Genomic DNA, 554785 nt, shown 5'->3' with positions numbered 1-554785 from the left:
CACACACTCACTCACACACACACAAACACACACAAACTGACACACACACAAACAAACAAACAGACACACACTCGGATACACACACATGCATATGCACAAACACACACACATTCACACACAAACAAACACACACACACACACACAGATATAGGCGAATAATCATCACACTTGATAGATGGACCTATTCAGTTTTGATCTGTGCCGCCTTGGATGATTATTGAGGTGGGAAGACTCAATTTTTACGAAATTTCAATCCAACCTCATGAATGGTGGAATTATTAATGTCAATGTAAATGCGCATGTATTAATGAATTGGGCACAGTGGAGAACTGAGAGAAATAACCTTACAGTTGATGCAACAGAGCAACTGTGACAAACAGAAAACACTAAAGTGGTCAGCTATAGTAAAAATAAAATCAAGGTAATAAGATTCATAATAGTGTAACGTAATAATAATTCAGTAAAATTATGCACCAAATTCGGGTAGAAATTAAGTCATTGTTTTTCACAGGTATAGCGCTCAGCTTCAGCTTTGGCCAAGACTTGCAGTACCATCAGTTTACCGGTGTCAAGTCTCACAGATGGAGATTACAGGAAATATCTTTCTTCCGCGATACTTCACTCCATACAATGGTACATTGAGGGCAAGAGGCTTGTGCATAAATTGCAGGTGCGATATCAAAGGGGTGTTTGAAAGTGAGCTCTGGGAATCATTGTATTTCATGGTCCAATGGCACCAGGTAGCCCAAAGAAAAGGACGACTAATTTCTTCATCCAAATTAGTTCCTCAATGATTCATAATATGATGCTGAGATATTTTGATAATCTTGTGACTTAATGACATTATTATTGTTGGACACAAATTGAAATTTTGCAGAAACTGCCTGAATCTCGCCATTCCATTCCATTAAACTTAGATTGATAAATCTTTCTGCCGAATAATTGCACATTCCCGCACACCTATGTGTAAATAACATTTCCTGCACTACTTATCGACTATGCGTGGAAACAAGTTCAGACTTAACGCCTTCTGAGATCCTGAGGACGTGATATTTGGTTGAAAAGTTGGGTGGATCTTGCAACAACTTCCGAGAGGGATGTGGGATTGAAGAACGGGACTAATTGTCAGCACCGTATGTTGCATTTCTTCGGGGCAGATTGTGTTGTGTGAAAGTTTACTAATTCATGCTGGTGTTGTGCCTTACCAATTCTGTGTGTGTGCGCGTGTGTGTGTGAAAGTAATCCATATATGCATGTGTAGAGTACATGTGTGTACAAAGCGCAAAACACATCACTCTGAATATTTGGAAATGCATGTTATTGGTAATATCACACCAGACCCTGCCTTATTTCATACTGTGCAAGCCAATGACTTTGTTTGAGTCACACAAGATCCGTTGTTAATTATTGTTGTAAGTGAGCGTGTCCCTGTTTATATAATGCAAGCCCTTTTCTCGGCTTTCTATGAAGTAGAAAATGTCCATGTTTATATCAGGTTAGTTCCTGTCTCTGCTATCAATTGATTGGATCTTATCCCTATTACATTAAATCACATTACCTTTCATGAGATTAGATCCTGTTCTGTGATGAGGGGAAGACATTTTGGCTCGGTGTTCATGTTACACTAGGCAATTGTTTCGTTTCTGTCACACTAGACCATCCTGTGTCGCTGTTTATATTACACCAGAACATGTCATTGTCATTCTGTGTTTCAGCCCTCCCATACCCATCCGCACTCTCTCGCCAAGCATATAAATATACGACCATGAGACTTAGAAGCAAGAGTAGGCAATTCAGCCCCTAGAACCTGATCCACCATTCGATACGTTCAAGGCTGATCTGCTTGTGGTCTCAACCCTACTTTCTCGTCTGCCTCTTGACTCCCTTGCCTATCAAAAATCTGTCTAGCTCATGGTATTAGGACAACTTAACGCACCCTTGAATAAATTCATTGCCCAGCCTTCACTGCTTTCTGGGAAAGTGAATTCCACACACTAACAACCCCCTGAGAGAAAAAATATATAATCTGTTTTAAAGGTAGGCCTCTTATTCCGAAACTGTGTGCCCCAGGAGAGACAAGTGGAATAATTCCCCAGGCATCGAACCTGTCAAGCCCCCCTCAGGCTTCAATATGCTTCAGTATTTCACCTCTTATTCTTCAAAAATCTACTGGCTATTGATCCAAACTATTAAAGATTTCTTCGTAAAAAAAACCCTCATCCCAAACAACGATGAACAGATGGATGCTTTTCAGTGATAAGAATGAGATTAGGGATCTGCCGCAGCACAAATTTGTTTCAGCGTTTCTCAGAAAGCACTTTATTCACCGAGAAAGACGGTTCGGGTGGCCTAAGGTCGCGAATAACGCTGTCTGTAACTATAAGGCAAAGGAACAGACCTATTGCTCACGGCCTGTATGACGGAGCTCTGAAAGAGAAACCCGTCATTTATAGTTATTTGCTCTTAACAAAATGTCCCCTTGGTATTTATTAAATTAACCTTTCAAATTTACTATTCAACGTGCATTCAGCTCCCTTTTAGACAGCGCAATTCAGTTCACAATTCACTACTTAAAACATAATTCCCCATTCAATCAAATACTTTGTTTTACGCTCGTGGAGAATGAGTCTCAGCGAAGTAGGAGAACAAATGGAAGAAAGGAGGGAGGAAATGAGGAAAGAAAGAAAGAAAAAAGAAAGAAAGAAAGAAAGAAAGAAAGAAAGAAAGAAAGAAAGAAAGAAAGAAAGAAAGAAAGAAAGAAAGAAAGAAAGAAAGAAAGAAAGAAAGAAAGAAAGAAAGAAAGAAAGAAAGAAAGAAAGAAAGAAAGAAAGAAAGAAAGAAAGAAAGAAAGAAAGAAATGAACACAGGATTTCCCAAAGTGCTTTGCTGCCAATTAAGCATTTTCCCACCACAATGCAGGAAACACTTCAGCAAATGGGCACAGAGCATCAAGTGGCTGGTTTCAGTGGTGTTAAATGAGGGACAATTATTGTAGGAACCTGCGGAAAGTTTTTCCTTCTTATTTTTTGAAATTGGGGTATTGACATTCCATCTGAGAGGGCAGATACTCACTGTGATTTAGTATCTCAAACAGGAAAGCAGCGAGTGCGATAGTTCAATATTCATTCAGGCCCATAGGGGCACTGCCAGAACTGGAATATGGGCCTGACATCTCTCAAGTAAGGGAGCTACAGCTCAGGACTTTCTGGTCCTGGAGAAAGAGAGGTAGAAAGAATGAGTGAGTGAGTGAGAGAGAGAGAGACAGAGAGAGAGAGAGAGTGCTGCTACATACTGAACTGCTGTGTTGGAAGTGAATTAGTGCGAGGATGTTTTACGGTGTTTTAACTGTTTGAAACAACCAGTGGCCACGGTGAAAGGACACATCAGCACCTTCTTCAGCTCTTCCCGGAACTTGCCCTGGGCCACTGCGTAGATGAAGATGTTGTTGGAGGAACTGACTAACTGGAGCATGTTGGTTGTCTCCTGGAGGATGTACTGCGGGTCATTGAAATCCAGGCTGGTGATGTAGCCCTCGCCTGTGATCCGAACGTAGAGGAAATGTCCGAGATAGATGGCCCACAGGAGGAGGAAGCTGAGCGAGATGGCGAAAAGCAGGACAATGGACCTCTTGCGGTTGGTGATCTCTGCGTCTCTGTGACTCTCAGCGCCCCGGAGCCTCCTGCGGGCTCTGCTGGCCACTAAGATGTGTATACGGTCAGGGCGTTGAGCAGCAGAATGAGGAGGAACGGGAGAAATGGGGTTAAGATGTGGTCCAGCCAGTCGTAGGCCTGCCAGATGGGCAAAGTGTAATAGGTGGACTTGAGGTCACAGAACCAGGGCACTCCGCCCAAGATGTACAAAGGCTGGTAGGTGAAGTAGTAAGGGATGTTCCTCACGCAGCTCAGGGCGCTGACCAGCCCTATAACCAGCAACGCAGTTTTCTCAGTTCAGTATCTGGCTTTCAGGCTCTGACAGCAGATGGCCACGAAACGGTCGATGGTGAAGGCGACGGTCAGCCAGACTGAGCCATCCCGGGTGACAAAGACCAGTAAGTTGCTGAGTGCACATGCGGGAGTGGTGGACAGGACACTGCCCTGAAAGTAGATGCGGCCGATCCGATTGAGGATGACGGCGGTGATGATGACCAGAAAATCGCTCACTGCTATAGCCACCAGGTAGTAGCTAATGCACTGGGAAAGTCCGCACCGTCCTCGGGATAAGATTACGATCCCCAGCAAGTTGTCTGTGAGAGATCAGGAGAGAGAGATGTTACTGAGCGGACTCCAAACACCAGCTACTGCCTCATCCAATCAGTTACTGAATGCCCCCTGGTCCGTCCCTCTGCCATCCTCAGACTCCAGCTGTTCCAAACCTTTGGTCAGTGTTCGGTATCCAATGCTACACCAATCATTTGTCAATTCAGATGGGATTTCAATAGGTCCTCGCCACAAATTCTGCTCTCTGACCACTGAGTCAATCCCAGGACCTCGCTATCCAAATTAAGATCATCCGAAACATGTGCTGCCCATGGCCTAAGTCAAAGCAATACTCGTCCATCCATTTAGCCTATGCTCACTAACAAAGTTTGATTATCAGGCAAAGTCTCAGTTTTAATAATCTCCCCCTTCCAATTTTGGAATCCCTCCGTTTCCTCGCCTCTCCCAATCCCTGTACAGCTACAACTATCTGATATCTCAGAGTCCGTCCTATTCTGCTCTCTCGTGTATCCCTGAAGTTAACCGTTCAACCGTCGTAGCTGCTGAGGCCCTCATCTCTCTAATTCCCTCTCTCAACGGCTCCCTCTCTCATTCCTTTAGGACTTTCCTTGTAACCAAAATCTTTGATCAAACTTTGGGATAAATATCTCTTCCTGGTGTTTGGTATTAAATGTATTTGTTCAGGCTCCTGTGAAGCATCCCCACCATACGCACTGCAGTGACTGAAGAAACAAGCGCAACTCCACCTTACAAGTGAGAAATAAAGATGAGCGATAAACGTTGACCTTGCCGGTTACACCCACACCCCGTGGATGATTAAAATATATCATTATTCAAAATGTGCAAAACTAACTAACAACAAGAAAGTACATAATAGATAAACAATTTCAAATCTCCACGAACATCTTTCAAACTTTTCCACAATTAATTGCTAAGGCTACATTAACAATCGGGATTGTCCAGTGGGAACTCACTGTACTGTAACTATTATATTCTTTCACAGGTTGAAAAGTACATTAGTGTAATTACTAAACTTATTTTTATATTGTAATTCATCTAATATAATGATTTCACTGAAATTCGTTTTCTGATGCTGTAGTAAGATATGTGCACGAAAATATATGTTGCTACACTGTGATATGCTATTATTCCGCACAACACTGAAAACACTAGATTGTATTTGACGACCTTAAAATAAATGTTCAACGATATAACAGGTTAATGTTCATGCAAAGCCACACATTGCAATTCATATTTCAGCAATCCAATAAACGGTATTCCTATAAATCAATTGAATGGTACCTTGTAATGTTGCACAATGCTATAGAGCTATGCTCTATAATTCACCATAACACAGTATTATCCCATATAAGGCATCGGAACCCGGTTGAGGCTCTTAACACTCTGACAGCACTGAATATTAGAGAAAAACATCATCCCGATCCTAAACGGGGCGAGACAAACTTACTGGGGATTTGCAAAAGATCATAAATAACTTATTCGAGATCCATCACTTACCAGGGGCACCAATAACAGCGAGAATGGGATAGCAAATGGCAAAGAATAGGCCTTTCGCTGGCCCGTGCATCGTCTCTCAGAAACAAAATGGATTCCCGACGCTGTATACTTTAGTTCTGTGAGGCATTCAAAGCGTCCTTCATTTATTCCGAATGAGAGTCTTCAGAGGGACAATTAAGTTACAACATGCGCCTTAGCTACAGTTCAGTAAACAAACAGATTAACCCAGTTTTATGCCCCCCATTCGTAACATTGACAAGGTGGATGATGCCATTAGACACTTGGGCGAAGAGCTGGCTGCAAATTCTGCGTTGCCCCCTCTCCACAAACCAGCCCTTTGCACCGACATCAAGTGGAGCCGCTGATGGAACATACTGACTTGGGTCCTATCTCTAACCAAAACACGTCTCTTCCCATGACTGCCACTACGCTGGGCGGGGTTTGTGTGTGATAATTTACCCCATCATCCCTGCCTCGTCCCTCTTGCTCAAACAATAATACTCGTGTCATGCAAGACAACTGTTGAAAAACATTCATATTGCAAAATCAGAAAGAGAATTAACATATGGGAGTGCACAAAAGAAAGTGGGAGATAAAAGAGAAAGACTGATATAGAGAAACAAGAAAAACGAAAGGGAAGGGTACAAATATGGAGTATAAGTGAACGAAAGAACGAATGATAGAAATCAAGTAAGAAAGCACCTGGCGTTTGTCATTCTGTGCCCGCTGTTTCTCGCATTACTACACATTAATTCTCGGATGTGGGAATCGCGAACAAGGCCGGCATTTAGTGTAAATTTCTCGTTGCCACTGAGAAGGTGGTGGTGAGCAGCCTTCACGATTCACAGCAACTAAAGGTGTAAAAGTGTCTTTAGCACGGGTGTTACAAAATTAGACCCCAGGGACAATGAAGGACCAGCAACATATCTACAAGTTGGAATGGGATATGGTTTGGAGGGGATAGCGGATGCTTCCCCAGGCATCCGCTGCCCTTCTGAGTGATTGAGATCATTGGTTTGGGAGATACTTCCAAAGAAGGCTTGGTGTGTTCCTGCAGCCCATCCTCCAGGCTCCACATACTCCAGCCACGATTGGGAGCCTGGAGGTGGGCCATTCGATGCAGAACATCGAGGCGTGGCGTGCTGTTGTGGGAGGCTCAGTTCAGGATGTTAATGGTGGAGAATTCACGGTAGGTCATGCCATTGAATGTCAAGTGGACGTGGTCGTTCTGCCCCTAATCGAGATAATCAATGTCACCTCAGATAATTGTATTTTACTAGAATGTTGATAAATGGGGTGATTCGATGGGTCAGGCAAATGTAAACCTTATCTCGGACCAGATTCTGGCGGAATTAGGCCGGAGAATATACTGAGCTATAATTACTGCTCCCGATTAGTTATTAGATTAATATAAGAATTAAGTTTATACTGGCCTGGGCGTTCCATTTGTTATCACTACACTGCACCATTCTTCTGTTTATATTTCACAAGATTCTGTCTCACTTATTAATGCACTAGGCCAGCTTTGCTTATAATACGTATTTCCCTGTCGCAGTTATTTCTGCATTACTCTCTGTTTCCAACACGGGCCTCTTTCTCCGTTAATATAACACGAAGCACGGCTTCCGTTATTACTACTGTGGATGAATAATTTGTTTCTATCACAGAAGAGCTGGTCTAAATTATTCCAGCATTGAGCTCGTTTCGCTTTTGGCGGCAACAGATCCTGCCTGAGTTATTCCTGCTGCAGGATATTGCTCGGTTTAGATCATTGACGAGTTTGCCTTTAATTTTGGCGTAAAATTCAATTCTGGTGGGATTCGAACTCACAACCTTTGAATGTCTTAGTCATCAAAGACTAGAAGTGCAACGCGCTATCCATTGCACCACAGAGACACAACACATAAGCCGTTGAACGATAGTCGATTATATAAGAGTATCTTTATTTTCTTTAGAATATTTTATATTACATGAGGCCCTGCGCCAGATTTACTGCATAAAAACATGTCATTATTTACATTACATCAGATGTTGTGTCGAGATTTATAATACGCTTGACCCTGTGTCTGGTTATATTACACCAGACCATTCCCCTGATTCGATCACACGAGTGTCTGTCTCGTGCAATGGAAATATGTGTAAAAGGGGAAATTCGGTCTCTTGGCGAAGAAAGTCGCCATATTGCAATCGTGCATTGAAAACATCTGTCAAATATAATCCGTTTCGATTCGCTTAGCGTTCATTGCGGCAACTTTTAATATGGCATCAGCAAGTGAATCGCTGCCACAAGAAACTTTAATATCGCTGTTCACCCCACTCCACCAGCAGAGGCATATTGGTTTCATTCTTCATTGCCAGTTTCTTGTTAAATAAGTTAACAATTTCCCATTGAAAGCTTCCCAAAATTTTTATCTTTAATATTGGCTCTACCACACTTAATTCCGCTTGACCTCTTACCCCTCGTGGTTTGCTTGGAGACACTCCTCTGAGTGAAATTCAATCGGTGAGTGGACATGGTTGCGGAGAGAATTCGGAGTCATTTTCGAGAAATTCCGCGGCCTGTAGCAGAAGATGTTCATCAGTGGCCACAGTGATCTTACTGATATTTGATTGAGAGAGAAACCAATTTGTTCAGCACACAGGAGAACGTAATATCATATTGCTACTGCTCATCTTAATTTGAACTGAGTCTGTTTCGTCAGAAGTTATCTGAAGGAGATTTACATTTTGAATTGATTTCAATCGACACTTTCCAAAGAATGTCACAATCTTGGAACAGGTTGAGAAGAAATTTACGGGAATTGTACCAGGGATGAGGGGCCTCAATTATATGAAGAGATTACAGAAACTGGGATTAGCCTTCTTGGAGCAGAGAATGTCAAAGGTTGATATAATAGAGGCGTTTAAATTTACGAAGGCTTTTGATAGAGTTAGACCATAAGACATAGGAGCAGAAATTAGGCCATTCGGCCCATCGAGTCTGCTCCGCCATTCAATCATGGCTGATAAGTTTCTCAACTCCATTCTCCCGCCTTCTCCCCGTAACCTTTGATCCCCTTACCAACCAAGAACCTATCTATCAGTTGTTGGTGAGGTATTAATTCCACTGGCAGGAGGATCTGTAGGCAGAAGAAACAGAGTTGTCGATAATTCGAATAAGTGAATATAGAGTGATATTAGATCTTTTCATGGGGCGATTGGTATGAGCTAGAGTGTACTTCTGGAAAAGGAGATAGAAGCATATTCATCTGTAACTTTTATAAGGGAAGCTCATATATACTTGAAATTCAAAAAGATGTGCAGGGCTTTACAGAAAGAATAGGAGAGCGGAGCTAATTGGAGAGCATTTCATGGAGAGCGGGCACAGTTCTGATGGAATGAACAGTCTCTATCTTTGCTCTAAGCTTCCATGATTTTATGCATTGAAATTGCACTAATCGTTGACCTTGGCGTTGTTATTTTTCTTATTAAAAGCAACTGCATTACCGAATGTCATGGTATAATTGTAGATATTACGGATTACATGAACGCTTTCAGCAGTTTAGTAGCTAAAGTGAATTGACTCTGATTTCAAAGTCAGCAGATTGTGGATCGCAACTCAACTACCGAATCGGAGCAGACTTGTAATCGGGGTACTGAAAGGTCATTATCTTTTCGGGAAATCATGAACCAATAATCCCATTTCACCCCTTGCCTGTTGAGGTGGGCCCTGTACTATGTCCTGGTCGATATTCCTTCCTTCAACCACACTAATCAGAGATACATTACTCTGATGCGAGACCCTTTGCTCCACCGCTGAAACTTCTGTGCTCAAATCAGAAACGTTTATCTGCAATTAGTTGCACTTTAAATCCATTTTGACCTCCCACAGAACGTGATGTGGTGGTAGGTCAGTGTTTGTTGATCTGATAACGTGACAAACAATAACTTTCAACACCATTTTCTCAATGGTTAGGCGGTAAACTTCGGATCAGTGCTGATAATAAACGCACGTGTAGAAATGACAAGGCAGATCTGTACTGGTGCTAAGGAAAACTGTAATCACCTAGTGGCAGCTAAACGGTGTTTCTGTTCATCGTCCACGAGGATCTATTTCTGTTATTACTGCACTGGAGTACGTCGCCGTTTGTTTCAGTTGCACTGCATCATATAATCTTTTTATATTGTACGAGACATTGTAACATTAATTAATGCACCAAACTACGCCTTCTATTTGATGGAGAAATAATGAGGCAGTTCTACATAAAAACTTAAGAAAAAGGAATAGCTTAGGCTATCGATCCTTCAAGTCTTCACCACTTAGCAATAAATACATGGCTGATCTTCTATATCAATTCCACAATCCTGTACTTTCCCTGTATCAATTCCTAATTCTGCACGTATCCTTTCATTCTCTTTATATCCGAAAGTCTATCGATCTTTACCTTTTATATATGTAAACACTGAACATTCACTGGGGTGCAGAAACCTCAGTCCTAAATGTTCGACCCATTATTCTGGGAATGTGAACCTCAATTCTAGATTCCCCAGCCAGGGTAAGTTCCTCCCAGCATCTATTCTATCAATACCCTTAAGAATTTCCATCGAATATGCGCACAGTCGGATTCACCTCCCCTCATGGGACAAACACTTCATGCCAGGAATCAATCCAGTCAACCTTTGTTGCACTCCATCCAAGACTAGCATATCCTTCCTTCGCTAAGGAGACTAAAACTGTACACAGTACTCTAGGTAATCTCACCAAAGCCCAATATAATTGCAGAAAGTCTGCTTAACATTTGAACTATCATCCAATGTTAAGAAAGGCTAACGCACCTTATGGTTTCCTAATTTATTGCTGTGGCAGCATGTTAACCTCCTGTGACCTACAGAGCACACAGCTCCTACTGATTGCCAACATTTCCCAGTCTCTCACAATTCGCAATGCCCTGTTCTTTTTTTCAAATTTTCCCTCCTAAAGTGTATAATTTCACAATTGGTCAATCTTCTATGGTTTTCTACTCACGTAATCTGTCGGTGTTCCTTCTCAAAATTTTAGCGTCTTCCTCATTACTTATGTCTCTAGCTAACTTGTAACGTCAATTAACCAGTTTCGTTGTAATCTGCGTCCACCCGGTGCCAGTGGACCATACCTTTGATTCTTAGTGCAGAACTTGGGAAACCTGTCCAGTTGTACAAACAACAACAAGAGAAGAATGCAAGAATAGAGTCAGCAACGCACGTTTTAACTGCTGCGAGTTTGGAAGGTACCTTGGAAAACTAAATAGGCCTTGAACATTGCTGAAAAAAGGGAAATTCTGTCGAAGCTTTTGGTCTCGCACTTAGCAGGACAGATTATTGTTGCGTATCTGTCCTGATGAGTGCTAGGTGAAAAGCTGCGACAGCATGTCGCTTTTATCGGCAATACCTCCGTTTCTATTACAGTAGGACTTCTCTATTTAAAAAGGCACTAAACCATGGCCGCTCGTTTTTAAAGGAGGTCCTTTCTCAGTTTTTACCGCGCCAGACAATGACTCCAATCAAAAGCACAATTATGCTAACGCTAGAAACCTGAAATAAAGGCAGAAGACGCTTGAATAACTCTGCAGGTCTGTCAGCATCTGTGGAGAGAGAAACAGAGTTAACGTTTCGAGTCCGTGGAGTTTCGAGACCTGCAGAGTTTTTCCAGTATTTTCTGTCTTTATTTATTATTAAAGCCTCCGATAATTTCAGGAAAGGCCATGCTTCTGGTAATATTGCACTGAGTCCTCTGGTATTACAGCACGAGACTCGGCTTCTACTTATATCACGCTCGGCCCGGCCTCATTTGCTACTGCACCAGGTTATAGCTCTGTTTAATTTACATCCTGCCATTGTTAGTTGTAAACTAAAGGAATGCCTCTTTGCAGATTATTCCAAGCTTTGTCCCAGTTATTGTTACACTGGATGCTCTCTCTGTCCATTTTACCCAAGGCCTTTGTCTCACCACATCTCACGCTAGATCACGTTTCTGTTTATATTACTTGACAAGATGGCATTGTTTTACTTCTAGACCGTGTCTCAGTTTTGTATAGCACTAGGTCCTCGTTCGGTTATTATTGCACTAGATGACATATCAGTGCATATTTCACTGGACCCCGTCTCTGGCCTCTTTGCACTAGCGTCTATCTCATTTCCTTCTGCTCTAGAACATGTGTCTATGTGAATTCAGATAGGCCCTCTCTAAGTTATTACTCCGCTCGACCATGTCTCTGAGCGCATTAAAGGAGAAACGGCGTCAATTATTACTGCAGCTGAACATATACCTGTTGACATTACAGTCGGCCAGGTCTTAGATATTAAGGCGTTAAATTATGCTTCGGCCATATTACACTGGTGGCTGATTCAGTTACTCGTGCAGTCGGCCATCTCTTGTTTTATGTTAAAGAAGGCGCTGTTCCGGTTTATATTATGCGAGAACATGACTCTTCGTATGTTACTCTTGGCCTTGTGTTCGTTATTATTTGACTGGATCAAGCCAGTCATTATAATACTTGATACCCTGCCAAGTTACTGCTTTAATAGAATCTATCGCTGTTCATACTACACAAGATCCCGTCTCTGCTTATGTTACACTAGATGCTGATCTGTATATTATATTCTTTTTATTCATTTTTGGGATGTACGCGTCGCTGGATAGGCCAGTATTTATTACCCAACCCTAATTGCCCTTGTTCAGAGGGCATTTAAGAGCCAACCACATTGCTGTGGGTCTGGAATCACATGTTGGCCAGTCCAGGTGAGGACAGCAGATTTCCATCCCTAAAGGAAGGAAAGGGCAGTTTTGAACCAGATGAGTTTTTACAACAATCGACAATGGTTTCATGAGAGCGATTTTGCAAAAGAAAGCAGTTCATCATCCGAGTAATTTGATTGAATGAAAATATTTTTTATTATTTAATAATAATATAACATACAGATTAACCATCTGCACAAAAAAATAAATCACACATGGAAAGGATCTTTCCTCTTGTGGGAGAATCTAGAACTGGAGTCACTGTTTAAAAATTATGGGTTTCCCATTTAAAACATAGATGAGAATTTTTTTTCTCTCAGAAAGTAGTGGGTCTTTGGAACTCCCTTCCTCAAAGGGCAGGGGAAGCAGGGTCTTTGAATGTTTTCAAGGCAGAGGTAGATCGATTTTTGATAAACAAGGGAGTGAAAGGTTACCGGGGGGTAGGAAGCAGGTTACAGCCAGATCAGACATCAGCATATTGAATACCATTGCACTGCCTGACTGTCTATAATAACCATGTTCAAATGTATGTAGTGTCCATTGATTGGATGGAAGCACCTCATGATCAATGTGGAAAACTGGAATATGATTGCACTTTTTGTGATGGTCATTTTGAAATGTTTTGTAATGTTCTTTCAGATATTTTATGAATAAAGTATCTTTTTTCCAAAAAAGAAAATAACCCGCTTCCTCTCAACTGGCTTTGGAAACCTTTACAACGAGTCGCCTCTCGAGGGCAGTACCAGTTTGCGGTATATAAACAGAAAATTATGGCCATACTCGGCAGGCCGGGAAGCATCGGTGCAGAGCGAATCATAGTTAAAGTTTCATGTCCGCGACATTTCACCTGAACTCAGTCTGAGGAGCTGCTGATTTCTGGTGAAATGTCACAGACTGGAACCTTCACTCTGTTTCTGGTTGTATTTGCAGCATTTTCTGCTTGTGTTTCGAATTTGGTTAACTTCCTGCAGGAGACACAAGAGGGGAGGGGAAAATATCACCCGCAGGACGATCGCAGGTGCATTCTTTTAGATAACTATTTGGTCACAACTAGGGACGAGAGTAAATATGCCCACATTGCGGACATTTCAGTTTAAGGGCGGATTTTGCTGTATAATTATACTAATGTTCTTTAAGAATCGTCACACAACGGCATAAAATAAACACTCAGGATCTCTCTCGGTTCCCTGGGACACAATCAGACAATGATGCTCCCCACGTAGCAAAGACCGCACTGACTAACTGCCCCCTCAGTCCGACACTCTCTGCTGTGACCATCAGTATCTCTGATGAAAGATCCTCTCTATTAGCATTTACTAGACAACCAGCGGCAGCCCAGCCCGTCTCTCCCCTTAGCTGTTCATGCTCTGAGCCTCCTGGCCCGCCTTGTGTTATCAGAGAGATTGCTGCAGCTCTCCCGGAACTGTAACCAGAAGCGAGGTTTTTGTACAGTGACTGCCGCGTTTTGTCTCAGTGTGGGGCTCAGCCGCACAGTAATAAACCGCGGCATCGACGTTCCCCGTGTCTGCAATGAGCAATTGGCCGCGTTTCTCCGACTCAGACAGATTCAGTTCAAATCGTCGGCTTCGCACTTTGCCGGTCGATATCTGCCTTATAATCCACTCCAGTCCCTGACCGGATTTCTGTCTGTACCAATGCATCAGTAGAAGTCGGACAACTCGTAGCTGCAGTCTATCTTCACCGAATCCCCGCTCTGGACTGTTTTCGAAGTCGGACATTGAAGCACACGGTCCGAGAGACATCGACCAGGAAAAATATTAAGGAATTAAACACTGGAACAGCGAGATTAATAATGAAAAACTCACTCTGGGTCATTGGGTCCCTGTCCTGTGCCGACCTGTTCGCATCGCCAGGATGACGGATAATAGCTTTAACTCTGCAACAAAACACATGTTTGCTATGAGAATGTCAATACAAAAACGGGACACAACTCACAACAGAAAGAAAGGAATCGTGTCAAGAGATTAAAATTTTAGCTGATTAAAGTCAATGATGGAAATTGAATGTCTACGCCGCGTATTTATTTTTTCCCGCTCCTAATTGGCTGGAAATTAATATTGTTCGCCGGATATAAGGACGCGGGTTGTTGGTCCGCTGCTCATTTCCCCCGCGGTTCACGTCTGAACCGATTAGTTGTCTGAAGACCAGCAGCTTCTTCCGCTCCGGGTTGAGGGAAGTGAGGGGAAGCACATCTATTTATGAGAGTCACTCTCGTAAGCGACCAACCCGACACTATTTCTATTTCTTCGTCCAAAACAAGCTGAAATTGTACCATGTTGTGTTCGCTATCACTAAAATGCTCCCCAACCACCACCTCAGCCACCTGTCCGGCTTCATTCCCCAGAATTAGGTCCAGCAATGCGCCGTCCCTTGTTGGACCCTCTACATATTGACCTAAAAATCCCTCCTGTACACATTTCAAGAAATCCACTCCATCCAAGCCCTTAACACCATGTCTATCCCAATTAATGTTGGGAAAGTTGAAATCACCTAATATAATTCCCCTATTGTTATTATTTTTACACACCTCCGCGAATTGCGCACATATTTGCTCCTCAATGTCCCACTGACTATCTGGGGGTCTATAATAAACACCTAACAATGTGGCTTCCCCTTCTTTATTCCTAAGCTCTGCCCACAAAGCTTCATTCGATGCCCCCACCAAGATATCATATCTCCTCACTGCAATAATTGACTCCTTAACTAATAATGCAATGCCTCCTCCTCTTTTACCCCCTCCCCTGTCTCGCCAGAAGATTCTATACCCCGGAATGTTGAGCTGCCAATCCTGCCTCTCCCTCAACCACGTCTCAGCTATGGCTACTATATCACAATTCCATGTGTCAATGCTCACCCTTAATTCATCCGTTTTACCTGTAATACTCCTGGCATTAAAGTAGAGGTCATCCAGCCGTGCCTTACTCCCTTGAAGCTTAATGCAGTTGTTCTCCCTCTGACTTGATTGTTTTACTGTATTGTGATGCGTCCCTATTCTTCTAACATTGTGTGTCCCCTCCCCCTGTCGAATTAGTTTAAACTCCTCCCAACAGCACTAGCAAACCCGCCCGCAAGGATATTAGTTAATCTCTGGTTCGGATGTAGACCGTCCCGCTTGCACAGGCCCCACCTTCCCCAGAAACGTTCCCAGTGATCCAGGAATCTAAAACCCTCCCTCCTGCACCAACTCTTAAGCCACGTATTCATCCGCGCTATTCTCCTATTTCTGAGCTCGCTCGCACGTGGCACTGGGAGTAATCTAGAGATTACAACTCGAGAGGTCTTGCTTTTTAGTCCACTGCCTAACTCCCTGAATTCTTGATGCAAGATATCATCGCTCTTTCTACCGATGTCATTGGTACCACCATGCACCATGGCCACTGCCTTCTCCTCCTCCCCTTTCAGGATGCCCTGCAGCCGCTCAGTGACATCTCGGACCCTGGCGCTAGGGAGGCTGCACACCATCCTGGAGTCACGTTAACGGCTACAGTAGCGCCTATCTGTTCCCCTGACGACAGAATCCCCTATTACTATTGCTCTTCCTCCCTTCCTCCCCTCCTGTACAGACAGGCTGCTTGTGGTGCCAGAAGCTTGGCTCTGTCTGCACTCCCTGGAGGAACCAGCACCCTCATCAGCCTCCAAAATGGAATACCGATGTGCGAGCGGAAGCCCAGGGGACTCCTGAACTACCTGCCTGTTTCCCTTGGACTGCCTGGTGGTCACCCATTCCCTTCCTTCCTCGAGTCCCTTCAGCTGTGGTGTGACCACCTCCGTAAACGTGCTATCCACGATGCTCTCAGACTCGCGGATGCTCCAGTGTCCCCAGCCGCCGTTTCAGCTCTGAAACCCAAGATTCCAGGAGCTGCAGCTGGATACAATTCCTGCACACATGCTGGTCCCAGGCACTGGAAATGTTCCCGGCTTCCCACACGAAGAACGAGGAGCACATCACGGCTTTGAGCTCTCCTGCCATGTTATATCCCTTTAAATTAAACCTTTTAAATAAATTACTCTAGGGCACTTCTTTCCTGATCCTTGTTACTACAGAATATACAAACTACAAACCACAAAAAGACCCTAAACTATAAGTGATAAAAGTAGTAAATACTTACCCGACCTTACCCACTACTTACCAGCCATTCCTTTTCCTTGTAGTCTGTACTGCTGCAGCAGGGTAAGGCCACACGCTGAAGATTTAAGAAGTTGGCTAGCAAAGATAAAATGCAAAGAGCACCTCTTCCCCTCTGCGCCAAATTCCCACTGTGTCAATACCCACACTCACTCTGGCTGTGTCTCCCTCAGGATGAGGTCTCTCCCCTGCTCTTGTGCAAACACACTGTAATGTGCTTCTAAATAGTCCATTTCTTAATTAGAGCTGAGGTGAGCTGAGATGACTCACACAAGTTAAGCTTTAAATAGTAATCAACACCTATTGAGTCCCTAGTCAGGCATCAGGTGATTCAGCTCCATTACCAACCTTTTAACTAGACTACTGTGGTTACAAAAATTAAAGAGAAATTAAAGAGAAAGACTTACCAGTTCAATTCCCACTGTGCACCAAATTGCCAATGCCCACACTCATTCTGGCTGTGTCTCACTCAGGATGAGGTCTCTCATCTGTTTGTGTGCAACCACCATGTTCAGGTTTTTGTACAGCTCTCTCCGTGCTCTGTATCACTGTGTGTCTGTAACCCCGCCATGTTCAGGTTTTTGTACAGCTCTCTCCGTGCTCTGTATCACTGTGTGTCTGTAACCCCACCATGTTCAGGTTTTTGTACAGCTCTCTCCGTGCTCTGTATCACTGTGTGTCTGTAACCCCACCATGTTCAGGTTTTTGTACAGCTCTCTCCGTGTTCTGTATCACTGTGCTGTGCGCCGACTCAGGTCACAGTAATACACAGCGGAGTCGCTCAGTTGTAGTTTGGAGATATTTAACCGGCTGATTTTCTTGGCAGAATCGATAGAAGCAGAAATTCTCCCACCGGCAGCGTTTTCTTTATTCTCCTCTCCTGAAGTGTGTCTCTGAAGCAGATATTCCAGAGCCTGTCCTGGGGACTGATGGTACCAGTGCACTGTGTACTGACAGAACCCTGAATATTCACATCTTAAAGTAACGGTGTCACCGGCAGGAGAGGTTTGTACAGGCGGATTCCGGGAAATTATGGAACTGGAATCTGGAGGACAAAAAAAATGAACATTTTATTTTTGTTTAACCACTGTTTGTCCAGGTAAATATGTCATCCGCGTGAATAGCTCTGCTTTTTGAAGTAATTTTATTTGCTGGATGCCTGTTTGAACCGTGTTCACTCTTATGAAAATATGATCAAGTGGGGAATGAGGTGATATTTCATTTTACATGGCGAACTCTTCCGATTAGGACTGCACTGTCTGAATCGGTGTTGGGAACAGATTCCAATGTAACTTTCAAACGGGTAATGGATCAGAGCTGGAAATGTAAATAAAAATATAGAGCGATGGAGAAAATTCATGGGCAGTGGGAACAATTGGATTGCACTTTTAAAGGGTCAGTGCCTACACGAGGGGCCGAATGCCGTGCTGGATAATTCTATGAATTATATTACATTCCCGTTTCTATTTTCCTTGGTGAGACACAAACCCGAGGGAGCATTTTATGTTCAGCGAGGCAACCAGTTTCCAAAAAAAAAACGTTTGTTGGAGAGAAACACAGCTGTGTGACATCACTGCGCACAGCAAGATCCAACACAAATTGATGGGAATCATCAGCACCGATTGGGCAAAACCGAGAAGTGAGCACCAGTGGTCAAAATTCAATCATTTCCTGCGGTTTAAAACTACCCGGGAATTTCTCTCTGCCTTTTGCTGTATTTCTCTATGTTCTATCAATAGGGTCCTATTTGCTCCAGTTCACCTTTATTTCAAATATGTATATTAATTTCATCTTATTTCTTTAATTTCACGTTCCCTTTATTTCACATTTTCTTTGTGCTGTTTGGGCTTTTTGCAATCGTGGGAACTTGCCTCAAAGTCTCTTAGTTGTCGGTTGGATTCAGTCTGTTCAGTTTCCGCAGTGGTTTTACTGTTATTCGCTGGGAACTGCCTCTTCTGGCTGTCTGACAATTTCAATTCTTTCCGCACGTTAACTGATTCTCTCCCGGGTTCACTGGGTGGAGTTTTCTCTCAATTTTACAGAATCGAGGAAGAAGAATGCGGAAGAGGAATGGGTCATTCGGCCTGTGTATATAATCAATTCCAGCCTGACCCCACCCGAAATCTAATTAACCATTTACATCCAGCTCCCTGTGTCGGTCTGTTCCGTTATCCCTCCTGTATTTTCAAGTGTTTCAATAAATATATCAATACCAACTCCAACCTCTCCCTGTGGCAGCAAGTTCCACATTCTGACCTGCCTTTGTTTAAATTCATTTGTCTTAAATGTTTTATTTGCTCTGTTACTTACTGTCATATGTTGACGGCTATTGCTTTGTACTCAGCCACAAATGAACAATTTGTCCACATTAGAACCGTTCATTATTGAAAAAATTTCTATGGATTCTCCTTGTGGTTCTCTTTTCCAGAAAAAAGAGACCCAGCCTGTTCAATCTTCCCAGAGAGATGTGGATTGTTGCTGATTTCTTGTTTCATCAAAGTAGAGAATCGAATCAATAGAAACAGGAGCCGCCAATTCACCTTTCAAATCTGTTCAGCCATTCAGTAATATCCTGGCTGATTTACAACTTCAGCGTCACATCCCCGCACTCCCCCCATCTCCCCGATTCCTTTAGTGTCCGAACACCTATCGAATATTGTCTTGAATGCACACAGATTATGAACACCTACCACTCTCTGAGTTACAGAATGCCACAGATTCACAACAATGGTTCTAGTGAAGATATTTTTTCCTTCTCAGTTCTTATGGATGACACTTTATTCTGAAGCTGTCACCCCGAGTTCGATACTCCTCAGTCTGGGGAAACTCCGACCCAGAATCTGCCCTGTCAAAGCCCTTCAGAATATTATATGTTTTCATGAGATCACCTCTCATTCTTCTAAACTCGAGGAAATATAGACCGAGACGACTAAACCTCTTCCCATTGGACAATCCCTCCATCTCAGGAATCAGTCTGATAAACCTTTGCTGCACTCCTTCCAATGCAGATTGACCTCTCTTCAGTAAGGAGGCCAAAACTTTACACAGAATTCGAGACTGGAGTCCATTTCAGTCCTTCCCTCATAAACCTCACGCATCCTGGGGTCAGAAATCATCTAATCCTTCTCTCCCTTTCGATTTTTTTTTCTTGCTGGTTCTAAATGAGCATTCTCCTAGTTTATAATTGTTTCCTTATGTTTCTGTTCTCCATTATAAGATTAATGCATCATCCTCACTCTCTCACTGCATTGTGTTGCTTATTTCACAGTAATCAGGGATGCAGATAAATTACAGCCATCCCATCTCTCAAACATTTACAGTCAATATGGAGAAGTGTCTGCAGTTCCAAACTTTCACATCTCGGTCTGAGGGCGGGAAAGGAGGAAAGTGATTGGTTGAAGACAATTGAAAGAAATGGGTGGGGGGGCAATGTCACTAATTTCAGTCACTGATTGTCCAATAATAAAATTCCATCTGGACCCACATCAGGATCTCTTATATCTGAAGTCCCTTGTGTCACTCGCCCGTTTTTCTCCTGGGTCAGGTATTGAACGAGCCGCTGCAGGTATCCGAACTGGCCGCAGTTGTGTTGAGTTTATTCACTCGGTTTCTGATTCACATTGCGCGGCTCGGACTGCAATCTGCTGCCAAGGAGAGAGCTCTGTGACCCCGCTCCTGGGCTCCAAGGGACAGACAGAGCTCCCTCGGTCACAGTTAACACCGGGAGTGGAGTCCGGATTGCCGAGCATCTCCGCTCATTAAAAGCGATTCAGAGTGTGAGAGTCCGTGATGTTGATGTTGTCTCCGATGTACCCGTTAAACCAATAATGGTCCAGATTCCGTCAACTCCCACATCCCATCCAAACTCCACTGGTATCAATAATAAACTGACGATGAACATTACCCGAGATAGTCTGTAACCCGGCGAGGTTTGGAGCTACTTACCGGCTGTGACAGTCACCACCGTCCCGGATCCATCCGCATAATCAGTAAACCACCACAGTGACACCGCTCTCAGTCTCCCAGGTACAACAACCACCGACTCTTCAACCTGCCGGGAAATCATCATCAGACAGTAGAGACTGCCCAATTATTCAGAGGGTTTAAATAAATAAAAATTATTGAATGTTTCAAAGTCTCTGTCGGTTCAAACTGTTCTTTGTGAGGCCCTGAGCTCAGAGTAAATGGTTACCGGAACGAGATGTTCGCTTCATATAAACCGAGAAAAATATCAAAGAAAAATAACTGAATGGTGGAAATTACAATGAAATTTAACCAGATTCCAGCGACAATAACATGAACCCGACAATTCATTATCTGGGTCCCGAGAATTTATATTGTGATCGGACAGAAGTATTTGCTCGGGTCTCTCCTACTGTGACTGTCCCAAAATAACACAGTGTTACAAGTCAGTATAAAATCCCCCGGGTACTTGGTGAGATGTGGGGACATTAGTTAAACAGCGGGAACTGCGGTTCCCGGTTCCAGCTATTAGACCGGGGTCACATCTGGTGTTAGGGGTTTGTAACTGGGATCAGTCATTCCCAATCCCCATTCACTGACACCAATCCCGGGAAAGACATCACCATCCGCACACACTGGGCATTTATAAAACTCAAGATGTTAACGGCAATAATCCAATCTCATTCTAAACTAGACTGTGGGGCAGATGGTGTGAGGCAGAACTGATGGGGGTTTAACTGCAGATTAACTCCGCTTTTTCATTTGTTTCTGTGATAATCTGCAGTGAGAGTTTTTGTATCGCGGGAAGCCGAGGCTCATCACTGTGTGTGTATCATACTCAGCTTTACAGTAATAGGTGGCGGTGTCTTCAACTCTCACATCCCGAATTTCCAGCGAAAATGTATTTTCTGCTTTATTCACCGATACAACAAATCTCCCCCCGCTGGAGATCCGCTCCCGCTCTGTCCCGGTCTGGGGTTGTTTGAAGAAATGTCCCGTTTGGAAATAATACCACGAAGCATCGGAGAAAACACAGGTGATGGTGAGTGACTGACACTCCTTCCTGGTCACCGCTGCCGGGGTCTGTGTCACTGACTGACTGAAGGAGCCTGGAAATTAAACAGAGAGAGTTTAATGGACCATCGGAGCCGAACCACAGAACGGGGTTAAAACCCCAGACAGTGTCTGTAATTGGGATGGACTCGGGCAGCTTTGTATTAAATCCACACAATGTCGGTTTGTTTGATCGGTACTCACGGGGTAAACAGACACACAGGATGAAAACAAGAAGGATTCCCATCGTTCTGCTGCCTGGAGCTGAGGGTTTATATGACGGGAGTAGGAGACTGCAGCCCTGGACTGCATTGGGAGACCGGACCTCAGAGCTGGACTGAAATACTTTAGGGGGATCGAGTTGATTTGCACAGGGCAGATCCGCTGAGATTATTGATGGGCAGCACGGTTCCCGGGTCGCTGGCTAAGTGTTGTGTGAATAAGAGACAGTTTTATAAAAGGAGGCTGCAATTTTCTGACTCTCCATTTGGATTGTGATCCGGATGTGAAAGCCCCTCCCACAATACTCTGGTGTACAGGGGTGGGGGAGGGGAGCTTTTCTTTCTGCCAGTTGTGCTGCCGCCTTCCTTTCCCCACAGTAATGAACTGGGAGGTTGGTGCATGTGTTTGTATTGGGTGGTGTTTGTTAAAGGTGGAATGTGGGCCCAGGGCACCAGGAGAATCCCCCCGCCCCGCTCCTATTCCAATATTCCGGACATTGTTTAACATCGCCCTGAACGGACTGGCGGGACCTCAGTTAGACTTCTGATCTGAAGGTCGGCGCCTCAGACTCGGCATCTTTCCTGGCCCGGCAACTGGGGGCCAGGTTACAATATGAGGGAGTCCAGTGACATTACCAATATCCTGGCAGATGTACACAACATACACAAAGACTAAGTAGCAGCTCGTTACATTACTTGGCCAGGTGGCTAGTGTCTGCTTCGGAATAATGTCAATAGTACGGGATCTGGAAACATAGGAACATTCGAACAGGAGAAGGCCATTCAGCCCGTCGAGCCTGTTCCGCCATTCAATACAATCATGGCTGATCGAACACTTCAAAGCCTTTTTAAGCAGTAGTAATTCAGGCATGCTCCAGCGTAATGCAAGCAGAGGCATGTGTAATGCCGCAGTAAATGAGATTGGGTCTCATGTACCGTCAACAGAGACACAGGCTATTGTAATATAAAGAGTGACATTATCTTGTGTAATACTGGGACTAACACTAATGGAGATGACCTCTTGCAGTAAGAACTGAGATATGACCGAGGATCACATTGACAGAGATGCAATCTATTGCAAATAACTGAAAAAAGGAACGAATGCAATATAAAGTGAGATGTGGTCTCGTGTAGTTCGATTAGGGCAGTGTCTAGTGTAATATAAACATAAGTATTAAAATGTTGTAGTCAGTAATAACAAAAATAGGGTCTCGTCTAACATAAGTGTAGGCATATCTAATGCAGTAATAGCTGAGACATCATCTCGTGTAACAGTGCAGTGCAGTAATAAATGAGGTGACCTCTGGTTTAATATAAACAGAGGGATTGTACCGTGCACTAATAAATGAGTATTGCTTCATCCTTGAGTAACTGTGTACAACCAGGCACTGAGCTCATGTACTGAGGTGGCCAACACTCAAGTCACAATAAAGGTGCTCAGATTCCTATACCACAAGTTTGTTTTATTTTAACTTGCAGTTTTTTTCTGTTAGCTGTGTGCTAATGTTTGCCTTTGTTTCCCATTGTTTCCTTTAGCGTCATCCCCATTTTCCTGATTAAAATCTCCAGGATTCTCCAATTTTCATGCTTTCTGGTTTCACTGAGGAGACTACAGACTGTGTGTGCGTCCCAGAACTTCAGTCAGTGCTAGTCCCTCTTGTCCATTTGTATTATACAGGGCAGTGATGACCCCTTTCCCGCAGTTCACTGCACCAAGTGTCATATCGGAGAATAGCCATTATCAACTGTTTACTTTCTGTGCCTTTATATTTATAAATACATTTCTGCATCAATAACCTTCTGCTACTCTCGATTTGTACCACTAACTGTCCTCACCTCAGCATTAAACACCTCTATCTGTTAATATGTCTCTCTACCACTCAATGTAATCAATCTCACCTTCATTTATGTCCCTCTGTTAGTGTTTCTCTGCATTATCACCATACTGAGTCTCATTTTTATTAAACTCCCTATGCATCGCCCATCGTTCTTCGTCTCAACTTTATATTCGGCATTGTGTAGGTGTCTGAGAGCATACAGACAGACACAGGGATAATCTGTAGACGAGGTACACATTCGCCTGTCACAGCTCAATGTTTCAAATCTTTAACTAGTGAGAGCAGACGGCACTGAAATTATTCACCATGGGGACCTCATTCGCTGATCTTCACAGGTAAATCTTTCAGGTCTTTAACCATTGAGGCCAGACAGGTACTGAGCCGATATACCACGGTGATGGTGGAGGCGGAGGCGGAAGGAGGGGGTTTCACTCACCGACACCGGAATATTGTTCAGGTTTTAAACACTCGGTATAAAGTGTGGGGTTGATGTACTGTGGAGCAGGCGGCACTCGAGTGCACAGGGACATTGTTCAGATCTTCCTTTCAATCACTGCCATTGCACGATTCAATAATTTTAACCCGCTCTCTCCTTTTCTGCTTTCTGTCTGGATTTGTAAACTCGATTTATTTATATCACTTCTGCTTTTATTCATGCTTCTTTCTCCCTGTCTCCCTCTTCTGTTTACAATCCACAGGATCCCCCGCTGCCAGGCGGTGAGAAATTCTCCGTCTATTTACTGAATTCGCTGGACTTTCTTTATATAAGGAGCTGGGTTTGGGCGGCTGAGAGTAGTCGTGAGGTGCGGGGAGTCCCCTGGGGTTTCGGGGGTTGGGGGTGTCCCGTGGGGGGAGCTGGAGTCTGAGAGGTGGGGGGAGTCCCTGGGAATTCGGGTTGTGGAAGGAGACTCGTGGGCGTCGATGTGGCTCTGTACAAAGTTACCCAGAAGCTAGAAGTGGTTTTAATTCTAACTTTTTCTGTGCAACTCTTGATGTAGGACAGTCGGAACCATTCGAAGTTTGCAATGTAAATTGTATTTTCTGTTTGTTCCCAGTTCAGTGCAATTGCCCATAGGAAGTTTCCACTTCCCGGACAATTGCCGTGCAACTCTTGCCTGGGAACTCCGGGCGGGGTGTTTCCCGGCGCATCTTTGGTGTATCCTCCACTTACACGGCCTTGGAGCTCGGAGGTCATGGCCCAACAGAATGTTGCGGTTTTCTTGCTCCTTTAAGGAAGCTCTGCCTGAATCTGACACTAAGGCTGAATATTTGCCCTTGTTTCCCGGTGTTCGAGCGCCCTCTGCTGAGCATTAACTGAGCCGCTCGTTCTGGCATTTTGACGGGATCCGCCGTATCTCTGCCGTGGGGCTTGTGCACAGAAATACTCGGCTGTGTCGCAGTTCAGAGCCTCAGCTCCGTTATCTAGGTAGTTCTGTTAAATATAGAAGAGAATTGACCAACAATGTCTGTCTTCTTGTTTTCATTTTCACCGATCAGATTAATCGGGAGCTGAGGATGTTGCCCGGGCTGCTGACTATTCCAAAAGAAATGGTCATGGAGCAAAAATAAAAATTGCTGGAAAAGCGCAGCAGGTCTGACAGCATCTGCGGAGAGGAATACAGCTAACGTTTCGAGTCCGTATGACTCTTGTATGGTTATGGAGATATGGTTTCAAGATGCAGATCACGTGGTGTTACTGCCGTCTTCGGCATCATTTCAGCTTCGGCATCATTTCAGCAACCGACTCGACCACTGTGTCTGGATGGCTCCATCCTAACATAAAGTAGTTGGGTAGATGTCATCATTATCATCATCACCATCATTTCAAGTAGCTTCATCATCAGCAGCATCACCTTACAATTAATAACATGTGGGTTACAACAGTCAGGGGGAGAACGGATTTTTTCTGGGAAGGAAATACTTACTAAGAAGTGATATAATGACGAGGACCGGGTATGATGCAATTCCCCATGATGCTCACTGAGTCTGTAACTCTACAGTCCGCCAAATCCTCTGTCAGGGCAGAAGTGCAGATCCCCGGCGCACTGTACTGTTGATCCAACCAACGTCAAACCAGGAACAGTGGAAAACAACTTTCCAAATCACAGAAAAGGCAAGGAAGGTCAGAACGAGAGAAACAAACAGAACTACGGGGGAGGCGGCCGCGGGCACTGTTGTCACTCGTAAAATCTATCAATAATGAGCTGAATTCAAGACTAATGCGCTCAACAGAAATTATATAATTCTGCCGGTCTGTCAGGACTGCGTTACGTTCATAGTCATTTCAAATCTGGGGAAAACAGTCTGGCGACAGGAATTAGGGAATTGTTGTATTAGTCTGTAATTACAGATACCTTCATAGTTGAAATCAGTTAAAACAAGGGGCTGAATCTGTCGTGGGGAACAGAACAACTGGGCATCCCATCCCAATGTACTGGAGCTGGGCTGTTGATTAACACTGAAATAAACTTCCCAATTATGGGTCTCTAAGGAAACGTCACACTAATGGGCGTAAATACGAGATCAAACGCCATTTCTCCTCAAGTATTTTTAAGGAAGTATGTCAGGAGGTGGGAATCCACGGCCTGATGCGCCACCTGGTGGCCGAACTTAATGAATCTTATTTTCACTGATCTCACAAAACACGGGAACGGTGCGAGTTGCCCCGAGGCCTTTCTCACTGAGGGTCTCAGCACACAGTAATACACGGGGTTGTCAGCGACCTGAAGCGCAAACAAGGTGAAAGCAGGTATAGTCTTGGGTATTGTTCGAATGACTGAAAATCGACCTTTAATGTTCTTTCCACAAGAATGTGCCCGAATTACGAAAGCTGCAGCCGGGTTCTGGTTTTGACGATGAAGCTGCAAAAAATAATTCACATCGGAAGTTGAATAGATGCAATTTATGCTCATCGAGATTCCTTCCAGTTATTGGGCTTCTGTTGACCACTGTCCGACTGAACCTCCAGTACTCACTCCTGCAGAAATTATTTCATGGTTAACCATGGAAACGTAATGAACAACAGATAACGAATAGACGAATTAATATATAGATGGCGGGATAGATAGATAGATAGATAGATAGATAGATAGATAGATAGATAGATAGATAGATAGATAGATAGATAGATAGATAGATAGATAGATAGATAGATAGATAGATAGATAGATAGATAGATAGATAGACGGACGGATAGATAGATAGATAGATAGACGGACAGACGGACGGACGGACGGACGGACGGACGGACGGACGGACGGACGGACGGACGGACGGACGGACGGACGGACGGATGGATGGATGGATGGATGGATGGATAGATAGATAGATAGATAAATTGGCAGATGGGTGTGTGGGTGGATGGATAGATAGGCGGATGGAGGAATGGACGGATGGAGTGATGGACAGATGGACAGATCGGGGGTTGGAGAGATGGATGCATGGGCGGATGTAAAAACAGAAAATGCTGGAAAAGCTCAGCAGGTCTGACAGTATTTGTGGAGAGAGAACGAGTGTTAACGGTTTAGAGTCTGTATGACTCTTCTTCAGCTGGATGAATGGATCGGTGGAGTGTGGATGGATGTGCCTGACATTTTCACCTTTACGATTGACTGCTCCATAACTTACAGCAGGTCCTTTATTCCATTTGTGTCTGTCTGGTGCTTTCAGTCCTTCCCGATTTTCTGGATCATTCCAATTCCTTGACTGTTGACAGCTGACGAGCTGAACGTCACCAAGTGCAACCTGGAGATATCCCTACCTGATCAGTGCCTGATGATCCTTTTCTGGTGATGCTGAATCTTCATCTCAAAGTTAGAAAGCGGTTTCATGACTGTGATGAGAAACAGGAATTATAACATGTGCAACCTGCGGCCTTTTCACCTACAACACTCAGCATATCCTCAAACGAATTACTTCAATCGCAGCAGAAACATAGCAGATGGTTGAATACATACATTTTTTTTCACATTTCCCTGGTAATTTCTTGCTGCTCTGTGATCCTGGTGCAGTCACACCATTCTGAACACCACGGGAAAAACGTGCATGAACTGTGACTTTCTTTACGCAAAATATTGATTGAAAACCATTTTCACAATGAAACATATCCGATGGGTATTACAGATTGTTGTCGCAAATTCAAAAGCCCTTAACCCCTTTAACCACACTCCCGAGAAGCTTTCCATTCAGTACATTCGTGCAGAGAATCAATTCTTCACGAGTTGGATGGGTGATGTCATTACTCCGATGAGATGTGCTCAGGATCGCCGCGATGGAGATTCTGGTTAGATCGGACATGGTGCATGAACTGGACAGAACTGAGTCGGTGAAGTGGCTGAAGTGATTTGAATCACAGTTTTGAACATGAACACAGGGTCAGTGCTCTATGGGACAATATGAATCCAAGCTCATGTTTTTCATACGGTTGCAGTTGCATTGTGAGACGTTTTAGGATCGGAGGGAAATGGTGTTGTGATTATGAAGCCTCCAACGTGGAATCAAAGTGGGAATATTCAGTAATTACCTTTCCACCCAAATTTCTGCTCTGAATTTAGACCTTGAAACCCTTTGCGAATGTTCAAAACTACGGCAAAATGAATTATTAATATTGTTATTAATATAGTCATTAATATTATATTGGGGAAATGATTTTAGGTAAACAGTACAGAGTTCCTTAATACACAATTGATCCTCCCTCATTGCAGAAGAGGATCTCTACCTTTAACGAGGATAACTACCTGCTCTGTGCACATTGCCATTCATGTTCAATGTCCCACTATCAGGAGTAACTGTCGCTGTGCCAACTAACAGAAACAGTGACAGACAAATGGAGAGATAGTTCCAGATCCATGTGTTATGGCGTAGCAGATGATATGTGGCCATGTGGACCAAATCCACAAGGGAAACGTGGTCACGCCATCACAAAGGTTTTCAATTTGTAATAATTATGAGAAGATGAGTGAACTGCCTTCAGAGGTGAAGAGTCCACTAAGGCTTTTAGAGATTTTAAAAATTAAATTATAATATATATTGGCAAAATAAAAGATTTGTTCAAACAGGCTGCGGTGTTTCCTACATTACAATTGTGAATACACATCATAGGTGCATTTTTGGTTGTAAAACACTCGGAGAGTTCCGGTGATCGTGAAAAGCGCTGTAATATATATATATATTTTTTTTTTTTCCTTTTCCTTTTTATGAAGTATAGGTGCAAAATGAAAAGTGTTGGATTGAGCCAATAAGTCATAGACTTCTAGAATGAACCCGTGCTCCCGGCTGGGAAGGAGGTCATTCAGTCCCTCAGGATTGTACCAGCATTTAAAAAAAAACTATCGAATTTATCTCATGCACTCGCACCAGCCCCACCATACATCCCGCAGCACCCCCCCACCCCGCCCTCGGAGGCTCTGGAGCACCTGAAGAATCGGAGAAAATCACCGCCACCACATTTCAGGTGGTTCCATGAAGAAAAAAATCTCTCCCCACTTCACACTGGTTGAGTTGGTCATTAAAGTTCCCATCATTCCCACAATGTGCCCCTTGGTCAGCTGTGGCTCAGTTCATAGCACCCTCGCCTTTGAATCAGAGGGTTGTGGGTTCATGTCCCACTCCCGGAAACCAAGAACTGTGATTGTACTCGAAAGAGTTGCAATCTGTGACTGTTGATAACTCGAAAGAGTTTCTTCGGTTGAAACAAGATCGTCAAGAGTTAATCAATATGAACTGAGACACTTTGCTCTTCTCGTGACCTTTAAGTGCGCAAATCAGCCACGTTAATCTGCCACAGTTGCACCATAAGTATTAGGAGTTCTCACAGGAGGTAATGAGCCGATACATCAGAAGAAGTGGTTTCTTGATACATTATGCCAGCGTGGATCTGTTAAGGGAAAATCATATTTAACTAACTTGTTTGAGTTTTTTGATGACAGAGCAGCGATGGTTGATGAGGGTAATGCTTTTGACGTGGTTTACATGGTCTCCGAAAGACATTTGATGAAATGTCGCATAACAGACTTGTGAGCAAAGTTGGAGCTCACTGGAATAAAATGGACGGGAACATCATGGATTGGGAACTGGCTGACTGCCAGGAAACAAAGAGTAGTTTTGAACGTTTGAGTTTCGGACTCGGGAAAGGGTTATAATGAAGTTCCCCAAGGGTCAGTGCTACAACGCCTACTTTTCATAATATTTATTCATAAACTGGGCCTTGGTGGACAGGGCACAATGTCAAAATATACGGACGATGCGAAATGTGGAAGCATTGCGGGCCATGAGGAGCATAGTTTAGAACTTCAAACAGACATCGAGAGGTTGGTGGAAAGGGCGGACAAGTCACAGATGAAATTTAACGCAGAGAAGGCGAGAAGTGGTTCAGTTTGGTCGGAAGAACGCAGAGAGACAATATAAAAGAAAGGGTACGATTTCAAAGGGGCTGCAGGAGCCGAGTGACCTGGATGTTTATGTGTATAAATTATTGAAGGTGTCAGGACAAGTCGAAGGAGCGCGGTGAATAAAGCATGCAACGTCCTGAGCTTTATTAATGGAGGAAAAGAATATAAAAGCAAAGATAACATAACGTTAAACGTGTGTGACACACTGGTTAGGCCTCAACTGGAGAATTGCATCCAATTGCAGGCACCACACTTTAGGAAGAATTTGAAGGCATGAGAGAGAGGACACAGGAAAGATTCATGGAAATTCTTCCAGGGATGACGAACTCCAGTTATGTATAAAGAGTGGAGCAGTTGGCTTTAATCTCGTTTAAGGAGAGAATGTTTAGAGTAGATTTGATAGAGATATTAAAAACCATGAAGGGTCTAGGCAGAGTAGATAGGGAGAAATTGTTCTCATTGGTGGAAGGATTGAGAACCAGGCAGCTCAGGTTTAAAGTAACCTGGAGAAGAAGCAATGGAGATAAGAGGAAAAACTTTACACGAACTGAATGGTTAGCATCTGGAATGCACCGTCTGACAGTGTGGTGGATTGAGGGACAATTGATGCTTTCAAAACGAAACTGGATCCTTATCTGAAAAGAAAAAAAATGCTGGACTACGGAGAAAGCAGTGGCACTAGGTCAATTACTCCTTCAGAGGGTTAGCATGGACAGGACTGGCCGAATGGCATCCTCCTGCGCTGTAAGAATTCTATGATTCTATCGTTAAAGTCGGAAGCAGCAACAAAAAGCGACATTTTCACAACATCTGCAATAGTAGAGTCCGTCCAGTAGATGGCAGTGAAACAGTGAATACTGACACAAGCACTGTCTCAATCATTTCTACACTGAACCCTTTCCCAGTTCATATTAAACTTGACCTTTGTCTGTATATATTACAATAAGTGATGTATCTGATCATATTACAACAGGTTGTGTCTCAGTTGTTTCTATAATAGCTCAATCTCAGTCAATGTACTGACAAAGGCCATATTACACTATACATTCTCTCAGTTATCACTGAACTAAATCATGTCTTGGCTAATATGATAATAGTCCATGTTTCAGTTGTTACTGCACTAGTGCTTGTCTCTGCTTATACGGAACCGGAATACGTTCCTGTTTACATGACACGAGGCTCTCTTATTGCACGACTAGACTTTGTCACGTTTATACTAAACTAGGGGATGCCTTGGCTAATGATGCACCAGTCTATGTCTCTGTTTATATCACACGATGCCCTGTCACTGTTATTATTGTATAATACCGTGCCTCTCTCTTATTGCTGCACTTGCCCACATCTCTATTGATATTAATCCAGTCCCTGTGTTGGTAATTATTGCACTGGCTCTTTCTCAGTTTATTTTAGACAAGGCCCTGTATCAGGTGAAACTGCAGTAGACCCCGTGTCAGTTTCCTTTCACGAGATTCTGCCTCAGTTATTACTGAACTAGACCATGTCGGTGTTCATATTACACAAGACACTGTCTCAATCATTACTGCACTCGGCACTGACTCACATTTTACTCCACGACATTATGCCCCCGTTTATCTTACACTAGATCACGTTTTTGCTTATATTCTGTTAGACCCTATCTCAGTTTATATAAAACTACGCCCTGTCTCAGTTTATATTACATTAGACTCCGTCTCAGGTAATATTACACTGGAGCCCGTCTCAGTTTATATTACAAGAGAACACGTCTATGTTTACATTACAATCGACCCTGCTTCAGTTTATATTACACTAGACCCTGCCTCATTTTATATTAAATTAGATCACGTCTCAGTTTATATCACACTAGACCCTGTCTCAGTTTATATTAAACTAGACTCTGGCTCAGTTTATATTACACTAGGCTCCACCTCCGTTTATATTTCATTAGACATTGCCTTTGTTTATATTAAAATAGGTCCTGTCATTGTTATTTCTGTGTAGACCATGTCTCTGTTTATACTACACAAGGCCAAGTCTGTTATTACTGCATTAAATCCTGCTCAATAATTGTTGATACTAGGCACAGCCTTCGTTTGTATTACTGTCGATGCTGTATCAATAATTGGTGCACTCGGCCCTGTCTCAGTATTACTGCACCAGACCCTGACTTTATTTATATTGAAATGGATTATGTCTATGATAATATTACACCAGTTCCTGCCTCAGTTATTTCAGTGCTCGGCCTCGTCTCAACTGTTCCTGAATTCGGCCGTATCTCTGGTTATATTACATGCGGAAAAGTCTCAGTTATTACTGCTCTGGACCCAGTGTCTGTATATACAACGCTAAACCCTGTCTTGGTTGCTGATGCACGAGTCCATACATCTCCTTCTATTACACTCGCCCTGTCCCTGTCTTTATTCCAATAGATCATGTTTCTGTTTACCTTACATTGTAGGCAATCTGAGTTATTTCTGCACCAGGCCCTGTCTAAGATGTTATTAATCCATGCACCGGATCAATCATTACTGTTCTAGCCCCGAGAGATGATTAATATCAATTGACCCAGTGCTTAGTGCGCTAACCCTGCCTCAGTTATTTCTACGCTAGGCCATGTCTCTATGATTACTGCAGTGGTCAATGTCTCCAACTGTCAGTTGGAGAGATACTATTTACCGCAAAGATGTTGAGGTGGGAATTGTTCCCTGGCGTTGGCCTAAAACGGGCGGTATTGAATGGCCCGTTCTTTGCAGTACTTGATAGTTATTTTCATTTAGCTTTAGTCAAAGAAATTATAGATCAGATATGGTCAGTTATGTGTGCCGTATGGAAAAAAATCATGCCTCTTGCTTATACCGCCGTTTCTCAAAGATAAATGATGATCTTTACCACAATGTTTCAGTATTTAATTTTCTTTTACTCAACCTGTCACTGCGGACGATGTAACATTGTAAGCATTTATTGTTAACATGTTTCGTTGTGTACTTTTGCTTAGAAAGTGATGTCATACTGACCATTTAGTTACTAAGGCGAGCATGTCTATCACCAAATTCACTGAATATCCCTTCTCTCTCTGTCTGAGGCAGCATCTAACTCACTGAACTTCTTCTCTCTTTCTCTCCTTCGCTCTCTCTCTCTCTCTCACCCTTTCTTTCTCTCTCTTTCTCTCTCTCGCTCTCTCTCCATCCACCATCTAACTCCCGCCCCCAACCACCCCCGCTCTCTCTCTCTCTCTCTGAGACAGTCCCTTATTCATTTTGAATCTCCCATTATCTAATAACACTCTTTGGAGAATTTTTTTTCAGTAATTTCCCTTCATTCCTCCCAGTGCTAACTTCCAGTCCATTCCTGCCTTCAGTGATTGTGTTCAAATCCAAAACTATGCATTTATTTAAATTGTAGATTGTTTAATACTGTAAGTATTTATTGATAACCAGTCTGTTGTGTGCATTTGTTTATAAAGTGACATCAGACTGACGATTTCGTTTCTAAGGTGCTTTATCTGTCTCCGGTGATCAGCTGGAAAGCGGAGTAAATCACATCGAGAATAACCTGCAGTTTATTAACAAATGATCACCTCAATATCTCACAAAAGCTCCTGATAATCTCGAATGTATGATGATTTGTGCAAGTGATGGCAAATATCAAAATTTACCTACACCTGACATGAGACTAATACACCTGTAATTCTCCGATTTATTATTCCTGTTGATGGGAAGGATTGAAACTCCTGTTGCTCTCCAGAGACTTTCACTATTTCTATTTCCACTTTTTCAACTGTTACCTTCACAAATTCCACCACAACCATTCGAATCATGTTTGGACGGATTGGTTTAACTGCAGGTTGTATAATCAATGTAATCTTAACGAAAATAAACCAGGGCCTAGTCGAGCAAAAACAGAGACCGAACTTGGTGTAACATAAGCAGAGATACGGGTTACTGCATTAATAACAGAGACAGTATCTGGTTTAATATAAAAGGAGATATCGACTAATGAAGTAATAACAGAGACAAGACCTGGTGTTATATAACCAAGGATATGGGCTCATGCAGTAATATCAGAGACAGGACATGGTGTAATATAAACATAGGTATCGGCTAGTGTAAGTAATAACAGGCACAATACCTAGTATAGTACAGACAGAGGCATGAGCTAGTGCGGTGATAACACAAATTGGCCCAAGGAGTCAAATAAACAGAAATTGGCTAGTTCAGGAATAAGAGAGAGGGAGGACTTGGTATAACATTGAATGAACCGATATTTGTGTGATCATAATAACAAAAACACTTTGTAAAATAACAACTGAAAGAGGTCATGGCGAAACACTAGCAGAAACAGGGTCAACATTAACAATATGAGAATCAGATTATTATTGAAAACTGATCGGCACAAGGTTTTCAGAAATAATGAGAGAGGTTTGCATTAGAATTTGAATGACATGTAGGCCCTTCGGGCAACCATTACAGAGACAGCGTTTTATACAATAAGATTGGACATAGGGAATAGATTAAAAACGGTAAAGCTCTGTGTAATTAGTGCAATGTTTGATGATCACAGAGGACAGCAGGTTGCAGTGAATCACTGAATACATCACTGGGTCCAGTGTGATAACGACACAGTCAGCACCTGATCCACCCAAATCGAAGTTGGGTCTGATATAATAGTGTGTGTGAGGCAGCGCCAATTGATACAATAGCAAATCTTTTGCCTAATGCCCAATTACAGAGTCAAGCACCACTGCAATATGAATGGGATGGAGTTGGTGCATTAACACAGACATCGTCTAGTGTAATGGCTCCGTTGACCACGGGAAGTGTGTTAGTGTGACAGAACGCCGGTTTTTAATTAGCATCCAAAATCCTCCCGCCTCTCCACACTTTCCCCAAGGCTGCAAAGAATATGACGCGATCCGGAAAACAAACAGACTCGACACCTGTTGTCTGACCTGTTGAGGATTTCCAGCACATTCGGTTTTTGTTTTAGATTTCTAGCATCTGTCATATGTTGCCGTTGTACTAATGCAATGGGAACTGGGGATACATCATGTCAGCATTGACGAACTAGCGTCACTTTTACCCCTGGGTCAAACGGTTGTGGGTTGAAGCCTCAATCCAGAGAGTTGACCATTTAATAACCGCCAGTGCTCACGGTGATAGTTTATATGTCAGCCTATCTGCTCTTTTATCCATTATTTTCTTACACTCAGGAGGAGGAATTAAAGACAGAGAAACTCAGGACAGTTTCTCCATCCAGCAAAGGACGGGTTCCTGGGACATCGTTGCTGCTTTGACCTTCCCGCCCTCTCCAAAAATACAAACAACATCTCCCTCCTTGGATTTGCAAAGGGAGTTCTGACTGCCGGGCCCGGGCCAGACTGGGGCCTGGTCCAATAATAATCAGAGGCCGGCTCCAGTGTGTCAGTAACAGAGGCCGCTGGTAATCTTACATAAAGAGAGGCAGGGGATCTAATAAACATCTGACTGTTATAGGGTGTGAAAGTGTGAGGAAGCAATGATGTTTAGGGCCTCAGCGCAGGCTTCTGTGTTATGGTGAGTGACCCAGGGATTTGTGTGGTAAAAGCGGAGCGGAAACATCATGACAGAGGCCCGTGTGACTGACTCCACCTGACTGAGAGCTGTTAAACCCAAGGGGAGGACAATCATGGCGGACTCCAGAGATTTCTGATATCTGTAGGGTCAATGCTGCATCTACCAGAGGAACAGAAAATAATCTGCTCCCTCTCATTCTTACCGACAGTTCTCCATTTACACAGACACGCAAGGGCCGGACCCGGCAGCTGGTCGAAACCAATGTTTAAATCTTAAGCTTGAGGTACATGATGACTGAAAAGATTAAACACCAAAACCTCACCAGTGGAAAACTCAGAGCCGAAAATGTTAAAGATAATCGTGCTTTCTACTAAACGAGCTCTATTCAGTGTTATTATTTTGTTCAAAGTAGTGGTTTGTAAACACTAGTGAACTTCTGAATGATCTCTGGCAATTATCGACACACACACACTCAAGCGCTGTCAAAAGACAGGATTAGCAGAAGACGAAAGCTGTATAATTATTGCATTTTATTTAGGCTCAATGAGGGACAGACGTAGATACAGGAAAGGTGCTGGGACAATGATATAGAGGAGCCGTTCAATTGGCCCCATTCCCTGTAACCCTACAAGTATTTATCGAATTCATTTTACAAAGTTACTATTAATCTGATTCAATCACCCTTTCAAGCTGTGCATTCCAGTTCAGAACAACTCGCCGTGTTAAAAAAAATAAACAATTACCCCCCTGTCTTCCTGTTCAATAAAATAAAATTGCGTCCCCTGGTTACTGAGCCTCCTACCAGTTGAAATAGTCTTTCTTTATTCACACTATCGAAACTTTCATGATTTTGAACGCTTCTATTTAATGACACGCAGAGAGGTGGAGAGAGATACATTAGAGAGATAGGCAGAGATACAACTAAGGGAAGGAGACTTAAAATGAAAAAGGGAGATGGAATGTTGCAGAGAAGCAGAGGAAACAAGTTTGGAGGGAAAGTGTAAGTGCAGGGAGTGTGTGCGCGTGGCGGGTGGCGGGGCGGGGGGGGTGCGGTGTTGGTGGGCTGTGGAGGGGGAGTTAGAGTGGGGGCGGGTGGTGGAGCATGACAACGTAAAATTTAAGGTAGCAAGATCTCATTTCCCCGCTTCAGGGACTCGAGGGAGCTCAGTGACTGACCATCCGGTTATCTCCTGGAAATGGAAGCTCTAAACGGATCACACAGGCTCATTTGTAAATGTCACCGCAATGTGATCTGTGTGACTCTGCCCTGACTCTGTGGCCAGATATAGGCCGCCTTGACAGATGTTCTCACCAGATTGTGGCCCCTGGATTTATTTTCTGCTCAGAAGTGAGATGTGCGGTTTGGAACCGGCAGCAGACAAACAGGAAGTTGTGTTACCTGAGAATGAAACAGCAGGCGTCAGTTTCATGTTATCACCGTGAACAGTCTTCCTGCCTGTGAGGGTGAACTCACTCTGACAGCATCAAGAACAACCACACAGATTGCTGCCGGTCTCAGCATTACATTCACCTCCATTCCCAATTTAAACAATTAAATAAATGAGATTATTTTGGTTATAACATATTAACCGAAGACGAGATGGATTGAAGGTTATCACTGGGAGAAAATAGCGGAAATTAAAACAATAATACCGCTCACAGGGGGTTATTCTAAAATGGAAAGTTTTAAGAGGGTTTGGTGCTGCCTGAGAGAAAGAGAGGAGAGAGGTTAAGTGAGTGAGCTGGTCTCTTTATGGCACTGAATTTTCCTCTGATGAGGTTTTTCCGCTTAATCTTTTCAGTGATAATGTGCCTTAAGCAAAAGATTTAAACATTGGTTCCTCGTAGCTGTCAGATCCGGCCATTGTGAGTCTGTGTAAGTGAGTTAAGTGAAGTCTGAGAGAGGGAATAGAGGTTAACTGATTTAGATGTAGTCTGAGACAGAGGAAGAGAGGGAAGAAGTTCAGTGAGTCATTTGAAAGATGTATTTTCCTTGACAACGGAATGGCCAGTTTGGCATAACTTTCCAGAGCACTCAAGGCAATGCATTACCGATAAATATTAATGACAGCATAGGCAGCATATAGATATATTCTCAATAAACTATCGTAACGTGCTAAATATAATTATAATGTCTTTTGCAAGCAATGAAGCATGATATGATCTAGACGTACCCGCATCCACAACCACACATACAGCTGCACACACACAGCCACATACACAGACACACAAACAGTGACACAGGCACACACAGACACAGAGACACACACACAGTGACACATACATATGCACACAGACACACACACACATTTCACACACAAGAACATTGGTTATTCGGAGCCTGTGGCCGCCCATTCGCCTGAGGTTGCGGCTTCAGACCCTGTCTCTCACAATCAGTGGCCACGCCAAAACCAAACAGGAATTCCTATTGGAAAAGTGAAAAATATCTGGAAGTTAAAGAAAACTGTGAGCAATTGCCACTGATCAACTCAAGTATGAATTATTTATCTCCAACACAATGCAGTTTGTGACTAAGTTGTGCAATGTGCTGTGCAATATGGTTCACCTTTATTTCTATTCCTCAATCTCATTGATGAAGGGAATGTTACAAAATTCACCCCAACCTTTCAACACAAACATTACACACATCACACTAGAGTAATTAAAAATTGCACACAACGTCTCATAGTTAGTAACAAGACTAAATGTATTCTTCCAAAACCTTTTTAGCTACAGTTTATTATAACATTTTAAAAATTAATACCCACCTATCCACCTGGCACTCGCTCTATCCAGTTAGCAGAGACCTTTTATAGTGCAGTAATAAGTGAGACTTGGTCTATTGCATTAATAAATGAGTTAGGACCTTTTCATATAAGGTGAGACATAGAAGAGTACAGTAATGAATGAAGCAGCCTAATACAGTAATATCACAGGATCATAGAATCACAGAACTTTAACGGCACAGAAGGAGGCCATTCGGCCCATCTTGTCTGCATCGGCTCTCCAAATGAGCATTCTGACCTAGTGCCATTACCCTGGCTTTTCTCCGCACCCTTGCACTTTGTTTCTATTCAAATAATGATTTAATGCCCTCTTGAATGCCTCAATTGAACCTGCCTCCCTCACACTTCCAGGCAGTGTATTCCAGACCCAAACCACTCGTTGGGTGAAAAAGCACAACATCACATTTGCTTCTTTTGCAAATCACTTTAAACCTGTGCCCTCTCGTTCTTTATCCTTTTACGAATGGGAACAGCTTCTCCCTCTCTGCTCTGTCCAGCCCACTCATGATTTTGAAAACTTCAATCAAATCTTCTCCCCTCCATGGAACACATTCCCAACTTCTCCAATCTACCCTGATAACTGAAGTTTCTCATCCCTGGGAATATTCTTGCAAACCTCTTCAGCACTCTCTTCAATATGTTCACATCCTTCCTTTAATATGGTACCAAGGACGGTACACAATATTCCAGCTGAGGTCTAACGAGGGCCTTATATAAATTCCGCATAACCTCCCTGCTCTTCTACTCTATGCCCCTATTAATAGAGCCCAGGATATTATAGGCTTTAGTATCTGCTCTCCCCACCTGTCCTGCCACTTTCGATGATCTATGCATAAAGACACCCAAGTCTTTCTGCTCCTGCACTCCTTTCAAAACTCCACCCCTTATTTTATATTGTCTGTCCATGTTCCTCCTCCCAAAATGCATCACCTCACACTTCCCCACATTGAACTTCATCTGCCACCTATCTGCCCACGCCACCAACATGTCTGTGTCCTCTTGAAGTTCCACACCGTTCTCCTGGCAGTTTACAGCACTCCCAACAGTTCGTAACACTCCCAAGCTTCGTATCAACTGCAATCTTTCAAATTGTCCCCTGCACACCAAGGTCTAGATCATTAACATATATCAGGAAAATCAAGTGTCCCAATGCCGACCCCAGGGAAACTCGGCTATAAACCTTCCTCCAGCCCAAAAAGCATCCATTGACCATTATTCCCTGCTTCCTTTTTTTCAGCTAATTTTGTATCCACATTGCTTCTGTCCCTTTTATTCCATGAGCAATAACTTTTCTCACAACTTGGTTATCAGGTAAATCCTAATATAATACAAACGGAGACTTTGTGCAATGCAACAGCAGCTCAGGAATTGTCACTTGCAGTATATATAGGGGCACGGCTATGTGCATTAATAAATGAAGCATCATATCATGTAATAGAGATAGAGACATAGTCTAGTGCAGTAATAACTGAGAAAAGGTCAATTGCAGTGTATAAAGAGGCATGGTCCAGTGCATTAATAAGTTAAACTGCAGATAGCGTTATATACACAGATACAGTGCTGAGAGAAAGATAAAAGGAGAAGTGGTAAGTAATTGGGAAAGCTAATAGAATGTTATCATTTGTTGGGAGGGAATTGAATACAAATGTATGGAAGTTATGTTTCAGTTATACAGGACACCAGTGAAATCATGTTTGGTGTACTGTGCACTGTATTGGTCACCTTATTTAAGGAAGGATGTAAATGTGTTGTAAGAGGTTCAGAGAAGGTTTATTAGATGAATACTTGGAATGGGTGGGTTGTCTAATGATGAATGGTTGGACAGACTAGGCTTATATCTTCTCGGGTTTAGAAGTGTAAGAGGCGACTTGACTGAAACATATAAGATCCTGAGGGGTATTGACAGGGTGGATGTGGAGAGGATGTTTCCTCTTGTGGTAGAATCTAGAACTAGGGGTCACTGTTTAAAATAAGGGGTCGCCCATGTTAAACAGAGATGAGGAGAATTTTTTTTCATTCTCAGGGTCGTGAGTCTTTGGGAATCTCTTCCTAAAAAGGCAGTGGAAGCGGAGCCTTTGAATATTTTTAAGGCAAGGATAGATTCTTGCTAAGCAAGGGGGTGATCGGTTATCACGGGTTGGCCGGATGCAGATTTCATGTTACTATCAGATCAGCCATGATCTTATTAAATGGTGGAGCAGGCTCGAGGGCCTGAATGGCCTACTCCTGTTCCTTGTTCGTATGCTCGTATGTTCGTATGGTCCAGTAGAGTCATCACTGAGACAAGGTCAGCAGGTCAAGGACAGTGATCACTGAAGCATGGTTCAGTGTAAAATAACGAAACACAAGGTGCAGTGAAATATAAATTAAAACATGGATTTCCTACAGTGAGAACTGGAAAAGGGTTAATTGGAGTGTCCACAGAAGCATGGCCTAGTAATAACTGGCGCAAGACCTAATGATATAAACAGCAGCAGGGTCAGCTGAAGTGATAACTGGGAAAGGACCAATTGCAACACAAGTAGAGATATGGATGGCTGCAGTAATAAACCATTAACAGTTACGTTTACCGATACAACAATAACTAAAACAAAGTGTAATCTAGCATTTACAGTTACACATGAGGGCGTGAAATAAATTGAACAGGGAATGTATAGGAATTATTAAAACAGGGCTTTGATTGACAGAAACTGAGGTAGGGTCTAGCGCAGTGATTCCTGATGCAGGGCCTGGATTATTATAGGCTGAGACAGGGCCTCATGCAGTGATTACTGAAACAGGGTTTAGATTGATATAAACTGGGACAGGGTCCAGTGAAGTGATTACTTATCCAGGGCCGAGATTAATGTCGCGGAGGCAGGGTCCAATGCAGTAATTGCTGATACAGGGTCTAGGCTGATACAAAAACAGAAAATACTGGAAAGACGCCATCCCATTCTCTCAGTTCCCTCGTCTCCTTCACATCTGTTCTGATGATGCCACCATCCAAAACAGTGCTTCTGACATGCCTTCCTTCTTCCTTAACCAAGATTTCCCACCCACTATGGTTGACAGGGCCCTCAACCATGTCCGACCCATCTCCTACGTCTCTGCTTTCACGCATTCCTCTCTCTCCCAGAATCATGATAGGGTCCCCCTTCTGATCACATTTCACCCCGCCATTCCTGTATGCAAAGGATCATACTCCGCCACTTCCGCTAACTCCAACATGATGCCACAACAAAACACATCTTCCCTTCAACACCCCACCCCCACCCACCCACCCCTATCAGCATTCCGCAGGGACAGTTCCCTCCGAGACACCCAGGTCCACTCCTCCATCACCCCCAGCACCTCATCCCTTCCCATGGCACCTTCCCAAGTAATCAGAGAAGATGCCACTCCTGTAACTTTCCCTCCTCCCTCCTCACCATCCAAGGGCCCAAATACTCCTTTCAGTTGAAGTCCTGCTTCATTGCACCTCCTTCAATTTCGTCCACTGCATTCGCTGCTCCCAATGCAGTGTCCTCTAGATTGGGGACACCAAACACAGACTGGCAGACGGCTTTGTGGGTCACCTTCAGTCTGTCTGCAAGCATGACCTCGGCCTTCCTGTCCCTTACAATTTCAACGCACCATCCTGCTCTGATACCCACATGCACCTCTTTGACCTGCTGCATTGTCCCAGTGAAGTCCAACGCAAACTGGAGGAACAGAAATTCATCTTCCGATTATGCACTTTACAGCCTTCTTCATTTATTCATTGTTTTATCCTCATTTTTATCCCCTTTTTATACTGTTTTTCCCCAACCACCGCCCCCTCCCCCTACCACACCCCCAAAAGGGCCATCAGTTACTTGTTCCATGTTGTTCTTTCACAGTGTGCTGATTCTGGCTCTGCTGTTAACACATTCTGCTTTATTACCTTTATGACTCTATTAGCACCAACTTTAGCCTTACCACTACCATTAACACTCCCTTTTTCCTTTTACCTATGATATGTTTATCAGTGTCACCTTACCCCCACCTATTGATTGCCTTCTATCCAGCCTGACCTGCTCCATCCTGCTTAAACAGCAAATGTCATCACATTTTGACTTCTCTTTAGCTCTGAGGAAGGTCATACGGTCTCAGAAAGTTACCTCTGCTTCTCTCACCACAGGTGCTGTCAGACCTGCTGTGATTTTCCAGCATTTTATGCTTTCCTTTCAGATTTCCAGCATCCGCACTATTTTGCTTTTATCCAGATTGATATAAATTGAGACAGTGCCTAGTGCAGTGCTTACTAATGGAGGGTCTAGATTATCATGAACTGAGACAGGTCCTAGTGCAATGCTTACTGATACAGGGTCTAGATTAATGTAAACTGAGACAGGCTCACGTGCATTGATGACTGATACAGGATCTCGATTAATATGAACTGAGACATGCTCGAGTGCGTTGATTACAGACACAGGATCTAGATTAATATAAATTGAGACAGGGTCTAGTCCAGTGTTTACTGATACAGGGTCTCAATCAATATAAATTCAGACAATGTCCAGCGCAGTGATTACTGATACAGGGTCTAGGTTGATATACACTGAGGCAGGCCATAGTGCAGTGATTACTCATACAGGGCTGAGATAAAAATAAACTAGGACAGGGCTAGTGCAATGATTACTGATACAGGGTGTAGATCAATATAAACAGAGGCAGTGTCCTTTGCACTGATTATGATATAGGGTCTAGATCAATATAAACTGAGGCAGTGTCCAGTGCAGTAATTACTGATACAGGGTCTAGATTAATAAAACTTGAGATGGGGCCAAGTGCAGTGATTACTGTTGCCGGGTCTAGGTTGATATAAACTGATGCAGGGGCGAGTGCAGTGATTACTCATCAAGGATCTAGACTAATATAAACTGAGACAGGACCAAGTGCAGTGATTAATGATACATGGTCTAGATCAATATAAACTGAGGCAGTGTCCAGTCGAGTGATTATTGATACAGGGTCTAGATTAATATGAACTGAGACAGGGTATAGTGCTGTGATTACTGATACAGGCTCCAGCTTGATATAAACTGAGACAGGGCGTTGTGCAGTGATTATTGATACAGGGTCAAGATAAACATAAACTGGGACATGGGCTAGTGCAATGATTACTGTTACAGTGTCTGGACTAAAATAAACTGAGTCATTCCCTAGTTCTGTCATTACTGATACAGGTTCTGGACTAATATAAATTGAGTTAAGGCCTAGTGCAGTGATTACTGATACAGGATATAGATTGATATAAACTGAGGCAGGCAATAGTGCAATGATTACTGATACAGGGTGTAGATCAACATAAACTGAGACAGGGCCTAGTGCAGTGATTACTGATACTGTGTAGATCAATATAAACTGAGACAGGGCCTAGTGCAGTGATTACTGATAGACGGTCTAGGTTGATGTAAAGTGAGGCAGGTCCTAGTGCAGTGATTACCGACACAGGGACTAGAGTAATATAAACTAGGTCAGGGGCTAGTGCAGTGATTAATGATACAGGATGAGGGTCAATATAAACTGAGACCGTGTCCATTGAAGTGATTACGGTTACAGGGTGTACATCAGTATAAACTGAGATAAGGTCCAGTGCAGTGATTAATGATGTAGGGTCTGGATTAATATAACATGAGATAGTGTCTTGTGCAGTGATTACTGATCCAATGTCTTGAAACTTATAAAACTGAGATAGTGTCTAGTGCAGTGATTACTGATACATGGTCCAGATTAATATGAACTGAGGCGTGGCCTAGTGCAGCGATTACTGATTTAGGGTCTAGATTGTTATAAACTAAAGTAGGGAAAATTGCAGTAATTGCTGATACAGGGTCTAGATTGAAATAAACTGAGGCAGGGCATATTGCAGTGATTACTGATACAGGGTCTAGGTTAATAGAAACTGAGAGAGGGCAAAGTGCAGTGATTATAGATTCAGGGTGCAGATTATTATAACCAGAACAGGGGCAAGTGCAGTGATTACTGAAACAGGGCCTTGATTAATATAAACTGAGACAGACTCTTGTACAGTAATCACGGACGGAACTAACATAACCTGAGACAGGGCCTGGTGCACTATTCACTGACACAGGGCCCAGACAAATATAACTGGGACAGGGGCTTGGGCAGTGATTACTGCTGCAGGGGCTAAATTAATATAAACTTTGATAGGTCCTAGTGCAGTGATTACTGATACAGGGTCTAGACTGATTTAAAAAAAACTGAGACAGGGCATAGTGCAGTGATCGCTGATACAGGGTCCAGATTAATATAAACTGAGACAGGGCCTAGATAAATATAAACCAGGACAAGGGCTAGTGCAGTGATTAATGATACAGGATCATGATCAATATAAACTGAGACAGTGTCCTTTGCAGTGATTACTGATACAAGATCTAGATCAATATCAATGGAGATAGGGCCTAGTGCAGTGATTACTGATAGAGGCTCTGGACTAATATAAACTGAGAAGGACCTAGTGCAGAGATTACTGATACAGGGTCTTGATTGATATAAATTGAGGCAGGGCATTGTGCAGTGATGACAAATGCAGGCTCTATGTTAATATAAACTGTAACAGGGTCTCGTCCAGTGATTACTGATACAGGGTCTATTTTATATAAACTGAGGGAAGGCATATTGCAGTGATACAGAGCCTAGATCAATATATATGGAGACAGTGTTCATTGCAGTGATTACTGATGCAGGGTCTTGATTAATAAAAGCGGAGTCACTGCTAAGTGCAGTGATAACAGATACAGGGTCTAGGTTGATATAAACTGAGGCAGACCATAATCAGTGATTACTGATACTGGATCCAGATAAATATAAACTGAGACAGGCTCTAGTGCAGAAAGAACTGATGCAAAGTCTAGATCGTTAGAAACTGATGCAGGGTCTAATGCAGTGATGATTGATACAGGGTGTAGATTACTGATAGAGGCTCTGGACTAATATAAACTGAGACAGGGCCTATTGCAGTGATTACAGATACAGGGTCGAGATTGATAAAAACTGAGGCAGGGCATAGTGCAGGGATTACTGACACATGGTCTCAATCAATATTAACTCAGACAATGTCCAGTGCAGTGATTACTGACACAGAGCCTAGGTTAATATAAACTGAGGCAGGGTCTAGTGCAGTGATAACTGATACAGTGTCCAGATCAATATAAACTGAGATAGGTCCAAGTGCAGCGATTACTGATACAGGGCCTGGATTAATATAAACTGAGACAGGGTCCAGTGCAGTCATTACTGATACAGGATCTAAATTGATATAAACTGAGACAGGGTCTAGTCCAGTGTTTACTGATACAGGGTCTCAATCAATATAAACTCAGACAATGCCAAGTGCACTAATTACTGATACAGGATCTAGATTTATAAAAACTGAGGTATGCTCTCTTGCAGTGATTACGGGCACAGGATCTAACTTAATATAAACTGAGGCAGGTTCTTGTGCAGTAATTACTGATACAGGGTCTCAATCAATATAAACTCAGACAATGTCCAATGCAGTGATTACTGATACAGGGCCGAGATAAATATAAATTGAGGCAGGGCCTACTGCAGTGATTACTGATACAGGGTCTAGGTTAATAGAAACTGAGAGAGGGCCAAGTGCAGTGATTATAGATTCAGGTTGCAGATTCTTATAACCAGAACAGGCATGAGTGCAGAGATTACTGAAACAGGGCCTTGATTAAAATAAACTGAGACAGGCTCTTGTAAAGTAATTACTGATACAGGGTCTGAACTAACATAAACTGAGACAGGGCCTGGTGCAGTGTTCATTGATATAGGGCCTAGATAAATAGAACTGGGATAGGGGCTCGGGCAGTGATTACTGATACAGGGTCTAGGTTAATATATATTGAGACAGATCTCGTGCAGTGATAACTGAAACAGGGTCTAGATTCATAAAAAAAGCTGAGGCAGGGCATAGTGCAGGGATTACTGATACCGGGCCGAGATTAATATAAACTCAGAGAGGCTCAAGTGCTGTGATTACTGATATAGGGTCCAAATTGATATAAAATGACTTAGGGTCTAGTGCAGTGATTACTGATACAGGGTCCAGATTAATTGAAACTGAGAAACAGTCCAGTGCAGTGCTTTTAGGTTCAGGGTGAAAATTATTATTACCAGAACAGGGTCAAGTGCAGTGATTACTGAAACAGGGTCTTGATTAATATAAACTGAGACAGGCTCTTGTGCAGTAATTACTGATACAGGGTCTGAACCAACATAAAATGTGACAGGCCCTGGTGAAGTGTTCACTGATACAGGGACAAGATAAATATAACTGGGACAGGAGCTCTTGCAGTGATGACTGCTGCAGGGGCTAAATTAATATAAACTGAGACTGGATCTAGTTCAGTGATTACTGATAGAGGGACTAGGCTAATATAAAGTGAGACAGAGTCTAGAGCAGGGATAACAGATGTGGGACCAAGATCAATATAAACTGAGACAGGGTCTAGATCAATATCAGCTGAGACAGTTTCTACTGCAGTGAATACTGATACAGGGTCTTGATTAATCAAAACTGAGACAGGGCCTAGTGCAGCAATTAATGTTACAGGGGCTAGTTCAATATAAACTGAGAGAGCCTCAAATACAGAGATTACAGATACAGGGTCTAGATTAATATAATCTGAGACAGGTCTAGTGTAGAGATGACCGATACATGGTCTAGCTCAATATAAATTGAGGCAGTGTCCAGTGCAGTGCTTACTGACACGGGGTCTTGATTGATAGCAAATGCGGCAGAGAACAATGCAGTGATTACTGATGCAGGCTCTAAATTAATTTAAACTGAGACAAGGTCTAGTATGGTGATTACTGATACCGGGTCTAGATTGATAAAAACTGAGGCAGGGCAGAATATAATTCTAAAATTGGCTTTGTTGTAGGAGACAGAGGATGATGACAGAAGGATGCTTTAGTTACTGGAAGCCAGTGTCCAGTGGCATAGCACAGGGATCTGTGCTGGGTCCCCTATTATTTGTCATTTATATAAACGACATAGATGACTAGATTAATAGAAACTGAGACAGGTTCTAGTGCAGTGTTTACTGATACATGGTCCTGATCAATATAAACTCAGACAATGTCCAGTGCAGTCATTACTAATACAGGGTCTAGATTAATAGAATCTGAGACAGGGTCCAATGCAGTGAAAACTGATGCAGGGTCAATATTAATATAAACTCAGACAATGTCCAGTGCAGAGGTTATTGATACAGGGCCGAGACAAATATAAACTGAGACTGGGCCTACTGCAGTGATTGCTGATACAGGGTCTGGATCAATATAAACTGAGACAGTGTCCAGTGCAGTGATTACCGATACAGGGTCTAGATTAATATAAACTGAGACAGAGCCTAGTGTGATGATTACTGATACAGGGTCTTGACGTTAAAAACAGAGGCAGGGCATAGTGCAGTGATTACTGATACAGGGTCTAGATTAATGTAAACTGAGACAGAGCCTAGCGCAGTGATTACTGATACATGGCTTAAATTCATATGAATTGAGGCAGGGCCTAGTGCAGCGATCACTGATGTAGGGCCTAGGTTAATATGAACCGAGGCAGGCCATATTGCAGTGATGACTGAACAAGTCTCTAGGCTAATATAAACTGAGACAGGGCCTAGTGCAGTGATTACTGATACATGGTCTAGATCAATATAAACCGAGGCAGTGTCCAGTCGAGTGATTACTGATACAGGGTCTTGATTAATATAAACTGAGACGGGGTCTAGTGCAGTGATTATTGATACAGGCTCTAATTGACAGACACTGAGACAGGGCATTGTGCAGTGATTACTGATAAATGGTCTAGATAAATATAAACTGGGGCAGGGGCTAGTGCAGTGATTACTGTTGCAGTGTCTGGACTAAAATAAGCGGAGGCATTCTCTAGTTCTGTCATTACTGATACAGGTTCTGGTCTCATTTAAACTGAGATAAGGTCTAGTGCAGTGATTACTGCCATAGGGTTTAGATTGATATAAACTGATGGTGGGTCTAGTGCAGTGATAACTGGCACAGTGTCCAGATCAATATAAACAGAGACAGGGGCTAGTGCAGTGATTACTGATACACGGTCGACATAAATATATACTGGGATAGGGGCCAGTGCAGTGATTACTGATACAGGGTCTGGACTCATATGAATGGAGACAGTGTCCAGCGAAGTTATTACTGATACAGGACCTGGATTAATGTAAACTGAGGCAGACCATAGTGCAGTGATTACTGATGCAGGGCCGACATAAATAAAAACGAGGACAGCAGCTAGTGCAGTGATTACTGATACGGGGTCTAGATCAATATAAAGTGAGGGTGTCCATTGCACTGATTGTTATACAGGGTTTGATTTATATAAAATGAGACAGGCTATAATGCCAGGATTACTGATACAGGGTCTGGATTTATAAAAACAGCGGCATGCTCTAGTGCAGTGATTACAGACACAGGATCTAACTTAATATAAACTGAGACAGGTTCATGTGCAGTAATTACTGATACAGGGTCTCAATCAATATAAACTCAGACAATGTCCAATGCAGTGATTACTGATACAGGGCTGAGATAAATATAAATTAAGGTAGGGCCTACTGCAGTGATTACTGATACAGGGTCTAGGTTAATAGAAACTGAGAGAGGGCCAAGTGCAGTGATTATAGATTCAGGGTGCAGATTATTATTACCAGAACAGGGCCAAGTGCAGTGATTACTGAAACAGGGTCTTGATTAATATAAACTGAGACAGGCTCTTGTACAGTAATTACTGACACACGGTCTGAACTAACATAAACTGAGACAGGGCCTGGTGAAGTGTTCATTGATATAGGGCCTAGATAAATATAACTGGGACGAGGCTCGGGCAGTGATTACTGCTACAGGGTCTAGATTGACAAAAAAAAACCTGAGGCAGGACATAGTGCAGGGATTACTGATACCGGGTCGAGATTAATATAAACGGAGAGAGGCTCAAGTGCAGTGATTACTGATATAGGGTCCAAATTGATATAAAATGACATAGGGTCTAGTGCAGTGATTACTGATACAGGGTCTAGATTGATATAAACGGAGACAAGGCCTGGTGCCGTGATTTGTGTTACAGGGTTGGATGCATATAAAATGAGACAGGGTCTAGTGCAGTGATTACAGGTACAGGCTTTAGATTAAGATAAACTGAGAAACAGTCCAGTGCAGTGCTTTTAGGTTCAGGGTGCAAATTATTATTACCAGAACAGGATCAAGTGGAGTGATTACTGAAATGGGGTCTTGATTAATATAAAGTGAGACAGGCTCTTGTGCGGTAATTGCTGATACAGGGTCTGAACCAACATAAACTGAGACAGGGCCTGGTGAAATGTTCACTGGTACAGGGCCTAGATAAATACAACTGGGACAGGAGCTCTTGCATTGATGACTGCTGCAGGGACTAAATTAATATAAACTGAGACTAGATCTAGTGCAGTGATTACTGATAAAGGGACTAGGCTAATATAAAGTGAGACAGAGTTTAGTGCAGAGATAACTGATGTGGGGTCAAGATCAATATAAACTGAGACAGGGTCTGTTTCAATGGTTACTGATACAGGGTCTAGATCAAAGTCAACTGAGACAATGTCCATTGCAGTGATTACTGATCCAGGGTCTTGATTGATAAAAACTGAGACAGGGCCTAGTGCAGTAATTAATGCTACAGGGTCTAGATTAATATAAACTGAGAGAGCCTCAAGTACAGGGGTTACAGATACAGGGTCTAGATTATTATATTATGAGACAGATCTAGTGCGGAGACTACTGATACATGGTCTAGCTCAATATAAACTGCGGCAGGGCACAGTGCAGTGATTACTGATGCAGGCTCTAAAATATTGTAAGCAAGACAAGGTCTAGTACGGTGATTACTTATACAGGGTCTAGATTGATAAAAACTGAGACAGGGCAGAATATAACTCTAAAATTGGCTTAGTTGTAGGAGACAGAGGGTGATGACAGAAGGACGCTTTAGTTACTGGAAGCCAGTGTCCAGTGGCGTACCAAAGGGATCTGTGCTGCATCCCCCATTATTTGTTATTTATATAAACGATATAGATGACTACATGTGGGGCAGGATTAGTAAGTTTGCGGATGACACAAAGATTGGCTGGTTGGTTAACAGTGATGTTGAGTGTTTTGGGCTACAGGAAGATATAGATGGAATGGTCAAATGGGCAGATAAGTGGCAGATGGAACTTAGCACTGAAAAGTGCGAGGTGATACACTTTGGAAGGAGTAATTTGACTAGGAAGTATTCAATGAATGGGATGACACTAGGAATTTCTGAGGAACAAAGGGACCTTGGTGTGTGTGTCCATTGATCTCTGAAGGTGAAGTGGCATGATAGTGGGGTGGTGAAAAAGGCATATGGGACACTTGCCTTTATCAATCGAGGCATAGGTTACAAAAGTAGGGAGGCCATGTTGGAGTTGTATAGAACCTTGGTGAGGTCACAGCTGGAGTACTGTATGCAGTTTTGGTCAACACATTATAGGAAGGATGTGATTGCACTGGAGAGGGTGCAGAGGAGATTCACCAGGATGTTGTCTGGTATGAAACATTTAAGTTATGAAGAGAGGTTGGATAGACTTGGGTTGTTTTCATTGGAGCAGAGAAGACTGATGGGAGACCTGATCGAGGTGTACAAGATTATGAGGGGCATGGACAGGGTGGATAGGGAGCAGCTGTTCCCCTTAGTTGAAGGGTCAGTCACGAAGGGACATAAGTTCAAGGTGAGGGGCAGGAGGTTTAGGGGGCTTTTGAGGAAAAACTTTTTTACCCAGAGGGTGGTGACGGTCTGGAATGCGCTGCCTGGAAGGGTGGTGGAGGTGGGTTGCCTTACATCTTTTAAAAAGTACCTGGATGAGCACTTGGCACGTCATAACATTCAAGGCTATGGGCCAAGTGCTGGTAAATGGGATCAGGTAGGGAGGTCAGGTGATTCTCACGTGTCGGTGCAGGCTCGATGGGCCGAAGCGCCTCTTCTGCACTGTGTGATTCTGTGATAATATAAACTGATTACTGATACAGGTCTAGATCAATGTCAAGTGAGACAGCGTCTAGTGCAGTGATTACTGGCACAGAATTTAGATTAATATAAACTGTGACAGGGCCTAGTGCAGTGATTACTGACACAGGGACGAGATTATTATAAACTAAGACAGGGGCTAATGCAGTAATTAATGGTACAGGATCAGGATCAACATAAACTGAGACAGCGTCCTTTCCAATCATTACTGATAGAGGGTCTGGACTAATATAAACTGAATCAGGGCCTAGAGCAGTCATTACTAATACAGGGTCAAGATTAATAGAAACTGAGACAGGGTCCAGTGCAGTGTTTACTGATACATGGTCCTGATCAATATAAGCTCAGACAATGTCCAGTGCAGTCTTTACTAATACAGGGTCTAGATTAATAGAAACTGAGACAGGGCCTAGTGCAGTGATTACTGATACAGGGTCAGGATTAATAAAAACTGAGACAGGCCTAGTGCAGAGATGACTGACACAGGGTCTAGATTAATGTAAACTGAGACAGGGTCTACTGCAGTGATTAATGATACAGGGTCTAAATTAATATAAACTGAGACAGTGTGTAGTGCAGTGATTCCTGATATATGGTCTGGACTAGAATAAACTGAGACAGGGCCAAGTACAAGAATTACTTCATCATTGACGCCCATATCCCAAGAACAAATTAAAACGCTGCAAAATACTGTGGATTCGGGAAATCTAAAGCAGGGCAAAAAATAACCACTCAGCAGGTCAGTGGGCATCAATAGAGAGAGAAACAGGTCAAACGTTCAGGCCGATGACAGGTGCAAAATCTCCCTTGGTACCAATCTATAGAGCAGGACTGTTCTCCCCACTATCCTAGACCGGTATTCATTCTTCAACTAAAATCACATCTTATCTCGTCATTTTTCGCAGCTCTATTCATGGGAGCTTGCTGTGCACAAATTACCAGATGGAGTTCCAACATTTCAGCAGTAACTAAACTTCAACAAATGTACATCAACGAATTTCAAGGGCATTAGGACGTCCTGGGGTCATAAGCAGCGTTCTATAAATGCAAATTCTTCCTAAATGTTAACATTTTAAAATGCTAGTTGTGATATGTTGAAAACTCTGAGATTAATATGATTATAGGTCGCTCCTCTGGCTGCTGTTTTAAATTGTCCATTTTTAATCGGTTAAATCTTCCAACAAATTGACATTCAGTGTAATCCCAGCCTGTTCAAATATTCATCATTGATTGTGACAGTAGAACTTTCAGAATTGAATTATTAATTTAAATGTATTTTTAATTGTTTGAAATAAATAACATCTGTTCTAATGGACGTTGAAAAAGTTTCTATTAATTTTGTACCAACTGTCAATATTCTTAAAATAAACCCTTGTTTTGAGTTGAAACCAATCAATAAGTGTCTGTGTTTATCTGGTTTTGCTGCCATGAACACTTCATTGAAATCAGTGAGGCGTTTATGTAAATAAACACAGAAATAGAAGTCCCAGATTAGATTCTGGAGACACAAAAACACAACAAATATTTCCCCATCAACACAGCACAGAAATAGAGTCAAACATGCAAATACATCAACCGATTTCAGTAGCAATTGTTTTTTGGGCATTTTTAAAATCAGTTATATGAGAATTATGTCAGGATGATATCTATGTTCAGAATTAAGAAAGATTCCCACTTATCATGAAATATAATGACACGGCAAATGTGTTTGTAAAGATTTCCTGTACCCTCTCTCTCTCTCTGTCTCTTTCTCCTCTCTGGTTCTGTGTCTTGTCTCTCCACCATGGGTCACTGTCTTTACTCCACAACATGAAGTCAATGCCTAGCCAATGTATTCTCTCAGCCCGATTCATGCACTTCAATCTAAATGGATCTAATGAAATGGATTGGAATCTGTAGAGGGAACTTTACTCTAAATCTGTTCTGAGCATTCACTGACCTGAGAGTGCTTGATGGGAAACTGCAGGTGAAACTTTACTCTGTATCTAACCTGTGTTGCAGCCAGTAGCAAGGATGTGGTGTGGCTGTGCCGATGGATCTTTCCCTGTATCTAACCCCTGCTGTCCCTGCCTTTGGAGTGTCTGATGAGACAGTGTAGAGGGAGCTTTACTTTGCACCTAACCTGCACTGTGACTGCCCTGGGACTGTTTGATACGACTGTGTAGACGGAGATTTACTCTGTATCTAAATTGTGGTATACCTGGCCTGGGAGTAATTGATAGGGCAGTTTAGAGGGAGCTTTACTCTGCATCTAAACCACGCAATATTTGACATGGCTGTAGATACTGTAGAGGGGGATTTGCCCCGTATCTAAGCCCTGATGTGACGGTGCAGAGGCAGCTTTCCTATTTACCTGCCCCCAGTGTCGAGCTGCCTGGGAAATGCCTGATGAAAAGTGCAGAGGAAACTTTACACTGCATAGAACCCTTACCCTACATGCCTCAACTGTGTTTGAGCGGACAATGTAGAGGAAGTTTTACCCTGTATCTGAACTGTGCTGCACCTGTCCTGGAAATGTTTGATGGCGACAGTGTCGAGGGAGATTCACTCTGAATCTAACCCGTGCTATACCTGCATTGGGAGATTTTCACGTGGCAATGTAGAGGGAACTTTACATTATTAATGTAGCCCCATGCTACACCTGTCCTGGGGCTGTTTGATGGAGCTGTGGGTCTTGTCTATGCATTACACTAGACCGTGTCCAACCGTATCTAACCCATGCTGTACCTGCCCTGGGAGTGTTTCATGGTGACAGTGTCGAGGGAGTTTCCCTCTCTCTAACCCATGCTGCATCTTCCCTAGGAGTGTTCAACGTGACAATGTAGAGGTAGCTTTAAATTCTGTGCCTAGCCCCATGCTGCACCTGCCCTGGGAGTGTTTGATGGGATGGTAGACCCTGTCTCGATATTGCGTTCGACCGTGACCCTGTCCCTGTTTATATTACACAGACCAGGCCCTGTCTCTGTTTATATTACAGTCGACCCTGCCTCTGTTTGTATTACACTAGGCCCTCCCTCTGTTTGTATTACACTAGGCCCTGTCCCTGTTCTCTGTTTATATTATACTCGACATGTCTCTGTTTATATTGCACTAGAAGGTTTCTCTGTTTATATTGCACTAGGCCCTGCCCCTGTTTATATGACACTCAACATGTCTCTTTATATTATATTCGACATGCCTCTGTTTATATTGCATGAAACGCTGTCTCTGTTTACATTGCACTAGGCCCTACCCCGGTTTATATTACACTAGACCCTGTTTCTGTTTATGTTACACTGGTCCCTGTCTCGGTTTACATTACATTAGACCATGTCTCTGTTTATATTATACTAGGCTCTGCCCATGCTTGTTTTACACTTGATATGTCACTGTTTATATTACACTCGGCATGTCTCTGTTAATATTATACTCTACATGTCTCTGTTTATTTTTCACTTGACGCTGTTTCTGTTTATATTACATTAGATTCGGTCTCTGTTTATATTGCACTAGGCCCTGCCCCTGTTTATATTAAACTGGGCCCTGTATGTTTATAATACACTAGACCCTCTCTCTATTTATATTACACTGGACCCTGTTTCTGTTTATATTACTCTAGACCCTGTCTTTGCTCCTATTAAACAAGGCCCTGCCTCTGTTTATATTATAATTGACCTGTCTGTGTATATATTAATCTAGAACTGTCTCTGTATTTCAGTAGATGCTATCTCAGTTCTGTGCTAGATCATATCTGTATTTAAATTACATTAGACCCTGCCTCGGTTATTACTGCACTGCACAAGTGCAATAATGTGGAAATTGGCTGGGGTGGAAATACTGAAGATAAGGCAGCAAGATGGTGGGAACAATTATCATGGGTGCCTATATAGATGTTATGACTTGTCCTCCCTGCATCCCAGATTTGTGTTCATGATCCACAGACCTCTCTTATCTTGCAGCTGTTTAAATTAAACCATTTAACTCCTATTTCCAGGGTCTACTGCAATAAATTAAGGTAAAATACAAATGTAATATAAACAGAGGACAATTACATAAATAACTGAGACAGGACCTAATGGTACAGAAACAGAAACATGGACTAGAACAGTGACAACGAGACAGGCTGAGTGTAATATGAACAGAGACATGGTGGAGAACAGCAATTACTGAGACAGGGTCCCGTGTTACAGAAACAGAAACATGGACTAGAGCAGTGACAATGAGGCAGGCCCAGTATAATATGAACAGAGACATGGTAGAGAGCTGCAATAACTGAGACAGGGTCCAGTGTTACAGGAACAGAAGCATGGACTAGAGCAGTAACAATGAGACAGGCCCAGTGTAGTATGAACAGAGGCATGGTGGAGAGCAACAATACTGAGACAGGGTCCAGTGTTACAGAAACATGGACTAGAGCAGTAACAATGAGACAGGCCCAGTGTAGTATGAACAGAGGCATGGTGGAGAGCAGCAATACTGAGACAGGGTCTAGTATTACAGAAACAGAAACACGGACTAGAGCAGTGACAATGAGACAGGCCCAGTATAATATGAACAGAGACTTGGTGGAGAGCAGCAATATTGACACCAGATTGAAGTCCCACAGAAACAGATAAGATATGGGTGGAGATACCTCCTGGTGATTACCACCTATTGCCCTCACTCAGCTGATGAATCTATACTCCTTCATCTTTAGCACTGCGTGGAAGAAACACTGAGGGTAGCAAGGGCAACGGATGTGCTGTGAATTTGCAAAATCAATTACCATTTGACAAGACCACGAATACCGGAGCTGGATGAGTCCTGAATGACGTATCTGACAGAATGGACCTGCCACAGATGGTTAGAGAGCCAACATGAGGGAAAACCTTACCTGATCTCCGGCCCATCACACTATTGATATAGGTGAGATTGACCCCTGCACTGTCCTTGCGGAAACCAAGGCCGGTATTCACACTGAGCACATTCTCCATTGTGTTGTGCAGCACTGCCTCTATGCTAAACGGGTTACATTCAGAACAGATCTAGCAGCTCAAAACTTAGCATCAACGAGACACTGTTGGTCATTAAAAGCAGGATAGTTGCATTCAATCACACCCTGTAATCTCATGGACCAAAATATCCCTCACTCAAACCTTAGTGTGCCTATCCACAGATTCCTGAAGGTAGCAGAGCAGGTAGATGAGGTGGTTAAGAAGGCATATGGGTTACTTGCCTTTATTAGCTGAGGCATAAAACACAAGAGCAGGGAGGTTATGCTGGAACTGTATAAAACGTTGGTTAGGCCACAACTGGAGCACTGCGTGCAGTTCTGGTCACCACATTTCTAGGAAGTATGTGACTGCACTGGAGAGAGTGCAGAGGAGATTTACCAGGATGCTGTCTGGGCTGGAGGGTCTGAGCTATGAGGAAAGATTGGATAGGCTGGGGCTGTTTTCCTTGGAGCAACGATGGTTGAGGGGGTGCTGAGGGGCATAGATAGGGTGGATAGGAAGGCACCTTTTCCATTAGTAGAGGGGTCAAAAACCAGAGAGCAGAGATTTTAGATAAGAGGTAGAAGGCTAAGAGGGGAGTTGAGGAGAATCTTTTCTCACCCAGAGGGTGGTAGGAATTTGGAACTCACTGCCTGAAAGGGTGGTTGAGTCAGAAACTCTAGTAACATTTAAGAAGGATTAAAATGTTCACTTCAGCTGTCATAGCCTCCAGGGCTATGGGCCAAGCGCGGGGAAATAGGATTAGTGTAGTCAGATCTTTGTTTACCGGGGCGGAAACGATGGGCCGAATGGCCTCCATCTGTGCTGTAAACGTCTATGAGTCTATAAGTCAAACATCCAGCCTGGGAACAATGAGGAATGTAGGCCAGCAGGTCAGAAGCAAAACCAGGCATAGCTGAAAATGATGAACCACAGGGTGAAGCTAGAACACTGTACGTAATGGACAACAGATCAGGTCTGTCCCCTTGCAGCTCAATCAGTCTACACTGAATCATCAGTAAAGTGACTGAAGGTGTCGGTGACCTGCTCACCAAATCTCAGACTGGATCGACCAGGATCAGCCAGCATCAAAGCTCATTGTAAACTTGGTCTGAACATGGACAAGAGAACGAACTTCCAGACATGATGTATGAGTGCTTCAGTACTGTATGCCAAAGGAGCTATTAACTGAGTGTGGCATCAGGAAGCCTTGGAAAGTGTCAGGTCAACGGGAATCAGGGGCAAGTCTCTCCACTGGCTGGAGTCACACCTAGCGAATAAGAAGATGTTGTGTTGTTGAAGACCAATTATCTCAGCACCAGGACATCATTCCAGGAGTCTCTCAGAGAAGTGTCCTTGGTCCAACCATCTTCAGCAGCTTAATCAATGGCCTTCCCTTCAGCACTGGGTCAGGAGTGGGGATGTTCACTCATATTTGCACAGTGTTCAGTTTCATTTATGACCTATCAGATAAGGAAACCGTCCTTATTGCATCTGGAACTGGACAAGTTTACGCAGATAAGTGGCAAGTGATATAAGCGGCACACAAATGCCAGGCAATGACCAACTCCAACAATAAAGAAACCAAACATCTCCACATGACGTTCAAAAGACATTACCGTCATTGAAATCCACCATCAACGTTGTGCAGGTGCCATTGTACAGAAACTGAACTGGACCAGCTGTATAAATACTGTGGCAACAAGAGTAGGTCAGAGGCTGGGGATTCTGTGACGAATAACTCACCTCCGGATTCCCCGAAGCCTTTCCACCATCTGCAAATCTGCAAGTCAGATGCCTGTTGGAAATTGTTTACTTTCCTTGACGAACGTAACTGCAGCAACACTCAAGAACCTCCACACCAACCAGGGGAAATCAACCCCTTGATAGGCTCCTCATCCAGGAGTTAAACATTCACTCCCTTCGCCACCGATACACAGTGGCTGCAGTGTGTGTCATCCACAAGATGCACTGCAGTAACTCGCCAAGGCAACTTCAACAACACCTTCCATATCTGTGACCTCCACCTCCCAGAATAACAAGGGCAACAAGCACATGGGAACACAATGCCCTGCATCCTCCTACATATACCACTCCATAGGTGGGAAATTGGCCTTTGGCACCGGAGAAGAAGGGATATCTGAAATCTAATTCTGCTGACTGCACTGAAAATGAATATCAAGTGCTGTGTAGCATATACGGCCAATCCGATACCGTCCTTTCAGGCTACTGCCAGATGCCGATTTCTAGCCTAACGTCTTTATTTATAACATTATCTCTCCATCTCACAGAAACGTGGAGTAATGCAGCCATAATTTAAACAGAGGCATAGATAAAAGCAAAATGCTGGAAATTCTGGAAATCTGAAATAAAGACAGAAAATGCTGGACAAACTCAGCAGGTTGGACAGCATCTGTGGAGAGAGAAATAGAGTTAATGTTTCGAGTCCATATGACTCTTCTTCAGAAACATAGCCTAGTGCCGTAGTTACAATGACCACTATAATGTAGACATAGTCAAGATTTAATATAACATAAACAGAGACAGGGCCTAGTGTAATATAAACAGAGAAAGAATCCAGTGCAATATAAACTGAGATGGCTTCCAGTGGAACATTAATGAGATAGGGTCTATTTTAATACAAACAGAGGCCTGATCCAGCACAATAGAAATGAAGTAGTTCCCGGGGAATTAATAATCGAACCAGGATCCTGTATAACATGGGAGGGACGATCGTGCAGTGGGAACGTCACTGGATCAGTAACCCAGAGATCCAGGCCTTTTCCCTGGGGATAGGGGTTTGAATCCCGTTACGGCAGCATGTGGAATCCAAATTCAATTAATAAATCTTGAATTGAAAGCTCATCTCAATAATGGTGCCCATGAAACGATATTCGATTATATTAAACATCTATCTGGTTCACCGATGTCCTTTAGGGAAGGAAACCTGCCGTCCTTACCCAGTCTGACCTACATTTTTGTTTGTTCGTTCATGAGAATGGGGGCGGCGCTGGCTAGGCCAGCATTTATTGCCCATCCCTAATTGCCCCCTTGAGAACAGTGTGGCTTGTTAGGATGGGTTTTTACGACAATGTTTTCAGGGTCATCATTAGATTTTTCGATTCAAATTTCACCATCTGCCGTGGTGGGATTCAAACCCAGACCCCCAGCGATTTACTAGCCCAGTGAGAATACCAGCACATCACCACCTCCCATACATATAACTCCAGACCCACAACTTTGTGGAGCCCCATTCTCCAGTTATTTGTTTACTTGTCCACCACCATTTACGACTGGATGTGACAGGACTGCAGAGGTAAATCCGATCGGTTTGAATTGGGAACTTCCAGACTGTGTGATATAAATATTGGTATTGACTGGTGCAGTATTAATTGAAACAGGGTACATTGAAATATAAAGAGAGACAGTGTTTGGTCTAACATAAAAATAGCTGGAGTCCAATTTTAAAAGACAGAGACAGGGTCCAGTGCAGTATTAACTGAGACAATGCCTGTTTCATAGAATGTGTCCAGCAAGATTTCACATCCATCTGCTGGCCAAACTTTGCAATTGTAGCTACTGTGAAAATGTCGCTGTCAGGTTAGGTCTTTGACATTATTGTATCAAGAATCCACTTCCCCAGGTGTCACACCACATCGCCTTCTGTGGGAGGTGGTGTCAAAATTTAACAAAATTCAACTAATTGCAGATGAACGTGGTTGATTAGCACACATTAAAGTCAGCACCAGAGTAAAGCGGCCCAATTCCTGGTGATGTAACTTTGTTCATCTTGATTAAAGGGAGGTATGTTGACCAGGGCACTGTACAGAGACCATGGGAGCATTAATATCCAGCTCAACAAACATAGTGTTGGGAAGATTCATGATACCACCTGATAGACAGTTAGGGTCATTTTCTTCAATAGTTAAGGCCTATAGAGCCTCCCAGGAAGTCAAGGTGTCATCTTAAGTTGAAGCACAAGATGCCATCTTGTTCTGTGTGTGTGTGTGTGTGAAGGAGATTGGGAGGGAGAGAAAGAGAGGGAGAAGCAAATCACATTGTTTGCAACTGAATTTCATGAAGATCCTGGACAACCTTCCATCTGTGAAAGGTCACAGACACACAATGGAAACAAAGCCATTTCCGATGTGCTGATTGCTAAGGAGGCCCATTATTGTGAGGCAGGTTCTGCCACAAGTGCTGCACATGAAGCTAGAAAATGTCGTTGTGGCTTCTTTTTTTCCCGGTGTTAGCCTGGATTACAAAGCCACTGTAGCCACTGGTCAACGTGGTGGTTCACGCCAAACCACAGGAGATGTCGCCATTTTCCTCAGTCGTCAGTTAGTTACACTCAGTTGTGATAATCGATATTTAGGGCCTTCACTTCAAGCAGCCTTGAAGCGGAGCTTTGGGCGTCCCACTGGTTGTCTGCCTCCGGCTCCCTCACCATGCAGAAAGTCTTTGTGTATGTGACCATCTTCCATCCTGCGAACGTTCCCAAGACACAAAAACCGCTTCTGTTTGATGAGTTCTGCAGTTTTGGGAGCTCTGCCTTTGACAGTACCACTGCATTCGTGACTTTATCCTGCCAGTACATACCCAAAATGCGCAGCAGGCAGTGAAGATGGAAATTGTGGAGCTTCTTTTCTTGATAACTGTAATTCGTACATGTTTCACAGCCATAGATAAAGGTGCTGAGAACGCAGGCCTTATAAACCATCAGCTTGGTCCTAAGGGCCAGTTTGATGTTATTCCAGGGGCGTTTCATGAGTCAGCCAAAGGTGGCAGCTGCTTTCCCCATACGGGTATCAAGTTCTGCAGCAAGGAACAGGCTGCCTATCGCCATGGAACCCAGGGAGCGGAATTTACTTCCATCGGTTTGTTATTTAGTGTGATCAAAGACGGAAATGCAACACCTTATCCCAGGACCATGGTTTTCTCCATGCTTATAGTCAGGGAAAACAAGTTACAGGCATGGGAGAGACAGTCCATCAGTCTTTGTGGCTGAATTTCCGTTTTGATGACAGAGTTATCAGCGTGGAGGAATTCTCTGATCAAGATTCAATGTGTTTATGTCTTCGCTTTCAGTCTTATAGATTGTGGAGCTTGTGGTTTGATCGAGTGTATGTCGACTCCTTCCATATTTACAGGGAAGACAAAGATCAGCAGCATGGAGAAGGTGCCCAACAGAGTGGGGATTGGACACAGGCCTGTTTCACTCCATTCTTCACTCCGAATCTGTCGGAAGTGGAATCATCAAACTGTACAGAGCAGTGCATGTTGTCATGGAAGGAGTGAATGAGACTGAGGCGCTTTGGTGAACAGCCAATTTTCCCAAAAATCTTCTCGAGTGGTGCTCTGCTGACGGTGTCCAGCGTGTGGAGCAAATCGTGTCCAGAGTATAGCTTCCGATAAAAACATCACATTGTGCTTCAGCCTGCAACCAGATGAAGTCTTTAAAGCATGACCCGAGCAAAAGCCTTCACCGTAACTCTATGAGTGAGATATCCTTGTAGATGTTGCAGTCTCACCTGTCGGCTTTGTTTTCAGATAGTGTGGTGATTTTTGCATCATTCACCTCCTATGGAACGGATCTTATCTTTCAGCAGAGAAGAAGAAGGTCGTAAAGGCTGAGAAAGGTAAATAATTATCAACACAAATTATTATCAACTCACGAAGGTAAATAATTATCTTCAAGAATTATCATCAATTCACAAAGATAAATAAGTATATTCACCAATTGGCATCCATTCACAAAGATAAATAATGATATTCACCAACTATCATCAATTCACAAAGATAAATAATTATATTCGCCAATTATCATCAATCCACAAAGATAAATAATTATATTCACCAATTACCTTCAATTCACAAGACAAATAATTATAATCAGCAATTATCATCCATTCACAAAGATTAATAATTGTATGAACCAAGCATTTTCAGCATTTTATTTCATACAAAATGTAATTGCGATTCACTTAATATCATTGACATTGATTGAGACCACACTGACCATTCTGTCAGCAAGGAATCACATCTGTCCCAGAATTCAGTAGAAAATGGAATTAAATCAGAGCGAGGATAATGAGCAGCTACCCAGCAGCCTCTGCGCTTTATTGACAAGTAACCAGCTCATAATCACACAGAAACTCCTGATATATAACTGGAGTGGGTGAGGATTTGTAAAGTGATGGTATAAATAAAACTACCTGGACCTGACTGTAAGTTAATGCGGCTCTCCAGTGAGTAATGTCTGTTACCTTCGCTAATTTGGGTGAGGATATGTTGAATGCTTTGTTTTACATGAAAGGACCACATGTTCCAAATATTACAATCCTCCATCCTAAACCAAATTATGTACCCTCTTTCAGTCTGAAAGATGATGATTCCCCATCAGCAGGAAAGAATCATCAGTACCGCAGGGACATCTCCAGCCTTCTCTTGGTGACGTTCAGCTCGATACCCTGGGGATGGAATACATCCAGAAAATCTGGAGGGACTGAAGGTATTAGACTGACACAAATGAAATACTGGACCTGATTCAAGGTTTAAAGTAGTCAAGCACCAAGATGAGAAGGTAAAACAGTATCGTCCAGATGCGCCTATCGACACATCAATCAATTCATTCACTGATCCCTTCATCAAAATGTTCAGGCATCCAACTATGATTCATTCCCGCATCACTGCAGCCATCCCTCCATTCTTTGGCAGACGGTGGTGTTGTATTAATGTCACTGGACTAGTAATCCAGAGACCCAAGCTATTCTCCTGGGGACACGAATTCAAATCCCGCCATGTCAGCTGGTGGAATTTAAATTCAACAATAAACCTGGGATTGAAAACTGGTCTCAGTGAAGGGAACCAGGAAGCTATCATCGACTGTGGAAAAAACTAATCTGGTTCACTAATGTCCTTTAGGAAAGGAAATCTGCCACTGGACCTAGTCTGGCCGACATGTGACTCCAGATCCACAGCAATAAGGTGGACTCTAACTGCCCTCTGAAATGGCCCAGCAAGGCACTCAGTTCAAAGGCAATTATGGAGAAGCAACAAATGATGGCCTTGCCAGTGACTCCCACATCCCGTGAAAGAGTAAAGGGGCAAAGAAATCACACATGTTTGACTGTAACAAAATGTACTCTCTCTATGAGTCATCTCTGATAATCTGCCTGTAATTATTTCCATCTATCCATCCATCACAATATTATGATGTGTTGGAGAGATCCTCCAATGAGCCATTGATGCTGACAGAGTGTCAGAGAAGCTGGATAACTTTTCTTTCCTGAGAGCTGGGCACAGTCCACATAAGTTCACAATTTAAAAAATAAAGCTGACTCCAGTGTTGTTGCTGGGTAGATTTGTTATAAATAGGCCTTGTTGACAATGTTAAGGGTTTGAAGTTGGCTGGCAGCCAAGCGGTCAGTACTGAGGAAACAGATCTTTCATTTACTGCACAAACCCGCAGATGCTTCCTGTAAATAACATTGGACATTCGAGCCTCCCTGACTGCAGCCGGCTGGCTTGCTGCCAAATACTGTGTGGGGCAGATTAGCCTGGATATGAATGAAGAAAATGGGATTTAGCCATTCAAACAATAAATGTTTCTGTCGCACACGAAAGGCACATTTTAAATGGCATTTCATCTAAGGAAACATTTTAATGAATGCCGTGTTCGCTGAGGTTAAACACGATCAGGAAATTGGCCGTATACTATTTAATTTATATTATTTCTAAGTAAAGGACATTCCAGTTATTAAAGCCGGTTTATTAAGAACTTCATGAAGTGCGAGAGAGCGATGTTGATGGTCCCAATCCCCCAGTCTAATGAGCTGAGTAGAATGACAAAAAAAGAAAAGAAATTAAATTAAAAGAAAATCATAGAATTGTCTCGAACCCGCAGGAATTCCTTGAATATTCTCAGAGTTCTGCACCTCATTTAACCTGAGGAGTCTCTTATACCCGATTAGCACCGTGTACTGTACAGTTTAATTTGTGCTCATTTCGATTATTTAACAGTCCCTCTCATAGCTGCCAATGAGTGGAGAAATGGCCAGTTCATGACCCGCTTCAGTGGAAGATAAAACATTTATTCTTGTGATATTGTGTAATATGCCGTAAAGCCCTGATACCCTGTGTTCCCAATACCAGTGAATGGTAGACAGCCGGTGGTCAATAGAATTATCTGCAGTGATTTGGATGCTGAAGGATAACTTTGTTGATCGCCGTGTCCGTCCTGATTCATTAACTTCTCTGTCAAGAGTTGATGTAAATTTTACGTTTCTGTGTAAACTTACTGTTTAATTATCAGGAAGGCGGGTTTCTTAAACCGCTAATTTTCAAAGGGCTGTCATAGGGTCAGGGGCAGTTCGGGAAATGCAATGAGAGACATTGTACAATGTGAGGAGATTCTTCTTATCTCCGGACCCAAATTGTACAGCGATAACCACCCACATTGTTAATAAAATCACTTTGTTCATCTCCCGCATTTAGTTACATAAATCAATAATAATTCCTATGACTGATGATACTTTATTGCTGGAATGAGATAGAGACCCGGAGTTGCTGCAACAAAGGCTGACAGTCCCTTTATTCCCTGATAATGTAATTTATTGTTTTAGGTTCAGCCCCTTGTGAGGTAGTGTAGAAATAAATGGACTTAATTTACAATGGAATTATATTTTTATTAACAGATGCTCAACTGTAATTTCACCATTAGAACCACTGGAGACATTACAATAAATCCATTCAGCCAAATATCCCGATACAGATATAATGTCCACTTTTAACAATAACCCATTGTAAATATCTGAGTCCATTCTGTTGGGGATGTGGAAGGTGGGGCGTGGATCCAGTCGCCGCCTCCACCAGGGAATCAACAGGCGGCGCCTGGAAACCCGCCCCCTTCTGCCTGGTATTTAAATGCCGCTCACTGGGACCGGAATCCAACAGTCCGGGAGCTGGTTTGTTCACTGAGTTCTGGACAGAACCATTTTCCCCAAATGACCAGAAGGATGAGGTCGGCGATTTCTCTCAGTTTGTTGCTGACTTTCTTATCCCGTGAGTAGTTTTTATTGTCCAAGTCTCTCACTGTTACTGTCTCAGTGTTAGTCTTTCTCTGGAATGTTACAGAGTCAGGAATCGGTTCACCAGGATTAATCCCCTGGGTTTTTGATATATTTTTACAGGTGTCCAGTCGGAGGTTGTGTTGACTCAGCCAGAGGCAGAGACCGGGCGTCCCGGAGGCTCCCTGAGACTGACCTGTAAAACCAGTGGCTTCGATCTTGGCAGCTACTGGATGCACTGGGTCCGACAGGTTCCCGGACAGGGGCTGGAGTGGCTGGTTTACTACTATAGTTCATCGGACAACAACTACGCCCCAGAAATTAAGAATCGATTTACTGCGTCCAAAGACACTTCAAGGAACATCTTCTCCTTGGACATGACGAGCCTGAAGACTGAAGACACCGCCATCTATTACTGTGCAGCAGAACACAGCGAGAGGATCCAGGGCTGGACCCGATCAAGAACAGATCGAGAGGGACTCAGCAACTTCCATCATAACCTGACGGTCAGTACTTGTTTTAGATGTAATATTAACTGTAATGATCAGAACCAGACAACAAGCAGCTCTGACAAAACTAACACAGAGAAATTTTAACAGTAAAACCTAACAAACCAATCGATATAATGGGCTGAGATTTTACTGTGTTTATATTTACTGTTAACAGTTTCCGCAATTACAGACCTGGATATAATGTTCATTTTAACATGTCTGATACATGGAGGAGGGTCTCTGTTCATTTAGTTTTGTAAATTGTTGCATAAAGGCTAAACTGTATCAGAAGTAAACGTCTATTTGAAGTGAATATTGAGAGGCAGCACTGAACAGAGAGTGGGTGCAGTTTTTGTGCGGGTGTATTCCACTGTGATACTGCGGGGGCCACAGTGCTGTGCACAGCGACATCCTCATACAAAAACCTCAGAGAAGGAGTTTGTTCAAATTGGTGATCACCAATACAGCAGGAACGTCAAAGAAAATGAGATTTAAATAAAATAATGGGGAGAGGTAATATTGGTCTGTAATAAGATATAAAAGTCTTCCACTTTGTTCGTGTTGACGGACACGCTAAATCTGCAAAGAGATTTTAAAAGTATTTCATTCACGTTTATAAATATAATGACCAGCACAAGCTGAAATGTCTCACTGATTCACTCTTAAGCGAGTCGGAATCAGGTTTTTGGAAAGCGCAGTGAAATTAAATCTCTGTATTTTACAGTGAACAGTCTGTCGCAGTATTTGACATGGTGTGTCTCACTGTGATATACTGGATGGCACAGCAGTTACTGTCAATACAAAAACACCTCAGCACTAATTGAGTGCTCGCTTTTACAATCCAACTATATTTACAGTGAAGTATTTTTTTATGTCCAGCACTGCCCAAAAAACATGGTTTAAGATGGAAAAGCTGTGATAATTATCCATTCATCAGTTGGTGATTTCAATAACATGTTCATGTGTTACTCTGTGAAATGTAAAACATGAGGGCCATTGATGAATAGCTAAAGATATCTACAACGCAAATATAATTTAGTGAAGATTCATCGTGATCTTCCTTTGCCTCTGAGTTATCAACATTTAAAATAATGGTGGATTTCTGTCTTTTTCGTGCAGGGACACTTATTGTATGGCACAGCCCATGGAATGTAACACTGTGACATCATGGGCTACTGGGGACAAGGGACCATGGTGACGGTGACTGCAGGTAAGAACCATGCACTGATTTGGTAATTGTTTTATTTGAGCCTTTGTTTTATATTTTTGACTATTTTTATCATTCATTCGTTCACTGAAATGTGGGTTTGGTGGATTCTGTATTGAGATTTTTTAATAATATTTCAGATGATTCTGCTGAAAAAGGTTTTTATAATTTGGCTTTTTCTCGACAAAAAAGTGCTGCTGAGGAATTCAGTCCCTGGTGGTTGAGATTTGGTGTTTATCTACTGAGGATACCGTGTGGCCGGGTTACTTGAAATGCCCAACGTCTGTTAAAACAGTTTGACGTATCTGCAATGTTTAATCTCGGTGACGTCTAATGGCTGCGGGTTTTACCATCTACTGCACAAGGGTTTAAATATGTTTGAAATCAAACACAATATTAACAAAATATGCTTAAGTTTAAATGTTAATTTATTGAATATGTTCCTACTCACAATGCTGTTGACATTATTCCATATTTATGTTTAATTTAATTATTCATTAATTTGGTGACGAGAGGTTGTTTGGATTCAATATTGAGATTTTATTGCAATGTTACATTTGATTCTGTTGGAAGTGTTTGTCGAATTGAGTTGCTTCTCCATGAAACGGGTTTCAGCCCCTCAGTGATATGATTTGGTGTTTTTCTCCTGAGGAGATTGTGTGTCTGGGTGACTTTGAACAAGTAGAATTTGTGAAACGGTTTGGCGGTTCTGCATTGTTTCTGCATTGTTTAAACTCGGTGACATTCAGCTGTTGTACGTTTTGTGATTGAATGGAAACAGTCTACGCGGTTGCATGTGCTTGAAGCGCGATTGTAGGCAGAAAACAGACAGGTTTCAAAAAAAGCAAAAACATTTAAAGATGTGTTGGAACATTTTGTTTTTTTTATTTTAAGTGATAACTGCAGATTAAACTAAGCCATGGATTACGGCGCTCATTCAGAACACAATTCGTTACTGCAATCAGAAACTAAATAATTAACACGTTTTCAAATTGTACAGTAACATTTATATAATTCAAACAATTATAATGTAATATTTCTCCATATTGACTGAACAGATTTCATATTAACATAATTGATCATTAATTGCCTTTCACAATTCTGCTGTGCACTGCGCACTATTAACATGATCGGGAAAGTTTTTAGGCTGGAAACATTTTGTGATTATGCATGTAAAAATTTCAAGAAGAATATACTGATTCTACAGAATTGTTCAGATTCACAAGAGATTTTGAATTACTTTTTTATATCCCTGATAACCTTCGCATTTACTTCAAGAGGAGTTTGACATTGCAGTTTGGCAATATGTCTATCCGGTTATTACATTCTTTCTGTGTAGTCGTAACCATATTATTCCTTCAATGTCATTGGGATTTGGATAGCGAGATAATTGTCACTTATCTAGTCTTAAGCAATTTTCTGGGGGTGGAATTTGCGGGCAGTAAAGGAATTGTTCTTGCATGTTTCTGGAACTGTCAGGAGGTTCAAACTGCATATGATTAGAGATTGACAAGTAAGAGTTTGAAATTCGAACAGATTAATTTAATTGCAAAAATTAATATTAGTTTTGAACTTAATAACAACATCCTGTCTCCCATAGTTGTGCTGTACACAGGATAGAATTGTAGGAGAAGAACGGATTATATCTGAGCTTCAAGTTTAATTCTTATTAAATATTAAATTGAAGAACAAAATCTCGAATCAATTTGCTGATTATATTTCATTGTCGAAGGCGAAGAAAATGAATTGACAATAACAACATAATTAACTTACAATAAAATATTAGGGATAATTAATTCAACATAAATGAACTCCAACAATTAAGTAGCTTCCTGGTCATTATAGTGAATGCAAAATCTCAGCGTGGAGAGAATTGTTACTTGTATCCAAACTGATTTTAGAAAATAATACTTTTCTTACTCAGCTGTGCTCAGCTCGATAAGGTGTTTCACCTCGATGATTTTATTGGTTCTATTTATCCCTAAAATCAAATCAAATCAGTGGGTAATCGGGTTTCAATGTGAGTGTTTCCTGATTTGTTTAATTCTTACCCCGTCATTGAGTCTCTGTTACGGGCACCAAATTATCCTGAATCTGTCATATTTGCTGTGCTCATTTTCAGGGTAACTTAAATCTTACACTGTGGAGATTTGAGACAGATTAGCCAGATTAGATGGAGTTCAAAGGGAGTTTTGAAATAAAAATCAGATTAATTTCAAAGAAGTTATAGAATAATTGTCATAAATTGACCATTGATCAATTAGAATCAAACAGCTTGAATGAAATGGACAGATTGAACAGATCTATCTGCTGGGAACTCGTTTGTTGCATCATTTGTGTCTGTTCTGTTTCTGTGTGCATGGTAACTGTGCTGGGACCAGGAATCTTCCTGACTGGTTGTTAACCTTCTGGTTCGCTCTCCTGGATTTCAGGAAGTGCAATTTGATTTATTTCTTCAAAAAACTTGTATCTGTGAGAAATGTGAAAGTTTGACTTTTTGACCAGGCGCCTCAGGAATGAGATACCCAACCCATTGTGACAGTCAGAAAGGGCAATTCAGAAACGACAGACAGACTGTCGAGGGAGATTTGGTTGACTTTAAATCAGTGATAAATCAGTCTTGGGAGTGTTTGGTTAGGCAATGCAGAGAGAGGTTTATCCTATTTTAATCCGTGCTGTAGCAGTCCTTGACCTATTTGGTTGGACAGTGTGGAGTAAGAAATTAGCCTGTATCTTATTTTTAATCCTGTCATAGGATGTTGGGGTTACTGGCAAGGCCAGCATTTGTTGTCCATCCCTAATTACCCCTTGAGGAAGTGTTGAAATGCCGCCTCCTTGCATAGCTGCAGGTACACTCACAGTGCTGTTAGGTCGGGAGTTCCAGAATTTTGACGTATTCACAGTGAAGGAACGGCGATATAATTCGAAATCAGGATGGTGGGTGCCTTGGAGGGGAGCGTACAGGTGGCGGTACAAGCATACTGCTGCCCTTGTCCTTCTAGTTAGTAAAGGTTGCGGGTTTTGAAGGTGCTGCTGAAGGAGCCTTGGCGAGTTCCTGCAGTGCATCTTGTATAAGGTAAATACTGCTGTCAGTGTGCAGCGGTGGGGGAGGAAGTGAATGTTTGAGGCAGTGGATGGGGTACCAATTCTGTGGACTGCTTTGTCCTGGATAGTATTGAGTTTCTTGGGGTTTTTTGGAAGTTTCACTCATTGAGGCAAGTGGAAACTATTCAATCCCAGTCCTGACTTGTGCCTTGTAGATGGTGAGTTGTCTTTGGGTGATACGAGTTGAATTACTCACCACAGAATTCCCAGATTCAGACTGGCTCTTGCAGCCACAGCATTTATATCAAAACCGGATTGAACCCTCTCCTGGGCATATTTGATGGGACAATGTAGAGAGAGTTTTATTTTATATCAAACCGATGCTGTACCTGACCCGGAGTGTTTGACAGTTCAGTGGAGAGTTGGCTTTCTGTTGAATCCCACCCTTGCAGCTGATGACAGGAGTGTACTGGGGGAGGAGTGGGGGCTTTAATCCATATCTTAACTTGTCCTGTTCCTTACCTGAGTCTTTTCCATGCAGAGGTCAAACAAACTGAATCAGCATCGAACTAACTGGCTGTGGGTTCTCGAGCCAGATCTGTGAAAATAAATTGCTCCATTGCTCGGTTGAAATGACGCACGTTAATTGTTATTAACAATATTTCTGGAGAGAACATGTATAAATTTTAATGAATTAATTATGTTCAAGCATTTTGAGTATGAGAAAATCATTGAATGTGAGTGACCTGAACTTGAGCACAATTTCAGAACAAACAGAATCAGGGAGTGACAGTGAGGTTCCAGAGAGCAGCGCCTGTTCTGATCTGATCAGAGGCTGTGAGTTATTTAAACGATTGAAATGGACAATGACCAGGCTCCGGCTCCAAATAACCAGCCGCGGGGGATTTGGGGAAAAGGAGCCGCCATCAAAAACTGAGTCATTGGATTGCCGCCTGCTGGGGGAGAAGTGAATTACAGAAATGAGAGCATGAGGAGAGGCCCTTCTATCCTGCCCACCATTCAGTAAGATCATGGTTCATCTACCTCGACACTCAGTCTCTTTACCACACACCCTCACTCGCTCACTCTCTCTGTCACACACGCTCTCTCTCACACACGTGCCCTCTCTCCCTCTCACGCACTCTCTCTGACAGACACACACTGTCTCTTTCTCTCTCTGTCACACAGACACACACACACATAACTCTCACATTCTCCCTCTCACATACAAACTCTCTTTAACACGCATGCACTCTGTCTCAAACATTGCCTCTCACTTTCACACACACTCTCACACATACTCTCTCAACTACACACACTCTCACACACGTGCACACTGTCTCTCCAACACACACATGCACTCTTGCTCACACATGCACTCTCACACACACATTCTCTCTCTCACGCATACAAACACACACACACACGCACACTCCCTCTCTTTTATGCACACCCACTCTCTCTCACATACATGCACCCTCTCTCCCACACACATACACACTCTCACACATGCGCACACTCTCCATTCTCTCTCTCTCTCACATATAGATACATAACATTCTCTCTCACACACACGCATCCTCGATCTCTCTCTCTTGCACACGCAGAAACACAAACACATTCCCTCTCACACACACACACTGTTTCTCTCACACATGCATTCTCTCTCATTCTCTCTCTCATACACACTCACATACTCTCTCTCTCACTCTCTTTCTCTCCCTCTGACACACACACTGGCTCTCTCTTTCACACACTTTTTCTCCCACACACACACGTTCTCTCTCTCTCACACACTCACTCTCACAGACTTCTACTACCTATCACCCACACCCCTACACTCTCTCTCTCTCTCACACACACACACAGTCGCTCTCTCTCACACACACACATTTCTCCATCTCAGACAATCTCACACTCTCACACACGCTCTCTCACTCTCTCCCACACACACACTTTTTCTCTCCCACACACGCAGATTCTCTATCTCACACACTCTCACACTTATACTCCCTATCTCTCACACACATACTCTCTCACATACACACTTTCTGTCTCTCTCTGTCTCTGTCTCTCTCTCTGAAAAACACACATACACTTGAATGCAATCTCTCTCTCTTTCTCACGCACACACACACACATTCTCACATACAGAAGTGGGCTGAAAATATTAATTGCTGAATGAAAATCCGTTAAGCTGCATGCTTGTTCACTGTTCCATTTCTGATGTCTTTTTGTGTAAAATGAAATTACACAGGTGACATCACTATATATGTGGAGAATTTTCAAGTGTTGAACCAAACACAAAGGAACAAGGAAAAGGGAGGGATGTGGTGGAGACCACGGCCGCCTGGATCCCCAACATGGTGCACACTTGGTGCAAGGTGCCTGCACGGCCCATCCTGGTTTTGCTGTAACCGTCCCCTCCAGCCCCTTCAGTCTGCCTATTCTCGCACTGACACGGGTTTCTCAAAGAAAGACATCCGCATTAAAGCAGCTGGCCAGCGATCGACACTGCTGCCTGACTTTACACAGCCTGATCAATCTGGAGAATCGGGACAGGATCGATGGAGAGGAAGAGGAGGAGGTGGAGGTGGTGGAGCCGAATGGAGGAGCCCCCAGCTCGGCTGTGGACAACAGACAATGGAAAGCTGAGCCGGAGCGGAAAATCATCCGGAGAAACATCGCCTTGATGAGCCTGCATCACCTGGGCATCCTCACTACCCACAATCACTCACCCTCACTCACTCACTCACTCACCCTCACTGCCCACAATCACTCACCCTCACTCACTCACTCACTCACCCTCACTGCCCACAATCACGCACAATCTCTCACTCACTCGCCCTCACTCCCTCCCTCACCCACCCTCGCTCACTCACCCTCACTCACCCACCTTCACTCACTCACCCTCATTCACTCACCATCAATTACTCACTCACCCTCACTCACTCATTCTCACTCACCCTCACTCACCCTTACCTACCCAGCCTCATTCACACTCACTCACCCACCCTCCCTCACTCACCCACCCTCACTCACCCTCCCTCACTCACCCTCCCTCACTCACACTCACTTATCCTCAGTCACCCTTACCTACCCAGCCTCATTCACACTCACTCACCCTCACTCACTCACCCACCCTCACTCACCCACACTCACACACCCAGCCTCATTCACGCTCATTCACCTACCCTCACTCATCCTCACTCAAATTCACTCATCCACCCATCCTTACACACCGACCTGCACTCACAATCAGTAACTCATCCTCCCCACCCTCACACACCCACTCACCCTCACTCACTCAGCCACCCGCCCTCGCTCTGTCACTCAGCCACCCTCACTTTGTCAATCATGCACACGCTCACTCACTCGATCACTTTTCCTAAATCGGTGTGTGGGAGAGCGGGAACTGCGGGGAAGAGAGACCTGAAAGCGAGGCCTGAGACCTAGCAGTTCCGGAAAGTGGAGCATGGCCCAAGGGAGCGACGAGCGTCGGTGGAAAGGGCAGAGAGGCGGGGCCAAAGCGCAAAGAGCCTGGGGGAAAGGGCAGGGAGGTGGGGGGGAAGGGTAGAGAGTCGGGGAAAGGGGCAGCGATCCAGCAGAAAGTGCATAGAGATGAGGCAAAGGTCAGCGAACCGGTGAACGGGCAGAGATCCGTGCAGTTAAGTGCAGAGACGCGTGGGAGAAAGGGTAGAGAGGCGGGAGGGAAAGGGCAGAGAGGTGGGAGGGAAAGGGCAGAGGGGCGGGGGGGAAAGGGCAGAGAGGCGGGAGGGGGAATGGGCAGAGAGGCGGGAGGGGGAATGGGCAGAGAGGCGGGAGGGGGAATGGGCAGAGAGGCGGGAGGGGGAAAGGGCAGAGAGGCGGGAGGGGGAATGGGCAGAGAGGCGGGAGGGGGAAAGGGCAGAGAGGCGGGAGGGGGAATGGGCAGAGAGGCGGGAGGGGGAATGGGCAGAGAGGCGGAGGGGGAAAGGGCAGAGAGGCGAGAGGGTGACAGGGCAGAGAGGCGGGAGGGTGACAGGGCAGAGAGGCGGTAGGCGGAAAGGGCAGAGAGGCGGGAGGGGGAAAGGGCAGCGAGGCGGCAGGGAAAGAGCAGAGAGGTGGGGGGAGAAAGAGCAGAGAGGAGGTGGGGAAAGGGCAGAGAGGAGGGGGGGAAAGGGCAGTGAAGCGAGGGGTGGGACAGGCAAAGAGGCGTGGGGGGAAGGAGAAAGAGGTGATGGAAAGGGGAGAGAGATGGGGGAAAGGTCAGAGAGCCGGGGGAAAGGGCAGCGAACCTTGGATTAAGTGCAGAGAGCTGGGGGAGAAATGGCAGAGAAGCGGGGGCATAGGGCAGAGAGGCGTGGGGGAAGGGCAGAGGGGAGGGGGGGAATGGGCAGAGGGGAGGGGGAAAGGGCAGAGGGTGGGGTGAATGGGCAGAGGGGAGGGGGGAAAGGGCAGAGAGGATGGAGGGTAAAGGGCAGAGCGGTGGGGGGGAAAGGGCAGAGAGGCGGGGGGGAAGGGCAGAGGGGTGGGGTGAATGGGCAGAGGGGATGGGGGAAAGGGCAGAGAGGATGGAGGGTAAAGGGCAGAGGGGTGGCGGGAATGGGCAGAGAGGCGGAGGGCGGGGGAAGGACAGAGAGCCGGGCTATAGCGGGGAGAGCCGGGCGAAAGCACACAAACCTGTGCAGAGAGCTGGGGGGGAGGGGGAGGGCAGAAAAGGGGGGTAGTAATGGCAAAGAGGCGGGAGGGGGAAAGGGCTGAGAGGCGGGAAGGAGAAGGGGCAGGGAGCCAGTGGGGGAAAGGGCAGAGAGGCGGTGGGGGAAGGGCGGAGAGGCACGCGAAAGCGCAGAGAGCCGGGCTATAGTGGGGAGAGCCGGGTGAAAGCAGTTGCGAGATGAGGCCCCAGGCACCCTGGGCTCCACTCTCTCTAACTCTCTCTCTCTCTCTCTCCCTCATTGTCTCTCCTCCTCCTGAAATCCTTTCCATTCCCGGGGAAAGGTGTCAAGTGCCTGGGATAGAAGGGAGACAATGTCTCTGTGCGCTTCCCCCCCGACTCCCTGCGCCTTTCTCCAGCGGGTGTTCACTGCCCCTCCAATCGCAACCTGTTTGTCTCCCACTTTTACTGCTGAAAGAGTGAAAATGCTGGAATCTATTTTTATCGAGTCTATCACGGGTCACTTAGAAAATCCAATTGCAAATATGTGGATCCATCATGGTTTTGTGAAAGGGAAATCATGTTTGGCTGATTTATTTGAGGCCCTTCGAGGAAGCAACAAGGAACATGAATAAAGAAGAACCTGAGGATGTGCTGTACTTGCGCTGCCAGAAGGCATTTGACAAAGTGACAGATCAAAGGTTACTACACAAAATAATGGTGTCGGCAGTAACATTTCAGCACGGGTAGAAGTTTGGTTAGCAAACAGGAAACAGAGAGTAGGGATAAATTGGTTATTTTAGATTGGCAAGATGTGACAAGTGGAGTGCCACAGGGATCAATGCTGCAGCCTCAACTATTTACAATTTATATCAATGACTTAACGAAAGGACTGAATTAATTTGCTAAATTTGCTGATAACACAAAGAAAGATACAAACGTAAGTGGTGAAGAGGGGATAAAGGGTCAACAAAGGGATATCGATTGGTTAAGTAAGTGAGCAAACAAATGAAGATGCCGTATAATGTGGGAAAATATAAACTTGTCCACTTTGGCAGGAAGAATACAAAAACAGCATATTATTGAAAAAGAGAGAGATTGCAGAACCCTGAGGTACAGGGGGATGTGGATCCCTTCGTGCATGAATCACAAAACGTTATAACGCAGGAACAGCAAGTGATGAGGAAGGCAAATGGAGTGTTGTCATTTATTACAAGGGGAATAGAATATACAAATAAGGATGTTTTGCTGCAGTTTAACAGGGCGTTGATGAGACCTTGTCTGAATTACTGTGTACAGATTTGTTCTTCTTTATGAAAGGATATAAAAGCATTAGAAGCTGTTCAGAGAATGTTCCAATGGTACTGGGAGGTGTTGTCGGTTATCTCATGAGGAAAGTTTCGATAGGCTGGGCCTGTATCCATTGGAGTTTAGAAGAATGAGAGCTGATTTTATTGAAACATACAAGATCCTGAGGGGAATGGATGCTGAAAGTACGTTTCCCCTTGTGGGAGAGACTAACGATAGGGAACACAGTTCCCCACATTGGGGGAGGCCTCAGAGGCCGAATGGCCTACTCCTGCTACTGATCCGCATGTTCACATGTACACACGATTGGAAAATGTCGTAATTACTGTAACTGGCATTCAATTTAGAGTTCACTGGTCATTATAAAGGTACCATTACAAAGGTACTTTCGAAGGGCTGTTGCTATTCTTTGTTTTGGGGGACGTGGATAGGGAAGGGGTCTTCACTCAATTTGAACAGAGCCAATTTCCAAAGCTTCAATGATATAAATGACGAGACAATTTCTCTATCACCAAGTGCTGTTGTTTGAGAAATAAATGGTGGCGAAATAATGGGGAAAATCCTCTGCTCTTCCATTTTAATCCAATGAAGGTACGTCATTCAGATGACATTAGAATGTTCTCTTTTAGTAATGGGATAGAAGCGGAAAAAGAGGTGTGGGTTTCTAAAGCGGGAACCGACAGATGAGGATCACCAAAGGATGGAAATAATAAATGAACAAATGTGGGTGTGGGTTTTAGTGGGAATATATTTGGATATGTTTATAGTTATAGTCAAATTTTGACTATATTGTTTGGTTGCTTAATGATCACAAATCACAGAGTCTAACTTGTTCAATCGGCCATTCTTTCCCAGTGACACCGTCTTCGCCCATTCTCTACAGCCTGGTCTCCTCCTGTCAGCAACTCAACACCGACGGCTCCGTCACCTACGGCTGTTTGGCGATGGACTACTCCCCAGAAATCACCAAACTGACCTGGAAGAAAGATGGGCAGCCGATCACCACTGGATTTAAGACTTATCCGTCAGTGAGAAACCAGAAGGGAACCTTCACCCTTAGCAGCCAGTTAACCATCACCGAGTCAGAGGGAGAATGCAGCAAAATCAACTGAGGTTCAACACAGCGGCTCAGACAAGAGCATTGGAATGACATGTAAGTGTTGGGGAACCTGTGAGAAACATAAAGGCTGTGATTGACCTGTATAGGGCCTTGATTATAACGCATTTATAGTGCTCTGCATAGTTCTGATCCCTGGAAAACCCAGTTTAGTGTGTATTAACGGAAAAAGCCTGTTAAAATATACGATCTCATTGTATCTGTTATCAATTTCTTCTGCAAGAAATGTTTAACCTGTGTTTTTTGAAGGTCCTGATATCCACCCTCCAACTGTTCTCCTCACCGTGAGTTGCCGGGAAGATACCGTCGTCTGTTCAATCATCGATTTCAGTCCAAATTCAATCACCGTGAAGTGGCTGAAGAATGGACAACCCATGAATTCAGGAATTGTCACCTCTCCCGCCTTTGAAATGAACGGGAACTTCTCGGCGACCAGTCGGCTGAAAGTCTCCGCTGGGGAATTGTTCACCGGCGCGGTCTATACCTGTCAGGTCACTCATCAAGGGGTCACCCAAAGTCAAAACACCACCGCGTCTGGTAAGAGATATAAACCCATTACAGTAACTGGTAACAGCTTCGGAATAAAGTGCTGGAAAGTGTGTCCACCCTATTCATAAAGCGACGTTCAGTACTGCATTCCAGGGCCCAGGAATGGTATACTTGTCTTGGGACTGGGGCAACGCAGATTCACTAGAATGTTTCCCGGGCTGAACGACTGAAATTATGAGAACAATTTACACAGACCAAGCTGGTTTTGCATTGTGTAAAGACCATTACAGACGATAGTTAGAGGTTGATATGTCGAAGGTCGTTTATTCTCCTTTGGAGAGTGAAGACTGAATGCTGCTGTCCTGATTCTCAAGGTGAAACTTTGGTTGATTTTCATTTCTGTCTCACAGAATGTTCCAACTGCAGAGATGCCACAATTACTCTACTGCCACCGCCAATAGAACAGGTCTTACTGGAGGCGACCGTGACCTTAACCTGCATCGTTTCTAATGCTCCTTATGGAGTCCTCGTGTCCTGGACCCAAGAGAAGAAGCCTTTGAAATCAGAGATCGCCGTGCAACCGGGAGCGGATCCCGACAGCGTGGTCAGCAACGTAAACATCTCGAAACAAGCCTGGCTGAGTGGGGCTGAGTTCTACTGCGTGGTGAGCAATCAGGATCTGCCGACTCCTTTAAGAAATTCCATCCACAAGGAACAAGGTGAGTGGTGAAATTGAAGCAATAAGTGGTTCAATGTGTCTATTTCCAGTGTCAGTGTAAGGATCAATATTTACTATTCAGTGTATTCATGGTCTACTCTGATCAGCAATTTCGCCAACTAAACGCTCTGGACCTGTGGACTTTCAGGGGGAAATTGATAAGTAGATGAATGAACAATGAATTGAAGGCTGTGCCATTGGGTTTAGATGAAGCAAGATGGGAGGAGCCTGGTGCGAAGCTGAAACACCAACATAGACCAGTTGGGCAGAATGGCCTGTTTATGTGCTGTAAACTTTGAGAAACTTTCTCGTCCAACCCCATAAGTTCTCAGGGAAAAGGATTGTGTCCACCTGTGCTCCGAGCTGGAAAACCGGACAGATCCCAAAGTATTTTATTTATTAATTAATGGGATGTGGGCGTCGCTGGCTGGGCCAGAGTTTATTGCCCATCCCTAATTGCCCTTGACAAGGTGGTGGTGAGCTGCCTTCTTGAACAGCTGCAGTCCATGTGGTGTAGATACATCCACAGTGCTGTTAGGGAGGGAGTTCCAGGATTTTGATTCAGCTATAGTGAAGGATCGGTGAAATATTTCCAATAAGTGGATAATGAAAACCCTTAATTTTCATCACAAAACACGTTTCTCTCACACCTAACCAGCGGTTTCATTGTCTACGAAAGTAATCAGTTTATTGACATTTATTGTACATTTTCTGCAGATAAAGACCTGCGGGAACCGTCCGTGTCTGTCCTCCTACCCTCGGCAGAAGATGTCTCCGCTCAGAGATTCGTCTCCCTCAGCTGCTTAGTGAGAGGTTTCTCCCCGCGAGCGATTTTCGTCAAGTGGACCGTCAATGACAAGCCGGTGGATCCCGGGAACTACAAGAACACCGAGGTGGTGGCGGAGAACGGCAATCGCTCCTTCTTCATGTACAGCCTGTTATCCATTGCAGCGGAGGAGTGAGCCAGCGGCGCTTCTTACTCCTGTGTGGTGGGACATGAAGCGATCCCCTTGAAGATCATCAACAGAACGGTTGATAAATCCAGCGGTAAACCGAGTTTTGTGAATATTTCCCTTGCACTGATGGACACCGTTAATTCATGTCAATGAGAATCTCTCCGTTACGTTTCAAACTTCAATAATAAAAAAATAAAGTCCTTTTCTCCAATTGTGATTTAAATGCACAATCGCTTAATTAATGTTGTTTTCCACTTTTGCTAATGTTAGAGCTGTTTAGTTAAAATCGGATATTTCCAGGGCTCAGAACCAAGTCTTGTACACCCAGTGCTCCCAGCTCAGATACACCCTGGGTTAGAGACAGAGTAAAGCTCATTCATCACGGGATTCTGCAAAATAACATCACCAACTCTCCTCCCACTGAGGGGAAATCTAACAATTTCCTATTTCCAGCAAACAAACTCAGCACATTTAGATCTCGGTGTTGCTGCTTCTCTTATTGTCCATTCCTTTAAAATGGATATCAGCTTTAAGTTGCTGCATCGCACCCACTGGGAATTGAAGTGAAGGTCACACAGAAACATGTCTCAACAATTCCCCGTCAGAGAGAGGGGAAAGGAAAATTGTTAACCCACTGTACCCCCCACTTCCCCAATAGAAAGAGGGGGAGGGGAAATTGTTAACCCACTGTACCTCCACTTCCCCAACAGAGAGAGGGGGAAGGGAAATTGTTAACCCACTGCACCCCCTCACTTCCCCAACAGAGAGGGGGGGAGAGGAAATTGTTAACCCACTGTACCCCCCACTTCCCCAACTGAGAGAGGGGGAAGGGAAATTGTTAACCCACTGTGCCCCCACTTCGCCAACAGGGAGAGGGGGGGGGGGGGGAATTGTTAACCCACTGTACCCCCACTTCCGCAACAGAGAGAGGGGGAGAGGAAATTGTTAACCCACTGTACCCCCACTTCCCCAACAGAGAGAGGGGGAAGGGAAATTGTTAACCCACTGTACCCCCACTTCCCCAGCAGAGAGGGGGAAGGGAAATTGTTAACCCACTGTACCCCCACTTCCCCAACAGAGCGAGGGGGAAGGGAAATTGTTAACCCACTGTACCTCCACTTCCCCAACAGAGAGGGGTGGAAGGGAAATTGTTAACCCACTGTACCCCCACTTCCCCAACAGAGAGAGGAGGAGGGGAAATTGTTAACCCACTGTACCTCCACTTCCCCAACAGAGAGTGGGGAAGGGAAATTGTTAACCCACTGTACCTCCACTTCCCCAACAGAGAGTGGGGAAGGGAAATTGTTAACCCACTGTACCTCCACTTCCCCAACAGAGAGGGGTGGAAGGGAAATTGTTAACCCACTGTACCCCCACTTCCCCAACAGAGAGAGGAGGAGGGGAAATTGTTAACCCCCTGTACCTCCACTTCCCCAACAGAGAGTGGGGAAGGGAAATTGTTAACCCACTGTACCTCCACTTCCCCAACAGAGAGTGGGGAAGGGAAATTGTTAACCCACTGTACCTCCACTTCCCCAACAGAGAAAACTGAAAGGAAAATTTTTAGCCAATTTTACTTCCACTTCCTAAACAGAAAGACGAGGAAGGTCATTGGTTAACCCGGTGTGTCTCCACCTTCTCAGCAGAGAGAACCGAAAGGGAAATTGCTTAGCCAACCAGACGGAGCAAAACTATTAACTCACTGGACTGTCAGTCCCTGAGCAGAGAATCTGGAAGGGAACGGGCCTCTACTGTAAGGACCCAGTTACCAACAGCAGAAGTCGGCTTCTAGCTTACTGGCCACAAATTTTAAAGTCCCATCATGCTTAAAATGTTGTAAAATATATATTTATGCAACATAATTTTAAGAAGTTTTCACACTCTGTTCCAGTTAATCTTATGCTAAGATTGATTTCCCATAATCCGAATCTAAACTGGTTATTAAATCCTCCCTGGGTTGTTCACGGTTCTGCCCCTGAATTTTATGAGGCAGATGGTTGATTGTCTGCATTCGTTCACCTGATATCACCTTGCATCTCACAGAAAACACGTTTATACAGAATATTAAAAATATTCACCAAAATTTTCACTATCAGGGTCAGACTCGATCGTTGGGACCTGGTGAAACTCTGAAAAATAGTAAAAATGCACACAAGGGACACAAGTGGACGCACACAAACATACACACATACATACATAGGCACACACACACACAGGCACAGACACACACACAAACACACACACATAGACAAATACACATACGCGCACACACAAACACAGGCACAGACGCACAGACAGACACACACACGCGCACACACAATCACACATAAACACAAATACACACATAAATGCAGGCACAGGAACACATATATACACAATCACACACACACACACACACAAATACACACGTGCACACACATATACACACACTAACACACATATACACAATCTCACACACACAAACAAATAAAACCAGACAAGCAGACTCATACAAGGACACAAATATGCATCATCACACATTCACAATGACAGAAATACAGACAAAAAGGCACACACTATCATATACATTAAAACAAGTACATGGATACACATGAACACATGCACACACATGAGTAGACGACACCCAGACAGTCAAACACATAGAGGAACAGACTAACACATTCACAGGCACACATGTAGACACAAACATGAAACACGCATATACACACGAGAACACAAAAAACACACGTTAGTACGTATGAAAACATAAACACACATTGATACATAGTTTTAAATATCCATCAAGACACAAATGCACACATTAAAAACTCTCTCTCCCACACACACGCGCTGTGACACAGACATTAATATGCTGACACATACGTGGAACACAAAAAGAAACATTAACACATATTAGCAGACAAGAACGCATAAACACACATTAACACAGATAGTGATAAATAAACATAGACATCAATACATAAACACACACAATAACACACTCATACATACACATTGGCAAAAAAACAAAATATACATGCAGACGCAGACACAGAAATGCACAAGTCAGCACTCATTGGCAAATGAACACACCTCAATACTCATACACACATATGGACACAGAAACAAAGAGTGATGCAAGGCACGATATACTCATGCACACATATATAAAAGCTAAAGCAAGACACAAACGCCAGGCTATTGAAGAAGGTATAATTCAAATGCACTTTTTTAACCGATGTATTCTCCGGCAATTGTCCCTATTACATAATGATCCGAAAAGCACACTGAAACAATGTTCTTACTGAGAATCTGATTTAAGTTAATGATGCACCAAACATTCCCATCACAAATAGACAACCAAGATGGGAACTCACATCCGAGATTTTAAAAAGCAACGTTCACAGTTTCCAAATAAGTTGCTCAGTGAATCTCTCTCGATATCCATAATAATATTCTCCAATAATAGATCGTACGAAATTGTTCGAAAATAAACTGATATTGGAGATAATTTTCTATATTTTCCGTCTCGGACTATACGAGGATTGCAAAGGAAGAACAGCTGTGGAGATAGTTACAGAGTTAGGTTGCTGAAATTCACGAGCTTAACAGTAGATATATATTGAACATTAAATTAGAGAATACATTAATAACTTAGGAACGAGTAAAGAGTATATTTTTTAAAAGATATCCAAGATTAATAAACAACCTAATTATATTTCCTCGGTTATATCCTCGCAGATTCCACAGATCGCACCTGGATTGAAGACTCTGAGGATGATAACGGCAACATCTGGACAACTGCTTCCACATTCATCATCCTGTTCTTCCTGAGCATTTTCTACAGCACTGCCGTCACTCTGGTGAAGGTCAGAAGATTCAATCCACTCACACTTCAAACTGACAGAAGCGGTTTGAAAAATCTCTCAATGTTTCATTGATTAAAACACTAACATAAATGTCCCACATTCTAAACATCTGCTTCATTATTTTATCCTCTTTTGCAGATCAAGTGACCAGTTGAAGTTTGGACACCGTAGATTTTCCTCAGCCATTTACTGAGATCTCTGTATTACGAATTTAAAATATGTCCTCTCGGTGAATCTAAAAATGAAATACCTTCAGTTCATGTTTCCGAATTTGTAACTAAGACAGTCATGGACGGTATTTCCGCTTCTCTGTTTGAAATGTGCGAGATAATTATGGCTGTGTTGTAATTGTAGCTTATAATTCCCCAGTAGTTTAAATTCCATGTGTAAATAAGTAGCTTTTCTCATTCCTCATTCACAATTATTCCCTTCCCTTTATGTTGAGCTCCTGTTTTCTCTTTCTGGTCTCTGTTACAGCTGTACATACAGTTGGCAGCTCAGAGCGAATGTGTTCTGTTCTCAGTGTGACTCAGTCATCATATTCAGTCCAGTTGACTTTAAAATAAACTTTTCTGTAAAATGTTCTCCGAAATTGTTAATAAATCATGAATGTGAAACGAACTGACTTTGCTGAACTCCTTTCCCCCAGGCCCATCGACACCGCTCCATTTCCCCTATTACACTGTTTCCTCACCTTTCCCAGATTTTTTTTAACCATTCCTGTTTGGGATGTGAATCAAAAACAGAAAATGCTGGAAAAACTCAGCAGGCCCAACAGCATCTGTGGAGAAAAAAAAGAGTTAACGTTTCGATTCCTCATGACTCTTCTTCAGAGCCCAAGGTCCTTCAGTGAAAGAGTCACTGCGCCATCCAGCGACCCATCGGTGTTAATACACCTTTACCTCTACCTTTTTATGGCAAACCCCAGAGCCAGGATGATTGCACAGCGAGGGGAGCCTCGGTGATTTCACTCATACTCAGGCCTGTCACAGTTACATGTCAGGTAATTGTAAACAGCAGGGATCTGCTTCATCAGAGGCCCATACAGGACAGTATATGGAGGACGAATGTTTCCTTTACACTGTCCCATCAAACACTCCCAGTGTCGGTGTAGCAGGGGTTAGAGAGAGAGAGTAAACGTTTTTTTATCTCTTTACTCTTTCATGATGTGGTGGGTGTCGCTGGAAAGGCCGCCCAGAACAGCCCGGCTTCCGAGGCCATTTCAGAGGGCAGTTAAGTGTCAGTCACATTGCTGTCGACCTGGAATCACATGTCGGCCAGGCTGGGTAAGGATGGCAGATTTCCTTCACTAAAGGACATTAGTGCAGCAGATGGGTTTTTACGACAATCGGTGACAGTTGTCATGGACACCATTACTGAGGCTAGTTTTCAATCCCAGGTTTTAATAATTGAATTCACATTCCAGCAGCTGCCATGTTGGGATTTGAACCCATGCGCCCAGAGCATTCGTCTGGACTCTCTCCACCTTGTCCAATTAAACACTCACAAGGCAGAGACGTCACAATCCAATGCAATTAGGGATGTGCAATAAATGCTGGCCCAGACAGCCACGCCCACATCGCATAAATGAATAACAAAAAATGCACAAATACCGCAGACTGAACCGTTGACACAAACCATGGGAAGATTCCTAGAGGCTAGGGCCGATCTGACACAGACACATTATCGAGCAATAATCCTGCAAATTATTACCACAGTTTGGGGCTTATTAGGAACACCAGGGAGCACAAATCGTGTAAGTTCCCAAGCACTGCGGCCTGCCAGGCGCAACAAACAACTGAATTCACGGAACATCACCCCAGGGATCCTTTCTCCCTGCTCCATTCTCTCTCATACCTTTCTTCTGAACATCACCCCAGGGATACTCTCTCCCTTCTCCATTCACCCTGATACCATCCTCCTGAACTCACTGAAGATTACCCCAGGGATCCTCTCTCTCTGCTCTATTTCCAGGCCTGCTGTTATCCAGTAACCTCCCACACAAATAGTTTTCGAATATTTATTTTTGTAAATGGGATAAATTAGAACAAACATGTGCATAACATCCAGCCCATTAGAAATATTGGGTTCAAAACAACAAATATAAATTGTTTCTATGATTGCACATATAGAACTGGAACACACCATCGCACCGAGTGAATCCACTGTCAGTTTACATGTTGCTCAGTGAAAATTTCAATCATCCTTGACTTTTTGGCATTTTCGCACTGAGCCAGGAAGCACTCTGGACTCAAAGAACATGTGAACATGTGAACCCGGAGCAGGAGTAGGCCACTCGACCCTTCAAGCCTTCTCCGCCATTCAATAAGATCACGGCTGATCTGATTGAAACCTGCTGCTTACCCCGATCACCTTTCACCCCCTTGTTGATCAAGAATCAATCTAGCTGTGCCTTAAAAATATTCAAAGACTCTGCTTCCACTGCCTTTTGAAGGAGAGAGTTACAAGTACTCACGACCCTCTGAGAAAAAAACTTCTCTCATCTCTGTCTTAAATGAGCGACCCTTTATTTTGAAACAGTGACCCATGGTTCTAAATTCTCCCACAAGACGAAAGATCCTCTCCACATCCACCCTGTCAAGACCCCTCAGGATCTGAAAGATTTCGATCAAATCGCCTCTTAACCTTCTAAACTCCATGGGATGCAGGCCTAGCCTGCCACCTTTCCTCATAAGACAAGCCGCCCATTCTTGGTATTAGTTCAGTAAGCCTTCTCTGAACTGCTTCTAACGCATTTACATTTTCCTTAAATAAGGAGGCCAATACTCTACACTGTACTCCTGATATCACTGTCCTGTACAACTGAAGTATAACCTTCTTACTTCAATTCCCCCTCACAGCAAATGATAACGTTCTATTAGCTTTCCTAATTACTTGTTGTGCCTAAATGGTTCAGCACTTTTTCAATTTCTGTCAGACCTTCTTAATAGCTTTGCACATCTGGAAAGTATTCTCCCATGTTCTATCCTTGTTACCCTGACGTGTCTAAATCTCTTCACAACCGAGATACTCCTCCCCACAGTTTACATTTCCACCGCTTCCATCAGCTAAGCTTTATCCACAGGCAACAGCAGGGATCGAACTCACGGCATCTAGTTTGATAAGTCCACTATTTTAACCAAGGGTTACGCCAACAGCACCAGGAAGGCTAAAGTCCTCTTCCAACTTTTAAACCTACTGTTATTCTCTGTGCCATTTATCATTAAGATGCACAACGAAAGTGAGTAAAGTTTATGATGGTAAAAATGCATTCATCTCCCTCAGGGAACTGAATCACATTGACACACGCAGAGGAACACCCACAGACATAGACACCGATAGAGACAGCGGCCTAAGGAGAGACAAACATCCAGAAATCAAGGACGTCACCAAATTGGCTCCGCTTTTGTTCCATTTCCAACTGCAAATTTTGTGAATGCCAACAGATGAACGAAAATGAAAAATACAGGGAAGCGTTTGAAAGGTGTTTTAGTCCATTTAATAGATAATCAATTCTGTAACTCATTCTTAAAACAGGAACAGTGAGAAATGTAAACTACTAAATGTAGATTGCAGGTTCAAAATGTCGGATTTTCACCTGTATCAGGAAACTCTAAAGGGTTTCAAACCCATTACATAAGCAAGTCAGTTCCGTACATCGTCGCCATGTACCTTTTAATGTTTTGTACATAAAACGACAGAGGGGTTACAGAAGGGAATGAAGAAATGCAGCCCCATCTATTCCTGGCTGTCCTGCAATTTCTGCTACCTCTCCTCGATCTTTCCGCCAGAATGGAGCACTGCACACCGAGCGCACACAGGGGGGACATGATTGAGGTGCATAAAATTATGAGGGGCACAATAGGGCACACAGGAACGAACTTTTCCCCTTGGTGGACGGATTTTAAGGTAAAGGGTAGGAAGTTTAGAGGGGATGCGAGGAAGAATTTTCTCACCCAGAGGGTGGTGGGAATCTGGAACTCACTGCCTGAAAGGGTGGTCGAGGCACAAACCCTCATAACATTTAAGAAGTATTTGGATTGGAATAATTAGGTATTTGTTTGACCGGCGCAGACTCGATGGGCCGATGGGCCTTTCTCTGTGCTGCAGCCCTTTCCAACTCAATGACTGAAGGGTGTGGCAAAATTGATTCAAAATACGGACAGTCTGAAACTCTGGCAGCGATGGGGTTTCAAGCCACGCCTCCATAGAGTCGGAAACTTAAATCCAGCGCCTTAGACCGCTCGGCCACTGCGACGTCTAAAATTGTCATTGCCTTGACTGGAAATTTCAAACGCCGTCCACTTTGTAACGCTCAGTAACTGAACGGCCTCCAATGTAAAAACATACAGAAAAAAACAATCTCCTCTTGCTGCTTCCCAACCTGCTTTTTCTCCCTGAACCTTTTTAACGTGAATCTACACAACTAATGTGAATGAAGTTTGCGATGGTAAAAATGCGTCCATCGCCTCGTGGAACTGAACCGAATTGATATATTCCAGATCCGAACCATTCGCTGTGCAACAGAGAAGCCCCTTTAAAATTGTAACCTTAATTTTCTGTTTCCTCTCCTCTCCGACAAAAATGAATCATTTCACACTTCCGTACATTAAATTTCAGCTGCCACTTGTCCGTCCAAATGGATTTGTTGAAGAACCCGAAAGGAGAACCGACTCAAACTGGGAATGAAAGAGTGAGAATGAAGGAAGAGACGTGACGGGTTTTGTAGATCCCGGAGGAAAGAGACTCCGGGATCAGTTCATTGTGACAGTTCACACAGCAACAAGAAAACAACATTCCCTGATGAGGGCCAACCCCGGGCGGCAGGAGCGGGAGCGCCGAATAACAGCGTTTAGTTAAAACACAGAAGACTTGTTCAGCCAATAACAGCATCGAGCGTGTTCGACATGAACATGACGTGAACAGTGAGGGGAAATTGTGCCACAAGCTGCGGATGGACAACTTTCAATTTCCAAACCCACCAACACAATCAATGCGGCTCCTCTGAAACTTTCAAGGCAAATATTGATCCTTTATAAGGTGCCGTTCCCAGAACTATCCACAGTCCTCCTGGTGTGACCTAACCAGGGCTTTGTATCGCTGCAGCAAACCTTTTCCTCTTTTCTAAAACAGTTTCTGTAACAGTTTGTACAGCAAGGGGAATTAGATTGTATAGAGCGACTGAGAAAAACGAGGACATGCTGGATCTGAATCAATCTCTTTGGAAAATTCGGTATGAAATCAGCTGCATAAATACATTTATGTTTCAAAAATTATATCGGAATCTAAAGTCCAACTTTTGATGTCTTTGGTTCTGGGAAACTTTGTTACTGATCACACAGTGCGCATGGGCACCGCAGAAACTCCTGCACTTCTTTCAATATTGTTTCTCTTCACTCAGAGTTTTCAAAAGGGAACTGAAAAGGGAGAAAAATCAGGGTTATGGAAAAAGAGAATGAAATTAGGGCGAATTGGAAAGCTCTTTGTAAAAAAACTGACATAGACACGAGGGGCCGAATTGTCTCCTAATGCGCTGTGTCATTTGAAGATGACATTGCTAAATCAGTCTGATTCCAGAATTACTGATTGTAGCAGCTGAATTCCATTTCTTCCAAACAAAGACCCAAAGTGCTGCTGCATGACCGCGCAGGTTAACATTGCGGACAGGTCCATTGGGTTTCGGCAGCCGAGTGATTCTGTCGTGTGGTGCTTATCACGTTCGCCAAACACACAAAAGGACCCCGGTTTGAAATTGGGCAGAAACATGATCAAAAACTGCACATTTAAATGTGAAGAGAAGTTCGATAATTCACTTGTGTTGTTAAATATTAAATACAGTATCTTACAGCCACGTGGCAATTGCTCTTCCAGATGCGCTGAAAAACATCCCACAAACGAAAAAGAAGCACATTTCATGATACACGAAACAGTAAAGGTTATGAATCATTTTCAGCTGTCACTCGGTAGACCTATTAGCAGTTTGTTTACAGATGCAGATTAACATAATTACTCTCCGTCTCAAAGATGGCTAATAGCAATGAGTGCTCCTAAAGACTAGCAAGACAAGCGATACTGTAATTGAAATCGAGGAAATGGCAGATATGCCACAGGATCACTTTGTATCGGTCTTCAGAATAGAGGAAGAGGAAAAACTACCATGGAACCGAGGAAGCCACGACTCGGTGCAGGTCTGGTGACATCCCTCCTTTCATGTTCAGTACGGAAAAAAGAGACATGAACGCGCCAGAATGTAAAAGATGCCATGAGCCTATTTGAAAGAAGAGCAGGGGAGTTCTCCCCGCTTCCTGGTCAATGTTTATCCCTCAATCAACGTCACAAAGACACATTCTCCGCTCATTATGACGTTAATGTTTGTGGGAGTTTGCTGAGCGGTGATTGGCAGCCGTGTTTCCGACATTACCACAATGACGACACTTCACAATGTCCTTCATTGACTGGAAAGCGATTTGAGACGTCCGCTGGTCGGGAAAGGTGCTATATAAATGCAAGCCTGTCCTTATTTAATTATCATAAACCCCAGTCCTCTGGCGACTGACCCTCGAGAGTGGAAACAGTTTCTCCCTAACTGCTCTATCAAACCGCCCGCCGCCGATCCCTTCCTCAGCCCAATAATTTTAAACAACACCATGAAAACTCGGTTTAACCTGCTTTACTCTAAAGAAAACGATCCCAGCTTTTAAAGTCTCTCCACAAAACTGAATGTGTTCACCCCTGAACATGGTGCAAGGCGGAACATTGTGACGAGATTTTGGAAAATGTTGTTAGTTGGCAGGTGGAAAAATGGAGGAGGAACCAAAACAGGAAACCCAGTCTCCAGTTCTTTGAATAATTACAAACTTTTTCAGGAAACGGATCAGGGGAGAATGAAGGGTGAGCTGTCCGACTGACCAGGGCCTATCCGGAATGTTAAGCCATGCTGTCATGCAGCAGCACTCTGGGTTTCTGTTTCGGTGAAATGGAATTCAGCTGGTACAATCAGGGATGCTGCAGAAAGATTCATATAACAATGTAATCATAAAACGGCAAAGCACCATGTATCTATTCAATGGCATAGGGGCCCTTCCATAATCCTGTCTCGATCAGCTTTTTTAAGAGCAAACGAATTAACCTCAGTTTCCTTCCCTCTTTTAGTAAACCTGTTATTATTCTGAATATCAATTAATTGCACAATTCCCTTTTGAAAAAGGAGATTCTGCAGATTCCATGCCTAGTTTACCTTAATTAACACTGTTTCCCTCACCCAATGCCATGAAGATTTAGACTAGTGCTTCTTACATAGCTATGCATATGAACATTATTTACTTTTTCTATTGATTTCATATCGAATTGACAAAAGTGCGTATTTTTCTGACCAAACATCTCATTATTTCTGAGTTGATTTATACAATCTAATTACATTTGCTCCACAAACGGCTAATCGAGGGTGTTATATCACAGTGGGAAATCATTGTTACAGTTCAACAGAGCTCTGCCAAGATCAAAGGCTGGCACAGTTTGTTTCGTTCATTTGTTTTAAAATGCATTTGTTCTGGGAAGGTAATCTTACAGAATACATATTTGTTTAGGAAAAAGTGCTCATCTACCAGAATGTTTGGAGGACTCCAATAGTTAGACTGAGAGGTCATGTCATTTGTTACAGGAAGACAACTCTGGTGCCTCAGTTTGTTTGAATTTCAAAATGCAGAAGGCTCGGTCCAGCAAATGTCTTAGGCAGCAATGCTTTCTGCTCAATTATTATGAACACACTTCTGCTCCTCAGCAGAAGAAATTCAACAAACATTTCTCAGCAATTTTTTACCTTATTCACCATTCAGTATTAATGTATTTGATATTGATGCCCTTGGTTGGCATGAGGCTCTCTGAAATAGACAACATCGAATTGCAAACTTGACTGGCACACAAAAGAATGTAAGTCACCAGGTAATGCATTTGATATGGGTCTGATTTGAGATGTAGCACAACAGTCAGCATTTCAACAAAATCAAAGGATTTTACAGGGAACAGGCTTGAGAATGATGCGTTAATTAGATCTGATCCCTCTTTGTCTGTCTTTATGAGCACACATCACACTGAGACACCTTTGACATGGTGAGTAACTTTCTTAAGCTGCATCGAAAGATCCATTGATTTATCTTGTTGACTAAACGAGCTGCTAAAATGTGAGCGCAGTGAAATACGAACATCTATCCACTCAAGTGTGTCATGGAATCTCAGCACGTGTTGATTTTGCTGCATTCATTTTGTGATCTCGGTGAGAGCAAATGCAAAATTGCCTGCAACACGGGAGATTCAGGTAAGCTTCAACGACGCAAATTATCCTCGATATTTAATGAGTAAGTTTTCATAATGTTTCTGCCCGGTTTCGAACCGGGGCCCTTTCGCGTGTGAGGCGAACGTGATAACCACTACACTACAGAAACTGCTACGGTTTGAATGATCCTGTCCGGAATGCTAAACTGCGCTGTAACTCAGCAGCAATCTGGATCTGTGTTGCGGAGAAATGGAATACAGCTGCTGTTCTCAGGAACGCTGCAGCGAGACTGATGTAACAATGTAATCATAACATGGCCTAGCACCGTGTATCCAAACAATGGCAAAAGAGGCCCTCCCAACATCCGATCTCAGGTCCCTTTTTAAACGAGAAAACTATTTCGTCACAATTTGCTTCTCTCTCTAAATGATCTATTTCTTCTCCCTTTCATTAAATTACTTAATTCTCTTTTGAAAAAGTCGTTTGTGCAGAATCCATGCCTGGTTTGCCTTAATTCACAAGGTTCACATGACGATTTGGACTTGGGTTCCTAATATACTTTACCAGATGAACATGATGTAATTATGCAATTGATCTCATATCGAATTTCCGAAAGTGTTATTTTTAACCTTTCTATTTTTACAATCTTATTACTTTTGCTCCATACCCCTTCAACCGAGGGTGCGATATTACAGAGGAAAATGTTTGTTCCGAAGTTTAACAGGGCCCTGCCAAGATCGCGTGCTTCAATTGTTCGTTTATTTCATTTGGTTTGAAATAATTTTGTTCCTGGACCGGAATCTAACAGAGGACAAATATTTGTGGAACAAACATGGCAGTGCTGAGCTACCAGGGTATTTGGAGGTTTTCAATCGTTGGACAATCCATGTCACTTGTTGCAGGGAAGCAACTGTTGATTTCACCCTGGTGCCTCAGCTTGTTTTGAATTTCAAAATGTAGACGTGTCCGTCCAGCAAATGTCTCCGGGTGCAATGCTTTCTGCTCAGTCATTAGGAACATCCTTCTCATCCTTGGAAGACGAAATTAAAGAAACTCAGTATTTGTTCCGTTATTCTATATTTAATATTCATATTTTATCTGTTATTGATGCCTTCGTCTGAATTGAGACTCTCTGAAATATACACCAGCCCCGAATTGTAAACATACTGATAGACGAAAGAATGTCAGTCAACAGGTAATGCAAATCATATGGTGCTCATTTGAAATTGAGCGCAGTTAGCTTTTATACAAAATCCAAGAATTTTACTGGGAACACAATGATGCTTGAGAATGATGCGTTAATTAGATCTGATCACTCTTTGTCTGTCTTTGTGAGCACACGTTACAATGAGACACCTTTGACAAGGTAAGTAACTGTGTTAAGCTGCATCGAAATACGTACTGATTTTGCTGCAGATAAAAGCAAAAAACTGCGGGTGCTGAAAATCCAAAACAAAAATAAAAATACCTGCAAAAACTCAGCAGGTCTGGCAGCATCTGCGGAGAGGAACACAGTTAACGTTTCGAGACCGTATGGCTCTTCAACAGAACTAAGTAAAAATAGAAAAAGAGGTGAAATATAAAATCGCATATATCTTACATATTTCACCTCTTTTCTATTTATTAACTGTGTTCCTCTCCGCAGATGCTGCCAGACCTGCTGAGTTTTTGCACCTATTCTGATTTTGCTGCACGCGTTTTATGACCTCGGTGAGAGCAAATGCATTATGCCTGCAAAATTGGAGATTCAGGTAAGTTTCAACGATGCAAATTATCCTCACAATATATTGAGTAAGTTTTGATAATGTTTCTGCCCGGTTTCGAACCGGGGACCTTTCGCGTGTTAGGCGAATGTGATAACCACTACACTACAGAAACAGCTGTGGCTTCATTGACAAAACAAAAGCAGAATTACCTGGAAAAACTCAGCAGGTCTAGCAGCATCAGCAGAGAAGAATAAAGTTGACGTTTCGAGTCCTCATGGCCCTTCAACAGAACTGAGTAAAATTAGGAGAGGGGTGAAATATAAGCTGGTTTAAGGTGGGGGGGGGGGGGGGGGGCGTTGAGGTTGGGGGGAGAGAGACTTTATTGAGCCTGTCCGGAATGCTAAACTGCGCTGTAACGCAGCAGCAATCTGGGTCTCTATTACGGAGAAATGAAATACAGCTGCTGTTCTCAGGAACACTGCAGCGAGACTGATGTAGCAATGTCATCATAAAATGGCCGAGCACCATCTATCCATGCAAAGACATAAGCGGCCCTTCCATCATCCGATCCAAGCACACTAATTAATCGCAATTTGCTCCTCTCTCTTAATGAACCAATTTTTTCCTCCCTTTCATTAAATTGCTGAATTCCCTTTTGAAAAAGTCTTTTCTGCAGAATCCATGCCTGGTTTGCCTTAATTCACAAGGTTCACATGACGATTTGGATTCCTAATATACTTCGCCAGATGAACATGATTTATTTATGCAATTGATCTCATATCGAATTTATGAAAGTGTTATTTTTTCAACCTTACTATTTTTAAATCGTATTACTTTTGGTCCACAGGTCAACAGGGGGCGCTGGTGAGAAGTGACTGAAGCATTCTGGGAGAAGTCACCGCAGCCACTGCGACTCAGGAGGTAATTGAGGAGGACCCACTGTCAAAGAACAGAATAGCCCCAAACATTACATTGCTGTAGTGTTTCCATCCCTCCCTCCTCCTCAAACCTGAAAAAAAGGAGAGAGAGGAAGAGGCAGTGCCTTCAGAAGTGCACCAGACCTGCAAGGGACACTGTTCTGAAAGTGGGTTTTAAAAGAAAAAGCAGCTGATCGGTGAGTAAATCCTGGGAGCAGACTCGGAAGGAGGAGCACTGGAGCGGTGAGTTTAAATCTAGCTTACCTTGGGGATTCGCGTCCTTGTCTCCAGGGAGCAGACTCGGAGGGAGGAGCACCTGAGCGGTGACCTTGGGGCACAGAGTAACTGAAGCCAAAACTGAAAAAGTGACATCGCAGGAAAGGAGTGACCTGATTGGTTGGTAGGAAATCTGCACCAAATTTGAAAAAATAACACTACAAAGCTAATTAATAAATTAATTATCTAAGTCGAGATGGCTGGGCAGGTGATGTGCTGTAGCTGTATGATGTGTGAGCTGGCAGATCCCATTGCAAGCCACAGTGACCACATCTGCAGCAAGTGTTGGTTGCTGGAGGAACTCCGGCTCAGAATTGATGAGCTGGAGTCCGAGCTCCGGACGCGGCGGCACATCCGGGAGGGGGAGAGTTACCTGGACGCTTTGTTTCAGGAGGCGGTCACACCCAGTAGATTAAGTACCTCAAGTTTGGTCAGTGGTCAGGATCAGCAGGGCGTGATTGCAAGTGAGGCAGGTAGAGGGATCCTGTGTTCAGGAAGAGAGGAGCCTCAGCTCTTGACCTTGTCCAACAGGTATGAGGTACTTGCTCCCTGGTTGGATGAGGAACAGGGCTGTAGGGAGGATGAGCCAGCTGACCACGGCACCATGGCACAGGAGGCCATTCAAGAGGGGGGAGCAAAAAGACAAGTGGTAGTTGTAGGGGATTCTATAATTAGGGGAATTGATAGCATCCTTTGTAAGCAGGATCGAGTGTCCGGCATGGTATGTTGCCTGCCCGGTGCCAGGTTGAGGGATATCTCTGACCAGCTTGAAAGGATATTAGAGATGGACGGGGAGGATCCAGTTGTTGTGGTCCACGTTGGGACAAATAACATAGGTAAGACAATGAAAGAGGACCTGTTTGGGGATTATCAGGAACTAGGAACTAAATTAAAGAACAGGTCCTCAAGGGTTATAATCTCCGGATTACTACCCGAGCCACGTGCAAATTGGCATAGGGGCGCGAGAATAAGGGAAGGAAACACGTGGCTAAAGGAGTTGTGCGGGAAAGGGGGGTTCCATTTCGTGGGGCACTGGCATCAGTATTGGAACAGGAGGGATCTGTACCGTTGGGATGGTCTCCACCTGAACCGATCTGGGACCAATGTTCTAGCGAAAAGAGTAAATAGGGTGGACAACAGGACTTTAAACTAGAAAGTGGGGTGGGGGGGGGGGGGGTGGGGGGAGGGTAAAACTCCAACAAGTATGACCAATGGGAAACAAAGCAGCAGGTTGGCGTGTGGGGGGGTGGATTCAACTTCATGGAAAATTATGAAAAAACTGAAAAGAAAGGAGAGCCCAGGAGAGGCTATTAAAGTCCCCAGAACACAAAATAGGGCAGAGTATTTGGAAAGGGCTAGGAATCTAACTTCAAGCACATCAGATAAAGGGACGACAATGAGAAAGGGGACGGGAAATACAGGACTGAAGGTGTTGGATCTGAATGCATGCAGTATACGAAATAAGGTAAATGAGCTTGTGGCGCAGATTGAAATTGGCAGGTATGATGTGGTGGGCATCACGGAGACATGGCTGCAAGGGGATCAGGACTAGGAGTTAAATATCCAAGGATATACATCCTATTGAAAAAATAGGCAGGTTGGCAGAGGGGGTGGGGTTGGTTTGTTAGTAAGAAATGAAATTAAATCGATAGCAAGAAATGATGTAGGGTCAAATGATATAGAATCTGTGTGGGTAGAGTTGAGGAACCGCAAAGGTAAAAAAACCATAATGGGAGTTATGTACCGGCCTCTGAACAGTAGTCAGGATGTGGGGCACAAGATACACCAGGAGATAGAAAAGGCGTGTAAGAAAGGCAAGGTAACAGTGATCAAGGGGGATTTCAATATGCAGGTAGACTGGGAAAATCAGCTTGGTAGTGGATCCCAAGAAAAGGAATTTGTGGAATGTTTACGAGATGGCTTTTTGGAGCAGCTTGTGGTGGAGCCCTCTAGGGAACAGGCAATTCTAGATTTAGTGATGTGTAATGAGGCAAATTTGATAAGGGAGCTTAAGGTGAAGGAGGAAGTGACCATAATATGATAGAATTTACCCTGCAATTTGAGAGGAAAAAGCTGGAATCAGATGTAACGGTATTACAGTTCAATAAAGGCAACTACAGAGGCATGAGGGAGGAGCTGGCCAGAATTGAATGGGAGATGTGCCTAGCAGGAAAAACAGTGGAACAGCAATGGCAGGCGTTTGTGGGAGTAATTTGGGAGACGCAGCAATAATTCATCCCCAGGAAGAAGAAGCATGCTAAATGGAGGACGAGGCAACCGTGGCTGACAAGGGAAGTCAGGGACAGCATAAAAGCTAAAGAGAAAGCATATAATGTGGTGAAGAGCAGTGGGAAACCAAGGGATTGGGAAGCCTACAAAGACCAACAGAGGACAATTAAAAAAGAAATAAGGAGGGAGAAGATTAAATATGAGGATAAACTAGCCAGTAATATAAAAGAAAATTGCAAGTTTTTTAGATATACAAAGGGTAAGAGAGATGCAAAAGTGGACATTGGGCCGCTGGAAAATGACACTGGAGAAGTAGTAGTGGGGAACAAAGAAATGGCGGAGGAACTGAATAGGTACTTTGCATCAGTCTGCACGGTGAAAGACACGAGTAACATCCCCAAAGTTCAAGAGAATCGGGTGGCAGAGGTGAGTATGGTGGCCATTACCAAGGAGAAGGTGCTAGGAAAACTGAAAGGTCTGAAGGTGGATAAATCACCTGGACCAGATGGATTACACCCCAGTGTTCTGAAGGAGATAGCTGAAGAGATAGTGGAGGCGTTAGTGGTGATCTGTCAGGAATCACTGGAGTCAGGGAGGGTCCCAGAGGACTGGAAAATCGCTAATGTAACCCCCTGTTTAAGAAGGGAGTGAGGCAAAAGACGGGAAATTACAGGCCGATTAGCCTGAGTTGGTAAGATTTTAGCCTCCATTATTAAGGATGAGATTTCAGAATACTTGGAAGTGCATTGTAAAATAGGGCAAAGTCAGCATGGATTCATCAAAGGGAGGTCATGCCTGACAAATCTGTTAGAATTCTTTGAGGAGGTAACGAGTAGGTTAGACAAAGGAGAGCCAATCGATCTACTTGGACTTCCAGAAGGCCTTTGACAAGGTGCCACACAGGAGGCTGCTCAGTAAGATAAGAGCCCATGGTGTTCGAGGCAAGGTACTAGCATGGATAGAAGATTGGCTGTCTGGCAGGAGGCAGAGCATGGGGATAAGAGGGCCCATCTCAGGATGGCGGCCGGTGACTAGTGGAGTTCCGCAGGGGTCAGTGTTGGGACCACAACTTATCACTTTATACATTAATGATCTAGATGAAGGAACTGAGGGCATCCTGGCTAGGTTTTCAGATGATACAAAGATAGGAGGAGGGACAGGTAGTATTGAGGAGGCGGGGAGGCTGCAGAAGGATTTGGACAGGTTAGGAGAATGGGCAAAGAAGTGGCAGATGGAATACAACGTGGGGAAGTGTGAGGTCATGCACTTTGGTAGGAAGAATAGAGGCATAGACTAATTTCTAAATGGGGAGAGAATTCAGAAACCTGGAGTGCAAAGGGACTTGGGAGTCCTAGTCCAGGATTCTCTTAAGGTTAACTTGCAGTTAGGAAGGCAAATGTAATGTTGGCATTTATTTCGAGAGGACTAGAATATAATAGCAGGTATGTGCTTTTGAGGCTTTATACGGCTCTGGTCAGACCACATTTCGAATATTGTGAGCAATATTGGGCCCCATATCTCAGGAAGGATGTACTGGCCCTGGAGAGTGTCCAGAGGAGGTTCACAAGAACGACCCCAGGAATGAAAGGCTTAACAAATGAGGAACGTTTGAGGACTCTGAGTCTATACTCGATGGAGTTTAGAAGGAAGAGGGGGGATCTGATTGAAACTTACAGAATACTGAAAGGCCTGGATAGAGTGGACGTGGGGAAGATGTTTCCATTAGTAGGAGAGACTAGGACCCGAGGGCACAGTGTCAGAGTAAAGGGAAGACCTTTTAGAACAGAGATGAGGAGAAACTTCTTTAACCAGAGAGTGGTGAATCTATGGAATTCATTACCACAGAAGGCTGTGGAGGTCAGATCATTGAGTGTATGTAAGAGTGAGATAGGTTCTTGATTGGTAAGGGGATCAAAGGTTACGGGGAGAAGGCGGGAGAATGGGGTTGAGAAACTTATCAGCCATGATTGAATGGTGGAGCAGACTCGATGGGCCGAACGGCCTAATCTCTGCCCCTATGTCTTATGGTCTCATGGTCTTATTGTGTCCACTTCCGGGCATCGCACTTTAGGAAGGATGTGAATGGTTTAGGAAGGGCGCAGAGAAGTTAACCAGAATCGTCCCAGGGATGCAGAACTTCAGTTAATTGGATAGACTGGGGAAACTGGGCTTGTTCTTCATGGAGAATAGAAGGTTCAGGGTAGGTCTGATAGAGGTGTTCCAAATCATGTGGGTCTGAGCCGAGTAGATTAAAATAAACTGTTTCTCTTGCTGGCAAGGTGGAGAGGAAGAACAGGAAGTTAGGGTTTCGGTTCTCTTCCTTGGTGAATGGGCCGTGGAAGGCAGCGACTCCATCAATTCACTGCAGCTGGGAAAGCTCCCTCTCTGTGTGCAGTTTTGGTCTCCTTATCTGAGGAAGGATGTACTTGCTATAGAGGGAGTGCAGCGAAGGTTTACCTGACTGATTCCTGGGATGGCGGGACTGACATACGAAGAGAGATTGAGTTGGTTAGGATTACACTCGCTGGAGTTCAGAAGAATGAGGGGGGATCTCATAGAAACATTTACAATTCTAACAGGACTAGACAGGGTAAATGCAGGATGGGTTCCCGATGGTGGGGAGTCCAGAACCAGGGGTCACAGTCTGAGGGCGCGGGGTAGACCATTTAGGACTGAGATGAGGAGAAATGTCTTCCCCCAGGGAGTGGTGAGCCTATGGAATTCGTTACCACAGAAAGTAGTTGAGACCAAAACATTGTGTGTTGTAAACAAGAAGGAGTTAGATATAGCTCTGGGGCGAAAGGGATCAAAGGGTATGGGGAGAAAGCGGGCAGGCTATTGAGTTGGATGATCAGCCATGGAGGAGCACTGATTCATCAGTGGGTGAGGGCGGTCCGTGGTAATCAACAGGAGGATTCCTTGCCCAGGTTTGACTTGATTCCATGAGAATGCTTGATGCCTGGACTCGATTTTGAGGGCTCCCAGGGTAACTCCCCCTCAACTGTAAACAACTGTGCTGCCACCTCTGCTGGGTCTGTCCTGCCGATGGGATGGGACATATCAAGGGTTGGTGATGGTGGAGTCTAGGACATTATCTGAAAGGTATGATTCCGTGAGGATGACTATGTCAGGCTGATGCTTGACTAGTCTGTGAGATAGCTCTCCACATTTTGGCACACGTCCCCAGATGTAAGAAGGAGGACTTTCGACATGGCTGAGTTTGCTATTGTTTTTTCCGGTGCCTAGGTCGATGCCCGGTGCTCCATCCGGTTACTTCACTTTTTTTTGAGGACATGTAAAGGTTTTATTCAACTAGGCCAATTTGGAGTCAACCATATTGCTGCGGATCTGGAGTCACATCCCTAAAGGACATTAGTGAATCAGATTTTTTTTAAACAACAGTCGGCAATTGTTTTATGGTTAAAAATAGACTTCTAATTCCAGATTTTTATTGAATTCAAATTCCACCAACTGCCGTGGCGGTATTCGTACCCGGGTCCCCCAGAGAATTACTCTGGGTCTATGGACTACTAGCCCAGTGACAATGTCATCGTCTCTCCCTTCTACACTTTGAAATTCAGAACAAACCGAGACACCAGATGGAAACCAATATTTTCTCCATGTATTCTGAGATATGAAGCCTGATTCATGCATGCCCGGTTGCTTCAGTCGGTGGAGCATGAGCCTCTTAATCTCAGGATCCTGCTTTCGAGCTCCACTTAGATATTATTCATTTTAAACATTGCTGTTGTTTTCAGGAGTGAAGCTTTCCATCCCTCTGCTAGCATCACCGCATTTAAGCGGAGTCTGTCTCCATCCCACTTTGTTAACATCACAATTGGTGGATTATGAGTGGAAACTGCCTACAGCTTCAAGGGAAATGCGGGAGACTAGTTTGTAGGTGCCGGTCTAATGTGCAATGAATGATGACACTTTAAAAGTGGCAAGTTCCACTCACGCCCCTGTACCAACACAGCTGCTCAGAGTCACTGAAATAGAATGGTCGCTTCCTGGAGAACTGATAGCATCGGGTCCACATTCGGTGGTAACCAGATGAGAATGGTCTAATTCATAAGATTACAGGAGGGAAATTAGGGAACTGCGCCTGAACATTATACAAGTCACAATGAAGATTTTTCTTCCTATGTGACTTGGTTCAATGAAATGTTTATTCCAGGAGGGGAAGGATCGAGAGTTTTCAGTGTGGGACAGAAGAGAGAGAGATTGATGCAATAATTGCTCTCCCATTATCTGTTTCTTTCCTTGCTTCATTAACATCTCCTCTGCCTTTAGCCATTCGACCACAGTGACTCGGTGTCTGTTTGTTTAAATGTTGCTTTGTGAGAACTTCAGTCATCCTCCAATCTGTTTTAAAGCTGACCTGTTGTGTACTCTTTAACATTTTTTAATGGATAGCTACACCACTAACGTGAAAAATGTTTGAATTGGTAAAAATGGGGAACTGAACCGCATTGACAATCGCAGAGGAACACACACAGGCAGATAGAGAGAGAGTGAGAGGGACCAGAGGAGATGGGGAAGGATGTCACCAATCCATAGGGGAGAATGTTACCAACTTGGCTCAGTTTTTGTTCCATTTTCTGTTGCAAATTTGGAGAATGCTGGCAGAGAAACGGAAATAAGAAAACAGGGAAGTTTTGTTTTTCTTCTGTTTACTAATAATTTGTTCTGCAGGCACCTGGTTAAAATCAGGTACAAGGGGCAGCAGAGTCAGCAAGATTCAAACCTATGAGCAAAGGCCGCAATGGGTTGCCAGCACCTTAACCACTCAGTCACGATAACATGCCCCACGGCTATACACATGCTGCACCAACAGAAGTTTCTTTTGCTTCTTTTAATCCTGATAACTTTTCTGTCTACCATGTTATTATGAAACAACGCAATTAATATGAATAAAGGTGGAGGCAGAGAAGAGGTTGCCAAAGATGTCATAGACGAAAGGAAAAAGGGGTGTTGACGGTGGTGATATTAGCTAAAGAATGTGTTGTTGGTGACATTAAGCGTAAAAAGCAGGGTGAGCAGTGACAGATGGCCCTAGTGGGAGTGGGGTAGGGGGAAGGGATCTAAATGGGCTAAAAGGTGGAGCTAAAACATTGGATGGGAATAATTTTAAGATTCATAATAGAAATAGGTGGGAAAAGAAAATATATTTTAAAAATATATAAATTATTAGAAAAAAGGGGGTGAGGATGGAGGAGAGAGTTCATGACCTGAAGTTGTTGAACTCAGTGTTAAGTCTGGAGGGCTGTAAAGTGCCTAATCTGAAGATGAGGTGCTGTTCCTCCAGTTTGCGGTGAACTTTACTGGAACATTGCAGCAGGCCAAGGACGGACATGTGGGCATGAGAGCATGGTGGTGTGTTGAAATGGCAAGCGACCGGGAGGTCTGGGTCATGCTTGCGGACAGACTGAAGGTGTTCCGCAAAGCGGTCACCGTGTCTGCATTTGGCCTCTCCAATGTAGAGGACACCGCATTGGGAGCAGCGAATGCAGTAGGCTAAATTGAGGGAAGTGCAAGTGAAGTATTGCTTCACTTGAAAGGAGTGTTTGGGCCCTTGGACGGTGAGGAAGGGGATGTGAAGAGGCAGGTGTAGCACCTTCTGTGGTTGCATGGGAAGGTGTCGTGGGAGAGGGTGGAGGTGTAGGGGGTGATGGAGGAGTGGACCAGGGTGTACCGGAGGGAACGCTCCGTACGGAATGCCGACGGTTCGGGGGGGGGGGTGGGGTGAAGTATTTTTTTCATATATTTTTCTTTTCCCACCTATTTCTATTATTAATTTTAAAAGTATTTCCATCCATTGTTTTACCTCCATATTTTGGCCTATTTCGATCCATTGCCTCTACCCCACCCCCACTAGGGCCATCTGTCACTTACTCGCCCTGCTTCCTACCCTTAATGTCACCATTAGCACATCCTTTAGGTACTATCACCACCGTCAACACCCATTTGTCCCTTTGTCTATGACATCTTTGGCAATCTCTTCTTTGTCTCCACCTATCACTGGCCCTCTATCCAGCTCTACCTGTCCCACCCCCCTCAAACAGCTTATATTTCACCTCATTTCTATTTTTCTTTAGTTCTGGTGAAGAGTCATACGGACTCGAAGCATTAACTGATCCTCTCCACAGATGCTGTCAGACCTGCTGAGTTTTTCCAGCTATTTTTGTTTTTGTTTCAGATTTCCAGCATCTGTAGTATTTTGCTTTTATAATATGAATAAAGTTTTAACGTGCAAAAATGGGGACCTGAACCGCATTGACAATCACAGAGGAACACACACAGACCTATAGGCCGAAAGTGAGAGAGGCCTGAGGAGAGACAAACAGCAAGAAACCAAGACTGCCACCAGCCTGGTTCATACTTATTATACTTCAGATTAGAAATTTGTTGAATTCTTGCTGATGAAAGGAAACAGGAAAAAACGCTGGAGGGTTTGGATGACCTTTTATTCCATTTAATCGATAATTAATTCTGTGTGCACTTGTTTAAGATCAGGAATGATGAGAAGTGCATCCTTCGGGATTAAAATATAATGCTGAGGCCCCAGTGGATTTAAGGTCCATGGCCTTAAGCTCTCGGCCACGACTATAGGTCCTATAGACTGTTGTTCGTCTAAAATCATTGATGACTACCGAAGGAGGTCACTCGGCCTGTCGTGTTCATGCTGACTCTCTGGAAGTGCAACTGAACGAACTTCACATATCCACCTTCTCCCCCAGGAATTTATGTTTATACTGCCTCTCCCCAGTCTTTCTGTCAAAATAAATTATCTCCGCTGCATCATTTTGAGCTGTCACTTGTTCGTCCTAAAGCATGTGCTGAAGTAGCCCCAGGGGCAAATCAACTGAACCTTTGGCAGCGACCAGATTGAAACCCTAACTTCTGTAGAGAGTGTGTTTTGAACCCAGCACGTTTGACAGTTCGGTCAGAGACAGAAACGCAAAGCATTGCTTCAGTTGTGAGAGATTGGAAAATTTTGATGTCCAAACCTGGGTGTCTATGTTCATGGAACGGGGAGTAAAGTTAGGTTAATGGAAAGAGAGAGGAAATTGAGACGAATTGATTAGCTATTGAGAAAAAAAAGCTGGCATATATGTGCTGGGTCTAATGGCCTCTCATTGTGCTGTGCAATTTTGTGATGACATTGTTAGGTCAGCCTGCCTGCATCTTTCCTGATCATAGCATCCGAATTCGATTCCTTCCATCTCAGACCCAAAGTGCTCCTGAATGACGGCACAGCTTAACATTGTAGACAGCCCCATTGGGGCTTTGCCACCAACTTGCTTCTCTACTGTGGCGGTGAACAGTTTCCTTTATAAGCCAAAGGTCCCGGTTTGAAACCGAGCAGAAACGTTAGCAAAGCTTGCTCATCCAAATGTGAGGAGAAACTCGATAATTTTGATTTGTTGTTGAATATGAAGTGAATGGAGTTGCTTACAGCTGTATTACATTTACCCTTGCCCTATGTCACAAAATGTATTTGGAAAAACCGGAAGGGGTGAAGTTTCATGACACACTGAGCAGGAAAGGGTGTTTATATTTTGACTCGGCACACACATCAGCAGTTCGTTCAGTCAACAACAGAAATTACTGGGTATACAGTTGCAGATTAACATAGTAACTCCGTCTCAAAGATGTCTAATAGTAATTTGTGCTCATTCAGTCAGACGCAAGCGATGCTGTAATTGAGGCAGAGGACATGACAGAGATGGTACAGAATCACTTTCTATCGGTCTTCATAATAGAGGACTAGGAAAAACCACTCAGGGGATGAGGAAACCGAGGATCAGTGCAAATCTGTTGAAACCCCTCATTTCCTGTTCACGAACGGAATTTAAGCACCATAATGTTTCAGACCTAGAACAAAAAACTTCAAATCCAAATAGCACCACCATCTCTTTCATTTTGTTTAAAGGCTGCCTGATGTGAATCTCAAAATGAACACCTAGTCATTTCTATTGCCCAATGACTCGTTTTCCTTTGTTTGCCTTTTATGTTTATAAGTGAATTTTGTTGGATATTTGTGAGAGTCTCGTTTCATGATGATGATAAAAATATTAATATTCAATATTGAATCCTGGAAAAAAATATTGAGTTGAAAATATTAGAAGGTAGTTCAGCTAAGAAACTGAAGTTATGAATGATTGAGCAGAAAGAATTGCACCCTAGGATATTTGCTGGAGGACACTTCTACATTTTGATATTCGAAACAAGCTGAGGGATCAGGTTGACACCAACAACTGTCTCCCTGGAACAAGTGGCATGGCCTCTCATCTAACCATTGGAATCCTCCAAACATTCTGGTACATCAGCACCGTCCTGTTTCCAAGACAAATATTTATCTTGCGTAAGATTTTGTTCATGGAACAAAATGGTTTTCAACCAAATAAACTAAATTAACCATTTCAGCATGTGATTGCAGCACGGTTTTAAGTTGTAACTCTTTGTTATATAACACCCTCGGTTAACAGGTTGTAGAGTAAATGTCATTAGTTTGTGTATATCAACTCAAGCATAGTGAGGAATTGCTTGATAAGAAGAAACGCCTTTTGTAAATTCGATATGAAATCTTTTGCATAAATAAATAATGCCTGTATCGAGAACTGTATAAGGAACCCAAGTCCAACTCTTCATGTCATTGGGTCAGGGAAACTTTGTTAAATAGGGCAATCTGTGCATGGGTTCTGCAGAAACCCCTGCTTCATTTGGGATTTGGACAATGATTCGAAAAGGGGAAATTCAGATTTAGGGGGAGAGAGAAGGAAATTGAGACTAATTGGGTAGGTCTTTTAAAAGGCAGGCATAAATACGATGGGTCGAAGGGCCTCTTATTGTGCCATGCCAAGTTATGATTACATCGTTAGATGATTCTGTCTCCAGCATTATTTATTATAGCAGCAGAATTCCATTTCTTCCAAACAAAGACCCCAAATGGGTCTGAATGACAGCACAGCTGAACATTATAGACAGGCCAAATGGAAAAAAGTTGGGGCGCATTGGAGGAAGGTAGTTCGCAAATGTGGGAACTTTTGAATAGTCTCCAAATCTGGTAATACATTTTATGATTCTAATGTTAGATCAATTTCTCTGCCACGTGGCTGTATTTCAGCCGAATTGTATTTCCACAAAGGTTCTGAAGTACAGCGAAACTGCACGGTTTGACATTCTAGCTCGTTCAGTTCAGCGCTGGGCATTGTTTGTGTGGTGGAGTGGTCATAATGTTTGCTTAAACGGACCCCGGGTCAAATAGCAGAGCCGGCAATGTTGGGCTCTGGATCTTTAAGTCCCATTGACAGCCCAATATGTGACAAAGAATGGTGATGGGCGGAAAACAACGAAGGCCTCGTCCGTCAATGGTCTCAAACGAAGCTGAAAGGCCATTGAAGTGAAAGATGAGCTTTGTTCCCAGTTGCATAAATACTGTTTGACGTGCTGAGCTTTTCCAGCACTATCGGCTTTTGCCGGAGATGCCTGATCTGCTTTGCATTGCAATTAAATGATATTCTGGTTTAGGATTCTTTGTTCCTCCGGCGCGTTGGATAGGGTAATAAAAACATAAAATGCCGGAAAAACTCACCAGATCTGGCAGCATCTGTGGAGAGAAAAACAGAGTTCATATTCTCCCCTGACTTCCAACCGATCAGACCCCTTTCCTGTTTTTAATGCTTCCTCCTTCCACGATTCCGCTTCTTTAAAACTTCCCACATTTCCAACCTTCCCAGGCTTTCATGAAAGGTCATGGAAGTGAAACATGAACTTCCTTACCCTGTCCACAGATGCTGCCTGACCGCCTGAGTTTTTCCAGCGCTTACAGCTTTCGCTGCAGATGTGTGATCAGCTTTGGCTGGCAGTGGAAGTATCTTTTGGTTGAGGTGGCTGATTGTTAAAGGATCGTTGGTCTTGGGGAGTGATTCTCGATTTTGGTGTTTCTCTCGCCAAAAATGTGTGAGATCTTGGACGGGCCCTTTGATCTTGTTTCCTTTTGGCATAGTCACAAGCTGTGCTTTGTTCATTTGGTTGCGGTGTCTACGGCGGGATTGGTTTACATGGGGTTTGGTTTTAAGAACCTGAGCACATGCTGCAGGGAATCTATCAGCACAACCCAAGTGCAAGAAAGTTAAGATACGTTTTCGAAAGGCTTGACCATGTAAATGGACCTTCACCTTCTCCGTATTCGCCAATTCAGGTGGCCCCACGCTGGCGGGTTCAGGCAGCTGGCTGTGTGTCTCCAATTGTAATCCCGTCTGAGACAACAGGAGGACTGACAGAGCTGGAATCCCACAGCTTCCTTCTCATTTGACCAGCGTTTATTTGTATTCTAGGAGTTACACTCAGTAGAGTGTGAATCATTTCACCCACTTCAGCATTCCACTTCATAGAGAATTAAGGCGCAGGGAAGTCAGACAGGACTGAGGCCAATTGCTGGGCAACAAGTATCAAAGTGCCAGAGTCTTTGGTGAGTGTATGATTGAGTGGAACTTTGTGAAGAGAGATAGTGTCTGAGCACAGGTTTGTTTGTATAGGATTGAATGCCCAAGATCAACGTTAACTTCACAGGTACAGACGAACAAGCAGCAGGAGGAAGCCATCCGGGCCTCGAGCCTGTTCCGCCATTTAATAAGATCACGGCTGATCTGATAGTAACCTCAAATCTGCATCCCACCTACTCCCCGATAACCTCTCATTCCCTTGCTTACCAAGAATCTATCCACCTCTGCCTTAAAAATATTCACAGAATCTGCCTCCACCGCCTTTTCAGGAAGAGAGTTCCCAAGACTCAGGACCCTCCGAGAGAAAAAAAGTCACCTCATCTCTGTTTTAAATGGGCCATCCCATATTTTTAAAGGGCGGCCCACTTCTTGATTCTGTCACAAGGACGAACATCCCCTCCACATCCAACTAACGAACGAAATAATCCACAGAGTCAAAGTGGAGAATTGGAATGACCGGTGACTTGGATGTTAACCATGATCTCCCGCCCCTCGACCTCCCGCAGTGTTCGAAATAAGCTCAACCTACACTCGAGGAACAGAACCTTATCTTTCAACTGGGCTCTTTACAGCCTTCACACTCAGGCTGAGCTCAACAATTTCACACTGTAAATGCTGCCGCCATTTTGTTTCCTCTACACTGCAGATTTGCGGTTTCTCTCGATTACACTTGTTTTTGTTTTGTTTCCAGGCGGCAGTTGTCATTGACTGCTCCTCCAGCCACATCTTTTGTGTCTTCCATTGCTCGTACAGGGAGCTGGCACAGGCCCGACGGTCCGAATCGTCTCATCCTGTGGTGTAATCATTCTATCAGTCTGATTACCTCACTCTGATGCCACGCACCCAAACTCTTTTCTCATTGAATCTCTCCAGACTTCCACCCTATCAGAGCCCTTTCCTGTGGTTGTGTTTCCTCCCATCTCCATTTCACTTGTTTAAAACTTCCTACATTTTTAACCTTTCCCAGTTTCAATGAAAGGATCTGGAGGTGAAAGGTGAGATCTGTTGCCTTGTCCACAAAGCTGCCTGACATGATGAGTTTGTCCAGCTTTTTCGTATCCTGCCGTAGATGTCTTGCAAAACTGTCCCGATGAGTGCAAGACGAAATACTTCGACATGTCTCTTTTTTCACAAATGCTCAAGTTCTGTACTAGCAAATGACTATTTGTAAACCCGAGAGAGGGATGAGGGGCTTTTATGTGAGCAGACGGGAGAAACTGGGTTTGTTCACTTGATTTCAAAGAATTTAGAGGAAATACTTAGTTGAGTTGCTCAAAATTATCAATGGTTTGATAGAATGCATCAGAAGCAGCCAGTACCACAAGAAGAAAATTGGAAAATCCAATCACCCGGAGTAAGAGAGAAAAACATAGGGAAAGGTTCACTTCATTTATGACCCGGCGATTTTTTAAAATCTGGAATACACTGCCCAAAACGGTGGAAGCAAAGATTAAATCGTAACTTTTAAAAGGAAGGTGTGAAACTGGAAATGGGGAAAATCCGAATGATGTGGAAATGCAGGAGTCGAAAGACGAACCGAATAGCTCCTTCAAAGAGGCACTGGCATGATAGGCCGAATGGCCCCATTCCGTGCTCTATGATTCCAAGATTCAAGTATTATCATGTCCCTGCCACTTTATTTGTCCTCAGTCACTTGAACGGTGAGCAGAACAGGATGGTCATCGACTTGTGAAAGTTTAACCATCGCTATTTCAACTCCATAGTTCATAATTGGAACTCTGCTATTTTCTATTACTCTAAAGCAGACACTCTATGTTCATTATTGATAAAAATAATCTTCCTGTTCGTTTAGCCTGTATTTAAATAGTCGGTGTGTTTTCCACGGATCATGATTACTCTGATTTTTGAAACATTCTGCATTTACATTTTCGGAACTAGTGCTGTGGATCAATTCTTTCAGGGTTAGTCTGAATTAACTGCTCTCCAAGGACAAAACACAACACTGGGCTGTAGCTACTTGATAACATAAACTGTCCAACTCTATTGTACCACATCCTCAATCCCGGGGAATCTCCGAGATATTTACTGAGCAGATATAGCTCAGACACGGGAGGTAAGTCTCCAGATTTTCCAGACGGATTCTCTGCTGGTTTGCACAAAGGAAACGAAACGGTCCATTTAAATGTCGCTGGTCTCCTTGTCTCTCCGACACCGCCGTTTGTTCGTGTGTCATGGAGCCCACACGACTGCAGAGATGTAGCGGACAAAGCCGAAAAACTCACACTGGCAGTCCCAGTTGGTGGCCACCAGTGGGCGCTCTCACGCTGCTAATCGGAAGCGATAATTTAACCACAGATTCGCCGGGACCTTCCGAAAAGGTCATGAAACAAAACACTTAACAAGAACAAACGAGGGGAATTGGGAGTTAAATTAGTTGGTTTCAGCTCGCATTTATACTAAAAATGATCTGCATAAGTTTTTTTGCGGAGCATGAACATATTTTTGTCCTTTGGGCTCTTTCTGTCCCTGCCTGTGATATTGAGCAGCTCTGTCCCCATCTCCCCTGTAACCTTCCCACAGCCTTTGACCTCGGCCTGGTCAGAGTGTGCTACTGGATCAGGGACAGCTCATGAACAATGGACAGATGTTCATAAGCCCAAAACGCAGAGTCCTCCATTGTACCCTGCTTCAGGATGTCTCCTTAATGTTGGAATATTTTCTCTCTCCACCAACAACCCGGAGCTCGCTGGCGATAATTAGCAAACAAGGATTTAATTCCCTACCCAGGCCTGGCCTCTAAAAGAGCAACGACTCCCCTTTCAATACTGTATCTCAGCTCGGGGTGTTTCCATTCACTAACACCCAGCTCAGCACCGCCTCTGGGAAATGAACTGGGGAGCTTCCTGAGACAGAGCAACAGATTATTGAGGATTAGAATTGGTGTCAACAAACATGATATTGTGCTGAATCGGTCCAATTGGATTCTGCAGCTTGTTTTGTCGGCGGCTCCTGGAAACAGTTTTGTGACGGTTTGAATCGAGGTTAATTTGGTTTACGCTCGGTTTGTGTTTGAGAGCTTGACAGCGCCGCTGAACATTGTGGTTGCATCTGCCCCAGGTTCGATACAAACCCCAGCCGACAGGAGCTCCAATCCACAATCTAGCGACAGTTTTTGTACAGGGGTCATACTGCTCTCCATCACTGTGAGTCTGAGAGCGCAGTAATACACGGCAGCGTCAGTCAGCCGCAGACCCGAGATGGTTAAACTGGTGAATTTATTCGAGGTCTGGAGCTCTACAGAGAAACGGCTTTTGGCGTAATCTGCTTTATCTTCATAACCGGCTGAATTCTTCCTCAATATAAACTCGGGCTGCGAGTCTGGGTGTTGTCGGTACCAGAATAAATTATAGCTGTTCTGTCTAGTATCATAGGTACAGCTTAAAGTCACCGCTTCTCCTTCTGTCTTAACATCTGAGGACAGCGGTTGAGTGACAGGATCTCCGTGACTCAGATCTGAAAAACATTTTCAAACAATGAAAGGTCAGACCAGCGGCTGTTTAAAATTCAAAACGTGTGCGAGAAGTTCGAGAGATGATGAAATGAGTTTAGCCCACAATTACCTGTGAAAAATGCTCCCCACACAACCCAGATGCATTGTCACTATCCGCTCTGTACAAGGGAAATTGGATATTTGAAGCCACCCGTTCTAAACCCCGCCCTCAATAACCTGCTGCCGTGTCTCCGGATGTTCTCACCTCACTTCCTTCTGTTCTCAGTGCTGTTGTGAGAGCGACAGGTGGTGAGCTGCCTCTAACTGAATGGACACATCCCGAGCTGGACGGCAGTCATTGTCTTGATAGAGGGAATGACTCAGCTTTAGAGACCGGGGTGGGGAAAGAAAAAACCTTGGGTGTTTATTGTAACCGGGAAACACAAAATTGGTCTGACTGTCATGAGAGTGGGAACAGTAACTCCAGTGAGATTTCTATCAAGCGTCAGTTAACTATAGAGCTAAGAGTGATTCTGTATTTTGTCTCAGTGATTTATAGATCCGTGATATTAGAACGAGATATTTGTTGTTATTGAACAAACAGTTGAACTAACCTAGAGAAACAACTCTCCCTCTAATTTAAACAATGTTTCGAGAGCCGACCCGTCTGAGGTTTGCATTTAAAACATGTGTTTATAACTATGTGGTTAGCTCTGTCCTTCTTTGTGACAGTCTGGATATATTGAAACACCCATCATCTTAGGACCTTGGATTTGAAAAGAGACAGAAAGGAGATTGTGCCACATCGATTCTCTGTAGCTGTTCACACTCCTCTGTTTAATAGAGTGCGGGAAGCAGGATCAACGCCCCCAGGGCGAGTTGCAGGGATAATATACACTGACAAGAGCTTAAGGCTAGCAGTGCATAAAATACTGGCCTTACAAATCTCATTCAGATTAGAGAAAGATGTGGTACAGAACAAGAAACAATATAAAGAGGCTTTGAATTGTCGTTGGCTTCTTGATAACCCATATCCAGCCTCCGTACGGTAAATGGCTTCAGTAGTCAGATCTCAGGGTGCATTTTCCTCCACAGTTTAGTATCCCTTTCCCAATCTCCCAAAACTTTCACTCACTCGCCTTGCCCAGTGATTAGTATCAGAATTTAATCTTCCAATATGACTTTGAAGATCATTCAGGAAAAGTGGCAGTGGAGATAGAAACAGAGAGAGATATTGCTGAGTGATCAACATGCCGCAAGATGCAGATTGAAAAGTAAAGTAGAGAAGAAACATGTGCCTTTAGGAGGAAAGAAGAGAATCTACAATAATAATATCGTGCTCTGAATTAATAAACCATCTGATTAGATTTTCTCCCCCACATTCTCGTAGATTTCCCAGACCACACCTGGATTAAAGCAATGAGGAAGAGGCTGGCAACATATAGACAACCGCTTCTAAATTCATCACCCCGTTCCTCTTCATCATTTCCCACAATGCTGCCGTCACTCTGGTGAAAGTGAGAAGTTCAGTCTACTCACATTTCAGGCTGGCTGAAGCGGTTGGAAAAATCCCCAAATGTTTCGAGGACAGTAACCCCGAGATAAATTACCCAGGCCATAAACTTTGCTTCATCCCTTTATCAGATGGCCCGTTGAATGGCCAACGCCATGCATTTTCCACATCCGTTTATCAAGATCACTATGGTATGAAAATGAAAATGAAATATGTCCTCTTGACGATCCTCAAAGTAAAATGTCTTCAGTTAAACAGAGGAAACCGAAAAACGCGATTTGGTCTTTCTGTTTGAAGTTTGTGAGATGGTTGTGGCTGTAATAGAAATGTATCTTAGATTTTCATCGTTGGTTGAATATTCCAGTAGTCCAAGAGTAAAGTGTCCCTTGTTCTATTCTCAATTGCTCCCTTCTCTCTATGTTGAACCCCGCTGTTCTCTGCTCCCATGTGCTTATTTTCTCAAGGTGATGCCCAGTTGTCATAAACACTTTCTGTCAATTATTAGAAAAATACTGTAAAATATTCTCTGTGAAATTGCTAACAAATGTTGAATGACGAAGAACTAATTTGGACTTTGATAAATTATTTTCTCCAAGGCTCCTCCACACCGCTGCAATAGCATGGATTTTCCCCCTTTCCCTGACAGGGTTTCTTCGGCAGTCCTGGCTGGTTTGAGTTTAAACTCAAGGCCCCTTGGTGAAGGAACCATTGCGTCATCCATTGTCACATCACAATAAAGAGACCTTTACCTTTGCCCCTTTCTGTCAAACCCCAAAGGCAGAATGAGCGCACAGCGACTAGGGAATCTTGGCGAGTCTCTCTCATATTATGGGCTGTTACTGTCTCATGTCAAGTTCTAAGAAAGAGTTGAGCTCTGCCCTACCACGGCCTGAACAGTACAGAACATGGAAGAATAAACTTCCATCTACATTGCTGTTTGTTAATTTTTGCCTTTGTTTCCCATTGTTTCCTCCAGCGTCATTCCCATTTTCCTGATTAAAATCTCCAGGTTTCACCAATTCTCATGTCTCCTGGTGTCACTGAGGAGTCTATAGACTATCTGTGTGTCCCAGAACTTCAGTCAGTTTTAGTCTCTCTTGTCCATTTGTATTACACAGAGCAGTGATGACTCCTTCACCGCAGTTCACTGCACCAAGGGGCAGAAGGGAGAACAATAATTATCAGCTGTTCACTTTCTGTGCATTTATATTTATCAACACATATCCGCATCAATATCATTCTGCTGTCCTCTCTTTGCACCACTAACTGTCCTCACCTCTGCATACTGCATCTCTCTCTGTTTATGTGTCTCTGCCACTCAATGTTTTCAATCCCACCTTCACCTATGCCCCTCTGTTAGTGCTTCTCTCCATAGGCACCATACTGAGCCTCAATTTTATCAAACTCCCTCTGCATCACCCATCGTTCTTAGCCTCAACTTAATATTCCGCATTGTGCAGGTGTCTTAAAGCATACAGACAGACACAGAGCTAATCTATTCGCCTGTCACAGCTCAATGTTTCAAATCTTTAACGAGTGAGAGCAGACGGCATGGGGAGCTGATCTTCACAGGTAAATCTCTCAGGTATTTAACCGTTGAGGCCAGACAGGCACTGAGCCAATGTACGACGGTGATGATGGAGGCGGTGGCGGAAGGAGGGGGTTCCACTCACCGTCACCGGAATATTGTTCAGGTTTTCAACATTCGGTATAAAGTGTAGGGCTGACCCACTGTGGCGTAGGCGGGGTGTGGAGGGAGTCTCGTGGACGTCGGTGTGCGTCAAGCTTCTTGAGTGTTGTGGGAGCTGCACTCATGCAGCAAGTGGAGAATATTTAATCAAGCCCCTGACTTGTATCTTGTGGATGGTGGACAGGTTTGGGGAGTCAGGTGGTGAGTTATTCGCCGCAGGATTCCTAGCCTCTAACCTGGTCTTTTTGCCACGGTATTTATATGCCTAGGTCAGTTCAGTTTATGGTCAATGATAGCCCCCAAGGTGGTGATAGTTGGGGATTCAGTGATGGTAAAGCCACTGAATGTCATGGGGCGATTCTTAGATTCTCTCTCGTTAGAGATGGTCATTGCCTGGCACTTGTGTGGCGTGAATATTATCTGCCACTTGTCAGCCCAAGCCTGGATATTGTTCAGGTCTTGCTACATTTGGACATGGACTGCTTCAGTATCTGTTCAGTTGTGAATGGTGCAGAACATTGTGCAATCATCAGCCAAATATCCCCACTCCTGACCTTATGATGGAAGGAATGTCATTGATGAAGCAGCTGAAGATTGTTTGGCCTAGGACAAACTTTGGCCCTGAGGAACTCCTGCAGTGATGTCCTGGAGCTCAGATGATTGACCTTCAACAACCATAACTATTTCAGTGACGGTGATTGGTGGAGAATTATTGTCCAGAACAATTCCCCATCTCTCCTTCAAAACAGTGTTCATGTGAGCCATCATATCCACCTGAAAGAGTAGGCGGTGTCCTCGATTTAACATCTCATCCGAAATCCGGCCCCTCTGATGGTACACCATTCCCTGAGGACTGAACTGAAGTATCGTTATCGATCCTGGGGGTCAAGTTTCCAGGGAGGGACGGAATCCTGAAACGCCTTATTCAGATGAGATAGGGAGAATAACTGAGCCTCGGCTGAGGAGCAGTGTTTGCAGAATTGCCTTTATGTTGTTCTGCATGTGCACCTTTCTGAAAATGAATACATAGTTTACATATACACGTTCAGGTAAATAAGTACAAATCTTTCATACGGGGCGCAGTGGCCTCTCGACGCCTCGATCACTGGCCCTCCCTGAACAGGAATCCAGTTTCCGTCAGGGGCTCCTCAGTAAATTCTCGGATTGTTGTTTCCGATAGATTACGGGTGTCCCGTTGAGAGGACAGAATCTGTGAACAGACTGGAGACAGAATCCTGGCAATCCCAGGGCGTGGTGACCCCTTAACAACACAAGCCAGGAAAAAGAATTCAAATAAAGAGAAGGAAATTTAAAAAAAAAACCGTACCGGTCCCCCTGGAAACAGGGGGCCATTAAATTTTACCCCGGAATTAAATCACCCTCGGAAAGAGAAATCGCCTTTTACAGACTCAGGATGTCAGTCAGCACTTTCCATCCTAAGGAAGTTTATTTCCAGTGTAGTCGCTGTTGTGATGTTAGAAATATGATTTACACAGAGGGCAGTGGGAATGTTTAATTCTCTGCCTGAAACGATTGTCACTCTGGCCCTTGTAGTGGAGGGAAGAGATTTGAGTGTCCAGGTATTTTCTGGATACTTTGAAGTTGTGGCCAATAGTAACCAAAATATTCGGTCAGGAAAAGATGGACTCATCTCTCTCTGTCTCTCTCTCTCTCTCTCTGTCTCTCTCTCTCTCTCTGTTTCTCTCCCTATCTCTGTCTCTCTCTCTCTCTGTATCTATCTCGGTCTCGATCTCTGTCTCTCTGTCTCGCGCTCTCTCTCTCTCATTGTGATAACCTTTTACTTCGGGCAATGAAATACAATGATTTATAGGGCTCCATTTCTAAGTCTCTTGTATAGTTAATCTATTAATTCTTGACCTATATACACAATTGTTTATAGTGACGTGTCACGGCGCCAACATATTTCCTGTAATCCCCAGCTGTCACCTGTCAGAGCGGTGAACTGACGATTTGGTGCGTTTTCTCCAAAGTTAAGGTCCTGGAGCTCCATCTAGTGGAATCTTGTCTGTAAAACAACGACTCTCAATTTAATCTCGAAAATTGCTTCATGATATTGCGGCATCTTATACTGCCACATTATTATGGATTTTATGGCTTTGGTTTTATTATCACTGTAACTTTTCTCTTTCCATTCTTTTGCTTCTGCTACTTTTACTATTTAATATTTAGCCCTAGATTATTTGCCTCTGTTTTCTGACGCGCCTACGTCACTCAGACAGTACGTGTTCATTTGCAGAAATAGATGAATTTCTTGTTCATAAATTCTTAAACCCGCAACCGATGAGGTTATGATTGTTCATTTCGGAAGAATGTAAGGCTTGCGAGCACCCTAACCATCAAAGAAGTATGTCAACTAAATTTCAGGATGCCAAGTATGTGCGAACATAGGAAATGGGAGCAGAAGTAGGCCTGTCGGCCCTTCGAGCTTGCTCCGCCATTCAATAAGATCATGGCTGATCTGATTGTAACCTCCCACCTACTCCAGGTTACCTTTCACTCCCTTGTTTATCAAAAATAGATCTACCTCTGCCTTGAAAACATTCAAAGACTCTGTTTCCCCTGCCCTTTGTGGAAGGGAGTTCCAAAGACTCACTACTTTCTGAGTGAAAAATGAATTCCCATCTCTGTATTAAATGCCAGACCCTTTATTTTTAAACAGTGACCTCAAGTTCTAGAATCTCCCACAAGAGGGAAGATCCTTTCCACGTTTGATTTTTATTTGTACAGAGGGTTAATCTGTATGTTATACTTACATGTTATTATAAATAATAAAAATAATTTCATTCCATTAAATTACTTGGATGATGAACTGCTGTTTTTGCAGGAGTGACTTGTATCACTGTTCTTGCTTCTAAAACACATGCTCTGATTGTCTCCCGAGTCCCCAAGTCAAGTGAGTTCTAGCACAGTCTCCTCGCCTCCTTGCCTTCCCGTGTTTCACCGCACTGTACTAAACCGCAGCATCTGAGAACTTAACTGAGTGAACGGTGAGAGTGGCAGAGCCTTTCTCACCGTCCACAGATACTTTAAATCTTCCCTTAACTCTTTCGTCACTGAATATGGAGCCGGGATGCTGCGGAGCTCGATTGCAGAATTGCCGGTACAAGAATATAAGTTCATTTACAGCGAAAGTAGAGTTATGGTGAAGCAAAATTATTTCCCTTGCGTTCCCGATAAACCAATATCTGATTTTTTTTCTCAGTGGGAGCGAGTAGCTTTCAAAATAAGAAGAAAATTAACATAATGATATATACAAGGGAAATTAAATAAAGTGATTGTGGAAATAGGTAGAATAAACTCATCAATCCACTCATCCGCCTATCCACCCTTGGTCCACCTGAGTGAACGGTTCTGTAAGAACAGCCCATAATTATCAGCTAGAGGAACTGCAGTTCTGAGAGATTTCATTACCTCTGTTGGCAAATCGATATTCCGGATAAGCTCGGAGCTATTAACCCTATAAATGGCGGCATGGAGTTAAGTTTACATATTTCCCAAAACTGCTTCTCTGTGGATTTGTTCAAGGACAAACAGGGCAATAAAACTGCGGTGCGTAGACCTGTCTGTTTTCCTTCCCTGGAACCCGGGAGCAAAAACCGCTGAGGTTTTTGTACTGGATTCTAGCTGCGATCTAACGCTGTGCCTCATTGCACAGTAATACACCGGCCCGTCCTCCACACTCAGTTCACCTATATTGAGGCAACCGTTCTTTTGAGACTGGTCAGCAGTCGCCAGATATCGTCCTGAAATTTCATCTTCCTTCAGTACTACGGTATTGGTAATAATCCATCTTGGTGGCTGTGCAGTTTGCTGCCGGTACCATTGCATGCAGTACATATTCCGATCTGTATACTCACAGTCTAAATGCACCAAACCCCCTTCTGCCACCATTATTGCCACCGGGAACTGAGTTACTGGATCTGCGCATAGCCTGCCTGTGAGGAAGAGAATTGAAATATCAAGCGGTTAAGCAGTGTTGATCAAAATTTGTTTGTAGCTGTGTGAGTTTGTGGAACCTCCTATCTACCTAGCTGTCCATCATATGGATATTTCTGATCGTTAATTGTTTTAAATATTGTCGCAACCTCTTAACCGCAGATTAATCTAATCTGCCTTGATGAATTTAATCCAGTGTTTACTGTCCAACAGCGCCGCCACTATTATCAGAAACATGTCTGAGTGAATCTCTCTCAGAGAATGTGAAAGGAATGAGCCAGAGATTGAGAAGGAGAGAGGGTACCCGGGCTCTGTTCAGCTCATTGCTCCACCCACACACTGCAGGGGCCAAGTCCATTGTGACCTCACTCAGGAAACCATCCCTATTGGCTTTGGCCTTTCCACCACGTGACGCAGTGACTCCCATGCTTGAACTTGGCGCCCGTCGCTGGTGATTACGGTTCAATCCGTGTTCGGATGCGGCCGTTGATTGGATTCAGGGTTTATTGAAATGCACATCAAGACACCAATGTTCCCTAGAAGCCAAAATTGGAGCTGATTAGAAACAATCATCGTTGCTGCTGATGTTTATGTCGGAGCGTGATGTTAAATCTGTAGGAATCATCGCTGAAGTTCTCTGTCCAAAACCTTCGGTCAGCCGTCACACAGCAGATTCACATGTAGACATGTTCAGTAAAATGTCTGAATCGACTCAACTGATTATAATCCTACAATTAATCAATGCTGAAGATGTTTTCACAACGAAGACTGCTCTCAATGAATGACTATTTCTCCTATCAGATATTTTATGCTGTGACTGTCACAATCTCTGATCAAAGCCGCTATTTGAAGGGTTTGATAAAGCTAGCGGCAGCCTCCGTTTGCTGCTCTCGTTCTGAACCGTCTGGCCTGCCCTGTGTTATTGGAGAGATCGTTGCAGCTGTTCCGGGACTGTAAACAGGAGGGAGGTTTTTGTACAGTGACTGCCGCCTTTCCTCTCAGTGTGGTGCTCTATCGCACAGTAATACACAGCGGTATCCGCGCTCTCCGTCTTCTCAATAACCAATTGGCCCCGTTTGTCCTCAGTGGAAAGTTCCAATTCGAATCGGCCCTTTCTATCTTTGCCAGCCGTTATTCTCTTCATTATCCACTCCAGCCCCTGACCGGGCTGCTGTTTGTACCAATACATTCCGTAAATGCTCGACATGTCATAGCTGCAGTTTATCTGCACGACATCCCCGCCCTGGACTGTTCTCGCAGTGGGAAACTGGGACACTTGTTCCGGGCGACATCGACCTGTAAAAATTTAGACAATGAGACATTGAAGCTGCGTGAGTATAAATAGACACTCGCTACAGGTTACTGAATAAATCGCCAATACTTACAAGTTAGTAGCACTAGAATGACAGGGAGTAGATTCAGTTGTGTCGCGTAAAGCATTCCTGCAATTAAAGTATCAGTAAGAAAAGGAAGCACAGCTCACATCTGCAGAGCACGGTTCGTCTGAGCGAAGTCAATAGTCGGTTAATGTGACAGGCAGGGATAATGTTCCATTCACGTGGTTTTGCTGCTCTTGGATTGGTTAGAAATAGACTTTGTTCTCGTGGCGTAAGGATGTCGTTTCTCCATCGGTTCCCATCAGAACGTGTCAATTGTCGAAACGCCAGGAATTTCCTTCCTTCCTTGTGGCGAGATGTGAGTGGAACGCAATAACTTTGCGGCACTGACTCTCTAAAGGGACAAGCTTGGGCTCTGGGTCTTTGTAACCATTTGAAATTCTGTAGAAAGATTGTCTTAAGGAATGAATGCAGCCCGTTGTTAAAATCCTATCTTGTGAGCTCTCGCGCTGGAATTGTACGTTCAAACTCCCATAACTGTAAGTTTCCTGAATCTGCATGGGACTGAATTGAAGGAGAAACGCATTGGCGCTTTTTGGTGATTTATCATACATCTGTGTAGAGCTCCTGGGAGCATTGCCCGTGGAGCTGGTTCAAACCCACCTAGGGCGAGGGATAGGGTGGGGTCTAGATAACTGGAAGAGAGTGAAAACTGAGCATGAAGGTCTTCCCTCGCAGCTTTAACATAAATTAGTCAAGGATTTGATTCAGGGAAAGAAACCAAATGCAGGGCGGTGTCAATTTATCACTTTCCATTTTAACTTTGACCTTCAGCAAAGACACAGTTGATGCGATTTGCAATAAAAATATTCAGACAGCGAGTAGTTATGGTTTGTAATTCACTGCCTGGAAGTTTGGTGGAGGCAGCTTCAATCGAATCATTCAAGAGGGCATTGGATGATTATTTAAATAGAAACAATGTGCAGGGTTATGATGGAAAGGCAGGAGATTGGCAGTAAGTTAAAATGCTCAGTGAACCGGTGAAGACACGATGGGCTAAATGGCATCTTTCTACACCGTAATAATTCTGTGATTCTTTATTTCTGTGATGTCAGACATCAGTGTGTGTCTTCTGTTTACACCATTTACTGTTTTATCTATCTTCCACACCCAGTGTTCAGCTGCCTCATGCTCAGCTGCCATTGCCTAATATTGGACGGAATGCGTTAGATATAATAAAGCCGTACATGTAATGATTGTTGTCCGATGTATTTGAGATAATTCGGAGATAATTCAATTTAGAGACAATTGTCAGAGAAATAACGTTTTACTTATCGTCCAGGGTCTGATCCAAAGAAGAAACATTCATATCCGCTGCCCCCTGCTGCCTGTTCTGAGGAATGACCAGATGTGGTGGGCAGGGTGTGAGAAATTGTCTCTGTGTTCAATCCTCTGTCTGCAGTTCCTCTTTAAAGAAGCTCTGTTTTTACAGCACTTGTCTGATATTCAGCTCAGAAAGAAAGGGTTTGCATCGTTACTTCAAGGACTAGAATGAGGGAATGTATAGGATTGTAGATAAAGTGTGGGGCCCAGGGAAAAGATGAGACCATCAAGCATGCAAAGGGAATCGATGGAGAATAGATGAGCTCAGGCGCCACTGATGAATTTGCGAAGTTGATTTGTACTGGAAACGGAAGTTGAAAATGTCAAGTAATATATTTGTGCTGATGCATCTGGTGTGAGTTATGTTGAGCGCTTTGTTCTGTTGTCTCGTTAACAAGGGCCAGGTGACTCTCGCTCTGGTGGTTGAATCACTTGTGCTGTTCTTCTTTACCGCTTTGTCAGAACTAATTTGAATTCTCAATGTGGATCTCTTTCCGGGTAATTTTCAGCCACAGCAACTAGAATCTGTGAGCTTTAATCACCTCTGCGGGCACATCAATACTCCGGGTTTATATTGAGCATAAAAAAGGCGGAATGGTGATAAGCCCCAAGATTTTCCAAGCTGCCCGTCTGTTGATTTGACAGGGGCAACGACAGTAATATAACAGTGCGAAAAACAGACCAGCTTTTGCCTGCTGTGAACTCGGATCAAATACTTCCCGCCGACAAGGCACAAAAGAAAGCTGATCGGAGCTGCAAATGCTCGCTGAGGTTTTTGTACGGGGTTCTCGCTGTGATCTGACGCTGTGCCTCACTGCACAGTAATACACCGCCCCGTCCTCCACACTCAGTTCGCTGATATTGAGGTAACCGTTCTTTTCAGACTGGTCAGCAGCCGCCAGGTATCGTCCTGAGATTTTATTCTTCTTCAGTGCTAAGGCATTGGTAATAATCCAACTTGGTGGCTGTGCCGTCTGCTGCCGATACCATTGCATGTAGCCCATATTCCGATCTGTATATGCACAGTGTAACTGCACCGAACTACCTTCTAACATCGTTATTGCCACCGGGGCCTGAGTTACTGGGTCCTCACATAGTCCACCTGTGAGGGGAGAGGAACAAAGTGTCAAAAGGTTAAGAAGAGGTGGCCTAACCTTATGTGTTTCTGTGTGAGCGTGTCGAAGCTTCCGTATAACAGCTGTCAATAATATGGCAATTTATGATGGATAATTATATTAAACGTTATTAGGAACATTTGCATTAATCTGCTAATCCGCCTTGATTAAATTAATTCAGCACTTACTGTCGAACAGCGCAGCCAGTATTATCAGAAACATGTCTGACTGAATCTCTCTCTCAGTAAATGGTGATAGAATGGGTCAGAGATTGAGCAGGAGAGACGGAACCCGGGCTCTGTTCAGCTCATTGTTCCACCCACACACTGCAGGGGGCCAGGCCCATTGTGACCTCACTCTGGCTACCACTCCTATTGGCTTTGACGCTGCGCATCACGTGACCTTGACATGACCATGAGTGGGCTTGGCGCCCTCCGCTGGCGGATTCTTTTCAGTTCGTTTGAGAAAGCGACAATTCAGTGTGTTCAGGGTTAATTGAAATCCAGATCACGACATTTATTTCACGCAATGTTTCTGTGAAATTTAAACTTGAGCTGCTTGATCATAGTCTTTCTTTAATTCTTCATATTTATGTGAGAATGCGACGTAAACTGCGTAGAACCCTCACTGCAGTCTCCTATCAAATCCTGGGCGGGACAAATCTGAAAGAATGTGAAGATTTAGGAGAACCTATGGAGGTTACACATCAAACTGGTGCCAGAGATGTTGGGCATTAATGTGAACAGACTAGGGAAACTGCTATTCTGCCCCTACACCAAGCAGGGTGCAAGGCCGAATTAATTGACGTGTTCAAACGTATGTCGTTTTGATACAGCCGGCCGCACGTGATCGTTTCCATTAGCAGAAGATTCAATAGCGAAATCGTCCCGATTTCGTAGAAGAAAATGGATGGGGAAAGATAAATTTTATTTGTTACATTGTGATAATTTACTATCAAGAATACGGTGCTAAACTATAGGGGGAAGGAGATTCATTGGTAAATTTCTTCAAGGAATTACAAACTTGGAGTTGTGGGGCGGGGTGGTGGGGTGGGGGAGGGAGCAAAAATGAGAGAGGGGTAAGATGATTGCCATAACTCTTTCGAATAGGCTCAGGTACGGTAAGCCGAATCCTCACTCCATCCCATGGCTTTCAATTCTTCTGGTGCCTTCATCCCCCTCCCGCACTATTTGTTCGCAGTTCCTTGAAAAGTGAGCATGAGCAGGATGAATATAGATTTCCTGAGGTCCAACCGTCGCTATTTCCGCTCCAACACTCGCGGAAGCAGCTGAGAGTCACCGCATACTCCTGCCAGTTTTGAGTCTGCACTCTCCCCGGCCATTGCTTCCGCTTCCCGCTCTCGCTCTAACCAGACTGTGTTATCGGAGAGATTGCTGCCGCTGGTCCGTTCCAGTCATTGGTTAGATCAGCAGTGCAGCGGGGCGGGGATCTGCATTTCTGCTCTGAAAGAGAATTTGCTGCATCGAGGAGAGACTGGCAAAGGAACTGTCATGGGGAGCCGTCTCGTACCGCTCCTCGTCAGAGAATTAAATAAGACAGGGTCTATCATGACTTAAACAGGAAAGAACATAATATTTAGTGCAGCAGTAGCTGAAGCATGTCCTCGCATAGTATGAACAGAGTCACGGCCTATTGTATTGATAAATTAATCAGTGCATAGTGTGACATAAGCAAATAAATTATCCAATGCAGTAACAATGAAACAGCGGCACGGTCTAGTGTAGCGGCAGCAAATACAGAGCCCAGAGCAATATTAACACAGACTGGGCATTGCATAGTAATTCACGATATATTGTCTTGTGTAATATAAATAAAGGCAGGACTTGATGCAATAAAACAGGGAAATTATCGAGTGCAGTATGAGACAGGCTCTCGTGCAATACCAAGAGAGATAATTGCCTTGATAATCGAGACATACGCAAATGTGAAATATCACTCGGCAAAATGTAGATTTTGTGTCGTGAATGGATTTCAACTTCTCACGAGATCATTCCAAACCTGATTGCGAAGTTATTGACAGAATAGGCATTCGAATCGATTGAGGTGAGAGAAATCTATATTTTTAACCTGTGGATCAACGGGTGTGACAAAGAGAAATGACCTGCCCAATTTACTCCAACTTGGTTCTAGAAGCGCAAGAAAAATTGAACCACTGAGCTTCTGATATACAAGTCCAAGGCCAGGATGGATGCAGTTATCTCCAGGAAATTTAGCTTGTCAGTTATTGGCTGACTCTATGTGTGACCTGTCTAATGTTGACAGAGATCGGCACTTCCAGACAGAGGCTGCAGGTGATTCCTGGGGGGTTTGCTGCCATCTGGCGGAGTAAATTATAATTTCACCCAACCAATATTTTCATCAGCTTCGAGAAGGATTGTTTACAAATTTCATTTGCAAGACATTCAGAAGATTGTGATAAGTAAATAATTGCATTTAGTGCAATATAAAGCGCAGTTAACGAATCAGATTGCTAAGAACCTTGCCAGCTACGGCAATGATTAAAGTTTGAAATGTTTGCACAGGTTGCCGCTTAGAACAAAGTCGATCTAAAAAAAATACCGACCCGATGTGAAAACTATCAGTTATAATGAAGAGTTCAGTCTTTCTTTTGTACCTGTAAGGATCCCGGAACATCACTTTTTGTCCTGGGTCGTGATTTACATCCTTGAAAATATCCTTGATGTTTCTTCACTGCCTCAAACTCGCACCTTTCACATGTGGAGATTATATGTGTTTTTTTTAAATTAAGTTTTAGGAACGTCTTGCGAAAATGGCACCATGCCATTCTGCTCTCGTTACAAATAATTAGTGCCATTAACATCTCTGGGATATTTACCACACTCTTGTGTGAGTGTGCGTGGTCTTATCTAGTCTTAGTGCACTGTCCTTTCCCTGGTTTGTAACTCATTTCCGCAGCCGTTCGGAAACTTTTACAATCAGGCTTTTGTATTCAGTCGGTTTCTGACCATCTGTTCCGGTGTCCAGAATACACCACGCCCGGCTTTATAGATTAATACTCCAATAAACATTGTTCATCAGCATCTAATCGTGTCCTGAAAATAATCTCTTTGTACCTGTTTATATTATGGATTAGTTTTAATATGTTTAAAGCGTCTTTACTATTTAGAAGTCTTTAATCAGGCTATTAAAATTATTAGGATCGTCTTCCTCCTGATCCATCTGTCTGCTAAAAACCGATATTTCAAACCTAAAATTATTTGTACGTTTTCCATGTGTTCATTGTAAAACAGCGATACACGGATATAGCTAGTTCCAGGGCAACTGCAGGTGTTTGCATTCTCAATGGTAGTGGCGAGCTCCCAGAAATCCTCAAATAAACAGAAGCCAATTCTTCCCTCACGCAGTGAATGTAATAATCAGACGGAGTCAGTATTCCATGTGAACGATTTTACATTGTGTTTGTGTAGATTGTGGTCAGGTTTTGCGCGCACAGGAATGAATTCATATGTCAGTGTCTCACCCGCTGTTATACACATCCCTCAGCAGACAGCAGCTGTGACCCAGAAACCTGAGGCCGTTATTGTACGAGGCTTTCAGTCATTGTGAGATTTTGTGCACAGTGATAGGCCGCAGTGTCTGACGTTCGCGGTGTCTGATGCCATTTCCATAACCAGACCAGGAGTGTTTATTGCAGAGAAATGAGACATTAACACCGCTCTCTGCTGATCAGAGGGACACAAAAGTAAATATAGGCAGTTTCACCTCTCATTGACCCGAGAGACAGCTTGATATCTAATTGATCTGAGAGACAGTTTGAAATTTTATTGACATTAGAGACAGTTTGCTCTCTAATTGATCTGAGAGATAGTTTGATCTCTAATTTCCCGTTGAATCAGTTGGATCTTCATTTGATTAGAGAGACAGTTTAAACTTTAATTGGCCTGATTGACAGTGTCTTGATGGACTCCACCTCTGCTGTACCGGTTCATTGATCTCGACCTCCAACTGAACCAGAACATTGTTACCAGTTCAGACCTGCCTCAACATCTCGGTGATGAATTTAATTTGGTTTAACATTTCCAACCCAACAATCAAGAGCTGATGGTTAGCAACATGAATAGAAAACGATAGCAGTGAAATTGTAACAAGCTCCAGTCGGCCCTATTGACCCTATCCCTGCAGAATGGATAACGTCTGTGCACCTGTAGTGCACAAAGGAGTCAGCACATTGTGGAGAGCAGAGGCCGCTGTGGAGGTGGTCAGCTCGGAATGGTTGTTTTATCTCTCAGTGCCTAACTGCACAGTAATACACCCCAGACCAACACACCCCAGTTTTTGATCCCACGGTGCTGCCCTGCCCGGAATGTTATAACTTCTTGTTGGGTAAATTAATAGGTTGAAGAATGTGCTAACAGCTGATATGATAAATTTCGGGCCACGGTTCTGTCGTATTCTGTACCAGTGAATTCTCTCAGAGCCTCTGGTGATTACATTTTACCGCATTTCAATCGTTGTCCCTCTTGTGTAAAGATCCGCTGTGACTGGTGGATCACAGCCTTTCCACCGATATTGGCTGATACAAAAGAGAAGAAACATGTTCTAATGGCGAACACGATTCTCCACAAAGTCCTCACCTAAAATCAAAACCAGAAGCTGTAATTCCATTCATTGAGTTTTCCTGGTTTCTGCACTCGCTGGATCAGGAATATTACTGCAGAATTGGTTTAATTTGGGGTCATTGGGATTTACAATCAAAGATATTTTTATGGTAAATACCTTTCATATCGTCAACGAGGGCAAGGGAGCAAACCGACGCTGATGTATTTTTTCCACTGACAAGCCCTCTGGAGCCAGTTTTCCCATTTTCTCTTTTCACTAAAAGATAAAACTGTCTCCCAAACCTCAGGAAGTGCTGGTGGGCCAACTCGGAGTTCCAAAGAAGAGTCACATTGAACTCGAAACGTTAACACTGTTTCTCTCTCCACAGATGCTGCCAGGCCTGCCGTGTCTTTCCAGCACTTCCTGTTTTTTAATTCAGATCTCCAGCATCCACAGTGTTTTACTTTTATACAAGGATGGACATCTATTGTGTCTGATGAGGACTGAGCACATCAATTGGTTTGATGCTGCGATTTCTGCTGAATGTAATTCGAGCCCAGAAAATGAGTCGAGACCCAATTGGTTTTGAAAACGAAGGCCTTGATATAAATTGGAGAGTTTTTGAGGCCAGTTGTTGTGGCGAGGAATGTACATGGCTTGTATTGTTGCTGCTCCCTATTGACTAACCTCTTCTTCTACAACAGCAACAGGCTTCTAATCCTGAAGACTCCCCAGGGAATGGAATGTAAAAGCAACACTTGGATATTTTCAATTAATCAAATAATTACGATGGACTAGAGCGCCGCTGGGCGGCGAAATACTTGTTCTTAAAACGTGCCCGTTAATTGACAGGCAGAGGAGCACATTGAGAGACAGAGAGAAAGAAAATGAGGGAGAGACAATGACAGAAACACAGATGGAGAAAAAGGGAGAAAGGCTGAGTGAGAGGCAGAGAGATAAAAGCAGATGGAGATATAGAGAGAAAAATGGGAGGAAAGGCTAGAAGTGAAGGAGAGAGATGGAGGTAAACAGAGAGAGATACCCGAGGGAGAGACATTAAGAGAAATGCGAAAGAGAGGTAGGGAGAGATTTAGGGGGAGGTGATGGCCTCGTGGTATTGCCGCTGGACGACTAATTCAGAGGCCCAGGGTTTTCCCCCGGTAATGCCCTGGGGGTGCAGGTTTGAATCTCATCGTGGCAGATAGTGGAATTTGAATTCAATAAAAAAAATCTTGAATTAAAGGTCTAATGATGACCACAAAACCATTGCCGATTGTCATAAAAAGCCATTTGGTTTACTATGTCCTTGAGGGAAGGAAATCTACTGTCCTTACCTGGACTGGCCTACATGTAACTCCAGATCTGCACCTTTAAATGTCCTTTGAACAAGGGCAATTAGGGATGAGCAAGAAATGCTGACCTAGCCAGCGACGCTCACATTCCATGAATGAATAAAAAAAGATGAACATACAGTGAAGTGAATAGATGCAGCAACATGAAGACATTGAAACTGAGAAATGAAGAGAAAAAAATTAAAAAGACGAGTGAATCAGAGGCAGAGACTGTGACAGAAATAGAGGCAGAGAGGGTAAAACATATGGAGATACAGGGAGATAAACAGGAGGGAAGGGAATGATAGAAATCAGGGAGATAAACAGTGGGAGAGACAGTGAATGAAATGAGGGAGAACGGAGACAGGGAGGGAAATAGATGAAGACACATTGAAGGGAACAGATGCAGAAATATAGAGACGATTTAGACTGAGCAACGAAGAGAGGCAAACCAAGAGAAACCGGAATAGACAGTGAGGGAAACAAAGGGATGTAGTGAGAAGAACAATGCTCGAAAGGGAGGCAGGAATTCCAGGAAGCGAAAGGAAAATAACATAACATAGGACGCGATATGGAAAGGATGATTTCCGATAGGCACTTGGCCTCCTGAATTACTAAAGCAGCCTCATAACCACCATGTTATCGTGCCCGTACCCGCTGCAGTAAACGCACAGAGGCGATCAGGGAGCTCCAATTACTGGAGCAAGATGCTGTTGCATGATTATGTCGCATTTCTCGAGTTCTTCTTATTATTGTAATGTACTTTAGTGCAGGTGAACTTATACACGCGGGTTAATTCAAACTTTACTTTAAATCCGGGCGGCCCCCTTGTTTATTTTAATATTTCGGCCATTAATGGTTAAAAGAAGCTCGCTTTAACGAAATGAAACAACCGAGATCCCGATGGGACGCCGAGTCTTAAATATCAACATAGACAAAGGATGTAAATAAGACGCCTGCCACGTTTGGGATTTGAATATAACTGTTTCCATTTTAATGCCGCCTCTGAGCTGCGGTTAAATAATGTATGTTTTGTCGCTGCTCCTAAAAATTGAGCACTTTTCTGAGCTCATTGAAATGGGAGACTGGGATAAATTGCGTTTTCTGCACTCTGAACTTAGGGAAATCGGGAGAAAGAGAGAAAGCGTGTGCGATAGAGGGTCAGAACCAGCGAAAGAGAGATAGAGCCACAGAGACCGAAAGTCAAAGCGAGACTGAGAGATCCCGAGACCAAGAGAGATCCAGAGAAACAGAGAAAGGCAGGTTGGAAGAGGAAGTCAGCAGCAATAATCGGTCCAGAGCTAACACTGATTGGTGCCCAACTGTCATCTGTTATGAGAGACCAGGCAATCCTGTAGCTGGGAAACACCCCTCAGTTTCTCAGTAAGTGAAGCCTGCCCCTGATTTTCCTCTTTAATATCAGAACAGAATTGTCAATATATCTCAAATCTTATTTATATCTTCCGAACTCTAATCCTGTCACCATGTGCTCTCCATGTTCCTTACTACTAATAATGGTCTTGCTGTCCGGTGAGTCAATGTTTAAATGGTCAGTGTCTGTTCCGTGTGTTATCTTCATTCCCAGATATTTGATACATTCTGTGTTTTGTTGCAGAAACAAATGGTAAAGATTCAGTGTCCCAGGATCCCCGTGAATTAACGGTTCTGGAAGGACAGAGCATAAAACTGGATTGTAATTACTCTACAGCTGATGCTCCAACTCTGTTCTGGTACATCCAGTACTCCAGAGAAGCTCCGAGATATGTAATGAGGATATATAGCTCGGGTGGTGTAGAGAAGTCTCCAGAATTCGCAGACAGTTTCTCTGCTGTTTTGCACAAAGGAAACAAAACGGTTCCTTTAAATATCGCCGGGGCCCTTCTCTCCGACAGCGCCGTGTATTTCTGTGCCATGAGGCCCACACTGCTGCAGAGATATAGCGGATGTCGTACAAAAACCCCACTGGGATTTCCAGTTAGTGCTCAGAAGAGGGCGCTCTCACACCGACAAACAGAAGCAATAACTGAGCCTGAGAGCCACAGAGCCTTTAATAAAATATCAAAACAAAGACAACGCCGAAGAAGAGCGGGTGAGCAGCAACTGAGGGATTACATTAGTTGACTTTAACTTGGAAATATACTAAAAATGAATTCCACAAATAAATTTGTATTGCGCTAACTCACATTTAGTCTTTTGATGACCTTTCCTTGCCTCTCTGAACTCTTAAGCAGCCTTTTCCCCATCTCCACTCTCTCCTTCTAGGTCCCTCTGTCAAAGTCTGTACGTAGTGTCCATTTGACCAGAGTATTTTGATGGTTCAGAAACAGTGTACAGAAAATGAAGACATTTCACCAACTTGTGTTTGCACTCTTTACAACAAGCCCCGAGCATCGGTTTCGAGTGTCCGTTAAAAGTTTTCTGACACCATTAACAAACCAGTGTTTCTGCCTTGTAACAACGAGACCAGGGGATCCAGTCCCATCCCTGCCCCTAACTACGTAACTATCCCCCTTATAAGGACACTGGCCAGCTGGCGTTGATTCCATTCACTGACAGCCGACTCCTACCAACAGGTCTTAAAGCATCATTGGGGACAGAAAGAAGTGAGGTTAGAGGATCGTGAGACTCATCAGAAGATACTTGATGATGCAAATTAAAACGAGTTTCTCCTAATCACACTTTCCATTTTACAAAACGGACACCAGCAATGCAGCCACCCAACATCTGGGTTGAAATGGGGAAGGGGGGGCGGGGTGGTGGGGGGCGGGTGGGTGGTTGGGGGTGGCTAGGAGTGAGGCATTTCGGACAGGTAATTAAGGAAGAAACACATTTCGTCTCTTTTCCGAATCAAGGTTTCAATCCGAATTCTAAAGAACCTCCAATCAGGTAATTTCCTGTTTGCGCATGCATTTCAGATCTGAGCCCTGGAGATTTTGTCACCGAGCTACTGTCTTCAAATGATTAGACCGAAGAGAAGTGGCTGCTTTACGTATCATCTATGATGTTTCTTGGGGAGAACTGTGTTTTATTCTGGCACTGGCTGGTATTTGCAGGGAAAGTCTTACTGATGTTTTCAGGCAATCGGAGAGACAAAAAGAAAATAGCAACAGCACCGTTCAGGCGGCCAGACCTCTCTCTGAGCGGATAAAGTGGACTCTGAAGAGCTGATCAGAAGCAGGACTCACAGCCGGAGCTTATGGTGAAAAGTAGTCTCATCCCCGTACTTTGTGCTGTGCCTGACAGGTTCTGTCCGATGGGGCTTGTACAGAATCCCGGGCAGGTGCAATCACAATGTTCAGCAGCGCTGTCAGCCGCTCAAACGCAGAACGAAAGGAAACCATTTTCACGGCGGATCAAACTGTCACCCAACTGTTTCCAAGAACGGCCGAGAAAACAAAGTGCAGATTCCAATCCGACCAACAGATCAATCACCAAATGAATCTGCAGGTTAAACCGTCTTTCCTATTTCTGATCAGCTGTTAATTCCCTTTAACACAGGGCTTGTTATTCAGGTCAGCTCGGGGAAAGATGTTTCTGATCCTCCATCCAGACCGACTGGCGTCACACTGACTGCAGGGGACGTCACAGAGGTTACAAGGCGATGTCACGGACACTGCAAAATTACGTCTCACCGACGGATGCTCTGACGTATGCGCACCCCTCTCCCTCACACCCCATCAATGCTTAAGCCCCCTCGCAGCTTCACTTTATGATCAGAAGTCCCAGAGTCCCGTGTCTGGCGGACACAGTGTAACTGGTGTTGGGCTCAGTTTGATGCACAACAGCGATGGCTTCAGCAGGTGACTCTCTTGGCTTGAATCTTCCGACAGTTATTTTATTCAAGTCGATAGCATCCGACACATGAATCTGAGCTTCACTTTAGTGACCATATTCCTGGATATTTTACTCTTTGCTGCGTGTGAGTGTGATCACTATTTTTGACACGATATTTCACACATCAGACCCGTTATCTTCTGCTAGATTGTACTTTGCTTTGTTATATTCCCTTGTATGACGCTAAATTGTAATCTTTGTTCATTTTGCAGGATGTTGTCTAGGCCAAAATTTATTGCCCATCCCTAATTGCCCTTGAGAAGGTGGTGGCGAGCTGCCTTCTTGAACCGTTGCAGCCCGTGGTGTACGTAGACCCACGGTGCTGTTAGAGAAGGAGTTCCAGGGCTTTGACCCAGCGACAGTGAAGGAACGGCGATACATTTCCAAGTTATGATGGTGAGTGCCTTGGAGGGGGACTTCCAGGTGGTGGCGTTCCCATGTATCTACTGTCTTTGTCGTTCTAGCTGGTAGTGGTCGTGGGTTTGGAAAGCGCTGCCTAAGGAGCCTTGGTGACTTCCTGCAGTGCATCTTGTAGATGGTACACACACCTGCAATTGTTCGTCGGTGGTGGAGGGAATGAATGTTTGTGGATGGGGTGCTAATAAAGCAGGCTGATTTGTCCTGGATGGGGTCAAGCTTCTTGAGTGTTGTGGGAGCTGCACGCATCAGACAAGGGGTGAGCATTGCATCACACTCCTGACTTGTGTCTTGTGGACAGGCTTTGAGGAGTCAGGAGGTGAGTTACTTGCCGCAGGATTCCTAGCCCCTGACCTGTTCTTTTAGCCACTGTGTTTATATGGCTAATCCAGTTCAGTTTCTGGTCAATGGTAGCCCCCCTGGATGTTTATTGTGGGGGATTCAGTGATTGTAATTCCATTGAACATCAACGGGCAATGGTTGGATTCTCTCTTGTTGGAGATGGTCATTCGCTGGCAATTGTGTGGCGCGAATGTTAATTGCCACTTGTCAGCCCAAGCCTGGATATTATTCAAATCTTGCTGTATTTACATATGGACTGCTTCAGTATCTGAGGAGTCGCGAATGGTGCTGAACATTGTGCAATCATCAGCGAACATCCCCACTCCTGACCTTATGATGGAAGGAAGGACATTGATGAAGCAGCTGAAGATGGTTGGGCTGAGGACTCTACTGTGACGAACTCGTGCAGTGATGTTCTGGAGCTGTGGTGATTGACCTCTAACTACCGCAGACATCTTCATTTCTGCTCGGGATGACTCCAGCCAGCGGAGAGTTTTCTCCCTGATTCCTATTGACGCCAGTTTTGCTGGTGCTCCTTGATGCCACACTCAGTCAAATGCTGCCCTGATGTCCGAGGCAGTCACAACCACCTCACCCTCTCACCTCAACATCCGTTTAAAATCAGTTACCTTCTGTCGAAGTCTATACCAGACACTATGTGCCCCCTATGGTCCTTTCTGATAATGGTCATACTGCTTGGTGATTCAATATTTAAAGGATCATTGTCTATTCCATGTGTTAAATTCAATTCCAGATTTTGACACATTCTTTGTTTTGTTACAGTAACGAGTGTTGCTGATGAAGTGTCCCTGGATCCCTCTGAGTTAACTGTGTGGAAGAACAGGCCATAATGATCAACTATAGTTATTCCATATCTTTGAGCTATCTACAACTCTGTTCGAACATCAATATTCCGGGCAAGCTCCGAGATCTTTACTGAAGCGCTTTAACTCGAGCCATGGAGCCGAGTCTCAAGATTTACCAGACCGGGTCCCTGATCATTTGGACAAGGCTGAAGGCAGCAATACAAATGTTTCATAATGAACCTGTCAGTTTTGGTTCTCCCTGAGCCCCGGAACAAAATAAAGCCGCAGATAGGCATCAAAAACACTTATTTGGGCAGTAAATACTCGCTGAGGTTTCTGTGCGGGTTCTCGGCTTTTATCTGACGCTGAGCCTCACGGCACTGTAAGAGACCGCTCCGTCCTCCACAGTCAGGCCGCTTATATTGAGGTAACCGGACTATTTAAAATTGTCAGCAGCCGCCAGTTATCGTCCTGAGGTTTTATCTTTTTTTCAGTCCTACCACTTTGCTAATAATCCAGCTGAGAGGTTGTGTCGGTTTCTGCCGAGACCATTGCATACTGTATGTATCCTGGTCTATATGTTTACAATCTAACTGCACCGAACCCCCCTTCTGACACAGTTAATGTCACCGGTGACTGTTACTGGATCCGCATAGTCCGCCTGTGAAAGTAGGTGAAGAAAAGAGCAGAAATTTAAAGAGGATCGATCTAAACGTGTAACTATCTGTATGAGTGTGCGTAAATTCGCATTTCCCAAACTGTCGTTAATTACATTAATTCCTAGTATAAGCTCTTTTCAACAATCTGCTAACCTATCTTGATAAACATAATCCAATACTTACTGTCCAACAGCGCGGCCGGTATTATCATAAACATTTCTGTCTGAGTCTCTCTCAGTGAATGTGAATGGAATGAGCCAGGGATTGAGAAGGAGAAAGGGAACCCGGGTTCTGTTCAGCTCATTGTTCCTCACACACAGTTCCGGGAGCCAGGCCCATTGTGACCATAAGTCCACAAGAGCATAAGTCGGCCATTCGGCCTATCGAGTCTGCTCCGCCATACAATGAGATCACGGTTGATCTGATAATCCGCAACTCCGCGTTTCTGCCTTTTCCCAAAAACCCTTGCTTCCTTTACTGATTAAAAATGTGTCCATCGCAGCCTTGGGATAATACTTAACGGTCCAGCCTCTACAGCCCTCTGCGGTAAAGAATTCCACAGATTGGCTGGCCTCTGAGAGAAGAAATTCCTCCTCATCTCTGTCTTAAATGGGCGACCCCTTACCCTGAGAGACCTCACTCAGGATACCATCCCTACTGGCTTTGGCGTTGGTGACGCGTGACTTTCTAATCAGTATGCTTGGGTTTGGCGCCCTCTGCTGGCGGATTCTGTTCAATCCGGCTTAGAACCGAGGCCATCGAGTGGGTTTCGGGTTTATTGATTTACATACTGTATGTATGTATGTATCCATGTATGTATTCCCAGAAATTTAAATTGGATCTAATCAGGCTCAGGCCTTATTTGTTGTTAATGTTTATGGCAGAAAGTAATGACAATCCTTTATAAATCACTGTTTAGCCACCAACGAGCTACCATTTACATGAATGTCAAAATATTGGAGAAAGTAAACTGGAATGGCACCAGGGGTGACGGCCTTTAACGTGAGCAGGCTAGAGAAACTGTTATTAGTCTTCTTATGGCAAATGATTCAAGGAGACATTTAATTAAAATACTGAAAATGATAAGAAATTTGATGCAATAGATTGCGTATAACTGTTTCCATTAGCAGAAAATTCGAAAATCCAAGCGCACCAATTTAAGAGGAAAAAATATAGGGAAAGATTATTACACTGTCATTTGTTCAGAGTTGGAACCTCTGCTATGTGGAAAATGCGGGGACGAAATGTGAATTTGATCACTCTTTCAATGAGGCATAGACACATGATATGCCGAATGGCCTCAGTCCTTCCTCTAAGATTCTAAACCCTTCCTGTCCCTCCCATTTTGTTTGTCCTCAGTCAGTTGAACAGTGAATAGGTGCAGGATGGTCAGAGACTCCTGCAGATTCAACCGTCGCTCTATCCGCTCTACCAATTCGGGGTGCAGCCGAGAGTCACCGCACACCACTCAATATTTAGTCTGCGGTATCCCCGCCCACAGCTTCCGTTTGCTGCTGTCACTCTGACCGGATTGTCTTATTGGAGAGATTGCTGCCGCTGGTCCATTCCTTTTCATTGGTTGGATCAGCAATGCAGTTGGACGGGAATCTGTATTTCTGCTCGGACAGTGGATTACTCGCATTGCAGAGTTACAGACTCAGGAAGTAACATGGGGGACCGTCTAGCTCCGCTCCTCACCATTATCTCACGTCTCAGTAAACATTTCCTTCATAGTGAAACTCCATTCTCCCCTTGACTGCTCTAACCCGGATGTTACCGTTGGTAAAAAAAAATGGTGATGGTGATGACGGTTACGTTTATTAATATGAAGCTAATGCTGATTGTTGTTATTGCTATTGTTTTATATTAGAATGGAACCACCAGGACACAATGGAACAACCGGTTGCTGAAATAACGGCAGAAGACGAAATGTCACACGAACTTGCACCTTGGAAACAAGCGATTCTAACCTGAATGTGCACTGGTACAGTCAGCGCCCCAAGCAGCCTCCAAAGTGCATGCTTCATATTCTGGAAGGGAAACGATCCAGACGCACCGATATCACAGGTCGCTTTTCAGCTTCATTAATTAAAACAGCCAAGATTACCGAACTAATGATCTGCAGTACCCTAATCTCTAACAGTGCGGTATATTTCTGTGCCATGGAGCCCACGTTGCTGCAGAGATACAGCGGGTCCCGTTCAAAAATCCCACACTGAGTTCCAGTTAGTGTTCATGCAGAGGGCGCTCTCACACCGATAGGTAGGACTAATAACCCCGACTCCACAGTGTGAGCCACAGGCACCGTCGTAAAATTGGAAAAGAAGACAACCCCTTCAAGAGCAGATAATGACCACTTCAGCGCTCATATTAATGTGCGATTTCAACTCGCATATCTATGGTGCCTTAGCTCACCATTTTTTTCTTTGGATGATTTTCCCTGCCGATTGTTTTTTTTCACCCGCTGTCTCCACCGGTTACTCAAAAATTCAGACATTCCTTCTGCCATTTTCTCCAGACCATTGATACTTCTTTGTAACATTAACTCAGGACGACTCTACCCCAACTGTCCATAGATTCAGCCCCAGTATTATCCGAGGTTGCTAATGAAGATTTCGTTTACTATTGAATAAATTACTAATCCTGACACATATGTGTTCACCCTGCTCTCCCCCAATATGGAATGAATACAAAAGTGCCGCGGCTTTTATAGTGAGACAGGGTTATATCACTTTCGAAGGGGACATTATTATTAACGTCAGCTCCCTACAATTCGATTCGATGTGTGACGGCACTTGCTGCTGTGGGCCTACTCACAGCGCCCGTTTGCTGCCGTCGCTCTGACCGGCTTTGCGTGCCCTGCGTTATTGGAAAAATGGCTGCGCTGTTCTCAGTTTGGCATCGTTTGGACCAGCAGTACAGTGGGCGGAGCTCGGCATTTCTGCTCTGACAGAGGATTTCCCGGACCACAGCATTGTAGAAAGAAGGACCATCCTGCGGAACCATCTCACTCCACTCCTCAACATTCTATCACTTCTCAATAAATATTTCCTTCCTAGTGAAATTCCATGATCCCCATGACTGCTGTAACCCAGATGCAATTATTGACATGCTGATGATGTTGTTGCTGATCATGAGGTCATGACTCTTATTAATATTTACGTCTTAATGGAGCCAGTAAGACACGGTGGAACAGTCGACAGCTGAAATCACGGTTGAAGAGGAACGTAACATCAGCCTAACCTATACCTTCAAATCAAGGTGTTCTCACGGTCACGTGTTCTCGTAAAGTAAACACCTCTGGCACCCTCCACAGTAACTGTTTGATCTCTATGGAGGAAGAACAAACTGGAACCCCAAATTTACTCATCGATTTTCGTTCAGATTTAGTAAAACTACGAAATCACCGAGTAAATGATCAGAAAAGCCCTGATCTCCGACACCGCCGTGCTTTCCTGTGGCAGGAGTCCCGACACGGCTGTAGAAACATAGCGGACACTGGGCAAAGTCCTACACCAATTATTTCTCAGCAGAGGGCGCTCTCACACTGCACTAATTCACCCTTAAGTGTGGGTCAGAGGGGTCTTTCCAATGTTGCAACAAAACACAAAATGCAACATTCTGAAGTTCATTTTTACAATTATATTTACCCGTGATTTGAACTTTTATTTATCCTTTCATTGGATGTGGGCGTTGCTAGCAAGACCAGCATTGTAGTCCATCCGGAATTGCCCTAGAACTGAGTGACTTGCTAGGCCATTTCAGAGGGCTGTTAAGAGTCAACCACATTGTTGTGTGTCTAGAGTCACATGTAGGCCAAACTAGGTAAGGTGGCAGATTTCCTGGACATTAATCAACCGGATGAGCTTTTAGAACAATTGATGTTAGTTTCATGGTCACCATCACTGAGATTTTTATTCTAGACTCATTAACTCCATTAGCTGCTATGTTAGGATTTGAGCCCATGTCCCCAGGTCGTTAGTCTGGGCCTCTAGATTACTAGTCCAGTGACATTGTCACTACGCCACCGTCTCCCCACAGAGATTGTAATAACCTCGAAATTGCAATAAAATAAACTTTACAAATGAAGTTGTGGAGCCTTGACTGATCCTAAGTCTTTCGGTATCTTTTCCCAGTCAATTTATTCTCTCCCCTGGTTTCCACTCTTCATTCATAAACGGTTAACTTTCGTTGCCCCAGTCTTTAAATTGACGATAGCAAATTTTTGTTTCTGCTTGGCATAATAACTCAGAACCGCAGCAACCCGGCTTCCCACAAACAGGGACTGTCAGGTCAGGCCAGAGGATCTGTCAAACTCTTCCCATCGACATCTGAGCGCGTCTCAGAATATCCACCAGATGGCGACAGATCACAATATCCCTCTTGTGGATTATAGCAAAGCATTAAGTTCAGTCCGCTGTTTCTCTAAAAAGCCTAGTGTCTTTGCCATAAATCGAATTCAAAGTGTTGAAGTCTTGCCCAAAATTTGTTGAGAAGGTGCAATAATCATCACAAAACAACATTCACATGTCGAAGGATTGGAACCTGATATTAAACAGAGAGCAGATAATTGGGTAGTAACTGTGGATACTGGGGAAAGAATGTGAAAATATGACTGAAAGACCCTGAAGTCTTTCACTGTAACGGCTTCGGCGTCATATCTATTAAGACGTCGAGTGAACGTTACAAGGAAAGGTTTTCCTGGTGGCTGGTGTTGAGTTCCACCTAATGAGATCTGATATTACATGTCCCTTGGGGCCTGTGAACCTGCTCTTTGAGCTTTGGCCCTGTACATTTGAATAAATGAGCGTTAAATCGCTCTAAAGCCCAATCTCTCTTATAGCAAATGCAAAATCAGAGGGTCATGGTTGATTAAATAAACGATTATAGACACAAAAAAGGACTGTAATTAACCAGATATAATTTAATCATTTTAAACAGAAGATGACGTTGAGCATATGCCTGCTTAAATCAGGGGAGGACTTTGATCTTTAAGTCTGTTCAATTGCCTGTTCAGTTAAAACACATATCGCTGTTCTAATATGACAGATCTATAAACCACTCTGACAAATTCTATAATCATAATTAGTTTAATGGTTAAGTGGTTCATGAGTAAAATCTTACTGGACCACGGTCCTCTGCATACTGCTGGTAAGATTACAATCAGTGTAGAGATCAGATTGTGCGTAGTTAACTAGATCTACGAATAGTCCTGTGGTTGACAGTTACAATAACCAGACATGGAGTTAATTGTCACCATCTCTTCTGTAAAACAGAAACATTCCCCGTATAAAGTCACTAACTTTAGTCCAGCTCTGGGTGTTTCCATTCACTGACAAAAGGAAGTGAGGTTAGAACATCCTGAGACATGACAGCAGATTATTGAGGGTGGGATTTAGAACGGGTCGCTTCAAATATTCATCTCCCCTTTTACAAAGCGGACAGCGACAATGCGGCTACTCAGCATCTGGGTTATGTGGGGAGCATTTCTGACAGGTAATTGTGGATCACACACATTTCACTTTTTCTCTCATTTTTCAAACATGGTTTAAAACTGAATTTTAAATAATTGTAGGTCTGATCTGCTTCTGTTTTGAACATGTTTTTCAGATCTGAGTCATGGAGATTCTGTCACTCAGCCTCTGTCCTCAGATGTTAAATCAGAAGGAGAAGAGTTGACTTTAAGCTGTACCTATGATACCACATGGAGCGACTATTATTTATCCTAGTACTGGCAACACCCAAACGCAAAGCCTGAGTTTATATTGTGGAAATACTCGAACGGTGGTGAAGATAAAGCAGATTTTGCTAAAAGCCGTTTCACTGCAGAGCTTCAGAGCGCGACTAAACTCACCAGCTTAACCATCTCGGGTCTGCAGCTGAGTGACTCTGCCGTGTATTACTGCACTATCACACTCACAGCGATGGAACGCAGTCTCACACCTGTACAAAAGCTGTCTTTAGAATGTGTGTGGGAGCTCCTGTCTGATGGGGTTTGTACAGAATCTCTGGCAGATGTAGCCACAATGTTCAGCGGCGCTGTCAGCCGCTCAAACACAAACCGAGGGGAAACCACATTCACCTCGGATCAAACTGTCACCAACTGTTTGCAGGAGCGGCCAAGAGAACAAACTGCAGAATCCGATCGGACGGCCAGATCATCACAGAATCAGATTTGAAGATACCCGTTCTAATCCCCACTCTCAATAACTTGTTGCTACGTCTCAGGATGCTCTCACCTCACTTCCTTGTGTCTTCCTTTGTCTGCGAGATCAGTCGTTGGAGAACTGACTGACATTGAATGGAAACACCCCGAGCTGGACTACAGTCAGATAGGGAAATGGCTGGACTTTTAGACCCGGGTGTGAGGGGAATCAAATCCTGGTCTTTTCATTATCACCAGCAAACTCGGGAATGTTAACTCGGGATTGGGATCAAAGGTTATCCGAGTTAGATGGGACTGTGGAAATCGAAACACAAGAGGATCAGCCATGATCTTATTGAATGGCGGAGCAGGCTCGAGGAGACGAATGGTCTACTCCTGTTCCTATTTCTTATGTTCTTATGCTCTTAATCGTGACAGAAAACATTCCAGCATTAAGGGAACATTCTGAAGCTTAATGGTCAGTGGGGGAGCTCTGTACCTGGGGTTTGTTGTAGAGATCATAGTCACAAATTGGTGAACGCTGCCCATTGTGTATAAACTGTCTCTGATTCATCAACACACTCTGATCAAATGATTTCTGTGTACAGGCCGCAGTCAAAGACTGCAGCAAACTGACAGGGGAGATGGGGAAGGATTGTTCAATATGACAGACAGGCACAAAAGCTGCACCAAAAGGCAATAAATAAATGAAAGTCATGAAATAGATCTATGAAAATCGATTATGGTACAAACGCGAGTTGAAATCCGCAGGTGTTCCTCAGCTCTTCTTGTTTGGTGTTTGTTTTGGATGTTTTCGGAAGGTCCCCGTGACCCTCACTGAGGAGGCTGCTTTATCCTCCTGTTTAACGGTGTGAGTGCGCCCTCTAGTGAGCGCTAAATGGAACTCCCAGTGGGGTTTTTGTACGGGATCCGCTCTATTTCTGCAGCAGTGTGGGCTCCATGGCACAGAAATACACGGCGCTGTCGGAGAGAAGAGCCCCGGCGATAGTTAAAGGAATCGTTTTGTTTCCTTTGTGCAAATCAGCAGAGAACCTGCCTGGTAAGTTTGGAGACCTTTGTTCATTCCCCGTGCTATATATCTTCAGCAAATATTTCGGAGCTTCCCCGCGATACTGGACGTACCAGAACAGAGTCGGGGTACTGTCGGTTGTCGAATAACTGCAGTCCAGTGTTATGCTCTGTCCTTCCAGAATCATTAAATCAGAGGGATCCTGGGACACTGAATCCGAGCTTTTCGTTCCTGAAACACAAACGCAGATTGTTTCAAAAGTCAGGGAGTAAATATAACTCATGTAAACACACTGACTATGTAGATATATACTCACCAGGCAGCAAGGCCATTATTATCAGTAACGTACATGGTGAGCACATGGCGTCTTGTATTGAGTTCGAGAGAAAATCACAGATTATTCTAAATATGTTGATTCCTCTAGTCTGATATTAAAGTGTAAGCCAGAACAGGATCAGGCTTCACTTATTGAGAAACAGAGGGGCGTTTACCCGGGAGGGGATTGGCTGATCTGTCAGAGCTGATGACAGTTCCTCACCAATCAATGAGAGCTGTAGGCAGTTGCTTTACCTCTCTCTCTCCCTCTTTCTGACATTTTTAGTTTATCTGTCTCTCTGCTGGGTCAAACTCTCCTTAAAATAAATATTCCCTCCTGAGCAAAACGCATAGAAATGAATCCAAGTAAACAGGGGGATGAATACAGAATACGACAAATTTGGCGAGCACGCGGTTACGCGTGAAGACCTCCAGGCGGCGTGACTGTCAGTCTGGAGTTTTCGCATTGAAATCGGACTTAAAGTTAATCAATAGATGCCGTTTCTGATTGTCTCATTCAGTGAAGCCATATTGACCAGAGGGTATAGAGGCGGCGCGGTAAATATAAATTGCACAGGTACGGAAAGGAAATATGAAACAAATATGCATTTAAAGCTGAATGAGTGAAACAATTTAGGGGTTCCGAGGCAGACAATGACGAACCAGCAGATAGCGCTGTTAAATTCAAACATTCTGAGCCGGCGATGACCATTGGAGTTAGAAATACCCCAGAGATCAAATAATCCTGAAAACATAACCTATTGTTATGCAGAGAAAGAGAACTTCATTCCCAGTGACGGGTCAAGAGCTCTTTGCATTGAGGCAGCCAATCCCTGGGTGAGCCATTGAATGACGTCTGAGGACAACATCCAATAATATGCCGACTGGTGAGAACGTCACTAATCAGTCATTCAATATATGAGGAGAATGTGAAGCTCTCCGCTCTCCCCCTCCTCTCCACCATTGAGGGTCCTGGACTCGGCAGCAAGTCCCAGTCTGGAAATCAGACCCTGATTGATCCGCCTTTTGTCCATCTTCACCGTCATGAACAGAAACCCCCACAAATACCTGTTTCCAGTTGGAGCCCTGTTGCTGTTGATATTGTGTGAGTTTGTTTATCTCATCAGATGCATTGTCTTACCAAATTCTTAATAACCTGTCGTGGTTTGAGTAATTTTTCCTTTGTTCACAGCAGTACAGTGTGAGGATCAGAGCTCCCACCCTGAGTAGGTGGTGTCTCGGGAAGGGGAACGGGTTGAACTGGACTGTCGGCTCTCTGTTGATACTGGTTATTCCGTAGCCTGGTACAGACAAACACTGACAGGGGCTTCGATATTTATCGCCTCCATATACCAGGGGAATATGACCAAAGGACACTACACACTGTCCTTTGATCGAGCAAAGAAGTCCAATACCATCTCTATAGACAACACAGCTGTCCAGGACGCCGGAATGTATCACTGTGCGAAGCAGGCACAGTGAGTCAAACAGTGGATCCGGCTGTACAATATCTTGTTCACTGCCGTGTCTCCACTGAGCCTTTAACTTTTCCGTAAACGGGGCCTTTAGAAATGCCGGCGATGTTCAGAAACGTTACTTTCCCATTTTCAAACCTCCATCTGGATAAAGTTATAAAATCCCAAGGCTGTTTCTGTAGTTAATGTACCCAGAAACATATTTCGTCCCCACACTCGGAGATGAAAGCGTTGGGAGAAGGTATAAAATATCCCGGAACCGTGAGGAAAGCTCAACCACTCTCACTGTTAACACAGTTCAGCTGTTAGACGCTGCGATGTATTACAGTGCCGTGAAACAAAGAGACGAGTATCTTGTACAAGGACTCATTTGACATAGGGACTGAGGAGACAACCTGCTCGCGGATTTTCGAAGTGCGTGTGATACAAATAAAATCAGTATTAAAAATGGCAACTTTCGTCATCAGAGCAATTTAATAGAACAAAATAATATTTAGTTATTGGTACGACAGGATTCGACCTGTAAAAAATATAATATAATATAATATAAATATAAGCAATGAAACGCTAAAGCAATCAGAACAATGAAAGAAGCACTGCTTGCTATTGTGTACAGTTCCTGTACCTACATGTTTACAGCCAGAATCACGAATACTAGATACATCCTCACAGTTCACAGGTTAATAAGCAAACAGGAAACAGCTGGCATTAGATGGAACACGAATCAGGTAAACACATTGAGCAGCCGGATAACTAAAGAAACCAATTTAAAGTGACGTGCAATTTCTGCTCTTGGATCCGTTGGAACTGATTGTTGTTCACACGATGTAAGAACCAATTTGTTGATCTGCTGCTCCCGAACCCAGCGGCTCATATCTGAACATGTCAGTTGCCTGAAGACCAGCAAGCTCCTCTCCTCCATGTGCAGGGAACTCAGGGGAATCCTGTGTTTTCTGACAGTGACTCTGGAAAGGAACATATCAGGCGCTTGGTGTTCAAATCCAGTAAAATTATTTACTAACAGAATGAATGGAGCCTGGAGAACTGTACCCCACAATGGAATCAACATCTTCCGGCAAATCCCAGCGGTCTTTTATTCAGATGCATGTTTCAGACAATTAAAATATCTCCAAAGGGAGTAGGGAGTTCAAAAAGAAATGCAGTTTTCTCGTTTTTGCAACTTTTCCTTTAAGGCTTTCTTTTACCTTTGGTTTTCAAACTCGTTATTTGTACTTTCTTTTATTTATTTTTATCATTTCATTAATATGCTCTCATTGACATGAATTAGCAAAGTTTTCTACCCTTTTCCTCACTCATTTTTCTCTTCTGTTGCCCGTGTGTGTGTTTCCAATTCTCTTTATTTCGCACTTTTTGAACCCTGTCTCTTCTCTATTTTCTAGTTTAAGCTCATTCACTGTAGCTTTCCATTATTATTACCGGATACAGCAGAGCAGCTCCCCCGCTGGGTCTAGGTTTCTGTACGGACTCTCCGTCTGTTGATCACGCTTTGACCTCACGGCGCAGAGACAGGCGGCGCTGTCTGTCACTCGGGCGGCCCTCACCGGCATGGTGCTGAATTTAGTGCTTCCCCGGGTTGAAGCAGTGATCCTTTCTTCTTAAATGTCTCACTTGTGGCCATCACCAGATGCTTGAGGGGCTGATTCGGGCGATGTCTGTCCCAGCAGAAAATGGAGCGGTAGCCGAGCAGTTCATGGATGCGATCCCCGCTTTACGGAGAACCAGCCGCCCAGGGAGCTGCACCACCTCATCCTCACTTGTCACATCCGTGTGGAGAAGTGTGTAAACCAGCACGAAAACTCGGTAAATCCGGAACATTATTGGACCGGATGAAATGCTGGTAGAATGAATTGTTCACGGAGATCGGGTTAGAACTAGGACACGGATATTATATTATATTATATTATATTATATTATATTATATTATATTATATTATATTATATTATATTATATTATATTATATTATATTATATTACATCGAGGAAAATTAACAACCAGCTAAACACCCGCTTCAGGTCCAACTCAGAAGTTTCTTCGAGTAAAAGAAAACTAAAAAGCCTGTGCTCCCGGACCTCCCTCATTTGGTGCTTCTTATGAACTGCAGCCTACACAGTGTCTCGACTCACACGCAGTACCCCACACTCCGTCTTTCTGCAGGATACCAGCTCACACTCTAACTTCAGACCGGGCCGCCCACACTCAGTGTTTCACACTGCCCTCTTGTGGCGTGTACTACTGATTGCGAGGTGCTTTGAATGCTGCTGAATTCGACAAGTTGTATTTCATAGGAGGGTTGTAAATGGGAACAGATTTTTCCTCCTTCTTGGTGCTGTTCGTTCATCCAGAGAGATCCTAATCCCCGCCTTCCTTTGCAAAACCCAACATCTGCAGTGTGTTTCTCTCCTCCAGTCTAGTTTGATTATTCCTGTCATAAAATATGCTTTTATTTATTGAGCCTTTACCTTTCCCAGGTGTGTGCATAGTGACAGCTTCTTGCTGCTGTTTCAATATATCAACAGTAGTAATAACATTGGTAAATGATAATCAAAGAGCGAAATAAACTCTTTCATTCATTTAGCATTTTTCACTATTACTGAAGCCTCGAAGGGCTTATAGACATTGAAGCACTGATTGAAGTGTGGTCATTGGTTAATGTAGGAAATGTAATGTTTAATTTCCATTCGGCAACTCTCACATACGGCAATGTGACAAAGACTATATAACTTGTTTTTGTGATGTCGATTGAGGGATAAACATTGTTAATTCTAAAGCTCTTCTTCGATACAGCATCATAAGCCATTTTACATTCACCTCAGCAGAGAGTTTCAGACTCGGGTTAATGTCTCATCGAAAAGACGTCACCTCCGGCGTTGCATTCCACCTTCAGTGATGCGCCTGAGCGTCAGCCATGATTTTTGTGCTCAAGCCCTGGAGTGAGATTGAACCCAGAACCTTCTGATTCAGCTGGGAGTCTGGTACAGACTGAACGAGGACTGACAATATGTAAGAAAATATAAAAAGTCATATACCAATTTCAAAGCAACTATTTTTCAAAGTTCTTTGCAGCCTTCTGGACTCAAGACTGCGTTCAATAATCATAGATCATGACCTTTGCCTCCATCTTATTCATGTTTCATTTTTTTGCTGGTTCGGCCTTGTCTCGTTTCTTTCTTTATTCCTTCGGATGGCTGCTACGGCACCATACACCTCATTTGGAGAAGTCATTAGTTTGTTTAGAATACTCATTACTATTTTTTTTGGCTTTCTAAAATTATTTGATGGGATGTTGGCGTCGCTGACAGGTCCCATTTGTTGCCCATCCATAATTGCCCTTGAACCGAGTGGTTCCTGAGGCTATTTCGGAGGGCAGTTAAAATCCAACCATATTGCTGTGGTTGTGGTGTCTCATGTAGACCATACCCGATAAAGATGGAAGATTTCCGTCCCTAAAGGATATTGTTGAACCAATAAATGTTGCTTTCATGGTCACTATCACAAAACTAGCTTTCGTTTCCAGATTTTGCGATTTAAATTTAAATTTCACCACCTGCTGTGTGGAGGGTTTTAAACCGGTGCGCGACACCCCTGAGTCGCTCAATTACCAATGAAACAACATAACCACTACGCTACTGTCTCCCTATTAAATATAACCACTACCACAAAGCAGGCAATGAGGGTCAAAACGAATAAAAGCAAATAGAACCTGTGGGCGGGTCTGCCTGTGCACCTCAGTTCTGCCGAAGGGCCATGGAGGCTCGAAACGTTGACTGATTTCTTCTCCGCCGATGCTGCCAGACTTGCTGAGTTTTTCCAGGTAATTCTGTTTTTGTTTTTTTTTGTTTTTGTTTTGTTTTGGATTTCCAGCATCCGCAGTAGCTTTTAGCTTTTTGTTTTTATCAGGGTTACTGCCAGTTGTCTCTATAATGCCCAAGAGGTAACAGGGAGGAACTGCGCCCTCTATCGGCATCTCTTAGAATTTTGCACAATCAGAACAAAGAGAAAAATGAAAATTTATCCGTGGCAGAATTCAATGACCAGCTTTAGGCAACAATTTCAGAAAATTCAACTGTGCAACTATGAAGGATATATGAGTGATGTTAAAGAAAAGGGAATTCTAATTTGTTTGGGATCCTTTTCATTCATGACTTAATCCAATCTTTAAACTCTGTGCATGACTCTCGTTAGTTTCCATTTTCTTTCATTTATTTTTAGCATTCTTGTCGCTTTTTCTGAATTTTGCACTTGCGATTACTGCACCAATTCGCTTTGCTTTTGTCGCTCACTCATTCTGGCTTGCTTTCCCTGCGTCTAAGTTTCCACCTCTCTTCATTTCTGAACCCCTTTAAATCTTCATATATCTCCTTCCTTTTGCGCTCAACGACACTCAACCCCGCACCCCCACCCCGCCCTCACCCACTACCCCACCCCCCACACACATACGGCCCTCGGATTATTATTACCGCCCCACCCACAACGCTGATCTTGGAAACACGGTAGGACGGAGTTCCCACTCTTTGTACGAGCTCTCAGTTTGCTTGTTAAACTGTGGCTCACGGCGCATAGGTAGGTGGCGGTGTCTGTAACCCCAGCGCCTCTCACAGTCAGGATACTGAGTTTGTTGCCTTCCGGATTGAAGCAGTGATCCTCCCGTGTTGATCAGTTCCTCGTGTGGCCATCTCTAGATGTTGGGGCGGCTGATGAGGGAGCTGCCTGTACCAACTCACCGTGTTCACTCCACTGGTGATGGTGCAGTTCATGGATACGATTCCCACTTCACTAACAACCATCCGCACTGGGCGCTGCGTCACCTCATCTTCACAGGTCACTTCAGTGTAGATCAAAATGGATAATAAGAAACAGACTCTGCAAATCCGGAGCATTATCAGGTCACATGAAATTCCGGTTGAAGCAATTCTTCTCGGAGATCAGGTTCGAGCCAGGAAATGGATATTATGTTCAGAAGATTCAACAAAGAGCCAAGCACCCGCTTCAGGTCAAACTCAGAGACGTCTTTGTCGAACTAACGAAAGAAGCCGAGCCTTGATGTTTACCGCTTCAGGATTCACACTAACACCGGTTCACACTGTCTCTGAGCTCATATCTGGCCACTTACAATGACTACTTCACAGTGACATCGGCTTAAACTGTCTCTGAGCTAACACGGGGCCGCCCATGTTCAATATTTCTCACTGGTTCACACTGCGTTCTGGTGGTGTGTGCCGGTAATTGCATGCTGCAATTGTTCATATGAATTCCAGCCAAGCTGCAGTTCAAATGATAGTTGTAAATGAAAGCAACTATTCCCGCCTCTCTGGTATAGGTCTCTTAACCGTGGATGATCTACCCCGCCGTTTCATCTGAAATGTCCAACGCTTCCACTACATTTTTCTCCTACATTCAGACTGAAGCTTTATTCTACACTGATCATTCACAGTGTGACAAGAAGAATGTCCTGATATTGACCTAAAATATCATTTTATGGTTTGAACTAGCGTGTTTCCCCATATGGATGCAGTGCGATCTTTCCCGCCGATTATTTACACCCTACCACTGACAACTTATAATAATAAATTACGTTGGACGAGACAAAACTCCTGCTCATGTTAAAATTATTCGTTGCTCCCACGCCCGTTTCTTAATCACCTTTTCTTCAATGACTGAATTCACTGAATTCAATTCACTGAACACGTTTGAGAGTCTGGAATTCGCCCCAACACTGAGCACATATAGACCCTTGTGCCCTCTAGTGGCTGTGACATGGAATTGCAAGGCAGAACTTTCCAGCACTTGTTTGCTTTCCGAATTCCAGATTCCTTTCGACAATTTCCAAACCTAACCTCCGCTCACTGTTTTTTTTTTCATATTTATGCTTCATCTTTGCATTTTTGCCGTTAGCTTTTGCTGATGAATCTAATTCCTTATTACACCTTCGCCAGGACTACCATTTGTGTATTTACTTGTCCCATTCCCACAGCTCTTCTCCTGGGACACCGTCCCCCTTGTCATTTAATCTCTCCAGCCTTGCACACTATTTTAGACCTGCCGCTTTGTTATTTGTGCGCTTCCGCCTCAGCCTGCATTTGTGCTTGCCTAAAATCCGTTCTATTTGTACCTATATGTTCCAGTTCTGATAAACCTAACCGAATAAAACTTTTACTCTGTTTCTCTCTCTAAAGCTGCTGTCGGTCCTGCTGAGCGTCAGCAGAATTTGCATCTTCATTTCGGACACTATACAGTTCCTATCGCAATGAGGGAGGCCATACGGCCAATTCCGTCTCAATAATTCGGAGATGCTCTAACTCCCTCCCCCAATGTGCGCCCAAACATTTCCTTAAAACAGTTAGGTAACTAGTCGGCTTCCATTCCAGCTGGGAATTTATTTCACACATTCGTCACTCTCTGTGGATTTGATTCATGGAGATTCTGTCACCCACCCACCCACTGTTAAGACAGAAGGAGAAGCGGTGACTTTGAACTTTACCAATAATGCTGCAAGGGGCAGCATTTCGAATTTTCATTGGTACCGTCAACAGCCTGAAACACAAATAGAGTTTATTTTTATTAAATATCCTAGTAGCTCTGAAGATAAAGCGAATTTTTCCAAAACATGTTTTTTCCAGATAAGTCAACAGTTTGACAAAATTTACACTTTAACCATTTCTGGGCTGCAGCTGAGCGACAATGCAGTTTATTACTGCTCCTTGGGACTCAAAGTGATAATGACAGCTCAATCCTCGTACAGAAGCTCCCGCCACTACGTACGACAGTGGTTCTTCTTGCCAACTCCAGTTATAATGCGGATCAATTGTGAAGACCAGGACTAAATAATTATTTAGAAATCTGCCATTTGCTTCTGGTAAATTACGATATCAGCCATAACTGTCTTTAATTGGTGCACATTACACTGAGTCCCTGACATTCTCTGAATTCGTTTCATAAAGTTTACAAGCACTCGCTACCAGATGGCAGGAGAAAGATGTTCAGCTGTTGGTTTGATGGTCGGAACGGATTACAGATTGAGAGTTTTTTTTATTATTTATTTATTTATGGGCCGGCATTCATTGCCCATCTCTAGTGGCCCTTGAGATGATGTTGGTGAGCTGCCATCTTGAACCGCTGCAGCCCATGTGGTGTAGGTACACCCACAATGCTGTTAGGAAGGGAGTTCCAGGATTTTGACTCAGCGACAGTGAAGGAACGGAGATATATTTCCAAGTCAGGATGGTAAGTGGCTTGGAGAGGAACTTCCAGGTGGTGGTGTTCCCATCTATCAGCTGACCTTGTCCTTCTAGATGGGAGAGATTACGGGTATGGAAGATGCTGTCAAAAGAAGCTTGACCTGTTTATTTAATTACTTAATTTTCAATTCAGAAATCAATATCCAATGAATGTCTGTGGTTCTGTTGATTAACTAATAAATTACTGTGAACACGTTTATTTTGAATATAAGTATGCTGTGAATATTTCGAATGAGCAACTCATCCAAGGTTGCTGAGCAGATACATTGTCCGCACACTCCCATCCTACAAAAATCGATCAAACAGCCAATACCCTCCCTTTCACCATTTAATTCATTTCAAATGTGGCGTTTCTCTATTGATCGCATTGCTGTATTTAAATAACTCAGGACCCACTGGCCGCCTGTATCGGCTGCGGGGCGTTCTCACAGTCAGAGAGCAGCGCCTTTAATTGGGGGCTCCGGCTTCCCTACCTGAACAATATTAGCAGTTTTCCATCTCCGTCCCTGCCTCACAGATTGAACCTTTTAAAGGGCCAACATTAGGTTTAACCAGCGCCCAGTACTCAGATGTGAGATTAGCAAATTCACTTTGTCTCTTTCTCCTCGCGCCGAAGGATTCGAAATCCCAAGGGTTGTGAGATCATAGGGTTAATTGAAGACAAAGGAGTTTTAAGCTGATTGGATGTCAACTGATGACGCTGCCAGGAATAAACCAATTAGCAGAGCGGCGAATGTTACTCAATCCATTGCGAATTCTTGACTAAAACAATTTCAGCTTCAGCCTCTCCTGCTCAAATCCGCCGCAAGCTCTCTGCAAATATGTCTCCTGTTACTTTGTATTTATCCCTCACAGCGGCAGCACTTTTAACCGGTAGGTTCACAAGTTGCACAACTCTGTGTTTCGCATCTTTACCAAACATTACGTTTACTCGGGCAGTTCTCTCAACACATAGGTAACAATGGATCGATCCCAGATGAGTACATCATCCACATCCACTTTGTCTCAACACAGACTTTGACAAACACTCGAATTTTTAACCCATAGATGGTTTTCCGTTTTCCCTCCAAATTACAGGAAACGACGGCGAAATGTCCGTTAAAGGGAGGTTTATTTAATCGGTTCAAACAGCTTCCCGATACACCCCCTGAGCTGCGGGAAATCTACATCTGTTTAGTTGTCCTGATTCATTTCTCAGGTTATTGTTCAGGGTAACGGGCCGATTCTGGGGGAGACGTAGTGAAGTGACATTGTATAATTGAATATCTCTCTGGGCTCTTACAGGACATTGTGGAGGAGACTCTGTTTCACAGACACCGGCTGCAGTCACAGTAAGTGAAGGAGACGACGTTCAATTGCTCTGTAATTTTACAGCTACAGACATCGACAATTCTTATCTATTCTGGTACCGTCAGTATCCCAGCGGATCCATGGAGTATCTGCTTCTTAAGAGTAAATACAGTGACGACACAGAAAGCATTCCGGGGGATCGTTTTTCAGCGGAGTTTGATGTTGTGAATCGCACTGTCCCGCTGAAAGTTACTAAAACAGAACTGAGAGACTCCGCGGTCTATTACTGCGCACTGAGACCCACAGAGACTCAGAGCTGGGCTGAACCTGCACAAAAACTGTCAGAGAGTCTCTCAACATAACCGTGCAGTAGGCAAACAATATGATCAGGGGTGAGTGTGATCTGATTCATGAATTTCCGATTTCTAGTACATTTAATTCTATGATATCGTTCCTGCGTAATATGTATATTATTAAAATATATTATTGCAGGCAGTTTGTTGATGTATCAACGTGTCTCACCGTCACTGTTATAATGCAATGTAGAAAACTCAGCGCTAATTGGACCCAGCATGATGCTACAAACAGTAATGTTTCAATGGCCTATCCGTTCTGGTGACGGTGATTGATGGGTAGATATTGTCCAGGGCAATTTCGTTCCTCTTCTTCCAAAACGCAGCCGGAGGCATCCTGTACAGTCGATTTAAAATCCCATCGTAAAGCCTGCCACTCTGACGGTGCACCATTCCCTAAGGGCTGCACTGAGTCATCAGCATTGATCCTGGGGCTCAAGTCTCTGAAACGGGACTGGAAGCTGGAAGCTTCTGATTTAGAGGCGATATGACCAATACCGGAGCCTCATCTGATAAACAATTCAGATTAGCCCTTGTGCTGTTAATTCTAAGACACCTGTATCTTTCTGATAGTTAATATATAATGTATATGTGCACATACAGGTGGCTGAGTGCAAAGTTTTATAGAAGTGATCACCCTGATGATTCACAGGCAGATGGGCAACGGCCTCTCAGTGATTCTTACAAAGTAGATGTGGAGCGGACGTTTCTCCTTGTGGGGCATTCTAGAGCGAGAGGCCATAGTTTTAGGCTAAGGGGTGGTAGATTTAAATCAGAGATGAGGAGGAATTAATTTTTTCAAAAGGCCATGAATCTGTGGAATTCACTACCTCAGAGTGCAGTGGATGCCGGGATGCTGAATAAATTTAAGGAAGAAATAGGCAGATTTTTAATTAGTAATGAGTTGAAAGGTTAGGGGGAGAGGGCGCGAAATTGGAGTTGAGGCCGAAATGAAATCAACCATTATCGTAATGAATGGCGGGGCAGTCTCGAGGGGCTGAATTGCCTACTCCTGCTCCTCGTTCTTATGTTCTTCTGTTCTAGTGCAGAAAATATCTCTGTACAGACTGGAGGCCAAATCGGGGAAATCCCAAGAGGTGGTGACCGCTCATCAACATAATCCAGGAAGGAGGACAGATTGAAATAAAGAAAAGCAAATAAATAATACTTTACTGGTCTACGTGGAAACAAGCGGACAATAAATTTAAACCCTGGAATGAAACATCACTCGACAAGAGAAAGAAAGACGTTTCCTGATGTAGCGCTTTTCCTGACTCAGGACTTCCGGAGGCCTTTCCAACCTCAGGAAGTACGTTTCCAGTGTAGTCAATGTTGTGATGTTGGAAGCATTATTTCCGCAGAGGGCAGGGGGAATGTTTAAATTCTCTGCCAGAAAGGACTGTTACTCTCACCCTGGAGTAGAGGAATTTGTGGATCCAGGTATTTTCCGGATAATTTCAACTTGCAGCAAATGGCAACCAGAACATTTGGTAACAACATGTCTTTCCCTCTCTGTGTTTTTGACACACTGACGAATATTGCTTAGAAAAATTATGCTAACTTCCTTATACAGTGATAACGGACCACGAATCATAACGACTTTTCGAGTTCACTCTTTTAGTCTACTGTGTCATTCACCTCCAAATACCGTGCATTAAGAGGGCATTGGCGACATGGACTTGCATTGGATTGGTCCATGATTATGCTTGGCAAAGTACTCCGGTGTCTCTATGTTGCCTTCTGCATTCTGGCTCATCTGGAAACTCTCCTGTTCTTACCGCCTGCCATTAGGTGTATTGAAAGGATTTACAAGCTGATAATCAACTTGCTTGGCCGCGATATGGACGCACACTGGGTGGCTAACAAGTCCTCAAGTGTGACTTGAACTGGGCACTTCTGACACAGAGGGTAGGGACAAAGTCTTTGCTCAGGCATACCGCCTTCTACGCTATAACATCAGTGATCCATATAAAAGCTCTTGCCCTAAATATGCAACCGTTTAAGGCGAATCGTCACGACGCCAAGATATTTCCTGTAATCCGCAGCTGTCACCTGTGACAGTGGGGAACTGACGGCTTCGTAAATTTCGGCCAAAGGTAACGTCTTGCAGCGCCATCTAGTGGAACCCTGCCCGGGGAGCAGCGATTCACAATCTATTCTCGAACATTGCTGCAAGACATTGTTGGATAATTATTGTGCCAAATTCCTGTGATTTCATTATTACCATAACTGCCGTGCTTTTCATTGTTTTGCTTTTTCTACCTTTACTAGCGAATATTAATTCCGAGATTATTTGTCTCAGTTTCTTTGACAAGCCTCCGTCATTAACATGGTAAGCGCTCATTTGCACAGATAAATGAAATTTACATTCATAAATTCATAAATCCAAAGCTGATAAAGTTGGATTGTTCCTTTTGCAATAATGGGAGGCTTGATACGGTTCTAATAATCAAATAAGGATATTGAATGATGTGTTTTTTTTCCCATTGAGGATTAATCTCTATGTTATAAAATTATAAGTCCTAAAGTGCTGTGTATATTATGTTAAATTGCACGGATGAAGCGATTTACACCTTTCTTCACTGATTTCAGTTTTGTTGCTTTCATTCTGGAGCCCATGAGCTTATTGTCTTCTCAGTCACCAGGTCGATTGAGTTACTCCGCACATTTTTGTTTTACCGTGTTTCGCTGCACTGTAATACACTGCAGCGTCAGACAGCCGAGCTGTATTAACAATGAGAGTGGTGGATCCTTTCTCACTATTCACAGATGCTGCAAACATTCCCCGAACTCTTTCATCTCTGAGTGTGGAGACGAGATACTTGGGAGCTTGATTGGAGAATTACTGTACCAGAAAACAAAATCATTTGCAGCGAAAGTGGCGTTGTGATGAAGCGAAATGGTTTGTCCTGCGGTCCTCGGGTAAATCAATATTTGAAATGCCTCCGAATGACAAGAAATGGCTGTCAAAACAAACAAAAAAAAAACAATTTATGTAAGGAGAATTAAATAAAATGGTGGGTGGATATAGGAATAATAAACTCGTCTATCTATCTATCCATCCATCTATCTATCTATCTATCTATCTATCTATCTATCTATCTATCTATCTATCTATCTATCTATCTATCTATCTATCTATCTATCTATCTATCTATCTATCTATCTATCTATCTATCTATCTATCTATCTATCTATCTATCTATCTATCTATCTATCTATCTATCTATCTATCTATCTATCTATCTATCTATCTATCTGTCTATCTATCTATCTACCTCTCTGTCTATCTGTCTAGCTGTCTATCTGTCTGCCTATCTATCTATATCTCTCTCCGTGCTTATTTTTCTTACTTTCGCATATGGATCTATCTAGGTGTCTGAGAGTCAGAACTCTTTTTATCTCAATCGCTTTACTTGATGTGCTGTAGAACTAAACAGAGAACATTTTATTTTAAATATTTCGACATTCTGTGTCTACAGTAACAGCGAGTGGATTTTGCAACTTTATCCAGATTGAAGCTTATAAAAGGAAAAAGTAACTTTTCTGAATATCAGCGAACTTCCTAAAGGTCCTCGTTTGAGGAAAGGTTAAGGGGCAGAGGGTGAAACACGACAATAAACAAGATATTGTCCAGCTGGATCCGCCCTTTGTCTCATTGTGTCCCCATCGCACAGTGATACATTCCGGCGTCCTGGGCTGCGGTGCTATCTATAGACATGATATTGGAATCCTTTGCTCGGTCCAGGGAAAGTGTGTAGCGTCCTCTGGTCATATTCCTCTGTTATATGGATCCAATAAATGCAGGAGCCCCTGTCAGTGTGCCTATGTACCAGGCTACGGTACCGCCTGTACCAACAGAAAGCCGGAAGCCCAGTTCAATCTGTTCCCCTTCCCAATACATCACCTGCTCAGGGTGGGAGCTCTGATCCTCACACTGAACGGCTGTGAACAAAAGAGAAATCACTCACAAACTAGACGGTATTAGAGAGATTGGTAAAACAAGGCATAAACTCACACTGGTTCCGATTTCCTTCTCAAAAGGGCATTGGCGCTTGTTTTTACAACAATCGACAATGGCTTCATAATAATCAGTTGAATTTCAAACGCATATTTTTTATTGAATTCAAATTCTACTATCTGCTATAGTGGGATTTGAACCTAGGTTTTACCAGAACACCATCTTCGATCGCTTGTTTACTAGTCCAGAGACAGTGTCACTACTCCATCACCCTCACGAATTGCCTTTTGATACAATTTCGGTGCCTGTATATACTATTGAACAGCACCTCCCCATCTCTTCTGACAGTACACGGCAGTCGTTGACCGTGGCCTGTTGACCGGGTTTATTTGACCAGAATATTTTGCTGGGTCAAAAAATGTTTATGTAAAATAGGCAGCTTTCGCAAGGTAGTGACTGTGACCTCTAACTCAAACCCCAAGTACAGAGCTCCTTCAATGACCATTGAGCTTCAGAATGTTTCCTTAATTCTGGAATGTTTTCTGCTCCTGCTAACAACCCCGAGTGTTCTGGTGATAATTAACAGACCAGGGCTCCATTCCCCCCACATCCTTCTCTAAAGGTGCAGCCATTCCTCTATCAGGACACTGACTGAGCCCCAGCTCGGGGTGTTTCCATTCAATGTCATGTCGACAGCTCACCATCGATGGACCTCACAGACCAATGCAGACACAAAGAAGTGAGGTGAGAGCATCCTGAGACATGACAGCAAATTATTGAAGGTGGGGATTAGAAGGGGTATCTTCAAATCTGATTCTGTGATGGACCTATTGGTCGAATCAAATCCTGCAGTTTAAAGCAAACTGGAAACTGTTTTGTGACAGTTTCATTCGAGGTTGATTTGGTTTCCTCGAGGCTTCTGTTTGAACAACTGACAGTCAGATCGGCATCTGCCGAGATACTATATAACCCGCCACTGACAGGAGCTAGAATCTATTATTAAAAGCAGTTTTTCTGCAAGGGTCAGACTGCTTTCCATCACTGTGAGTCTGAGAGCGCAATAATACACGGAAGCGTCAGTCAGCTGCAGACCCGAGATAGTTAAACTGGTGAATTTATTCGAGGTCTGGAGCACTGCAGAGAAACGGCTTTTGGAAAAATCTGCTTTTTCTTCAGTACCACTCGAATATTTCGCCAATATAAACTCAGGCTGTGAGTCTGGGTGTTGCCGGCACCAGTATAAATAACAGCTGCTCTGTAGTATCATAGGTGCAACTTAAACTTACCGTTTCTCCTTCTCTCTTCACATCTGAGGACAGCGGATGAATGACAGAATCGCCATGACTCACTTATGAAAAACATGTTCAAACAGAAACAGATCAGATAGAGGACTGTTTAAAATTCAGGTTTAAACCATGTTGTTAAAATCAGAAAAAATATGAAACGTGTCTGGTCTACAATTATCTATCAGAAATGCCCCCCACACCAAACCAGATGCTGAGTAGCCGCGTTGAGGGGAGTTGGATATTTGAAGAGACCCGTTCTAAACCCCACCCTCAAAAATCCCCTGCCCAGTCTCAGGACGTTCTCACCTCACTTCTGTCTGTCCGCAGTGGTGCTGTGAGGCCGGTAGGCGGTGATTTCACGATCAGTGAATGGAAACATCCCGGGCCGGGAGACAGTCAGTGTTCTTACAGGATGGAATGGGTTCGCAGTTAGTCACGTGGAACAGGAGGATGAAAACTTTGTTTAGTTGTTGGAACCGCAAACATGGGATTGCCAATGGGGGTTGTTTATTTTAAAAGCTTCATATACCCCGATTCTACACAAACCCCAACAGACAGGAGCTCCCACTAACAGTGCAAAGGCAGTTTTTACAGGGGTGAGACTGATTTACATCTCTGTGGACCCCAGACGGCGCAGTAATAGACGACAGCGTCAGTCAGCTGCAGAGCCGAGATGGTTAGCCTGGTGAATTTAGTGGAGACCTGGAGCTCTACAGAGAAACGACTTCTCGCACATTCTGCTTTATCTTCATAGCTTTTAGTATCCTTGAGGAGTACAAACCGGGGTTGTGTGCATGGGTGTTGCCGGTACCAATATAACTTCTAGTTGCCCCTTGTGGTATCATAGTTACAGTTTAAAGTCACCTTTTCTCTTTCTGTCTTAACATCTGATGAGTGGCTGAGTGACAGAATCTCTATGAGTCCCGTCTGAAAAAAAAATATTAGAACAGAAAAGTTAACACGACAGCTGATTGAAATCTGATTGAAACCATGCCTGGGAAATGGGATAAAAGATGAAATGTATTCCCTTCACGGTTGCCTGTTAGAATTGCTGCCCACAGAAACCAGATGCTGAGTAGCCACATTGTCGCTGTCCACCCTGTCAAAGGGCTGCTCGATATTTGAAGACACATTTTCTAATCCCCGCCCTCAATAATCTGTTGTCGTATCTCAGGATGTTTATACCTCCCTTCCTGTGCCCCCTGTTGCGTGGCGAGACTGGCAGGCTTTGAGAGAGCGGAGAGTGACTACAATTGCCCTGACCTGGGCTGCCCTCACTATCCTTACAGAGGGAAGGGATCCGGATTTACAGAGCACGATTGGGGAAGTAATCCTTCCTGAGCCGCTGCTGTCCAACTGGACGTAATGAAAATGGAGAAGGAACAGATAAAATGTTCCAGGCTTTCCGACGATGCAGAGTTATGTTGGAGAGTAAGCGATAATGAGCCTGCAAAGGATATGGATGGTAAATTGTCTTTGCAAGAAAGTGGTAAAGAGGAACATATTTCGAAAAAAAAATGTTACTTTCCTTACCAAGAAGAATAGGGGAAATGAATCACTGCTTATTTTTTTGAAATAGTGAAATTTATTACATGTTGTTGTGAGATGTTTTAACTCAATTTTCCGGGGCTCCCTCTCTCTCTGCCTCCTCAAGAGTTCCTCTCTCTCTCTCTCTCTCACACACACAAATACACACACACACCACACACAATACACAGACACATAGACGCACACACACACACACACACACACACCCCTTCAGCAATCTACCCTCTGCTGGAGACTGTCAAAATCACACACACACACATACACACACACACAGACACACCTTTAGCAATTTATCCTCTGCTGGACACTGCCAGAATCACACACACGCACGCACACGCGCACACACCTTTGGCATTCTACCCTCTGCTGTGCAGTGTCATAAACACACAGACACAACTTTAGCAATCAACCATTTTCTGGACACTGTCATAATCACACACAGACACACACATACAGACGCAGACACACATGCACGCACGCACACATGCATATACACACACACACACACACACACACACGCAGACACATGCACCTTTAGCAATCAACCCTCTGCTGGACGCTGTCATAATCACTTAAAACACACACACACATCTATAGCAATCTACCCTTTGCTGGACACTGTCATATACACACACACACACACACACACACACACACACACACACATACAAACACACACACACACACACACGCCTTATGCAACCAACCCTCTGTTGGACACTGCTGGAAGCACACACGGATGCGCACACGCCTTTAGCATTCTACCCTCGGCTGAACACTGTTATAATCACACACACACACACACACACACACGCGCGCACCTTTAGCTATTAACATTCCGCTGGACACTACCGGAACCTCTCTCTCGCACACACACACACACACAGACACACACACACATTCATTCACACACACACACCTTAAGCAATCTACCCTCTGCTGTGTAGTGTCATAAACACATACAAACACCTTTAGCAATCAACCCTCTGCTGGACACTGTCATAATCACATAAACACACACACACACACACATACACACATATCTTTAGCAATCTACCCTCTGCTGGACACTGTCATAATCACATAAACACACACGCGCACACACATGCACGCACACTCATGCACACACGGACACACACCTTTAGCAATCTACCCTTTTCTGGACACTGCCGGAGTCACATACACACCTTCACCTTTCTGATCTCTTTTCAGTGAAGGCTGAGGCGCTGGCATAGGGGTATTGTACCTGTACTGGTAATTTAAGGACCCAATATATTATCCGGGTTCGAATCCCACATCAAATAATGCAATTTGAAATCAATAACTCGCTTGAATTATCTGCAGGAGAAAACCGTTGTCAATTTTTATGAAAACCCACCTGGCTCATCAATGGTCTATCCTGCAGGTGACACTAGGCCCACAGCCACTTAGAAAAGAGAATGGATATTCACTCTCTCTCTCTTGGTATGTCTCTGTCACCAGCAGCGAGTCTTATTATCAGCTTTTATGCTCCCATCCAAAGGATTTTGAGGTGCAATAACAGATAATTATGGCCGTACTCGGCAGGTCAGGAAGTATCGGTGCAGAGCGAATCAGATATAAGGTTTCATGTCCGTGACATTTCGTCTGAGCTCAGTTTTGCCAGTTGCAGACTGGGACCTTCACTCTGTCTCTAGTTGTATTTCCAGCATTTTCAGTTTGTGCGTCGATTTTGGTTATCTTTATGATGCTGGGCACAAGAGAGGACGGGAGAATGTCACCCGCAGGAGAATCACAGGCGCATTCTTTTAGATAAATACTTGGTTACAATTTGGGACGAGAGTAAATTTGCCCACTTTGTGGACATTTCAGTTTAAGCACGGATTCTACTGTATAATTATACTGATGTTCTTTAAGAATCATCACACAACGGCATAAAATAAACACTCAGGATCTCTCTCGGTTCCCTGGGACACAATCAGACAATGAAGCTCCCTACGTAGCAAAGACCGCACTGACTAACTGCCCCCTCAGTGCGACACTCTCTGCTGTGACCGTCAGCATCTCTGATGAAAGACCCTCTCTAATGGGATTTACTAGACAACCCATGTCAGCCATGTCTGTCTCTCCCGTTAGCTGTTCACGCTCTGAGCCTCCAGGCCCGCCTTGTGCTATCAGAGAGATTGCTGCAGCTCTCCCGGAACTGTAACCAGGAGCGAGGTATTTGTACAGTGACTGCCGCGTTTAGTCTCAGTGTGGGGCTCAGCCGCACAGTAATAAACCGCGGCATCGGCGTTCCCGTGTCTACAATGAGCAATTGGCCGCGTTTCTCCGCGTTTCAGTTCAAATCGCCCGCTTCTCTCCTTGCCATTCGATGCTCGCTTTATAATCCACTCCAGTCCCTGACCGGGTTCCTGTCTGTACCAATGCATCGCGTAAAAGCCGGGCACTTCATTGCTGCAGTCTATCTGCACCGAATAGCCGCTCTGGACTGATTTCGAAGCGGGAGATTGAAGCACACGGTTCGAGGGACATTGGCATGGAAAAATATTCAGGGAATGAAACACTGGATCAACGAGGTTAATAATGAAAAACTCACTCTGGGTCATTGGGTCCTTGTCCTGTGCCCACCTGTTCGCATCGCCAGGATGACGGATAATAGCTTTAACTGTGCCACACAACACATGTTTGCTGTGAGAATGTCAATACAAAAACGGGACGCAGCTCACAACAGAAGGAAATGAATCGGGTGAAGAGATTACAATCTTCGATGATTAAAGTCAATGTTGGATATTCAATGACTCGGTCACCTATTTAATTTTCCCGCTCCTCATTGGCTGGAAATTGATATTGTTCACCCGATACAAGGAGGTGGTTTGTTGGTCCGCTGCTCATTTCCCCCGCGGTTCACGCCTGAACCTATCAGTTTGGCTGAAGGCCAGCAGCTTCTTCTGGTCCGGGTAGAGGCAAGTCAGAGGAAGCACATTTCTTTATGAGAGTCACTTTCGTAAGCGTCCAACCTGACACTGGGTGTTCAACTCCAGTGGAAAACTTTCCTTACAGAATGAGTGATCTCCCGAGGGGCTGTACCTCAGGAAACAGCTCACACCATCAGGACAGCCCAATGAGTCATTTCCTTGCAGAATGCGTGGTCCTTGTGGACTTGTACCTCAGAAAGCAATTAACATGCTCACCATGGTCTATCAACCCCTTCACCGGGAGGATGCGCGGGCTCGATGATACTCTGCCGACCAAGGGAGTCACATTCAGCGGAAACTGGTTATCCTTCCCTTATAGGATAGGTGAAGCCTGTGGAAAGGAACCCCCTTAATGGTACCTGTGTCGGACTGGCTGATGGGAATCCGCAGCGGGTATTCTATGAGCGCGCTCGGTCTCGGTCCCACCATGTCAACCTGAACACCAAACACACCAACGGCTGATGCCCCGATGCTCTCAACACTGAGATGGTCATAACTTCTCCTTCGGTGAAGATAGAATCTGGACGGCCCCATCAGTGTAGCGGTCGCAGATGTGATGAATCCGGGCCACGGTTTTGTCCTTGTCTGGACCAGTGTTTAGCCTCGGCACCGATGGTGTTTACACTGCACTGAGTTTCAATCAGTTGCGATATTCCCGATTACAATCGATGATGGGATTTTCTGCCGGGTCTGAGTGCAAGTGTCTCTTACATTTTCCCGGAGATTCCGGTCACACTGCCATGCTGATGCCCACTTGACGCTGACACACACTCTCCTGGCATTTCGTCTCATTTCAGGACTCAATGCTGTCATGCTTTCTGTGGTCTTGCACAGAACTGTGACGTGGTGAGTCAGATCCTTGTTCTAGGATCCTCACGGACCCGTTGTCCGTTCTGCCTCAGCCGAGTTCGAAGAGGCCCTCCTGTCTCTGACGAGGCATTCAGTTGGCCATTGGGGCAGAGACTGACCTTTCAACCTGTGGAGTTTGCCTTGAAGCCCAGGAGCCTGAAGGAGCGAGATCCATCTTCTGAGATGGAGCAGGAGTATATCAGATGGGTTCACGTTCCCATTCATCTCCATTTAAGAGCTCACAAAATGGGAAAGAGCCACATTTTCTTCAGAAGGGAAGGTGGGGGCCGAGGGCTTTGATGGCCGTTGTTTTAGCAGATGTGTGGTGGAGATTGTGCGGGCTCCGCAGCATTAATTACTCTACTACTGATCGCCTTTATAACGGATTGTGGAAGCATTGACAGAATGGATGTGAGATCAGTAAATGTGACTGAACTCTCCACTGCTTTTCCCAGGGACCGGCGAGCGGGACAGAGACTGTCGTTTCCCTGCCGGCGGATGAATGCCACCCATTGAGTTCGAGTGGATTCCAGGAGCGAAATGCGATTTGGAAGCACATGTTGGATGACAGACAATTCCCAGGCTGGTCAGTGGGTGAGGCCGGCTCCAGGCAGGGAGCAGGGCGATATCAAGGCTTTGCCTGCCACCTGGTGGAGGAAATCAAAATTTCAACCCAGCAATTTCTCCTTCCATTCAGCGGGCGAGAGTTGCTCTTCAAAGCCGCTTAGTTGGAAACTGCCCCGAAACGGCTGTGGTGGTAATTCGACTGTTGCATGTTGTACAAGGCAAAGTGCAGTAAACAGGTCAGATTTCCAGGAGACCTCCCAGCTAAAAGAGTAGATACAGTATCAGTGACAGTACCCGCTCTCACTGGGAGCAGGGTTCAATTTCTGTCCCTGCACATTTCAGATAGTATTTTACGCGATCTCTAAGCTTTTATCTATTGTATCAATTATTGTCTTCTTCGCATCTTACTAAGGTGATGGTAATAAATGAACTAAGTCACTAAATCTCTCAGTAATTATGCCACACCCATCAGTGAGTCTGCCTCCTGTGACCTAGTTTATTTTAGGAAAAATATGCTTCACTCATAAAATATCTGAAAGAATATTGCAATGCGTTTCAAAATGGCCATCAGAAAAAAGTGAAATCATATTCCAGTTTTCTACGTGGATCATGAGGTGCTTCAATACAATCAATGAACATTGCAGACATTTCAACCTGGCCATTACAGACAGTCCAACCTGCTCTTTACCGACAGTCAGACAGCGCAATTGTATTTAAGATATCTACATAATTGTTTCACTTTGATGTGCTTCATTGCAATTGTGATACATGCAGCAATTACTGCATGCAGTTCCATGTCTGTCGCTGGGTCAAAATCCTGGAACTCCGTTCCCAACAGCACTTTGGCTGAATCTGCACCACATGGACTATAGCAGTCCAAGAAGATTTGACCAACTTCCCAAAGGTCAATTAGGCATAGGCAATTAATGCTGGCCCAGCCAGCGAAGCCTACATCCCATGAATGAATAACAAATAACAGTGAACATCTCTTCCAGGAGCCTGAAGAAAACCTCACACCGAGAGTGCCAGTCAGTGCCCACTAGAGGGCTCCCTCACACCAATGAGCAGGAGGGAAAATTCAGGCTCCACAGTGAGTTTCAAGGAGACCTGCCTGATATATCAGAAAGCAGCGCAAAACTGAGTTGTGAGACGTTTAAGGTTTTTCACGCATGTTAGGGCTTGGATTGCCTTCTCTTGCACACAGTCTTCCCTCCTTTATCCATGTTTTCGCCTTTGAATGCAGATGACATTCAGTTCTGGATTTATAGTAGTTTATTTCAACTCACAATATAAAGCAAAGTTGTGTTCATAAATGCATCTACCTCCTTTGCTGTCCTATTTTTTGCTGGTGTTCCCATCTATCTGCTGCCCTTGTCCTTCCAGATGGTAGAGGTCGCGGGTTTGGAAGGTGCTGTCTAAGGAGCCTTGGTGAATTCCTGCAGTGCATCTTTTAGATGGCACACACTGCTGCTACTGTGCGTTGGTGGTGGAGGAAGTGAATGTTTGTGGTGCCATTCAAGGAGCATGCTTTGTCCTGGATGATGTCAAGCTTCTTGAGTGTTGTGCGAGCTGCCCTCATCCAGGCAAGTAGAGTGTATTCCATCACACTCCTGACTTGTGCCTTGTAGATGGTGGACAGGCTTTGGGGAGTGGGGGCTGAGTTACTCGACGCAGGATTCCTAGCCTCTGACCTGCCCTTATAGCCATAGTATTTATATGGCTGGCCCAGTACAGCTCTGTGAAGATTAAACCAAGCATAGAGCCCCCTCAGTGTGTATTATTTTTTCGGATATCTCCCTCAATCTAGAATGTATCCCTTCTCCATTAACCCTGATGTACTGGTGATCTTGAACAACCACTGAGGATTGAGCAGGGTGTTTTCAGATACGATTCCCTTCCATGTCTAGCTGGCCGATCGGATTCTGCAGTTTGTTTGATTTTCCCGGCCGCTCCTGGGAACAGTTGGCTGACAGCTGGATCCGAGGTTCATGTGGTTTCCTCTCTCTGTGTGTGTCTGAGCGGCTGACAGCGCCGCTTCGCATTGTAGCTTCATCTACCCGCAATTCTACACAAACCCCAACAGACAGGCGCTCCCACTAACAGTGCAAAGGCAGTTTTTGTACAGGGGTGAGACTGATTTTCATCACTGTGAGTCTGAAAGCGCAGTAATAGACGGCAGCGTCCGTCAGCTGCAGACCCGAGATGGTTAAACTGGTGAATTTAGTGGCGACCTGAAGCTGTACAGAGAAGCGACGTCCCGCAAATTCTGCCTTTTCTTCATAGTTATTAGCATCCTTTAACAGTACAAACTGGGGCTGTGTGTCTGGGTGTTGTCGGTACCAGTATAACGCATAGCTGCTCCCTGTAGTGTCATAGTTACAGTTTAAAGTCAGATCCTCTCCTTCTGTCTTAACGTCTGATGAGAGTGGCTGAGTGACAGAATCTCCATGAGTCCCGTCTGGAAAAAATATATTAAAACAGAGAATTTAAGTTCGACATTTGATTCAAATCTGATTGAATCCATTCCTGGGAAATGAGAGAAATATGAAATGTATTCCCTTCAGGATCACCTGTCAGAATTGCTGCCCAAACAACCCAGACGCTGAGTAGCTGCATTGTCGCTGTCCGCCCTGTCAAAGGCTGCTCGATATTTGAAGACATCCTTTTATTCCCCGCCCTCAATAACCCGTTGTCGTGTCTCAGGATGTTTACACCTCACTTCCTGTGTCCCCTGTGGTGCGGCAAGACCGGCAGGTTTTGAGGGAGCGGACAGTAACTCGAAGCGCCCTGACCTGGCTTATACTCACTATTCTTACAGAGAGAATGACCCGGATTTACAGAGCAGGATTGGTGAAGACATATTCCCTGGACCGCTGATGTCCAGCTGGAGGTTATCAAGATGGAAAAGCAACAGATTAAATGTTCCGAAGCTTTCCAGTGACACAGAGTTATATTGGAAAGTAAAAGCTATCAAGAGGCTGCAAAGGATATCGGATGGCTAATTGTCTTTGCAAGAAGGTGTTAAATAGGAACATATTTCTTAAGAAAGGTATATCTCCTTGCCAAGAAGAATAGGGAAATTGAATGACTGCTTCTTTTTTTGAAATGGTGGAATCTATTGCATGTTGATGTTACATATTTTAACTCAATTTTCCTGGGCTCCTTCTCTCTCTGCTTCCTCAAGAGTTCCCTTCACACACACACATTCACACAGACATAACTTTCGCAATCTACCGTCTGCTGCACACTGTCATAATCACACTCTCACACACACACACACACACACACACAAACACCTTTAGCAATCTACCCTCTGCTGGACACTGCCGGAATCACGCACACACACACGCACACAAACACCTTTAGCTATCTACCCTCTGCTGGACACGGTCATAACCACACACACATGGAGCTGTGAATGGTGGTGGTAGCGGCTCCAATGTCATTCCATCACATGGTTGGCCAGGAATCTCTCCAACTCTTACAACCCATCATTGGCGTATATAAGAAGAATTTGCAAGTCAGTACCTACTTGACCAGGTAATGAATCTTCTTTGGCCATAAAGCCCTGGAGGGGCCAGGCCCCCTCCGGCTCAGTGACGGGGGCACCCATTGCGCCACAAGACCTCCTGTCCTTATATCAAAGAAGGTGAAGGTGAGACTGAATTGAGGCGCTCAGAATTATGTGGTTTTGTTACAGTACATCACACGTAACTGTTCCCACTGACAGAACAGTGGATAATACAAGCGCCCCGATGTAGGTGTTAAAAACATCCACTGATGGATTATATTCATTTAATACACTGTCATTTGTTAAATTCTGGAATGTGGTGTCTAAAGGGGCGTCGGAAGCAGATTCAAGGATAACTTTCAGAAGGAAAGTGAATATGCCTTGAGAAGGGTGGAGGGCTATGTAGGCAATGCAGGGGTTGAAAGACGAATCGGATAACTCTTTCAAAGAGGCACCGTCGCCAGATGTCGAGTAGCCTCTCCTTGCTCTAAGATCTTATAATTCCAGTATCTTCATTCCCTTCCCGCTCCATTTGTTCTCAGTCGCTTGAACAGTGAGCAGGTACCGGATGGTCACTGACTTCTGGAGATTCAACAGTGGATATTTCCGCTCCATCAGGTCCGAGTGCAGCTGAGAGTCATCGCACACGTCACTCAATATTGGGCCTGCGGTATCCCCGCCCACAGCTTCCATTTGCTGCTCTCGCTCTGACTAGATTATTGGAGAGATTGCTGCCGCTGGTCCATTCCTGTAATTGGTTGGATCAATTTTTGTAATAATTGGTGCAGTGGGACAGGGGTCTGTATTTCAGCTCCGGCAGAGGATTTCTCGCACTGCAGAGTTACAGACTCAGTAAGTACCATGAGGAACCGTCTCACTCCGCTCCTCATCATATGTCACTTCTCAGTAAGTATTTCCTTCCCAGTAAAACTCAATTCCCCTCCTGAATGCTGTAACCCAAATGTTACTGTTGGTAAAATAATAGTGATGGCGATAATGATGATTATGTTGATCAATAGGAGGCTGGTGCTGATTGCCTGTTACTGTTATTCATCTTAGAATGGAACTACCAAGACAGGGTAGAACAACCAGTTCCTGAAATAACGGTTGACGAATAAAGTAATGTCACATTAACCTGCACGTTGAGAAAAAGCGATCTCAGCCCTACTGTGTACTGGGACAGCCAGCGCCCCGGGAAACCTATGTACATGTTTCGTCTTATTGGTGAGAATGTGCACAGGGGCACCGACATCAATGATCGATTCTCTTCCACATTTGATAAAAATAACAAGATTGTCGAGCACACTGATCCCCGACAGCGCCGTTTATTTCTGTGCCATGGAGCCCACGCTGCTGCAGAGATTTCGCGGATTCCGTACAAAAGCGTCACAGGCAGTTTCATCCAGTGCTCATCAGGGGGCGCGCACACACCGGTAATTCAGTTTCCACAATGAGAGTGAATATTGCAACAAAACACAGCACCCAATAACAATAACAGGTGACGTCCACCTGAACAGTCACATTAGCCTGTGATTGCGCCTTGCATTAATAATTGGTATGAGATTGACAAATCGATCCGTGATGCCTTCACTCCCCCTTTATTTTGGTTTTCGACTTCTTTCCGTTCCTATTTGTTCCTTACCACTCGTATCTTCAGTCTCTCCTGAAAATTGTGCACATTTACTTTTTCCAGTTTTTAATATAAGTGATGAAAGATTTTTCTGCTACATCGTACATGATTTCAGAAGAGCTTCAAACCGGCTGCTCATGTATTCAGCCCTGATTTCAAACCATATCACTGATGAAGATTTTGCATACTACTGAATAATATATTCACCCTGACACCCCCCCCCCCCCCCCCCCGCCCCTGTTGCGAGCCCCAAATATGGAATGAAGAATAAGCTATATTTCTCACAAAGAAGATAAGTGATATCATTTTCGAAGTGTGATTATTATTGAGTTCAGTTCCTTGCAGATAAATCCTACGTGTGACAACATTGCACGCTGTAGCCCCGCCCACAGCTTCCATTTGCTGTTCTGGCCCTGACCCGCCTTGCCCGCCGTGTTTTATTGGAGAGATTGTTGTTGTTTTTCCCTGTTTGTCATTGGTTGAATCAGAGGCGCAGTGGCGAGGCGATTCCTATTTCTACACTGCCAGAGGATTTCACAGGCTGCAGAGTTACAGACTCAGGGAAGGGCCATCATGTGGAACTACCTCACATCACTCCTCGTTATTATTTCGCTTCTCAGTAAGCGTATGCCTCCCAGTAAAAAATCGCCCTCCCGCTTGCTGCCGTGTTCCAAACACTGTTAAGAACAAAATGCTTGTAATGATGATGTAACGATAAATATTGTGATTATCTATGTCGGAATGGAGTAATCTGGACTCGGTGGAGCAGTCGCTACCTGAAATGACGGTCAAAGAGGAAAAGAATGTCGCCATAAATTACCTTGAAGACAAGCGATCCCAGCCCTTATGTATTCTGGTACAGTCAGCAGCCCGGGCAGCCTCCACAGTTTGTGTGTTATCTCTATGGAGGGATAGAACAGCGGAACCCAGGCTTTACAGAGTGATTCTCTTCGACGTTTAGTAAGGCTGCCAAAACTACTGAGTTAACGGCTAGCAAAGCGCTGTTCTCCGACACCGCCGTGTATTTCTGTGCCATGGAGCCTACAATGCTGCAGAGATATAGCGGACCCCGGACAAAAACCCACACTGAGAGTTCCAGTTAGAGTCACTAGAGGGCGGGCCGCAGGACTGAAACAGAAGCAATAATTCAACCACCTTCGTGAGATTAACAAGTGGTTTCTTTAAACTGCAATGAAACACAACACTCAACAAGTGCAGGAGAGCGCCACTTGTAAACTTATATCAACAACTCGCATTTATAATTTTAAAAATGCATCTCTGCAACCTTAACTGACCTTCTGCCTTTCGATATAATTTCCCTGTCTGTTTCATTTCATCGCCTTTCTTCACTTTTTACCCAAATTCTTTTTTATTCCTTCATGGGGTGTGGGTGCCGATGGCTGGGCCAGTATTTACTGCTATTCCTTATTTGCCCTTGTTCAGAGTCAACCACTTTGCAATGGGTCTGGAGTCACATGTAGGCCAGGCCGGGTAAGGGCGGCAGATTTCCTTCCCTAAAACACATTAATGAACCAGATGGGTTTTTTTTTAACGACAATCGACAATGGTTTCATGATCATCATCATCAGACTTTTGATTCCAGGCTTTTATTGAATTCAAATTCCACCATCTGCCATGGTGGAACATTACCCTGTGTCTCTTGATTACCAATCCAGTGACAATACCATTATGCCACCGTCTCCCCTTCCTTGTTGCAGTCTTTAGTTTAATGATAGAAAACTTCTGTTTCGACTCAGAATATCGAGTCAGGACAGCTGAAACTGAACATCCTATAAATATGAACTGTCACATCAGGTCGCTGTTTAAACACAGAATCTGGGACAACCTCACCAAGGGCGCCTGAACATTTCTCAGAATAGCCACCAGAGGGCGGAAGATAATAAATTTCTCACTGCACCAATGGTGGAAGTGGATGTTAAAGGAGCGCAAGACAAGCTTGTTTTGGATTTCCAGCATCCGCAGTTTTTTGTTTTTATCTAAAAACGTCTGTGATTTATTTCTTTTTCTGCTGCACCGCTTTTTCCTGACACTAGCTAATGTTGTAAAAACAGTCCTGCTGGTGTTGAGTTCTTGCTAACGAAAACACGCTCTACACCTCACCCTGGAGAATTTGAACCCGCTCTCCGCGCTCTGTTCCTGACCGCTTTAAACCGATCAGAGGTAAATTGCTAAAAATAGCACCGATGCGCCGCACCCCAAATTGCCTCTCATCACAAATTCTAAACCTGGAGATTATGGATGTTTAGATTAATCATCACAACACGAAGGATGTCAGAATTCAGCAGAACAAATTGAAACAGACATTTAAATGCAAACCACAGAAAAGGACAGTGCTGGTTACGCTGACTAAATTACAGCGCGAGTTTATCCTATATGTTTACTCAGTTGTATGCTCAGTAACAGCAGGTATCATCCTTTTAAAATGACGGATCTAAAAACCACTCTGGAAAAATACGGAGTGGCTGTTAGTTCACTGCTTCATGGTTGAGGAGGGACATCTCACTGGAGCCACGGTTACCTGTGCCCTGATGGTAAAGCTACTGGAACATGAGGTGAAGAATTGACGCCAGAATAATCAACCCCCATTGGCAATCCAGTGTTTCCGGTTACAACAAGAAAGGTTTCAGTTTCCTGTCCCATGTGTCTAACTGCGAAATCATTTCGCCTACAAGAACACTGGCTGTACCCCAGCTCGGGATGTTTCTATGCATTGGGAGCCAGCTCACCAGCTGACGTCCTCACATCAGCACTGGGGACACAGGAAGTGAGGTGAGAACATCCTGAGACACGACAGCAGATTGTTGAGGGTGGGGTTTAGAACGGGTATCTTCAAATGTCCAACTCCCCTTTTATAGAGCGGACAGCGACAATGCGGCTACTCAGCATCTGGGCTGTGTGGGGATCATTTCTGACAGGTAGATGTGGACCAGACACATTTAATATTTCCTCCTATTTTAAACAAATGGATAAAACGTGAATTTTAAACGATCCTCGACCTGATTGTTTCTGTTTGAACATGTTTTTCAGGTGTGATTCATGGAGATTCTGTCACTCAGCCGCTGTCCTCGGATGTTAAAACAGAAGGAGAAACGGTAACTTTAAGCTGTACCTATGATACTACAGAGAGCTACTACTATTTATACTGGTACCGGCAACACCCAGACTCGCAGCCTGAGTTGATATTGGGGAAACGCTCGGGCGGTAGTGAAGATAAAGCTGATTTTGCCAAAAGCCGTTTCTCTGTAGAGCTCCAGACCTCGAATAAATTCACCAGTTTGAGCATCTCGAGTCTGCAGCTGACTGACGCTGCCGTGTATTACTGCGCTCTCACACTCACAGTGATGGAAAACAGTGTCACCCCTGTACAAAAACTGCCTTTGGAATGTGAATATGAGCTCCCGTCTTGCGGGTTGCATAGAATCGGCGGCAGAGGCAGCGACAATGTCAGCGGCTCTGTCAGCCGCTCAAACACAAACCGAGAGGAAACCACATTCACCTCGAATCAAACTGTCACCACCTGTTTCTAGCAGCGGCCGAGAGAAACAAACTGCAGAACCCGACCCGACCGTCGGATCATCACGGAAGCAGATTGCAAGACGCACGTTCTAATCCCCATCCTCAATAATTTGCTGTCATGTCTCAAGGTGTTTTCAGTTCACTTCCTTCTGTCTCTCTGGTTCTGTGAGATCCGTCGGTGATGAGCTGTCTGACATTGAATGGAAACACCCCAAGCTGGACTGCAGTCAATGTCCTGATAGGGGAATGGCTGCGCTTCTGGAGTTGACAGTGGTGGGAATAAAACCCTGGCCTCTTCATTGTCACCAGCAAACTCGGGATTGTTAATGATAGCATTTACCCTGCAATTTGTGAGGAAAAAGCTGGATTCAGATGTGACGGTTTTACAGTTGAATAATGGTAACTACAGAGGCATGAGGGAGGAGCAGGCCAGAATTGACTGGGAGATGAGCCTAGCAGGAAAGACAGTGGAACAGTAATGGCAGGAGCTTCTGGGAGTAATTTGCGAGACACAGCAAAAATTCATCCCTATGAAGAAGTATACTAAAGGGAGGACGAGGCAACCATGGCTGACATCAGGGACAGCATAAAAGCTAAAGAGAAAGGATACAATGCGACGAAGCGCAGTGGGAAACCAAGGGTTTGGGAAGCCTACAAAGACCAACAGAGGACAACTAAAAAGGAAATAAGGAGGGAGAAGATTAAATATGAGGGTAAAGTGGCCAGTAATATAAAAGAAGATTGCAAGAGTTTTTTTTAGAGATAGAAAGGGTAAGCGGGAGGCAAGAGTGGACATTGGGCCGCTGGAAAACGACGCTGGAGAAGTAGTAGTGGGGAACAAAGAAATGGTGGAGGAACTGAATAGGTACTTTGCGTCAGTCTTCACGGTGGAAAATACGAGTAACATCCCCAAAGTTCCAGACAGTCAGGAGGAAGAGGTGAGTATGGTGGCCATTGCCAAGGAGAAGGTGCTAGGAAAACTGAAAGGTCTGAAGGTGGATAAATCACCTGGACCAGATGGATTATACCCCAGAGTTCTGAAGGAGATAGCTGAAGAGCTAGTGGAGGCGTTAGTGGTGATCTTTCAGGAATCACTGGAGTCAGGGAGGGTCCCAGAGGACTGGAAAAACGCTAATGTAACCCCCCTGTTTAAGAAGGGAGTGAGGAAAAAGACGGGAAATTACAGGCCGATTAGCCTGACCTCAGTCGCTGTTGAGATTTTAGAGTCCATTATTAAGAATGAGATTTCAGAATACTTGGAAGTGCATTGTAAAATAGGGCAAAGTCAGCATGGTTTCACCAAGGGGAGGTCATACCTGACAGATCAGTTAGAATTCTTTGAGGAGGTAACGAGTAGGTTAGACAAAGGAGATCCAATGGATGTTATCTACTTGGACTTCCAGAAGGCCTTTGACAAGGTGCCACACAGGAGGCTGCTCAGTAAGATAAGAGCCCATGGTGTTAGAGGCAAGGTACTAGCATGGATAGAAGATTGGCTGTCTGGCAGGAGGCAGAGAGTGGAGATAAGGGGGTCCTTCTCAGGATGGCTGCTGGTGACTAGTAGGGTTCCGCAGGGGTCAGTGTTGGGACCACAACTTTTCACTTTATACATTAATGATCTAGATGAAGGAACTGAGGGCATCCTGGCTAAGTTTGCAGATGACACAAAGATAGGTGGAGGGGAAGGTAGTATTGAGGAGGCCGGGAGGCTGCAGAAGGATTTGGACAGCTTAGGAGAATGGGCAAAGAAGTGGAATATGGAATACAACGTGGGGAAGTGTGAGGTCATGCACTTTGGTTGGAAGAATAGAGGCATAGACTATTTTCTAAATGGGGAGAGAATTCAGAAATCTGAAGTTCAAAGGGACTTATGAGTCCGAGTCCAGGATTCTCTTAAGGTTAACTTGCAGGTTGCGTCAGTAGTTAGGAAGGCAAATGCAATGTTGGCATTTATTTCGAGAGGACTAGAATATAAAATCAGGGATGTGTTACTGAGGCTTTATAAGGCGCTAGTCAGACCACATTTAGAATATTGTGAGCATATTTGGGCCCCGTATCTCAGGAAGCATGTTATGGCTCTGGATAGGGTCCAGAGGAGGTTCACGAGAACGATCGCAGGAATGAAAGGCTTAACATATGAGGAACGTTTGATAACTCTGGGTCTGTACTCGATGGATTTTAGAAGGATGGGGAAGGGGTCTGATTGAAAATTATAGAATACTGAAAGGCCTGGATAGAGTGGACGTGGGGAAGATGTTTCCATTAGTAGGAGAGACTAGGACCCGAGGGCACGGCCTCAGAGTGAAGGGAAGACCTTTTATAACAGAGATGAGGAAAACCTCTTTAGCCAAAGAGTGGTGAATCTATGGAATTCATTGCCACAGAAGGCTGTGGAGGCCAGGTCATTGAGTGTATTTAAGACCGAGATAGATAGGTCCTTGATTGGTAAGGGGATCAAAAGTTACGGGGAGAAAGCGGGAGAATGGGGTTGAGAAACTTATCAGCCATGATTGAATGGCGGAGCAGACTCGATGAGCCGAATGGCCTAATTTCTCCTCCTATATGTTATGGTCTTATGGTCTAAAACATACCAGCATTAAGGAAACATTCTGAAGCTTAATTTTTACTTGGGGTTTGTTTTAAAGATCACAGCCACTATCTTATGAAACCTGTTCATTGTGCATAAACACGTTTTGACCGGGCAACACACTCTGATCAAATAAAGCCTGTGAACAGGCCGCGGTCAAAGGCTGCAGCGCACTAACAGGGGAGATAGGAAAGGGCTGTTCAATATTACAGCCAGGCAGTGAAACTGCTGCAAAATGCATTATGCAAATTAAAGTAAATAAAACTATGAGGGTCGGTTATAATAACAATGCGAGTTGAACCCACCTAATATAATTTTGCAAGTGTTCCTGGCCTCTTCTTATTGAGTGTTGTGTTTTGTTATGATCTTTCAAGAATGTCCCTGTGATCCTCATTGTGGAAATTGATTTATTGTTTCTCGTTATCGGTGCGAGAGGGCCCTCTGGTGGGGGCTTAATGGAACTCTCAGTGAGGGTTTCTGTACGGGATCCGCTATCTCTCTGTAGCAAAGTGGGCTTCATAGCACAGAAATAGACGGCGCTGTCGGCAACAATTATTCTTGCGATATTTAGAGGAAACGTTTTGTTTCCATTGTGCAAATTAGCAGAGAACCTGTCTGGCAAGATTGGAGAACTCCCTTCATTCCCCAAGATTTATATCTTCCGTAAATATCTCGGGACTTCCCCGCGACACTGAACATACCGGAACAGAGTGGTGTCAGGGTAGTTTGCCGAGTACCTACACTCCAGAATAATGTTCTGTCTTTCCCGAATCGTTAATTCGGACGGATCCTGTCACACTGGATCATCACTATTTGTTGTTGTAACACAAATCCAGAATAGTTCAAAACGCAGAGAGTAAATAGAGAGCATGGGTAACACACTGACTATTTAAACATGAATTCACCAGGCAGTAAGGTCAGTATCATCAGGAAGAAACACGGGGGAATTCATACTGTCTGGGTTAGAGTTCGACAGAAAATAACAGATTGTTCTAAATATTTTCACCCGTCTAGTCGGATCTTAAAGCGTAACGCAGGTCCGAAAGGGGCATGAACTAGTGGGAAACTGAGGGGCTTTCCTCAGGGACACGATTGGCTGTTCTGTCAGAAGTGATGAAAGTTTCGCACCAATCATTGAGAGTTGTAAAGAATGATAATGTCCGATGGGATCTCCTTCACTTTCTGGCGTTCTTAGTGCCTCTGTCTCTGTCTCTTTGTCTCTGTATCGGTGTCTGTCGCTATCAGTCGTTCGCTCTGCCGCTCTTTTCGGTTTTCCATGAAAGTGCAGAGTTTAGAGAATGGAACTTGCCTCAGAATCTCATTCCAACGAGTTCTCCATGCAAAGCCCCCTTTAATAATAGCAAACATTCGTTCCTCAGCTCACAGGAAATTTTGAAATAACAGCAGTTACACTTGAAATGCTTATGTGACAGGCGGGAATGATAACCAAATCTCTTCCCACTGCATGTGCCAAGGTAACCAGGAGCTTGAATCTGCAACGTTTCATGTTGATTTGCATCCACTTCTTTCGTTATATATGTTTTGGACGTTAAAATAAACGCAAGAAAGTATCAAGGTATGAAATGAAGATTGCATGAATGCCGTGTATATATTTATCTAATTGAAGTACGTAATACTCATCCTAATGAGAATCGGCATGTGACATAATTGTATCGCTTGTGAGAATTCAGTGATTTCCGAGGCAGTGTTGGCAGACCTCTTTTTTCCAAATATCGCTTCTTTTCCACCAACCAATACAAACTGGCATTTATATTCACAAAATTAGTTTGTAAAAATCATCTTTCAGTTTTATGCTCATTAATATTCCATCGTCCACTTATCATTGAGCATTTTCAAATATTGCATAAGCACGAATGAGCTTAATACCTCAAGTTTACAGTTTCGCATTAAATACGCTTCTCACTTTAATTTAAAAATTGCAATTGGTTGGAATTTTGTGAAATTGATGAAGATCTATTTATAGAATAGAACATTCTGCTCCCATGCCCCTATCTACGTTCACCGGAGAGCTTAATACCAGATCAGTGGTGATCAGGTTTATAGTTATTGAAGCAAATCTGCAAATACTTTTCTGAACCTCGGATTAGCAATGAGGGGTTTCAGTTTCTATCGCTGTGTTAGTAATGAAGTAATTTCCTCACACATGTCCGGCCGCTGTGCTGTGCCGTTGAATCCCATAATTCAACAAACTGTGATAAGAAATGTTAAATCAATTCACCCTGTCTATGTGAACATCCCTTGCACCTTACCTTGCACCCCGTATTAAGTTCCACCAATTGTATGGCATATATTCTGTCATCTCGCGTATGTAAGGCCATTCATGTCCATTCTGCTGTTCGGTAACCCTGGGTGCTTTATCCGTTAATCAACCTGGGACATTGCTCACCTCAGTCGCCTCCACCACAAGGAGCGGCCTCTATCCCTTTCCTCTGGCCAAGATTTTAACAACTGAGTCTCAGAGGATAGAATGGTTTCTCTGAACCAATTACAAGGACAAAATATGTCTCCCCCACCAGAGTGAAAAGACACCAACCGCTTTTTGACATTTCGAAATGAAAACCAGTTCGAATATCTGGCGTGTCTGTGAGAAACACTTCAGCCGCCTGATTGTTAGATGATGAAGAACAGGCATATAAAATGCAGCAGCCTTTGCCAGGAGCTGACAAATTGAGATATCGATTACCAACTTGATCACCGATTCAGGTAGAAATCTGAATAATTGGCATCACTGGGAGCTGATATCCTCAAATGGAGATATTCGCCTATTTTTACTTTCATTTGGCACTCTCTGTGACAGCAATAGCGACCCCGCTGTACAAAACCCTGACCCCGGGGAAGGCTCACTCTGGTTTAAAAAGGTCAACCGTGACATTATTCTTAATAACGCATGTGGCCATTAGGTGAGACAATGAGGATTTACACATATCATTGTCCACGACGGCATATTGGTAAAATTGTATTGCAGAAACATATCATTCTGCCCATTGGTTTCTGCTGGTGTTTATGCTCCACATGAACCTCTCCCAACACGACCTGATCTAATACTTTCAACGTTTTTTTTTTCATTTCACCCTTTGGCCTTTATTTAGCTTTCAGTTAAATGCATCGACTGTTATTGCTTCAGCCAACCCAAGTGTATCGAGGTCCCATTCCAACAAGTCGCTGGTTGAATAAATTTCTGTTTAATCCTTTTGTGGATTTTATTGGTGACAATTTCATATTTAGGCCTCTGGTTTTGGACCCCCACAGGCAAAACCCTTGCCCCAACATGATCAGTGTGCTTTCATACGAGCAGGGGATGGGACTCATCCTGAGTGAGGCACAGTCAGAGAGTGTGTGGCCAAGGGCAATTTGGTACGCAGTGGGAATTCGGTGCAGAGGGGAAGAGGTGCTCTTTGCACTTTTTCTTTGCTATCCAACTTGTTAAATCTTCATAGAGTAGTCTTGCCCTGCTGCAGCAGTAGAGGCTACAAGGGAGAGAAATGACGGGTATGGTCGGGTAAGCATTTACTACTTTTATTGCCTATGGTTTACGGTCTTTTTTTGTGGTTTATAGTTAGTATATTCTTTAGCAACGAGGATCAGGATAGAAGTGCCCTAGCGTAATTGATGTAAAAGGTTTAATTTGAATGGATAGATCATGAGAGGAGAGCTCAAAACCATGGTGTGCTCCTCGTTCTGCATGTGGGAAGCCTGGAACATTTCCAGTGCCCGGGACCAGCATATGTGCAGGAAGTGTGTCCAGCTGCAGCTCCTGGAAACTCGGGCTTCAGAGCTGGAACGGTGGTTGGGGACACTGTGGAGCATCCGTGACTCTGAGAGCATGGTGGATAGCACGTTTAGAGAGGTGGTCACACCGTAGCTGAAGGGACTTGAGGAAGGAAGGGAATGGGTGAACACCAAGCGGTCCAAGAGAAACAGGCATGTAATTCAGGAGCCCCCTGGGGTCCCGCTCGCAAATCGGTAATCCATTTTGGAGACTGACGAGGGCGCAGGTTCCTCCAGGGAGTGCAGATAGAGCTAACTCTGGCACCATAAGCAACAAGAGGGGAGGAAGAGAGGACGAGCAATAGTAATAGGGGATTCTATAGTCAGGGGAACAGACAGATACTGTGGCCGTTAGCATGACTCCAGGATGGTGTGTTGCCTCCCTGGTGCCAGGATCCAGGATGTCACTGAACGGCTGCAGGGCAACCTGAAGGGGGAGGGTGATAAAGCAGATATCATGGTGCATGTTGGTACCAATGACATAGGTAGAAAGAGGGATGAGGTCTTGCATCATGAATAAAGGGAGTTAGGCAGTCGACTAAAAAGCAAGACTTCTCGGGTTCTAATCTCTGGATTACTCCCAGTGCCACGTGCTAGCGAGCTCAGAAATAGGAGAATAACGCAGACGAATATGTGGCTAAAGATCTGGTGCAAGAGGGAGCGTTTTACATTCCTGGATCACTGGGACCATTTATGGGGAAGGTGGGACCTGTCCAAGTGGGGCGGTATACATCTGAGCCAGAGCGGGACTAACATCCTTGCGGGTGGGCTTGCTAGTGCTGTTGGGAGGAATTTACATTAATTCGGCAGGGGGAGGTGACACAGAATGTTAGCAGAATAGGGACACATCATAATACAGTAAAACAATCAAGTCAGAGGGAGTACAGCTGCATTAGGTTTCAAGGGAGTAAGGCAAGGCTGGATGTCCTCTACTTTAATGCCAGAAGTATTACAGGTAGAACGGATGAGTTAAGGGTGAGGATTCACACGTGGAATTGTGATATAGTAGCCATCACAGAAACGTGGTTGAGGGAAGTGCAGGATTGGCAGCTCAACATTCCGCGATATAGAATCTTCAGGCGAGACAGAGGAGGGGGTAAAAGAGAAGGAGGCATTGCATTATTAGTTTAGGAGTCAGATACTGCAGTAAGGAGAGATGATATCTTGGAGGGGGCATCGAATGAAACTTTGTAGGTAGAGCTTTGGAATAAAAAGGGGCAGCCACATTGTAAGGCGTTTATTCTGGGCCCCCAGATAGTCAGCGGGAAATTGAGGGGCAAATATGTGCATAATTTGCAGATATGTGTAAAAACAATAACAATAGGTTAATTATATTAGGTGATTTCAATTTTCCCAACATTAATTGGGATAGGCATAGTGTTAAGGGCTTGGATGGAGTCGATTTCTGGAAATGTGTACAGGAGAAACTTTTGGGCCAATATGTCGTGAGCCCAACAAGGGACGGCGCAGTGCTGGACCTTATTCTGGGGAATGAAGCCGGACAGGTGGCTGAGGTGGTGGTGGGGGATCATTTTAGTGATAGCGGCCACAACATGGTACAATTTAAGGTGGTTATTGACAAAGAAATACACAAGTTGCAAAAAAATGTTTTCGAATAGGGGAAAGTGGATTTTAGTAAAATAAGGCAGGATCTGGCCAAGGTCGACTGGGAACAGCTACTTGTGGGGAAATCTACGGAGGAGCAGTGGGGGGCGTTCAAAAAGGAAATGGGGAGGGGACTGGCTCAACATGTTCCCTCTAGGGTGATAGGAAGGAGTAACAAACCCAGAGAACCATGGGTGACCAGAGATATTCAGGACACCATGAGAAGGAAAACAGAGGCTTTTTGCAGGTACAAGGGGAGCACATCAGCGGAGGCATTAGTGAAGCACAGAAAGTGCAAGGTGGAGCTTATCAAAGCAATTAGGAGAGCAAAGAGGGGATATGAGAAAGCTCTGGCTCGTAAAAGTAGGGAAAATCCCAAGATATTCTATAAGTATATCAATGGGAAGAGGATAACCAGGGAAAGAGTAGGGCCCATTAGGGACCAAGGGGGCAATCTATGGGTGGAGCCAGAGGACATCGATGGAGTGTTGAATGAATAAATCACAGATAATTGGCAGATGGAATTTAACCCTGAAAAGTGTGAGGTGATACACTTTGAAAGGGAGTAATTTGACAAGGAAGTATTCATTGAACGGCATGACACCAGAAAGTTCTGAGGAACAAAGGGACCTTGGCGTGTGTGTCCATAAATCTCTGAAGGCAGAGGGGCATGTTAGTGGGGTAGTGAAAAAGACATATGGGACACTTGCCTTTATCAATCAAGGCATAGATTACAAAAGTAGGGATCTCATGCTGGAGTTATATAGAACCTTGGTGAGGCCACAAATGGAATACTGTGTGCAGTCCTGGTCGCCACATTATAGGAAAGATGTGATTGCATTGGAGGGGATGCAGAGGTGATTCACCAGGGTGTTGCCTGGGATGAAACATTTAAGTTATGAAGAGAGGTTGGATAGACTTGGGTTGTTTTCGTTGGAGCAGAGAAGACTGAGGGGCGACCTGATCGAGGTGTACAAGATTATGAGGGGCATGGACAGGGTGGATAGGGAGCAGCTGTTCCGCTTAGTTGAAGGGTCAGTCACGAGCCGACACAAGTTCAAGGTGAGGGACAAGAGGTTTAGGGGGGATGTGAGGAAAAACATTTTACTTAGAGCGTGGTGACTGTCTGGAAGGAGCTGACTGGGTTGCCTCACATCCTTTAAAAAGTTCCTGGATGAGCACTTGGCCGTCATAACATTCAAGGCTGTGGACCAAGTGCTGCTAAATGGGATTAGGTAGGTAGGTAGGCAAGGTGTTTCTCATGTGTCGGTGCAGGCTCGATGGGCCGAAGGGCCTCTTCTGCACTGTGTGATTCTGTGAATGTTATCGAAATCTCTCATGACTTTAAAGCGCTCTCTTGTTTCCCGGTAAGCCACATCTTTTTATCGAGAACAGACCAGCCTGTTCAACCTTACGTGATAGTTACAACCCGTCAGTGATGATGCCATCCTTGTATTTTTTTATCATGACCATGTGAAGGCGCTATATCGACGTTGATCCATACAAAAGCAACATCTGTGAGGCATTTTAAGGCTAATTAAAAACTTTTCCTGTTGTTGTTGAGCGGGTTTCACTCTGGACAATATGTAAGTGCTGTAACAATCTGTACTACTGCTGGCCTCTGCTTATGCCCGCGAATATGTTGTTTGTTTTTTTTTAATCAGTTCACTTGATGTGGGTGCCATTGGCAGGGCCAACATTTATTGTCCATCCCTAATTCCCCTTCCGACGACTGAGCGGCATGCTAGGGCATTTCATAGGGCAGTTAACAGTGAACCATTTATCTGTGGGTGCGGCTCGGAAATTTCTTTCACGGAAAGGTGGTTGGTTTTCACGACTGACCAGTGGTTTCATGGGCACCGTTAATAATCATGATGGTCTTTTTTTTACGTTCAGATACACTTGCTGAACTTAATTTGAATTTACAGGGTGGCGATATATATCCTCATGCTTCTGGAACATTCGCCCAGGCATCTAAATGTCTAGTCCTGTAACATAAGCACTATGTGACAATGACGGTACTGTTACTGTTCAACCACGTGGTTCAGTGGTAATATAACGTCACTGAGTCAGGTGATCATGGGTTAAAGGCCCATTCCAGAGTATTGAGTTCAAAATCTCTCGCCCAATACCGAAGGAGTGTTAAACTGTAGAAGTGTCGCCTTCCACACATATCGTCAAATTACAATGTCTGCCCACTCAGGTGGATTTAAAATATCCATTACACTATTTCGAAGAAGAGCAGGGCTGCTCTCGCTGGTTTCTCGCCAAATGATTGTCTCTCGTGCAAAATTACTAAAAAGAAAACACCATCCGGTCATTATCATGTTGCTTTTTGTGGGATGTTGTTGTGGGTAATTGGGCCTGTGTTTCCTACTGCAGTGCCTACAGTTCAGTGGCTGTACGGATCTCTGATACGTGATGAGGTGGTGAAAATTGCTATATCTGCAGTTTCTAATTGTTGTTTCACGTGTTATCATCTACAGTAAAGGTTGTACGACGTTGGTGCATTACCGCACTAGTTCCTTTCCCTATTTCCCTCCTCAGTGTGGTTGGGCGGCAGTTTGAAATTCTTTCATGGTCCTGTTCAAAGCCTGTTTTTATCGGAAACTCGAAACTCTTCCAAGTGCAGCAAAGCATTATGCCCGCCCCCGCTACAGAACCACAGCTCACCATGAATATAGAATCAGCACCCCTGCACAGTCAGGCGGATAACCATAAGGGCATTAGAAAAACTACATTTACAGTCTTGGTAACGATGTTTAAAACCTGTCTCCATATTTCTTTCTCCACACCGAGGCGATGAATCCACTTCCTATAAATAAGTTGGCCCTGACTTTACAGTAGAGGAAAAAAACATCCCGACGCTAATGCATCAAGTCACTCGGAAGTCAGAATCCCACCGTGGAATCTCTGCATCCTGATTTAACCACCTCCTTCCTCTCCGTGTGCAAAGTAGTTTCGCAAAAGCCACTTGGGGGCCATTTTTCTCCCTGTTGGATTCAGAGTAGCATATTCTGTCTGCGGTCCTAGTGGATGAAAGAGAAATTGTGGGTGACAGAACCAGGTAGGCAACCCACCACTCAGATATTAGTTTCCAAACAGCGGAAACATTAGGGCCGAATGCAGTTCGGTTCCAGATCGCCTTCTTGAAATTTTCAAAGTCTGTGGAGCATTAGATTCGGAGGGAAGAAAATGTCAAAGGATTTCGGAGCTTCCGTTATAATTTTTGTTCTGAAACTAGGTGAGTGGTGTTAAAACATTAAAACCCCATTAAAACACAAGTTTGATAAAATAGACATGCGTCTGATGAGTGAGGGTTTGTGGTGCGAACACAAGGAGAGCTATGGTGAGACGAAGGGTATAACAAGTTATGTGGGACGGACGGGCGCATGGACGGAAGGATGGACGGAAAGATAGATGGGAGGAAGGACGGATGGGCTGATGCATGAATGGATGGCTGGGTGTGCGGACGGATGGAGAGAGGCAAAAGTGAATGAGGGATCGGTAGTCAGATAGATTTAATCGATTATTCGTTTGAATGTGGATGGAATTTACAAGCGCGTTCCTTAAACCTCGATACACGGGCCAGTAATTTATACACAATAATTATAGGAAAATCATAATCCAGTGAACATAACAATGTAACAGCCTATCCGTTGGCTCAGGCTTTGCAGATGACAGGAGATGTTTGTAATAAACAATGAGGCAGACGGTAACAAACTTCAGAAAGATGTGGGCATTTCAATTTGCCAGGCACATACCAGATGGAATTTAACCTGGAGAAGTGTGAAGCGATGCATTTTGGTGGGAAGAATGAGGGTATCCGATATAAACTAAATGATGCACTTTGATCGGCGCTGTAGGAACAGAGACGGTGTAATGTGCAGAAACCTTTGAAGTTGGCAGTGAAGGCTAAGACTTCTGTAAAGAACATTTTAGATTCTTGGTTTCATCAATAGGAATAAGAGGCTATGCTAAACATTTCTACAAAGCTGGGGCGCCCCACACCTGATGGATAATTTGAGGGTCTTGGAGAAGATGCGGGAGAGATTTATGAGGAAGGTAAAAATGAAGAGGGGCTTTAGCTTTGTGGAGAAACGGAGAATCTGCGGCTGTTCTGTGTAGAACAGAAAAGATTTGGAGGAGATTTGATGGATATATTAACAATTATGAGCTGTTTTGGTTGAATAAATAAGGGAAGTTGTATCCAGCGGCGGAAAGCTCCGTAATCAGAGGACTTGGATTTAAATTAATTTGCAAAAGAATCAGAGGCAACCTGAGCAGCCATTTATTTACAATGTGTGTTGTTGTGTTGTGGAATGCGCTGCCTGAAAGGGTGGTGGAAGCAGATTCAATATCAACTATCAAAAAATAATTGGGTAGCTACTTGAAATGGAAACTTTCGCTAGGCAAAGCTCACGGGACGAATAGTGGAGTGGGAACAATTTGGTGCCTCTGCCAAAGAGGCTACACAGACACGATGTGCTGAATGGCCTCAATCTAAGGTAGTGCGATGAAGCAAGGGAACGACTATTCATTGATGTCTCCAGTATCTAAAGGCCCATTTGTTTTCTGTTCATTTACTATTCGAAGGTCTGTGCTATTCAAAATCAGTTAAGCAACCTGCATCATCGGTATCATGTTTGGAGAAAGAACGTATGGTGTTGCCCTCTTCATACTCCACAGACAGCCACCGCTATGATCTGCTCTGATACCGACAAAGAATGGGAGAGGCGCCGGCACTTTTAATCAAAATGAATTCGGAGGAACAAGGACAGGAAGCAGAGCGTCTGTGAGGCCGAATCTCCTCAACACTCCGAGCATCTGATCGTTTTTTCAGTTTAACCCTGACAGATGTGCAGCTGAGTGACAGTGGGATGTTTTATTGTGTGCTGAATATTCACAGTGATACAAACTGATACAAGCCCCGTACGGAAACTATCGCTGGATTGCAATATAACCTGAATGGTGGGAGTTAAGTTTGTGAACATTGAATCTTCACCTCTGGCAGCACCACAATCAGATACCGACTCCTTCCGGCTGTAAATTTGCATCCGGAGTTAAATAGGTTAATTAACAGAAAGTCAAGTTTGCGAACATTTCGGATTCGGAACAAAAACGGGAGAAATTTAACTTTCGATTGGAAACAATGAGGGAAGAGGCTGCGGTAGGGAAAGCGAAAGCCAAGGAAAAGTAGAAATAAAGAGAGAGAGCGAGAGAGAGAGAGAGAGAGAAAGGGAGGAAAATATGCCGAGGCGTTGGGAAAGATACAGAGGAAGGAGATAAGGGTTGACGCAGGGAACTGAAAGAGTGTGTGTCTGTTTGTGTGTGTGCGTGTGTCCGTCTGTGTGTGAGTGTATTTGTCTGTGTGTGTGTGTGTGTGTGAGAGAGAGAGTGAGAGAGTAAGAGAGACAACGGAGGGAGACACAGACAAAGACAGAAATTTAGAAAGAGGACAAGAATGCGATAGACAAAGAGGGAGTGGTGCAGGCGGGGGCAGGGGCAGAACGATATAAAGACAGAGGGAAACAGAGACAGTCAAAGAGAGAGAGAGCCCGCTGCTCATTCTATAAAATCCTCCGGTTCAATTTCTGATTTCCAGCAAATTGAGTTTTAATTTTGTCCCATTGTGTGATTTCAATGTGACTAAATTCTGTTCTATTGATCAAGGGACATCGAGCTCTCGGCGACCGCTATGCAGAAACCCCTCGTTTAACTGGTCAGTGTGGAACTGGGAAACTGAACAGTGAAAACGGTTAACAGCTGCAGGTCTCTCAGGCACTGAGGTTAGAAGGTTAGAAAAGTGTAGTTGTTAAGAGCGGCAGTCTCTAGCATTCCCCCTCACCTCCCTTTACTTATTAGGTGTTTTTATTGAACTGAAAGGAAATTAGGAGATGTAATACAGGAGGAGGAGTTCATACACCCGCCCATTTTAGGACATTGTTTTTTTAAACACTACAGTATTGAATGTTTTTAATTCCAATTGTCTTCAACTGTCCCCAATTAAACCCTAATTGTCTTCAAGCATCAATAACTCCCTTTCCAAGATCGCCTTTTAAACTCCTCAACTCATCTGCCATTGTCACACATTGTGTCAAAATTTCTTTATGTTTAAATAAATTGCTCGGTCAGTCCAACATTCTCTTTTTCTGTGAATCTGACTCTCCCCCACTCTGTATCTCTCTCCATTTGACAAACTCTACCGCTGCATTTGGATACTTAATATTTCTGCATAGGAACAGAAGGAGGCCATTCGAGCCTGTTCTGCATTTATTAAGAGAATTGTTAGTCTGTCCATCAATTTCATTACCTTACCTCCAATTCCGTTAATCAACAAAAATAGGAACTGCACTGGTAAACAAACTGAGGAATGGAGTTCAAACTCACGTGAGCATTAGTTTGTTCAATTTTATCTCTATTACCTCAATCACTCGACCAACCCGCTTCACTGGAATTACCTGCCTATCGTTCAATCAACCAGATGGGTGTTTGGTTTCCAGCAAAACTTTATCCACCCCTATCCCCACCTTAAAGCATTATTATGTTATGGTCAGCAATGCCTAGATGTTCCCCTGGCTTTATTCCATTCCTGATTTGTTTCCTTCCCGGTTACTTTGCTGTTCTTTTTCTTTTGCATTTTGCTTTAGAAAGACATCCAGTGCACATTGTGGGAACTCCATTCCCTTAGCGCCTTTACATACTCCTCCCAGGGAAGTAATACTAGATAGTGCAAGCCCCATTATTATTACTCTGTCTGTTACTAAATTCCTTAATTTGTCTATCGATTACTTTCTTCAACTCCCTTCAAGACACAGATCAATTCAGAGATGGAGATGTGGAATTAAAGAGCTACAGAGTGACGCAGAGACGCACAAAGAGAGTGAGAAAAATTCAGCGAGAGGGAGAGTCCTGTTAGTGGGATTTAATGTAACGGTTAACACTGCATTCAGTGTAACGAATTCAATCCCATCTTCTGACTCTGATTCTCACTCTGTCTCTCAAAAGCAAACAAGAAAGGAAAACATACATTTATATAGCGCCTTTCGCGAAATCAGAGCTTTGCAAAGCATTTTACAGCCAAAGAAGGCTTTGGGCTGTATTCACTGTCTTTATAGGGGAAACTTGGCAGGCAATTTACGTACGTCAAGCTCCCACAAACAGCAATGTGATAATAACCAAGGAATATACTAATGACCTAATCTACAGTGATGTTGATTAGGCGGAGTGGGGGATGGGGGAGGGTGGGTGGTGGTAGCGGAGGGGTGGGGGGCAACTAAAATTGACATATATCATGCAACCTATCAGTCTGTCATCGAAGCTGCCATTTCCACTCATGCGTCACAGAGGTTTAAATTCCTGTGCATTTTCAGGCGGCTGCCTCATGTAACTCCACTGTTCACACGGACAGTGTGTTGTATCCAATACCCTACGGTTCAGGGTTTATGTAGTTCTTGCTGACGGCATGAACCTCTATTGCTGGTATGTTTTTTATTTTGATAACATGTTGTCTTTCATCTGTTTGACACTGATATTCACTTTCATTAAACCCACTGAGGAAATGGGGCCTGTGGTTCAGGATCCAACGTACATCATGGTGAGTTACGGAGGCAGTGTGACTTTGAACTGCAATTATTCGACATCACACCTTCATCCTTCCCTTCTCTGATATATTCAGTACCAAGAGAGAAAACTTCAATATATATTGGAAAAAAAGCGAGTTCGGAAAAAACAATGTGACACAAAACTTTAACAATTTTTATCATGTTGTTGTGATTTATTGTAAAGTAGGTTTATGGGGTGGGTGTGTACGATTCTGTCTGTGTGATTTAGTTAAATTGGAGACAGATAGACTGCAAGCTTGAAATTGTCAAAAGGAGTTAGGAGTAGAGGGGTGCTTGAAATTTTAATGAGTAAACATGGATGAGATCTTAGCACGTAATTTGTGAAGGAAACTTGCATTTTAGACAAGTGAAGGAGTGGTTCGGATTGCAAAGGAATGGTCGGATGTTTACAACTGGCAAGATAACCAAGGCATGCAGTGTGTTTATTTTTCCCAAAAAGAAAGAGGTCATTTTGGAAACATGAAATATTTTACATTATGGGGAAAATAAATTTGCAAATGGATATGGAACAATAGAATTTACAGATCAAAGAGAGGGAGAAACATAAAGGGAAATGAAAGGCTCTGTTGGGGGACAGGGTGTATGTATAATCTAACAGGAGTGTGTGAAACAGCCTTGGGGAAGCCTCCAATCATGTTAGCAAAAGTATGCTGTGTACAATAACTAAAGTTGGGTAAACGCCTTTGGAATTCTACTGGCGAGCGGGTGCTGTGGTAACCTTGCTGGCTTGTTTTCTATAAATTTAAAATCTATTTCGGACTGCTGCTCTAAAGGGGGTGTGTCGTTGGAAGGCAAGTTAATTAGGAAGTTTGAGATTTGCTATCGTATTGAGCGACTCTGATCTTATGCATGTGCTTCAAATGTTTTTTTTTGTAAATACATGCTTAAATATAGTTTTTTTAAACCTCTAAAGGTGCTAGTGGACTCAAAACTTCAGAATTCAGTGCACAAAACGTCTTGTAATAAAAACAAATTGAAAAATCATTGTGGTAGTGTGGCCATGTTTCCCTTGTGCATTTGGTCCGCCTGGCACACATCACCTGCCACGTCATAATAAACACCTTTGGGAAGCGTCTGTTGTATGCTACCTTACATAAAGCTGCAAGAACGGTCCGTTTAACCATTGATTAAGCAAAGTTCTCTGACAACGCTGTGTATAGCTATGTTCTAGGAAACACATCGTCACCTGACCACGACAGGCCCGGACAATAAGCTCTCCCATCTTTCCAATGTGACATCTTGACTCCACACAACAGGCAATTGTTTGGAACCCCCAACCACCATCGCCTCTGCCCCTCCGCAAGTGATGAACATTCTGTTAAAGACACTCATCAGTTATCTATATCTGTTTCAGAATCTCGCCAATTAGTCTTCCTCCACCTCTCCAGGTTCTTTCTGCTCATTTCGTTCTGCATGCCTGTCTGTCATTCTCTCTCTCTCTCTCTCTCTCTGCAATGACAATTTAACGAGCCTCGCAACCCAGAAACTCCCCAATAAACGTGGAATTTGATTTCCTTCAGCTGCTCATGTAATTGGCTTTTGAAAGGCATGTTTAAATCTGCCTTTTCCACCCCCTTGTCTGATTGTGGCCTCAACGCCACGTTCCTGCCTGCCTCCTATAACCTTTGACCCCCTTGCAGATCAAAAACATTTCCAACTCAGCCTTGAATATGTGCAATAACACAACCTCTACTCCTCGCTGCGTAGGATATTATCAAAAAACCGCCTCTGAGAGAGGAGATTTCTGCTCAAATCGGTTAAATTGGGGACTTCTAATTTTGACGTTGTGCCCCCGGTTCTCGCTTCCTCGATCTCAACATTTATTCTCTGAGCCCCGCTGAGAACCGCATATGTTTCCAAAATATCACCTCTCACTCTTCTAAACTCTAATGTGTATAGGCTCAACCAGGTCAACTTTTCGTCAGAAGTCAACACTTTGATCCCAGGAACCACCCTATTGAATCTTACCAGAACAGCCTCCATGCAGGTATAATCTTCCTTGAATAATGACACCAAAATGTACAATGTACCTTGAATGTGGTCTCATCAACTGCTTTGTGCAGTTGCAACATTCTACAACAGCCTCTCCCTTGCTCACATTTTGTGACTCGTGTATGAGAACACCCAGATACCTATGTACTGTGTCAGTCTGTAGTTTCTCGCCAGACATTCCGATTTTCTATTCATACCACCAATGTGGACACTTTTACACACATTTGGCTAACGGTTAAGGTAGACAGTGATGTTTCCCAACGTTCAGTACTAAGGCCAGGGTCTTGTCATACGGAAATTCCATTGTATTGCATTACTGAGTAAAATTTCAAAATTGGCCGGTGCTACCAAATTTTGAAATGTGTCACAATTGAGAATGATCCAATTGGTTAGGTTAGCAAGGGTTGGCAGACAAGTGAGAGGTGGAATTAAATGTGAAGCATTTTAGCAGAAGGATTAGGGAGAGGCAATATATACTAAGTCGAAGAGTTCACAGGACAGCGGGTCTTCTGGGTTCACATGGATAGATATTTGAATGTGGCAGGACATATCCAGAGAGCAGTTAGAAAGGCACAGTCGATCTTGGGCTTCCTTAATAAAGGCATTGAATGCAAAAGTCAGAAAATATGCTGAACATTTAAATAGATTTGCTTGGGCCACAACTAGAGCATTGCACCCAGTTCTGTTCATCGCACTTTAGGAAGAATGTGAGGCTCCTGGAGATAGTGCAGGGAAGAATTATCAGAATGGTTCGAGATTATGATTTCAAGCTCCACCATTCCTCTAATTTTAAAATGAAATTTTATGGCGGATTGAGAAAAATAAACATACAGAGCTAATGGGATAGAGCGGGTATATGGTAATGATAGATTGAGGGATAGGCTAGGACATGAGGTTGCAGACTGTGCTGGAATGCAATCTTGCTGCTCTTGAGGGCTCAAAGGAGCTTGAAGCGACCCAGTTGTTTTTGTAAGGCGGGGTTGAAGCTGTCTTAATGAAACAAACCATCCTCCTCCCCAGGGCCAGGTTTCAGCAATGTCAGGGTTATGTTTGAGGAGTGATCAATGTTTACAAATCATGTTTGTTCAATTCGGTGAGCAGAAATTCCCAGTATCTAAAACCCTTAATGTGTGTTAAAGAGATGGCATCAAATAAATTGTGCGTCTTATTGCGTTTGCTGGTAAGATTTCAAGATACCCTACGGTCGTCAGTATCGGTGAGACAGTGTCAAAGCTTAATCAGGCGTTTCAGAAAACATGGCGAGAGCTTGGAATAGTCAGGAAGGCAGATGTGCCAATGGTGAAGTTCCTTCTTGAAGGCTTAACATTGGTGTGTAAATGATTCCTCACAGCTGTTCGCACATTCGTTTGAAATACTTTAATGACCCATGTAAATATAAATCACCAAGTAATGTACTGCACTTTTAAGAGTTCATTTGTGAACTTTACAGACCTGCAAATCTACCAGATCACTTTACATTATCCTTCGGTATCCAGAGGAAGGAACTGGGACAGAGCTGCCTTCTACCAGGGAGGCAGGGTGAAGATTGAGGGGAATGGGCCTCTAGTCTCAGAGTTTCGGAGCATGAGAAGCGATCTCATTGAAATGTTTCAATTTCTTTGGGAAATTGACAAGCAGACATCGAGAAAATGTTTCTCCATCCAGATATGTGAAACAAAGGGTCATAGTTTCATGATAAGGAATGCGGGACTTGGATGATAAGAAAGTTATGCATTCAAAGAGTTGCCAATTTTTGGAATTCTCTATGCTAGCGGACTGTGGGAATTCAGTTACTGAGCATATTCAAGGTTGCGGTTGATGGATTTTGGGGCACTAATGGAATCAGCGGTTAAAAGGACGGAGCAGAATCCTGTCTTTGATATAGAAGTTTGGTCACGATCGTATTAAATGAAGTGCAGGCTGGAGGAATTGCATGGCCCTCCCTACTCCAATTTCTTATGTTCTTAAGGAGAAATCTGCAAAGGAAGGCGGGACAGGATTGGAGGGACTGGTCACACAAGACTGGCGATTACGAACCGGCTGTCGATTTTACATCTGCTACGATTTTCTTCATTTCACACATTAGTGAAACAGGATACAAACTGGTGACAGGTTGTTTAGAGCGCGTTTTACACCGCTGTCCCAGACCATTTTCACCCCACATGTCAGGGAGAAAAATGAAGAGATAAAAATATACATTTTGACTAGTAATCGAAACTAAAACCTGTGACTTTCCGACATTACTAACTTCACAATTAGATTCCTAAGATATTTTGCTGCATTCTTCAGCTCCTCTCTGAACTTTCTCTGGGTCACTGAATGAATACACGTGTTGGTGCAGCTCAGGAGTTGAAGCATGTTTCCACTTTCTTGGCGAATGAATTTGGGGTCATTGAAATTGGAACCTTCGAAATATAGTTCGTTTGTAATCTTTACATATAGGAAATTTACAACGTATGTCAGGATGAAGCTTCCCGAGATGGTAGAGATTTAAAACGATTGACTTTCTCCGGTTCTCCATCTCTGGATCACTCTGCTTCTTTCCGCTGCTGTGAACCGGGAGTCTCCTGTGGGCTCGACTGGCCGCGAGGATGTGCCTGAAGGTCAGAGCATTGAACAACAGAATTAGGAGGAATGGCAGACCCGGATTTAAAATACGTGCAAACCAATCATCGGCTGTCCATGCGAGTGAAGTGTAGAAGCTTGATTTTATATTACAAAACCACGGCACATTGTTCATTATATAGAGTGGTTCATACATAAAGTACCAAGGAACACTTTTTAAACAGCTTAACGGGCAGACCGTTCCTATAATCACAGCCGCCACTGTCTCAGTGAAATCATTTGTTTTCAGCTTTTGGAAGCAAATGGCTATGTATCGATCAAAGGCGAAAGTGACGGTTAACCAGACAGAGCTCTCCGTGGCTGCGTAGATTAGCACGGTATTGAGAGTACAGGCTGGAGTCATGGGCATAAAACGGGAAAATAAATGCCAATAATCCGACTGAATATCACAGCGCTGACAACAACTAGGAGATCCATCACTGCCATGGACACCAGGTACCGAGTGATGCATTTGGAGAGACCACACCTTCCGCGGGATAAGATCACAATCGCCAACACGTTAACTGAGAGAAACAACAAAATTAACATTGTAAAGTTCAAGCAGGGACGTGAACGTTACAGGCTTTTGATACTTCAACCTCTTTTTTCGAAGACAACCAAATCAATGATTAATGTCTTTTCAATGGCATCTCTGTTTCAACATAAACAACACGGATAGGCTGCATTTATGTAGCGCCTTTAACGTAAAAAAGTGGCCCAAACGCGTCACAGTTGAGTTATACAGCAAAATTTGACATCCAACCACATAAGGAGATACTATGTCAAATGGCGAAAAAGAATGAGAATGAGATAGGTTGAGGGGCGGCTTAAAGGAAAAGAGTGAAGCAGAGAGGCAGAGTGTTTTAGGGAGGGAATTTCAGAGAGCATAGGACATAACAGCTGAAGGCTTCGAGGTTACTTGTAATTTTTGGCACTCAACTTTTTGATATCGCACCATATTAAACGGCATTTCCTCTAAATACAATAGACATATTAATTATCTTTCTGTTGTTGAAAGGTATACTGTGACATTGTTTAAGTTGGCTCATTAGGATTCCACGGAAGGATGTTTAGGAAGCAGGATGTGTCGGGTGAATGCAATTGGAGAAGTACTAAATGGTTTGTGTCTGAAATACTGCTAGCTTGGAGACGACATGTCTACGTTTCCACAGTTCCCATTCTGTTGAGGTGAGATCTTTATTGCCCTACGCTGAAAGGTTAAATAATTTAGGCTTATATTGTCAGGGATTTAGAAAAATGAAGGTAATCTCATGGAAACAAAAACTATTCTCAAGGGGCTTGACGGGATAGATATGCGGAGGATTTTCCCGCTGGCTGGAAAAACTAAGCCACCAGGGAACACCCTCTGGATAAAAGAGCGATCATTTAGGACGGAGATCAGCAGAAATTTCTTCATCCAAAGGTTTGTGCATTTTTGGAATTCTATACTCAGAGGTATGTGGATATTTCATTGTTGAGAATATTTCAGACTTGAATAGATGGATTTTTGGCGTCTCAGGGAATCAAATGATATGTGGACCGGGCGGAAAGTGGATTGAAGCCCAGGATCAGCCATGATTGCATTTAACGGAGGAGCTGGCTCAACGTGCCACATGGTCTTCTGCTGCTTCTATCTCTGGTGTTCTTGTACACCAACCTGTCTGATCTTCCCGAAAAAAGTCAGTAACACTGCAGCGAGAATGGAGCCATAAGTAAATCTGCAGCTGTAAGAGCACATTGCCATATATATATGGCATTACAGTGATCCGAGCAGGTCATCTCACATCGCCCATCTAGACATTTAAATCAAGTAACTTTCAGTAATTGTTTGGTGCTCAGTGCTGAGCTGTCCCTTGGATTGGATCAGAGATCTCAGATCCCGGTTGCTACCTCTAAGTGTGGATGCATGACATACTTTAACGTTCTAATGACATTAATTAAATCAACAAATTGGTTTATTGCTGGTGTTCAAGCTGATATAATTTGCATTAATCTAATAAAAATGGGGCGATATTCATGGATACCACTTGCCTTTAGAGGGCATCAAAATAGGAGCGATAATTTTCAGGCCCTGTGACACCAATGAAGAGGCGGGGCTACAGTTTGAGGCCCAGAGCAATCGTTATTTAAGATAATTAAAAGCCGTTAGCCTGCGCACCTAGATGGAACCAGCATCATGTCCGTAGTTCTTCCCCCACTCTTCACCCCCCATCGGCCAAAAGGCAATTCAATGCCTCTAGGAAGTCAAACCAAGTATTGCCGCTGAAATTGTTCTTTTGGTCAATGCACATTGAATGAAGTAAAAATCCGGCATGGTTTGAATTTTGCTGGGAATCTCTCTCACTCTGAGCTACAGGAAAGAACAACTTTATCCCTGACATTTGCCTTCACTCGGTGAATTCTGGCGTTTGACCGACTGAAGTATGGAGCACGCCAATTGGTGGCCTGTAACCACAATGAATAGAAGGTTACTATGGTGGCCATGCAACTAAACCATTAATTCAGAAACCTTGGGCGAATGTTTCAGAGCCATACAAATATACAAATCAGGAGCAAGAAGCAGGCCATTCGGCCACTCTCGCCTGCTTCGCCATTCAATAAGGTCATGGCTGATCTGATCATTACCTCAACTCCACTTACCCCCTGCCCCCGATATCCTTTAAATCCCATGGGGCAGAAACCGATTTTGGCTGGAGATCCCCAGGGCATCAAACGGATATCCCAATGCAGCTCCCCGATTTTATACCTCGCCAACATCGGGAACGTTCGGTTCTATGTAAATTTCCCATTCATCACGTTTCACCTCGCACTGAACGGAATGCAAATTTTGCAGCTTATTGGCACATATATAAACATTGCCTATCACTAAAACCTTATCATGCTCAGTTAGAGCTGCACATAATGACAGACACATTGAATCTGTCCATTGTTCATTTAAACGCAGGTAGCTGCGCATGTGTTCAGCTCATGTTCCAGTGGTGCACGGCTCAGCACAATGCCTGACTCTCAAATTAACAGCGGATTAAATTTATCTTCCAGTTTCCCGGAACTACGGTGAGCACTCCAGCCCCTCCTACGCCCAGGTTTTTATTTATTCATTCAAAGGGTTTAGGCGACATTGGAGCACCAGCATTTATTGTCCATCACTAATTGCCTTTCAGAGGGTGGTGGCGAGCCGCCACTTACCGATTGAGTGGTTTTCTGGGTCATTTAAGAAGGCGGTTAATGTTCAACCACATTCCTGTGGATCTGGAATCATACATGGGCCGGAGGAGATTTCCTTCCCTGAAGGACATTCGTGAACTTGGTAGAGTTTATTGCGATGATCTGGTAGTTTCCTGATCACTATTCCTGATACCACAACTTTATTCCCAATTTATTTATTATCTCCATTTAAATTAAGTAGTAGAATTGGAACTCATGTCTCCGGGTCATTGGTTCAGGCCTCTGGGTCATTAATGCAATGATGTAACCATGAGCTTGCGTTCGCGGAATATAACCTGGTTCCCATGAGAGATCCATGTTAAACTGTAAATTCCTTTGCTCGGCCTCAACGATTTTTCTGCAAAGCGTCTGATCTCGGTTATCTAGCGGGAATTTTGTCATGTATGAAACAAAACAACAGCATTTCCTTCCTCCCTCAACCAGCTCTGGCCTGAAAAAATGTTTCAGGACACAGAGTAGCAAAACCACCCATTAGAACAGAGTTGCCGCACCTCAGTAGGAGTCGCTGCAGCAAGTAAATATTCACCTGGCTTTCTCATGAAAGTGACAAAGAGCTGAAACATAATTACTTTTGTTAAATTACTCGGTAATATAATGATTGACTTTGTAATTAAAAACATTTAACACCAGTGATTCTTCTGATCAGATCTCCGCATTGCTTTTTAGACTGAATTTAATTCATAACTTCAGGGCTTTCGTTATAACAGAAAACCCACACTGAGGCAAATTAAAGGGCAATTTTAAAGCAGAATGGGAAATAATAATTGATGGGTGTAATGAAAAGGAGCCCAAACTCAAAGGGAAGATTACTATAGTGGCTATGCCACTGAACTATTAATTCAGTAGCCTTGGGTGAATGTTTCAAGGACATAAAAACATATGAATCAGGAGTAGAGGCAGGTCATTCGACCCCTCTAGCCTGCTTTGCCATTCAATAAGATTGTGGCTGATCTGATTATGGCCTCAATTCCACATTCCCACCTGCCCCCGATATCCCATGGGGCAGGAACCGTTTTTGGGCTGGATCGAATGAGCCGCCTGTTACACACTCGGTCCGATTTCTACTCCCCTGATGTCAATGGACAGAGAACTGGATCGAGTGTAAAGCTGGCAGCCAGCTTGCTAAACAGCTCAAGGCCAATTTCACCCTTCAATCATTTCAAGCAGGTGAAGCTTAACTTCAAGCGGAAATGTGAAATGGCTGATAATGAACCTGCAGCTCATTCCACATCCCTCCAGAATTGTAATTCACCTGAAAACAACGGAACCATAATTCAAGACAGATATAGCGCCGGCAATTGCTATTTTTAGACTATCACAAAGTCAAAATCTGCCCAAAGTTGGCATCGTTGGAAATGTATCCTCAAGCTCTTCACTGGTAGAAGAATAGCCGTGAACTATAGGTTTTGAAAAGGTTACCAGAATATTACCTTTCCGAAATTAATCTATGAACCTAAACAGCCTCGGCATGGGATGGTGTAAAGGAATAGACGCAGAGTTTTGGGTGTTTGAGAGATTTCATTATTAATGCTTGAGTTTGAAACAAAGAAATATTAAAGCGATGGAAAGTTAGTATACCCCTGAGAAAATGATTTTAAACAAATACCAGGAGATGACTATGTCACATTGTTAATTGTCAATGACAGAACCAGCTTCATAAAACAGTGATTTGTCCAATCAATGATTTAGCCCAAAGACTTACCCAGAACTCCAATAGCAGCAAGACTTGGATAGTAAATGGCATAAACTACATCAGATATTCGGCCGTGCATTTTCTATGAGACGAGATGGTCTCTGTCGGTGACAGTTGATCACAGAGATTCTCTGTGATAAGCTCAAACAGACCCTTATTTACACTGTTGGAATTCTACAGAGAGACAATTAGCTTCCATAATTAGTTACAGTTACCTGAACAAACAAGTTCAGAAATTATTGTCCATGTTCTTTTTGGGAGGTGGTAGAATGTTGGGAGACACTTGGGAGACGATTATCGAGTCTTGGTGTCACATGCAGCCCAGTGTAGTTTTGAATGTAACTTGTTAATACTTGGGCAGGTCTAAAGTAGGCTTAGTCATGTGGAACGTTCATTTATGTGAGACACTGAAAGAAACATTGTTAGCCATTAGGCCGAAAGCCAGCATAGCTAAGTGACATGAGACCAGGTAAGAATCAGAATGACAGTGAGAGTCAAATACTGCTGAATGTATTGACATAATAGTAGTTAGACTCACGCACAACATATAGGATCCCCACACAACGCACATTATATTCACACAATGCAAGTTATGTCAGCATTAGCCAACGAATATCCACACAACTCAGAGCGTAATCTCACAACAGCAACGTGCATTTACACATGTTTAACATGTAATATAGCATTTTAAAACATTTTAAGTGTTACAAAGCGCCTCACGCGGGGACAATAAAACATAATTGGGATTAAATCACATAAGGAAATATTAGGATATTTTTGTACCAGTCCTAGGCTCCTTGATAATGATGCTATGTTCTTTTTCTGTGAATGTTTTAATTCATCCCCATTATTAGCCACTTCTTCCTTGGATATTACACAGCGCTCTGTCTCTGTTAGCATTCATCAGGCCCTATTTATAATTGTTTTCCCAAGTCCATCTGCTTTGCTTTATGAGGATACAGGGATAAAAAAGATCCAGATTGTGTTTATTACAACAACATTGCATTGAATTTATGGCACGTACTCCTCGAAAACTATTTTTTCTACTTTACGTGTTGACTGTACGAAATCGTTTTTAGTTATTGAAAATAAACAATTGCTGTTTAGCCACCTTACTGAATCAATGCGTTAAAAAATGTAACTTTCTTCCGATCCATATTTCAACCACTATTCATTCCTCCTAAATACTAAAACTTAGCGAAACAGCTCGAGATGTGCAGGGCCCCTCTTTCAAGGTCCGGGTCAAGCGATTTTCCAGCTGGGTGTTTTTATGCTGGGCGGAGTCTGAAGACACTCCGTGACCTCCTGACCTCGAATCAATGGGAGAAAGAGCCAATCACCGTGCTGTTTTCGTGCTGACAAGACTTTGCATTGAACCTTTGAAAACCGGTGGCCAGGTTTCTGTGACGCACAGTCGGCCTTGTGTGTGTGTGTGTGTGTGTGTGTGTGTGACACAGCAGGCTGTGCATACCTGACTTGTATGTGGATAAGAAAACTCGATTTATACGAAAGGTGACTTCAAAATAAACATTCGGTCTGAATGGAGAAAAACGATGGGTTTGCACAGCCGCGAACGTGCGGACAATTCTCGCAGAGCGCCGCTCGCACTCCCTGTGTGGCAGAGAGGGAGCTTTCGCAGCCGCATTGAATTGCTGGAGCCGCAGCTTTACACGGCCAATTCACCAAGGAAATGAACCGAAACCCAATCTCCTGTTCTTCCTCCCTACCCTTCCACCAATAGAAACAATTTATTTTGATCTACTCGGCCCAGACCGACATGATTTTGAACACCTCTATCAGATCTATCCTAAACCTTCCATTTTCCATGGAGAACAAGCCCAGTTTCCCCGATCAATTCAATTAATTGAAGTTCTGCATCCCTGGGACGATTCTGGTAAACTTCTCTGCGCCCTTTCTAAACCATTCACCCCCGTCCTAAAGTGCGATGCCCGGAAGTGGACACAATGCTCCAGCTGAGGGGAAACCAGTGCTTTCCAGAGGATCAGTAGCATTTCCTTTCTTTTGGACTCTATGCCGCTGTTATGAAGCCGATGATCCCGGATGTTTTAGCATCACTTTCTCAGGCTGTCAGGCACATTCTACCATTTATGCCCAAATACTCCACATCGCCTTTTTGAATAATGGATAATTGAATGAATTATTTTAGCAGGAGTATTGTAGGCGGCTGGAAGTATAAAAAAATTAAAGGCTCCGAGGAGCCAGAAGGAATGTGCGAACTTGATGGGTTTAACGGCTTTATTCTGTGCGACAAAATTATAAGATCAATTACCAATACATTCGTGGAGATTAGGTGATTCCCTCCACCACCCCCCCACCCCACCCCCTTTCTTTGTGTGTGTGTGTGTGTCCTCCTTTCAACTTAATCCCGAAAATGGACAAGAAATTGAACTCTCTCCGTGCTCTGTATCACTATGTGTCTGCAATCCCTCCATGTTGAGGTTTTGTACAGCTCTCCGCGTGCTCTGTATCACTGTGTCTGTAATCCCACCATGTTCAGGTTTTTGTGCAGCTCCCTCCGTGCTCTGTATCACTGTGTGTCAGTAATCCCTCCATGTTCAGGTTTTTGTACAGCTCTCCGCGTGCTCTGTATCACTGTGTCTATAATCCCACCATGTTCAGGTTTTTGTACAGCTCTCTCCGTGCTATGTATCACTGTGTGTCTGTATTCCCGCCATGTTCAGGTTTATGTGCAGCTCTCTCCGTGCTCCTTATCACTGTGTTTCTGTAATCCCTCCATGTTCAGGTTTTTGTACAGCTCTCCGCGTGCTCTGTATCACTGTGTCTGTAATCCCACCATGTTCAGGTTTTTGTACAGCTCTCTCCGTGCTATGTATCACTGTGTGTCTGTATTCCCTCCATGTTCAGGTTTTTGTACAGCTCTCTCCCTGCTCTCTATCACTGTCTATCTGTAATCAAACCATGTTCAGGTTTTTGTATAGCTTTCTCCGTGCTCTGAATCACTGTGTCCGTAATCCTACCACGTTCAGGTTTTTGTACAACTCTCTCCGTGCTCTGTATCACTGTGCTCTGCGCTGACTCAGTGCACAGTAATACACAGCGGAGTCGTTCAGTTGTAGTTTGGAAATCTTTAACCGCCCGGTTTTCTCGGCAGGATCGATAGAAGCAGAAGTTCTCCCCCCGGCAGCGTTTCCTTTATTCTCCTCTCCTGAAGTGTGTCTCTGAAGCAGATATTCCGGAACCTGGCCGGGAGACTGACGGTACCAGTGTACTGTGTACTGACAGAACCCTGAATATTCACAGCTTAAAGTAACGGTGTCACCGACAGCAGAGGTTTGTAGAGGCGGATCCCAGGAAATTATGGAACTGGAATCTGGAGGATTAAAAAACATGAACGTTATCGTTTTGTTTAACCACTGTTTGTTCAGGTGAATTCAATCGCGTGAATGGCTCTGCTTTTTGCAGTAATTTTATTTGCTGGAAGCTTGTTTGAACCGTGTTCACTGTTATTGAACTATGATCAAGTGGGGAATGAGGTGATAATTTATTTTACATTGCGAACTCTTCCGATCAGGACTGCACTATATGAATTGGTGTTGGGTATAGATTCCATCCTAACTTTCAAACGGGAATTCCTCTCTGCCTTTTGCTCTATTTCTCTATGTTCTATCAACAGGGTCCTATTTTCTCCAGTTCAGCTTAAGTTCAAACGTGTACTATTAATTTAATTTTATTTCTTTAATTTCACATTCCCTTTAGTTCACATTTTGTTTCTACTGTTTGCGCTTTTTGCAATCGTGGGAACTTGTCCCAAAGTCTCTCAGTTGTCGGTTGGGTTCAGTCTGTTCAGTTTCTGCAGTGGTTTTGCTGTTACTCACTGGGAACTGCCTCTTCCGGCTCTCTGACAATTTCAATTCCTTCCGCCCATTGGTTGATTCTCTCCCCGGTTCACTGGGTGGAGTTTTCTCTTCGTTTTCCATTATAGAGGAAGAAGAATGCGGAAGAGGAATGGGCCATTCGACCTGTGTATATACTCAATTCCAACCTGACACAACCGGAATCTAATTGACCATTTCCATCCAGCTCCCTCTGTCGGTCTGTTCCGTTCTCCCTCCTGTATTTTCAAGTGTTCCAATAAATATATCAATACTATTTCCAACCACTCCCTGTGGCAGCAAATTCCACATCCTGACCTACCTTTGTTTAAAGTCATTTGTCTTAAATGTTTTATTTGTTCTGTTAATGACTGTCATATGTTGACGGCTATTGCTTTGGACTCAGCCACAAATGAACAATTTTCCACACTGAAACCGTTAATTCTTGAAAAGATTTCTATGGATTCTCCTCGTGGTTCTGTTTTCCAGAAAAAAGAGACCCAACCTGTTCAATCTTCCCAGAGAGTTGTGGATTGTTGCTGACTTCCTCGTTCAGAAGTGTAAGAAATCAAAGTAGAGAATCCAATCAATAGAAACAGGAGCCGCCGCGTCACCTTTCAAACCTGCTCAGCCATTGAGTAACATCCTGGCTGATTACAACCTCAACGTCACATTCCCGCATTCTCCCCATATCGCTGATACTTTTAGTGCCCGGAAACCTATCGAATATTGTCTTGAATGCACACAGATACCGAATACCCACCGCTCTTTGAGTTACAAAATGAATGCCACAGATTCATATCAATGGTTCTACTGAAGATATTTTTCCTCCTCAGTTCTAATGGATGACTCTTTATTCTGAAGCTGTGACCCCGAGTTCTATACTCCTCAGTCTGGGAAAACTCTGACCCAGAATCTGCCCTGTCAAAGCCCTTTAGAATATTACATGTTTTCATGAGATCACCTCTCATTCTTCTAAACTCTAGGGAATATAGACCAAGACGACTCAAGCTCTTCCCAATGGACAATACGTTCATCTCAGGAATCAGTCTGATGAACCTTTTTTGCACTCCTTCCAATGCAGATTGATCTCTCTTCTGTAAGGAAACCAAAGCTTTACACAGCATTCCGGACTGGAGTCCATTTCAGTCCTTACCCCCATAAAACTCAATCGACACCCTGGGGTCGGATTGGACTTTGAAAGGCGCCCAGAAATCATCCAATCCTTCTCTCTCTTTCGATTAATTATTTGTTGCAGGTTCTAAATGAACATTCCCCCAGTTTATAATTGTTCCCTTATGTTCCTGTTTTCCTTTATAAGATTAATGCATCATCCTCAATCTCCCACTGCACTGCGTTGCTTAATTCACAGTAATCAGGGATACAGATAAATTACAGCAATCCCGTCTCTCAAGCACCTACATGCAATATAGATAAGTGTCTGCAGTTCCAAACTTTCACATTTATGTCTGAGGATGGAAAAAGAGGAAAGTGATTGGTTATATGAAGTAAATTGAAAGAAATGGCGGGGACAATGTCACTAATTTCAGTCACTGATTGTCCAAAAATAAAATTCCATCTGGACCCAGATCAGTATCTCATATATCGAAATCCGTCGTGTCATGTTCCTGCTTTTCTCCGGGTCAGGTATTGAACGAGCCGCTGCAGGTATCTGAACTGGCCGCAGTTGTGTTGAGTTTATTCACCCGGTTCCTCAGTCACATTGCGCGGCTCGGACTGCAATCTGCTGCCCAGGAGAGAGCTCTGTGACCCCGCTCCCGGGCTCTAAGGGACAGACAGAGCTCCCTCGGTCGCAGTTAACACCGGGAGTGGATTCCGAATTGGCGACAATCTGCGCTCATTAAAAGCGATTCAGAGTGTGGCAGTCCGTGATGTTGTTAGTGTCCCCCATGTGTCCGTTAAACCAATAATGGTCCCGATTCCGTCAACTCCCACATCCCACCCAAACTCCACCGATATCAATAATAAGCTGACGGTGAACATTACCCGGGACAGTCAGTAACCCGACGGGGTTTGGAGTCACTTCCCGGCTGTGACAGTCACCACCGTTCTGGGTCCATCCACATCTTTGTAACTCACCACAGTGACACCGCTCTCAGTCTCCCCGGTACAACAACCAACGACATCTTAACCTGCCGGGAAATCATCATCAGACAGTAGAGAGGTATTTGCTCAGGTCTCTCCCATTGCGAACTGCCCCATCCACACACACAGTGTTACAAGTCAATATAAAATCCTCCGGGCACTTGGTGAGATTTGGGGACATTAGTTAAACTGCGGGGACTGCGGTTCCCAGTTCCACCTGTTAGGCCAGGATCACATCTGGTGTTAAGGGTTTGTAACTGGGATCAGTCATTCCCAATCCCATTCATTGACAGGAATCACGGGAAAGACATCACCATCCGCACACATTCGGCATTTATAAAACTCCAGATGTTAAGGGCAATAATCCAATCTCGTTTTAAGATAGACTGTGGGGCAGACGGTGTGAGGCGGAACTGTGGGGGTTTAACTGCAGATTAACTCCATTTTTTCATTTGTATCTGTGATAATCTGCAGTGAGAGTTTTTGTATGGCGGGAAGCCGAGGCCGATCATTGTGTGTATCTGTACTCAGCTTTACAGTAATAGTTGGCGGTGTCTTCAACTCTCACATCCCGAATTTCGAGCGAAAATGCCTTTCTTGCTTTATTCACCGACACAACAAATCTACCCCCGCTGGAGATCCGGTCCCGCTCTTCCCGGTCTGGGTTTGTCTGAAGAAATGTCCCCTTTGCAAGTAATGCCGCGAATTGAAAACACAGGTGATGGTGAGAGGCTGACACTCCTTCCTGGTCACCGCTGCCGGGGTCTGTGTCACTGATTGACTGAAGGAGCCTGGAAATTAAACAGAGAGAGTTTACTGGACCGAACCAGAGAACAGGGTTAAACCCCAGACAGTGTCTGTACTTAGGATGGACTCGGGCAGCTTTATATTGAATCCACCCAATGTCGGTTTGTTTGATCGGTACTCACGGGATAACCAGACACATAGGGTGAAAACAAGGAGGATTCCCATCGTTCTGCTGCCTGGAGCTGAGGGTTTATATGACGGGGAGCTGGAGACTGCAGTCCTGGACTGTACTGGGAGACCGGACCTCAGAGCTGGACTGAAATACTTCAGGGGGATCGAGTTAATTTGCACAGGGCAGTTCCGCTGAGATTATTGATGGGCCGCACGGTCCCCGGGTCGCTGGCTAAGTGTTGTGTGAATAAGAGACAGGTGAATAAGGTGTTGTGTGAATAAGAGACAAGAAAAGGAGACTGCAATTTTCTGACTCTTCATTTGGATTGTGGTCCGGATGTGAAAGCCCATCCCACAATACTCTGGTGTTCAGGGGTGGGGGAGGAGAGCTTTTCTTTCTGCCAGTTGTGCTGCCGCCTTCCTTTCCCCACAGCAATGAACTGGGAGGTCGGTGCATTGTTTGTATTCGGTGGTGTTTTTTTACGGTGGAATGTGGGCCCAGAACAGCAGAAGAATCCCCCCGTCCCGCTCTTGTTCCAATATTCCGGACATTGATTAACATCGCTCTAAACGGGTTGGCGGGACCTCATTTAATCTTCTGACCTGAAGGTCGGCGCCTCAGGCCCGGCATCTTCTCTGGCCCAGCAACTGGGGGCCAGGTTGCAATATGAGAGAGCCCAGTGACATTACCATTATCCTGGCAGATATGCACACCATTCACATAAACTAATTAGGAGCTGGTTAGCTCAGTTAGCTGGATTGGGATTTTGTGGTTCGGAATAATGCCAACAGCACGGGTTCCATTCGTGTTCTGGCTGAGATATGCCTGGGACCTGTCTGCTCCTGCGAGTGGAAGGCAGTGACAAACCACCACAAACCAAGCTACCAAGAAAACAACTCAAGACGAAGAAGCCACAGAAAATCCGCCCATGATCTGCCCTCGCGCAACGCACAACTGAATGAATACAAAGAACCAATTCTCCCTGACATTTGGTAAAATGCTTCCCGCACCACCTCTGTGGTAGGGTACATGTATAATGGTGTTTAAGTTTAAGCTTGTTGATTTCCAGGTTGGGGATATTGAGAACTTCCGTTTGCAGGGACACAGAATGAAACGATATTCGGAAGGGCAATAGACATTGGGGGAACCCTGTGCTTGTCGGTTGCTTTAAAGTTCACAGTCATTAACTTCTGTTCTGCAATCTCTTACCCAGCAACAGCAACACTCGACCGAAGAAACCCCGTGACAAGGCGGAGGTCAAAGGCTTCACAAAACTGACAGCGGAGTTCGGGAAAATGCCGCTCAACATTGCGGGCAGTCACCGAAAGGCCATTAAAGGAAGAAACGGAAAGTAAGAACGGAATCACGTCACACAAACATGGCCGATGATTAGACCTGCAGTCGATAAAGTTACTTTTTCTACACGTCCAGCTAATTGGTGAGAATTTTTTAAATGTAACTAAAGAATGCTGCTTTGAAAATAATAATGAGTGTAAAACACGTTTTAAATAAACATTTAAATGTGTCGTACAGTTATAAACCTATTTAGTATAAATAAGGAATTAGTCTAAACAGTATTAACAAACGCATGGCCTGGTGTAATATAAATAGAGGCAGGGGCAATTTCAGTAATCACTGAGGCAAGGCATGGAATAAAACGACTAGAGATGGCGTCGAGCGTAACGTAAACAGGGGTTTCATTTAGAGTGGTCAGATCAACGACAGGAACTATTGAAATCTAAACAGAGTCAAGGGAAGTGCGACATTAATTCAGATATGTCCCAGGATAATATAACCAAAGACATGGCCTTGTCTAATGTGCACTAAGATATAGACGATTTTAGTATAGTCTGAGTGCTGCACTAGCGCAATGTCAGCATATACATGGCCTCGTCTAATGTAACTTAAATCATGTCCTAATGCAGTGTAACATAGAAATAGCCTAGTGTAACATAAACCGTTACAGGGTCTAGTATATCAATAATTGAGACAGGGCTAGCGCAATGCAAGGAGAAATATGTCTACTGCCCTAAGAAATAAGCTAGGGCCTCATGTCCCGTAAACAGACGCACCGGCTATTGTAATATGAAGGATCACCTTGTCCATTGTAACATGAAAAGAGACGTAGTCTATTACAAATAACTGAAAAAGTGACTAATGCAGCATCAACTGAGACGCGGTACAGTGTAGTTCGACTGAGAGAGTGTCTAGTGTGATATACACATAAGCATAAAAACAGTGTAGTGAGTAATAACAAAAATAAGGGTTAATGTAGTGTAAATAGAGGCATATCTTATGCAGTAGCAGGTGAGAAATCATCTGCTAGAACAGTCCAGTGAACATAAGAATATGGGACTTAGGAACAGGAGTAGGTCATTCAGCCCTACTCTACCATTCAATAAGACCATTGCAGCCCTGGTTTTGTCTCAACTCCGCTATGCCGTCTGCCACCACAGACCCCATCCCACCCCACCCCACCCACCCATAACTCTTGCCTCCCTTGTCTATCAAAAATCGGTGTAACTCTGCCTTGAATAAATTCAATGGCCAATCCTCCACTGATATTTAGGGGGAAAAATTTCACGTCCTAACTACACTCGAGACAAAAACAACACTCATCTGCGCCTTAAACGGTTGACCTCTTATTCTGAAGCGTGTCCCCTGGTCCTAGTGTCTCCCACAAGTGGAAACAATCTTCTGGTACCAACCCTTTCAAATTCCTCCAGAATCTTAGAAGTTTCAGTAAGATCACCTCTCATTCTTCTGAGCTCCAATGGGTATAGGCCAAACCTGCCCAAACTTTCTTAATAAGATAAGCCTCTTATCGCATCAATGAGTCGAGGGAACCTTCTTTGAAGTGTTTCTAATACAATTATATGTTAATTATTTCTTATGTTCTTATGTAATCAGTTCTTATTTCTTTGAAATCCTATTTTGTGATCTCTGTGCGTGAAAGTGGGAGAATGGGTGTTAAGCGCTAACAGCGATTTCAAACAGTTCAGTTGTATGTCTCTCAAAATATTTAGGGAACATTAAAGCGTTTAAAAAACGGAAAAAAAAAACTACGTGGACTAATCTGACACCTAAAAGCACGAAATAATGTGGCACGTGGCAGTGATTGGAAGAGACGGTCTTTGCTTCGAGATCAGGTAACCAGTTCAGTATCTGTCATCGTCAGCTCTTCCTAATGAAGGCCCAAATGCACGGCTTGTGGGGAGGGGGGTCCACAGAATTTTCAGCCAACAGTTCGCTCAAAGGAACAAATGGGAGTGAGAAACCGTGACTCAATCTGTTTGTTCACTGATGTGTAACTGAGGTGCAGATTGTTACTTAATTGTCTCTCTGGAGACTCACATTTTGAATAAATGAGGGGCACTATGGTGCACAGCTTCGGTAATTCCTTGAGTTTCTGAGAGAGGATGCACGGCCCAGCGAAAGGCCTCTTCTTCGCTATTTTCTATCCAATTCTCGGTCTCATTGGTGCCCCTGGTAAGTGATGGATCCCGAATAAAGGTTTGTGTTGATTTAAATCTCCAGAAGTTTGGCCTCTTCACTTTCAGGGTCTCAATGTTGGGGTCTGAAACCGAGCTCCAACGTTTATAAGTGCTCTGGATGGTATTTTACTGTGTTATGGTCGATTATGCTGCTCTATTTGTGCAAGCATTATGGGGCATTACAAAATATTATTCAATTTATTATGCTGCACATTTAGAGAAATGCCTTTTATTAGAATGCTGAGATATGAATTGCAGTGTTTGGCATTGCCTGGACATTAACCTGTTATATAGTTGAACGTTGCATTTTATTCTAATCCTTCAAATGCAATCCAGCATTTTGAGTGTTGCGGGGGATCATCGAGTATCTGAATGTACTGACCTGCATTCCCTGATCCTATCAATGTATCAGAAAGTGAATAATTACAGGGTTATCTTATATATTAGATAAATTGTAATAAAAAATACTTTCAATAATAACATAAATATACAATGCGATCTCTAGAATGATGTAAAAGTTACGGTATAATGAGTTCCCACTGGACCGTCCTCATTGTTAATGTGGGCTTAGGAATTAATAATGGATAAGTTTGAAAAAGGTGAGTGGAGATTGAAGATTTTTAATGTGTTATGGATTTTGTATTGTGCTGAAAGGCCTTGTGAATTTTGGTTAATTACATTTTTAATCATTAGCAGGATGTGGGTGTCCATGACAAGGTCAATATTTATCGTTCATTCAGATAAAAGCAAAACACTGCGGATGGTGGAAATCTGAAATTAAATCAGAAAACGCTGGAAAAACCCAGCAGGTCTAGCAGCATCTGTGGAGCGAGAAACAGAGTCAACGTTTCCAGTCCGTCTGACCCCTCTTTTTATCATTCACAGCCAACTTGCTGGGGATCGTAATCCTGTCCCGAGGGCGGTGCGGACTGTCCTGGTGCATCACCTACTACCTGGTGGCGATAGCAGTGAGCGATTTCCTGGTCATCATCACCGCCGTCATCCTCAATCGGATCGGCCGGATCTACTTTCAGGACAGTGTCCTGTCCACCACTCCCGCATGCGCACTCAGTGCCGTGCTGGTCTTTGCCACTCGGGATGGCTCAGTCTGGCTGACGGTCGCTTTCACCATCGACCGTTTCGTGGCCATCTGCTGTCAGAGCCTGAAGACCAGATACTGCACTGAGGAAACTGCGTTGCTGGTTATAGGGCTGGTCAGTGCCCTGAGCTGCGTGAGGAACATCCCTCATTACTTCGCCTACCAGCCTTTGTACATCCAGGATGGGGTGCCCTGGTTCTGTGCGGTTAAGCCTACCTGTTACACTTTGCCAGCCTGGCAAGTTTACGACTGGCTGAACCACATCTTAACTCCTTTCCTCCCGTTCTTCCTGATTCTGCTTCTCAATGCCCTGACCGTAAGGCACATCTTAACGGCCAGCAGAGCCCGCAGGAGGCTCCGGGGCGGCGAGAGTCACGGAGACCAGGAGATGGCTAACCGCAAGCGGTCCATTGTCCTGCTTTTCGCTATCTCCCTCAGCTTCCTCCTCCTGTGGGTCACCTTTGTTGGACATTTCCTCTACATTCGGATTACAGGCGAGGGCTACCTGACCAGCCTGAATTTCAATGACCCGCGGTACATCCTCCAAGAGACAGCCAACATGCTCCAGTTAGTCAGTTCCTGCAACAACGTCTTCATCTATGCAGTGGCCCAGAAAAGGTTCCGGGAGGAGCTGAAGAAGGTGCTGATGTGCCCCTTCACCACCGTCACTGATTGTTTTAAACATGGTAAAACGTTCTCTCGTTAATTCACTTTAATCATAGTGATTCACTATGTAGCAGCTCTCTCTCTCTCTCTCTCCCCTTCGCTCTCTCTCTCTCTCTCTCTCTCTTTCTCCAGAACCAGAAAGTCCTTGGCTGCATCTCCCTTGCTTGAGAGATGTCAGCCTCATACTCCAGTGCTGACAGTGTCCCTATGGCCCTGAATGAACACTGAACTATCGCAGTTGCTGCCTGCCTGTTTGAGACACTAAACCACTGTGAGTATCTGCCCTCTCATGTGGAATGTGAACATCCGAAGATCGCAATTTCAAAAATGAGCATGAAGAGCTCTCCCCAGGTTCCTACAATAATTGTCCCTCATTTAACACCATTGAAAACAGCGATCTGATTATTTCTCCAATTATATTTGTGAAATCTTGTTCTGTGCGCATTTGCTGATGTGTTTCCCACATTACACTGGGGGAAACACTTGACTGGCAGGAAAACACCTTTGGAAATCCTGAGGTCGTTTTATTTCCATTTTTCTTTATCTTTCTTTCTTTCTTTCTTTCTTTCTTTCTTTCTTTCTTTCTTTCTTTCTTTCTTTCTTTCTTTCTTTCTTTCTTTCTTTCTTTCTTTCTTTCTTTCTTGTTTTATTCCTCCCACTTCACAGACATAAGTTCCACTAACGTTACTCTTAACACTTAAAACAAAGTATTTGATGGGATGGGAAGTGGGTTTTTTGAGCATTGAATTGTTATCTGGCTTCTGCTGCATGAAAGGGTGCTGGACGCACATTCAATAACAAGTTTCAAAATTTAATTGAGTAAATTCTAGGGCGACATTTGATTAAGAACAAGTAACTATAACTAACTGGCTTGCTCTTTCAGAGACCGGGCATACACGCCGTGACCAACTGATCTGCTCTCTTGCTCTATGGTTATGTATATTAGATATTGCTTTATGAATGTAGCGATATTCGCAACCTCAGGTCACACGAACCGTCTCTCTCGGTGAATAAAGTGCTTTTTGAATCAAATTTGTGCAGCCGCAGGTCCCTAATGCCATGCTTATCACTGAAAACCATCCATCGTTGTTTGGGTTGAGGGGCTTATCTTATGAAGAAATCTTGAATAGTTTGGATCGATAGCCAGTGGAATTTAGAAGAATGAGAGGTGAACTTAGTGAAACATATAGGAGCCTGAGGGGGGTTGGGGGTGGAGGGAGGTGGGGTGGGGGGGGGGGGGGGGGTGGCGGGGGGAGGCTGGTGCTGCGTCTTGACAAGGTAGATACCGGGAGGATGTTTCCGCTTGTGGGAGTGACCAGAACTAGGGGACAGGGTTTAGGAGATTTGTTCTTCTCTCAGAGGGTCGTTTGTATGTGGAATTCTCCTTCCTAGAAAGAATTGGAGGTTGGTCATTACATGTATTCAAGGGTGAGTTATGTTGTGCTAATACCATGCGTTAGACAGATAGTTGATAGGCAAGGGAGTTAGGGGCCAGACGGGAATATGGAATAGAGACCACAAACAGATCAGCCATGAACGTATGGAATGGTGGATCAGGTTCTGTGGGCTGAACGGCCCACTCCTGCTTAAAGTCCCATAGTCGTATATTTATTTGTTTGGTGAGAGAGTGTTGATGGGTGCGGGTGGTCTGAAACACAGAGTGACAATGACATGGCCCAGTGTAACATAAACAGCGACATTGGACAGCCTAGTGTGATAAGAGCTAAACAATTGTCAGTTGTAACATGAACAGAGCCAAAATGTGCCCTCACTTAATCACAGAATAAGATCTAATCTCATAAAAGGTGATCTGGTTTAATTTAATAGGCACAAGATCTAATAAGTCAATAACAGAGATAGGAACTAAACTAATATAAAAGTGGACATTCTCTACTTCACTGAAAACTGAGACAGGGACTTGCATAACGTAAACAGAGACAAGCTCAATTACAATAATAAATGAAAACGGATCTTGTGTGACGTAAACAATGGTATTTCCTTGCAATCTATGAAATAAGGCGGGGTCTAATGCGATATTACCAGCAACATGCATTTGTAAACATTCAAATGATGTGTTTCGTGTTTTGTACACACTTCTACTCAACATACGAATTATGCAACCATGCATAATGCAACTCATGCGTACATGGTTTACTTTTACACACGCACATACACACACACATACATAATTGGTAGGGCACAACACCAGCGCGAATTAGTAGACTTTCACACACCACATTTGGCCTCTAAATAGTGCAACGTACGGCGCTCACAATAAGGGACTAATCCCGCTTCCTTCTCGGAGATTGTTAAAAGATTCACCCCAACTTCTCCACCACATATTACATCCTCAGGATCTCAGAAAGCGACAAGTTCATACTTGTTTTCAAATATAGTCGATATTGTAGGGCAGAAATATTATTTACACAGGGAGAGGCGGGAATGTACAATTATTTGTCAGGATGTTTTGTCAATCTGAGCCTATCGGGAATAAAGATATGGCAGAATCCAGGTAGTTTCTGGAAAATTTCAATTTATGGCCAATAACAAAAATTCTATTATGTAACAAAATGATCATCATATCTCAACATCTGTTTATGAATCATTGAGGAACCAATCTGGATGAAGAAATTGCCGGTCCTTTTCTTCGGACTACCGGGTGCCATGAAATGCAATGATTCCCAGAGCTTATTGTCTAACGCTCCTTTGTTATAACACCTGCAAATTATGTACAAACTCTTGCCCTGAATGTACCATTGTATGAAGTGAAGTGTCACGGAACAAAGATGTTTCCTTTTATCTCCTTGGCACCAGTAAACGGATGCTTCGGCACGTTTTGACCAAAGGTGAAATGCTGGAACGCCATCCTGCGGAAAAGAATGACTCTGAATTTCGACCCGAATATTGCTGCATGAATTTGCTGAATTGTTATTACGTGAGACAGTAATGAATGCTATTACTTTGCTTATACTATTATTATAACTTCTCTATTTATTCTTCTCCATTCGCTGCCGTTGCTCTTTTACATCAATTGTGAGATTATTTGTCTCAGTTCTCTTATGTGCCCAATTAATTAACATAATATATGCTCATTTGCATTCTCCTTAATGATTCCACCATTATAAGGTTAGGTTGCAATTTGGTTAAAAAATCAGCCTGACCAATTCATTAAGCATCAAAGGCGGACACAAAATTGAATAGGTCCATGAATTACGGGAGATGGGTATTTTGCTATTTCTGTATTTGTGTGTGTACCCCTGTGTGTGTGTGTGTGTGTGTGTATGTATGTGTATGCGTGTGTACGTGCTGTTCACCAGCCAAGCATATCACTCAGGGACATCATTAGTTACTCACCGATAAATTCTCCCTCCACACTACCCTATCAAACACTGACAGGACAGGTGCTCCACGGTTATGATACAAAACAAATCTCCTTCTACACTGCTCAAACACTCTTATCCAGAGTCAGTACCGCATGGGTTAAATACAGAATAAAATCTACCTCTGCACTGTCCTAAAAACAATTACAGGGCAGATAGAACAGGGATGAGCTGCAGGGTGAATCTCCCTCTACACTCTACCATCAAAGACTCCTAGTCCACTCCATCACGAATGAATGTAGAGATATTCTGGTTCGATGAGCGCCGATTATGCGCGAAATTGTGAAATTAATTAACTTGTAACTTCTAACTCATCTGAAATAAAATTTTATTCTATCGAATTACTGAGATGGTGTACTTTACAAATCGAAATTACATTTCTAAAGGCTTGTGTGTCTCTCACATCTGAAGCCCGTGACTTGTTGTCTCCTCAGTCCCCATGCCCAGTAAATTCTCATATATACTCCTTATTCATATATGCTCATAAATGCTCTTCATTTCACGGTATCTCACTTCACTGTAACATAACGTAGAGTCTGGCAGTTGAATCGTGTTAACTGTGAAAGTTGGAGGCTACCCCACGGTTCACATATACTTTAAACATTCTCCCAATTCATCTCTGTATGTGAAGACAAGATACTCGGGAGCTTAATTGGAGAATTGCCAGTACCAGAATACGAGTTCTGGCCCGAAAGTTCTCCGATACATCGATATCTGAAATGTCTCCGAGTGACAAGAGCCGCTGCCAAAACAAGAGTAACATAAAATTAATGATATATGCTAGCAGAAATAAATAAAGTGCTTGCGGATTCCAGCAAGATAAGCGTTATATCTATCTGTCTATCCATTTATCTGTCTGTCTGTCTGTCCCTCTATCTATCTATCTATCTATCTATCTATCTATCTATCTATCTATCTATCTATCTATCTATCTATCTATCTATCTATCTATCTATCTATCTATCTATCTATCTATCTATCTATCTATCTATCTGTCTGTCTGTCTGTCTGTCTGTCTGTCTGTCTGTCTGTCTGTCTGTCTGTCTGTCTGTCTGTCTGTCTATCTATCTATCTATCTAACTATCGATTTATCTATTTTTAATCTATCTAACCACATAACTATTCATCTTTCAATCTATTCGCCTGCCTTACTGTCTGTGTGCCTGCCTGTCTCCCTGTATATCAATCGACTTATCCAACTGTCTGTCTATATATTTATTTCCTTGTTTTTCTAACTCTCTCCCGCATCTCTATCGATCTAAGTATCTGAGGGCAAGAGTTATTTTTCTGTCCGTCTTTTCATTTTTTAACTTGAACAACCACACATAGAAATGTTTACTTAATATGTTTCAATAATCTGCAGCTGTAACACCAGCTATAGGATGTTGTAACTTTAATTTTAAACATGGGAACGTAACATTTCTGAATATCACCAGCATTTCTAAGGGTCCTGGGTTCTGGAAAGGTTAACGGTGCAGCGGACACACGGCAGTGAACAAGGCATTGGAAAGCAGAATCGTCTTTGTCTCACTGTGTCCCCATCGCACAGTAACAAACTCTGACGCCCTGGGCCGCAGTGTTAACTATAGATATGGTATTGAACGTCTTCACTCGGTCAAAGGACAGTGTGTAGCGTCCTTTGGACATATTCCCCTGGTAAATAGAGGCGATAAATTTCGCAGCCCCTGTCGGTGTTTGTACCAGGCAACGGTACCGTCTGTACCAACCGAGAGCCGATAATCCAGTTCAATCCGTTCTCCTTCCCGAGATAACACCTGCTCAGGGTGGGAGCTCCGATCCTCACACTGAACACTGTGGACAAAGAAAAGTCACTCACAAACTTAACGGTATTAAGACATTATAAAAAAATGATGAGATAAATAAACTGACACAATATCAACAGCAACCGGGCTTCAACTGGAAACAGGCCTTTGAGGGAGTTTCTGTTCGTGACGATGAGGATGGTCAAAAGGCGGATCAATCAGGGTCTGATTTCCAGAGTGAGGCTGGCTGCCGAGCCCAGGACCCTCAATGGTGGGGAGGTGGAGGTGGAGGAGAGGGGAGAGCTTTACGTTCTCCTCGTACCGCGGGAGACTGATGGGCGACATTCGCACCGATTGGACTGTTATGGGATGTTATTATCTTACGGAACTCACGGTGACGCTGAGCGATTGTCAGTTTCTCAAACCAGAGACCACTTGAACTGTCACAGCTCACGAATTTCTCTGCTTCCGGTGTATCAACGGGTTGAATCGTTTCATAAGATTTGTTCTCTGTTATCTTTCTAACTGAAAAGAGCCATTCGCCATCTTGGAATCAAAGAGTCTTCCAGCAAAAAAAGGGGCAATTCGGCCCACCATCCATGTGCTGACTCTCTGAAAGAGTTATCCATTTATTCTTAATTATCTGCCTGTGGTCTGCATGTTTTGTCCTCTTAAATTCCCTTTTACTGGACAAATAATTATCCATTTTCTCTTTAAGTAATACTCATAAATTCTGCCTCGATAAAACCTTCCTGGATTGGACGTAAGTCTGTCAGAGCAGTTCTTAACATTCCCTCTCATGGTGAAAAGATCGCCAGTAGCTCAAGTATTTATATTATCATCCCTCGCCTTGCTTTATCTTTCTCAGTCAGTCCTACACTCTGATTTTCAGGTTAACACCAAGCGAAAGAAGAGTTCTAAAACTGGCCCAAGTGTTTGAACTGCGTTCTCAGCAATGATAAGTGCAGCTTTATCCTTGTCTTTTTGTGTTCTACATTCCGCATCCCTGTTTACAATCTCGGATTATTTAGCTCTTTAAGGCAATCAGCAGCTTGTTCCCCACGTTCAGCACCTGAATCCTGAATTATTTCTCGTCCTCTACTCGTTTAGATTAATATTTATTTCTTAGTTCCTTTCGCATTTCAACTACTTTACATTTTGTGGGTTTTTTTGTATGAGACAGACAGAAATGTTTTGTTGCACTTTGGACCATTATCTCATTTATTCTTCTGACGTTCACTAATCGTCCTTTCTCTCCTCTATTTGCAGGAATATACCGAATTGGGCAGACGCGACACATACTGGTTTTTCGGGTAAGTTGAATCTGTCAAACTCGATATCAGTTCCTGAAATGTCCTATTTTTTAAATTTATTTTCCTGTGGAGGGATTAGCTCCTACGTGAGGCACTTAGCTGAACATGGTTGTAAATATTGTAGATATTGCGTTTTTATCTATTTCATTTGAAGAGAGAGTAAATGATAAAAATTATGTTTAACTAACAATAAATACATACATCCTCGGTATATTCGGGTGTTGATGGTAATTCTGGTCCTTATTGTCCATCTGCAGGTGAACGCTCCAACGTCTTGACCTCCATACGTGACACTTCAAAAATGTCGCCCGCCTTGTTTGGTGCATCCCACTGAACTCATGTCCCATGTGGGAAGAGAATTCAGTAGGGAAGTGAACAATACCAGTGGAATGTTTAACATTCAGCCAACAAGGACAGAAGTTCGAGGAAGCCCTGAATGAAAAGTAGAAAGGCGTAGTCAGACCATACTCCATGAACACCGTTTTTAGTTATCGCTGCCAAGTACGAATGAGGTCATTGAAGTTTGGCGGTTGTGCAGGGGTGATGCAGGAGGCTGATTCTTCAGTTTGAAGAGTTTTAGTTGAGAGGAAAAACAAAACCAGTTTTTTAGCACTGTTACCAACTGATTGTTGGTCGCACAGAGAGTGAAAGCCGGATGAATAGGCCTTCGCTCTAAATTACAGAGTCCAAAACCAGAGACTTTCTTTAGTAATAACTAGGGGGAATTGTAGGGGTTCCGGGTTGCCTGGAAGAACAAATTAAGATGGGTCAAACGGCTGCCTCGTCCGCCAGTACCTTATGACTTTGAAATTGGTCCGCCGCAGTGATAACGCCAAAATCACGAATGAGCCTCTCGTGATGATGTGAGGCAAATTACCCTTCCACGGTTTCTGCACTTTACTAATTAAAGCAACAGCAACCTCTTGTGTGGTGATCGACTGTGTCTATCTCTCTTTGCGCGCTTATGTGTAAACGTGTGTTTATCTGTCTGCATCTGTGCGGGTTTCCAATGTTCTCGGTCAGGCTTGTGCTGTCCAGCGGAGGGCGCTCTCTCATCACTTGATAATGATCAAGATCCCCAGCTACGGGAAGTGGCTGTTCAGCGAGATGCAAATGGGAAGAAATTCCCACTTATCCTCTGAGATCTCGGCGACGTTTCAGTTTTATTTTACCCCAGGTGATTAAAGTTTCAGATTCTGGATCTCGGGCTGGCACCACGGAAGTGAAGTTCTGCCTATTTTTGGTTATTGCCCTGACCATTGGTCTATGATATTGGGACTTCTATACAATATTTCCCCATAATTGTATAATTTCCCAACTCCACCCTGAGGTGATTGCTCCGTCAAACCCGTCGTGTATCCTCTGTTTATTATCAGAGGTGAGTAATGGGGATTCAGTGTCCCATCCAAAGCCAGAAGTCGCATGAGAAGAGTACCCGGGAATTTACATAGAAAATACAGGAGAAAATACGTCTTGATCCTATCGGGATTCTCTAACTAAAATCACTATTTTCAGAATAAGGAATAGTGTAATTTCTCAATCGTTTTAAATTCCGGTCAAGTTCGGATATTTCAAACCGTAGTGTTAGCAGAGACCTGTAGATTTCTGAATGAATAACAGAATCAGTTTCTGCACGAGTCAGTTTTTGGGTGTGCTGCAAAGACTTCAGGTGATATTTTAAAAGATATCTCACCAGGCCACAGTAATGTTCACTTAATCGTGCCCCTCATCTCCTCCCGCTTTGACTGGTAATGGAGCTCATTAGCTGTGGCAATGCTGACAGGGAATCAGAACCATTACCATTATTTTCCACTTCAAATGTCAGCGAATAGAGAGGGTGGGGGATGAGATGAGGGGATAGAGAGAGAGAAGGGGAGAAAGAAAAACTACGTATTAAACGGACAGAATAAGACCGAGATAAAGGGAGAAGCATTGAAAGAAATATGCTGAAAGAAAGATTAAAGAGAAACCCAGCTGGTTAAGCAAAATTAGTGAAAGCACGACTGATGGAAAGATGGGGAGTGAGGGAGAAGAGAGAGAGAGAGAGAGAGAGAGAGCGATGGGGAGGGCGGGGAGGGGAGGGGGAGAGAGAGCTGCAAACATAAAGTCAAAGGGAGATAGAGGAAGTGTTAAAGAGATGGATTGACACCGAAGCATCGACAGACACAGAGAGAGTGAGAGACATACAGACAGACAGAGTCTCACTCACACAGCTAGGCAAGGGGAAGTTTGGGCTGGAAACATCAATAATTGGCTCACAACTAGCTCTTGTTGGCGTATATTTGTAGGCGGTTCTGAGAGACCAGCCAACCTTGACAAAGAGAAAAGCCCCAGAAACTGAACTGGACTGGCCATATAAATACAATGGCTACAAGAGCAGGTCAGAGGCTCGGAATTGTGCGGCGAGTAACCCAACTCCTGGCTCCCCAAAGTCTGTACACCATTTATAAGTCACAAGTCGAAAGTGAGATGGAATACTCCCCACTTGCCTGGATAAGGGCTGCTCCCACAACACTCAAGAAGCTTGACACCGTCCAGCACAAAGTAGCCCGCTTGATTGGCACCACATGCACAAACATTCACTCCCTCCACTACCGACGCACAGTGTCAGCAGTGTGTATCATCTACAAGATGCGTTGCAGAAATTCCCCAAGGCTTATTTGACAGCCCCTTCCAAATCCACGACCACTGCCGACTAGAAGGACAAAGGCAGCAGATTGAAGGGAACCTGGAAATTTCCTTCCAAGTCACTCACCACCCTGACTTGGAAATATATCGCCGTTCCTTTATTGTCGCTGGGTTAGAACCCTGGAATTCCCTCCCTAACAGCACAATGGGTGTACCTACACCACATGGACTGCAGCGGTTCAAGAAGACAGCTCATCATCACCTTCTCAAGGACAAGCAGGGATGTGCAATAAAGGCGGACGCAGCCAGCGACACCCACATCCCATGAAAGGATAGAAAACCTTTCTCACAATAAACACATACTCCTTTCTCTGAATTTACTATTTAATGTCAGATCGGAAGAGTCATCCGATTTAAAAAATCTGTTATTCTCTAGCATTGTATACATGAGGCATCATGTGCTCCCCATATTTGTTATTGATAAGAATAGCCGTGCTACCTGTTGAATCTATGTTTAAATGATCAGTTTTTGTTCTATTGGATGTATTTACTCGCAAAATTCTGAAACCTTTTGTGTTTTTGTTACAGGAACGAGTGGCAAAGATTTAGTGGCTCATGAACCGCCAAAATTAACGGTTTAAGAAGGACAGACCCTGATATTAGCTGCAGATGCTCCACGTTCTGTCGTAATTCCTATTTCTACTGATATGTCCAGTATCTCGCGGCAGCTCCGCGATATTTAATGAAGAGGACAAGGGAGAGAGAGATAAGTCTCCAGATATCCTCGACCTGTTCTCTGCTGTTTTGGGCACACAAAGAAACTGACCCTGAGCAGTTCCCGGTTCTCTGGTCTCTGTCTCTACCGTCTATCACTGTGCGCTGAGCCTCGATGTTAGAGAGGCGCTGTCAGGCCCTACAACAACCGACAGAGAACTCTCACTTTTTTTTTCATTGAATCAATTTTGGCCCTGAATTGTTAACTGTTAACGGAACAGAAACCAAGATAAAGACTAGTTTTGTGAAATTTCTTTGTTGCAGACCCCATTATTGTCCATCTGTTTAATATTCCTCTTAATATCAGCTGTGCGAATGGTCAGTGAGCAGCTCTTTTAATGCGAGTTTCCGGCATTGGTGGACAACATTAAGGACAACATTAGCTATTCCCCCTCACTGCCACCACTTCACACTGACTCTGCGAGAGACCCAGAATTCAGTTCAATCCTTGGCTCTGTCCCCTTGGACGGGACGAAGACTCCGCTGATTCGCTGCACCACGCTCTGACGAAAACAAAATGCGTGCAGCTGATTGGACATCACTTGTTCAGACTTTCAGAGATTAACCAATCGCTGAAGAGACCGGGTACAAATGAAAATCTTCCCAACCTTTCACTGAAACATTTACAGATTCAACCTGTTCTGTTTCAATCCGCCATCAGCTCACTGTAAATATGTTGGGTTTTATTTTTTATTCATTTCTCACAGCTGCAGCTCTCTTACCCGGTAAGCCTGCAAGTTATACGATCTTCCTCTTGCAGGTATCATTAATATTCTTTTAATTCAGTTTTATTCCTATTTAAAATGTGTTCCCTCACTTAACCCAATAAACTGGGATAAAGTAATAAAATCTTAAAGTTCCTTAAATTTTAATTTCTGCAGGTGTTAGTGGTGCAGACTCGGTCTCACAGGGGCCAGATGCAGCGATGCAGTTTGAAGGAGACCATTCATTACAGCTATTCCACCACTGCTACTACATATTCCTTACAGTTGTACCGTCAGCACCGGGGTAAAGCCCCCACATCCCTTGCCGATCCCCGTTTTTTTTCAATAATTTATGTAGATTTTTCTTTTCCCACCTATTTCCATTATTTTTAAATGTATTTCCATCCATTGTTTTATCTCTAACTTTTAGCCTATTTCGATCCCTTCTCCCCACCCCACCCCCACTAGGGCTATCTGTACCTTGCTCGTCCTGCTTTCTACCCTTAATGTCTCCTATTAGCACATTTCTTAGCTAATATCACCACTGTCAACATCTCTTTGACCTTTTGTCTATGACATCTTTTGGCAATCTCCACCTATCGCTGGCCCTCTATCCAGCTCTACTTGGCCCACCCCCACCCGCCCCCCCCCTCTCCCCCGCCCCTTAAACCAGTTTATATTTCACCTCTCTTCTATTTTTCCTTAGTTCTGTTGAAGAGTAATACGGACTCGAAACGTTAACTGTGTTCCTCTCCGCAGATGCTGTCACACCTGCTGAGTTTTTCCAGGTATTTGTATTTTTATTTTTGTTTTGGATTTCCAGCATCCGCAGTTTTTTGCTTTTACCCCATCTCATACAGTTGTTGTCAGCGGAGACTAAGTTACTGGATCTGCAAATAGTCCGACTGTATGTGCAAATCCCCACCTACCAAGCTGTCTATAATATGCATGCACCCGATCGCTAGCCGCATTAAATCTTCGTGCAAACCTGCTAACCAGCCTTGATGAACATAATCCAGTACTTACTGTCCAACAGCTCGGCCAGTATTATCAGAAACATGTCTGACTGAATCTCTCTCAGTATATGTGAATGCAATGGGCCAGAGAGTGAGAAGGAGTGAGGGAACCCAGGCTCTGTTCAGCTCATTGTTCAACCTCACACTGCAGGGGGCCAGGCCCATTGCGACCTCACTCAGGCTACCATCCTTATTAGCTCATGTGTTGGTCACACGTGACTTTCTAATCAACATGAATGAACTTAGTGCCCTCTTCAGGGAGCTCTGTTCGATTGACTTTAGAATGGGGCCTTTGAGTAGATGGAGGATTCATTGGTACACATATTAAAACAGGCATGTCAGACATTGTTTCCCAGAAATTTAAATTGGAGCTGATCAGACCCAGGCTTTTTTTATGTTTATGCCAGAGAGTAATGCAATTCTCTCTATGATACTGTTTAGAAATCAGGGGACCAATATTCATACAAAATGTCAAGATATTAGATATTAGACATTAGAAGTAATACACCAGGCAGGTACCAAGGGTGGCGCCCTTAAGTGTAAACAGACGAGGGAAACTGGCGTAATTACTTTCTCAACTATTTAAAGGAGATACTTAATTGAAGTACTTAAAATGATAAAAGATCTGATGTAATAAATCACGCATTATTGTGCCTAGTAGTAGAAAATTCGATAACCCATGAGCCCCATTGTCAGAGAAAAAGAGATGAGAAAAAGGTGAAATTCACTTATTACACCGTGTCAAAATCTTAAATGCACGACCCAGGATGGAAGAAGAACATTCAATCGTAACCTTCACAAGGAAATGTTTTGTACGTTGAAAATGAGAAAACTTGTCCCTCATGCGCAAATTACAAGAGTTGAAAGGCGATTTGATAACTCTTCCAAACAGACACAGGGATGGTATGGCAAATAGTCTAATTCAGTAGTTTAAAATTCTATGATTCAGGTTTCTTCATGCCTCTTCGGCTCTATTTGTTCTCTGTCACTTGAACAGTGAGCAGGTGCAGGATTGTCACAAAATTGTGAAATTTCAACCGTCGCTATTTCCGCTCCCTCAGTTCAGCTGAGAGTCATCGCGCACTTCACTTAATATCGAGTCTGCGGTATCCCCGCCCACAGCTTCCGTTTGCTGTTCCCACTCTGACCCGATTGTGTAATTGGAGAGATTGCTGCCGCTGATTCATTCTTCTCATTGTTTGGGTCAGCAGTGCAGTGGGACGGGGATCTATCTTTCTGCTTTGACAGAGTAGTTTTTGCACGTAGGTTGCAGACTGAGGACGTGTCATGGGGAACAATTTCACTCCGCTCCTCGTTGTTATATCGTTTCTCAGTAAGCATCTCCTTCCCGGTAAAATCCATTGTCCTCCTGATTGCTGTGCCCCAGGTGTCATTGTTGTTCAAATAATGGTGACGGCGATCATGATGATTATGTTGACTGACTATTGTTTTTACTTTTCTTTAATGTTAGAATGGGACCACCAGGACACAATGGAACAGCCGGCTCATGAAATAATGGATGAAGAGAAAGTTAATTTCGCACAAACTTGCACTTTGAAAGCAAGCAATCACAGCTTTTATGTGTACTGGCACAGTGAGGCAACCTCCAGAGTGCGTGTTTCATCATATTGGAGAAAATGTGTACAGGAGCAGCGATATCACTGATCGGGTTTCTTCTACGCTTAATAAAACTGCCAAGATCGCTGATCTAACGATCGGCAACATGCTGATTTCCAACTCCGCCTTGTATTTCTGTGCCATGAGCCCAACACTGCTGCAGAGAGATAGCGGGTCCTAGACAAAAACTCACAGAGTGTTTCAGTTAGCGCTGAGCAGAGGGCGCACTCACACCGTCAAAACAGAAGGAATGATTCAAATCCCACTGTGAGATCAGGTGGACCTTGTTATAAGATCATTAAACACTTAACATTCATCAAGAACAGCTGTTTCGATTAGTTTGCCTTTAAAATTTGAATTTATAATTAAAGCGAGCTTTACAAATGGCAATATAATGCCTCAATTCCACTTTTCTTTATCAACGCATTTCCCTGCTGACTTGTTTCTTATCATCCCGTCTCCATTCGGTAAACAGAATTGTGCACAGTTTCTTCTTTCAGTCTTTAATTTAAGGAGATGGTCCTTTGCTACTTCTCTGTCCATTAATTCAGAATCACTCCAACTCCGATGCCTGTAGATTCAGCCCTGGATTCAAGAGAGGTTATTCATGAAACATTTGCGTATTATTGAATAATATAACAATCCTGATACTCCTGTCCCGAACTTACTCGTATCCAGTATGGAATGAATATGAATTACGACAACCCTCCTAGAGAGTCAGAGTTACATCCTTTTCGAAGGAGACATTACTCCTGAGTTCACTTCTTTGCAGATGAATCCGACTGTGTTATACCACTGCCTGCTATAACCCCGCCCACAGCATTGGTTTGCTGTCGTCAGTATCACCCCCCTTCCTTGCCCTTTATTATTGGAGAATTTGATGCCTTTGTTCTCTGCTTGGAATTGATTGGATGAGCAATTCAGTGGGGACTCGGGGTGGGATTCTGTACTCCTGCTCCGACAGAGGGTTTCCCTTGACTTCACAGTTACAGACACAGCGAACATCATGCAGAACCGTCTCACACTAGTCCTCATCATTGTACCCCTTCTCAGTAAATGTTCACGCCCACGAAAAATTCATTATTCCCAGAAACATCCTCACCCAGATGCCACTGTTTGTGAAATGATGATGATGTTAACAATAACGATGTATCTTATTATTATTTTATGTTAGAATTGAGCCGCCAAAACAAAGTGGAACAGCCGGTTCTTGAAAAGGTTGCTGAAGAGGAAAGTAATGTCACCCTAAACTGCACCTTAAAAACAAACGATGGTAGTCCTACTGTGCTCTGGTACAGTCAGCACCCCGGGGAGCCTCCACAGTACATGTTTTATATTATTGGAGGGATAATAAACCGCAACCCAGGTTTGGCTGCCCGCTTCAATTCTGCGTTAGATAAAACAGGCAAGATCACCGAGCTAACGATCGATAAGGTCGTGATCTCTGACACCGCCGTGTATTTCTGTGCCATGAGACCACACTGCTGCAGAGAAAAGCGGACTCCGTACAAAAACCAACACTGGGGTTTGCAGTTGGTGCTCGCCAGAGGGCGCTGTCACACCAACAAGACAAAGCTCCCAAACAGCCTCCACAGTGGGAATATCTGGGATGTCCCCCACCCGCCTCCCCCCGCCCCCCCCCTCACCACCAAAATAGTAACAAAACAACAGTTAGCAAGAACAGGCAAGTCTCAATTGTGCAATTACATTTTTATATTTTGCTGATTTCAACTGGTAACTCAGCGATAAGTTTGAAGTGGCAGGAGTTTAAAGTGGAAAGTGGGATTAGGCTGGGTGTCTCGTTTTTAGGCCGGCGCAGACAACGATGGGCCATGGAGCCTCTTTCAGCTCCGCTATCTTTCTACGATTCTATGAGAACCTGTCTGAAAAATCCTGAGTCGTATCTCCCGCGCTGTGTAGCTTCAATAAATATCCCGGAGCTTCCCGGGATACTTGATGCACCAGAAGAGAGTTCGAGCAGCAATTGTCGATTACTTGTGGTTCAGTATTATGGTCTGCCCTTCCAGAGCTGTTAATTCAGAGGGGCCTTGAGACAATTCATCTTCGCCATTAGTTCCTGTAGCACATTACAGAACTTATTAAATATCTGACGGTGAATATAATCCATGGAAGGGGCATTGATCATTAAAAACAAACTCACCGGGCAGCAAGACCAATAATAGGAATATAGGGGTCACATGGTGCCTGGTTTAGACTGACAGAGTGATTTCTATTCTGACATGAAAGAGTAAACCGATATCAGGGGGAGGCTTCACTTACCCTGCATTTGGAAACTCGGGGGGGTATTCACAGGTACAGGATTGGCTGGTCTCTCAGTACTGACGACATTTGTGCACCAATTAATGGTAATTGTAGATCAACGACTTGATCTGGCTGTCTTCCTGTATCCCTATGTTTTTCCGCGTCTCTGGCTCTGTCTTCGTACCTATATCTGGCTTTCAATCTCTTTATCTCTCCCTTTCTCAGTCGTTCCGTCTCTCTGAGCCTTTCTCTCCTGTCTCTCTGCGCCCCTTCCCCTCTTTCACTTGTTATCTCTCTGTCTCCTTCTGTCGTGTTCCTGGAAGTTCAGAACGTAGAAAGTCCAATATCTCCCAATCTACCATTCAAAGAGTTCTCCAAACAACACGCTCAAGTGTTAGGGAAAGCTATAATAGACAATATATAACAACCACGGGTCAGAAACATGTTTAAAATGGAAACAGCTACACTTAAATCCCACACTATATAGGTTAGGTGTGAATCAGGAGTCAAACTGATATGATTTCTTTGCGTGGATATTTAAAAGTCGGAATCTTACCGGGATCTCTGTCACTTCATTATGTTTAAAGTGAGCATGAATTAACAGGTATGCCTGGCATATTGAAAATAAACAAAGACAATCACTAGAATTCGGCCTGGAGTTGGTACTGGTTCCATGCATAGGTTCACCTGTATTAAAGAATATTATAATAGGGGTAATAAGAACAAGAAGAACGCGGCATAATCAAGCAAGAACATCATTCAGTAATATGCGAATTCAGTGAACTGTCAGGAAAAGGCAATTTGCCACACATCAGCACAAGAGGAAGCGCACACATCGTGTTTGTGCACTGCAGCAGGTACGGGTCTGCGAATTCAGTGGTTATGTTACCAGACTGGCAATCTGAGATAACTGGTTTAATAATCCGACTATTTGATTTGCATTCAGACCACGGCACTTGAGGAATTTATGTTCTGCTAATAAAATAAAGGCCTGGAGTTAAAGCTAGTACTGGTGGTGACATGACACTGTTGGATGGTCGTAAGTCCCAGCTGGTCCGATAATGTCTTTAAGGGAAAGCAATCCAGCGTCTTTGCCCGTTCCCCCTACCAATAGAAATAAGGGCGACTCTTAACCACCCAATATAATACCCGTTTCATGAAAACTGCTATGAAAACCATAAGCCAAATATAGACTGCGGATGGTAATCGTGATTCAACTCTATCTCTCCCTCAGTTTTTCTCCCTGAGCCTCAATCTGTTTCTCCCCCAAACCTTCCTCACAGACGGATTTAAAAACAAGTATTTAGGCGAATGGGGAGCCAGGTGTTGCTCTGGTCCATAATGTGCAGCCAATGCATACTGCACAAGTCGTTCATATCTGGGCCCAACCACAAAAACGGCTTCAAACACCCCGCAAAATAGTAAGGCCTTCGTTTCCAAAACCCGAAGCGGACTTTATTCATTTTATGAGCTCGATTTAAGTACGGGAGAAATAGGAACATTAAACCCACTGATGTGCTTCGTGCCCATCACAAATAATAATTGTCCTAACCACTGGTTTCGACCCAATTCATCGAGAGGGAAAGGTCACTGTTTGACCCGCTGCCACACTCTGTAACCAATCACAGATTGGAGACCATCACCCTCTCCCTGGCCTGGATTTGACCCAGGTCCCACATGGATGAAAGTCAGTGTCTGACTCGCTGCCAATTCATAAGGTCACAGAGAGAGAATGCGGCCTTACTGTCCCAGTTCTCTGTAATAAACACCGACTCGTGACTGCTGGAGTCACATCAGGCCAATCAGATCCAGTGATTTCAGCTCTTTCGATCCCATATCCTCAGGAAGCGACATCAGATCCGCCTCAGCCAATTGACTCAGCTTTTCTTGTTCGGTCTTCTGCAGGTTTCTGAGACACAAACATCCCCCGGAACAGCAGCAATGCGGCTCTCCGTTCTCGCTGTGGCCTGGATCACATTCATTGTCGGTAAGAAGTTTAAAATTTGAAAAGGGGGCTTAATTTCTGGGGGAATAAATTTAAAAAGCGGAAAATTCATGTTAACCATGTTTCGGACCTTGATCGGACCACACTTGGATTTATTGTGAAATGTTCTGGTCTTTAATCAGGCGAACACAGGCCACAAAAGAAAATGAAAAGAAACCCAATTACAGTTATGGTACTAGAATTCAGCAACAACTGTACAGACTGGGGTTCTCTCCTCTGGTAAAGAGAAACTGAGGGGGAACCGAATAGAGGTCTTCAAAATGATGAAGGAGCTCGATGGAAAATATAATTCCACTTATGGAGGGTTCCTAAAGTGTGGGTTATAAATATAAGAGTCACTGAAAAGACTCAATAGGGGATTCAGGACAATTATCTTTACTTTTTAGAATTAGGAATTCAATGCCACAAGGAGCAGTTGAGACAAAGTGTCTAGTTGTAATGAAGGGAAACGGGATCAGCGGAAGAGGGAGAAAAGGTTGGAAGGATTTGCTGAGAGAGTGAGATGAAGAGGGGCGGAGGATGCCCTTCGGGGTTGGAAACACGGAGATGGACCATTTGGGCCGAATGAGCTGTTGTGTGCTCGAAATTACATTTAATTTATGTCACACTGGCTGTGAATTTTCACTCTCAGTTCTGTTCAGTTGATGTTTTAATCGCTGATTTCTGCATTCTTTAACCGTGTGTTCCAGATCTGAGCGATGGAGATTCTGTTACTCAACAGGAACCCTTACTCACACAGACAGAGGGAGAAGATGCCACTTTAAACTGCACCTATACCGACGATGCCTATTACTTATTCTGGTACCGGCAGTACCCAAGCAGACAGCCCGAGTTTGCAGTCCGGAGGCTCCCGGGCGGCGGTTCAGAATTTAAGGCGGATTTCGCTCAGAGCCGGTTTTCTGATACGGTCCAGCAGTCAGACAAGTCGTACCGATTGACTATCTCGGAGTTGCGGCTGTCTGACACCGCGGTCGATTACTGTGCACAGAGTCTCACAGTGATGAGAACGAGTGAAAGCCTCGTACAATAACTGCTGCAGCTTTCTGGGGCACAGCTGCTGTCTGTTGAGGGCTGTTTATAACAGCGGGTCAGGCACTGACACGTGAATCCATTCTGTATGAGCACAATCCACATAAGCACCATCTGAAATCACTCACATTGAATATTCAGTCTGATTACTGTATTAACTGTGTGGGACAGAATCCTGTTGTTTATTTGGGAATGTCTGAGAGCTCGCCATATCCATTGAGAATACAAGCACATGAAAGTGGCCGGGGTCCATTTATATCAGAACTGCTGTTCATGAAAGAACTCACGGCAAAGGAACACATGTTTCTTTTGGGTTGAAATAGCCAATAGTGTAGACATAAGGCCACCAGGTGAGGAGAATCCGAATAAATATAATGACCTGATTAAACATCTCTCAATGTTAGATGCTACTATATATTGAAATTAAGAATCTATAATATAAACAGGCACAAAGAGGTTATTTTCAAGACATGATTAAAAGCTGATAAACAATGATTAATAGATTGAATAATCTACAAGGACTGGTGTGTTCCAGGCACCAGATGACCAGAAAACCGACTGAATACTAAAGCTCCTTTTTTTAAAGTATCAGAAAGTTTGAGCACTGGAAGCGCTTTGGGAAATCTGAACACACCAGATAAGGCTTTATGAAAATGCAAAGTCTTTGCTCTTTTTTCTTGCGCGTCCCTTCAGTGATATATAACTGATACTACATTTGTGTTGTGTGAACCCCTTGTAACGGCTGGAACATAAGGTCAACTATGTGGCTCAGCATTTCTGCCTTTGCATCTTTAATTTAAAAAATGGGATGAATTTTCTGAACACATTTTACTTTATGTTCAGAATGCATTCGATGTAAATGGAACATTTCAAAATGCCGCACCTGTTACTATTGGCTTGTTGCTTATTTGATTTACTTTCAATGAGCACATTCCGGTTAAATGCTTTGAAAGTCTTTATTTATCCCCACTCTACCCGCCATTCCGTTCACCGGGTCACGTTTCTGCAGTGTTTCTGTACGAGGAAGGCTTCCTCTGGTTCTTGTCACTGTGTCCCTCAGCACGCAGTAATACACCACGCAGATCACAGATGGTGAAATTCCCTTCACTCCTGGAAGTGTCAATAGATGCAGATAATCGAGCCCCCGCGCCCTCTGCATTGAAAACAACCCGAGCGGAAGGTATATAAGTCAATATTGTAGGGGCTTTCTCACCCTCCTGACGGTACATTTGCAAGGAGCAGAAACCAATCACGGAGAATAGCGTAAATTAATGATCAGCGACTCTCCTTCAGACTGTGCCCCTGCAACCGGCTCCTGTAAGACCGAGTCTGCAGAAAATTCAAAGTACAGAACTTCAACTTTTTTATTATCACTATTACAATCAGGGTTATCATGTTAACGGAGCCCTTTACAAATAAAGGGAAAACATAGTTAAAAGGAAAATCACACCATCAGTATAACCTGCAAGATGAAAATTGTGTAAGTTGGGAATTTACCAGTTAAGAGAATCGCAGCCGTGAAGAATGAACAGGCAACATGTTTGCAGAGCCGATGGCGGATTTGAATAGACTGATTCCAACCAGAATTGTTTTAGTGAAGAGTGAAGAAGATGTTCAGTAATAACCGGCCCCGCGCACGATTGGTTCATTCCTGACTGAGCTCACAGCTCTTTGTCCTTCAATTCACCCAATTATCTCACAGTTCCTTCAATCCGTGACGTCAGAGAGCTCGAAATAAGGAGAGAGAGCATAAGAACATATGAAACAAGAGCTGGAGTCGGGCATTTGGTCTCTCGACCCTGCAGCATCATCTATCTCTAATCTACCTACCTAACTCTCATCCACCTTCCTGCACCATGCCCCAAATCCCTTGTTTCCTTTAATATCCATAGATCTATCAACCTCAGTCTAAAATAAGCTCAGCGACTACGGTCTAGAGTGCTCAATAATGAGAACTTCATTGAAGCCGATACAGTTTCTTTAAGGGGGTCAATCTGTGATGTGGAACGATGATGGGTAATAGTTAAAGTTGTTCCGTGACAACTGTTCGAGTCTCCCATTAAAAGAGCTTCTCGATGACCATGAAAAATACTCACAGGCGATATAAAGAGGGATTTCACACAGAATGCCACACATTCTGCACGACAGAAAGAGATAATCCGGACAATCTGGTCATGATGAAGTGATTTAGCTTAAATTAACATTCACAGTCCAGGTCACCGATCTGATTCAGTGAGAGGAGGTGAGAGTGCCTTGTTGGGTTTTGTACGGACTGGCTGCGCCTCTGTAACAGTGTGGGACCAACGCACAGTGATACACGGCAGAGTCAGAGACAAGCGCTCCAGCGATATCTAAAGGAGCAGTTTTCATGTCTTGGTCTAAATCAGCAGAAAACCGGTCAGGAAAATCTGGAGACAATTTCCCTGCCCTTTGCCGAACCTCCTCAGTAAAGATCTCGGAGCTTCCCCGGGATACTGTACATACCGGAATAGAATTGGAACGGCGCAATTTTCTCTGTAACTGCAATTCAATATATTATTGTCCAAACTCCCTGAACCGATATTCAGGCGGCTCTTGGGAAACTGAATCTTGGCCACTCGTTCCTGTGGCAACATAACGAATGTGTTAAAAATCGGGAAGTAAATATAATCCATGAAACACACACTGTGGATTTTAGCTCAGACTCACCCGGCAGCACGACCATTATTAGCAGTCAAGCAAACAGGGAACATATGGTTCATGACTCGACAGTAAATAGCAGACTGTTTAAAATATGTTGCTGCTTCTAGTCTTATCTCAAAGAGTAAACTCAGACCGGAGGCAGGTTTTAATTATTGGGAAATTGAGGGGCGTTTCTCAGTGCTGCGATTGGCTGGCCTCTCAAATCTGATGTCAGCTGTGGACCAATCATTCTTCGTTCTGGGTTAAACGCAGCCCGCTCTCTCCAATCACATTCCATACCTGCACGTGTTTGTTTGTCTTTCTCATTGCCTGGCTCTGTCTCACATTAGCAGTTATTTTGTCTCTTTCTTGTTTCAACGCGCTTTCTTTACAATTCAATGTCTCTTTTTTTGGAAAGGTAGATCTCATTTTCTCAGTGAGGTGAGAAGTGAAATAATTCAAAATTAGTCCCTTTCCCATGTCTTAATGAACACCGTGCAGTCATTTTCACGGTTAATAGATACCGTATTAAGTTTACAAAGGACTAGATAAGTAGCCACCCGGCTCCAAACTCAGACACGGTAGCATTGGGGATCACCTTGTACCGGGACATTTCTGAATTCAGTCAGTCAATATTTTTACCCCAGAAATTTCAAAATTTGTCACCTTTGAGACACAATGACTTGGAAAATGCCCTCTGACAGTTAGAATTATGTTATTCATCGGGAGATCTGCAAGGTTCTGCTAATGGGGTCGGGAAATGATTGAATTTGGCTCTGGATTAAAATATCGCATTTCCCAACACGGACAAGCTTTAAGCTCAAAGGGAAAAGAAACCGGGTCGGATCAGCCTGTATTCTCGAGATTAATCTCTGTACATTTTATCTGGGTTTCTTCCCCTTGTGTTATCCTAATACCGAACTCTTGATGTCGACCTGCGCCTAGTTTTTGTACGAGGTACGAGGGACCCTCATTCACTGTGGGCCTCAGCGCGCAGTAATACATGGCGCTGTCTGTGATCTTCAAATCTTTCATGGACAAGTGAAAAGTGCTTTTTGTCATGTTGAGATCCCCGCTGAAGTGCTCAAAGCTGGGAGCCGTCTCTTTAAACCCATAACTATCGGCTCTGAGAAGGTACTGAGGAGATTGGTGTGAATACTGGCGATACCAGAACAAGCCATAGTCTGCAGCTGAACTCGATACAGAGTAAATGCAAGATATTGCTGCATCTTCACCCTCTTTTGCTTCGACTCCTTGTTCTGACTGTGACACTGAGTCTCCGTTACTCATCTCTGAAAATAAATAACAGACACAAAGAGGCTTAGATGGGGTAACCAAAAGAGAATAATCACTTGGAGCTGGAAATGGGAAATAATATGAGGGCTGCGGAATTTAGTAGGGAGGTTCAATAAGACCGACCTGTGATCAGGCCAATAATTAGAGTCAGACAGAGTTTCACCCCCATGGTTCCAGTCCGCACTCCAGAAACAGAGATCACTGTCTGTACCAGAGCTGCAACTGGCGAAATTAAAAAATAGTTCGAGGATTTTATACGATTGGCTAGGATTTCTTCTCCCGCCCACCCTTACTTTTTCAAACAGTCGCTTCCTGTAGAAGCGGACCGTGATCTTCAGCAAGTGGTCAGACAGCGCCCTCCTGCGGACAATAAAAGCACATTGGAACGGACACACAGCCACGTTCAGGGACATATCCACACACAACCATATACACGTAAAGGCATATACACACACGGACACTTAAAAACATGCAGGCATATGCACACACGCTGACATAAAATTAAATGTGTGCTAACATAATGCCAGTTATGTCTTTGAGGTTTTTGATATACATTCGGCTGAGTTGCTTGCGACAGAAGTCTTAAAATTAGTGATCAAAGATTGTTCATTGCAAACCTCGTACAGAATGCATAATCAAACATGCCGATACAGAGAAGTAGACAAGCAGACATGTTACTGACACATCTACTGAAATGCAGACACACATTTGTATCAACATAAACATAGACACAGAGACATAAAAACACAGTCAGAGGCAGGCATACAAATATAATCAAACATAGACGCACATACGGGCAAACACAGATAGGGGCACATAAACAGATAAACACAGACATAGAAACACATGCAGATAAGCACAAACATAAACACACAGGCAGAGAAACAGTCATAGACAGACGAAACAGAAAATTCCGAGAGCAAAGATTCTGCAGTGAAACACTCTGAGAATGAGACACTGCAATAGTATCGCTTTATATTTGCATTACCATGCAATGGGCCATTTCAGCAATAAGAGCATCCAGAAACGTATTCCTCATTAAATGGGAGCATTAGCTTCTCAATACGATTAGAATGAGAATCCCTTTGAAGGATAATCTTTAATTGAACGGTTTATTTCTGTGTGGAAGTAATTTCGAGATGTGCGCACGACATTGTGTCTGTTGGGCCGGCAAGGATGAGGCAGTATCCTCCCCTATTCCCGGGGTCGGGGGCTCAAATGGCAGGCGCAAAGCAGAACAGCAGAGGGAGCCCGTGTGCTGGGGCCGCAGGCTGTGATGATTCACACGGACCACGAAAATGATCACCGGTAGCTCAATGCAAATGGGCTCTTGGTTTGAAGTAGGAAATTTCAGGAGCTCAATGTGCTAGGGGAAACCCATCAAGTCCAGCCCCTTCAGTCTGAAAGTGTCAACTGAGACACTAGATGAAGTGCAGTGTTCCAGTTTAGAGAGACTGCTTCCAATATGACGTTTCGTGTTTTCAATTTTTGAGTTTTTTCTGATTTGCTTATTTATGTTTACATCTGTCTGCTTGCCCATTCCATTACTGATGCAACTCTCCTCTATTTATCGATCTTTAATTCTATCAATTTCTCTGCCTAGTTATCAATCCCAGTCTATTTATATCTCATGCTATTACACTCATCCCTCTCAATCTATCAAATAAACTTTTGCTTTCTCCTTTGGTTCTGGAGCAATGTGTCATTACAAATAAGAAGCAGGTTATCGAATCTATCTATCTATTGGTTCGTCCATCTGCTATCCTTCTTTCATTCTGGCTCCATGCTTAAGCAGCAATATTTTCTGCAATAGTGAATTCTGGAGGTTCAATCAGGCAGCGGGGAACAGAAGTCCAATATCTGGAATAAATCTTGATGAGCATAAATTGTATATATTCGACATCCATGTGAGTAATCCCGTGCATCTTCATCGTCAGAACCAGAACAAGGTTCCCATTTTCATACAGTCCTATGGAAAGACCGAAGCTAATGATTGCTTTTCTATCACAGATCCTTCCGCCTTGAGTGCGCTCCAGCGCCGTTTCTTTTCTTTTTTATTCTTTCACGAGGTCAGCATCTGTTGCCAATCTGTTAGGGCTGATGGTGGAGAGCCGTCTTGACAAATGAATGGCGGGGGTGGAAGGTTTTTTTTAATGACAATTGATGATAGATCCATGGTTACCTTTTCCAGATTTTCTTATTAGAATTTTAAGTTCCACCGGCTGCTATAGAGGGAATTGAACACGTGTCTCCAGAGCATTGGCCTGCGCTTTTGAATAATGGCCAGTGACATTACTACTACACCACCGTCTCCCCATGTGTGGAGGTCTACGCTGAGAAAGGCGTCAGGAGACCTCAGACAGTTATTATGTTTTGTGAGATCAGCTAAAAGGAAATTATTCAAAACTGACCACGAGGAGGTGCATCAGACCGTGAATTCCTACCGCTGATCACCTTGCATGAGCCAATGTCAAGTCTAAAGGTAAGACGGGCATGGAAGACGGTTTCAGCAGCAGATGAGCTGAGGCGGGGCGATGACGGGTGACAGCATGGAGGTGGAAATATGTGCTATTAGTGATCGTGTGGATATATGGTTGGAAGCACATCTTGGGATTAAGAAGGTACGACGATTCTGAACAGTGTGGTTCAGCTTCACAGGCTCCTTTGCGAGACAGTTGGACTCTCGAGTTAGGGAACTGAATTTCTAATGGCGACAGGAGACAATAGTTTTAGCCTAACTAATTTTAAATTGAAGTTAATTTCTGCTTCTCCAATATGGGGTAAATGGAGAGGGATGGTGGTGAGGTAGAGCTGCGTGTTGTCAGTGTACATGTGAAAACTAACACGGTGCTTTTGGATGATGTCGCCTTGTGCCAGCATGTAGATATGAAATGGAGTAGGCTGAGGATAGGTCCTTGGGGGACACCAAGTTCAAGGACTTTGGAGAGGAAAGGGAGATTGGAGATTGGACGGAAGCTAGCAAAGGCGGTGGAAACAATGGTTGTTTCTTATTCCAGAATGGCTGATGTTAGATTTAAAGACTAGAGGGAGAGCACCACACGAGAGATAGAATTGTTACCAATATCACCTCACATAGAGAATTTGGATGGTCGTCACGTTATTGAGCATAAGGTCAATGGAGCAGAAGGTGGGCCTCATGGACAAGATGAGCTCTGACAGGGCATGGCTGGAAAGACATTGGAGGAAGATGTGAGTTCAGGGCTCAGACAAGGAGGAACTTCAGATACAATTTGTTCTGGTGGGCTAGTGGAAGGGAGGGAAGCAGCAGACGAAGCTGATCTTATGATCTAAATCTTAGTGACAAAGAATCTCCATGAACTGCTCACAATTGTTTCTGGAGGTGAGGAGACTGGTTTGGTTAGAGCCATTCAAAAGGAAGAACCTTGTGTTAGAGCCATTAAATGAATTGTCACACTATCTGGTTAACACAAAGCTGGTTTATTTGGCTTTTATCCAGAACATTAAAGCATATAACTGGGATAGAATTTATTAACACTAGCAGAAACATATCTTAATGACAATTTTTAATTTGAGACAAGCCATGGAGAAATATCGGGCAGGTCAATGCAACATGAAGATTAAAATCGTTGATCTAGAGAAGGCTCTTGACTAGGTGCCCAACGACAGAGTCTGGAGATGCGTGAGGATTCACAGAATCCCTGTGAAGTATGTAGAACGATTATAAAACATGTCCAAGGATTGCCAGGCAAGAGTAAGAAGCAGTTGTGGGGGAAGAGTGACAGTTTCAACGGAAAGTCGGAATGCGGCAAGGATACTACAAAAGCTAAGGGCCCTGACAATATCTCGGCAATGGCACTGTAGATTTGTGCTCCAAAACTGGCTGCACCTCGAGCCAGGCTGTTCACTTACACCTCCTACACTGACATCTACCCGCAATGTGGAACATTACCCTAGGATGTCCCGCCCGTGAAAGTCAAGAGCAATCCAAACGGGCCAATTGCCGCCCCCATCCGTCTTCCCGAGATCAGCAGCAAAGCGATGGAAAATGTCATTGCCAGTGCTCTCAAGTACAGTTAATCTTGCAATAACCTGCTCACTGATTCTCAGTTTGGGCACCACGAGGGCCACTCAGGTCCGCTCCTCATTACAACCTTGGTGTAAACGTAGAAAAAAGAGCTGAACTCAAGAGGCGAGCTGAGGATATCAAGCCAGCTTTTGACCGATTGTGGCATCAAGGAGCACAGCAAAACTGGAGTCAATGGGAATAAGGGGGGAAACTTTCTACTGATTGGAATCACACCTAGCACAATTGACATCTTTGTCAATATTTCCATTGCCCCCACCTATTGCTGGTCTTCTAGCCAGCTTCACCTGCTCCACCCCCCTTAAACAGTATAAATTTCATCACATTTTTACTTTTCTTTAGTTCTGAGGAAGAGTCATACTGACTCGAATCGTTAACTCTGTTTCTCTCCCCACAGATGGTCTAAGACCTGCCGAGTTTATCCAGCATTTTCTGTTTTTGTCTCATCATTTCTGATACACTTTAAATCTTTATATATGTTTTGTTGCTTTTGAGCTCAACCCCACTCAGTACCCGCAGCACCCCCGCCCACCCCCCACCCTGCCAACACACACACACACACACACACACGCCCGGTCCTTGAATTATTATTACCACGCCACTCACAACGCCGATCGTGGAAGGACAATAGAGCAGAATTCCCACTCTGTGTAGGTTTCTGTACGAGCTCTCGGTTTGCTTGTAACACTGTGGCTCACGGTGCAGACATAGGTGGCGGTGTCTGTATCTCGCGTGTCCCTCACAGTCAGGATACTCAGTTTGTTGTCTCCCCGGATTGAAGCAGTGATCCTCCCGTTTTGATCAGCTCCTCTTGTGGCCATCACTAGATGTTGGGGTCACTAATTGGGGAGCTGCCTGTACCAACGCACCATGTTCATCACATTGGTGACGGTGCAGTTCATGGATACGATTCCCGCTTGACTAACAACTATCCGCACCGGGAGCTGCGTCACCTCATCTTCACGGGTCACTTCAGTGTAGATGAGAATGGATAAGAACAAACAGACACTGTAAATCCAGAGCATTATTAGGTCACATGAAATGCCGGCTGAAGCAATTGACCACGGAGATCGCGTTCGGACTAGAAGATGGATATTAAGATTCAACAAGGAGCCAAACGCCCGCTTCAGGTCAGACTCAGAGTTGCCTTGGTGCCGAACTAACGAAAGAGGCTGATTCCCGTGGTCTACCCGCTTCAGGATTCACACTAGCACCGGTTCACATCGACTCTGAGCTCATGTCTGGCCACCTACATTCACTACTTCATAGTGACATCGGCTCACAGTCTCTGAGCTAACACGGGGCCGCCCACATTCAATATTTCTCACTGGTTCACACTGCTCTCTGGCGGTGCCTACTGGTAATTGCATGCTGCAATTATTCATGAGAATTCCCGCCAAGCTGCAGTTCAAATGCTAGTTGCAAGTGAAAATCGCTATTCCTCTCTGGTATAGGTCCTTTATCCGTGGAGTCTCTACATCGTGATTTCCACTGTAGCATCCAACAATTCCATTGTATTTTCCTCCCACATTCTGGCTGAAGCTTTATTGTACACGGATCATTCTCAGTGTGACAAGAGCAATGTCCTAATATTGATCCTAAAATCTCATGTTACAGTTTAAACCAATGTGCTTCCCGACATGGATGCAATGCAAACTGTTCTGTCGAATATTTGCAACTACCGCTAGTAATACAACACTGACAACTCATAATACTAAATTACGCTGAACAATATAAAATTCTTGTCAATGTTATAATAATTCTTTGTCTCCACATCTGCTCCTTTAATCACTTTTTCATCAATAAAGTTGCTGAACGCATTTCAGAGTCTGGAACTCACCCCAACACTGAACACAATATAAGCTCCCACTGCCCTCTGGTGGCGGTGCCATGGCACTGCAAGGTGCAGGTTTCTAGCACTTGTTAGCTTTCGACCTCCAGATTCCTTTCGACAATTTCCAAGCCTAACCTCCACGCACAGTTTTTTTTTTCTTTTGATGTTTCCTCTTTGCATTTTTGACCGCACCTGCTGCTGATGGATCTGCTTTTCATAATTACTTCTTCGTCAGGACAATCATTTGTTTATTTACTTGTCCCATTCCCACAGCTCTTCTCCTGGGACACGATCCCCTTTGCCTTGCACCGTATTTCAGGCTTTGCTCTTTATGCCCATCCGCCTTTACCGGCCTCTGTGCTTGATTAAAATCCGGTTTTTTTCTGTACCTTTATTTTCTAGTTCTGATATATCAAAATGTTGACTCTGTTTCTCTCTCCAAAGCTGCTGTCAGTCTTGCTGAGCATCTCCAGAATTTTGTATTTTCATTTCAGACATTATACAGTTCCCATGGTTTTCAAGTTAATTTGATGATTTAGAATGAGGGAGGCCATGTGGCCAATTTTGTCTCAAAAATTCGGAGAGGTTCTAACTCCCTCCCCCAATGTGCCCCCAATCATTTCCCTAAACTAATGAGGGGACTTGTCGTCTTCAATTCCAGCTGGGATATTATTTCACACATTCGTCGCTTTCTGTATGTAGGTCTGAGTCATGGAGATTCTGCCTCTCGGCCGCTGTTAAGAAAGAAGGAGAAGTGGTGACTTTAAACTTTATCTATGTTACTGCATGGGGCGGCATCTCGAATTTTTATGGGACCATCAACAGCCTGAAACACAGCTAGAGTTTATTCTTATTAAATATTCGAGCAGCTCTGAAGATAAAGCGGATTTTGCGAAAACACGTTTTTCTGGACAAGTCGACAGTTTGACAAAATTTACACTTCAGCAATCTCTGGGCTACAGCTGAGCGACACTCCGGTTCATTTCTGCTCCTTGAGACTCACAATGATAATAACAGCTCAATCCTCGCACTGAAACTCCAGCCACTACGCACGACAGTGGTTCTTCCTAATAAAAACAAAAAACTACTGCGCATGATGGAAATCCAAAACAAAAACAGAATTACCTGGAAAAACTCAGCAGGTCTGGCAGCATCGGCGGAGAAGAAAAGAGTTGACGTTTCGAGTCCTCATGACCCTTCAGCAGAACTGAGTAAAGTTAGGAGAGGGGTGGAATATAAGCTGGTTTAAGGTGGGGGGGTGGTGGGGGGGGTGGGGGCGGAGAGAAGTTGGGGGGTGGGGAGTGTTTGTAGGGACAAACAAGCAGTGATAGGAGCAGATAATCAAAAGATGTCACAGACAAAGGAACAAAGACGTGTAAAAGGTGGTGATATTATCTAAGAGAATGTGCTAATGAAGAATTGATGGCAGGACACTCAAGGTACAGCTCTAGTGGGGATGGGGTGGAAAGACTGACAGGGCATTAAAGTTATAGATTTAAAAATAATGGAAATAGGTGGGAAAAGAAAAATCTATATTAATTATTGGAAAAAAAAAGGGAGGGGAAGAAACGGAAAGGGGGTGGGGATGGACGAGGGAGTTCAAGATCTAAAGTTGTTGAATTCAATATTCAGTCCGGAAGGCTGTAAAGTGCCTAGTCGGAAGATGAGGTGCTGTTCCTTCAGTTTGCGGTGGGCTTCACTGGAACAATGCAGCAAGCCAAGGACAGACATGTGGGCAAGAGAGCAGGGTGGAGTGTTAAAATGGCAAGCGACAGGGAGGTTTGGGTCTTTCTTGCGGACAGACCGCAGGTGTTCTGCAAAGCGGTCGCCCAGTTTGCGTTTCGTCTCTCCAATGTAGAGGAGACCGCATTGGGAGCAATGAATGCAGTAGACTAAGTTAGGGGAAATGCAAGTGAAATGCTGCTTCACTTGAAAGGAGTGTTTGGGCTCTTGGACGGTGAGGAGAGAGGAAGTGAAGGGGCAGGTGTTCCATTTTCTGCGTGGGCATGGGGAGGTGCCATAGGTGGGGGTTGAGGAGTAGGGGATGATGGAGGAGTGGACCAGGGTGTCCCGGAGGGAATGATCCCTACGGAATGCCGCCGGGGGGGTGAAGGGAAGATGTGTTTGGTGGTGGCATCATGCTGGAGTTGGCGGAAATGGCGGAGGATGACCCTTTGAATGCAGACGCTGGTGGGGTGATAAGTGAGGACAAGGGGGTCCCTATCATGTTTCTGGGAGGTAGGAGAAGGCGTGAGGGCGGATGCGCGGGAGATGGGCCGTACACGGTTGAGGGCCCTGTCAACGACCGTGGGTGGAAAACCTCAGATAAGGAAGAAGGAGGACATGTCAGAGGAACTGTTTTTGAAGGTAGCATCATCAGAACAGATGCGACGGAGGTGCCAACGCCAGGAATAAATCTGATCAGTTGTGAAGATCACAACTAAATAGTTATTTAGAAAGTCTGTCATTTGCTTCTGTTAAATGACGATATCAGCTATGCCTGATTTTGATTGGCGCACATCACTCCGAGTCGCCCACTTTCTCTTCATAAAGTTTACAAGCACTCGCCACCAGATGGCAGGAGGAGGATGGTTCATTTGGTGGTTTGGGTCGAAACGGATTGCAGATTGGGAAGTTTTATTATTTATTGAGATTCAGCGTCGCTAGCCAGGTCAGCATTTGTTGTCCGCCCCTAATTGCCCTTGAGGAAGTGGTGGTGAGCTGCCTTCTTGAACCACTGCAGACCATGCAGCGTAGGTATACCCACAGTGCTGTTAGGAAGGGAGTTCCAGGATTTTAACCCAGCGACAGTGAAGGAACGGCGATATATTTCCAAATCAGGGTGGTGAGTGATTTGGAGGGGAACTTCCAGGTGGTGGTGTTCCCATCTATCTGCTGCCCTTGTCCTTCTAGATGAGAGAGGTTACGGGCATGAAGGCTTGACGTGTTTGTTCAATCACTTAAATTTGAATTCAGAAATCAATATCCAATGGATGTCTGTGGTACTGTTGATTTACTAATATATTCATGTGAACTCGGCTATTTTCAATATACATTTCCTGTGAAAATTTCTAAAGATCAGTTCATCGAAGATTGTTGAGCCAATACGTTGTCCGCACACTCCCATTCTACTAAAATCCATCAAACAGGCAATTCACTCCCTTTCACCATTTAATTCATTTCAAATGCGGCGTTTCTCTATTTACCGCATTGCTGTATTTAAATCCCTCAGGCTCCATTGGCTGCCTGTATCCGGAGCGGGGCGTTCGCATAGTCAGAGAGGCAGCTCCTTTGATTGGGGGCTTCGGCTTCCCAACCAGAATAATGTGAACTGTTTTTCTTCTCTGTACTTGCCTTGCAGATTGAACCTGTTAAAGAGCCAACATTAGGTTTAATCATCGCCCAGTACTCAGAATTGAGGTGAACAAATTCACTTTGTCCATTTCTCCCCGCGCCGAAGGATTGGAGATCCAATGAGTTGTGAGATCATCGGTTTAATTGAAGACAAAAGAGTTTTAAGCTGATTGGTTGTGAACTGATGACGCTTCCAGAACTAAACCAATCAGCAGGGTGGCGGATGTTACTCAATCTCTTCCCAATTCTTGACTAAAGCAATTTCAACTTCAGCCCCTCCTGTTCAAATCCGCCACGAGTTCTGTGCAAACATAACTCCTGTTACTTTGTATTTATTCCTCACAGCGGCAGATATTTTAACCGATAGTTTCAAAAGTTGCACAGCTCTGTGTTTCGTCACGAAACATTGCGTTTAATCAGGCAGTTCGCTCAACACATAGGTAAGAATGGATTGATCCCAGATAAATAAATCATCGGTATCCACGGACTTTGACAAACACTCGAGTTTTTAACCCATTGGCAGTTTTCAGTTTTCCCTCCAAATTACAGGAAACGAAGGCGAGGAACTGATCTCCAGAGAAGTTGTCAAATGTTCGTTAAAGGAAGGTTTATTTAATCGGTCCAAACTGTTTCCCGGCACAGGCCCTGAGCTGCGGAAAACGTATACATGTTTAGCTGCCCTGATTCTTTTCTCAGGTTATTGTTCAGGGTAACGGGCCGATTCTGGGGGAGACTTGGTGAAGTGACATCGTTTAATTGAATACCACTCTGGACTCTTACAGGACATTGTGGAGGAGACTCTGTTTCACAGACACCGACTTCAGTCACAGTGAGTGAAGGAGACGATGTTCAGCTGTCCTCTAATTGTACAGCTACTAGCACTAGCAATTATTGTTCCGGTACCGTCAGTATCCCAGCGGATCCATGGAGTATCAGCTGCAGAGGAATAGGTACAGCGAGGACACTGGAAGGTTTCCGGGGGACCGTTTTTCAGCAGAGTTGGATTACGTGAATCGTACCGTCCCGCTGAAAGTGTCTAAAACAGAACTGAGAGACTCCGCGGTGTATTACTGCGCACTGAGACCTACAGAGACAAAGAGCTGGGCTGAACCTGCAGTAGGCGACTAGGTTTGATTGTCTGCGTGCCAGAGATGGGCGCAGACAGCCAACAGTGTTCTTTAATAATGGTTATTAAAGGATTAAGAAAAATGCATTAAAATTCAGCCATTAACTTGAAATTGAAGCCTCAGAACTCTGTCCTCATCGTTAGTACATTATTGTGAATATGGTTATATTTAACGTCAATATGTTCTAAATATTTGGAATGAGCAGCTCACCTCAGCACCATTGAACGCATCTACTGTTAATACTCTACCATTCTGGTTCAGCCTGTCAATGACTTCCCTTCTAATGTAAAAGGAAATGGTCGTTGTTGGAAAGATTCTATCCTTGTGTCGAATCCCTGCGGATCCCCTGTCATTTATATCGGCTGTGGGGAGCTCCAATTGTCAGTGAGCAGCTCTTTTATTGAAAGACATCTGCACTGATGCCAGTACAAGTTTAAATATTTCCCTTAATAGCCGCAGCTAACAGGTTGAAACGGCAAATGTTACCAGCCACAGCTTCCATTTGTTGCTCTCCGTCTGAGCCGGTTTACTCTTCCTGTACTATTGGACAGATTGCTGCCGCTTTCCAAGGTTGACATCGTTTAGACTTACTGCAGAGTGGGACGAGGATCTGTATTCCTGCCCCGAAATAGGACTTAACAGACTGCAGTATTTACCAGACTGCAGTGTTACAGCCTCAGGGATCATCAAACTGAACAGCGTTGCTCCACTGCTCATTGTATCTCCGCTCAGGAACTCTCATCAGCACCTTGTCAAGGGCAGTTCGGGATGGACAACAGATGCTGGCCTTGCCAGTGACGCCCCCGTCCAATGAAATAATAGAATTATTTTTCCCAAGTAAAAATCCATTCCCCGCGCGTCTGTTTTGACGAAGGTTCCTTTCCAAAAAATAACGTCTGAAGGGTGAAATCATTTCACACCTAGTAGTATCTTGAAGACCAACAATTCTCGCTCTTTCGTGAACTGGTACAACCAAAAACAAGGCCAGTCTCCACAATCCATAGTTCATCTTATCTGGGGTAATGTAAACATGAACCTACACGTCACTCACTGATCTATTCTCTTCTATGTTAACAAAATTACCAAGAATACTGAGCTGAAGATCAGCCACACACTGATCTCTCACACTGTCCCAGATTTCTGTGCCATGGAGTCCAAACTGATGCAGCGACATCACACATCCTGGAGAGAGACCCACGCTGAGAGTCCCAATTAGAGCTCACCAGAGGGCGCTCACACACCAATAAACGGAAACAGTAACAGCCTCCACTGAGATTCACAGGGATTTTCTTAAAATTGCAACGAAGCAGAGTACTCAATAACAAGAGGTGAGGCCCACTCGTGAAATTAGAATAGATTGTAATTTTAAATTGCGTTTACAATCGATCTAAACTAGTCAGAACAAAGTTTAAATGACAGCAGTTATATAAAAAATCTCAGAGTTTCATTGGAAAGACAAGAATCATGACTTACATCTACTTCCTCTGTGCCTGACACAGAAATCAACAATGAAAATCTATTATGACTCTCTGTAATTTCCTGTACAATTAAATGAGAATCAGGGGCCATTCCAAATCTCCATCGCTCTCTCTGTAAACAATATCCTGATAGCAGCCCTAAAATTACCTTTCACCAGTTTGAATCTGTGTCCACTTGTCATTTCCCTGCTGCTTAATTTAACACTATAATGTACGAATCATTTCCACTTCATTTAATTTGCAATAGATTTCTGAAATATCACCACCCCGACCCCTTTTTCCAGATCAAAAGCAATGAAAACATTTTTTAGCTTTTTTCTTAACTCCCATCCTTGAAACTGAAGAGTTGGACTCAATTTCCACCTCGGAAATGCCTCCTAAGAATCTTCATTGGAGACGGTGGAGGAGTCACTGGGCTGATAAGCTAGAAGCCTAGGTTTATGCACTAGGGGCGCGGGTTCAAATAACAGCCAGTAGAATTTAATTGCAATTGACAATAATGTTGAATTTGAAAGTTAGTCTCAGTAATGTTGGCGATTAATTTAAATTTTTGTCATAAATGAAATCACCCGGTTCACCCATTCTTACCCGGTTTGGCCTACTTGTGACTCCAGTGGCACATCAATCACACTTAACTGTCCTCTGAAATGGCCTAGCAAGCCATTCAGTTCAATGGCAAATAAAGGTGTGCAAAAAATGCTGGCCTTGGCAGCCACGCCCATATCCCGTGAAGGAATATGTATAAAAAATATTCTAACTGGCGAATTATTACCATCTGTACAACGCGAGGTTTCTGCCGACTGCTCGAATTCGTGAACAGCATGTTGAACCCATTTCCAATGCTTCCGGCATGTCGGCTCAAGAAAAATCCTAGCCCCTTCACTCGCAATGGCCTCCCTGTCTTCAAACAATCTGCTAAATATGACCTTGTTCACGTTGAGTTTTCCTTTCAGATTTCCTCCTACCTCCCAATCGATGTCTTATCATCATCTATCGTGGATAAAGTTCACAGGATTGATACATTAGCTTCCTGAAAAGTTGCAGCCTCAGAGCAGTGATCTGTAAACATTAAATTTATAAACTGAACAAAAGTGAAGACAATTCAAATACCAAGTCGTATGGTCATAAACTACACCTGAAAATATATGTTCTCTTCGTCAAGAGGCTACAACTAACTGAGAAGGCGCAGAAGTGAGTAAATTTGTCCATCCAGTTTTCATACACATAAAAATCCCTCATTACTTTTTGGGAGCAATATTGTTTCCGTTCCATAATCTTTACACGACGAAATGTATCTTATTGATGTATACCGAATATTAATCTCCTAGTTTATCTCCTTCCTACCCTGTAGCGTGCGCAATGCAACTGGTAAGAGGCGGAGTCTTTGGATCTGTTTTTATGCTTGCACATGCTGAGGTCTCCAAAATAACCATCATCAGTTAAGAAAAGACCGGTAACCTGTCGTCACCGGCCAACAATAAGAGAAACAGCCATGGGTTTAACTCACGTATTCTTGCTGTTACCATTCTGTGAGTATTCTATATCTCATTCCAATCACTGGATTTTCATAACTGTCTGAATATAAAGATTCTCAAATTACACCCAAGGATGCTTAGTGTTTGGCCCAGGATTCTCAACCTTTCTGAATATTATCAGTGGAAGCGAATTCAGTCATGATTCAGCCCGTGTTCAGCGCATGCTCCAACATTCGTTCATACAATCCACTGATTGTGTGAGCTCCTGGTATACACCCATTGTGGATTCAAGGGAGAACAGCGCCAAAGCGTTTTTAAAATCCACAGCATCCAGATTTCAGCGTACGTGACGCCGACCAGGATGAGTGAAAGGGGTGTTTATTACCCTGCATCGACCACAATGTTTGAGAACAGGTCCGACTTCATACCTTATATCCTCCTTGTGAAAAGCCTTGGAAAGTTGGGTGACAGTCAAATAGCCACAGCAAAAGCAACACGTGGAAGAAAGCAACGAAGATGTTCCCACAATCATTTTTCAATCAACGAACGACTTTCGAATTGCAGTCAGGTTTGCAATGAATTAAAAAAAGTGTCACCAGAGAATCAAATACTTCATTCGTATTTGATGGATTTTCAACATTAGAAACCTTCTTAGCAACCCTGTTCAGTAAACTTCAGGAGGAATGTGTCCACTCTCCGATATATTGCAATGGATCATAAATGATACATTTTTCCTTCCGTTATACCGGTAGCTTAGTGTGTATTTCCCGCCTTGGTCAAATGACGAAATCTTGGAGGCAGAATTTCCTCTTTGACTTTGAGACAGCGACAAAGGTAGTAGAGCAGTCTAAATTGCCACTTCGATTATTTCTGTTATCAGAGAGAAGGTTTGAAATTCAAAAAAAATTCAGACACCATTGGGCATAGTAACCAGAATGAATCGTCCTGCTCTGTTTATCATCTCCTTATCTAATTATAGTGACCAGAGGAAATCGCCCTTGATTTCAAAGGAAGTTGAAGAAGGGCGTTAAAAGTGTCGAGTTACATTAATTTATTAACTGTTTAAAAACATACATTAACCATCAGTTCAACCCAGTTCTTCCTTGCTTTTATTCATTGCCTTTTATCTCACATTTAGTTTGCTCTTTTCCCTTTTCCTTTCATTCTGTTTCTTTCACTTCTTTTCCCTGCCTTTCTGATTCAATTTCTTGCTGTCTTTAACTTTCAGTAGTTTTTAAAATTGCAGTATGCACATATATATATATAATATGTAAATTATATATATATATGTGTGTACACGTATATTTATTATATGCATATTACATATAATATTTATATATAACTGCAATATATATATATATATGATTTCAGACTGTGGGGTTATGCAACTCAGATCATTTTTTATTTCAGAGGGTCCATGTGGTTTCTGTTCTAGAGGCAGAGAAAGAGAACTAGTGCGTGTCTTTCAGAGGGACGGCGTTGCAACGATGCATTGCAACATTTTACGATGATATCTCGCACATTAAGTGGTGAACTTGGTCCCGAACAATGTATTCTGTGTCTTCATATGAGCCATTGTTGATTTGCAATTTTCCAGACCGACTGGAACCCAACCTCTTGTTTTCCAATCCAACAAAATTGGTAAAGCGTTATTAAGGTGTTCTTCATGTTTCCCCAGGGAGCGGTCTTGCGGATGAAGTGCTGCAGTCGCCCGTTTCCAGAACAGTCGAGCCGGGAGATCCGGCGCAGTTTTACTGTAGCTACACCAGCTCGGAGATATCCGCCTTCCACTGGTACAGGGTAAGTCCGAATGGGCGGCTGGACTGGGTCATGAGCAGCACAGGAAAGGGAAAAGATGTGGTCGGACGATTGGAGATTGTACTTGAAATCGCCGAGAAGAGAGGCTATTTCGTTTTCAGAAGGACGAAGATGTCGGACTCCGCGGTCTATTTCTGTGTAATCCAGGCACTCACTGTGACAGCAATAGCGACCCCGCTGTACAAAAACCTGGCTCAGGGGCAGAGTCACTCTGATCTACAAAGATCATCCATGACAATATTTTTAACAATACGTGTGCCCTTTAGGTTAGATAATGCGGATTTGCACATATCATTGCCCCCGACAGCTTATTGGTAACATTGTTTTGCAGAAACATGTCATTCGGCCCATTGGTTTCTGCTGGTGTTTAGGCTCCACACAAACCTTCTCCCACACTACCTGATCTAATCCAATCAGCGTATTTTGTTTTTCCATTTTGCCGTTTGGTCTTTATTTATCTTCTATTTAAATACATGTATGCTTAATGCTTCAGCCAACCTGAGTGTATCGACGTCCCATTTCAACCAGTCACTGGTTTAATAAATTTAAGTTTAATCCTTTGGTGGATTTTATTGGTGACAATTTCACATTTATGACCTCTGGTTTTGGACTCCCACAGGCAGAAACCTTGCTCCAACATTATCGAAATCTTTCATGACTTTAAAGGGCTCTCTTGTGTGCCCGTTCAACCACATCTTTTTATAGAAAAGAGACCCGCCTGTTCAACCTTTCCTGATAGTGACAACTCTTCAGTTATGCTGTCATCCTTGTATTTTCTTCACATGTTATTTTGTGAAGGCGCCATATCGATGCTGATCCAAACAAAAGCAACATCTGTGAGGCATTTTAAGTCCAGTTAGAAAGTTGTCCTGTTGTTACTGAGTGGGTCTCTCTCTGGACAATATGTAAGTGATGTTACAATCTGCATACAGCTGACCTCTGCTTATGGCTTAATGTGTTTTGTTCAATTAATTCACAAGATGTAGATGTCGTTGGTAAGGCCAATATTTATTGTTAGCCCCTAATATTCTTTCTGACACATGAATGCGGGAATGGCTTGATAGGGCATTTCAGAGGGCAGTTAATAGTGAACTATATTCCTGTAGCCACATAAACGCCAGACTGGATATGGGTCATAAATTTGTTTCAATGAAGGATGGTTGGTTTTAACGACTCACCAGTGATTTCATGGGCATCATTAACAATCATGATGGTCTTTCTTTCACGTTCAGATACATTTGGTTAACTTAATTTGTATTTCCCGGGTGGTGATGGAACATTCGCCCAGACACCTAAATGCCTAGTCCAGTAATATAAGCACTATGTGACAGTTACGGTATTGTTATTGTTCAACCACGTGGTTCAGTGGTAATTTTAACATCACTGAGTCAGGTGATCATGGGTCCAAGACCCATTCCCGAGTATTGAGTTCAAATTCTCTAGTCCAATACCGAGGGAGTGTTGAACTTTCGAAAGTGTCGTACTCCACATACAACGTCAAATTCGAATGTCTGCCCTCTCAGGTGGACTTACAATATTCGTTGCACTCTTTCTAAGAAGAGCAGGGATGTTCTTGCTGGTATCATGACTAATGTTTATCTCTCGTGCAACATTACTAAAAATAAAACATCATCTGCTATTATCACATTGCTCCTTGTGGGATGTTGTTGTGGGTAATTCATCCTGTGTTTCCTACAGCAGTGTCTGCACTTCAGTGGCTGTACGGATCTTTGGCACGTAATGTGGTTGTATAAATTGCTATATAAATGTAAATCTGCAGTTTCTAATTGCTATTATTTCACATGTTATCGTCCTCGTCAAAGGCTGTACGACGTTGGTGCATTACCACACTTGCTCCATTCCCTATCTTCCTCCTGAGTGTAGTTGAGCGGTAGGCCTCTCTCCTGGTTCGGTTCAAAGACCGTTTTTATCGGAATCTCAAAACTCTTCGAGGTGCAGCAAAGCATTGAACCCATCCCCGGCACAAAATGTCAGATCGCCATGAATAAAGCATCAGCACCCATGAACTGTCAGGTGGATAATCATAAGAGCATTAGAATAACTACATTTACAGTCTTGGTAACGATGTTTAAAACCAGCCTCCATATTTCTTTCTCCACGCCGAGGCGATTAATCCACTTCCTATAAATAGGTTGGCCCTGACTTTACAATAGAGGAAATAGCATCCCGACACTAATGCATCAAGTCACTCAGAAGTCAGAATCCCACCGTGGAACCTCTGCGCCCCGATTTAACCACCTCCTTCCTCTCCGTGTGCAAAGTAGTTTCGCTAAAGCCACATTGGGCCTGTTTTACTTCCTGCTGGATTCAAAACAGCATATACTGTCTGCGCTCCTAATGAATGAAAGCGGAATGGTGGCTGATAGAATTATGTAGACAATCCACCACTCCGATACCAGTTTCCAAACAGCCGAAACATTAGGGCTGTATGCAGATCGCCTTAAAGAAATTTTCAAATTCTGTGGGGCGGTAGAACCTGAGGGAAGAAAAGGTCAAAGGGTTTCGGATCTTCTGTTGTATTTTTGTTCTGACAAGGATTGACGCAGATAACAGAAAGTGTCTGTGTGAGTGTCAAAAAGAGAAAGAGAGAGTGCGAGAGGAAACGGAGAGAGGCGCAGACAAAAATAGAAATTTAGAAATAGAAGGAGAATATGATAGACAAAGGGAGAGAGGGGCAAACGGGTACAGAGACAGAAAGATATAGACGCAGAGAGAAACAGAGTCAGTCAAAGAGAGAGAGAGAGAGCCCGCCGCTCATTCTATAAAATCCTCCGGTTCAATTTCTGATTTCCAGCAAATTGTGTTTTAATTTTGTCCCATTGTGTGATTTCAATCTGACTCAATCCGGTTCTGCTGATCAGCGGATATCGAACTGTCAGCGACCGCACTGCAGAAACCGCTCGTTTAACTGTGCTGTTTGGAATTGAGAAACTGAACAGAGAGAACGGTTAACAGCTGCACGTCTCTCAGGCATTGAGGTTAGAGGGTTAGAAAAGTATAGTTGTTGAGAGCGGCAGTCTCTAGAGTTCCCCGTCACTTCTATTTATTTATTAGTTGTTTTTATTACACTATAAAAAAGGGGAGATGTAATACAGAAATACCAGGAGCTCATACACCCGCCAATTATACGATATTGTTTTGTTAAACATTACAGTATTTAATGGTTTTAATCCCAATTGCCTTCAGTTGCCCCAATTAAATCCTAATTATCTTCAACAACTGACTTTCCAAGAGCGTCTTTTAAACCTCTCAACTGATCTGTCATTGTCACACATTGTGCCAAAATTTATTTTTCCTTTAATTAAATTGTTCGTTATTTCCCTGTCAGTCCAACATTCTACATTTCTGTGTATTTAACTCTCCCCCTCTCTGCATCTCTCTCCATCGGACAAACTCTACCTCTGCATTTGGAGACATAATATTTCTGTATACGAACAGGAAGCCATTCAGCCCCTCGAGCCTGCTCGGCATTTACTAAGAGGATTGTTGGTCTGCCCATCAACTTCAGTACCTTACCTCCATTTTCCTTAATCAACAAAAATAAAACAAACTCCCAGGAATGAAGTTCAAATGCACGTGAGCATACGTTTATTCAATTTTATGCCCATTACCTCAATCACTTGGCCATCCTGCTTCACTGGAATTACCTGCCTAGTGTTCAATCAGCCAGATGGTTAGTTGGTTTCTGTCAAAATGTTACCCATCCCTATCCTCATCTTGGAGCATATTGTGTTATGGTCATCAATGCCTAGATGTTAACCTGCCTTTACTTCTCAACCTGATTAGTTCATTCCTCATTATTTTGCTGGGTTTTTTTTTTGCATTTTGCTTTATAAAGGCATCCAGTGTACATTGTGGGAATTTCATTCCCTTAGCGCCTTTACATACTACTTCCAGCGAAGTAATATTAGATAGTGCAATAATTATAAGTGATTATAAATCTGTTTGTTAGTAAATCCCTTGAATTGTTTGCAGATTTCTTTCTTAGCTCCCTTCTAGACACACATGAGTTCAAAGCTAGAGATATGGAAATAAAGAGCTACAGAGTGACACAAAGACACACAAAGAGAGCGAGGAAAATACAGAGAGAGAGAGAGAATCCTAATAGTGAGTTTTATTCTAACTGTTAACACTGCACTCAGTATAATGAATTTAGTCCCATCTTCTGGTTCCGATTCTCACTCTGTCTCTCAAGAACAATAAAGAAGGAAAAACGTGCATTTATACAGCGTCTTTCATGACATCAGAACTTTACAAAATACTTTACAGCCAAAGAAGGTTTTCGAGTGCCTTTATGTGGGAAACATGACAGGCAATTTACCACGTCAAACTCCCACAAACAACAAGGTGATAATGACCAGGTTATCTACTTCAGTGATGTTGATTTGGGGGGTAACGAAAAATGACAAATGTTGGACAACCTGTCAGTCTGTCATCGAAGCTGCCATTTCCACTCATAGGGTGCAGAGATGTAAATTCCTGTGCATTTTTCAGGCGGCTGCCTCATGTAACTCCACTGTTCACACGGAGGGTGGCCTGTGCCCAATACCAGGATTTATGAAGTTATTGCTGTGGGCCAGAGCCTCTGTTGCTGGTGTCTTTCTTAATCTGATAACATGCTGCCTTTCATCTGTTTGACACCGATATTCACAATCATTCAACCAACTGAGGAAATGGGGCCCGTGTTTCAGGATCCACTGAGCATCACGGTGAGTTACAGAGGCAGTGTGACTTTCAACTGCAATTATTCGACATCACACATTTATCCTTCCTTTCTCAGGTATTTTCAGTACCCAGAGCGAAAACTGCAATATATATTGGAAATAAAGTGAGTTCCAGAAAAAAATGACACAAAACTATAAGAATTTTTATAATATGGTTATAATTTTTATAATATGGTGGTTTATTGTAAAGTAGGTTTATGGGGGTGGGTGTGTACGATTCTGTCTGCATGATTTAGTTAAATGGGTGTCAGATAGAGTGCAAGCTTGAAATTATCGAAATGATTGAGGTGTAGAAGGGTGCGTGTAATGTTAATGAGTAAATATGGATGAGGTCTTAGCACATACGGTGTGAAGGAAAGTTGCATTTTAGATAAGTGAAGGAATGGTTTGGATTTCAAAGAGATGGTCGGATGTTTACAACTGGCAAGATAACCAAGACATGCAGCGTGCTTATTTTTCCCAAAAGGAAAGATGTCACATAGGCAACGTGAAATGTTTTATATTATGGTGAAAGTAAATTTGAAAATACGTATGGAACAAAGGAATTTACAGATTAAGGAGAGAGAAGCATATATAAAAGGGACTGAAAGGCTTTGTTGGGGGCGGGGTGTATGTAAGATCTAACAGGAGTTTGTGGAACAGCCTTGGGAAGCCTCCAGCCACATGAGCAACAGTCTACTATGTCCAGTAGCTAAAGTTGGGTAAAATCCTTTGGAATTCTATTGTCAACTGGGTGCTTTGCTGGCTTGTTTTTTTAAAATTTAAAATCTATGTAGGAATGTTTCCCTAAAGGAGGTGTGTTGTTCGGAAATGAGGTAAATTAGGAAGTTTGATATTTGTTATAGTATTAATTGACTGTAATCTTATGTGTGTGCTTGAAATTTTTCATTTGTTAATAAATGCTTAAATTTAGTTTTTTTTTAATCTCTAAAGGTACTAGTGGACTCATTACTTCTGAATTGAGTGCACAAAACTTCTCACAATAAAAACAAATTGCAAAACAGTTGTGGTCATGTGGCCAAGTTTCCCTTGTAGATTTGGTCCGTCTGTCACACATCACCTGCCACGTCATAACAAACGCCTTTGGGAAGCGTCTGCTCTATGGTACCTTTCATAAAGCTGCAAGAACGGTCACCTTAACCTTTCACTAGGCGAAATTGTCTGACAACGCTGTGTATAGCTATGTCATAGAAAACACAAAGTCACCAGACCACAACAGGCCCGTACAAAAAGTTCTCCCTGTCTTTCCAATGTGACATCCTGACTCCACACAATATGTAGTTGTTTGGAAGCCTCGCCACCACCGCCACCCCCCACAACACCCCGCCCCCACCCCCCCCCCCTCTCCCCCCCACCTCTCAACCACCACCCCCCACAAGCTAAGTGATGTACATTCTGTTAAAGTTACTCGACAGTTATCTATATCTGGTTCTGTTTCTCGCCAGTTAGTCTTTCTCCACCTCTCCGGGTATGTTCTGCTCATCTCTCTGTGTGACTTTCTTCATGCCTGTCTGTCATTCTCTCTCTGCAATAACAATTTAACAAGTCCCTCGACCCAGACATTCCTCAATAACTTTGGTATTTGATTTCCTTCAGCTGTTCATGTAATTGGCTTTTGAAAGGCATGTTCGAATCTGCCTTTTCCACACTCTTGTCTGATTGTGGTCTTAACGCCTTTTTCCTGCCAGCCACCTATAACCTTTCATCCCCTTTAGGTCAAAAACCTGTCCAACTCAGCCTTGGGTATGTTCAATGACAGTCTCTACTACTCTCTGCGTAGAAAATTATCAATAAACGCCTCTAAGAGACGTAATTTTTGCTCAAAACTGTTATGTTGGAGACTTCTTATTTTGACTTTGTGCCCCAATTCTCGCTTCCCCGATCTCAGCATCTATTCTCTGACTCTGCTGAGAACCGCATATGTTTCCAAAACATCACCTCTCAATCTTCAAAACTCCAATGTGTATAGACCCAACCAGGTCAACTTTTCGTCAGAAGTCAACTCCTTGTTCCCAGGAACCATCCTATTGAACCTTATCTAAACAACCTCCATGCCGTTATGATACTCCTTAAATAATGACACCAAAACTGTACAAAGTACCTTAAATGTGGTCTCATCAACTCTCTGTGTAGTTGCAATATTCTAAAACAGTCTCTCCAATGCTCACATTTTGTGACTCATGTACGAGGACACCCAGATACCTGGGTGCTGTGTCAATCTATAGTTCCTCGCCAGACATTCCTGATTTCTATTCATACCACCAATGTGAAAGAGAGACAGAGAGAAAGAAAGAAAGAGGCAGTGGGAAAGGAAGAGAGAGACAGAGAAAATGAGACAGAGAGAGAAAAAGATGAGGTGAGGGACAGAGAAAGAAGCAGGGAGACAGAGAAAAAGATATATATATGTCATAAAATAGACATGCGTCTGATCAGTGAGGGCATGTGGTGCGAACAGAATGAGGGTAATGGTGTGACGAAGAGAATAATAAACTATGTGGGATGCATGGACGGATGGATGGGTTGTCGGATGGACAGAGGGACGGAAGAATGGATAGATGAATGGAAGGATGGATGGATGGATGGCTGGATGGACGGATGGATGGATCGATGGAAGATTGATGGACGGGTGGATGGGCGGATGGACGGAAGGACAGATGGATGGAAGGATGGATGGATGAACGGATGGACGGTTGGACAGATGGACATATGGGCGGATGGACGCATGGAAGGATGGGCGGATGGATGGATGGACCAAAGGATGGAGGGGCGGGCGGATGGACGGATGGACGGATGGACGGAGGGACGGACAGATGGATGGATGGATGGATGAATGGATGGATGGATGGATGGATGAACGGACAGATAGATGGACGGACGGCCTGATACATGAAAGGATGGCTGCACGTGCAGATGACTGGACAGGAGTGAAAGTGAGTGAGGGATGGATAGCTGGATGGATCTAATCGATTACTCATTTTAATTTGGATGAAGTTTACAACTGCCTTCCTTAAACTTCGATAGTTGGGCCAATGATTTATGCATAATAATTATATGTAAACCGTAATCCAGTAAACATAGAAACATAAAAAATAGGAGCAGGGGATGCCCATTCGGCCCTTCGAGCCTGCCCCGCCATTCACGATGAACATGGCTGATCATCCAACTCAATAGCCTGCTACCGCTTTCTCCCCATATCCTTGAATCCCTTTCGCCCCAAGAGCTATATCTAAGTCCTTCTTGAAAACATTCAATGCTTTGGTCTCAACTACTTTCTGTGGTAGCGAATTCCACAGGATCACCACTCTCTGGGCGAATAAATTTCTCCTCATCTCATTCCTAAATGGTCTATCCCGTATCCTCACACTGTGACCCCTGGTTCTGGACTCCCCCACCATCGGAGACATCTTCCCTGCATCTACACTGTCAAGTCTTGTTAGAATTTTATAGGTTTCTATGAGATCCCCCCTAATTCTTCTGAATTCCAGTGAATATAATCCTAACGGACTCAATCTCTCCTCATATGTCAGTCCCGCCTTCCCAGGAATCAGCCTGGTAAACCTTCGCTGCACTCCTTTCCTCAGATAAGGAGACCAAAACTGCACACAATATTCCAAGTGTGGTCTCACCAAGGTCCTGTATAAGTGCAGCAAGACATCCCTGCTCCTCTACTCGAATCCTCTCGCAATGAAGGCCAACATACCATTTGCCTTCTTTGCCGCCTGCTGCACCTGCATGGTTACCTTCAGCGACTGGTGTACGAGGATACCAAGGTCTCGTTGCACATTCCACTCAAGTTATAGCCATATAAGCATAATAATGTAATAACCTATCTGCTGGTATAGTTACTCAGATTTTGCAGATGACAGGGGTCTCAGTTTGTAATAAACAATGAGGCAGACGGTAACAAACCTCAGGAGGACGTGGAGATTCCAATTTGCCAGGCACATACCAGATTGAATTTAAGCTGGAGAAGTGTGAAGTGATGCATTTTGGTGGGATGAATGAGGATATCTGATATAAACTAAATGCTGCAAGTTGATCGGCGCTGTAGGAACAGAGAGATGGATATGATGTAATGTGCACAATAGTTTGAAGTTGGTAGTGAAGGCTGAGACTTCTCTCAATAACATTTTAAATTCTTGGTTTTTTCCAAGAGGATAAGGATGCTATGCTAAACATTTCTACCAGGCTGGTAAGGCCTCAGTTGGACTGTTGTGTACAAATATTGGAACCACATTTGATGAATGATTTGAGCGTCTTGGAGAAGGTGCGGGAGAGATTTATTGGGAAGGTACAACTGATGAGGGGCTTTAGATTTTGGAGAGACTGGAGAATCTGCGGCTGTTCTGTGTAGAACTTAAAAGATTGAGAGAATGTTTGATGGAGATATTGACAAATATGAGTTGTTTTGGTTGAATAAATAAGGGAAGTTGCATCCAGCAGCGGAAAGCTCCGTAATCAGAGGACTTGGATTGTAATTAAATTGCAAAAGAATCAGAGGCACCCTGAGCAGCCATTTATTTACACATTGAGTTTTTGTGTTGTGGAATGCGCTGCCGGATAGGTTGGAGGAAGCATTTTCAATATCAACTGTCAAAAACATAATTGGGTAACTACTTGAAATGGAAACTTTTGCAAGGCAAAGGGGAGTGAACAGTGGAGTGGGTGCAATTTTACACCTCTGCCAAAGAGACTGCACAGACACGATGTACTGAATGGCCTCATTTTATAATGGTGGGATGAAGGAAGGGAACGAGTATCCATTGATGTCTCCAATATCTAAACATCCATTTGCTTTATGTTCATTAACTATTCGAAGGTCTGTGCAGCGCGTGTGGGAGGCCGAATCTCTTCAACACTCCGAATGTCTGGTCGTTTTTTCAGGTTAACCCTGACAGATGTAGAGCTGAGTGACAGTGGAATTTACTACTGTGTGCTGAATATTCAGTGATACAAACTAATTCAGGCCCCGTACGGAAACTATGGCTGGGTTGCAATATAACCTGAATGGTGGGAGTTCAGTTTGTGAACACTGAATCTTCACCTCTGACAGCACCAGAATCAGAAACCGCCGGTTTCCGGTTGTAAATTTGAATCCGGAGTTTAAAAGGTTAATTGGCAGTTTGCGAATGTTTCAGATTCTGAACAAAAAAGGGAGAACTGTAACTTTCTGTTGGAAACAATGAGAGAAGAGCCTGCTATAGGGAAAGCGAAAGACAAGGAAAAGTAGAAAGAAAGATAGAAAGTGAGAGACAGAGGGAGAGAAAGGGAGGAAAATATGCCGAGACACTGAGAAAGATACAGAGGATGGAGACAAATATTGACGAGGAGAACAGAAAGTCTGTGTGTGTGTGTGTGTGTTTTTTTGAGAGAGCGAGTGAGAGAGAGGGGGCGAGAGAGATTGTGAGAGACAACGGAGGGTGCCACAGCCAAAGGCAGAAATTTAGAAAGAGGAGATAGCGATTGACAAAAGGAGAGAGGCACAGACAGAGACGGGGACAGATTTAGAAAGATATAGAGGCAGAGAGAAACATGCAGACAAAAAGAGAGAGCCCGCAGCTCATTCTATAAAATCCTCCGGTTCAATTTCTGATGTCCAGCAAATTGTGTTTTAATTCTGTCCCATTGTGTGATTTCAATGTGACTAAATCCGGTTCTGCTGATCAACGAACATCGAACTGTCAGCGACCGCACTGCTCGTTTAACTGTTCTGTGTGGAATTAAGAAACTGAACAGTGAAAACGGTTAACAGCTGCACGTCTCTCAGGCATTGAGGTTAGAAGGTTAGAACATGTGGTTGTTAAGAGCAGCAGTCTCTAGCATTCCCCCCTCATCTCCTTTTATTTATTAATTTTTCTTATTGAACAATAAGAAAATGGGGAGGTGTAGCACAGAAATAGGAGGGGTTCATCCACCCGCCCATTGTGTGACATTGTTTTGTTAAATACTACAGTATTTAATGTGTTTAATCCTAATTGCCTTCAATTAAATCCCAAGTCTTCAAGCATCAATAACTGGCTTTCCAAGATCGTCTTCTAAACCCCTCAACTCATCCATCATTGTCACACACTCTGCCAAAATGTCTTTTTTAAAATAAATTGTTCGTTATTTCCCTGTCAGCCCATCATTCTCTTTTTCTGTGTCTCTGACTCTCCCCGTCTCTGCATCTCTCTCTTTCGGCCAAAACCTACATCAGCATCTGGAGACATGAGATTTCTGTATAGGAACAGGCGAAGGCCATTCAGCCCCTCGAGCCTGCTCGGCATTTACAAAGTTGGTCTGCCCATTAACTTCATTAACTTACCATTTTCCTTAATCAACAAAAATAGGAGCAGCACTGGGAAACAAACTCCCAGGAATGGAGTTCAAAAGCACGTGAGCATTTGTTTGTTGAATTTCATGTTCATTACCTCAATCAATCGACCATCCCGCTTCAATGGGATTACCTACCCACCGTTCAATCAACCAGATGGTTAGTTGGTTTCCACCAAAACTTTATCCATCCCTATCCTCATCTTAAAGCATATTATGTTATGGTCAGCAATGCCAAGGTGTTCCCCTGCCTTTACTTCTCTTCCTGATTTGTTTCATTCCCCATTACCTTGCTGTTTTTTTTTACGTTTGGCTTTATAAAGACAACAGTGCACATTGTAGGAACTCAATTCCCTTCGCCCCTTTACCTACTTCCTTTGGGGAAATAATACTAGGTAGTGCATCCCTATTATTAATATTCTGTTTGCTACTATATTCTTTAATTTGCCTGCATATTTCTTTTTTCAACTCCCTTCAAGACACACATCAATTCAGTGATAGAGAGATAGAAATAAAAAAGCTTCAGATTGACACAAATACAAAGAGAGAGAGGAAGAGAGAGAGAGAGAGAGAGATGGGGCCCGTGTTTCAGGGTCCACCGAGCATCATGGTGAGTTATGGAGGCAGTGCAATTCCCACCTTGTTCAGCTTTTCGTACAGCTATCTCCATGCTCTGTGTCACTGTGTGTCTGTAATCCCATCATGTTCAGGTTTTTGTACAGCTCTGTCCGTGCTCTGTATCACTGTGTGTCTGTATTCCCATCATGTTCAGGTTTTTGTACAGCTCTGTCCGTGCTCTGTATCACTGTGTGTCTGTATTCCCATCATGTTCAGGTTTTTGTACAGCTCTCTCCGTGCTCTGTATCACTGTGCTTTCCGCCGACTCAGTGCACAGTAATACACAGCGGAGTCGCTCAATTGTAGTTTGGCGATCTTTAGCCGGCGGCTTTTCTCGGCAGGATCGATAAAAGCAGAAATTCTACCCCCGGCAGCGTTTTCTTTATTCTCCTCTCCTGAAGTGTGTCTCTGAAGCAAATATTCCGGAGCCAGTCCTGGGGACTGACGGTACCAGTGTACTGTGTACTGACGGAGCCCTGAATATTCACAGCTTAGAGTAACGGTGTCACCGGCAGCAGAGGTTTGGAGATGCGGACTCCGGGATACCAGAGAACTGGAATCTGTAGGGTAAAAAATAAATATTATTTGTTGGCTTAACCACTGTTTACCCGGGGGAATTTGTTAATAGCTCTTGATTTTGCGGAAATTGTCTTGACTTTGTGGCTGTTCGAACCGTATTCACGGTTATTAAATGTGGTCAAGATGATACATGAGGATAATCATTTATTTTACAAAGCAAATTCTTCCGACCTTTAATGCAAGATGAGAATGGGTGGTAGGAGCAGATTCAACAGTAACTTTCAAAAGGATGATGGATCTGTGCAGGAACAGGAAAATAATGCGGGGAAAATACGGGAAAAATGCCTGGGTAGTGGGGACAATTGGGTTGGTCTTTTAAAAGGGCAGCCCATACACAAGTGCCCTACTTCCATCCTTCCGTGCAGTATGTTTCAATGAAGAACATTAAATTTCTATTTCTATTTTGCTTGGTGAGAGACAAACCCGAAGGAATGTTTTATTATCAATGACGTAATCAGCTTCCAAAAATAATTGATCGAGAATGACAAAGCTGCGTTGCATAACTGCGCACAGCAAGGTCCAACAAAAAGCGATGAGATTCATGATCCGATTGGGCCAAACTGATCGTGAACATCAATGGTCAAAGGTCAAATACATGCAGTTCAACACTGCTCTGGAGTTTCAATCTGCCGTTCGTTCCATTTCCCTATTTTCATCCATCAACAGGATCCAATTTTCTCCATTTCCGTTTAATTTGAAATATTTCCATTCCGTTCCCCTTTATTTTTACATTTACTTTGTGCTGTTAGCGCTTCTTACAATCGTGGGAACTTGTCCCAAACTCTCTCAGCTGTCGGTTGGGTTCAGTCTGTTCACTTTCCACTGTGGTTTTGCTATTACTCACTGGGAGCTGCCTCTTCCCGCTCTCTGACAATTTCAATTCTTTCCGTCCATTGACTGATTCTCTCCGCGTTCTCTGAGCGGAGTTTTCTCTAAGTTTTACATTGTACAGGTTCTGCAGGAGATGAAAACGCTATTCGGTCCAACTGAGTCATGGCTGTGTGTACACTTCAGATCAACCTGCCCCGCCTGAAAACTGACTCCCCATTTCTATCCAGCTCCCTGTGTCCGCCTGTCCCGCTCTCCCTCCTGTATTTTCAAGCCTTTCCCCAAATACATCATTACTATCTGCTCCCGGTGGCAGCAACTTTCAAATTCTGAAGGGTCTTTGTTTAAATTTATTTTTCTTAACATCCTGATTTGTTCTGTTAGTGAGGAGCAAGTATTTGATGGCCCATTGCTCTGGAATCACCCACAAATAAACAGTAGCTCAACATCCAACCCCAGTGAACTCATTCATAATTTGAAAGATTTCTCCGAATTCTCCTCGGGGTTCTATGTTTCCCAGAGGATAGATGCCCAGCCTGCTCACCCTCTCCCGTGAAATGTCGATTGTTCCTTATTTCTTTTCTCAAAAGTGCAGGAAATCAAAGCAGATAATATAAGAAATAGAAGCAGGCGCCACCATGACACCTTTCAAACATTCTCTGCCATTCAATAATATCGTGGCTGATCTCCTTCTTCAACATCACATTCCCACACTGTCCCCATATCCCTTGATTCTTTTCAGAGTCCAAACATCTATCGAACACTGTCTTGAATACACTCAACACTGAGTGTAATCTGAAACTGTGACCCCTAGTTATAGGCTGCCCAGCCTGGAGAAACACCAACCCAGAATCTGCCAGTCAAGTCCCTTAAGAATGCTTTATGTTCCAATTATATCAACAGTTATTCCTCTAAACTCTAGGGAATATATGCTTCGACTACTTAATCGCTTCTCATAGGACAATCCCTTTAACTCAGGAAGCAGTCTGATGAACCTTTGTTCACTTCCTTCAAAGCGTGTAGATCCTTTCTTAATAATGAGTGCAAAATTTCACACAGCATCCAGACTGGGGTCCATTACAGTCTTTGCCGCTCACATTGATCTTGATGATCAATAAGTGACAAAACTGATTCATCTGCTCAGCTGGAGATAGATGGTAAACAGCAGGAGGTATCCTTGCCCATCTTTGACCAGATGCCATGAGACTTCATGGGGCCTGGAGCCAAATTGAGGACTCCCAGGGGCAACTCCCTGCAGACTGTATATCACTGTGCCGCTGTCTCTGGGCCTGTCCTGCTGGTGGCACAGGACACACACAGGGATAGTGAAGGTGGTCTATAAGGCATTGTCTATAAGGAATGATTCCGTGAGTGTGACCCTATCAGGCTGTTGCTTGTTAAACTGTGAGACAGCACTCCCAATTTTGGCACAAGCCTCCAGAGTTTGGAGGACATTGCTGGGTTTGGCTATGGTCATTTTGGGTGCCTGGGTCGATAGCAGGTGCTATGCCGAGTGGTGGGTCCGGGTTTCATTAGTTTTTATTTCAGGCTTCGTAACGATTTCATTCATCTGAGTGACTAGGCCATCAGTTCAGGGAGCATTGAAGAGTAAATTACATTGCTCTGTGTCTGGAGTCGCATTTGGGTTAGACCAGGTTCCATTCGCTAAAGGACATTAGTGAACCAGCAATGGTTTCATGCTCATGAGCTTTAAATTGCACTGGTTTATATTATTTGATTTATAATTCGGCCAGTTGCTGTTGGTGGGGTTTGAACCCGAGATCCCAGCTCTTGGGCCTTGGCCTCTGGAATACTAGTCCAAAGGCATAACAACTAGACCACCCCCTCCCCAATGTGAACATTACGCTGGATAGTCTGTAACACATGGCGGTTTGGTGTCACTTACCGGCAGTGACAGCCAACACCGTCCCGGATCCATCTTCATAAGCATCTTTCGAAACGGTGCTCCCACATCTATATCTGTACTGAGCTTTACAGTAATAGGTGGCGGTGTCTTCAACTGTCAAATCTCGAATTTCCAGCGAAAATGTCTTTTCTGCTTTACTCACCGACACAACAAATCTCCCTCCGCTGGAGATCCTTTCCCGCTCTGTCCCGGTCTGGGTTTGTCTGAAGAAATGGCCGTTCTCTAAACTATGAGAATTACCATAGAAAACGCAAGTGATGATGAGAGACTGACACTCCTTTCTGGTCACCACTGCAGGGGTCTGTGTCACTGACTGACTGAAAGAGCCAAGAAATTAAACAGAGAGAGTTTAATGTTCCATCAGAGCCGAACCACAGAACGGGGTTAAAACCCTAGATAGTGTCTGTAATTGGGATGGTCTCGGGCAGCTTTATATTAAATCCACACAATGTCGGTTTGTTTGATCTGTACTCACGGGGTAAACAGACACACAGGGTGAAAACAAAGAGTATTCTTATCGTTATGCTGACCGGAGCTGAGGGTTTATATGACGGGGAGTAGGAGACTGCAGCCCTAGACTGGTCTGGGAGGCCGGACCTCAGAGCTGGACTGAAAGACCTTAGAGGGTAGAGTTTCTTTGCAGAGGACAGTGTCCCGCGGAGCATTGACGGGCCACACGGTTCCCATCTCTCTGGTCCTGTGTTGCGTGATAAAGTGACATATTTAGAAATGGAAACTGCAGTTTCATGCTGCTTCATTGGGGTCAATAAGCCTGATGTGAAGCCCCCTCTCCTATTTTTCTGATGTACAGTGTCCTGCGGGGTTGGAGGGGTGAGTTGGGGTTGTTTCCGTTAGTGAAGTCTACCACCCTCATTCCCCCACAGTAATGAGCTGGTAGATTCGTCCATGTGTGTTTGGTAAGTGGTATTTTATGAGGGTGGGATGTGGGATATTCCCTCCTTCCCCAATATTATTCCAACTGTCATGAAAAAACAGAATGTGCTGGAAAAACTCGGTAAGTCTGTCAGCATCTGTGGAGAGTGAAACAGAATTAACGTTTCTTCAGAGCTGGCTGCGCCGGAAATTATTAAATATCTCTCTGAAATGCCTGGTGGGACTTCAGTTGAACGTCTGGTCCAAGCGAAGGAGCTTTAGATCAGCCGGTTCCAGCGACTGAGGATCAGGTTTCAATGTGAGGCAGTCCAGTGACTTTGCAAATATTCAGGCAGAAGTACATAATGACCACAAAGAATGAACTCTCCACATCATTGAAATAAATGCCTGATGCACACCTTCCTCTGTGATTTACATTTGAGGGGATGATTCCAGTAAGCAATGTTTGATTTTCAGGTTTGAATTATTCAGTTTCCAGTTGCAGTGTTAGAACATGAAGCCGCACACAGAGGGACAGTGAAATTGGGGTGGACACTGTGTTTGGGACTTGTTTTCAAGATCACACTCAATGCCTTGTGAAATCTTGTCATTGTGCATAAACTGTCCCGGATCTAACAACACGTTCTGTTCAAATAAACTTTGCGAGCCGGCCGCGGTCAAATGCTCCTGGAAACTGACGGGGACAAGGGCATGGGGCTGCTCAGTAATCCAGGCAGGTACCCAAAGGGCAGAAAAGGGCCAAGAAACATCTTCACAAGCACAGAACTTCACACTAATTTCGTCGACTGTACGTCACTCAAACGTGCTCGATTGTTGAATCGACCTTTGAGTTGCTGCCGCTGATCCCCAATGTGTAATCAAAGACATAAATCTCATCTGATTCATCGAAACAGTAAAAAAAAACCTGAAAAGACCTCTTTGCTTCATACACATGTTTTGCACGTTAAATATTGTCCAATTTCCTTCTGATTTTGAATGCTACTGGCCTGATTCAGCGCAGAACAGCGCATGACATAAACATGTTTTGCCTCACAGCTACCAAAAATACAACTTGTATTTTAAAGCACATTTAATACAATGAAAGGTCCCTTCACCAGGTAGTGACAGTGATCTTCGTGAAACATGAATTCTGAGAGGCCGATGTGGCCGATCACCCGAATCACCGTCTGCAATGTGGGACCGCGGCTATATTTTGGCATCATGATTACCAACACTCAGATTGTAGCAGTTTAATTTTAAGAGGCCACGATTCTTTAAAAGTAATCGGAAGGAGAAATATTGACTGAACATTTTTCAATCAATATTCGATTGAAAAAAACATGATTTCTTCTATCAATAGTTTTCATTTTTCTCCAATTCCATTTATTTTGATATATTTACATTTAGTTTGATTTTCTTTCGACATTTCCTTTGTACAGTTTGCGCTTCTTGCATGGGAACGTAGCAATCGTGGGAACTTGTCCCAAACTCTCTCAGTTGCCGGTTGGATTCAGTCTGTTCAGTTTCCGGATTGGTTTTACTGTTACTCACTGGGAACTGCCTCTTCCGTCTCTCTGACAATTTCAATTCTTTCCGCACATTGACTGATTGGCGAGCTCTCTGGGCGGAGCTTTCGCTAAATTTCACTTAACACAGAATCATCCATTCGGCTCAAATGATTTATCCATGTGCATTTGCTGCGGACGGGTTGGTTCGGGGTTGCCATCCGCCCGAAATCTGATTGACCATTCCAGTCAGCTCCCTGAGTCAGTCTGTCCCGTTCTCCCTCCTGTATTTTCAAGTCTTTCCATAAATGTATCAATACTATCTGCTCCAACCACTCCCTGCGGCAGCAAGTTCCACAGCCTGACCTGCCTGCTTTTTATATTCCTTCTTCTTAACGTCTTTATTTGTTATTTTAGTGACTATCTTATATTTATGGTACATTGCTCTCGACACACCCACAAATAAACAGCGATTCCACAAACACCTCATTGAAATCCATTAATTATTTAAATGATTTCTGTGAATACTTCTCCTGCTTCTCTGTTCCCCAGAGACAAGAGGCCCGGCCTGTTCAACCTCTCCACAGAGATATGGATTGCTCCTGATTTCTTTTCTCAGAAATGTAAAAAATCTAAGAGTTTGATATAACAAACAGAAGCAGGAGCAGCCATATCACCTTTCAAATCTTTTCCTCCATTCAATAATATCCTGACTCATCTCCTAGCTCAACATCACTTTGCCGCAATGACCCCATATCCCTTGATTCTTTTAGCATCCAGAAATCCACTGAACACTTCCTTTCATACACTCAACCACTGAGCATACACAGTTCTCTGAGGTTGAGAATGTCAGCGATTCACAACAGTGGTTTGACTGAAGAAATATCTCTTCTTCTCCGTTCTAATGGCCTAATCCTTATTCTGAAACTATGACCCCTAGTTATAGGCTTCCCAGTCGGGGAAAACACCCACACGGAATCTATCCTGTCCTGGGTGTTAGATGTTCTCATGAAATTACATCTCATCCCTCTAAGCTCGAGCGAACATAGGCCCAGACTACTCAATCTCTTCTTTTTGGACAATCCCTTTATCTCAGGAATCAGTCCCATGAATCTTTGTTGCACTCCCTCCAAGGCAAGTAGATCCTTCCTTAAATAAAGAGACCAAAACTTTACTCAGAATTCCAGACTGGAGTCCATTACAATCATTTCCTCCATACACGTCACCCAACACCCTGGGCTTGGATTGTACGTTGAATGGCGCAGAGATCATCCAATACTTCTCTCCCTTTCGATGAATTATTTATTGATGCTTCTAAATGAACATTCCCCCAGTTTATAATTGTTTCCTTATATTAATATTCTTCTTTATATGTTTAATACATCATGCTGACGGTCTCACTGCACTGTGCTGTTTTAATTCACAGTAACCAGGGATACAGATAAATTACAGCAATCCCATGTCTCAAACATCGACAGACAATATAGAGAATTGTCTGCAGTTCCAAACTTTCACATTCGGTCTGAGGGCGGAAAATATGGTTATATGAAGGCAATTGAAAAAATGGCGGGGACAATGTCACTAATTTCAGTCACTGATTGTCTAATAATAAAATTCCATCTGGACCCACATCAGGATCTCTTTTATCTGGAGTCCGTTGTGTCACCCTCCCGTTTCTCTCCCGGGTCAGGTACAGAACGAGCCGTTGCAGGTATCCGAACTGGTCGCAGTTGTGTTGAGTTTATTGACCCGGTGCTTCATTCACATTGCGCGGCTCGGACTGCAATCTGCTGCCCAAGAGAGAGCTCTGTGACCCCGCTCCCGGGCTCTAAGGGACAGACAGAGCTCCCTCGATCACAGTTAACACCGGGAGTGGAGTCCGGATTGTCAACAATCTGCGCTCATTCAAAGCGATTCAGAGTGTGAGAGTCCGTGATGTTGATGTTGTCCCCGATGTGCCCGTTAAACCAATAATGGTCCCGATTCCGTCAACACACACATCCCACCCAAACTCCACTGATATCAATAATAAACTGTCGGTGAACATTACCCGGGACAGGCTGTAACCCGGCGGGGTTTGGAGTCACTTACCGGCTGTGACAGTCACCACCGTCCCGCATCCATCCGCATATTTGGTATACCTCCACAGTGACACCGCTCACAGTCTCCCCGGTACAACAACCACCGACACCTCAACCTGCCGGGAAATCATCATCAGACAGTATAAGCTGCTCAATTATTCAGCGGGTTTAAATAAATAAACAATATTCAATGTTTGAACGTCTCTGTCGGTTCAAACTGTTCTTTGTGAGGCCCTGAGCTCTGAGTAAATGGTCCTGGGAACGAAATGTTCGCTTCATATAAACCAACAAAAATATCAAAGAAAGATAACTGAATGGTGGAAATTACAATGAAATGTAACCAGGTTCCAGCGATAATAACATCAACCCGACAATTCACCATCTTTGCCTAAGTAATTTATATTTTAATTGTACAGAGGTATTTGCTCAGGTTTCTCACGTTGTGAGTTCCCCATACGTTCACACAGTGTTACAAGTCAGTTTAAACTCCCCTGGGACCTTGGTGAGATGTGGGGACTTTAGTTAAACAGATGGGACTGTGGTTCCCCTTTCCAGCTGTTAGACGAGGATCACATCTGGTGTTCGGGGCTTGTAATCGGGATCAGTCATTCCCAATCCCCATTCACTGACACCAATCCCGGGAAAGACATCACCATCCGCACACACTCGGCAGTTATAAAGCTCAAGATGTTAACGGCAATAACCCAATCTCATTATAAACTAGACTGTGGGGCAGACAGCGTGAAGCAGAACTGTCGGGGTTTAACTGCAGATTAACTCCGCTTTTTCTTTTGTTCCTGTGATAATCTGCAGTAAGAGTTTTTGTATCGCGGGAAGCCGAGACCCATCACTGTGCGCTGCCGTACTGAGCTTTACAGTAAAAATGGTGGTGTCCTCAACTCTCACATTCCGAATTTCCAGCGAAAATGTCGTTTGTGGTTTATTCACCGACACAACAAATCTCCCCCCGCTGGAGATCCGCTCCCGCTCTGTCCCGGCCTGGGTTTGTTTGAAGAAATGTCCCCCTTGGAAATAATTCCGCGAAGCACCGGAGAAAACACAGGTGATGGTCAGAGACTGACACTCCTTTCTGGTCACCGCTGCCGGGGTCTGTGTTACTGACTGACTGAAAGAGCCTGGAAATTAAACAGAGAGAGTTTAATGGACCATCAGAGCCGAACTACAGAACGGTTAAAACCCCAGACAATGTCTGTAATTGGGATGGGCTCGGGCAGCTTTATATTAAATCCACACAATGTCGGTTTGTTTGATCGGTACTCACGGGGTAAACAGACACACAGGATGAAAACAAGAAGGATTCCCATCGTTCTGCTGCCTGGAGCTGAGGGTTTATATGACGGGGAGTAGGAGACTGCAGCCCTGGACTGCATTGGGAGACCGGACCTCAGAGCTGGACTGAAATACTTTAGGGCGATCGAGTTGATTTGCACAGGGCAGATCCGCTGAGATTATTGATGGGCCGCACGGTTCCCGGGTCGCTGGCTAAGTGTTGTGTGAATAAGAGACAGTTTTATAAAAGGAGGCTGCAATTTTCTGACTCTACATTTGGATTGTGATCCGGATGTGAAAGCCCCTCCCACAATACTCTGGTGTACAGTGGTGGGGGAGGGGAGCTTTTCTTTCTGCCAGTTGTGCTGCCGCCTTCCTTTCCCCACAGAGATGGACTGGGAGGTCGGTGCATGTGTTTGTATTGGGTGGTGTTTGTTAAAGGTGGAATGTGGGCCCAGGGCACCAGGAGAATCCCCCCGCCCCGCTCCTATTCCAATATTCTGGACATTGTTTAACATCGCCCTGAACGGACTGGCGGGACCTCAGTTAGACTCCTGATCTGAAGGTCGTCGCCTCAGACTCGGCATCTTTCCTGGCCCGGCAACTGGGGGCCAGGTTACAATATGAGGGAGTGCAGTGACATTACCAATATCCTGGCAGATATACACAACATACACAAAGACTAAGTAGCAGCTCGTTACCTTACTTGGCTAGGTGGCTAGTGTCTGCTTCGGAATAATGCCAATAGTACGGGATCTGGAAGCATAGGAACATACGAACAGGAGAAGGCCATTCAGCCCGTCGAGTCTGCTCCGCCATTCAATACAATCATGGCTGATCGAACACTTCAAAGTCTTTTTAAGCAGTAGTAATTCATGCATGCTCCAGCGTAATGCAAGCAGAAGCATGTGTAATGCCGCAATAAATGAGATTGGGTCTCATGTACCGTCAACAGAGACACAGGCTATTGTAATATAAAGAGTGACATTATATTGTGTAATACTGAGACAGGATGTTGCTTAACACTAATGGAGATGACGTCTTGCAATAAGAACTGAGATATGACCGAGGATCACATTGACAAAGATGCAATCTATTGCAAATAACTGAAAAAAGGAACGAATGCAATATAAAGTGAGATGTGGTCTCGTGTAGTTCGATTAGGGCAGTGTCTAGTGTAATATAAACATAAGCATTAAAATGTTGTGGTCAGTAATAACAAAAATAGGATCTCGTCTAACATAAGTGGAGGCATATCTAATGCAGTAATAGCTGAGACATCATCTAGTGTAACAGTGCAGTGCAGTAATAAATGAGGTGACCTCTGGTTTAATATAAACAGAGGGATTGTACCGTGCACTAATAAATGAGTATTGCTTCATCCTTGAGTAACTGTGTACAACCAGGCACTGAGCTCATGCACTGAGGTGGCCGTCACTCAAGTCACAATAAAGGTGCTCAGATTCCTATACCACAAGTTTGTTTTATTTTAACTTGCTGTTTTTTTCTGTTAGCTGTGTGCTAATGTTTGCCTTTGTTTCCCATTGTTTCCTTTAGCGTCATCCCCATTTTCCTGATAAAAATCTCCAGGATTCTCCAATTTTCATGCTTTCTGGTGTCACTGAGGAGTCTACAGACTGTGTGTGCGTCCCAGAACTTCAGTCAGTGTTAGTCTCTCTTGTCCATTTGTATTATACAGGGCAGTGATGATCCCTTTCCCGCAGTTCACAGCACCAAATGTCATATCGGAGAATAGCCATTATCAACTGTTTACTTTCTGTACATTTATATTTATACATACATTTCTGCATCAATACCCTTTTGCTATTCTGTCCTCACCTCAGCATTATACATCTCTCTCTGTTAATATGTCTCTCTATCACTCAATGTAATCAATCTCACCTTCATTTATGCCCCTCTGTTAGTGTTTCTCTGCATTATCACCATACTGAGTCTCATTTTTATCAAACTCCCTATGCATCGCCCATCGTTCTTCGTCTCATCTTTATATTCGGCATTGTGTAGGTGTCTGAAAGCACACAGACAGACACAGGGCTAATCCGTAGACGAGGGACACATTCGCCTGTCACTGCTCAATCTTTCAAATCTTTGACTAGTGAGAGCAGACGGCACTGAAATAATTCACCATGGGGACCTCATTCGCTGATCTTCACAGCTAAATCTCTCAGGCCTTTAACCATTGAGGCCAGAGAGGCACTGAGCCGATATACGACGGTGATGGTGGAGGCGGCGGCGGAAGGAGGTGGTTTCACTCACTGACACCGGAATATTGTTCAGGTTTTAAACACTCGGTATAAAGTGTGGGACTGACCCAATGTGGAGCAGGCGGCACTCGCGTGCACAGGGACAATGTTCAGATCTTCCTTTCAATCACTGCCATCGCACGATTCAATAATTTTAACCCGCTCTGTCCTTTTCTACTTCCTGCTTGGATTTGTTAACTCGATTTATTTATATCATTTCTGCTTTCATTTATGCTCCTTTCTCTCCGTCTCCCTCTTCCGTTTACAATCCACAGGATCCCCCGCTGCTAGGCGGTGAGAAATTCTCCGTCTATTTACTGAATTCGCTGGACTTTCTTTATATAAGGAGCTGGGTTTGGGCGGCTGAGAGTAGTCGTGAGGTGCGGGGAGTCCCCTGGGGGTTCGGGGGTTGGGGGTGTCCCGTGGGGGGAGTTGGAATCTGAGAGGTGGGGGGACTCCCTGGGAGTTCGGGGGTGTGGAAGGAGACTCGTGGGAGTCAGTGTGGCTCTGTACAAAGTTACCCAGAAGCTAGAAGTGGTTTTAATTCTAACTTTTCCTGGGCAAGACTTGGTATAGGACAATCGGAACCATTCAAGGTTTGCAATGTAAATTGTATTTTCTGTTTGTTCCCAGTACAGAGCAATTGCCCATGGGACGTTTCCACATCCCGGACAATTGCCGTGCAAACCTTGCCTGGGAACTCCGGGCGGGGTGTTCCCCGGCGCATCTTTGGTGTATCCTCCACTTACACGGCCTTGGAGCTCGGAGGTCATGGCCCAACAGAATGTTGCGGTTTCTTGCTCCTTTAAGGAAGCTCCGCCTGAATCTGACACTAAGGCTGAATATTTGCCCTTGTTTCCCGGTGTTCGAGCGCCCTCTGCTGAGCATTAACTGAGCCGCTCGTTCTGGCATTTTGAAAGGGATCCGCCGTATCTCTGCCGTGGGGCTTGTGCACAGAAATGCTCGGCTGCGTCGCAGATCAGAGCCTTAGCTCCGTTATCTTGGTATATCTGTTAAATGTAGAAGAGAATTGACCAACAATGTCTGTCTTCTTGTTTTCATTCTCACCGATCAGATTATTCGGGAGCTGTGGATGTTGCCCGGGCTGCTGACTATACCAGAACAAATGGTTATGGAGCAAAAATAAAAATAGCTGGAAAAATTCAGCAGGTCTGACAGCATCTGCGGAGAGGAATACAGTTAACGTTTCGAGTGCGTATGACTCTTTGTATGGTTATGGAGATTTGTTTTGAAGATGCAGATCACGTGGTGTTACTGCCGTCTTCGGCATCATTTCAGCTTCGGCATCATTTCAGCTTCGGCATCATTTCAGCAACCGACCCGATCACTGTGTCTGGATGGCTCCATCCTAACATAAAGTAGTTGGGTAGATATCATCAATATCAGGATCATCATCACCATCATTTGAAGTAGCTTCATCATCAGCAGCATCACCTTACAATTAATAACATGTGGGTTACAACAGTCAGGGGGATAACGGATTTTTTCTGGGAAGGATGTACTTACTAAGAAGTGATAAAATGACGAGGACCGGGTGTGATGTAATTCCCCATGATGCTCCCTGAGTCTGTAACTTGACAGTCCGCCAAATCCTCTGTCAGGGCAGAAGTGCCGATCCCCGGCGCACTGTACTGTTGATCCAACCAACGTCAAACCAGGAACAGTGGAAAACAACTTTCCAAATCACAGGAAAGGCAAGGAAGGTCAGAGCGAGAGAAACAAACAGTACTATGGGGGAGGCGGCCGCGGGCACTGTTGTCACTCGTAAAATCTATCTATAGTGAGCTGAATTCAAGACTAATGCGCTCAACAGAAATTATATAATTCTGCCGGTCTGTAAGAACTGTGTTACGTTCATGCTCATTTCAAATCTGGGGAAAACAGTCTGGCGACAAGAATTAGGGAATTGTTGTATTCTGCAATTACAGATACCTTCATAGTTGAAATCAGTTTAAACAAGGGGCTGAATCTGTCGTGGGGAACAGAACAACTGGGCATCCCATCCCAATGTACTGGAGCTGGGCTGTTGAGTAACATTGAAATAAAGTTCCCAATTATGGGTCTCTAAGTAAACCTCATACTAATGGGCATAAATACGAGATCAAACGCAATTTCTCCTCAAGTATTTTTAAGAAAGCATCTGTCAGGAGGTGGGAATCCACGGCCTGATGCGCCACCTGGTGGCCGAATTTAATGAATCTTATTTTCACTGATCTCACAAAACACGGGAACGGTGCGAGTTGTCCCGAGGCCTTTCTCACTGAGGGTCTCAGCACACAGTAATACACGGGGTTGTCAGCGACCTGAATCACAAACAAGGTGAAAGCAGCTATATTCTTGGGTATTTTTCGAATGACTGAAAATCGACCTTTAATGTTCTTTCCACAAGAATGTGCCCGAATTACGAAAGCTGGAGCCGGATTCTGGTTTTGACGATGAAGCTGCAAAAAATAATTCACATCGGAAGTTGAATAGACGTAATTTATGCTCATCGAGATTCCTTCCAATTATTGGGCTTCTGTTGACCACTGTCCGGCTGAACCTCCAGAACTCACTCCTGCAGAAATGATTTCATGGTTAACCATGGAAACGTAATGAACAACAGATAACGAATAGATGAATTAATATATAGACGGACGGACGGACGGACGGACGGACTGGTGCTTTCAGACCTTCCCGATTTTCTGGATCATTCCAATTCCTTGGCTGTTGACAGCTGACGAACTGAATGTCACCAAGTGCAACCTGGAGATATCCCTGCGGCACTGATGATCCTTTTCTGGTGGTGCTGAATCTTCATCTCAAAGTTAGAAAGCGGTTTCATGACTGTGATGAGAATCGGGGATTATAACATGTGCAACATGCGGCCTTTTCATGTACAACACTCAGCATATCCTCAAACAAATTACTTCAATCGCAGCAGAAACATAGCAGATGGTTGAATACATACATTGTTTCACATTTCCCTGGTAATTTCTTGCTGCTCTGTGATTCTGGTGCAGTCACAACATTCTGAACACCACGTGAAAAACGTGCATGAACTATGACTTTCTTTACGGCAAAATATTGATTGAAAACCGACTGTCACAATGAAATATATCCGATGGTTATTACAGATTGTTGTCGCAAATTCAAAAGCCCTTAACCCCTTTAACCACACTCCCTAGAAGCTTTCCATTCAGTACATTCGTGCAGAGAATCAATTCTTCACGAGTTGGATGGGTGAGGTCATTACTCCGTTGAGATGTGCTCAGGATCGCCGCGATGGAGATTCTGGTTAGATCGGACATGGTGCATGAACTGGACAGAACTGAGTTGGTGAAGTGGCTGAAGTGATTTCAATCACAGTTTTGAACATGAATACAGGGTCAGTGCTCTCTGGGACAATATGAATCCAAGCTCATGTTTTTCATACGGTTGCAGTTGTATTGTGAGACGTTTTAGGATCGGAGGGAAATGGTGTTGTGATATGAAACCTCCAACGAGGAATCAATGTGGGAAAGTTCAGTAATTACCTTTCCACACAAATTTCTGCTCTGAATTTATACCTTGAAACCCTGTGCGAATGTTCAAAACTGCGGCAAAATTAATTATTAATATTGTTATTAATAGTCATTAATATTGTATTGGGAAATGTTTTTGGGTAAACAGCACAGAGTTCCTTAATACACAATTGATCCTCCCGCATTGCAGAAGATGATCTCTACCTTTAACGAGGATAACTACCTGCTCTGTGCACATTGTCATTCATGTTCAATGTCCCACTATTAGGAGTAACTGTCGTTGTGCCAACTAACAGAAACAGTGACACTCGAATGGAGAGATAGTTCCAGATCCATGTGTTATGGCGTAGCAGATGATATGTGGCCAGGCCAACCAAATCCACAAAGGAAACGTGGTCACGCCATCACAAAGGTTTTCAATTTGTAATTATTATGAGAAGATGAGTGAACTGGCTTCAGAGGTGAAGAGTCCACTAAGGCTTTTAGAGATTTTAAAAATTAAATTAAAATACATATATAATACTGCTATTACACAATACTGTAGCAAATCCTAAAATTCTGAATTTACCTGACTCTCAGTTACACACCCCCTTTAAGGCAGCAGTCCAAAATCATAGAATCACAGAATCACACAGTGCAGAAGAGGCCCTTCGGCCCATCGAGTCTGCACCCACAAGTGAGAAACACCTGACCTACCTACCTAATCCCATTTACCAGCACTTGGCCCATAGCCTTGAATGTTATGACGTGCCAAGTGCTCATCCAGGTACTTTTTAAAGGATGTGAGGTAACCCGCCTCCACCACCCTCCCAGGCAGAGTGATTTTAGATTTCAAAGAAAACCAGCAAGTTAACCCAGTACTCACTTGGCAGTGGAATTGCAAATGGTTTGCTCCAACTTCAGTTACTGGACCGAGCCGGCTTATGCACAAAAAGTTGGAGGCTTCTCGAAGGCTGTTTCACACACTCCTGTTAGATCTTACATGGTCCTCGCCTCACATAGCCTTTCATTCTCCTTTATGTAATTTTATCTGTCTTTATTACGTAAATTCTATTGTTCCATATGACTTTGGAGTGGTACCTTTCCCATAATAAAGAAAAATTCATGTTCCAATATTATCAGTAACCTTTGGGAAAAATAAACACACTCCTTAGCCTTGCTTAGCTGGCTACTTGTGAACTTAAAATCCATACAACCCTTTCATTTATCTAAAAAGGCAAACTCCCTTCCCTCCTTGCATGCTAAGCCAGCGCCCATATTTATTCATTCGCATTTCAAACATATTTCTACACCTAGCTTCTTTTGATAATTCCAAGCTTGCAGTCGATCTGACTCCAAATGCATTTAAATTACACAGGCAGAACCAACTATACTCACTCCCATAAACCTACTTTACGATAAACCAGAAAAATATTATTAAATTATTCTACTTTCGTAACAATAGGTGTTCCCAGGCTGTCATATTGCAAACCAATTTATATTTCTTGGTATTTTTGCCATTGATCGTGTTTAATAAACATCAGCTGTGCCTCAATCTATGAATGGTTTGATCTATTGATAGTTCCAAACCTTCAACTTTCCCATGCAATCGATGGCTTGCAACTGAATGATGTTTCTCACTGTATCAATAATCCTCAACCCTTTCGCCACTCCTTATCGATTGGTGCTTCACAATCTATTAATGGTCTCCAATTCTGTAACGATTCAAGACCCAGTGAATGTTCTTTTGTTTAGGGAAATCAGCTAGTTGGCCACAAATCATTTGAATTACTGTGAAGTTCTGGTTAACCTACAAACTGGTTGGATCTTAGAGTACAACTCACACAGTGAAGGAGCTATTCTGTTGTCAGGTTCAAGATCACACCTACAGTCAGTGCCTGTACTACCAGCGGAACTCTACGATAGGGTTTGTGGTACCGTTGGGGCCAGCTTCAGTCTGATTTAATTATGTACCTATGTATAAAGTTGAGCCATTGGATGCCTGGATTTATATTTATTTATGTCATATTCATTCACAAGGGACTTTGGTTGTCAGCTGTGGCTCAGTTGGCAGCACTTTCCCCTCTGACATTAAACTGGGGGTTATCTGCCCTCTCAGGTCGATGTGAAAGAGCCCATGGTACTATTCCATCTGGAAGTGCAAGGGAGTTATCCCCGGTGCCTTAGCATTTATCAGTCAATAAACATTTTAAAATACGCAAAGGCGCAGATAACCTGGTCATTATCATATTGCGGTTTGTGGGAGCTTGCTGTGCTCAAACAGGCTGCGGTGTTTCCTACATTACAACCGTGAATACATTTTTGGTTGTAAAACACTCGGAGACTTCCGGTGATCGTGAAAAGCGCTGTAATATATATATATATTCTTTTTTTTTCCTTTTCCTTTTTATGAAGTATAGGGGCAAAATGAAAAGTGTTGGATTGATCCAATTATTCATAGACTTCTAGAATGAACCCGTGCTCCCGGCTGGGAAGGAGGTCTTTCAGTTCCTCAGGATTGTACCAGCATTTTTTAAAAAAACCATCAAATTTACCTCATGCACTCTCAGCAGCCCCACCACACATCCTGCAGCCCCGCCACCTCCCCACCCCCCACCCACACCACCACCCATGCTGTTTCCCCATAGTCCAGCAATTTATGCCCATTGGAGATTATGTCTTCGTTGATAATGGATCAGACTCTGTCCAGTTGTCCCACTTATATTGCTCTGGAGCATGGGGCCTTTTATATTATGTAAAGCTGTTTTTTTAACTATTATTTCACTACATCATACCCGAGGATTTGGAAGACATTGAGGCGGAAATGATGAATGTAACGGGGTAAGAAGGAATAACGTGACAAGAGAAACAGTGTAAAACTTGCTGTAGAGCAGCAAATGTTTCAGTCCTTTCCAAGCAAGGGAAATAATAAATCGGGATTTTAAAACTGAGTAAATTTAGGTCAGATATAGGTAGTATCACTCGCACAACTTATCACACTCTCAACGTTTATGTCAGGAGCTTCTATTTAATGCTGAGCGAAGCACTTAAAACTGAACCGCAGAGACTGGTGGGTATATGCTCACCATCCTTGGAATAACTTAGTCCTTTTGCCAACAGAACTCTAGGAACAGAGGTATTCCTTGGTGAGGGAATGCTCAATGTCTTCTCAATCAATGTTAACGACATTAAACGAACAGCAAATACATTTTCAATAAAATAAAACCTGGAACATAATAGGTAACAATGGTTATTTATCTTTGTGGACTTCACTTGTAAGTAAATCTGATGCGTTCGCTCACACACACACATTTCAGCTTAAGATCCCATCTTTCCGACCTCGGAGGCTCTGTAGCACCTGCAGAATCGGAGTAAATCACCGCCACCACATTTCAGGTGGTTCCATGAAGAAAAAATCTCTGAGATAAAAGCAAAAAACTGCGGATGCTGGAAATCCAAAACAAAAACAGAATTACCTGGAAAAACTCAGCAGGTCTGGCAGCATCGGCAGAGAAGAAAAGAGTTGACGTTTCGAGTCCTCATGACCCTTCAACAGAACTGAGTAATTTTAGGAGAGGGGTGAAATATAAGCTGGTTTAAGGTGGGGGGTGTGGGGGGAGAGAAGTTGGGGGGTGTGGGGTGGTTGTAGGGACAAGCAAGCAGAGGAGGATAGTTTAGAACTTCAAAAAGACGTCGAGAGGTTGGTCGAAAGGGCGGACAAGTGACAGATGAAATTTTGGTAGGAAGAACGCAGAGAGACAATATAAAAGAAAGGGTATGATTCCAAAGGGGCTGCTGGAGCCGAGTGACCTGGGTGTTAATGTATATAAATTATTGAAGTTGGCAGGACAAGTTGAAAGAGCGCGATTAATAAAGCATGCAACATCCTGAGCTTTATTAACAGAGGAAAAGCGTATAAAAGCAAAGAGGTTATGTTAAACGTGTGTGGCACACTGGTTAGGCCTCAACTGGAGAATTGCATCCAATTGCGGGCACTACATTTTTGAAAGAATTTGAAGGCATGAGAGAGGGCACATGAAAGATTCATGGAAATTGTTCCAGGGATGACGAACTCCAGTTATGTAAAAGAATGGAGCAGTTGGCTTTAATCTCGTTTGAGGAGGGAAAGTTTAGATGAGATTTGATAGAGGTATTAAAAATCATGAAGGGCCTGTGCAGAGTAGATAGGGAGAAATTGTTCCCATTGGTGAAAGGATTGAGAACCAGACGGCTCAGGTTTAAAATAATCTGGAGAAGAAGCAATAGAGACAAGAGGAAAAACATTTCACGCAGTGAGTGGTTAGGATCTGGAATGCACTGTCTGACAGTGTGGTGGATTGAGGGACAATTGATGCTTTCAAAATGAAACCGGATCCTTATCTGAAAAGAAAATAAAGATGCTGGACTACGGGGAAAGCTGTGGCGCAAGGTCAATTACTCCTTCAGAGGGTTAGCACGGACAGTAGTGGCCGAATGGCATCCTCCTGCGCTGTAAGAATTCTATCATTCTATCATTAATGTCGGAAGCAGCAACGAAAATCGACATTTTCACAACATCTGCAATAGTAGAGTCCATCCAGTAGATGGCAGTGAAACAGTGAATACTGACATAAAATGAAACAAGCACTGTCTCAATCATTTCTGCACTGAACCCTTTCCAAGTTCATATTAAACTTGACCTTTGACTATATATATTACATTCAGTGACGTCTCTGATCATATTACAACAGGTTGTGTCTCAGTTGTTTCTATAATAGGTCAATCTCAGTCAATATACAGGACAAAGACCATGTTACACTATACATTCTCTCAGTTATCACTGCACTAAACCATGTCTTGGCTAATATGACAATAGTCCATGTCTCAGTTGTTACTGCACTGGTACTTGTCTCTACTTATACGAAACCAGAACATGTTCCTGTTTACATGACAGGAGGCTCTGTCTCAGTTATTGCACTACTGGACTCTGCCATATTTATACTAAACTAAGGGTTGTGTTGGCGAACGCTGCACCAGTCTATGTTTCTGTTTATATCACACGATGCCATGTCACTGTTATTATTGTATAATACCGTGCCTCTCTCTTATTGCTGCACTTGCCCACATCTCTGTTTATATTAATCCAGGTCCTGTGTTGGTAGTTATTGCACTAGGCTCTGTCTCAGTTTATATTCGACAAGGTCCTATATCAGCTGAAACTGCAGCAGACCCCGTGTCAGTTTCCTTTCACTAGATCCTGCCTCAGTTATTACTGAACTAGACCATGTCGGTGTTCATATTACACAAGACACTGTCTCAATTATTACTGCACTCGGCACAGCCTCACTGTTTACTCCACTACATCATGCCTCTGTTTATATTACCCTAGATCACCTTTTTGCTTATATTCTGTTAGATCCTATCTCAGTTTACATAACACTCGACCTGTCTCAGTTTATATTACATTAGACTCCGTCTCAGATAATATTACACTGGAGCCCGTCTCGGTTTATATTACACTAGAGCACGTCTGTGTTTACATTACAATAGACCCTGTCTCAGTTTATATTACACTAGACCCTGTCTCAGTTTATATTACACTAGATCCTGTCTCAGTTTATATTACACTAGACCCTGTCTCAGTTTATATTACACTAGGCATTGCCTCTGTTTATATTAAAATAGGTCCTGTCATTGTTATTTCTGTGTAGGCCATGTCTCTATTTATACTACACAAGGCCAAGTCTGCTATTACTGCACTAAATCCTGGCTCAATAATTGCTGATACTAGGCCCAGCCTTCGTTTATATTACTGTGGATGCTGTATCAATAATTGGTGCACTCGGCCCTGTCTCAGCATTACTGCACCAGACCCTGACTTTGTTTCTACTGAAATAGATTATGTCTATGATAATATTACACCAGTTCCTGCCTCAGTTATTTCAGTGCTCGGCCTCGCCTCAGCTGCTCCTGAATTCGGCCGTGGCTTTGTTTGTATTACATGCGGTAAGTCTCAGTTATTACTGCTCTGGGCCCAGCGCCTGTATATACAACGCTAAACCCTGTCTTAGTTGCTGCTGCACTAATCCAGACATCTCCTTTTATTACACTCGCCCTGTCCCTGTTTTTATTCCACTAGATCATGTTTTTGTTTATCTTACACTTTAGGCAATCTGAGATATTATTGCACAAGACCCTTTCTACGGCGTTATTAATCCATGTGTCGAATCAATCATTATTGTTCGAGCCCCGAGAGAGGATTAATATCAATTGACCCAATACTTAGTGCGCTAACCCTGCCTAGTTATTTCTACGCTGGGCCATGTCTCTGTGATTACTGCAACTGTGAGTTGGAGAGATAATATTATACACAAAGATGTTGAGGTGGGATTTGTTCCCTGGCGTTGCCCTAAAACGGGCGGTATTGGAGGACCCGTTCTTTGCAGCACCTGATAGTTATTTTCATTTAGTTTTAGTCAAAGAAGTTATAGATCAGATCTGGTCAGTTATGTGTGCCGTATAGAAAAAAAAAACATGCTTCTTGCTTATACCGCCGTTTCTCAAAGATAAATGATGATCTTTACCTGAGCGTTTCAATATTTAATTTTCTTTTACTCAAACTGTCACTGCGGATTATTTAGTGCTGTAAACATTTATTGATAGCATGTTTCGTTGTGTACTTTTGCTTAGAAAGTGATGTCATACTGACACTTCCGTCACTAAGACCAGCATGTTTATCACCAAACTCATTGAATGTCCCTTCTTTCTCTATCTGAGGCAGCGTCTTACTCACTGAACCTCTTCTCTCTCTCTCTCTCAATCTTTCTTTCTCTCTCTCTCACGCTCTCTCTCCACCCACCATCTAACTCCCGCCCCCACACCCCCGCTCTCTCTCTCTCTCTGAGACAGTCCCTTATTCATTTTGAATCTCTTGTTGTCTAATAACACTCTTTGGAGATTTTTTTCCGCAAGTTCTCTTCATTCCTCCCAGTGACAACTTTCAGTCCATTCCAGCCTTCAGTGATTGTGTTCAAATCCAAAACTATGCATTTATTTAAATTGTAGATTGTTTAATACTGTAAGTATTTATTGATAACCAGTCTGTTGTGAGCATTTGTTTATAAAGTGATGTCAGACTGACGATTTCGTTTCTAAGGTGCTTTATCTGTCTCCGGTGATCAGTTGGAAAGCGGAGTAAATCACATCCAGAATAACCTGCAGTTTATTAACAAATGATCACCTCAATATCTCACAGAAGCTCCTGATAATCTCGAATGTGTGATGATTTGTGCAAGTGATGGCAAATATCAAACTTTTTCTACACCTGACATGAGACTAATACACCTGTAATTCTCCGATTTATTATTCCTGTTGATGGGAAGGATTGAAACTCCTGCTGCTCTCCAGAGACTTTCACTATTTCTATTTCCACTTTTTTAACTGTTATCTTCACAAATTCCACCACAACCGCTCGAATCATGTTTGGAGGGATTGGTGTAACTGCAGGTTGTATATTCAATGTAATCTTAACGAAAATAAACTAGGGCCTAGTCGAGTATAAACGGAGACCGAACTTGGTGTAACATAAGCAGAGATATGGGTTACTGCATTAATAACAGAGACAGTATCTGGTTTAATATAAAAGGAGATATCAGCTAATGAAGTAATAACAGAGACAAGGCCTGGTGTTATATAACCAGGGATATGGGCCCGTGCAGTAATATCAGAGACAGGACTTGGTGTAATATAAACATATGTATCGGCTAGTGCAAGTAATAACAGGCACAATACCTAGTGTAGTACAGACAGAGGCATGTGCTAGTGCGGTGATAACACAAATTGGCCCAAGGAGTCAAATAAACAGAGAAATTGGCGAGTTCAGGAATAAGAGAGAGGGAGGGCTTGGTATAACATTGAATGAACCGATATTTGTATGATCATAATAACAAAAACACTTTGTATAAAATAACAACTGAAAGAGGTCATGGCGAAACACTAGAAGAAACAGGGTCAACGTTAACAATATCAGAATCAGGTTACTATTGAAAACTGATCGGCACAAGGTTTTCAGAAATAAAGAGAGAGGTTTGCATTAGAATTTGAATGATATGTAGGCTCTTCGTGCAACCATTACAGAGACAGCGTTTTTTACAATGAGATTGAATATAGGGAACAGATTAAAAACGGTAAAGCTCTGTGTAATTAGTGCAATGTTTGATGATCACAGAGGATAGCAGGTTGCAGTGCATCACTGAATACATCACTGGGTCCAATGTGATAACGACACGGTCAGCACCTGATCCACCCAAATCGAAGTTGGGTCTGATATAATAGTGTGTGTGAGGCAGCGCCAATTGATACAGTAGCAAGTCTTTTGCATAATGCCCAATAACAGAGTCAAGCACCACTGAAATATATGAATGGGATGGAGTTGGTGCAATAACAATGACACAGTCTAGTGTAATGGCTAATAAAACATAACATTCTGGAATGACTCTGCAGGTCAGGCAGAATCTGTGGCGATAAACAGAGTGAACGTTTCATGGTGATGACCCTTCAGCAGAACCGGGGTAATCGATTAGAAACTTTAACTCTGCTTCTCTCCAGAGCCACTGCACTCCCGAGTGGTACAGTTGGTGGTCCTCCTGCTTTTGAGCTGTAAGATCCGTGTTCAAATTCCTCTCCCGGCTCCGTTCACCACGGGAAGAGTGTTCGTATGACAGAACGCCGGTTTTTAATTAGCCTCCAAAATCCTCCCGCCTCTCCACACTTTCCCCAAGGCTGCAAAAAATATGACGACCCGGAAAACATAAAGCCTCGACACCTGCTGTCTGACCTGTTGAGGATTTCCAGCACATTCGGTATTTATTTCAGATTTCTAGCATCTGTCATATGTTGCCGTTGTACTAATGCAATGGGAACTGGGGATACATCATGTCAGCATTGACGAATTAGCGTCACTTTTACCCCTGGGTCAAACGGTTGTGGGTTGAAGCCTCAATCCAGAGAGTTGACCATTTAATAACGCCCAGTGCTCACGGTGAGAGTTTATATGTCAGCCTTTCTGTTCTCTTATCCATTATTTTCTTACACTCAGGAGGAGGAATTAAAGACAGAGAAACTCTGGACAGTTTCTCCATCCAGCAAAGGACGTGTTCCTGGGACATTGTTGCTGCTTTCACCTTCCCGCCCTCTCCAAAAATACAAACAACATCTCCCTCCTTGGATTTGCAAAGGGAATTCTGACTGCCGGGCCCGGGCCAGACTGGGGCCTGGTCCAATAATATTCACAGAGGCCGGCTCCGGTGTGTCAATAACAGAGGCTGCTGGTAATCTTACATAAAGAGAGGCAGGGGTTCTAATAAACATCTGACTGTTATAGGATGTGAAAGTGCGAGGAAGCAATGATGTTTAGGGCCTTAGCGCAGGCTTCTGTGTTATAGTGAGTGACCCAGGGATTTGTGTGGTAAAAACGGAGCGGAAACATCATGACAGAGGCCCGTGTGACTGACTCCACCTGACTGAGAGCTGTTATACCCAAGGGGAAGACAATCATGGCGGACTCCAGAGATTACTGATATCTGCAGGGTCAATGCTGCATCTCTCAGAGGAACAGAAAATAATCTGCTCCCTCTCATTCTTACCGACAGTTCTCCATTTACACAGACACGCAAGGGCCGGACCCGGCAGCTTGTCGAAACCAATGTTTAAATCTTCAGCTTGAGGCACATGATGACTGAAAGGATTGAACACAAAAACCTCACCAGAGGAACAATTCAGAGCCGTAAATGTTAAAGATAATCGTGCTTTCTCCTAAACGAGCTCTATTCAGTGTTATTATTTTGTTCAAAGTAGTCGTTTGTAAACAGTAGTGAACTTCTGAATGATTCCTGACAATTATCGACACACACACACTCAAGTACTGTCAAAAGACAGGATTAGCAGAAGACGAAAGCTGTGTAATTATTGCATTTTATTTGGGCTCAATGAGGGACAGAGGTGGTTATAGGAAAGGTGCTGGGACAATGAGATGACAACATAGATGAGCCGTTCTATCTATCTATCTATCTATCTATCTATCTATCTATCTATCTATCTATCTATCTATCTATCTATCTATCTATCTATCTATCTATCTATCTATCTATCTATCTATCTATCTATCTATCTATCTATCTATCTATCTATCTATCTATCTATCTATCTATCTATCTATCTATCTATCTATCTATCTATCTATCTATCTATCTATCTATCTATCTATCTATCTATCTATCTATCTATCTATCTATCTATCTATCTATCTATCTATCTATCTATCTATCTATCTATCTATCTATCTATCTATCTATCTATCTATCTATCTATCTATCTATCTATCTATCTATCTATCTATCTATCTATCTATCTATCTATCTATCTATCTATCTATCTATCTATCTATCTATCTATCTATCTATCTATCTATCTATCTATCTATCTATCTATCTATCTATCTATCTATCTATCTATCTATCTATCTATCTATCTATCTATCTATCTATCTATCTATCTATCTATCTATCTATCTATCTATCTATCTATCTATCTATCTATCTATCTATCTATCTATCTATCTATCTATCTATCTATCTATCTATCTATCTATCTATCTATCTATCTATCTATCTATCTATCTATCTATCTATCTATCTATCTATCTATCTATCTATCTATCTATCTATCTATCTATCTATCTATCTATCTATCTATCTATCTATCTATCATCGAAAATCTCCGTGCACTGTATCACTGTGTATCTGGTATCCCCACTTTGTTCAGGTTTTTGTACAGCTCTCTCCGCGCTCTGTATCACTGCGTGTCTGTAATCCCTCCATGTTCAGGTTTTTGTACAGCTCTCTCCGCGCTCTGTATCACTATGTGTCTGTAATCCCACCATGTTCAGTTTTTTGTACAGCTCTCTCCGCGCTCTGTATCACCGTGTGTCTGTAATCCCACCATGTTCAAGTTTCTGTACAGCTCTCTCCGTGATCTAACCCTGAACATTCACAGCTTCAAGTAGTGGTGTCACCGACAGCAGAGGTGTGTAGAGGTGGGCACCAAGACACCAGGGAACTGGAATCTGGAGAATAGAAAAATGAACATTATTTGTTTGCTTAGCCATTGTTTACCTGGGAGAATTTGTCAATGACATGAAAAGTTCGTTTTTCTTAACTTGAAGCCTGTTACAACCGTATTCACAGTCATTCAAATGTGATTAAGTGCAGAGATGATAATTTTCTTTTGAATCGAGAATTTTTCCAATCTGCACTGCACAATCAAAATGGTTGGTGCGAACAGACTCAGTGGGAACTTTCAAACGGATGATGTATCTCTACTGCAACAGGAAAAATGTACAGCCTCATGAGGAAATACATGCGTTTTGGTAAAAATTGGATTGCGCTTTGAAAGGGATAGCACCTCTACGATGGGCCGAATATCATCCTACTTCTCGGCATGGTTCTATGATGTATGTTACATTTGTGCTTCTATTTTCCTTGGTGAGCGACACCCCGAGTGAACATTTATTTTCAGTGAGGTAATCAGTTTCCAAAATTGACTGTCCGGGACAATAAGTATCAGCATCACTGCGCCCAGCATGATCGAAATGAAAGCGATTGTGATTAATCAGCATTGACTGAAACTTCTCTCTTCACAGTTCTAATGGCCGACCCCTTATGTTGAAACTGTGGCTCCCAGTTATAGACTTTCCAACCTGAGGAAGCTCCCACCTAGAATCTTCCCTCTCAAGCCCCTTAAGGATATCATGAGATCGCCCCTCATTCCTGTAAACTCCAGGGAACACAGGCCCAGCCTACTCAATCCCTTCTCATAAGGCAATCCCTTTACCTCAGGAATCAGCCTGATGAACATTTGTTGCAAAGCATGTCGAACCTTCCCTAAGTAAGAGGCCAGACTTTACACAGCATTCCAAACTGGAGTCCTTCTCTCCATAAACACCACCCACCACCCTGGGCTCGGATTGTACTTTGAACGGCCCAGAGATAATCTAATCGTTCTTTCCCATTCGATGAATTATTTCTTGCTGGTTCTAAATTAACATTCTCTCAGTTTAGAATTGTTTCCTTATGTCCCTGTTCTCTTTTATAAGATTAATGCATCATCCTCACTCTCTCACTGCACTTTGAGTTTTTAATTCACAGTAATCAGAGATACAGATAAATTACAGCAATCCCATCTCTCAAACATCGACATTCAATGTAGAGAAGTGTCTGCAGATCCAAACTTTCACATTTCGATCTGAGGATGGAGAAGGAGGAAAGTGATTGGGTATATGAAGACAATTGAAGCAAATGGCGGGTAAAATGACCCGACTGTCGAATAATTTCCTGTTCCCAAATCGAAGCCTGCAAAGGAAAAGATCCCTTAAAAATCGTTTTTTTTTAGCTTCGATGTGATTGACACGATGTTGATCACAATAATAATCTGACGGTGAACATTATCTGGCACAGTCTGCAACACGCGGGCTTTAGAGTCACTTTCCGGCTGTGACAGTCACCACCATCCCGGAACCATCTACAAAATTAGCAGACCACTCTCACAGGTACAAGAACCATTGACAACTCAACCTGCCGGGAAATCATGATCAGGCAGTAAACACCTCACAATTATACAGCGGGTTTAAATGAATCATAAATATTCAATGTTTCAAAGTCTCTATCGGTTCAAACTGTTCTTTGTGAGGCCCTGAGCTCTGAGTAAACGGTCCCGGGAATGCGATATTCGCTTCATATAAACTGAGAAAAATATCAAATAAAGAAAACTGAATGGTGGAAATTACAATGAAATATAACCAGATTACAAGGATATTAACATCAACCCGACAATTCATTATCCGGGCCCGGAGAATTAATGTTTAAAAAGATATTTGCCCTGCTCTCTCCCACTGTGACTGCCTATGTTACAAGTTAGTATAAAATACCCGCGGGTACTTGGTGAGATGTGGGGACATTAGTTAAACAGCGGGGACTGCGGTTCCCGGTTCCAGCTGTTAGAACAGGATCCCATCTGGTGTTAGGGGTTTGTAACTGGGATCAGTCATTACCAATCCCCATTCAGAAATTGGAAAATAAATTACTGAGTTAGAGACGTTTGCAATAAGGGTACAACTGTAATCATGGGTGACTTCAATCTACATTTTGATTGGACAACCAAACTAGCAATAATACTGTGGAGGAGGATTTCCTGGAGTCTGGACGTGATGGTTTTTTAGGCCAATACACTGAGGAGCCAACTGGAGAGCAGGTTATCAGAGACTGGGTATTGTGCAATGAGAAAGGATTAATTAACAATCTTGTTGTGCAGCGTCCCTGGTGGAAGAGCTACAATAGCTTGATAGAATTGTTCATTAAGATGGAGAGTGAAGGAGTTGAATCCGAAACTAGTGTCCTGAATCTAAATAAAGGGAACTGCAAGGTTATGAGGGGAGAGTTGGCAATGATGGATTGGGGAACCTTACGAAAAGGGCTGACAGTGGATCGGCAATGGTTAATATTTAAGGAACGTATGCATGAATTACAACAATTATTCATTCCTGTCTGGCGCAAAAATAATATAGGAAAGATGGTTCAACCATGGGTTGCAAAAGAAATTAGGGATAGCATTAGATCCAACGAGTAGACATAAAAAATTTCCAGAAAAAGCTGCAATCTTGAGGGTTGGAAGCAATTTAGAATTCAGCAAAACTGGAAAAAAGATTGATCAAGAAGTGGAAAATGGAGTATGAGAGTAAACTTGCATGGGACATAAAAACTGATTGTAAAAGCTTCCATAAATATGCGAAGAGAAAAAGTTTAGTAAACAAACAGTCAGAAACGGGGGAAACTATAATTGGGAACAAAGAAATGGCATAAGAATTAAAGACATATTCTGGTTCTGCCTTCACAAAAGGAGACACAAATAATTTCCCAGAAATGTTAGGGAACCAAGGGCCCAGTGAGAGCGAGCAATTGAAGGAAATCAGTATTAGTGAAAAAAATTGTGCTGGAGAAATTAATGGGGTTAAAGTCTGAAAAATCCGCAGGGCCTGATAATCCACATCCCAGAGTTCTAAAGGAAGTGGCCCTGGAAATATTGGATGCACTGGTGGTCACCTTCCGAAATTCTATAGACTCTGGAACAGTTCCTACATATTTGAGGGTGGCAAATTTAACCCCATTATTTTAAAAAAGGAGGGAGAGAAAAAACAGATAATTACAGACCAGTTAGCCTCATATCAGTAGTGGGGAAAATGCTAGAGTCTGTTATAAAAGACGTGGTAACTGAACACTTGGAAAGCCTCAACGGGATTAGGCAAAGTTAGCATGGGTTTATGAAAGGGAAATCATGCTGAACTAACCTACTCGAGTTTTTTGAGGATGTAACTAGTAGAATAGATAAGGGAGAACCAGTGGATGTGGTGTATTTGGATTTCTAGAAGGCTTTGATAAGGTCCCACATAAGAGGCTAGTGGGCAAAAGGGATACTGGCTTGGATTGAGAATTGGTTGACAGACCAGAAACAGGCAGTGGGAATAATGAGTCTTTTTCCAGGTGGCAGGCCGTGACTAGTGGTTTACCGCAGGGATCAGTGCTTGAGCCCCAGCTATTCATATATAGATAATTTGGATGAGGAAACCAAATGCAATATTTCCAAGTTTGCTGAAGACACAAAAGTGGGCGGGGTTGTGAGATGTGAGGAGCATGCAAGGGGGATTCAGGGCAATTTAGACGAGTTGTGTGTGTGTGTGGGCAAACAAATGGCAAATGTAGTATAACATGGATAAACATAAAGTTATACGCTTCGGTGTGTAAAACAGAAAGGCAGAGTATTATTTAAATGGTGATAAATTGGGAAATATAGATGTACGAAGGAGTTTGGGTGTCGTTGTACAACATCCATTGAAACTAACCAGGCAGGTGCAGCAATTAGGAAGGCAAATGGTATATTGGCCTTCATTTCAAGGGGATTTGAGTTCAGAAGTAGGAATGTTTTACTGCAGTTGCACAGGGCCTTGGTGAGAACACACCTGGAGCATTGCATGCAGTTTTGGTCTCTCTACCCAAGAAAGCAGATATTTGCCGTAGAGGGAGTGCAGCGAATGTTCAGTAGGCTGATACTGGGGATGGCAGGACTGTCGTATGAGGAGAGATTGGTTCGACAGGGCCTGTATTCACTAGAGTTTAGAAGAATGAGAGGGGATCTGATTGAAACACATATAATTCTAACAGCGCTAGACAGACTAGATGCAGGGTGGATGTTTCCCCTGGTTGGGGAGACTAGAACCTGGGGCCACAGTTTCAGGATACGAGGAAGGCCATTTAGGACCGAAATGAGGAAAATTCCTTCACTCAGAGGGTGGTCAACCTGTGGAATTCTCGACCAAAGAAGGCCGTGGAGGCCGGGTCACTGAGTATATTCAAGAAAAAAATCAACACATTTTTGGATATTAGTGGCATCAAGTGGTATGGACAGAAAGCGGGAATATGGTGTTTAGATCGAGGATCAACCATGATAATATTGAATGGCGGAGCAAGATCGAAGGGCCGAACGACCTACTCCTGCTCCTATTTCTACGTTTCTATGTTCCTCTGTTTCACCGACACCAACCCCTGGGAAGCCTTCACCATCCGCACACACTTGGTAGTTTTAAAACTCAAGATGTTCATGGCTATAACCCAATCTCATTCTAAACCAGACTGTGGGGTACACGGTGAGAGGCGGAACTGTGGGCGTTTAACGGCAGATTAATTCCGCTTTTTCACTTGTTTCTGTGATAATCTGCAGTGAGAGTTTTTTGTATCGCGGGAAGCCGAGGCCTGTTGCTGTGTAAAGTAGTACTGAGATTTACATTAATAAGTGGCAGTGTCTTCAACTCTCACATCCCGCATTTCCAACGAAAATGTATTTTCTGTTTTATTCATTGACACAAACAATATCCCACCGTCGGAGACCCGCTCCCACTCTGCCCGGGTCTGGGTTTGTCTGATGAAAAACCCCGTTTGGAAAATATCCCAATAACCAGCATGGAAAACACAGGTGATGGTGAGAGACTGGCACTCCTTCCTGGTCACCGCTGCCGGGGTTTGTGTCACTGACTGACTGAAAACTCCTGGAAATTAAACAGAGAGAGTTTAATGGACCATCAGAGCCGAATCAGAGAACCGGGTTAAACCCCCAGACAGTGTCTGTAATTTGGATGGACTCGGGCAGCTTAATATGAAATCCACACAATGTCGGTTTGTGTGATCGGTACTCACGGGGTAAACAGACACACAGTGTGAAAACAAGTAGGATTCTCATCGTTCTGCTGCCAGGAGCTGAGGGTTTATACGACGGGGAGTTGGAGACTGCAGCCCTGGGCTGCACTGGGAGGCCGGACCTCAGAGCTGGACTGAAAGATTTCAGGCACGAAAATCGGTAAATTAGGTCACGCCTGCCGTTTAAATAAACCGAGGGTTCAAAGGGGGCGGAGCTGTTGCACTCAGTCTGTTGCTGCTTCGGAACTCACGACACCCGAATCCGGCCTCGTAACCCCACTGGATGTCGCGCGACACACAGTTTAGGATGCCCTGCTTAATGTGGGCTAGTGTTCACTTGCAGAGGGCAGTGTCCGCGAGATCAATGGTGGGCCGCACGGATCCACGGTCTCTGGTTGTGTGTTGTGTGAATAACCCTCAGGCAGAATGAAGGAAGCTGACAGCTATCTCTCGCTTCATTGGAGCTGGATGTTAAATCCCCTTCCACATTTCTCTGTTGAACAGGGCTGTGTGAGATGGGCGTGGTTCTGTCAGTAGCTGCTGCTGCCCTTCTTCCCCCTGTAGTAAGGAGCTCGGAGGTGGTTCCATGTGTATTTACTGGGTGGTCTCATTACAATACTGCTGGGAATTCGTTAACACTCTGAAGGGGTTGACGGGATCTGGGTTAAATGCCTGATCTGAAGGAGAGAGCCTGAGGGACTGTTTCTCTCAGTCCAGCAGCTGAGGATCAGCGTGCAATATGATACAGCCATTGACAATATCCAGGCAGATATATACAACATACGCGAAAAACTAACCTCTCTCTCTCATTTTGCATTTAAAATGATGTTTCAATTCAGTGAGGACTGATTTCCAGTTCTGTAATATTCAGAATTATCATTAACAGTGACAGACTCTGCGAGTAAAGACTCCAGGACATGACAGAGTTGATGGGAAAGGGACTGTGCAATATTGCAGGCAGACCTCGAAATGTCAATAACGGAAAAAACGGGGAATTCCCGATAGCGTCTGGCCGCACAAAAGTGGATGACTGTGCGGCATACAAGCAAGGCCGACGGGAAGTTACACAGAACTAGTCGACTGCATTTCACAGAAACATATTCGATATTCTTATTGACATTCCAGCACAACAGGGTATCCGCAATGTCATAATATTCACCTAAATACATGACCCTCATCATAGTGCCCGTTGTTTATCATTTTGTGCTAATATCCACCAGGTTCGTTATAAATTGGCTATTGTTTTATCTCTGGGCAAAAGAACTGCCTATCTCACATTTTAAATAACCGTTTTCCTGCCGACCGATTTACAGATCAGCATGGAACTTACAAGAGAAGTCACAGCTTTCGGCGCCATTTGCGCAGAAACTAAATCGTGAGATTAAATTTGCAATGAAATTTGAGCCTCTGTTCGTGTTTTACCAGGTCCGGATTATAATTTGACTAATCCCGCCCTTGATTGGGGCACTAGGCTCTGCCCCTGTTAGTGTTTTGCCAGGTCCTGATTATTATTTTACTGCCTTTTGTCGTTGATAGATAGACTTCCGTGTGACTCTGATAGTATTTGGCCAGACCTGTTTATTATTTCATTAGTCCCTGTCTCCTTGATTAGCACATTACCTTCTGCCTGTGGTTATGTTTCTACAGACCCTCACTATTATTTCATTAGTCTCTGGATCCTTGATTATTACAGTAGGCTCTGTCCCATTTATTGTTTCACCAGGCCCTGATTATGACTGTTCTAGTCCATGACTTCTTGATTAATAAAACGGCCATCTATCCAAGTAATCATTGCACAAGATTCTAACTCTGGCTGTATAACAATTGACCCTGTCTCAATTATTATCGCGCTCGATCTTGTCTCTGTTTATATGACAGGAGACCCTTTCTATGTCTATGTCTATGCATTTGTTTCCATTACACTAGGCCCTTTTTAAGTTAGTACTACTCTAGACAATGTCATTGTTCATCGTTGTTACAGCTTATATTACAACATATCATATCCCTGTTTACACTACACTCAATCCTGCGTCTGCCAACATTAAGCTAGACCATGTCCTTATTTAGATTGCACCAGTTATTACCAGTTATTAAGTTATTACTGCATTGAGCGACGCATATACATCACATTGACCCTGTTTCATTTACTGTTGCATTCTTCTAAGCCATGTCCAGTAATGACTTGACGAGACCACGCCATTCATTCTATTATGCAAGACCCCCTCTTGGTTCTCATTGCAGGAGGTCTTGTCTAGATTCCTATAAGACATCAAGTGTAATGTTCCAAAAACAAAAAGAGCTGGAAAAACTCAGCAGGTCTGACAGCATCTGCGGAGAGGAACACAGTTAACGTTTCGAGTCCGTATGATTCTTCATCAGAACTAAAGAAACATAGAAATGTGGTGAAATATAAGCTGGTTGAAGGGTTGGGTCAGGTACAGCTGGATAGAGGGCCAGTGATAGTTGGAGGCAAAGAAGAGATTGCCAAAGATGTCATAGACAAAAGGACAAAGGGGTGTTTACGGTGGTGATATTATCTAAGGGATGTGCTAATGGGGATATTAAGGGTAAAAAGCAGGACAAGTTAGTGGCAGATGGCCCTAGTGGGGGTGGGATGGAGGGAAGGGATCGAAATGGGCTATAATGTGGAGATAAAACTATAGATCGAAATAAATTTAAAAATAGGTGGGAAAAGAAAAATGTTTTTTAAAAATTATAAATTATTGGAAAAAGTGGGATCGGAAAGGGAGTTGGGTTGGAGGAGAGAGTTCATGATCTGAAGTTGTTGAGCTAAATATTATGTCCGGAATGCAGTAGATTGCCTAGTTGGAAAATGAGGTGCTCTTCCTCCAGTTTGCGTTGAGCTTCACTGGAACATTGCAGCAGGCCAAGGACGGACATATGGGCTTGAGAGCAGGGTGGAGTGTAGAAAGTATAATGTTCCATTCGGGCATGCGTGAGTTTACATTGCACTAGGCTCTTTCTTAATTGTTACCGAAAGGAAATCATGTCTCTTTTTTATATTACATTACACCTGTCACTGTTCACCTTCCAATCGGCTCTATCTCAGTTATTATCACACTGGAACATGCATCTTTCTACTTTACATTAACCGTGTCTGCATTGCCTGCGCACTTGATTCTATATTTCGAATCTATTTTTCAGTTATTAATTCACCTGACAATGCCTCTGTTTATATTGCACCAAACCATTTGTCAATTGCATCTGTATCAGAAACTCTGTAGTTTGAGCCTCTTATATTTGTGGTTTATCAGGAAAAACGAACAGTTCTGCAGTTTCCATATGGCCCAGAAGTTCCGTGTGATGGTCTCCACTTTAGATGTCATCCCTTGATAGTTAACAGTGGTTTCAAATAGCTCAGCTGTAAAACTATTAAAACAGTTAGGTAACATTAAAGCATTAAACACTAAACCATTTATCAATAAAGAAAAACATGGACTAATCTGACACCTAAAAACACGAAATAATTGGGCACGTGATAGAGATGGGAAGAGGAGATTTTCTGTTGGGGATAGGACCTCAGCTCAGTGTCTACCATCAGGGGCTCTGCTTTGTGGCGGCATAAAGGCACCGTTTTTGGAGAGGGGGAAACCACAGAATTTGCAGCCAACAGTTCGCCTGTAAGTGTAATGGGATCATCCACCTTCCCAATGCTACAAATGCAAGAAACAGGGCGTTAATCTGTTTGTTCACAGAACCGTATCAAAGGTGTATGTTGGAACTTAATTATCCCTCTGGAGACTCTCACTTGGAATAAAGGAGGAACGCTTTGAAAGTGATGCAGTGCTAAATTCTACAGCTCCCTGGATTTTTTTTAGTCTGCGAAAGAGGATGCACGGACCAGCGAATGGCCTCTTCTTTGCCACTTGCTATCCCATTCTCGCTATTATTGGTGCCCCAGGTAAGTAATTGATCAAAATTAAGTTATTTATTTTCTTGTATGTATCCATATATTTTACACCTTCCCTTTCAGGATCGGGCTGACTTTTTGACTGAGTGTAAGAGAATCAAACCAGGTGGCCATATATATATATATAGGTGCATTATATGATATTATACAGTGTTATGGTAAATTAATGTCAATTACTTGCACTTCCATGCTGAATCATTACAAGATTTTATTCAAAATAGTTTGCCGCACATTTATAGAGATAGTTTATTAGATTACCAAAATATGTATTGAAAGTTATGACATTGCCTGAACAATATTTTGTTATATTATTGAACATTAGGTTTTATTCTAATATAGTGAAATGCAACCTAGTGTTTTACTGTTATGTGGAATAATAGCGTATCATGGTGTGGGTCAAATGCATTTTCGTGTCCTGCTCTTATTGTCAGAAAACAAATAATATAATGCAATCATGATGTTATCTGAATCGTAATGTAAAAATACATTTAGTTTTTACATGAATGTGCAGTGCGACTTCTGGAGGGGTGTCATAGTCACAACATAGCGAGTTCCTGCTGGGCAATCCCCATTGTTAATGTAGGTATGGAATTGATTATGGGAAAGTTTAAGAGAAATAAGTGGAGATTGAAGATATTTATTCTATTATATGTTTGGCTTGTGCTGGTAGGTTTCCTACACTTTGGATAATTATATTTCTTAAACATTAGCTTGATATTGGTGCGCCTGGCAAGGCCAAAATGCATTGTCCATCTCTAGTTTGCACTTAGGAAGGTGGAGTTGCCCTTGTTTCTTCAGCCATTGCAGTACTTATGGTGGGGATGCTTCACAAGAACTTGAACAAATTTGATACCGAATGACGTAAGTAGATTTTTGACCCAAAGTTTGAACAAAGAGTTAGGTTATGAGGAACATCCTAAAGAAGGAAGGAGAGACAGAAAAGTTGAGAGCGGGAATTTCAGAGATGAGGGCTTCAGTGGCTAAAGGCATTTTCGAGGCTAAAGGAATGATAATTTCAGGGATACACACAAGAGGGCGGAATTGGAGGTACGCTGAGGCCTCAGATAGTTGTAGAATGTTACAGCGCAGGCCGTGGCGATACTATGGAGGGGGGGGGGGGGGGGGGGGTGGGGGGGTTGGAAATTCGAAGGGCGAGGTTATTGAAACCCAGACGTTGCCGAATGGGGCCCGATGTAGATCAGCGAGCGTAGGGTTGATGGACCGACGGGATTTGGTATGAATGTGGGTATCGGCAGCTGTCTCAGATGAACTTAAATTGGATAAATAGCCCCGGGGTCTGACTCAGTGACCAGAGAGCTGAGATTGTGGTGGGAACAGATTGCAATGCCTTCTGGATTGACACACGTCTAATCCAGCATTGGATGTTTTACAATTACCAATGGCTTTGGAAGATTTGTGGTCTAGAGATGGCAAAGGGACGGATTAGGAGGGTATCAGTAACTAATTGGATAAGGCAGTAGATGGTGTTTGCAGTTCACTCGGTAATATCTCACTCTTTTTATCCCTCACGTTCATCTATCAGCTAACGTGGTGGCGATCATAATCCTATCCCGAGGACAGTGTGGACTCTCCCGGTGCATCACCTGCTACCTGGTGGCGATAGCGGTGAGCGATTTCCTGGTCATTATCACCGCCGCAATCCTCAACCGGATCGGCCGGATCTACTTTCGAGACAGTGTCCTGTCCACCACCCCAGCAAGCGCAGTGAGCATCATGCTGGTCTTTGCCACCCGGGATGGCTCAGTTTGGCTAACGGTCGCCTTCACCATCGACCGTTTTGTGGCCATCTGCTGCCAGGGCCTGAAGACCAGGTATTGCACCGGGAAAACTGCGGTGCTTGTTATAGGACTGGTCAGTACCCTGAGCTGCGTCAAGAACGCCCCTTTGTACTTCGTCTGCCAGCCCTTGTACATCCTGGACGGGGTACCCTGGTTCTGCGACCGCAAATCCACCTATTTCACTTTGCCCGCCTGGCAGGCCTATGACTGGCTGGACCGCATCTTAACCCCATTTCTCCCTTTCTTCCTCATTCTGCTGCTCAATGCCCTGACCGTAAGGCACATCTTAGCGGCCATCAGAGCCCGCAGGAGGCTCCGGGGCACCAAGAGTCACAGAGACCCCGAGATGGTCAATCGCAAGCGATCCATTATCCTGCTCTTTTCCATTGCACTCAGCTTCCTCCTCCTGTGGGCCACCTATGTCGGACATTTCCTCTACGTGCGGATTACAGGTAAGGGCTACTTCAAGAGCCTAAATTTCAATGACCCGCAGTACATCCTCCAGGAGACAGCCAACATGCTCCAGTTAGTCAGTTCCTGCAACAACGTCTTCATCTACGCGGTGGCCCAGAAGAAGTTCCGAGAGGAACTGAGAAAGGTTTTGATGTGGCCCGTCACCACGTTCACTGGCTGGTTTAAACGGTAAACAAACGCTAAAACGTCCTCGCGTTGCTTCACTTCCATCAGAGTAGTTCAATGTGTAGCACACTCTCTCTCCAGAATCAGAAAGTGCTGCGTTCTAGCTCCTGGATCTGTGAGATTTCAGGCCCATACTCCAGTGCCGATAGTCCCCCTGTGTCCCTGAAGAAATACCGAACTAACACAATTGCTGCATTTCTAGATGAGATGTTAAACCACTGTGAGTATCTGCTCTCTCAGATCGAATGTAGCAACCCACGGTCGGAATTTCAGAAATGAGCAGGAAGAGCTTTCCCCAGCTTCTTACAATAACTGTCCCTCATTTAAACCAGTTAAAAGCAGCTATCTGAGTATTTTTCAATTACATTTGTGGAATATTGCTCTCTGCACATTTGCGGAAGTATTTCCTTCATTAGAATGGGAAAATACTTAGTTGGCAGTAAAGCACTTTGGGAAAATCCTGTAGTCGTTCAAGGCTCTCTATAAACGGATGTTCTTTCTTTCATTTTTCCATTTTTTTCTTTCTTTCTTTCTTTCTTCCTTCCTTCCTTTCTTTCTTTCCTTCATTCCTTTCTTTTTTCTTTTCTTTCTTTCTTTCTTTATCTCGTTCTTTCGTTCGCCTGCTTCACTGCGACCCTCTCCCCATCAACGTTAATCTTTCTACTTAAACGAAAGTATTTGATGAAATGGGATTTTTTCCCACATTATATTCCATTTGCCAGATCTTTGCCCATTCACTTAACCTATCTATATCTGTTTGATGCCTCCATATGTCCTCTTTGCAACTTACTTTCTTACTGACATCTGAGTCATCAGCAAATTTGGCAACCATCCCTTCAATCGCTTCATCCAAGTCATTTATATAAATTATAAACAGTTGAGGTCCCAGCAATGATCCCCGTGGCACACCAATCGTTACATCCTGCTAACCTGAAAACAATCCATTTATGCTTATTCTTTTATTGCTGTTAGCCAGCCAACCTTCTATCCATGCCAAAATGTTACCCGTGATACCGTGAGCTTTCGTTTTCTGCAATAACCTTTGATGCGGCACTTTATCAAATACCTTTTGCAAGTCTAAGTACAGCACATCCACCGGTTCCTCTTGATCCACACTACACGTTACTTCCTCAAATAACTCCAATAAATTGGTTAAGCACGATTTCACTTTCACAAAACCATGTTGAATCTGCCTGATAAACTTTAGCTTATCCAAGAGCTCTGCTATAACTTTTTTAATAAAAGCTTCTAACATTTTCCCTACGACAAATGTTAAGTTAATTTCCCTGTGGTTCCCCGCTTTCTGTCTCCCTCCCTTTTTGAATAATGGAGTTACATTTGCTCTCTTGCAATCGAATGGACCTTCCCTGAATTTAGCGAGTTTGGAAAACTTCAACCAATGCATGAATTATCTCGCTAGGCGCTTCTTTTAAGACGCCAGAATGAAGTCCATCAGGACCCGGGCTCCTCTCAGACCGCAGCTCCAACAATTTACTCGGTGCCACTTCTCTTGTGACTGTAATGTTCTTGACTTCCTTCGCCACTTCCATTTCCTGGTTTATAGCTGCTTCTGTGATGTTACTTTTATCCTCTGTAGTGAACACTGATGCAAAACACCTGTTTAATTCATCTGCCTTCTCCGTGATTTCCATTATCAATTCCCCAGATTCACTTTCTATGCGACCAAAGCTCACTTTGTTAACTCTTCTCTCTTTTAAGTATTTATAAAACAAGTTTTATACACTTTTTATAACAATTTTAAACGCTGTTTTTATATTTCTGGCTAGCTTTCCCTCATACTCTAATTTTCTAGTAATATTTTAGTCATTCCTTGCTGTTCATTGCATTTTGTCCAATCTTCTGGTCTCCCACCTATCTTGGCACAATTCTATGTTTTTTCTTTGAGTTTGATGCTATATTTAACCTTTCTAGTTAACCATGGATGGTGTGTCCGTCTCCTGGGATTTTTCCTACTCGTTTGAATGTATCTATTCTGTGCATTCTGAAATGACCACTTAAATATTAGCCATTGCATCTCTATTGACCTATCGCATAACCTAATTTGCCAATTCACTTTATCTAGCTCAGCTTTCATGACTACATAATTGACCTTATTTAAGTTTAAAAACTTCGTCTCAGGTCCTCTCCTCTCTCCCTCAAACCGCATGTACAATTCAATTATATTATGGTGGCTGCTACAGGGACTTGTATTACGTAAACACGTTCAAACTCAAATACAATAATAATTGAAAACGGATTTGGTGTGACGTCAACAAAATCATTGCCTTGTTCAGTATGAAATAAGTAAAGATCTAGTGTGGTATTGCGAGGAACATGCATTTACAAATATTCAGAATGATGTGTTATGTGCTTTGCATGCACATGTGCTCCACAAACGAAATACGCAAACATGCATAATACAACGTAGTACATAGTTTACTTACATATACACACGCTCACGGAATTGGTAGGGCATAACTCCACCATGAATTAGTAAACTTTCACACAACACTTTTTGCCCCTAAATGTGCAACGTACGGTGCTGACAATTAGTACCGTCCTTCAATCCCGCTTCCCCCTCGGAGTTACAAGGTTCATCCCAACTTTTCAACGAAATATTACGTCCTCGGGGTCTCAGAAAGCGTTAAGTCTGAACTTGTTTTCAAGCATAGTCGATATTGTAATGCAGGAATATTATTTGCACAGAGGGAGGCGGCAATGTGAAATTACTTGCCAGAAAGATTTGTCAATCTGTGTTTAATGGGAATAAAGGAATGGCGGGATTCAGGCACTTTCAGCAAAATTTCAATTTGTGGCCAATAATAACAATGTCATTAAGTCACAAAATTATCAGCATATCCCGGTATCTCGTTATGAAACATTGAGGAACCAATTTGGATGAAATAAAAATGCCCTTCCTTTTCTTCGGGCTACCCGGTGGCATTGGACCATGAAATACAATGATTCCCAGAGCTCACTGTTTAATGTTCCTTTGCCACAACACCTACAATTTATGTACAAGCCCTTGCGCTCAACGTACCATTGCATGGAGTGACGTGTCACGGAACATAGATATTTCCTGTAATCCCCATCTGTGAGCTGTGTCACCGGTAAACTTATTCTGCAAGTTTTGGCCAAGGCTGAAGTGCTGGAGCGCCATCCAGTGGGACTTTGTATAAACGCAAAGCCTCTTAATTTCTACCCGAATATTGCTGCATGATTTTGCTGAATTGTTATTACGTCAGATTATTATGAATGTTGTTAATTTGATTTTATTTTTACTTTAACTGCTCTCTTTAGTGTTTTCCATTTGCTACAGTTGCTTTTTTGCATCAACTGTGAGATTATTTCCGTTCTCGAGTGTGCTCAATACATTAATGCATGTTCATCGGCATTCACATTAATAATTCCACCATTGTTGAGGTTGGATGGAAATTTCATAAAAATGGAACCTTCCCACTCCCCTAATCATTAAAGGCGGCACAGATCCAAATTGGATAGGTCCATGAGTCAAGGGTGATGTTTATTTCGCTATTTGTTTGTGTGTGTGCGTGTGTACGTTAGCGTGTGTGTATCTGAGTGTGTGTCTGTTTGTTTGTGTGTGTGTTTGTGTGCGGGTGTGTGTGTGTATGAATACTGCTCGCCAGCCAAGCGTATCAATCAGGGGCATCACTGGTTACTAAGCGAGAAATGCTTCCTCTACACTACCCAATCAAACACAGTCAGGACAGGTACGGCACATTTATGACACAAAAGAAATCTCCTTCTACACTTGTACTCCTATTCAGAGTCAATGCAGCACGGGTTGCATACAGAATGAAAGCTCCAAACAATTCCAGGCAGATAGAACAGGGATGAACTGCAGGGTGAATCTCCATCTACATTGTATAATTAAAGGCTCCTCGTACAGCTGCAGCAGAATGAATGCAGAGAAATTCTGGTTCGCTGAGCGCCGACTTTGCTAGAAATTGTGAAAGGAATGAACTTGTAACTTCTAAGTAAACATAAATAATATTTTATTCTATCAGATTACACTGATGGTGTAATTTACACATCTAAATTAGATTTCTAAAGATTTAAACTTGTGTGTCTCTCATTTATGAACCCAGTGACTTATTGCCTCCTCAGTCCCCATGCCTAGTAAGTTCTCACATAGACTCCTGATCTCTTTGTTTCACGGTGTCGCACTGCATTGTAACAGACCGCAGCCTGACGGCTGAAGTGTGTTAACAGTGAGAGTGGTGGAGCCTTTCTCGTGGTCCATAGATACTTTGAACCTTCCCTCAACTCTTCCATCTATGCATGCGAAGTCAAGATACTCGAGAACTTGATTGGAGAATTGCCAATTCCAGAATACGAGTTCTGGTCCGAAAGTTCTCCGATATATCGATATCTGAAATGTCTCCGAGTGACAAGGAGCAGCTGCCATAACAAGAATAAAATTATCTTAATGATATATGGGAGCAGAATTAAATAAAGTGCTTGCAAATGTCAGCAATATAAACTGATCTCTCTATCTATTCATCTATCAGTCTATCCGCCTGCCTTTCTGTGTGTCTGACTTCTTCTTTATCTGTTTATTCTCTCCTCTCTATCTATCCAGATATCTGAGAGCCAGATTTAGTTTTCCATCCATCTCTGTTTTGTATGTTGAACAACCAAACATACAGAATTTTACTGAACATGTTTCTATACTCTGTATCTGTAATACCAGCTATAGGATGTTGTAACTTTCTCCAGATGGAAGTTTAAACATGGGAAAGTAACATTTCTGAATATCACCCAGCATTTCCAAGGGTCCTGAGTTGGGGAAAGGCTAACGGTGCAGCGGACACACGGCAGTGAACAAGACACTGTACGGCCGAATCCGCCGTTGGCTCAATGCGTCCCTATCGCACAGTGCTTAACTCTGACGCCCTGGGCCGCGGTCCCATCTGTAGACTATTGGAATTCTTCACTCTGTCAAAGGACAGTGTGCAGAGTCCTTTAGTCACATTCCCCTGGTAAATGGAGGCGGTAAATGTCGAAGACCCTGTCAATGTTTATACCAGGCTACGGAATAGCCAAAATCAACCGAACGCCAACAGTCCGCTTCAACCTGTTCTCCTTCACAAGACACGACCTGCTCAAGGTGGGAACTCTGACCCTCACACTGAAAGGATGTGAACCAAAGAAAAATCACTCACAAACCACATGGTATTATAACATTAGGAGAAAAAAAGCGTCTGATTAGATAAATAAACTGACACAATATCAATAGCAACAGGGCTCCAATTGGAAACAGGTCTTTGCGGGGGTTTGTGTTCATGACGATGAAGATGGACATAAAGCAAATCAATCAGGGTCTGATTTCCAGGATGAGACTTGCTGCCGACCTCAGGACTTTCAACGGTGGGAAGGGAGAGCGGAGAGGTTTACATTCTCCTCGTGCAGTTGGAGACTGATGGGCGACATTCTCAGCGATTGGACTGTTATAGGATGTCGTTACCTGACGTAACTCACGGTGCCACTGAGCGATTAGCGGTTTCCCAAACCAGAAACCACTTGAACTGTCATTGCTCACGAATTTCTTTGCTTCTGGTGTATCAACGGGTTAAATTGTTTCATCAGGTTTGTTCTCTGTTGACTTTAAAACTATAAAGAACCATTCGCCATCTTAGTATCGGAGTGTTTTACAGCCCAAAGAGAGGCAATTAGGCCCAATATGTGCTGACTCTCTTAAAGAGTTATCCATTTATTCTTAATTACCTGTCTGGGGTCTGCATATTTGTCTTTTTAAATTTCATTTTACTGTTCAAATATTTATCCGCTTGTCTTTCAAAATTACTGATAGGTTCTGTCTCCATCAAGGTTTTAAATGGGCCATCATATCCTCTAACAGTGCCCTGCTCAAAATACATAAATATTCTACCCTTTCTCTCTCCTTTACAATAACGATATTGACGCCATCCAGTTGCCCACTGAGCGTCCAGTCGGTTTCACTCTGTTTCTTTTTAACCTTTGAAAACCTTCCTTGATTGGGCACTGTCTGTTAGACTGCTTCTTAATATTCCCTCCCCTGATAAAAAGTTGCTCATGTATTTGGATTAACGTCTCTCACACCGCTACCCCCCACCAGCACCCAACCCACCAACCCCCACCCCCACCCACCACCCCCCGCCAAACCCCCGCCCCCGCTTCACCTTTCTCAGACTGTCCTACACTCTGACTAGGAGGTTAACAGAAAATGAAAGAAGAGCCCTAAAACTGGTCCCAAGTGTTTCAAACAAAGACAAAAATTGCTGGAAACTCTCTGGTCAGATAGAATCTGTGGACAGGACGATAAGTGTTTGAACTGTGTTCTCAACAATGACGTGTAGTTTTACCCTTGTCTCTAAGTGCTATACAATCCACATGTCTGTTTATAATTTTGGATTATTTAGTTATTTAAGGCAATCAGCAGCTTGTTCCCCACTTTCAGTACCTGAGTCCTGAATTCTTTCTCACCTTATCTCGTTTAAATTAATATTTACTTCTTTGTTCCTTCCCCCTACTTAACATTTCTTTTTCTATGAAACAAACAGACACGGAATTTTTTAGTGGTACTTCGGACCATTTGCTCTTTTATTTTATTCATTGAATGTGGAGGTCGCTGGTTGGGCCAGCAGTTATTGCCCATCCCTAATTGCCCCTTGTTCAGGGGGCATTTAAGAGTTAACCACATTGCTCTGAGCCTGGAATTACATTAAGGATAGCGTGCCCTAAACGAACCAGATGGGTTTTTAATTTCTGATTTTTATTGAATTCAAATTGCACCAACTGCCACGGCGGGATAGGAACCCGGGTCCCAAAGCGTTATCCTGGCTTCCTGGATTACTAGTACAGCGACAACAACACCACGCCTCCCCATCAAGTCCAATTTGAGCAGGGAATGCAGTAGAGAAGTGAACATCACGTATGGAATGGTTAGCATTAAGCTAATAAGGACACAAGTCAGAGGAAGTCCTGAATGAAACGTAGAAAGCTGTAAACACTTTTCAGTCAACCAAATAACCTAATAAAATTGGGGATAGTTTTTTTAAAAAGCAGCCCCTTAAAGGGAAGCTGCAAAAAGAAAGACAAAATTTAAAGGAAACTTGCAAACATTAAGCCTAAATGTGATTAAGAGGTTCAATTCAACACCCCAGTCACTACGGTGCCCACCGAGCATGGAAGGCGTCGGCAGTGCCGGAAGGAACCACGTGCTCCCTCTCCAGGGACACCCAGCGCAAATACAGCGAAGGAAAACAGGCAAACAGTCGGGTCGGACGACCCCCTCGGTCGCCATCTGCCTGGACTGTGAATGGCCAACTTGGCCAGGCGCAGGGGCAGGTTCACGAGGAGGTCCTCCTCCCTCCTGTCCCCTCTCCAGCTGGGAGCCCATAGATCAGGAGCGTGGGACTGATGCACAGATAAAGCAGAAGTAAAGGTTTTCAAGTAACTAAAAATGGGGTGCATAATACAACAGCTCAAATATGCGTCCATGGACTCCAAAAGGCCGCAAAAAGCAGAGGCATCTTGGGAGTCCGTGAACTGACACATCCTACGGTTGTATGGGACTGCTGCGTACAGCACCCTCCACCCCAGGTCCCCGATGAAAAATGGGAGGATATCCCCGTAGAGGGCCCCGCACTGGGGGCCTTCACCACTGGCCGGTAACAGGCAGCGGGCGAGGGCAAGGAACTAAATGGTGTGCAGCAAAAGCCGATGCAGGAAACCCCGTCATCCCGTGCTAAAGGTCACGGGGGTCATTTCTGCAAGGATAGTCAGCTTGTGGAGCATAGGCTTCCGAAGGAGAGTTCGAGGCTTGGGGCCAATGTGGAATTCAGTCCGAACAGGGGTACGCTGAGACGGAGGAGAACAGCTCACCTGTGCCGCCTGAAGACCCAGGAAAACGTCATGGCAGAGCATGGCCGTGCAAAGTTTTTGGGTGGCATTGGCCGCGAGCCGGACGTCCACCGATGCACGCTGCATCAAATACTTGGGAATCAATCAGCTCACTCCTCCACCACCCAACACGTCCCTGATCCTGGTCACCCTAGCATCCACAGCCCTCCTCTCCGTCAGCCACTGAAAAGGGCGGAAGTGCGGTTTCCTGAGCAGCGGATCTCTGACGATAGCCGCTACTCCTGACGGCGGAGAGCTCCGTCGCAAGGCAACCATGTGCCAGGTATTGATCAGGTTCTGGTAAAAGGTGGGCGACGCCTGCATGGACCCACGAAGGCCCCTCCGGTCTACAAACAGGAGTTGAACGTCAGAATTCAGGTCGTGCACCTGCCGGAGGAAATACATCGCCAGGGCACACCGTTTGGGAAGGGGCTTGACGTAAAGGTATCACTGCAGGGCGCCTGACTGCCCTCCCTAAGCGGGAGACTCAGAAACTCAGCAGGGACCCAGTGCAGCAATTTGTCCCAGAAAGAGTCGACGAGTATTCTCTGCAGCTTTGTGACAAAATCCGGGAGAGGGTTCAAAGTGACCAGCCGGCACCACAACATGGCGGAAATCAGCTGGTTTATGACTAGAACTCGACCCCGGTAAGACAGCACTCGGAGCAGTCCTGTCCAGCGCCACAGGCGAGTAGTGACTTTGGCCTGCAGCCCCTGCCGGTTCGCCAGCAGAATTCCTTAGCGGGGCAGAGGTGGACCCCAGGTAGAGGAGGCTGGCCCTGCTCCAGGTGAAAGGCCTGAGCTCCTCGGGTAGGGGATCCATCTGCCACTGACCGACCAGGAGTCCGGAACTCTTGCCCCAGTTCATCCTGGCAGAGGACACTGCAGAATAGACCTCCTGGCACTCGCCCATCCTCCACAGGTCAGCAGGGTTAGTAAACATGAGGAACACGTCAATGCAAGCCGAGAGGACCGACCCGAAACCCGGCCCATGCAGGATCAATCCCGGCAACCTCCTCCACAAGAGGCGCAAGGAAGGCACCAGCAGACAGAGTACAATTGGCCAGACAAGGGGCAGCCCTGACGCACTACTCTCCCAAAGCGAAGTGGCACCTTCAGGGAACCGTTAACCTTAACTAGACACTCTGCGGCAGCGCACAGAAGTCGGATCCGAGCGACAAAATGCATCCCGAACACGAATGCTCGCAGAGTCCCGTATAAATAATCATGATCTACACTGTCGAACATCTCCTGGTCAAGAGACAGAAAGGCACTCGACAGACCAGTCCTCTGGGAAAAGCGGATGATGTCCAGGACCAGAAAGCTGGTCCAAGTGTTTGTGCTGTGTTCTCAACAATGACATGAGCGGCTTTATCCTTGTCTCTAAGTGCTCTACAATCCACATGACTGTTTATAACCTCGGATTTTTTAATTTATTTAAGGCAATCAGCAGTTTGTTCCTCACCTTCAGCATCTGAATCCTGAATTCGTTCTCCCCCTTTCCCGTTTAAGTTAATATTTACTTCTTTGTTACTTCCACATTTCGTCTACGTTGCATTTTGCTTTGCATGAGGCAAATAGGCACGGAAAAGTTTGGTGGCACTTTAGACCATTAACTCGTATTTTTATTCATTCATGGGATGTAGGCGCCGCTGGCTAGGCAAGTATGTATTGCCCATCCTTAATTGCCCCTTTTCAAAGGGCATTTAAGGTTCAATCACATTGCTGTGGGTCTGCAGTCACATGTAGGCCAGACCGGGGAAGGACGGCAGATTTCCTTCCCTAAAAGACATTTCTTCTTCTGACGATTACTAATTGTCCTTTTCGTCCTCTTCCTGTCGGAATATACCCAACAGGGCAGACGCGCCACCTACTGATGCATTCGGGTATATTTGATTTTTCGAATCTGTCAAACTGAGTTTCACTTCCTGAAATGTTCTATTTTTCAATTTATTTTACTTGTGCAGTGGCTATTTGCTTCGTGGAGCAATGAGCTGAACACGGTTACAAATATTGTAGATGTTGCATTTTGTTTATTTGAATTGCGGTGATCGTAAATGATAAAAAAAAATGATGTTTAATTGACAACCAAAAAACATGCATTCTCGGAATTTGGGCGTCAATGTTAATTCTGGTCCTTATTGTCCATCTGTAAGTGAATCTTGCAACATCTGTCCTCCCGTGTTGACACTTTAATAATGTTGCCCATCAGTTGCGTCCAACTGAAATCATGTCGTATGTGGGCAGAGAATTCAGTCGAGGGCTGAACAACACCAATGGGATCCTTCTCATCGATCCAACAAGGGCACAAGTCAGAGGGAGCCCTGAAGGAAACGTAGAAAGTTGCAGTCAGACCATACTCCATGAGCACCTTCTTTAGTTCTCGCTGCCAAGTAAGAATGAGGTCATTGAAGCTTGGCGGGAATGTAGGGGTGATTCCTGGTTCTTCAGTTTGAAGTGTTTGAGTTGAGAGGAAAAACGAAAACAGTGTTTTCGGACTGTTACCAACTGATTGTTGGTCGCACAGAACGTGAACGCCGGTTGAACAGGTCTTCGCTCTAAATTACAGAGTCCAAATCCAGGGAATTTCCTGAGTAATAACTGGGGGGAATTGTAGGGGTGTTGGGAAGTCTGGAAGAAAAAATTAAGATGGAACAAACGGCTTCGTCATCCGTCAGTACCTTTTGACTTTGAAATTGGCCTGCGGCATCGAAAACAGGAAAATGACGAATGAGTCTCTGGTGATGATGTGAGGTAAATTGCGCTTGCACGGTTTCTGCAATTTGACTAATGTAAAACAAAACGACAACTCTTGTGGTGTGATCTACTGTGGCTATCTGTCTGTGTACCCTTGCGTGCAAATGTGTGTTTATCTGTCTGCACCTGTTCCGATTTCCAATGTTGTAGGTGAGGCTTGTGCTCTCCAGCAGAGGGCGCCCTCTGATCTCTGGAACTCAGGGACTTGTGATCACAAAGTGAAGCTGCGAGGGAGCTTCGACATTGATTGGGCTTGGGGCAGGGGAATGTGCATGCTTCAGAGCATTTGCCTTGTGACGTCAGCCTATGAACATGTGTAACGTCAGCTTTTTGTCTCCGTGACGTCATTCGGAGGTCAGCCGGTCTGGTTTGAAAGTTAGTTGTGCTTCCTCCGAGATGACAGGACTAAAGTAATTGTTAAAGCTTTAAAGCTTCTTTAAATATGCAAAAATAAAGAAAGGATTAGTGAGGACAAATGTAGGTCTTTTACAGTCCGAAGCGGGAGAATTTAGAAGAGAAAACAAGGAAATGGCAGAGCAATTAAAGTTTTTCTACGGGGTGGACACGGAGCTGTGTATCTGAGGGTCTCAGAGCACAGTCATACACTGCGACCTCTGACAGCTCCACCTAGAAACTACCAGCGGAACCGTGCCCTCTGTTCTCAGCTCTTTTATAAGTCCCTTCTTCGTGAAATCGGCTCATAAGGCGACATATTGGGCAATAAGCAACAGGTTGACTGGAGTCCGACCGGGAAGCTGCCAGCACAAGAAAAGGTAATGGGCAATATCTGCTGTTTTAAAATGACAATCCAGCATCACTTTTCTTCTCCTTCTCCTTCCCCCATTGTCCTGTCCGAATACTGTTTACACACAGAACACCCGCTGGAACTGTTGGCTGGAAGAAATTTAGAACATTTAGAAACATTCGTCCCTTAACCGAACCTGATAGTTATTTTTTAATTCGGATTCCACATGTGCATGAACATCACAGTGAGCGCTAAAACCGGATAGAAATAAACAGGGAACCACATCCATGTTAGCGGGTCCCAACGTGAGGACCGACCACTTCTCTACTGTGGCAAAAACCTTAACCAGCACAGGAGCAAAATGAACTATTTCACCCTAAGACACACATAGGAATGGAGCTGTGTCAGCCCCATGCCATATCCTCTTCGGACAATATCACACCATCAGTGATTAGCGGGAACTGGTCTGCCGGCATTCCCGCCGCCGGCACAGACTCACATTTATTCCTGGCTTCTTTCCAGTAGGCGGCAGTAGTATCAGTGAAGTTGAAAAGCTCTCCGAAGTGTCGCTGTTAAAGACGTGGAGAATTATATGAGTTTCAAAATTGTTAACAGGGGGCGTGACAGTGAGTTTTAGTCGATTTACGATTAAAGTCAATTTGCGCAGAGTCCGTTATTTTGGAATATGAGTAAAGTCTTAATTCTCGGACTTCTGCTTCCCTACGGAAGGGTTACTTGTGGCGCTGCCACTTGAATTGAAAAAAAACTTTGTGGTTGGAGCTCCGACAAAGTCCGGATCACTCAATTGATGTGTAATAGAAATTTAAATCTCCATCCCCACATTGGATGGTAGTGTTGTTTGTTTTAATTATGCTTTAGTTTTTTTTTAAAACATTGAAGAAAGTAATGGAATGCACAGTTACAAAGGGAACACACAATCAAGTTCTTCCACGCTCTGCCTGAGAGAATTAAGGAGAAATGAAAGCATTAGTCCTCTGATGTTCACTTTCTTCATAATCATATCTTCATTTGAAGCTGAATAATGACGGGGATGGACACTGGGGGTTGTTTGAATCAGCGGTGTAAACCAGAGTTCGACTCACACAGACGCACACAGGCACCACCCCCACACATACGGTCACAGACACAGACACGCACGCAGACACACAAACACACACAGAGACACACACACGCACAAAGATAGACGAACACACACAGGCACACAAACATAAACATCCACACACAAACGCACACGCACACAGACGCGCATACACACAAACGCTGACACATACATACGCACACAGACACACGAACACACAGACGCACGCAAACACAAACAGACACACACAAACAGACGCAAATACGCTCACACACACACTGACACACACACACAAACGCAGACACTCGCAAACACACATTGATCCATGTAGCTGAGGGAAATCGATTGGGTTCCTTTATGGAATTATTGCAAATTGCTATTGCGGTTGGGATTTAGGATCTTGCCAGATAAATGAACAAAGACGGGCGGAAACGCAACCCTTATTCTTAATGATCATGTGAACTGTAAAAAGGCGGCATGGAACATTTGTACCTTGGAGTTACATGATTCCTCCACGAGATGGCGATGTTCACCTTGCTGGTTTCAGTGTGGCAGGAGCTGCAGACGGAGAACGTCATTCGGGTACTTTTTTGAATAAAACTGATTAAAGAAACGGATTCGGAAGTAAAAGCGTCATTTACAAATGGAAGTCGTGTTTACTTTATAGTGATATTGTCAATTATTGAAGTATTATCCGTGAGATATTGGAAATATTTTCCAAGAGCCGTTCACCCAGTATCTACTCTCAACTATCATAGAAATGTACAGCAGGGCCGGAGGCCATTGGCTGATTGTTTACGCGGCAGCCGGTAATTAGCCATCCAGCCTAAACTTACTTCTCAAGGTTTGATCAGTCGCCTTATAGGTTAAGACACTTGAAGGTGCATATCCTTTGTGTTATATATTATGAAAGCCTCTGCCTCTGACACCCTTTCCGGCTGTAAGTTACAGAAGCCCACCTCCCTCTGGGTGAGAAAAAATCTCCTCGTTTTCCCTTATATAACTCCCACTTGTTAACTGAAATCTACTCCCCCTTAGTTCCTGACCACTCAACCAAAGAGCTTAGATAATCGGATCCACTCTTTTCAAAGCCTTCACTATTTGATAAGCTTCCTTTGGGTCTCCCCTCAGCCTCCTCTTTTCCGACGAAAAGAAGGCAAGACTGTCCAATATTTCTTCATAACTAATACCCATCAGTCTAGAAAAGACCCTTATAAATGTCATCCGTATCCTCTCTAGTGCAATCACATTAATACTTTTACAAAATATCCCATTCTGTTCAAACCTGTTCGTCAATCCTCATTCCAGTCAGATGAATGAGGTATCGCATTGTTGTGTTCAAATCCCTTCGGGCCCATTGTATGTCTGTATCTCCTGAAAATAGGCTGTGAATAGTCCTAATGAGAAGTGAGCAGGTTATTCAACGGGAGCAGCGAGCACTGATGCTGAAGCAACATTAACAATTTCCTTTCACTGTCCCAGATCCCCAGATTGCAGCAATTTAGATCATTCAGATTCTCTTGTAGCTATAAACACAATGGCATCGAGTTACTGCCCAAGCGTCCTGCGATCTGTTTCTTCCAGCGACTTGCATTCATCATTTAAAGACTGGGAGTTCGTACTGGGGGAATGAAGGCGCTGAGCTGGCTGCATTCAATATGAGAAGTGAGAAAGAACAAAAGTACAACATGTGACTCAGGGACGAGCAGATTCGCCCTCCCAAATGGTCCTCACGAATTTTTTGAACTGGCCGAGAAAGTCTCCCAACGCATTGTTGGGCGACAGAATCAATCTAATTCTAGAGTTGTTTGCACCGAGTCTCTTTCTCATTCGCGCCAAAATAATTCACAACTAAATGTGGATCGATAATCTCCACCGGATAATAGCAATTGTTTGCATATCTATTTATATGCCGGTGCGTTTGTGCATTTTTGTGTGTTTGTCTGTGTATGAGTGTGAAAATGTTTATATATTCGTGTCTAAGTGTATCGCGAGGCTTGGTGAATTATGCTGCAAAGACTTGGATATACAAGAATTTTCAGCAAAACCGTGCAATTATTTCATGATCATATCACTGCAATAGTCTTGAGTGGGAGAGTTAAAACAGACATGTTGGAAATCCGAACTCGGCTCAAGCAAAGCTGTGTGATAGCGCCCTCACTATTTAGAATCTGCCTGACAGTGTCTATTCACCTAAACAAAGATCAGCGGCCCTCTGGTGGCAGTGTTAAACACCGCTTCTGTGGAAAACTGTAACTTAGTCACCTCCACACCAAAATTAAATTGACTATCACATTATCAACAGTTTGAAGAGGACAGCGGTGTCATTGTGCACTGTCTGATGAGCTTACAAACCACTCCTGATTTCTTCAATTCTGCAAACAGGAGATTCAGCCTGCCCTTGAAATTTTCCAAAACAAAACTCAAATTTCAACTCACATCTGGCCAGTCAAGTATTCTACCTGCCATAAATGTTGAAGGAGAGAATGCGGAATAAGCGGCTGCCAGCTCTCTCAAAAGGCTACCACTGACGAGGAGATCCAACACCAGCTTTGCCTTCTGAAAACTACGACAGTGAGTGTTCACAAAAAAGACCTCCACAAGTCAACAGTAGTCCGAATGTACAGAGCAGTTGCCATCAACAGGCTCCCATACCGCGGTGAGAACTGGGCTGGTTATCAATGAAACCTAACAGCTCGAGAGGATTTCCATCAGCAATGACTCGCCACGCCATTTGGTTTCATGGTAGGACCAGTGAACAAACAGTTGTGACCTTCTTGAAGTCAGCTCCATAAGCATTCAGGAAAAACTTGTGCAAAATCAGTTACAGTGGTCTGGACACTGTGTCAGGATGGCCCAAAAGCGTCTCCCCCACCAGGTTCCTTTCTCTCAACTTTCCAATGGCCAACGCCCCAGAGGAGGGCAAAGAAAGCATCTCAAGGGCACCCTGAAGATCTCTTTGAAGTGCGGGGTAGATCTCGCACTGTACACCCATGGATGAGCGAACTTCATTGCCCGAGGGCCACATCTGGGTATGGAAATCATTTGTGGACCAAAAATGCTGCTGAACAATTAAAACAAATATTGATTTTGGTACAAATAAACATTATATATTTGCTATTAGAATTGTTAAACCATCACAGAATTTATAGAGTTATTCAAAATCACAAGAGTCTGGATAGGGTATATTGGGAGAAACTCCTCCCATTTGTGGAAGGTTCGATAACCAAAGGAGACAGCTCTGAGGTAATTGGCAGCAGAAGCAATGGCGACACGAGGAAAAACTTTTCCACGTAGCGAATGGTTAGGATCTGGAATGCAGGTTGATTGGGACTTTCAAAAGGGAAGTGGGTCGTTATCTGTAAAAGGCAAAAAAAAAAGACACAGCTTACGAGGAAAAGACTGGGAATAGGATTGGACGAATTTATCCTCCAGAGGGCCAGCAAAAGCACGAAGGGCCCAAACCGACTTCTTCTATGCTCTTCCGACTCTATGAATCTATAACGATGCATTGCAATAATTTAACCAAACATACCCACTTCTCACACTCTCTTGACTTAATTTGAACAGCATAGTTTGTCACCCCTCATTACTAAGACATCAACATATGGTGTCAGACTTGTTCTGGAAATGCACAATAATTAATTGTGATGCTGGTCAGTTAGCGGGGATCTGTAGTGCGATTTGCTGCATTTCAGCAAAGAAAAGGCTTGCGCGCGCACATTCGTGGAGCCTAACAAAACAGAGATTTCCCCTGCCACCTTGAAGATAATTGGGAGCTCAGGTTCTCTCAAGGAAGCAGAAAACTTGTCAAGCTATTCTGGATTGTTCTTTTCCATGAAAGTTTTATCTTTATGCTGGAAAAGCTTCAGGTTGTCAGCCTTCTCTGTCACATTATTCTGCCCTCCAGAAAGTTTGCAGTGTTATGACAATAATATGATCATGGGAAATTTATCTCTTACTTTGTCCTTATGACAGGATGTTAAGGAAACTGGCCTACAGCCACAGAAGTTTAAACAAATCAAAGAACGAAGTCAGAAGTTAAGGTAGAGAAGCCTAGTCAGTCAGCTATCTGCATGACAGCCAACACAGCTTCTGATGTTCTGATCTAATCAAGTATTTTATCTGCATCCCATCTGAAAGGCGCATCTCCGGAACTGCGGTAATCCCTCAGTTCTGCACTGCAGAATCAGCCTGATTGACTGGGACTTGAAGCCAGAACCGCCTGACTTGGAGGCAACAGCGCCACCAAGTGAATCACCGTTGTCGCGGGGCAAGTAGAATATAAATTTGGGTAACTTGGATTATTCATGGTTAATTTTTTACCATTTAGGAAACAGCGGCGTTTAAACAGGAAACGAAGGAGGAGTCAGGTTTCTGAAGGGGAAGTTGGTGAATCCCACCCTGACATTGGGTTCCAGCCAGTTTAAAAAGTGAACGGTTCAGCTTGAAGTTAACAATCAGGAAGCGGTATCGGGGGAGTCTTTACAAGGCTGGGGAAACTTCTACCGAAAAAGCAAATGATGGTGCGCTTCCTGTACCTCTGTTTGTTCCTAGTTCGCTTTACTTGTGAGTGCAGAGGATTTATTGATCGTAGAGTCATTAAGATTTTAAATATTCTGGTTTAATTTGTTGCATTTTAAAATGTCTCTTTTCACCTTTATAATTTGCTCGTAGGTATCCGGGCCAGCATTGTGCTAACCCAACCGGATTCCATCTCCAAAAACGTTGGTGACTCTCTAAAACTGTCTTGTGCGGTGAGTGGCTACGATATCAACCAACATCATATGCACTGGATTAGAGAGGTCCCCGGGGAAGGGTTGGAATCCATACTTGCTTATAGGAAAGGGTACAACACCTATTACGCGCCTGGAGTTCAAAGTCGAATCACTTCTTCAACTGAATCTTCCACAACCTATGTTGAGTTGAATAATTTGAAAACCGAGGACACGGCCATCTATTACTGTGCGAGGCAGTCACGGTGAGAGAAACCAAGGCTGGACCCAGGAAAAAAACAGAGCGAGGGGGAATCTAGACGCTCCAGGCAGAACACCTCGTTCAGAAGCAATGTTCGTAATACAGTCTGACTCTGAACCAAGAGTTACCCCTTAGCAAATGAATCGTAGCAAAACAATTGTGAGCTTTCTCATGTGTATTATTTATAGCAAAAATGTTTGCAGACCCAGGGGCTAACGTTTCAACAATGTGCTATTGAAGGATTTTAGAAGGACTGGCGATACATTCCTATCGGTTGGAATGAATCTATCCTGCACACCTTCTCATCGTTGACAGTAAAGCAAACGCTCGCGAAATGGAGTCTGAAAGTCAGGATTTGATCAGAAAGGGAATGCAGTATTTGTGCGGGCGTGTGTCACTGTGATACTATGGGGTGGAGTATCACATTACTAACTGTCAATACAAAAAACCCGACAGAACTTATAGGCTCAGTCTGGATCACTGGCCGCGAGTATGAGTTCACTATACATGTGGTGAAGCAGTGTTGATATTGTAATCTGAACTGAAACCCTCGCCGGGTTTAAGAGAGAGAGAAATGCTAGATAATTATTCAGGAATCAGTTGGTGATTGGAAGAAACATTCAATTTGAGCAATCAAATGAGGAAAGACTGATGTATAAACATGAAAATTAATCAATTTGTACCTTTGTAATGCTTCAGAAATCTATTGTTAGTTGTGCGATGTTACTTTCTAAAAGAATGGCCTCTTTCCTCGATTTTATGCAGGACCCATTTATTGTGTGGCCCATTGCAGGGAATGTAACACAATGGTCTTTATAGCCTTGACTACTGGGGACAAGGCACCAAGGTTACAGTTACGGCAGGTAAGAAACATGCACTAGCTTAATAATTAGGTTATATTTCTGTCTTTATCTTAAATTATGTTTTTTTTAAATTAATTATTTTGGCCATCCATTATAATTAGTGGGCTCTCTAAGTTTGAATGCAATGTTACTTGTGATTGTGCTCAATATGCTGTTAGAATAAAGCAACTGTTCCAGAGTAAGTGCCGGCCCGGGGTTGAACCTCTGACTAAATTGTTGATGTTATACGGACAGAATCTAACAACAGTAAACAAATTTATTCTGTGACTGCCTATGTCTCTGGACCTTTTCATGATATATTGATATTCTTTGAGATGATGTGATACCGTATTATTGTGATAGAGTTGAACATTCGCGAGTCTTCACTGTGAAACACTGAACTATTTCAAATGGACCATTGCTAAGTCCATCATTTGAAATGCACTCGGAGAGCAGGCAGGTTTTATGTCATGTTATTATGTTTTACAATGTGGAGAATCTACCGCGAGCATGTAGTGAGAGAAGAATATTAGAATCACAGATCATTTCAATGCGATTTTATTGAAGAAAGAAAGGCATTTGCCGGATGTGCATATCTTTTGGAACGATACACAATATGTTGATATAAAAGGAAAATATTGTGGATGCTGGAAATCTGAACTAAAAACAGAAAATGCAGGAACAACTCAGCACGTTTGGTAGCATCCATGGAGAATGAAACAGAGTTAACGTTTGGAGACCGTATGGCTCTTCTTCAGAGTTCTGACTCGATACGTTAACTCTGTTTCTCACTCAATTTGTTAACATTGATGACGTTTATATTGTAAGCTCTAAATTGAACCGAGTGATGGAGTGGAGTGTGATAGCCTCTAAAACACAAAAGTTATCCGACACAAACAGATGCAAATTTTACATTTTTTCATCTTATTAAAATACAGCAAACATTTACAAAGTTCGGAGGTGATTTAAAGAACGATTTAAATTCGTTTATTCCTAACGTGTGAAATACGCCCTGAGAATAGACGGAGTTTATGCTATATCATTTGTTCAAAAACATGTAATATTTACAAGGGTGCAAGCAGATTGTAAGACTGCTCATTTTAAATCAACGAAGTTGGATTTGTTTAAAATAAAATAACATTAACCAAATATATTCATATATTGATAGGACACTTAATATTTTAATATTGATAAAGTATCCTGTTAATCTGACTCGAACGCTAAAATCTCGCGAATTACCAGGTAGGAACAGGATTGAAATTGATATTAACTAATGTCTTTATAATACAGGATATAATGAACGAATGGATATTATCTTGCACGAATATTAACTGACAATAATTCGAACTTTTTATCGCATCAAACATAAACAACCTTCTACAATTTCGTTGTAAACTAACTAGGATTACCATGAGTGCAAATTCTGAAGAGTTGCAGAGATCATTTAATGATATGATAGAGCCCTGGAGTAATCGAGTCGTTGTGGCGCAGGAGACCATTCGGGGCATCGAGTGCATGCTGGAGAACAATCCAGTTAATCACACTCCAATGCTGTACCCTCGTAGCCCTGGAAGTTTTTTTTTTCCCTGTCGTGTCAATACAATATCCTTTTTCAAATCATTGATAGTCTCCACCTTTGCCACCATATTTGGCAACAAGTCATACAATGCACTTCACAAAAGTGTCTTCCTCACACTGCCAGTACCTTTTTGTCAAAAACTTCAAACCACGTGTCCCAAAACTCTTGGACTATTACTTAATGAAATCAGCTTTTCTTTGCCTATCTCTGTGACACTTTCATATTTTTGCACATCTTATCAAATCTCCCCTTACTCTCCTTTACTCCAAGAAGGACAACCCAGCTTCTCCAATATAACATTGTAGCTAAATTTCCTCAAGCCTATAAGCATTCTGGTAAATCCCCTCTGCATCCTTTCATGGACAGTCACAATTTTCCTAAAGTGTGGTTACCAGAACTGGATGCAAAACTCAATTTTCTACCTCACCATTGATTTATTAAGGATCAGCATAACTTTCCTGCTTCTGTACTCAATTCCTCTATTTATGACGCCCGAGATCCAAATGCATTGCTAAATGATCTCTCAATATGTCCTGCCACATTCAAAGTTCGATGCATATGGACCTCAGGTCCCGGTCCCATCGTGCATTCTTTAGAATGGTACCATTAAATCTATATTGTCCCTCCCAGGCTCTACTGCGAAAATTCATCACCTCTCAATTCTGTGTTAAATTCCATCAGAACTTGTTTACCCCTCTGCTAGCCCATATAGTTTCTGCTGCAGCCGTTCCTATCACTCTCACTGGTTGTGACACCTCGAGCCTTGGTATCATCCACAAATTTTGAAACTTCATTCCGCATTCCAATGTCCAAGGCATAGAATCTCAATTTATTGCATTCAAACTGCTTTTTACTTGAACAATTTTGCTGATATGCATTAAGCACCCTCTATTTTGTTTAATCATATTTACTATCTCCCCCTTCATCCAAGGAGAACTGACTTTGGTTCCCCTACGTTTTGCTCTTATTGGAATGTAACAAGGTTGCACCGAAAATATCTTGTCCTTAAAATCATCCATTGTTCCGTTGCTGCTTTTCCTCTCAGTTTTTGGTTCTATTTTAACTAAATCCCCTCACATTACATTAAATTTAGTCCTCTTCCAATTTAGAAGTTTTACTTTAGATTGTTACTTGCTGTTCTCTATTACTAGTCAGAACCATATGACACGATGATCACTTCTATTCAAGTGTTTCCCACAGACATTTGGCCCATGTGATCCACGTCATTCCGCAGCACCAATTCCAGTAATTCCTCCTTCCTAGTTGGGCCAGAAGCAGGCTGGATAAGGAATTCGCCCTGAACACATTTCTGAAGTTCCTCCCACTCCTTATCCTTCCCTATAACATTATTTCAATCGACATTTGGGTAATCAGAGAATCCCAAAATAACTACAAGTATTTACAATCTCTGTGACTTCCCTATAGATTTGCTCTCCTATTTTTGTTTCTCTCTCACCCCCACCTCTCTCTCTCCCTTTCTCTCCATCCCCCTCCACCCCCACCCGCCCCCCCCCCACCAACCCCACCCCCACCCCCCGCCCACTCTCTCCCATTCATCCCTCTCTCTCTCTCTTTCGGACTCTCCATTTGGCCAATAGAATACCCTTCGCAGCGTGGTCATCACTTTTCTACTTCTCAGCTCGAACCAAATTGATTCTTCTCTTGTTGCCTCAAGGACATCCTCTCATTCCAACACTGAAATGTCTTTCCCAGTCAACACTGCGACCCCACCTCTTTTTCGCCTTCACCTATCTTCGTGCTTACCATACCAGAGCCAGGTTTCCCTCATTGTTACTATATCATTGTCCAAACGGATATTTGTGATTGCAACGCACCAATTTTATTCACCAGACTCTTTGCTCTCACATACCCACATTTCAAACCTATCTTTGGATTGCCCATCAACCATTTTAGTCCATTCTATCTGATATGATGCTATTTCGTTCTCTATTAATATTCAACACTCTACCTCAATTTGTGTATTTTATTAACCTTTTCTCCTAAGATATGCTCTTGTCCACCCGCCCCCCACCCCGCAAATTTAGTTCAAAACATCTCCAACAACTCTAATGAATGTTTTTCTTCATTCTTTCATGTGGGCGGCGCTAGATACACCACCGTTTATTGCCTATTCTTCTTGGCCTTAAGAATCTGGTTATTAGCTATCTCCTTGAACCGCTGCAGTCCATGTGGCCTAGATACACAAGCAGTGCTGTGAGAAAGAGAGTTCCAAGGTTTTAACCTGGTGCCAGTGAAGGAATAGTGGTGTAGTACCAAGTCCGGATGGTGTGCCGTTTGCAGGGGAATTCGCAGGTGATGGTGTTCACATGCATTTGCTGCCCATGTCCTTCTAGGTGGCAGAGGTCCCTTGTTTGGAAGGTGTTGTCAAAGGAGCCTTGGTGAGTTGCTGCGGTGCATAATTTAGATGATACACGCTGCTGCCACCATGCGTTAGTGGTGGAGGGAGTGACTGCTAAAGGTAGTGGATAGGGGACGGGGGTCGCAATCTAGTGGACTGCTTTTTCCTGGACGGTGTCGAGCTTCTTGAGTGTATCAGGGGCTGTACTCGTCCAGGCGAGTGGACAGCATGCCATCACACTCCTAACTTGTGTCTTGTAGATGGTGGTCAGGATTTGGACAGTCAGGTACTAAGTATCGCGCTGCCGAATACCCAGCCTCTGAACTGCCTTTGTTGCCAAAGCACTGCTATGCATTGTCCAGTTCTGTTTCAGGTAAATGGCTACACAAAGATGTTGATAGTGGAGGATTCAGCGGTGGTAATGCCATTGAATGTCAAGGGGAGATGGTTGGATAACCTCTTGTTGGATATGGTCGTTGCTTGGCAATTGTGTGGCGAGAATGTTATTTGCCACTTATAAGCTCAGACCAGAATGTTGTTCTTGTCTTGCTGCAGCATTTGGACATGTACTGCTGTAGTGTCTGAGGAGTCGTGGATGGTGTTGAACATTGTGCAATCATCAGCAAACATCCCCACCTTATAATGGAGGGTGGCTCATTGATGATACAGCTGAAGATAATTTGGCCTAGTCCACTACCCTGAGGCACTCCTGCAGTGATGTCCTGGGACTGAGATGGTTGACCTTCAAAAGCAACCATCTTCATTTGTGCTATGCATGACTCCAGGATGTGGAAAGTATTCTCCTGATTCCCATTGTCTCCACTTTTGCTAGGGCTCCCTGATGACGTGGTCGGTCAAATGCTGCCTTATCGTGAAGAGCAGTCATTCTCACTTCATATCTTCCTTTCTGCTGTTTTGTCCTTGTTTGAACTAAAGCTGTAATAAGGCCAGGAGCTGAGTAGCCCTGAAGGACCTCAAACTGAGCGCCAGTGAACAGGTTATTGCCGAGTTACTGATGCTTGATAGCACTGTCAATGACACTTTCCAACGGTCTGCTAATGATCGAAAGCAGACTGATGGTTCGGTAATTGGCCTGGTTGGTTTTGTCCTGCTTTTTCCGCATAAGACACACTGGGAAATGTTCCACATTGCCGGATAGATGTCACTCTTGTAGCTGTGCTCGAACGGCTTGGCTAGCGGTGTGGCTCGTCCTGGAGCACAAATCTTCAGTACTATTACATGAATCTTGTCAGGCCCCATAGTCTTTGCAGTATCCAGTGCCTTCAGCCGTTTCTTGATATCACGTGGTTTGAATCGAATTGGCTGAAGACTGGCATCTGTGATGCTGGATACCTCAGGACCAGGCCGAGATGGATTACCCACTCGGCACTTCTGGTGTAAGATTGTTGTAAATGCTTTAGCCTTGCATTTTGCACTGATGTGCTGGGCTGCTCCATCATTGAGGATGGGGATATTTGTGGAGCCTCCTCCCCATATTCCTTGTTGAATTGTCTATCACCAGTCATGGATAGAAGTGGCAGGATTTAAGGGCTTAGATCAGATCCATTGGTTGTGGGATTGCTTAGCTTTGTCTATAGGATACTGATTCCGCTCACTGGCACACAAGGAGTCCTGTGCTGTAGCTTCACCAGGGTGACGCCTTACTTTTAGGTATGCCTGGTGCTACTCTTGGATTGCCCTCCTGCACTCTTCATTGAACGATGATTTATGCCCCGGTTGGAAGGTAATGGTGGAGTGGGAGATATACCAGGCCATCAGGTTACAAATTGTATACATTTGTGCTACTTCTGAAGGCCCAGTGCCTCATGTTTGCACAGTCTTGAGTAGCTTAATCTGTTTGAAATCTATCCCAATTAGCGCGGTGGTAGTGGCACACAACACGATGGAGGTGTCTTCAATGTGAACACGTGTGCATTAAGTTAAATCGTGAATTAATTGAGAAAACATTTCCTTTGGAAGGCTTTCGAGTTTATTAGCTGTGACTCCAGATTTTAATGCATTAACTTTCTGTTATTTCCCTTGATAGTTTTAGAGGTTACATTTTTCAAATTATTTCATGCAATGTGGGTATCACTGGCAAGGCCAGCATTTGCTGCCCACCCCAAATTGTCCTAGACTGAATTGTGTCCCCTCATATTTCAGAGGGCAGTTAAGAGTCAACCACATTGCTGTGGGCCTGGAGTCACATGTAGAGCAGACCAGATCAGGATGGCAGATTCCCTTCCCTAACGGACATTAATAAACCAGATGGCTCTTTATGACAATCGATGGTAGTTTCATGGTAACCATGACTGAGGCTAGCTTTCAGTAGTTGAATGAATTCCACCATTGCCGTGGTGGGATTTGAACCCTTTTCCTCCCGTGTATTACCATGGGCTTCTGGATTACTAGTCCAATGCCACTAAACTCCCGTCTCACCCTAAAATTGTTTAATTATTGAAATATTTAATTATATTATGATAAACCAGTGGGCAATCTGGTTACAATGTAAAGATCTCCTAATTTGCTAACTTCTTCCACCTCCACAAGCCCCTCTTCCAGACAGCAATCCCGCTGACTGTGAGTTACCGGATACAATTCTTTTTACAGAAACTGGATCTTACTCAGTTTGCAGCAAAATTAATAGGGAAGGAAACGTTATTCGACGTCAAAGGGAGGTTTTGAAATGAACAGCAGCTTAATTTAAGTGCTTGCAAACTTAACATTGTCAGAAATTTACCATTAACTCAATTAAGATAAATTGCCTTGTTTAATTTGACAAACAATAGAGATTTATCTGCTGAGAGCCCGATTGTTGCAACGCTGGTATCTGTTTCTGTGTGTCTGCTCTGTGTGCGGGTCAGGCATCCACCCGGCTGGTTATCAACCTTTGAGCTCATTCTCGTGTATTTCAGAAAGTGCAGTTCGACGCACTTATTCAAGAAGCTTGTATTTCATAGAAAGGTGAAAGCTTGACATAAAGCTTAAGAAGGCGCCTCACAAGCAAGATCAGTAACCTGGTGTCTGATATATAGAAGAAACAACTTAGAAGCACTACATAAAAGGCATAGAAGGATCTCTAATCTGTTCAGAACCAATGCTGTTTCTGACCCACCGTCCCTTGGTGGGCCAGCTTAATGACCATTAAAGAGTAGGGGGAGCTTAACGATCTCCAGCCAACCTTTGCTAAAGTTGACCTTACAGCGTATGAGAGAACATTGTTAATGGGGCGTTACCCTGTCATCTGTCTTGTGTATCGAGACAAACGCAGTGTTCAAGCACCGTTAATTTGCATCGAAGTAATAAGGTTGAAGAACTCGAGTCAGCAATATAATATAAATGGTTTCATCTCTCGGGAGAAATAACCAAACGTTAATGAGTTTAAACTTCCATCAAAGACTGTAATTTTTAAATGAAGAGATTCATTTTGAATATCAGATAATTACTTCATAAGATTTGCCTGACCCTGAGCTCAATTTCAGAACAAAAAGTTTCAGCAAGTACCTGTAAAGTCCCAGAAAACAGCACCTGTTAATCGTAAATATTATTCCAGCAATTTAAATAGACAGCATGGTGTTTCACTCAGTATATAACACAGTAAACAATGCTACATCTGCCCTGAGATTTTGGAGAGAACATTACTCTGTATTTAACGTGTGCTACACAAGCCCTGGGGATATTCAAAGGTCCAGTGTAAAGGGATCCTTGTTCTCTTTCTAGCCTGTGTTGTGCCTTACCGAGGAATGTTTGATGCAGACAGGTTGATAGGACTTTATTCTGCGTAAAATCAGTGTTTTACCTGTCCGAGGCGAGTTTGTTGGGATGGGACTTTACTCTGTATGTAACTGGCACTGTACCTCCCTGAGAATTTTAAATGGGATATTTGAGAGGGAATATTACTCTGCATCCAATCCGTGCCTGTACCCTGCGAATGCTTGACGGGGCACTGTACGGGGATCTTTACTTTGTATCCAAGCCGTGTTATGCCTTCCCTGATAATAGCCTCTTATGTGGGACCTTATAAAAAGTCTTCTTGAAATACAAATACACCATATCCACTGGTTCCCCCTTTAAAGTTACGTCCTCAAAAACTCCAGTAGATTGGTTAAGCACGATTTCCCTTTCATAAATCCATGCTGACTTTGTCTAATTCGTTAGTGCTTTCCAAGTGTTCTGTTACCACAAATTTTATAATAGATTCTAGCATTTTCTCCACTACTGATGTGCGGCTAATTAGCCTGTAATTCTCCGTTTTTTTTTCCCCTCCCTCCTTTTTTAAATAGTGGGGTTACATTTGCCACCATCCAATCTGTAAGAACTGCTCCAGAGTCTATAGAATTTTGGAAGTTGCCCACCAATGCATCCAGCAATGCATAAAGAACACTTCCTTCAGTTCTCTGGGATGCAGATTATCAGGCCCTGGGGATTTTTCAGCCTTTAACCCTATTCATTTCTCGCGCACGACCTTTTTACTAATACTACTTTTCTTCAATTCCTCCCTCTCACTGGACCCTTGGTTCCCTAACATTTCTGGGAAATTATTTGTGTCCTCTTTTGTAAAAGCTTTTACAGTTAGTTGTTATGTTCCCTGCAAGTTTACTTTCATGCTCCATTATTCCCTTCTTGGTCAACCTTTTTTCTCCACGTTTGCTGAATTCTAAACTGCTCCCAATCCTCAAGCTTTCTGCTTTTTATGTCAAATTTATATGTCTCTTCTTTGGATCCTTCATTTCTCTTGTAAGCCAAGGTTGAACTATTGTTATAATTTTGCGCCAGGCAGGAATGAATAATTGTTGTAATTCATGCGGACGCTCCTTAAATATTAGCCATTCCCTATCCACTGTCAACCCTTTCAGTAAGGTTCCCCAATCCATCATTGCCAACTCGCACCTTGTACTCTCGCAGTTCCCTTTATTTAGATTCAGGACCCTAGTTTAGGATTCAACTTCTTCACTCTCCATCGTACTGAGCAATTCCATCATTTTATGGCCGCTCGTCCCCCAGGGACCACACACAGTAAGATTGTTAATTAATCCTTTCTCATTGCACAATGCCCAGTCTAGGATAGCCTGCTCTCTAGTTGGTTCCTCAACGTATTGATCGAAAAACCATCACGTACACACTCCAGGAAATGCTTCTCCACAGTATTATTACTAGTTTGGCTTTTCAAATCTACATGTAGATTAAAGTCACCCATGATTACAGCTGCACCCTTATTTCATTTGTCTCTAATTTCCTGATTAATGCATTCCCTTACGTTCCCATTACTGTTTGGGGGTCTATAGGCAACCCCCACCAACGTTTTCTGAGCCTTGGTGTTTCTCATCTCTACACAGGGGCTGCAGACTGACGTCAAATGGACTGGTGACTGACGTCACAAGGATACCACCGACTGACGTCACAGAGGAAGCGGGCTTCGGTCACGCGGACTTCAGACTGACGTCACATAGACTGCTGACTGATGACACACAGGCAACAAACAGCATGACATGGGAGTGAGTAGGCTGGGGATTGTGACGGCAATGGGAAAGATAAAGACAATCGAGCAGACAGAGTAGTTACGCAGATCGGAATGAATAAGGATGTATATACAGAGATAACAGAAATAAACATAATGTTTCTGATAAAATAAAACAACAAATTCTGGAAGAGAATCATTGGAGAAATTGAATGAAAGAAAAATCTGAGCAAGACTAATGGGGGCTCCTGTAGGTGCATCCGTTCAATGTTTCCATTGCCTCAATGGTGAAATGTTCGGTGAATGGAGTTGCTCAGCTGAGTAAGGCCTGCTCCATAGATCAGCATTATGCCTGTTCTAAATGTTTAATAAGGGTTCTGCTGACTATTTCCTCATTAGGAAGGTCGCTGCTGCTGTGAAGTCGGGGTAACGGAATTGGCATTGTTCTGTGGAACACAAGTGGACAATGAGGGACTGAATGCGCTCAGCGTGACTGAGGTAAAGTGATGTAGACTGATATAGAACTAAAGGTACTAACACTCAATGAGGCTCAAGGACATAAAGACACAGAATTGCGACTGCTCGGTTTCAGCAGGAAAAATGGGACTGGTTGGGCATCTGGGGTTGTAATGGGAAGGAGGAAGATAGGGAGAAGCGAGCAGAACCGATGTGGAAAATTAGCCTAAAGAGAGGCATAATGAGACAGGTAAAAGGGAAACAAAAAGCAGGTTGAAATAAAATAAAATTATGAAACTGGCACATGGAAGAGTATGAATGAAAGGAAATATGAGCAATATTTCTGAGTAGGTAAGTGAGACACGCCCTGGTGTGTTAGCTCATTGCCAGTCTGCATTTAAAGGGTCGAACTCTGTTTATATTACAAGAGGGCCTATCTCAGTTATTACTGCATTAGGGCATGTCCATGTTTATATTTCACTAGGTCCTGTAAATTTAACCGAAGTAGGAAAATACTAAGTTAAGGCTGAAAGTGAAGGGTTTAGGAGTGTGTGTAAATATGTCTTTGAAGTTACAATGTTAAGAAAGAACCTAAAAGAGTGTTCGTGATCCTTGTCTTTATTTTTTAAATAGAGGCATCGCGTACAAAGGCAAGGGAGTGCTGCTCGCCATCACAGAATACTCATTAGGCATCAAACGTTTTGTTAAATATTCGGCATTACATTTTAAGGAAGAGAGAAAGGCCTTTCAGATGGATCAGGAGAGATTCATTAGATTGATACCAGAGATGAAATAATTGACTTCTGCGGAGAGATCAAAGAAATGTTGATCTTCTTGCAGCTTTGGGGTTTAAGTGGTAATATGACAGTAATGCTCAAATACATGAAATCATTTGGGACAGAAGGGTGGAAAACCGAACAGACACATTTAAAGCAATTTGCAACAGCACCAAAATCGGCACAAGAGAAAGCGATGACCAGGAATGCTCTGTCTCAAAAGGCGGTGCAAGTCGACTCAATAGGATTGTTTAAAAGTCAGTTGGATAAATCAATGATGTGCAAACATTTGCATGATTAAAAGAGAATTTCAGGAGAACTGGACCGATTTTGTAGCTCTTTCAACGATCTGGCACAACATGATGAGCTGAAAGGCCTTTCATGTGTTGTATTATGTGGTGCACTATTTTCTGATTCTATGATTACTCGACCAACTCTTTATATTACTTTAAGCCTCTTTGCATTTGTTACTGCACTCGCTCCCTCTCAGTTAATATGATGCTAGTCCCTGTCTCAGTCATTATGAAACAATACCATGACCACGCTGTTAAATTGCATTAAAAACCGTATCTGCTTAATTATGCTGCACAAAATTCTGTTTATTTCACATGAGACTATGTATCTACTTATATTGCACAAGCTTCCGTCTCAGTTATGACTGCAATAGACCACAGCACTGAATATGCTGCACGGGACCATGTCCATTTTTTTATTATATTCGATAATGCAACTTTTTCTGTTACATTAGGCTCTGTCTTTATTTATATTAAACTCGAACATTTATTTGGCTATGCTATTTTTGACCATATCTCTCTTTATATTAGACTAGACCACGTCGCTGTTTATATTACACTATACCCTGTTTGTTTATGTTACACTAGACCCCGCCTCTGTTTTTATTAAACTATATCCCACCTCTTGTCTGTTTTACACTGGGCTTTATCTCTGTTTATAATAGGCAAGGCCATGTCTCTTAAATTGCACTAAACCCTGCCTTTGTTTATGTTGAACTGGACCATGTCTCTGTTAGTATTGTACTAAACCCTATAACTGTTTATATTATACTAGGTCAAGTCTCAGTTTGTATTCCAGCAAGCTTAGTTGTTACTGCACCTGTGTATATGTTTTTATATTAACCTACACCCTACCGCGGTTATTACTGCACTAGGACTTGTCTCAGTTTGCATGACACTCGTTCATGTTTCAGTTAACCTGACACTGGGACACCCTATGTCTCTTTCTTTTATATTTCACTGGATCTTGCATCAATTTTTATTATATCTGACATTGTTTTTATTCATAATAAACTGGAGAATGTGTTTGTTTATATGACATGACTGTCTTAGCCATTACTAGACTAGACACTGCCTCTGTTTAAATCACAACGCTGGAATTTCTGATTTTGATTTAATAACAGGCCCTGCTGCTGCTTGACTGTATCAGATTATATCACTCGAGGCAATTTCTCATGTGTAACTGGACTAGTCTATGCCTCTGTTTGTATCATACTCAGGCCTGTTCTACTTATTACTGCACGAGACAATGGCTTTGTATCTGTCACACGAGACAATCTCATGTTGGCTGTTTATATTACACTAGATAATTTCTTTGTTAGACCAAGGTCACCAACTCCCACACCACTACGCACTCCCTCGCCAAACAATGAGCAGATAGATGACCTTCAGTGAGTCGAATAAGACTGGGGATTTTGCACTGTACAAATCAAGTGCCCATTCTTTAAAAAAAAACTTCGTTCACCGTAAAGGGCTTTTGAGGTAGACTGAGGTCCCGAGAAGTGATGTTTATAATGACACAGCACAGAAAGAGGCCAGTCAATCACCACGGCTCTGCCGGATCTCTGAAAGAACTATCGAGATACTTCAACTTTCCTGTTGATTTCGCAATTGCTCCACCCCCATCCCTTCCCATTTGGAATTGATTCATCAATATGCAGCCAACTTCGTATCAAGCAGAACATTTCAGATTACAATTCACTGCTTGAAAAGGATCTTCGCAGGTTATCAAATGCTTTCTGTTAAATGTCATGGATAAACTTCATGGAGAAAGAATATTTGTAAGGCCATAGTACCATAAGACTTAGGAGCAGAAGTAGGCCATTCGGCTCATCGAGTCTGCTCCGCCAGTCAATGAGATTATGGCTGATAACTCCAATGTCCTGCTTTTTCCTCATAACTCTTGATTTCTTGACAGGTTAAAGATCTCTCTATCTCAGCTTTGAATATATTTAACGGCCCAGCCTCTACAGTCCTCTGTGGTAAATAATTCCACAGATTCACTACCCTCTGAGAGAAGAAATTCCTCCTCATCTCTGTCTCAAATGGCGACTCCTTACTCTGAGATTGTGACCTCTGGTCCTGGACTCCCCACAATGGGGAACAACCTCTCAGCACCTACCCTGTCAAGCCCCCTCAGGATCTTACATGTTTCAATAAGGTCGCCTTTCATTCTTCTAAATTCCAATGAGTACAGGCCCAAACTACTCAACCTCTCCTCATAAGAAAATCCCTCCATTCCCGGGATCAAGCTAGTGAACCGTCTTTGGACTGCCTCGAAAGCCAATATATCTTTCCTCAGATAAAGGGACCAAAACTGTTCATAATATTCCAGGTGTGGTCTAACTAGTGCCTTGTATAATTTAAGCAAGACTTGTCTGTTTTTATACTCCTTTCCCTTTGCAATGAAATCAAACATTCCATTTGCCTTCCCTATTACCTGCTGAACTTGAATGCTAGCTTTTTGTGATTTGTGCACGAGGGCCACCAAATCCCTCTGTGCTGCAGCTTTCTGCAGTTTTTCTCCATTTAAATAATATTCAGCTCCTCTATTCTTCCTGTCAAAGTGCATAACCGCACATTTTCCCACATTATCTTCCATCTGCCAAGTCTTTGCCCACTCACTTAACCTGTCGCTATCCATTTGTAGACTCTTTGTGTCATCCTCACCACCTGCCTTCCCACCTATTTCTGTGCCAGCCACAAACTTGGCGATAATACATTCGCTTCCTGATCCAAACCATTAATATATATTGTAAATAATTGTGGCCACAGCACTGATCCCTGTGGTATTCCACTAATTAGAGTTTGCCATCATCAAAATGCCCCTCTTATTCCAAATCTCTGTCTTCTATTAGTTAGTTAATCCTCTATCCATGCTAACATACTACCCACAACCCCATGGGCTCTTAACTTATTAAGTAACCTTATGTGTGGTACCTTAAGAAAATCCAAATATATTACACAAGCTGGTTGCCCTTTATCTATCCTGCTTGTTACCTCCTCAAAAAATTCTAATAAATTTGTCAGGCATGATTTCCCCTTCATGAAGCCTTGCTAACTCTGCTTGATTATATTATGCACCTTTAAATGCTCTGATATTGCATCACTTATGATAGACTTTAACATTTTCCCAATGGTGAATGTTAAGCTAACTGGCCTGTGGTTAAATGTTTATTGTCTCCCTCCCTTTTTGAACAAGGGCGTTACATTGACAGTTTTCCAATCCTCTGGGACTTCTCCGGGATCTAAGAATTCTTGGGAGATCTAGGGATTCTTGGAAGACCAGTGTGTCCACTATCTCTGCAGCTATTTCGTTTAATATCCTGGGATGAAACTCATCAGATTCAGGAGGCAGCAGCCTTTCGGCCCACTAGTTTCATTAGCACTTTTGGCTGGTGATAATGATTGTATTTATTTCCTCCCCTCTCCCCGCCATTTTGCCCTTGATAATTTCATATTTTTGGAATGCTGTTAGTGCCTTTTATCGTGAAGACTGATGCAAAGTATCTATTAAACTCCTCTGCCATTTCCTGGCTCCCCATTATTATTTCCAGAGCCTCATTCTCTAAAGGGCCTAGTTTCACTTTGGCCGTTTCCTATTCCAAGTTCCTCTCGAGCCCTGAGGAGATGTACTTAACCCTGGCACCTGGAAGACAACACAGCCTTCGGGACTCACGCTCACGGATGCAGAGAACAGTATCTATCACCCTAATTAAACTGTTTCCTACCACTACATTCATTTTTTTCCCACCACTTTAATGTTTCCCTCTACCACGGTGCCGTGGCCAGTTCCACCATCCTCCCTGCAGCCCGTGCTCTCGTCCACACAGCTTGCAAGAGCGTTGTGACTCTTGAACAATTGCAGGGGCCGAGGTTCCTCGAACGCTACCCTCTGGGTCCACGCAGCTCCCTCAACTGCAGTCACAAACTCCTGTTCCTGATCACAGACCAAATTGGAATTACCTAATCTCATGGGGTGTGACCGACTCCTGGAGTAAAGTGTCCAGTTAGCTGTCCCCCTCCCTGATGTGGCTCAGTTTCTGCAGCTCGGATTCCAGCTCCTCAACTCAGATTCGAAATTCCTGGAGCTCTCAAACACTTAATACAGATGTGCTCTCTTTGAATCAATTTGGTGTCCAGCAGCCCCGACATGCTGCAGCAGCAGCACATCACCTGCCCTGCGATCAATATTTTATTTTATTTAGTTTATTAAACAATTACTCGGGTATCCCTGCTCTTTTCACTTGAAGAATTCCCCCGCTCTTTACATTCTATCGGAATTAATTTTGTGGGGTGGAGTGCTGCTGAGAATGAAAAATGAATGATAGAAAGAAAGGAAGGAAAAAGGAAGGAAGGAAGGAGGGGAGGAAGAAAGAAAGAAAGAAAGAAAGAAAGAAAGAAAGAAAGAAAGAAACAATTCACAAACAACAATGGGATAAAATAGTTTTCAGTGGTGTTAATTGAGTGATAAATACTGGGACAACCCCTCTGGGTTCTCTCTATGACCGTAACGAAGGGATCATTTGTGTTCCATCTCAGAGGACAGTCGTGGATTCAGTTCAGAGTTTTATCAGAGAAGACATCACCTCCGGCAGTGCAGCACTCCTTCAGTACAGGAAACCCTGGGCTCTCAGCACTGGAGATAGGCCTTGCACCTCTGGAGTGCGGGGCTTGAGCCTTGGACTTTCCGATTCGACTGCGAGAGATAAAGTGGCACACACTGAACCACTCTAATGGAAAGGAAACAACATGAGAAGGAGACAGAAGATGAACCTTAAAGGGAGGATACAAATATTTTATTGCTCTTTCAGCAGTTAAATGAAGCAGCGAAGGTAGCGAAAGGGCACTTCAGCATATTCTTCAGCTGCTCTCGGAACTTGGTCTGGGTCACCGCATAGATGAAAACATTGGTGCAGGAGCTGAGAAGCTGGAGCATGTTGGTCGTCTCTTGAAGGATGAATTGCGGGTCATTGAAATCCAAGCCAGTGAAATATGCCTCACCTGTAACCTGCACGTAGAGGAAATGTCCGACATAGGTGACCCACAGGAGGAGAAAGCTGAGAGAGATGGCGAAGAGCAGGACAATGGACCTTTTACGGTTGTCCATTTCTGGATCTCTGTGACTCCCGGCTCCCCGGAGCCTCCTGCGGGCTCTGCTGGCGGCTAAGATGTGCCTTACGGTCAGTGCATTGAGCAGCAGAATGAGGAGGAACGGGAGGAAGGTGGTTAAGATGCGGTCAAGCCAGTCGTAGGCCTGCCAGACGGGCAAAGTGTAATAGGTGGACTTGATGTTGCAAAACCAGGGCACCCCATCCAGAATATACAAGGGCTGGTAGCTGAAGTAGAAAGGGACGTTCTTGGCGCAGCTCAGGGCACTGACCAGTCCTATAACCAGCACCGCAGTTTTCTCCGTGCAGTATCTGGTCTTCAGGCTCTGACAACAGATGGCCACGAAACGGTCGATGGTGAAGGTGACCGTCAGCCAGACTGAGCCATCTCGTGTGGCATAGACGAGCACGGTGCTGACAGCGCACCCAGGGGTGGTGGAGAGGACACTCTCACGAAAGTAGATGCCACCGATCCGGTTGAATATGACGGCAGTGATGATCACCAGGAAATATGTCACCGCTATCGCCACCAGGTAGTAGGTGATGCATTGGGAGAGCCCGCACCAGCCACGGGATAAGATTATGATCGCCACAATGTTGGCTGCGAGGGAGGAAAAGAGAGATATGTTACCGAGCGAACTCCAAACACCAGCTGCTGCCTCATGCAACCTGTTACTAAAACAGTCCTCACCCGTGCCTGTGCCACCTCCTGACTCCAACCATTCCAAAGCTGGAACTTCTTGTTTGGCATCCAATTCTGGATAAGTGCATATTTGATGTAATTAAATATTTGTGAGTCAGAAGACATTGCCTTCAGTTCCCACCAAAAACTCTGTTCTCTCACAACTGAGTCCATCCTCCGAGGCTTGAGGCCCTTTACGATTTGGCGACCTGTTTGAGCCAGAGCTGCACTTCCAAACGTCCTCCTCCCTATGATGATCATCCAGCACCAAGACTGGTTACTTCCACATTTCTAATATCGACCATAATGTCACACATCTCAAAACCTGCCTTAGGTTAGCAGCTGCTCAAGGTTTCCCCATGCCTTTGTAACATCTAGATACCAACAATTGGAATAGTCTCTTGGCGTTCTCCCACTTTGGGTCATCAGTGATCTTAAACTCATCTGAAGCACTTGGTGGGAATGTTCCTATTCACAGGAAGTCCCAGTCATCCATCACCCCTGTGTTTGTCCACTTACATTGGCTCCCAGCCTGGCAACACCTTGAATTTAGTACCCTCATCTTTTCTTTCAAATCCACCCATAGCCTCGCCATTACTTACTCCAGTAACCCGCTGAAATCGTTTTGCTCACAGCCAATATCTATTCTCTTGTGTACCCCAGAAATTAAATGTTACACCGGTGGCGAAGGTACCTTTTGCTGCCGTGGCCTGAATGTCTGGATATCCCTCCCTCAAATCCTTCGCCTTTCTTTCCTTCTACCAGACTATTCTTAAATCCGACTCCTTCGATGAAGCTTTTGGTTATCGGTCCTTATTTCTCCTTATGTAGTTGATATCAAATTTTGTTTGTTAAATCTGCTGCGAAGCATCCTCACCACACGGTCTGCAGTGGTTGAAAGCTCAACTCTAACTTCTCAAGTAGAAACGAGCGCTGGGCAATAAATTGTGAACTTGCCAACGACAGTAATAGATAAATATTATATTCTACTGTATTCTACTGTATAATAATAAATGAAAAATACTACCTCCTTCCAGAGGTGGCACTGCTGATTCCTGCAGTTAGTGAGTGTACATTTTATAATCACAATGCATCTAATGTAATTATTGCACTGTAAAGAAACAGTGTAAATCACTGCAATAAAATAAATGCACTACAATTATTTTTAATGCTCTGTGATACGCCATTGTTCCATACAATGTTAAAAACGCTATAATGCATTTTATTACATTGGAATGAAATCTAATTTTTAACAATGTAACGTAATACTGTACATACAATTTCATACATTATACTTCATAATTCAGCAACCCAACAGCCGCTGTTTCTATAAACTTGCACCATAGAACATTGAATAATATCTTGTACTGCTACATAATGCAAGTGGAATTAATGAACTATAAGTCACCGTAATGCAGTACAATATCATATATTGCACCTCTATACAGGAACACAGTTGACGTTCCTTAAACTCAAACAATGCTGAATATTAAAAAAAGCCCCTTCCCGAAATCTAAGGCACAAATGTTCTGGCGATTTACAAGAAAGTAAATAATTTATTTGGAGTCTATAACTTACCCGGGACACCAATAACAGCAAGAACAGGATTGTAAATAGCATAGACAGGTCCATTCGCTGGCCCGTGCATCTCCTTTCAGACACTAAGGGAATTCTGCAAGCTGCAAACCTTAGCTCTGCAACGCTTTCAACTTAAACTGGCTGAAACTCTCCAAAGTGACAATTAGGTTAGAACATGCACCTTAGTTACAGTTCGGTGAACAAACAGAAGAACTCACGGTTTCATGCCTTCCACTTGTAACATCGGCCAGGTGGATGGTTCCATATCTTTTTGGGCGAGCTGCTGGTTGCCAATTCTGCGGCACAACTACCTCTCCTTCCCGCCAAACCATTTCTTGGAGTCTCCATTAAGCAGTCAATAATTGTCGATATGGTACTAAGATCCGATCTCTAAGCTAAAACCGTTTCTTCCCATCTCTATCATGTTCCCAAATAGTTCGTGTTTTTAAGAGTCAGGTTAGATCATGTGTTTGATTGATTGGCAAGTATTTTAGTTCTTAATCATTTAGTGCAATCAGATCATTAAATTGACTTTTAGCTGAACAATGTTAGAGCCACTGCCCTTGACATCAAGGCAGCATTTGCCCGAGTGTGGCATCAAGGAGCCCTAGCAAAACTGCAATCAGTAGGCATCAGGGAGAAAACTCTCCGCTGGTTGGAGTCATACCTAGCACAAAGGAAGGTGGTTGTGGTTGTTGCAGGGCAGTCGTCTCAGCTCCAGGACTGTACTGCAGGTGTTCCTCAGGGTAGTGTCCTAGGCCCAACCATCTTCAGCTGCTTCGTAAATGACCTTCCTTCCATCATAAGGTAAGAAATGGGGATATTCGCCGAAGATTGCACAATATTTAGCACCAATCGCGACTCCTCAGATACTGAAGCAGTCCATGTCCAAATGCAATAAGGCCTGGACAATAACCAGGCTTGGGCTGATAAGTGGCAAAACACAGGCAATGACCATCTCCAACAAGAGAGAATCCAACCATCGTCCCCTTAATGTTCAATAGCATCACCATCACTGAATCCCCCACTGTCAACATCCTGGGGGCTACTATTGATCAAAAACTGAGCTGAACTAGCCATATAAATACTGTGGCTACAAGAGCAGGTCAGAGGCTAGGAATCCTGCGACGAGTAACTCAACTCCGGACTCCCCAAAGCCTGTACACCATCTAAAAGGCACAAGTCAGGAGTGTGATGGAATACTTCCGACTTGCCTGGATGAGTGCAGCTCCCACAACACTCAAGAAGGATAGGTGGGATCCAGATTTCGGGTTAATATCAGATCATTCATGATCTTATTAAATGGCGCAGCAGTCTCGAGGAACAGAATGGCCTACTCTTGCTCCTTTTCGTATGCTCGTATGTTCGTATGGTCCAGTGCAGTCATAATTGAGACAAGCTCATCCGGTCAAGGGCAGTGATCACTGAAACACGGTACAGTGGCCATATCATATTTCAAAGCTGCACTGCCATTCAGTAATATCGAGGCTGATTTCAAATCTCAACGTCACATTCCCGCACTTTCCCCATATCCCGATTCTTTTAGCATCAAATATCTATCGAATATTGCCTTGCATACACACATAAACCGCTCTCTGAGTTACAGAATGCCACAGATTCACAACAATGGTTCTACTGAAGATCATTTTTCCTTCTCCGTTCTAATGGATGACTCTTTATTCTGAAGCTGTGACCCCGAGTCAAGTGGCACGTGGAAGTAAATGCAGAAAAGTATGAACTGGTTCATTTTAGTACTAAAAGCGAAAAGAAGCAATAAGTAATCAAGGTTTCAATTGCAAAGGGGATGCAGGAGTAGAGGAGCCGTTCGGTCTATGTGCATAAATAATTGCATAGCGCAGGGCAGATTGAGAAAATGGTTACTAAATATATAGCATGCCGGGCTTTATAAATAGGGTATAAAGGATACAAACAAGGAAATTATGATAAATCTGTGCAAAAGGCTTAGCCTCAGCTGGAGTATTATATTGGCCATCGCACTTTCGGATGGAAGTGAAGACTTGAGAGTGGGTGCAGAAAAGACTCATGACATTGATTCCAATGAAAATGAATTTCTGTTACGTGGATGGTTGCTCTCTATGGAGAGGAGAAGATTAAGTGGAAATTTCATAGATTTGTTGGGGGTGTGCAAAATGATGCGGGAAATGGACAATATATATAGGGAAGGATTGAGAATGAAAGGGCTCCGATACAAGGCAGTTGACAAAAGATGCATGGGCGACATTATGGAAATATTTTTCCATGGACTGAGTAATTCACACCTGGAATGCACAGCCTGAGTGTGTGGGGGCAGCACATCCAATCGTGGCTTTCAATAGGGAATTAAATAATAACCTGAAGAGCAAAACATTGCAGAGCTCGAGAGAAAAGACGGATAGTGGGACTGGGAGAGTTGCACTTGAAATGGGCTAGCACGGACACTACGGGGTGAATGGCCTCTATCTGAGATATAATCATGCGGCGATTCAGTGATTTAATGATTCTATATATTTTCTACTTGAGAAACAAAAAAAACCTTAAATAGGAAGGAGGTGAGAAAATGGAAGAACTGAAGGAATGCCTTTAACAGAATAAATGGACAGGAAACATGAAATTTACTCTTTCATGGCATGTGGGCGTCGCTAGCAAGGCCAGCATTTGTTGCCTATGCCTAATTGCCATTGAATTGAGTTGCTTGTTGGGCCATTTGAGAGGGAGGTTAAGAGTCAACCATAGTGCTGTGGCTCTGCCCTGCCCCTGATGCAATGGTGGAATCGACCAATCATGGTGCTGTGACTGATGGAAAGTGTTGGGGGACCGTCGATTCCCAGGGGGAAACGTCGATCGTCTTTGTGAAAAGTGCATTCAACAATGTTTGTGGGTCGTAACCTCTACATAAATGCAGCCAGTTATTAATATAGAACGGCCCTATTTTAAGAGGGAGCACTGTTGAGGGGCGCATGTTCTCACCCAATGCAGCGCGGCCCGTGAACACATAGGGGCCTTTCCCAGCTGCGGTAATTGTGGGAGATGCTGACCTCTATGGAAAGATCATTGGTGGAGTGAATGCAAGCCTAAACTCCCCTCAGCTGGGAACTGCCCGGTTTCTTGGTGCAAGAGGCTGCGGGTTCTCTTGAGCGGAGAGAATCTCTCAGCCGATTGTAGCCCGAATGCTGGAAATCACAGGAGATGGTGAAGGTTTATCAACTCAAACCAGGAAACACGGAATCAACAACAAAAGGGTAAGAAACGAATTTGCCGATACCTGAGGAAAAAGGCGGCAATAAATTCACCCTAAATTATAAATCGGCACATTATGAATTTTTCCAGCAAAAAGATGAGAATGTGGAATAATTTCATGAACGATATTTGAAGACGAATTGGACAGAAGAGGATATTAAGAATTAAAAGGAGCGAGAAGGAAATGCAGACTTAATGAGCTTAATCCCTTTGTTCTGTAAAATTGTAAGAGTCACTGAAAAGATTTTCATGAACAATATTTGTACCTCAAATTTCCATGCCCTTTGTTTCTCCCTGTGTCTATAATCTCCGCCATGCTCAGGTTTTTATACAGGTCTCTCGGTGCTCTTTATTACTGTATGTCTGCCTCCCACCATGTTAAGTTTTTGTACAGCGCCCTCCGGTTTCTGTATCACTGTGTGTCTGCAATCCCACCATGTTCAGGTTTTTGTACAGCTTTCTCCGTGCTCTGTATTACTGTGTGTCTGCAATCCCACATGTTCAGGATTTTGTACAGCTCTCTCAGTTCTCTGTATCACTGTGTGTCTGCAATCCCACCATGTTAAGTTTTTGTACAGCGCCCTCCGGATTCTGTATCACTGTGCACCATGTGCAGGTTTTTGTACGGCTCTCTCCCTGCTCTGTATCACTGTGCTGTACGCCGACTCAGTGCACAGTAATACACAGCGGAGTCGCTCACTTGTAGTTTGGAGATATTTAACCGGCTAATTTTCTCAGCAGGTTCGATAGAAGCAGAAATTCTTCCCCCGGCAGCATTTTCTTTATTCTCCTCTCCTGAAGCGTGTCTCTGAAGCAGATATTCCGGGGCCTGTCCTGGGGACAGACGGTACCAATGTACTGTGTACTGACAGATACCTGAATACTCACAGCTTAAAGTAACGGTGTCAGCGGCAGCAGAGGTTTGTAAAGGCGGATTCTGGGATACCCGGAGACTGGAATCTGGAGGGTGAAAAATGGACATTATGTGTTTGTTTCGCTACTGCTGACATGGGAAATTTGTCAATCGCGCGAACAGCTTTGTGTTTTTTTTTATCTTGACTTGAAGCCTGTTCGAACGCTGCTCATTGTTATTTAAATATGATCAACTGGGGAATGAGGTGATATTTTCTCTTACATAGCGAATTCCTCCGAACAGGACTTCACTACCTGAATGGGTTTTGGGAACAGATTCAATAGTAACTTTCAAACGGGCGATGGGTCTGTTCTGAAACTGAAAAAAATGCAGGACTATGGGGAATATGCATGAGTGGTGGGAACAATTGGATTACACTTTTAAAGGGACAGCACCTACACGATGGGCCGGATGTCATCCTTCCGCGCTGCATGGTTCTATTATGTATATTAGATTTGTTTGTATTTTCCCCGGTGAGAGACAAACCCGAGGGAACTTCTTATTAACAGTGAAACAGTCAGTTTCTAAAAAACTATTTGCCCGACTTTATCGCAGATATAACGCATCACTGCGCACAGCAAGATCCAACGGAATGCGATTGCATTCCGTCAGCACTAATCGGGTCAAACAGATAGTGAATATCGATGGTGAAATGTCAACCATTAGCTTCAGTTTAACATTTCTCAGGAGTTTCCATCTGCTCTTGGGTCTATTAGTTTATTTTCTTCGTTCAATCTATGTTTCCCCATTTCTCTTTAATTTGAAATATTTACAGTTATTTCCATTTTATTTCTACATTTACTTTGCACTGTTTGTACTTCTTGCAATCGTGGGAACTTGTCCCAACCTCTCTCAGTTGTCGGTTGGGTTCAGTCTGTTCAGTTTCCGCAGTGGTTTTACTGTTACTCACTGGAAACTGCCTCTTCCGCCTCTCTGACAATTTCAATTCTTTCCGCCCATTGACTGATTCTCTCCGCGTTCTCTGGGCGGAGTTTTCTCTAAGCTTTTCATTGTACTCAATCTGCAGGAGAGGGACCGGTCATTCGGCACAGTGAATTATGTTATGGGTATGCTCCATACCAGTCTCCCCAACCCGAAATCTAATTGACCATTTCCACCCAGCTCCCTGTGCAGGCCTGTTCAGTTCTCCCTCCAGTATTTTCAGCCTTCCCATAAATCCACCAATAATGTCTGCTCCAATGGCATCAATTCCACATTCTGACGCGCCTTAGCGCACATTGTTCTTCTTCATGTCATTGTTCTGTTAGTGACGATCTGACATTAATGTCCTACTGACCTGGACTCATCCACCAATATACAGCTGCAACCCATGCACTCCATTAAACCCGTTCATAATTCAAAAGATTTCTCTGAATTTTCTTCTTGGTTCTCTGTTTTCCAGAGAAAAGTGACAAAGCCTTTTCAATCTTTCCAGAGAGATGTGCATTTTTGCTGATTTCTTTTCTCAGAAATTTAAGAAATCAGTGCAAAGAATCTTTCAAATTGAAGCAGGAATGGCCATAACAACTTTCAAACCTGCTCGGACGTTCAATAATATCATGACTGACCTTCGAAGTAAGCATCACATTCCCATATTCCTAGATTCTTTCAATAACCAAACATCTATGGAACACTGCCTTGAATACATTCATCCACTGAGTATCCGCAGCTCTCTGAGCTATGGAATGCAACAGGTTCAGAACAGTAGCCTGGGGAAACACCCACCAGTATCTGCCATGTCAGCCCGTTGAGAATATGATATGTTCCAATGAGATCAGCTCACTTTCCTCGAAACTGCTGTTACGAAAGTACAATGAGTTTTTTTCTGGTTTATTGTGCAGTATGTTAATGGGTGTAAGTATAGTTGGCTCTGTCTGTGTGATTTTATTGCATTTGGAGTCAAGTATGCTGCAGGCTTGAAATTATCAAAGGAAGCTATATGTGTGGAAATATGCTTGAAATGTTAATACATAAACGTGGATGCTGGCTTAGCATGTACAGTGTGAAGGGAATTTGGGTTTCAAAGGGGTGTTAGGCTGTATAAAATTAGTTAGATAAGCAAGGCTAAGGAGTTAGTATTAATTTGCTCCTTAGGGAGCTGACAATATTGGCAACATGAAAGTTTTCATATTGTGAGGAAGATGCAGTTTTTAAGATATGTGGGACAATAGAATTTACATATTAAAGAGAGAGAAACATACATACGGGAGAATGAAAGGCGATATGAGGAGAGGGCCATGTAAGATCTAACATGAGTCTGTGAAACAACATTCATGAAGCTGCCAGCCATTTTTGCATATGTCTGCTTTGTCAGGTTAGTGATGTTGGGGAAGCCATTTGGAATTCCACTGTCAAGTGTGTGCTACGTTAACTTGCTGGTTCTGTTTTAAATCAAAAATCTATTTGGACTGTTGCCTTAAAGGGGTGTATAACTGGGAGTCAAGTTAATTCAGAATTTTAGGAGTTGTTATAGTCATAAATAACTTGTCATCTCATGTATGTGTTTGGAATATTTTATTTTGTGAATAAATATTCTAATTTAATTTCTTTAAAGTATCTAAAGGTCTTGTTGGACTCATTACTTCAGAATCAGTGCAAATATCGATTGCAAAACCGTTGTGGCAGAGCGATGAAGTTTCCCTTATGGATTTGACCCGCCTGGCACACATCACCTGCCATGTGATAACATTACTGGGGGCTCTTTGCGGGATGTTGGAAATTCCTTGATTAGTTCGGAGATGGTCAATCTTAAGGCTACCAGTGCCAGAAGAACATTGAATCCAGGAGTTGGTGTGGGGTTTTTAAAGTGGCGAGAGTGTTAAAGTGGCTGTATCCATGGCACACATCATCTGACACGTCATAACACGATGGAATACCGGCTGTCACTCCTTCACCTCTTCTCATAGGATAAACCATTTAACTCTGGAAGCTGCCTGATGAAACTTTGTTCACTTCCTTCAACGCATATAGATCTTTTCTCGCTTATGAATCTAAAACTTTACACAACACACAGACTGGAGTCCAGTGCAGTCCTTCCCAATACTTCTACCAATTGGTTTTTAATATCGAGGATTACTGATTCATCAGCTCAGGTGGCGGTTCGTACATAGGTGGTAAGAAGCAGGAAGTTTCCTTCCTATGTTTGGGCTGGCGCCATGAGACGCCTTGCGGTCTGGAGTTAATATTAAGGCTTCCCAGGGCAACTCCCTGCTCACTGTATATCACTGTGCAGCCACTTCTGGGTCTATCCTGCCGGTGGCACAGGACATACACAGGGATAGTGATGGTGCTGTATAAGACATTGTACGTTATGATTCCGTGAGCTTGACTCCGCCAGGTTGTTGCTTGACAAACATGTGGGAAAGCTCTCCCAGTTTTAGCACATACCTCCAGATGTTAGTAAGGGGGACACTGCAGGATGGACAGGCCTGGGTTTTCCATCTCATTTCCAAAGCCTAGGCAGATTGCCGGTGATGTGCCGAGTGATGTGGTTCATGTTCCATCCTTTTCTTTGAGACTTAGTAGCCATTTGATACAAATAAGTAGCTTGCTCGGCCATCATTTCACCAAGTGCTTAAGACTAAACCACAACGCTTTGTGTCTGACGTCATATGTAGTTTAGACCAGGTAAGAAAAGCAGATTTCTTTCCATTAAGCAGAGTATGGTGCTGGGCAGTTCGAAACAATCGGCAGTAGTTTCATGATCACCATACTAAGAAGAGCTTTTAACTCCTGGTGCTTGGATTCCAACAGCTGCTGCGGTGGGATTTGAACCAGGGTTAACACAGAGAGGATTGACAGGGTGTCTGGGTTACTAGTCTAATGACATTACCACGAGGCCACCCCTCCCCATGCAGATTATTTGCCTGGATACTTTGCAACACGTCGCGGTTTGCAGTCACTTACCAGCTGTGACAGTCACCTTTGTCCCGGATCCGTCTACAGAGCCATCTTTCCAAACGGAACCACATCCATATTTATACTGAGTTTTGCAGTAATAGGTGGCCGTGTCTTCGACTCTCACATCCCGAATTTCCAGCGAAAAAATATTTTCTGCTTTATTTATCGACACAACAAATCTCCCCCCGCTGTGGATCCGCTCCCGTTCTGTCCCGGTCTGGGTTTGTCTGAAGAAATGTCCGTCCTCTAAATGATGAGAATTACCATAGAAAGCACAGGTGATGGTGAGAGACTGACACTCCTTCCTGGTCACCGCTGCCGGGGTCTGTACCACTGACTGACTGAAAGAGCCTGGAAATTAAACAAAGAGTGTTTAATTGGCCGTCAGAGCCGAACCAAATAACGGGGCTAAAACTCCAGACAGTGTCTGTAATTGGGATGGACTCAGGCAGCTTTATCTTAATTCCACACAATATCGGTTTGTTTGATCGGTAGCCACGGGGTAAGCAGGCACACAGGGTAAAAACAAACTAAATTCCCATCCTTCTGCTTCATGGAGCTGATAGTTTGTATGACGGGGAGCAGGAGATTGCAGCAATAAAAACAGAAAATGCTGCAGAAATTCAGCAAGTCTGGCAGCGTCTGTGGAGAGAGTAACAACGTTAAAATTTCCAGTCGCTGTGGAGTGGTGTTGTTGCTAGGCTTGTAGTCCAGGGACGCAGGGGAATATCCTGTGGCCCCGCGTTCGAGTTTAGCCAAGGCAGATGGTGGAGTTTGAATTGAATAAAAATCTGGAATCAAAAGTCGAATGGGATGACTATAAAACCATTGCCAATTGTTGTAAAAACCCACCAGGTTCACTAACAGCTTTTAAGGAAGAAAATCTGCCAATCTTACCTGGTCTGGCCTACATTTGACTCCAGACCCACAGTAACGTGGTTGTCTCTGAAATGCCCGGATTGCCAATAAATGCTGGCCTTGTCAATAGCGCCCACATCCAAAGAATAAAATAAAAGGTGCTGCCAGAACTGCTGAGTTATTTCCAGCATTTCCTGTTTTTATTTCAGGTTTCCAGCATCCGCGGTGTTTTGCTTAGTTGTAGGAGACTGCAGCTCTGAACTGCTCAGGGAGACTGCAACTCAGAGCTGGACTGAAATATTTTAGACAGTACAGTTGATTTGCAGAGGACGGTGTCCTGCGGATGATTGATAAGCTGCCCCATTCACATCTCTCTGCTTGTGTGTTTTCTGAACAAGTGACAGGTTTAAGAACGGAACCAGCAGTTTCATGTTGCTTCATTGGGCCTGTAAGCCTGGTATGAAGTCCCCTCTCCCATTTGTCTGATGTACAGTACCCTGCATAATGGGGCAAGGGAGGTGGATTTGTTTCCGTTAGTGAAATCTGCTGCCCTCATTCTCCCACAGTAATGAACTGGCAGGTCTGTCCATGTGTGTTTGGCAAATGGTATTTTATGAGAATGGAGTGTGAGAGAATCCCTCTTTCCTCAATTTTATTCTAACTGTCATGAAAAAACAGAAAATGCTGAAAGAACTCGGCAAGTCTGGCAGCATCTGTGAAGAGTGAAACAGAATTAACGTTTCGAGTTTGTAGGACTCTTCTTCAGAGCTAACTGTGCCGGAAATTATTAAACATCTCCCTGAACTGGCTGGTGGGTCTTCAGTTGAAAGTCTGTTCCAAGGGAAGGAGCCTTATACCCGCCTTAGTCCAGCAACTGAGGATCAGATTACAATGTGAGACAGTCCAGTGACTTAGCCAATATTCAGGTGGAAGTACAGAAATACCACAAAGAATAAACTCTCCACTTCATTGAAACAAGTGCTTGCTGTAACCTTCCCCTATGATTTGCATTTAAAATGATGTTTCCAGAATGCAATTTTTGATTTCCAGGTCTGGATTATTCAGGGTTTCCAGTTGCAATGTTAGAACATGAAGCCACTCTCAGAGGGACAGTTGAAATGGGAGCGGACACTGTGTTTGGGACTTGTTTAAAATATCACACTCACTACCTTGTTGAAATCTGTTAGTTGTGTTTAAACTGTCCTGGATCTAACAACACGTTCTGTTGAAGTGAACCTTGTGAACTGGCCGCGGTCAAATGCTCCTGGAAACTGACAGGGACAAGGACATGGAGCTACTCAGTAATCCAGGCAGGCATGCAAAGGGCAGAAAAGGGCCAAGAAACTCCTTCAGGAGCAGAGGACCTCACACTATTTTGGTGGACTGTTCATCACACAAACATGGCCAATCGTACGTCACTCAAAAGTGGTCGATTGTTTAATCCACCTTTGAGTAGCTCCGGATGGGCTGCCGCTGATCCCTAATGTGAAATCAAAGACATAAACGTCATCTGATTCATCGAATACTAAAATAAAAACCTGACAAGGCCTTTTTGCTTCAGACACAAGTTTTGCACATTAAATATTGTCCAATTTCCTTCTGATTTTGAATGCTACTGGCGTGAAACAGCGCAGAAAAGCGCATGACATAAACATGTTTTGCCTCAGAGCTACCACAAATACAACTTGTATTTTAGAGCACATTCAATACAATGAAAGGTCCCTTCAGCAGGTAGTGACAGTGATCTACGTGAAGCATGAATCCTGAGAGGCCAATGTGGCCGATCACCCGAGTCACCGTCTGCAATGTGGGAACACGGATACATTTTGGTATCATGATTACCAACACTCAGATTGTAGCAGTCTCATTTTAAGAGACCATGATTCTTTAAAAGTAACCGGAAGGAGCAATATTATCTGAATGTTTTTCAATCAGCATTTGTTTGGGAAAAAAAACATAATTTCTTCTATCAATAGGTTTAATTTTTCTCCAATTCCATTTATTTTGATATATTTACATTTAGTTTCAATTTATTTCTACATTTCCTCTGTGCAGTTTGCGCTTCTTGCATGGGAACGTAGCAATCGTGGGAACTTGTCCCAAGGCCTCTCAGTTGTCTGTTGAGCTCAGTCTGTTCAGTTTCCGCAGTGGTTTTACTGTTACTCACTGGGAACTGCCTCTTCCCCCTCTCTGATAATTTCAATTTTTTTCCGCCCATTTACTGGTTGAAGTTATCTGAAAGTTTTACTTTACACAATATCTGCCAGAGGAGGAATAATCCATACCGCTCAAAAGATTTATGCCTGTTTATTTACGGCGGACCAGCCTCCATCCGCCCGAAATCTAATTGACCATTTCCAGTCAGCTCCCTGAGTCAGTCTGTTCCGGTCTCCCTCCTGTATTTTCAAGTCTTCCCATAACTGTATCAATACTATCTGCTCCAACCACTCCCTGCGGCAGCAAGTTCCACATTCTGACCTGCCTGTTTTTACACTTCTTCTTCTTAATGTCATTATTTGTTCTGTTAGTGACTGTCTTATTCTAATGGCGCTATGCTCACCCACAAATAAGCAGCTATTCCACAAATACCCCAATGAACCCTTTCGTTATTTGAACGATTTCCATGAATTCTCCTCCTCTTTCCCCGTTCTCCAGAGACAAGAGGCCCTGCCTGTTCCATCTCTCCACAGAGATGTAGATTATTCCTGATTTCTTTTCTCAGAAGTGTAACAGATCAAAGCAGTTAATGTAACAAACAGAAGCAGGAGCGGCCATATTACCTTTCAAACCTTTTCCGCCATTCAAAAATAACCTGACTCATCTCTTATCTCAACATCACTTTGCCGCAATGTCCCCATATCCCTGGATTCTTTTAGCATCCCGAAATCCATTGAAGACTACCTTTAATACACTCAAGCACTGAGCATCCACAGCTCTCTGAGGAAGAGAATGTCAGAGATTCATAAAAATGGCTTCACTGAAGAAATTTCTCTTCTTCTCATTTCTCATGGTCGAGTCCTTATTCTGAAACTGTGAGCCCTAGTTATAGGCTTCTCAGCCTGGGGAGTCACCCACCGGGAATCTATCGCACCCTGGATATTAGATTTCTAATGAAATTACATCTCATTCATCGGGAACATAGGCCCAGACAGCTCAATCTCTTCTTATACGACAATTCCTTTATGTCAGGGATCAGTCTGATGAACCTTTGCGTGCCATCGAAGGCATGTAGATCCTTCCTTAAGTAAGGAGACCAAAACTTTGCACAGCATTCCAGACTGGAGCCCATTTCAGTCCTTCCTTCCATAAACCTCACCCACCCGCCCTGGGCTCGGATTATGCTTTGAATGGGCCAGAGATCCTCCAATCCTTCTCTCCCTTTCAATGAATTACTTATTGCTGCTTCTAAATGAACATTCCCCCAATTTACAACTTACAGTTGTTTTCTTATGTTCCTGTTCTCCTTTATGAGATTAATGTATCATCCTCACTTTCTCACTGCACTGTGTTGTTTCAATTCACAGTAATCAGGGATACAGATAAATTACAGCAATCCCATCTCTCAAACATCTACATTCAATGTAGAGAAGTGTCTGCAGTTCCAAACTTTCACATTTCGGTCTGAGGGTGGAGAAGTAGGAAAGTGTTGGTTATATGAAAGAAATGGCGGGGACAATGTCGTTAATTTCAGTCACTGACTGTCCAATAATAAAATTCCATCTGGGCCCACATCAGGATCTCTTATATCTGAAGTCCGTTGTGTCACTCTCCCGTTTTTCTACCGGATCAGGTCTGGAACGAGCCACTGCAGGTACCCGAACTGGCCGCAGTTGTGTTGAGTTTATTCACCCGGTAACTCATTCACATTGCGCGGCTCGGACTGCAATCTGCTGCCCAGGAGAGAGCTCTGTGACCCCGCTCCCGGGCTCTAAGGGACAGACAGAGCTCCCTCGGTCACAGTTAACACCGGGAGTGGAGTCCGGATTGTCGACAATCTGCGCTCATTAAAAGCGATTCAGTGTGTGACAGTCCGTGATGTTGATGTTGTCCCCGATGTGCCCGTTAAACCAACAATGGTCCAGATTCCGTCAACTCCCACATTCCCACCCAAACTCCACTGATATCAATAATAAACTGACGGTGAACATTACCCGGGACAGGCTGTAACACGGCGGGGTTTGGAGTTACTTACCGGCTGTGACAGTCACCACCGTCCCGGATCCATCCGCATAATCAGCATACCTCCACAGTGACACCGCTCTCAGTGTCCCCGGTACAACAACCACCGACTCCTCAACCTGCCGGGAAATCATCATCAGACAATAGAAACTGCCCGATTATTCAGCGGATTTAAATAAATAAACAATATTCAATGTTTCAAAGTCTCTGTTGGTTCAAACTAATCTTTGTGAGGCCCTGAGCTCCGAGTAAATGGTCCCGGGAACGCGATGCTTGCTTCATATAAAGCGGTAAAAATATCAAAGAAAGATAACTGAATGGTGGAAATTACAATGAAATGTAACCAGGTTACAGCGATAATAACATCAACCCGACAATTCACTATCCAGGCCCCGAGAATTTATATTTAAATTATACAGAGGTATTTGTTAAGTTCTCCCCCACTGTGACTCCCCCATCCATCCACGCAGTGTTACAAGTCAGTATAAAATCCCCCGGGTACTTGCTGAGATGTGGGAACATTAGTCAAACAGAGGGGACAGCGGCTCCCGGTTCCAGCTGTTAGACCAGAATCACATCTGGCGTTCGGGGTTTGTAACTGGGATCAGTCATTCCCAATACCCATTCACTGACACCGATTTTGGGAAAGACATCATCATCCGCGCACACTCGGCATTTATAAAACTCAAGATCTTAACGGCAATAATCCAATCCCATTATAAACTAGACTGTGGGGCAGACGGTGTGAGGCGGAACTGTGGGGATTTAACTGCAGATTCACTCCGCTTTTTCAATTGTTTCTGTGATAATCTGCAGTGAGAGTTTTTGTGTCGCGGGAAGCCGAGACCCATCACTGTGTGTTGTACCTGTACTGAGCTTTACAGTAATAGGTGGCGGTGTCTTCAACTCTCACATTCCGAATTTCCAGCCAAAATGTCTTTTCTGCGTTATTCACCGACACAACAAATCTCCCCCCGCTGGAGATCCGCTCCCACTCTGTCCCGCTCTGGGCTTGTCTGAAGAAATATCCATCTTGAAAATAATAACCCCAATTATGACCATAATAAACACAGGTGATGGTGAGAGACTGACACTCCTTCCTGGTCACCGCTGCCGGGGTCTGTGTCACTGACTGACTGAAGGAGCCTGGAAATTAAACAGAGAGAGTTCAATGGACCACCGCAGCCGAACCACAGAGCCGGGTTAAAACCCCAGTCAGTGTCTGTAAGTGGAATGGACTCGGGCAGCTTTATATTAAATCCACACAATGTCGGTTTGTTTGATCGGTACTCACGGGGTAAACAGACACACAGGGTGAAAATAAGGAGGATTCCCATCGTTCTGCTGCCTGGAGCTGAGGGTTGATATGACGGGGAGCTGGAGACTGCAGCCCTGGACTGCACTGGGAGACCGGACCTCAGAGCTGGACTGAAATACTTTCGCGGGGCCGAGTTGATTTGCACAGGGCAGTTTTGTTGAGATCATTGATGGGCCGCACGGTTCCCGGGTCGGTGGCTAAGTGTTGTATGAATAAGAGACAGGTTTATAAAAGGAGGCTGCAATTTTCTGCCTCTTCATTTGGATTGTGATCCGGATGTGAAAGCCCCTCCCACAATACTCTGGTGTACAGGGGTGGGGGAGGGGAGCTTTTCTTTCTGCCAGTTGTGCTGCCGCCGACCTTTCCCCACAGCAATGAACTGGGAGGTTGGTGCATGTGTTTGTATTGGGTGGTGTTTGTTAAAGTGGATTGTGGGCCCAGGACACCAGGAGAATCTTCCCGCCCCACTCTTTTCCCAGTATTCCGGAGATTGTTTAACATCGCCCTGAACGGACTGGCGGAACCTCAGTTAGACTTCTGATCTGAAGGCCAGCGCCTCAGACTCGGCATCTTCCCTGGCGCAGCAACTGGGGGCCAGGTTACAATATGAGGGAGTCCAGTGACATTACCAATATCCTGGCAGATGTACACAACATACACAAAGACTAAATAGCAGCTCGTTACCTTACTTGGCTAGGTGGCTAGTGTCTGCTTCGGAATAATGCCAATAGTGCGGGATCTGGAAGCATAGGAACATTCGAACAGGAGAAGGCCATTCAGCCCGTCGAGCCTGCTCCGCCATTCAATACAATCATGGCTGATCGAACACTTCAAAGCCTTTTTAAGCAGTAGTAATTCAGGCATGCTCCAGCGTAATGCAAGCAGAGGCATGTGTAATGCCGCAATAAATGAGATTGGGTCTCATGTACCGTAAACAGAGACACAGGCTATTGTAATATAAAGAGTGACATTATCTTGTGAAATACTGGGACAGGATGTTGCATAACACTAATGGAGATGACATCTTGCAATAATAGATGAGATATGACCTAGGATCACATAGACAAAGATGCTATCTATTGCAAATAACTGAAAAAAGGAACGAATGCAATATAAAGTGGGATGTGGTCCAGTGTAGTTCGATTGGGGCAGTGTCTATTGTAATATAAACATAAGCATTAAAATGTTGTAGTCAGTAATAACAAAAATAGGGCCTTGTCTAACATAACTGGAGGCATATCTACTGCAGTAATAGCTAAGACATCATCTAGTGTAACAGTGCAGTGCAGTAATAAATGAGGTGACCTCTGGTTTAATATAAACAGAGGGATTGTACAGTGCACTAATAAATGAGTATTGCTTAATCCTTGAGTAACTGTGTACGACCAGGCACTGAGCTCATGCACTGAGGTGGCCATCACTCAAGTCACAGTAAAGGTGCTCAGATTCCTATACCACGTGTTTGTTTTATTTAACTTGCTGTTTTTTTTCTGTCAGCTGTGTGCTAATGTTTGCCTTTGTTTCCCGTTGTTTCCTTTAGCGTCATCCCCATTTTCCTGATTAAAATCTCCAGGATTCTCCAATTTTCATGTTTCCTTGTGTCACTGAGGAGTCTACAGACTGTGTGTGCGTCCCAGAACTTCAGTCAGTGTTAGTCTCTCTTGCCCAGTTGTATTAAACAGAGCAGTGATGATCCCTTTCCCGCAGTTCACTGCACCAAGTGTCATATGGGAGAATAGCCATTATCAACTGTTTATTTTCTGTGCCTTTATATTTATAAATACATTTCTGCATCAATACCCTTCTGCTATTCTCGCTTTGTACCACTAACTGTCCTCACCTCAGCATTATACATCTCTCTCTGTTAATATGTCTCTACCACTCAATGTAATCAATCTCACCTTCATTTATGCCCCTCTGTTAGTGTTTCTCTTGCATTATCACCTTACTGAGTCTCATTTTTTATGAAACTCCCTATGCATCGTCCATCGTTCTTCGTCTCAACTTTATATTCGGCAGTGTGTAGGTGTTGGAAAGCACACAGACAGACACAGGGCTAATACGTAGACGAGGTACACATTCGCCTGTCACAGCTCAATGTTTCAAATCTTTAACTAGTGAGAGCAGACGGCACTGAAATTATTCACCATGGGGACCTCATTCGCTGATCTTCACAGGTAAATCTCTCAGGTCTTTAACCACTGAGGCCAGACAGGCACTGAGCCGATATACGACGGTGATGGTGGAGGCGGCGGCGGAAGGTGGGGGTTTCACTCACCGCCACCGGAACATTGTTCAGGATTTAAACACTCGGTATAAAGTGTGGGGCTGATCCACCGTGGGGCAGGCGGCACTCGCGTGCACAGGGACAATGTTCAGATCTTCCTTTCAATCACTGCCACTGCACGATTCAATAATTTTAACCCACTCTCTCCTTTTCTGCTTCCTGCCTGGATTTGTTAACTCGATTTATTTATATCGTTTCTGCTTTTATTTATGCTTCTTTCTCTCCGTCTCCCTCTTCCGTTTACAATCCATAGGATCCCCTGCTTCCAGGCGGTGAGAAATTCTCCGTCTATTTACTGAATTCGCTGGACTTTCTTTATATGAGCAGCTGGGTTTGGGCGGCTGAGAGGGGTCGTGAGGTGCGGGGAGTCCCCTGGGATTTCGGGGGTTGGGGGTGTCCCGTGGGGGGAGTTGGAGTCTGAGAGGTGGGGGGAGTCCCTGGGAATTCGGGTTGTGGAAGGAGACTCGTGGGCGTCGATGTGGCTCTGTACAAAGTTACCCAGAAGCTAGAAGTGGTTTTAATTCGAACTTTTCCTGGGCAACTCTTGGTGTAGGACAGTCGGAAACATTCGAGGTTTGCAATGTAAATTGTATTTTCTGTTTGTTCCCAGTACAGAGTAATTGCCCATGGGAAGTTTCCACTTCCCGGACAATTGCCGTGCAAACCTTGCCTCGGAACTCCGGGCGGGGTGTTCCCCGGCGCATCTTTGGTGTATCCTCCACTTACACGGCCTTGGAGCTCGGAGGTCATGGCCCAACAGAATGTTACGGTTTTCTTGCTCCTTTAAGGAATCTCCGCCTGAATCTGACACTAAGGCTGAATATTTGCCCTTGTTTCCCGGTGTTCGAGCGCCCTCTGCTGAGCATTAACTGAGCCGCTCGTTCTGGCATTTTGACCGGGATCCGCCGTATCTCTGCCATGGGGCTTGTGCACAGAAATAATCGGCTGCGTCGCAGATCAGAGCCTCAGCTCCGTTATCTTGGTATATCTGTTAAATGTAGAAGAGGATTGACCAACAATGTCTGTCTTCTTGTTTTCATTCTCACCGATCAGATTATTCGGGAGCTGTGGATGTTGCCCGGGTTGCTGACTATACCAGAACAAATGGCTATGGAGCAAAAATAAAAATAGCTGGAAAAACTCAGCAGGTCTGACAGCATCTGCGGAGAGGAATACAGCTAACGGTTCGAGTCCGTATGACTCTTTGTATGGTTATGGAGATATGTTTTCAAGATGCAGATCACGTGGTGTTACTGCCGTCTTCGGCATCACTTCAGCTTCGGCATCATTTCAGCAACTGACCCGATCACTGTGTCTGGATGGCTCCATCCTAACATAAAGTAGTTGGGTAGATGTCATCATTATCAGGATCATCATTACCATTATTTCAAGTAGCTTCATCATCAGCAGCATCGCCTTACAATTAATAACATGTGGGTTACAGCAGTCAGGGGGAGGATGGATTTTTTTCTGGGAAGGAAATACTTACTAAGAAGTGATATAATGACGAGGACCGGGTGTGATGTAATTCCCCATGATGCTACCTGAGTCTGTAACTCGGCAGTCCGCCAAATCCTCTGTCAGGGCAGAAGTGCAGATCCCCGGCGCACTGTACTGTTGATCCAACCAACGTCAAACCAGGAACAGTGGGAAACAACTTTCCAAATCACAGGAAAGGCAAGGAAGGTCAGAGCGAGAGAAACAAAGAGAACTATGGGGGAGGCGGCCGCGGGCACTGTTGTCACTCGTAAAATCTATCTATAATGAGCTGAATTCAAGACTAATGCGCTCAACAGAAATTATATAATTCTGCCGGTCTTTAAGGACTGCGTTACGTTCATAGTCATTTCAAATCTGGGGAAAACAGTCTGGCGACAGGGATTAGGGAATTGTTATATTATTCTGTAATTACAGATACCTTCATAGTTGAAATCAGTTAAAACAAGGGGCTGAATCTGTCGTGGCGAAGAGAACAACTGGGCATCCCATCCCAATGTACTGGAGCTGGGCTGTTGACTAACACTGAAATAAACTTCCCAATTATGGGTCTCTAAGGAAACGTCACACTAATGGGCATAAATACGAGATCAAACGCAATTTCTCCTCAAGTATTTTTAAGAAAGTATCTGTCAGGAGATGGGAATCAACGGCCTGATGCGCCACCTGGTGGCCGAATTTAATTAATCTTATTTTCACTGATCTCACAAAACACGGGAACGGTGCGAGTTGCCCCGAGGCCTTTCTCACTGAGGGTCTCAGCACACAGTAATACACGGGGTTGTCAGCGACCTGAAGCCCAGTCAAGGTAGAAGCAACTATATTCTTGGGTATTTTTCGAATGACTGAAAAGCGACCTTTAATGTTCTTTCCACAAGGATGTGCCCGAATTACCAAAGCTGGAGCCGGGTTCTGGTTTTGACGATGAAGCTGCAAAAATAATTCACATCGGAAGTTGAATAGATGCAATTTATGCTCATCGAGATTCCTTCCAGTTATTGGGCTTCTGTTGACCACTGTCCGACTGAACCTCCAGAACTCACTCCTGCAGAAATTATTTCATGGTTACCCATGGAAACATAATGAACAACAGATAACGAACAGATGAATTAATATATAGATGGCGGTATGGATAGATAGATAGATAGATAGACAGACAGACAGACAGACAGACAGACAGACAGACAGACAGACAGATAGATAGACAGACAGACAGACAGACAGACAGATAGATAGATAGATAGATAGATAGATAGATAGATAGATAGATAGATAGATAGATAGATAGATAGATAGATAGATCGATAGATCGATAGATCGATAGATCGATCGATAGATAGATAGATAGATAGATAGATAGATAGATAGATAGATAGATAGATAGATAGATAGATAGATAGATAGATAGATAGATAGATAGATAGATAGATAGATAGATATATAGATAGATAGATAGATAGATAGATAGATAGATAGATAGATGGGCAGATGGGTGGATGGATAGATAAACGGATGGAGGGATGGACAGGTGGAGTGATGGAAAGATGGGCAGATCGGGGGTTGGAGAGATGGATGGATGGGCGGAAGTAAAAACAGAAAATGCTGGAAAAGTTCAGCAGGTCTGACAGCATTGGTGGAGAGAGAATCAGTGTTAACAGTTTAGAGTCCGTATGACTCTTCTTCATTTGGATGGATGGATCGGTGGAGTGTGGGTTGATGTGCCTGAAAAATGCTGTTCCACATTTTGATCTTTACGATTGACTGCTCCATAACTTGCAGCAGGCCCTTTATTCCATTTGTGTCTGTCTGGTGCTTTCAGTCCTTCCCGGTTTTCTGGATCATTCCAATTCTTTGGCTGTTGACAACTGACGAGCTGAATGTCACCAAGTGCAACCTGGAGATATCCCTGCGGCACTGATGATCCTTTCCTGGTGATGCTAAATCTTCATCTCAAAGTTAGAAAGCGGTTTCATGACTGTGATGAGAAACGGGGATTATAACATGTGCAACATGCGGCCTTTTCACGTACAACAAAGCACTCAGCATATCCTCAACCAAATTACTTCAATCGCAACAGAAACATAGCAGCTGGTTGAATACATACATTTTTTTCACATTTCCCAGGTAATTTCTTGCTGCTCTGTGATTCTGGTACAGTCACATCATTCTGACCACCACGGGAAAAACGTGCATGAACTCTGACTTTCTATCCGGCAAAATATTGATTGAAAATCATTGTCACAATGAAACTTATCCGATGGGTATTACAGATTGTTGTCGCAAATTCAAAAGCCCTTAACCCCTTTAACCACACTCCCGAGAGGCTTTCCATTCAGTGCATTCGTGCAGAGAATCAATTCTTCACGAGTTGGATGGGTGAGGTCAGTACTCCAATCAGATATGCTCAGGATCGCCGCGATGGAGATTCTGGTTAGGTCGGACATGGTGCATCAATTGGACAGAGCTGAGTCGGTGAAGTAGCTGAAGTGATCTGAATCACAGTTTTGAACATGAATAGAGGGCCAATGCTCTATGGGACGATATGAATCGAAACTCATGTTTTTCATACGGTTGCAGTTGCGTTGTGAGACTTTTTATGGTTGGGGAGAAATAGTGTTGTGATATGAAGCCTCCAACAATAAGTCAATGCGGGAATATTCAGTAATTGCCTTTCCACACAAATTTATGCTCTTAATTTATACCTTTAAACCTTTCGTGAATATTCAAAACTGTGGCAAAATGAATTATTCATATTGTTATTAATATAGTTATTAATATTATATTGATGAAATGTTTTTAGGTAAACAGCACAGAGTTCCTGACGACACAATTGACCCCACTCATTTCAGAAGAGGATCTCTACTTTTATCTATCATAATTACCTAGTCTGTGCACGTTGCCATTCATGTTTAATGTCCCACTATCAGGAGTAACTGTTGCTGTGCCAACCAACAGAAACAGTGACAGATGAATGGAGAGATAGTTCCAGGTACATTGTGTTATGACATGGCAGCTGATGTGTGGCCAGGCAGACCAAATCCACAAGAGAAACTTGATCACGCCAACTCAAAGGTTTTGCAATTTGTGTTTATTACGAGAAGATGAGTGAACAGTCAACAGAAATACTGAGTCAACTAAGACCTTTAGAGATTTCAATAATTAAACTAAAATGTATATTAATAAAATAAAAATGTCAATCGCACACATAAGACTGCAATTATTTAATAATATAACAAATCCTAAAATTCCGAATTAACCTGACTCCCACTTACATACCCCCTTTACGGCAACAGTCCAAAAATAGATTTTAGATTTCAAAGAAAACCAGCAAGTTAACCCAGTGCCCACTGGCAGTGGATTTCCAAATGGCTTCCTCTAACATCAGTTACTGGACATAGCCAACTTACGCACAAATAGCTGGAGGCTTCTTGAAGGTTGTTTCACACACTCTTGTTGATCCTACATGGCCCTCGCCTCACACAGCCTTTCATTCTCCTTTATATATTGTTGCTCTCTTTAAAAGTAAATTCTATTGTTCCATATGTCTTTGGAATGGTACCTTTCCCATGATAATAAATAATTCATGTTGCCAATATTTTCAGTAACCTTTGGGAAAAATAAACACACTCCTTAACCTTGCTTAGCCGGATAGTTATAAACAGACTGACATCCTGTTGAAATCCAAACAATCACTTCATTTATCTAAAATGGCAAATTCCCTTCCCACCTTACAGTCTAAGCTATCACCCATGTTTACTCATTAGCATCTCAAACACATTTCTACACCTAGCTTCTTTTGATAATTCCAAGCTTACAGTCGACCTGACTCTAAATGTAATTAAGTCACACAGATAGAACCAACTATACTCACTCCCATAAACCTACTTTACTGTAAGCCAGAAAAATATTATGAAATTATTACACTTTCGTAACATTACCAGGCTGTCATATTGCAAAACTATTTATATTTCTCGGTATATTTTTCGCCATTGATCGTGTTTGATAAACATCAGTTGTGTCTCAATCCATTGGTGGTTTGATCTATTGACAGTTTCAAATCTTCATCTTTCCCATAAAATCAATTGTTTGGAACCAAATGATGTTTCTCACTGTATTAATAATCCCCAATCCTTTCACCACTTCTAATCGATTGGTGTTTCACAATCTATTAACGATCTCCAATTATGGAACGATTCAAGGTCCAATGAATACGCTTCTGTTTAAGGAAATGACCCAGTTGGCCCACAAATCAGTCGAATTACTGTGAAGTTCTGGCTAACCCACAAAATGGTCGAATCTGAGAGTACAACTCGCACAATGAAGGAATAATTCTGTTAGACTTAAGGTCAGACCTACAGTCAGTGCGTGTACCACCAGCGGGACTCTTCGTAGGGTTTTGTATATCGTTGTGGCCGGATTCAGTCAGATTTAACTATGCGTCTATGCAGAAATTTGAATCATAGGGTGCCTCGATTTCTATTTATTTATGTCTTCTTTGTCTATATATTCATTCACAAGGAGCTTTGGTTGTCAGCTGTGGCTCAGTTGGCAGCATGTTCCCCTCTGACATTAAACTGAAGGCCGTCTGTCCTCTCAGGTCGGTGTGAAAGCTCCCATGGTACTATTCCATCTGGAAGTGCAGGGGAGTTATCCCCGGTGCCTTAGCAAGTATTTATCAGTCAATAAACATAAAAAAAATACGCAAAGAGGCAGATTACCTGGTCATTATCATATTGCGGTTTGTGGGAGATTGCTGTACTCAAACTGTGCTGTGTATTTCCTACATTACAACTGTGAATACACAGCATAAGTGCATTGTAAAACACTCCGGTGATCGTGAAAGGAGCTGTAATATATATTTTTCTTCTTATTCCTTTTCCTTTTTATGAACTATAGGTGCAAAATGAAAAGGGTTAGATTGAGACAATAAGTCATAGACTTCTAGAATGAACCCGTGGTCCCGGCTGAGAAGGAGGTCATTCAGTTCCTCAGAATTATACCAGCATTTAAAAAAAACTACCGAATTTATCTCATGCACTCTCACCACCCCACCCCCACCCCACCGCCCATGCTGTTTCCCGATAGTCCTGCATTTTATGCCCATTGGAGACCATGTCTTCGTTGACAATGGATTAGACTCTGTCCAGTTGTCCCACTTATATTACTCTGGAGCATGAGGCCTTTTATATTATGTAATGCTGTTTTTTAACTATTATTTCACTAGATCATATCCGAGGATTTGGAAGGCATTGGGGCGGAAATGATGAATGTAACGAGGTAAGAAGGAATAACGCGGCAATAGAAATAGTGTGAAACTTGCAGGAGAGCAGCAAGTTCCAAGCAAGGGAAATAATAAATCGGGATTTTAAACCTGAGTAAATTCAGGTCAGGTATATGTAGTTTGATTATTTACAATCACTTGCACAACTTATCACACTCTCAACGTTTATGTCAGGAGATCCTGTTTAATGCTGAGCGAAGCACTTAAAACTGAAACGCAGAGACTGGTGGGTATATGCTCACCATCCTTGGAATAATTTAGTCCAATTTCCAACTGAATATTAGGAACAGAGGTATTCCTTGGTGAGGGGATGCTCAATGTCTTCCCAATCAATGTTAACGATATTAAACGAACAGCAAATACATTTTCAATAAAATAAAACCTGGAGCAAAATAGGTAACACTGGTTATTTATCTTTGTGGATTTCACTTGTAAGTAAATCTGATGCGCGCACTCACACAGACACATATTTCAGCTTAAGATCCCATCTTTCCGACCTCGGAGGCTCTGCAGCACCTGCAGAATCGGAGAAAATCACCACCACCACATTTCAGGTGGTTCCATGAAGAAAAAATCTGTCCCCACTTCACACCGGTTGAGTTTGTCATTAAAGTTCCCATCATTCCCACAATGTGCGCCTTAGTCCAGATTCTTCGGTTGAAACAAGATCTTCATGAATTAATCAATAGGAATTGAGACACTTTGCTCCTTTCTTGACCTTAAAGTGTACAAATCAGCCACGTTAATCTGCCATAGTTGCACCATAAGTATTGGAAGTTCGCACAGGAGGAAATGAGCCGATTCATCAGTAGAAGTGGTTTCTTGATAAATTAAGACAGCATAGATCTGTTAAGGGAAAATCAAGTTTAACCAACTTGCTTGAGTTTTTTGATGACATAGCAGCGATGGTTGATGAGGGTAATGCTTTTGACGTGGTTGACATGGTCTCTGAAAGGCATTTGATGAAGTGCCGCAAAACAGACCTGTGAGCAAAGTTAGAGCTCACTGGAATAAAATGGACGGTAACATCATGGATTGGGAACTGGTTGAGTGCCAGGAAACAAACAGTAGTTTTGAACTTTTGCTTTTCGGACTCGGGGAAGGGTTATAATGAAGTTGCCCAAGGGTCAGTGCTACAACGCCTAGTTTTCATCATATTTATTCATAAACTGGTTCATTTTGGTAGGGAGAACGCAGAGAGACAATATAAAAGAAAGGATATGATTCCAAAGGGGCTGGAGGAGCCGAGTGACCTGGGTGTTTATGTGTATAAATTATTGAAGGTGGCAGGACAAGTTGAAAGAGTGCGATTAATAAAGCATGCAACATCCTGAGCTTTATTAATAGAGGAAAAAATATAGAAAAGCAAAGAGGTTATGTTAAACGTGTGTGTCACACTGGTTAGGCCTCAACTGGAGAATTGCATCCAATTGCGGGCACTACACTTTTGGAAGAATTTGATGGCATGAGAGAGGGCACAGGAAAGATTCATGGAAATTGTTTCAGGGATGAAGAACTCCAGTTATTTATAAAGAGTGGAGCAGTTGGCTTTAATCTCGTTTGAGGAGAGAAATTTTAGAGGAGATTTGATAGAGGTATTAAAAATCATGAAGGGTCTGGGCAGAGTAGTTAGGGTGAAGTTGTTCCCATTGGTGGAAGGATTGAGAACCAGATGGCTCAGGTTTAAAGTAATCTGGAGAAGCAGCAATAGAGACAAGAGGAAAAAAATTTCACGCAGTGAGTGGTTAGGATCTGGAATGCATTGCCTGACAGTGTGGTGGATTGAGGGACAATTGATGCTTTCAAAACGAAACTGGATCCTTAACTGAAAAGAGAAAAGATGCTGGACTACGGAGAAAGCTGTGACGCAAGGTCAATTACTCTTTCAGAGGGTTAGCACAGACAGGAGTAGCCGAATGGCATCCTCCTGCGCTGTAAGAATTCTATGATTCTATCATTAATGTTGGAAGCAGCAACTAAAATTGACATTTTCACACAATCTGCAATAGTAGAGTCCGTCCAGTAGATGGCAGTGAAACAGTGAATACTGACATGAAACAAGCACTGTCTCAATCATTTCTGCACTGAACCCTTTCCCTGTTCATATTAAACTTGACTTTTGTCTGTGTATATTACACTCAGTGATGTCTCTGATCATATTACAACAGGTTGTGTCTCAGTTGTTTCTATAATAGGTCAATCTCAGTCAATATACAGGACAAAGGCCATGTTACACTCTACATTTTCTCTGTTATCACTGCACTAAACCATGTATTGGCTAATATAACAATAGTCCATGTCTCAGTTGTTACTGCACTGGTACTTGTCTCTACTTATACGAAACCTGAACATGTTACTGTTTACATGACACGAGGTTCTGTCTCTGTTATTGTACTACTAGGCTCTGCCACGTTTATACTAAACTAGGGGATGCCTTGGCTAACGCTGCACCAGTCTATGTCTCTGTTTATATCACACGATGCCCTGTCACTGTTATTATTGTATAATACCGTGCCTCTCTCTTATTGCTGCCCTTGCCCACATCTCTGTTTATATTAATCCAGGCCCTGTGTTGGTAATTATTGCACTAGCTCCCTCTCAGTTTATTTTAGACAAGGCCCTGTATCAGGTGAAACTGCAGCAGACCCCGTGTCAGTTTCCTTTCACTAGATCCTGCCTCAGTTATTACTGAACTAGACCATGTCGATGTTCATGTTACACAAGACACTGTCTCAATTATTACTGCACTCGGCACTGCCTCACTTTTTACTACACTACATCATGCCTTTGTTTTTTTTTACACTAGATCACCTTTTTGCTTAGATTCTGTTAGACCCTATCTCAGTTTATATAACACTCGACCCTGTCTCAGTTTATGTTACATTAGACCCCGTCTCAGATAATATTACACTGGAGCCCGACTCGGTTTGTATTACACTAGAGCACATCTTTGTTTACATTACAATAGACCCTGTCTCAGTTTATATTACGCTAGACCCTGTCTCAGTTTATATTACACTACATCCTGTCTCAGTTTATATCACACTAGACCCTGTCTCAGTTTATATTACACCAGACCCTAACTCCGTTTATATTACACTAGGCATTGCCTCTGTTTATATTAAAATAGGCCCGGTCATTGTTACACAGAAATCTCTGTGTAGACCCCATGTCTCTGTTTATACTTCACAAGGCCAAGTCTGTTATTGCTGAACTAAACCCTGGCTCAATAATTGCTGATACTAGGTCCAGCCTTCGTTTGTATTACTGTCGATGCTGTATCAATAATTGGTGCACTCGGCCCTGTCTCAGTATTACTGCCCCAGACCCTGACTTTATTTATATTGAAATGGATTAGGTCTATGATAATATCACACCAGTTCCTGCCTCAGTTATTTCAGTGCTCGGCCTCGTCTCAGCAGTCCCTGAATTCGGCCGTGGCTCCGGTTGTATTACATGTGGAAAACCCTCAGTTATTACTGCTCCCGGCCCTGTGTCTGTTTATACAATGCTAAACTCTGTCTTAGTTGCTGCTGCACTAGTCCACGCATCTCCTTTTATTACACTCGCCCTGTCCCTGTTTTTATTCCACTTGATCATGTTTTTATTTGTCTTACACTATAGACAGTCTGTGTTATTATTGCACCAGACCCTGTCTAGGGTGTTATTAATCCATGTGCCGGATCAATCATTACTGTTCTAGCCCCGAGAGAGGATTAATATCAATTGACCCAGTGCTTAGTGCGCTAACCCTGCCTCTGTTATTTCTACGCTAGGCCATGTCTCTGTGATTACTGCAGTGGTCAATGTCTCCAACTGTGAGTTGGAGAGATAATATTATACACAAAGATGTTGAGGTGGGAATTGTTCCCTGGCGTTGGCCTAAAACGGGCGGTATTGGATGGCCCGTTCTTTGCAGCACCTGATAGTTATTTTCATTTAGTTTTAGTCAAAGAAATTAGATCAGATATGTTCAGTTATGTGTGCCGTATGGGAAAAAAACATGCCTCTTGCTTATACCGCCGTTTCTCAAAGATAAATGATGATCTTTACCCGAATGTTTCAATATTTAATTTTGTTTTACTCAAACTGTCACTGTGGATGATTTAGTGCTGTAAATATTTATTAATAACATGTTTCGTTGTGTACTTTTGCTTAGAAAGTGATGTCATACTGACACTTTCGTCACTAAGACGAGCATGTTTATCACCAAACTCATTGAATGTCCCTTCTTTCTCTGTCTGAGGCAGCGTCTAACTCACTGAACCTCTTCTCTCTCTTTCTCTCTCTCAACCTTTCTTTCTCTCTCTCTCGCTCTCACGCCACCCACCACCTAACTCCCGCACCCCCACACCCCCGCTCTCTCTCTCTCTGAGACAGTCCCTTATTTATTTTGAATATCCCATTATCTAATAACACTCTTTGGAGAATTTTTTGTTAGTAATTTCCCTTCATTCCTCCCAGTGCTAACTTTCAGTCCATTCCTGCCTTCAGTGATTGTGTTCAAATCCAAAACTATGCATTTAGTTAAATTGTAGATTGTTTAACACTGTAAGTATTTATTGATAACCAGTCTGTTGTGCGCATTTGTTTATAAAGTGATGTCAGACTGACGATTTCGTTTCTAAGGTGCTTTATCTGTCTTCGGTGATCAGTTGGAAAGCGGAGTAAATCACATCCAGAATAACTCGTAGTTTATTAACAAATGATCACCTCAATATCTCACAGAAGCTCCTGATAATTTCGAATGTATGATGATTTGTGCAAGGGATGGCAAAAATAAAACTTTACCTACACCTGGCATGAGACTAATACACCTGTAATTCCCCGATATATTGTTCCGGTTGATGGGAAGGATTGAAACTCCTGTTGCTCTCCAGAGACTTTCACTATTTCTATTTCCACTTTTTAAACTGTTATCTTCACAAATGCCACCACAACCACTCGAATCATGTTTGGACGGATTGGTTTAACTGCAGGTTGTATATACAATGTAATCTTAACGAATTTAAACCAGGGCCTATTCGAGCATAAACAGAGACCGAACTTGATGTAACATAAGCAGAGATATGGGTTCCTGCATTGATAACAGAGACAGTATCTGGTTTAATATAAAAGGAGATATCGACTAATGAAATAATAACAGAGACAAGACCTGGTGTTATATAACCAAGGATATGGGCTCGTGCAGTCATATCATACACCGGACCTGGTGTAACATAAGCAGAGATATGGACTACTGCATTAATAACAGAGACAGTATCTGGCTTAATATAAGAGGAGATATTGGCTAATGATGTAATAACAGAGACAAGACCTGGTGTTATATAACCAGGGATATGGGCTTGTGCAGTAATATCAGAGACAGGACCTGGTGTAATATAAACATAGGTATCATCTAATGTAAGTAATAACAGGCACAATACCTAGTATAGTACAGACAGATAGTACAGACAGCATGTGCTAGTGCGGTGATAACACAAATTGGCCCAAGGAGTCATATAAAGAGAGAAATTGGCTAGTTCAGGAATAAGAGAGAGGGAGGACTTGGTATAACATTGAATGAACCGATATTTGTGTGATCATAATAACAAAAACACTTTGTATAAAATAACAACTGAAAGAGGTCATGGCGAATCACTAGCAGAAACAGGGTCAACGTCAACAATATCAGAATCAGGTTACTATTGAAAACTGATCGGCACAAGGTTTTCAGAAATAATGAGAGAGGTTTGCATTAGAATTTGAATGACATGTAGGCTCTTCGTGCAACAATTACAGAGACAGCGTTTTATACAATGAGATTGGACATAGGGAACAGATTAAAAACGGTAAAGCTATGTGTAAAAGGTGCAATGTTTGATGATAACAGAGAATAGCAGGTTGCAGTGCATCACTGAATACATCACTGGGTCCAGTGTGATAACAACACAGTCAGCACCTGATCCACCCAAATCGAAGTTGGGTCTGATATAATAGTGTGTGTGAGGCAGCGCCAATTGATACAATAGCAAATCTTTTGCCTAATGCCCAATAACAGAGTCAAGCACCACTGAAATATGAATGGGATGGAGTTAGTGTAATAACGCTGACACAGTCTAGTGTAATAGCAAATAAAACATAACATTCTGGAATGACTCTGCAGGTCAGGCAGAATCTGTGGCGATAACCAGAGTGAACGTTTCATGGCGATGACCTTTCAGCAGACGGGGTCATCGATTAGAAATTTTGACTCTATTTCTCTCCACAGCCACTGCACTCCCGAGTGGTACAGTTGGTGGTCCTCCTGCTTTTGAGCCGTAAGATCTGTGTTCAGGTTCCACTCCAGGCTCCGTTCACCACGGGAAGAGTGTTCATGTGACAGACGCCGGTTTTTAATTAGCCTCCAAAATCCTCCCGCCTCTCCACACTTTCCCCAAGGCTGCAAAGAATATGACAATCCCGAAAACAAACAGGCTCGACACCTGCTGTCTGACCTGTTGAAGATTTCCAGCACATTCGGTATTTATTTCAGATTTCTAGCATCTGTAATATGTTGCCGTTGTACTACTGCAATGGGAACTGGGGATACATCATGTCAGCATTGACGAACTAGCGTCACTTTTACCCCTGGGTCAAACGGTTGTGGGTTGAAGCTTCAATCCAGTGAGTTGACCATTTAATAACGCCCAGTGCTCACGGTGAGAGGTTATATGTCAGCCTTTCTGTTCTTTTATCCATTATTTTCTTACACTCAGGAGGAGGAATTAAAGACAGAGAAACTCTGGACGGTTTCTCCATCCAGCAAAGGACGGGTTCCTGGGACATTGTTGCTGCTTTGACCTTCCCGCCCTCTCCAAAAATACAAACAACATCTCCCTCCTTGGATTCGCAAAGGGAATTCTGACTGCCGGGCCCGGGCCAGACTGGGGCCTGGTCCAATAATAATCACAGAGGCCGGCTCCAGTGTGTCAATAACAGAGGCTGCTGGTAACCTTACATAAAGAGAGGCAGGGGATCTAATAAACATCTGACTGTTATAGGGTGTGAAAGTGTGAGGAAGCAATGATGTTTAGGGCCTTAGCGCAGGCTTCTGTGTTATGGTGAGTGACCCAGGGATTTGTGTGGTAAAAACGGAGCGGAAACATCATGACAGAGGCCCGTGTGACTGACTCCACCTGACTGAGAGCTGTTATACCCAAGGGGAAGACAATCATGGCGGACTCCAGAGATTTCTGATATCTGCAGGGTCAATGCTGCATCTGTCAGAGGAACAGAAAATAATCTGCTCCCTCTCATTCTTACCGACAGTTCTCCATTTACACAGACACGCAAGGGCCGGACCCGGCAGCTTGTAGAAACCAATGTTTAAACCTTCAGCTTGAGGCACATGATGACTGAAAGGATTGAACACCAAAACCTCACCAGAGGAAAAATCAGAGCCGAAAATGTTAAAGATAATCGTGCTTTCTACTAAACGAGCTCTATTCGGTGTTATTATTTTGTTCAAAGTAGTCGTTTGTAAACAGTAGTGAACTTCTGAATGATTCCTGGCAATTATCGACACGCACACACTCAAGCGCTGTCAAAAGACAGGATTAGCAGAAGACGAAAGCTGTATAATTATTGCATTTTATTTGGGCTCAATGAGGGACAGAGGTAGATACAGGAAAGGTGCTGGGACAATGATATAGATGAGCATTTCAATTGACCCCATTCCCTGTCATCCTTCAAATTTTAACCCCTTTAAGTATTTATAGAATTCATTTTACAAAGTTACTATTGGTCTGATTCCATCACCCTTTCAAGCTGTGTTTCCAGTTCAGTTCCAGTTCCAGGCCGTGTTAAAAAAATAAACAATTATCCTCCTGTCTTCCTGTTCAATAAAGTAAATTTGCGTCCCATGGTTACCGACCCTCCTACCAGATGAAATAGTCTCTCTTTATTCACACTGTCGAAACATTCATGATTTTGAACGCTTCTATTTAATAGACACACAGAGAGGTGGACAGAGATACACAGAGAGATAGACAGAGATAAAACTAAGGCTTAAAATGAAAAAGGGAGACGGAATGTTGCAGAGAATCAGAGGAGACAAGTTTCGAGGGAACGTGTATGTGCAGGGAAGTGTGTGTGCGTGGCGGGTGGCGGGTGGCTGTGTTGGTGGGGTGTGGAGGGGGAGTTAGAGTGGGGGCGGGTGGTGGAGCATGACAACGAAAAATGAAAGGGAGCAAGATCTCATTTCCCTGTTTCAGGGACTCGAGGGAGGACCATCCAGTGATGTCCTGGAAATGGAAGCTCTAAACGGATCACACAGGCTCATTTGTAAATGTCACCGCAATGTGATCTGTGTGACTCTGCCCTGACTCTGTAGCCAGATATAGGCCGCCTTGACAGATGTTCTCACCAGATTGTGGCCCCTGGATTTATTTTCTGCTCAGAAGTGAGATGTGCGGTTTGGAACCGGCAGCAGAGAAGCAGGAAGTTGTGTTACCTGAGAATGAAACAGCAGGCGTCAGTTTCATGTTATCACCGTGAACAGTCTTCCTGCCTGTGAGGGTGAACTCACTCTGACAGCATCAAGAACAACCACACAGAGTGCTGCCGGTCTCAGCATTGCATTCACCTCCATTCCCAATTTAAACAATTAAATATATGAGGTTATTTTGGTTATAACATATTAACTGAAGGCGAGATGGACTGAAGGTTATCACTGGGAGAAAAGTGGGGAAATTAAAACAATAATACCGCTCACAGGGGGTTATTCTGAAATGGAAAGTTTTAAGAGGGTTTGGTGCTGCCTGAGAGAAAGAGAGGAGAGAGGTTAAGTGAGTGAGCTGGTGTCTTTATGGTACTGAATTTTCCTCTGATGAGGTTTTGGCGCTTAATCTTTTCAGTGATAATGTGCTTTAAGCAAAAGATTTAAACATTGGTTCCTCATAGCTGCCAGATCCGGCCCTTGTGAGTCTGTGTAAGTGAGTTAAGTGAAGTCTGAGAGAGGGAAGAGAGGTTAACTGATTTAGGTGTAGTCTGAGACAGAGGAAGAGAGGTAAGAAGTTCAGTGACTCATTTGAAAGATGTATTTTCCTTGACAACGGAATGTCCAGCTTGACATTACTTTCCAGAGCACTCAAGACAATGCATTACCGATAAATATTAACGACAGCATAGGCAGCATATATATATATTCTCAATAAACTATCGTAACGTGCTAAAAAATAATTATAATGTCTTTTGCAAGCAATGAAGCATGATATGATCTAGACGTACCCGCATCCACAACCACACATACAGCTGCACACATTCACACGCACAGCCACACACACAGACACACAAACAGTGACACAGGCACACACAGACACACAGCCACACACACAGTGACACACACACACACCTTTCACACACAAGAACATTGGTTATTCGGAGCCTGTGGCCGCCCATTCGCCTGAGGTTGCGGCTTCAGACCCTGTCTCTCACAATCAGTGGCCACGCCAAAAGCAAACAGAAATTCCTATCGGCAAAGTGAAAAGTATCTGGAAATTAAAGAAAACTGTGAGCAATTGCCACTGATCAACTCAAGTATGAATTATTCATCTCCAACACAATGCAGTTTGTGACTAAGTTGTGCAATGTGCAGTGTAATGTGGTTCACCTTTATTTCTATTCCTCAATCTCATTGATGAAGGGACTGTTACAAGATTCACCCCAACCTTTCAACACAAACATTACACACATCACACTAGAGTAATTAAAAATTGCACACAACGTCTCATAGTTAGTAACAAGACTAAATGTTTCTTCCAAAACGTTTTTACCTACAAGATATTATAACATTTTTAAAATTAATACCCACCTATCTACCTGGCTCTCTCTCCAACTCTATCCAGTTAACAGAGACCTTTTATAGTGCAATAATAACTGAGACTTGGTCTAGTATATTAATAAATGGTATAGGACCTTTATAATATAAGGTGAGACATAGAAGAGTACAGTAATGAATGAAGCAGCCTAATACAGTAATATCACAGTATTATGGAATCACAGAACTTTAACGGCACAGAAGGAGGCCATTCGGCCCATCTTGTCTGCATCGGCTCTCCAAATGAGCATTCTGACCTAGTGCCATTGCCCTGGCTTTTTTCCGCACCCTTGCACTTGTTTCTATTCAAATAATCATTTAATGCCCTCTTGAATGCCTCAATTGAACCTGCCTCCCTCACACTTCCAGGCAGTGTATTCCAGACCCGAACCACTCGTTGTGTGAAAAAGTTTTTTTCTCACATCACATTTGCTTCTTTTGCAAATCACTTTAAACCTGTGCCCTCTCGTTCTTTATCCTTTTACGAATGGGAACAGTTTCTTCTACTCTGTCCAGCCCACTCATGATTTTTAAAACTTCATTCAAATCTTCTCTCAGCCTTCTCCCCTCCATGGAACACATTCCCAACTTCTCCAATCTACGCTGATAACTGAAGTTTCTCATCTCTGGGAATATTCTTGTAAACCTCTTCAGCACTCTCTTCAATATCTTCATCTCCTTCCTTTAATATGGTACCAAGGATGGTACACAATATTCCAGCTGAGGTCTAACGAGGGCCTTATATAAATTCCGCATAACCTCCCTGCTCTTGTACTCTATGCCCCTATTAATAGAGCCCAGGATATTATATGCTTTAGTATCTGCTCTCTCCACCTGTCCTGCCACTTTCGATGATCTATGCATAAAGACGCCCAAGTCTTTCTGCTCCTGCACTCCTTTCAAAACTCCATCCCTTATTTTATATTGTCTGTCCATGTGCCTCCTCCCAAAATGCAGAACCTCAAACTTCTCCACATTGACCTTCATCTGCCACCTATCTGCCCAAGCCACAAACTTGTCTGTGTCCTCTTGAAGTTCCACACCGTTCTCCTGGCAGTTTACAGCACTCCCAACAGTTCGTAACACTCCCAAGCTTCGTATCAACCGCAATCTTTCAAATTGTCCCCTGCACACCAAGGTCTAGATCGTTAACATATATCGGGAAAATCAAGTGTCCCAATGCCGACCCCAGGGAAACTCGACTATAAACCTTCCTCCAGCCCGAAAAGCATCCATTCACCATTACTCCCTGCTTCCTTTTTTTCAGCTAATTTGGTATCCACATTGCTTCTGTCCCTTTTATTCAATGAGCAATAACTTTTCTCACAAGTTGGTTGTCAGGTAAATCCTAATATAATACAAACGGAGACTTTGTGCAATGCAACAGCAGCTCAGGAATTGTCACTTGCAGTATATATAGAGGCACGGCTATGTGCATTAATAAATGAAGCATCATATAATGTAATAGAGATAGAGACATAGTCTAGTGCAGTAATAACTGAGAAAAGCTCAATTGTAGTGTATATAGAGGCATGGTCCAGTGCATTAATAAGTTAAACTGCAGATAGCGTTAAATACACAGATACAGTGCTGAGAGAAAGATAAAAGGAGAAATAGTAAGTAATTGGGAGAACTAATAGAATGTTATCATTTATTGCGAGAGAAATTGAATGCAAATGTATGGAAGTTATGCTTCAGCTATACAGGGCACCAGTGAGATCATGTTTGGTGTATTGTGTACAGTATTGGTCGCCTTATTTAAGGAAGGATGTAAATGTGTTGTAAGAGGTTCAGAGAAGGTTTATTAGATGAATACTTGGAATGGGTGGGTTGTCTAAGGGTGCACGTAGAGAGGATGTTTCCTCTTGTGGGAGAATCTAGAACTAGGGGTCACTGTTTAAAATAAGGGGTCGCCCATGTAAAACGGAGATGAGGCGAATTTTTTTTCATTCTCAGGGTCTTGAGTCTTTGGGAATCTCTTCCTAAAAAGGCAGTGGAAGCAGAGCCTTTGAATATTTTTAAGGCAGAGGTGGACAGATTCTTGCTAAGCAAGGGGTGATAGGTTATCAGGGGTCGGCGGGATGAAGATTTCATGTTACTATCAGATCAGCCATGATCTTATTAAATGGCGGAGCAGGCTCGAGGGGCTGAATGGCCTACTCCTGTTCCTTGTTTGTATGCTCGTATGTTCGTATGGTCCAGTACAGTCATCACTGAGACAAGGTCAGCAGGTCAAGGACAGTGATCACTGAAGCATGGTTCAATGTAAAATAACGAAACACAAGTTGCAGTGAAATATAAATTAAAACATGGTTGTACTACAGTGCGAACTGGAAAATGGTTAATTGGAGTGTCCACAGAAGCATGGCCTAGTGTAGTAATAACTGGCGCAAGACCTAATGATATAAACATGAGCAGGGTCAGGTGCAGTGATAACTGGGAAAGGACCAATTGCAACACAAGTAGAGATATGGACCGCTGCAGTAATAAACAAGATAGGGCGCATTGTACTATTAACAGTTACGTTACCTTTCCAACAATAACTAAAGCAAAGTGTAATCTAGCATTTACAGTTACACATGAGGGTGTGAAATAAATTGAACAGGGAATGTATAGGAATTATTAAAAAGGGCCTTGATTGACATAAACTGAGGCAGGGTCTAGCGCAGTGATTCCTGATGCAGGGCCTGGATTATTATAGGCTGAGACGGGGCCTAGTGCAGTGATTACTGATACAGGGTTTAGATTGATATAAACTGAGACAGAGTCTAGTGAAGTGATTACTTATACAGGGCCGAGATTAATGTCAATGGAGGCAGGGTCCAATGCAGTAATTACTGATACAGGGTCTAGGCTGATACAAAAACAGAAAATACTGGAAAGACACCAGCCCATCCTCTCAGTTCCCTCGCCTCCTTCACATCTGCTCTGATGATGCCACTTTCCAAATCGATGCTTCTGACATGCCTTCCTTCTTCCTTAACCAAGGTTTCCCACCCACTGTGGTTGACAGGGTCCTCAACTATGTCCGACCCATCTCCCACGTCTCTGCTTTCACGCATTCCTCTCTCTCCCAGAATCATGATAGGGTCCCCCTTCTGATCACATTTCACCCCGCCATCCCCGCATCCAAAGGATCATCCTCTGCCATTTCTGCTAACTCCATCATGATGCCACAACTAAACACATCTTCCCTTCAACACCCCACCCCCACCCACCCACCCCTGTCAGCATTCCACAGGGACGTTCCCTCCAAGACACCCTGTTCCACTCCTCCATCACCCCCAACACCTCATCCCTTCCCATGGCACCTTCCCAAGCAATCAGAGAAGATGCCACTCCTGTCCCTTTCCCTCCTCCCTCCTCACCATCCAAGGGCCCAAATACTCCTTTCAGGTGAAGTCCCGCTTCATTGCACCTCCTTCAATTTGGTCTAGTGCATTCGATGCTCCCAATGCAGTGTCCTCTGGATTGGGGACACCAAACACAGACTGGCAGACCACTTTGTGGGACACCTTCAGTCTGTCTGCAAGAATGACCTAGGCCTTCCTATCCCTTACAATTTCAATACACCATCCTGCTCTGATACCCACATGCCCCTCTTTGGCCTGTTGCATTGTCCCAGTGAAGTCCAATGCAAACTGGAGGAACAGAAACTCATCTTCCGATTATGCACTTTACAGCTTTATTCATTTATTCATTGTTTTATCCTCCTTTTTATTCCCTTTTTTATTCCTTTTTATAGGGTTTTTCCCCAAACAACGCCCTCCCTCCCCCTACCACACCCCCAAAAGGGCCATCAGTTACTTGTTCCATGTTGTTCTTTCACAGTGTGCTGATTCTGGCTCTGCTGTTAACACATTCTGCTTTCTTACCTTTATGACTGCATTAGCACCTACTTTAGCCTTACCACTGCCATTAACACTCCTTTCTTCCTTTTACCTATGATATGTTTGTTAGTGTCACCTTACCCCCACCTATTGCTTGCCTTCTAACCAGCCTGACCTGTTCCATCCTGCTTAAACAACAAATGTCATCACATTTTGAATTCTATTTAGCTCTGAGGAAGGTCATACAGTCTCAGAAAGTTAGTTCTGCTTCTATCACCACAGGTGCTGTCAGACCTGCTGTGATTTTCCAGCATTTTATGCTTTTCTTTCAGATTTTCAGCATCCGCACTATTTTGCTTTTATCCAGATTGATATAAACTGAGACAGTGCCTAGTGCAGTGCTTACTAATGGAGGGTCTAGATTATCATGAACTGAGACAGGGCCTAGTGCAGTGATTACTAATGGACGGTCTAGATTATCATGAACTGAGACAGGGCCTAGTGCAATGCTTACTGATACAGGGTCTAGATTAATGTAAACTGAGACAGGCTCACGTGCAGTGATGACTAATACAGGATCTAGATTAATATGAACTGAGACATGCTCGAGTGTGGTGATTACAGACACAGATCTAGATTAATATAAACTCATACAGGGTCTAGTCCAGTGTTTACTGATACGGGGTCTAGGTTGATATACACTGAGGCAGGCCATAGTGCAGTGATTACTCAAACAGGGCTGAGATAAAAATAAACTAGGACAGGGGCTAGTGCAATGATAACTGATACAGGGTGTAGATCAATATAAACAGAGACAATGTCCTTTGCACTGATTATGATATAGGGTCAAGATCAATATAAACTGAGGCAATGTCCAGTGCAGTAATTAATGATACAGGGTCTAGATTAATAAAACTTGAGATGGGGCCAAGTGCAGTGATTACTGTTGCCAGGTCTGGGTTGATATAAACTGATGCGGGGGCTAGTGCAGTGGTTACTCATAAAGGATCTAGACTAATATAAACTGAGGCAGGACCAAGTGCAGTGATTAATGATACATGGTTTAGATCAATATAAACTCAGGCAGTGTCCAGTTGAGTGATTGATACAGGGTCTTGATTAATATGAACTGAGACAGGGTATTGTGCTGTGATTACTGATAAAGGCTCCAGCTTGATATAAACTGAGACAGGGTGTTGTGCAGTGATTATTGATACAGGGTCTAGATAAATATAAACTGGGACAGGGGCTAGTGCAATGATTACTGTTACAGTGTCTGGACTAAAATAAACTGAGTCATTCCCTAGTTCTGTCATTACTGATACAGGTTCTGGACTAATATAAATTGAGTTAAGGCCTAGTGCAGTGATTACTAATACAGGATATAGATTGATATAAACTGAGGCATGGCATAGTGCAGTGATTACTGATACAGGGCCTGGATTAATATAAAATGAGACGGTGTCCATTGCACTGATTATGATGCAGGGCCTAGATCAATATAAACTGAAACAAAAACAAAGATACCTGGAAAAACTCAGCAGGTCTGGCAGCATCTGTGGAGAGGAGCACAGTTAACGTTTTGAGTCCGCATGACCCTTCAACAGAACTAAGTAAAAATAGAAAAGGGGTGCAATATAAGCTGGTTTGAAATGGGTGGGGGGGAGGTGGTGTTGGGACAAGAAGAGCTGGATAAAGGGCCAGTGATAGGTGGAGAAAACCAAAAGATGTCACAGACAAAAGGCCAAAGAGGTGTTGAAGGTGGTGATATTATCTAAAGGAATGTTCCAATTAAGGTTAAAGCGGGTTTTAGTAAACACCTTGTCAAACACCAGGAGAGAAATGGAAGGCAATGAAGGTGAACAAGGCAAAAGAGAGATACAAAAATCCTGATGGAGAGAAGAGCAAAACTTCTTCAAGGTAGGCATTCCTTGAAGAGAAGTGGCAGTCAATTAAACACTAAGATAAAAGCAAAAAACTGCAGATGCTGGAAATCCAAAACAAAAACAAAAATACCTGGAAAAACTCAGCAGGTCTGGCAGCATCTATGGAGAGGAGCACAGTTAACGTTTTGAGTCCGCATGACTCTTCAACAGAACTATGGAAAAATAGAAAAGGGGTGAAATATAAGCTGGTTTAAGGGGCGGGACAAGAAGAGCTGGATAGAGGGCCAGTGATAGGTGGAGATAACCAAAAGATGTCACAGACAAAGAACAAAGAGGTGTTGAAGGTGGTGATGTTATCTAAAGGAATGTGCTAATTAAGGGTAGAAAGCAGGACAAGCAAGGCACAGATAGCCCTAGTGGGGTGGGGTGGGGTGAAGAAAAAGGCTAAAAGGTAGAGATAAAACAATGGATGGAAATACATTTGGGTCTAGTGCAGTGATTACTGATACAGGGTCTAGATTAAAAGAACTTGAGACAGGCCAAATGCAGTGATTACTGATATAGGGTTTAAATTGATATAAACTGATGCTGGGTCTAGTGCAGTGATTACTGACACAGGGTCTACATCAATACAAACAGAGACAGGGGCGAGTGCAGTGATTACTGATCCAGGGTCTATATAAATATATACTGGGATGGGGGCCAGTGCAGTGATTACTGATACAGGGTCTGGACTCTTATAAACTTAGGCATTTTCTAGCTCTGTCATTATTCATGCAGGGTGTGGACTAATATAAACTGAGACAGGGTCGAGCGAAGTTATTACTGATACAGGATCTGGATTGATATAAGCAGAGGCAGGCCATAGTGCAGTGATTACTGATACGGGGTCTAGATCAATATAAACTGAGACAGAACATAGTGCAATGATGACTGATACAGGGTCTAGATAATAAAGACTGAGGCAGGGCATAGTGCAGAGATTACTGATACAGGGTCTAGATTAATGTAAACTGAGACAGAGCCTAATGCAGTGATTACTGATACAGGGCCGAGGTGCACATAAAGTAGGACAGAGGCTAGTGCAGAGATTAATGATACAGGATCAGGATCAATATAAACTGAGGCAGTGCCCATTGCAGTATTACTGATATAGGGCCTAAATTAATATGAACTGAGGCAGGGCCTAATGCATCAATATATATGGAGACAGTGTTCATTGCAGTGATTACTGATGCAGGGTCTTGATTAATAAAAGCGGAGACACTGCCAAGTGCAGTGATTACAGATACAGGGTCTAGGTTGATATAAACTGAGGCAGACCATAGTCAGTGATTACTGATACTGAGTTCAGATAAATGGATCAATAGAAACTGATGCAGGGTCTAATGCAGTGATGATTGATACAGGGTGTAGATTAATATAACCTGAGACTGGGCCTATTGCAGTGATTACAGATACAGGGTCTAGAGTGATATAAACTGAGGCAGGTCATAGTGCAGGGATTACTGATACAGGGTCGAGATTAATCTAAATTGAGACATGGTCTGGTGCAGTGCTTACTGATACAGAATCAGGATCAATATGAACTGAGACAGGGCCCAGTGCAGTGATTACTGACACATGGTCTCAATCAATATTAACTCAGACAATGTCCAGTGCAGTGATTACCGACGCAGAGCCTAGATTAATATAAACTGAGGCAGGGTCTAGTGCAGTGATAACTGATACAGTGTCCAGATCAATATAAACTGAGATAGGTCCAAGTGCAGCGATTACTGATACAGGGCCTGGATTAATATAAACTGAGACAGGGTCCAGTGCAGCCATTACTGATACAGGATCTAAATTAATATAAACTGAGACAAAGTCTCGTCCAGTGTTTACTGATACAGGGTCTCAATCAATATAAACTCGGACAATGTCGAGTGCACTGATTACTGATACAGGATCTAGATTTATAAAAACTGAGGTATGCTCTAGTGCAGTGATTACAGGCACAGGATCTAACTTAATATAAACTGAGGCATGTTCTTGTGCAGTAATTACTGATACAGGGTCTCAATCAGTATAAACTCAGACAATGTCCAATGCAGTGATTGCTGATACAGGGCCGAGATAAATATAAAGAGGCAGGGCCAACTGCAGTGATTACTGATACAGGGTCTAGGTTAATAGAAACTGAGAGATGGCCAGGTGCAGTGATTATAGATTCAGGGCACGGATTATTATAACCAGAAGAAGGACAACGGCAGTGATTACTGAAAGAGGGCCTTGATTAATATAAAATGAGACAGGCTCTTGTACAGTAATTAATGATACACGGCCTGAACTACCATAAACTGAGACAGGGCCTGGTGAAGTGTTCATTGCTATAGGGCCGAGATAAATATAACTGGGACAGGGGCTCGGGCAGTGATTACTGATAGAGGGTCTAGGTTAATATATATTGAGACGGGGCCCAGTGCACTGATAACTGAAACAGGGTCTAGATTCATAAAAAAAGCTGAGGCAGGACATAGTGCAGGGATTACTGATACAGGGTCCAGATTAATTGAAACTGAGAAACAGTCCAGTGCAGTGCTTTTAGGATCAGGGTGCAAATTATTATTACCAGAACAAGGTCAAGTGCAGTGATTACTGATACAGAGTCTTGATTATTATAAACTGAGACAGGCTCTTGTGTAGTAATTACTGATACAGGGTCTGAACCAACATAAAATGTGACAGGCCCTGGTGAAGTGTTCACTGATACAGGGCCCAAATAAATATAACTGGGACAGGAGCTCTTGCAGTGATTACTGCTGCAGGGACTAAGTTAATAGAAACTGAGACTGGATCTAGTGCAGTGTTTACTGATAAAGGGACTAGGCTAATATAAAGTGAGACAGAGTCTAGTGCAGAGATAACAGATGTGGGACCAAGATCAATATAAACTGAGACAGGGTCTAGATCAATATCAACTGAGACAGTTTCTACTGCAGTGAATACTGATACAGGGTCTTGATTAATAAAAACTGAGACAGGGCCTAGTGCAGCGATTAATGTTACAGGGTCTAGATTAATATAAACCGAGAGAGCCTCAAGTACAGAGATTACAGATACAGGGTCTAGATTAACATCATCTGAGACAGGTCTAGTGCAGAGATGACTGATACATGGCCTAGCTCAGTATAAATTGAGGCAGTGTCCAGTGCAGTGCTTACTGACATGGGGTCTTGATTGATAGAAAATGCGGCAGAGAACAGTGCAGTGATTACTGATGCAGGCTCTAAATTAATTTAAGATGAGACAAGGTTTAGTATGGTGATTACTGATACAGGGTCGAGATTGATAAAAACTGAGGCACGGCAGGATATAATTCTAAAATTGGCTTTGTTGTAGGGGACAGAAGATGATGACAGAAGGATGATTTAGTTACTGGAAGCCAGTGTCCAGTGGCGTACCACAGGGATCTGTGCTCGGCCCCCTATTATTTGTCATTTATATAAACGACATAGATGACTAGATTAATAGAAACTGAGACAGGTTCTAGTGCAGTGTTTACTGAAACATGGTCCTGATCAATATAAACTCAAACAATGTCCAGTGCAGTCATTACTAATACAGGGTCTAGATTAATAGAATCTGAGACAGGGTCCAGTGCAGTGAAAACTGATGCAGGGTCAAGATTAATATAAACTCAGACAATGTTCAGTGCAGTGATTATTGATACAGGACTGAGATAAATATAAACTGAGACTGGGCCTACTGCAGTGATTGCTGATACAAGGTCTGGATCAATATAAACTGAGACAGTGTCCAGTGCAGTGATTACTGATACAGGGTCTAGATTAATATAAACTGAGACAGACCCTAGTGCAGTGATTACTCATACAGGGCCGAGGTAAATATAAAGTAGGACAGAGGCTAGTGCATTGATTAATGATACAGGATCAGGGTCAATATAAACTGAGACAGTGTCCATTGCACTGATTACTGATACATGGCCTAAATTAATATAAACTGAGACAGGGCCTAGTGTAGTGACTACTGATGGACGGTCTAGGTTGATATAAAGTGAGGCAGCGCCTAGTGCAGTGATTACCGACACAGGGACGAGAGTAATATAAACAAGGGCAGGGGCTAGTGCAGTGATTAATGATACAGGATGAGGATCAATATAAACTGAGACAGTGTCCATTGAAGTGATTACGGTTACAGGGTGTACATCAGTGTAAACTGAGATAAGGTCCAGTGCAGTGATTAATGATGCATGGTCTAGATTAATATAACATGAGACAGTGTCTAGTGCAGTGATTAGTGATCCAAGGTATTGATAAATATAAAACAGAGATAGTGTCTCGTGCAGTAATTACTGATACATGGTCTAGATTAATATGAACTTATGAACTGAGGCATGGCCTAGTGCAGTTGTTATTGATTTAGGGTCTGAATTGATATAAACTAAGACAGGGCATATTGAAGTCATTACTGATGCAGGGTCTAGGTTAATAGAAACTGAGAGAGGGCCAAGTGCAGATATTATAGATTCAGGGTGCAGATTATTATAACCAGAACAGGGACGAGTGCAGTGATTACTGAAAAAGGGCCTTGATTAATATAAACTGAATCAGGCTCTTGTACAGTAATCACTGATACATGGTCTGAACTAACATGACCTGAGACAGGGCCGGGTGCACTGTTCAACGACACAGGGCCAAGATAAATATAACTGGGATAGGGGCTCGGACAGTGATTACTGCTGCAGGGGCTAAATTAATATCAACTGAGATAGGGCCTAGTGCAGTGATTACTGATACAGGGTCTAGATTGATTAAAAAAACTGAGGCAGGGCACAGTGCAGTGATTTCTGATACAGGGTCCAGATTAATATAAACTGAGAGAGGGCCTAGATAAATATAAACCAGGAGAAGGGCTGGTGCAGTGATTAACGATACAGGAACAAGATCAATATAAACTGAGACAGTGTCCTTTGCAGTGATTACTGATACAAGATCTAGATCAATATCAATGGAGATAGGGCCTAGTGCAGTGATTACTGATAGAGGCTCTGGACTAATATAAACTGAGACAGGGCCTAGTGCAGAGATTACTGATACAGGGTCTTGACTGATGTAAACTGATGCAGGGCATTGTGCAGTGATGGCAAATGCAGGCTCTATGTTAATATAAACTGTGACAGGATCTCGTTCAGTGATTACTGATACAGGGTCTATTTGATATAAACTGAGGGAGGGCATATTGCAGTGATACAGAGCCGAGATCAATAAATATGGAGACAGTGTTCGATGCAGTGAATACTGATGCAGGGTCTTGATTAATAAAAATGGAGACACTGCCAAGTGCAGTGATTACAGATACAGGGTCGAGACTGATAAAAACTGAGGCAGGGCATAGTGCAGGGATTACTGATACAGGGTCGAGATTAATCTAAATTGAGACATGGTCTGGTGCAGTGCTTACTGATACAGAATCAGGATTAATATAAACTGAGACAGGGCTCAGTGCAGTGATTACTGACACAAGGTCTAGCTTAAAATAAACTGTGGCAGGGCCAAGTGCAGTGATTACTGACACATGGTCTCAATCAATATTAACTCAGACAATGCCGAGTGCACTGATTACTGATACAGGATCTAGATTAATATAAACTGAGGCATGCTCTAGTGCAGTGATTACAGACACAGGACCTAACTTAATATAAACTTAGATAGGTTCTTGTACAGTAATTACTGATACAGGGTCTCAATCAGTATAAACTCAGACAATGTCCAATGCAGTGATTGCTGATACAGGGCCGAGATAAATATAAAGAGGCAGGGCCAACTGCAGTGATTACTGATACAGGGTCTAGGTTAATAGAAACTGAGAGATGGCCAAGTGCAGTGATTATAGATTCAGGGTGCAGATTATTATAACCAGAAGAAGGACGACTGCAGTGATTACTGAAAAAGGGCCTTGATTAATATAAACTGAGACAGGCTCTTGTACAGTAATACATGGTCTGAACTAACATAAAATGAGACAGGGCCTGGTGAAGTGTTCATTGATCTAGGGCCTAGATAAATATAACTGGGATAGGGGCTCGGGCAGTGATTACTGATACAGGGTCTAGGTTAATATATATTGAGACAGACCTAGTGCAGTTTGAACTGAAATAGGGTCTAGATTCATAAAAAAAGCTGAGGAAGGGCATAGTGCAGGGATTACTGATACCGGGCCGAGATTAATATAAACTCAGAGAGGCTCAAGTGCAGTGATTACTGATATTGGGTCCAAATTGATATAAAATGACATAGGGTCTAGTGCAGTGATTACTGATACAGGGCCGAGATTGATATAAACTTAGACAAGGCCGAGTGCCATGATTTGTGTTACAGGGTTGGATGCATATAAAATGGGACAGGGTCTAGTGCAGTGATTACAGATACAGGATCCAGATTAATTGAAACTGAGAAACAGTCCAGTACAGTGCTTTTAGGTTCAGGGTGCAAATTATTAATACCAGAACAGGGTCAAGTGCAGTGATTACTGAAACAGCGTCTTCATTAATATAAACTTAGACAGGCTCTTGTGCAGTAATTACTGATACAGGGTTTGAACCAACATAGAATGTGACAGGCCCTGGTGAAGTGTTCACTGATACAGGGCCTAGATAAATATAACTGGGACAGGAGCTCTTGCAGTGATTACTGCTGCAGGGACTAAGTTAATAGAAACTGAGACTGGATCTAGTGCAGTGTTTACTGATAAAGGGACTAGGCTAATATAAAGTGAGACAGAGTCTAGTGCAGAGATAACAGATGTGGGACCAAGATCAATATAAACTGAGACAGGGTCTAGATCAATATCAACTGAGACAGTTTCTACTTCACTGAATACTGATACAGGGTCTTGATTAATAAAAACCGAGACAGGGCCTAGTGCAGCGATTAATGTTACAGGGGCTAGATTAATATAAACTGAGAGCCTCAAGTACAGAGATTACAGATACAGGGTCTAGATTAATATAATCTGAGACAGGTCTAGTGTAGAGATGACTAATACATGGCCTAGCTCAGTATAAATTGAGGCAGTGTCCAGTGCAGTGCTTACTGACACGGGGTCTTGATTGATAGAAGATGCGGCAGAGAACAGTGCAGTGATTACTGATGCAGGCTCTAAATTAATTTAAGCTGAGACAAGATCTAGTATGGTGATTACTGATACAGGGTCGAGATTGATAAAAACTGAGGCAGGGCAGAATATAATTCTAAAATTGGCTTTGTTGCAGGAGACAGAGGATCATGACAGAAGGATGCTTTAGTTACTGGAAGCCAGTGTCCAGTGGCGTAGCACTTATCTAGATGATAAAAACAGAGGCAGGGCATAGTGCAGTGATTACTGATGCAGGGCCGAGGTAATTATAAAGCAGGACAGAGGCTAGTGCATTGATTAATTATACAGGATCAGGGTCAATATAAACTGAGACAGTGTCCATTGCACTGATTACTGATACATGGCCTAAATTAATATGAACTGAGGCAGGGCCTAGTGCAGCGATCACTGATTTAGGGCCTAGGTTAGTATGAACTGAGGTAGGCCATATTGCAGTGATTACTGAACAAGGTTCTAGGCTAATATAAACTGAGACAGGGCCTAGTGCAGTGATTACTGATACATGGTCTAGATCAATATAAACTGAGGCAGTGTCCAGTAGAGTGATTACTGATACAGGGTCTTGATTAATATAAACTGAGACGGGGTCTAGCGCAGTGAATCCTGATACAGGCTCTAGCTTGACAGAAACTGAGACAGGGCATTGTGCAGTGATTACTGATACATGGTCTAGATAAATATAAACTGGGACAGGGGCTAGTCCAGTGATTACTGTTACAGTGTCTGGACTAAAATAAGTGGAGGCATTCTCTAGTTCTGTCATTACTGATACAGGTTCTGGACTCATTTAAACTGAGATAAGGTCTAGTGCAGTGATCACTGCCATAGGGTTTAGATTGATATAAACTGATGCTGGGTCTAGTGCAGTAATTACTGGCACAGCGTCCAGATCAATATAAACAGAGACAGGGGCTAGTGCAGTGATTACTGATACACGGTCGACATAAATATATACTGGGATAGGGGCCAGTGCAGTGATTTCTGATACAGGGTCTGGACTCATATAAATGGAGACCGGGTCCAGTGAAGTTATTACTGATACAGAACCTGGATTGATATAAACTGAGGCAGCCCATAGTGCAGTGATTAGTGATGCAGGGCCGAGATAAATAAAAGCGAGGACAACGACTAGTGCAATGATTACTGATACAGGGTCTAGATCAATATAAAGTGAGGGTGTCCATTGCACTGATTATTATACAGGGTTTGATTCATATAAAATGAGACAGGCTCTAATGCCAGGATTACTGATACAGGGTCTGGATCAATATAAACTGAGACAGTGTCCAGTGCAGTGATTACTGATACAGGGCCGAGGTAAATATTAAGTTGGACAGAGGCTAGTGCATTGATTAATGATACAGAATCAGGGTCAATATAAACTGAGACAGTGTCCATTGCACTGATTACTGATGCATGGTCTAAATTAATATGAACTGAGTCAGGGCCTAGTGCAGCGGTTACTGATTTAGGGTCTAGATTAATATGAACTGAGGCAGGCCATATTGCAGTGATTACTGACACAGGGACTAGATTAACATAAACTAGGACAGGGGATAGTGCAGTGATTAATGATACAGGATCAGGATTAATATAAACTGAGACAGTGTCCATTGAAGTGATTACAGTTACAGGGTGTACATCAATATAAAATGAGACAGTGTCTAATGCAGTGATTACTGATCCTAGGTCTTGATAAAAACAAAACTGAGATAGTGTTTAGTGCAGTGATTACTGATACATGGTGTAGATTAATATGAACTGAGGCATGGCCTAGTGCAGCGATTACTGATTTAGAGTCTAGATTGAGATAAACTAAAGTATGGAAAATTGCAGTAATTGCTGATACAGGGTCTAGATTGAAATAAACTGAGGCAGGGCATATTGCAGTGATTACTGATACAGGGTCTAGGTTAATAGAAATTGAGACAGGGCCAAGTGCAGTGATTATAGATTCAGGGTGCAGATTATTATAACCAGAACAGGGACGAGTGCAGTGATTACTGAAACAGGGCCTTGATTAATATAAACTGAGACAGGCTCTTGTACAGTAATTACTGATACACGGTCTGAACTAACATAACCTGAGACAGGGCCTGGTGCAGTGTTCAATGACACAGGGCGCAGATAAATATAACTGGGACACGGGCTCGGGCAATATTACTGCTGCTGGGACTAAATTAATGTAAACTGAGATGGGGCTTAGTGCAGCGATTACTGATACAGGGTCTGGATCAATATAAAGTGAGACAGGGCCTCATGCAGTCATTACTGATACAGGATCTAGATTAGTATAAGCTGAGACGGGGCTTAATGCAATTAGTACTGATAGATGGTCTGGACTAATATAAACTGAGGCAGGCCATAGTGCAGTGATGACTGATACAGGATCCAGATTAATATAAACTGAGACATGGTCTAGCCCAGTGTTTACTAATACAGAGTCTCAATCAATATAAACTCAGACAATGTTGAGTGCAGTGATTACTGATACAGGATCTAGATTAATGTAAACTGAGGCATGCTCTAGTGCAATGATTACAGACACAGGATCTAGGTTAATATAAACTGAGACAGGTTCTTGTGCAGTAATTACTGATACAGGGTCTCTATCAATATAAACTCAGACAATGTCCAATGCAGTGATTACTGATACAGGGCCAAGATAAATATGAATTGAGGCAGGGCCTACTGCAGTGATTACTGATACAGGGTCTAGGTTTATAGAAACTGAGAGAGGGCCAAGTGCAGTGATTATAGATTCAGGGTGAAGATTATTATAACCAGAAGAGGGACGAGTGCAGTGATTACTGAAAATGGGGCTTGATTAATATAAACTGAGACAGGCTCTTGTACAGTAATTCCTGATACACGGTCTGAACTAACATAAACTGAGACAGGGCCTGGTGAAGTGATCATTGATTTAGGGCCTACAAGAATATACCTGGGACAGGGGCTCGGGCAGTGATTACTAATACAGGGTCTAGATTGATAACAAAAACCTGAGGCAGGACATAGTGCAGGGAAATACTGATACCGGGCCGAGATTAATATAAACTCAGAGAGGCTCAAGTGCAGTGATTACTGATATTGGGTCCAAATTGATATAAAATGACATAGGGTCTAGTGCAGTGATTACTGACACAGGGTCTAGATTGATATAAACTGAGACAAGGCCTGGTGCCGTGATTTGTGTTGCAGGGTTGGATGCATATCAAATGGGACAGGGCCTAGTGCAGTGATTTTCAGATACAGGCTTTAGATTAATATAAACTGAGAAACAGTCCAGTGCAGTACTTTTAGGTTCAGGGTGCAAATTATTATTACCAGAACAGGGTCGAGTGCAATGATTACTGAAACAGCATCTTCATTAATATAAACTTAGACAGGCCCTTGTGCGGTAATTACTGATTACCAATCTGAACCAACATAAACTGAGACAGGGCCCTGGTGAAATGTTCACTGATACAAGGCCTAAATAAATACAACTGAGACAGAAGCTCTTGCAGTGAAGACTGCTGCAGGGACTAAATTAATATAAACTGAGACAGGGCCTAGTGCAGTGATTAATGTTACAGGGTCTAGATTAATATGAACTGAGAGAGCCTCATGTACAGAGATTACAGATACAGGGTCTAGATTAATATATTCTGAGACAAGTCTAATGCAGAGACTACTGATAGATGGTCTAGCTCAATTTAAACTGTGGCAGAGCACAGTGCAGTGATTACTTACACGGGGCCTTAATTGATGTAAACTGCGGAGGGCACAGTGCAGTGATTACTAATGCAGGCTCTAAATTAATGTAAGAAAGACAAGGTCTAGTATGGTGATTACTGATACAGGGTCTAGATTGATAAAAAAACTGAGGCAGGGCAGAATATAATTCTAAAATTGGCTTAGTTGTAGGAGACAGAGGGTGAAGACAGAAGGATGCTTTAGTGACTGGAAGCCAGTGTCCAGTGGCGTACCACAGGGATCTGTGCTGGATCCCCCATTATTTCACATTTATATAAATGACATAGAGGACTATGTGTGGGGTACGATTAGTAAGTTTGCGGAGGACACAAAAATTGGCTGGTTGTTTAACAGTGATGTTGAGTATTTTGGGCGATAGGAAGATATAGATGGAATGGTCAAATGGGCAGATAAGAGGCAGATGGAATTTAACCCTGAAAAGTGTGAGGTGATACTCTTTGGAAGGAGTAATTTGACAAGGAAGTATTCATTGAACGGGATGACACTAGGAAGTTCTGAGGAACAAAGGGACCTTGGCGTGTGTGTCCATTGATCTGTGAAGGCGGAGGGGCATGTTAGTGGGTGGTGAAAAAGGCATATGGGACACTTGCCTTTAATAATCGAGGCATAGATTACAAAAGTAGGGAGGCTATGTTGGACTTGTATAGAACCTTGCTGAGGCCACAGCTGGAGTACCGTGTGCATTTCTGGTCGCCACATTATAGGAAGGATGTGATGCACTGGAGAGGGTGCAGAGGAGATTCACCGGGATGTTGCCTGGTATGAAACATTTAAGTTATGACAAGAGGTTGGATAGACTTGGGTTGTTTTCATTGGAGCAGGGAAGACTGAGGGGAGACCTGATCGAGGTGTACAAGATTATGAGGGGCATGGACAGGGTGGATAGGGAGCAGCTGTTCCCCTTAGTTGAAGGGTCAGTCACGAGGGGACATAAGTTCAAGGTGAGGGGCAGGATGTTTGGGGGCTTTTGAGGAAAAACTTTTTTACCCAGAGGGTGGTGATGGTCTGGAATGCGCTGCCTGAGCGGGTGGTAGAGGTGGGTTGCCTTATATCCTTTAAAAAGTACCTGGATGAGCACTTGGCACATCATAACATTCAAGGCTATGGGCCAAGTGCTGGTAAATGGGATTAGGTGGGTAGGTCAGGTGTTTCTCACATGTCGGTGCAGACTCGATGGGCCAAAGGGCCTCTTCTGCACTGTGTGACTCTGTGATTCTGTGATAATATAAACTGATTACTGATACAGGTCTAGATCAATGTCAAGTGAGACAGCGTCTAGTGCAGTGAATACTGGCACAGAATCTTAATTAATATAAACTGTGACAGGGCCTAGTGCAGTGATTAGTGACACAGGGACGAGATTATTATAAACTAGGACAGGGGTTAGTGCAGTAATTAATGATACAGGATCAGGATCAATATAAACTGAGACAGTGTCCTTTCCAATGATTACTGATTAAGGGTCTGGACTAATGTAAACTGAATCAGGGCCTAATGCAGTCATTACTAATACAGGGTCAAGATTAATAGAAACTGAGACAGGGTCCAGTGCAGTGTTTACTGATACATAGTCTTGATCAATATAAACTCAGACAATGTCCAGTGCAGTCTTTACTAATACAGGGTCTAGATTAATAGAAACTGAGACAGGGCCTAGTGCAGTGATTACTGATACAGGGTCTGGATTAATAAAAACTGAGAGAGGCCTAGTGCAGTGAACACTGATGCAGGGTGTAGATTAATATAAACTCAGACAATGTCCAGTGCAGAGATGACTGATACAGGGTCTAGATTAATATAAACTGAGACAGTGTCTAGTGTAGAGATTCCTGATATATGGCCTGGACTAGAATAAACTGAGACAGGGCCAAGTGCAAGAATTACTTCATCATTGACGCCCATATCCCAAGAATGAATTAAAATGCTGAAAGATACTGCGGATTCTGGAAAACTAAAGCAGGGCAAAAAATAACCACTCAGCAGGTCAGTGATCAATAGAGAGAGAAACAGGTCAAATGTTCAGGCCGATGACAGGTGCAAAATCTCCCTTGGTTTCAATCTATAGTGCAGGACTGTTCTCCCCACTATCCTACACCAATATTCATTCTTCAACTAAAATCACATATTATCTCCTCATTTTTCACAGCTCTATTCATGGGAGCTTGCTGTGCACAAATCACCGGATGGATTTCCAACATTACAGCAGTGACTAAACTTCAACAAATGTACATCAATGAATTTCAAGGGCTTTAGGATGTCCTGGGGTGGTAAGCAGCGTTCTATTAATGCAATTCCTAAATGTTAACATTTTAAAATGCTAGTTGTGATATGTTGAAAACTCTGAGATTAATATGATTATAGGTCGCTCCTCCGGCTGCTGTTGTCCGTTTTAAATCGGTTAAATCTTCCAACAAATTGACATTCAGTGGAATCCCAGCCTGTTCAAATATTCTTCATTGACTGTGACAGTAGAACTTACAGAACTGAATTATTAATTTAAATTTATTTTTAATTATTTGAAATAAATAACATCTGTTCTAATAGATGTTGAAGAAGTTTCTATTAATTTTGTACCAACTGTCAATATTCTTAAAATAAACCCTTGTTTTGAGTTGAAACCAATCAATAACTGTCTGTGTTTATCTGGTTTTGCTGCCATGAACACTTCATTGAAATCAGTGAGGCGTTTATGTAAATAAACACAGAAATAGAAGTCCCAGATTAGATTCTGGAGACACAAAAACACAACAAATATTTCCCCATCAACACGGCACAGAAATAGAGTCAAACATGCAAATACATCAACCGATTTCAGTAACAATTGTTTTTTGGGCATTTTTAAAATCAGTTATATGAGAATTATGTCACGATGATATCTATGTTCAGAATTAAGTAAGATTCCCACTTATCATGAAATATAATGACACGGCAAATGTGTTTGTAGGGATGTCCTGCATCCTCTCTCTCTCTGTCTCTTTCTCCTCTCTGGTTCTGTGTCTTGTCTCTCCACCATGGGTCACTGTCTTTACTCCACAACATGAAGTCAATGTCTTGCCAAAGTATTCTCTCAGCCCGATACATACACTTCAAACTAAATTGATCTAATGAAATGGATTATAATCTGTAGAGGAAACTTTACTCTAAATCTGTTTTGAGCATTCACTGACCTGATAGTGTTTGATGGGAAACTGCAGGTGCAACTTTACTCTGTATCTAACCTGTGTTGCAGCCAGTAGCGAAGATTTGATGTGGCCGTGCCGAAGGATCTTTCCCTGTATCTAACCCGTGCTGTTCCTGCCTTTGGAGTGTCTGATGGGACAGTGTAGAGGGAGCTTTACTTTGCACCTAACCTGCACTGTGACTGCCCTGGGAGTGTTTGATACGACTGTGTAGAGGGAGATTTACTCTGTATCGAAACTGTGCTATTCCTGACCTGGGAGTAATTGATAGGGCAGTTTAGAGGGAGCTTTACTCTGCATCTAAACCACGCTATATTTGACATGATTGTAGACACTGTAGAGGGGGATTTTCCCCATATCTAAGCCCTGATGTGACGGTGCAGAGGCAGCTTTCCTCTTTACCTGCCCCCAGTGTCGAGCTGCCTGGGAAATGCCTGATGAAGAGTGCAGAGGAAACTTTACACTGCATAGAACCCTTACCCTACATGCCTCAACTGTGTTTGAGCGGACAATGTAGAGGAAGTTTTACCCTGTATCTGAACTGTGCTGTACCTGTCCTGGAAATGTTTGATGGCGACAGTGTCGAGGGAGATTCACTCTGAATCTAAACCGTGCTATACCTGCATTGGGAAATTTTCATGTGGCAATGTAGAGGGAACTTTACATTATTAATGTAGCCCCATGCTACACCTGTCCTGGGGCTGTTTGATGGAACCGTGGGCCTTGTCTATGCATTACACTAGACCGTGTCCAACCGTATCTAACCGGTGCTGTACCTGCCCTGGGAGTGTTTCATGGTGACAGTGTCGAGGGAGTTTCCCTCTCTCTAACCCATGCTGCATCTTCCCTGGGAGTGTTCAATGTGACAATGTAGAGGTAGCTTTAAATTCTGTGCCTAGCCCCATGCTGCACCTGTCCTGGGAGTGTTTGATGGGACAGTAGACCCTGTCTCGATATTGCGTTCGACCGTGACCCTGTCCCCGTTTATATTACACAGACCAGACCCTGTCTCTGTTTATATTACAGTCGAGCCTGCCTCTGTTTGTATTACACTAGGCCCTGCCTCTGTTTGTATTACACAAGGCCCTGCCTCTGTTTGTATTACACTAGGCCCTGTCCCTGTTCTCTGTTTACATTATACTCGACATGTCTCTGTTTATATTGCACTAGACGGTGTCTCTGTTTATATTGCACTAGGCCCTGCCCCTGTTTATATGACACTCAACATGTCTCTTTATATTATATTTGACATGCCTCTGTTTATATTGCATGAGACGCTGTCTCTGTTTATATTGCACTAGGCCCTGCCCCGGTTCATATTACTTTAGACCCTGTTTCTGCTTATGTTACACTGATCCCTGTCTCGGTTTACATTACATTAGACCATGTCTCTGTTTATATTATACTAGGCTCTGTCCCTGTTTGTATTACACTTGATATGTCGCTGTTTATATTACACTCGGCATGTCTCTGTTAATATTAGACTCGACATGTCTGTTTATTTTGCACTTGACGCTGTCTCTGTTTATATTACATTAGATTCGATCTCTGTTTATATTGCAGTAGGCCCTGCCCCTGTTTATATTAAACTGGGCCCTGTATGTTTATAATACACTAGACCCTGTCTATATTTATATTACACTGGACCCTGTTTCTGTTTATATTACTCTAGACCCTGTCTTTGCTCCTATTAAACAAGGCCCTGTCTCTGTTTATATTATAATTGACCTGTCTCTGTATATATTAATCTAGAAATATCTCTGTATTTCAGTAGAAGCTGTCTCAGTTCTGTGCTAGATCATATCTGTATTTAAATTACATTAGACCCTGCCTCGGTTATTACTGCACTGCACAAGTGCAATAATGTGGAAATTGGCTGGGGTGGAAATAGTGAAGATAAGGCAGCAAGATGGTGGGAACAATTATCATGGGTGCCTATTTAGATGTTATGACTTGTCCTTCCTGCATCCCAGATTTGTGTTCATGATCCACAGGCCTCTCATATCTTGCAGCTGTTTAAATTAAACCATTTAACTCCTATTTCCAGGGTCTACTGCAATAAATTAAGGTAAAATACAAATGTAATATAAACAGAGGACAATTACATAAATAACTGAGACAGGACCTAATGTTACAGAAACAGAAACATGGACTAGAACAGTGACAATGAGACAGGCTGAGTGTAATATAAACAGAGACATGGTGGAGTGCAGCAATTACTGAGACAGGGTCCCGTGTTACAGAAACAGAAACATGGACTAGAGCAGTAACAATGAGACAGGCCGGGTGTAGTATGAACAGAGGCATGGCGGAGAGCAGCAATACTGAGACAGGGTCTAGTATTACAGAAACAGAAACACGGACTAGAGCAGTAACAATGAGGCAGGCCCAGTATAATATGAACAGAGACATGGTGGAGTGCAGCAATATTGACACCAGATTGAAGTCCCACAGAACCAGATAAGATATGGGTGGAGATACCTCCTGGTGATTACCACCTATTGCCCTCCCTCAGCTAATGAATCTGTACTCTTTCAACTTTAGCACTGCATGGAAGAAACACTGAGGGTAGCAAGGGCAACGGATGTGCCGTGAATTTGCAAAATCAATTACCATTTGACAAGACCATGAATACCGGAGCTGGATGAGTCCTGAATGATGTATCTGCAAGAATGGACCTGCTAAAGATGGTTAGAGAGCCAACACGAGGGAAAACCTTACCTGATCTCCGGCCCATCACACTATCGATATAGGTGAGATTGACCCCTGCACTGTCCTTGCGGAAACCAAGGCCGGTATTCACACTGAGCACATTCTCCATTGTGTTGTGCGGCACTGCCGCTGTGCTAAACGGGATACATTCAGAACAGATCCAGCAGCTCAAAACTTAGCATCAACGAGATACTGATGGTCATTAACAGCAGGATAGTTGCATTCAATCATAACCTGTAATCTCAAGGACTAGAATATCTCTCACTCAAACCTTAGTGTGCCTATCCACAGATTCTTGAAGGTAGCAGAGCAGGTAGATGAGGTGGTTAAGAAGGCATATGGGTTACTTGCCTTTATTAGCTGAGGCATAAAACACAAGAGCAGGGAGGTTTTGCTGGGACTGTATAAAACGTTGGTTAGGCCACAACTGGAGCCCTGGGTGCAGTTCTGGTCATCACATTTCTAGGAAGTTTGTGACTGCACTGGAGAGAGTGCAGAGGAGATTTACCAGGATGCTGTCTGGGCTCGAGGGTCTGAGCTATGAGGAAAGATTGGATAGGCTGAGGCTCTTTTCCCTGGAGCAACGATGGTTGAGGGGGTGCTGAGGGGCATAGATAGGGTGGATAGGAAGGCACCTTTTCCATTAGTAGAGGGGTCAAAAACCAGAGAGCAGAGATTTTATATAAGAGGTAGAAGGCTAAGAGGGGAGTTGAGGAGAATCTTTTTCACCCAGAGGGTGGTAGGAATTTGGAACTCACTGCCCAAAAGGGTGGCTGAGTCAGAAACTCTAGTAACATTTAAGAAGGATTTAAATGTTCACTTAAGCTGCCATAGCCTCCAGGGCTATGGGCCAAGTGCGGGAAAATGGGATTAGTGTAGTCAGATCTTTGTTTACCGGGGCGGAAACGATGGGCCGAATGGCCTCCATCTGTGCTGTAAACGTCTATGAGTCTATTAGTCTAACATCCAGCCTGGGAACAATGAGGAATGTAGGCCAGCAGGTCAGAAGCAAGACCAGGCATACCTGAAAATAATGAACCATAGCGTGAAGCTAGAACACTGTACGTAATGGACAACAGATCAGGTCCGTCCCCTTGCAGCTCAATCATTCTACTCTCAATCATCAGTAAAGTGACTGAAGGTGTCGCCGACCTGCTCACCAAAGCTCAGACTGGATCCACCAGGATCAGCCAGCATCAAAGCTCATTGTAAACTTGGTCTGAACATGGACAAGAGAGCGAACTTCCAGACATGATGTATGAGTGCTTCAGTACTTGATTTCAAAGTAGCTATTGACTGAGTGTGGCATCAGGAAGCCTTGGAAAGTGTCAGGTCAATGGGAATCAGGGGCAAGTTTCTCCATTGGCTGGAGTCACACCTAGCGAATAAGAAGATGTTGTGTTGTTGAAGACCAATCATCTCAGCACCAGGACATTGTTCCAGGAGTCTCTCAGAGAAGTGTCCTTGGTCCAACCATCTTCAGCAGCTTAATCAATGACCTTCCCTTCATCACTGGATCAAGAATGGGGATGTTCGCTCATATTTGCACAGTGTTCAGTTCCATTTATGACCTATCAGATAATGAAACCGTCCTTACTTATTGCATCTCGAACTGGACAAGTTTGCACTGATAAGTTGCAAGTGATATAAGCGGCACACAAGTTCCAGGCAATGACCAACTCCAACAAAGAAACCAAACATCTCCACATGACATTCAAAAGACATTACCGTCGTTGAAACCCACCATCAACGTTGTGCAGGTGTCATTGAACAGAAACTGAACTGGACCAGCCATATAAATACTGTGGCTACAAGAGTAGGTCAGAGGCTGGGGATTCTGTGGCGAATAACTCACCTCCGGATTCCCCGAAGCCTTTCACCATCTGCAAATCTGCAAGTCAGATGTCTGTTGGAAATTGTTTACTTTCCTTGACGAACGTAACTGCAGCAACACTCAAGAACCTCCACACCAACCAGGGGAAATCAACCCCTTGTTAGGCTCCTCATTCAGGAGTTAAACATTCACTCCCTTCGCCACCAATACACAGTGGCTGCAGTGTGTGTCATCCACAAGATGCACTGCAGCAACTCACCAAGGCCTCTTCAACAACAACTTCCATACCTGTGACCTCCACCTCCCAGGATAACAAGGGCAACAAGCACATGGGAACACAATGCCCTGCATCCTCCTACACATACCACTCCATAGGTGGGAAATTGGCCTTTGGCACTGGAGAAGAAGGGATATCTGAAATCTAATTCTGCTGACTGCACTGAAAATGAATATCAAGTGCTGCGTAGCATATACGGCCGATCCGATACCATCCTTTCAGGCTACTGCCAGATACCGATTTCTAGCCTAACGTCTTTATTTATAATATTATCTCTCCATCTCACAGAAACATGGAGTAATGCAGCCATAATTTAAACAGCGGCATAGATAAAAGCAAAATGCTGCAAATGCTGGAAATCTGAAATAAAGACAGAAAATGCTGGACAAACTCAGCAGGTTGGACAGCATCTGTGGAGATAGAAACAGAGTTAAATGTTTCGAGTCCATATGACTCTTCTTCAGAAACATAGCCTAGTGCCGTAGTTACAATGACCATTATAATGTAGACATAGTCAAGATTTAATATAACATAAACAGAGACAGGGCCTAGTGTAATATAACAGAGAAAGAATCCAGTGCAATACAAACTGAGATGGCTTCCAGTGGAACATTAATGAGATAGGGTCTATTTTAATACAAACAGAGGCCTGATCCAGCACAATAGAAATAAAGTAGTTCCCAGGGAATTAATAATGGAACCAGGATCCTGTATAACATGGGAGGGATGATCATGCAGTGGGAACTTCACTGGATCAGTAACCCAGAGATCCAGGCCTTTTCCCTGGGGATAGGGGTTTGAATCCCGTTATGGCAGCATGTGGAATCCAAATTCAATTAATAAATCTGGAATTGAAAGCTCATCTCAATAATGGTGACCATGAAACGATATTCGATTATATTTAACATCCACCTGGTTCACCGATGCCCTTTAGGGAAGGAAACCTGCCGTCCTTACCCAGTCTGGCCTACATTTTTTTTTGTTCCTTCATGAGAATGGGGGTGGCGCTGGCTAGGCCAGCATTTATTGCCCGTCCCTAATTGCCCCCTTGAGAACAGTGTGGCTTGTTCGGCCGGGTTTTTACGACAATGGTTTCATGGTCATCATTAGATTTTTCGATTCAAATTTCACCACCTGCCGTGGTGGGATTCAAACCCAGACCCCCAGCGATTTACTAGCCCAGTGAGAATACCAGCACATCACCACCTCCCATACATATAACTCCAGACCCACAGCTTTGTGGAGCCCCATTCTCCTGTTATTTGTTTACTTGTCTGCCACCATTTGCGACTGGATGTGACAGGACTACAGAGGTAAATCCGATCCGGTTTGAATTGGGAACTTCCAGACTGTGTGATATAAATATTGGTGTTGACTGATTCAGTATTAATTGAAACAGGGTACTTTGAAATATAAAGAGAGACAGTGTTTGGTCTAACACAAAAATAGATGGAGTCCAATTTACAAAGACAGAGAGGGGGTCCAGTGCAGTATTAATTGAGAGAATGCCTGCTTCATAGAATGTGTCCATCAAGATTTCACATCCATCTGCTGGCCAAACTTTGCAATTGCAGCTACTGTGAAAATGTCGCTGTCAGGTTCGATCTTTTACATTATTGTATCAAGAATCCACTTCCCCAGGTGTCACACCACATCGCCTTCTGTGGGAGGTGGTGTCAAAATTTAACAAAATTCAACTAATTGCAGGTGGACGTGGCTGATTTGCGCACGTTAAAGTCAGCACCAGAGTAAAGCGGCCAAATTCCTGGTGATGTAACTTTGTTCATCTTGATCAAAGGGAGGGATGTTGACCAGGGCACTGTACAGAGACCATGGGAGCATTAATATCCAGCTCAACAATCATAGTGTTGGGAAGAGTTTATTGGTTCGTGATACCACCTGAAAGACAGTTAGGGTCATTTTATTCAATAGCTAAGGGCTACGGAGCCTCCCAAGAAGCCAAGGTGCGATCTTAAGTTGAAGCACAAGATGCCATCTTGGTCTGTGTGTGTGTGTGTGTCTGAAGGAGATTGGGAGGGAGAGAAAGAGAGGGAGAAGCAAATCACATTGTTTGCAACTGAATTTCATGAAGATCCTGGACAACCTTCCATCTATGAAAGGTCACAGACACACAATGGAAACAAAGCCATTTCCGATGTGCTAATTTCTCAGGAGGCCAATTATTGTGAGGCAGGTTCTGCCACAAGTGCTGCACATGAAGCTAGAAAATGTCGTTGTGGCTTCTTTTATTTCCCGATGTTAGCCTGGATTACCAAGCCACTGTAGCCACTGGTCAACGTGGTGGTTCACGCCAAACCACAGGAGGTGTCGCCATTTTCCTCAGTCGTCAGTTAGTGACACTCAGTTGTGATAATCGGTATTTAGGGCCTTGACTTCAAGCATCCTTGAAGCGAAGCTTTGGGCGTCCCACTGGTCGTCTGCCTCAGGCTCCCTCACCTTACAGAAAGTCCTTGTTTATGTGACCATCTTCCATCCTGTGAACGTTCCCAAGACACAAAAACCGCTTCTGTTTGATGAGTTCTGCAGTTTTGGGAGCTCTGCCTTTGACAGTACCACTGCATTCGTGACTTTATCCTGCCAGTACATACCCAAAATGCGCAGCAGGCAGTGAAGATGGAAATTGTGGAGCTTCTTTTCTTGATAACTGTAATTCGTCCATGATTCACAGCCATAGATAAAGGTACTGAGAACGCAGGCCTTATAAACCATCAGCTTGGTCCTAAGGGCCAGTTTGATGTTAGTCCAGGGGCGTTTCATGAGTCAGCCAAAGGTGGCAGCTGCTTTCCCCATACGGGTATCAAGTTCTGCAGCAAGGAACAGGCTGCCTATCGCCATGGAACCTAGGGAGCAGAATTTACTTCCATCGGTTTGTTATTTAGTGTGATCAATGACAGAAATGCAACACCTTATCCCATGACCACGGTTTTCTCCCTGCTTATTGTTAGGGAGAACAAATTACAGGCATGGGAGAGACAGTCCATCAGTCTTTGTGGATGAGTTTCCGTTTTGATGACAGAGTTATCAGCGTGGAGGAATTCTCTGATCAAGATTCAATGTGTTTATGTCTTCGCTTTCAGTCTTATAGATTTTGGAGCTTGTGGTCTGATCGAGTGCAAGTCGACTCCGTCCATATTTACAGGGAAGACAAAGATCAGCAGCATGGAGAAGGTGCCCAACAGAGTGGGGATTGGACACAGGCCTGTTTCACTCCATTCTTCACTCCGAATGTGTCGGAAGTGGAATCATCAGTCTGTACAGTGCAGTGCATGTTGTCATGGAAGGAGTGAATGAGACTGAGGCGCTTTGGTGAACAGCCAATTTTCCCAAAAATCTTCTCGAGTGGTGCTCTGCTGACGGTGTCCAGCGTGTGGAGCAAATCATGTCCAGAATATAGCTTCCGATAAGAACATCACATTGTGCTTCAGCCTGCAACCAGATGAAGTCTTTAAAGCATGGCCCGAGCAAAGGCCTTCCCCGTAACTCCATGGGTGAGATATCCCTGTAGTTGTTGCAGCCTCACCTGTCGGCTTTGTTTTCAGATAATGTGGTGATTTTTGCATCATTCACCTCCTGTGGAACGGATCTTATCTTTCAGCAGAGAAGAATAAGTTCGTTAAGGCTGAGAAAGATAAATAATTATCAACAGCAATTATTATCAACTCACGAAGGTAAATAATTGTCTTTAAGAATTATCATCAATTCACAGAGATAAATACGTATATTCACCAATTGGCATCAATTCACAAAGATAAATAATGATATTCACCAACTATCATCAATTCACAAAGATAAATAATTATATTCACCAATTATCATCAACCCACAAAGATAAATAATTATATTCACCAATTACCATCAATTCACAAGACAAATAATTATAATCAGCAATTATCATCCATTCACAAAGATTAAGAATTGCATGAGCCAAGCATTTTCATCATTTTCTTCCATACAAAGTGTATTTGCAATTCATTTATTATCATTAACATTGATTGAGATCACATTGACCATTCTGTCAGCAAGGAATCACATCTGTCCCAGAATTCAGTGGCAAATGGAATTAATTCAGACCGAGGATAATGAGCAGCTACCCAGCAGCCTCCGCGCTTTATTGACAAGTAATCACTCATCATCACACAGAAACTCCTGATATATAACTGGAGTGCGTGAGGATTTGTAAAGTGATGGTATAAATAAAACTACCCGGACCTGACTGTAAATTAATGCGGCTCTCCAGTGAGTAATGTCTTCGCTAATTTGGGTGAGGATGTGTTGAATGCTTTGTTTTACATGAAAGGACCACATGTTCCAAATATTACAATCCTCCATCCTAAACCAAATTATGTACGCGCTTTCTGTCTGAAAGATGATGATTCCCCATCAGCAGGGAAGAATCATCAGTACCGCAGGGACATCTCCAGCCTTCTCTTGGTGACGTTCAGCTCGATACCCTGGGGATGGAATACATCCAGAAAATCTGGAGGGACTGAAGGTATTGGACTGACACAAATGAAATACTGGACCTGCTTCAAGGTTTGAAATAGTCAAGCACCAAGAAGAGAAGGTAAAACAGCATCATCCAGACGCGCCTATCGATACATCGATCAATTAATTCACTGATCCCTTCAGCAAAATGTTCAGGCATCCAACTATCATTCATTCCTGCATCACTGCAGCCATCCCTCCATTCTTTGGCAGACGGTGGTGTTGTATTAATGCCACTGGACGAGTAATCCAGAGACCCAAGCTATTCTACTGGGGACACGAATTCAAATCCCGCCATGGCAGCTGGTGGAATTTAAATTCAACAATAAACCTGGGATTGAAAACTGGTCTCAGTGAAGGGAACCGTGAAACTATCATCGATTGTGGAAAAAACTAATCTGGTTCACTAATGTCCTTTAGGAAAGGGAATCTGCCACTGGACCTAGTCTGGCCGACATGTGACTCCAGATCCACAGCAATAAGGTGGACTCTAACTGCCCTCTGAAATGGCCCAGCAAGGCACTCAGTTCAAAGGCAATTAGGGAGAAGCAACAAATGATGGCCTTGCCAGTGACTCCCACATCCCGTGAAAGAGTAAAGGGGCAAAGAAATCACACATGTTTGACTGTAACAAAATGTACCCTCTCTATGAGTCATCTCTGATAATCTGCCTGTAATTATTTCCATATATCCATCCATCACAATATTATGATGTGTTGGAGAGATCCTCCAATGAGCCATTGATGCTGACAGGGTGTCAGAGAAGCTGGATAACTTATCTTTCCTGAGAGCTGGGCACAGTCCACATAAGTTCACAATTTAAAAAATAAAGCTGACTCCAGTGTTGTTGCTGGGTAGATTTGTTATAAATAGGCCTTGTTGACAATGTTAAGGGTTTGAAGTTGGCTGGCAGCCAAGCGGTCAGTACTGAGGAAACAGATCTTTCATTTACTGCACAAACCCGCAGATGCTTCCTGTAAACAACATTGGACATTCGAGCGTCCCTGACTGCAGCCGGCTGGCTTGCTGCCAAATACTGTGTGGGGCAGATTAGCCTGGATATGAATGAAGAAAATGGGATTTAGCCATTCAAACAATAAATGTTTCTGTCGCACACGAAAGGCACATTTTAAATGGCATTTCATCTAAGGAAATATTTTAATGAATGCCGTGTTCGCTGAGGTTAAACACGATCAGGAAATTGGCCGTATACTATTTAATTTATATTATTTCTAAGTAAAGGACATTCCAGTTATTAAAGCCGGTTTATTAAGAACTTCATGAAGTGCGAGAGAGCGATGTTGATGGTACCAATCCCCCTGTCTAATGATTTGAGTAGAATGGCAAAAAAAAGTAAAAGAAATTAAATTAAAAGAAAATCATAGAATTGTCTTGAACCCGCAGGAATTCCTTGAATATTATCCGAGTTGTGCACCTCATTTAATCTGAAGGATCTCTTATACCTGATTAGCACCGTGAACTGTACAGTTTAATTTGTGCTGATTTCGATTATTGAACAGTCCCTCTCATAGCTGCCAATGAGTGGAGAAATGATCAGTTCATGACCCGCTTCAGTGGAAGATAAAACATTTATTCTTGTGATATTGTGTAATATGCCGCAAAGTCCTGATATCCTGTGTTCCCAATGCCAGTGAATGGTAGACAGCCGGTGGCCATTAAAATTAGCTGCAGTGATTTGGATGCTGAAGGATAACTGTGCTGATCTCCGTGTCCGTTCTGATTCATTAACTTCTCTTGTCAAAAGTCGATGTAAATTTTACGTTTCTGTGTAAACTTACTGTTTAATTATCAGGCAGGCGGGCTTCTTTTACCGCTAATTTTCAAAGGGCTGTCAGAGGGTCAGGGGCAGTTCGAGAAATGCAATGAGAGACATTATATAATGTGAGGAGATTTTTCTTATCTCCGGACCCAAATTGTACAGCGATAGCCACCCACACTGTAAATAGAATCACTTTGTTCATCCCCCGCATTTAGTTACATAAATCAATAATAATTCCTGTGACTGATGACACTTTATTGTGGTAATGAGATAGAGACTCGGAGTTGCTGCAAAACAGAATGACAGTCCCTTTATTCCCTGATAATATAATTTAATTTTTTTGGTTCAACGCCTTGTGAAGTGGAGTAGAAATAAATGGGCTTAATTTTCAATGGATTTATATTTTTATTAACAGATGCTCAACTGTAATTTCACCATTAGAACCACTGGAGACATTACTATGAATCCATTCAGCCAAATATCCCGATACAGATAAAATGTCCACTTTTAACAATAACCTATTGTAAATATCTGAGCCCATTCTGTTGGGGGTGTGGAAGGTGGGGCGTGGATCCAGTCGCCGCCTCCACCAGGGAATCAACAGGCGGCGCCTGGAAACCCGCCCCCTTCTGCCGGGTATTTAAATGCCGCTCACTGGGGCCGGAATCCAACAGTCCGGGAGCTGGTTTGTTCACTGAGTTCTGGACAGAACAGTTTTCCCCAAATGAGCAGAAGGATGAGGTCGGCGATTTCTCTCAGTTTGTTGCTGACTTTCTTATCCCGTGAGTAGTTTTTACTGTCCAAGTCTCTCACTGTTACTGTCTCAGTGTTAGTCTCTCTCTGGAATGTTAGAGAGTCAGGAATCATTTCACCAGGATTAATCCTCTGGGTTTTTGATATATTTTTACAGGTGTCCAGTCGGAGGTTGTGTTGACTCAGCCAGAGGCAGAGACCGGGCGTCCCGGAGGCTCCCTGAGACTGACCTGTAAAACCAGCGGCTTCGATCTTGGCAGCAACTACATGTACTGGGTCCGACAGGTTCCCGGACAGGGGCTGGAGTGGCTGGTTAGCTACTATAGTTCATCGTACGAATACTACGCCGCAGGAATTAAGGGTCGATTTACTGCGTCCAAAGACACTTCAAGGAGCATCTTCTCCTTGGACATGACGAGCCTGAAGACTGAGGACACCGCCATCTATTACTGTGCAGGAGTCCACAGCGAGAGGAACCAGGGCTGGACCCGAACAAGAAACGATCTACAGGGACTCAACAACTTCCATCATAACCTGACGGTCAGTACTTGTTTTAAATGTAATATTAACTGTAATGATCAGGACCAGACAACAAGGCGCTCCTGACATAAGTAGCACAGCAAATTTAACAGTAAAACTAGCAAACCAGTCGATGTAATGAGCTGAGCTTTTGGTTGTGTTTATATTTACTGATAACAGTTTCCGCAATTACAGACCTGGATATAATGTTCATTTTAATATATCTGATACTTGGAGGGAGTCTCTTTTCGTTCAATTTTGTAAACTGCTGCATGAATTCCACTTCTAGATCAGAAGTAAACGTCTATTTGAAGTGAATATTGAGAGCCAGCACTGAACAGAGAGTGGGTGCAGTTTTTGTGCGGGTGTATTTCACTGTGATACTACAGCAGTGGGTCACAGTGCTGTGCACAGCGACATCCTCATACAAAAACCTCAGAGAAGGAGTTTGTTCAAATTCGCGATCACTAACACAGCAGGAACGCCAAAGAAAATCAAATTTAAATAAAATAATGGGTAGAGGTAATATTGGTTTGTGAAAAGATATAAGTCTTCCGTTTTGTGAGTGTTGACGGACACGCTAAATCTGCAAAGAGGTTTTGAAAGAATTCCAATCACATTGATAAGTATAATGACCAGTACAAGCTGAAATGTCTCACTGATTCACTCGAAAGCGAGTCGGAATCAGGTTTTTGAGAACGCAGTGAGATTAAATCTCTGTATTTACAGAGAACAGTCTGCCGCAGTATTTGACATGGTGTGTCTCACTGTGATATACTGGATGGCACAGCAGTTACTGTCAATACAAAAACCCCTCAGCACTAATTGAGTCTGCCTGGGTCAGTGCTTGCTTTTACAATCCTGCTATATTTACAGTGAAGTATTATTTATGCCCAGAACTGCCCAAAAAACGTGGTATAAAATTGAAAAACTGTGATAATTATCCGTTCATCAGTTGGTGATTTCAGTAACATGTTCATGTGTTAGTCTGAATTATAAAACATGAGGATCATTGATGAATAGCTAAAGATATCTACACACGCAAATATAATTTCGCGAAGATTCATCGTGATCTTACTTTGCCTCTGACTTATGAATATTTAAAATAATGGTGGATTTCTGTCTTTTTCGTGCAGGGACAGTTATTGTATGGCACAGCCCAGGGAGTGTAACACTGTGACGCTATGGGCTACTGGGCACAAGGGACCATGGTGACGGTGACTGCAGGTAAGAACCACACATTTATTTAGTGATTGTTTTACTTGAGTCTTTGCTTTATATTCTTGTCTATTTTAATAATTCATTCGTTCATTGAAACGTGGGTTTGGTGAATTCTGTATGCAGATTCTTTTACAATGTTTCATGTGATTCTGCTTAAATTGAGTTATATAATTCCACTGTGCCTTGACAAATGGTGCTGCTGAGGGATTCGGTCCCTGGTTGTTGTGATTTGGTGTTTATCTGCTGAGGATAATGTGTGGCCGGGCGACTTGAAATATCTAACGTTTGTTAAAACAATTTGACGTTTCTGCAATGTTTAATCTCGGTGACATCGAACGCCTGCGGGTTTTACCGTCTGTTGCACAATGGTTTAAATAGGTTTGAAATCAAACCCAATATTAACAAAATATGCTTAAGTTTCAGTATTAATTTATTGAACATGTTCCGCCCACTCACAATGCTGTTGACATTATTCCATATTTCCGTTTAGTTTAATTATTCATTTATTTAGTGACGAGCGTGTTGCCTGGATTCGATATTGAGATTTTCTTGCAATGTTACATTGGATTCTGTTGGAAGTGTTTGTACAATTGAGCTGGTTCTCCATGAAACGGGTTTCAGCCCCTCAGTGATGTGATTTGGTGTTTTTCTCCCGAGAATATTGTGTGTCTGGGTGGCTTTGAATTAGTAGAATTTGTGAAACGGCTTGGCGGTTCTGCATTGTTTCTGCATTGTTGAAATTCGGTGACATTGAGCGGTTACACGTTTTGTGATTGAATGAAAACAGCCTACGCGTTTGTATCTGCTTGAAGCGCGATTGTAGGCAGAAAACAGACAGGTTTCAGAAATGGGGAAAAAAGCGTTTAAAGATGTGTTAGAACATTTTGTCTTTATTTTAAGTGATAATTGCAGATTAAACTAAACCATGGATTATGACGCTCATTCAGAACATAATTCGTTACTGCAATCAGAAACTATATAATTAACAAGTTTTCAAGTTGTAGAGTAAAATTATTACAATTCAAACAATTATAATGTGGTAATATTTCTCCATATTGGCTGAACAGCTTTCATATTATCATAATTGATCATTAATCGCCTTTCATAATTTTGTTGTGCACTGCGCACAATTAACATGATTGGGAAAGTTTTTAGGCTGGAAACATTTTGTGATTATGCATGAAATAATTTCAATAAGAATATACTGATTCTACAGATTTGGTCAATTTCACAAGGGATTTTGAATTATTTTTTATATCCCTGATAACGTTTGCATTGACTTAAAGAGGAGTTTGACATTTCAGCTTGGCAATATGTCTATCCAGTTATTACATTCTTTCTGTGCAGCCGTAACCATATTATTCCTTCAATGTTGTTGGGATTTGGATAACGAGACAATTTTCACTAATCTAATCTTAAACAGTTTTCTGGGGGGGGCGTGGGGGGGGGGGTGGGGGGGTAGAATTCGTTGGCAGTAAATGAATTGTTCTTACATTTTTTTTGAACTGTAGGAAGGTGCAGGCTGCATATGAATAGAGATTGACAAGGAAAAGCTTGAAATTAGAACAGATTAATTTAATTACAAACATTAATGTTAGTTTTGAATTTAATAACAACATCCTGTCTACCATAGCTGTGCTGTACACAGGATAGGATTATAGGAGAAGAACAGATTATATCTGAGATTCATGCTTAATTCTTATTAAATATTAAATTGAAGAACAAAATCTCGATTCAATTTGCTGATTATATTTCAGTATCGCAGATGATCTGAATGAATTGTTCTCATCAAGTTTTATATTGATCAATTTGGATCTTCTTTCAATGAACAATATATGTAACAATTAAAGAATAGGGATTGTTATCTAGGGAACAATTTTATTGATAATAAGTAACTGCCAGGAACATTTTTTTACATATAGTTTGGAGTTAAGACAAGCTTCATTTAGCAAACAGATGATGTTGCAGCTCATAGACACTTAATGCGATGTGACCCCGGCCAGATTTGAAAGTATTTCAAATATTCTACTGATAAATTCGCCCTGTGAATTACTCGATGAGAATAGATGGAATTTATGATTTCTCAATGCGTTCAGAAACACGCATAGCTTACAATATTGTTGGTTAAAACAGTGCAGTAGAAGTAGAAGTAAAATAGTAAATCGTGCTTAGATTTAAGTAAAATTGATACACTTGCCTGAACGTTAACATCTAGCAATTTGAAATTTATTGTTTAACATTGTTTCAGTGTCAGGTTGATTTAAATAAACCCCAATTATTTCACAAAGTACCAGGGAGAAACAGGTTTTCAATTTTTGAAAACCATTTTTAATATTATAGAGTAAAAATCAGCTGACAAGAAAATGAATTGACAATAACAAGATAATTAGCTTACAATATAATATTAGTGATAATTAATTCAACATAAATGTGCTCCAACAATTAAATAGTATACTGGTCATTATGGTGAATGCAAAATCTCAGTGGAGAGAATTTTTAATTGTATCCAAAATTAATTTAGAAAAGAGTACTTTTCTTACTCAGCTGTGCTCAGCTCGATAAGGTGTTTCGCCTCGATGATTTTATTGGTTCTATTCATACCTAAAATCAAATCAAATCAGTGGGTAATCGGTTTTCAATGTGAGTGTTTCCTGATTTGTTTAATTCTTACCCTGTCATTGAGTCTCTGTTACGGACACCAAATTATCTTGAACCTGTAATTTTTGCTATGCTCATTTTCAGGGTAACTTAAATCCTATATTATTTGGAGATTTGAGACAGATCAGGGAGAATTAGATGGACTTAAAAGGGAATTTTGAAATGAAAATCAGATTAATTTCAAAGAAGTTGTGGAATAATTGTAGTAAATTGACCGTTCATCAATTGGAATCAAACAGCTTGAATGAAATGGACAGATTGAACAGATCTATCTGCTGGGAACTTGATTGTTGCACCATTTGTGTCTGTTCTGTTTCTGTGCGCGTGGTCACTGTGCTGGAACCAGGAATCTTCCTGACTGGTTGTTAACCTTCTGGTTCGCTCTCCTGGATTTCAAGAAGTGCAATTTGATTTATTTCTTCAAAAAACTTGTATTTGTGAGAAATGTGAAAGTTTGACTTTTTGACCAGGCGCCTCAGAAATGAGATACCCAACCCATTGTGACAGTCAGAAAGGACAATTCAGAAACGACAGACAGACTGTCGAAGGAGATTTGGTCGATTTTAAACCAGTGATGTATGTGTCTTGGGAGTGTTCGGTTAGGCAATGCAGAGAGAGTTTTATCCTATTTTAATCCGTGCTGTAGTAGTCCTTGACCTCTTTGGTTGGACAGTGTGGAGTAGGAAATTAGCCTGTATCTTATTTTTAATCCTGTCATAGGATGTTGAGGTCGCTGGCAAGGCCAGCATTTGTTGTCCATCCCTAATTACCCCTTGAGGAAGTGTTGAAATGCCACCTCCTTGAATAGCTGCAGGTACACTCACAGTGCTGTTAGGAAAGGAGCTCCAGGATTTTGATGTATTCACAGTGAAGGCACGGCGATATCATTCCAAGTCAGGATGGTGGGTGCCTTGGAGGGGAGCGTATAGGTGGAGGTGTTCCCAAGCACCTGTTGCCCTTGTCCTTCTAGTTAGGAGAGGTTGCGGGTTTTGAAGGTGCTGCTGAAGGAGCCTTGGCGAGTTGCTGCAGTGCATCCTGTATATGGTACACATTGCAGTCACTGTGCGTCTGTGGGGGAGGGTGTGAATGTTTCAGGTAGTGGATGGGGTACCAATTCTGTGGGCTGCTTTGTCCCGGATAGTATCGAGTTTCTTGGGGTTTTTTGAAGTTTCACTCATTGAGGTAAGTGAAATCTATTCCATCCCAGTCCTGACTTGTGCCTTGTATATGGTGAGTTGTCTTTGGGCAATAGGAGTTGAATTACTCGCCAGAGAATTCCCAGCCTCTGACCGCCTCTTGCAGCCACAGCATTTATATCAAAACCGGATTGAACTCTCTCCTGGGCATATTTGATAGGACAATGTGGAGGGAGTTTTATTTTATATCAAACCAGTGCTGTACCTGACCCGGTGTGTTTGACAGTTGAGTGGAGAGTTGGCTTTCTGTTGAATCCCACCCTTGCAGCTGATGACAGGAGTGTACTGGGGGAGGAGTGGGGGCTTTAATCCATATCTTAACTTGTCCTGTTACTGACCTGAGAGTCTTCTCCCTGCAGAGGTCAAACAAACTGAATCAGCATCGAACTAACTGGCTGTGAGTTCTTGAGCCAGATCTGTGAAAATAAATTGTTCCATTGCTCGGTTGAAATGACGAACGTTAATTGTTTTTAACAATATTTCTGGAGAGAACATGTATAAATTTTAATCAATTAATTATGTTTCAGCATTTTGAGTATCAGAAAATCATTGAACGTGAGTGAGCTGAACTTGAGCACAAATTCAGAACAAACAGAATCAGGGAGTGACAGTGAGGCTCCAGAGAGCAGCGCCTGTTCTGATCTGATCAGAGGCTGCGAGTTATTTAAACGATTGAAATGGACAATGACCAGGCTCCCGCTCCCAACAACCAGCCGCGGGGGATTTGGGGAAAAGGAGCCGCCATCAAAAACTGAGTCATTCGATTGCCGTCTGCAGGGCATGAATGACAGAAATGAGAGAATGAGAGGATATCGGCCCTTCGATCCTGCCCTCCATTTAGTAAGATCATGGCTGATCTACCTCGACACTCAGTCTCTTAACCACACACCCTCACTCGCTCACTCTCTCTGTCATGCACACTCACTTTGTCACACTCACACACACTGTCACATTCTCCCTCTCACACTCAAATTCTCTTTAACATGCACACACTCTGTCTCTCACACATTTCCTCTCTCTTTCACACACACTCTCACACAGACACTCACATTCTCTCATACACATACTCTCTCAACTATACACACTCACACACGTGCACACTATCTCTCACACACACATGCACTCTTTCTTTCTCACACATGCACTCTCTCTCACACACACGCACACTCCTCTTTTACGCACAACCACTCTCTCACATACATGTACCCTCTCTCCCACACACATACACACTCACACACATGCACACACTCTCCATTCTCTCTGTCACGCACACAGAAACACAAACACATTCCCTCTCACACACACACTTGTTCACTCACACATGCACTCTCTCTTATTCTCTCTCTCTCTGACACAAACACTGGCTCTGTCTTTCACACACTCTTTCTCTCCCACACACACACACGTTCGCTCCCTCACGAACTTTCTCTCACACATTTATACTACCAATCACTCACACCCCTATACACTCTCTTTCTCTCTCTCTCTCTCTAACTCTTACACGCACACAGTCGCTCTCTCTCACACACACACACAGCAACTCTCTCTCACACACACATACTCTCTCTCTCACACACATTTCTCTATCTCAGACACTCTCACACTTATACTCCCTATGACACGCACAGAAAAACACACTCTCCCCCTCTCACACACTCTCTCTTTCTCTCTCTCTCTCTCTCCCACACTCACAAGCACACGCAGTCTTTCTCTCCCACACACAATTCTCCATTTCACACACTCTCACAATTAAACTCCCTATCTCACACACACACACACACACACACACTCCGTCTCTGTCTCTCTCTCTCTCAAAAACACACATACACTTGCATGCACTCTCTCTCTCTCTTTCTCTCACACACACACATTATCACACACAGAAGTGGGCTGAAAATACTAATTGCAGAATGAAAATCCGTGAAGCTGCATGCATGTTCATTGCTCCATTTCTGAGGACCTGTTGTGTAAAATGAAATTACACAGGTGACATCACTATATATGTGGAGAATTTCCAAGTGTTGAACCAAACATATAGAAACAAAAAAAAGGGAGGGATGTGGCGGATCCCCAATACTGGTGCACACTTGGTGCAAGAAGCCTGCATGGCCCATCCTGGTTTTGCTGTAACCGTCCCCTCCAGCCCCCTCAGTCTGCCTATTCGCACACTGACATGGGTTTCTCAAAGAAAGGCATCGGCATTAAAGCAGCTGGCCAGCGATCTACACTGCTGTCTGACTTTACACAGCCGGTGTTACTGAAAGCTGATCAATATGGAGAATCGGGACAGGATCGATGGAGAGGAAGAGGAGGAGGTGGAGGTGGTGGAGCCGAATGGAGGTGCCCCCAGCTCGGCTGTGGACGACAGGAAATGGAAAGCTGAGCCGGAGCAGAAAATCATCCGGAGAAACATCGCCTTGATGAGCCTCCTGCACCTGGGCCCCCTCACTACCCACAATCACTCACCCTCACTCACTCACTCACCCTCACTCCCTCACACTGACTCACTCACCCTCACTCACCATCGCTCACTCACTCACACTCGCTCACACTCACTCATTCAACCTCACTCACTCACTCACCCTCACTCACTCACCCTCACTCACACACCCTCGCTCCCTCACCATCATTTCTTCACCCTCACTCACTGGCCCTCACTCACTGACCCTCGCTCACCCACAGTCACTCACTCACCCTCACTCCCTCACCCTCACTCCCTCGCCCTTACTCACTCGCACTCCTCACTCACCCACCCTCACACACCCTCATTCATCCACCCTCACCCACCTTCACACACCCTCATTGACTCACCATCAATTACTCACTCACCCACCATCACTCACCCTCACTGACCCTTATCCACCCAGCTTCATTCACACTCATCCACCCGCCCTCACATACCCACTCACCGTCACTCACACACCCACCCTCACAGACCCACCAACCCTCACTCACCCGCTCATCTACCCTCATTCAAATACCCACCCTCATTCACTTATCCATCCTCACTCACCCACCTTCAGACACCCACCCTCGCTCACTCACCACCCACCCTCATTCACTCCTTCACTCACCCACGCACCCTCATGCAATCAGCCACCCACCCTCACTCTGTCACTCAGCCACCCTCACTGTCAATCATGCACATGCTCACTTACTAGATCACTTTTCCTAAATCGGTGTGTGGGAGGGCGGGACCTGCAGGGAAGAGAGACTTGGAAGCGAGGCCTGAATCCTCACAGTGTCAGAAAGTGGAGCATGGCCGAATGGAGTGATGAGCGTCGGTGGAAAGGTCAGAGAGCCTGGTGAAAGTGCAGGGACCCGTGGAGTAAGTGCAGAGAGCTGGGGGGAAAGGGCAGAGAGGCGGGAGGGGGAAAGGGCAGAGAGGCGGGAGGGGGAAAGGGCAGAGAGGCGGGAGGAGGAAAGGGCAGAGAGGCGGGAGGGGGAAAGGGCAGAGAGGCGGGAGGGGGAAAGGGCAGAGAGGCGGGAGGGGGAAAGGGCAGAGAGGCGGGAGGGGGAAAGGGCAGAGAGGCGGGAGGGGGAAAGGGCAGAGGGGCGGGAGGGGGAAAGGGCAGAGAGGCGGGAGGGGGAAAGGACAGAGGGGCGGGAGGGGGAAAGGGCAGAGAGGCGTGAGGGGGAAAGGGCAGAGAGGCGTGAGGGGGAAAGGGCAGAGAGGCGGGAGGGGGAAAGGGCAGAGAGGCGGGAGGGGGAAAGGGCAGAGAGGCGGGAGGGGGAAAGGGCAGAGAGGCGGGAGGGAGAAAGGGCAGAGAGGCGGGAGGGAGAAAGGGCAGAGAGGCGGGAGGGGGAAAGGGCAGAGAGGCGGGAGGGGGAAAGGGCAGAGAGGCGGGAGGGGGAAAGGGCAGAGAGGCGGGAGGGGGAAAGGGCAGAGAGGCGGGAGGGGGAAGGGAAGGGAGGTAGAAGGGAGAAGGGAAAGGAGGTAGAAGGGAGAAGGGCAGAGAGGCGGGAGGGAGGAGGGCAGAGAGGCGGGAGGGAGGAGGGCAGAGGGGGAAAGGTTAGAGAGGCGGGAGGGGGAAAGGGCAGAGAGGCGGGAGGGGGAAAGGGCAGAGAGGCGGGAGGGGGAAAGGGCAGAGAGGCGGGAGGGGGAAAGAGCAGAGAGGCGGGAGGGGGAAAGGGCAGAGAGGCGGGAGGGGGAAAGGGCAGAGAGGCGGGAGGGGGAAAGGGCAGAGAGGCGGGAGGGGGAAGGGAAGGGAGGTAGAAGGGAGAAGGGAAAGGAGGTAGAAGGGAGAAGGGCAGAGAGGCGGGAGGGAGGAGGGCAGAGAGGCGGGAGGGAGGAGGGCAGAGAGGCGGGAGGGAGGAGGGCAGAGGGGGAAAGGTTAGAGAGGCGGGAGGGGGAAAGGGCAGAGAGGCGGGAGGGGGAAAGGGCAGAGAGGCGGGAGGGGGAAAGGGCAGAGAGACGGGAGGGGGAAAGGGCAGAGATGCGGGAGGGGGAAAGGGCAGAGAGGCGGGAGGGGGAAAGGGCAGAGAGGGTGGAGGGGGAAAGGGCAGAGAGGCGTGAGGGGGAAAGGGCAGAGAGGCGGGAGGGGGAAAGGGCAGAGAGGCGGGAGGGGGAAAGGGCAGAGAGGCGTGAGGGGGAAAGGGCAGAGAGGCGGGAGGGGGAAAGGGCAGAGAGGCGGGAGGGGGAAAGGGCAGAGAGGCGGGAGGGGGAAAGGGCAGAGAGGCGGGAGGGGGAAAGGGCAGAGAGGCGGGAGGGGGAAGGGAAGGGAGGTAGAAGGGAGAAGGGCAGAGAGGCGGGAGGGAGAAGCGGAGAGGGGGAAAGGTTAGAGAGGCGGGAGGGGGAAAGAGCAGAGAGGCGGGTGGGGGAAAGAGCAGAGAGGCGGGAGGGGGAAAGGGCAGAGAGGCGGGAGGGGGGACAGCAGAAGGGGAAAGGGCGAGGGGCAGAAGGGGAAAGGGCTAGGGGCAGAGGGGGAAAGGGCGGGGGGGGAAGGACAGAGAGGCGGGAGGTGGAAAGGGAAGAGAGGCTGAGGGGGGAAAGGCAGAGAGCCGTGGAATAAGTGCGGAGAGCTGGGGGAGAAATGGCAGAGAGGCGAGGGGGAAAGGGCAAAGTTGCGGGGGGGGGAAAGTGCAGAGATGCCGGGGCGGAAAGGGCAGAGAGACCCGAGGGGAAAGGGCAGAGAGCCAGGTGTTTAAGGGTGCAGAGAGGCGGAGGGTGGGGGAAGGGCTGAGAGCCGGGCTATAGCGGGGAGATCCGGGCGATAGCAGTTGCGAGCCGAGGCCCCAGGCGCCCTGGGCCCCACTCTCTCTTTCTCTCCCTCTCTCTCTCTCTCTCATTGTCTCTCCTCCTCCTGAAATCCTTTCCATTCCCGGGGAAAGGCACTCAGTACCTGGCATAAAAGGGAGACAATGTCTCTGTGCGCTTGCCCCTGGCTCCCTGCGCCTTTCTCCAGAGGGTGGTCGCTGCCCCTCCAAACACAACCTGTTTGTCTCCCACTTTTACTGCTGATAGGCTGACTAGCGGGCCTATCAGCAGCTAACGGGATAGAAGGCTCGCCTGTGATTGGAGGAGCAGCTCCTTCCAGAAATCTTGAACTCCACTTACCCGCCTTACCAGCATTTTGAACAACGGCTCCAGGGTCCATATAGAGGGGCTTCGGGGGCCACAATCCAGCCGCGGGACACGGATTGGACAATAAAGTAAAATAAGGAAATGGGCAGAGAAGTTGGCCAAATATCTTGGCCTGAACGAGGTGGTTGCTTAAATAGCAGAGGCATTGGTTTTAATTTTCCAAACTCCCCTAGATTGTGGAAAGGTCTCATCAGATTGGAAAATAGTGAATGAGGCTTTTATATCAAATAAAGGAGGTAAAGGGAAAGCAAGAATCGACAGGCCAGTTAGTTTAACATCTGTCCGAGCGAAAATGCTGGAATTTATTATTAAGGATCCTATCACGGGTCACTAAGAAAATCCAAATGCAATTATGTAGATCCATCATGGTTTTGTGACAAGTGCAGTGCCACAGGGATCAATGCTGCGGCCTCAACTATTTACAATTTATATCAATGACTTGAATGAAAGGACTGAATGAATTTGCGAAATTTGCTGATGACACAAAGATAGAGAGGAAAGTAAGTGGTGAAGAGGGGATAAAGGTCAGCAAAGGGATATAAATAGATTATAGGAGTTGGCAAAAAATGACAGATGCCGTATAATGTGGGAAAATATAAACTTGTCCACTTTGGCAAGAAGAATACAAAAGCAGCATATTATTGAAAAGGAGAGATATTGCAGAACCCTGAGGTACAGAAAGATATGGATCCCTTGGTGCATGAATCACAAAATGTTACAATGCAGGAACAACAAGTGATGAGGAAGGCAAAGGGAGTGTTGTCATTTATTACAAGGGGAATAGAATATAAAAGTAAAGATGTTTTGCTATAGTTTAACAGGGCGTTGATGAGACCTCGTCTGAATTACTGTGTCCAGATTTAGTCTCCTTTAAGAAAGGATATAAAAGCATTAGAAGCTGTTCAGAGAATATTCATTCAAATGATACTGGGAGGTGTTGTCGGTTAACTTATGAGGAAAGTTTGGGTAGGCTGGGCCTGTATCTATTGGAGTTTAGAAGAATGAGAGCTGATTTTATTGAAACATATAAAATCCTGGGGAAAATTGACAGGGTGGATGCTGAAAGGATGTTTCCACTTGTGGGAGAGACTAACGATAGGGAACACAGTTGAAAAATAAGAGGTCTCCCATTCTGGCAGAAATGAGGAGATTTTATTTTTCTCTCAAAGGGTAGTGAAAGTTTGGAACTCTCTTCACCAGAGTGCGACGGAGGAGAAGTCATTAATATTTCAAGGCAGAGGTAGAGAGATTCTTCATTGACAAGGGAGTCAAAGGTTAGCGGAGAATAGGCGGGAATATGGAGTTAACGCCACAATCAATCAGCTATGATCGGAGTGAATGGTGGAGGAGGCTCGAGAGGCAGAATGGCCTACTCCTGCTACTGATCCGCATGTTCATATGTATATACGATTGGAAAATGTCGTACTTACTGTAACTGGTATTCAGTTTAGAGTTCTATGGTCATTATATAGGTACCATTACAAAGGTACTTTCGAAGGGTCTTTGCTATTCTTTGTTTTGGGGGGACGTGGAGAAGGGAGGGGGCATCAGCCAATTTGAGCAGAGCCAATTTCCAAACTGCAATGATATGAATGACAAGACAATTTCTCTATCACCAAGTGCTGTTGATTGAGAAATAAATGGTGGCGAAATAATGGGGGAAATCCTCTGCTCTTCCATCTTAATCCACTGAAGGGTACGTCATTCAGATGACATCAAAATGTTCTATTTTAGTCATGGGATAGGGGCGGAAAAAGAGGTGTGGGTTTCTAAAGAGGTTTCGACAGATGAGGATCACCAAATGATGGAAATAATAAATGATCAAATGTGGATGTGGGTTTTAGTTGGAATATATTAGGATATGTTTATAGTTATAGTCAAATTTTGAGTTGTTTGGTGACTTAATGATCACAAATCACAGAGTCTAACTTGCTCAATCGGCCATTCTTTCCCAGCGACACCGTCTTCGCCCACTCTCTACAGCCTGGTCTCCTCCTGTCAGCAACACAACACCGACGGCTCCGTCACCTACGGCTGTTTGGCGATGGACTACTCCCCAGAAATCACTAGCCTGACCTGGAAGAAAGATGGGCAGCCGATCACCACTGGATTTAAGACTTACCCGTCAGTGAGAAACCAGAAGGGAACCTTCACCCTGAGCAGCCAGTTAATCATCACCGAGTCAGAGGGGGAATGCAGCAAAATCAAGTGTGAGGTTCAATACAGCGGCTCAGCCAAGAGCATTGGAATGCAATGTAAGTGTTGGGGAACCTGTGAGAAACAGAAAGGCTGTAATTGACCTGTATAGGACCTTGGTTATAATACATTTATAGTACTCTGCACCGTTTTGATCCCTGGAAATTCCAGGTTAGTGTCCATTGACCGCAAAGAGCCTGTTAAAATATAAGAACTCATTGTATCTGTTATCAATTTCTTCTGCAAGAAATGGCTAACCTGTGTTTTTTGAAGGCCCTTCTTCTGGCTTACTTCCAACTGTTCTCCTCACCGTGAGTTCCCGGGAAGAAATCACAACCAACAAATTTGCCACCGCCGTCTGCTCAATCGTCGATTTCCGTCCAAAGTCAATGACCGTGAAGTGGCTGAAGAATGGACAACCCATGGATTCAGGAATTGTCACCTCTCCCGCCTTTGAAGTGAAGGGGACCTTCTCGGCGACCAGTCGGCTGAATGTCTCCGCTGGGGAATGGTTCACCGACGCGGTCTATACCTGTCAGGTCACTCATCAAGGGGTCACCCAAAGTCGAAACGCCACCAAGTGTGAGGGTAAGAAATACAAACCGAGGAAGCAATAGATCATTCTGCTCTCCGATGTTAATCAAATCAGGAATTTATTGGAGTTAGTAGACGGAACAACTTCTAATTTACTATCATGTAGTTATTGTTTAATTCCGATGTAAGGGCTGCATTCGGATTGTTCACCATTCAGGATTTTATCACGTCACGTCTCTACATTGACGTCACAGAGTGAGTGAGGTGGACTTGACATTAGCTTTACCCTGAGTCAGCTGATCACATTTGGAGAGGCAGAAGGTGTCTGGAACCCTTCACTGGTAACAGCTTCGGGATAGAGTGTTTGAAAGTGCATCCACCCTATTTATAAAACGGCTTTCAGTACTGCATTCCAGGGCCCAGGAATGGTACATTTGTAATGGGACTGGGGCAACATAGATTCATGAGAATGTTACCGGGGCTGAAGGACTTAAATTATGAGAACGATTTACACAGACCAAGCTGGTTTTCCATTGTGTAAAGAAGATTAAAGACGATAGTTAGAGGTTGATATGTCCAAGGTGATTTATTCTCCTTCAGGGAGTGAAGGCTGAATACTGCTGTCCTGCTTCTGAAGGTGAAACTTTGGTTGATTTTCATTTCTGTCTCACAGGTGATCACGACTGCCGCAATGATCCCACAATTACTCTACTGCCACCGCCAATAGAACAGGTCTTACTGGAGGCGACCGTGACATTAACCTGCATCGTTGCTAATGCTCCTTATGGAGTCCTCGTGTCCTGGACACAAGAGAAGAAGCCTTTGAAATCAGAGATCGCCGTCCAACCGGGAGAGGATCCTGACAGCGTGGTCAGCAACGTAAACATCTCGACACAAGCCTGGCTGAGTGGGGCTGAGTTCTACTGCGTGGTGAGCCATCAGGATCTGCCGACTCCTTTAAGAAGTTCCATCCACAAGGAACAAGGTGAGCGGTGAGATTGAAGCAATAAGTGAGCCATTGTGTCTATTTCCAGGCTAAGTGCTAGGGTCAACATTTAGAATCCAGTGTATTAATGGTCTCATATGATTGGCAATTTCACTAATTAAACGTTCTGGGCCTGTAGACTTTAAGGGGAAAATTGATAAGTAAATGTAGGAACAATGAATTGAAGGCTGTGCTATTGGATTTAGATGAAGAAAGGTGGAAGGAGCTTGGTGTGGAGCTTAAACACCAGCACAGACCAGGTGGACCGAATGACCTGTTTCTGTGCTGTAAACTTTAAGCAGCTTTCCAATCCAACTCCTTAAGTTCTCAGATAAAAGGATTGTATCTGTAAGATGTTGGATTCGGGGGCCAAAATCCCGAAAAGGACAGTCAGCTGGTCATCGGGAAATTTAAGATTTTTTAAAAGTTTATTAGGAAACAACAGTTTAGGCTGATGCAGGAATTCATTGGACCGGAAAAGTATACGACGGGTGACAGCTGACAGCAGTTTACTGGTCCCAGGCGGCGGACAAATGGTTGGCACAAAGTGAATTGATCTCACCTTCCTCCTCCTCCTTGGCCGTTTTAAGGAAGGCAGCTGCCACCGGGCACTGCAGCCTCACCACGGCACCTCACCAGCATATGACCCCACCAGGACCTAGGCCCTTTGCCTGAGCACTTGTTAATATAACCTTTCTCTGGGGGCTATTAACTTATCCAGTGTCAATTACCAATGCAAACTCTTCTCACCAAAGGTTACAGGACATATACCCAAACTGCCAGGGTGGCTACCACATCCCCAACTTCCTGTTCGCCCCCCTGCTCGAGGTCAGATTTTAAGTTTACATCATGCTGATGCTCACATCCTGGTCCTTTCTAAACGTTTGCATAGATGAGGGGGTGCACAAGACTACAGCCTCCCAACTCAGGAGTGTCAACATGGCAGCCTGAACTGAGACTGTTTAGAGGTCAAAGTGTTTAGAAATCCTGTTTCCAGAGAGAATCCATACTATTTAGCAACCCTTTAAAGGTTCATTATTATCCAGAAAATAGCAGCTTTTGAAGACCCCAATTTCTTCGACATCCAACCCTGCTCCGAGCTGGAAAGCCAGATAGATCCCAAAATGGAAAATGGAAACTTTTAAGATTCAATACAAATCGCATTTCTCTCACATCTAAGCAGCGTTTTTTTTGGCTCTGAAATTGTCCAGTTTATTAACAGTTATTGTAATTTTTATGCAGGTTTTCTGCGAGAACCGTCCGTGTCTGTCCTGCTGCCCTCGGCAGAAGATGTCTCCGCTCAGAGATTCGTCTCCCTCAGCTGCTTAGTGAGAGGTTTCTCCCCACGAGAGATTTTCGTCAAGTGGACCGTCAATGACAAGCCGGTGAATCCCGGGAACTACAAGAACACCGGGGTGGTGGCGGAGAACGGCAATAGCTCCTTCTTCATGTACAGCCTGTTATCCATTGCAGCGGAGGAGTGGGCCAGCGGCGCTTCTTACTCCTGTGTGGTGGGACATGAAGCGATCCCCTTGAAGATCATCAACAGAACGGTTGATAAATCCAGCGGTAAACCGAGTTTTGTGAATATTTCCCTTGCACTGATGGACACCGTTAATTCATGTCAATGAGAATCTCTCGGTTACATTTCACACTTCAATAAAAAAAATAATAAAGTCCTTTTCTCCAATCGTGATTTAAATGCACAGTCGCTTAATTAATTTTGTTTTCCACTTTTGCTAATGTTAGAGCTGTTTAGTTCAAATCGGATATTTCCAGGGCTCAGAAATAAGTCTTGTACACCCAGTGCTCCCAGCTCAGATGCATCCTGGGTTAGAGACAGAGTAAAGCTCATTCATAACGGGATTCTGCAAAATAACATCACCAGCTCTCCTCCCACTGAGGAGAAATCTGACAATTTCCCATTTCCGGCAAACAAACTCAGCACATTTAGATCTCGGTGTTGCTGCTTCTCTTATTGTCCAATCCTTTAAAATGGATATCAGCTTTAAGTTGCTGCATCGCACCCACTGGGAATTGAAGTGAGGGTCACACAGAAACATGTCCCAACAATGCCCCATCAGAGAGAGGGGGAAGAAAAATTGTTAACCCACTGTACCCCCCACTTCCCCAACAGAGAGAGGGGGAGGGGAAATTGTTAACCCACTGTACCCCCACTTCCCCAACAGAGAGCGGGGGAAGGGAAATTGTTAACCCACTGTACCCCCATTTCCCCGACAGAGAGAGGGGGAATGGAAATTGTTAACCCACTATACCCCCACTTCACTAACAGAAAGAGGGGGAAGGGAAATTGTTAACCCACTGTACCCCCACTTCACTAACAGAGAGAGGGGGAAGGGAAATTGTTAACCCGCTATACCTCTACTTCCCCAACAGAGAGAGGGGGAAGGGAAATTATTAACCCCCTGTACCTCCGCTTCCCCAACAGAGAAAACTGAAAGGAAAATTTTTAGCCAATTTTACCTCCACTTGCTAAACAGAAAGACGAGGAAGGCCATTAGTTAACCCGGTGTGTCTCCACCTTCTCAGCAGAGAGAACCGAAAGGGAAATAGCTTAGCCAAGCAGACGGAGCAAAACTATTAACTCACTGGACTCTCAGTCCCCGAGCAGAGAATCTGGAAGGGAACGGGCCTCTACTGTCAGGACCCAGTTACCAACAGCAGAAGTCGGCTTCTAGCTTACTGGCCACAGGTTTTAAAGTCCCATCATGCTTAAAATGTTGTAAAATATATATTTATGCAACATAATTTTAAGAAGTTTTCACACTCTTGTTCCTGTTAATCTTATGCTAAGATTGATTTCCCATCATCCGAATCTAAACTGATTATTAAATCCTCCCTGGGTTGTTCACGGTTCTGCCCCTGAATTTTATGAGGTAGATGGTTGATTGTTTGCATTCGTTCACCTGATATCACCTTGCATCTCACAGAAAACACGTTTATACAGAATATTAAAAATATTCACCAAAATTTTCACTATCAGGGTCAGACTCGATCGTTGGGACCTGGTGAAACTCTGAAAAATAGTAAAAATGCACACAAGGGACACAAGTGGACGCACACAAACATACATACATACACACATAGGCACAGACACGCAGACACAAACACACACAGTACAGGCAGACACACACATACATACATAGGCACACACACACACAGGCACAGACACACACACAAACACACACACATAGACAAATACACATATGCGCACACACAAACACAGGCACAGACGCACAGACAGACACACACACACGCACACACAATCACACATAAACACAAATACACACACAAATGCAGGCACAGGAACACATATATACACAATCACACACACACACAAATACACACGTGCACACACACATACACACACTAACACACATATACACAATCTCACACACACAAACAAATAAAACCAGACAAGCAGACTCATACATGGACACAAATATGCATCATCACACATTCACAATAACAGAAATACAGACAAAAAGGCACACACTATCATATACATTAAAACAAGTACATGGATACACATGAACACATGCACACACATGAGTAGACGACACCCAGACAGTCAAACACATAGAGGAACAGACTAACACATTCACAGGCACACATGTAGACACAAACATGAAACACGCATATACACACGAGAACACAAAAAACACACGTTAGTACGTATGAAAACATAAACACACATTGATACATAGTTTTAAATATCCATCAAGACACAAATGCACACATTAAAAACTCTCTCTCTCTCACACACACACACACACACGCTGTGACACAGACATTAATATGCTGACACATACGTGGAACACAAAAAGAAACATTAACACATATTAGCAGACAAGAACGCAAAAACACACATTAACACAGATAGTGATAAATAAACATAGATATCAATACATAAACACACACAATAACACACTCATACATACACATTGGCAAAAAAACAAAATATACATGCAGACGCAGACACGGAAATGCACAAGACAGCACTCATTGGCAAATGAACACACCTCAATACTCATACACACATATGGACACAGAAACAAAGGGTGATTCAAGGCACGACATACTCATGCACACATATATAAAAGCTAAAGCATGACACAAACGCCAGGCTATTGTAGAAGGTAGAATTCAAATGCACTTTTTTAACCGATGTATTCTCCGGCAATTGTCCCTATTACATAATGATCCGAAAAGCACACTGAAACAATGTTCTTACTGAGAATCTGATTTAAGTTAATGACGCACCAAACATTCCCATCACAAATAGACAACCAAGATGGGAACTCACATCCGAGATTTTAAAAAGCAACGTTCATAGTTTCCAAATAAGTTGCTCAGTGAATCTCTCTCGATATCCATCATAATATTCTCCAATAATAGATCGTACGAAATTGTTCGAAAATAAACTGATATTGGAGATAATTTTCTATATTTTCCGACTCGGACTATACGAGGATTGTAAAGGAAGAACAGCTGTGGAGATAGTTACAGAGATAGGTTGCTGAAATTCACGAGCTTAACAGTAGATATATATTGAACATTCAATTAGAGAATACATTAATAACTTAGGAAAGAGTAAAGAGTATATTTTTTTAAAAGATATCCAAGATTAATAAACAACCTAATTATATTTCCTCGGTTACATCCTCGCAGATTCCACAGATAGCACCTGGATTGAAGACTCTGAGGATGATAACGGCAACATCTGGACAACCGCTTCCACATTCATCATCCTGTTCTTCCTGAGCATTTTCTACAGCACTGCCGTCACTCTGGTGAAGGTCAGAAGATTCAATCCACTCACACTTCAAACTGACAGAAGCGGTTTGAAAAATCTCTCAATGTTTCATTGATTAAAACACTAACATAAATGTCCCACATTCTAAACATCTGCTTCATTATTTTATCCTCTTTTGCAGATCAAGTGACCAGTTGAATTTTGGACACCGTAGATTTTCCTCAGCCGTTTATTGAGATCTCTGTATTACGAATTTAAAATATGTCCTCTCGGTGAATCTAAAAATGAAATACCTTCAGTTCATGTTTCCGAATTTGTAACTAAGACAGTCATGGACGGTATTTCCGCTTCTCTGTTTGAAATGTGCGAGATAATTATGGCTGTGTTGTAATTGTAGCTTATAATTCCCCAGTAGTTTGAATTCCATGTGTAAATAAGTAGCTTTTCTCATTACTCATTCACAATTATTCCCTTCCCTTTATGTTGAGCACCGGTTTACTCTTTCTGGTCTCTGTCACAGCTGTACATACAGTTGGCAGCTCAGAGCGAATGTGTTCTGTTCTCAGTGTGACTCAGTCATCATATTCAGTCCAGTTGACTTTAAAATAAACTTTTCTGTAAAATGTTCTCCGAAATTGTTAATAAATCATGAATGTGAAACGAACTGACTTTGCTGAACTCCTTTCCCCCAGGCCCATCGACACCGCTCCATTTCCCCTATTACACTGTTTCCTCCCCTTTCCCAGATTTTTTTTAACCATTCCTGTTTGGGATGTGAATCAAAAACAGAAAATGCTGGAAAAACTCAGCAGGCCCAACAGCATCTGTGGAGAATAAAAAGAGTTAACGTTTCGAGTCCTCATGATTCTTCTTCAGAGTCCAAGGTCCTTCAGTAAAAGAGTCACTGCGCCATCCAGCGACCATTCGGTGTTAATACACCTTTACCGCTACCTTTTTATGGCAAACTTCAGAGCCAGGATGATTGCACAGCGAGGGGAACCTCGGTGATTTCACTCATACTCAGGCCTGTCACAGTCACATGTCAGGTAATTGTAAACAGCAGGTATCTGCTTCATCAGAGGCCCATACAGGACAGTATATGGAGGACGAAAGTTTCCTTTACACTGACCCATCAAACACTCCCAGGGTCGGTGCAGCAGGGGTTAGATAGGGAGTAAACGTTTTTTTATCTCTTTACCCTTTCATGAGGTGTGGGTGTCGCTGGCAAGGCCGCCCAGAACAGCCCGGCTTCCGAGGCCATTTCAGAGGGCAGTTAAGTGTCAGTCAGGTTGCTGTCGACCTGGAATCACATGTCGACCAGGCTGGGTAAGGATGGCAGATTTCCTTCACTAAAGGACATTAGTGCAGCAGATGGATTTTTACGACAATCGGTGATAGTTGTCATGGTCACCATTACTGAGGCTAGTTTTCAATCCCAGGTTTTAATAATTGAATTCACATTCCAGCAGCTGCCATGTTGGGATTTGAACCCATGCGCCCAGAGCATTCGCCTGGACTCTCTCCACCTTGTCCAATTAAACACTCACAAGGCAGAGACGTCACAATCCACCTTCTCAATGCAATTAGGGATGGGCAATAAATGCTGGCCCAGAGAGCCACGCCCACATCGCATAACAAAAAATACACAAATACCGCAGACTGAACCGTTGACACAAACCATGGGAGATTCCTAGAGACTAGGGCCGATCTGACACAAACACATTATCGAGCAGTAATCCTGCAAATTATTACCACAGTTTGGGGCTTATTAGGAACACCAGGGAGCACAAATCGTGGAAATGCCCAGACCCTGCGGCCTGCCAGGCACAACAGCAAATGAATTCACGGAATATCACCCCAGGGATCCTCTCTCCCTGCTCCATTTCCTCTCATACCTTTCTTCTGAACTCACTGAACATCACCCTAGGGATACTCTCTCCCTTCTCCATTCACTCTGAAACCATCCTGCTGAACTCACTGAAGATCACCCCAGGGATCCTGTCTCCCTACTCCATTCCCTCTGATACCATCCTCCTGAACTGACTGAACATCACTCCAGGGATCTTCTTTCTCTGCTCCATTTCCAGGCCTGCTTTTATCCAGTAACCTCCCACACAAATAGTTTTCCAATATTTATTCTTGTAAATGGGATAAATTATATCAAACATGTGCATAACATCCAGCCCATTAGAAATATTGGGTTCAAAACAACAAATAGAAATTGATTCTATGATTGCACATATAGAACTGGAACACACCATCGCACCAAGTGAATCCACTGTCAGTTCACATGTTGCTCAGTGAAAATTTCAATCCTCCTTGACTTTTTGGCATTTGAGCACTGAGCCGGGAAGCAGTCTGGACTCAAAGTACATGTGAACATATGAACTCGGAGCAGGAGTAGGCCACTCGGCCCTTCAAGCCTTCTCCGCCATTCAATAAGATCACGGCTGATCTGATTGAAACCTGCTGCTTACCCCGATCACCTTTCACCCCCTTGTTGATCAAGAATCAATCTAGCTGTGCCTTAAAAATATTCAAAGACTCTGCTTCCACTGCCTTTTGAAGGAGAGAGTTACAAGTACTCACGACCCTCTGAGAAAAAAACTTCTCTCATCTCTGTCTTAAATGAGCGATCCCTTATTTTTAAACAGTGACCCCTAGTTCTAAATTCTCCCACAAGACGAAAGATCCTCCCCACATCCACCCTGTCAAGACCCCTCAGGATCTGAAAGATTTCAATCAAGTCGCCTCTTAGCCTTCTAAACTCCAGCGGATGCAGGCCTAGCCTGCCACCTTTCCTCATAAGACAAGCCGCCCATTCTTGGTATTAGTTCAATAAGCCTTCTCTGAACTGCTTCTAACGCATTTACATTTTCCTTAAATAAGGAGGCCAATACTCTACACTGTACTCCTGATATCACTGTCCTGTACAACTGAAGTATAACCTTCTTACTTCAATTCCCCCTCACAGCAAATGATAACGTTCTATTAGCTTTCCTAATTACTTGTTGTACCTAAATGGTTCAGAATTTTTTCAATTTCTGTCAGACCTTCTTAATAGCTTTGCACATCTGGAAAGTATTCTTCCATGTTCTATCCTTGTTACCCTGACGTGTCTAAATCTCTTCACAGCCGAGATACTCCTCCCCACAGTTTACATTTCCACCGCTTCCATCAGCTAAACTTTATCCATAGGCACCAGCAGGGATCGAACTCACAGCATCTGGTTTGATAAGTCCACTATTTTAACCACGAGTTACGCCAACAGCGCCAGAAAGGTTAAGGCCCTCTTCCAACTTTTAAACCTACTGTTATTCTCTGTGCCATTTACTATGAAGATGCACAACGAAAGTGAGTAAAGTTTATGATGGTAAAAATGCATTCATCCCCCTCGGGGAACTGAATCACATTGACACACGCAGAGGAACACACACAGACATAGACACCGATAGAGACAGCGGCCTAAGGAGAGACAAACATCCAGAAAGCAAGGATGTCACCAAATTGGCTCCGTTTTTGTTCCATTTCCAACTGCAAATTTGGTGTATGCCAACAGATGAACGTAAATGAAAAATACCGGGAAGCGTTTGAAAGGTATTTTAGTCCATTTAATAGATAATCAGTTCTGTAACTCATTCTTAATACAGGAACAGTGAGAAATGTAAACTACTAAATGTAGATTGCAGGTTCAAAATGTCGGATTTTCACCTGTATCAGGAAACTCTAAAGCGTTTCAAACCCATTACATAAGCAAGTCAGTTCCGTACATCGTCGCCATGTACCTTTTAATGTTTTGTACATAAAACGACAGAGGGTTTACAGAAGGGAATGAAGAAATGCAGCCCCATCTATTCCTGGCTGTCCTGCAATTTCTGCTGCCTCTCCTCGATCTTTCCGCCAGAATGGAGCACTGCACACCGAACACACACAGGGGGGACATGATTGAGGTGCATAAAATTATGAGGGGCATAATAGGGCACACAGGAATGAACTTTTCCCCTTGGTGGACGGATTTTAAGGTAAAGGGTAGGAAGTTTAGAGGGGATGCGAGGATGAATTTTCTCACCCAGAGGGTGGTGGGAATCTGGAACTCACTGCCTGAAAGGGTGGTAGAGGCAGAAACCCTCATAACATTTAAGAAGTATTTGGATGTGCACTTGCGATGCCATGGTATACAAGGCTATGGGCCTAGTGCTGGAAAATGGGATTAGAATAGTTAGGTATTTGTTTGACCGGCGCAGACTCGATGGGCAGAAGGGCCTTTCTCTGTGCTGCAGCCCTTTCCAACTCAATGACTGAAGGGTATGGCAAAATTGATTGAAAATACGGACAGTCTGAAACTCTGGCAGCGATGGGATTTCAAGCCACGCCTCCATAGAGTCTGAAACTTAAATCCAGCGCCTTAGACCGCTCGGCCACGTGACCACTGCGACGTCTAAAATTGTCATTGCCTTGACTGGAAATTTCAATCGCCGTCCACTTTGTAACGCTCAGTAACTGAACGGCCTCCAATGTAAAAACATCTCGAAAGAAACAACCTCCTCTTGCATCTTCCCAACCTGCTTTTTCTCCCTGAACCTTTTTAATGTGAAGCTACACAACTAATGTGAATGAAGTTTGCGATGGTAAAAATGCGTCCACCCCCTCGTGGAACTGAACCGAATTGATATATTCCACATCCGAACCACTCACTGTGCAACACAGAAGCCCCTTTAAAATTGTAACCTGAATTTTCTGTTTCCTCTCCTCTCCGACCAAAATGAATCACTTCACACTTCCAGACATTAAATTTCAGCCACTTGTCCGTCCAAATGGATTTGTTGAAGAGCCCGAAAGGAGAACCGACTCAAACTGGGAATGAAAGAGTGAGAATGAAGGAAGAGAAGTGACGGGTTTTGTAGATCCCGGGGGAAAGAGACTCCGGGATCAGTTCATTGTGACAGTTCACACAGCAACAAGAAAACAACATTCCCTGATGAGGGCCAAACCCGGGCGGCAGGAGTGGGAGCGCCGAATAGCAGCGTTTAGTTAAAACACAGAAGACTTGTTCAGCCAATAACAGCATCGAGTGTGTTCGACATGAACATGACGTGAACAGTGAGGGGAAATTGTGCCACAAGCTGCGGATGGACAACTTTCAATTTCCAAACCCACCAACAGAATCAATGCGGCTCCTCTGAAACTTTCAAGGCAAATATTGATCCTTTATAAGGTGCCGTTCCCAGAATTATCCACAGTCCTCCAGGTGTGATCTAACCAGGGCTTTGTGTAGCTGCAGCAAACCTTTCCATCTTTTCTATAACAGTCTCTGTAACAGTTTGTACAGCAAGAGGAATTAGATTGCATAGGGCGACTGAGAAAAACGAGGACATGCTTGATCTGAATCAATCTCTTTGGAAAGTTCGGTATGAAATCAGCTGCATAAAAACATTCATGGTTCAAAAACTATATCGGAATCTAAAGTCCAACTCTTGATGTCATTGGGTCAGGGAAATTTTGTTAATGATCACACTGTGTGCTGGGCACTGTAGAAACTCCTGCATCTCTTCCAATATTGTTCCATATCTTTCAAAAGCTCCATGAAATCTCTGTTTAACCTCCTTTGCTCGAAAGGGAACAATCGCGGTCTCTATAATCTCTCCACAAAACTGAATTTCCTCATCTATGGACTTGATGTAAGGTGGAAAATTGCAATGAGATTTTAGAAAATATTGCCAGCTGGCATTTGGGAAGATGGAAAAGGAACCAAAGCAGAAAACCCAGTCTCCGGCTTTGCGAATCTTTCGAAACTCTTTGGGAACCGGGATCAGAGGAGAATGAAGTGTGAACTGTCCGACTGACCGTTCAAGGTACCGTTCCCTGCTTTAAGACACTGGAACATTGACTCTGATGTTATCATTGAAATTAACTGATCTGAGACATTGAAAGGATTCTCCTCACTACACATCAGCAATTTAAACCGAATATTGGTTTCGGGACAATCAGAACACTTGCTGACAGACAAGGCACCAAAAGGCTCGAAGGGAGACTGTAGGAGAGCTGGTTCCGGGTGACATGTATGTGCCTGCAGTGGGTGGGATCAGGCTGTTTCCCTGTATCCAAATCAATGTCTCACCCTTTATTTTGGAAAAGTAAAACTCGTAGAGAACAATGATCATTCTGATAGCGGCAATCTGAAGCTTTAAGTACATATCTTGCGACTTTTTCTGTGGCGCAATTGGTCAGTGTGTCCGGCTGTTAACCGGAAGGTTGGTGATTCGAGACCACCCGGGGACGAAGCTTTCACTGTTTGTCAGCAAATCACATTCATCTCCCCACAGCTCTGGGCTGTCAAGGTGCATATTGGCTTCAAGCAAATAATCCACAATCGAGGCTCGTGCTTCTGTTATTCAGTGATACCACACAAACAGTTGCTTTCTTATGAATATTTCAAATGTAAAGAGAAAATGATCTGACCTGCTATGTACCAATATCTAACCCATTGGAAAGATATGAAGTTATGAGATTCAAACAAACCCATCAGTGATTCTCTCTTCCTCGGCTCCACAGTGAGTGGGACAGGGAAGAGTGGAGAAACAGCAATATTCCGGCCCCACACTCTCCAATCACCCGCTGCCAGCAGAAAGCAGCGACAGCAGCTTCAATCAGCGGGTTACTGTCCATCCCTGGGATGCAAGATACGCCTACACGGGCTAAACCTCCCTTTGCACCGAGCACAGGCTCAGGAAAACACAGGTAGATTATATCCCGGTCACTAAACCTCCGAGCAGCATTCACAGAATACCCGAGTGAGGGAGTCACAAATAAAAACAACAACAACTTTCTAAATCTTTTTACTGTGAAATTCCATCTTTTTATTTAAAAGTTGACTGTTGTGAATCTGAAAATGAGCACCATGGGATTCATGTTACCGACTGACTTTTTTTCCATTGTTTGTCTGTCAGGTTTGCAACTCAATTTGTGTCGGATATTGAAGCGAATCTGGTCTGAAAATGAGGTCACAAAGCAGGTAAATATTAAATCCAGGAACAAATCCTGAGGAAAATGGATCACAATGTTTGGAAGGAGGTGCAGCTAAGAAGTGGAATCTGTGAATGATGTTATTGATGATTGATGGGAAAGCATTGGACCCTTGGGCTTCTGGTAGTCAATTCCCTTCTCTCCCATTGTATTCAGACAGTTAACTCGCTGTGATGTTTTCCCTTCCCACACTCGGAGCAGGTTAGTTGCCTCTTCCCAGTGTGAACTTGCTGGTGTCTCAGCCGATGGATGTATGAGTGAATTACTTCCCACACATGGAGCAGGTTAATAACTTCCCACCAGTGTGACTGCTTTGGTGAATTTCCAGCTCAGATGGGTGGCTCAATCCTTCCTCACTTTCCCAACATTTCCACAGATTCTCGTCAGTATAACCATGCTTGTATTTCAACAGGCCAGATGATCCCTTGAATCCTCATCCACACACAGAACACGTGTACGGTTTCTCCCCACTGTGAACGGTGCTTTTTCCTTCCATGTTCAAACTCTGATGATATTCAGGCTACGATAAATTGGGCGACTCAGTCAGATCCTAGTGTGATGTTTGGTTTGAGTTTCCTGACTGCAAATTTTCCCCTCCTAATACCCTGTGAAAATGATTTAAAACAGAAAAAAGGGAGTGAGGGAGAACCCACAAAAACACAAAGGCAGGTTGTGAAATTGAACTGAAAGTTTGGAAATTTGTGGGACAGACACTAGGGAAAATGACATTCAAAGCTGCTGGATTGTCAAAACAATTCAACTGGTTCACTAATGTTCATCAGGGAAGGGAACCTACCACCCAGTCTGGGCCTACACAAGGCCTCTATAGGAGGAGGGAGGGGGAGATAAAGATGGAGAAAGACAGGGAAAATGAGGGAGATATGCAAAAGGAGAGACAGAGAGTGACGTGAGAGGGTAAGGTTCAGAGAGAGAGAGAGAGGGAGAGAGAGATAGAGAGAGAGAGACAGAGAGAGAGAGAGGTGAGAGTGGCAGGGATGAAAGAGAGGGATTTCATATCAACTCGACCAGAACTTTGACAGAACATCCCGAACCCTGAATCTACACCATCTAGAAGGAGCAGGGTAACAGGTGTATGCGAACGCACAGACCATCCTGACTTGTCTGGCATCCAGTGCTGCATCAACAGAAATGTCCTCCAATTAAATATTGGAAAAATTAAAGCCATTGTCTTTAGTCCCCCCTACAAACGTCACTCCTTAGCCACTGGCTCCTTCCGTCTCCCCGGCAATTGTCTGAGCCTGAACCAGATTCTTCTCAAACTTGATGTCATGCTTCAAACATATCTGCATCATCACCAAGACCGCCGATTCCCACCTCAGTAACATCACCGAACCCTGTCCTAGTCTCAGCTCACCCAATTCTGAAACTCTCATCCATTCCTTTATTATCTCTAGACTTAAACTACCCTAACACACCCCAGGCCAGCATCCCTCATTCACCTCCCAGTAAACTTGAGGTGATGCAACACACTGCTACCCATGTGTTTGTTTGCAGTAAGTCTTGTTCACACATCACCTCTGTGCTCGCTGACGTAAGAAGGCTCACGTTTAAGAAGCACCAAAAATTTTTAATTCTCATCCTTGTTTTCAAATCCCTCTGTGGCTGAAATCACCCCTTTCTCTGTGATCTCCTCCAGGCCCACAACCCTTCAGGATCTCTGCGCTGATCTAATCCTGATCTCTCGATCATTCTCAATTAATCACTCCACCACTGGTTGCCGTTCTTTAAGTTTCTGAGGCCCCAAGCTCTGAAATTTCCTGCCTAAACCTCCTCACATCTCTATTCACTTTCTTCCTTTAAGATACTCCTCAGCCTTACTCTTTCACAAAGCTTTTGGTCACCTGCCCTAATATCTCCTTATGTGGCTCGGTGTCATATGTTGCTTTGTAATATTTCTACAAAATGCTTTGGAACATTCAATGACATGAAAGATGCTATATAAATACAAATTATTGTTGGTTTGGATATATATTACTGTTCCTTCATCACCACAGGGTGAAAATTTCTGTAACTCCCTATCTAACAACATTGTGGGAGCACCTTCACACGGGTTGCAGAGGTTCAAGAAGGTCAAACATTATCTTCCCCACAGGTAACTGGGGATGGGCAATATCCGCTGCAGGTCTTGTTAGTGGCACTGAAATCCCAAGGAGCGCCTGTGTCAGATGGGGCGGTCCTTCCTTTAAACTACATCTGAGAGGAAAGTGACTGCTCCCGAGAGCTGGATGAGAGAAGGCAGCTCAAAGTCAGATGCTGAACACACAGGAGCCCACACGGACATCACAAACTGCCCCCTTTCTTGGGTACTCATTGCTGGAGGCGTAGCAACCAGCACATAGGAACAGAAGCAGGCCATTCAGCCCCTCAAACCTGCTCCACCATTCTATTCGATTAATGCTGATCTGTACCACAACTCCCTTTTCCCATCTTTGATCAAATTACTTTTATATCTTTGCTTAAAAAAATTCAATCTATTCATGTCTTGAAAAATTCAATTGACCCCCAGCATTCACAGCTTTTTGGGGAGGTTTGTCCTGATTCCCACAACCCTTGTCTGAACACGTTGTTCCTGATTTCACTCCAGGTTCTACTGTTTTGATTCTGCCCCCTTGTTCTCGATTCCCCAGCAGAGCAAATGTTTTTTCTGTATCTACCCTCACAAACACATTGATCATTTTTAAAAACCAGCATCATATCACCCCTGAAACTTCAATATTTCATGAAATACAAAGCAATTTTCTGCAGCCTGTTCACCTTGAAGTGCAGCAGCATTGACTTTAATGACCTGGAGGAGCTTTCTACCAACCATTCAGAATGGCGACAACTTACCCTTCAAGCTGCATCACACTTTGAGTCACAGTGTCTTCATGATGAGGCACAGCAGCAGCAGAGAAGTGGAATCAAATGCTGCGCTCCAGGTCCCAATACTTCATGGATGTCCTGCCCCATGAGTCCAATTATCTGCAGGTCAAGAATCAGTCTGTTCAGTCAAAAGAAGACCCATGGCAGAAACTCATCACCCTGAGTAGATGTCATCCTCGAATCGAGAGGCTGCTGACGAAGTATTAAACAACAACTAACACAGGCACTTGGGCACTGAGAGAATACACGCAGACGAACAGGTTGTTTAACAGAATTCTGACCACAGAAAGTTCATTCCAGTGAAGCCAGACTGAACATGAAGATGAGGCAGAAATAGAGGCAGACATGATAGCCCGAGATTAAACATAATGCAAACTGAATTAGAATCACCATTGGAGCAGCTTTATTAGATTCACAATAACTAAGCATAATAAACAGAGGCCTTTCATTGTAGGATAATGAAAATACTGGACAAAGATAGGAATAATTTGATTCTGAGGGGTTGAGGAGGGGCTTGGTAGAGGATAGACAAAGGGTGTGGCTTCTGCAGCTACTGTAGTTCTGCACTCTCACAAGGAAGGAGGTGGTTAGATTATGTAAGTGTCACCATTAAGCTGCAAACATAAAATCAAGGCTTTATTTAAGCAATGAAATGGATATAGGAATGAAGAGGCCCTGTCAGTTCAATGGAACTTGAGGGATTTAGGGTTATTAATAAAAATGAAACATTCCCGCCTCTGAGCCAGAAACTCCTCTGCAAACAGTCCTGGTGAGTGAAGACGGCTCTCCAGCTCATTCTGGGTTGACATCAGGCAGGATAGGTGTATCCGGCGGGTCTGGCTGTTCTCTCCCATTGTATGAGCTGATCAAACTCTCCCGGCTGATGCCGGAACAACAAATCCGCTGGAATTAAATGGTTCCAGACACGGAAGGGGGGTTAAGCAGCCTGCGAATTCTTCCACTAATTCACACTGTTCTCCAAGGGATGAATTCAAAGAGAAACAATCACTACACTGTGTAATTTCCCGAAATAATTCCTGCTGCCTGTCCTGACTGAATCCATTTCAGCAACAAATGTTGAAATGTTTGCTCCACACCCACAGGTGTGGACAGGTTCGTTTGTTTAAAGCCACAAACAGAAAGGTCCAGTTTTCTCCTGGAGTTTGAGACAAATCAGCTTTCAAAATGACGCAGTTTCTGGCAATGAGGGAGATCCGGACTCAGCCCCGCCCCTCAGTCACTCCAATTGATTGGAGGACCAGCCACTTTCGCTGGGTCCTCCAGACCCGCCCGTCTTCCTATTGGTCCCGAGTTGCCGTCAATCAGTCTCAGGGCATTGTGATCTGAGCATGTGCAGGCCATGGCGAAGGACGGTAAGAGAGCTCGAGCGAGCGGGTTTAAAATGGAGGGTTTATAAAGACCGAGTGCAGATCCAGAGCCCAAAATAAAACCGGCAACATTTTCTACTTAGGACGCGACTAGAAACCGTAAACATTATCCCTGACTCCCCGGTTTCTCCCGCTCAGGTCTGATTTTGGAGTGAGACCGGCTAGGCCCCAGCGCATGCGCAATGTCAGCTCATTCAGGAAGCGTCTGTAAATGGAGAAGGTTAGGGAGCGTCTCTAAAAATGGTGATTGTCAGGAAATGTCTGCAAATGAAGGAAATGATGACTGAGCATGGAGTGCTTAAAAAGCAAGGGAACATGCTGATGAACAGGGAATGTCTGGAAAGAATAATTGAGTCATAGAATTGTATAACACTGTTACCAGTGAAGAAGATGATGTTTGACCTTGAACCTTTGCAGTCTGTGTGGTGAAACTGCTCCCACATTTCTGTGAGATAAGGAGTTACAGGAATTTCACTCAGTGATGATGAAGGAATGGTGACATGTCCAAATCAACAACAACAATGTGTGTTTATATGGCGCCTTTCGTGTAATAGAAAACTCCAAAGTGTTTCACAGGAGTTTTATGAAGCAACTTTTGCCACTGAGCCCACAGAAGGAGATGTTTGGGCAGATGACCAAAAGTTTGGTCAGAGATAGGTTTTAAGAATTATCTTGGAGGGTATGAGGCTGGAGAAGATCACAGAGATAGGAAGGAGCGATATCATGAAGAGATTTGAAAGAAAAAATGATAAATTTAAAATTTAAGTGCTTCTTAGCCTGGAAACTTTGTACCTCAGCGAGCACGATGGTGATGAGTGAACAAGACTTGGTGGAGTAAGCACATGGGCAGCAGAGTTTTGAATGACCTCAAGATCACAGGGAGGTTTAATGTGGGAGGCCGGCTGAGATTGCGTTAGGATAGTTAAGTCTATAGGTAACAAATGAATAGATAAGAATTTCAGCTGCAGAGCAACTGAGACTAGGATGGAGTTGGATGATACTGAGGTGGAAATGGGCAGTCTTGGTGATGATAAAGGGGAGCCTGTAGACATACTGTACTTGGATTTCCAGAAGGCATTTGATAAGATGCCACATCAAAGGTTATCGCGACAAATAAAAGCTCATGGTGTAGGATGTAACATGTTAGTATGGATAGAATATTGGCTGGCTGGCAGAAAACAGAGAGTATGCATAAATTGGTCTTTGTCTGATTGGCAGTCCCACAGGATCTGTGCTGGCACCTCATCTTTTTACAATTTATATCAATGACTTAGATGAGGGGAGAGAAGCCATTGTAGCTAAATTTGCAGATGACATGAAGATATGTAGGAATGTATGTTGTGAAGGGGACATAAGGAGGTTGCAGACGCATATAGATAGGCTGAGTGATTGGGCAGAGATCTGGCAAATGGAGTATAATGTGGGAAAATGTGAAGTTGTTCACTTTGGCAGGAGGAATAAAAAAGCAGAGTGTTACTTAAATGGAGAATGACTGCAGAATTCCAAGGTGCAGAGGGATCTAGGTGTTTTAGTGCATAAGGCACAAAAAGTTAGTATGCAGGTACAGCAGGTAGTTAAGAAAGCTAAGGGAATGCTTTTCTTTATTACGAGAGGAACATCAAAGCAAGGATGTTATGCTTCAGTTATACAGGGCATTGGTGAGACCACATATCGAATACTGTGTGCAGTTTTCGGTCTCCTTATTTAAAGAAAGATGTAAATGCATTGGAGGTGGTTCAAAGGAGGTTTACTAGATTGATACCTGGATGAGCGGGTTGTCTTTTGAGGATAGGTTGGACAGGCTGGGCTTGTTTCCACTGGAGTTTAGAAAAGTGAGGGGTGACTTGATCGAAGTATATAAGATCCTGAATGGTCTTGACAAGGTGGATATGCAAAGGATGTTTCCTTTTGTGGGTGAGTCCAGAACTAGGGGCATTGTTTTGAAATTATGAGTCGCCCTTTTAGGACAGAGATGAGGAGAATTTTTTTCTCTGAGGACTCTGGAACTCCCTGCCTCAGAAGTCAGTGGTGGTGGAGTCATTAAATATTTTTAAGGCAGAGGTAGATAGATTCTTGTTAGGCACAGGAATCAAAGTTTATCGGGGGTAGATGGGAATGTGGAATTTGAAATGCAAGTAATCAGTCATGATTATATTGAATGGCGGAGTGGGCTCGAGGGGCTGAATGACCTACTTAGTCTCCTATTTTGCATGTTCGCATGATGCGGGTATGTGGTTTGAAGGTCAGTTTGGGGTGAACCATGACACCGATGTTGTGAACAGTCTGGTTCAGCCTCAGACAGTTGCTGGGGAGATGATGGAGTCAGTGGCTGTGGAGTGGAGAAGGGACTGAAGACAATGGTTTCAGTTATAGGGGAGACTTTGGCATAGTGGTATTGTCACTGGACAAGTAATCCAGAGATCAGGGTAATGCTTGATTGGACCCAGGTTCAAATCCCGCCACAACTTCAGGCTTTCACCAAGACACCTTACACAGCAGCTTCCAAACCCACAGCCACTACTACCTAGGAGGACAAGGGCAGCAGATAGATGGGAACACTGCCACCTGGAAGTTCCCCTCCAAGTAACTCACCATCCTGACTTGGAAATATATTGCCGTTTCTTCACTGTCACTGGGTCAAAATCCTGGAACTCCCTTCCTAACAGCACTGTAGGTGTACCTACACCACATGGACTGCAGCAGTTCAAGAAGGCAGCTCACCCCATCTTCTCAAGGGAAACTAGGAATGGGGAATAAACGCTGGCCCAGCCAGCGAAGCCCATGAGTGAATAAAAAAAAAAATTTACAAGACAGATGGTGGAATTTAATTTCAATGAAAAGTCTAATGTTGGCAACAAAACCATTGTCGATAGTCGTAAAAACCCATCTAGTTCATTAATGTCCTTTAGGGGAGGAAATCTGCCATCCTTACCTGGTCTGGCCTACGTGTGACTCCAGACCCACAAGAATGTGGTTGACTCTGAAATGCCCTCAGTTGTATCAAACCATGACCAGAAAATGATTAAGGAATTAAACCAGACCACCCGGCATCGGCCCAGGTACCAGAAGCGACAAAGGCAAACTCAGCCCTGTAAACCCAATGAAGTCCTCCATACTAACGTCTGCAGGCTGGTGCCAAGAATGAGAGAGCTGTCTCACAGAGGAGTTAAGCAACAGCCTGACATACTCATATTCACGGAACCATAGTTCTTGTGGAGACAAAGTCCCGTCTTCACATTCAGGATACCCTCCGTTATGTTGTCTGGTACTACAACCCTAGATCTCAAACAGATCATGCAACCATGAGGTGCTGTGAGCCATCGGCAGCAGCAGAATTGTACTCAACCACAGTCTTCAATTTTGCCTTGAATCATCGTCCCCTTGATCATTTACTCAGTCTTCCATCCTATCGCAAGACCGTTTGTTCTTTCCTCCTCCCCCCCTCTCTTTTACATGACCCTATATTTGCTGGAAAAGTATTAAATCTTTCACTCTTTCCTGTTTGGATAAAGGGTCACCGATGTGAAACATTCACTCTGTTTACCTCTCCATAGATACTGTTTGACCTGCTGAGTGTTTCCAACATTTTCTGTTTTGAGGTCGATTTCTAGCATCTGCAGTATCTTTTTTTGGGGTCACTGTGTTTTCTCTCACTTATCGTTACCTGTTTAAAGGTGAAGAAGAGCTTTTAAAGAATGAGACAGCAGTAATTGTCTTGAAGGGTCATTCGGACTCGAAACGTTAACTGTGTTCCTCTCCATAGATGCTGCCAGACCTCCTGAGTTTTTCCAGGTGTTTTTGTTTTAGTAATTGTCACCCTGTTTGACATGAAACTAAACTAATTATTAATTCCTCATCGGTAATAATTTTAAACACAAAGTTTCGGCCAGGATTGAAACGGGGACTCTCTCATGTAAACGTGATAATCACTGCACTGGGGAAATGAGTGTGAATGCCCCCCGGACAGAGGGGAACTGACCATCCATCTCTAGCTCTAATTCCCAAACAGAAAATGCCGCCAAGAATCAGCAAGTCAGGCTGAGTCTGTGGTTGGTCTCAGCGTCTGAAACCGTCACAATTGACGGTTGCTCCGGACCAATAGGAAAAGGGGGCGGGACTGGGGGGCATGCGCGCGCGAGAGGCTGGCCCTGCAACCAATGAGGAGGCGGGGCTGACTGAAGCATATGCAGTGTGGATAATGGGGGTCCACAATGGGTAAAGAGGGGGGACGGCGAGGCGGAGGGAGCAATGGACGAAGACATGTGTAAACCCGCAGCCGTGTTCGACTCGGGCTAAAGGCCCCGTCATTTTTTATTCATTCCTGGGATGTGGGTGTCAGTGGCTGAGGCCAGCAGTTACTGGCCATTCCTAAGTGCCCTTGTTCAGAGGGCAGTTAAGAATCATCACATTGCTGTGGGGTCTGGGGTCACAGATAGGTCAGACCAGGTAAGGGTTTTTATAACAATCGACAATGGTTTCATGGTCATCTTTAGACTTTTAATTCCAGATTTTTATTGAATTCAAATTTCACCATCTGCTGTGGTGGGAATTGGTCCCACGTCCCCAGAGCATTACCCTGGGTCTCTTGAATACAAGTACATCACAATACCACTATGCCACCATAATGGGCACGTGTAGGGGGAATGTTTTAATGACTGGGAGGAGCTTGTTACCCAGTGTTCAAAATGATGACAACGTGTCCATCAAGCTGTATTAACCTTTTGAGCTGATCAATAATGTCTTATTGATGAGGCAAAGCAGCAGCAGAGAAGGCAAGAAAAGGAAGAAAATCCTGCTCTCCTGATCTCACTACCTCATAGACGACCTGCCCCATGTGTCCAAAGATCTGTGTGTCTGTTCAGTCACATGAAGACCAACGGCAGAAACTCACAACCCTGAGTAGACATCACCCTCTAATCGAGGGACTGCTGACGACAACGAGGGACAATGTGCAGAGGACACATGTGAGGTCATCCTGGACCAGGAAGGAGGAGGAGAGAATGTTGTGAATTTCTATCTTGGGATGGATTTTGGAAACTCCTTTTACAGGGGGTTAGAAGGGGAGGATTTATGCACAGCAAACTCAAAGCAAGAAAACTATTTGTCTCCTCTGAATTTCCATCCTCGACTGATAGTGATTGCTTCTATAAACTCATGGGGTACCAGAAGCAGAGGTCTTTTTTAAGGAGAATCTTAAAGGAGGAATGGAAGATAGAGAGGTGGACAGGATTAGTAATGAAATCCCAGAGTTTATGGCCTTGGCAGCTACAGGTACCAAATGTGGAGCAAATGAAATCAGGAATTGTCAGGAAGTCAGAAGTAGAGGAGTGCAGATATCTCAGAGGTAACAAAGGAATGGATGATGGTTTTAGCAGCAGATGAGCTGAGACTGGGGTGGAGTCTGGCGATGTTACTAAGGTGGAATCCAGTCTTCGTGATGATGCAGGTATGTGGTTGGAGCTTGTCTTGGGGTCAGATTTGACACCAATGTTTTGAACAATCTCTTTCAGCCTCAGGCAGTTGACAGGGATGGGGCTGGAGTCGGTGCCTAGGGAGTGAAGTTTGTAGTGGGGACTGAAGAAAACGGTTTCAGCCTTCTCAATATTTAAATGGAGGAAAATTCTCCTCATCCAGCGCTGGGTGTTGGGCAAGTCAGGATGGTGTGTGACTTGGAGGGGAACCTGGAGGTGATGGTGTTCACATACACCCGCTACCCTGGTCCTTCTAGATGGTGGAGATTGAGGATTCATGAGATTCTGTCAAAGTTCTGGTCGATTTGCACAAATATAAATAATATTCCTCTCCTTCTCTGCTTCTGCTCCCAGCTCTCTTTCACTCTTCTCCCCCCATATTCCAGAGTCTTGTATAGGCCCAGACTGGGTGGCATGTTTCCTTCCCTGAAGCACGTTAGTGAACCAGCTGGGGTTTTACGACCACCCAGCAGTTTTCATGGTCACTTTTTCCTAGTGTCGGCCCCACAAATCACCAGATTCATTCAGCTCAATTTCACAACCTGTCTTTGTGTTTTTGTGGGGTCTCTCTCACTTTTTTCTGTTTTAAATCATTTTGACAGGTTTTTAGAAGGGGAGGATTTTGAATCCAGAAACTCAAACCAAACATCACATCAGGATCTGACAGAGTCACCCAATTTATCATAACCTGAATATCATCGGATTTTGAACATGGAAGGAGAAAACACCGTTCACAGCAGAGAGAAACCGCATACGTGTCCTGTGTGTGGACGAGGCTTCAGCCGATCATCTGGCCTGTCGAAACACAAGTGCAGTCATGCAGGGGAGAAACCATGGAAATGTGGAGACTGTGGGAAGGGATTCAGATCCCCTTCTGAGTTGGATACTCATCGACGCACTCACACTGGGGAGAAGCCGTTCATCTGCTCCATATGTGGGAAGGGATTCATTTGGTCAGCAAACCTGCTGACACACCAGTGCGTTCACACTGGGGAGAGACCGTTCACCTGCTCCGAGTGTGGGAAGGGATTCACTCATTTATCGTCCCTGCTGAGACACCAGCGAGTTCACACTGGAGAGAGGCCATTCACCTGCTCTGCATGTGGGAAAGGATTCACTGATTCATCCAACCTGCTGAAACATCAGCGAGTTCACACTGGAGAGAGACCACCTGCTCTGCATGTGGGATAGGATTCACTGATGCATCCAACCTGTTGAGACACCAGCGAGTTCACACTGACAAGAGACCTTTTAAATGCCCAGACTGTGGGAAGTGCTTTAAAAGTTCTGGGGATCTGATGTCCCATCAACGTGTTCACACTGACGAGAGACCTTTTAATTGTCCAGAATGTGGGAAGTGCTATAAAAGGTTCCGGGAACTAATGTTCCATCAACGTGTTCACACTGACGAGAGACCATTCAGGTGCTCTCGCTGTGGTACTGGGTTCAGGCGATCATCTGAACTCACTGTACACCAGCGAGTTCACACTGGGGAGAGACCGTTCACCTGCTCCGAGTGTGGGAAGAGATTCACTCGGTCATCCATCCTGATGAGACACCAGCAAGTTCACAAGGAACTACAGTGATTGGATTTAGCTGTTAATCACATTCAGGACTGAACCATGTTCTTCGGGGTCTGTTTGTGCTGATGTTAATAAACTCCAAACCAGTTGTAGGTTTTAGTATTGTTGAAATTTAAAAAAGATTAGTTTTGTGTAAAGTACACAGTGAGGCGAATCTTTTTAATCTCTCTAACTCACGAAGTTCCTTTTGAAGGGCTCTCCCTCTCCTCTGTCTTCTCCATACTCACCCCCAACAAGTGGGAGGAGCTCATGGAGCTTCTTTGTCACTAAGATTGAGACAATCCCATCTGCTGACTCTGCTGCTTCCCTCCCTTCCACTGATCCATCGGGCAAAATTGTCTTTAAAGTTCCTCCTTGTCCAAGCCCTGAACTCACATCTTTCCCCAGTTTCTCTTCTATCTCTCCCTCATTCCCTTCAGCGCTCATCTTATCCATGAGACCCACCTTCTGCTCCACTGACCCTATTCCCACTAAGCTGCTGACCATTCAACTCTCGCTCTCTCCTGGTACTATCCCTCTATCTTTTAATCCACCGTCATCACCCATTCTATAAAAAATAATCTTTAACCCCATCTCCAAGCTCCCTTTCCTCTCCAATGTCCTTGTACTTGGTATCCCCCAAGGATCTATCCTTGGCCCCTCCTATTTCTCATCTACCCGCTGCCACTAGGTGACACCATCCAAAAGCACCACATAAGGTTTCACATGTACACTGACAACGCCCAGCTCTACCTCACCACCATCCCTCTCCATTCCTCCACTGTTACTAAATTATCAAACTGCTTATCCGACATCCAGTACTGAAATGAGCAGAAATTTTCTCCAATTAACAATTTGGAAGACCAAAGCCATTGTCTTCAGTCACCACAATAAATTCTGTTCCCTAACTACCAAGTCCATCCCTCTCCCTGGGAACTGTCTGAGGCTGAACCACACTCTTCACAATCTTGGTTTCATATTTGACCCCAAGATGAGATTCTGACCACATACCCACACCATCACGAATACCAGATATTTCAATCTCCATTACGTCACCTGTCTCCGCCCCACTCCAGCTCATCTGCTGCTGAAACCCTCATCCATGCCCATGTTACCTTTAGACTTGACAATTACAATACATTCCTGACCAACCTCTCACATTCACCCCACCCCCATACGGAATCCAAATCATCCAAAACTCTGCTGCCCATGTGCTTTCTCACACCAAGTCCTGTTCATCCATCACCCCTGTGCTCACTGACCTACATCGGCTCCTGGTCAAACAATGCCTCGATTTTAAAATCCACATTCATGATTTCAAATCCCTCCATGGCCGTTTCCCTCCCTATCTCTGTAATCTCCAGTCACAGAACCTCTGAGATATACGCACTCCTTACCCTGGCCTCTTTAGCATCTCTGATTTTAATTACTCCACCATTGGTTGCCATGCCTCAGTGCAAAGATCTGAAATTCCCCCCCTAAACCTCTCCCCTGATTAAAAATGCTTGTTCCAATCTGGCTCTCCAATCCAGGTTTTGACCATCTACCCTTATATCACCCCATGTGACTTTTTCTTCAAATTTTCTTTATGAAACTCCTCTAAAGCACCTTAGGACATTTTATTACATGAAATGTGTTACATAAATACCAAATTGTTATTGTTTCACGACAGCCAGTTTGAGCAAAGTAAGATTCCACAAGCGGCAAGCAAGTGACTGATTAATCCAGTTTTTTGGCGGTATTAATTAAAACACGAATGTTGGTCCCACTGCACCAAGAGAACTCCCCTGTGGACAGTATGTGGAGTTGTTGAGGTCTCCTGAGCTGAGAGTGGAGCTGACTGAGCTGTAAGGCCTGCAGTGTACCTTGAAGAACCGCTGTATGGGATCTTTCCTCTTTATTCACTGACTCCCAGTTGAAGTTGTTTCTGCCGCAAAATAGTTAACTTTGAACATCAATCTCAATTTAATCTTTGGAGCAAAATCGAGAATTTTAAATCAGTTGTAAAAAAGAAAGTTCTTTGTTAATTTAGAATCTTTCACACCCTCAAAGCATCCCAACGTGATTCACAGTCAATGATGTGTTTGGAAGGATGAATCAGGAGAGGCAGTATAAACTAAATGGTACAATTTTAAACAGAATGCAGGAACAGAGTGACCTGGGCGTGAAAGTAAAAAAAAATCTTGGAATGTGACAGGACTAGTTGATCAAAGTGATTGATAAAAGCTAATGGAGACCTAGGTTGTATTAACGGAGGCATGGAATACAAAAGCAAGGAAGATACAATGAATCTTTGTAAATCTATGGTTAATTCTAAACTGAACTATTATGTCCAATTCTGAGTACGATACATTTGGAAAGCTGTCAAGGAATTGGAAAGGGTCTAAGGAAGAATGACTGGGATAATCTCAAGGATGAGGGATTTCAGTTTTGTGGATAGACTGGAGAAGATGGGATTAAGGAGAGATTTAATAGGGATGTTGAGGTTTTGAGGAATTTTCATCTACACAGCGAGAAATCGTTTTCATTTGCAGGATGGTAGGTAACCACAGAACACAATATAATTGTTCGATTGAGAAAACATACAAATTTTAAAGGCAATTCTTTTCTGATCCATACATACTGCAAGGAGATGTCTTTGAGATCAGTTTTTCCTTTACATTCTGTGTTGTTCTGAATGATGACAGTATTAACCTTCCCCCTAACCTGACCTAAACCTTCTACCGCTTCATTTATTGAAACCAGAGACTCTCTTTGTTCTAATGGTGTCATCCCCTGTCTGCCCAGTTATTCCTTTAACTCAGCCCTTGAATTGTTTGTGCATTGTTTCATCATGTTCCCACATTTCAGCAACAAATGTTGAAATGTTTGCTCCACACCCACAAGGTTTCATCTGTTTAAAGCCACAAACAGAAAGATCCAAAATATAAAAACAAAAAAACTGCGGATGCTGGAAATCCAAAACAAAAACAGAAATACCTGGAAAAACTCAGGTCTGGCAGCATCGGCGGAGAAGAACAAAGTTGACGTTTCGAGTCCTCATGACCCTTCAACAGAACTAAGTAAAAATAGAAGAGGGGTGAAATATAAGCTGGTTTAAGGGGGAGGGGTAGCTTTCTCCTGGAGTTTGAGACAAATCAGAGTTTCAGCCAATGAGGGAGATCCGGGCTCAGCTCCGCCCCTCATTCACTCCAACTGGTTGGAGGACCAGCCGCTCCCGCTCGGTCCTGCAGACCCGACCCCTCTTCCTATTGGTCCGGAGCTTCCGTCAATCATTTCCCGGCGATGTGATCTGGAGCATGCGCAGTGCGCGTGATGTCCATGGACTGATGCTTGTTTGTCTCATCTTCAGGCGGGAAGGAGGCGGATAAGCGGAGGCAGCGTTAGGGGCAGTGGGTGGGAGGGGAGGCTTCACAAACACCCAGTGGAGGCCTCAAACGCCAAAGAAGGAGCCACAGGTACCGCGTTTGCACCAATTTGGGCTCGAGCTTTGGGACTTTTCTCGGTCACAGGGCGACGTGGGCTCCAACTGGAGTCAATGGAACCGGAGAGTGGGAGGAATGGAGTAGGCGGGAAGCTTGAAAATCACCCAGTGGAGGCCTGAGACCGCGAATAACAAGCTACCGGTCGCGGGGTTGCACCGAGTGATCCGGCTGCAGCTGTGGCCCGAGTCTCCCCTCGGAGATAGGTCCGGGTTAACGGCCGCCATCTTTATAGGGGTCAATGTGCAGCGGAGCGCATGCGCGGACATCCCTGTCCCTGTCAGCAGGAGGAGAGAATGTTGTGAATTTCTGTCCTGGACTGACAGGGATGGATTTTGGAAACTCCTTTTATCGGAGGTTAGAATACGGTTTCAAGACAGAAAACTCAACTAAACATAACATTCAGATCTGACATTGTCACTGAATTCATCAAATATTTAAATGGAGGAAAGTACTGCATGTGGTACATCCAGTACATCCTGACAAGTCAGGACCATGTGACTTGGAGGGGAACTTGGAGCTTGCTGCCCTGATGGTACTGGGCGGTGGAGGCTCAGGGTTTGGGTGACTCTGTTAAAGTACTGGTTGAGTTATACATATATAAAATCCCTCTCCTTAGCCCGCTACTACCCTGCCAAACTTTCTCTCTCTCTCTGCCTCTCTCCCTCCTCCCATAGAGGCCAGATTCAGTGTAGGTCCAAGTAAGCGTGGCAGGTTCCATTCCCTGAGTGACATCAGTGAAGAATCACACAGTGCAGAAGAGGCCCTTCAGTCCATTGAGCCTGCACCAACACGTGAGAAACAACTGACCTACCTACCTAATCCCATTTACCAGCACTTGGCCCAGAGCCTTGAATGTTATGACGTGCCAAGTGCTCATCCAGGTACTTTTTAAAGGATGTGAGGCAACCCGCCTCCACCACCCTCCCAGGCAGCACATTGCAGACCGTCATCACCCTCTGGGTAAAAAAGGTTTTCCACACATCCCCCCCCTAAACCTCCTGCCCCTCACCTTGAACTTATGTCCCCTCGTGACTGACCCTTCAACTAAGGGGAACAGCTGCTCCCTATCCACCCTGTCCATGCCCTTCATAATCTTGTACACCTCGATCAGATTGCCCCTCAGTCTTCTCTGCTCCAACAAAAACAACCCAAGTCTATCCAACCTCTCTTCACAATTTAAATGTTTTATCCCAGGCAACATCCTGGTGAATCTCCTCTGCACCACCTCCAGTGCAATCACATCCTTCCTAAAATGTGGCGACCAGAACTGCACACAGTACTCCAGCTGTGGCCTCACCAAGGTTCTGTACAACTCCAACATGACCTCCCTACTTTTGTAATCTATGCCTCGATTGATAAAGGCAAGGGTCCCATATGCCTTTTACACCGCCCGACTAACATGCCCCTCTGCCTTCAGAGATCTATGGACACACACACCAAGGTCCCTTTGTTCCTCAGAACTTCCTAGTGTCATGCCGTTCATTGAATACTTCCTTGTCAAATTACTACTTCCAAAGTGAATCACCTCACACTTTGCAGCGTTAAATTCCATCTGCCCATTTGACCATCCCGTCGATATCTTCCTGTAGCCCAAGTCACTCAACCTCACTGTTAACCCAAGAAGTAGGGATTTTATGACAACCCGGCAGCCTTCATGGTCACCTTTTCCTAGTGCTGGCTCTACAAATTACCAGATTCATGCAGCTCAATTTCACAACTTGTCTTTGTGTTTTTGTGGGTTCTCTGTCACTCCCTTTTATCTGTTTTAAATCAATTTCACAGGGTATTAGAGAGGGAGGATTTACATTCATGAAGCTCAAAAGAAATCACATCAGGATCTGACAGAGTCGCCCAATTTTCTCCTAACCTGAATATGATTGGATTTTGAAAATGGAAGGAAAAAGCACCGTTCACAGTGGAGAGAAACTGTACACGTGTTCTGTGTGTGAACGAGGCTTCAATCAATCATCTGACTTGTTGAGACACAAGCGCAATCACACTGGGGAGAAACTGTGGAAATGTGGGGACTGTGGGAAGGGATTCAGTTACCCATCCCAGCTGGACATTCATCGACGCATTCACACCGGGGAGAAGCCATTCAACTGCTCTGAGTGCGGGAAGGGATTCACTCAGTTATCCAGCCTGCTGAAACACAAGCAAGTTCACACTGGGGAGAGACCATTCAGCTGCTCCAAGTGTGGGAAGACATTTGCTCGATCATCCACCCTGCTGAAACACCAGCGAATACACAGTGGGGAGAAGCCATTCACCTGCTCTGAGTGTGGGAAGGGATTCACTCAGTCATCCAACCTACTGTCACACCAACGAATCCACACTGGAGCGAGACCATTCACCTGCTCTGAGTGTGGGAAGGGATTCACTCAGATATCTGATCAGCTGAAACACCAGCGCGTTCACACCGGGGAGAGACCATTCACCTGCTCCGAGTGCGGGAAGGGATTCACTCAGTCATCCCACCTGCTGAGGCACCATCGAGTTCACACTGGGGAGAGACCTTTTAAATGCCCAGACTGTGGAAAATGCTATAAATGTTCTGGTGACCTGGCATATCATCAACGTATTCACACTGATGAGAGACCATTCAAGTGCTCTGACTGTGGGAGTGGCTTCAGGAGATCATCTCAACTCACTATACACCAGCGAATTCACTCTGGGTAGAGACCATTCGCCTGTTCCGAGTGTGGGAAGGGATTCACTCAGTCATCCTATCTGCTGAGATACCTGCAAATTCACAAGTAACTACAGTCATTGGATTTTTCTGTTAATTTCACCCAGGTCTGACCCATGTTCATTGGTGTCTGTTTCTGCTGATGTTAATAAACTCTATTCGCATTACTGGGGTTAATATTCTGGATAAAAGTCAAGTAAATCAGCTTTGTGTTAAACATGCACAGTGTGATGAGTCTTTTTAATATCTCACTAACAAGTTAGTTCCTTTTGAAGGGCTCTCCCTCTCCCTGTCTCTGCCATTCTCACCTCCAACAACACATTTGAGTTGCTCATGGAACTTCTTTGTCACTAAGATTGAGAGAATCTGATTAGCTGCCTCTGCTTCTTCCCTCCCTTCCACTTGTCTACCAGGATAAATTGCCTCTGAACTTCCCCCTCACTGACCTCCAATCCACATCTTTCTCTGGTTTCTCTTCCATCTTTCCCTGTTTGTTTTGTCTGTGGGAAAAGATTTCAAACATCAGTGTGACTGGAAAAGGAGACACACACACCCGAGTGAGAGTGTTCCAGTGAACTCGCTGTGGAAAGAGCTTTAACCAGTTATACAGCCTGAATAAGTGCCACACCATTCATAGCAAGGAAAAACCATGCACGTGTACTGTGTGTGGACGAGGCTTCAGCTGATCATCCAATCTGGAGAGGAACAGCATCCACACCATGGAGAAACCGTGGAAATGTGGGGACTGTGGAGAGGGATTCAATTATCCACCCGAGCTGGAAGCTCATCGGCGCATTCACACAGAGGAAAGGTCATTCACCTGCTCCATGTGGGAGGGGATTCATTCAGTTATCCAACATGTTGACACACCAGCGAATTTACACGAGGGAGAGACCTTTCAAGTGTCCAAACTGTGGGAAGTGCGATAAATCTTTGGGCGAAGTAACCTACCATCAATATGTTCACACCGACGAGAGACTATTCAGGTGCTCTCACTGTTGCCATGCCTCACTGGGGATAGTGCGCTGTAATATCAAGCCCCACTGTTCCCCGAGTCGTGACAAATGTGAAAAGTTTGACCAAAACACCAAATTGCCCCAATTCTACCTAACTGTTTAACTTAGGTTAAGAGAATAGGAGCACCAGGTTTGTAAATTTAATAAGTAAATAGCTGTTTATTGAACAAATTGTCTTTAACCAGTGGCAAAAATAGGAAATATGAACTGCTAACTTCTAACACTATAACTTAAACTCTACCCTCTTCTTAAATCCTTATACGCACACATCAGACACACAAAACATGGATTTTAAGGGTAGGATAAAACAGTTCAATAGCACCAGTCTGGAGTACAGGATTTGATGGTTGATTTTGATCAATGTCTTCCAAATTCCTTTCAGTTCTTTGTTAATGACACGAGGTGGTCTTCCAGCACTTTCAGTTTTTATTTCTCTGGTTGAAAACTTGCTTTTCAATGTCTCTAACAGTGGTTTTCCCCCTTTCCTTTTTACAGGGGTTTCCTTAGAGCAGGTTATAGAGATATGAGGAAAAGAGATTTTAGGCGTTTTCTCTTTGCAGGCCAGGAACTTTCTGCTGCACTTTCAGCTACACAAACCCTGGTCACCTGGTCAGGAGCCAATTAAAATGTTGTTGTCAGTTGGCTCCCTTGGTCCAGGACTCCTATCCACAAACATTCACTCCCTCCACCACCGACACACAGCAGCATCAGTGTGTACCATCTAAGAGACAAACTGCAGGAATTCACCAAGGCTCCTTAGACAGCACCTTCCAAACCCATGACCACTACCATCTAGAAGAACATGGTCAGCAGACACATGGGAACACCACCACTTGAAAATTCCCCTCCATGTCACTCACCATCCTGACTTGGAAATATATTGCCATTCTGTTGGGCTCACATCTCTCATGACTGAAGTTTTCTTTTACAAAGTGGAAGGATTTGGCATGATCTGGACATGTGGATGCTAACCTGGGATTTTTTTTTAAAAGGTCTTAAGTTCACCTTGGGACTGTCAACAAGCAGGCCGCTTCCAAGAAATGAACTGACCTATACGGTATTTGAGAAGGAGTTGTTTGATTTGATAGAACTATTCAGTCATATGGGGTTCAGACAGAGTAGATAGGGAGAAATTGTTCCTGCTCGTGAAAGGATCCAGAACAAGAGGGCACAGATTCAAAGTAATTAGTAAAAGAAGCAAAAGTGATATGAGCAGAAATGTATTTTTACGCAGCGAGTGGTTAGGGTCTGGAATGCACTGCCTGAGGGTGTGGTGAAGGCAGGTTCAATTGAAGCATTCAAAAGGGAATTAGACTGTTACCTGAGAACGAAGAATGTACAGGGTTAGGGGAAGAAGGCAGGAGAATGGAACTCGGTGAGTTGCTCCTTTACACTCTTTAGAATTGTACCCTTTATTTCTATATGTCTCTCCATGCTCTTCGTACCAAAATGAATCACTTCACATTTCTCTGCATTGAACTTCATCTGCCACCTGTCCGCCCATTCCACCAGAGAGGTGGCCACATCGCAGCTTAGGAGCCTGGAGGCAGAAAGGAAGAAGTATTTAGATGAGCACTTGAAACGCCACAGCATACAAGTCTACGGGCCAAGTGCTGGAAAATGGGATTAGAATAGATCAGGGTTTGATGGCCGGCACAGACACGATGGGCTGAAGGACCTGTTTCTGTGCTGTATAACTAACTCTATGACTCTATGAAATGGGTGACCGCCAGACAGTCCAAGAGAACTAGGCAGGTATTGCAGGAGCCCCTGGGGTCACGCTCATCGTTCGATTTTCTGTTTTGTTCACTGGTGAGGACATTGGTTCCTCAGAGGAGTGCAGTCAGAGCCAGGTTTGTGGCACTACAAGCGGCTCTGCTGCACAGGAGGGGAGGAAGAAGAGAGGAAGAGCTATAATAATAGGAGATTCGTTATTTAGGGGAACAGACAGGTGCTTCTGTGGCTGTATACATGACCCCAGGATGGTATGTTGCCTCTCTGGTGCCAGGGTCAAGGATGTCATGGAGCGGCTGCAGGACATTCCATGGGGGAGGGTGATCAGCCAGAGATTGTGGTCCACGTTGGATCAATGACTTAGGTAGGAAAAGGGATGAGGTTCTGCAAGCAGACTTTAAGGAGCTAGGAAGGGGATTGAAAAGCAGAGCCTCTAAAGCATTAATGTCAGGATTATTCCCAGTCCCACCTGCAAACGTGGCTCTGTGGTGCAATGGGCAGCATGCTGGCCTTCTCATCAGTGATAGGTCAGGTATTCAAAGGTTGTGGGTTCAAGTCCCACCAGAGTCACATTATAAGGATGTGATTGCACTCGAGAGAGAGAGAGAGAGAGAGAGCAGAGATTTACCAGGATGTTGCCTGGGCTGGAGCGTTTTAGTTGTGAGGAGAGATTGGATAGACTGGGGTTATTTTCCCTGGAGCAGAGGAAATTGAGGGGGGACATGATTGAGGTGTATAAAATTATGAAGGGCATAGATAGGGTAGACAAGAAGGAACTTATCCCCTTGGTGGAGGGATCAATAACCAGGGGGCATAGATTTAAGGTAAGGGGCAGGAGGTTTAGAGGGGATGTGAGGAAGAATTTTTTCACCCAGAGGATGGTGGGAATCTGGAACTCACTGCCTGAAAGGGTGGTAGAGGCAGAAAGCCGCATAACATTTAAGAAGTATTTGGATGTGCACTTGCGATGCCATGGTATACAAGGCTATGGGCCTAGTGCTGAAAAATGGGATTAGAATAATCAGGTACTCGTTTGACCTGCACAGACTCGATGGGCCGAAGGGCCTTTTTCTTTGCTGTAGACCTCTATGACACTTAGACAAGTGAGTATAGAAATAGGAGAACTGAGAGAATAAACACATGGCTGGAAAGTTGCTGTAGGAGGGAGGGCCTCAGATTTCTGAGGCATTGGGACCGGTTCTGAGGAACATGGGACCTATACAAGGTCTACACCTGAACAGGGATCTGTGCTCGGTCCCCTATTATTTGTCATTTATATAAACGACATAGATGACTATGTGGGGGGTAGGATTAGTAAGTTTGAGGATGACACAAAGATTGGCCGGGTGGTTAACAGTGAGGTTGAGTGTCTTGGGCTACAGGAAGATATAGATGGGATGGTCAAATGGGCAGATAAGTGGCAGATGGAATTTAACCCTGAAAAGTGTGAGGTGATACAGTTTGGAAGGAGTAATTTGACAGGGAAGTATTCAATGAACGGCATGGCACTAGGAAGTTCTGAGGAACAAAGGGACCTTGGCGTGTGTGTCCATAGATCTCTGAAGGCACAGGGGCATGTTAGTGGGGTGGTGAAGAAGGCATATGGGACACTTGCCTTGATCAATTGAGGCATAGATTACAAAAGGGAGCTCATGTTGGAGTTGTATAGAACCTTGGTGAGGTCACAGTTGGAGTACTGTGCAGTTCTGGTCGCCACATTATAGGAAGGATGTGATTGTACTGGAGGGGGTGCAGAGGAGATTCACCATGATGTTGCCTGAGATGAAACATTTATCTTATGAAGAGAGGTTGGAAAGACTTGGGTTGTTTTCGTTGGAGCAGAGAAGACTGAGGGGCGACCTGATCGAGGTGTACAAGATTATGAGGGGCATGTACAGGGTGGATAGGGAGCAGCTGTTCCCCTTAGTTGAAGGGTCAGTCACAAGGGGGCATAAGTTCAAGCTAATGGGCAGGAGGTTTAGGGGGGGATGTGAGGAAAAACGCTTTTACCCAGACGGTCTGGAATGCACTGCCTGGGAGGGTGGTGGAGGCGGGTTGCCTCACATCCTTTAAAAAGTACCTGGATGAGCACTTGGCACGTCATAACATTCAAGGCTATGGGCCAAGTGCTGGTGATAGGATTAGATAGGTAGGTCAGGTGTTTCTCATGTGTCAGTCCAGACTCGATGGGCTGAAGGGCCTCTTCTGCACTGTGATTCAGGTACAAATATCCTCACAAGGAGAATTGCTAGTGCTGTTGGAGGTGCAGGGGATGGGGCAGACGGGTTTGGTTTAAACTAGATTGGCAGGGGAATGGGAACCTGAGGGAAAATTCAGAGCAGGGAACGGGAGATGGAGAATTAATGAGTGACTCTGAAAGACAGAAGCAGCACAGGTTAAAAAATGTACAGCACAGGAACTTGGCAGTGTTAAAAGGCGTATATGTAAATGCAAGGACCATAGTAAATAAAGCCGACGAGCTGAGGGCATAGATAGGCACATGGCAGCATGATATCATTGGTATAATGGAAATCTGGCTTAAGGATGGGCAAAAATGGCAGCTCAACATACCTGGATATAGAGTTTTCAAGCAGGATAGGGAGGGGGATAAAGAAGTTGGGGATGCAGCATTATCCATTAAAGGATCAACTACAGCTGTGAGAGGGATGATATACTAAATGAAGCATCGAATGAGGCCATATGGGTTGACCTCAGAAATAAAAAAGGGCAGCCACACTGTTGGGAGTGTACTATCGACCCCCAAATTATGGAACGGAGTTAGAAGAGCAAATATGTGGACACATTTCTGAGTGCAAAAACAATAGTGCAGTAATAGTTGGGGACTTCAACTACCCTAATATCAATTGGGATATGAACACAGTGTGAAGGGTACATAATTCTTGAACTGCATTGAAGAGAACCTTTCTGGCCAGCACGTAACAAGCCCAGTGAGACTGGGTGCAATTCTAGAATTAGTCTTAGGAAATGAAGCTGGGCAAGTGGATGAAGTAGCAGTGGGGACCACTTTGGAGATAGTGACCATAATCTGGTTAGATTTAGCATCATTACAGAAAAGGATAAAGATAGAACAGGAGTAAAAGTTCTAAATTAGGGGAAGGCAAATTTTCCAAAGCTGAGAGGTGAGCTCGCAAGACAAACCAGCCCGCTTGATTGACACATAATAAAACATCCCAAGGAGTTTCACAGGAGCATAAGGACATATTAGGTCAGACGACCAAAAGCTTGGTTAAAGAGGTCGGTTATAAGGAGTGTCTTAAAGGAGGAACGTGAAGTAGAAAGGTGGAGAGGTTTAGGGAGGAAATTCCAGAGCGTAGGGCCCAGGCAGCTGAAGGCACAGCCACTAATGGTGGAGTGATTTAGATTAGAGATGAAGGACATTGGGTAATGGTGCTCCATGTATGTGGGCCCGATAGCCCAGGCTCAAGGCCCAAATCTGAACTTTGGGACATAGTTTGGCCATCCCTGGTCTCAGAGAAAAGCAATTCCTCATATAAACATCTTATAAGATCTTTGTTTATTGATAACAGGAAAAAGTTAGAATCAGTTGAGTCCTCCTGTGTACTCGATGGGGATTGACTTTAACAGATTTAAAATCCTCTGGATTTCAGTGTTACAACAAGAATGTTTTCTTAAAAAGAAAACATATATATAAATCCTGGAAAACTAAGAGAACAAAAATGGGGAAATACACAGCAGGTCAATCATTTCAAAGTGATAAATGAATGGTCACTATTTTCGGTGGGACTCCTTCAGGATGAACACTTCCCACCAGCAGCACCAACTCCCCCCTCCCCCTCCCTGTTCACTGAACATTCCTTCACCCACTCATCCACCCTTTGGACATCCACCCAATGGCTCCCAGCCCGGATTGACATTCAGCACGAACCCAGTGAGCTGGCCCTCCGGATGTCAGAATGGACAAGAGCTGGAAATGGTTCCAATCAATACATTTTCTGTGTCATTATTTTAAAAGGAAATTAATATTTTATCAAACACCCCTGTGCACCCTTGGTGAATTACAATTTCTAAACCAGACCCTTCCTATTGCTTCTACATGGTGCATCCTGTGTGGTTTCAGCAGAGGGAGAGACAGGCTGCTCACATCCCTGCTCTCACTGCCGAGAGGCTTGTGGTCTCCATCCTCTGGATTTCAGAGCCCCTCAGGGTCCCGGCAAAGACTGATCCACCTGTATCTGTGCAGGGGCAGATTCAGCTGGTGGGAGATGGGGCAGCGTGTAGGCTACTGCCTGGGGGGTGCATGTGTCGGGTGGGGTAGTGCGTGAGCATTGGGAACACTTTTGAATGGAGTTCCCACTTCCAGGTCTCCTTTCTCCATCATCCCTCTCCTGGACCAAAGTCACATCATTCCTCCCATTCTGCTGCAGAGACCAGCTTGGTGGAGATCAGTGACGTGTCGTAAGGTCACAGATACAGTGTCTGTCATCCTGTTTAAGGCAGCAGACATCTCCTGCACGGCCGTGGTCATGACCTGCATGGCCCTATTTCAGAGTCTTGCTTGAAGCTCCATGGAGGCAGCCACTCTCTCCATAACAGACAGTCTCTGGAACCTCCTCCAGCCCTATGATCCTCTGAGCTCCTTATGCTCCTCCAATTGTGACCCTTTCCATCACTCCACCATTGGAGGCCGTGATTTCAGCTCCTGAGGTCCCGAGCTCTGGAATTCCCTCTCTAAACCTCTCTCTCTACTTCTTTAAAATACTTCTAAAAATCTACCTCTTTGACCAAGTTTTTGATCATCTGTGAAGCACCTTGATATGTTTTACTATGTTAAAGGTTCAATATAAATGCAACTTATCGTTGTTATTGCATTTCGTTGGTAGAGTCAGGAATGTCACACAAACATTTTCACTCCTCATACCATACTCACTGGAAATCTAAAGCTGCCGTTTCACTTTCAGTCAGGAACAGATCACAGTTTTACACCAATCTCTGATTTGACAGCACGTTTCCAGCATTCACCGTTGTTCTTCCTGACTCTAAACCCAATTGTAAAGATACCTTCTCTTCCACGTATAGGAGCTCTGAGCGAAGGAAGAGAGGGGCTGGGACACATTTCTTACATATCTCAGAATTAAACCACACGTTCAGTCCTGGATGTGATTCACAGCAGCAGGAACAGCAGAATCCAACCCCTGCAGTGACTCGTGAACCCGCTGGTGTCTCCGCAGGTGGGATGACTGAGTGAATCCTTTCCCACACACAGAGCAGGTGAACGGCCTCTCCCCACCGTGAGTGCGTCGATGTCTGTGCAAATGAGATGACCGAATGAATCTCTTCCCACAGTCAGGGCAGGTGAACGGCCTCTCCCCAGTGTGAGTGTGCTGATGTATCAGCAGTGTGAATGACCGAGCAAATCCCTTCCCACATTCAGAGCAAATGAACGGTCTCTCCCCAGTGTGAACTTGCTGGTGCGCAGTGAGTTGAGATGATCGCCTGAACCCAGTTCCACAGTGAGAGCATATGAACGGTCTCTCGTCAGTGTGAACACGTTGATGGGACCTCAGTTCCGCGGAATTTTTAAAGCATGTCCTGCAATCTGGGCATTTAAATGGTCTCTCCCCAGTGTGAATTCGCTGGTGAGTATGTAAGCTGGATAACTGAGTGAATGTCTTCCCACATACGGAGCAGGTGAACGGCCTCTCCCCAGTGTGACTGCGTCGATGAATTTCCAGCACAGACGGGGATCTGAAGCCCTTCCCACAGTCCCCACATTTCCACGGTTTCTCCGTGGTGCGGGTGTCCTTGTGTCTCTCCAGGTTGGATGATAGGTTGAAGACTTGTCTACACACAGAACACGTGTACGGTTTCTCCCCGTTGTGAATGGTGCGATGTTTTTTCAGGCTGTGTAACTGATTAAAGCTCTTTCCACATTCCTGAGGCACTCACACCAGCGTTTTTCCAGTGACACTGATGTTTGAAATCATCCCACAGACAGAGCAGACAAACATTTCTCCTTCCACATTCAAAGTCTGATGGAATTCAGGGCCTGCTGAATCGAATGACTCTGTTAAAACTTGAAAGTTGGAGTTTCCTGTCTGTAAGTACATCACTTCTAATGCTTGAAAATGGAGTCACTGTAAGAAGATGACAGAAATTCAGAACAGACAATTCTAGTTTCTATGGAACAATTTTCCCCAAAGCTGTAAATCCCCGGCCCACACAATCTCCCCCCCCTCCCTGGGCTGAAATCCAAACCCATCTCACCATTTCTCTTTCTTCCACTCCCAGTTTTCTCCCTCTCTCTACTCTGACTGGGTTCAGGGCTCCAACCCCTCTGTGCACAGTAAAGTGAATCAGTCAATCATTTCTCTCCTGGTCACTGGAACCCTGAAGCTCTGCCCACTCTCTGTTTCCTCTTCAAGATGGTCACGCATGCACCCTGCCAGCTGAAAATGCCTCTCCCAAGATGCTGGCCGGTTGCCTGGGTGATCTGGGCCTGTCACCGAGGAAGCCCCGCCCCTCTGATTCATCCTGACTCCCTTTCTTAAGCAGTCCCTCAGGATTGAGGATGATTTGCTTCCATTCTTGTTCAATTAGCTTAGAGATAAGTCCAAGGCATATTCAGCAAACTCTGTCACGTATGGGCAGGTGTGATTGAAGGGTTGGATAGATAAGGTGTTGGTGGGTTGTGTGCTCTCTGATGCCTCAACCTTGCCCCTGTATACGTGGTTTCATCAGCGCTGTCAAGACCATCTACGACCCAAGCACTCAAGGTCCAATCCCATCAAGAGCCAAGCATGGAGGGAACCTCTTCAAGGAGAGGGAGGTGGTCTGTACTCACTGGAGAGAACATTTTGGAGAACTCCTCAACCAAGGCCCTGTCTTTGACTTGAATGTCTTCAACTCCATTCCTCAATACTCCATCCGGCTCAGTCTCGGTGCTACCACAGTCCAGGGTGAAAATGAAAAAGCTATTTGACAGCTGAAAAACAACAAGGTCTGGAGCAGATGGAATCCCGGATAAAATTCTGAAACATGGCGAAGTTACGCTGCTGGCTGGACAATCTGATATTCCTTACTGGGAAGAAGGATGCACACCGGGGGATCTCTGGGACACTCTGATTGTGGCTGTATTCAAGAAGAGGGACAAGTCCGAATGAGGTAATTACAGAGGAATCTCCCTGCTTCCTGCCACAGGGAAAATCATTACAAGGATCCTCCTCAACCACTTTCTCTTAGTGGCCAAAGAGCTCCTTCCAGATTCACACTGCAGTTTCCCCCAATCGAGAGGCACCACAGACATAATCTTTACAGGTCAGCAAACCAAAGAAAAATCCAAGCAACAGCACCAATTGCTGTACTTGCCCTTTTTCAACCTGACAAAAGTCTTTTACACTGTCAAATGTGAAGTTTTATGCAGTATTCTCCTCAAATTCGGCTGCCCTCAGAACTTTGTCACCATCCTCCGCCTACTCCACAATGACATGAAAGCCGTGATCCTCATCAAACGGAACCACCGGAGATCCTATCTCAGTGAAGCTGGGGTCAGACAAGACTGTGTCATTGCACCAAACCCATTCTCCATTTTCCTCTCTGCATCTCACCTTGAGCAAACTACCCACAAGCGTGGAGATAATCTAAAGAACAGACAGGAAGCCTACACCACCTTCAAAACAAAAACAGAATCAGTCCAATCTCAGACATTGAGCTCCAGGATGCAGATGCTTTATCTGTATGTTAAATCCAAACTGCATTGATTCCATAATCGTTAATATCCTTGCCTCATAAACATCCAGCAATCTCAGTTTTTCAATTTTCAATACCTAGCACAAAGGAAGATGGCTGAGGTTGTTGGATGTCCATCATCTCAGCTCCAGGACATCACTGCAGGAATTCTTCAGGGTAGTGAGCTAGGCCCAATCATCTTCAGTTGCTTCATCAATGACCTTCTTTCCATCATGAGGTCAGAGGTGGGGATGTTCGCTGATGATTACACGATGTTCAGCACGATTCACGACAGCTCAGATACTGAAGCAGTCCATGTCCAAATGCAGCAAGACCTGGATAATATCCTGGCTTGGGCTGACATGTGGCAAATCACATTTGCGTCACAGAAGTGCCAGGCAATGACCATCTCTAACAGGAGTGAATCTAACCATCAAGCCTTGACATTCAATGGCATTACCATTGCTGAATCCCCCACTATTAATATTCTGGGGGGTTACCATTGACAGAAACTGAATTTGACTATCCATATAAATACCATGGCTACAAGAGCAGGTCAGAGGTTGGGAATCCTGCGGTGAGTAAGTTACTTCCCGACTCCCCAAAGCCTGTACACCATCTACTAAGCACAAGTCAGGAGTGTGATGGAATACTCCCCACTTGCCTGGATGAGTGCAACTCCCACAACACTCAAGAAGCTTGACACCATCCAGGAAAAAGCAGCTCGCTTGATTGCCACCCCATCCACAAATATTCATTCCCACCACCACCAATGAACCATGGCAGCAGTGTGTACCATCCAGAAGATGCACTGTAGGAACTCACCAAGGCTCTTTCACAGCAGCACCTTCCAAACTCATGGCCGGTGTGATCTAGAAGGACAAGGGCAGCAAACACATGGGAACACCAGCACCTGGAAATTCCCCTCCAAGCCACTCACAATCCTGACTTGGAAATATATCCAGTTCCTTCACTGTCGCTGGGTCAAAATCCTGGAACTCCCTCTCTAACAGCACTGTGGGTGTACCTACACCACATGGACTGCAGCGGTTCAAGAAGGCAGCTCACCCCCACCTTCTTAATGGCAAATAAGGTTGAACATTAAATGCTGACCCAGCCAGCGACACCCACACCCCATTAATCAATTTTTAAAAATTGACGAAATTACAACAGAATTCCAGATTTCCACCGTATTTTCTGTGAAGTGAATTCTGACATTGTTCCTGAACAGCCAAGTCTCAGTTACACAAATAAATATAAATAATAAATGATTTGTACATTTAAATGGCAACAATTATTTTACTCTTAACTAGTCATGCAACAAATTTTTAGAAAAACATAATTTTAGTAAAATACGGTGGATGCTGGAAATCTGAAATAAAAACAGAAAGTTCTGGAAATCCTCAGCAGGTTTGGCAGCTTCTGTGAAGAGAGAGAAACAGATTTAACATTTCCAATCCAATATGATTCTTCTTCAGAACTGAGTATTTCCAGCATTCTGATTTCATTTTAAACACATAATTGATGTAAACTTTATTGTCCTTACTGGTATCTGGATGTAAATCTGATTTCAGACCTGCCTCTGAACAGTTTTCAAACTGACTCCAGCTCATTGTCCATTCCTTCACTCAAGACCCTGATGGAAAACCCTCAGCACAAGATGGCGGCGACCGGTTGCCCAGGTAACCCGGGCCTGTCACCGGGGAGGAAGCCCCGCCTCCCTGATCCGCCCTGACTCCACTTGCAAGACGGCGGCCAGTGAGCCCGTTGCCCCCGGGCCTGTCACTGCGAGGAAAAAGTCCAGTTTCCGGCTGGAATTTGTGACAGATCAGCTTTCAAAATGATGCAGAGTTTCAGCCAATGAGGGAGATCCGTGATTAGCCCCGCCCCTCATTCACTCCAATTGGTGGAAGACCAGTCGCTGCCGCGAGGTCCTCCTGTCCTGCTCCCTTTTCCTATTGGTCAGGACCTGCCATCAATCACCGGGCTTTGTGAGTTGAAGCATGCGCAGTGCTGATGCTGTAACTCTTTAGAGTTATCAACAGTTCGCATGTAACTCTTTCGAGTACATTCACAGTTCTTGGTTTTCCGGGAGTGGGACATGAACACACAACCTTCTGATTCAAAGGCGAGGGTGCTTTGAACTGAGCCACAGCTGACACCTTGTGCTGATGCTGTAGCTGGAGTGAGGCCTGTCTGCCCCAAACCTGAATAAGAAGCTTCTGGTCCCGCGTTTGTATCGAGGGGGAAAACAGCTGCAGCTTCTCCTGGCGACAGGCCTGAGTTAACGGCCGGCATCTTTATAGAGGCCGCAAACCCGCAGGAGACAAAAAATCAGAGAGAGAGTTTGTTGTTAAATCAATGGGTTGTTAAAAATCAGGAGGGTCAGGGTTACAGTCAACAACAACAACAACTTCTATTTATATAGAGCCTTTAGCATCACAAACCATCCTAGTGCAATTCACAGGAAAATTATAAAACAAAGTGTGACACCGAGACACATGAGGAGATATGAGGGCTGGTGACCAAAAGCTTGGTCAAAGAGGGAGGTTTTAAAAAGTGTCTGAAAGGAGGAAAGTGAGGTAGAGATGGAGAGATGTAGGGAGGGAATTCCAGAGCTTGGGGCTGAGGGAACTGAAGATGCAGCCACCAGGGGTGGAAAAACCACCTTCACGAGTGCTCATTAAATCTCCACACAGTAAGTTCTGGACACAAGGCTAATGTGTTATTCTGTATCAAAACAAAAATACCTGGAAAAACTCAGCAGGTCTGACAGCATCTGCGGAGAGGAATACAGTTAACGTTTCGAGTCTGAATGAGTCTTCATCAGAACTAAGGAAAAATAGAAAAGAGGTGAAATATAAGCTGGTTTAAGGGTGGGGGGTGGGACAGGTAGAGCTGTAGAAGGCCAGTGATAGGTGGAGATTGCCAAAAGATGTCATAGACAAAAGGACAAAGAGAAGTGCTGAGTTTTTGCCGATATTTTTGTTTTTGTTTTGGATTTCCAGCATCCGCAGTTTTTTGCTTTTATCTTAGTGTTATTCTGTGTGGTCGGTCAGAGTGTTTCAGATTAATCTTTTAACACGAGTAATGAATGAAGTGAATTATCAAACATGTTGTTATCTCTAGTTGTACAAATTTGTTAAAAGGATACAGAAAGAATTATCCAACACTTTATCTGGATTTCAGCCCAGGGAGAAGAGAGAGTGTGTGGGATGGGGTTCTGCAGCTTTGAGGAATAAGAGAGGAAAGAAATGTTCCATTGAAACTAGAATTGTCTGTTCTGAATTTCTATCCTCTACTGACAGAGACGACTTGTGTAAATCCCTTTTACAGATATTAGAAGGGGAGAATTTGTAGACACATAACTTGAATCGAACATCACATCAAGATCTGACAGTCACTTGATTCATCAGGACCTGAATATCATCAGCCCTTGAATGTGTAAGGAGAAATGTTTGTCCGTGGGAAAAGGATACAAACATCAGTGTGACTGGAAAAACACCGAGACACGCACACACCAGAGTGAGAGTGTTCCAGCGCACTGACTGTGGAAAGAGCTTTAACTGGTTACACAGCTGGAAAAAAAAATTGCATCATTTACAATGGGGAGGAACTGTTCTGTGTGTGAAAAAGGCTTCATCTGATCATCAAACACCATGGAGAAACCATGGAAATGTGGGGACTGTGGGGAGGCATTCACTTCCCCCTCCAAACTGGAAACTCATCGACGCACTCACACTGGGGAGAGACCATTCACCTGCTCTGAGTGTGGGAAGGGATTCACTCAGTCATACAGCCTAGCATTACACCAGCGAGTTCATACCAGGGAGAGGCCATTCACCTGCTCCGTGTGTGGGAAGAGATTTGTTAATTCTTCCAACCTTCTGAGACACCAGCAAGTTCACAGTGAGGAAAAACCATTCATTTGCTCTTATTGTGGAAAGACCTTCAGTCTTTCAACCATCCTTATTTCACACCAGCGAGTTCACACCAGGGAGAGGCCATTCATCTGCTCCGTGTGTGGGAAGGGATTCACTGAGTCAGCCAACCTAGCATTACACCAGCAAGTTCACACTGGGGAGAGGCCATTCACCTGCTCCGTGTGTGGGAAGGGATTTATTAATTCATCCAACCTGGTGCCACACCAGCGAGTTCACACTGAGGAGAAACCATTCAGCTGCACTTCCTCTGGAAAGAGCTTCAAGCATTCAAGTAATCTCAGCTGCACCTGCGAGTTCACACAGGAGAGAGGCCATTCACCTGCTACCATTGTGGGAAGGGATTCACTTGTTCCTCTCACCTGGTGAGGCATCAGCGACTTCACAAGTGACTGCACGGATTCTGATGTTATTGCTGCTGTTAATCATATCCAGGATTGAACCATTGTTCATTCTGACAGCTGGGGTTTATCTCTGCTGATGTTAATAATCCCTGTAACTGGGCTGGAGTCTAATGTGCTGAATCTATAGCTGATTGTGTTCTTGGGGCGGCAGTGTCCCTTTAAGAACTGCTGTCTGATCTTTCCCCACAACTCTGTGACACTCATCAGAAATTAGTTTACTACAAGATCATGAACTTTACAATTCAGTGTTTGACAGGTTCCACTGATTAACATCTCCAGTTAGAAAGTGCTGATTAATCCCTGCTGACAATTCTTACTGACCTGCACATTACACACATTGACACCTCCACTATCCACCAGAAAGAAGGGGAATGGGATTTGAGAATCGAGAGTCCCCAGATGTTACCCCTCCAGTCTGGTACAGAAATCCCCTTGGCATGGAAATGGGGACAACTCCAATCCAAGTAATGGACTAAGAAATCGCCATCTAATAAACTTATGAAATCTTCAGAAATTTATGGAATATTATCGAAATTGTTCACTCACTCTCTCTTATGAAGGAAGCTTCCATAGCAGCTTACTGGATGACAAACACAGGACAGGCCTGTTATCTCTGCCAAGGAGGCCTCAAGCACATTTCCTGAAACAAGACATTTCTAACCCTGATGCGATTGAATCTCTTGACCCATATTTAAACCAACTGTCTGTCTGAAGGTTAAAACAGGCTCTCGAAAGCAAAAAGATTTCAAAGTGATTCGTAATGGCTTCAGCCCAGCACCCACACTCTGGCTCACACCAGTAAACCGTTCACAGGAGATTGCAGCCACCAGCTACAGAGACCAGCACTCACTCTGCATCATCTGTCCATTTGTCCTCCGGGACTGGTCAACCATTCTGACCTGTCGCGAGTCATCTGTTTTCCTGTCTATTTAGCTCATTGATCATATTTAAACAGTTGCATCTCAATAAACTACTTTCAAATCACTTCTGAGATCAATCCCCTTTTTCGGGTAATCTGTGACTCCCAGACCTAAATCTTACAAGGACTGTTAGGAGCAGGATCACAGTGGTCGAGGTCCCAGGCTTGAGAAGTAACAGTCTTAGTTAAATGTGAATGGGGAAATTCCGAAGTGAAGCCAGGAGTATATAATGACATTAACATATTACAGGGAACGATGGACAGAAAGACTGACAGAGAACATGGGCACGCCAGGGGTGAGAGATATCCTGGGGATTGTAGAAGGGTATGATGGGAATTACAAATGTATCTCTATAGGCTCTCTAAAGAGGTTCAAAAAGGCCAAATTAAATTGAAGAAAGTCCAGAATCAGTTGGAAAATATCCACAAGGTGGATGCAGGTGAAGAAAGAGCTGGAAAATCTTTAAATTCCATGCATGAACTTTTGTTTGAACCATATGTATTTATGACATGCCAATAATTTAGAATTGTGTGAGATTTTCTGCAGATGGGGAGGATGAATCGAAATTGATAGCTATCACATTTTACTGGAAAAGTTTTTACCTTTATTCTTGGTGGCAGCTCAAGGGTTTGTGTTGCTGATTCTGATAATTCTAGTATCTTGAGTATGTTATTGATGGTATGTAATCATGAAATTATGAAAGCAAGCTCTTAGCTTAGAAATAACTGGGTTAGCCAGAAATTGGTTTGTGAAAAGTCAATGAGGATATTTCCTTCTCAAGGTGGGGAGATCTGGAAGAAATTATTGTCCAATAACCATGTAATTTTTAAAGAAATTTATTGATTGTAGGAATAGCTCTCTCTCTGTCTCTATCTCTCTCTCTCACTTATAAAGAAAGCTTCCTGGGTTGACAAACACAGGACAGTGAGGCCTGTTAACTCTGCCAAGGACATGTCTCCAGCACAGACCCTGAAACAAGACAAACTTGATAGGGTCAGTGGAAGGTGATGGGGTGGCCCATGTGTAAACCCACTGTCTGAGTAAAGGTTAACAGGATGCCCTAGAAAGCGATGAGCCACTAAATGACTTCAAGGATTTCCAATGGAAATAGGAGGGATTAACTTGAAAATCTATCCCTTGATAATTTAATAAGTGATTGACAAAAGACCCCCAGAAATAATGTATATAAACAGCCTTTCAAGAGAAAAATCAGTTTAGAGAAGAAAGAACTTCTTAGTGATCTATGCTGGCTTCAGCTGAACACTTTGGCTTAAAGAAAGGTTGAGACTGCCACCTCCAGCCATGGAGATCAAGATCACCCTGATCCGAGACCAGTAAACCATTCCGAGGAGACTGTCACCTTCAGCCACGGAGTTCAGCATCTCCCTGATCCGAGACCAGTAAACCATTCCGAGGAGACTGTCACCTCCAGCCACGGAGATCAGCATCTCCCTGATCCAGGACCAGTAAACCATTCCGAGGAGACTGTCACCTCCAGCCATGGAGATCAGCATCCCCCTGATCCGGGACCAGTAAACCATTCCGAGGAGACTGCCACCTCCAGCCACAGAGATTAACATACTCTTGCTTCTCCCTATCTATTTGTCCAATCAGGGACCAGTAAACCGTTCTCACCTGTGATTGGGTTGTATGTCCTTTCTGCCTATTTAACTGTTGTATCATATCTAAACTGTTGCTTCTTAATAAAATGCTTCAAAATCACCTACGACTTCGAACCCCTTTTTGGGTAATTTGTGACTCCCGAATTAAAATCTTACACTTGTCCATGAGAGTAACTGAAGGTAGGAGAACTGAAATAATCTAGAGTAATGATGAAGTGTTATTTGTGGTTCAGTGTTTGCATTCGTATCTCTCAGTCGGAAGGCTGTGGGTTGAAATCCACATCCAGAAACATGAGTATAAAATCCAGGTTGATATTTTGATGCAGTACTGAGGGAGCACTGCACTGTCAGTCTATGGCCCCATCTGTCCTCTCAATTGGGTGTAAAAGTTCCCAGGATGTTATTCCAAAGAGCAAGGGAGTTCTCCCTGCTGTACTGCTTCATTTTTATCCTCAACAAACACCACTGAACAGGTTATCTGGTCACAATCACATTTCTATTTGTGGGATCTTGCTGTGCACAATTTGGTGACTGCATTTCATAGATTACAACAGTGACTACACTTCAAAAAAACTTAATTGGCTGTAAAGCATTTTGGTACATCCTGAAGTTGTGAAAGGTGCTATATAAATACAAGTCTCCATTAACAAAGGAGAAAATGCCCAAAAATACAACAGTAGGTAACAGGACATCAATCAGTCTCCTCTTAGAGAAATCAAGGACTGGAACACTGTGCTTGACACAAAGCTGATTTATTTAACCTATCCCCAGAATAATAAACTCCAGCCCAGTCACAGGGATTACTAACACCAACAGAAACAAACTACAACTTTCAAAATGAAATGGTTCAGTCCTGGATGTGATTAACAGCAGCAATAACAGCAGTATCGAAGTCCTGCAACTTGTGAATGTGCTGGTGTGTCTGCAGGATGGATGAACGAGAGAATCCCTTCCCACAGACGGGGAAGGTGAATGATCTCTCCCTGGTGTGAATGCGCTGGTGTTTCAGTCTGAGGGAATGTTGAATGAATCGCTTCCCACACACAGAGCAGGTGAACGGCCTCTCTCCAGTGTGACTGCGCTGGTGAGTCAGCGGGTCCATTTTGCCTTTAAAGCTCTTATCACAGTCGGAACATTTAAAAGGTCTCGTGTCAGAGTGAACATGTTGGTGTGAAGTGAGCTGGGGAAGCTGAGTGAATCCCTCTCCACACTCAGTGCAGGTGAACGATCTCACCCCAGTGTGAATGCACTGGTGTCTCAGCAAGGTGGATAACTGAGTGAACCCCTTCCCACACACAGAGTAGGTGAACGGCCTCTCCCCGGTGTGAACTCTGATGATCCGACAATTTGCACAACTGAGTGAATGCCATCCCACACGCAGGGTAAGCGAATAGTTTCTCCCCAGTATGAACTCGCTGGTGTAACTGAAGGCTGGATAACTGAGTGAATCCCTTCCCACACATAGCACAAGTAAGCGGAGTCAGAGCGAGGTGGTGGGTGGGAGGATCTGGAAACACTTTGTGGATCCGCAAACCCTGAGGAATAATTGTCAGCTCCTGGTTTGCAGCTGCGGGGCTTCTCCCTCCCGGGAACAGGCCCAGGTTAACGGCCGCCATCCTGGATCAGTGAGTGGAGGATGGTTCACATCAGAGGATGGGGGAGGGGGGACAATAAATAAGAGGTTACACTTTGGGCTCAAATCAATGAGGATCTGATCTGTGGGAAGGAAGGAAACCCTGGAAAGTGGGCGGGGAGGATTCAGAAACACCCGCTGGAGGCCCCAAACCTCCACTAAGACTCTGATTTTATAGTCAGTCTGCAGACAGGAGCTGGAGAACTGAACCCAGGCAGAGGAGAGGGAGGGAGAAAACTGGGAGTGGAGGAAAGAAATGGTGGAGATGGTGAGATGGGTTTGGATTTCAGCCCAGGGAGGAGGGAGAGTGTGTGGGACGGGGATTTACAGCTTTGGGGGAACGAGAGAAAGAAATGGTCCATAGAAACTAGAATTGCCTGTTCTGAATTTCTATGCTGTTTATTTAAGAGTTTTGTAAACTCCTTTTGCAGGATATTAGAAGGGGAAGATTTACAGAGGGAAACTCAAATCAAGCTTCACATTAAGATTTAAAACTGTCACTCGATTCATCAGGACTTGAATATCATCGACAATTGAATGTGGAAGGAGAAATACTTGTTTGTTTTGTCTGTGGGAAAAGATTTCAAACATCAGTGTGACCAGTAAAACACTGAGGCACACACACACCCGAGTGGGAGTGTTCAGTGCACTGACTGTGGAAAGAGCTTTAACCAGTTACACAGCCTAAAAAAACATCACACCATTCACAGTGGGGAGAAACCATACATGTGTTCTGTGTGTGGACAAGGCTTTAACTGATTATCCAACCTGGAGAGACATAAGGACTCCGGCACCATGGGAAAACCATGGAAATGTGAGGATTGTGGTAAAGGATTCAATTATCCATCTCAGCTGGAAATCCATCGATGCATTCACATTGGGGAGAAGCCATTCACCTGTTCCGTGTGTGGGAAGGGATTCACTCAGACAGTCAAGCTCATGTCACACCAGCGAATTCACATTGAGGAGAGGCCATTCACCTGCCCTCTGGGAAGGGATTTACTCAGACGTCCTGTCTGATGTTTCACCAGCGAATTCACACTGAGGAAAGGCCGTTCAGCTGCACTCACTGTGGAAAGAGGTTCAGGTCTTCATCTAACCTCAATATACACCAGCGACTTCACACTGGGCAGAAGCCATTCACTTGCTCTGTGTGTGGGAAGGGATTCATTCATTCATCCGGCCTTAGGTCACACCAGCGAGTTCAATCTGAGGAGAAGCCATTCAACTGTGCTTCCTGTAGAAAGAGTTTCAGGCATTCATCCACCCTTGCTGAACACCAGCGAGTTCACACTGGGGAGAGGCCGTTCACCTGCTCTGTGTGTGGGCAGGGATTTACTCAGTCATCCAGTCTGCTGAGACACCAGCGAGTTCACACTGGGGAGAAGCCGTTTAGCTGCACTTCTTGTGGAAAGAGTTTCAGGCAGTCATCCACCCTCATTGCACACCAACGAGTTCACACTGGAGAGAAACCATTCACCTGCTCCATGTGTGGGAAGAGATTCACTTGGTCCTTCAACCTAGCGACACATGAGCAAGTTCATAAGTGACTGCAGGGGTTGGATTCTGCTGTTATCACTGCTGTTAATCATGTTCAGGATTGATAGTCTGACAATGTCAAGTTTGTTTCTGCTGATGTTAACAACCCTTATAACTGGCTGAAGTTTAATATTCTGGAGATGTCACTGATACTCGGGGCTGCAGTGTCCCTTTTTAAAAGCACCATGTGTGATCATTCCCCTTAATTCATGAACTCTGCTGGAAGGTCGGATCCGTTCCACAGGACGTGTGTGACACAAAAATAATCACAATTTACAAAAACAAAGAGGACAGAGGAGATTGCAACAAAAACTTTGTCCACTAAAGCTCCTCCATCTCATCCACTCCTTTTATGACAACATACCCTGTACTATACAGTTTGACGGCTCCACTTCTGACAGTTTCAGTGTGAAGAATGGAGTGAAATAGGGCTGTGTCCGAGTCCCCAGTTTGTTTGGCATTTTCTTTTCCATGTTCCTGACCTTGGCCTTCCCTGCAGATATGGAAGGAGTTTCCCTGAATACTCGGTCAGACGGCAAACTCCACAATCTGTCCAGACTGAAAGTGAAGACAAAATACAGCCTGTCTCGATCAGAGACCTCCTCTACGCTGATGATGTCATGCTTGTGACTCACACAGAAACTCAGCTACAAAGACTCATGGACTGTCTCTCCCATGTCTGTAACTTGTTCTCCCTTACTGTAAACATCAAGAAAACTGGTTTGGGGACTCGGTGTCCATCCTTGATCACACTAAATAACACCCAGCTGGAAGTGGCCAGTGAAATCTGTGACTTTGGGTCCACAATGACAGACAATCTGTTTCTTGATGCAGAACTCGATCCATGCGTAGGGAAAGCAGCTCCACGTTTGGCCGACTCACATCAAGCTGTCTCTCAGCACCAAGATGCTGGTTTATGAGGCCTATTTCCTCAGCACCTTGTTGTCTGGCTGTGAAACATGGATGATTTATAGCGATCAGGAAAGCAAGCTCAACAACTTTCACCTTCACTGTTTGCAGCACATTCTGGGCGTCTCAGGGACAGAATCAGGAATGTGGCAGTCCTCTCAAAGACAAATCTCCCAAATACGTTGGCTCTCATCAAGCAGAGGTGACTTCACTGGCTCTGAAGAAGAGTCGTACGGACGTGAAACATTAACTCTGTTTCTCACTCCACAGATGCTATCAGACCAGCTGGGTTTTTCCAGAATTTTCTGTTTCTACCCCATAAGAGGCTTCTGGCCTCCCTTCCATGGTCTTGTCCGTGTCTGGGTGGCCCTGGAGAGGGAGCATGTGGTGTCCATCCGGACGACTGATACCATCCACCACCGATGGGTACCTCAGGGTACAGTGTGTCTCAGAGACACTTGAAACAACATTCTGGTTTAGTTAGGAAGGTTCTCTTCACTCTAGTTGGGGCGTTGATGCTGATTTTGGGCTCTTTTAGTTCAATTGGACATCATGTTTTAGAGAAAAAGAGAAGAAAGTATGTCTCATAGAAACTTTAATTTTCTGTTCTGAATTTCTATCCTGGACTGACAGTGATAACTTTTGTAAACTCTGTTTACAGGATATTAGAAGGAGATGATTTGAAGATGGGAAATTCAAACCAAATATCTCATCAAGAGCTGACAGAGTCACTTGATTCATCAGGAACATGGAAGGAGAAGTGTTTTTTCTGACTGTGGGAAAAGATTTCAAGCATCAGTGTGGCTAGAAAAGCACCGAGATCCACACACCCAAGTGAGAGTGTTCCAGTTAACTGACTGTGGAAAGAATTTTAACCAGTTACACAGCCTGAGAAACATCACACCATTCACAATGAGGAGAAACGATACATGTGTTCTGTTTGTGGATGAGGCTTCAACTGATCGTCCAACCTGGAGAGACACAAAGGCACTGAGACCACAAAAAAACCGTGGAAATGTGGGGATTGTGGGAAGGGATTCACTTGCCCATCCCAGCTGGAAGCTCATCGACGCACTCACACTGGGGAGAGACCGTACACCTGCTCCGTGTGTGGGAAGGGATTCATTCTGATGTCCAGCCTTCATTTATACCAGAGAGTTCACACTGAAGAGAGGCCTTTTAAATGCTCTGATTGTGGGAAAGGCTTTAAAATCTCACCAGATCTAATTAAACACCAGCTTGTTCACACTGACGAGAGACCATTCCGTTGTTCTCAATGTGAGAAGAGATTCAGACAGTCGTCTCTCTTCATTCAACACCAGCAAGTTCACACTAGGGAGAGGCCGTACACCTGCTTCGTGTGTGGGAAGGGATTCACTTCATCATCCAACTTGTTGACACATCAACGGGTTCACACAGGGGAGAAGATATTCACCTGCTCTGTGTGTGGGAAGGGGTTTTCTCAGTCATCGAACCTGCTGACACAGCAGCAAGTTCACACTGGGGAGAGGACGTTCACCTGCTCTGTGTGTGGGAAGAGATTTGCTCGATCGTCTTACTTGCTGACACACCAGCGAGTTCACAAGTGACTGCAGAGGTTGGATTCTGCTGTTAATCACATCCTTTGTTTTTGTTGCTGTTGGTAACCCTTGTAACTGGGCTGGAGTTTAATATTCTGGATATCTGTCAATGAGTTTACATGAAAGCAGACAGCACTGCTGTAAGAAGATAAGGGCTAGGAGCAGGATTAGACCAGTTGACCTGTCACGCCTGCTCCGCCATTCAACACGATCATGGCTGATTTCAGCCTCAATTCCAATTTCCTGCTTGTTCCCCATGATCCTCAATTCCCTGAGAGACCAAAATTCTGTCTCAGTCTAAATATCAGCCTTCAACATCTTCAACGATGGAAACTGAAAAGAAAACTTTACAGGACAGAAGGAGGCCATATGGCCCATCATGTCTGTGCCAGCCCAATCCCACTATCCAGTTCTTTGTCTGTAACCTTGTAAGTTACAGCACGTCAAGTTCCTAATTTTATTGATTGGCGCTACGGTCAGTCTCCACCTCATTCCTGCAAAATAATCACGGGAACCTGAATTGTGAATCACAATGGTGGGGCTTTTACCCAGCATCTCCCGCGGTAGAGAATGTCCCCTATCCACACCACAGGAGACCAGTGCGCATGCTCAGTGCCCCGCCCTCCAGTGTTTGGAGCATGCGCAGTGTCAGTCGTGAACATGAAGAGCCACTTTTTTGTTGCTTCTGCAGCTGGTCGAGGGCGATGGAGTCGGCGGCTGGACGGGGAGGATTTGCAAACACTTTGTGGATCCGCAAACCCTGAGGAATAATTATCAGCTCCTGTTTTGCAGCTGCAGGGCTTCTCCCTCCCGGGAACAGGCCCAGGTTAACGGCCGCCATCCTGGGTCAGCGAGTGGAGGATGGTTCACATCAGAGGATGGGGGAGGGGGGACAATAAATAAGAGGTTACACTTTGGGCTCAAATTCACGGGGATTCTGATCTCTCTTTGGGAAACTGAACAAATGGCTTCTTGTAAAAGCTCAGGGTTACATTGGGCAGGAAGAGAACCAGAAACCAAAATGAGACAAGAGACTGAGTTTAACTTAGTTAAAGAGGGAGAGAAAGAAGGAAGGAAAGCCTGGGAGGTGTGGAGAAACCACCTTCACGATTGCTTATTAAATCTGCACACAGTAATTTCTAGACACAAGGTTAACATCTGATATTCTGTATGGTCGGTCAGGGTGATTCAGATTAATAGATAATTGGTCTGGTTCGATAGATAATTGGTTTATGGAAAAGTCATCACGGTGGCAGGTACTGAATTGTGATGATGATACAAATAAAACAAGTAATCATCATTCATGACGTAATTATAGGCAATATTAAAATAAAGTGAAAATATTAATCAGTTAAAGGATTGCACAATTATGATCATTTCAGCATAAAGTCATTACAATATGTTACAAAATGCAGGACTCCTTAATTTATAGAATATAAATGAAAGGTCCACTGCACTCTGCGTTTTCTATTAAAGTCCTTCGATCATATGTTGTCAGCTTGAGTTCATTAAACTCTCAATCATTTACATCCTATTTATGAGTTTTATACAGTGGGCGATTGGGCTGTCTTGTAGAGTATTTGTCCCATAGCTTATTTGCAGATGGTATCTTTTCTCCTGAACTCCATTATACATTTACTTCCGTGTGGTTGGGCAGTGCCTTTGAGAGATGGGATTCTGGAGTTTTCTGCTGAAGTCCAGAGAGAGCTTTTCCCACATTTCAGCAAGGGAACACACATTCAGACGTTTGATTGTGTAATGTTTTGTCACGAGTCATGACTGAAGTGAATTATCGAACATTTTGCTATCTCTGTAGGATTTGTTGAAAGGATACAGAAAGAATTAATTATCCAACACTTTATTTGGATTTTAGCCTAGGGAGGAGGGAGTGTGTGTGGGATGGTGATTTACAGCTTTGGGGATGAGAAGAAAAATGTTCCATAGGAACTAGAATTGTCTGTTTTGAATTTCTGTCCTGGACTGTCAGTGATGTTTATTGTAATCTCTTTTTACAGGGCTTTAGAAGGGGAAGATTTGCAGATCAGTAACTCAAACCAAAAATCACATCAAGATCTGACAGAATGACTCAGTTCATCCAGACCTGAATATTATCGGCTTTTGAATGTGGAAGGAGAAATGTTTGTCTGTTCTGACTGTGGGGAAATATTTCAAACAACAGGAAAAAGCACCGAGACACACACAGACCTGAATGAGAGCATTCCAGTGCACTGACTGTGGAGTGAGGTTTAATCAGTTACACAGCCTGAAAACAAACAGAACTATTCACAGTGTGGAGAAACCATACATGTGTTCTGTGTGTGAACGAGGCTTCAACTGATTGTCTAACCCGGAAAGCCTTAAGGACACAGACACCATGGAGAAACCATGGGAATGCGGGAAGGGATTCATTTACCCAACGTAGCTGGAGATTCATCGACGCAGTCACACCAGGGAGAGGCCGTTCTCCTGCTCGGTGTGTGGGGAGGGATTTACATTATCATCCAGCTTACATATACACCAGAGAACTCACACTGGGGAGAAGCCGTTAACGTGCTCCGTGTGTGAGAAGAGATTCAATTTTCTGTCCCAGCTGCTGAGACACCAGCTCATTCATATTGTTGAGAGGCTATTTAACTGCTCTGATTGTGAGAAGAGCTTTAAAAGACGAGAGGACCTGGTCAAGCACCAGTTTGTTCACACTGAGAGACGGTTCAGTTGCTCTCACTGTGGGAAAGTATTCAGACAATCAATGAAACTCATAAAACACCAACAAGTTCACACCAGGGAGAGGGCACTCACCTGCTCCATGTGGGAAGGGATTCACTCGACTATCTCACCTCAGCTCACATCAACTTGTTCACACTGATAACAGACCTTTCCGATGTTCAGAATGTGAGAAGACCTTTAAAACTGCAGGTGATCTTCTGAGACACCAGCGAATTCACACTGAGGAGAGGCCATTCCCCTGCTCTGTGTGTGCAAAGGGATTTATTTGTTTGACCAACCTCAAGTTACACCAGCGAGTTCACTCTGATCGGAAACCTTTCCAATGTTCTGACTGTGAGAAGAGCTTTAAAACTACAAGGGATCTGCTGATGCACCAGCGCATTCACACAGGGGAGAGGCCATTCACCTGTTCCATGTGTGGGAAGGGATTCACTCGTCTAGCTCACCTCAATTCACATCAACTTGTTCACACTGATAACAGACCTTTCAAATGTTCTGAATGTGAGAAGACTTTTAAAGCCACAGGTGTTCTGCTGAGACACCAGCGAGGTCACACTGAGAAGAGGCCGTTCACCTGCTCTGTGTGTGGGAAAGGATTCACTGATTCATCTCACTTAATGAGACGCCAGCGAGTTCACAATTGAATGGAGGGGTTGTATTCTGCTGCTATTGTTGCTGTTAAGCACCTCCAGGACTAAACCAGGTTCATTCTGACATTTGAGCTGATGTTAATAATGTTTCAGAAGGGATTCCTTAAGAAGGACTATCTCCTGCATGCATTGCTCTCAAGAATCAATACCCATCACCAGAAATAGTGATATACTTTAGGCTGTATGACACATCTTACATCCTTACCAATGTTGGTAATAAAATCTGAATAGTTGGGTGGACGCAGATGGGAAAGGAATTATGAAAAAGGATATTGAAGAAAAGAACGAGCTAAACTAGAAGGGAGAAATAACAATGGGACTGGCTGAATACTGTGGAAATAAAACTGGGAAACAAGAAACACTGGTTATTAAGATTGGTGGAGTAAATCTGTCTGGGAGACAATCAGCATCAAAGTATCTGATTCAATAAATGTGTGTCATAACAAATAAGAAAAAATAACCATTCCCATTAGCAGATCTACCAAGGTATAGATCAAACTGAGCCAGAGGATGTGCTTTCATAACCGTAGGGATGTTATAATATTACATTACAATGTGATGAACCATTTAACAGAGCCACTGATTGATGTTGGTAAAATGCCTGCAATGGCTCCCCAGCGCTCAGTGAAAATGACGAATGGAACATCGTCATTTGGTAAAAAGCAGAACAAGACCCACACTCTTTGCCAGCGATGTGGGGGATAAAGCATTTCACCTGCAGAAATCGACCTGCGGCAAATGTGCCTACCCTGCCAAGAGAAAGAGGAAGTATAACTGCAGTGCTGAGGCCAAAAGGAGAAACACAACTGGTACAGGCCGCATGAGGCACCTGAAGGTGTTGTATCACCGATTCAGGAATGGATTCCACGATGGGACCACCTGGAAGCCCAGACGTTCCACAATGGCTTCCTCCAGCACTGCATAAACTACCAGTGTATCTGCACAATAAATAAAGCTATGGTTCGGAAAGTTTACAAAAATGTCTGCATTCCCGTTTTTATTGTATGGAAATTATAACAGTGTCTTTGGAAACAAATTGGAGACACAAGCACAAACTTAAGGTGGGTACTGTTAATGCTCATGTGAGGAAATTCAGGATGTTTTATTAAATGTATTATAGAAATGCACGTTGTTGTTGTTGACTGTGAAGAATGAGTTGGTTGGCTGTCTGAGCTGGAAACTCATAGGTGCCATCACACCAGCAGTAGGATATTCTCCAGCTGATTGTGGAAATTGAGTCACTTGGTCATCCTATTTACTGACACAGCAGCACAGTCACTCTGGAGAGAGACCATTCAGATAATTCGTGTTTGAAAAAGGATTTACTCAGCTTTCCCACCAATTTTGAAAGTTCAAATAGAATTCGAAGCATGATCAGCACATTCATGCCAGAGAGAGTTCTGTGTGTGAACAGTAATTCACTTCTTTATTCCAGCAGCTGGGATACCAGTGAGTTCACGTGTGACTGTCGGAGTTGGATTCTGCCGTTATTACTGTTGCTTTGGGGACTCTCAATTCTCCACCAAGTCCCAATCCCCTTGTTTCTAGTGGATAATGATGGGTCCATGCAGATGGGTTTAAGTACAACTTGTTTCACAACTTTAATATTGAACCGTCCGGCCCCAGTTTCCACCCAATAACAGGGAAACAAATCAGGCTAGAATAATTTGAACTATCAATGGCGGTGCCGTTACCCAGTATTCCATGCGGTGGAGAATGTCCTCTAGTCACATCACAAGAGACCAGTGCGCAGGCGCAGTGCTCAGTGATTAGAGCATGCACAGTGGGAGCGCTGGCGATGGAGAGGAGCTTCTTTTTCGGATACGCAGTTGGTAAAGGAGGGGTGGGGAACGGCCGGGCGGAGGAAGCGGTGGATCAGGCAGGTGGTCGGGGAGGCTTTGTAAATCTGTTGTGTAAGCGGCAAACGCCGAAAAAGAACCCGCAGTTCCCCATTTTGCACAGAGTGACAGGAGCTGTAGGTGCGATTTCTCCCAGTTACAGGCCCCAGGTCATGGCAGTCATCTTCAGAGCGGGCAATGCGCAGCAGGGCGCATGCGTAGCTGCCATTTTTGTTTGGGGCAATGTGCAGCAGGGAGCATGCGCGGCTGCAAATTTTATTGGGAAGATGTTTTTGAATGTTTTTAACGACAGAATTGAAACAACTTGTCCATCAAGCTCTGACCTTTACGCTTTGAGTCTTATTGACGAAGCAGAGCAGGAAAGAAAAGGATGCAAATCCTGCTCTCTGATTTCCACTTCCTCATGGACGTCCTGCCCCATGTGTCCAAAGATCTGTGGGTCTGTTCAGTCACATGAAGACCCACGGCAGAAACTCACAACCCTGAGTTGACGTCATCCTCGAATCGAGGGAGCGCTGATGACGACAAGGGGCAATGTGCAGCAGGGCGCATGTGTGGTAGGGGAAGAGAATGTTGTGAATTTCTATCCTGGCCTGACAGTGATGGCTTTTGGAAACCTCTTTAACAGGGGGTTAGAAGGGGAGGATTTACATGAAGCAAACTCAGATCAAGAGAAATGTTTGTCTCTTTTCAATTTCTATCCTTGACAGACACTGATGGTTTTTGTAAACATCTTTTACAGGGTACTAGAAGAGGTTTTGCAGAAAGGAAACTCAAATCAAACATCACATCAAACTCTGACAGCATCACTTGATTCATCAGGACCTGGATGTTATCGGCCTTTGAGTGTAAGCATTAAATTCCAGATCATGACCACTCGCTGTATAAACTTTCTTTGTCACATCTTCCTGTAGATCTTGCCCATGAATCTTAAATCTATTTCCTGTAATCCTTTTACTCCCATTCAAATAATGGGAACAGTTTTTCTTTATCTACCTTATCTAAACAATCATAAACTTGTACACCTCTATCATATCTCCTCTCAATCTCCTTTGCTCCAAGGAGAATAGCCCCAGTTTCTCCAACCCAACATTGCAACTAAAATCCCTCATCCCTGGAACCATTCTGGTAAATCTCCACTGCACCCTCTCAGGGACCCTCACATCCTTCATAATATGTGGTGATCACTGGTTTGCACAGACCCAGATGTTGTGTGTTCATGTCTGTGATGTCATCACACACCGACAATTGCGCGGTGACATCATCCCGCTCCCCGGGTATTTCCTCAACTGGGAGATTTTTCTCTGACGCCAGGGCTTCTGATATCTTTCCAGCTGCCGGCTCCAGCAGGAGACATTAACATTAAAAGCTGAAATTGTTTCAGAGGTGAGTATTTTTGAGCATTTATCTACAACTTCGAGCTTTTAGTTCTATGCTCTGTTATCTGTGAGAGGGTCCATGGCTCTGGGGCTGGTGTGGCTCCTTTACTGTGGATCAGAACCCATGTCCACCCATTGCTCCGTTTCACCTCTGTTCTCTCTGCTATTGTCTAACTTCCTCTCCCTCTAATAATGGGTGTATTTTGACCTTGTTTAACATTTTACTGGCACTTCTGCAGACTTTACTTTCACAACCTATCTTTGTGTTTTTGTGGATTCTCTCTCGCTCTTTTTTTTCTGATTTAAATCAATTTCACAGGGTATTAAGGGGAGGATTTGCAGTCGGGCAACTCAAACCAAACATCACATCAGAATCTGATGGAGTCGTCCAATTTATCATAACCTGAATATCATCAGAATTTAGACATGGAAGGAAAAAGCACTGTTCACAGTGGAGAGAAACCATACACATGTTCTGTTTGTGGACGAGGCTTCAATCGATCATCTGACCTGTCAAAACATAAATGCAGTTACAATAGGGAGAAGCCGTGGAAATGTGGGGACTGTGGGAAGGGATTCAATTGCCCATCTGACCTGGAAACACATCGGCGTATTCATACTGGGGAGAGGCCGTTCACCTGCTCTGAATGTGGGAAGGGATTCACCACCTCATCCCACCTGCTGACTCACCAGCGAGTTCACACTGGAGAGAGGCCGTTCAGCTGCTCCGTGTGTGGGAAGGGATTCACTCAGTCAACCCATCTGCTGACACACAAGCGTACTCACACTGGGGAGAGGCCATTCACCTGCTCTGTATGTGGGAAGGGATTCAGTGATTCATCCAACCTGTTGATACATCAGCGATTTCACACTGGGGAGAGACCTTTCACCTGCTCCAAGTGTGGGAAGGGATTTGCCCAGTCATCCCATGTGCTGAGACATGAGCGAGTTCACACCGAGGAGAGACCTTTTAAATGCCCAGACTGTGGGAAGTACTATAAGGGTTCCGGGGAACTGATGTGCCATCAACGTGTTCACACTGGGGAGAGACCATTCAGGTGTTCTCACTGCGGGACTGGGTTCAGGGAATCATCTCATCTCATTGTACACCAGCGCACTCATACTGGAGAGAGGCGGTTCTCATGCTCCGAGTGTGGGAGGAGATTCAATCATGCATGCACCCTTCTGAGACACCAGCAAGTTCACACTGGGGAGAGGCCGTTCACCTGTTCCATGTGTGGGAAGAGGTTTGGTAGGTCATCCACTCTGCTGAGACACCAGCAAGTTCACAAGTAACCACAGTTATTGGATTTTGCTGTTAATCACATCCCAGACAGAGCCATGTTCATGGGGTCTGTTTTTGCTGATGTCAAACTCTAGCCCAGTTATGGTGGTGAATATTCAGGATAAAAGTCAAATAAATCAGCTTTGTGTTAAATATAGTGTTTCAGCTCTTTTTAATAACTAACATAAGTTGGTTCTTTTTGAAGTGCTCTCCCTCTCCCCTGTCTCCTTCATCATCATCTCCAGCAACAAGTGGGTGGAGGTCATGGAGCTTCTTTGTCACTAAGATTGAGACAATCCAATCAGCTCCCACCGCCGCTTCCCTCCCTTCCACTCGCTCATCGGACCAAAATGCCTGTAAAGTTGCCCCTTGTCTGAGCCCTAAAATCACATTTTTCTCTATTTTTCCCCTATGTCACCTCATGCTTTCAGAGCTCATCTTGCCCCTGAGACCAGCCTCCTCTCTCGATCCTAGCACCACTAAACTGCTGATCACCTAACTTGCCCATGTTCACTGATATTGTTCGTGATTCTCTGTCCTTGGATACCGGGATTAAAAGAACATAGGAGTGGGCCATTTGGCCCCACAGAGCCTGCTCTGCCAGTCAATAAGATCAGGGCTGATCTGACTGTCGCCTCAACTCCACTTTCCTGCCTATCCCCCCATAACCCTGGACTCCTTGGTAGATCAAACATCTTGTCTAATACAGCAGTGAATATATTCAATGACCCAGCCTCCACTGCTCTCTGGGGAAGAGAATTCGAATGATTCATTATCCTGTGAGGGAAGAAATTCCACCTCATCTCAGCCTTCAATGTGGGACCCCTTATTCTGAAACTGTGCCCCCTAGTTCTAGATTCACCCAAGAGCAGAAACATCCTCTCAGCATCCTCCCTATCAAGCCACCAGCAGTATCTTCTATGTTTCATTAAGATCATCTCTCATTCTTCTCAACTCCAATGGAATCAGATCCAACCTATTAATGCCTTCCTCAGAAGACAAACCCTTTCATCCCAGGAATCAGCCTAGTCAACATTCTCTGAACTGCTTCCAGTGCAAGTAAGTCCTTCCTTAAGTATTGAGACCAAAATTGTACAAAGTACGTCCGATCAAAATGTCCATCTGACTTTTACACAGGGAACATGTGGAACCGAGTTTGGATTTCAGCCCAGGGAGGAGGGAGAGTTTGGGATAGGGATTTACAGCTTTGGGGAAACAAAAGAGGAAAAATTGTTCCATAGAAACTATAATTTCTATCCTATACATACAGTGATTACGTTTCTAAACTCCTTTTACAGGGTATGAGAAAGGCAGGATTTGCAGATTCACAATGGGAGAAACCGTACAAGTTTCGTGCGTGAACGAGGCTTCAACTGACCATTAACCTGGAGGGACAAAAGGATACCTACACCATGGTGAAACCATGGAAATATCTGGACTGTGGAAAGGATTCAATTACCCATCTGAGCCTTGAAAGTCATCAGTGCAGTCACAGCACGGAGAGACTGTTTCCCCGCTCTATGCGCTGGAAGGGATTCAGTCAGTCACCCTAATGCTGAGACACAGTGAGCTCACATGTGACTGCAGGAGTTGGATTCTGGTGTTATTACTGTTGTTAATCACACCCAACAACTTGCCTTCATTTAACACATTTACCAGAGGAGAATTCTCCCAAGGAGAACTATCAAATGAAATTTGGCAGAGCCACATACAGAGAAATTAGGACAGGCGGCCAAAAGAATGATTAAAAAGTTCAATTTTAAGCAGCTTAAGGAGGGAGGTGGGTGAGGGAGGTTACAAAGGGAGGGACCGACGAGGTGATGCACTGATTGAAAACAAGGATGATCATTTTAAATTTGATGTGTTGCTACACCAGGAGCTAATGCGTGCAGTGAGAATGGGGTGATAGGTGAATGGGATTTGGTCTGTTAGGACATAGATAACAAAGTTTTGGATGACCTTGAGTTTTCTGATCCATTACCATTTAGAAGGACAAGGGCAGCAGACAGATGGGAACACCACCACCTAGAAGTTCCCCTCTAAGCCACTCGCCATCCTGACTTGGAAATATATTGCCGTTCCTTCACTGTCGCTGGGTCAAGATCCTGGAACTCCCAACCTAACAGCACTGTGGGTGTACCTACACCACATGGGCTGCAGCGGTTCAGGAACACAGCTCACCAATAAATGCTGGCCTAACCAGCGACGTCACATCCTATTAAAGGATAAAAAAAAGTGTGGGGGGCCGGCCAGGAGTATGTTGGAATAGTTCAGTCTCGAGGTAACAAAAGGATGGGGTGAGGTTCTAAATGAGCTGTGGCAGGGGTGGAGCTGGGTGATGTTACAGAGGTGGAAGGAGGTGGTATTAGTGATGGAGCAAATCTGTGGTCAGTTGCTAATCTCAGGGTCAGATCTGAATCAAAGCTGTGAAAAGTCTGGTTTAGTCTCAGACAGTTGCCAGGGAGAAGGTTGGGAATGGAGGTTGGTCAGTAGGTTGGGAATGGAATTTGGAGCAGGGGACCATAAACAATGTCATCAGCCTTTTCAACATTCAATTGTAGGAAATTTCTGAAGGTCCAGTACAGGATGATGGATAAGCAGTCTGATCATTTAGTAACAGTGGAGGAGTCAAGAGAGATGGTGGAGTAATCTGCATAATGTGAAATCAAACACTTTTTTCAGATGACATCCTTCAGGGGCAGCATGTAGATTGAAATAGGACAGGCCAAGGATAGATCCTCAGGAATACCAGAGGTAACTGTGTGGGAGAGAGAAGAGAAACATTGTGGGCAGTACTCTGGCTGCCAATAGATAAGCAACGAGCCAGGAGAGAGCAGTCCCACCAGCTGGACAACAGTGAAGAGATGCTGCTTGATCAGGAGCCAATGTAGGTCAGTGAGACCAGAGGTGATAAGTGAATGGGATTTGGCAAAGGAGGATTGTGTGGTAAACCATGTCAAAGGCTGCAAACAGACCAAGAAGGACAAGGAGGAATAGTTCATCTCTGTCAGTTACATGGGATTTGTTTTGTGACTTTGATAAGAGCTGGTTGGTTACTGTGATCGAAGGGCAGGACTCTGCTGGGAGGGATTGAAACATGGAATTCCAGGAAAGATGGGAACGGATTTGGGAGGCGACAAAATGTTCTCAGACTTCGGGGAGGTGAGAGATGGGGCAGTAGTTTGCAAGGACAATGGAGTTGTGTTCTTTGAGGATGGGGGTGATGACAGCAGATTTAAAGGAAAGTAGGAAATCACCTGATGAGAGAGAACCAGCAACAATATCTGGTAAGGTGGGGTGTTTGGGCAGTCAGTAGTTCAGTGGGAATAAGGTTCGGGGAAGAGGAAATAGGTCTCATGGACAAGATTAGACCTGAGAGGGCATGAGAGGAGATTGGAGAGAAATTAAAAAAAGATGAGAGTTCAGGGCTCAGACAAGGGGGAACTTCAGAGACAGTTTTGTCCAGTGTGTTAGTGGAAGGCAGGGAAGTAGCAGAGGCAGCTGATCAGATTGTCTCAATCTTAGTGACAATGAAGCTCCACGAGCTCCTCACACTTGTTGGAGCTGAGGGTATTAGAGGTGGGGAGAGGGAGAGTAATTCAGAAGGAACTAACTTGTGTTGGAGATATTAAAAAGACTCAACACACTGTGTGTTTAACACAAAGCTGATTTATTTGACATTTATCCACAATGTTAATGCCCATTACTGGGCTGGAATTTATTAACATCCACAGAAACAGATTCAAATTAACAGAGTTCAGTCTTGAATGTGATTAACAGAAAAATCCAATCATTGTAGTTACTCATGAACTCGCTAGCGTCTCAGCAGGGTGGATCACCAAGTGAATCCGTTCCCACACTCGGAGCAGGTGAACAGCCTCTCCCCATGTGAACTCGCTGGTGATTCAGCAGGTGGGATGACCGGGTGAATTTCTTCCCACACTCGGAACAGGTGAACGGCCTCTCCCCAGTATGAACTCGCTGGTGATTCAGCAGGGTGGTTGACTGAGCAAATCCCTTCCCACACTCAGAGCAGGTGAACGGTCTCTGTCCAGTGTGAATCCGCCGGTGTACAGTGAGTTGTGATGAGTGCTTGAACCCAGTCCCACAGGAGGAGCACTTGAACGGTCTCTCACCAGTGTGAATTCGCTGGTGTGCGGTTAGTTCAGACGATCGAATGAACCCAGTCCCGCAGTGAGAGCACTTGAATGGTCTCTCATCAGTGTGAACACGTTGATGGGACATCAGTTCCCCAGAGCTTTTATAGCACTTCTCACAGTCTGGACATTTAAAAGGTCTCTCCCCGGTATGAACTCTCTCATGTCTCAGCACATGGGACAATTGAGTGAATCTCTTCCCACACACATAGCAGGTGAATGGCCTCTCACCACTGAATTCGCTGGTATACAGTGAGTTGAAACGATCCCCTGAACCCAGTCCCACAGTGAGAGCACCTGAACGGTCTCTCATCAGTGTGAACACGTTGATGGTACATCAGGTCCCCAGAACTTCTATAGCATTTCCCACAGTCTGGACATTTGAAAGCTCTCTCCCCAGTGTGAACCCGCTGGTATGTCAGCAGGTTGGATGACTGAATGAATCCCTTCCCACACTCAGAGCAGGTGAATGGCCTCTCCCCAGTGTGAATTCGCTGGTGTGTTAACAGGTCGGATAGCCGAGTGAATCCCTTTCCACATTCGAAGCAGGTGAACGGCCTCTCCCCAGTGTGAATGCGTCGATGAGCTTCCAGCTCAGACGGGTAACTGAACCTCTCCTCACATTCCCCACATTTCCACAGTTTCTCCCCACTGTAAACGGTGCTTTTTCCTTCCATGTTCAAAATCTGATGACATTCAGGTGACGATAAATTGAGCGACTCCATCAGATCCCGATGTGATATTTGCTTTGAGTTTCCCAAAGTGCAAATCCTCCCCCTCTAATACTCTGTGAAGTTGATTTAAAACAGAAAAAAATGGGAGTTAGAGAGAACCCACAAAAACACAAAGGCAAGTTGTGAAATTGAGCTGACTGAATATGGTCATTTGTGGAGCTGACACTAGCAAAAGTGACCATGAAATCTGCTGGATTGTCACAACAACCCAACTTTTTCACTGATGTCCTTCAGGGAAGGGAACCTGCCATCAACACTGGGCCTACACAAGTCTCTGGCCTCTATGGGGGGGATGAGGGAGAAAGAGAAAGGGTGAGAGGGATAGCAAGAAAAAGGGGAGGCAGAGAGTGAAAGAGAGGGATTTTAAATATCTACAGCTCAACTAGAACTTTGACAGAATCTCCCAAATCCTCAACCTCCACTAACTAAAAGTATGAGGGGAGCAGGTGTATGTTTACACCATCACCTCCAAGCTTCCCTCCATGGACTGCAGCGGTTCAAGAAGATGGCTCACTCCCACTTTCTCAAGGGCAATTAGGGATGGGCAATAAATGCTGGCCCAGCCTGCAACTTTCATAAATGAATTTTAAAAAATCCAAGTCACACAGTGCTGATTTGTCTGACATCCAGCACTGGATGAGCAGAAACCTCCTCCATTTAAATATTCCTTCCCTGCCACTGGGTCAAAATCCTGGAACTCCCTTCCTAACAGCACTGTGGGTGTACCTATACCACATGGACTGCAGTGGTTCAAGAAGGCAGCTCACCACCACCTTCTCAAGGGCAGTTAGGGATAGGCAATAAATGCTGGCTGAGCCACCAATGCTCACATTATTGCTTTCAGTGCCTACTACAAATTCCACTCCCTAACCACTGACTCTCTCCCTCTCCTTGGCAACTGCCTGAGGCTGAATCACACTGTTCACAATCGCGAGATGAGCTTACAGCCACATATCCGCATCAACACGAAGACCACCTATTTCTGCCTCAGTAACAGCACCCGACTCCGCCCTAGTTTCAGTTTATCTGCTGTTGAAAGTGTCATCCATTCATTTGTTACCTATAGTCTAAATTATCCTAATGCATACCCAACCGGCCTCCAACATTCAACTCCATCCTCCTACACCCAGAATCTTGAGGTCATCCAAAACTCTGCTATCTGTGTGCTTACTCACACTCAGTCTTGTTCACACATCACCCCTGTGCTCACTGACTGACAAAGGCTCTCATTTTAAAAGCACCAAAACTTTAAAATTCTCATGTTTTCCTCCATGGTTGTGATGATCCCGATCTCTGTATTCTCCTCCAGCCACAGCCCTCGCCAGGATCTCTACACTGATCTAATTCCAGCCACTTGAGCATTCCCGATTTTAATCGCTCCACCATCAGTGACTGTTCTTTCAGTTGCCTAGGTCACAGCTCTACGCCTCACTCTTCTTCTTTAAAATACTCCTTAAAACCTACCTCTTTGATAAAGCTTTTGGTCACCTGCCCTAATATGGCTCATGTGGCTCAGTGTCAAACGTCACTTTGTAATATTTCTGTGAAATGCCTTGGAAAATTTTATTATGCTAAAGGCATAATTATTGTCACTGCCTTGGACATATATCGTTGATTTGCCTCATCAATTACATATTGTAACTCAAAGTGTGAAGCAGCTTGATGGACAATTGTCCTCAGTCTGTCATTGGGAACATTTCAAAAAATGCCCACAGTAAAGATGGCGGCTGCGCACGCGCCCCGCCCACAATAAAGATGGCGACCGTTACCTCGGGGCTGCAATCGGAACAAAACTGCCGTCCTGGCTCTGTACAAAAATGGGAACGCTATGGTCTTTTTCGGGGTTTTGCGGATTACGCAACATGTTTACAAAACCTTTCCGTCTACCCACCGGATCCATCGCTTCCTCCGTCCCCCGATTTTCGCCCTTACCGATACGGATCTGACAAAACCTTCTCCCCATCGTCATTACTGGCTCTGCGCATGCTCCAATGTTTTTCTCCACTGCGCCTGCGTATTGCTTTCCTGTGATGTGGATAGGGGATATTCCCCACCGCGGGGGATGATGGGTGAAGGCCCCGCCATTGAAAATACAAATTATTGTATCGAGATTTGTTTTCCTGGTGTGGTACGGAAACTGGGGCCGGAGGATCAAACAATTAACTTAGGAAACAAATAATATCGTTATATTATATTGAAACTATTGGAGAAAATTCTGAAGGAGAGAATCTATCTCCACTTGGAGAGGCAAAGTTTGATCAGGGATAGTCAGCATGGCTTTGTCAGAGGGAGGTCATGCCTAACAAATTTGACTGAATTTTTTGAGGGGGTGACCAGGTGTGTAGATGAGGGTAGTGCAGTTGAAGTAGTTTATATGGATTTCGGCAAAGCCTTTGACAAGGTTTTGGCTTGTAGGTGGCAGAGGTTGATGACAGAAGGATGCTTTAGTGACCTGAAGCCAGTGTCCAGTGGCGTGCCACAGGGATCTGTGCTTGGTCCCCTATTATTCATCATTTATATAAATGACATAGATGACTATGTAGGGGGTAGGTTTAGTAAGTTTGCGGATGACACAAAGATTGGCCGGGCAGTTAACAGTGAGGTTGAGTGTCTTGGGCTACAGCAAGATATAGACGGGATGGTCAAATGGGCAGATAAGTGGCAGATGGAATTTAACCCTGAAAAATGTGAGGTGATACACTTTGGAAGGAGTAATTTGACAAGGAAGTATTCAATGAACGGCATGACATTGGAAGTTCTGAAGAACAAAGGGACCTTGGCGTGTGTGTCCACAGATCTCTGAAGGCGGAGGGGTATGTTAGTGGGGTGGTGAAAAAGGCATTTGGGACACTTGCCTTTATCAATCGAGGCATAGGTTACAAAAGTAGGGAGGTCATGTTGGAGTTGTATAGAACCTTGGTGAGGCCACAGCTGGAGTACTGTGTGCAGTTTTGGTCACCACATTATAGGAAGGATGTGATTGCACTGGAGATGGTGCAGAGGCGATTAACCAAAATGTTGCCCTGGGATGAAACATTTAAATTATGAAGAGAGGTTGGATAGACTTGGGTTGTTTTTGTTGGAGCAAAGAAGACTGAGGGGTGACCTGATCAAGGTGTACAAGATTATGAGGGTCATGGACAGAGTGGATAGGGAGCAGCTGTTCCCCTTAGTTGAAGGGTCAGTCACAAGGGGGCATAACTTCAAGGTGAAGGGCAGGAGTTTTAGGGGGGATGTGAGGAAAAACTTTTTTAACCAGAGGGTGGTGACGGTCTGGAATGCGCTGCCTGGGAGGGTGGTGGAGGCAGGTTGCCTCACATCCTTTAAAAAGTGCCTGGATGAGCACTTGGCACGTCATAACATTCAAGGCTGTGGGCCAAGTGCTGGTAAATGGGATTAGGTAGGTAAGTCAGGTGTTTCTCATGTGTCGGTGAAGACTCGATGGGCTGAAGGGCCTCTTCTGCACTGTGTGATTCTGTAATTCTGAAACCCAACTGTGCGGACCCTCCATTATCCAGCAGAAAGGAGAATGGGATTTGGTGGAAAATAGAGAGTCTCCAAAGAGCAGCAATAACAGCAGAATCCAACCCCTACAGTCACATATGAACTTACTGGTGCCCCAGCAGGCGGGAAGAACAACTGAATCGCTGCCCACAAACACAACGTTTAAAAAGCCTCTTTCTACCAGGTGTGAAAATTCAGTCAATGCTTTCACACGTGTAAATTTTCTGAATGGTCTGTCACAATGTGGCTATGCTGCCGTGTCCTGTCAGCTCTGAAAATCCTCCCCCGGTGCAACTACACAAGAGTTTCCATCTTAAATGGCAACGGAATCACTCCTCACAGTCAACAACAACAAAAATCTGCATTTATTTTACACCTTTACTTTAATAAAACATCCCAAGATGCTTAGCATGGGTGAAATTGTAGCAGTGTTTTTGGGACCAAATTAAAGACAAAAACACAATTTCAATGCAATTTTAGCAACATAAATCTGTGGCTCTGTTAAATGGTTCATCACATTGTATAACATTCCTATGGTTGTAAAACAGCAGATAATCTGGCTCAGTATGATCTGTGCTTTGGTAGATCTGCTGTGAATATAACACATAGGGAATAGCTGCGCATTTCATATTTGTTCTATCGCATACATTTACTTTAATCAAATGTCTTGAAGCTGATTGTCTCCCAGGCTAATTTATTCAAAAGCCTTAATAACCAGTGTTTCTTGTTTCTCAATTTTTTTTCTACAGCTCCAGCATTCATCTGACCCCATTGTTATTTCTCACTTCTGTTTTCAATCACTGTTGTCTTCAATATCCTTTTTCATAATCCACTTCCCATCTGTGTCCACCCAACTATTCAGATTTTGTTACAAAAGCTGGTAACGATGTGAAATATGTCATGCAGCCTGATATTTAACACTATTTTGGGGGGTGGGGATTGATTATTGAGTACAATTCATGCAGGATGTATTCCTTCTTAGGGAGTCCCATCTGAAATATTAACCATCACATTAGGTTTAAATGGGAAAATGTTTTTTTATCGAGACCAAGGAAGCGCAAAAATTGTCCCAAAGTTCATGGCCATGAGCATGGGTGTCGAGTCCACATAGATGAAGCACAATTGCCAGTTGGTCCTCACCAGCAACAAGAACTCCCACTCCCCATCATCCCCCAGACCCCTCAGCACAGCTCCTGGCCTCTCCCTGCCATTTCAAGCTCCTCACATCTGCATCCTGTTGTTGTATCAGGTGATTAAACACAGCTCCGCACTGTGTCCAGGAATTCCTTCCCATAATGTGCAAAAGCACTCAGTCACTTCAAACACATCAATAAGTAATGGTGGAGGCACTGAAATGGCAGGAGCTGGAACTGTGATGAAAGCAGGAAAGTGATAGCATTAGAGGGAAGGAGGAGTAAGATGTGTCAGTGTGAAATTGGAGGGGGGGGAAAGAGGAATGTCAGTGTGTGGATTCCTCTATCATAGCCTTTCCTCGTCCTCAGAATACAACTGTGATTTGAAGGTGTTTCGAAACAGCAACGCGCCATGCAGTGGAAGAACACCAATTTATACCTGGGTCTGGCAGTTCCTCCAGGGTTTAATAACCTGCTGCCTCCAGCTCTGTCAGACTGGGGCTGTGGCAACTGGTGAGGGAACCAACAAGAGGGAAAATCCTTGAACTCATTCTCACCATTCTACCTGTCACGGATGCATCTGTTCATGATAATATTGATAGGAGTGACCCCACAAGGCCCTTGTGGAGTCAGAGTCCCACCTTCACACTGACGGTTCCCTCCATCGTGTTGTGTGGCACTGCCACTGTGCTAAATGGGATAGATTCAGAAGAGATCTAGCAACTCAAGACTGGGAACCCTTGAGGCAGTGCGAGCCATCAGCAGCAGCAGAATTGTATTCAACCACAGTCTGTAAACTCATGGCCCAGCATATCCCTCACTCCACAATTACATCAAACCAGGCGATCAAGCCTGGTTCAATGAAGAGTACAGGACAGCAGGTCAGAAGCAACACAAGCCATATCGGAATGTCAACCTGGTGAACCTACAACACAGGACTGCTTGCCAAACAGTGGAAGCAGCCTATGATAGCCAGAGCTAAGCGATCTCACAACCAACGTATCAGATCAAAGCTCTAAAGACTTGTGTCCCAGAACTAGTGACACCTCCAGCCAAACCATTCCAGCACCTTTCCAAAGAAAATAAAACCCAGCCTATGAAATGCTTCCTCTTCCCAACTGTTTTTGATGTGAATAAGGTTGAGTGGGAGTTCGCTAATTTCTCTCCCTTAATCTTATGAATCAGATCATTCTTGATATGGGTCTGCTGCTATTGGTCACCCAGGGAGTGACCATTCTAATTCGGTGACTCTGAGCAGTTTTGTTGGTCCAGGGGCTTGAGTGAAACCTGCCACTTTTAAAGTGTCATCATTCATTGTACATTAGGTCGCACCTACAAACTGGTCTCTCACATTTCCAGTGAAGTGGAGGAAGTTTGCTTTCATAAACCAGCAATTGTGATAAAGACAAAGCAGGATGGAGAAAGACTCAGTTGGAGCACAGTGACACAGTGGAGGAATGGAGAGCTGAGGTTCACCCATGAAAGCAGCAAAGTTTTTTAAAAAAGCAACGGCACCCAAAGTGGGGCTTGAACCCACAAACCTGAGGTTACAGGCCTCATGCACTACTGACTGTGCTAGCCAGAAGCTCAAGGGGCTGATGCTTTCCATTCAATCACTCACAGCTTCCCTTTCTTAGTTGCACCTCCTTCCAAACACTGTGATCCATTTTCCTCAGAATTTGTTCCTGGATTTAATATTTACCTGCTTTGTGACCTCATTTTGAGATCAGATTCTCTTCAATCTCCAACACAAATTGAGTTGCAAACCTGTCGGACAAACAATGGAAAACAAGTCAGTCGGTTACACAAATCCCATGGTGCTCATTTTCAGATTCACAACAGTCAACTTTTAAATAAAAGGAAGGAATTTTGCAGTGAAAATATTTAGAAAGTTGTTTTTATTTGTGACACACTCACTCGGGTATTCTGTAAATGCTGCTTGGAGGTTCAGTGACCGGGATATAATCTACCTGCATTTCCCTGAGCTGGTGCTCGGTGTATCGGGAGGTTTGACCTGGGTTGGAGTATCTTGTATCCCAGGGATGGGCACTAACCCACTGTTTGAAGCTGCAGCCGCCGCTTTCTGCTGGCAGCGGGCGATTGGAGAGTGTGGGGCGGAATATCGCTGCTTTTCTGCTTTTCCCTGTCTCACTCACTGTGGAGCTGAGGAGGAGCGAATGGGTTTGTTTGAATCCAATAACTTCACAGATTTCCATTGGGTTAGATATAGGTACAGGGTAGGTCTAATCATTTTCTCATTAAACTTGAAATAAATTAATCTATAATCCATTTGTGTGTGGCTTGGGGCAGGGAGGGGGATATGGTGGCACAGTGGGAATATCACCTAACTAGTAATCCAGAATCCCAAGCTGATGATCTGGGGAACAAGGCTCAAATCCCAGTGGAATTTGAATTCAAGTAATAATCTGGAATTGAAAAGCTAATCTCAATAATGATGACTATGAAACCATTGTTGTAAAATCCCATCTGGTTCACCAGTGCCCTTTAGGGAAGGAAACCTGCTGTCCTTACCTGATCTGGCCTACATGTGATTCCAGACCCACAGCAATGTGGTTGACTCTTAACTTCTTATGAAATGGTGTGACAAGCGACTCAGTTCAAGGGCAACAAAACCATAAAATGTTGGAAAAACTCAGCAGGTCTGACAGCATCCGTGGAGAGTAAAAAAAAACAGAGTTAACATTTCGAGTCCATATGATTCTTCTTCAGAGTCATCCCTTCAAGCCTTTCAGTGTCTTGTCTGTTACCAAGTGTTCTGATTGTCCCAAAGTTGAAATTAGGTTGAAATCCCTGGTGTGCTGTAACGAGAATCCTTTCAATGTCTCAGATCAGTTAACTTCACTGATAACATCAGAATCAATGTTCCAGCATCTTAAAGAAGGGAAAGGTGCCTTGACTGACAGACACTAAGTCCAGATGTCAGTTTTTCTCCTCTTAACCCAGAGAAATTAAGACCACAGATGCTAAAACTGATTTTCTTGACATATTCTGATATATCCTGACCATTCACTAACTGTAAATTTCTCCTGAACCTTGGGGTTGTGACTGCTTCCTGAAAGAAAGTGTCCAGCTGACTCTCCCCCTCCGTGATGGCCCTGATGTCTGCAGCTCAGACTGCAGCTCAATAACCCTGAGCCCAGGTTTCCTGAGCTGCAGACACTCACCGCAGATATGATGGTCCAGGATCACAATATTCTCCAGAAACTCCTACTTGCTGCAGTCCCGACACAGCACCTGCCCTGCAAAGAACTTTAAACTCTGGCCCAGTGATAGGAGTTATTACCTTCTGCAGAAATAAAGCATGTGATTAACAGCAGCATCCAACCCCTGCAGTCACACATGAACCCGCTGGTGTCTCAACAAGTTGGATGGTCGATTGAATCCCTTCCCACACTCGGAGCAGGTGAATGGCCTCTCCCCACTGTGAGTGCGTTGGTGTGTCTGGAGATTGGATGACTGAGCGAATCGCTTCCCACACACGGAGCAGGTGAATATCCTTTCCCCAGTGTGAACTCGCTGATGTTGAATAAGGTGAGATGATTGTCTGAATCTCTTCTCATAGTGAGAGCAACTGAATGGTCTCTTGTCAGTGTGAACAAGCTGGTGTTTAATTAGATCAGGAGAGGTTTTAAAGCAATCTCCACAGTAAAAGCATTTAAAAGGCCTCTCGTCACTGTGAACTCTCTGGTGTGACCCCAGGCTGGATGACTTAGTGAATTCCTTTCCACACACACAGCAGGTGAACGGTCTCTCCCCAGTGTGACTCCGTCGGTGAGTTTCCAGCTGGGATGGGAAACTGAATCCCTTCCCACAGTCCCCACATTTCCACGGTTTCTCAATGGTGTGGGTGTCCTTGTGTCTCTCCAGGTTGGAAGATCTGTTGCAAACTTGTCCACACACAGAACACATGTACAGTTTCTCCCCGCTGTGAATGGTGTGATGTTTTTTCAGGCTGTGTAACTGGTTAAAGCTCTTTCCACAGTCAGTGCACTGGAAGACTCCCACTCGGGTGTGTGTGTCTCGGTGCTTTTCTGGTCACACTGATGTTTGTTATCTTTTCCCACAGACAGATCAGAGAAACATTTCTCCTTCCACATTCAAAGGTTGATGATATTCAGGTCCTGATGAATCGACTGACTCTGAGAGGTCTTGATGTGATGTTTGGTTAGTTTCCTGTGCAAATCATCTCCTTCTAATATCCTGCAGAAAGAGTTGACAGTGTCAGTATCGCTATCAGTCCATGTTAGAAATTCAAAACAGACAATTCTAGATTCTATGCAATCTTTTTCTCTCTCTGTTCTTCCAAACATGTGATCTAAATCAAACTAAAAGAAGCCCCAAAAGGCAAAAAAAGCAAATGGAATTTTCACAATTAAACCACAATGTTAATTTCAGTGACTATGAGACACTCTGCACTCTGAGGTGCCCACTGTTTGTAGAAGGCATCAACCATACGGATGGACACTGCATCCTCGCTGGCCCTGGCCACCAGGGCACAGGCAAGACCATAGAAGACTGACCCGCAGCCAGAGGGTCCCACCCACCCTAGATCTACAAGTTGTAACCACGTTGAAGAGCAGCTCCAGGACAAGATCCTCTGATGTACCCAGTCCCCTCCACACTGGGCAGCAGCGATTAGGAGCCTGGGTCTGAAGTGTGACCAGACATTGAGGAGCAGACCTTCAGGTAATTATACAGGGGCTGCAACCTCTCACAATGAATATACACATGGCCCATGGACTCCTGTAGGCTGCAAACATCACCTGCAGCCTGGGAGTGGGTGAAGCTGTTTAAAAATGTGTTGCCCAGATAACAGCATCTCCCGGGCACTGGGACCCAGTTGGGAACAGATTCCCCCCAACCCCACCTAACCCCCCTGCAGCCCCGCCTACTCCCTTTTGTGTCACCAGGACATCCGCGCATGCGCTCTGCTCCCCGCTCAACCAAAATGGCGGCCGTTAACTTGAGCTTGTTCGTTAAAAAGAACTGGGCTGCAAACGGGGGTATCTCAGGGTCTTATTCGAGGTTTGGAGCCTTTACGAGGTGTTTAGAAACCCTCCCCGTCCTCCCGCTACCTCCATCGCTCCCTCCGTGTTTTCACTTCCTTACCGGTTTGGAGATAAGGCAGACAAAAGACACCGCATCGCCATTATGGCGCATGCTCCAAACACTGGGCGGTACTGCGCCTGCGCACTGCTCTCCTGTGGTGGGGATAGGGGACATTCGCCAACGCGGGGGATGCTGGGTAAAGCCCTCGCCATCGAATGGCCTAATTGGTGAATCGTGAGTCCTTTCTTTGCAATGATGTGGGGATTGGGGCGAGTGTTGGGCAGTCAATAAAATTAGCAACCAAATTATACAGAAGCCCAAGTGCACAGAACCTCCATTATCCACCAAAAAGAAGGGAATTGATGGTGAATTGCAAATCCCTCAAAGTTTTACTGAAACAGCAGCAATGACGCGGAATCCAATCCCTCCTGTCAAATGTGAACTCAGCAGATGGGGTGACTGAGTGAATCCTTTCAGTGAGTAACTGTCAGGATTGTTGTCTCGTGGATATTCCTGGTTGTGTATTTTTAGTTAAGCTGTCACACACCAATAACACAGAGAAACCTGGAAACAGGCTGCAGCTCCTTTTTTTTCATTCATCACAGGATGTGGGTGACACTGCGGGCATTTATTACCATCCCTAATCGCCCTTGAGAATGTGATGGTGACCTGCCTTCCCAAACCGCTGCAATCCAATTGAATTTTACTTTCTCTGAGCGGTTTTGATATGACCAAGTGGCTTATGCACCATTTCAAAGGGTCAAGCACATTGCTGTTGGTCTGGAGTCACCTGAAGAACAGGTGAGGCTGGGATGGCAGATTTCCACTCCTCAAGGATGTCAGGGGACCAGTTGGACTTTTGTAACAATGCATTTGTTTCATAATCACTGATAACAGCTTTTATAGTAGATTTTTATTCCGGATTTATTGAATTAACTGAATTTAAAATCTCTAACTGTTGTGATGGGATTTGAACTCACATTTCCAGATCATTATTCCCTCTCGATCACTAATCCAGTAATGTAACCACTATGTCTGGGCATGTCATCAGAATGCTTGAATTCAGATTGACAAACAGGTGCTGTACTCAGAGCTACACCAGGGAGGCCCTTCACATGGGTCCAAATGAAACTTTTCAAAGACAATCTCAAGACCTCCATGACATTTTGCTCTATCAACATAAACACTTGGAAAGCAGATTCCCAATCGCCTCCAAAATGGTGATTCATCATCCAAAAACGTTTCAATCAACAAGAGCAGCCACTGAGAGAGACAAACAGAGAGGGCAGCTGCTCGTGTCAACAATCCATCACCAACTCCACTGGCTGACAAGCCCCATGTCCTCACTGTTGGCAGAGCCTGCAAGGCTAAAATAGGGCTCATTAGTCATTTGTGAACCCACAGCTAACACTGACATCTCACTTCCACCCAGTCATCGACAAGAAAGAATCATCCATGACTTGAGGGATTGTCAATGAATCACCACAATGTTATCTATTTTATCTGCGGATCGAATGTTGGTTACACAATTGCAGCAGCAGTTAACAGCCTCCTGTGAACTCCTCCATGCGATATCTTAGTGCAGATTTTCAACAATTTATTTTGTGTGTGCTTATGTTAAATGAGTTAATACTGATTTTATAAACCAATTGTTAGGCCTCAGTTAGAGTGCTATATTCATTTCTGGGCATCACACTTTAAACAGGATTTCAAAGCATTAGAGAAGGTGATTTACTAGAATGGTACCAAGGATAAGAGGCTTCAGGTATATGGAGAGATTGGAGAAACTAGGATTATTTTCCTTGGAGCAAAGGGTCAAAAATGGAGGTGGTGGCATCGTGGTATTGTCACTGGACTAGTAATCCAAAGACCCAGGGAAATGCTCCGGAGACTGTGTTCGAATCTCACCAAATCTCATGATGACCATGAAGGCCTTATCAAATGTCATAGAAACCCATCTGGTTCACTAATGTCCTTTAGAGAAGGAAATCTGCCATCCTCACCTGGTCTGGCCTGCTTATGACTCCAGACCCACAGCAATATGGTTGACTCTTAAAATGCCCAGAACTGACACCACATGGACTGCAGCAGTCTGAAAGAAAAAAGATGCAATAGCAGTTTTCAAAATCATGAACGGCTTTGACAAACTAAAGAAACAGGAAGGGTCTCCAGCAGCAGAAAAATAGCTAATCAGAGGACACAGATTTCAGAACATGTTTTTTAAGCAGTGTGTTTTTGTGATCTGGAATGCACTGCCTGAAAGGGTGCTGCAAGCAGATTCAATAGCAACATTCTTGGGAGAATTGAATAAATAGTTGAAGAGAAGAAATATCCAAGTCTAGGAGTAAATAGCAGGGGAGTGGGACTAATTCGATAGCTACACTAATGAGCTGGTACAAACATGATGAGCTGAACACCTTCCATTAGCTCCTGTACCATCTGAAGACAGTGGCAGATGATGCTACCCAGAATGCTTCAGGTGGTAGAATATGGCCCATCAACATCAACAGGGATGCAACACTCAGATTTTTCTCCGTTTCTTTCGTGAAGGTGCTATGTGATGGTGAGGTTCAATCCCAGTCACTGTTTACCCTCCTGTACCCTGCCAAGTGGTAATTCTGAGCTTATGATCCTATACTGTGAGCTATAATAACGGTATTTTATTCAAGAAACAAGTTTTCAGACCAAAGGCTGAATTGCAGTGTGACTTATATGAGGAAATTCACATAGAGACTAAATAATCAAGTTAAAAACATGGAAATGTGACAATCAAACACCAGAAACAGGTTCCAGTTGAAAACTGGCAGGAAAAATATTTCCAATGATAATAATAAAATCAGACACCAGAACTGAAATAAAAGGCTGGTTATTTTCTGATAATAACAGTGGCAGAGTATAAGTGTAACAATGACACACACGGTCTGATACAGTAAGAGTGCAGATGGGGCCCGAAGGAAGAACAGCAAAGGTTTGGCTCACTTTGAGTGTAACAAATACAGTGTTTGTTCCAATAATAAAAGTCAGGCTACAGTGTGTTAGTGAATTCATCATTGGATCCAATGTGATGATAATACAGTCAGTATCTCGTGCACCAAAGCCAAAGATTGAGTCTCATATAGCAGTGTGAGCAAGTCATGGTCTATTGATATAATATGATATCAATGTGTTGCCTAATCCCTAATAACAGAGTCAAGGATCAATGCAATGTGAATGGGATGGGTTGAGTGTAATAACACAGACACGGTCTATTGGAATATGAACTGACGTCAACATTGACTAATTGGTGGCACACTCACCCCGAGTCAGAAGGATATGGGTTCAAGCCCTCTCCAGAGACCCAACCACATCATCTAAGCTGATGCACCTGGTGTCATTATAAATGGGAGTCTCTATTCTTTTGCTGGCTATTTTCTTAGACTCAGAAGGAGTGAAGGGAATGACAGATGGGACAATTCTGGGCAGTTCCTCCATCCAGCAAGGTAAAGATTTCTGGGACATGATTGCAGGTTTGAGGTGTCAGCCCACTCATTAAAAAACAACCTCTTCCTCTTTGGGTTTGTGAAGGGAGTTATGGCTGCAACACGCGAGGCCGACTAGAGCCTGGTGTAAAAATAATCACAAAGGCCAATTCCAGTTCTTAATAACAGAGGTGGCTTTAACTACAGGTAATCTTACATTAAGGGAGACAAGAGACCGAATAAAGATTCGATTGTAATAGGAGGACAAGGTGTAAGGAAGCAATGATATTTGGGTGTCTGTGTTATGGTGAGTGTCACAGGGAGGTGTGTGATAAAATAGGAGTGGAAATATCATGACAGAGACACGTGTGACTGACTCCACCTGACTGAGAGCTGTTATACCCAAGGGGAGGGCAATGATGACATGGGGAACTCCAGAGATTTCTGATATCTGAGGTGACGGTGCATCTGTTAGAGGAACTGAAAAGAATCGGTTCCTTCTCACCCTTGCCTGCAGTTCCCGAGTTACACAGACACACAGGAAACAGATCTGACACCTCGTAGAAACTAATGTTTTAAATCTTCTGTTTGAGACACATTATGATTGAAAAGATCAAATGTTAAAACCTCAGGAGAGGAAAATTCAGAATGTCACAAAGATGAGTGAACCGTCCAATTAGTCCCATTCACCATAACTCTGCCAATCTTCCCCTCTTCGAATATTGATCCAATTCACTTTGAGAGTTATTATATCTGCTTCCAACCCCCTGTCAGTGTGTGCATTCCAGATCATATCAAATCACTGTGTAAAAATGTCCTCCTCATCACACCTCCAGTTCTGTTCTCAAACGTGTTAAATTTCTGTGTCTTCTGGTTACAAACCTTCTTGCTCCTGGAAACAGTTTCTCCCGATCGATACTATCATAAATCCTTCCTCATTTTGAACACCTCCATTAAATTCCCCCCTAAACTTTTCTGATCTAAGAAGGACAGTCCCTGTTTTTCCCGCTCAAAAGAAGCGTCAGATTGGACTCGAAACCTTAAATCTGTTCCTCTGTCCACAGATGCTGCCAGACCTGCTGAGTTTTTACAGCATTTTCTGCCTTTAGCCGTTTTTCCTTCTTTAATCTATCAAAAACCCTTCATGATATTGAACATCTCAATTAAACAGGAACACACTGACATTGAGAGAGATATAGAGGAAAGGAGAGACAAAGACAGAGAAAAACTGAGACACTTAAAAAAACAGAAAGATGAGGTGGTGAAAGATAAAGCTGAGAAATAGAGGAAGCAAGTAATATAGAATGATGTGAGAGAATGATATAAAATGGAAAGGAGCAGGCTAGCAGTTCCTGGCTATGGAGAGCAGAGGGAACTCAGTGGCTGAACCACAGACACGGCCACATATGTCCGGGAATGGAGACTCTGAACAGAAACAACAGGCTCATTTGTAAATGTCACCGCAATGTGATCTGTGTGACTCTGCCCTGACTCTGTGGCCAGATATAGGCCGCCTTGACAGATGTTCTCACCCGACCGTGGCCTCTGGATTTATTTTCTGCTCAGAAATGAGATGTGTGGTTAGGAACCAGCAGCAGAGAAACAGGAAGTTGTGTTTCCTGAGAATGAAACAGCAGGTGTTAGTTTCATGTTATCACCGTGAACAGTCTTCCTGCCTGTGAGGGTGGACTCAGTCTGACAGCATCAAGAACAACCACACAGATTGCTGCCAGTCTCAGCATTACATTCACCTCCATTCCCAATTTAAAGATTTAAACATATGAGCTTATTTGGGGTTTTACCATATTCACTGAAGGGGGAAACGAGCTGATGGTTATCCTTGGGAGAAATAAGGGGAAATTATATAAAATGAATAATTTTGCCCAAAAACAGTTATCAGAAAATAGGAGAGTTAAAGTGAATCGAGGCCTGTCTGAGAGTGAGAGAGTGAAACAGAGAGAGAGGGGAATGACTCTCTGTACGTTGAGCACTGCTTCAGACAGAGAAGAGAGGCTAAGTGAGGTTAAGTGTGTTAGGTTCTTTCTCAGAGAGAGAGAAAAAAATTAAGTGAGTTTAGGTGCTCTCTGAAACAGAGAGATTAAGTGACTCAGTATCTGAGAGAAAGAGGAGAGAAGTTAAGTGAAATAAAAGCAAAATATTGTGGATGCTGAAAATCTGAAATAAAAACAGAAAATGTTGGAAAAACTCAGCAGGTCTCACAGTATCTGTGGAGAGAGAAACAGAGTTAACGTTTCGAGTCTGTATGACTGAAGACGACCATACGCTCTGAAGAAGAGTCATACGGACTCGAGAGGTGAAGTGAGTTTGGGGACAGATGTGCTTATATTGGTAACCGAATGGTCAGTGTGAGATTGTTTTCTAAACAGCAGCACCCCAGAGAATGGGTTCCAGATAATTGTCAGATCTATTGTAATCTATTATAATCTATTAAAAGATTTGTAAAGATATTTCATTTGGAATAAATGGAAATAAAGGACTAAAATACTTGCTGGGGATAATTACTTCAGGAAATACATTGCAAACGTGAAGAATGATGCGTTCCCAATCAGACACATAGACACAAGAACAAAGAAGAAAAGGACAGCACAGGAACAGGCCCTTCGGCCCTCTAAGCCTGCGCCGATCATATTGCCTGTCAAACTAAAACATTTTGCACTTCCGGGGTCCGTATCCCTCTATTCCCATCCTATTCATGTATTTGTTAAGTTGCCTCTTAAACACCACTATCATACCTGCTTCCACCACCTCCTCTGGCAGCGAATTCCAGACACTCACTACCCTCTGCGTAAAAAAACTTGCCCCGCACATCTCCTCTAAAGTTTTCTCCTCTCACCTTAAATCTATGTCCCCTAGTAATTGACTCTTCCACCCTGGGAAAAAGCTTCTGACTATCTACTCTGTCCATGCCATTCATAATTTTGTAAACTTCTATCAAGTCGCCCCTCAATCTCCGTCGCTCTAGTGAGAACAATCCGAGTTTCTCCAACCTCTCCTCATAGTTAATAACCTCCAGACCAGGCAGCATCCTGGTAAACCTCCTCTGCACCCTCTCCAATGTCTCCATAACCTTCTGGTAATGTGGCAACCAGAATTGCACGCAATATTCCAAGTGTGGCCTAACCAAGGTTCTATACATCTGCAGCATGACTTCCCAGCTTTTATACTCAATACCCCTGCCGATGAAGGCAAGCATGCCATATGCCTTCCCGACTACCTTATCCACCTGCGTTGCCACTTTCAGTGACCTGTGCACCTGTACAGTGACCAGATCCCTCTGCTTGTCGATGCACTTAAGGGTTCTGCCATTTACTGTATAATTCCTACCTGTATTAGACCTTACAAAATGCATTACCTCGCATTTGTCCGGATTAAACTCCATCTGCCATTTCTCCGTCCAAGTCTCCAAACGATCTATATCCCGTTGTATCCTTTGACAATCCTCTTCACTATCTGCAACTCCTCCAACCTTAGTGTCATCTGCAAACTTACTAATTAGCCCAGTTACGTTTTCCTCCAACTCATTTACGTATACTACAAACAACAAAGGTCCCAGCACTGATCCCTGCGGAACACCACTAGTCACAGCTCTCCATTCAGAAAAGCACCCTTCCACTGCTACCCTCGAGTGTGTGCACGCACACACTCACACACACCATTTTGTGTTGAGCTGGTTTCAGTTGTGCCTGTTAACCAGTTGATAGATTTTTAATTGGATACCATTAGGATCCTGCAGCAGTCCATTCGACTGAGCAGACAGTTCTAGATTCTGTCTGACACTATCAGTGGGTCAGGTGGAAGCTAAATAGAAAATCCTGCAGGAAAAATAATCCTTAACATTAAAAATCAATCTGAGCAATTGACTCAGTACTACACCAGTGTGAATTAGTAAACTTTAACACAACAAGGTTTGTCACTAAGTAATGTAAAGTACAGCGCACTAATGCTCACCTTTAGTCTTGCCCCTCAATCCCAGTTAATCTCTGGGAGATTGTTACAAGATTCACCCCATCCTTTTGACACAAATATTACCCACATAACACTAGAGTCATTAGAAATTGATGTGTGCTTCCCAAACACTGTCCTTTTAAATACACTTCACTCCTACCAGCCTTTAACTATCAAAAACATAACAGGGTTAATAGCTGCTGATAGCTGTCAATGAGATTAAATTTATGCTTGAAATGATTAAATCTTCACATGCAAAATATATTTTGTTTTATTCTTTGATGGGACGTGGGTGTCACTGGCAAGGCCAACATTTGTTGCCCAACCTTAACTGCCCTTGAACAGAGTGGCTTCCTCGGTTATTTCAGAGGGCAGTTAAAAGTTAACCACATTGCTGTGGGTCTGGCCTCACATGTAGGCCAGACCAAGTGAGGATAGCAGATTTCCTTCCATAAAGGACATTAGTGAAGCAGATGGGTTTTTACAACAATCAATGATAGTTTCACGGACACTATCACTGAGACCAGATTTCAATTGCAAATTTTGAATATCATGATGAGGTTAGAAGCCTGGTCAATATGCTCAGGTTCTGAAGGTGAAATCCACAATTTAGAGATTCTAAAGTCAGTGTTGTCACTGTAACCAAACTGCTACTAAAATGTTTAAGGAGCTAAGGTGACATTTTACATCTACAGTTTGACCATAACATTGGTTAATACCGTTACTGTTAAACTTCCAGATAATAAAATCACAAACAGCAACTTCAAGCAGAAGGAGCAGAATAAACGAGATGGAGAGAAACACGAGAGCCCACAGGCGTGTAACACATAGAGCAGGTTCACACACCCGGGGACAGGGTGCGTTGCCGCGCCTGGGAGTGGGGCGAGTTCACACACCCAAGGCTCACTGGGAATGATCATAATAAGGAAACCGCCCAGAAAACTACCAATAGGAATCTTCAGCTGAACACATCACTCATTCTTAAAGGGACTGAAGGGGTCCTGACACTGTGAAGTTAAAGGGGCAGACACAGCTTCAGCCTTCTCTCTGTTACCTTTCTGATAGTTAAAGGCTGGTAGGAGTGAGGTATATTTAAAAGGACAGTGTGGGGGAATAAAACTGGGAATTCTTGGACATACGCTGCCGGTCGTTCTTTTTCTGGGAATCAAACTGTTGTATTATTGTCCCAGCAGTTAACAGCCTCCTGTGAACTCCTCCAGCTTCTAGTTTAATGCAGATTTTAACCCAATAAATTTCAGCATGTTTCGATTCAGTGACTCGGGACTGACACACAAACACGTTGAACCATTTTAGACTTATTAAGAGTTTCCGTCTGGAAACTTAAACCTGCTGTTTCACTTTCAGTCAGGAACAGATCACAATTTTACACCAACCTTTGATTTGGCAGCACGTTTCCAGCATTCACCACTGTTCTTCCTGACTCTAAACCCAGTTGTAAAAGAGCCTTCTGTTCTGTGTCTAGGAGCTCTGAACCATGGCAGAGAGCAGCTGAGACACATTTCTTACACACCTCAGGATTCACCCACATTGGGATTGTGCCATCAGTGAAGAAAGATGAGAATGACCAAAGTGTTGTTTGGGGGTCCCTAAGTGTCACGCTGATGGACTGTGTCCAGGCTGAAGTTCTGTTCCTACCGTAAGATCCTCCCCCAGATTGTCCTTTCTGTCTCCAGCCAGGCGATGTTAAACACTCAGGTGGGGAAAAACAAAAATCTACAAACAAAGCTGATTTATTTCACATTTATTCAGAATATTGAACCTCATCAACAGGTCAGGACAGTCAGAATGAACATGGTTCGGTCCTGGTATGATTAACAGCATCAACAAGAGTAGAATCCAAACCTTGCAGTCGTTTGTGAACCCACTGGTGTGTTCGCAGGTGTGATGACTGAGTGAATGCCTTTCCGCAGGCATTACAGGTGAACGGCCTCTCCCCACTGTGAACTCGCTGGTGTTTCAGCAGATAGGATGAATGAGAAAATCTCTTCCCACACACAGAGCAGGTAAATGGCCTCTCCCCACTGTGAATGCTCTGGTATGTCAGCAGGTTGGATAACTGAGTGAATCCCTTCCCCCACACAGAGCAGGTGAACGGCCTCTCTCCAGTGTGTACTCGCTGGTGATTCAATAGGTTGGATGACCGAGTGAATCCCTTCCCACACACGGAGCAAGTGAACGGTCTCTCCTCAGTGTGAACCTGCTGGTGTGTCAGAAGGTTAGATGAACGGGTGAATCCCTTCCCACAGTCAGAGCAGGTGAACGGTCTAACCCCCGTGTGAAGTTGCTGGTGTATCAGAAGGTTGGATGAATTAATGAATCCCTTCCCACAGTCAGAGCAGGTGAACGGCCTCTCCCCAGTGTGAATTCGCTGGTGATTCAGTAGGGCAGACGGACGGCTGAATCCCTTCCCACAGTTGGTACAGGTGAATGGCCTCTCTCCAGTGTGAGTATATTGATGTGTTAGCAGATCCTTTTTGCTTTTAAAGCTCTTGTCACAGTCAGAACAATTAAAAATTTTGTTATCAGAGTGAAAAAGTTGATGTGTCAGAAGGTGGGATGACTAAATGAATCCCTTCCCACACACGGAGCAGGTGAACGGCTTCTCCCCAGTGTGAATACGTTGATGTATCAGCAGATCTTTTCTGCATTTAAAACTCTTCTCACAGTTAGAACATGTAAACGGTCTCTTATCAGTGTGAACAAGTTGGTGTGTCACAATGTGGGATGACCAAGTGAAGTCCTTCCCACACACAGGGCAGGTGAATGGCCTCTCCTCAGTGTGAACTCGCTGGTGTGTCCGAAGTTTGTACAAATGGGTGAATCCCTTCCCACAGATGGAGCAGGTGAACGGTCTCTCCCCAGTCTGACTGTGCCGATGAACTTCCAGTTGGGATGGAAAATTGAATCCCTTCCCACAGTCCACACATTTCCATGGTTTTTCCATGGTGTGGGGGTCCTTGTCTCTGTCCAGGTTGGAGGCTTAGTTGAAGCCTTGTCCACACACAACACGTGAACAGTTTCTCCCCACTGTGAATGGTGTGATATTTTTGCAGACTGTGTAACTGCTTAAAGTTTTTTCCAAAGTCAGTTCACTGGAACACTCTCACTCGGGTGTGTGTGTGTGTTGAGGCTTTTCCAGTCACACCGATGTTTGAAATCCTTTCCCAAAGACAGAATAGACGAACATTTCTCCTTCCACATTCAAAAGTTGATGATACTCAGGTCCTGATGAATTCAGTGCCTCTGACAGATCTTGATGTGATGTTTGCTTTGCGTTTTCTGTCTGCCAGTCACCTCCGTTTAATACCCTGTAAAACGAGTTTACAAAAGTCATCGCTTTAAATCCAGGACTGAAATTCAGAACAGACAATTGTAGTTTCTATGGAACATTTATTCCTCTCTTGTTCCCCCAAAGCTGTAAATCCCCGTCCCACACACTCTCCCTCCTCCCTGGGCTGAAATCCAAACCCATCTCACCATCTCCACCATTTCTTTCCTCCACTCCCAGTTTTCTCCCTCCCTCTCCTCTGCCTGGGTTCAGTTCTCCAACTCCTGTGTCTCTGATTCAGGGTCTCAGGCAGGACCCCAGCTGCCGTCGGGCGGGACACAGGAGGGGGGACCCTCCCGGGTGGGTCTTACCCGGACCCTGAGTCCGTCCCCCAAGTTTCTGAGCCCCCGGGCGGCACGCGGACTCCCCGCAGTTTCTGAATCTCCCGCTCCGGAGCCTCTTCCCCTGAAGCCGGCGCTGTCACCGGGAAGAAGCCCCGGAGCTGCAAACACGGGTCATGGAGGCTGTGATCCGGGATTGCGGCCTACACCGGGTGTTTCTGAAGCCTCTCCACCCCGACCCGCCGGCTCGATTCGGCCTCACTCACCCGCCGCCTCCAGTCAGTTTCTGTCTCCCTGCGGCTCCGACACCAGCCCGGCCGACCAGACCCAACACCCGCACTGCGCATGCTCTAGTCAGAGCAGCACTGCGCCTGCGCAACAATCGCCTGTTGTACAGATAGGGCACATTTTGTCTCACGGTGAATGCTGGGTAACCACCACCGCCATCGACAACCTGTTTCATCGAATACAACATCATCTTTCGTGGTCCGATTACGATTTGAACCCTGGATATAAAATGGTTAAGTCAGTTGACACAGCATCCATAGTTCTATCCTGGATTTGATTAACAGCAGGAAAAAACCCTCAATGTCAAATGTGAACTCACTGGATTATTAGCAGGCGGTGTGAACGAGTGTGTCTTTTCTCGCAAACAGAACATTTAAACAGCTCCTCATCACCAATTGATTGTATATCAATTGCTTTGAACTTTTAAAGCTGAATAGTGGAAATACTGAATAGATCCCTCTGCGCATATAAAGTATCTGAATGGTCTCCCTCTGACGTGACTATGTTCTTGTGTCAGTAAATGGGATGACCAAGTGAATCCGTGTCTACATACAGCTGGTAGACGGTGTTTTTGTGGTGTGATTGTACCCATGAGTTCCCAGCTCAGACATGCTTCGCAAACTCTTAATATAACGATTTCCATATTCTTACATTTCCCTGGTCAAAGAAAAGCAAAAATACTGTGGATGCTGAAAATATGCAATAAAAATAGAAAATGATGGAAATACTCTGATATTGAGCAACTTCCAGATCAGAATTGACTTGATATGATGTGTTGCAGCCGTAGCATTTGGAAGTTGGTTGGCACCAATGTGATCCACAGCAACCACAGCTGCAGTAAGTGCAGTTCATGGAACTTCAGTTCAGAGTTGTTCAGCTGGAGCCTGAACTTTGGACAATGGGGAGAAAGTTGCCTGGACAATTTGATTCAGCAAGCAGCCACTCACCTTAAGTTACATAATTTTAGTCTGAGATTTAGTCTGTGGTCAGGCGTGGGACGGTGTGACTACTGGTGATACAGGTATGGGTATCAAGAAGGTAGCACTGGAAGCGCATTAGCCTTTGCACTTGTCCAATAAATTCAAAGTTCTTGGAGCCATGAGGACAGCTGCATGATGTATGAGCAAAGTGACCATGGTACCGAGTTACAGGGGACCATTCAGGTTGGTGGTGGGAGGTGGCGGAGAGAACAAAATGTAGGAATAGTCGGGGACAGTAGCCAAGGGTGTGAGTTCCGAATGTTGTGCATTCTGTGCTCAGTAATGGATTTAAGGACATCTCCTCGGGCTGCAGAGTAACGTGGAGAGGGAGGGAGAGGGCCCAGTTATCGTGGTTCATGTAGGTACCAGCTAAATAGGTATTATGGTGTAAGAGGTTCTGCTCAGGGAGCATGAGCAGCTAGGGCCTAAATTAAAAAGCAAAAACAAAAGTAATAACCTCTAGATTACTATTTCATCCATCTGTAACTTGACATAGAGTAGACAAGATCAAAATGTTCAACGTGCGGTTCAACAACTGGTGTCATAAGGGTGTTTTTGAAAGAACTCCTTCAGACTTTTATAAAACGGGATTGCTTGGGCGGTTATGTTATTAGGCTAATAATCCAGAGGCCTGGATGTGTGTTTGGATCCTAACCTGGCAGGAGGGAATTTAAATTCAGTTCATTAAATAAATCTGGAATTGAAAGCTAGTCTCAGTGACGGTGACCATGAAACTATCTGATTGTTGTAAAAACCTATCTGAGTCACTACTGTCCTTCAGGGAAGGAAATCTGCCAACCTTACCTGGTCTGGCCCACGTGTGTATCCAGGCCCCAACAATATGGTTGACTCCTAACTGCCTTCTGAAATGGCCTAGCAAGCCTCTCAGTTATACTCAAGGCAGCAGCTCGCCACCACTTTCTCAAGGAGCAATTTAGGGGAAGGCATTAAATCCTGACTTTGCCAGCGGTGCCCAAGTCCCGTGAATGAGAATAAAAGCTTGGAGGCGATTAATCTCTCATCAGATATTCAACTAGGGAAGACTGCATTATACTACTGAAACTGGGGCAAGTCTTGGGGAATAGAAGAAATATATGTATTCTGCTATATCCGGCACTATATCAGTCTCGGGAGTATCGGAATAGTTTCACAATGCATTCTCTAAATTTGCCTCTGACGGCAAATTGGCAGGGGGGTGCTGGGGGAAAGAGTCAGTACTGAGGAGGGCTGCAACAAATTACAGGAGGACAGCAACAAACCTGCAGGATGGGAAAATAATTGGCAAATAAAGTTCAGCACAGATAAATGTGAGGTAGTTCATTTCGGTAGGAAGAACAGAGAGGTCACAAATTACTTGGAAGATGGTAGACTAGGTGTAGTAGAGGAACAAAGGGGTCTCGGTTACGAATATGTCAATCATTGAAAACCGTGCCACAGGTTAGCGAGGCCATAAAAATAAGCAAACAAACACCAGGCTTTATCTCTAGAGGGCTAGAATTGAAAAGTAGGGAAGTTCTGCTAAACCAGCACCAAACCGAGATTAGACCAGATTTATGGTACTGTGTGCAGAACTGTTCACCATATTATAAAAAGGATACAGGGGCACTGGAGAGGGCGCAGGGAAGATTTATAAGGATGATCCCAGAAATGCGTGGTTATATATATCAGGCAAGGGTTGGCAGGGTGGGTCTCTTTTGGAAAAAATGGAAGGCTGAGGGGTGACCTAGTAGAAGTCTTTAAAATGATGAAAGGTTTCGATAAGAGTGGATACAGAGAGAACGTTTCCTCTTGTGGGGAAGTGCAGAACCAGAGACTGTCAATATAAGACAGTCACCACGAAATCCAATGGGGAATTCAGGAGAAACTCCTTTACCCAGAGAGTGGGAGAGAATGTGGGACTCGCTCCCACAGGGAGTGGTTGAGGTGAATAGTGTAGATGTATTTAAGGGGGAAGCTGGATGAACACATGAGGGAGAAAGGAATAGAGGGGTTACAATGAGAGATTTGGATGAGGAATATCGGAGGAGGTTCGAGTCGAGCATAAACAGCAGCATGGGCTGGTTGGGCCGACTGGTCTGTTTCTGTGCTGTATAATCCTGTGTAGTTTCCGACCAGTGTCTCAATTCTGCTAACATCCTTCCTGCCAAAAACCAACACATTTGTAATAATAGGCAGAGATTTAAACAGTAGTGAATAAAAATGGGGCTCGTGAAATCATTCAGGAGCCACATGCGAGCGTTCCTCATCACCGTCACGTACACGGGTGGGCAGTTTAAACCCACAACACTACACCAGCACTCTACTCCCGGTCTCAAATTTCTAGAACACAGTCAGGACAGTTTTTCTAGAACAATATACTTTCAAACTGGCTCGGGAACAGGCCAGGCGAGAGTTAGAGAGGAGGGACAACCGGGGGGGTTTGTTAATCATCCAACAGTCAATGACTGCATTGCAAAGGGTGACCACAATACCACTGAATTTGAGCTCCGGTTTGGGAGGGAGTCAGCGGCTGTATTTTGGTTGAGAGAATGATGAAAGTCAATATAAGTTACAATGGTACGATTTTTAAACGGGGGTTTCCCTTCCTATTTACTTCCTAAATAATGAATTATTTCATGAGCCCCGTTTTTATTCACTGTTTAAAGGTCTGCCTGCTATTACAAATCTGTCGGTTTTTCGCATGAGGGACGTTAGCAGAAGGAACTGGGGCACTTGTCGGAAACCACACAGGACATAGGGCACAGAAACAGGCCATTCGGCAGCACAGGGAACAGGGAGAGGCTATTTAGCTCCTCGGGCCTGCCCCCCTCCCCCATTCAATAGGATGGTGGCTGATCTTCTGCCTCGACTCCACCTTCCCGCCCTATCCCTTCGCGCCCAAATTCCTATCGGTCTCAGACTTGAATAGACTTAGCGACGGAGCATCCACAGCTCTTGGGGAGGAGGTTTAGAATTCCAAAGATTCACAATCCTCCGAGTGAAGGAATTTGCCCTCATCTCAGTCCAAAATGGACGACCCCTCACCCTGAGACTGTGACGCCCCCGCCCCCCCCCCCCCCATTCTAGACTTTACAGCCGCAGGAGGGAAACAGTCTGTCGGCACCGACCCCGTCAAACCCTCGAAGAATCTTCAAAGTTTCAATCAGATCACCTCCCGTTCTTCCAAACTCCAGCGTTAACAGGCTCCCCTACTTCAATCTCACCTTGTAGGACGGCCCTCTCGTAGGGATTCACGGAATGAGAAAGGAGGCCATTCTGCGCTTCACCCCCATGCCAGCATCCCAGGGATCAGTCTCGTGAACCCTCACTGCATCCCCACCAAAGGCAAGTCTCCTTAGCTAAGGAGACTGAAACTTGTGCACATGTGCTCCAGGCGTGGTCTCGCCGAGGCTTTGTATAATTGGGGGAAAACTTCCTTACTCTTAAAACAGCACCTCCCTCGCAAGGGAAGAGCCGACATGCCATTCGCTGCCCTTTATTGCTTGCTGCTGCCAGCGGGGCAGCTTGCCGCGTTTCGGGTGTGGGGCACCCAAATCTCCCACGCGCCAACGTTGGCCAGGGCTCCGCAAGGTGGCTGAAGGGTGCAACGCCAAAGCAATTCACTCCAGGGCGTCGCCCTGGCTCCCTTTGAGTGAGGGGCACTCGGCGAATCCCAAGTGAAATTGGCGCCGTTCTCCCTTTTGCCCCACATGCAATGATGATGGTGTGATGATGATGATGATGGTGTGTGTGCGTGCACGTAACTCCTGCCATTTCGTCTTACCTGGACCTTTGGTGCTCTGAGACCCTTTACTGCCTTATTTCAACTCTTCAGCCTACCACTGGTCACTTGCCTACCTCCAACCTGACACGCTTCACTGACTTGCTCTACCACTACGTCGCAACCTCTCCTATCTCTTAAAGCCTATCTTTCCTCTTAAGAGGGAAACTTTTCATTTAAGTCCAACAGTTCTGACATGCAGTCAGAGCCACATTAGTTGGCCAATGTTTGGGTGACCTTTGACCCTGCCTAAACTGGCATCCCAACGAGGTCCTGGCTGCCTTTTATTTCACTTTTTAAAACAAAGGGGAGCCTCTCCTGATTAGAGTAACCTTATTTCAAAAACAGTGTTCCCTCTTATAATGTTTTATTTCTACTTTATTCCATGACCAGCCCCTCACATCCTCAAATGGCGTCGCTTCCCCCTCCATATAACGGCTTAAATACCGGGGCGGCCGCAGGGAGGGGGCGCGGACAGCCATCGCCACGCCCCCGTGACCAATCACGGCGGGCGTTTCTGCTTCGTCCATCGCGCGGCGGCGGCCCGCCGTCCAATCAGCTTCCCACCACCTCCAGACCCCGCGCGGGCGGCGGGCGGCTCGAGCTTTCCCGCCAACGGTCGGAATTCAAAATGAGGACCACGTGGTTGGGGTGGTTATTCGGCCCCTCCAGCCATTACAAGCCCCTTTCCCCAAAAATGCGTCGCAAAAAGGCATTAACATGTTGAAGGATATGGGGACCTATCTTCTCAAAAGACATGAAGATGAAGACATTAAGATGACTGAAAAAGAGAACATCTTAAAAGGCATTCGCAAAAGGAGAGCACATCTTCTTAAAAGGCCATGAGATGACTAAAAAGGACATATTTTCTCAAACGGCATTAAGATGATTGATAAATAGAACACATCTTCCCAAATGACTGGAAAAGAGGACAAATGTTCTAAAATGCATTAAGATACAGAACATATTTTCTCAGAAGGCATTGAGATGACTGAAAAAGGGAACATATCTTCTTAAATGCATTAAGATAACCAAAATGAGGACATATACAAACATATGAACTAGGAGCAGGAGTAGGCCACAAGACCCTTCAAGTCTGCTCCGCCATTCAATAAAATCATGGCTGATCAGACTGTAACCTCCTCCTACCCCTGATAACCTGTCACCCCCTTGTCAATCAAGAATCTATGTAGCTCTGCCTTAAAAATATTAAAAAAACCTTGCTTCCACCGCCTTTCAAATAAGAGAGTTTCATGACCCACCACCCTCCGAGAGAAAAAATTTCTCCTCATCTCTGTCTTAAATGAGCGACCCCTTATTTTTAAATAGTGACCCCTAGTTCTAGATTCTCCCACGAGAAAACATCCTTTCCACATCCACTGACCCCTCAGGATCATAAATGTTTCGATCAAGTCACCTCTTACTCTTCTAAACTCCAGCGGATGCAAACCTAAACTGTCCAATGTTTCCTCATAAGACACCCACCCATTCTTGGTATTAGTCTAGTAAACCTTCACTGAACTGCTTCCAATGCACTTACAACCTTCCTTAAATAAGGTGGCCAATACTGTACACAGTTCTCCAGGCGTGGTCTCACCAGTGCCCTGTACAACTGAAGTATAACCTCCCTACTTTTGTATTCAATTCACCTCTCATAAACTATTACATTCTATTAGCTTTCCTAATCACTTGTTGTATCTGCATACTAACCTTTTGTGATTCATGCACTAGGACACCCAGATCATCCAGAATCTTAGATCTCTGCAATCTCTCACCATTTAGATAATATGCTTCTTTTTTATTCTTCCTGCCAAAATGAACAATTTTACATTTGCCCACATTGTACTCCATTTGCCTGGTCTTTGTCCACTCACTTAACCTATCTATGTCTCCCTCTTTATGTCCTCTTCACAGCTTACTTTCTTACCTATCTTTGTGTCGGCAGCAAATGTAGCCACCAAACCATCTGCCCCTTCATCCAAGTCATTTACGTAATTTGTAAAAAGTTGAGGTCCCAGCATTGATCCCTGCGGCAGAACACTCGTCACATCCTGCCAACCAGAGAAAATCCATTTATGGCTACCCTCTGTTTCCTGTTAGCCAGCCAATCTTCTATCCATGTCAATACATCCCTACACCCACGAGCTTTTATTTTCCACAATAGCGTTTGTGTGGCACTTTATCAAATGCCATCTGAAAATCTAAGTACAGTACATCTACCGGTTCCCCTTTATCCATAGCACATGTGGCTCCTTCAAAGAAGGCCAATAAATTGGTTAAACATGATTCCCCTTTCAAAACACCATGTTGACTCTGCCTGATTGGTTTGAGTTTTTCTAAATGCCTTGCTATAACATCCTTAATAATAGCTTCTAACATTTTCCCTATGACAGATGTTAAGCTAACGAACCTGTAGTTTCCTGCTTCCTGTCTCCCTCCCTTCTTGAATAAAGGAATCACATTTGCTATATGCCTATCTAATGGAACCTTCCCAAAATCTGGAGAATTGTGAAAAGCTTCTTAACAAGGATTAAGATGATCAAATATCTCCTCAAATGCATGGAGGCGGCATATTATAAGGCATTAACATGACTGAAAAAGAGAGCATTTCTCAAAAGGCATTAAGATAATTGAACAAAGGAAAATATCTTCTTTAAAAGGCATTAAGATATGGAAAAAGGGAAAATATCTTCCTAAGAAGCATTAAGAGGATTGAAAAAGAGGACACATTTCCTTAAAAGGCATTAAGCTGGCTAAAAAAGAACATAACCTCATCTTATTTCTGAAAAATTGGGGGGAAATATCGAAGGCAAGTTAATCAACGGTCAACGCCAGGATGGTTGATCAAGGCCAAATAATTACCTCCATGTCCAAACAAGAGTTGTCAACACAGGCCATCAAGAGTCACTAAAATTTCTTGAGGTGCAACCACCCACTAAAAACTTAAATGTAGCCCAAAGAGTTTCGGGGGAGATGGCAGTGTAGTGGTACTGTCACTGGGCTAGTAATCCAGCGGTCCAGGTTAACGCTCAGGGGACACGAGTTCCGATCAAGAAGATTTAGCAGAAGCGACATATATTCAGAAAGAGGAACCTGTCCTCTGCAGGCAAAAGGAACATGTCCAGACATTACGCCCTTTTTTGAATTAAACAAAAGCCTGGGGGGAAACAGTTCCCTTGGTGCATTGTCCAAAGTAACACCTTGACCAATCTGCTAAGTGCAAGACGAAAATCTTCGCAGCATGTCTCCTCAGCAATACACAACTCTTATCTATTCTAAACAATTTGGTAGATATGATGCCTTTATAAAGCACCTTTCATGACATCCCAAAGTACTTTACAAGTCATTGAAGTACTTTTGAAGTGTAAGCACTGTCGCATTACCAATGTGATTACTGCTTTTTTCAGTGTCATTGGCCAAGAGATAAATGCTCATGGCACAGTAGGGATAATTCCCCTGTTCTTCTTCGGAATAGTACCCTTGCAATCCTTTACATCCAGCCGAGAGGGCAGATGGGGGGCCCTCGGTTGAAAGCCTCATACGGGAGTGCAGCATTCCCTCAGCACTGCATCAGGAGTGTCAGCCCAGCTTATGGGCTCGAGTCACTGGACTGGGCCTTGAATCCACAACCTCTGACCCTGTGGCCAGGCTGCTAGCCAACAAGCCATGCTGGGTATACAGTCAGGTTTTGTTTTCAAAAATCAGGGTGACTTGATTGAAGTGTATACAAGATCCAGAACGGCCTTGACAAGGTGGATGTCGAAAGGATGTTTCCTCTTATGGGTGAGTCCAGAACTAGGGGGCACTGTTTTAAAATTAGAGGTCGCCCTTTTAGGACAGAGATGAGGAGAATTTTTTTTCTCTCAGAGGGTTGTGCGACTTTCGAATTCTCTGCCTCAGAAGATGGTGGAGCCGGAGTAATTGAATATTTTTAAGGCAGAGGTGGACAGATTCTTGTGAGGCAAGGGAATCAAAGGTTGCCGGGGTTAGATGGGGATGTGGAAATTGAAACACAAGAGGATCAGTCATGATCTTATTGAATGGCGGAGCAGGCTCGAGGGGCTGAATGGTCCACTCCTGTTCCTATTTGTTATGTTCTAATGTTCCAATCATGTCAATATTTCCTATGGGGAAAAAATGTTAAAATCACCACTATTAGAGGTGAATAAGATTAGGGCAGGTTTAGATAAAGCAGACAAAGTAAAGCTGTTCCCATGAGCGAGGTACAGGAGACATAGACTTGAGGTTTTGCACAGGGGATGCGGGGGAGATGTGAGGAAGAACTTTTTTGCACAGCGAGTGGTAATGAACTCGCTGCCCACGAGGGTAGTGGAAGCAGAGACGATGAATGATTTCAAAAGGAAATTGGGTGGGAACCTGATGGAAATAAACTTGCAGGGGTGCGGTGATAGAGTCGGGGGAATGGGAATGACTGGATTGCTCTACAGAGGACCAGTATGGACTCGATAGGCCAAATGGCCTCCCTTCTAAGCGGTAATGGCTCATTGACTATCATTTGTGGCCTTATACCCTACTATTGAACAAAATGTTAAAGTTTCTTTTCCAACATATATCCAAAAACTTTCCACACAAATTTCCATTTGCTTTTTCAACTCATTGAAACTTCTAGCAAGCAAATCGATGCTTTAAACAATTACACATTTCACATGATTAAATTTATCCATAGGGTTTTTATTTGAAAGGGACGACTTTTCTACACGACAGCAGCACAGAAACAGACCATTCGGCCCATCTGCTGCATGCCAGTATTTCTGCTCCACATGAGTCTCCTCCCACCCGCATACCACATCCTTCTGTTTCTTTCTCTCTAATGTCTCTCCAACTTCCCTTTAAACATATCTATGCTGTCCACCTCAACTCCTCCCGGTGGTAGCGATTTCCACATTCTTACCACTCGCTGGGAAAGGAAGTTTCTCCCGAATTCCCCATCGGAGTTTCCATTCAAAAGGTCTCAACCTCTTCCAGCCTTTTTGGGTTTAAGACTCAATATCCATTCACTTACAGCTGTATTTTCACTGTCTAAATAGATATCAAAGGCTCCTTGGTAGCTGGAATATAATGGCACTGAGACAGACGAGTCACTGAATGTTCTGGTTCAACCCTCATCAGTGCGTGCATTACTTTTAAAAACTATTTACATGAAATGCTAGAGGGGAAAACTTTAAAATGTTTATTTGGATAAAATTCCTGTTTAATATTTTGAAAGGAGGTGATTATTTGTGTAGTGATTTAACATCTCCTACTTGGGCAGACCTTCAGTGTCGAGGATGACTTGCTCCACTCCAGTCCAATGGGGTCTAAGATGGCTGAGAAGCCCAGCGTACGATCTGCAGACTGTGCCACATGCAGAGGCGGCTGGCGATTGAAGGGTGGGGCAGATGGCTCCCCTGTGGGTTTGCGCGCTCTTTCGGACGCCTGGGCTTCACCTTCACAAAAGAACCTCCTCCATCCATTTTGGTCGGTCACAAGCCAGGGACTCCCATGAGTCGGTGTTACTTGGGGCGGGGGAGGTGGGGGGGGGGGGTGTGGGGGGGGCGGTGGGGTGGGGAGGAGAAGCGTCACTGAAGTGTCTCCTGCCTCCACTGAGTTCTGAGTACAGCAGTTGCTTCCAGAGTCTGGTATCAGGCATTTCAAAGAACTGTCCTGCGCACCAGAGTGGGTTTGGAGTGATTTGCGCCTCACCACTGGGCATATTGGCTTGGGAAGAGGAAGCTGGTGTTGGATGGCCTTTCTAGTTTAAGAAAATAAACTGCAGGAATGATTACGCATAATTATGCTGTTGAAGGATTCTGCATAGAGGTGGTTGGACATTTGAGACTCATTTTTCAGATTTTTTCCCCCCAAACACACCATACATTGGGAAGTCCAGATGCCAAATGTGCTGATGTTGTAGCATATTAAATCATTCTGCTAGCATAGACGCTACCCAGAGGAACTCATCAACGTGGTAATGATATTCTTTGTTCGCCAAAATGCAAAACTTTGAGGTTTAGTCGTCAGAATCCTCCACGCCCACTTCAAACTCGCAGGCTTCCTATCTAAAACGGAACCCAATTTATTGGCTGCGATCTCACCTTAAATCTGGCCCTTCCAAAGGGGCTTCCCCAAAGGAAATGTTCGCTGTTTCGCTTTATTTGGAACAGAGGAGACCAAGGAATAGAATGTAAGTGATGTACAAAGTTAAGCATTTTATCTATAATGGAGAGGGCCATGATGCAGAGTGGATATGAAGTACCCATTTCCTCAAGGACCTCTGTATTTGAGAGGACTGCCTAATTGCGTTGATACGTGCGCGTGCAGGAGATTAATTGGAGTCAGGTTGTCTTTAGGTTTTGAAAGATGGAAAGGATAGGGGTGTTAAGCTTGAGGTACAAGTAACTAGGTTAGATCTAAAATTTGCATTTTTAGAGAAGTTGAGAGTTTGTTTGAATATCAAAGGGGAGTCAGAGGTACCAAAAAACATCTTTACATTTCGCAGGGAGTTCCATAGGTAGAGTAGTGGGGTGACGATATTTTATTGACCCAAAAAGCAGACAAGACAGAAACATAAAAAGATTTTGTGTGGAAGGATTTGAGTTTCAAAGGTGTGAGAACAGTGGAACTGGGATGGAAGGGGAAAGAGTTTAGGATTAGAGATAGCTGGAACTCTGGGCCCGGAGAGCTTGCCATTTGAACCGGACATTCAGTCAACAGAAAAGTCCTGGGCTGCAACAAGCAGTTTTATTCTGAAGTGGATTCCTACGTAGAGTGGAAGAGGTTAGAGGTCATGTGCTATGCCTTTATTAAAGCTACAACACTTCGCCTTGTGTAATATTACTGGATTTTATAGTTAACCATCTATAAAGGGACTGTTGCCTGGGAGGTGTTGCCTGGGAGGTGTTTACTTGTGGGATTGACCAAGTAGAATTTTGCTTTTTTTTGGGGAATGTTTTTTAAAAACTAACATTAATGGTGTAACTAATCTTGTGTTTCCTTTTATTGTTGCTAATAAAACTTTTGGGATTTTAAGAAATAAAAGTAAAAGCATTACTGGACTTCTTACTAAGATCGGTACATCGCCTTGTTTTCAGAATACAAAACAAAGGGTATAGTCCATAAGACAAGTTTCCCTGAGATTTGGTTTGCTCAGCAATTAACACCGGCTGTGGTTATAACAATGGAAGATGGCCACACTCCCAAGGACCTTCCGTGTAGCAAGGTACATGGACCCAAATTACTAGTGGACAGCAAAAGCTATGGTTCAGGGATAATTGTAGCCATGACACGAAGGCCCTAACCATCGACAATTGCACATGGAAGTCAATTATTTTAGGTTGGTATGCTATGCCACAAATGGCCAGTGGCAACAATCCCCAATGTCACTTGGCAGCTTCATGGTGCAATGCCTGAGACAGAACCTGTCACTTGGCCTTCAAAGAGAAAGGTACACCAAGTGAAGACACCCCTCTGAATGGATCATTTGCTACCTGCCCACCATTGCCCACAGATTGACCTCACCAAGGGGAATGTTGGTGTCCTTCAACAACCAGGAGACAAATTTAATGTCATTGGCAGAAGGATTAGATGGGCATAGAAACGGAACTATCCATATAAATATTGTGGCTACGAGAGGTCAGAGGCCAGGTACCATGTGACAAGTAACTCATATCCTGACTCCAAAGCTTGTCCACCATCTGCAAGGCACAAGTCAGGAGTGTGATGGAATACTCCAATTGTCTGGATGAGTGCAGCTCCCACAACACTCAAGAAGCTCGACACCATCCAGGACAAAGCAGCCCCGCTTGATTGGCACCCCATCCACAAACATTCACTCCCTCCACCACCGACAGTAGCAGCAATATGTACCATCTACAAGACGCACTGCAGGAATTCACCAAATCCCCTTCAAAGCACCTTCCAAACCCACAACCACCACTACCTAGAAGGACAAGGGCAGCAGACATGGGAATACCACCACCTGGAAGTGCCCATCATTGTCACTCACCATCCCGAGTTGGAAATATATCAGCCATTCCTTCACTGTCATTGGGTCAAACTCCTGGAACTCCCTCCCTAACAGCACTGAGTGTATCTGTACCACAAGGCAGCTCACTACCACCCTGAAGGGCGACTAGGGATGGGCAATAAATGCTGGCCCAGCCAGCATAGCCCACATCCCATGAATGAATTTTTAGAAATTCATGTGATGGGGTACAGGGAGCAACCTTATACACATTTATTGGATGTGGACATCGCTGGCCTGGTCAGCATTTATTGCCCATCCCTAACTGACCTTGTTCAGACATGAAGAGTCAACCACGTTGCTGTGGATCTGGCGTCACATGTAGGCCAGATAAGGACATCTGAAGGTCAGTGAACCAGATGGGATTTTACAACAAGGAAAATGGTCAGACATGGAGTCTATTTTATTTTATAAATTGACTTCAAATTTCACCATTGGGATTTGAACCTAGGGCCCCAGAGCATTACCCTAAGTCTCTGGAATACCAGCCTGCTGACAATACCACTACACCACCACTTCCCCAAAAAGTACACTTGGAAATCTGCGTGTCATGCTGTAACCCACAAGGCTAGGGACCAAACCCAGTTGGCACAGACATGGGCCAAATAGCTTCACTATGCTGCAAATCAAAACAAAAATTGCTTTTAAAGTTATCCAGGGTTTGGGAACGTGTGTATACCTAATCCAGTTTTACAGAAACATAACTACACAGTTATCATAGAGAAAAAAATTCCAAGGTAGCTGACTCCAGGATAAATTGCATAAGTTATTCATTTTAATAAATCAATTCCTCACGGGTGACAGACAGCTCCAATACAAAAGTCTTTGATGACCCACATACAAACCTGCATTTATGAAAACAGTATTTAGAGGAAATTCTTGAACAAAACTGGAAAATGAAAAACTGGACGACAAACAGGTTACATGCAGCAGTTAACAAAATGTTGAAGCTTTTTTAAAAAAATTTTTTAAAAGTCAACTGCAGTTAAACCCTTCACTAAAGCTACTTTGAAAAGTCAGATAACAGTCACTGTACACATTAATAATTTTATTTAAATTCTGAAGTTTCTCAAATAACCGTAGTGAGTTCAGTTATCAATTGGAAATAGACTGAAACGTTAAGTTGTGCGAATTTTGACACTCCCAATAGCATTCCTTTCGTGAAATAAAATGAGACTCACTCAGCTGTAATCTGTACAAGAAACAGCTTTGTTTACATTTTCAGCAAAAAAAGTGAGTTTACTTGCATTGCTCAGAAATCACATCTTCCATTTCTTTTGCACACACTTGGCATTTCCTTTTTGAATCCTGGCCTTTCACCCACCAACTCCCCCTGCAGTGACAAGTTTCTAATATCTCCTCCTGTTGGGAGGAGAGGAAAACAAAGCAGTGCCGTCAATAGTCAGCCATTCTGCCAAAATATTGGGCTCAATTAGTGTTGATGTGCGTGAAACAAAGGTTCAAATTTTATTTAAAATTGAAGTGTTGCTCGACAACCACACTGGACTCCGGTTTAAGTCAAAAATATCATGCCCATCACCTTTAAAAGTGGAGAGTCAGCAATTCAATCTACACTAGGGTTTCCAAAGACCGTCATCAGCTGTTTAATGATGGTGTTTACTATTACAACATCTACAAGAGCTATTGCTACTTTTAATATGGGAAGGATAGAAGAAATGATCCCCAATATTGCATCAACACTTGGATGTACAATACAGCTTAAACTTACAAAAGAAAACACATCTGGATTATGTTGCTCATTCAGACAAAGAGGGTCAGTCAATATGTTGCATTGACAGCAGCTGGATGGTTGCAGTAATGTGCTTAAGCGAAACCTCACACCCAGCTAGCATGGTAGCTACCAGCTGCAGTGAAATACGAGTCTTGTAGTGCCTAGCCTTCAATTTTGGCCCATGCCCATGTAGACTGCCAAGTAGAATTTCATCTGCAAGCCAATCTCATTTAGTTAGTTGTGACAGGTGAAGGTCTTGGGATGAAATGGCTATGTTTTGTACTTGAAGAGAATGCATTGTGCATTAACAATCTTGGACTGGCAGAGCATGGAATGCCTCTGCAACAAGGTTACATTGCAGACTATGGAGGAAAAGAATAGGGAATTAAGCCACGTCACCCACCAGAGGATGCCTTTGATACTGAAGTTGAGGTTTCCTCTCCCTTCATTTGTACCTAACACCATTAGATTGTTGGGCCTCAAACAATGTTATTCACCCTTCAGTACATCCTCCATTTTCCTCTGAACACGGCAGGCATCGTCCGTAAACTTCTGCAGCATGGTATCCAACAAGCGGATGGTGGAAGCCCCAGGCAGCTTCCCTCCAGGCAGCGTCTCGAGGAAGGGAATCCACTTCACGTAGCTGTTGGGGACCGACACGTTTATCTCCGTCCACTTCAGCAGCTCCTCCGAAACGCCCTTCTCCGTCAGCATCTTCGCCATCGTGGTCTGGATCTCATCCGAGAGGACAAAGGTTGGCCGGCGAATCAGCTTGGCCCTTTTGCTCAAGGCCGGGTAGTCCAGCCCTAACAGGACGCGGTAAAGCCGGATCTCGTTGTACAGAAAGTGGACATTGGCCTGGTAAGGCAGCTGCTCGACCGGGATGGGGTCGATGAGGCAGCTGTAGACCGCCGACACCGGAATGAACTCCCTCAGAGAGTCCTTCAGCTCCATCTTGTTGGCCAGGTAGTGCAGGGAGAGCAGCAGGGCGTGTTTCTGGAGTGGAGGAGAGGAATTTCTCTGCAGAGCCTGGACGCACTCCAGAAAGTCGAACCTGTCAACCTGGTGGCAGGAGACACAGAAGAAGTGAGCAATCGCGTATTCAATGTTCAGGTTTGCAAAGTGGTCGGCGGTGAAAACATTCAGGACGTCCTCAACGAACTCCTTCTCCCTGTAGCCAGGAGGGCCCAAGTCAATCTTGGTGCGAATGAGGTAGAACTGCTTGCCAACCCGCCTGAGCTCGCTGGCAAGGGCTGCGACCTCCCACGTGAACCACGTCGATGACAGGATGAAGAAGCCGACGTACTTGTCGACCTCCACCGTCTTCAGGTAGTTGCCCGACGAGAGGCCGGGTCCCGGAACGCTAGGCAGCTCCCAGAACACGGAGCTGGGGTTCCCCGGCCGGCTGTAAGGCGCCGGCTTTGTCACCTGTTGGGCGGGGCCGGTGGGTGCCGCGCCATCTTCGCCATCCTTGAAACCCATGACTGAATTAATGAAAGCAGACTTCCCCACTCTCGGGGTCCCGGTGACCGCCACATGAACCGTCACACTTTCCAATCTGCTCCTCTCAGCTTTCACTAAAGATGCCACTTCGGATATCCCGCCACGGCTCATGGCATCTGAAAATCTTCCTATAATCCACGCAATTTCAAAATCCATGCTCGTAAGCTGAGAAAAAAATAAACCATAGTTAGAATCTAATCTACAGCGTAGAACAAAGAATGAACACACCGATGAGCTCCAAGAGTCCTCCTTCCGTTTCTAAGACCCACAAACAACACGTGGGAGGAGAGGTGCCACATAATGGATGGCACTAGTAATCCAGAGACACAGGGCAATGCTGTATGGGCCCGGGTTCAAATCCTGTCATGGCAAATGGTGGAATTAGAATGCCATAAAAATCTGGAACTAAAAATCTAGTGACGGCCACGAACCCATGTGGTTCACTAATGCCCTTTCGGGAAGGAAATCTGCTGCTGTCCTTACCTGGTCTGGCCGACATGCGGTTAATTCTGACACCCACGCCCTATGAATGAATTAAAAAATTTAACTCAAAGCCAACTGAGGGAAGTCACCTTTTTCTCAGGCCTTGAGGAAACAGATAGGTCACTTTGTATAGATGGATGCCTGATTTTAATCTCTTGCGTGCTAATCTGCTAAATACAACAACAAGATTTGTCACACAAGGAGGCCATTCGATCTGTCAACTGAGCAATTCAGCTAGTGCCATTCCCCTGTAGTCCTGCATATTCTGCTGTCCTGTAGCCAAGATCTCACTACTTTTATAAAACTTAAATGGCTAAATTACATATTTCAAAAAACTGGATAAAGGCTTTCAAATGACTGGAGCCATTGCTGGCTGACTCAAACAAAAGTAACTTCCTGGCACTCAGAACAGCTGCCACCTCGTTATCTCTGAAGAGATGCCAATGATTGTTGTGACTGCAAAGATCAAATCCAAGGAAATTGTACAAAGACCAATTACATTTCTAAGGCCAAGGCTTGGCCAACAGAGAAGACCAGTCTGATAGTTCAAAGGACCCCAAAACATCTTGGAAATGATTAATGATTGAAACATTAACCATCAAGAATCCAGACTAAGGAATATAAATAAATCCTTTGTCCGAACCAAAGTGGAGAAGTGGGAGTAATATCACATGATTTCCCCACCATCCTAGCTGGGAGAACCAGTTACCCTGCCTTGTGGAGCTGCGAAACAGATTGCTATCTTCCATAGAGCAAGTGGCAGCAGAGCCAGGACTCTGTCCAAGTTGAAATGGCCCTAGCCCCTATCTGCACTGTTTCTACCAGAACTTACTGCACCAGCGCCTACAGGACTAATTCATCTCATCATAGAAGTTCTGCGCACTGGAGAAGTGAATTATCCAGGATTAGTCTTCAAGCTGCTGACTCTGAAAGGAATTCATCATTGGACCTTTGATTCTGGATTCCAGTGAAATAATTTTTATTTTCTGTGGTCTTTGCCCTGTACTTCTTCCTTTATCCCTCTTTTGTATGAACGTAAAAGTGGGTGGCAGGTGTGGTACGTGTTTGCTTCGTATGTGTAAAATAAACTACTCCTCCGATTCTACCCTCGAGATTGCTGTGGACTGGTTAATAAAAATTGGATCACATCAAAACTGAGGCTTGGGGAAAAAAATGCCACCACTTTTGAAATCATTCATTCCCCCACTTCCACCACCCCCCACGGGCATCACACGCGCAGTGTTAAAAAATAAAAATGTTCTTCACACTTCTCCTCCACCCTCTCCCCGCCCCACACCCCGTCTCTTAACGAAAATCTGTGTTCCTAGTCCATGGTATCATCAGCTTTTCCTCGTACAGGTAAAACGTGGAGAAGCTGGGATTGCTTTGAGAATGGAAAAGCTTAAGAGGACATTGAGGTTCTCAAAAAAAAAATCACAAACCGTTCAATGGCAGCAGAGTTTGATTTTAAATGGGGGTTGCTGAAAAAACCGTAGCAACACGAGAAAGTTTTTTTTTAAAAAAACCGTTGTGAAATGGCAGCAGCAGATTCTAAAATGAAAATTCCTATTTGTGTAACTTTAAGGCTACAGGGAACACCACAAGAGCGGAACTAATCAGATAAGAGTCAGTACATGCAGGGTGGGCTGAATGGCCTCCCCGTGCTGTACAAATGCAGAAACTGTTTAGCCTGCAGATGGTCAACCGTGATGGTCTAGCATTCAGCTGGATGTCAGCGTAAATAAATGCAGGATTAATTACATCTAATGGAGGCAAGTCCCATATGTAAGAAGTCAACCAAACCCATTTCTACTCAGATGTAGAGAGGACAACCGCAAGGCACAGGGCCCTCTATGACCAGTTGTCTATGTTATTGTGCGGGTAAATCATTTCTTCAAAAGATCTCAAGCAGGCTATCAGGGTCACTGACCAGGGGAAGTCAATTCTGACAGCATAGAACTAAACAAACCACTCAAATTCAACCTTTTGATTTGCACATCAGTCCAAGAAATACTATGATACAATGCCAAAAGTATCTTTACAGTGCAAGAGGACAATACTTGGCCCGTTGTGTCTGCACTGTCTCTCTGAAAGAGCATTCTGCCTAGTCCCACTCCTCTGCCTTATCCCTGTAACCTCACACACTTTTCAGGGAGCAATCCAATTTCCCTTTGAATAGCTCGGTTGAACCTGCCTCCACCACCCTTTCAGGAAGTTCGTTTCAGACTCCAACCACCCTCTGGGTGAAAAAGTTTTTCTCAAATCACATTTACTGCTTTTCCCACAGAAAGTTTGAATCTGTGCCCTCTCGTTCTTGATGTTCTCTTGAGTGGGAACAGTTTCTCACTATTTACCCTGTCCATAGCCCTCAGGATCTTGAATCTCTCTTATCTAGTCTCTTCTCAGCCTTATTTTCTCCAAGAGAGTCCCAGCTTATCCTTATAGTTACAGCTTTTCATCCCAGTTATCATTGAGAATCTAGAGAATATATCAATCAATATTTTCTTTGGAACATAGGGAAACCTAATACAACCCCTCCTGCCCACACCAGTGGTAATGCTCCAGTCAAGCCTCCTCCCATCTAACTCAGTATACCTCTATTCCCATTTCCCTAAATGTATTTAAAGGGGGAAGATGGATAAATACATCTACACTATTCACCTCAACCACTCCCTGTGGGAGTGAGTTCCACATTCTCCCGCACTCTCTGGGAGAAGAAGTTCCTCCTGAATTCCCCACTGGATTTATTAGTGACAATCTTATATTGATGATCCCTAAATCTGGTCTCCCCCACAAGTGGAAACTTATTATAATCACTTCCATATGTTTAAAGATCCCAGTCAGCATCTAAAAGCTAAGTACTAGGGAACATGATTGGGTGATTCTCAAAAACAAGCCAGAATATCCAATTTAGAACAAAGTCAGATTTTTCATTATTTTACAGTGTAACATTACAACTCAGTCAGAACTCTAGGCTAGAAACTCAAATTAATGAGCAGCATTATGTGTCAGGAAAATCAATAGCATTTCAAATCAAATTAATTGTGCAAAGCTGCTCAATGGCCTGATTAAATCTATCATGCAGTGCTTAGCACATTTAGATTTAACATATATCGCCACCAAGAAAGCATTATTCAACTGAGATTACATCATGCTAAAAACAGGGACTGGAAATCAATTACAGACACCCAACATCACCTTCCCTCTCCCACAAACCATTTCTATCTCAATTTCAAATCAGTTTTCCTGGTTTACGCTGGAGGCCAACAGTTCCAACGAACATTAGCCATGTTAAAAGGAGGATTGGCTCTGCGCTACCAGTCACAATTACAGGGCAAAAAAGGTAGCACTTTCAAATAAACCAACACAAATAGCCATCTTCCTCTCGGACATGTTATTCCATGAATCATTCACTAAGAAACTTTAATGGTTTTGGACAAGTCTGTCTGAGCTCACTGGAAACAATCAGAGCCTCCCTAATTTGTTTAGTGGAAGGACAGATAAGGAGCTGCTCAGCAATTCAAATTGCCAAAAACGAAAAGGGAACATTGTTTCAAGAGCTTTGGGTTCCTCACTCACCACAGAAGTAACAAGCATGCTAAAAACCAAGAGATGAGCAAAAAATCCATTGTTCCCCTCAATAGTTCACAAAAACTGTTACCAGCCATTTTAATTCTCTACCTTGTTCTCACTCCAACCTGTCCTCAGCCTTCTCCACTATTCCAGTGAAGCCCAAGAAACAGCACTTCATCTGTCAAATCAGACACTGCCTACAGCCTTTAAAGTTCAACAATTTCAGATTAATCTCTGCCCCCATTGTTTCCTTTGCCAGTTTCACTTTTACTTTTTTTTTTAAAGCATTCAGACGACAGCTGCTCTTAAAAATTCTGCCATTCACACCTATAGACACATTTTGTTTCTTTACTTATCCCAAAACTAATTGCCTTGACACCACACCATAAAACCTCTCATCCTTCAATCACTTACATTTCAATTTTGAAAACAATCATCTCCACTTGCTGAAAATCTATTCCATTTCTATCTTTACTCAGTTCTGATAAAAGGTCATCAACCTGAAACATTAGCTCTACTTGCGTTTCTCCTTTCTCACCATAGATAGTGCCCAGCCTGCTGATTGCTCCCAACATTTCCTGTTTGTCTTCAACTGACGGTCCATCATCCACTTACATGGATGAATATCCTCCACTAACCACCCAATCATACAACTCTGCCAAATGCTCCCACAGCTTTTATATAATGCTAATTGATCTCTTCTGACTACTTAACTGAAGCACCTATGTCAATTTGAAAAAGGTGCAGCCCAGTTTCCATTGACTCATTGTCACCTCTCAGAATATTTATTATGTAACATCTCCACCATCTCATTAAGCCAATTATTGGTTAATGGAAGCAAAGTGGCATCCAAAGTGACTAACTTGACTCAGAAACCAGCTGTGAAATGTTGCATCCACTTAGACATGATCATGGTCAATTAAAATGGCCACCCCCTTGGGACACGACAGTTAAATAGTAGTCAGGGTGCAAGGGGTATCAATCTCGCCCCCGAATCAAAAGGTTGTAGATTTGTAGTCCCATTCCAAAGACATGAGCACAACATCAAGTCTCACACTCCTCAGTGGCAGTATTGAGAGTGGGCTGCCCTGTCAGAGGGCCAGTACTGAGTGCTGCTCTGTCAGAGAGTCAGTACTGAGGATGATCTGCACTGTCAGAGAGTCAGTACTGAGGATGATCTGCACTGTCAGAGAGTCAGCACTGATGATGATCTGCACTGTCAGAGAGTCAGCACTGATGATGATCTGCACTGTCAGAGGGTCAGTACTGAGGAGCGCTGCACTGTCAGAGGGTCAGAAATGAGGAGCGCTGCATTGTTGGAGGGTCAGTACTGAGAGAGTGCTGCAGTTTTGGAGTGGAGGTCAGTACAGAGGGAGTAATGCCTCTTAGAGGGTCAACACTGAAGGCAAGATGTACTGAGGGTGTGGTGCACAGTTAGGGGTGGGGAGGGTGAGTACTGAGGGAGCGCGGCCCTGTCGGAGGGTCAGTGCTGAGGGAGCGCGGCCCGGTCAGAGGGTCAGTGCTGAGGGAGCGCGGCCCTGTCGGAGGGTCAGTGCTGAGGGAGCGCGGCCCTGTCGGAGGGTCAGTGCTGAGGGAGCGCGGCCCTGTCGGAGGGTCTGTGCTGAGGGAGCGCGGCCCTGTCGGAGGGTCAGTGCTGAGGGAGCGCGGCCCTGTCGGAGGGTCAGTGCTGAGGGAGCGCGGCCCTGTCGGAGGGTCAGTGGTGAGGGAGCGCCGCCCTGTCGGAGGGTCAGTGGTGAGGGAGCGCCGCCCTGTCGGAGGGTCAGTGGTGAGGGAGCGCCGCCCTGTCTGAGGGTCAGTGGTGAGGGAGCGCCGCCCTGTCGGAGGGTCAGTGGTGAGGGAGATCCGCCCTGTCGGAGGGTCAGTGGTGAGGGAGCGCCGCCCTGTCGGAGGGTCAGTGCTGAGGGAGCACCGCCCTGTCGGAGGGTCAGTGCTGAGGGAGCGCCGCCCTGTCAGAGGGATGACATTCGGATGACACATTAAACTGAGGCCCTGTCTTCTCCAGTTGGCATTTAACAGCTAATTCTCTTCGACTGAATTGCTTGTTACCTTTGATGTGCTCCATGCAACCCACCTTCCTGTGGAACTAAGAAATTATTGGGATGGATCAATGATTACTGGCCATCTTCTTGTTGTCTCTAGGAGGTGTCAGCTGTGGCTCAGTCCATAGCACCCTCGCCTTTGAATCAGAGGGTTGTGGGTTCATGACCCACTCCCGGAAACCAAGAACTGTGATTGTACTCGAAAGGGTTGCAATCTGTGACTGTTGATGACTCGAAAGAGTTTCTAGTTGTCTCTATCAATGTATGACATTTAATACCCCCATCCTCTAGACATGCTTACACAGGGCTAGGAATTGGTATGGTTAAAATTTAAAACTTTTTTTTAAAACTTAAAGATAGTTTGTCCTGTTGTAAAATTGTTTTTTCATTCTTTCATTTATTGCCCATTCCTAATTGCCCCTTGAGAAGGTGGCGGTGAGCTGTCTTCTTGAACAGCTGCAGTCCCTGTGGCGTAGGTACACCCACAGTGCTGTTAGGGAGGGAGTTCCAGTGATAGTGAAGGAACGGCGATATACTTCCAAGTCAGGATAGTATGTGACGTGGAGGAGAACTTCCGGTGGTGTTCCCATTTATCTGCTGCCCTTGTCCTTCGTGGCGGTGCAGGTTGCAGGTTTGGGACGTGCTGTCAAAGGATCCTTGGTGAGTTGCTGCAGTGCATCTTGTAGATGGGGCACACTGCTGCCACTGTGCATCGGTGGTGGAGGGAGTGAATGTTTGTGGATGTGGTGCCAGTCAAGCGGGCTGCTTTGTCCTGGATTGTGTCGAGCTTCTTGTGTGTTGTGGGAGCTACACTCATACAGGCAAGTGAAGAGTATTTCATCACACTCCTGACTTGTGCCTTGTAGATGGTGGACAGGCTTTGGGAAGTCAGGAGGTGGGTTACTCACCTCAGAATTCCCAGTCTGTAGCTCTTGTAGCTATAGTATTTTATATGGCTCGTCCAGTTCAGTTTCTGGCCAATGGTAACCTCCCAGGGTGTTGATAGTGGGGGTTTCAGTGATGGTAATTTCATTGAACATCAAGGGGAGATGGTTAGATTCTCTCTTGTTGGCAATTGTCATTGCCTGGCACTTAACAATTCACGAATGTTACTTAAAGAAATGGTTCAAATTGTTCATCCCCCGAGATGCTCCTGAGTTTAGTGTGTCACTGTACAATTCAGCTGAGTGCACTGCTAAGGTTTTATTGAATGGCGAAGTTTAATCAGTCAGACAATAGATTATTAGGCAAGAAGGGGCCAGCATGGAGCAGAAGGAGAATACTCAGCCCCTCGGGCCTGCTCCACCATTCAATAAGATCGTAGCTGATCTTCTACCTTACTCCACTTCCTCACCCGACATATCTCCATATCCCTTAATATCCAAAAACGTATCAATCTCAGTCTTGAATATACTCAACGACTGAGCATCCACAATTTTTTAGGGAAGGGAATTCCAAAGGTTCACAATGCTCTGAGCGAAGAAGTTTCTCCTCATCTCAGTCCAAAATTGCCAACCCTTTATCCTGAGGCTGCGCCGGCCCGCCCACCCGCCACCCCACCCACGCCCCCGTTCTGCCTCTCCAGCCAAGGTGGAAATCCAGACTTGGAAATATATCGCCGTTCCTTCACTGTCGCTGGGTCAAACTCCTGGAACTCCCTCCCTAACAGCACCGTGGGTGTACCGACACCACATGGACTGCAGCGGTTCAAGAAGGCAGCTCAACACCACCTTCTGAAGGGGCGATTAGGGATGGACAATAAATGCTGGCCCAGCCAACGAAGTCCACATCCTATGAACGGTTTTTTTTAAAAAAAGTGATCGCTTATTGTCTCAAATTCTAACTTGATGGTGGACAGATTGGCATACGGTATTTTTTTCAGGCACCATCTGGTTTCTGAGACAGCTTTGCTGAATCATCTAGCACAGTGTGCATGACTAGAGATCAATAAAGATTTTAGCTTTCCATCACAATCTGTAAAGTGAGACAAGGACAGAGGTCACATCTCTACCCAAACGGGAATCAGGATAATTGCGTATATTTCTCAGTATATTCACTGCTTCGAGGCATTATCTCTGTCCAAGAGTGGATTAAGGAGAAGAAAAGGCTTGCGTTGCCATTAAGTTACAGCACAGAAGATGGCTATTTGGCCCATTGTGACTGCTGGCTCTCTGAAAGAAGTCATACAAGTTCTGGTACAATCACATTGCTTTTATATTCTGTGCCTCCATTTATAAACTCAAGGAACCCATTTGCTTTTATTACCACCTTATCAACTCTGTTGAGTTGAACAGTAGCCTTGTGGTCATGTTACTGGACTAATAATCTCGAAACGTGAGTTCAAATCCCACCATGGCCAGAAGGAATTTAAATTAGGCTCATTAAATGAATCTGGAATTAAAAGTGAGTAACAGTGATCATGATACCATAATTATTGTTGTAAAAAACCATCTGGTTCATTAATGTCCTTTAGGGAAGGAAATCTGTCATCCTGACCCGGTCTGGCCTGCATATGATTCCAGAACCACAGCAATGTGGTTGACTCCTAGCTGCCCTCTGCAATGGCCCAGCAAGCCACTCAGTGGAATTCAAGAAGACAAATCCCCATCATCTTCTCAAGGGGAAATGAGGGAGAGGCAATAAATGCCAGCCATGAATGAACAAAATAAGGGACCTGCCTCCCTTAGATTTGGCCTAATGCCTCTCTGCTCATCTCCACATGACCCATACGTTACGTTTCCTGGTGGCACAATGATCAAGGGTTGCATTTAATTCTGAGGATACTAGCTTGGGTGCCAGGAAGTGGGAACTTCAGTAAGGAAAGCAACAACTAAACGCAGAGTAGATGGCGATGTAAGGTGTAGAGAGATTGTATTTAAACTACATAACATTGTGGTGTGAGCACTCATCCTTTTATTTTCGTGTTCAGAAGGTGCCAGTGTGTGGTACACTCATGTTCCTCCATCTTTGGCAGGAAGGGATCATTCTGGCTTCCTGTTATGGTGTGGTGAAGACAGCAGAGACAAGGTGTTTATAGTCTGGGATCCTTAAAAGCCCGTGTCTCTCGTGTGGAGACATCAGTTGCAAGTTTCATGGTCTGGTTCGCTTGGCTCTCAGTCCCTGTTCCAGGGTCAGTCCCTGTTCCAGCTTTAGCAATGCAAGATCTTCATGATGGCTTTGCGGAACTCCACATTGAAGGTCGTGTAGATGATGGGGTTGATGACGTAACCCAGCCAGGCGCAGGCGCTGTAGAGCGCTGGCGGGATGTAGCACATCTGGCAGTGGACGTTCAGGATGTGAGTGATGAAAAACAGCAGCCAGCAGATGATGAAGATGCCTGCCAATCCGACAGAGAGAGAGAGAGAGGAAAAGAGTCGTCAATGCACGTGTGGGCCATTTGTCATCGCAACACAGTGACTCGCGAAAGGGTTCCTACCCCACTCAGCTCCTCAACCATATGGCAACAGGGCATCCATTAATTACTTATAGTTGCTAGTTCTTTGCTAAAATTCACATTACATCTCTGGCACACAAGCTTACAAATTTGGTATCATCGGTATAGAATCCGATCCTAGAACATAGCGATTTCATACAACTTAACCTATTATTCTAGATCATTGTAACACTATAGGACTCTGACTAATCTACTGAGAGTATGGTAACACTATACACAGCCAATTAGTCTAGATCATTACATTTCCGTGCAGCTTGGCCTATTGCTCTAGAACTTTGCGGTCTAGTGGAATGCAGCCTATTGTTCTAGATCACAGCAAAACCCATGAACTTGGACTGTTGATCTAAGTCATTGTGCTACAATGCAACTTAACCTATGGTTCTAGATCATTGTGCCACAACGAAACTTTGACTATTTTGCTAGATCATTTCCAGACTATGGAAGTTAGTCCACATTTATAGAGCATGTAATTTATCCTACAGCCCTAGATCATTTCAGGATCTATCCTGTTCTTATAAATCATTGAGACACAATGGAATCTCGTCTATTGTTCTAGATGGTTGTAACTACATAGAACTCGGTCTGTTGTTCTAGATCATTATAATAACCGATAGAATTGGCCTGTTCTAGATCATGTTGTCACAATGGCACCTAAAACATTGTTCGCGACCACCGAGGCTGTGGATCTTGGGCTATTGTTCTAAATCATTGTGTCTCGGTGGAACATAGTCTATTGTTCTAGTTTGTTCTAGACTCACCTAAGACAACCGCCAACCGTGTTGCTTTCTTCTCCTTCTGGTGGGACAGTTTTCTGTCACTGCTGATTTGGCCACTGGCACCTGTTTCTCGTCTGACACCCTCTGCACTTCAAAAGCGCTCCGCCTGAAGAACCTTGCTGGCCCATCGCACTCGGGGTCCCCGGATGCCTCGATGGAGGAAGGGGCCTTCCATTTGTCACACCAACTCATTCACACTCAGGAGAAGCCATTCAGCTGCACTTTCTGTGGAAAGAGCTTCAGGCAGTCAGGCACTCTCATTACACACCAGCGAGTTCACACAGGGGAAAGGCCATTCACCTGCTCTGTGTGTGGGAAGGGATTCACTAAGTCATCCAACCTGCTGACACACCAGCGAATTCACACTGGGGAGAGGCCATTCACCTGCACTGTGTGTAGCGAGGGATTCACACGGTCATCCCACCTGCTGATACACCAGCGAGTTCACACTGGGGAGAGACCGTTCATCTGCTCCGTGTGTGGAAAAGGATTTACTGATTCATCCTGCCTCCTGTCACATCAACAAACTCACACTGAGGAGAGACCGTTCAGCTGCACTTACTGCGGAAAGAGGTTCAGGAGTTCATCACACCTCATTGCACACCAACGAGTTCACACTGGGGAGAGGCCGTTCACCTGCTCCGAGTGTGGGAAGGGATTCACTAAGTCATCAAACCTACTGACACACCAGCGAGTTCACACTGGGGAGAGGCCGTTCACCTGCTCCAAGTGTGGGAAGGGATTCATTAATTCATCCAAACTTTTGGCACACCAGCGAGTTCACAAATGACTGCAGGGACTGGATTATTCTGTTAATCACATCCAGGACTGAATCATTCTGACAGTTCAGCTTTGGTTCTGCTGATGTTAATACCCCCGGTAACTGGGCTTGATCTTAGTATTTGTAACTGTAGCTAATTGTGTTCTAGGGGCTGCAATTTTTAAGAACTGCTGTCTGTGACCTTCCCTATAGTTCAGGAACTTGCATTAGTCGTTAGTTCAGAACAATATTATGAACTTTTTCTTCAATCCTAAATTGATCTTTGGTACGAACTCTACAATTCAGTGACTGAAAGGTTTCACTGATTAACATCTCCATTTAGAAAGTGCTGATTAATCCTTGCTGACAATTCTTACTGACATACATATTACACACAGTGACAACTCCATTATCCACCAGAAAGAAGGGGAATGAGAATTGGTGGAGAATCAAGAGTCCCCAAATATTACCCCTCCCGTCTGGTACAGAAATCCCTCGAGTGGGAATGGAGACAAGTCCAATCCATGCCACGGGCTGTAGGAAATCACCATCTATTAACCGTAAGAAATCTTAAGTAAGTTGTTGACTATTGTAGAAATAACTCTCTTTCTTATGAAAAAAGACTCCATAGCAGCTTGGTGCTGACAAGCATGGATAGGGCTGTTGTCTGAGGACATGTCTCTAGCACAGGCCCTGAACCAAGACATTTCTAACCCTGATACAACTGGATCCCATGACCCAGATGTAAAGCAGCTGTCTGTGGTTTTTTTAAATTCAATTCATTCATAGGATGGAGACGTCGCTGGCTCAGCCAGCATTTATTGCCCTTGTTCAGAGGGCATTTTAAGAATCAACCACATCACTGTGGGTCTGGGGTCACATGTAGGCCAGACCAGATAAGGACAGCAGATTTCCTTCCCTAAAGAACATTAGTAAACTAGATGAGTTTTTTATGACAATGATTTCATGGGCATCAGTTTTTTTTTAATGAATTCAAATTTCATCATCTGCCATGGTGGGATTCAAACCCAGGTCCCCAGTGCATTAATCTGGCTCTCTGGAATACCAGTCCAGTGACAATACCACAACTCCACCACCTCCCCAATGACTGTGTAAAGGTTAACACAGGCTCTTGAGAGGAAAAAAAAATCTCTTTGACTAGGAAGAAAATTCCATACTGATCCATATTGGCTCCAGTACAACACCCACACTTTGGCACACACCAGCAAACTGTTGAGAAGAGACCGCTGCCATCAGCCACAGAGCCCAGCACTTACTCTGCATCATCCATCTGTTTGTTCTCCGGGACAGTAAACTGTTCTCACTCCTTCAGCTTCAAGGGTCTCTTTCTGAAAGGGCTCCAGCCATGAGTCTGTAGCATGTGGGGTGTTTATGACACTATGGCAATGACCTGGGACAAGTTGTTTCAACATTCCCATAGGTCCACGAACAGACCCGTGATAACTCCACTAGCACCCACGAAGAGGAAGACCCTTGCCTGGCCAGAAATCTGGACCATCCAGGAACTTCATGCCAGAAAGGGATGACCCGGTGCATTGTCCTAATTGTAACCGCCTGGGCCACTATGCCCGTCACTGTCACGATAGGTGCAGTAAGGAGACTGACATTAACAGTGAGTCCTGCTTTCCCCCTCCCCCTGCACAGGTGAGTCCTGATCCTGTTGATCAGTGGCTGGAAAGAACTGAGGCAGCGATAGAGACTAGGTGAATTAGTAATAGAGTTTTGCTGGCTGTCACAGTGTATCAGGTACCCCAGGCACATATCTCCAGACTCCCAGTGACTTCAGCAGGGCTCCCACAGAGTTGTTTCCCCCCTCTGACAGATAGTGGGAGACCGGTATTCTGCACTATTGATAATGAAGGCCATCAATAATCCACGATCTTCCTCCTGACCCCATGAAAGGTGTGCCCCAAGTTTTATCAGGCTTTGCAGAGGAGTACGAACCCGTCACCTCTGATGATCCTGAGGTCCAGGCAGTTCTCGAATCTGTGCCAGGTGCATTCACATGGTTGTGGAGACAAGACCAAACCGGAAGATATTAGCAGACTGATACATCCTCCCATGAAGAAGTGTCCTTACCCTGCTGAGAGTATACCATACATTCGAAACACCGTCCAGTCATTGTTAATGCAGGGCATTGCTCGCAAATCTCAAAGATTCAAAAATTCTTTCAAGGAAGAAGCTAAAAAATTTGGAACCAATTGGCATTTAAGCGAAAATGCCACCAACTTAGGTGCTGAGAGAAGTGAAACGTTATAATTACTCAGTGAAAGTAAATCTTTAAGTACGAATTACAATGCACTTGTACAATTGTAACAGGCATTGAAAGGTTTGCTTCATGGAAGAAACACTTTAGGTTTCAAGTCATGTTTCAGAGTTGAAACATAACCAGTGGGAAGTTCCACCTCCTTTAACTCTTGTTGGTCTAAGAAGGTTGAATCTTTTGTTTAACAGTAAAAGCTAACTTTTTAAATTTTATTTTTCCTCAGTTTTAACACAGTCATTTGGAAAAATACTTGAAGAGAGAATCAAACAAAAGAATAAAATTTGGGCAAAGATAAAAAAAAAATGATTAGAAAAATAAGTTTAAAATGGTAGTTTCATTTATCTTTGATCTGAAGAAGTTATGTAACGTTTCCACAATTGTGCACATTTGAGAATGTTTGCTCTGTGCTTTTGCAAACATGCAGAAAAATTAACCCTTTCCAATGATGTGATGTTTTGAACTAAAAATTTGGCTTTATCCCATTTGTTATCTTTAAAGACAAAGTACTTGAGAATGGGAGTTATCTCCAAACTGATTACAAGTACCTAGACTTCTTTCTCTGATCCAATTACACCATATTATGAGAACATTAAATTGGATGGTAATGTTCCTCCATGGCTCATGAGTGAGATAGAATGGTAATTAATGCGATGCCCCACTGAGAATAAAAGATAGAGTAAATTATACCACCAAATGGGAATTGGAATAACCCCCTGTCCCTACCTTGGGTATACTTCAATAGAATAGATCAATCTGGTAGCCATGAACATTCTAGTGAAACTCAGAGAAGTTTAGATGGGATGAGTAAATTGATAGCTTTCTTTGTTTGTATCCTTGCCTCTGAACTCTTAAGAAAACTGCATTTTATAGTCTGGCCACTACCCAAGGCATCAGAACCATAAGCAAAGATCTTCAGTCAGATGCCCCGTTTGATCTTTCAATAAGATCACCTGAAAGTTCAGGAGTGGTTTGTATCAGGTGGAGCATATGTGGCATGATACTAACATACCGATGTGAGTGTGCAGGTGTGATTTGTAACGTTTGAAAAAATTCCGAGGAGACTGTGACCTCCAGCCATGGAGATCAGCATCCCCCTGATCCAGGACTAGTAAACCATTCTGAGGAGACTGCAACCTCCAGCCACGGAAATCAGCATCCCCCTGATCCGGGACCAGTAAACCATCCCGAGGAGACTGCCACCTCCAGCCTCGGAGATCAGCATCCCCCTGATCCAGGACCAGAAAACCATTCCGAGGAGACTGTCACCTCCAGCCACGGAGATCAGCATCCCCCTGATCCGGGACCGGTAAACCATCCCGAGGAGACTGCCACCTCCAGCCATGGAGATCAGCATCCCCCTGATCCGGGACCAGTAAACCATTCCGAGGAGACTATGGCCTCCAGCCATGGAGATCAGCATCCCCCTGATCCAGGACCAGTAAACCATTCCGAGGAGACTGCCACCTCCAGCCACGGAGATCAGCATCCCCCAGATCCGGGACCAGTAAACCATTCCGAGGAGACTGTCACCTCCAGCCACAGAGATCAGCATCCCCCTGATCCAGGACCGCTAAACCATCCTGAGGAGACTGCCACCTCCAGCCATGGAGATCAGGTTCCCCCACCGCATATCCCCATCCATTTGTCCACACCGGGACCAGTAAACCATTCTCACCTGTTATGGGTTGTATGTTCTTTCTGCCTATTTAACTGATGTATCATATCTAAACTGTTGCTTCTTAATAAAATGCTTTAAGATCACCTAGGACTTCGACCCACTTTTTGGGTAATCTGTGACTCCCAGAGTAAAATCTTACACTCGTCCATGAGAGTAACCGAAGGTATGAGGACTGAAATAACCTGGAGTAATGATGAGGTGTTAGTTGTGGCTCAGTGATTGTATTCTTATATCTGAGTCAGGGGGTTGTGAGTTCAAATCCACATCCAGAAACATGAGCATAAAATCCAGGTTGATATTTTGATGCAGTACTGAGGGAGCACTGCATTGTCAGAGGTCCCATCTTCCAGATGAGACATTCAACTACAGCCCCATCTGCCCTCTCAGTTGGTGTAAAAGTTCCAATAGTGTTATTCCAAAGAGCAGGGGAGTTCTCCCTGGTGTACTGCTTCATATTTATCCCTCAACAAACATCACTGAACAGATTATCTGGTCAAAGTCACATTTCGATTAGTGGGATCTTGGTGTGCATAATTTGGCGACTGCACTTTCTCCATTACAGCAGTGACTATGCTTCAAAAGAACTTAATTGGCTGTAAAGCACTTTGGGACATCCTGAAGTTGTGAAAGGCGCTATATAAATACAAGTCTTCATTAACAAAGGAGAAAAAGCCCAAAAGTGGAACAGTCGGTAACAGGATATCAATCAGTCTCTTATCTTAGAGAAATCAAGGACTCGAACACTGTGTTTGACACAAAGCTGATTTATTTAACCTATATCCAGAATATTAAACTCCAACCTAGTTACAGAGATTATTAACATCAACTGAAACAAACTCCAGCTGTCAGAATGAACATGGTAACAGCATAACACATAATAACAGCAGAATCCAACTCCTGCAGTCACTTATGAACTTGCTGGTGTCTCAGCAGGTACGATGAACAAGTGAATCCCTTCCCACAGACGGAGCAGGTGAACGGTCTCTCCCCAGTGTGTGTGTCGGTGTCTCTGCAAGTGAGATAACTGAGTGAATACCTTTGCACACACGGAACAGGTGAATTGCCTCTCCCCAGTGTGAACTCGCTGGTGATTCAGCAGGATAGATGACTGAGTGAATCCCTTCCCACAGGCGGAGCAGGTGAATGGCCTCTCTCCAGTGTAAGTGCGCTGGTGAATCTGCAGATCCAGTTTGCCTTTAAAGCTCTTCCCACAGTCGGAACATTTAAAAGGTCTCGTGTCAGAGTGAACTTGTTGGTGTCTCAGCAGGTGGGCTGAAATGGTGAATCCTTTCCCACACTCAGAGCAGGTGAATGGTCTCTCCCCAGTGTGAGTTCTCTGGTGTTTCAGCAGGCTGGATGATTGAGTGAATCCCTTCCCACACACGGAGCAGGTGAACGGCCTCTCCTCAGTGTGAATTTGTTGGTGCATCAGCAAAACCTTTTTGCTTTTAAAGCTCTTCTCACATTTGAAAGGTCTCATGTCAGAATGAATAAGACGGTGTGACGTGAGGTCGGTTACTTGACTGAATCCCTGCCCACACTCGGAGCAGGTGAATGGTTTCTCCCCAGTGTGAGTTCTCTGGTGTTTTTGTAAGCTGGATGACTGAGTGAATCCCTTCCCACAAACGGAGGAGGTGAACAGTCTCTCCCTGGTGTGACTGCGTCGATGAATTTCCAGCACGGACGGGGATCTGATGCCCTTCCCACAGTCGCCACATTTCCACGGTTTCTCCATGGTGCCAGTGTCCTCGTGTCTCTCCAGGTTGAATGATCAATGGAAGCCTCGTCCACACACAGAACACGTGCACGTTTTCTTCCTGCTGTGAATGGTGTGATTTTTTTTTCAGGCTGTGTAGCTGGTTAAAGCTCTTTCCACAGTCCGTGCACTTGGACACTCTCCCGCGGATGTGTGTGTGTCTCGGTACTTTTCCAGTCACGCTGATGGTTGAAATCTTTTCCGAAAGACAGAACAGACAAACATTTCTCCTTCCACATTCAATGGCCAATGATATTCAGGTCCTGATGAACCGAGTGACTGTCAGATCTTGACATGATGTTTGATTTGATATTTCCCTCTGCAAATCCTCCCATTCTAATATCCTGTAAAAGGAGTTTACAAAAGTCATCACTGTCAGTGCAGGATAGAAATTCAGAACAGATTATTCTAGTTTCTATGGAACATTTTTTCCTCTTCCTTGTTTCCTCCAAGCATGTTGCCCAATCAAACTAAAAGAAACCAAAATCAGCAACAAAGTCCCAACAAAAGCAAAGGGAACTTTCCCAGCTAAACCAGAATGCTGTTTCCAGTGTCTGAGACACTCAGTACCCTGAGGTGCCCACCAGTTGTGGAATGTACCAAGCATACCAGTGGACACTGTTACCTCTCCAGGGCCACCTGGGCACAGACAAGACCACGGAAAAGAGGTTGGTGGCCAGGGTGATTCCCCCCACCACCCTCCCCATGGGACTCACCCATCCTGGATCTACAAATGGCTGTTTCAACCAGGTCCAGGAGCAGGTCCAGGGCGTCACACTCAGTACAAGCATGAGATACTGGATATTAGAGACTGTAAGATCATACTTTGTGAAACTGGCCAAAAAACTCTGTTAAGATGGCTGCAATTTAACATGTGACAACGGACATTAAACTGTGGACAGCGTTCGATTCCGTGGCCAATATTTAGTTAAACATGGACCTGAATAAGGGAACTTCACAGGCACCTGTGAAGTTTAAACATCTCACTGTGTAAGGATGAACAGGCATGTGGGGAATATGAAGTCTCTATACTGTCGGTCTCAGAGTGCCATATCTAACAAAGGAGGATATTTGAGCTCAAGGATGGGCAGAGATAAAAATGAATGACCATTATCGACTTCTTTTGTTTCATGGTGGTCTGGACCCTAGAAGTGTTAACCCTGCAGTCTTGTGACTGGAATTAACTGTCAGTGACTGGAGTATAATACAACCTCAACAAAGCAAATCTGTGTCTGAAAGACATCTGAAGCACCATGAAACATCTGAAACAACTGAACCATCATAGCTGAAAGTCTACCAATGCAGCCAAAGTACTGTACTTGTTCCAGCTTCCAACTCTACCTGAGAACTAATCTCCTGGCTGTTCATCAACAAGAGGATGCACAGTTTGATGAGAATTATTTGCTTCTAAAAGCCCTTCACTCCAACTAAAGGATCAGCTCAGCCAAGAAGACAACAGGCCCGTATTGATATAAAGACTGAGTTATAAATTCCATTTTTATAATTACGGCTTTAACTTCATCTGTATCTCTGTGTGTGAGATACTGAGTGAGAAGAGTGATTGAGATGTTGCATTTAAACATCCAGGGCAAGAGTGTGACAATAAATAACCTGTTTACTTTTAAAAATCACCAGAAAGCCTGCTGCTGGAATTTATTTTAAATTAAGAAAAATCACTCAGAAGGAAAGGAAATGACACACAAACATCCTGATTATGGACTGGAAGGGACCACCTAAATTCTGTCTGTAACAATGAGAAGATCCTCTGACTTACCCACCCGCACCCCTCCACACTGGGCAGTCAAAGATTAGGAGCCTGGGGCTGAAGTGTAACCAAAAGTTGTGTAACTCATTCCAGTAACAATACGGGGACTGCAGCCTCTCACACTATATACGTGCCCTTTTAAACCCAACAGCACTAGGACCCGGTTGGGAACACAGATCCTGAAACCCCGCCCACTTTGTTACATCACCAATATGGCCGCACATTCACTCTGCCCCCTTGAATCAAGATGGCAGCCGTTAACCTGGGCTTTTTCTCTGGAAATAGACTAAAAGCTGCAAACGCGGGAGCTGCAGGTCTGTATTCCAGATTTGAGGGCTTCACCAGGCGTTTAAAAACCTTCCCTGTCCAACCACCGACTCCACCGCTGCCTCTGCATTTCCCTTTTCTTACCGGCTGCAAATGAGACAAAGAAGCATCTTGCCCAACCGCCATCCCTCGTGTTGCGCATGCACCCGACACTACGCCTGCGCACTACTCTCCTGAGGCGTGGATAGGGAACATTCACTACCGCTCGTAATGCTGGGTATAGAACCCGCCATCAAAAATCAAATAAGCGAATAGTCATTTTTCGCTGTGATGTCGAGATTGGGGCAGGATATCGCAATGAATAACATTCGGATCAAATCCTACTGCATTTCTGTCTCTGGCCACCGCATCTTTCCATCTGGTCTTAGACCTTCCCCTTCTTCCTGACAGTCCCATGTCCATCACTCACCTCACCACATTTCCTCTCTCTCTCCACAAATGATGACCAGACCATTTCAATCTCTTCTCAGCTACTTCCTTTGATGTTTCCACAATCTTCACTGACCCCCTGATGTACTGGTTCCTGATTGTATCCTTTCTTGTCACTCCACACATCCATCTCAGTATCTCTATCACATTAGTATCCAGGCATTGTTCTTCTCTTCTTGAGATTGCCCAAGTTTCTGCTCTGTATAACAAGGCCTGTCTCACAACTGCCCTGTAGATTCTTCTTTTTCAATTTCAGTGACAATTTTCTATCAAATCACACTGCACTGCACTTCTTCCAATTACTCCAACCAGAGCTAATCCATTTCCTAGTTTCCATACTTCCATCTCCTGCCATCACTGACCCCAGGTACTTGAAGCTATTCACATTCTCCAAGCCTTTGCCTCTAATCTTACACCATCACTCTGATTCTCTTCCCTGGACTCGAACTGACAGTCCATAGATAAAAGCAAAATACTTCGGATGTTGGAAATCTGAAACAAAAACAGAAAATGCTGGAAAAACACAGCAAGTCTAGCAGCATCTGTGGAGATAGAATCAGAGTTAATGTTTCAAATCCGAATGACCCTTCTTCAGAGCTTTTCTGACAGACCATAGATTGGGTCTTTGGTTCACTAATGTCCTTTAGGAAAGAAAATCTGCTGTCCTTACCCAGTTTGGCCTACATGTGACTCCAGTCCCACAGCAATGTGGTTGACTCTTAACTGCCCTCTGCAATGACCGAGCAAGTCAGTCAGTTCAAAGGCAATTAGAGATGGGCAACAAATGCTGGTCTTGTCAGCGACTCCCACATCCCATGAAAGAATAAAAACAAAATTAATCTTTATACCTGTGTCTTCCAGTGCATTTCTCCAGTTTCCCAGATATTGATACAAACATATGAATTAGGGGCAGGAGTAGGCCACTTAGCCCATCGAGCCTGCTCCGCCATTCAATAAGATTATGGCTGATCTGAATGTAACCTTACCTCCACATTCCCACCTACAACTCCCCGCCCCCCAAGATAACCTGTCACCCACTTGTTAATCAAGAATATATCTAACTCTACCTTAAACATATTCAAAGACTCTGCTTCCACTGTATTTAGAGGAAGAGAGTTCCAAAGATTCACTACCCTCTAAGAGAAAAAAATTCTCCTCATCTCTGACTTAAATGAGCGACCCCTTATTTTTAGACAGTGGCCCCTAGTTTTGATTCTCTCATAGGAGAAAACATGCTTCCACATCCATCGTGTCAACACCCCTCAGGATCCTGTATGTTTCAATCAAGTCACCTCTTACTCTTTTAAACTCCAGCGGATACAAGGTCACTCTGTCCAATCTTTCCTTATAAGATGACCTGCCCATTCCTGGTATTAGTCCAGTAAACCTCCTCTGTCCTGCTTCCATTTACATCTTTCCTTAAAAAGGAGACCAATACTACACACAGTACTCAAGACGTAGTATCACCAGTGCCCTGTATAATTGGACAATAACCTCCCTACTTTTGTATTCAATTCCCCACGCAATAAACAATAACATTCTATTAGCTTTCTTAATTGCTTGCTGTACCTGCTTATTAACCTTTTGAGATTCATGCACTGGGACACCCAGATCTCTCTGCATCTCAGAGCTCTGCAATCTCTCATCATTTAGATAATATGCTGTTTTACTCTTCCTGCCAAAAGGGACAATTTCACATTTTCCCACATTATATTGCCAGATCGTTTCCCACTCACTTAACCTAACTAAATCCCTTTGTAACCTCCTTATGTCCTCTTCACAACTTATTTTCCTACGTACTCAGTCATGTTCTCATCATCCTCACCACATTGCTCAATGTCATCTGCAAATATAATTGACCATGGCATTTCCTGTTATTCTTGCTCAGTTAGAACATCCGCGGCCATCAGGAAGAGGAAGGGGTTCAGTGTCCATCCTTGATGCAATTCAACTTTGACGTTGAAACTCTCTCTCCCTCCATACTGCTTCTTACTCTTGGCTTGGCACTCCTTGGACATGTCCTGTAATAGTCGTACATGCTCCTCAGGGACTCCATGAATTCTAACACATCTCAAGACTTCCTCCCTGGGCACCCGGTCATAAGTCTTCTGTAGATCAATGAATACAGTCCTCATGTTGCATTGACCTTCCAGATATTTTTCCATCCCTTGTCTTAAAACAAAAATAGCATTGGGATATGTTTCTACTGATGTTAAGAAGCTCTAGCCCAGTTATATATGTTAATATTCTGGATAAAAGTCAAATAAATCAACTTGATGTTAACAGAGTGATGAGTCATTTAAATATCCCTAATACAAGTTTGTTCCTTTTGAAATGTTCTCTCTCTCCCCTGTTTTCTCCATCCTCACCTCTGACAACAGAAGAGCTTATGGACTTCTTTGTCTCTAAGATTGGGACATTCTGATCAGCTGCCTCTGCTGCTTCCCTCCACTCCATTAGTTCACTGGGCTAAACTTCCTCCAAAGATCTGACCAGCCCCAGCCCTGAACTCACATCTTTCTTTAGTTTCTCTCTTATATCCTCTTATCTTCTCACAAGCTCATCTTGTTCATGAGACCCAGCTTCATCTCTATTTACCCTATCCCCACTGGACTGCTGTCCACCCAGGAGAGTTTTGGAGGAGCGTAAGCTTATGCAGGGTGGAAGTTGGGAGACCAGCCAGGAGGGCAGTGGAATAGTCGAGTCTGGAGGTAACAATGATGTGGATGAGTAGCAAATGGGTTGGCGTGGGATGGAGACAACAGATATAGAGTTGGAAGGAGGCGATCTTCATGATGGAGAGGATATGTCATCGGTAGCTCATCCCTCAGCTCAGAGTCAGATCGGAAACTAAGGTTGCAATGGATCTGGTCCAGCCTCAGAATGTGGCAGGGAGAGGGATGGAGTTGGTAGTGAGGGTAACTGAACTTAGGATGGTGGGTTTTTATAGGCCTGAGTATTAATCCACCTCATGGGCTGCAGCTGTACAGACCTGAGCATTAACCAACCTCTGCCACGTATGATTCCATTACAGTAACAGGCCTTTCAGCCCAACCTCGATCTATAAAAAAAATGCCTGTTCACCAATTGGGCTTTCAATGACACTGTTACAATCCATAATTCTCCACGTGGCCGAATATGTTCCATCAGTGACTGCAGAGCCCAGTGTGATTACTCAGCACTGGGTTGTACTCTGAGCATGTGCAGTACAAGTGATGGATGTGGAACATGATGATCAGGATTTGATAGGAGATGACCTTGAATTACAGAGAACATCGAGTCTGGAAACAGACTATTTGAAGCAACTCATTTGTTTTCATGGTTATCTTCAAAGTATCTCACTCCATTCCATCTCCCTCACTTCAGCCTTTCAGCTTTTCTTTCTAATCTCCTTTCTCTCGTGTACTCATCTAGTTTCCTTTGAAAGCAACTAAGTTACTTCACCTCAACTGCTTCCTGTGGTAGTAAATTTCACATTCTAACTACTCTCTGACTAAAGACATTTCTCCTTATTTTCCTGTTGGTCTTATTAGGAACTATCTTGAAGATATGGTCCTGGTTTTTGATTCCCCCCCCCCCTCCCCCATGGAAACATTGGCTCCACTTCTACCCCGTACAACCCATTCATAGTTTAAAGAATCCTCTGGCAGGTCACATCTAAGCCTTCACTTTTCTAAAGAACAAAGCCCTATCCTTTTAATTTTCCCAATAACTGTAACCGCTCAGTGAGGATATCATCCTTAAAAATCCTTTGTGCACAAGCTCCAATGCTTATTTGACTTTTTAATTGTATGGAGACCAGAAATACCTACATGGTCCTAACCAATTTGAACAATATTTAATTATTTCTTAATTTGGTACCCCTGGAAATAAATCCAGGCCTTTTGTGAACATTTTTATTTGATTTGCTGACTTGCAATAACGTTTTTCATTATTCATCTCTTTCTAGAGATTGCATTTCTCTTCTTCACCATTCAGTTTTTTATTCTCTAAGGTCTAGGCAATGTTTGTATTTTTGCTCCCACGGTATATCATTGCTTATTGCACGAATATATGGGCAATGAGCAGGAGTCGGCCATTCATCCCCTCGTTGTTGAAGTTCATTTGCCACTTAATGACCAGTCTGCAGGTGTTCTAATGTCTTCTTGTATTATGTTACATTCTTCCTCAGTGTTAGAAATGCTGTTTGGCATCAGCTGCCAATATTTTCATTGTTCCCAAGTCCCGGTCCGTAGTGTAAATGATGAATAACGGTGTTGGATCATCACTTTGAACCTTCTTCCAATCTGAAATTGCGGGTGGATGTGGTGGTGATTGCATAGATTACATCAGGGAGGAGGGTCCAGACATTCGGGTTTCCACATAATAAAGTGTTTATTTTATGTATTGTGCCTCTCGAACTGACCTTAATTGGGATGCCGAAACATTACATTCTCTGCCCGCATTCAAGCTATCAATGGCGGCTTATTTACCCAGAACAGCCCGCGCTCCAGAAGGTCCCCTATCAATGACTATAGGAGTCCAGTGCGCAGGTGCATTGTGGGTGTGCGCTCTGAGCATGCTCAGTGTCAGTCATGGTGACAGAGTGAGGAGGAGCGCACGGTTTGGGAGGCGGGAGGAGATTGTGGGCACAGGGTAGGAATGGAAACCGCGGCTGGACTGGGAACTGGATCAACTTCTGGGGTAGGCCTGAGACCCCGAATAAGAGGCCCGAAACCCCGCGTTTACCCCGCGGTGACAGGCCCGAGGACAGCGAGCTCACTGGCCGCCATCTTGCGAGTCGGGGCGGGGCGGGGCGGATCCGGGGGGCGGGGCTTCCTCCCCAGTGACAGACCCGGGTTATTAAAACAAAAATTGCAGGAAAAACTCGGCAGGTCTGACATCATCTGGGAAGAGAAAGACAGAGTTGACATTTCGAGTCCGTATGACTCTTCTTCAGAATTGAAGAGAAGTAGAAATGTGGTGAAATATATATGTTAAAGGGCGGGGCGGTGGGGGGGGGGCGGGGCGGCGTGGGACTGGTGAAGCTGGATAGGAGGCCAGTGATAGGTGAAGGCAAAGGAGAATCCGATTACCCGGGCAATAGGCCGCCGCCATCTTGGGAGAGGAAGGCGGGGCTTGTTCAATGAGGGGGCTCTTGGGCGGCCATCTTGGTGAGGTAAGAGGCAGTGGGCGGGGACTCAGGGACCCATTGGCCTGTGCAGCATTGTAAGATGGAATTCACTTCCCCAGAACAAAAACAGAATTACCTGGAAAAACTCAGCAGGTCTGGCAGCATCGGCGGAGAAGAAAAGAGTTGACGTTTCGAGTCCTCATGACCCTTCAACAGAACTCGAAACGTCAACTCTTTTCTTCTCCGCCGAGGCTGCCAGATCTGCTGAGTTTTTCCAGGTAATTCTGTTTTTGTTTTGGATTTCCAGCATCCGCAGTAGTTTTTTGTTTTTATTTCACTTCCCCAGAGATCAGTGAAGGCTGGGTCATTGCACATTTTCAAGACTGAGTTAGCTGCATTAATTTTTGATCCACAAGGCAGTCATGGGTTATGGGTGCGAGGAGAAATGTGGCGTGAAGGCCAGAATCAAATCAGCCATGATCTCACTGAGCAGGCTTGATGGGCCAAATGGCCTCTGCTGCTGTTATTTCTCACAATCTTATGAAGGTGGGCTGCTTCAGTGAGCGGAGTGCATGTTTGGCCATCTTGTTGGGGAACAGAGAATTGGTGGAACTTCAGCATCCCAGTCATCAGGAGATAAGAGGGGAACGTATGTGAAACAGGGTGTTAAACCTTCGGGGAACCAAGAGAGAAAAAAATGCTTCATAGAAACTAGAATTTTTCACTCTGAATTTCTGGTCTTTCCTGACAGCGCTAACTTTTGTAAACTCCTTTTACAGCATATCAGAAAGGGAGGATTTGAAAATGGAAAGCTCAAACCAAACATCACAGCAAGATCTGACAGAGCCACTTGTTTCATCAGGACCTGAATATTATCCGTCTTTGAGTGTAGCAGGAGAAATGTTTGTCTGTTTACCCGTGGGAAAAGATTTCAAGCATCAGTGTGACTGGAAAAGCACCAAGACACACACACCCATGTAAGCATGTTCCAGTGAATTGACTGTGGAAAGAGTCTTAACCAGTTAAACAACCTGTAAAACATTACCCCATTCACAGTGGAGAGAAACCACACACATATTCTGTATGTGGATGAGGCTTCAACTGATCATCCAATCTGGAGAGACACAAAGGCACCCACACTATGGAGAAACCATGGAAATGTGGGGACTGTGGGGAGGGTTTCAGTTACCCTTCTGAACTGGAAATTCATCGACGCGCTCACACTGGGGAGAGACCATTTACCTGCTCCAATTGTGGGAAGGGATTCACTCAGTCGTCCAGCCTGCTGACACACCAGTATGTTCACACTGATCAGAGACCTTTTGAATGTTCTGACTGTCAGAAGAAATTTAAAAGCAAAAAATATCTTCTCAGACACCAACACATTCACAGTGGGGAGAAGTCATTCACCTGCTCCATGTGGGAAGGGATTCACTGCTACATCTAACCTGCAGAAACACCAGCGAGTCCTCACAAATGAAAGACCTTTTAAATGCCCAGACTGTGGGAAGTGCTTTAAAAGTTCTGGGGAAGTGATATGCCATCAACGTGTTCACACAGACGAGAGACCGTTCAGATGCTCTCACTGTGGGACTGGGTTCAGGCGATCATCTGAACTCACTGTACACCAGCGAGTTCACACTGGGGAGAGGCCGTTCACCTGATCTGCATGTGGGAAGGGATTTACTCAGTCATACAACCTGCTGAAACACCAGCGTATTCACTCTGCTATGAAACCCTTTAAATGTTCTGACTGTGAGGAGAGCTTCAAAAGCAGCAATGATCTGCTGAGACACCAGCAAATTCACACTGTGGAGAGACCGTTCACCTGCTCCGAGTGTGGAAATGGATTCACTGACTTAAAACGTCTACTGAGACACCGGAGAATTCACGAGTGTCTGCAGGAGTTGGATTCTGCTGTTTTTGCTACTGTTAGCCACATCCAGTATTAATCACTGTATTAACCTCTGTATTAATCCTGAGGTGTGTAAGAAATGTGTCCCAGCCACTCTCTTCCATAGTTCAGAGCTCCAGGCATGGAACAGAAGGCTCCTTTATAACTGTATTTGGAGTCAAGAAGAGCAAGTGTGAATGCTGGAAAGTGTAAGATTTTAGTCCAGAAGTCACAGATTACCCAAAAAGGGAGCTGTTGAAGTCATTGGTGATTTTTCAGCATTTTATTAAGAGGCAACATTTAGATACGATACATCAGTTAAATATTCAGAAAAGATACACAACCTGTAACAGCTGAGAATGGTTTACCAATCCTGATCTCTGTGGCTGGAGGTTACAGTCTCCTCGGAATGGTTTACTGGTCCCGGATCAGGGAGATGCTGATCTCCATGGCTGGAGGTGACAGTCTCCTCTGGATGGTTTACTGGTCCTGGATTGGATGATCGGACAGATGAAGCTGATCTCTGCAGCTTGATGTGGCAGCCTCTTCTGTTCTCATTCTTCTGGATCTAGTCCAAGTGTTTGGTGTTAATCTGAAGCCAGATCATTATGGGTCAGTTTGAAAAAACCTTTACTGTCCAAAATGATGTTCCCTCTCGAGCCTGTTTAAACTTCACTCAGACAGTTGGTTTACATGTGGGTCATCAGATCCAACCTGATCAGGGTTAGAGATCTCTTGTTTCAGGGACATTGATAGAGAGATGTCCTTGGTAGAGATAACAGGCCTGTCCTGTGTTTGTCACCCAGTCAGCTGCTGTGGAAGCTTTCTTCGTAACAGAGAGTACGAGAGCTGTTTCTATTAATATTCAATGAATTTCTTAACATCTCATGAAGATTCTTAGATGGTGATATTTTACCAAACAAACTGTTAAATCAGAGATTGGTGTGAAACTGCGACCTGTTCCTGACTGAAAGTGATGTTTCCAGTCTGAAAATTTCCAAGCGTTTGTGTAACATTCTGGAGTCTCCCAATGTAAGGCAGTGACAACAACAACTTGGATTTACCCTTGAACAGATTAAAATGTCCCGAGACCCTTCACAGAGAATCAAAAGCTGGGTCGAAAAGGTACGAAGGAGACAGGTTTAGTGAGGGAATTCAAGCCCCGAGGACCTCAGCAGGGTGAAAGCGCCTCTGCCAATAGTGGAGTGATGTAGGTGTGGGGAGCTGAAGGGGTCAGAATTTTATTTTTGTTCTTTCATGGGATGTGGGGGGTCACTGGAAAGGCCAGTATTTGTTGCCCATTCCTTGTTGCCCTTGAACTGATGGGTTGCTCAGCACAAGAGTCAACTACATTGTTGTGGGAGTTTGGAGTCACATGTAGGCCAGACCAGGTAAGGATGGTAGATTTCCTTCCCTAAAGGGCATCAGTGAACCAGATGGATTTTTACAACTATCGATTACTGAGACTAGCTTTCAATTCCAGATTCATTAATTGAATTTAAACTCCATCAACTGCTGTGATGGGATTTGAACCCATGCCCCCAGAGGATTAGCCTGAATCTCGGGATTACTGATGCAGTGATATTAGCACCACACCACACCACTGCCCTCAGCCCCTTGATTTCAGGAGCACACAAAATGAAGTTGAACACAGTTAAATGTGAGGTAGTAGATTTTGGTCAGAAGAATGAGGAGGTCATTTATTACTTGGAAGGTGTGAGCCTGGGTGGAAAAAAGGAACTAAGAGATCTCTGAGTATAATTGTATCATTCAGAGCAAGGCCATAAAATGAGCAAATCGAGCACTAGGTTTTATTTCTTGAGGAATGGAATTGGAATGTGGGGAAGTTCTGCTAAAGCTGCCTGGAACCCTGGTCAGACCACACTGAGAGTAATGAGTACAGCTCTGGTCACCATTTTATAAAACAAATAGAGAGACCCTGGAGAGGGAGCAGAGAATATTTACAAGGATGATACCAGAAATACATATGAGGAAAGGATTGACAGACTGAGTCCCTTCCCCCTGAAAAATAGCAGGCTGAAGGGTGACCTAATAGAGGTCTTTAAAATTGTGAAAGATTTCGATAGAGAGGAAACAGAGAACGTTTTCTTTTTTTTTTATCCCCTGGAAAGGGGTGGTGCACCATTCCCAGAGATACTGCAATACCGGGTCGATGCGTGGAGTGGACGGAGCAAGCCCCTATTCCATCTCCCTGCTCCAAAAATCAATTTAATATATGGTCCCCAGATAAGGGACGTATCAGATATTAAACTGATAAGAACAGATTTTTTTTTTTTGTAAAAATATACTTTATTCATAAAATATCTTCAATCAACATTCAAAACCATTTCAAAAACAACATTACAAGGGTACAATCCAGGTTAAACTTTTACAAAATGTATCACCAGGTGCATCAGTACAAACAATATTACAATCATTTACAGCCTTTCATTTTGATCTGTACAGCCCGAGGGGCTCTAAACAGTTCCCAGTCTCTCGGTGCGCTGTGGTAGAAAGGTCTTAGACAGCGACCCTTCCCCATTGCGCCTTTGCGGCAGCTGCCCCAGATTTTTTTTTTTTTTTTTTTGTAAAAATATACTTTATTCATAAAATATCTTCAATCACATTCCAAACCATTTCAAAAACAACATTACAAGGGTACAATCCAGGTTAAACTTTTACAAAATGTATCACCAGGTGCATCAGTACAAACAATATTACAATCATTTACAGCCTTTCATTTTGATCTGTACAGCCCGAGGGGCTCTAAACAGTTCCCAGTCTCTCGGTGCGCTGTGGTAGAAAGGTCTTAGACAGCGACCCTTCCCCATTGCGCCTTTGCGGCAGCTGCCCCAAGCTTTAGTGCGTCCCTCAGCACGTAGTCCTGGACTTTGGATTGTGCCAGTCCACAACAATCTGTCGGGGACAGTTTTCTCTTGTGGGAAAGAGAATAACCAGAGGTCTTCAATAGAAGATGGTGTAAAATTATTAACACTGAACTCTGTTAAAACCCCTTTTGTGTTATAGTGAGGAAGGAAAATGGAGAAATAGGGCATAATAGAAATTAATTCCAAGGGAGAAAGATTCTGGGAAATAATGACAATCTTTAAAACACTTACTGCAGCTAAAAACTAAAGTTCTTGAAGATTGGTTGTGTGAGCCAAAGGCAGGAATGTAGGGGCCTCTCTGAGATAAATGGCAACAGGATGTAGCAGCCTGCAGGTACGAGGAAATAGAACCATGGTGAATACACGGAACATTACATGATTAACCAAGGCTAACATTCCTGACATGAACTGTGAATACGAAAATTTAGGTGATTAACTAAGGCTAACATTGCTGACATGAACTATACCTGATTGGTTAAGAGAAACATTCTCAGGGCATGATCACCACAGGGATGAATATTGATTGGGATGGGGCAGAGGTTAATTGGATAAGAGGCAACAAGAAAGAGATCCTCCTGAGCAAGGCCATGTGGAGGAGAAGAAGCCGAGACCAGCAGCCAAGAGAAGGAGAAACAGAGAAGAAACAGATTTGACACAGGTAGAATAACCCACATTAAACTGTAAATCATTGCCAGAGCTTGTTGCTGTAGTTTACATGAAACTTGATAAACTTGTCCTGACTTTGTCTCCATAAAGTTGTTTCACAATTGAAACTTTGTTACTATGTCTGTTTCTGTTGATAAATGAGGAATTAAAACCTCCCAAAAGTACAGATTGAGTTACTGTTTATATTAAAATAGACTGTATCGGTATTTATGTTAAAGTAGAATGTATCTCTGATTACATTACTGAAAACACTGTCTCAGATTCCTGCACTAAGCCAATGCCTCTATTTATAACATACTAGGATCTACCTCAGTTATTACTGCATTGCACCATATCTCTCCTTATATTACAATCGGCTATATTCAAGATATTACTGCACTTGACCCTATCTGATTATTACCAAACTCGACCATGTCTCTCTTTATATTACACGTTACTCTGCCTCAGTTCACAGAATTGTTACGGTGCAGAAGGAGGCCATTTGGCCCATCGTGTCTGCACCGGCTCTCTGAGCATTGTAACTTGGTGCCACTCTCCTGCCTTTTCCCTGTAACCCTGCACATTGTTTCTATATAAATAATCATCTATTGCCCTCATGAATGCCTCAGTTGAACCTGCCTCCACCACACCTCCAGGCAGTGCATTCCCAACTCGAACCAGTCGCTGTGTGAGAAAGTTTTTTTTCACATCACATTTACTTAGACCATAAGACATAGGAGCAGAAATTAGGCCGTTCGGCCCATCGAGTCTGCTCCGCCATTCAATCATGGCTGATAAGTTTCTCAACCCCATTCTCCCGCCTTCTCCCCGTAACTTCTTTTGCAAATCACTTTAAATCTGTGCCCTCTCGTTCCCTCGATGAGTTTCTCCCTATTTACTCTATCGAACCCCCACGTGATTTTGAACACCTCAGTCAAATCTCCTCTTCACCTTCTCCTCTCCAGAAGAACAGTCCCAACCTCTCCAAACTATCTTCATAACTCAAAACAAAAAACAGAATTACCTGGAAAAACTCAGCAGGTCTGGCAGCATCAGCGGAGAAGAACAAAGTTGACGTTTCGAGTCCTCATGACCCTTCAACAGAACTAAGTAAAAATAGGAGAGGGGTGAAATATAAGCTGGTTTAAGTTGTGGGGGGGAGGGGGAGAGAGAAGTGGTTGGGGGGGGGAGGTGGTTGTAGGGACAAGCAAGCAGCGATAGGAGCAGATAATCAAAAGATGTCACAGACAAAAGAACAAAGAGGTGTTGAAGGTGGTGATATTATCTGAAAGAATCTGCTAATTATGACTGGATGGCAGGACACGCAAGGTACAGCGTGGCGCCCAGAACTATATACAATATTCCAACTGAGGCCTAACGAGTGTCTTATATTGAGGGAACAGCGCCACTAATTGGCGAATACCTGTATTGCAGCCAGTGGCCCAGGAAGGCGGTTTGTCTCCTTTTAAGGCATTATGCAAATATAAATGGAGGACAGTATATCAGCTACCTTTTCTCCATCTAGAGGGATAGTTAAGCATGTTCTACAATACATGAGAAAAACTGAGCTGTTTAACGGAAAAATATGAACAGGGTGACGTTATGATTTTTAAAAATTAGTGTATGTGACTATGAGAGGTAGTGCTTGATGCCGGCTGGCAGCGTGTGAGAGTTTAGGGGATACTTACCTGGCAGGGGAGCAAACAATGATCATGCAGGTTGTTCTCCCAGGACGAGGCTATCCCATTGCACTTCGGGTGTGCTGATGCCTGCGATGTCCCCAAATGCGGGATACTCGACTGCAAAATTTGTGGTAGTGGAGGTCTGCGTTCGCGCTATCCCCTGGTTTACAATTCAAAGAATAGACTTCAACTTGTTCGTTTAATGAGGTTCTTTGTTATTTCTTATCCAATGTAAACAATTTGGGCCACAAAATACTCTTTCGAAATCTAGACTCTTTTGTTTTCCCTCCCGCAACTATCCAACCCCCATTCTTTTCCTCCCTGCGATTATCAACAGGCGATTATTCCATCTCCGCATCATTTTAACGCTGTCATTTCTTTTGCGGCCGCCAAATTCCACGCGCCATTTTTAACCCCGTATTTGCCCACTCCAATATTCTCTCTCAAACCCCCATATAATACCCAACCCACCATCAAAACAGTCCCTGCACTCCTTCCAGCACCACCCTCCACCTCCCAACCCACCCCGTATCTCTCTGGACTTCGTTATAATATCATCATTCATATACATTCACCATTTAAAACATGCAACTGCGAACCCTCACTATTTCAAACATGTGCAAGTACCCTGTCCCCATGTACATTCTAATTACCCCCCTCCGAAATCAACAGCAGCCTCCCACCCCCTCTGTATAATCTCCCACTTCAACAGCTCCCTCTGTGATTTCTACCTTCTCAAACTCCTGCCCCCCTCTCCCCATGTGTAAAGTCTTTCCCTGCCCCTTCTGCAGCTCACTTCCCCTGCTGTGTGTTTATCTCATAAACAGGCTTTCCATTCACTTGCCATTATTTCTTCAAGACTTCAGTAGCGCAAAGCGAAGAAATAAACGGAGAAGGAAAGCTGGAGAGAGACAGAAAGAAATCTAAACCCAAAACCTCCGTAAAATGAATAGAAAATGACCAACAGGAATCCCGTTTCTGGGCGGCTCCTTTGTTGTGAGTCGGACTCGGTGGAAATGGAGAAGAAACCGGGAAGCCGCGGCGAGGATGGGGGAGGCGCTGCAGCATCGCTTTAATGGGCAGCCCCGAACCCCAGCCCGGGGAGATCACCGCACGGCTGCCGGGCCCGGCCGCTCTCATTCGGCCTCTGAGAGCCGCACTCGCTGTTCCTGAGGCTGCGCTTGCCACCCGCTCAGTTTCTCCATTGAATCCTGTTTCTCTCCTTGTTTCTCCCAACTCATATTCACCGCCTCATTTTCTTTTCTTCCTCTGAGCCCCTGAACTCCATCTGACAGGGTCATGTTGGAGAGCGGACATTGACTGTCCTGGGAAACAACAGCAAGAGGAGCTCAGAGGCCGGAGGAGCAAAGGAGCAGCGAGTTCAGTCACCAATCGGGGGCATTGAGGACTGGACCCTGAGTCAGTCAGTCAGGGGAGTCAGAGTGAACCCCTGGGGAATCAGTCATCTCTGAAAAATTAAATGAGTATCTCTTTTATCAACAACACAAGTTAACATTTCTCAGTATTTTTTTTATTCTTTGTTATCTCAATCCCAGGACATCTCTGTTGGAGTTCCTCAGGTCAGTGTCCGAGGCCCAACCATCTTCAGCTGCTTTACCAATCACCTTTCATCCATCATAAGTCAGACTTGGGAATGTATCGCTGTTCCTTCACTGTCGCCGAGTTGAAATCATGGGCCTCCCTTCCTAACAGCACCGACACCACATGGACTGCAGCAGTTCAAGGAAGTGGCTCACCACCATCTTCTCAAGGCAATTCCAGCTGGGCATCAAATACTGGTCTTGCCAGTGACACCCACATCACATGAACAAATTAGAAAAAGGAAAGAAACTGGAATTGTCTGTTCTGAATTTCTATCCTTTACTGACTTTTGTAAACTCCTTTTACAGGATACTTGAACAGGAAGATTTGCTGACAGGAAACTCAAAGAAAACATCACGTCAAAATCTGACAGATTCACTCAATACATCAGGAGCTGGATATCATTGAATCTTTAATATAGAAGGAGAAATGTTTTACCAATTGCACAGCCTGAAAAACCATTGCACCATTCACAGCGAGGACAAATTGTGTGGATGAGGTTTGAACTGACCATCCAACATGGACAGCCACAAGGACACCAGCACCATGGTGAAACCGTGGAAATGTGGGAACTGTGGGAAGGGATTTGGTTCCCCATCAAAGCTGGAAATTCATCAACGCAGCCACACTGGGGAGAGGCCATTCACCTGCTCCGTGTGTGGGAAGGGATTCACTCATTCATCCAGCTTTCTGAGACACTAGCACATTCACACTGAGCAGAGTTCAGTCATCTGCTCCGTGTGTGGGAAGGCAATCGGTCATTCATCAAACTTTCTGAGGCACCAGCAAACTCACAGTTTAGAGAGGCAGTTCACATTCTCTGTGCGCGGGAAGGGATTCACTCAGTCATCCTACCTGCTGACACACCAGCGCATTCACACAAGGGAGAGTCCATTCATCTGTTCCTTGTGTGGAGAGGGATTTAACCGATTATCCAGGCTTCTGACTCACCAGAGCATTCACACTGGGGAAAGTCCATACACCTGCTTTATCTGTGGGAAGGAATTTAATCGGCCATCCAAACTACTGACACACCAACGAATTCACACTGGGGAGAGGCCATTCACCTGCTCCATGTGTGGAAAGGGATACACCAATTCATCTGACCTGTTGACACATCAGCGAGTTCACACTGGCGAGAGGCCATTCACATGTTCCATGTGTGGAAAAGGATTCATTCGGTCATCCCACCTTCTGACACATCAACTTGTTCATACTGATCAGAGACCTTTTAAATGTTCTGACTGTGAGAAGACCTTTAAAAGTGAAAAGGATCTGATTACACACCAGCGAGTTCACGAGTGACTATGGGGATTGAAATCTGGTTACTGTTGCTGTTAATCCTGTTCAGGATTGAATTCTTTCATTCTGACAGCTGGAGTTTGTTTCTGCTGAAATATAATTGTGCAAATATGGGTGGCAGCTCAGAAGACTGGACAGAATTTAAAAAAAGAAAAGAATGACTGAAAGATTAATAAAGAGGGAAAAGGTCGAGAACGAGAGAAAGCTAGTTAGAAATATAAAGACAGATAGTAAGAGTAAATTTCGATATTTTAAAATGAAAAGAGTTAACAAAGTGAGGGTTGCTCCTATAGAAAGTGAGTCTGGGGAGTTAATAATGGCAGATGAATTGAAGAGGGATTTTGCATTGTCTTCACTATAGAGGATACAAGTAATATGCCAAGAATGGCTGTAAATCAGGATTTGGAAAGGGGGAGGAGCTCAAGAAAATTACAATCACCAGGGAAGTGGTACCGAGCAAATTGTTGGAGCTGCGGGCTGACAAGTCCCCCTGTCCTGATGGATTTCATCCTCGGGTCTTAAAAGAAGTGGCTAGTGAGATAGTTGATGCGTTGGTTTTAATTTTCCAAAATTCGCTAGATTCGGGGAAGGTCTCATCAGATAGGAAAATAGAAAAGGGAGGGAGACAGAGAGCAGGAAAGTATAGGCCAGTTAGCTTAATATCTATCATAGGAAAAATGTTACAAGTGTTATAACAGGGCACTTAGATAAATTCAAGGTAATCAGGCAAAGTCAATAAAGTTTTGTGAGAGGGAAATCATGCTTAACCAATTTATTGGGGTTCTTTGAAGAAGTAATAGGTGCTGTGGATAAAGGGGAACTGGTGGATGTACTGTACCTATATTTCCAGAGGGCTTTTGATAAGATGTCACATTAAAGGTTATTGTGGAAAATAAAATCTCATGGTGTAGGGGGTAACATATTGACATGAATGGAAGATTAGCTAGCTAACAGGAAACAGAGAGTGGGCATAAATGGGTATATTTCTGATTAGCAGAATGTGATGGTTAGTGTGCCACAAGGATCAGTGCTGGGACCTCAACTCTTTATAATTTATATAAATGATTTGGATGAAGGAACCAATGGTATGGTTGCTAAATTTGCTTATGACACACAGGTAGGAAAATAAATTATGAAGAGGACATAAGGAGGCTACAAAAGGATACAAATAGGTTAGGTGAGTGGGCAAAGATCTGGCAAGTGGAGTATAATGTGGGAAGATGTGACATTGTCCATGTTGGCAGGACGAATAAAAAATCATATTTAAATGGTGAGAGACTGCAGAGCTCTCAGATTCAGAGGGATCTGGGTGTCCCAGTGCATGAATCGCAAAAGGTTAGTGTGCAGGTACCACAAGAAATTAGCAAAGCTGAAAGAATATTATCGTTCATTGCAAGGGAAATTGAATACAAAAGTAGGGAGGTTATGCTTCAGTTATACAGGGCATTTGGTGAGCCCACATCTGGAGTACTATGTGTAATATTGGTCTCATTATTTAAGGAAAGATGTAAATGCATTGGAAGCAGTTCAGCGAAGGTTTAGTTGATCATTACCAGGAATGGGGGGGTTGTCTTATGAGGAAAGGTTGGACAGACTAGGCTTGTTGGACATAGCATGTCAAACTTTGTTTTTCACACATTGTTGTACAATTTTGTCTTTCGTACCTGAGTGTTTAACATCACCTGGCTGGAGCTCAGGAAGGACAATCTGGGGGAGGATCATACACCAGGAACAGAACTTCAGCCTGGACGCAGTCCTTTAGGGTCACACTGAGAGGGACAAATGGCATTTTGGTCTTTCTCATATTTCTTCACTGACAGCAAAACCCACATGTGGATTAATCCTGAGGTGTGTGAGAAATGTGTCACAGCCACTTCTGTGCAGTATATACAGCCTAAAGATGACCAAGGTCAGGCTGTGGAATCCAAGGCCACATAGAAAAATGGATGGAAAAATACAAACTCCCTGTAAATCTATCCCTCTGATTTCTGTTTGGAATCATTGGGTTTCAAAGTTCCCGAGTAGAAGGCTCCTTTACAACTGTGGTTGTACAACCTGAGTCAGGCAGTCTGGAAATGTGCTGTTAAATCAGAGATTGGTGTAAAAGTGTGCTCTGTTCCTGACTGAAACTGAAATGGCAGGAATAAGTCTCCAGTTTAAAAATGACTGTGGTGATTATTCTGTGAAGTTTTTAAGGTTTATTGGTGACAGTCCTGAGTCTACTACTTTAAGCCAATGTCAGCAACAACTTGTATTGACATAGCACCTTTAACATAGTAAAATGTAACTAAAAGTAAATAGTGTAAAGTCTGTATTAAAATAACACAAGGAGGAATTCACAGGATCCTTTTAACTCCCGGGATAATTATACAACAGACATTTGATCTCCAGATAAAGAAGGACCTGCACCATGTTTCCAAGAATTCCCTGCTATATTGGTGTGTGTGTGTTAGATTCCAGGATTTTGTTGCAGTCTTCCTCAGTATTAACTGTACTTCCCAATTTGGTAATCAATTAATTCATAAATAAATCAGTTAATCACTTCCTCATGTCATTGTACACTGTGCTACTGAATTAAAGATTTAATGAACTGTACAACAAAGTTTTGTTAACTGGGAATTCTTATCTGTGATTTACTGTAATTCTGCTCCCAAATTTTAAAATTGGTTTTCTGATTTCTGAGTCCAAATCGTTTATATAAATTTGAATAACAGTGGTTCCAGCATTGCTCCCTGTGGAACATCAATTCCCACCTTTTACCAGTCTGAGTTGCTACTCTTAACCTCTTCTCTCTGCTTTCTGTTTTGTAACCCGCTTGTTATCCATAACAGTGTGCACAAGGTGACCAAGATCAGGCTCTGTGGAGTGAAGGGCCAGGCAGCAGATGGATGGAAATGGCTACAAAACCGAAATCAGAGGGTTAGATTTAGAGGGAGTTTGGAGCCATCTTTTCATCCATTCTGCCTTGTGGCCTGACCTTCACCGAGACCATCAATATAAGGGGAATTATCCGGAATACCAATAGGAAAGTAGAGGCTGCAATTATGCAAAGATGTTCTGTATTGTCTAAAATCTCCCACCAGGGCTGATCACCAGAGGAGACATAAACCGCCTAATATCTATTGGTGGCTTAGCTTTTTGTCATTATGTCTGTTCAAGATGTTGTCCATTATAGATTAAGGTTCAGAGAAAGTGCTGGAATTAGATAGTCAAAACTGCTTTGAGTCCCTGGAGGGTGATGTTTACTTGAATTTCTATAACTTTTTGGTCCTTGCAGACACTGATACTTTATCGCCAGTCTTAGTCAGTAACTTAGTTAGTTGGCGGTGTGAGGCAAAACCTGGTCCACCTGATCGATAGGAAGTGAATCCATGTGGGTTTGTGTGTGTGTTGTGTCAAACCAAGTGGAAGGTCCCATGTCCTTTGTAACAACATGAAGAGTCTGTTTTTTTTTCAAGATCCCTTCCTTTCCCCTCACTATTATCCTCAGTTCAGAAAACCCTTGTGTACATCATCCTCCAGCATGCTACTGTCTCCACTAAATACTTCCATCGGTCTTACTAACAGATAGGAATGGGATCACTGATATCACAGGAATAATTTCTGAAATGCTGCCATTCTGATTTTAAAGCTTCCTGGAGTAAGACATTGATCCAGACCTTCTCACCTAACACCAATCCTTATCCGCATCTGAGTTCCAGATTTTAATGTGATTGTCCCATATGTTTAGCATCTGTCCATCTGTGAGAGATGATGGGAATGCAGCCTCAGAACTTTGGTGAGATCAGATGAGACGATCTGCTGCACTTCATCTGATGGCTGAACAAGCCGATTCTGTAAAGGCAAAAGTGCCTCGTATGAAGGTTTTCCTTACTCGTGTTGCGAGATGATTTCTGCTGACACCTTGTTTGTCTGTGTTGAAGTTTCTGAAACGACATGTTGCTGTGGTGGTGAACTCCTGCCCACAACTGGTGTTTCCAGTTGCATCAATCATCAATTAGCTTCCCACTTGTCATGATTAATGTTGAGGGCTTTCATGTCTCATCTTTGAAGCATTGTGATTGTGCAATATGGAAAACATGTTTAACCTCTTTAAACCTGGTTCAGCACATCCCCTCCACACACATTACAACAAATTGTCTTTGAGATCAGTTTTTCCTTTACATTCTGTATTGTTCTGAATATTAACTTTATCCCTGACCTGTCCTAACCCTCCTGCCGGTTCATTTATTGAAACCAAGGACTCCCCTTGTTCAAATGGTGAATTCCCTGTCTGCCCAGTTATTTCTTTAAGTTTGTGCCTTGTTTCACCATGTTCCCACATTTCAGTAACAAATATTGAAATATTTGTTCCACACCCACAGGGTTTCATCTGTTTAAAGCCACAAGCAAGAAAGGTCCAGTTTTCTCCTGAAGTTTGAGGCAAATCATCTTCCAAAATGATGCAGAGTTTCAGCCAATGAGGGAGATCCTGGTTAGGCCCCGCCCCTCATTCACTCCAATTGGCTGGAGGGCCAGCCGCACCCCTTTGGTCCTGCAACCTCTTGCTATTGGTTCAGAGCTGCCGTCAATCACCCAGGCATTGTGATGGGAGCATGCGCAGTGTGGTTGCTGGACATCAGTGCGCAGGTGCAATCCCGCCTCGAGTTTGGAGCATGGGCAGTGTATGAGGGCGAAGGAAAGCTGCTTGTTTGTCAGGTCCGCAGCCGGTAAGATAAAGGGCGGAATTGCAGGAGAGATGCAGCCGGCGGGTGGACGGGCAGGTTTCGTAAACACTTTGAGCCGTTCTGAAGCCAGAATAACAAGCTACCGGTTCCTCGCTGGTATCTGTGGGCGGCAGTTGCCCCGATCCGCGTTCCTCGGTGAGAGGCCCGGATTAACCACCGCCATCTTGTGCAGCAGGGCGCATGCGCGGTCATCCCTGCCCCTGTCAGCAGGAGGAGAGAATATTGTGCATTTCTATCCTGGACTGACAGGGATGGAGTTTGGAAAATGATTAATTCATTGATTTTATTGTCAGTCTGCAGACAGGAGCCGGAGAACTGAACCCAGGCAGAGGAGAGGGAGGGAGAAAACTGGGAGTGGAGGAAAGAAATGGTGGAGATGGGTTTGGATTTCAGCCCAGGGAGGAGGGAGAGTGTGTGGGACGGGAATTTACAGCTTTGGGGGAACAAGAGAGAAAACAATATTCCATTAAAACTAGAATTGTCTGTTCTGAATTTCCATCCCGGACTGACAGTGATGATTTTTATAAACTCGTTTCCCAGAGTATTAGAAGGGAAGGATTTGCAGATGTGAAACTCAAACCAAACATCTTCTGACAGAGTCACTTGATTCACCAGGACCTGAATATTCTCAGACTTTGAATGTGGAAGGAGAAATGTTTGTCTGTTCTGTCAGTGGGGAAAGATACTGAACTTCAGTGTCACTGGATAAACACCGAGGCACACACACACACACCCAAGTGAGAGTGTTCAGTGAACTGACTGTGGAAAGAGCTTTAACCAGTTAAACAGCCTGAAAAAGCATCACATCGTTCACAGTTTGGAAAACCATACACATGTTCTGTGTCTGGACAAGGTTTCAACTAATCATTCAACCTGGAGAGACACAAGGACACCCACACTATGGAGAACTGTGGAAATGTGAGGACTGTGGGAAAGGATTCAGTTACCCATCCCTGCTGGAAAACCATCGACGCAGTCACACAGGGGAAAGGCCATTCACCTGCTCTGTGTGTGGGGAGGGATTTACTCAGTCATCTGGCCTTTGGTCACACCAGCGAATTCACACTGAGGAGAAGCTATTCAGCTGCACTTCCTGTGGAAAGAGGTTCAGGCACTCTTCAGCACTCACTGTACAACAATGCACCCAAATTGGGGAGAGGCCGTTCACCTGCTCCGAGTGTGGGAAGGGATTCACTCAGTCATTCCATCTTCTGACACACCAGCGAGTTCACACTGGAGAGAGGCTGTTCACTTGCACTTCCTGTGGAAAGAGTTTCAGACAGGCATCCTCCCTCATTTTACACCAGCGAGTTCACACTGCGGAGAGACCGTTCACATGCTCCGTTTGTGGGAAAGGATTCAGTCGGTCATCCAACCTCACTGCACACCAGCGAGTTCACACTAGGGAGAGGCTGTTCACTTGCTCGCTGTGTGGGAAGGGATTTGCAAAGTCTTTCAACCTGCTGACCACCAACGCACCCACATTGAGAAGAGGTTATTCAACTCTCGGTGTGTGGGAAGGGATTCACTCAGTCACGATGCCTCCTGAGA

The 554785-nt window shown here is 43.9% G+C and overlaps 4 protein-coding genes, 3 non-coding genes, 3 pseudogenes and 1 gene segment (V, D, J or C); 7 read left to right on the top strand and 4 right to left on the bottom strand.

The window, feature by feature from the left end:
- Positions 1-77338: 77338 nt before the first annotated feature.
- Positions 77339-413600, top strand: LOC144698106 (Ig heavy chain C region-like). The segment is given in 4 exon segments: positions 77339-77376; positions 410667-410981; positions 411601-411912; positions 413155-413600. Coding segments are annotated over 4 exon segments (1023 nt in total).
- trnav-cac (transfer RNA valine (anticodon CAC)) lies at positions 91720-91792 on the bottom strand. The gene has a single exon. It is a non-coding gene; the product is annotated as a tRNA-Val (tRNA).
- On the bottom strand, positions 93429-93501 carry trnav-aac (transfer RNA valine (anticodon AAC)). The gene has a single exon. It is a non-coding gene; the product is annotated as a tRNA-Val (tRNA).
- Positions 413601-434132: 20532 nt separating the features above from the next.
- On the top strand, positions 434133-461717 carry LOC144697713 (uncharacterized). The gene is given in 4 exon segments (XM_078569722.1): positions 434133-434636; positions 440368-441257; positions 455300-455801; positions 461199-461717. Coding segments are annotated over 4 exon segments (2382 nt in total). The 5' UTR covers positions 434133-434165.
- A 795-nt stretch (positions 461718-462512) lies between these two features.
- Positions 462513-467566, top strand: LOC144697712 (uncharacterized). Its single transcript, XM_078569721.1, has 3 exons — positions 462513-462554; positions 466618-466929; positions 467012-467566. The coding sequence occupies exons 1-3, from the start codon at positions 462513-462515 to the stop codon at positions 467564-467566; spliced, it is 909 nt and encodes a 302-aa protein (XP_078425847.1).
- A 1849-nt stretch (positions 467567-469415) lies between these two features.
- Positions 469416-554785, top strand: part of LOC144698102 (uncharacterized) — an 862314-nt gene continuing 776944 nt past the window's right edge. Inside the window, exons 1-2 of one of the 2 annotated variants that reach the window (XM_078570029.1) lie at positions 469416-469547; positions 470174-470279. The gene's annotated coding sequence lies outside the window, so the exon portion shown is untranslated. Of the gene's footprint in view, positions 469552-470173; positions 470280-554785 lie in introns of both variants that reach the window. The other variant, XM_078570028.1, reaches the window with a different exon arrangement.
- LOC144698091 (uncharacterized) lies at positions 471144-549460 on the top strand (annotated as a pseudogene).
- On the bottom strand, positions 495919-497082 carry LOC144698357 (uncharacterized; annotated as a pseudogene).
- LOC144698589 (U2 spliceosomal RNA) lies at positions 542521-542695 on the bottom strand (annotated as a pseudogene).
- LOC144698576 (U1 spliceosomal RNA) lies at positions 545602-545766 on the top strand. Its single transcript, XR_013580525.1, has one exon. It is a non-coding gene; the product is annotated as a U1 spliceosomal RNA (small nuclear RNA).
- The window catches only part of LOC144698093 (uncharacterized), an 18105-nt gene continuing 16508 nt past the window's right edge, over positions 553189-554785 (top strand). The window contains 3 exon segments of the mRNA XM_078570015.1: positions 553189-553369; positions 553775-554345; positions 554514-554684. Of these exon segments, the coding sequence (XP_078426141.1) occupies positions 554068-554345; positions 554514-554684 (449 nt within the window). The 5' untranslated portion in view covers positions 553189-553369; positions 553775-554067.

This window comes from Cetorhinus maximus, chromosome 23 (assembly GCF_964194155.1).
Source record: "Cetorhinus maximus chromosome 23, sCetMax3.hap1.1, whole genome shotgun sequence".
NCBI lineage: Eukaryota > Metazoa > Chordata > Chondrichthyes > Lamniformes > Cetorhinidae > Cetorhinus > Cetorhinus maximus.
Note: the sequence above shows the minus strand (reverse complement) of the source record. Positions and strands in the feature narration are given on the sequence as shown.

What these genes read in the sequence shown, in the direction of transcription:
- LOC144697712 (XM_078569721.1), top strand. Translation starts at nt 462,513, where the DNA reads ATGACAGACAATCTGTTTCTTGATGCAGAACTCGATCCATGC. An exon ending in ATGCAGAACTCGATCCATGC is followed by an intron (nt 462,555 to 466,617) that starts GTAGGGAAAGCA and finishes TACCCAACGTAG; the next exon opens with CTGGAGATTCATCGACGCAG. An exon ending in GTTGCTCTCACTGTGGGAAA is followed by an intron (nt 466,930 to 467,011) that starts GTATTCAGACAA and finishes CCATGTGGGAAG; the next exon opens with GGATTCACTCGACTATCTCA.